This window comes from Musca autumnalis, unplaced genomic scaffold (genome assembly GCF_047663935.1).
Source record: "Musca autumnalis isolate F117 unplaced genomic scaffold, ASM4766393v1 scaffold_2, whole genome shotgun sequence".
Taxonomy (NCBI): Eukaryota; Metazoa; Arthropoda; class Insecta; order Diptera; family Muscidae; genus Musca; species Musca autumnalis.
The window spans coordinates 264020662-264499624 of record NW_027411755.1 but is presented as its reverse complement, the minus strand read 5'-3'; the positions used below and the strand labels follow the sequence as shown (position 1 = coordinate 264499624).

General features: G+C 35.8%; 1 protein-coding gene across 1 annotated transcript; it reads right to left on the bottom strand.

Annotated features, from left to right (window-relative positions):
• Positions 1-87778: 87778 nt before the first annotated feature.
• On the bottom strand, positions 87779-389779 carry LOC141391992 (uncharacterized). Its single transcript, XM_073964822.1, has 5 exons — positions 387011-389779; positions 138872-139007; positions 134439-134650; positions 98813-99120; positions 87779-98717 (listed from the first exon to the last, which is right to left on the bottom strand). The coding sequence occupies exons 1-5, from the start codon at positions 388676-388678 to the stop codon at positions 98597-98599; spliced, it is 2445 nt and encodes an 814-aa protein (XP_073820923.1). The 5' UTR covers positions 388679-389779; the 3' UTR covers positions 87779-98596.
• Between the last annotated feature and the right edge of the window lie 89184 nt (positions 389780-478963).

The window sequence follows — 478963 nt, the reverse complement described above, 5'->3', positions numbered from 1 at the left end:
AAAGAAAAAAGACGAAGTGCCAACGCAAATGTTGCCATACAGTGGTGGTGGCAATGATGTGTTGCATGCAGCTCTTAGCGGCAATGTGCGAAAAATGCATTGCTGCTTGGTAAAGAAACGCATATAAGTTTACAATTTGTGGTAGTGCACCACTTATTGTTGGCTACTTGAGAAAGACAAAAACAAAACAACTACGAAGAAGGTTAGTCATGATCTTGGCGACCATTATATATATTTTCTGCAACTTGGTTGTGGGCCTTCTTTTGTTTTGTTTGTTGGCCAGCTAATGATGCATAAATCTTATTAATGATTTTGTCAAGTGGCCAAAAAACAGCAAAGATTTGACAAACCACAAAAAAGGCAGCCATGACCAGCAACAACAAAGTGAACACCAACACTAGATGTACTTACTACACACTTGACACTTATTTAGCAACACAAACTGTCTGCCAGAGGTAGTCAGACGCCATTGCGGCTGTTGCATGAGATCACACTTATGTTGCCATTGCCATCATCAAAGCACTGAACTGGACACATCCTTTTAAGGTCTCCCAGCCAGCCAGCCAGCATTGTTAGAAGACACTGTGAATACGCTGTTAATTGAAATTAATAACCCACTTTAAACGATCGACCCACCGAATGTCAACCGCATCTTTTTGTAGATAAAAGAAGACCAGCTAAGGATGAAATAGCACTGAATGTGCCACCACCGCTCACATAATTCACAGATGAACGAACGAACTAAAATTGTGTGGGTGGGTGTTCATTTGGCGGCGATTGGTATCTATGAAATTGCATGTCATTAACAGCAAACCTATGGCCCCTGAACCGAGTGAACAGCTTTTGTGTAACTTTTGTATTTTGCAAGTGTCATAGCTGTCAAAGAGGTGCCTTTACTTCTGTGCCACCTCGCTCGTTGTTTTTTTCCTTTTGCATTACACAAACAAACATTGGCAATTTAATGTGCATTACCAAAAGCAAGCAAAAATTTTTGTTGTGGTAACTGTTGAAATCGTTCAGTTCAGTTTGCTGATGTCAGCCACTGCCATTACAAACCACCTCCAACATAAATTTATTTCAAACTCCCGAAAAAATGAAATCCGCTGAACATTCAAATGTAAACAAATTTGTCATTTTTATTTCTTTTGTTGAAGTTGTCTGTCGTTCGGTTTGTTGGCTGGTTGGTGGCAGGGTGTTATACGACTACTTAGATCTCAGATAAGCAGTGTTAAAGCAAAAGTGGAAAATAATTATCACTTTAGCAATGCAAGGAAACTTTGACCTTGGAAAAACTGTAACAAAAATATTTCAAGTGTCTTACCTGGTGGCATGACTTGCCCTTTTTTTTAAAGAAAAATGATTTAAATAAATGGTCCTGTTTTGACATATCGCTTTCTGCAAGTACATTAAATCCGTTCCTATTGTTATTATAAATCATGTAATGAAATAATAAAAAAAATAATTTAGTTTAGGAATAAATGTTTTGAGAAAATATAAAATACAGTTATTCCAATTGAACCAGATTTTTTCTTTAATAAACCACATAGCGTCCCTAATAAAAGGAGAAGAAAAGAAAATTCAAAATTGAGAAAAGGAGGAGAAGAAAATTGTCCCGTTCTTCTTTATTTTAGATTTTTTTTAATCGCCAGCCTTCGGTTTATTTAGGGGGTTACAGATAGGTTTGGGTTTTTGGTGAAATACCATTTCAGCCATTTCAGTTTTATCATAGAGATTCCGACTGAAAGACCTCTTTCCACGGTTTTGTGCTAAGCTCACAAGAAAACCCAATGGTAATGCTGAAACAACTGGATGAACCAGGAGTTGAGTAATTGGCAAGTGTCTTCAATTTATAACCATAAATTATATAATTGTTCCACAAACATCCCAGAATGGACAAGGTAGACTTCTATCATATCACTCAGTGTACACTAATTCATATAAGCTCATTGCTGTGGAACCTACTGTTTATCGCCGAGTCCGAACGGCGTGTTCTAAGACACCACTTGTGGTGAAGTTTTACATGGCTAAGATATTTAGGAAATGTCGCCAAACATTACATTGAGTGATATTTTGCCATCGTTAAAAATTTGTTGTTGCCTAGCTAGGGAATCGAACATGGGTATATAACGTGAAAGGCGGGTGTGCATGCCATTGCACCACAGTGGCACCCTATTTATGGTTTCCATCTATGTTGTATCAGAAGCCTACAAAGTTGGGAGAATGGCCCCGTTACTGAAGGCAGGTAGGGATGCCAGCAGAAGCGAATTGTACAGGCCGATTTACCTCTTGTTGCGAAGATCTTAAAGGCACTAGTCCTCCCCATGTTGAGAGACAGACAGAGGACTGAACCAGAACAGGCCGCGCGACCGAACCTTTTATGCAGTCAATAGTGTCAAGCTATTCGAGGACTTAGAGGAGACTTCCCACCAGCCACGTTAGTAACGTAAACGCCGATCGTTTGGGGAAACTTTTTAAACCCAGCCTTTCTGAAATTCCACTCCCTCCAGATGGTATAGAGATCGTAATGTATGCCGAAAATTGTGGATCTTTGGGATCGGTTCCTATCGTCGATGTCATATAAATATCTTAATAGCTGAATTAGTGCAGTTATTTAATCTGAGAAATATGGAAATATCCTCTGGAAATGAAATGAAATGAGGCTCAACCAAAATATACTGATCATGGTGACCTGATTCCAACCACGAACTGCCCTCAGATATTGGGTGTAACGTTGCTTTCGATATCGTTACGCACAAGCCACAGCCATTTGAGACATGATCAGAAGTAGGGACAAAGTCCTCAATTCGCTGGACCATTTGCAACAAGATCATAAGTAGAAACGAAATCCTCACGTCGCTGGCCTGGCTGCAACTTATTGACGAAGATTTTACCCGTGTGCCTGCTTAGCTGTTATCGCCGTTAGCATCCCTCCTAGTGGAAGGCAATTCCATACCCAGCCACATCAGGAGAGAACTTCATGGTCTATAGAGAGATGCCCAAAGGTACAAACGAGAACCTGTAGATCTATCAGGCAGGCTTGGATAGCATTCTCACTGATGCGGTTGCATAGGCAGTACAAAGATACATTGTGAATGACGTATTATGCTGTGGACGATACAGTCACCTCAATTCGGGCATAATACCTAACACATGTCCTGATTCCTCTGGTTTGGATTCTAAACTGGTTTGGATATGGTTCTTGATGAACCAAATATACGAATGAAATGAACAAAAATACGAGCGAACATATTTGCGTTGCTATAACAACAACGGTATAAATGATTTATAACTTCAGGCGATATTTTTGTACCTCCCCCATGTATATTCGGATGAAATGCGCTTCATACAATTTGGAGTCGTTATAGCCGCCCGTCTGTCTGTATGGTATGCACGGATAAATCGATTTCGTCCAAACTTTGGTCACATTGGTCAGCTACTTCCTTCATAAAATGCCTACATTATTCGCTAAAAAAATAACCCTCGAAGGGTGTCAGCGATACGGTTTATATTTTGCACGTCGTAATATATCTATCAGACATATCGCTCATTTACTCAAAGAGTGGCATAACTCAAAAAATGAGGCTTTTGAGTTACCAATTTCTATTTTTTCTACGGCTTCTAATGTATATTGTGTCAAATTTTCAAGCTGATATCTCTTTGAGTACATGAGCGATGTATCGGTCCACTACTTCGTGTACCAATCACACAAATTTTGAAAATTTTTCGAAAAATGTAGTTTAAGACCAGCTTTTGGATTGTTTTGAAATCTTTACAGTTGGTTGTCCCCTATCGCCCCTATTATAACAGTAATACTCTTTTCAAGGGCAAGTCCACATGTCCTGAGATAATGGCCCAAAATATTTTAAAACCCCTACCTGCACGAACTAAATTCAGTGATGCGCACAATAATTTACGAAATAATTATTCCATTTGATCAAAAGATTCCACATCGTACAATTTCTTCCATGTTCTATTAAGGTAGGTCCATATCAGACAATACCTTCGGTATACATATCTCTTCAAAATTTCCGTTCGAGGATTGCTTCAAAATTTTCTTCGAATATAGTCCTTGTGATTTTTTCGTGGGTAAGTCCACGCTTCCGGACGTAATTGGAAAAATTCTACGTTGACTAACTAATATGGTTAGTAGACAGGGTAACTTTCAGTGACTCTCTCTACAAAGTTGACTGCTAATTTTTTAATTGTTACAAATATAAATCCCAAAATAGTACCACCCCTTCTTTTTATCACTATATCGCTGTCGAGGTGGCCAACGTTGACAAATGTGGCTAAGGACATTGCTCGGAATATGAGACTCAGACCTGTTAAACACTTGAGTTCGATGGTACCATTATACGGGGACTAAAACAAAACGTGGACCATTGAGAACCCACTGTGCCACATTACTGCCATTGTAATTGTAAAATTTGTCTAATAGATAAAAAGGTCCTAAAACGGGATGTACGGTTATAATGGACCTTATCAAAACACGTACCCAAACACCACATGATGAAAAGTTTTGCTGATATAAAAAAAGTTTAAACCAAATTGTGGGAGTATACGTGTTTAAAGTGTTATACATTTAGAAAATAACTTCAAAACTGTCGAAAATATATATTAATCAATTATGAGTATTCCTAAATTTGTCATAGTTGCTAAAAAATTGCTGTATTAGTCATATCATAATTTCTAGAATTATGCATATGTATGCATGTTCACATATCCCATTAACATAAATGTGAAAAATAAATAAAGATTTTGTTCACCTATGTATATAACAGTGTCCATGTTTTGGACCTAACACCACCTAATTGCTCCAGAAAACAATGCCATTCAATAGAACAAACAATGGCAGAGTTTCCCCCTCCTAATTTCCATCTGCATATCAATTGGTTAGCAGCTTGTGGCTGGCAGGCGACATGATTGTGATCCTTGTTAGGCAACGCCTTTTGCAATCTGAATTTATCTTCGGAGCTAAGCTACTCCTACTTTACACCTACCACCAAAATGGTGTCAGTCGTTAGTGTCTCCCTCAATAGCAAAAAACAGAGAAAAACTGAATAGCATTCACCTCCTTAGAGGTGAGCACCGATTCTGGACTAATATCTTGACACTCGGAATGATTTCGAGTGCAACATCTATTCAAATGTGCCTGTCAAAGACCGAACATTAAGCATTAAAAATTCCATATGCCGTGCTGCAGTTAAACATTAGGCTCTGCTTTTATGTAGTTATGGCTGGCTGACTTTAGGTTTCGTGCATTCAACAAAAAAACTTATTTTTAATGGCATTCGCTTTTTATGCAAAATACAAACTTTTCTAACACTGGGAAACAAGAGCAACGACACCATCAAAAACACCAACAACACCCAGAAAAAAGTGTCACACCATCTTAGGTAAAAAAACAAAAACCAACGACACTAAGACATACTCCGAGTAATCGTGGCATTGCCATAGACGAATGCTCTGGCAACTGGACATTTTTCGTTTGCAGACAAACTGAATGACAGCTTGGTGGTAGACGGACTCTATCGGTCACCCCAGCCAGCCAAGCCAAAGCCAACTTACCTCAGAGTTATTGATAACAACAACTTGCTTTATATCTCGCCTAAGTCTGCTGCCGCTGTTTGTTTGTTAGGGAGACATTATTCCGTTTATTCTTTGATTTGAATAGAAATTTGTCATTTACTTGGCTAATATATCAAACCAATATCCACGAGGTGGGTTTGGAAATGATGGACTACAATCAACAAGCGTATGAATGTGCTTGTAAATCTTGAATTGGCTTCCGAGTGAGGTCTAATTGAATGCTTTAGAGTATAGTGTGATATTTTTATCATTGTATATATATCCGAAGAATGTTATTGAAAATCTCGGTTAGATTATTTTCTATTTTAATGCTGTTAATGTTACTATGCATAATCGTATCGATTGCACATTTATGCCAATCTGAGGCATAGCTTGAAACAGTTTTGATATCTTTGGGCTGGCCACTTAGGTGGTCCTCTACAGAGCGTTTGTCCTATTCTGCGTGTACCACCAGTATTTATATGCTTTTTCAGCGGGTTCATCATCAATCATTCTCATGATATGGCCTAGGCAACTCAATCGTTGTAACTCGATACGCCTAACTATCCCAATGTGTCTGTATCGGCTGGCGATATTTACCGTCAACGCCGATCACTAGATTTTTTTCTTTCAAACACATAAAGATTTCGGAAATTTGCCCGTACATTAGCACGGGTAGTATCAGTGTTTTGTAACATGTTATTTTTATTTATTGAGATGTGGCTTTGTTTTTAAACTTTTTATTTAGTCCAAATTAACATTTGTTGGCCAATACTATTCTTCTTGTTTCAGCACTATTCATAGTGGCCACACGTTTTAGTCGCTCATCAAAAACGATCGTAATCACTGAGGTTCCAGCTAATTTTCTGTTATTTGCTGATGTATACCCACCGTGTTGGGTGACGTAGGGGATGAAAGATACCAAGGAACGGTCCTGACTGGCTATAACATGGTAAAGTCCAGGATTTATCTTGGTCCCTCTCTCATCTCAAGTGGACACTGACCTCCCCGTGGTGTCACCTGGGGAGCTGCCTTTAACACCCGTTAAAGGTAGTGAGCTAGCATGTGCCACGCGTTCACCCATAAGAACGTTAAAAACTTGGGTTTGGGCGTCGGGCTAGTAACCCCCCCTAGAAAAAAGCAGCCTACTATGAAAAAACGAAAGAAAAGAAAAACAAACCCCTCTAAAGTTGACGACCCCCGCAAACGTTTTAAGGACCATGATCTGCGAATCTGCACCTGGAATGTTCGCACTCTTTATAGAGAAGGTGCAGTTTACGCGCTGGCAGATGTACTTGAAAAGTACAAGGCCGACATTACTGCCATACAGGAAATACGATGGACTGGGAAAGATGTCACAACAACACCTAAAGGTGACGCACTGTATTATAGCTGCACGCAGAGAAAAAATATTGTTGGAACAATCATATTCTAAGAACAAAATAGTGTATTTTAAAATTCTTAAAATATGTATTGTTGGCGCAACAATATGTTTTGTGTCATCATGTTTCCTAATAAAAAATATATGGTTGAAACAACAATATATATTTTCAAATTTTTAAAATACTCCATTTTGTTCATAGAATATGATTGTTCCAACAATATCTCTTCTCTGTGTGTGCCATGATACAAAGCATGAGTTTGGTTGCGTATTTGTAGTTGGTCAGAGGTTAAAAAGAGAGATATGGAAAAGAGGGAGTGTGAACAAATAGAGATGTACAGGAGACAGAACGAAGTCCGAAAATTCTACCAAAGAGTGAAGCATCAAAATGAAGACTTTGGTACAGGCATATCCTCCTGTAGAGACCAACAAGGTAATTTGGTAACTGATACAGATAGTGTTCTCAGGATATGGAAAGAACATTTTTCCAAACTGTTGGTATCCGATAGCAGTGAGGACGGAGAAGATACCACAGATCCAATCCCAGAAGATGGTATTGAATGTATACCGCCCAGCCAGGATGAGGTAAGGACAGCTATAAACCAGCTGAAGAATAATAAGGCGGCAGGAGCAGATAGCCTACCAGCCGAGCTGTTCAAAACCGGAGGCGACACGCTGATAAGGTGTATGCATCAGCTAGTTAGCACCATCTGGCAGGAAGAACGCGTACCCGACGATTGGAACGTGAGCATCCTATGTCCAATCCGCAAGAAGGGTGATAAGACTGTGTGCTCCAATTACAGGGCATAAGTCTGCTCCCTATTGCATATAAGATTGTGTGACAGAGTAAAGCCTATGGTCAATGAAATTATTGGACCCTATCAGTGCGGCTTTAAACCTGGCAAATCCACCATTGACCAGATATTTACCTTGAGACAAAACCTGGAAAAGACCCAAGAAATGCAGATCGACACCTTCCATCTTTTCGTCGATTATAAAGCAGCATTCGACAGCCCTATACGTTCAAAGGTGTTCCAAGCCATGTTATATTTTGGTATTCCTGCAAAGCTCATTCGGCTTTGTAAATGGTGTTAACTGAGACGAGATCCTCAGTTAAAATAGGAAAGAACCTCTCCGAAAAGTTTATTACCAAAAGAGGTTTCAGACAAGGAGACGGCCTGTCGTGTGATCTATTCAACATCCTGCTGGAAAAGGTCATACGAGACGCGAAGGTCAAAAGAAATGGAACGATATACACGAACAGCCATATGTTACTGGCTTATTCCGACGACATTGACATCATGGGTCGATCGGTAAAGGAAGTAACTGACACCTTTGCAAAAGTCGAAAGAGAATCTGCTAAATTTGGTCTGGCAGTAAACGGCGAAAAAACCAAGTTGATGGTATCGACGCGTAATATGTCCACTAACCCCGCACACTCTGTGAATGTTGGTACCTATAATTGTGAGGTAGTAAAGGACTTTGTCTACCTCGGCACCGCCATAAACAAAACAAACAACATCAGTTGTGAAATACGAAAAAGAATAGTGTTGGCTAACAGATGCTACTTTGGGCTGATTAAGCAGTTTAGGAATAAAGCCACCTCTCTTCAAACAAAAGTAACACTTTACAAAACACTGATACTACCCGTGCTAATGTATGGTTCCGAAGCATGGGTACTTGCTCAAGCAGATAAGGCAGTGCTTGGTGTGTTCGAGAGAAAAATTCTTCGAAAGATCTACGGGCCAATCTGTGTTGACGGCGAATATCGGCGTCGTATGAACAACGAGCTGTACCAACTATACAATGACATCAATGTAGTTGAACGAATCAAGATACAACGATTGCGATGGTTAGGCCATGTTATAAGAATGAGTGATGATGAACCCGCTAAAAAGGCGTATAAATACGGACCGCATGGAGGTTCTAGCAGATCTGGAGGGCCAAAGTTTCGTTGGAGCGAATAAGTCAAACGAGATATCAGAAAGCTACATATCCCAGATTGGGAAAATACAGCAGCAAACAGAGAGGATTTGAGATTTTTTCTTAGTTCGGATTATGGAACAAATGTTCTGTAAAAGGCCAGCTAAGTAAGTAAGTAAGTAATACCCACCGTGCGCCTGAACTAACTTTAAATGAAAGGTGCTTACCTGTGAAGTTGTTGCGGATTCTGAAACTACAATGTTCATAGATGAGAAAAATCCAAAAGAAAAAATTGTTGTAAAAATTGGTATATATTTTTCCGAGACACTTCTTATTACTATTGACCACAGGGTTGTTTCTATGACATGTTCATCCCTTCTGAAGCCTTACGACACTCCTGGTCGTGGTATTTGTTGGTATGTTAGACTATTCATTATCATTTCGCTTTCAAATTGTCGAGGTAAGGAGATCCGTCCTCTAGCAATTGGATAGGTTGAGCGGAGTAGGAGTCCAATTTCCGTCCTGTGATGGATCGTATTTTTGTCGCCACATTGATATATTCAAATAATCCGAATCGATTTTCGCACTTCAGATCGATCGGACGTCTAAGGCACTGGATGAGTGTTTTCTTTAGTTTAAGGTCCGTTCCCTGTCTTTATATTGGATTCCTCTTCCGAATCAATCTTCGCTCATCGGATCGATCGAACGTCAAAAATACTGCGTCTTTCGTCTATCGCAACATGATCATTCGGGTTTTTCGGTCTGAAGGCAGAGAAGAAATATTGTACCAGCCATAATATTTGAAGGACAAAATAGGGTATTATAAAAATCTGAAAAAATATATATTGTTGATTAAACAATATATTGCGGTGGTACGGTTGAAGCAACAATTTGTTACGGGTTACTCACATATTCTCGCAAGAACTCATTTCTGTACAATTTGTCGCACAACTAACTCTAGTAACTAATAAGCACACAGCTTTACTCTATTCAGGTTACTTCTTTACTCTTTAGATTACACTGACCCACCCGCTACGCTCGCGTATTTATACCCGCTTAGACTGTTCTAGCATCATTAATCTGGGAGGTTTTCTAATGTTTAAAAGAGATCAAGATGCACATATACACGTACTCGTATAGGGCACTCGAGGGGCACTAAAAACCTTCTGGCGTCATTTGACATTTGTTTGGAAAGTTTGACAGTTTTTGGCCTAAGCGTACTCAGGACAGTTTGACATACTACCATGTCCTTTACAGTGACTTGAAAAAATTAATTTGCACAAAATGAAATTAATAATCACGGCAAGAGTGCATCGATCAAATTAAATCTGTGTATGTCGATAAAGGGTCATCCATCCTATATCACTATGAAAAACTAGCTTAATAAATTCAAGCGTGGCCGACACTTCCAAAAAAAACGAAGGTGTAAAGGGTCGACTAAAATTGGCCGTTGTGCCAGAAAAAATTAAGGCGTGCGTGAACGGATAATGCAAGATCGCCATGTTATATACCGTGAGATAGAAGCATCCTTGGGCATTTCTTCCACCAACTAAGATTTTGTATTGCATGAACACCTGGCCACAAAAATGGATTTTTCTCGCTGAATCCAGCAAAATTGGTCAATCGTTCAAAAAAGGCTTTTGTGGATTTGTGCAATAAAATTGTGTAAAACACGATCGCGGCGTTTCAAACGACATTTATAAGATCGTCACAGACGAAGAATCTTGGATATATGCTTAGGAGCCTGAAACAAAACAGGAATCGAACATTTGGGTCTTCGAACACAAGCCCAATCCAACGAAAGCGGTCATGGAAGAATACCTTCGAAGCAAATGGTCCCCTGCTTCTTCGGAAAACTGACCGTGTGGCGACTATAAGGCTTGAGATATGTAGGTCGGTTAATTCTGAGTGTTACAATACAATTTGTTTGCCTGAAGTCTCCTGAGAAATTCTAAAAACGAACAAGAGAAATCGAATCGTTCTGCATCATGACAATGCGAGCTCTCACACATCAATTCACACCAGCACCTGTTTGACCGGACAAAACGGGGAATTGATGGGTCATGCGCCGTACAGCCCTGACTTCATTTGATAACGCACATCAAGAAAAAAGGCGTGGTCAACGATTTTCGTCGCCAGAAGATGCTGTAAAAGCGTTCAAAAACCATGTTTCGGAGGTGTCTCAGTCAAGCCACTGAAAACAACCCAACACATGGTCGCATGTCAAACTGTCCTAAGTACGCTTAGGCTAAAAACTGTCAACTTTTTAAAAAATGTCAAATGACACCTGGCGACACTGCGTGTTGCCTACACCAGAAAGTTTTTTAGTGGCCCTCCTACAAACAGATAAATACGCGAGAGCAGAAGGGGTAATAATGAATGTCGTCACAATGTAAGCTACAACTGAATGCTAAAAACAAATGAAAGAGAGGGAACTATAAGCGTACAAAAAGATCAATAGCAAAACAAACATAGAAAAGTAGTGATTGCAGTTCTATACAGTAATTGTTGTTGTAAATTTGATTTAAATAAGCTAAATGCTTAATGATGCTTTTCAGCCATGTAAAACTTCTCTACAAGTGATGTCTTAGGACACGCCGTTCGGACTCGGCAATAAACAGTAGGTCCCCTATCATTGAGCTAACATGAATCGGGGTACACATGGCCCACATTTTTTCGTCGAACAAACTGCTTATACTTAATATGACACTTTACATTTCATGATGTTATTCATACGTTTTTGAACTAGTACAATGAACTAGGAACTAGATTACCCAACTCCTGTACAGGATTATGTGACTGCACTGACTTGTATACATTTTTATTTGATCACACACAAGCGTTTACATTTCTCCCTTTTTCTTCCGAAAAAGAAGTTTCTCCTGCCACTAGTGGTTCCCTTAGTGCTATGCATGATCTTATTCCACATTACTACGTTCCGTCTAGTCCGAACTTTTGCTGTGAAAAGGATAACATGGTGTTTGATCAAATGTTGACAAAAAATAGGAAAATAATGTTATTCTCCAGTCCTTCTCCCTTACAGGTCCTTGCAGGAACAACTTATTGTTGAAATTTTTAATACTTTTTCCTTTATAAATTTCAAAAAGTTTCACAAGTTTTTGTGTGCGTGGAACACACAATATCCATGTACATACATATGTCACCAATTTACCACAACATTAGGCCACAATGACAAGTGTTGTAATGTAAACGCCACAATATAACCTTGGAATCACTGTTTTCTCCTCTCTTACTTTTTCTCTCGTGTTATGTATCACTGTATTTTATTATCCACCATCCGCATGCGTGTCATTCCCTGCTGGAGTGTCATCCATCATTTTCTTAATTCGAATTGAAAAACAAACGACGACTTAACCGAAGAGTTATCATACGCAACTCGTGTGCCTGCAGTGCCCCCATCATCAGCGGCATTTAAGAGAAAAAATATTATGAAATTCATTTGTTATTAATAATTGACACTTTAGTTACGTACGTACAGAGACAGTGAGTACCAGGGGTTTGGCTCTACAAACTGATATTTTATGGCATGTCGATCAATTGATATTTCGGCAACAACAACTACATCAGTAATTTGTTGCTGTTATTGGGGTATTTTACATTATACTTTGACGGTGGTAATGCAGACAATTATTGCCATAGTTATGGACCGAGTGATCGTTCGGTAGGTTGGTTGGCTGGTGGTTGGGCTGACCAACAGAATCCATGAGTTTTTATAAGGTTTTTTTGTGGTGGTTGTTGTTCTGTTTTGTGGCAAGCTTAAATAGCTGTAGCTGGTTAGTTCGGTGGTCGTCGGTCGGTCATTCAGTCAATTTGTATACAAAACATTGTCATAAATTTTGGTATCCCGGGGATCGTGAAGTTGTTTAGACATGTCATTTATCATGTTTTTGCTCAAAAATTGGTGGCACGCACACACACAGGCACACACACACTGAAAGCCATGGCATAAAAACATTTTGTAAAAATTATTAAATCTAAATAGGCTTTTTTGTTTACATCTTGGCAACTTTATTTGTCTGAGCCGTTTTTGTTTCTTGTTAAGTGTGAATGCTGTAGTAGAGTCGTCCGCGGTAGCGAGGTTTGGGGTTCTACAAATAATATTTATGTTTGTCACAAACTATTTAAGAAGTCTCTACTGTTTGAGCATTTTTGCTTTGTCTCTTTTGTGTGTGTGTCTGGTGGCCATCCTTTCGAACATTGCCTATGCTAATAGCACATGGGGCGGCTCATAAAGCCAAACATAATCGGATGATTGATGAGTTTCCAAAAAGTGTAAAAAACAAGAATACGAATAAAGCCAAAGGGTTTAGTTCACGTGTTCGTATTTTATTTTAAATATTTCAACGGTTATTTATTTTCATTATGTGTCACTCAATTTTTTGTGAATGTGTCGGTGTCTGGTGTGGCTGTTGGCTGATATGCAGAATTGCTAATGGTGTTAGTCATCTCGCGCAGATCACACATTGTCATCCGACACACACACACATCGTTCATCACATTCCGATTAAATGGATGACATTCTTTGCATACCACCACGATTTTTTTAAGAAAACATATTTTTTCTGTTTTCATTCAATTTTCAAACGAAAGGCGTGTCCTCCATTTCTTAGAGGCCCATGAATGAAATACAGTGTTTTAAAGTGCCTTTTGTGCAGAAAGGTTTATCCAGCATCTAAACAGTGTACAATTCATAAAAAAACAGTTGTTGGTTTCGCCTTATCCTTCCTTAGGAACTGCTGTTTTCATAGGTTCAATAAAGTAAATTACTGCGAAATCCAACATTGACCAGAACTTACGCAAATTCTGGAAAAGATCCAAAAAAAGCAGATCAAAACTTACCAGCCACACAGGTTCAAAAGTTTTTTCAAATCATCTCTGAATTTGGTATTCCTTTAAAGCTTGTATGCCGAGCAGTTCAGTACCAAATGATGAATGGAGGAGCCTTTCATCTAATCTGTACAACATTCTGCTGGAGGAGGTTGTAAGAAATGCGAGTGTGAGTAAAGATACCACAATATAAAGAGATACTTTTTAAATTATTTTATATAATTTCCATTCTACTACTTACTTACTTAGCTGGCCCATTACAGAACATTTGTTCCATAGACCGAACTAAGAAAATATCTTCAATTCTATCTATTTAGTGCTTCGCTTTCTGGAATACCGCGCCTTGTCATCTCTTCATCCACATGTTTGGGCCATCTATTCTTTGGCCTGCCAATTTCCATTCCACCACACTGTAATTCCCATTCACGCCCAGACTTCATTGAGAGATACGAGTACCTCCCTCAATAATCTTCGTGTTCTGTAGTTCTCTATGTCACTGTTCTTCTACATCTTCTTAATTCACTTTTTTCCACATTTCAAATTCATTACCATCACAGGACAGACATTGCCATCAGTTAAGTCAGACATTTGCTTAGTAGGATGATGTCGGTGACTTCGCTTTAATGTTGACTTTAGAAATTCCTTTTTAGTAATCCGAGATCCTGCAGCATTCAATGTTATATCTTCTTCACTGTCACATTTTATTTTAGATTTCCAAGAGCAGCAAACGAAAAAAGCTAATATTTATTAAGGTGTGGTTCCCATTTGACATGGGTTAGAGCAGCGAGTGTCATTTAATTAATAATGGAAGGATGTGTTAGCTTTCAGATGCTATGTTTAGAAGTTAGGTTTGCTTGTTCGCCTTTTTTCGTAGTAAGCTATAATGGGCTTGTTAATGTTTAACGTATAACTCAGAATGTTAAGATGACATATCATTGTTTTTTATCTGTATTTGAAGTCTTCAAAATATTCTTGTCATACATAGTCCAACTTTGACATCAATAATAAAAACCTCGAATTAGTTTTAATTTTCATGTGTATTTAAGTACATATGTGTATAGATTTTTGAGAGTAAAATACAATTACATTTTATAAACCTGATAACAATTTAATAAGCAAATGTTGCAATTTGTTGAAAATTTTACATACCTCCCCATTACTACAACAACAACATCTACAACGAGGATTGAATGACTTTAAATAAATACCATTCTCCTATTGGGCGCGTCTTCGCCGGGGCAAACTTTCAAAAATGTATCTTTAACATTGGCGATCTCTTGGACCCACAGTATGTTGGATTGAGAAAGAGACATCCAACAGAGAGGAATCTTTAATGCATGTTCGCCCTTCTTTCTCCTGTTTATTGTGGATCTTAAAATAAACAACTTCGATTGGGAAGAAAAATTAAAGGAACAAGTTACGATGCAGGACCTAATAACCCAGTATCGTTAAGTATAAGATACTGTGTAGCTGTGGATGCCTTGGTACTTACAGCTGTACTTGCTTTAAGGGAATTAAGCATTATTAATATAATATATGACGATTCGATGATCTATAAGGAGAACGCTAAAGCGAAGATTTGTACAAACCGATTTACGACTACATCGGGGACGAAGAGTCCCGTGTAGGAATCTCAAGACGAAAGAGGAACAACATCAAGAACTTGTCTCACAAAACTAAAAAGACTTTTTCCAAAAGAGACTATCAGAACATACACCGGAGGACATGTGATGACGAACTGAACACGACGGTGATCCCGACCAGGAAGGAAGGTGATAATAACTTATAAGAAAGGGGTTTAGACTCAGATGATCTAATGGCAGCAATCCCAGTTCAAGCTGGTCCTATATCATCACAAGCCGGTAATAAACTTCATCGGTTGAATACCACAGGTACATTAATTGTACAAAACAATATAAACTACAAACGTGCTGTGATGTTTCATCGCAAATTTGTGGGCGACATCAGAATTTGCATTCTAAGAAGGAGATCTTCTTTATAAGAAGTAATCTCAGGTACATGAGAAAATTCGATGGAACTTACCCTCAAGGCCTTCGAGGGTGGATAAAATCGTCCTTGCAGACTCTGTAGCTGCTCAAGGCTACGACGACAAGCAAAAAAGTGGAGAAGAGGAAACACACTGCATCAATCAACGTGGCGGAGTCAAATGTTTTTCCCGAGCCGAAACCACGTCCGTACAGAAGATAAGTCGACAAAGAGATTGCTTCTAAGCTGACTCAAACCCGAAAGACAAGGGTAAATCGGAGGGACAATTGGTTCACAGACTGTAAGGAAGTCAATGTAGTTTGGTCCTCTGAGAAACAATAATCTTCTGAGATGACGAACGAAACTACAGCAAAAATTGTGAAATGTGTTCGAAGGCCTCAAGCTTTGCCTAAGAAGACGACGGTTTCTCAAGCAGATGAGAAAAAGGTTAGTAATTTTCCTCTTCGGTAAAAGGAATCTCCCTGGCGCAATGACAAGGACGTTAAAACTTTATGCCAGACCGGCCCAATGATGTCAATAATAGATTTTAGTTTATTATATTGTTACGACCCAGCAAAAGTTCGGATTAGTTAGTCATTGTGTAACCCATTACAAAGTAATGTAAACAAAAATAACTACTTATATTACCACTTACTAAGTTAAGAGTGCGGTGATACATAGCGTGTAATCAACGGTGACCGTCGGCTGGGTACTTCACTTTCTTTGTATCAGTTTTGCAGCAACAATTACTGAAAGGAGTTTACTGCAATGATGAAATGATCGCTTAGCGTTAAATTTCACTGTATATTTAGTTAATTGTTGTTGAACCCTCTCTATCATTTAGTTTGACTATTCAGTTTTTTTTTATTCCTTTTTTATTCCTCTTGGAAACATAGGACTTCTACAAAGTTATTCCATCTTAATCTATCATGACATAATACTTTAATTTCATCGAATGATTTGTTTGCCTTCTTCAGGTCTGCATGCACTGTTCTCCGCCAAGTATTCTTTGCTCGGCTAGTGCGCCTTGCTCCTTGGGAGTTCCATTCTAGGGCTGCCCTTGGAATAGCTTCTGGGGGCTTTCGGAGGGTATGTCCAATCCATTTCCATTTCCGCCTCATGATTTGCTTTTCAATCTTCTCTTCATTAGTCAAGGTAAGCAGATCAACATTGGAAATTGTTCTTGGCCAAAATATTCCACATATTATCCGTAGGCATTTGTTGACAAAAGTTTGCAGCCGTTGGGATATGCTCTTAGACATGAGCCATGTTTCGCTTCCGTATAAAAGTGTGGACTTAACGCATGAATTAAAAAGTCTTATTTTTGTTTTAAGGGAGATCTGAGTAGCCCTCCAGGTCTTGTTTAGACGACCAAAAACAGATCTCGCTTTTTTGAGTCTGTTTGTTACATCTTCTTCCGCGCTGTTGTTGGTTGCCATTATACTTCCCAGATAGCAGAAACTGTTCGTGTAGCTAATTATGTGATTTTCAATCACGAAGTGGTTGTCTATTATGTTTACGGTGACCAACCGTACTCTATTATAGAGTACAGTACTCTATTTAAGACGTCCGTACTATATTTTTTTAACGTACTCTATTTGTCCTCCATTTTTATTGGACGTACTCTATGTCCTCTATTTTTAATTTGTTTTGTGACTACATACGTAATCCAATCCGAAATTAAACAAAACGATCGAAAACGAATAAACCGATCAGCATATTTGTTGTGGCCTCAATAAGAAGTTAATAATTAGGGGTTTCCCGGGTATTACTTCTTTTATATGCTACATACAGCCCGTTTTTAGTATATAACATTTCCCGAGAAATAGATATGACAGACAAATGTGAAAATTCCAGAGATAGGGATTCCCAATGAAAAACTCTTCTAATAATCTTGTATTTAAATAGGTAGTTTTTGCTATAAATTCGTCAAAAAATTTAAAAAGTCTAAATTTTCATGTGAAGATCCGATCATCTGTTTTCGAACTACAGATGGCAACGCCAAACAAAATCCATTTTTTTAAATTTGCAAGTCTTAAAATTAGTTGAATTTTTTGTTGAAGTATTACAAAATTCCCGTCCTCTGTTTTGGCCTGCAACTTTTCTTCAATGTGTATATCGTCACCATAAATGCCCGAAGACGTAACCCACAAAACCAAAACTTTACAGGAGAAGCAAAAAACGTTATAAAATTAAAAACTGTTTTACGGAATATTAATCTTATGAAGGCGAGTATATGGGATATTATCGATCATATACGAAGGGTAATAAGTAGTGAAACCAAAACCGCGGAATTGCTTAGTTTTGAGATCCTCCATTACAACAAAATCTGCAATATTATCCCATTTTCCGAAATGTCATTTCTTGAATAGGATCGTTGTTTTTGAACGTAGAAGCTTGAAATTTTGCCAGAGCATGTATTTTAGCTTTATGTATCAGATTACGTCAAAGAACGAATTTCGATCTTCATGTCGGTTACGTCTTCGGGCATTTATGGTGACGATATGTACTCTATTTTCATCCAAAAATATTGGTCACCGTAATTATGTTGTTTAATCGCATCGCATATGTTTTTTCTGTATTGATTTCAAGACCGACCTTTTTCGCCATGTTAACCAGGTCATTAAGTTTGCTCTGCATATCTGTAAATTTATGAGACAGTAGACATATGTCGTCCGCATAATCTAAGTCTTCTAGATGTTGGTTGAAGTTCCAGACAATTCCTCTTTTCTGCTTGCTCACTTTTATCATTATCTCGTCAAGAACGATGGCAAAAAGAAGTGGTGATAGTGGGCATCCTTGTTTTACACCGGCGTTGGTACGAAAAGGTTCGCTGATCATCCCATTGTGCCTCACATGCAAAGAAGCATTTTGGTACATCGCTCGTATTAAATTAAAAATTTTTTGTGGAACGCCCTTCGAGTACAATGCATTCCACATTGCTGTCCGCTTTATCGAGTCAAAAGCTTTTTTGAAGTCAACAAAAACGAGATAAAGCGGAGATCTCCATTCTACAGACTGTTCCATAATTATTCGGAGTGTGTTCGTTTGATCCAAGCAGCTTCTATGGGGCCTAAAACCTGCTTGTTCTTCTCTCAATGCTTCTTCAACACATTTCAATCTATCGTTTATGATGGTAGCCATTATTTTATATATGGTATTTAAGAGTGTTATACCCCTCCAGTTGTTGCAATCTGTGAGATCGTTCTTTTTGGGGAGTTTGATAATGGCTCCTTTTGTCCATGCATCTGGAAGGTTTTCATGCGTCCATGCATGTTGTATATATGGTGCGAGTATTTTCGCTGCTGCCAAGGAGTTTGTTTGGAGCAGTTCGGGTGGGATTCCGTCTTCTCCCGGAGCTTTATTTTTCTTTAACTTTGTTATGACGCTTTTTATTTCGTCGATGTCGGGGGTGGCCTCAGTGATGTGGTTGTTAATTTCTGGGCGAACTATTGCTTCGTAACGAGTAGAATCTTCGTCATAACTTATAGTTTCAAAGTGTTGTTTCCACCTTCTTGTTTGTTCTTCTGTTGTTGTAAGCAGTTTGCCGTTGGTGTCTTTTATCAGTTGGTTTTTGTGCTTATTGCTATTTGATATATGACCGATTATTTGATGTAGCTCTCTCATGTTGTTGGCTCCGGCAGCGGTTTCCGCTTGACTGGCTAGGTTCCTTAGATACGCTCGTTTATCATTTCTGGCCGATTTTTTAACTTCCTTTGCTACCTCCTTATATTTGCTTATAAAGTCCATGTTGTCGTTCTTTTGTATTTTTAATTGGTTCCGTTTCTCTAGTAGGTTCCAAGTTTCATTTGATATCCAGGGTTTTCTGTTTCCTTTCTGTATATAGCCTATGTTGCTCTCTCCAATTTCATTTAGTAGTGTACAGGTTTCTTCCCATGTTCGATTTTCTGATGGTACACATCTTTCTAACGTTTCTCCGACTTCGTCATTTTTCACAGTATTACGCAAGATTGCTACATTGAGGCGTTTTTTTGTATCCTTCTTTGTTCCTTCGAATAATCTTTAGTAGTTTTATTTTTATTGCTGCTACCACTAGTTCATGGTCGCTGTCCATATCTGCTCCTCTTTTGGAACGTACGTCCTCTAAGCTCCTTCTCCATTTGCCGCCGATACATATGTGATCTATTTGGTTTTTAGTACTTTCATTAGGTGATGTCCATGTGTATTTGTGTATATTTTTGTGAGGAAATATTGAGCCTCCTATTACAAGATCAAACGTTTGACATAGCTCAACAAACCTTTCCCCATTAGAGTTTATCGCACCAATTGCATGTGTTCCCATAATCTCACTCAATCCTGTGTTTTTGCTGCCTATTTTTGCGTTGAAGTCTCCAGTGAGCATTATTATATCTCTTTGTGGGGTCTGGTGTAGGGTGGTTGTGAGCTGGTTATAAAATTCATCTTTAATTGCGTCCTCAGCCTCTTCCGTCGGAGCGTAGCATTGGATTATAGTAATGCATTTCTTTGCTTTGGTATAAAATCGAGCAGTAATGATACGGTCTGAGACAGGGTCCCAAGATTTGAGAGATTGGCCATGTTGCTTTGCTATCAAGAAGCCCACTCCGCTTTCATGCTTCGAGTCTTTACCACTATACAACACGACATTACCATTTTTTGTCGTGATTTTGTCGCTCTTGAGCCATCTCATCTCACTTATTCCCAGAATAGCTATGTTGTATTTACTCAATTGTTTTTCAAGCTGCGCTAATCTTGATGTCTCTCTTAGCGTTCTTAAGTTCCATTGTCCTATTCGTATCCTTTTCCGTGTGCTAATAGTCGTCATCGAGTTGTGGGGTTCATTTACGTTTATCTCTGTAGAAGTTTCTGTAATCGTTGTGAATGACTATTCAGTAATGCTTCTATATTGTGACGTCATTCATTGTAACCCCACCTACTCGTATTTATTACCTCTGCCCCGTTGATGCGTTGTTTACATTTATTAGTCTGTTTGTATACGAGTAGTATCTGGATCTCGTTTGAACATTGGAGAACCTCTCAGAAGAAGGATGCAGAACCGTTTATACGTGAACGATTGAGCGACTTAAAACCGTCAATGTACAGAAGTAACCTAAATAGAGTAAATACAGATTTGTGCTTACTAGAGTTAAGCTATGTGCTTAATAACGAAATAAAGTGTGAATAAAGTCAATAAGACATTGTAGAATCGTAATCTAAAACGTACCCTCGTTTTGTTTGGTGCTAATAATATTGGCTAATAAAACAACGTATACACGGGATGATGTTAAACCCTAATTACGTAATAATATAAACCCTTCGTTGGACACCAATATTGTTTGTCATATTCTTAACACATGAGTCTGGCCAGACCCATATAATTATTTATATTTTTTTAGTAAACTTAGTTGACATTTTCATATAAAAAGTTGTAGAATATGTTTAAAGGACCCTAATCTTTAATAAATAATCCTTATTTTTCAAAAAACATGCCGAAAAACTATACATTTAAATGATATTATCAAGTTAGTAAAACAGGTCATATGCCTACGAAGTAAAAAAATCGTAGTTTTCTTGTCTCTCTGCTCGAAAATGCTATTTATATTTCATTTTGAAGCACTTTATTTTAGTTTTGGCCTATTATTCAGAATGAAGAGTGTCTATTTTATAACTTTACAGCTTATTGCAGTGCAATAACGATGATTTCAAGAGGTAAAAAAATGCATATATCCTATGGATATTCTTATAATTCATGTGGAGAATGCTTTATTTGGACCAATCCACCACACAAAAAGAGCAGAAAAGCTATGTAATGGGTTTTATTAGTCCAGTAATGTGTATAACTGTCGAGAATACAAGTCTAAACCTATTTGCAAGGGATTTTTTTTTAGGTTATGGTACATTCACTGATTTCAAACCCATATCCTGCTTTTGCGACCTTTTTATGTGCAATTTTGAAGACATGGTAGGGTGAAATGTGACAAGTTTCATAAAAGGGTATTAATTTTGTCAAATAATGTAGGAAAAATGAAATTTTAAGAAAAATTTCGGAAAATTTTCAATAAAAAATGGGTGGGGTCTGGCCAGACTCATGTCTTACGAATGTGATATGGATGTCAAAAAATCCTTGTAGCTCCTTCTCTGGTGATCCTTTTGACTTCTTGTTTCCTTCATTTGAAAGGTAACAAAATTTCATGAAGCTACCTGGAATCTCAGGTTCATAGCTTTATCGTAACCCAGTTTAAAATGCAAAATAAATTGAAAAAGGCCTGGCCAGACTCTGGTGTCCAACGGAGGGTAAATTACAATAATGGATAGACAGGAGGTCATTGATATACATAAATCTCTCCAATACCTCGTGTATAAAAAGCCTCTCTAACATATGTCCCAAACATATTTTGCAGCAAACATATACATGTTTGTAACAGTCCCAAACGTAACATATGATTGGGTCCTGCAAGCAAATATACGTTTGGGTGCAAACAAATATTTGTTTAGATGACATATAAATGCAAACCCAAAATCCACAAGAAACATACACCTACACATATTTATAAATGGTGGTGGTTTTTTTTTTATTGAGATGCATAGAAATACCAAACATAAAAGCAACAACATACGAGTATGTACATACAAAATTCCATATACAAGAAACAGTGTCACACTTTTTGAAAAAAAAAAAAACAAATAAAAACTATTAATAATAAAATATAGAAACAGCTTTCAAGGTTTCCCGTTGGCTGTAAAATAAAAACATTCTCCTCAAAATTAAAATCATCAACGGGAAATCGACATCTGGAATAAAATGAGTATATAATGTAATACATAGGTACATCAATATTTCTCTAGAGAGATATAGAGAGTAATGATGAAGTTAAGCTCATTGATGTCAACGCCTGCACGCTGTCGTAACAACAGAGAATAACGAATTCGAATGAGAGCTATGTCAGCCGTTGTTCAACAAAGGGACATTACTCTCCCATCAGTTCTCTGTCATTTATTTTGGACATCAATGGTTAAGCTAATGGGGGAATACACCAGATTTAAACAATCATATGATTGAATCTTCAACTATAACAAAACAAACAAAAATGCACAAAACACTGATTTATTCACTCGCTTTACCGTCTTTACTGAACGACTGCCTTGGAGAAACTGAAGAAAAAAATGCTCTCTGCTCTTTTCATCTGCGCTTGCTAGGCTAGTTAACTGTGAGTTACAGAACAAAATTACTGCATATGGATGAGTAAATCGCAACAACAACGGAGAACGAAACACACGTGTCCGGCCGCATACCGCATACACACCACCAAAGCAATAACAAACTAGTTCACCCTCCCGTCTTAGCTTCTACGTCTTATAGTGGTATGGTTCACTTTCACGCAGCCCTTTTTTATAAAATAAGCGAGATCCTGTTGTTACGCTCTTTGACAAAAATCCTCTCTCCACCCATAAAAAATATGTTGGTAGCCAAACAAATAAAATTGAGATATGTTGCAAACATATATTTGTTTGGATCCAGACTTATATTTGTTTGCAACCAGTCCCAAATATATATTTGTTTGGATCCAAACATATTTCTAACATATATTTTTCTGCCTGTATAATTTTTTCTTTTTGGATCATATGAAGATATTCTTCGAAGTTTTATTTGTTGGAGTTTGCAAAAATCAATATAAAACCCCGAGAAGGACAAGCTGGGATAGGCGCACAGCTAACTACTATTGAAAATATAGAAACATCTGAAGAGCTTAATACAACTGTGGGCAACCTGATCTTTGTTGTCATAAGGATTCCAGTAACACTGTCTTACCTTGATAAGAAATCCCAACCAGTGTTTTGAAGAAGGGACTTGGCGAATTGAGGACAAACACTAGACGGTTGTATATTAGGGCGCATACTACAAAACTCGACATTGAGCGGGACTTTTATAAATATATGAGCGAATTCAATCTCGCCATGAAAATGTCATGGGTCAGTTCTGCGAGTCGATATAAAGGGCAGCGACCATTGGTTGTATAAATACGGTATGCGGACAAAATCTGGTCTTGAGAGTCAATTTTCAATTCCGATGCTATGTTCTTTCCAGAGAAGATATTTCACTTTGTAGGATATGAATTAGCTTTATAATTGCTTATAGATCAAGAAGAAATTTCAAATTAATACTGATAATAATTTCTTCGCTGTAGGTAGGTGCACTTCATAAGAAAGCGAAACTAGTATAACATGTTTGCAACCGTAAATAATTTCTACCTGTCCTGACTACCATGCTTAAAATTCTATTAGCCTTCCACAATAAAATTACTTCCAAAACGGAAAGAACATGTCAAATCTTGTAATGATTAATTTATTGCGACACGTTTCAAACGACGGTCCTTCTGCCTTTCATTCATAAGAAACTCAAAAATTATGATGTGATTTTTGTTTCGTGTTGACCCACAGACTTAAATGTCATTTTCAAAATACAAACCCAACACAAATTATAGAGCTGTCAATTTGCCATGTTAAGTCGGTCATAGAAGTAAACCGAAACATAGATAACAGGTAACATGAACTCCGGGGCATAACTAGCCTGTCTAACTGGGTGCGGAGTCAACAACATTCGGAATGAAGATGATACACCATCATCATCATTTGTTGTTGAATGAACAGCCTAATCGGTCTTAAAATGTTTTTAAATGTTTTTTAAACATCAATGTAAACAGACACACACACATGACTGACAGCTACATAATAAGGTCGTTATAAAGCGGCAGGTCACAGGGTCCAGTGAATCATATTACAAAAATTATAATCGCCACACACAGCAAACGCAAACACACCAGCATTGTGGGTAGTGGCTACGCATGCGCGTGAGTAATCACGAATTGTTGCCTACAAGAAGAGGAATCAGGAAGAGAACAATTTGTCTGTGTTTATTTTTATGGGACTTTGATACCATCCAATAACCAGGCTGGTTGTTTGTTGTTTTACTTTCTTATTCTTGTAATGGGGAACATGGACTACTCGCGTAAACAGGGGGTTTCTTTCCAAAAAAAATTTTCCTACGTCTTTTTGTTGGTCTTGATAAGGATCACCTCGAATCGTTCAGAATTTAATGGGGGGCTCTTTCATACCAAAAATGAATATGCATACAAATAAAAGCAAAACATCCATAATTCGTTGTTCTGTTCTGTCTCTTGTTTGTTTTCTTTTCTTTTCCTGGACTTAATAAAAAAGAAGCTGAATGTAAACGTGGTTGCAATGCCGTTGAAGGGCTTAAAAGAAAATTAAATAAAGAGATGACAGTAATACTCTGTGAAATGCAAACAAATCAAGATGAATGAGTGGAGACGACAGGGATAGGCCGCTAACCGAAACATGAGACCACACATTGAAGATTATTGCATTGGGTGTTGTTCGCCTTGCTATCTAATAGGGAAACTATTTTTATACAATTACGAGGGATGTATGGATATTTGGGGTCGAAAATACATTATTCGTAGGTGTCAACTATTGAGGCCCAGTAACTGACCGGAAGTACTTGGATAATGGTTAAAACTTTGTTAAGCTCTTATGATTCCATCTCTTCTTATGGAGAGAAGTTTAATATATCTAAAATACTGACAAAATGTAAGGTTACATTATACGGAGGAGTTTTAGTGAAGATTCCAACCCACAATTATCCGTGAGCAAGACATTGCAATACTGTGGCCTCCAGACATTTTGTGGACATTTTGGATATTTTTATGAAATATGCAGATTAGTCCTCAGGCACTTAACAGAAGCTTTGTGTTGTGTTACTATCATAGTAGGGGAAGCCAAGAAACTCATGTACTAATGATTTAGGAACGGGATGTGTGGATAGACCCAAATCCTCCAGTTAATGTGTTACAATTGCCAAACAGCCACAGAATAATATTTTAAAATTAAGAAAATGGGTATTTCTTCATTCTACCCTCGTTTGAAAAGGGTACCCTTTTTCTAAAATGAATATCCTTTTTAGAAGGTAAATTGTCCTTTCATTCAAATGCATGAACACATGTTTTTATGTTGTCTATTGTATGCGATTGTCAAAAAAGAAAAGATACGTGATTTATTTTACAAAATTTTATATTGAAAAACTAATTTGTATCCAATTTCAAAAACGACAAGTGATGGATCATCATTAACGCAACTATAAATCAGAGCATGACATTTTTGAAAACAATACTTTTCCATGGAAAATTCTGTATGATAAGGATTTATGCTGTGTATTCTAAGAACAGAATGTTGGACCAATTATACCGAAATAAATCCAGATATAAAAACCGGTGAGCTAGCATTAATGCAAATATATTTTCAAAAATGTTATCCTTTTCTCAATAGTTTTTGTTTTTTTTTCGGATTTTGGTAACTCACAAGGAAAACAACAACAACATAACACAAGAGAAACACTAAAACCAAATAAACAAATATTTGACATGGCATCGTGCAACCAACTCTGATGCATTCGGAAGAACTCTGCATTTGCCGCAAATGAAAATAGCAAACAACACAGTAGCAAACAAGCATCCATCCACAAGTTGGTGGATGCATTGCGTAGACCGGAGGCATGGAAATGCGTGATGCAGCAGACGCTATAAAAATCCCAATGCAATCCGTTTTGATACAATAAACCCAAATAAACAATGAGTCGAAATGCAGAGAGAAGAGGAAGAAAAACAAAACGCGGTCACAAATACACGGCTACAAAAGTCAAGATAAGCCAAATAAAACAACGCCGTTGACTTTAACAAATATTCGAACAAATAAACATACATACAGACATTGTCGGTCGGTGTTGCTTTTTGAGAAGACAAACATGAAAGTGATATCGTGATATAGTTTGTAAAGACAACATAAGCGAGGGAAGAATCCTAAGTTTTTAAGAAGTGATTGAATTTTTAATAGTTAATTTAATTGGTTTATTTGGAGTTAATTGCTGCATATATATGTATGTAGCTAAGCATAGAAGAAATGCTAGTTGTCTGACAAATGGATTTGAAATACCGTATAATCTCGATAATTCGGCAATGTCTTCCACAATATGTCAATATTTACATTAGGTAATTTTTTAATTTTTCTATAGAAAAACTTGGTGGTATTTTGCTAAAAAACTTAAATGACACAATTATATAGTGATTATAGGTGTACGAATTTCGCCACCCACACAGGCGCCATCTACACCTAAATGACGGAATAAATTAAAAATTTGTTTCGTTATTTTTATTTATTTACATTAGGCAATTTTCCTTGCGACAATTGTCAGTTTGTTGGTGAGAGAGGGTGTTAGGATGCAACTGGTTACCATATGCCTCACCTTTCTTACCAACAATCTTACAATTGCCGCAAGGAAAATTGCCTAATGTAAATAAATAAAAATAACGAAACAAATTTTTAATTTATTCCGTCATTTAGGTATAGATGGCGCCTGTGTGGGTGGCGAAATTCGTACACCTATAACCACTATATAATTGTGTTATTTAAGTTTTTTTTAGCAAAATATCACCAAGTTTTGCTATAAAAAAATGAAGGAATTACGATAATTCAATTAAAAAAGTTGCATGAATAAAAAGTGGGACGAACATTAGAAATACTTTTGGAAAATGTGACAGATACTATTAACTACTGCAATTTATTATCGAATTTTGGATGAAAGTAGCCAATAGCAGTCCTTCTGCAACAATATTCGAGGACTCCTATGAAAATAAATGTTGTCAGTGTTTGGAAATGGAACGCTACCTAATCCGGGCAAAGTTAACGTAAATACATTTTTGGTTTCTATGTGGTAAAAATCGCAAGTTTCGTTTTATATTTGACCTATGAGGAACAATTAAGTTATACAAGTCTTCATACGGTCTGCGTGCTGCTGAAATTCTTCGCTTTCTCTTAACGGGTTATCTATATTAATAAAAGAGTAAAGTGATTGACTCACTGACTGACTGATTGATTCATCAACGCCCAGACGAAACGGCTGAAGCTGGAATCCTGAAATTTTGGGTGTGGATCACTCTTGGTCCGAAGGGGTCAGATAAGGCTGGGTTTTTGGAAATTCGAACTGGAAGGGTACGAAAAGTACTAAAAGGTACTAAATATGGTACCGTTTGTATTTGCCGAACCGGTAGAGCTAGAACTTTGAAATTTGGAATGAAGGTCACTGATGGAGTGTAGGAAAGATGTGCTAAAGTGTTTTTAGAAATTCGAACTATTAGTGTACGAAAAGTACTAAAGTGTACTAAATTTGGTGCCAATTCGTATGTTGTGAACGGATAAAGGTTAAAGGTTGAAATTTGGTGTGAGAATCAAGGGTTAAAGGTACGGTTGACATAAGGAGGTGGTTTAGGGAAAGTGCCCACATGTGTACGAAAAGTACTAAATGGTACTAAATTTGGTACAATTGTGATTTGGGCAAACGGATAGAGCTGGAATCCTGAAATTTTGAATTAAGGCTACTGTTGGAGAGCGGTATGGACATAGTTTTAAAAATTCGTACTTATGGGTACGAAAAGTACTAAATGGTACTAAATTTGGTACAATTATTATTTGGGCGAACGTATAGAGCTGGAATCCTGAAATTTCGAACTAAGGTTACTGTTGAAGAGTGAATGGAAGCAGTTTTGAAAATTCGTACTTATGGGTACGAAAAGTACTAAATGGTACTAAATTTGGTACAATTATTATTTGGGCAAACGGATAGAGCTGGAATCCTGAAATTTTGAACTAAGGCTACTGTTGGAGAGTAAAATGGATGTAGTTTTACAAATTCGTACCTATGGGTACGAAAAGTACTAAATGGTACTAAATTTGGTACAATTTGGATTTAGGTTGAACGGATAGACCTGGAATCCTGAAATTTTGAATTAAGGCTGCTGTTAGAGAGTAGAATGGAAGTAGTTTTGAAAATTCGTACGACAAGTACTAAACGGTACTAAATTTGAATTTAAGTTGAACGGATAGATCTGGAATCCTGAAATTTTGAATTGAGGCTACAGTTGGAGGGTAGAATGGAAGTAGTTTTGAAAATTCGTACTTATGGGTACTAAAAGTATTAAATGGTACTAAATTTAGTACAATTATGATTTAGGCGAACGTATAGAGCTGGAATCCTGAAATTTCGAACTAAGGTTACTGTTGAAGAGTGAATGGAAGCAGTTTTGAAAATTCGTACTTATGGGTACGAAAAGTACTAAATGGTACTAAATTTGGTACAATTACCCAGCAAAATTTGACGGAAGGGGTTCTTTGCGATGACGTGATTTCATGTCATCTTTTGCGTTGGTTCAAAGGAAGTCGTGAAAGATCCGATCTTTTCATTAGGATTTGAACCAATGCAAAGGAAGTCGTGAAAGATCCGATCTTTTCATCAGCATTTGTACCCATTCCATCGATCCAATAGAGATGATGTTTGTGTTTTTATTTACACACCTGTTTATTTTCATTTTGGTATGTTCCATTACTGCAAAAATCTACTAATTTTTACTATTTTTTCCGATAACATAAAGGAAAAATTGTTATCGTAGTAAAAATAAGTAGATTCTTGCAGTTTCTGGAACAGACCAAAGTTGTTAGAACTGTCGTCGTGATGTTGTCTTATATTTCCTGCATATCAAACAACTAAAACTTCTAAACAATTGGTTTTATATGAAGTCCCAACCATCGAGCTAAAAATAGAATCGGACTGCACACATTGCTATTTTAAAAGTTCCCTTGTCTGTTCTAAATCTGACATAGAATGAAATCAATCAAATCTCGCTTCTTGGAATTTAAAAAAAAAGTCCGAAACGAAAAGGAACAAGAATCTGAAAATAAAGAAGAAACTACTTTTGGAAAGAAACAATTAAAAATAAATTAATTAAGCATAAATGGTATTTTCCATAAAAAGTCTCTCCTCCCCGTTCGTTACATTTTGTTCTTAGAGATCCCTAAAGCAAGCCGGGTTGTAGATCCCTACATATTTCCGTCACTAAACAAAAGAGTATAAATTACCAAAATGTTGTTATAAAATAACAAAATTATAAAATAAAAGTAATTTACGAAATTAAAATACTTAAAGGAGTGCATTTGGAGTCCATGTTGAAATCTGAACTGGTGATGGGAAGATAATTGAAAAAACCTTTTGTAAGATGAAAGAATATCAGTTGCGGAGAACGGAGGAAGTAATCTTTTGCGTTGCAGCGGTGGTGATTACATTGCAATTTTGGATGTAAACTTTTGAAAAACTAAACTGATAAATTAATTGTAGCTATTTCATGAATTCGTTTGAATTAATAAAGAGTTTTGTTTTTCATGAAAACCATATTTCAATACAGCATTTCCATTTTCCAAACAAGACATGAAAATTTCATGCCAAGGGGTTGGTGAAAATGACATGCCAAAGCATTGGTTAAAATGACATGTCAAAGCATGGGTGAAAATGACGTGTCAAAGCATTGGTGAAAATGACATGTCAAATCATTGGTGGAAATGACATGCCAAAGCATTGGTGGAAATGACATGTCAACGCATTGGTTAAAATGACATGCTTAGGATCCAGAAAAGAACGTCATCTTTTGGGGTCCACGCTCATATAAAATTCATCGATGAAGATGCTAAAAAGATGACATGCTAGATCACTTGCACCCATGATTGAATGTCATCTTTGGCATCGAACATTTTGCTGGGTTATGATTTGGACGAACGGATAGAGCTGGAATCCTGAAATTTTGAGCTAAGGCTACTGTTGGAGAGTAAAATGGATGTAGTTTTACAAATTCGTACCAATGGGCACGAAAAGTACTAAATGGTACTAAACCCAGCAAAATTTGACGGAAGGGGTTCTTTTCGATGACGTGATTTCATGTCATCTTTTGCATTGGTTCAAAGGAAGTCGTGAAAGATCCGATCTTTTCATTAGGATTTGAACCAATGCAAAGGAAGTCGTGAAAGATCCGATCTTTTCATCAGCATTTGTACCCATTCCATCGATCCAATAGAGATGATGTTTGTGTTTTTATTTACACACCTGTTTATTTTCATATTGGTATGTTCCAGTACTGCAAAAATCTACTAATTTTTACTATTTTTTCCGATAATATAAAGGAAAATTGTTATCGTAGTAAAAATAAGTAGATTCTTGCAGCTTCTGGAACAGACCAAAGTTGTTAGAACTGTCGTCGTGATGTTGTCTTACATTTCCTGCATATCAAACAACTAAAACTTCTAAACAATTGGTATTATATGAAGTCCCAACCATCGAGCTAAAAATAGAATCGGACTGCACACATTGCTATTTTAAAAGTTCCCTTGTCTGTTCTAAATCTGACATAGAATGAAATCAATCAAATCTCGCTTCTTGGAATTTGAAAAAAAGTCCGAAACGAAAAGGAACAAGAATCTGAAAATAAAGAAGAAACTACTTTTGGAAAGAAACAATTAAAAATAAAATAATAAGGCATAAATGGTATTTTCCATAAAAAGTCTCTCCACCCCGTTCGTTACATTTTGTTCTTAGAGATCCCTAAAGCAAGCCGGGTTGTAGATCCCTACATATTTCCGTCACTAAACAAAAGAGTATAAATTACCAAAATGTTGTTATAAAATAACAAAATTATAAAATAAAAGTAATTTACTAAAAAAAAAAATACTTAAAGGAGTGCATTTGGAGTCCATGTCGAAATCTGAACTGGCGATGGGAAGATAATTGAAAAAACCTTTTGTAAGATGAAAGAATATCAGTTGCGGAGAACGGAGGAAGTAATCTTTTGCGTTGCAGCGGTGGTGATTACATTGCAATTTTGGATGTAAACTTTCGAAAAACTAAACTGATAAATTAATTGTAGCTATTTCATGAATTCGTTTGAATTAATAAAGAGTTTTGTTTTTTCATGAAAACCATATTTCAATACAGCATTTCCATTTTCCAAACAAGACATGAAAATTTCATGCCAAGGGGTTGGTGAAAATGACATGCCAAAGCATTGGTTAAAACGACATGTCAAAGCATGGGTGAAAATGACGTGTCAAAGCATTGGTGAAAATGACATGTCAAATCATTAGTGGAAATGACATGCCAAAGCATTGGTGGAAATGACATGCTTAGGATCCAGAAAAGAACGTCATCTTTTGGGGTCCACGCTCATATAAAATTCATCGATGAAGATGCTAAAAAGATGACATGCTAGATCACTTGCACCCATGATTGAATGTCATCTTTGGCATCGAACATTTTGCTGGGAATTTGGTACAATTTGGATTTAGGTTGAACGGATAGACCTGGAATCCTGAAATTTTGAATAAAGGCTGCTGTTAGAGAGTGGAATGGAAGTAGTTTTGAAAATTCGTACTTATGGTTACGACAAGTACTAAACGGTACTAAATTTGGTACAATTTGGATTTAGGTTGAACGGATCGAGCTGGAATCCTGAAATTTTGAATTGAGACTACAGTTGGAGGGTAGAATGCAAGTACTTTTGAAAATTCGTACTTATGGGTACGAAAAGTATAAAATGGTACTAAATTTGGTACAATTACGATTTGGGCGAACGGATAGAGCTGGAATCCTGAAATTTGAATTAAGGCTACTGTTGGAGAGTAGAATGGAAGTAGTTTTGAAAATTCGTACTAATGGGTACGAAATGTTGTAATGATACTAAATTTGGTACAATCATGATTTAGGCTAACGGATAGAGCTGGAATCGTGAACTTTGAATTAAGGCTGATGTTAGAGAGTAGAATGGAAGTAATTTTGAAAATTCGTACTTATGGGTACGAAAAGTACTAAATTTGGTACAATTACGATTTGGGCGAACGAATAGAGCTGGAATCCTGAAATTTGAATTATGGCTGCTGTTAGAGAGTATTATGGAAGCAGTTTTGACAATTCGTACTTATGGGTACGAAATGTACTAAATGATACTAAATTTGGTACAATTACGATTTGGGCGAACGGATAGAGCTGGAATCCAGAAATTTTGAATTAAGGCTACTAAGAATAGAATGAAAGTAGTTTTCAAAATTCGTAGCTATGGATACGACAAGTACTAATTTTTGTACAATTTGGATTTAGGTAGAACGGATAGAGCTGGAATCCTAAAATTTTGAATTAAGATTGATATTGTAGTGTGGGATGGAGATAATTTGGAAATTCGTACTTATGGGTTACGAAAAGTAATAAATTTGGTGCAATTAAGTTTTGGGTCATCGGATAGATCTGAATTTCTGAAATTTGGAATAAAAATTGCTGCTGGAATATAAGATTGGCTACTGTTGGATTGTAGAAGTTGTTTTGAAAATTCGTACTTAAGGTTACGAAAAGTTCTAAGTGGTACTAAATTTGGTACAATTTGGATTTAGGGTGAAATTTCGAATTAACATTGATGTTAGAGTATGGGATTGAGATAATTTGGAAATTCGTACTTCGTAGGCTACATTTGGAGTGTATGGAAGTAGTTTTGAAAATTCGTACTTATGGGTACAAAAAGTACCAAATTTGGATTTGGGTGAACGAACAGAGCTGGAATAATGAAATTTAGAATTAAGCTTGCTGTTGGGGTGTAGGATGGAGTTAGTTTTGCAAATTCTTACATTAGGGTAAGAAAAATACTAAATATTTGGTACAGTTTGGATTTGGGTGAACGAATAGAGCGTGAAACCTTAAATTCGTAATTAATGTTGAAGTGTAGGATTGAGGTAGTTTTGGAAATTCGTACTTATGGATACGAAAAGCACTAAATTTGGTATAATTTGGAATCTGGAATCCTGAAATTTGGAATTGAGATTATTGTTGAAGTGTAGGATTGAGGTAGTTTGGGAAATTCGTACTTATGAGTACTAAATGGTACTAAATTTGGTACAGTGGCTATTTGGCGGAACGGATAGAGCAGGAATCCTGGAATTTGGTAAGACTACGGTTGGAGTGTAGGATTGAGACATGGAGGTAGTTTTTGAAATTCGTACTTATGGGCACGAAATATACCAAATGGTACAATTTGAATTTGAGTGCACCGACAGCGCTGGAATCCTGTTTTTTGGAATTAAGGTTACTGGTGAAGTGAAGGATTGAGGTAGTTTTGGAAAATCGTACTTATGGGTACGAAGAGTACTTAGTGGCACTCAATTTGTTGTTGGGTGTGTAGGGACAGTGCTGGAATCTGTATTTTTTGGATTTAGTGTGAGTATTGGTGTGCAATGTTGGTCTCGCTGTTGACATGTAAGGGTGAGATACGGCTGATTTTTTGAAAATCGAACTAAAGCGGTACGAACAGTACTAAAATAACAATAATTATTGATTAAAATTGGTATAAGTACAATAAAATTTTCAGGGTTTGCCATTTCCATGTTATATATTGTTTATTTGTTTTTTTTTTATATCCTTTCCGCATACGAAGTAGCGGGCACTTTGCTAGTGGTTGATAAAATTGCAAAAATAATGATTTTAACTTCTAAAATACATAAATGTCAAAGGAATGAAGTACGTTGGCCTGGAAAAGACGTTGGGTGACCTATAGGAGAAATGCATTATTTTCGAGGAAATTTTCGTCCTTAATAATCTATTATTCCTCATAATATCCGATATGTCTTAACACAAGAGAATTTTCAAAACTGTTTTCTAAATTTTCAATGGGGTTTAGACTGAATATGGAACGAAACTTGCGATTTTTACGACGTAGAAACCAAAAATTGTCAGGGATATTGTGCGAACGACTAAAGCCAATGGTCAACGAGATAATTGGACCATACCAATGCGGCTTTAGACGTGGCAAGTCCACCATTGACCAGATATTTACCCTGCGGCAAATCCTGGAGAAGACCCAAGAGATGCAGATCGACACCTACCACCTTTTTGTCGATTATAAAGCAGCCTTCGACAGCCCGCTGCGTTCAAAGGTATTCCAAGCCATTTCTGGATTTGGTATCCCCGCAAAGCTCATCCGGCTTTGTAAAATGACTTTAACTGACACGAGGTCCTCAGTTAAAATAGGAAAGAACCTCTCCGAAGAGTTTGGTACCAAAAGAGGTTTCAGACAAGGAGACAGCCTTTCGTGTGATCTCTTCAACATCCTGCTGGAAAAGGTTATACGAGAGGCAAATGTTAAAAGAAGTGGCACAATCTACACCAATAGTCACATGTTAGTTGCTTATGCTGATGATATAGACATCATGGGCCGATAAGTAAAAGAAGTAACTGATACCTTTATGAAGGTCGAAGGAGAATCTGCTAAAGTGGGTCTGGCGGTAAACGGTGAGAAGACCAAGTTGATGGTGTCGACGCGCAATGCGTCCATTGAGCTCGGACCGACTGTGGAAGTTGGTTCCTATAATATTGAGGTAGTAAAAGACTCCGTCTACCTCGACACCTCCGTAAACACAACAAACGACATCAGTTGTGAAATAAAAAGAAGAATTGTATTGGCCAACAGATGCTACTTTGGTTTAAGTAAGCAGTTCAAAAACAAAGCCACATCTCGTCAAACAAAAATAACGCTCTACAAAACACTGATACTACCCGTGCTGATGTATGGCTCCGAAGCCTGGGTTCTTGCGCAAGCAGACATGGCAGTGCTTGGCGTGTTTGAGAGAAAAATTCTTCGAAAGATCTACGGACCAATCTGCGTTGACGGTGAATATCGACGTCGCATGAACCACGAGCTGTATCTGCTGTACAACGACATCAATATTGTTAAACGTATCGAGATGCAGCGATTGCGTTGGCTAGGCCATATCATATGAATGAGCGATGATGACCCCGCTAATAAACACGGACCGCTTTTTAAACAAAATATATTTATTTTTACTATTTTCTACAGCAGAGACATTCCACGAGAAGAAAATAACAAAAACTTACTGCATTTTGCTCAAAAAAAAATCCTTAAATATCACACATATATAGTGATTCTAGGTGTACTTTGCCACCCACACAGACGCCACCTATACCTAAAGGACGGAATAAATTCAACATTTGTTTTGTATTTTTTATATATTTCTTCGTTATAGTAATTCCCATAATTGCATATAAAATCTAAAATTAATAACGATTTTATGCATTTTTATGGGTGTACGAATATGAATTTTGCATACTGTACAATGTTGTAAGTTTGGTGCAAAAAGTACCGTATTGTGATTTTATTCGACCTTTTATTTGACATTAAATTGAAAAATCTATTCATTTTAATGTAAAAAACGAATCCTACAAAAAATTGTGAAAATCGAATCGGGTCTTGCTTGATATACGTCGATAGGCCGATTTTGGGTATCTTGGGCCCTATATAGCTACATCGAAATCTGATACGATTTTCACAATTTTTGTAGGATTCCTTTTTTAAGCCAAAATAATGAGCTGGTAATGTTTTTGTATCGAGTGAACCATAATTGCAGCCTAAAAAGAATTTTCGTGAAAATTCACCTTTTGAACCCATACAAATTACTATGGAAACAAATATGGTCCGGTGGCACTGATTAATCTTAAACGGTCGTCTTAAAATTTATATATATGGTTTTCGGTCAAATTAAAAAATAAAAAAAATCTTTGTTTTTTTGGGTCGGTCTAATGTATATATAGGAATTTCTGAGTGAAATGGGACAGTGTTTCCAAATGTGGTGTTTGATTTCTTTTTTTTGTAAAACAACAAAAAATTTCAAAAAAAAAAAAAAAATCAAGATATCAATCATTAATGAAAATTTAATTTAAATATTAAATCGCGAAAATTGCACCCAAGGCAACTGTGAATTTTTTGTTATTTTTTATTAGATATCTGATTAAACAACAAAAATACAAAAAAGATATATTAAAGAAGTTATGAGTTATAGTTTTTACAGAATTCAACTTTTTCAAGGCGCGATGTTTCTGAAACCATTAGTCAAAAAAATCTGAAAATATACTGAAATGTTTTGCTGATGAGCTGTATCAGCAAGCAATAAATAAAAGAAATTTGAAACCACCTTTTGAAAAAGTTTCCGATTTCACTCAGGATTGAATCATTAGTGGTTGGCGTATAATAGTACATTATTAATTGTAATTGCTGAAACCGAACACCTCAATGAAATATAGAAAATTAAATTAAAAATTATCTATAGTGACATCCGGATTATCGCGATTTTTTTATTCGATTAGTTAGATTTTAGTTACCACGTTGTCTGGATTAATGACATTCGGGATTATTGAGACTATAATGTATAATAATTTTGCAAACTAGTTTCTGGACCAGACGTTTCTAGGCCACACATTCCAAATTTCATAAAACTTGGACAGATATTACGTTTTTGGTGCATCATATATCTCAAATCGGCCCTCTACCCAAATGTGAACCGATTTCAATATAATTTGCCAAATTTTGTTTTTTTTTTTTTAAATTTGCCAAATTTATTTCTAGACTTTGGTGTGGGCGTCACACATTTCAAATCTCATCAAAATTGGGTTTGGATTATCAAACATTTGACACCATTGATTACACTGCTCAACAAAATTGAAAAAGTTGAATGTTTCAACCGAAGTTGGTGTTGTTTCTAACTTAATTCGGCGAGTTATTTTCAAATCCGGTCTCGGTTTTTCTCCATCAGCTCTTGTTATTGAGATATAGCTCAAAATCGGTTTTTACGAATACAAACAAATATTTTTTGTGGGGTTTTCGGCACCAAACAGTTTTTGAAATAATTATTGTGATTATATATCAAGAAAATATCGAAAACATGCGACGGACCTTGTAAAAATTGTATATTTTGAGTACTTTACGCTGTACGTCATCGGGGGAAGTCATAGGATCTTCATATGGCATACCGGATATGCTTAGGATATCTACTATATAGTGCAGTATTCAAATATTCAATATAAAGTTCATAGCGCCCATGATTCGGCCATAACCTAAAAATCGTCATGAATACTGCTAAAGAGAAATCATTTACCAGTGATATCATTACCACAGAAGCCATTTACTTTTCAATGGAAGTCTTCATGATGATTTTTAGGTTATGGCCGAATCGTGTGCGCTATGAACTTTATATTAAATATTAGTGCCGAAAAACCCACAAAAAATATTTGTTTGTATCCGGAAATAACGAAATTCTAGGTAAAACTCGTAAAATCCAATTTTGAGCTATATCTCAAGAACAAGAGCTGATGGAGAAAAACAGAGACCGGATTTAAAAATAACTCGACGATTTCATTAAGAAAAAAAAACAGCTTCGGTTGAAACAAATGTCGTGTTGACCAGTGTTATCAAGGTTTGATATGTTTCAGCATAAATGTACTCAGTACAGTTTAAGGTACGACCGTGTGTTGCGTTGTTTACAGTAACCTCCAAAAATTAATTTGCCAAAAATTTGGAATATATTATGAAGATGTTCGTCCGATCATTTTTCACAACTTTTGACGTGGAAAATTAAATCTTTGTATGGCGATGAAGCATCGCTAAAATGGTGCACACGAAAACTCTCGAAGGCAGAAACCGATTTGGCCCATACTTTGCGCATAATAATGTTTCAACCAGGTTCGAATATAGACCATATCGATTTACACCTTCCAGAACCTTCCACACAAAATTTCAAAAAAATATTCGGGAAAGTGAATTTTCATTTTTTTCAACATGTTGATCTCTGAGACAATCATTACGACGGTACGAGTTTTTTCAGTGGCAAATCCATACTTCCTTGGAAAATAGAACTGTAAAAACTACTGCCACAATGCGTAGTTTTTGTTGAGCATGATAACGTTCGAACCGTATACTGCGTTAGTCCAAACTATGCATATCTTAATACTTCTGCGAATCATAGATTAAGTTCTCGGTTCACTCCTTCCAGTAGCTCCCTATAAAAGTTAAATAATGTTGAACTAAATTGGTCCAAGTTTGAATATCGTAATATTTCGTCCAAACTTAGTTTATGTGCGAAAATGGGCCATATCGGTTGGTATACGGTGTTGGATCTGTCCATAGATGAACATTTCAATTCACACAGGCTGAGGGTATATCTATGTCGGATAAGCTGGCTGATATTTTTATACCCTACATCACATTGTGGTAAGGGGTATTATGTCTTTGTGCATATACATATATACAAAAACAAATGAGATAGACCCATATTTCCTTCTAGGCATATACATAGAATCACTTTCTGAGCCGATTTATGCATATCCGTCCGTCCGTTCGTAACGTACATTGTCCGATTCAGCTGAAAATTGGGGAATATAACTTTTTTAGCCAAGAAGAACGGTATTGCTTTTAGTTATTTGGTTCAGATTTGGATATAGCTCCCATATATATTTTGGGCCGATTTCATCTATTTGCTGCACCAAACAGGCTATATACGTCCGATTGTGATGAAATTTGGAATGTGTGACGGAATTTGGTCTAGTAATAAGTGTACCATATTATATCGAAATCAGTTCAGATTTATATAGTATATCTCCCATATGTATTTTACATATTCACCGTGGTGTAGGGTATCATATAATCGGCCCCGCACGACTTTGATCCATTCCTTACTGGTTTATTTTTTCTTTTTTTAATTGCTCCAGACTTAATACATATTAATATTCCAAACTTACTTTAGGTCGAAAATGTCCCGTTCCCTTATCTTTTCTACATACGTTTAACGGTTTGGTTTAGTGCTGTTTAAGGACTTTTCCCAGAAACACCACGATTATTCTTGAAAAGAGTATCCCGTTAAAAAATGGTCATTTAGTACCTTCCATCTAAAAGATAAAAACGTTCGCCAATTTCCAGTTAAATACGTGTTTCGTATGGTTTTGTTATTTTTTGCTTTACTGTTCTACTAGATCTGGATTGGTGGAGAGATGGTTTTTATTTTGGTGGTATATTTCTATAGTCAATCCCTATTGAAATTTCTTTACTTGTTTTTGAACTGCTTAGTCGGTCCAAGGTAGCATCTATTGTCCAGAAATTTTCTTCTAATTATCTATGAACGGATTTTGTTTGTTTTGTCGACGGCGTTTCCGTGGTAGGTAAAATCATTTGTTCCCTAAAAATTATTGTTTCTTAGACTTGTTATTAGACATCTGATTTTGTGTATAACTATGACAGTAAAACTTTTATCTTAAGAATTGTCTCCAAAATATATGCAAAAATGTCCAATATATGCAGGCAGGGGCCATAATGCGATGTTATAGTTTCCCGGTTACAATCAGAGTTCCTACTCCTGTGACATATTAGCTGTTTATCAGACACATATGCATTGTATCAATACTAAAAATCACAAATTTCTCTTGAAATTTATAGTTGAACAGCGATAACCGAAATACAGGATACAGATATATGTTTGTTTATTTTTTAGCATAGTTTGTATATTTATTATAACCTTTAGTTCTTAGTATTACCTTCATAAATTTTATTTTCCAAGTAGCGCTAAGTGAGTGAAAAATGGAGTTTAACATCCTTACGGTATATTATCAACCTACTACTAATTAAGGTGCAAGGCAAGTAAGAGCAACTGTTCTCCAACATAAATATTGCTCCTGTGCCCTACTAACTGCCACGCTTTGTTGATCTTGACTCAAATATTTGAGTTTTCCATTAAACACTCAGCCAACATACCAGCAGCCTTCCACCATGCCAGTAGGTTACTCTGCACTTTCTTACATCTGGCTAATGAGAGTTGCAGTAGCTACTGCTGCCATCCTTTTTGCCTACAAATATTTGCTTAGCGTTAAACAACGAGCCACTAATGAACTTCTTTGTGGATTTTTTGTCTTGCATTTCATGTCACCGCCAATGGCGACGGCAAAGTTTTGAACAAATTTTCCCGAAACTAAAACAACAACTACACAGTAGATGTTAAAGGAAATTGGAACATTTATTTTATTTTTTCTTGATTTTGTTTTTCTTTTAAAATGTCTGGCCTTTCTTTAGTTGAAGTTAATTCATTCATTCCAATATATGATGTCCACTTTATGGCTACTGTATGTGTGTGAGTATGATTTAGTAATACAATGTAAATTTGTTATTAGAAATGCTTGGCATTTTGTTGCACCACAGCAAAATCCAATGAGTTGATGAAGTGACATTTTTGTTCGGACTTTCCAAATCTTTGTCGACTTTAAGCGTTTAAGTGTTACGCACCCACGCTAAAATTTACTTGGCTATGTTGTTACACTTCCAAAGTGAATCCAAATCGTGCCAAAAGTAATAATGTTAAATGTATTTAAACTTTTGCGATTTATGTGCGTGTGAGAGTTGTTGCTGTTGTTGTTTTTTGATATTGTAAGTTTGCCAAAAATCTAAAACCAAAATGGAAATAAAAACTCTTGCAGCAAAACCTCGAAACACAATTTACTTGTTTCTCAAGCGATATGCGGACATGTTTTAAATTGAAAATAGATTTGGAAATACTCACTTACAGTTAGCATAGAATTCTGGGTGAACTTCAATTAGTGATTACTAAGAAACGTATTCGATTCAAACAAATTGTCTACGACTTAATAATGTTGCATATTGATTAATATTTTATGAAATAGAAGCCATAGTTTGGTTCTTGTAAAAAAAGAAATAGTAATATGCGGTCTATCACTGACACCCATACATAGTCTGTTTTAATGAACACTTCGCGAAGTTTCATTTAATTTAACAGGAAATAACTTAGAAAAATTACCCTGTGGTATTTTTCCGTAAACTCCATCCATCAAGGTGGAATTGAACTGTTAAAGACCTAATCTTTGGAACTAAATCGATCTCGTGTAGTGGTAACGTGAACATCATCCTTTCACAGATTTTAATGAATTATTTCTTTAAATATCCTTTAACATTGTGTTAAATCTCAAAAGTGTGGTTATTGAATACCACTTTTGCTTTCGATTATTCGAATAACATTTCATTTGTGCTCCACACAAGAACCACAACAAATAATAATCTATTTTCATATGTGTGTTTGAATATAATTTTAACATATTCTCCATTAGACATCTTGTCTGTTCAATATTTATTTTCAAAACCGCAAAAGAAGGAGCGCTCTCGGATATTATCCCCAAACACTGTTGGAATAGACTAAATTGCAATACGTGTCTGTCCAAAAAAAATGTCTGTCCGTTGTTTGTACGATATTCTAATTTGTCTGTGCATAAATAATTTTCTAAATGTGTGATTTTTTCGATTTATTCATTTTATTCTGCGGTTACAAAATGTGTAGCAATATCTTAATAGTAAAGGGTTATACGAAAGAAGCGATACGATAATTGTATTAAGAGTTATTGCTTGATAAAATTATGATAAAGAAGGAGATGAGGTACTAATGATGAGAGAGTTTTGTGGTTATTGCTTAGTGTATTAAATATGAAGATGGAGAAGAAGTTTCCAGTATGTTACCGTGTTGTTAATGGATGTGATGGAAATAGATGGAAGGAAGTAAATTTAGTAGTTAAGTAATTTTGCCAAGTCATGGTAGGTGCTTTGCAAAATTGAAAATGATAATGGGATCTCTGTTTGATAAAAAGTTGAGGCTATCTATCTCATATCTACCTAATAGTCGGTGTTGTCTTATCGTTGTTGCTAACAAGGGGCACCTACTGAGAAGAAAGTGATAATGATTTGATAAACAAATTCAAATATTCAATTAAATTTTGATTGATTCTTTGTCGACAAACGAATTGTCATATTTACACACGTGTTTATCAGACATTTCTGCAAACATTTGCGGTTTTTTACGTGCTTTTTTGTGCACGTACCTATTTAAAAATATAATAAGCTTTATTTCATCGCCTTGCTTTGGGTATCCTGCATCCAGGTTCAAAGAATCATGTGTTTTTTCGGTGTGGATGTCACGAAGTTTGCAGATGTAGTAGCATATTGGTGGCCCGACAGATTCATCACTTGATAGGTCGATAGATTTAGAGCCCCAACGAGCTAGTTTATATGCTAATTCCTTTCCCATTATATACTATGAACTGGAACTCAGAAAAGTTCAGCGATATTGTGTATGTCATGCAGAGCTTTCTTGCAATCATGGATAACTCTTGATTCCACATCCAGTAATCTTTAATAGAAAGGTAATGTCAGACATGGCATCCCCACTTTGAGGATGTTGTTGTTGTAACAGTGTTTTTTATTATGATTGTTTATTCGTTCCTCTGTTCAATTTGGCTCTGGGTCTATCTCCAGTTCCAGAAAAATGGCTGCTTCGATGGGATGTAGCCACAGATCCACTGGAGTTAGATGGGTAGGTTTGGAGGGGCAGTTGAAAAGGTGTTCTGTGTCGTGCGGGTCCATGCAGTATACTGGGCAGATGTCTTCTACGGCTCGATCGATTTCCGCCCAATAATTTAGGCGAATGCAATGTCTCGAGCGTAGTTGTGCCAAAACTACTCCGGTTTGTCGTGGCAGCTGACGCTCCTCAGCTGCGATAGATGGAGGATGTTCTCCGAGTACTTTATTCACACTATAATTGCTTAAGGGCTTGGTAACTAGGTCTGTGTGAATGCTATTCAAGCCTGCTTGATATGATTGTTGATCTAGGTGTTCTCTCCTGTATCGTTGGACCTCTCCCTCTAGGGCATGGACATCCTTCCTGATCTGCCTGAATGTGTCAGGCCTACCCACAAGATGGTGATTGGGATGGCTCACACGTTAACATCCAAGCAGGTACTGCAACGAAAGCATCTCATTGTGTTGCTTTACTGGAAGAATCTTTGCCACCTCATGTAGATGGTCCACTGAAGATTTAAGGAGGCACCCTGTTGCTGTTCTCAGGGCGGCATTCTGGCAAGTTTGAATCTTTTTCCAATTCGTATCACATAATCTCGGAGACCAGACTGGAGCCGCATAGCTTGCCACAGACCGACCTATCGCGTTATATGTGGTCAACATGGTTTCTTTATCTGCACCCCAAGTGCTGCCTGCTAGGGACTTGAGGACCTTGTTCCTACTTTTCAGCTTGTCGCAGATAACTGTGGCGTGTGCGCACGAGGTGAATGTAGTGTCGAATGTGACCCCTAAAATTTTAGGACAGTTTGTGGTCGGAATTCTGCTACCGTCGACCACGACATTCAACTCACGCCCATGTGGTGAACAGAGTGGCTGTAGATTTTGTGGCGTTTCTGATGGCATTGGCAACATCATCCATTGTAAATTGTGGTGGTTCATCCTCGGCAGGAAGAGATCTGATGCGACGTAATACACTTCTCTTCGCCCTGTCACTCTCGGGGTGCTCGACAAACTGTCGATTGAAATTACTTGCGCACCTCGTCGGGTCAGTCAACGTAACGTCGACAAACGTGACTGAGGTCCTATCTTCCTTTCTTCCAGGGTTCTACAGTGACTTAACCGATGCCCACAATTCACCTATACCGGCTCCAATGTTGCAGCTCTTCAGATGATTTAACCATTTGTTCCGCTTATGCTCGCCGATCAGCCTGTTAACTTCCAGCGTCAGCTCCCTGACTCTGGGGTCATTGGGGTTGGCACGACGAAGCTCATCACGCTCATTTGCTAATCCCGTCGCCTCTGCTGGAAAGTTTGGTCTTACTTCGGGTATTCGACCAGCAGGGATATGGCGAGCGGCTGCAGCAGTGATGATATCTCGGAACGTCCTTTCCGCTACCCGAACATCAGAAGGATTGGGCTACTCTCTAAAGCTATGATTGTGAACTCTCTGAAACTCGGCCAATCAGCTTTCTTATGATTGACGAATGTGCGGCGTTCAGAGGTGATGAAGTCTGGTGGTCTACTAATGGAGACAATTATGGGGAGATGGTCTGATCCAAGGGAAATGACGGGTTGCCAGGTAACGTTATTTGTCGAACCAGGTGACACGAAGGTTATGTCTGGCGAACTGTGACATTCTCCTCTAATTCTGGTATGGGCGCCCTCATTGACCGTGCAAAACGTAGATCTATCAAACTGCTCAGCCAGCACTGTACCTCTCTGGTCGTTTCCGAGGGAAGAATTCCTCATCTCATGATGCGCATTAATGTCCCCCAGGGCCAGACGATTACGGCCTTCCAAGAGCGGGCTAATGTCAGGCCTATAATCTAAGATACAGCTATTTCTCGGCGGGATGTATACGTTCAGCAACTCTATCTCTGCAGTTCCATACCTGACTGCTACCCCCATACATTCCATGTACGGGTCATTAGAGACAGGCTCAATCGAGATAGGTCTGTATTGGACAGACTGGTGCAATAGGAAAGCTAATCCCCCACCACCACTTCTGGTGCGATCTTTCCTTAGCACAATGTAACCATCACAATGCTCTAAGCTGTGGTTGTCGTTCAGCTTGGTATCTTGCACCACCGCGACCTTGATGTTCTTCCGACTCATAAAATCTACTATATCCTCGATCTTACCTCGGAGTCCATTGCAATTAAATTGCAAAAAGGATGCATTCTCTGGGATTGGGACAATAACAGCTGGTGTTAAAGGCTGCGTGTGCGTTGTCGAGGGGACTGCGGCGGAGTTTCGTAGTCAGACGACGAGGGAGTTTCATAATCCGACGACGACTCACTGGGGACTGGTTCACGCAGCATGCAGCAACATAGTCCCTGCCGTAGTCCCTCACGTGGACAAGTCCAGAGCAATCTCTTAGATGCACCCACTCCTGACATCTATTGCGTCTCACCGAAGGTTGGATGTGGGTGAAGATGCGAATGTGACAAAATGAGCACAGATATATTGGTCCTGGGTTTTCCTCCGTCCCGGCACGGATCAAAAGAATTCGGAGCAGGCATTCCGGGATATGCTGCTCCCAATACAGAAAAACGAAACAAATACAAACATATGTACACTGAGGTGGCAGATGCTGGCCGCAACGATGATTTTGTGTTGTTCCGGGTCAATCCGGTATGAAAGAACCCGCTGTCGTGGGATTGCCTTTGAGGATGTAGGTCACCGTTACTTCTTTCCATATACCGGATATGTACGAGAAACGCAGACAGACCTTAAAAATATCAATCAGGATCTTTACTTCTGATTCTGCCACCTTCGGAAGCATTGCCGTTATTTAACTATCCAGTCCCGCTGATTTGTAAGGCTAATTTGTCTGTTTGTCAGCTCTTCATCTACAGTTCGGGTTTAATTGTGAGATTGTGGGAACCTGGTAAGTTAATCCCTACCCCTTTTTGGGATCCTTAGAAACCTAACCGATTTAATAATAATAACACCCTCTGTAGACTCACTAAAACTAACCCAAGACCTCCGCTTAGCTTTCTTGATTTCACTCTTGAACTTTTTGACCGACCTTGTTATACACTCAGTATTTCTGCTAACGAGGCTATATACACTTTAATTCGGGCAAAATGTGCCTCATCGAAATAATGATTTTAGACCCCAAGTATGTTTGAACGAAATCAGTTTGGAGTCGATGTCTGTCTGGTTGGCTGGCTGGAGCGCACGATAACTGTGGAACGATTTGGTCCAAAATGTTGCCTTTCTCCAAACCCAGTTTAAGTTCGAAGATGGGCCACCGGTATGGCTTCTTCAGGTACCTCCCCCACAAAAGTTCAAAAATGTTCGTTGTTGTGCGCACGACATCTCTTTAAGAGATTAGGCGAATAGGTCCTTACTTTACACATAGTTAAATTACCACCAGATGTTCCAATGTGGACCCTATCGGTCCACTTCCTCAGGTACTTCCAACACGAAATTTCGGAAATTTTCAGTTTTAGACCTGCTCTTGAATCGCTTTATTATTATTTATTGTTGTTTTATTATTTATTATTGTTATTGCGGCCACTTGTAGCCCACATTACGACGATACAAGTTCTCTTTAAGGGATTAGGCGAATAGGTCCTTACTTTACACATAGTTAAATTACCACCAGATGTTCCAATGTGGACCCAATCGGTCCACTTCCTCAGGTACTTCCAACACGAAATTTCGGAAATTTTCAGTTTTAGACCTGCTCTTGAATCGCTTTATTATTATTTATTGTTGTTTTATTATTTATTATTGTTATTGCAGCCACTTGTAGCCCACATTACGACGATACAAGTTTTTCAGGGGTACGTCTATACTTCCTGAAAAAATACCCCGAAAGCTGTAAAGAACCCCTATGGTTCAACGTATAGTGGTTGGAGGGTACGATAACTCTCGAACGGATCAGCCGATTCGGTCCAAAATGTGACCTGCGTAATATTTTGTCCAAACTTAGTTTGAGTTTGAAGATGACCAATATCGGTCCAGACCTGCCGGTACCTCCCCCACAAAAGGTTGAAACTTTTCACTAAACACAATAACTCTCGAATGCAGTAACCTATACCTCTATTTTCTTTTAGAAAGCCAAATGAGCTTTGCAGGAAAACCAACTTCAGACATACTTTGGAATACGTTTGAATGAGAGTCGAAGGCTATTCTGTAATCGACATTAAGAGGTTAGGTGGTGATCTGCATAATTCGATTATTTTCTGGTGATGGATTTGCCATATCTGAAGCCGCATTAATATGTCCCAATTATGTCATTGGCCATAGGCTTTAGTCATTCAAACAATATCCCAGACACTATATTGCTACTAATTGCAGAGTAGCGCCGCATTCTTCCATTCGATAGTAGAACGACACTCCTGGACATACGAGTTTCCTTGTGGAGTTCTGGTATCCACATATGGATTTTGAGTATGTTTCAATGGAGTGGACAATACATTGCCACTGGGCTGATATGTTATAGAAAGGAGGAGAGCTTTTATTACGCAATTGGGCAAGATGGGACGAATAAGATTTTTCTAAATCTTGTGATTGCAGCTCTCTAATGCCCAACTTCCGAGTTGTGGATGTTCGTACTTTATTTGCTATGTTTAATCGGGTATGTATCTTTTCTGAACCATGGTAATAATCCTATTCAATGTTTCTACTCGGATCGATATAACAATGTAATCAACTTGGTTTCCTGTTTATGGATCTGGTGACATAATGTTTTCCGCTGCTTCCTCATAAGTTGGTCGTGCTATGTTCTATACGAAGATTCGGGATAAGAATGGATTACCATAACTGAAATTAGAATCGTTGTGGATTAATTGATGTAGTTCATCTCTTTGCGTTTTGAAATGCGAGAGGCTATATATGTATTTCCAGCAAATTCCCCATTTATAACCTAATTTTTCGATGATTTAATTTTCTATGTTCTTTTTAAGAACCTTCTTTTGCATGCGATTTGTGTTTTTTTTTTATTTTCGGGGTGGTTCATTTACTCGTTCATACGTTTGTTTACAATCACTAATTTTGGCATTTCAGTTGTCGAAAATGTCGCATTTATTAGACTAAAAGTGTTTCAAAGCGTGAATGTTGTTGTGTTTTGTTGTTAGTTCTCCTTTGTGCGAGACAATATTACACTGCTGCTGCTCCGTAATTCCGTTCCGTATTCGCATGGATTTGCATTCTCCCCAACTTTGGTGGTACGACGTCACTTTTGGCCACAGTAATCGCTAATCTTTGTAAGGCATGTTGCAAGCAAAATGCAACCGCATACCCCATTCCATGTGGGCATAACATTGCATGTGAATGTAGATGTTAATGTATGATTGTGCGAGTATGTGGCAGTGTGTGTGTGTGATTTTCGATGTCGTTTTTGTGTAAAATGTAGTCCTCGTTAGGACAGCTGTAAGTTGTTTAAATTTAGCAGACACTTTGACTTGTGACAAATTTCAAATATTTTGTTTTATGCATTTTGCAATGCGTTGTTGCAACTTGCAACGAGAGGGAAAGCAAATCGCAAGCAGCAATTCCAAACAGACAAACAAACCCATTGGCAAAAACAAAATATTCTCGTTGACTGTTTAGTCTGTTTTGCATAGATTTGTTGTTGCTGTTGTTGTTTGTTTTTAGTTGTCATTAAGAATTTGTTTTGCGATTAAGTGCTAAATGTGTAGATTTATTCGTCAGTCAGTCTGCAGCATAAAATGCCACCCTGCTGCCTCCCGCCAACCATTCTTTGCACGCAGCAGTAATAGTAACTGCACAATGTGTCTGTCGCTTAGCTGTTGCTTGAATGCCTGTCTGTCATGCAGATATCAGCAGCACAAAGTGTAATTAGGCAGCGTGTAGTGATGAAGGCGTTGATGTAGATCACAATCTATGCATGTGTGTATGTATGCTGCTCTATTTGTAATCAATTAATTTTGGTGTCATTTTAATGTGGCGAAGGAATGTTGCATATTTTGTGGCGTCTAATGAAATTTGTACAAAACAAAGCATAGTCTTTGGGGGGAATTTTAAAATAAATAAAAAAAATCATAGGAATAGTCTTTGTAAAATTGAATGAAAAATGAATTTCTCAATTTGTAGTTAAATTAAATCGGAAAATTAAGAAGGAATATTTATATTTCAAATATTTATTAGTGTATTGAATTCAATTCCTTAGAGAATGAAATAGCAATTCCTGATTTTAATGGCGACATGAAAGGTTGAGTAATTGTAAAAAAATGTTCTAGGCGACGCACTGTTGGCGAAATTCAAATCTAGCGGGGCAAAACTCCGAAAAATAACCTTTAGTTATATTAAAACAAGTCGACCCGGTCCGCGTTGCTGACCTTGAAACAGTTTTATGTTACCTTTCCTTAAGTCACTTATATTTTTCTTGCATCGCTCATAAGTCGGGATCTGCAAGTGACTATAAATAAAAAATCTTCAGAAATGTTGGTGTTGATATGCAATTTTAACATACCGCAAAATAACTGATGATTTGAGGCATGCATTTATTTCATCTGCTTGAAGTGCTTCTGAAATCTAAACGTAAATTGCTTCCTAAATCCGTCAAGAATCGATCTATAGCTTCTAGGGAATTTTTATATGCAATCGCATATTTGTTCCAAATGATAACTTATATTTAATATTGCATGTGTACCCTTTCATTCACATGAATTTCCCGTGGCAACTTAAGGACCGACTGTGTCGTCCTTCCAACTTCTTATTAAGTATATCTTATACACCTGATGAGGCTATAAATATCGATAATCCAAACACTTGCTTTCCAATAAGACTAAAGCTTCGTTATGTATAACCTCTGGTATTTCCATTGATTTGTAACGTTCGTAAGTTTTACATATATAGCGCAAATAGGACACCACCATTGCCTCGCAAATTAATTTTCACACCGATAGGTTCAGTTTTGCTAAAATAGCGTTTTTAAAAAAATAGGGCATGGGGGAGGTATCCCACCCCTCCAAAATTCAACAAAATAGATAACATATTTTCACCAGTTTCCTCCCTGTACATTCTCTGAAATTTTCAGGAAAATCGGTTCAGTAGTGTTAGATATATAACATATTTAAAAAGTTGGGGTGCTTAAATAGCGTTTTTAAAATATCATGTATAGGGGATGTACACCGTAAATCCGAAATTCAACCAATTATTTTACCTACTTTCACCACTGGTTATCCCTATACATTTTCCGAAATTTTCAAGAAAATCCGTTAGGCAATTTTGGATAAATATGTAACATATTTATAAAAGTGGGCATGATCAGGTCATCAGGCTCCAGGTCATCATTGCCTCGCAAATTAATTTTCTCACCGATACGTTCGTCAGTGTTGCTAAAATGGCGTTTTAAAAAATAGCTCATAGGGAAGTTACCCCGCCCCTTCCTAAATTCAACAAAATATATAACCTTTTCCACCAGAGGACCTCCTGTACATTGTTTGTTGCAGATCTAGAACAAAAAAAAACGTTTTCTTAAATCGTTTTTAAGGAAAAATATCAGTACGGGCAAATATGGATATCAAGGGCTGGGTGGCGAACAATTCTTTTTGGCGATGAAAGTCGATGAAGATAATATTACGAACCCGGAAGGACAGTTCTGCCATAGGTCAAACTTCTGAGTTATGGCGAAATTAATTCTTTCTTGACAAACTATACATACCTACATGACAAAAAACCTAACGAAATTTGATCACGCCATAAATCAGAAGTTTGACCTACGGCAGAACTGTCCTTCCGGGTTTATCACACTATCTTCATCGATATTCATCACCAAAAATAATTTTTCACCCCCAGCCTTTGATCTCCATATTTGCGCGTACTGACATTTTTAAGAAAACGGTTTTTTGTTCTAGAACTGCAACTAGCAAATTTTTCATTAGCGAATTAATTTTATTTGAATGAAAACTCTATAAGCTTTTTAATGGTATACATATAAGTTTAATCGGTTACCTAAAACCGGTTCAAAAGTAGGTTTTAATGTTAGAATATCCGGTTCAAAAATTTGGATAACCGGATCTGTCCTCCATTAACGTGTTCTTCATTACATGCGCTTTTTGTGGTAAATATTTCACAAGCATCCCAGATGTCTACATAAGCAATATCCAATTGTTATGTCTACATACCAATAAATAACCAATGTCGAAAATGCAGAAAACAAAACAGTTTATTTCTGAACCAAAACCGATTAAATGTCAAAAATGACAATGAATACGGGACACAATCGATTAGTTGTCAAAGAGAACCGTACCTAAAATCTTCTGAGCAACATTTTTGTAGAATATTTGGATGCTTAAAAATCTCATCTTGTGGTACTTTCACTACGGTTCAAGAAATAAAGGACGAAAAGGACATGAAAGGCATTGAGTTAGAAAAATGAAATGTTCTACAAAAAGATTCGCCAATCGATTGGACTGAAGACATGTCACCTCAAAATTAAGCTACAGCAACGCCAAACAGAGATATGGAGCTATTTTCCCAAGTATTATAGGGAAAAAATTAAAAACTTCATCGCGCGATATCTCCGAAACTTGACCTATGGCGAAAATTTCCTTGTGGGTTCTTAGTATACTCATCAAGGGCTTTCATCTCCAAAAGAAATTGTCCACCCCCCAAAAATGCTGCTGCACAGTGTTATTTGTCAAAAAATCTTCTGTGTTAATCCTTTGAAAAAAAAAAAAATTAAAAAACAATTTTGCATTTTTCATTTTCTGATCATGAAGAAGACTGTCTATGTTTCATATTTCCATTAATTGAAATCTAGTATCGAATATTCTTCAATCTTAAATATCTATATAATTGATTTTATAAATCCCACTACTCAGTCTGTCTCTGTTTGGGTAAACACATACTGATATCTGTCGATGTATTGATAGTTTGTGCCACATAAATGATTTCTATGCCCCTTTTGTCTGGCATTCGACCGATTTGCACCACTTTCAACGCTATGACAATCGTTAAATTGCATTTACTTCGCTGTCTCGTTTCATTTGTGGCTTTCTGCGAGTTTGTTTGTTCGGAATACGACACAGAAGACAGTAAATTAATTTTAATTTAAACTGTATTGCTTGTTATGATTATAAGCCATGTTCCAGCTGGATTTATGGTACGCCAGGCGAACATTTATTGCCGCTTGTCAAACATACACATACATGAACACGGATAGAGATAGATACGACGCAGTTTAGCAGTGCTTGGGAGGCGGGCTATAAAGGAAATGACTTATTCAATCGATACAGTCCTGTGGACAGACAATATTCATCGTCACTATAACGACAATCGTAGCCGCTGTTGTGGTTGTTGCTGTTAGTCGGTCGTATAAATCGCCTTTAGTCATAATAATTGCTTTTCAGACATCAGCGACACTAGATTGTTGGCGCGCCAAAGCCATTTCATTTGACTGACTGGCTGACTATTCATAAATTCGTATTCGTATTGTTTTTTCGCCGTTATTTTTGCATAGGGTACTTCAGTGCCTGACGCTGGTGTACGTCGATCGTTTTTCGTTCATCATCCCATTGAACGTGGGAGTTTTTTGTTTACAGTTTTCTCCCTCATCCGTGAATTAGTTGAGGCTGCTAACACCCTTTAGGCGCCTTTTGACATAGGAAAGGCTCAAACGATAAAACAATGAAACCACCAAAAAGGTGAAAATGATGGCTATATGTGTTGAGGCAAATAAAGGCCCTTAACTGTGTGAGATACATGTTAACACAGATCGACAATATTTTAAGAATAGTTTTAGTTCGTTTTATTTCAATATATTATTTATTATTTGATTTTTGCAAACTTAGATCAATTTGGATTAATTGGTCCAAATGTTTTAAAATCCTAATATGACCAATTAATTTGGTTGGTAGTACGATAACTATTACTTACTTACTTACTTACTTAGTTGGCCTTTTACAAAACATCTATCCTATAAACCGAACTAAGAAAAGATGTTCATTCCCTTCTGTTTGTTGCTTTGTTTTTTTAGAATAGCGCGTTTTTCGATCTCGTCATCTACTCCATCGAAGCCTTTTTAGCTGGTCCATCATCGCTCATTCTTATGACATAGCCTAGCCAACGCAGTCTTTGCATCTCGATACGTTTATCTATACCGATGTATTGTATAGCAGATACAGCTCGTGGTTCATACGATGTTAATATTCACCGTCAACGCAGATTGTCCCATAGATCTTTCGCAGAATTTTTCTCTCAAATGCACCAAGCACTGCCTTATCTGCTTGCGCAAGTACCCAGGCTTCGGAACCATACATTAGCACGGGTAGTATCAGTGTTTTGTAAAGCTTTGTTTTTATTTGACGAGGTGTGGCTTTGTTTTTAAACTGCTTACTTAAGCCACCGTAGCATCTGTTTGCCAAATTGGTGAGATAGACGATGTTTTTTTACTACCTCAAAATTATAGGAACCAACATGCACTGTTGCTCCGAGCTCTATGGACGAATTACGCGTCGACTTGGTCTTCTCGCCGTTTGCCGACAGACCCACTTTAGCAGATTCTGCTTCGATCTTCTTAAAGTCAGTTAGTGCTTTACTGAACGGCAGTTACTGCTTTTACTGATCGGCCCATGATGTCTATATCGTCAGCATAAGCAAGTAACATGTGTAAATTGTGCCATTTCTTTTAACATCTGCATCTCGAATAATCTATTCCAGCAGAATAAGTCATACGAAAGTCTGAAACCTCTTTTGATACTAAACTCTTCCAAGAGGTTATTTTATATATTAACTGAGGACGGAGTATCAGTTAATGTCATTTTACAAAGCCGAATGAGACTTGCGAGGACACCAAATTCAGACATGGCTTGAAATACCTTGGATACCAACAATTGCAAACATTTTATTTTCATATTCTGGGCACAATATCTGTATTAGTTACCTCTCTATCGGAAGATGTGCATGTACCAAAGCCATCAGTTTGATGTTTCAATCATTGGTAGAATTTTCGGACTTCATTCTGGCTCCTGTACATCTCACTGATGTTGCTACTGATTGTAGAGTAGCACTATATGCTGCATTTTTCTCTTCGGTATTAACATGACACTCCTGGTCATACCATGGATTTGGTGGAGGTATCTGTTATCCAAGTAGGCGATACTTTGCCATTGTGCTAATATGTTATCGAGACAAGGAGTGCTTTGATTAAGCAATTGGCCAATTAAGTGGAATATGCCGAGTGGAATATACCAATTGAGTGGAATATACCGATGTCGAACTTTCGTGTTGTGTTGGGTACGTACGTTTGCTCCTCGGAAAGAACGTATATCCAACACGCTCGATGAATGTCTTTAATGTGCTTAAATCTGGTGCTGTTAACTACCATGTTTTTTGCCCCTGCGAAGTCTATCAGCCTCATACCCTTGTCATATGTTTCGCGATGGAGACTGAATTTTCCGACGGTTGGGACAAAGATATACTCCTTTCTAATTTTGGCATTAAAATCGCCTAGAATAATTTTAATGTCATGGGCAGGACAACAGTTATATGTTTCTTCTGAGCGCTCGCAAATTTGGTCTGTTCGTCCTTGTCTTCAGTCGCAAATAAAGCTGATGTTGGAGAATTTCGCTTTTATTCGAATTTTATCAAGTCTTTCATTCACTGGGGTGAAGCTGAAAACCAGATGTTTTATCCTCCGACCAACTACAAATCCGCAACGAAACTGTAATGGCAGCTATAATACAGTGTATCACCTTTAGGTTGTGTCGCCTCTCCCAATCCGTTTGCCGGGGTCGTCAACTTTAGGAGGTTTGTTATGCCCCCAGCCTTTAGGCTAGAAAGCGTATATACACTTTCATACGGGCAAAATCTGCCTCATCGAAATAATGGTTTTAGTCCCCAAGTATGTTTGGACGAAATGTGTTTCAGACAATTTGGTGTTGATTTAGCAATGTCCGTCCGTCTGGCTATCTGGCTGGCTGGTGCGCACGATAACTCTCAAATGGATGAGCCGATTTGGTCCAAAATTTGGCTATCGTAATATTTTGTCCAAACGTAGTTTAAGTTCGAAGATGGGCCATATCTGTCCACTCCTTCAGGTACCTCCCCCACAAAAGTTCGAAAATGTTCGGAAAATTTGTGCGTACGATAACTCTTGAAGGAAGTAACCGATTTGGTCCATACATTGCACATCATGAAATGTGTAAAAGGCTTAGATAAGGTTTCAATATGGACCCAATCGGTCCACTCCTTCGGGTACCTCCCACACAAAATGTCGTAAAAGTTAAGTTAAAATAATTCTCGAACGGATCTGCCGTTTCGGTCCAAAATGTTTCCTTCTAAATATTTTGTGTAAACTTAGTTTAAGTTCGAAGATAAGCCATATCGGTCCACTCCTTCAGGTACCTCCCCACAAAAGTTCAAAAATGTTCGGAAAAACACATGTTTACACATACTAATATAGGTCAGGATCGAATATGGACTATACAGGGTGTTTTTTAAGCCCGATAATAATATAATTGTTCCACAAACATCCCAGGCGGGACAGGGGAGACTTCTCTCATATCAATGAGTGCACCCCGATTCATATTAGCTCAATGATATGGGACCTACTGTTTATCGCCGAGTCCGAACGGCGTGTCTAAGACACCACTTGTAGAGAAGTTGTACAAGGCTGAAATACTCAGAAAATGTCGCCAACATTACTGAGGGGTATTTTGCCCCCGTTGAAAAGTGTTTGATGTTGACTGGCCGGGGAATCGAACCCACGACCTTTAGCGTGCAAGGCGGGTGTGCATACCATTGCACCACGGTGGCACCCAGCCCGATAGAACTTGAAATTGTAAAAAATGACACAAAAAATTAAATTGTAATCGAAATTTTTTTTATTCGAAAGATCAATACGTGACATTAACATTTGAAAATGATTTCGGGCATATGGGCACCGCGGCGGTTCTTGACGAAGTGCATTCTGGACGTCCAATTTTTGGCCACTTTTTCGAGCACTGCTGGCCGTATGTCACGAATAACACGAACAATGCTGGCCTCCAAGGCATCAATTGTTGCTGGTTTATTAGCATAAACCAGTGACTTCACGTAGCCCCACAGGAAATAATCGAGAGGTGTCAAATCACACGACCTTGGAGGCCAATTGACAGGTCCACTTCTCGAAATCAACTTATCGCCAAATTTTGATTTCAATAAGTCGATGTTTGCGTTCGCCGTATGGCACGTAGCGCCATCCTGTTGAAACCACATCTCCTCCGGATCAATGTCATCCATATTTTCAAACAAAAAATCATTGATCATGGTGCGGTAACGATCTCCATTGACCGTAACGCGAGCTCCGGCCTCATTTTTGAAGAAATAAGGTCCGATGATGCCACCAGCGTGAAAACCGCACCATACGGTGCATTTTTCTGGATGTAATGGAGTCTGTAGGGTCTCTTGTGGATTGGTCTCACTCCATATGCGGCAATTTTGCTTATTACCAAACCCGTTAAGCCAAAAATGCGCCTCATCGCTGAACGCCATACAAATGACGAAGTCGTCTATAAGTTGCGCGAATCGACGACTGATTTTCAAAGTAAATTTGGATAATTTCGTAGCGTTGTTCAAGCGTGAGTCTATTCATGATGATTTGTCAGAGTATACTGAAACAAATAAAAAAAAAAGTTTCATCAAAATTTAATTTTTTTGTTACTTTTTAGAATTTAAAGTTCTATCTAGCTTAAAAAAGCACCCTTTATTTGTTCCTTCGTACCCACACACATTTTTGGATAAAGACACAGCTCTCGGATCACTTTGATTTTTGTTGAAGTTTTTTCAAGCGCAAGTTCATACTTCTTGAGAAAAAAGCCCGAAAGTTGTAAATACCTATGGCACCATATGTAGTGACTGGAGAGCTCGAACTGAATACTGCGTTCGTCCACACTTTGGATATCGTAATATGTCTTCGAATATTAGATGAAATTCATAGGTGGAAGGAGTGGACCTTCCGAAACCCCACCCCCCCCCCCTCACTAAAGTATGAAAATATTCGCTAAAATGGTACTCTAAATATTGTCGAAACTCACTTAAAAAAAACCCAACCTATCGAATCACCGCAAATTTTTGCCCTTTAATCCTAACCATATTGTTTTGAAAACACTCCAAAATACGTAAGTTTTTTGGAAAAAAAAGGATTTCAATCCACACCGGCTGAGTGTATATCTCTGTCGGCAATGTCGGCTGATACTTTTTTATTTGTTTTTCCTTTATGTTCTAATGGCGTAACGCACCGCACATATTAGCCCACTACCTTTAACGGGTGTTAATGGCAGGTCCTAAGGTGACACCACGGATACATCCTGGGCTTTCCATGGTAAAGCTGGTCAGGAACGTTGCTTGGTATCTTTAATCCCCTACGTCACTATTGTTTGGCGCAAACTTTGCGCATCGTAATATTTCTTCGTACAACACCTACGGTTACCTCCCTCGTAAATGTTCGAAGTGTTCGCTTCGCGGACCTGACCAGCCTTAACATGACAAAGCACATGACTTTTTGGTCCCTCTGTTATCTAAAGGGAATGGTGACCTCCCTGTGGTGTAACATGCGGAGCTGTCTTTAACATCCGTTATACGTAGTGAGTTAACATGTACCACACGATCACCCTTAACTACACTCTGAAAAAAAAAACAAGTAAGAACGGCGTTAAGTTCGGCCGGGCCGAACTTGTTATACCCTCCATAACGAGTTGTGTTAAAGCAAAATGGAACAATTAGTTTCATTTCATTTATGAAGAAGACTAAACACAAAATTTCAGCCATTTCGACAGACTATTGTAGCCACAACCTTCAAAATACTGAAAATCTGGAGGTACCGTTCATATACCGGAAATCGGAAGATACCGTTCTAAGGGGGTTATATGAAGGCATAGAACTATACCGACAAGTTTAAGGGGCAAAGTTGAATACTACCAAAGAAGACTAAATACCAAATTTCCGTCATTTCCATCAATTGTTGTGGCCACAACCTTCAAAATATCGAAAATCGGAAGATACCGTTCTATGGGGACTATATGAAGGCGTGGACCTATACCGACAAAGTTCATATGGAAAGTTTAATACCCGGTGAAATATTGAGACCACAACCTTCAAAATAGCGGAAATCGGGAGGTAGCGTTATATGGGGGCTATATACCTATACCGATAAATTTCATATGGAAACGACAAAGTTCATATGGAAAGTTGTATACTCCAAATGAAGACTGAGTACTAAATTTCAGCAATTTCGGTGGAATATTGAAGCCAAAACCTTCAAAATACCGAAAATCGGGTGCTCCCGTTCTATGGGGGCAATTTCAAAACGTGAACCGATATAGCCCATTTGCAATACCAAATATTCTAGGAGCAATATACACTCCTATACCAAATTACAAAGCTCTATCTTAAAAATTGCGAGCTTTATCTTGATTTCGACAGACGGGCGGACATACGGACATGGTTATGGTGGAGGGTATAACAAATTTTTCAGACTCTTTATAGAGAAGGTGCAGTTAACGCGCTGACAGATGTACTTTCAAATTACAAGGCCGATATTACTGCCATGATGGGTTGGGAAAGGCGTCACAACAACACTTAAAGGACATGCACTGTACAATAGCTGTCATGATATAAAGTAGAGTTCGGTTGAGCCAGAATTCTACCAAAGTGTAAATAATCAAAGTGATGGCTTTAGTACAGGAATATCCTCCTGTAGAGGCGAGGAAAGTTATCTCCCAGCAAACCAATCGCACCGACATAGTAACGAAATCGGAACAAAATTCGGACGATACGTCCGATATCTAATCCGAAATCGTAACGATATCTTGACGAAAGTTGTATGAAGTGGTTGACATAATTTCGGAACGAAATGTCGGTGCGACATCGGACCGATTTCGTTACGATATCTGTAGAAAATCCTTGGGAAATTCGGAAAGGAAATTTCTTTCCGACATTCGTTCCGAAATCGGTACAAAATCTGAACTATTTCCTCTCCAAAAAATCGGTTAGAAATCGGAACGAAATCTGAACGACTTTGTTTCCGAAATTGTTCAGACGTGTCGGACATCAGACATTTGGTTTTCTGGGCTGGTAGTAGATACAGATAGTGTGCTCTGGATATGGATAAAACATTTTCCCAAACGGTATCTAATACTATCGAAGACGACGAACATACTGCAAATCCAATCCCAGAAGATGGTGTGAGGATTATAGGAACTAAACCTGCTGAAGAAAAATAAGGCAGCAACACCCTGAGTCGTTGGAAGTCATTACTTTCGATTCTCGAACAGCCTATAAACTGGACTTTAGCAAAAAATTTCAACTTTTATGAGGAAAGTAGCCAAATGTGTTGTTCGATTTCGAAGAAATTTTACAATGTCATTTAGTCACATTAATAGGTGGCACAAGGACAACCTTAGAACGAACCAGAATATGTTCCTAAAATACCCATTGGCGAAATTGTGTGTGAAGAAATATTACGAGGTGCACAGTTTTGAACAAAAATGTTCCTTCTGTCGAGAGTTATGGTGCGCATAATTTTAGCGAAATATTTTGAACTTCTGTGGGGGAGGTACCAGAAAATCTGGATCAATACGATCCATATTTAAACTTGATCTAAATGTGGACAAACATTACGTTGCACAAAGTGTGGAGCGAATCAGTTGATCCGTTCGAGAGTTATCATGTGCACCAGCCAGACAGACGGATAGGGCTAAATCGACTCCAAATTGTCTGAAACGAATTTAGTGATTAGTGAAAATTGTAAATAGCAACTCCATGTTACTTTTAAGAGGAAATGTTGCAATATAAGCGCTTTTCCAAATACATATTATGGAATTTATTATAATAAAATGAGCTGTGGTAGGCATGAAAACATTTTCTTCTACAATATCGACAAAATTTTTTGATGGGTGATAACGAACATTTTACTGTGCAGCGGAAGGCAATGCCAACTTTTGGAGTCGAAATGCATCTTTAGGCGGCATTAAACGTAAATAAACTCCAAATAATATTGAAGAAAGTTTTTAATACTGCGTTATACAGTTAAGAAACGAGTTACATTACAACATTGTTGTTGCATTGTGTAATTACCAATGTATTCTTGCAATCGCCTACTTTGTGTGGTTAGTACAAGAAATGTTTTGGTTCATATCGTTTGTAACAGAAACTGGTTAGTACAATTGTCTGGATCTAAAATTGTGTAGACAGTGGTGTTTAATCTAATACCCCGTTTAGACTATGTTTCGTTTAGCAAATCCAGTCTATTTAAGTTGTCATTTTCATACAATATATGTCAAATAAATCGAAATAATGCATTTAATCATCGTATAAGTGTAATCATCTAAACCAAGTTAAAAATGTATTATTCAATCTAATAAATTTTGGTATATACGCGAAATCTAAACTAAAATTTACTTACTAATTTCGAAACAAATATACTTTTTCCCACTGTTCCATGATTGGTGTCTCTCTACTAACACCTCTCGTTGACTTATAATTTCTGCAGTTCATTTAAATCCAGGTGGTTATTGTCGGAGCCGCAAACGACAAATAGTTTGTTTATTATGGCCTAAAAGCATCGTTTCATAGGAGGAAGAAAAATCAAAGCCATTAAATGGATTTCGTTTATTTCCCTCAAAGTCAAAGTGTTTAATACTTTGTATGAAAAGCTTTGCCATAACTTGGCTAAAAGGGAAGGCAAGCAAGCGTATGTTTTGTAGCAGGAAAACTGAAGTCATTAACAAATTTATGTTAATCAGTTGGAAAAGTCATTTGATGTCACAGCTTACAAGAGTTGTTGGGGATAGTCTGCCAAATTATATTCGCTGGAGGCTTGGATTAATAACTGACAAAAGTGCCGCATTTTCTTAAAATGCGAATGCTGTTGGAGAAATGTAGACACAAACAATAGTCCATTGTTTTGTGAGGACAATGACAAAGTGAGAAAATGGGTAATGGTAATTGGGGTAATGGTAATTGGGAATGTGAGAACAGTTTTATATTATTAGGATACATTGTTCTGAAAAGCAATTACTATGTACGCAACATAAAATTCGCTCAACAAATCAGAATTGTGAATATCATACATAATTTTTTCCTGAAAATATCCTAAAAACAATGATTTCTTACTCGATGTACAAAGACAATATAAATGAATCGTCCCCATCTGTCATCTTAGTGACAATTATTTGAATTTCAACATCAATCTTTGTAAATCAAAACTTGCATTCGTTGCAATTTGAAATGTAAACTAAACCAAACAATCAATGCAATACAAAGATTATTGAATTCGAAAACTTTTGTAATTAATACAATTATTGAACATTGCATTATTTTTATTAAAGAAAACAGACACGCACTCAAATGACCGATCAGCACTGGCTAAACCCCACACGCACACCTTTGTGTATACAAAAATAAACGAAAAAAGAAAGACAGATAGGCATTCAAACAGACGGACGGACAGACAAAACGCCTTTATATGGACCACACATTGTTTTATCACACTATGGCGCTAAGTCGGCACGGGCCCATACGTGCAATAAAACTGTAATTGGTAACAGGCGCCAATTTACCTTTGGGCCGAATGACCAAAATGCCGGAACGCAATGAAATCTTTTTCCACGCCACATTTCACACATTCTCCCCGTACATAAATGGGAGCAGACGCACTCACATACATACACACCAAAATTGAATAGGACGTGTAATGTTAGGAGGTAATAATGTGAACATTTTCATTAAATGTTTTTGTAGTTATATTGTTTTTTGTTTAATATCCCATATAACAAAAATACAAAAACAGTGGCAGTATGAAAATAGAAGTTAAGAGTTTGCTGGTCAATAAGTTTGTTTATGAATAAAGTGAGTAAAATTTATACAAACATTGGCATGATGTTGGAAATTTTAAAGGCAATTTAAGTCCCTGCCTAAACTGGTAGATTTATGGCACTGACTAAGGGAACTAGGTTATATACAATTATTGTTATCTTTTGTTCAGAGAGAGATACCGACAAAGTATATGATAATTATATTTTGGACACATATTCAATAGTTAAGTGTTGGCTGACTTACCGATCATGAACGCTAAGACGAAATTGCTAAGAGCAGACTATTGAAATTTTGTGACTATTACTATTGAGTCAAGGATGTGTTAAACGGATGTAAATGATTAAAAAAATCAATTAAAATTTACATTTGTGCAAATGTGATAAGATGGATTTGTGAGAACGAAATCTTGGAGTAGCTAATTTAGAAGGGAGCTCGGGATATGGTAGAATGTTGATGGTGTTAATGGTAGAGGATTCCCATACAAACCATCTGTAGAACGATAACTCCTGATTTGGTACACAGTATTGGTCAATTGGAAATTCCGCAATGTTAGGTTGGAGTTCGGGAATTCAATGATGGACTTGTGGGCATTTAGTAAATAATCGGGAAATTATTAGATTGTATTTGAGTTGTTGCCGATTTGTGGGGAATCGAAACTGTGAAACGACATGCAAAGTTCATGTGGAGTGATAACCCGAAAACTCTGCGGAATAGCAAACCGCTTAAAAATTCATTTTAGTAAGGTTAAGGCTAAGGTTATTCCTCACGCTGCACAATGGTCTCAAATCCAAATTTTCTGGCCAAAACTATTTCAACGTCCATTTTGTATGGAAATTAATTATTATTTATAATGAATGTGTACAAACAGCAATTCTTACGTTTTATCGACCAAAATGACCAAAAACTGCCAAAATTTGTTGAACAGGGTGGTCCCGTTGTGTGGGGTCTAAACCAAAATATTGACCTATGTTAATAATTTTTGGTACGAAGGATTCATATCTTCCAAGAGGTCGAAATACCAAATTTCAGTCGAATCACTCATAAAGTGTCGCTAAACTCCACAAAATATCTTAAATCGGACGGTACTTTTATGTGGGGACTATGACAAAAAATTTACCTATTTTCAAAAAAATATACATACTTGTTTTCTACACTCTGAAACCCTTAAATATGAATTTTAAGGAAAGTCGGTTGATAGATGTGGGTTTTACCTTTCTATTTCAATTGGATACTACCCACAGTCACAACAGGTATTTACAAAAAAATTCTCCCATCTTAAAATAAAAAATCCACTTTATTTTAACTGTGGCAAATTTGAGCAAGATTTGACTTCTGAATTTATTAGTACAGACCCCCTGCTAGCTTCCAAATTCGATTTGTAGGTGGACATATTTGGACATTTTTTTAAAAGTTTAAATATATTTATAAAAAATATTTGTAAAAAATAATTTTCAATAAATATAAAAACATCGATTTTATTACGCTAATTTTACAAATTTCTTCGTTCTTTTTGTAAATATTATGAAAGTACTCACTAACAGCTTCCCGATTCATAATAACTTTGGTCTCACTTCTTTATATTTATGCAGCGACACAATGCAACAAAAATTGTATAATTTACAGCACAAATTCTGTTATATTTATACATAAAAAAAATTGTCAACTTTGGTACTGCGCCAATCAACGGAAACTAACGGTATTTACAAAAACTGGTTATTTCCGGTGTTTTTTATTATTCTGCGCAAAAACCAATTAAAATTTTGAAACTTTAAAAAAATAGTTTTGCCCAAAAAATTCTTGCTTGAAACCATAGTGCGCTGGCTTATAATGTTATATGAAATAAGGCTAAAGTAACCAAAACTATGTCCTATAAACAATTTCAACAACTGGGCCAAAAATATGGACATTAATTTCGCGAAGTGTGTAATTTTTATCTTTATGTACTTGGCAATAAGGATTTCCTTGAATTCTCGTTTAATAAATGCAATTATATTATATACATTGTAATGAGCTACGTCTATGAATAGGGTATCTCTGGTACCTTCATCTCCACATCGAATTTCTTGAAGATCCTATCAAAATTGTGACCTATAACAATTCAAAAACTCCATTTCTCAGTCTTCAACTTATTTTTAAGGTTCATACAGTGCACATTTTAAAAAATTATACATTAGAAATTTCGTCTCTGAAGTGTATTTATACCCTACACCACTATGTGGAAAGGGTATTATAAGTTTGTTTTGGTAAAAGTTCATGTAACACCGCGAAATATTCCTCGGAAACCCCCAATAGCGTATACCAATCTTCGTATGTTGACGAGATAAAGCGATTTGGAGATGTGTGTCCGTCCGTCCGTCCCTCCGTCCGTCCGTCCGTCCATTATAAATTGTAATCAAACTCCAGGCCGCAATTATGGACCGATCGTCACGATCGGGTTCAGACCAGAATATATCCCTATTTTTATTGGTGACGATCGTGAAATATTTAGCGGGTGAAATGGACCAAAAACATAATTTTTATCCGCAGCTACAAGCTCTGTAGGTCGCAATAATAGTCCGATCGCCTCGGAGCATATGACAATGAAGAAACTTGCAATTTAAGATGGCGATGAGATAATATTTAGAGGGTTAAATGGACCGCAACTTTTGTGTGAAAATTGTGAAAATTTTTAATATATACCTAGGCAAGTAAGCTATACTTGGAAGAGGAACGCTTGACCTTTCTATTGGTGTCAATTGTATTGGTATACATGATAAGATAGCAGAGTCTAATGTACCCAGTTATTTGTTTGTAATTCAATCATATACACGGTAGACGTCACAATTATAGATCAATAATCACGAAATTTTGCACGAGGTAAGAGTTTAGGTAGAAGAAGATGCCCACAATTTTGGATGATGACCTGATACTATTTAGCGGGTGAAATCGACCATTTGTTTTGTATGAAAAAAAAAATATTGTTGGTCTATATTTTATTTCCAGGTGGGCAAGTAGCGGCAAAGTAGACTATATATAGAAATAGAACTACTGATCTTCCCCCTGATGTCCATAGCAATAACGTGTCTGCTAGATAACGGGCATACTGCCTAATATATAATGGGTTTTGTGTAGAGAACCACGTTTTCCATTTCCAGTTTTTGCATTATTGCAAATTACGTGGTGCCCTGGCGTATTAATTGTCCAATTGGATTTTTATACATACTGCATGGGTCACTTTGCCACTTTTTTCAAAACGATTCCCCACCCAGGCAACATAACATTTTCAACGGTGGTAAAAATACCTTTCAATAATGTTGGCGACATTCTCTGAGTATTTCAGCCATGTAAAACTTCTCTACGCTTGGTATGGTACGGTACCAGAATCCACAAAGTTATTTCTTACAATATGTTTATTTGTTCTATAAAGAAATTTTGATTTGTGGAAAGTGTAACGTGACAAAATCTTCACGTACATAATTCACCAACAACTACCTTTACCATACGGAACCAGCCATCCAATATGCAACATACACTACATCATTACTACCCATCCGCTTCGGAGATAACATGTAATGCAAACGATAAGTGCATTCCTGTGTAACTTTACAACGACCGCCGTCAGTGCTTACGACTAAAAATTGTCATTTACTTCATACTTTAGGTCACTGAAGTATTTCAGAAATGGTTGAGAATGGCGAGCTTACTACTGCAGGGGGTTAGCTACACGGGTTGGAACAAAGGACTGTTCTAAATCCGCCAACTTACACTTCGGTGCTAAAGAGATGGGAATACTTTTTGAGGGCTACCCATTAAGTTGTGGTGGCTAATACATACACAGGGCTTTCGAGTCAGCTGTTCCACAGGGCCTTCGAGTCAGCTGTTCCACAGGGCCTTCGGGTCAGCAGTTCCACAGGCCTTCGGGTCAGCTGTTCTGTAGTTAGAAAACAGTAGCGCATGGTAGAAATTAGATCATAACATTAAACTAATACCCTAACCCATCGTGTTCCCGAACATCAGCAACCGAACCCGTCGTGTCCCCGAGCATCTGCAGCCGAACACCGAATTCATCGTCTTCCCGATCATCTGTAGCCGAACACCAAATTCATCGTTTTCCCGATCATCTGCAGCCGAACACCGAAAACATCGTCCTCCCGATCATCTGCAGCCGAACACCGAAAACATCGTCTTTCCGAACATCTGCAGCCGAACACCGAACTCATTGTTTTTCCGATCATCTGCAGTCGAACACCGAATTCATCGTTTTCCCGATCATCTGCAGCCAAACACCGAATTCATCGTCCTCCCGATCATCTGCAGCCGAATACCGAATTCATCGTCCTCCCGATCATCTGCAGCCGAGCACCGAATACATCGTCATTCCGATCATCTGCAGCCGAACACCGAATTCATCATCTTCCCGATCATCTACAGCCGAACACCAAATACATCGTCTTCCCGATCATCTGCAGCCGCACACCGAATACATCGTATTCCCGAGCATTCAGACCCGAACACAAACAACACCGTTTCCCTCGTAGAAGAAGCCGGTAACTCAACACAAGCTCCTCAGCTGCCAAATCCCAGCGAGTCTGCATAATCCTACGACAACTATTAATCAAAATATGTACCCATTGAATTGATTCTTATCGCTTTAAACACAAGTATATTGTAAATGAGTATTTATTCAATAAATCCCCGATTTAGCCCCCAGGAAAGGGAGAATACTAGTCTTCTCATTTCGTAAGGTTTAGTGGGTCGTTACGGAGACCTTGAATGCGACTGAACTTACCCCAGCCGACGAGAAAACCACGTTACAAAAGCTAATTCCCAGGATTAAAGGTGTAGGGTATCACATGGTCGGGCCCGTCCGACTATAGCCTTGGCTTACTTGCTTTAAATTCTGTTTTGAGCATTAAGTTATACACTGTGCTGTAAAACCATTTATTGGAAATTAACATAAACAACTCCTTCCCTTCAACGCATTTTTCCTAGATATACCCTACACCACAATGTGGTAAGGGGTATTATGTCTTTGTACATTTGTCTGTAACATGTATAATGAAAAGAGATAGACCCCTAATTCCGTTTGGGGATATACATAGAATCACTTTCTGAGTCGATTTATGCATGTCCGCCCGTTCGATGTATTTTATACACAAAATACCCAATTTTGATAAAATTTGCAATGTGTGACTGAATTTGGTCTAGAAATAAATGTGCCAAGTTCTATTGAAATCGATTCTGATTTAGATATAGCTCCCATATATACTTTACATATTCCCTGTGGTGTAGGGTATCATATGTCGGCCTCGCCCGACTTTGATCCTTTCCTTACTGGTTTTTTTCATTAAGACGACCACAGCTTCCGTTCAAATTATTATTTTAGTAAACCCTTCGGTGAATCGGGCTAAAACAGTTTATTTTTCAGAAATGCGTTCAAAAGTTATGGTAGAGTACAACTGTACGCGGGTTACAATGCCACATACTTTAGTTTCAACATAAATAAATTTTCTACTAAAATGCATATATCCAAATCTAAACTGATGTGGACCAAAATTGAAATTTTTCATTCGTATGCCCTCATAAGTACTTGTGCAAAAATTCATAAACCTAGGTCAACACCTATTTTGCCCACTTTTGTTTGGAAACGGCAAAAATCTACGGCGGCCGTTTTTGAATGACATTCGTTTTTGAGCGAGCGACGGCCACAATTCATTAAACCAGTTGCTCACATTGCCATTCATATTCATCGCCATACAAATATTTTATTTCATCGATGCCCTCTTGCCGGGCGAAAATGTTCAAAAATAATTTCATTTTTTGGCAAATTGATATTTTCCAGTCACGATAAACAACCCAACACATGGTCGTACGTCAGACCATACTGAGTATTAGTCAAATGCCGCCTGGCAACACGTAGTGTTGCGTATGACTGGAACTTTTATAGTAGCCCTCGTAGGTCAAATGTTCTGCAGAGGGCGACCCATGTAAGTAAATAAAGCGAAGTCATGCTAATGGGTTACAGCTAGATTGGTTGAATAAAGTAGATGTAAATGTAACATGCTTCTAACACAAAGGACAACAACGTTTCAGACAATTTGGGGTTGATTTAGTCATGTCCGTCAGTCTGTCTGGCTGGCTGGAGCGCACGATGACTCTCGAACGTATCAACCGTTTCGGTCCAAAATTTGGCTTTCGTAATATTTTGTCCAAACTTAGTCTAAGTTCGAAGATGGGTTATATTGGTCTACTCCTTCCGGTACCTCCCCCCACATAAGTCCGAAAATGTTCGAAAAATGTGTGCGCTCGGTAACTCTTGAAGGGAGTAACCAATTTGGTCCATACTTCCGGTACCTCCCCCACAAAAGTCCGCAAATGTTCGGAAAATTTGTGCGCACGATAACTCTTGAAGGGAGCAACCGAGTTGGTCCATGCTTTCCTTATCTTGAATTTTCTACCAAACTTAGATGAGGTTTCAATATGGACTCAATCGGTCCACTCTTTCGGGTACCTCCCACACAAAATTTCGCAAAAGTTCAGTTTAGAGCCTACTTTCGAATCACTTTGATTTTTGTTGTAGAAACTTGTATTCACTACCCCCATACGACGGTACAAATTTCATCAGGCGAAGGTCCATACTTCCTGAGCCTGAATGTTGCAAAAAACCGCTAACATACCGTGTGTAGTGGTTGGAGCGCAAGATAACTCCCGAACTGATCAACCGACTTGGTCCAAAATTTGACCTTCGTCATATTTAGTCCAAACTTAGTTTCAGTTCGAAGATGGGCAATACCGGTTCACAACTTCCGCTACTTCCCCTCAATATTTAAAAAATGTCACTGAAATGTTATGCACGATATCTCTTGAACGGGGCAACAATTTGGCCCAAACTTCGGATCTCCTAATATTTTGTCCAAATTTAGTTTAACTTCTAAAATTGTCCATATCGGACCTCTTCTTAGGGTACCTCCCCCCAAAAGTTCAAGTTCAAAGGCTGACGGCATATCTCTGGCGGCAAAGCCGACTGATACATTTTTACTTGTTTTTTGTTGTGATTTACTTTTCGATAAAATTATCTGAAAGATTTTTCGCTTTATGCCTTTTACATAATACTTTCCCAGCAAAAATTTGGGTCCGGTAGTCATTACGTAACCCATTACAAAGTAATGTAAACAAGCTTCTTTTCCCATTACAAGTAATCTGAAAAGTAATGGGACACTTCTTAAAAAATTACAAGGCAAACCTACTTACTTTGCTCCTCACTAAGTAATGAGGACGGTGGCACAGTGAGTGTGTGTCCGACTATAAATCCTAGGGTTGTGTGTTCAACGCTCACTGACGGCATGCGAGTTTTTTTTAATTAAAAAATAACAGTTCGTGGTGCACATGTGTACTGCACATTAAAGTTCTTAAGCAACCCTTAATGTTCGTGTGCGTGGCATAGTGTGTAGTGTCTTTGGCTAGAAATCAGAGGGTTCGTGGGTTCAACTCGCACAGCAAGCGAAATAAAATAAAGTAAAATAAAAGTAAGAAGTGTGATGAAATTAAAAAATAATCTGTACATCAACTGTTCTAAAAATAGAATTTTTTTCAACTTACTTTTCAACTTCTAGTGGCCACAGAATAACTAGTTATTCTAGTGGTCATAAAATAACTACAAACTGAGTGCGACATGCCCTTGTAAAAATAATGGGGAAGAAAGGGGGTTTGCGAGTAGTTACGGCTGCCAAAAATCCATTACAAAACCCATGATTTTGGGAGGACTTTTTTTGCTGGGTTCCTTTTACTTATTACACCAACATCGTTTAGAAATTAACCACCTGGAACATTTAATGTTTTTAGCAGTGGCAACTCGGGCACTGGGAGTAACCTTAGCCCAACAACAGCAGAAAATATTTATTCGCTGCTCACTATCATTTGAAATTCTATAAATTTGAAAGCAACCGGTGCTTAAAGGCTTTTACACTTTTATCGTGTTCGTTTTGTGTTCTTCACTGGAATCGCACTATGGTCATAATGTAACTCCCATATCAGCGCGCACACACACACATACAGTCATACTCACATACATACATGTATTCTATATAGACATTTATGTACGTAAGGATGAATGTTTATGCTCGACGTACATAAATGTAGAATTCTTAACACTCTCCAACACAAAGACGTTTACATTATTATCCCATAAAACTACTGCTGCTCTATGTCTTGCTTGCATGGTTACCTGACAAAAGACCCAAACATCTATACAAACTTTATTGTACATCGTAATGTTGTAGGTCCGATCCCGGGTTGTAGTTTTTGTTAGTGTAGAATGTACCATAATGCTGCTGTATGTAAATGTTCATACAACAGGCGGCTACTCGTTTACATTGTAGGCTGCTAACTCTTTAGTTTGTAAGAGTGTATTGTGAGTTTGTGTAAATGTACATATGTATGTACGTATAGAGTGGGCTACATGCTACAACATGACTGCATTACGAGCTGTACATTCTTGTTATTAACTTAAATATGTTGTATGAATATGTTAAACCTCCCTCCCCTCTCTATACTCTTCCAGCCTATCCTTTATTCACTTACTTTGGCTCATGTTATGGTGCAAGTCCACTATTTAAGATTTAAATTCTTTTTCAGAGAAGAACATTTTTATTTAGACAAAAAACCATTGCATACACTTGGGGTGCGATTTTGTTGATTACGAGTGAATATTAAGAGAATTGTGTTTACCCTGCAACGGGGAATTGTGTGTTGATGATTTATTATGGATCTTGTAATTATCTACAAGGATCTTTCGGCTCTGATTAAGGTTATAGAGGTTTATGCTCCGTACAATACAAAAGTACATAATTTACAATAATGAGTTCTTAGTAAGAGGATAAATCGAAACATGCAAAAAATAAGAATCCTCGCATTTTCATAAATGGAAAATAGCTTTTAAAAATTTAAAAAAAATGTTTGTTTTTATTAATCTTCTCGTTGGAGTTCAGCTTATTGCAAGTGAGAAAGGAAAGCCGATTTAGTTTTGAGGTTATTAATATTAGAAACAAAAAGAAGATAATGTATGGGTTTACTATAGGTTTTGAAAATTATTACATTGAAGATATAAAAAGTAAATATTTATGGTGAAAACAAGTAAAGAAGTATCAGTCGGCTTTGCCGACAGAGATATACCCTCAGCCTTATGTGATTTGAAAGTTTTATGTACGGACAGATCGAATGTATTTAGGATCTTTTCACTGGACTAGGATAGAAGTTAAGAAGTGTTGCAGAGACGAACAGACCTTACACTGCACTTAGACACAAATGTTGAACTTTTGTGGGGGAGGTACCTCCATTTTAGAAGTTAAACTAAATTTGGAAAAAATGTTAGGGGATCCAAAGTTTGGACCAAATTTGTTCAAGAGATATTGTGCATACCATTTAAATGATATTTTTTTAAATATTCGGGGAAGTACCGGAAATTGTGGAGCGGTATTGCCTATCTTCAAACTAAAACTATGACAAAATATGACGAAGGCCAAATTTTTGGACCACATCGGTTGATCAGCTCGAGATATATAGTGCTTTCCGCCCACTACATATGGTGCCATAGGGGGTTTTTTTACACCTTTCGGGCTGTTTTCTCAAGAAGTATGGACTATCCCCTGAAAAAACTTTTAGCTTCAACAAAAACAATTATTAGGATGTCTAAAGTATGGACCAAATCGCTCACTCCCTTCAAGAGTTATCGTGCGAACAATTTTTACGAACATTTTTGAACTTTTGTGGGGAGGTACCTGAAGGAGTGGACCGATATAACCCATCTTCCAGCTTAAGCTATGTTGGGACAAAATATTACGAATGTCAAATTTTGGACCAAATCGGCAGATTCGTTCGTGAGTTATATTGAGCTCCAACCACTACACACCGTGTCATATGGGTTTTTTTGCAACTTTTCATGCTATTTTCTCAGGAAGTATGGACTTGCCCCAGATGAAACTTGTACCATCGTATGGGGGGCGGTGAATACAAGTTGTTACAACAAAAATCAAAGAGATTCGAGAGCAGGTTCTAAAGTGAACTATTCCGAAATTTTGTGTGGGAGGTACCCGAAGGATTGGATCGATTGAGTCCATATTGGATCCTCATCTAAGTCTGGTAGAAATTTCTCGATGTGCTAAGTATGGACCAAATCGGTTACTCCCTTCAAGACTTATCGTGCGCACAAATTTTCCGAACATTTTCGAACTCTTGTTGGACAAAATATTACGAAAGCCAAATTTTGGACCAAATCGGTTTATCCGTTCGAGAGTTATCGTGCGCACCAGCCAGACAGACGGACGGACATGACTAAATCAACTCCAAATTGTCTGAAACGGATTTCGTCCAAACATACTTGGGGTCTAAAACCATTATTTCGATGAGGCACATTTTGCCCGTATGAAAGTGTATATACCCTCGTTAGCATAAATGCTAAGGGTATAAATATTCCTTCTTACTTATACCTACCACAGGGTGGCGAGGTCTCCCAGTGTTCTTAAAATGTATGTGTTACAAACGAGTGCACTAAATCACAAACGACCATACCGCCACACTGCTCGAGCTGCTGTAGAAAATAACTTTAAATAAACTTTTTTCTACTTCCCTCTTTTACCTCTTTGTTCAACAATTACTCTTAACGCTTTCTATGGAAAGAGAATGCACAGGAGTTGAATTAAATGCAACCAGAATTAAATGTCTTAATGCTGATTTGTACGACGACAATGACAGTGCCTGTCGTTCTGTCGAACTGCATACATATAAGCAGTCAACAGCAAAAAACGTTTCATACGCAATTGCCATATTCTGGTCTTGCTGTTGTTGTTGTCGTCATTGCTATTACATTAAAGTTTTAATGTACATGAATTTAATGTTTAACAACAAATGTTAATAAACTTATTTTTATGGAGCAACCAATATCATCGGCCTAAGTAATCGACTTAGCAAGAATTTTGTCTGGTTTCTTGTAATGGAGAGGCTATGATTGCCTTTTTTATAGCTGCAGAGCAGCAATTTCATACTCATGGGGCTTATTAGTTGTCTGCGGGCAACTTCTCTAATGTAAATGAGTTAAAATGTCCATTTGGTTTATTTCATTAAATGTTAACCGCTTTATGGGGATTTCTTTAATGAAACCAAGATTTTCTTCTTTAGAATAAATTTCTTATATTACTTTGTAGTAATGTACATATTTAACAATATATAAACTTAATTTGGAAAGTAGTGAAGCAAGTAGTTTTATAGCTTTGCTTGTGTTTGTTTATTTCTTTTGGGAATGAGGCCCTTGGGCCACACTTGTCACATTTCTTCATAAAAAGCGAATGGGATTTTTGTTACGAAACTCAACCCAACCGTTAAATTAAGTAAACAAATGTGTATACCAGTAAATAGCATTTCTTGTGTCGATACTTGCGTTTTCGCGTTGATACAATCAATCAAATTTGTTTCGTCATTTATCTAATTTTTAATAGACGGGGCAAAATATTATCTACTGTTGCCAGATTTTTCTTCACCCAGTTTACTGTTCGCTTGACCAACACCATCTTTCAGGATGCTACCAACGGCCACCAACAGTTTGGAAAATTGTCATTGCCATTGTTATTGCGCTGGTTATCGGCATTGGAAATGCTTTCATTAAACAATTGAGTAAGTTGAGTGCAGTACACTACTAGGCATACATAGATCGTATGCAAAGTCGAAGTGTTCTAAATGCAACTGAAAACTCAATACAACTCCTCTTTTTAATATCTTCAGCGCTTAGGCTAACAAGGGTATACAGTTACGGACAAAAAAATAGGTTCCCATGCCTCTATTTCAATCAAAATACAAAAAATGTGTTTTTATTACTTAATACCACTGTGCAACATTTTTAAGGTGATCTTGTGCAAACAATTCGAACTGCGGATTTTTTGAAAGTACAGACCTAAACGACAAGAAGCCCGAGTTGGGTTTTGTTGTGTCAGATCCAGCTCGGATTTTATGGCCCCATCTAAACGTGGTTAAATATTGAGTTTTTAAAGAAATTCGGGGCAATATCTCTGAAACCAATGCGAATCTTCTTCTGACTTCTGAAGCAAATTTGTAGATAAGGACAAGAATAAAATATATGGAAAAATAATGAACTCGAAAAACTACATTTATTGCCTCAAATTTCAAAATATATGCAAAAATTCCACAATTTTTATACATTTCGCACCGTATTTCCAAAACCGTAAATTTTTTGTGAAAAATATTCCCTGGAATGTAATACACAACTCTTCAGAAGATATCATTGTTGCAAAATGCCCCTATCCCGTTGTTTTCAGTACATTTTTCAACGACGATTTAATAAAAATGTCAATAATGTAGTGAAATCCGCAATGCGAGAATAAACTGTTGGTGTGAACTGTGTTTGAAATACGTGTTGTAAAAGATATGATGCAAAATACCGCTGAAACAACATGAAGTAAGCATTCTTGAGTTTCAGAATGTTCTCAAGAATTGTTGAGAACTTTATTTGGAGGATTTTTGCAAAAGGTTACTTGGTTCAACTTCCAATAGTTTAGCCGATACTGACAATTATGTAAAATTTTCTATATTTTATAGATGTTGATGCCCTAGATGGAGTTTTTCTTATGTGGTTTTTTCAAAAGATAAGTTCTACTAGTTTAGGGCTACAATATTGCTAATGACAGCAAGGCCAAATTCCTATTCGTTTCTGAGATAAAGGCCCAATAAATGCAAAAAAACTGTAGTTTTAGCCCGGTTTAGACGAGCCATAAAATCCGAACTGGATCTGACAGGACAAAACCCTACTAGGGTTTTTGTAGCCTCAATATGTACTTTCAAAAAATGCATACTAGAATTTGTTTGCATTTTCAGTGTTGCATAGTGTACTGTGTAGAATTTTTTTATTTAGTTTGAATCATATTTATTCTTCTTAGTTAAAGCAAACAAGTGAGCAAAGGCTATAGTCGGGTCGGGGCCGACTATGTGATACCCTACACCAATACTCCTGCGCATAAGCTTTTCACTGGTAAAATTCAAAATATTTAAATTGGATAGCTTAGCGCCTTTGCTCTGAATGTCTTCATTAATTAAGGTCAATTTTGTGAAAACGCATTTAAGTGCATTGTCAGTATAACTCAAATAAAAAAACGGAAATGTGGGATGTACGCCAACCATCAATAGGCTTCTTTCTCTGTTAGACCCCCATTAACCCTCAAAATTTCGTGAGGATCCGATCAAAATTCCGACCTGTAGTGTGATTGCACAAAAAATGGAAAAAGGGATGCATTACCGACTATTGCGATATCTCTGTTGTTTGACCACCTATGACAACCTACTTCACATCGTTGTAAATGTGATATTTTCTACTTTCCTTGCCAGGTTTTGCTTTCTAAAGGGTGTTTTTTAAGCTAGATAGAACTTTAAATTGTAAAAAGTAACACAAAAAATTAAATTTTGATGAAACTTTTTTTTTATTTGTTTCAGTATACTCTGACAAATCATCATGAATAGACTCACGCTTGAACAACGCTACGAAATTATCCAAATTTACTTTGAAAATCAGTCGTCGATTCGCGCAACTTATAGACGACTTCGTCATTTGTATGGCGTACATAATCGTCCATCTGAACAAGCCATTCGTCGAACTGTGGATAGATTTCGTACCACATACTCTCTATAGGATGCAATAACAATCCACAAGAGACCCTACAGACTCCATTACATCCAGAAAAATGCACCGTATGGTGCGGTTTTCACGCTGGTGGCATCATCGGACCTTATTTCTTCAAAAATGAGGCCGGAGCTCACGTTACGGTCAATGGAGATCGTTACCGCACCATGATCAATGATTTTTTGTTTGAAAATATGGATGACATTGATCCGGAGGAGATGTGGTTTCAACAGGATGGCGCTACGTGCCATACGGCGAACGCAACCATCGACTTATTGAAATCAAAATTTGGCGATAAGTTGATTTCGAGAAGTGGACCTGTCAATTGGCCTCCAAGGTCGTGCGATTTGACACCTCTCGATTATTTCCTGTGGGGCTACGTGAAGTCACTGGTTTATGCTGATAAACCAGCAACAATTGATGCCTTGGAGGCCAGTATTGTTCGTGCTATTCGTGACATACGGCCAGCAGTGCTCGAAAAAGTGGCCAACAATTGGACGTCCAGAATGCACTTCGTCAAGAACAGCCGCGGTGCCCATATGCCCGAAATCATTTTCAAATGTTAATGTCACGTATTGATCTTTCGAATAAAAAAAAAAAAAAAATTGATTAATTTTTTACTTTGCATTATTTTAAAGATGTGATTATCTACTTTCATAACAAGGCTTTGTTTTTGGAAGGTCCTTAACCAAAGCTGTGATATTCGCCATTATTATTAAAATCGCAAAAATGAAAAGTTGGGTTATATTAGCGGCTATTGCGATATATTCGTTGTTTGACCACCTACGACAACCTACGTTACATAGTTGCAAAGCTGATACTTTCATCATAACCCATATAGAAGCGGAGATATTCGCTTTGAAATAAAATGTTGACTTTTTCTCCAAATAAGTTTTTTGCCCATTCCGACCCTTGAATATTATCCGACCATCACCAAAATCAATAGGCTTCTTCCCCTCCGGGACCTTCATCAACACCCAAAATTCAAGGTTTAGATGGACAGACGGACGGACGGATGGGCACACATAACCAGATCGACTCAGATATAGAGCTGTATAGTTCATGAACGAACTAGTTCAATTGAACGATTCATTGAAAAGAGCTTATGAACTAGTTCATAATAGTTCAATAGCTCACTGAGCGCCGACCGAAAGATCCACGAACGAACGATTTACAATCAAGTTCAGCATGTCATTCACATACGAATAAAGTGACGTGTCAACCCCTATTGTAATAAAATTCATTTCTACAAAAGAACATATTTGACATAACATATCCCAATATATCGAATCCATTACCTATTTAATGTGCCTTTTTTGGATAGAAAAAAGCTTTTTCGCAGTGATAATTCTACACACACAAAACATAAAACTTTTTTCCAGCCACTTAAATGAAATTTTAATTACAATTTTTTCCGAAGGACGTTTTTTCTAAACTTAATACAAATTTAATCTTTCTTTATGAATGGAATAAAAATATCTAAATGTAATATTATTGTAGTTTAATTATACTATGTGTTTTCATCAAGTGAACGATTAAGAGCCCGTGAAAGATTCTGATCCGAATGATTGAACTGGATAATGAAATATGAACTAGATTACTGAACTAGTTCAGTTAAAAGAGCTGAGCTATTGAACTAGATCTTTCAAATGAACTAGATTGACCAACTCTACTCAGCTCGTCGGGACATTCATGTTGGTATATATGTACATATATGCATGTATGGGTCTACGACCATTATTTCGATGCGTTACAAACTTTTTGGCCAAAACCAACTTATAATACCCTCCCCACATAGTGGTGTAAGGTATAAAAATGGTCATTATTTGCCTATCATAACATAAAAACACAAAAACATGTGTGGTCCTTTCGAGCGTACAAAAAATAGGGTCATATCAAAAAAATTAATTAATATTGAAAGTAACTTAAATTAGTTGGAACATTTACATTATATTACGTTAGTATTTTGTTGTAAAGTCTTTATTTTTCAAAACTGATTTGCATCTCCTTTTTGTCCATATATTCCTTTATCCAATATATTGGTCCAACACCATACCAGAAAAAACATGTTCACACCATAATATTCCCTCCACCATGCTCAACTGTTTTAGTGGTGTAGCGGGAAGACAATTCTTTGTTTTTGTGGACGTCTAACCCATTGTTTACAGCCACTACCAATCATATTAATGTTGGATTCATCTGACCATAAGATATTTCGCCATTTTTCCCCGGATATTGGTCGCTTAGTCAGTAATGGAATTTTCCTAGACGATCTTCCCAACAAATGTTTTTCCACCAAACGCCGTCTAACCGTCCTCTCTGAAATTTCGAGCCCTAGCTCGCTCCTTATTCTTGCCGCAGATTGAAATGGGTCCCGAGTTGGCAATAACTTGGTTGGATGTGGTTATTATCTATAGCTGTAGTTTTTCGGGGTCTTCCTCCCGAGAAATTATTACTTTTTTCTGTTAATGCGTTGAAAACAAAATTTTGCGATCTCCCAATGGTTTTTGCAATTTCCGTTGACTTTTGCCTTTATTCTTTAAATTTTTAATAATAGAACGCTCAGCATCGACACGTTTTCGCGCGACCCATTTTTTCGCTATAAAAAACTTTGCGATAGGTTAAATTTAATAAAAATAACTCAGAATTGTTTTTTTATTTAATCTGATCACATTCTACGTTTATTTGTTATTTTTGCAAATTATGGTAGTTATTGTTGTAATTTACCGTGTACCCTATTTTTTTTGTCCATCGTTTTTTGTGACGTTTATCATTATGTACCAAATCTCTCTTTTTTATTGTAAACAAACGTTGCCAGATTTTTGTAGTTTTAAATGTTCACCATGATCAACAATTACAACAACAAAAACCCTAAGTAACGTTACAAATTTCATTTAAATAGATAAACTGTGTTTTGCATTAGTAGTGACCCTATTTTTTTGTCCGACACTGTACACCGCCATTTACACACTTGAACCGCCATTTACCATGAAAACTTCGTATAATCATTTACAGCAATACATCGAATGAAAATTCACCATTTCCAGATCTACTAATACCTTGAAGTTTTGTCCATTTAAATGTTTACTACTTTTAACGTTATAAAACAATAAAACGAAGTGACCCAAACGAACCAAAGTATTTATAGCACAGTGTCATTTATAGCGCAGTGTCATTTATCGACATTTTCCGAAAATGTTGCACTGTCTCAAGGCCAAAACTATTGGATCGAAAATCCCAATGGTTTTTATGTTATATGCCAAAATATCCAAAAAACGTGAATAAAAAACTTCAATTCAAATTGGAGAGGCTCGATTTTCACCATACACATATGCTCTAGTAGACTTTTTTGCTCAGTAAAATCCCCGGATTCAGAAACGCGACGCGCTCACTAAGGTTTGTTCCTTCCATACAAATCGCAACGGCTTTAAACACACTTTATACCACAAAAATCTTTGGAGCCACAGGATATAACCTTTTGATTCCCACTAAATTTATCACCATATCATTTATATATCGTCATCATAAATGCCAAATGTTGTAAGTAACAATTTCGTAAGTTTACAGGAGAAGCAAAAAACGTTATAAAATGAAAAACTGTTTTATGGAATATTAATCTTCTGGGGGCGAGTTTTTGGATATTATCAATCATATACGAATGGGAGTAAGTACTGAAAGCAAAACCGAAGAAACGCTTGGTTTTGAGATCCGTAATTACAACAAAATCTGCAATATTATCCCATTATCCGAAATGCCATTCCTAGGATAGGATCGTTATTTTTTAACGTAGAAGCTTGACATTTTTTAGTTTTCTGTATTAGATTATATCAAACAACCAATTTTGATTTTTTTGGAGATACGACTTCAAGCATTTATGATGACGATATATAAAAGACTTAAGTGATGATGACTGAGAGATCTACAATGCCAGACAAAACGGCTGTAGATAGAATCCTGACATTTTGTGTGATGGTTAGTCTAGGGGCGAAGGAAAGAAATTCGAAAAGTACACAAATGGTGACTGACAGAATAATAACACTGTGATACAAAAGTTGACAAAAATTTTTTGCAGGTGTTCTGATGCATAAATTCGGTTTTGTTGGAGTCCATGGAAGACAAAAATGCCTTTGGTTTCTTTGGGTGACTTCGTTTTTTGATTTTATAATGGAAAATGTAGTGAAAAACGGGGTTTCTTGGATTTTCAACTTTAAACGGGCATATCTTATTTTTTCCATAACGGATTTCTGCACCCTATTCCAGTGATGGCCAAAAACACACATTTGTAGATTATAACTTGCGCTAGTGTGAGTGGAAACGTAAACAATGCGTTAACCGAACGAATGTGTTTACAGTGTACGTGTGTGTCGTATGCCCGCGGACATAGGAAATTTGCTGTTGGTGGCCATTACTGCCCTATTCCTTGAAAGAGAAGAATATTGTCGTTCGAGCAAGCCATAGATTTTCAAAATCAGTTAACAAATGGTTAAGTTATAGTGGTTTAAGTGTGACGAAAACGCATTAAAAAACTGTAAAATACTTTTCCTCGTGATCTAGGCTGCGTAGAAGGTACTAAACAGTGTAATTATTTACTTTAAGCAAGAAGCAAATTTAGTTAGCTTTCCAAAATGCGAAAAACCAATGAAATCGATTGAAAAATATGTAGATGAGTTATTCCATTTTTTGTGTTTTAAATTATTGTTTTTTTGTTTTGTTTTTTTTTTTTTTTTTTTTTTGTATACTTTCCCTTATAAATGGAAATTCGAACTAGAACGATACGAAAAGTGCTATAAGTTACTAAGTATGGTACCATTTTTATATGGCGAACCGGTAGAGATAGAAATCTGTAATTTGAAATCAGAGTCACTGATGGGATAGATGTATGGTATTAGAAATTCGAACCGTAAGTGTTCGAAAAGTGCTAACATGTACTATATTATTTGGTATTATCACGGTGCTCTTGAACCAACTTTAAATGAAAGGAGACGATACAGTCAGTGAATTGTCCCAATTTGAACTTCTATATATCAAAAATCGTAAAACCTACGAAAATATCATAAAGGTCTATATTGTAAAGGATCTTCATAGCTACAATAGTTTCTCTATCTAATCGATAGGACTTGCGGTTTCCAAGCAAACTCGTGAAAAGCTAAAAAACTCTAAAAGTGTGAATTTTGACCGCGATTTATTTAAAAAGCGCTACGGCGATTTTTTTTGTTTATTGATTTTTTTCATCTATGCACATTGTAGTTAAAGAAGCCGCAAAAACTTCCAAGGTGTAAGCACCTTCCATTTAAAGTTGGTTCAAGAGCACCGTGTTATGTGAACGGATAGAACTAATTGCTTGAAATTTGGAATGAGAATCAAGGTTGAGAAGTAGGGTTGGTGTAATCATGTATACGAAAAGTACTAAATGGTATCACAAATGGCACAATTTGGATTTGAGTGAATGGATAGAGCTAGAATTCTTAAATTTGGAATTATGGTTACTTTAAGAGTGTAGGGTACTACACCGAGAGTCTACGGTTGAGATATGGAGGTAATTTTGAAAATTCGTACTTACCGGTACGAAAAGTAAAACTGGTACTGAATTTTGTAGAAGTTGTATTTGGGTGAAAGGGTTGGGTGGGATCCTCAGATTTGGAATTAAGATTACAGTTGGGGTATATGATTGAGGTAGTTTTGGAAATTTGTACTTATGGGTACGAAAATCACTAAATATTACCAAATTTGGTACTATTTTGTTTTGGGTGGTCAACTAGAGCTGGAATCCTGAAATTTGGAATTAAGATTACTGTTGGAGTGTATGATTGATGTCTACTAAATGCTACTAAAAGTACTAAATGGTACTTAACATGGTACAATTGGGTTTGGGTAGTCGGATAGAGCTGGAATCCTGAAATTTGCCATTCAAATTATTGTTGCGGTGTAGAATTGATGTAGTTTTGGGTACGAAAAATACTAAATGGTACTAAATTTGGAGTTGGGGGGCCAGATAGAGCAGGGATTCTGAGATTTGGAATTAAGATTACAGTTGGCGTGTTGGATTCAGGTAGTTTTGGAAATTTATACTTATGGGTACGAAAAGTACTAAATGGTAATAAATTGCTACAATTGGTATTTGGGTGAACGGATAAAGCTGGAATCCTGAGATTCCATACTGTAGAATTGAGGAACTTTTGAAAATTCGTGCTTATGTGCACGAAAGGAACTAACCAGTACAAAATTTGGTACAACTTAGATCAAAATTACTGATATTATTTGGTGTTATTGTCAGTTTAGGGTTGATATATGTTGTTGTCAAAATACGTACCATACATATACTACTAATGGTACTCAATATGTTATTGGCTATAGGGGTAGAGCTGGTGTGTAACGTTGGTATATGGCGCCATGTGGCTCGTATTTATACGCCTTTTAAGCGGGTTCATCATCGCTCATTCTTATTATATGGCCTAGGCAACGCAATCGCTGCCTAGGCAACGCCATCGCTGCATGGTTTTACAAATACGTACCATAAATTTACGAAAAGTACGGTCTAAATTTTGGTGTCGGTCTAATAGTGTGTAGGAACAGAGCTGGAATTCTAAAATGTGTTCTTAGAGTCATTGTTTGTGTGTGGGGTTAAGATATGGATATGACTTTGGAAATGCATACTATGAAAAGTACTAAATGGTACAGACTTTGGTACAATGTCCCCTTTATTGTGCAGGAATTTTGATATATTGGAAGGAGGTTTCGGAAATTCGTACTTATGTAGTTATATGTAAAGTACTATAATTGGTTTCGGGGGAACTGATTGAATTGGAAAGGACAATCACGGTTTGTATATTAGGTGATATAAGAAGGTAATATTTTGAAGTTACGTACACCTGGGTAGTACGAAAAATACTAAATTTGGTACCATTTTGGTATTGCATGAACGATAATATAAGAAGTTTTTTTGAAATGCGTACAATTCTGAAATTTGGTATGATGGTATTGAAATGATCTACTATAAAGCTACGAAAAAGTAATAAATGGTACTAAAATTGGTCTTGGGTGTATTTTTTAGAAGAATGTTTTACCATCTGAGGACATAAATCCCTTAATTAAAATACCTCAAAAATGTGCCGCTGTTGATATACAGGTGAGATACGGCTGATTTTTTTATAATCGAACCAAAGTGGTGCGAATATTAATTTAAATTGGTATTAGTACAACAAAAGTTTCAGTGTTCACCATTTCCACATTAAATATTGTTTATTTCTCTTTTATATCCTTTCCGCATACGAAGTAGCGGGCTCTTTGCTAGTTATCTCATAAAATGATATGGACAACAATGTCAGGTGTACTCTTTCAATGCGCCACCCCATTAACTTGAACGAGTGTAAGAAAAATTAAAAAACAAAGAAAGTGTGACTTTTAGTTGATTTTTTCTTGTTTCGCGGGGTTAATTGCCAAACTGATTATGAGGCATTGCAGAGGTACACTTAGCTATGGAACTTGATAAAAATGTTATTAATTTTATATAACTTTCAAAATTTCTTAAAGTCGCCCATATTTTGCACCATACACCGGCGTGTGAATTTAGAAATGGAATTTTTTATTGCCCAGCCAAAGTCATATCCACTTTTATGGCAGCTATATACAGCTACATACAGTGCCCTACCTTTAGGTGTTGTTGTATGGCCTTTCTCGTTTCACTTACATTTAAACAGAAATTGGTGTGTCTTTTTTATTTGCTAAATTTTACTATGCAAATTTTCTCCAGTAACCGCTAAAAAGATTTTAAATACATACATAGATGTTCAAATTTGCTTAAAAAGAAAACACCCACCAATATTTGAAAAAGTTTGTATTAAATGTTTCAAAATACATACATACCGAGAAAAACGGACATAGCTAGTTCAAGTATAATACTTATGATATACATTCTCTCTAAATAGTCCTTTTTTCATAGTATTGATTTTCAAATAAACCTCATAAGTTATAACGAAAACGTTTATAAATGAGAGATTATTGACTTTTTATTTATCAATTTGGAGGCATTTATTTTTTATTGCTAGAATGGATTCATAATTGTGCACACTGTAGCTCGAAAACGGATGATCCAATATTCATATGTTTTTGTGGGATCATTATACACATAAAAATCTTGTCCTTAAGCGAGAAATTTCTTTAATATTTAAAGGACTTATGGAAAAAAAATTTATTTTTACATTGTTTTATTTGGTCCGTTTAGTTCAAATCTGGTAACTCATTTTTAACACAGTTGCAATGAAATAGGAAATAATTTGTCGCTTAGCCTCAATAAATATATTCTTTCTCATGATGGAATCTCTCAAATAAAACGCTTGCATTTAATTTATAAATGGTGGCACAATTAAACGGCAAGCGTTTTATTTGAGAGATGCCATCATGAGAAAGAATATATGTATTGAGGCTAAGCGACAAATTATTTCCTAGTTTTAAGTGCATTTCTAAATAAAACACTGGAACTTAATTTTTATACCCTACACCACTATGTGGGGAGGGTATTATACGTTGGTTTTGGCCAAAAAGTTTGTAACGCATCGAAATAATGGTCGTAGACCCATACTTATATATACCAAAAGTCTCGACGAGCTGAGTCGATCTGGCTATGTGTGTCCGTCCGTCTGTCCGTCTGTCCATCTAAACCTTGTAATCACGCTACAGGTCGCAATTTTGATCGGATCGTCACGAAATTTTGGATGTTGATGGGGGTTCCGGAGGGAAAGAAGCCTATTGATATTGGTGATGGTCGGATAATATTTAGGGGTCGGAATGGGTAAAAAACTTATGTGGATAAAAAGACAACGTTTTTTTCCAACGCGAATATCTCAGCTTCTTTACGGGGTATACCAAAAGCAAAACCTGACAATAAAAGTAGAAAATATCGCCTTTCTAACGATGTAAAGTAGGTTCTCGTAGGTGATCAAACAACGAAGATATTACAGTAGTCGCAAATAAAACACAAATTTTAATTTTTGCGATTTTAATTATAATGACGAATATCACAGCTTTGGTTGGAGACTTTCCAAAAGCAAAGCCTGGCTATGAAAGTAGAAGATCCCATCTTTACAATGATGTAAACTAGGTCGGCGAAGGTGACCAAATAACGGAGATATCGCAATAGTCGGTAATACATCCCATTTTTCCACTTTTTTGGAAATCACGCTACAGGTCGCAATTTTGATCGGATCGTCACGACATTTTGAGGGTTAATGGGGGTCACACAGATGAAGAAGCCTATTGATTTTGGTGAAGGTCGGATAATATATAGGGGTCGTAATGGGCAAAAAACTTATTTGGAGAAAAAGACAACGCTTTATTTCAAAGCGAATATCTCCGCTTCTAAAAGGGGTATATCAAAAGCAAAACCTGCTAATGAAAGTAGAAAATATCACCTTTGCAACGATGTTACGTAGGTTGTCGTAGGTCAAACAACGAAGATATCGCAAAAGCCGCTAATAGAACACAACTTTTCATTTTTGCGATTTTAATAATAATGACGAATATCACAGCTTTGGTTCGGGACCTTCCAAAAGCAAAGTCTGACAATGAAAGTAAAAAATCCCATCATTACAATGATGTAAAGCAGGTTGGTGTAGGTATCCAAATAACGGAGATATCGCAATAGTCGGTAATACATCCCATTTTTCCACTTTTTTGGAAATCACGCTACAGGTCGCAATTTTAATTGGATCGTCACGAAATTTTAGGTGTTATTGGGGGTCCCACAGAGGAAAAAACCTTTTGATTTTTGATAATGGTCGGATATTATTCAGGGGTCAGAATGGGCAAAAAACTTATTTGGAGAAAAAGTCAACGTTTTATTTCAAAGCGAATATCTCCGCTTCTAAAAGGGGTATATCAAAAGCAAAACCGGCTAGAAAATATCACCTTTGTCGTAGGTGGTCAAACAACGAAGATATCGCAAAAGCCGCTAATAGAACACAACTTTTCATTTTTGCGATTTTAATAATAATGACGAATATCACAGCTTTGGTTCGGGACCTTCCAAAAGCAAAGTCTTACAATGAAAGTAAAAAATCCCATCATTACAATGATGTAAAGCAAAATAAATAGTCGGTAATACATCCCATTTTTCCACTTTTTTGGAAATGACGATACAGGTCGCAATTTTAATTGGATCGTCACGAAATTTTGGGTGTTATTGGGGGTCACACCTTTTGATTTTTGAGAATGGTCGGATATTATTTAGGGGTCGGAATGTGACAAAAAAAATATTTGGAAAAAAGACCAACGTTTTATTTCAAAGTTAATATCTCCCTTCTGTAGGAGGTATATCGAAAGCAAAACCTGGCAAGGAAAGTAGAAAATACCACCTTTACAACGATGTGAAGTGGGTTGTCATAGGTGGTCAAACAACAGAGATATCGCAATAGTCGGTAATGCATCCCTTTTTCCATTTTTGTGCAATCACACTACGAAATTTTGATCGGATCCTCACGAAATTTTGGGGGTTGATGGGGGTCTGACAGAGAAAGAAGCCTATTGATGGTTGGCATACATTCCACTTTTCCATTTTTTATTTGGGTTGTACTGTCGATGTACTTAAATGCGTTTCAAAAAAATTGACCTGTGTTAATGAAGACATTCAGAGCAAAGGCGCTAAGCTATCCCAATTTTAATATTTTGAATTTTATTAGTCAAAAGCTTACGAACAGGGGTAGTGGTGTAGGGTATCACATAGTCGGCCCCGACCCGACTATAGCCTTGGCTCACTTGTTTTTTAAATATATTTTTATACCCTCAGCATTTATGCTAAGGAGGGTACATATGTATATACACTCTCATACGGGCACAATGTGCCTCATCGAAATAATGGTTTTAAACCCCAAGAATGTTTGGACGAAATTCGTTTCATCCAATTTGCAGTTTATTTAGCCATGTAGTCCGTCTGTCTCGAACGGATTCGGTCCAAAATTTGGCTTTCGTAATATTTTGTCCAAACTTAGTTTAAGTTCGAAGATGGTTTATATCGGTCCACTCCTTCCGGTACCTCTCCCACAAAAGTTCGGAAAATTTGTGCGCACGATAACTCGTGCAGGGAGTAACCGTTCCTACTTTGCACATCGTGAAATATCTACCAGATATAGATGAAGTTCCAATATGGACTCAATCGGTCCACTCCTTCTGGCAACTCCCACACACAATTTCGGAAAAGTTCAATTTAGAACCTGCTTGTAGTCACTGTCCTCTATACGAAGGTACAAGTTTCATCCTGTGCAAGTCCATACTTCCTGAGAAAATAGCCTGAATGTTGCAAAAACCCTATGACACCTTGTGCAGTGGTTGGAGCGCACGATAACTCTCGAATGGATCTGCCGATTCGGTCCAAAATTTGGCCTTCATAATATTTTGTCCAAATTTAGTTTAAGTCCGAAGATAAGCCATATCGGTCCACTCCTTCAGGTTTCTTCCCCACAAAAGTTCAAAAATGTTCGGAAAAATTGTGCGCACGATAACTATTGATAGGAGTGACCGATTTGGTCCATAATTTACACATCCCAATATGTCTACCACATATAGATTAGGTTCGAATACGGTCTATATTTGTCCACTCCTTCGGGTACCTCCCACACAATTTGTTCCAAACAATTTGTTCCAAAATTTGGCCTTCGTCATATTTTGTTCAAACTTGGTTTCAGTTCGAAGATGGGCAATACCGGTCCACATATTCCGGTGCTTCCCCCCAATATTTAAAAAAAAAATTTCACTAAAATGGTATGCACGATATCTCTTCAACGGGGCAACCAATTTGGTCCAAGCTTTGGATCCCCCAATATTTTGTCAAAGTTAATTTAACTTCTAAAATTGCCCATATCGGTCATCTCCTTAGGGTACTCCTTCCCCCCACAAAAGTGGGGTTTATTGTCTGTTCGAAGATCCTTTGTCCAATTCCACAATGGCCCAATTTCGTCCATTCCGTTAAGTACCAGAAACATTTTTACTTGTTTTTGTTTAAATCGAAGTTTTGACTTTGACAGTTCACCATTTTTTAGATGGATATTTTGTAATTCCGTTTCGATTAAGAACAATATTATTAGGTTCTTAATGATCCCACAAAAGTATATGCTGATCAGTGTTTCGTAGGCAGGCATTTGTCAGAAAACTATACACTTCAAAATAAAAAACCGAAAGTAGCTCAAGTAGCGATGAAAACAATTTTCTAAAAAAGTTTGGTAGATTTCTTGTAAAGAATTGTTTCGTTGGTGTTCAATAAGTGGCTACAGCCCCTAAGATATTAGTGTTATTGTGCGTGTTCTCAAGTAGCCCTCCATATTCCAAACCAAATTAAATGAAAAGTCCTTCCATTGCATCCAACATAACAAAAGAAAACATGATTTAATACCTATTTATTTGGCAAACGCTACTAGATTTCCGCTCGGGTCCTATAGTTCATAGCATAAAATTCCCCCGCAGTTAATGTACTTCAGTTAAATATTCCTTCATGCTACCCGCCATAACCACCTTAATTTAACCGAAAAACAAAAAGAATAAATAAATAACAAACAATTTATTTCTAATTTGAAAATTATTCTCATATTTTATTGGTTGTTGTAATATATTTATTGATTTATTTAAATTTTGTTTATTAATAATATCAGTAGTTTTTGTTGTGGTTTTTTCTGCTATTGTTGTATGTAATAATTACAATAAATGTTTTGTTTTATTTTTCGATTGTTATACTTAAAATGATATAGTTTTTGTTTTAAATGTACAGATACAAAAGTAACGAATTTATTTATACAAATAAAATATACAAAAAAGTAATAATAATGGGAGTTCTATAAAATATTGCTTTTAATTTTTTTTAATGTCTGTTTGGGATACTTAAATGCAAATTGTACATTTATTATGAGAGTAGACAAAAAATATGTAACAATATTCTCTAAAGTTATAAAAAAGAACTTAATTTAATTGTAATGTATACAATATTGAAAATAAAAAATATATTAAAACAAATATTATGAGATTGCTGATATCTCCTTAAAATCTAAATTTTCCATTTGTCGGTATCGTGTGACAACAAAAAAATAATGAACTTTGGGTGGGATATTAGGGATCTAAAAAAATATTCCTAGCACTTATATGTTAACTAAATTACAGTGGGATGTTTTGTAATGAAAAAGGTGGAAAATGAAATGCAATTTGTGTGAAATTTCTAACAATAACATTAATATAATGGCAATGATGAACAAATATAATTTAGTTTTTGCATATGAAATAATGTATGTGCTTGATTGCAATTTGAAATTATAACTGTAGGCTATAATTTAATAATTTTCCATAAAATTAAATTGAATTGTGTTTGGTGTGTGTGTATTTGGTGGCTGCTATATTTTGTCCACATGATGCTGTTATTTTAAAAATTAATAAAAACATAAAATAAATGAATATCTACAGAGATAGTGTTTGTGCAGCCAATTGTTTTGATATTGTTTAATTATTAAATAAATTTTAAAATAATATTCTGCAAAATTATATTGCAAAGAAGGGATGGAGATATAGATTTTTATACTGTCAAATAATTTATAATTTAAGTTGTTTGCGATTTATTTTTCTCCATATTACAGTTAATTGTTTCTGCTTTCTATGCAGTTAGCTTTGAAGAGGGTGGTATGTCAAAGGTTGGGTTAAATAATGAATAACATTTTTATCAAATTCCACCGATAAGTGTCTTACGGCAAAAACCTCATTCTCAGTTTGGCAATTATCCAGGGAAAATTAATTTAAAAAATATTACAAAATTTAATTTGATTTAAAGGGTGCTCATGAACCAAATTTAAATGGAAAGTGCTTGCAGCTAGGAAGTTTTTTTGGATTCTGAAACTACAATGTTCATAGATGAGAAAAATCAAAAAACAAAAAAATCGGCGGAGCGCTTTTTAAATAAATCGCGATTCAAATTGTCATTTTAAGGGTTGTTAGGTTTTCATGATTTTGCTTGGAAACCAGTCCTATCGAAATGGGACTAAAGAAAAAGTTGTAGCTATGAAAATTCTCTACAAGATTGTCTTTTATGATATCTTCCTAGCTGTTACCGTTATTGAGATATAGAAGTTCAAATTAGGAGTATGGATTGATTGTATCGCCTCCTTATATTATATATTTTGTTTTTTTGATCTCTCTCATCTATGAACATTGTATTTTCAGAATCCGCAAAAACTTCCCAGGTGTAAGCACCTTTTTTTGATTCAAGAGCACCGTGTTTACGTTCAGAAAAAAAACTAATTAAGACATCCATCTAAGGACAGATCGAATAGCAGCTACACAACCGAAATCCTTTTCCCCAAAAATGATGTTTTTAGGAAATTTTCAGCATTTTGTAGCATTTTTTATAGACAAGTATGAACATTAGGACTATGACTTTTTACAACCTCATATCAGTGTATCATAGCGTGATGAGTTTCTACATAAGATTACATAAAATCTTAATTATAAAATAAGCATATATAATTGAAAATAAACGTTAGAGCAACATGAGATAAGCAAACTGACATAATTATACCCTCAGCCTTTAGGCTAAAGAGGGTATATACACTTTGATACGATGAAAATGTGCCTCATCGAAATAATGGTTTTAGACCCCAAGTATGTTTGGACCAAATGTGTTTCAGACAACTTGGAGTCGATCTAGCCATGTCCGTCCGTCTGTCTGTCCTGCTGGTCGGAGCGCACGATAGCTCGTGAAGGGAGTAAACGATTTGGTCCATACTTTGTATATCGTAAATTTTCTAACAGGGTTAGACAAGGTTCCAATATGGACTCGATTGGTCCACTCCTTCGGGTACCTCCCACACAAAATTTCGGAAAAGTTCGGTTTAGTGCCTGATCTAGAATCGCTTTGATTATTGTTGTAGCAACTTGTATTCACCGCCCCCTATACGACGGTGCAAGTTTCATCTGGAGGAAGTCCATACTTCCTGAGAAAATCGCCTGAAACCCCGCGACAAACCCCTATGACACCGTATGTAATAGTTTGAGCGCAAATAACTATCGAACGGATATGCCGATTCTGTCCAAAATTGGCTTTCGTAATATTTTGTCCTAACATAGTTTACGTTCGAAGATAATCCAAATCGGTCCATTCCTTCAGGTACCTCCCCCATAAAAGTTCAAAAATATTCGGAAAAATTGTGCGTACGATAACTCTTGAAGGGAGTAACCGATTCAGTCCATATTTTACACATCCTAACATATCTACCAGATACAGATCAGGTTTGAATATGGACTATATCTGTCCACTCCTTCGGGTACCTATCACACAAAATGTCGGGTAAGTTCACTTTAAGACCTGCTCTCAAATGATTTAGATTTTTGTTGAAGCAACTTGCTTCGCAACTTTTACGACGGTAAAAGTTTTTTCAGGGCCAAGTTCATACTTCTTGAGAAAACAGACCGAAAGGTGTAAAAAAACCGATATGGCACCATATGTAGTCGCTTGAGGGCACGATAACCCTGGAACTGATCAACCGAGTTGGTCCAAAATTTGTCCAAATTTAGTTTCAGTTCGAAGATGGGCAATACATGTCAACAACTTCCGGTACTTCCCCCCAATATTTAAAAATTGTCACTAAAATGGTATTGACGACATCTCTTGAGCGGGGCAACCAATTTGGTCCAAACTTTGGATCTCCTAATATTTTATCCAAATTTATTTTAACTTCTAAAATGACCATATCGGTCATCTCTGTTCGAAGATCCTTTGGAAATGTATACCTATTCTGTGCGTTGTGGTTCTATTTACACCGATATTATGTTTTCCGTGGACAAGTCCATACTTCGTGGCATACTGGTCCAGAAGGTATACGATGATACACAGAAATGACTAATAGGCGCGATATCTATCGAAAAATATGACTCCCAAAATAAGATCTACTTCCATAATGGCAACACTTTTGAACTTTAATCCTAATTCAGGCCACAAAATACATTCGATCTGTCCTTAAATGAAAGCTGAGGGTATATCTCTGTCGGCAAACCCGACTGATACAGTTTTCCTTGTTTTCTTTAATTTTGATGATCATAAAAAATTTCCAAAATGGTTTATGCATGACGTTTTTTCAATATTAGAATGGATAAATGTTATTTTAGTTATTAATAGGTAAAAGCTCATTAATCCACGCTACAGGAAATCATTTTTGAGAAAAAATTACATTATTATAATAAGGACCGCGAGGACAAACTTATGCAAAAATTTGAAAATGATCCGAAACATGTGTTTAATCTGAACCTAGGCGAAGATTTTTGAAAATTTGGGTGGGAGGTATCCAAAGGAGTGGACCAATATTTTCTAACCTGATCAATGTCTGAGAGAAATTACTAAAAAATCTACTTCATATATTTTATTTTTAAAATTTAATGAACTTAATATTTCAATGTAATCCCTAAAAATTTCGGTCGTATATTACATAAACGAAGCCCTGTATTTTAGTGTGGGCCTTTCATGAGCAGTATGTATTTTTAATTTCCGTTTTGGATTTGGTATTCCCTGCAGCTTTCCACAATCTCATACCACCCTAATCATTTTGTATAGCATATCCATTTTATTAAAGTAATTAAAACAATATAAAAGTCATATAAACATATTTACGGGATTAAGGGCAGACAATGGTTGTTGTATTTTTTCATAACTAAAAATTGCGACTAGATTTGTAAATTATTTAAACTAAATTAAAACTAGAGGACATTTTAAAAACTAATTTACAAAAGAATACAAAAAAAAATTATAACTAAAAATAAAATAATAATGTACAAAAAAAACAAAACCTAATGCAAAATACAAGTCTTCACATGCAGAAAAAATCATGGCATCATGGACGATAGGCAAAACAAACAAAAAACGATAAAGTGGTTCACTCATTGGTAATAAAAATGTTTCTGACCGAAAGTTGTCGTTAAGTAGCCAAATGACAAATTCAATTTCATGGGAGAGAAATTGAAATGTGCTTTTAAATTGGTAATAAATCACTTGCAGCTCAAAAGCACACAGCAACTGTTGGAAAAGCGAGCCCCCCCTGCTGGGTGGCGTTACATGTTTGCCTTTGATGGAGGGTTTACACGTTTGAGGAAGGAAAACTAGTATTCGATATCAATTTCACAATAACAAATGTTGTTTCTATTTTGCCTTCAAGACTCGTCGACTCCTTGTGGAAAATAAGTAAACCACTTTAAAGGTGTTAGAGTGTTTTTTTTTTGTTTTAATTTTTTGTTGTTGCTCACATTTTGCATGTTTTTCCATAAATTTACATGATGTAGTTTGGCGTATTTAAAATTAAAACCAGTCGAGATAATTAGTACACAAATTTACAATGTTTGGAACCGAAATTTGTTCTTTTGTCAATTACAGCCTTTAATTGTAAACAGATTAACAGTTGTTTAAAGTAACTGGCCTTTAACGCCTGATGGAAAGTAGTTGTATAAAATTTGGGAAAAGAACACACTGCGAAAAACAAGCTACTTTATTTATTTCATTGATCCTTTAACAGGAATATATTTTGTCTTTTTTTGTAAATTGACAACTAGGCTTCAATTAGCACTTCAGTTCCAAACTTGTGAAAACTAGTGTTAATTGGAATATGTCGTTTTAAACAAATATACATTCGTACATACACCCAAAAGGTATATTTATGTATGTTTGTGTGTATTTTAATATATAGTACATATATTAAATCAAAAAAATTTACATGATAAACTTATAATTAAAAGTGATGTTGTTATACAAAATAAAACGTAATCTGTATGTGTCACATAAATACAACAAGTCAGTTATATGATCTGTCAATGAATTAATGTCCATCAGTTTTAATAGAGAATATACAACTAATAAGTAATCCAACTAATGCTACAGTGGTAAATATTTCCAATTAATTTGTTAACAATTTTAACTATCGACTCGATGAAAATTGAATGTGATTTACGTTAAGACCTTTACAACAAGAACAACAACTACTTGTTAAGTGATTGAACGTTGTCCGAAACCTGTACTGAAACAATAACAACTTCTTTATTAATTTGTTGCAATCAAATGGCGCCATGTATCACCACCCGGCAAGTAATAGCCATTAAATTATTGTTAATTAATACCATAAACTGACCGGCACTAGATCAGTTCAATAGCTTTTGAGTGAAATACTAGATGCATATCTAAGATATCTCTTTTTGTGTTTTTGCAAAATGCCACTTGACACACACTGAAAGAGTATCGTTGCTGCTGTGTTCATATAATTGCAAGTGCGATTTGTGATGAATTCTTGAATCGTGAACAATTTTAATTGTTGACAATTAACTTTAACAACACTAAGCAACAAATAGTCAACCTATGTTTTTTTCATTTAAACTTAAACACACCAACACTTGTTGTATAGTGTAATTAAATTAGTGGTTACTGACTTTTATCTGTCACAATAATTAATGTCTGCCGGACTACAAAACAATTTGAAAATATTCTATAATCGAGTAAAGCTTAGCATTTGATTATAATAATTATGACATATAAAAAAGATTAATGACCAATTATGGCCTTTAAAACTTTAAAATAATTAACATTCTGTCACAATATTAGTTAATCATTTCCACGGGCGCTAATGGAAAATTAATGAATGTTTTTTGTCAAGGCACTACAAAAAACAAAGTCATTTGAAATGAATTAGTTCTTCCGAAATGAATCGAACATTATTACTAAGCAAATAGCCTACAAAAAAACCGAGTTTGATGAATGTCTCTAAAAGTAAATATATTTGGACACAAGGGAATTGTGTCAAAATCGAATCAAACTGTGACCTATTTATTGTATGCAAAAAATGTACGAAATCTTATTATTAGATGTGGGTCGTTTGTTAGAAGGGACAAATGTGCAAATAGGACGAGGAAATTGATAATGATTGTCTTCTCAAAATTGAGACGAATTTAACTAAATATTTGTTATGTAGTTAGTATTCCCAGCGATGCTAGGTGCATACAAGTTTTCCAATGAGAGACCAGGATGAAGCCGCACTATTTTGAGACCGTGAGAAAACTTCTATCAGACTAGTGTTATAATACCAATAACAAAACAAGCCTATATGAATTGGAACTTTACTCTGTGGACAGACTGAATACCGACTACAAAATGAAATCCTGTTCCCCAAAAATTATGTATGTTTTCAGAATTTTGTGGCCTTCTTGGACTCAGTTCTTCAGAATTAATGCTGATGTTTTGCCAATAAATTTTAGTTGGGTTGAACTTTTACGGAGGGGATACCTGTAGAAATGGTCAGACATAGTCTATTTTTAAGTGGATCTTGTCTTGGGTATCATTCCTTTCGATAGTTCTATTGCCAACCAACCATTTTAGTGGGACCCCGTTAGATTCTTCAGAGCTCGTGGATCATTACACCAATAATCAAATGGTTGTAATCAGTATCATAGGGACCAACTTCGAAGAAAAAATCGAACAGCTCTTAAACTGCACTTGTGTAAAAATTGTCAATTTTTCTGAGGGAGGCAACGGAAGGAGTTGTCCAATATAATATATCGTAACGTATGTAACTGATATGTTTAATCTAAATTAGATGAATTTCCGTTTATTTAAACATTTGAATTGTAACGTATATTTTTATTAAGCAGCAACTGTATTTGAGTTTGGTTTAAAACAATAGCTACTGTATAGAATTGCATACAGTCATGAAATTATCGCATAGCCTCAATTGTTTATTTTTTTACAATTGTTTTTCGTGTAATCTCTCTTTTATTTGTTTTGATAATTCATTGACGTCATTGTTGCCCTTTCAATTCTCTCGTATTTGTAATCCTTCCGCTTATATGTATGTGCTATTGTTTGCTCAATGCGAGCTGTGTGTTTGTAGCGCTGATGAATTGTTGGTATTGGAAATGTTGCTAAATCTTCTAGACACATCAGTAACGAGAAAAGATTGGGTATAAATACGGGAGAATTAGGCCGCGAACTACAATCGTCAGATAGAGAAGAAATAAAGGAAAGCTGTGTGCTTATTACAGTTAAGCTGTGGGCTTAGTAAAGTAATGTCGGTTCCGAATAGCTAAAGTCAACTTCGTAACAATATCTTCGAACTTCATTTAAGTTTGAGGGAAATATTACGATGGGCAAAGGTTAGACAAAATTCAGTCACTCGTTATCGCGGCCACAAGACACTTTGGTTAATCACCGTAGGAACACTTTTGAACCACTATGTCAGGAAACATGGACATGCACACGAAAACAATTGGGTACAAATTTCAAAAACATTTCCAATCAGCCGTTAAACTGCACATTACTTTTGTGAGGGAGATATCCGAATGTGTTTTCCTATCGACAAAGATTGGATATTGAGCGCAGACAGGGTCTTTAAATGCTTTCGTTCCATTATTTCATTAAATAAATATAGCGATTCCATTACAAAGATAGTGCACAGCATGTCGCAAAAACATCAAAATAGTCGGAAACTGGCTTTTTTAAAAAAGTTTGAAATTGTTTGTGGGAGGTACCCGAAGGAGTGGACCCATATTTTCTATATGTATACGAACCTGATCCTAGAACAAATCTTATGATGTGCAAAGTTTCGACCAAATTGGTTATTATCTTCGAGAGTTATAGTGTGCACCATTTTAACCAATAAATTTTAAGTTTTTGTATGGGAGGTGCACGAAGTAACGACCGCTCAGACTCATGTTCGAATTTGAACTAAGTTTGGAGGGAATATTACGAGATTCAAATATCAGTGGGATATTATGCGCTTCAGACTGACAGAGATCCAAATTGTTTGAAACGGATTTTTGGTCGTATCAAAGTCGTTTGCATATAGTTGCAGGCGAGTAAAAGTAAAAATCTACCGTGTGAACCCTAAATATCCAGATGAAAGTGCCTTGTAGGGTGAATAGAAAAAAACTCTCCTAATACTGGACAAGTTGAATAGAAAGAACATTGAGAGCGGTAAATCCCACTTGCACAAATTTTCTCAACATTTGTGGATCTATCCTTAAAAAATACTCCACAACATGGTGCAATACATAAGATAGAATTGTAAGGCCAACTTACAATTTTCAGGTGGACAACGATTTCAACTAACTCTGTCGCTCTCATTTTCGACAATGTCATAGAATGAGTCCAACCATTGGTACAAGTGATCCGGAATGACATTATTTAGGCGAATCAACAATTCTTCTTGCTCTAGCATGACACACACTTTGAAATGGCATTTTCACCAATTCCGTGGAGTCTCAGTTCCACTACTTCTTTGGAATAACATTTCCATGAGTTAATTGGGACTCATTCCAAAGAATGCGCTAAGGTACCACTTATTGCGGTAACTCGACGCGCACCTTCACCAATTCTATGGGATAATATTTTCACCAACTGTTTGGAATGACATTTTCACCTATACATCGGAATGTCTATTTCAAGAGTTCATTTGAAGTCATCCAATGAATGAGTGAAAACTTTCAACGACTTTCGTTTGGTTTTCATTAAGGGTTTAACATTAAAACTACTCTCACCAGTCTTCTCAAGGCAATGCTACTATACTTGCTGTTGCATAAATTTGTGAAAGCAGATTAGGTAATATTTCATACGTTTAAGACAAAAGATTTTCGGAGGATCCATAGTCTAACCTGCGTTGACTGCGTATATTGGCATTGTATGCATCACGAGTTGTGTCGTTCAAAGAATTCCGTGAAAAGACCGAACGGAACCACATCCAACTGATTTCTTTATAAGGTTCATTTAGATTATCTCGTTCATTTAGTTTCTATCGTTCATATAGCTCTTCTACATTATTAGGTTGAAAGAGTCAATTAACTTAAGTCTTAGCTCTATTCCCTCTCTTACATTAAGAAATGAGAGAAATCATAGTGCAGAAATTTGAACGATGAAACATTTCGTAAATTGTTTTTGTTAAAATCATTCAGTTGGTGAATTCAAAAATAACATATATCTTGTTGGTGGATCGGAGTGTCTCTTTTAATTTATATCAAATTAATCGAATATATTATTTCTAAATAAAAATATTTTGTTTTATAATGATTTGAAAGTGAATATACGAAACATTAATTTTCTTTAAGACTGATATAATGACTATTGATGGTAAGAAAATTAAGCATGAACGATATTCACAATAAACTGAAAGACTGAAATTAAATTGAATTGAATGAAAATGAGCTAAAAAACGAATTTAAGGACCTGGTTCCATTTAGTGAACGGATTGAAAAAGATTAATCCGCCCAATGAACGAGATTTCCCAACACTACGAACTACACGAGCTAAAATAGTTGTACACATCGATCATATCAATCGATATTTGTTATAAAAATTTAAAGTATTTTTTGTTGAATGCATATTTAAACAAGTACTGATATTTGTAGTTAAATCTTTATCACAACGGATCGTATTCGTTTTTGTTTCAAATCAAACTTAACTGGAAATATTGCCACTGTAGCTAAGATTGAAGAAAATAATATTTAAGGTTTTTTATTTTGGATTTACCTCTAAACTGAGATGTCTTAGATTGTGTTGAGTTTCAGAAATTGTAAATGCAGTTCCGTAGACAAAATGAAAAGACTTACTAAATTGTAAATGGGGGAATAACCGTAAATACAATACCATACTAATTTTAAGAATATTACAAATACATTTTTAATATATATAAAGTTTAATAGGAGGGAATTCAAAAGATATGCTGTTACTTTTTATTGGTAGAACACTGATTTGCTGCTATTTTTGTCTTGATTTTGTTTTATATCTTTTTTCTGTTTTTGTCAATGTATATCTTTCAGTATATAATTGATTATTTTTATATATGTGTAGGTATAATAAATTGTTTCGCATAGATATTGTTTAAGAACATTGCACCAATATTGGCTAAATTGTTTGTGTATTTTGTTTAATCAACATTAATTTCAGTTTTTTGTTTTTTAGTTAATAATATTTTCTTTTTTGTATTTTTGAATCAAAAATGTTTGTTTTTAACATTACTTAATTTCGAAAAAATCTAAATTTATAAATAATATAATTTTATTTTAATAATTATTTTTTTATCTTGGATGATGTGTTTTCATTTCTCACATATAATACTTTATGTTTATGTTTTTTGTTTTGTTTTTGTTAAAATTAATAACATTAGTTGGGCATTGAAATCCTAACGCCTTCTATAAAGTCCAACTACAATATTTGTATATCCATAAATATCCGACAGCTCTTATTGTTGCATACTTTTTTATTATGTGCGGAATTTTGTTGGCGTTTCGTTTCTCTTCTCTTTTCGTTTGTTGTTGTGTGAACGCTCATTAATAGCTAAAGGTTCGAGCTTTTGCTATTAAAATTTAACATTAATCTGAGGCTCACCAATCAACTGTGTCCATGGAGATTTGTCGTTCTTCACGTCGCGGACAGCGGCCCATCTTTTTCAAATATGAACCATATTCACAGGTGGGCAGCTTGCAACGGCCTTCTAGTATGCATCTGCAAGAATAAGAGACACACAGTTTAGTTATTGAATTTGGATTTATTTAACAAAAAATTATTTATTGTAATTTTAATATCTTTGCTCTACTTACTTCCTATCATTCATAGAGAAATGTTCCATGCCGCGTTTGAGCCAATCACATCCCATATTACCGGACGAACAGTCACATCGACAAAAACCATCCTCTTGCAGGATTTTCTCAAACAAATTGGGACAATTGCAATTGAGTATGGTGGCTCTTCGCAGATAGGGTATGTGATTTGAGGCAATCTCAGATGATGGTTCATCGGTTTCATACAAAGCCGAACGCTGTTTCGCCTTGTCCACACAGTGACATTCTGTGTGATTAACAAATGTCAGCTTTTCTATTGAGCCTTGAGTTTCATTAAGGGTTATGACCTGAAAAGGAGGGAAAAGAAAACATTTATGTTGAATGACAATTTATAAAATTCGAATAGATAAATAAAGTCATGAGAACCCAAGGCAGATTACACTGTGCAACAAAATGGAGGTGAAAGTGTGGGGCACGGAAAATTCCTCTTGGTGAAGAAAGGCCTTGGTGAGTATATTAAGAACCCCGAAGGACAGATCCGCCGTGAGTCGAACTTCCGCGTTATTGCGTGATGAAGGTTTTGCTAAAGACCCTGTAAGCCATCAGGAATTGATGGCTGACATGTCTTCTGTCAAATCTAATGAGGATTATTTTCGTAGAGCACTTCGACCTTCTATCTCGCTTCCTTCAATTTCCTTATCGTCCTTTATTTTAACAACCGCTATAAAAGTGCCACAAGATGACGTTTTCAGCTTCGAATTGTTCTGCAAAAATGTCGCAAAATTTTCGGTACGGCTCTCATTGACAACTAGTCGATTTTGTGATTAAAAATATTGATTTACGATGGATTCGGGTCCAATTAACAAAATAATTTAAATACTTTCCACATTTTCGTGACAATTAAGTATGTTATCAATAAAATGTGATATTGATTTTAGTAAGAAAAATTAATTAAACAGTTTTATTGATTTTCGTAAAATTACAATTAATGATAACACTGTGCAACATTGTTAAGGTGATCTTGTGCAAACAATTCGAACTGAGGATTTTTTGAAAGTGCAGACCCAAACGACAAGAAACCCTAGATGGGTTTTGTTGTGTCAGATCCAGCTCGGATTTTATGGCCCCATTTAAACATGGTTAAATATTGAGTTTTTAAAGAAATTCGGGGCTATATCTCTGAAACCAATGCGAATCTTCTTCTGACCTCTGAAGCAAATTTGTAGATAAGGACAAGAATAAAATATTTGGAAAAATAATGAACTCAAAAAACTACATTTATTGCCTCAATCCCCAAATATATGAAAAAATTACACAATTTTTATACATTTCGCACCGTATCTCGAAAACCGTTAATTTTCCAGAATATTTTCTTTTGGAAAAATATTCCCCCGAATGTAATAAACAGCTCTTCAGAATATGTCATTGTTGTAAAATGCCTTTATGCCGTTGTTTTCAGTACATTTTTCAACGACGATTTAATAAAAATGTGAATAATGTGGTGAAATCCGAAATGCGAGAATAAACTGTTGGTGTGAACTGTGTTTGAAATACGTGTTGTAAAAGATATGATGCAAAATACCGCTGAAACAACATGAAATAAGCATTTTAGAGTTTCAGAATGTTCTAAAGAATTGTTGAGAACTTTATTTGGAAGATTTTTGCAAAAGGTTACTAGGTTCAACTCCCAATAGTTTAGCCGATACTGACCAGAATTTCAGCAATTATGTAAAATTGTATATATTTTATAGATTTTGATGCCCTAGATGGAGTTTTTCTTATGTGGTTTTTTCAAAAGATAAGTTCTACCAGTTTAGGGCTACAATATTGCTAAAGACAGCAAGACCAAATACCTATTCGTTCCTGAGATAAAGGCCTGGTAAAGGCAAAAAGTGTAGATTTAGCCCGGTTTAGATGATGCCATAAAATCCGAACTGTATCTGGCAGGACAAAACCCTACTAGGGTTTTTGTAGTCTAAATATGTACTTTCAAAAAATCCATACAAGAAGTTGTTTGCATTTTCAGTGTTGCATAGTGTAATGGAATGAAACTTCTTCATGCACTTAAACATTTCCATTAATGTAATGAAATACTGAAACAGTTTCATAGTATTAATGTAACCGTTTCATAGCAATTTTGAAACAGTTAGATTGCATTGAAATAGTGAGGAATTTTCATAGCATTAATAAGGATGTGTCATTGCATTTAATAATTTTCTATTAAATTCAATGAAGCTTTGTACATTGAAGTCCTAAATTAGTTTAAAATCAATGACAATGTTTATTGGAATATAGTAAGATATGTATGTGATTTTTCTTTCAGTGTAAGATGAAAATTTCATCCACCTGGTCTTTTGATTATGTACCAGATTATGTCATACGTCAGTAAGAGCCACAGAATAAGCTCAGAAATAATAGTCAACACTTGTGAAGGGAAAGAGATATCAAAAACTGAATGTTGACAAGCCTGATGTAGTCTCCTATTTCTTAGTTAGGGGGCTAAGAAAGCTTAGTATCAATAATTGGTTAATATCCTAGACAGACGGCAGCGTTAATTTGCATTAAATGCCTTAATTCAAATTAATTCGTGCATTATCCAGATTCTTAATCCACAAAATCAAACTGAATTTAAAGGGCATTTAGATATTTCAATATGGTAATACCGTAGAAGAGAGCCCATATTCACATGAGGGAGAGAGCATACTCATGCTCAGAGACACAAGGAAAACAAAAAATACGGTGCAAATAACAACAAAGCAGCAATCAGCTGTTTCGTAAATGCAGAAACTGCCGTCTGTCTAGGGTATAAGTTATATTCTAACCAACAAATTCATGCACTTTGTGAGAGTTGCTTTCTGCCTTTAACAGTTTGGCTTTTGCTGCCCTTTAAACCAACAACGATTCTCGTATCTAACTTAAAATTCAAATCATTGAGTGTCACACAAAAATAACATGAAACTAACAACAATTCCAATATAATTTTTTGTTTATCAATTAGTTCTAATAAATTCTAAAAGCCTCTGACAGATGAATTTGTAAACTAAACAAATTTCACTGGAAGATTGAGTAATAGTAGAGAGATAATGTCAACGTTTTGTCAGTTTTTCTAATTAAAATTAATTCAAATTCCATTCAAATAACCAGAAAGAATATTAATGCCAATTCTCAGAATTTTACAACTTCAATTTGAGTTCTATGAATTCTCATGCATTTGTCAAGCGAAACAAAAATAAACTTTAGCTTTTGTACTGGCGCTCTGTGGTAATGCAACAACAATGGGCTCATAAAAGCGTCACCAGTAGCATCAGCAGAGCAAACAAAGCAATTAATTTGCATACGAATTAATGCGTTTTGATCTTTCAACCGAAAGAATGAAATGAATGACAGACAGGCAGGACAGGCGGCCGGCCGGTTGGTTGGTCTACCGAACAACCATCATTCAATAGTAACACTACGAAAAAAACCACAATAAATAAACAATGGACACGAGGAGCCCCAACCATCTCAACCAGCACTCGTAAATGAATCTCAAAATTGTAACAGAAAAAAAACAACAAGGCGACCATAAAAAATTGTATCTGTTTTTCATTTTGATGGAGTGGCTGGCTGGATGACTGTTTGGTTGCATGTCCAACATGTGAGCTTTATAAACATTTAATGAATTAATTATGATGAGTGTGCCATATAAACAAAAATTGGACAAAAACAAAACGAAACAAGAGCACCACTCACAAAAGCTGTCAAAAACAGACACAAAGTCGTAACATTCGAATATTGAAAATCATAAAACTGTAAAACCATGCAATTTAAATGACAAAAACAACAATGTTTAACAGAAAATTGGAAAGCCATAGGCCCCCTCATCCCAAATCTTCACCAGTAGAACAAGCGGTTTTTCGTACAAAGTTTGACCTAAAAATTGTGTTTTTCAGATAAAAAAATAAATAAACAAACGGATATTTTACATTGAAATTAAATCAAATGATGATGATGGCGATGACAATATCTTTGCATGCTCAACTATCATTTCCCCCGTTTTTCTTATGGACGACATATCCCCTACAATTTCTCTTGGTATTTCAACTAAAATTCATTAAATGCCATCATCATCATCGCCGTCGTGGTCTTGATATTCTCCAAAAAATAGTTATCAGATGGCTATTAATGGTCTCGATGATAGGAGATGCGTGTAAAGTTATTTTCTGTTATCATTTGCATGTTTAAGTGTGGAAAAGTATTTCAAAGTAGACAGACGGACAGACATCTCATTGACACTCAGACACTCAATCAACTGCTTCTGTTGTATGTAGATGCAAAAAAAAAAAAATTAAAATGAAACATTTGCTGCTAATGATGCTGTTAATTTGCATTTGCATTAAATTACCAACTAAGACATATGGGTCTGGGCACAGGAGTTTAGCAGAAATTATTTTGGCCTAAATTAAAGGCCCTCACCAAACTCAAATCAAATAATTCCTCTGTTCCACAACCTGCAAAAATTTACTATTTTTGAAATGTTGAACATTTTATTAGGAGGGTTGGCGTTTTTTATTTTGGATGACGATTTTGCTTTTCAAAAGCAAGCGAACCTTTTATTTCCTATAAAATTGTCACAAAAAAAAAACAGTTAAAAATGGTAAAGGTAGGGTCAACCTTTTTACACTCCACCATGAAATACTCTGAGCTAATATGGAATTATTAGTTTTGTTTCTATTGCGAAATTAGCTATGCCTACAATTTTAGCTGAAGAAGTTACTTGACCACTTGAAACCCTAAATGCCAAATTATAGCTAATTCGGCCAGAAAATTTAGCTTAAACCGTCAAACGTCGAAATATCTGAAATCAGGCGGTATCGTTTTATGGGGGCTATACCAAAACGTGGTCAGATGAAGCCAATCTTCGAACTTGATCCAAGTTCAGACCAAAAACAAATGTGCACAAAATTTCAGCATTGTATCTCGACGCATTCGGAAGATAGCGTGATTACAACAGATGGACGGACATGGTTAAATCGACTTAGAATTTTACGCTGATTAAAAAATATGCACATTGTAGGGTTGCATATGATTATTTCGTTGAGTTACAAACGTAATGACAAACTTAATATTCCCTCCATATTATGGTAACACTGACAAGACGAGTAGATGCCGTCTTACATTAGCATCTCCAATAACCCACGTAACGTCTGTTCTCCATCTTAGGAGCGGTTACGAGCGAACGTCGGTCTTGAAGCAAGCGGTCCGCTATATAAATGTGATTGATAAGGTGAGACTGGACGCCTGAAGATTACGAAATCACCAGTACGTATCCCACTGACGTAAATGGGGTTGCTCAGGGTTGGTAGCCCGGTCGTAAAACCAACTTACCCAAGAAACGGAAACAAGAATAACAAACCAACGGAATACAACGATGACGACTTTTAGCTTTCGAAAAAGGAATATGATTGGAACATGGAACGTTCGTTCACTTTCGGATGCATCGAGACTTGAACAAGTTTGCAAAGAAATGGACAGGTACAAAATTGATATTCTAGGACTCTCAGAAACACGGTGGCTTAGAACAGGAGACATGTGGACGCATTCTGGATACTACTTCATATAACAGTGGCACCCAAGACACCAGACGGAACGGAGTAGGATTTCTTATATCTCGTAGTGCAAAGAATGCACTCTTAGGTTACAACCCGATCTCAAATCGCATTATCACCTCAAGATTTAAAACCAAGTTTAGAAATTTCACCATTATGCAGTGCTACGCCCCAACGGAGCCAGATGACGAAGAAATAAAAGACGACTTTTATCGAGAACTTGAAGGTGCAATTGCAAACACTCCCAAAGGTGATATACTAATGATTTTAGGTGACTTCAATGCCAAAGTCGGAAATGATAACACAAACCTACAGCATATTATGGGAAAACACGCGCTACCTTCAGATAGAAACGATAACGGTAAGCGACTGGTTGAACTATGCGGCAACAATGACCTCTTCATAGGCGGTACAAGGTTTCCGCACCAAAGAATACATAAGTACACGTGGGAATCACCAAATGGCAGTACAAGAAACCAAATTGACCATATACTAATCAGTAGAAGGTACCATAATTCACTCTTGGATGTGAGAACACGCAGAGGTGCCGACATCTTCAGTGACCACAACTTATTAGTAGCACAAATACGATTACGACCATCTGCTATGGAATCCCAGAGGAAACGTAACACTAAACTAAATATAGAGGGTCTGGAAAATGGCGAGATGCGCCATAATTATGTTTCATGTCTAAACAATGAACTTTTAAAACACAACCACCCCCATACGTTAGAAGATGTCACCCACGCCTGTAGGATAGCAGCAGAGAAAACGATTGGACTAAAGAATAGGGAAAAAAAGCCATGGATTAGCCCTAGAACATGGGAAGTCATCGAACGAAGGAGAGCACTTAAAAAGGATCTAATAAACACAAAAAATGCTGCAGAAAAACTTACCAAAAAGCAACAATATACGGAAGCTGAAAAACAAGTCAAGCAATTTGCAAAGGAAGACAAAAATAATTTCATAAACGGAGTGGCAGCAGATGCTGAAATCTTTGCTCGACGTAACAATCTGAGAGGAGTTTATACTGCAATAAAACAAATCACAAACAAAAGGCCAAATATACCGCCGCTTAAAGACAAGAACGGACTCCCTCTTACATCAATTGAGCATCAACTTACACGTTGGACCGAATTTTATAAAGACGCCGATGATAACAGTACTGTCGAATACCAGCCAACGGAACAATCCCGAAACAGCTCGCCGCACAACATAAATGTAGCACCACCAACGAATGAGGAAATATCCAGCGCAATTTCAAAACTCAAAAGTCATAAAGCCGCAGGACCTGATAATCTACCCCCGGAACTTTTCAAATACGCCGCAGATGTCTTAACCCCCATATTACAACCCATCGTTAGCGAAGCATGGAGTACTAACAATATACCATCGAAATGGAAAGAAGGTGTCATTATCACAATTCCAAAAAAAGGAGATCTAAGCTCATGCGGAAACTGGAGGGGAATCACTCTCCTAAACACCATCCAAAAGGTTCTAGCCTTTATAATACTTGACCGAATCACACCAGTATTAAACCCACAATTGAGGCGCGAACAAAACGGTTTCCGACCACAGAGATCATGCACTGACCATATAAACACACTCCGAATCGTTGTGGAACAGTCCGTAGAATTCAGGTCACCTTTATATCTACTATTTGTGGACTTTGAACGGGCATTCGATAATCTCAATAGAGACGCAATATGGGATACCCTAACTGAATATGGGCTCCCTAATAAAATCATTGATATTATCCGCGAGCTCTACACAAATGCAGAATGTAGCGTGCGATTTAAACAAAAAACTAGCCCAAACTTTACCATTCGCAACGGCGTCCGCCAGGGATGCGTCTTATCCCCACTTCTATTTATACTTGTGCTTGATAATGTCCTGCGCAAAACAAATTCAGAAATCGAAGATGGCATACAATGGCGTCCACATGAAAAGCTAAGCGACCTTGATTATGCTGATGACATTTGTTTCATGAGTCATTCCATCGCAGGAACCAGAGCTAAATTGGAACAGCTATTACAAAATGCAAAAACGATAGGTCTCAAAATTAACATGAAAAAGACCAAACTCATGCGCCTAGAAACTCAAAACACTTCCCCTTTGATTGTAATGGTGGACAGCACAGCCACTGTCGTGGATGACGCTGACAGCTTCTGTTATTTGGGGAGCATAATCACGAAGGACGGGGGCGCCGATACTGACGTACAAAGCCGTATCAATAAAGCTAGAATTGCTTTCCACAACATGAGGAAAATATGGTCATCCCGCAACATCAGCAGAAGTACCAAGCTGCGTCTATTCAACACAAGCATCAAACCAATACTACTTTACGGATGCGAAACTTGGAAGGTGACCAAAACCATTAATCAAGCTCTGCAGGTATTTATAAACAAATGCTTACGAAGAATATGCAATATTTTCCGGCCGACCACAATATCCAATGCAGACCTTCTGCAACTCACGTCATCAGAACCTATAGAAAGGGAAATAAAAAGGCGAAAATGGAGATGGATAGGCCATACACTCAGAAAAGATGACACTGATCTAAATAAAATGGCCTTCGAATGGAATCCCCAGGGTACAAGGCGCAGAGGACGTCCCAAGATGACATGGATACGAACAATTCAGGCAGAAAGCAAGAACTTCGGCACATGGCCAGAAATACGAAGAATTGCCCAAGATAGACAACGTTGGAACGAACTAGTTTCCGCCCTATGTTCCGTGTAGGAACGGCATATTTTTAACAAAAAATTATACATGCAATGTTCAAATGTACATATGAATGTGTTTTATAATTGTTAAATAAATGTTGCCAAGGAAATAAAAATAAAAAAAAAAATATGGTGGAGGGTATAAAAATGTAGATGCTACACGGAGGAAAAAACGCCTCTCTAACATATGTCCCAAAAATATTTTGCGGCAGACACATATTTGTCTGCAATCAGTCCCAAACATAACATATGTTTGGGTCCTGCAAACAAATATATGTATGTTTAGGTGAAAACAAATTATATGTTTGGGTGCAAACAAATACAAACCCAAAAGCCACAAAAAAAAAAAAAAAAAAAAAAACAAACAAACAAACACATTCACCAGTGGGCGCTTTCTGAGAGCAAGGGCGCATAAATGTCAATGGGAAACACATTGCTCTCAGCAAGCGCTCACTGGCTAACTCTTTTCCTCTTCGCTTGCTACGTTGGTTAACAAGAACAAAGCACGAAAAATACGTGTTTTACCGCATACACACTACCAAAGACTCTGCGTCTCCTATTACACCATACACACAGCTCTTTATTATAAACCGGCATTCCGCAGCCGCGAGAGCCTTGTAGTTACTCTCTTTGACAAAAATCGTCTCTCCACCCATAAAAAATATGTTCTAACATAAAAAATATGTTGGTACCCAAAGAAATAAAATTGAGATATGTTACAAACTGTTGCAAACATGTATTTGATTGGACACAAACAAATTATGTTGGGATCAAAACATATTTTTGTTTGCAATTAATCACAAACAAATATTTGTTTGGATCCAAATATATTTCTAACATATATTTTTCTGCGGGTAGCAGGTTCTGGAAGAGAATAAATGTTTTATAATTTGCCTGGCTATAGAAAAATACTTCGGCTCTCCGGCTAAACGAGTGACCAGTTATTATATGACACTCTCATTTACGTCCATAATCCGACCGTTCATTTAAAAATCTGATTTGTATTGTAAATTTTATTAAGCATTTTTAAGAATCAAATTTACAACAACAACCACTGTATAGAATTTCACTCACTACTTTCCTTGTTTAGTTTGCTATTGTTTTTGTTGTACTCTCCCTCTCTCATATCTGATTTTATCATTCAGTTTTAGTTTAATTATTGAGACGTTATTCATTATGAACCCTTCCACGCTCTTGCAATTTAATTACCACTACCCCATTTGTTGTTTACACTTATCCATCTTTGTATATTGGTGTATATGTGTATTTTGTCATTTCGCTTGACCTTATCAGAAAATCCTAGATTGTAGATGCTAGAATATTCTATGCATCAGCGAGGGCGTATAAATACGGGATAGTAGCAGGTGTGTGAGCGAGTTGTAAATCAAACCGCAAATTAAAACCGTCGGAGAAGTAAAGAGTTACCTAAGTAGAGTAAAACGTGTTTTAAATATCTTGGAGCTACGAATACGGAGCAATGCGACTCTTCGAAGGATATAAGATGCCGAATAGAATTGACGAGAGAGGCATTTTTAAGGTAGAAGAAAGTTTTGCCAACAATGACGTCAATCTTGATACGAAAACTCGATTTATCAAAGCATATATTTGGTTAGCTCTACTATACGCAATGGAGGCGTGGACCGTAAAACCTGCTATTTAAAAAGTTGGAAGCCTTTAAAATATGGATTTATCGGCGATTATTAAATATTGTTTAGACTGCACATGTGTCAAATGCTGAAGCAAGGGAAATGCATTGCGAAAGAGAAATAAAGAGGAAGAAGTAGAGTAAAGCTGTATGCTTAGTAGAGTTAAGCTGTGTGCTTTGTAAAGAAGTAAAGTGAGTGTAAGTGAAGTAAAGTTAATGAAACATTCTAGAATCGTAATCTTAACGAACCCGAGTTTTATTTGGGAGACTTAAATTGGAAGTAAAAATAGGTTTTATCCCATCGTCAGCGAATCAATGAGAATGATAGAATTCAGGTTGCCACACTAGCAGGAACAATTACAGTTGAAAGACAAATAACAAATGTGGTTTATTTGCGATAGATCTGAGGAGCTCATTTTCATTAGGGCTATTTTCTTGTAGCAGCCTAGGCTCACACACTGAAAGAAAAATACATTCTATCAATAAAACTTATCACTGATTTTGAAGCAATGTAAGACTTCATTGCATTAATGAAGAAGATTCATTGAGTTTCATTAAATAACGTTCATTATTGTAATAACCCTGTTTCATAGTATTGATGTGACAGTTTCATAGCAATAATAGAATTGTAACTTCAAACTACTTTATTTAATTGATAAAGAAGTATCATTGCATTAATGAAGAATTTTCATTGGAATAATAAAGAAATTCATTATTGTTATTTAATGAAACATTTTCATTTATTCAATGAAACTCTACATTGGTTCAAAATCAATGACAAATTTTTTTCAAAGCACCCGATTTGTAGCAATCTAACACAACACTCGAAGGCAGAAGCTATCTGTGATAAATACCGAATCATGCTCACCATTTAAATAAAAGCAAATGTTCACTGGGCTATCAAAGAATGGATGGAACAAAATATCGGTATTCGATTTTTCTCAAAATAAAACTAAGGATTTTTCAGGCTTCTAAAGTTTTATATAACAGAGGCCCTCTGTTGCTGTACCTTAAAACTTCCGTAAATTAAAATATGAATATGTGTACAAGGCTTATATTTTGTACTTGGTTGTTGGTTGCATAGCATGTACAAGTAATAAGTTTGTTTATTTTATGTCTGCCATTATGTGGACAATATCTGTCAAACATATGTTAAAAGAAAGCAAAAAACTACTACAAAAAAGTTAAGTCCAGTGTTTACATGTTCCTCACAGAGAGATCTTCTGCTGGTAGGTTGGTTGTTAGTTAGGTTTGTCATCTGTTTGCCATTTTAATTTTGCCTTATGAATATCAACACTGGTCGTTGGTTGGTGTTGTTGGTGGTGTTGAATTGAAGATTGCTGTAACTTTTTCTTTGTGTTCAACAAACAGCCTGATGACTGTCACAGTTTCGTGTCATATTTTGACGGATAAAAATAGGTTCATAAAGTCTGTCAACAGCAGCAGCAACAGAAATGAACGAAAATGTCTTCATTAAGTGCCACATAATTGAGTAAATGAAGTTGACTGTTAATGATGTTGTTGCTGCTACCGCCGTGGCTGGCTGTCTGGTGGTAGTGGCAATTGAAATGTAAAAATGCCGCATTACAAACGGGCTGTACATGACTGATGATTGCCACTGGAATTGAATTAGTTTTCCTTAAAATATCTCAGCGTAATTATGGGCCTGAAGTTGTAACTGAGACAACCGCACAACAACTGTTAAATTGTCACAATGTTTGCCACAAAATAATATTGTAGAGGAAATCATGTTTGATGTCGTTTTATTGAGGTTTCCATTTTTCTATTCACTGTCGTGTAATTAGATCCGGGTCTGCCACAAATATAGCAGTAAACACCGTGCGGTTTTGGTAGAAGCTAAGTAATTAAAATTCACAAAGACCAAAAGACGATATTCACATAGTAATGATTTTTTCTATGCCACCATAAAATTATTACCATACCATGCGTGCTTCGGTTTCTAAGGTTTCAATTCATTTCTAGGGGAAATTAAAATTGATTTTCTATTAAGACAGGAATGTGTGGTGGTTTACATATTGAATGGAATGAGAACATAATTAAAACTTGATTTGTTATGGGATATTACCAGCATGTGTGTGAACATTCACAATGTCTAAGAAGGAATTTTTAGCTCAAGTACTTTAAAATTACAAAATGTTCTATACGTGTGAATATCATGATTATCTTATAATTAAGCTCATTATATGTACGTTTAAATGTAGATGCATAAATCTAGGAATTCATTTTGTATACACTTACATGTCACATACGTTTAAATGCTGCCTTCCAAATACTACTCAATATTAATGTAGAAGAAACTTTTCATTTGATTTTCATACAAAAGCCAATCATTTTTGTAGCATATAGCCAGGCGTCTAAAACGAACACCAATGCCTTTTAGAATACCTCAGTGCACTCTATATAATGTATGTTTCGACATTGGAGTTTGAAATGAATACAAAATCTTCTGTTAAAATTTTAATATGTCTTAAGGGCTGTTTACACCATCTATCAATGTCATATCAACTGCCATTTCTTTCACCCATTCGACATTCTCTATGTTTGACAAAATTGACGTCATCCATACAACTTTCAATTTGTGCGTTCATACCTGCAAGTGTTATTTTCGTATGACATAACCTAAAAATATAATAGCAGCTGTTTCTGTCATTATTTACATTTATTGTTGAGTTGCAATTTTGCGCAAATTTTAATTTTGGTTGAAGGAAATTGAATTGGTAGAATTGGTGTTTGGATTTATAGAGGCATTCATGTTTTTGCCACCAAACAATCATTTCAAAGACTGCTTCTTTCGACCAATCGATCTGAAAATAACATTATAAACGGAATTTATTTACTTTACTGAATATTTAAATATACATACCTTTCCATTTTCATTTTTAAAAGATTTTGTTTTTCATTTTTTGTTTGAGAATGTCAGAAAACAGCTGATAAATTTATGTTTACATACGAGAATGCCGTATCAAATAGAGCGCTCCCTAAATGAAAAATTTACATATGAGTTGCCAAATCATTTTGATAGATGAAAATTTTCATAGTGGTTACACTATGTGTACAACATTCGCAGGTAGAAAATTTGGCATCTCATACGACATTGATAGATGGTGTAAACAACCCTTTATTTTCACTGAATTTTTATACCCTCAGCCTTTAGGCTAAAGAGGGTATATACACTTTGATACGACCAAAATGTGCCTCATCGAAATAATGGTTTTAGACCCCAAGTATGTTTGTCCGTCTGTCTGTGTGGCTGGTGCGCACGATAACTCTCGAACGGATCAATCGATTCGTTTCAAATTTTGGGTATCGACATATTTTGTCCAGATTCGACTTAAGTTCGAAGATGGTCCATATAGGTCCCATATAGGTACCTCCCCCACAAATGTTCAAAACTTGTCGCAAAACTTGTGCGCACGATAACTCTTGAAGGGAATAACCGATTTGGTCCATACTTTGCACATACTGCAATTTCTACCAAACTTAGATAAGATTCCAATATGGACTCAATCGGTCCATTTCTTCGGGTACCTCCCACACAAAATTTCAGAAAAGTTTAGTTTGGGACCTGGTCTCGAATCGCTTTGATTTTTGTTTACGCAAGTTGTATTAGCTGTCCTCTATACGACGCTGTAAGTTTCATTAGGGACATGCCAATACTTCCGGAGAAAATAGCCTAAAAGGTACAAAAAACCTATGATACCGTGTGTAGTGGTTGGATCGCAAGATAACTCTCGAACGGATCCGCCGATTCGGTCAAAAATTTGGCTTTCGTAAAATTTTGTCCACACTTAGTTCAAGTTGAAAGATGGATTATATCGGTTCACTCCTTCCGGTATCTCCCCCACAAAAGTTCGAAAATGTTCGGAAAATTTGTGCGTACGATAACTCTTGAAGGGAGTAACCGCTTTGGTCCATACTTTGCACATTATTACATTTTTACCAGACTTAGATGAGGTTCTTGATGGGAGTGACCGGTTTGGTCCATACATTACACATTCTCATAATATCTACCAGATATAGATCAGGTTCGAATATGGACTATATTTGTCAACTCCATCCGGTACCTCCCCCACAAAATTGAATCACTTTGATTTTTATTGAAGCAACTTACATTCCCTGCCTCAATTACGATAGTAAAAGTTGTTTCAGGGGCAAGTCCATACTTCTTGAGAAAACAGCCCGAAGGGTGTAAAAATCCCCTATGGCACCCCCATGGTCTATGTCGGTCCATTCCTTTAAGTACCTTTTTCGCAAAATGTTTGAGCTTTAATCCTAATCAACATTGACGAAGCAAAAATTTTTTATATTCGTAATATTTTGTCCACCGTGGTGCAATGGTATGCACACCCGCCTTGCACGCTGAAGGCATCAAATTTTCTACGGTGGCAAAATACCCCTCCATAATGTTGGCGACATTTCTTGAGTATTTCAGCCATGTAAAACTTGCCGTTCGGACTCGGCAATAAACAATAGGTCTCATATCATTGAGCTAATATGAATCGGCGTGCGTTCATTGATGTGAGAGAAGCCTTCCTTGTTCCGTCTGGGATGTCTGTGAAACAATAATATTAATATTTTGTCCAAACTTAGTTTAAGTTCGTAAATGTGCCAATCGGTCAACTCCTTCTGATATCTCCTCACATAAGTTTACAAATTTTCGCACTTCCATACATTTTGAGATATTGGCCCTATACGTCAGAATTATTGTGTTTTCTTCTTTTCTTTAGGTCCGAGGTTGAGAGTATATCACTGTCGGCACAGCTGACTGATACTTTCTTATAGTACGGTTACACTAGAGTTTTTTGCAGGGTTAACCCACTTCGAGAGGATTTATTTGACGTTTGCGCTATGGAATTGACATTTGAAATCCAAACCCACTGGGTTAATCCGCTCACGTGTAACCGGGTTATTACATGTCTTTAGATTAGTTAGCCTTGAGCCAACTGATATGAGTGAACAATATTATAAAACCCTATAATAACATTTTTTCCATGGAAATGAGCTTTTCGTTGTGGTGCCCAAGGGTTGTGGTGCACACTACCATGAGGTCGTACCGAAATGTGAAGTAATTTAATTCTGCCCGGAATCGGTGCCGATTATATTTTCTCGACTCCACCTCTGACTTAAGCAACATTGTCCAACTCCGAAAAGTGGTCTAGAGTATACAATGTCTCTCCGAAATCAAGCCCACCTTTTCCTGTTGGAACTAATTTCTTGGTGGTAAAAACACCATCCTTATCAATTGAACATTAAATTTCTTATTATAGGGTACATCATAGTTGGTCCCGCCTAATAGTGCCTCGTTACACGTTCCATGCTAAAATTAATGTGAATACATTTATTACACATGGGAGAACAAATTGTTGCAATCTACACGTGAACCATTTGCAGTTTTAAACACACCTTGAAAGAAAGTGAACTCATGTGGGTTGTTGGTATTGTTCGTGAAATAGGAAAAGTGGGGGGACGGACAGACATTTGTTAAGTACACTTATACATGCATTTCAAAAAGGCGTTGGGGTTTTTGTTTCACAATTTACTATTTTGTACACACACACATACACATTTGCATTTATATACATACCCAAATGCACAATCCAATGTGTGTGTGTGATTTTAAGCTTGCCTTGGGGCCAACACGTGAGTGAAAAGAAACAAAGAAATTCTTGGTATTTTTCTTTAAATAATGAAAATGTTAAAAATGTGATTTTATTACAAATGTAAACAATAAATACATATTCGTTTAGTTAAAAAATTTAAATACTTAAATATGTCATTTAATGATATGAGGAGATAAGGATTTGGCATTAAGGATATAATGCTTATTTTACTTCATGTTGTAACTACACTTACATCGTGTTCAAATTATCTTTTTACGTGGTCTAATTACGGAAACATACCATCCGATTCCAGAAGAGAAACTGAAACCTGTGAGCCAACTGAAAAGTATAACCGCCATATATGCACTTAACTCATTCCATCTCGGAATATGAAACCGCACCTTCATGTCTTTATGAAAATAAAGTACTAAAAGTGTGCTCATAGTTTTCACATTAATATGGTAGCAGGTTGCAAATACTTTCTAAGATATCACTTCAACAAATGTCCCTTCATTTGGATCTTAAAAAGAGCAGAAAATGTCAACTAAGCTATTTACAAAGAAGCTTGACAACAAATTGATGGCCACATAGATGGGTGACTTCTTTCTGTTATTAGAAGCATTTTACCAACGTCAGCATGATGATGATACTGTTTTTGTTTTCTACTAGCTTAGCAAAGATAATGTCTTTCTTTTTCTCATGGCATCCCTTTCTTCTTAATGCAGTTGTAATGCTTTGCTACGGAGGAATTATGCATTGATGGCACTACAGCCAAATGCAAGTGGTTGGCCTCATTCTTTTACCACTAAAAGTGTGTAAATATTCCGGCATTTAGGGAATACAAGGCAAGTGATGTATTACAAGCCAAGCTTAGGTTGGCACATCAACATACAGCCATCCATCCATACAACCTGATCCTCTTTCTTTATGTGGTTTACATGTATGTGAGTGTGTTTGTGCGCCTTGTAACTACAATTACGAAAACAAAATGCCGCTGGTACCGCAATTGCAACGTGTCATGAGTAAGCTATCCAGACAGGATGCACTTAAGAAGTTAAAAACATGATGGCACACACATGCTGCTGTTGAACATTGGTTACCATTTCCTAGGAAGCTGCTGTATGCTGCCTCAAAACCTCAAGGAACAGGAAAGGAATGATGGAACCATGTGAGCTTAGTGGTTGGTGGATATGTGGCCACGGATATACACCATAACCACCATCAGCAGCATCGACCAGAAGAACAACATCTTTGGAAAATAAAACCGTCTATTAATGTCAAACTGTCACAGTTAGCCATACAACCGAAACGTCAAACAAACACTGCAAAGCACTTAACAACCAACCAGCCAACCATATTCAGTAGCATCCGAATATACATAATTCAGGGAAAGTATTTTTTTGAAACAGTGGTTTTAAGGTGTAACCACTCCAGGTTTGGAATAGCAGGATAAGAATTTAGAGATTGAATTTTGTTACTGGGGAAAACATCCCACATATATACAAGGGAGAGTTATCTTCTCTAACATTACAGTGTGCAGCACGATTCTACTTCAGTTTAATGACACAGTGGAAAATGTGGTAGACCGACTACTGCATTGATTGGCTTACTGTTGCTCTATTATTTAATGTTAATGAACTAGTTCGTTCTTTTAGTTCATTATTTTATTTATTCCAATATTTTACTGTTTCACTATGGCACATCTGTATGCAATTTCTTCCTCACCCTGACTAGTTCAAAGCTGGATCATAAATTCACACATAGGAGAGAGTTCCGTGAGCGAAAACCTTTAGCAGAGGGGAGTCAGGGGGAGTTCTCGCAGCCCAACTCTGGCTTCTGGTAATAAATGAAACTATTGTTCCATAAATGATAAATTTTTACCAGAACCTGACATTATGCATGTTGGATTGGTACAATTGTCTGAATGTACCATGGCAATAGTCGTGGAGAGAACCCGTGAAAGGGAACTCGTACTATACCCTAGGATGCGCAAACTTTGAAGCTAAATACTTAGATACAAACCTGGACAACCACATGATCTAGAAAAAAGGATATCGAGGAGCGCACAAAACAAAGGTCTTGTTGCACTTCATCCTACAAAAACATCATTTCAAAAAGTTGGGAACTCTAACCACAAGTCATAAAATGCTTGTGAGTGAGAGGGGTTCGGACCATCCTAACCTATGGGGGCCTTTCGTCAAGTGTGCGAATGGCTGGCAAGGCTGATCACCGAAACAGTTACAGGTTACGAACAAAACTCCGTAAAATTAAGACCAAAAATTATGAATGAACAGTTCAAATAAACATTGACATCACTGTTGCCATCGGTAGAGCCTTGCGACTATCGCCTACTTAGCGATATGATCGCCAACTTACCGATAAATTTCGTTAATTGCCGAAATTATAGTCATTTCATTTCAATCGATTTCTGTCGGCAACGAAAAATGAGTTGCAGAATCGCACTACTGACTGCCCTGAATGTGATCCTGGATCTCCAACCTTTGGATATCCTGGTCCCTTTTTATACCCTACACCACCCTGTGATAAGGGTATTATGTGTTGGTGCATTTGTATGTAACATGCCTAAGGAAGAGAGATAGACCCATAGTTCCTTCTAGGGATATGCACAGAATCACTTTCTGAGTCGATTTATGCATGTCCGTCCGTCCAACCGTTCGTAACGTACAGGTCGCATTTATTGTTCGATTTGGCTGAAAATTGGGGAAGATAATTTTTTAGCCTAATGAAGAACGCTATTGCTTTTGGTGAATATCGGTTCAGATTTGGATATAGCTCCCATATATATTTTCGGCCGATTTGAGGTATTTGATGCACCAAACACCCTGTATCTGTCCAATTTTGATGAAATTTGGAGTGTGTGATGGAATTAGGTCTATAGATAAATGTGCCAAATTATATCAAAATCGGTTCAGATTTGGATATAGCTTCCATATATATTTTCGGCCGACTTGAAGTATTTGATGCACCAAGAACGCTATATATGTCCAATTTTGATGAAATTTGGAATGTGTTACGGAATTAGGTCTAGAGATAAATGTGACAAATTATATAAAAATCGGTTCAGATTTGGATATAGCTCCCATATAAATTTTCGGCTGATTTTTGGTTCGAAAGCAAACAATTACTTTAAAAAGCCGTTTAAATTTAATTTAAATTAAAAACTCATTATAATGTCTTGTTTGAATAAAAATTGTAATATAAAGTCTGACTCGGAAAGGATGGTAACTTGTTGGTTGTGTCACGAAAATTGTCATATTAAATGTAGTGACATTTCTGGGCTAGTTGCTGACGCCATTTCAAACAACAGGGGAGTTCATTGGTGCTGCGCTGATTGTAGAAAAATTGGTGTTAGTTTTTACCGATTTTTCCAATCGCAAAGGAAAATATTTCTGGAAATTCAGGATGAAACCGCAAAGCTATCAAATCGAATAGATGATTATGGAAAATTGTTTCAAAATTACAAGTTGCTAGAAAATATGAAATCGCCGCAATCATCTCCGAAGCGACGTAAGTCAGCCAGGAACTTAAATAAAGATAAACGTGACGATAACGAGAATAATGCGCCTTCACCTGCAAATCACCCTTCTACATCGTCCAAAATTTCTTCACAAAATTCAAAAAATCCTTCTACGTTTAATAATACCATACCCTTAAACTGTCCTCCCAACAATGACTCTAATATGGAGTGTGAAAACATACCATTGAGTTACGCTGGATCTGCCAACAACCCTCCTGCTTCCTTTACAAATAATGAACACGCTGGTATAGTTACTCTTAGAGCCGTTCCGCCGAAAAAAAGTATATTTTTAACGAGACTTACAGCTGAAACTACTATAGTATCTGTTGATCTTTTTATTAAATCAAAACTTGGTCAAAATGCTGATATCTTAATACACAAATTCAATTCCACACAACAACGTTCAATTTCTTCATTTAAAGTTACTGTTTCTTATGACATATATCACCAGCTTATTGATCCTGATTTTTGGCCAGAAAACACTGTTGTTCGTGAATATATATACAGGGAAAGACAAAGACCTGCTAATATTGGCTACATCCCTCAATATAACGAATATGTTTCAAAAAACTAAGTACAGTATCCATTGCCTATCAAAATGTCCGTGGTATTCGTACTAAGATATCGAAATTGTATGCCGAAAGCTTTGTCCTGGATTACCATATCATTGTAATGACTGAAACCTGGTTAAACGAGACAATTATGAACTCAGAAATTCTGCCAAACAAATACAGTATCTTCAGACGTGACCGTGGAAGCAACGGTGGTGGCGTACTTATAGCTGTCTCTACTATTTTTACCTCCGAATTATTGGATTTCGACTCTTCACTCAATATCGAGTTTGTTGCCGTTGAAGTTAAACACAACTTAAAAAAAATGTTTATAATATGTTCTTATATTCCACCTTCGTCTCCCCAAGTAATATATGAAAAGCATAGCCAAGCGTTTAAGACTGTATTGCAAAAAGCTAAACCAGAAGATTTGATTATTGTACTTGGTGATTTTAATATACCAAGTATTTTGTGGAATTTCTTACCCGAGGACAAATACCTAATGCCAGCGAATATACAAAAATCTTATGAAGAATTCTTTGATACACTTTTTGATTTTGGTCTCTTTCAAGTAAATTATATTCGTAACATCAGACATAAGTTACTAGACCTTATATTTGTAAATCAAGTCGATGAATGTTACATTAAACGAACTGATCCTTTAACATTCCCAGAAGATCTTTACCATCCAACTGTTGAAATAAGAGTTTCCTTTCCAACTAAGAATAATATAGAACCTATAAATCGAAATGAAAAATCATTATGTTTTTCCAAAACAAACTATTTACAGTTACTGGAGTTGTTGCAGAACACTGACTGGCATGACCTCATGTCAAGCACTTATAATCTGAATTGCGCCATAGATATCTTTTATAAAAAAATATATGAATACATTGATATATGCGTACCGAAACTATTTTATAAAAAGCTCTCTGGACCACCATGGAACACTAGAGAATTAGCAAGATCAAAGCATAAGAAAAATAAACAATTCAAACATTATAAACGTACGGGCTCTGCTATCGACTACGGAAAATATTCAGTTGCACGCTCGGAATATACCACTTTGAACAACATTTGCTATTCAAAATATATTTCAAAACTTAAATACAATTTCAAACAAAATCCAAAATCATTTTACAAATTCGTCAATTCTAAACGTAAAGCCGGTGGCCTTCCTGCAACCTTAAGGTATGGAAATACTGAATCATGTGACAACACTATTATTAGCAACTTATTCGCAGATTTTTTCACTACAACATATTCAACTAGAATTTATTCTAGCAACAAATACCCGTTTGAACTCAACTCTAACCAATCAATTTCAATTACACTATTGGACAGTAAAATGGTTTTAAATGGATTGAAAAAATTAAAATATGGCTACGATCATGGACCTGATAAGATCCCAAGTTGTATTTTAATAAAATGTGCTGATGCCTTTGTTTTACCTTTAACCATATTGTTCAACGCTTCTATCAGTCAAGCTGTTTTTCCAGATGCATGGAAAACATCATATATTATTCCCCTTTTTAAATGTGGAAATAAATCTGATGTTTCAAATTATCGAGGAATAGCAAAATTAAGTGTGATTCCAAAGCTTTTTGAAAAAATCATCACTGATAACCTTTACCATGATGTCAGTTCTCTTGTATCTCCCTATCAACATGGATTTCAGAAAAAATGCTCCACAACAACTAACCTTCTCCACTTTTCCACAGTTGTCAATCGGGGATTTGTTCAAGGAAAGCAAACCGATACTGTTTACACGGATAAAGTAAATCATAAGCTGTTACTACTAAAACTTGAGAAGATAGGTTTTACTAACAGAAGTGTAAACTGGATTTCCTCGTATCTACAACGAAGAATACAGCATGTAAATTTTAAAAATACAATATCAAAAAGAATCGATGTTACTTCTGGAGTCCCACAAGGCAGCCATCTAGGACCACTTCTGTTTTCATTATTCATAAACGACTTGCCTCAAACAATAAAGTTTTCTAATATCTTGATGTACGCCGACGATGTAAAAATATTCCTCAGTTTTGCAGATATGTCAAACAATCAGTTGTTGCAAAATGATTTGAATTCATTTGCTTATTGGTGTAATATTAATCTTATGGAACTTAATCATTCAAAATGTAAACTTATGAGATTTACTAGAAAGAAGTTATTGGATACTAGTTATACGCTCAACGACTATTTTTTGGAAAAAGTTAACACCTTTGTTGATCTTGGAGTTTTGCTGGATTGTAAACTAAATTTTAATGCACACATTTCAGTAACAATAAACAAAGCAAAGTCTGTGCTGGGGTTTGTTAAACGATGGAGTAAGGAGTTCAATGATCCTTATGTCACAAAAAATTTATACACTACACTTGTTCGCCCTATACTGGAATATTCTTCGATCATATGGGACCCTATATATATTAAACACAGCGATCGCATCGAGTCAGTTCAAAAACAATTCCTGCTTTTCTGTTTACGAAGCCTAATCTTTTCTTTATATAGTCTTCCGTCATATACTGATAGACTTTCCCTGATCAAGCTGCCTACTCTGAAAAGCCGTAGGAAAATGCTAAATGTGTCATTCCTTTTTAATGTTATAATGGGTGATGTCACAGCTGGTTTTCTCGTCAACAATATTTGTTTTAATATTCCCCAACGACTTACTCGAAATTATGTACCACTAGCTATTAAATTTTCAAGAATGAATTATGAAAATGCTGATCCCTTAACTAGAATGTCTAAAGATTTTAATGAATTGTATAGTCTTTTTGATTTTTCTATGGATATTAATACTGTAAAAAGTAAAATTGTAATACATTTGAATTCACAGAATTAAGTACAAAATTGTTCATTTATATAGTCTGTAAGGAAAAATATCCATAGACTAATAAATAAAATAAATAAATAAATTGCATGAAAGACGTTATATATGTCCGATCTCAATGAAATTTGGAATGAGTGACGGAATTTGGTCTAGAAATAAGTGTGGCAAATTATATCAAAATCGGTTCAGATTTGGATATAGCTCCCATATATATTTTTGGCCGATTTTTGGTATTTGGTGTACGAAACAAGTTATATATGTCCAATCTCAATGAAATATGGAATGTATGACGGAATTTGGTCTAGAAATAAGTGTGCCAAATTTTATCGAAATCGGTTCGGATTTGGATATAGCTCCCATATATATGTTTTCGCCCGATTTAAGGTACTTGATGTACCAAAGACGCTATGTATGTCTAATTTTGATGAAATTTGGAATGTGTGACGGTGTTTGGTCTAGAAATATATGTGCCAAATTATATCGTAATCTGTTCACATTTGGATTTAGCTCCCATATATATTTTACCTATTCACAGTGGTGAAGGGTATAATATAGTCGGCCCCGCCCGACTTTGATGATTTCCTTACTGGTTCAAATTGCGAAGACGGATTTTAGAACGTGGCGAAGGTTTTGAACTTACCTGATAGTCAACTTGAGCTTGAATATGGTAATAACTCACCTTTTGTAACTATTACAAGCAGAGACATTTATGCTGAAGGTAAATCTCCTCTAGATAGAGTAAGGCAATGTGGCCGGGGTTTACTACGAAAATCCACTCACTCATCAGTGTCGATAGTCTGGCGACATTCTTAATGCCCAGGCCAGGCATCACATTTTCAACGGTGGCAAAAATATCCCTCAGTGTATTGTCCTCCATCAATACGCTGAGGGGTATTTTTGCCACCGTTGAAAATGTGAGGCCTGGCCTGGGCAGTCAGACAATTTTTTTATGAAAGCACATGTTTTGCCACACCACTGTATCACAATTTAAACTACACCTGCTGCGGATGCGGGAGGACAGTGCATTGCAACTAGCTAGCTTCCAAAAGCTCAATGTATAACATAGTTGTTTATTTACATTTGCTGACACAAAATGTGAGTGAGCTAATTTTAAAACTTTTTGTAAAGCTGAACAAGCCATAAACCATCTTCTCTGTGTGCTGGAATACAAATCCTTAGCAGTTGAAAGTTCAATCAACCAACCAACAACTCCCCCAGTTGTCTTAACTCTGGCATTCCGTTTGACACCAAAGCACAAGTGTCAATATCTGGGTATGTGGCGATGGCCTAACCATTATCAGTGAAAAGGAAGAAAGAAAGAAGTCTTAACAGGCAGGTGCTGCTCTAAGAGAGGAGCAGAAGCAAGCAAACAACTACTTTCCGCATGCTGCATGTAATTTTCGTTTCATTAATAACACAGAGAAAATCTTTATGAATTTGCCAAAGATTAATTTATGACTATGGAAAAAGGATTGCTGTTGCCGGTGCAAGACAGGCAGATGGACAGACAGACAGACATGGCCAGAGCACTGACTGCTTAAGCTTTGCAAATTTAAACAACTTAAAATCGATGTGTTCGACATTTGTTTTGCAAGAGCGGCAAGAGGGACACATGAAGGGAAGGCCTGTGATGCAAGCGACGAGCGTAGGAAAACCACTTTCACCCCAAAAAAAGCCAACAAGCAAAAAAGGAATGTATTATGCGATGGTGGCATGCCACATGCCAACGATATTAGCAACGAACCCAGCTATTACCATTCAGCCAGCCTAAATGTGTGGCATGTAAACAAACTACGGCAATGTGTTGACTTTTCTCAAAGATCGATAATTAAATCCTTCAAGCCGAACTAAGCCAAACAAACAAAAAATCCACTCCCCCCGTCAACTAATCACTCCAGCAAATCTGGTAACAAATGAAAGAAATTGCTGCCGGCCAAAATCCAGAGCAAAGAGCAAAAACCCAGCAAAAAGAAATGTCCAGCCTTAGAGAAAATGCTGAGCGCCATGGCAAACGGCGGCGGCGGCTTAAGCGCGGCATCAGCATTTTGCCTGCTGCCGATTATTATGTTGTGTGCAGAAAAATTCGTTTTAGTTTTTATTACGTTAGCGCTTGTGAATTACGTGTTACGTTACACTTTTTGCCACATAAAAATCAAATAACCAGCAGAGAGGCACTGTCATAATCTCTGGCAAAAGTCACAAGAGGCCGTGCACGATTATAAATTAGCATATAAATGGCATCGGCATTAAGCATTATGAACTGGCGGCCCCCAATGTTGAACGTGGACGCTCATAATTGAATGGTATCAAATATTTACATCGATGGCAACAGATGGCGTTGTTGCTTACCTTAGCATTTAAGCAGCCATTAAGAAGAAAGGCAAACAGCAAGGGGTTGCCTGGTTGGTTACTGCGCCACAACATTTACCGCAATTACAAAACACCTTTTGGCTAAGCATGCATGCATGCTGGTTGGTTGGCCTGGCCTGGTAATGTGAGTAGTTAACGACCACAAGTTCAATACCACCCACATGTGAATTTGCTAACAAGCCAAGCAGAGCACACAGAGGTTCAATGTAAAATTCCCCAGCCTGGGGACCTTGTTTGTGGCATCAATGCCAATCAATCACATGGAGGGACATTTTCTGTGTGTGCCTTTCGTCTTTCACATAACCAGGCCAATTAAATTTAATCGAACTATTTCCAGGTCAAGCACCTAACCACACACACACACCAACACACATAATGTAAACACCAACCAAGTCGTTGAAGCGTTAACTATTTGCGGTTGCTGTGTGTTTGTGATGAGAAACTATTTACCACCACATGATCAAAACGATGAAGGGCAAATACCCTTTCGATGCAGTTCTTGTTGTTTAAAGGACGTGAAGAATCAAAGTTTTTGCTTCAAGGATCTACATTACGTTGGCATTTGAAATGAGTTAAAAATCATAAATTATTGTAGTGCTTAACTTTTGGAGGGCGGCGGATACTTTAATCACGCTTGCATTCAAACGAATTTCATGTACAAACTTGCACATGTGCTTTTAGCTTGTGATCAAGGTTTTGAGATTTTCTGTTATTTGAGGTTTTGTACCCTACACCATTTTGTGGTAAGGGGAGAAAACAGTTTGTAAATTATATTGAAATCGATTCAGATTTGGGTATAGCTTTCAAATATATTTATATTCGGCCGATATGAGGTATTTGGCACACCAAAAACGCAAATTCTGTCCAAGTTACATCAAAGTTGGAAATTTTCGGAAATTTCGGAAATAAGGAATGTCACGCACAAATATAGGTCTGTCTAAGTATACAGTATCTATTTATACCCTCAACCTTTAGGCTAACAAGGGTATGTACCCTTTAATACAACCAAAAATGTGCCTCGCCGAAATAACGGTTTTAGACCTCAAGTATGTTTGGACGAAATTCGTTTCAGACAATTTGCAGTCGATTCAGCCATGTCCGTCCGTCTGCCTGGCTGGTGCGCACGATATCTCTCAAACGGATCAATCGATTCGAGCCAAATTTTGCACCTCGTAATATTTTGCCCGAACTTAGTTTAACTTCCGGTACCTTCCCCACAAAAGTTCAAAAATTTCTGTAAAATAATGTGAGCCATAACTATCGAAGCGAACAATGATTTGGTATATCGGTCCACTCTTTCCGCACAAAATTCGGAAAAAGTGAAATTTAGATTGTCCTTGCAGCCCCCTTTATAACGGTACAATTGTTTTCAGACGCAAGTCCATACTTACTCAGATAATGGCTAAAAGCTCCAAGAAACCCGGACGGCACTTAGTAAAATGGAAAATCCGCAAGGCAACTCTCGCAGGGAGTTTCTGATTGGTTCAATCATTGCACATTGTATTAATTAATCTAGTCATGTATTACGTTAGAAAATGGACAATATCGGTCCAGTCTGTAACGTGACAATATGATTACGTACATAACACAACAACTACCAAGAAACCCCTTAGTCATGGGTAAACACCGCCTTGACAACAGTCCTCCATACATTGTCTCTACCTGACACTAGTGGTATAACAGGCCACATACCGGTAAATTTAACTCCAGTGTATTTTTGCAACTTTCATAGGTAGTGCTTAGGGCATTCACTTCATGCCTCGAGTCACTCATATATTTCAGAGTTGGTTGCTGATGGCGAGCTGGCTAATGCAGGGTGTTACCTACACGGGTTGGAACTAAAGGCTGTCCTAAATCCGCCAAGGTATACCTTCGTGTTACCGAGTTGGGAATACTTTTTGGAAGCTACCCATTAAATCGTGGTGGCTAACAAATTACACGGGACCTTCGGGTTTTTAAGTTCTACAGTGCTCTTGAGTCATCTGTTCCGTTCGCCACTGGACCTTCGGGGTTTTCAGTTCTACGGGCCTTCGGGTCGTCTGTTCTATTCGGCACTGGACCTTCCGGTTTTTCAGTTTTACAGGGCTTTCGAGTCATCTGTTCCATTCGGTACTGGACTTTTGGGGTTTTCAATTCTACAGGGCTTTCGAGTCATCTGTTCCATTCGGGATTGGACTATCGGGTTTTTCAATTCTACAGGGCCTGTTTGGGTAATATTAGTACATTGTAGAAACTAGATCGTAGCCCTAGACTAACTCCCGAGTGACAAATCCATCGTGTCAACACCCGAACGCCGTATCCATCGTATTCCCGAACATCAACAGCCGAACGCCGACCCATCGTATTCCCGAACATCAACAGCCGAGCGCCGAACCCATCGTCTTCCCGATCATCTGCAGCCGAACACCGAATACATCGTCTTCCCGATCATCTGCAGCCGAACACGGAATACATCGTCTTCCCGATCATCTGCATTCGAACACCGAATACATCGTGTTCCCGATCATTCACACCCGAACACAGACAACATCTTCCTCGAAGAAGAACCCTCTAATTCAACACGAGCTCCTCAGCTGCCAGCTGTAAATTAGTATTTAATCAATAAATCCCCGATATAGCCCCCAGGAAAGGGTGAATACTAGTAATTTCATTTCGTAAGGTTTAGCGAGTCCTTATGGAGACCCTGGACGCGACTGAACTTACCCCAGCCGACAAGAAAACCACGTTACAAGTCATTCGGGTACCTCCTACACAAAATCTCCTAAAAGCCTGCCGGCACCAACTAAACCATTGGTGATCCCTTCCTTACGGGGGCAAATCCGTACTTCCTGCGAAATTTGCCCAAAAACCGGCATAGGCCCGAGGCTGAGGGTATATCTCTGTCGGCACAGCTGGCTGATACTTTCTTACTTGTTTTATTTCATAAGGAATCATTGTTTGCTATTAGACAATAAAATACTTTTTTAAAATACCACAAGATTTATTCTATGATTTTGTTTTTTTCTCAGGCATTTGCTACACCGAACCGTTATTTGCATATCTTTTGTTAGAGTTAACACGAATTAGAAATAACATAAACAAAAAAGTCGACAAAAGAACTTTATTTTGTAATATTTATCAAACAAACTTTTCTTGAATTGTATCTCTAGTTTACAGCTCAGATATAAGTAGCCTTTCAAAATCCAATCAATGCTGAAAAATATATTTTTGTTATCGCCACAACGAGATGGATTTTCTTTGTCAACGTGAAAATATAATAAAATTTTGTTGAATAGAATATCCCTCCATTTGAATTTGTTGCATGATATTTTTGTTGGGATAATAATCTTCTAACGCTAATCCTCGAAAATTTCAAATATTTAACAATATTCCTCTGCTCCCTCCACCCTCCCTCGTCTACAAATGCTCAATCACTTTTCATAAAGGCAGCTGAAATGAAATTTCATTAAATTGGGTTTCCTTTTTGTTGAAAAACGAGTTGAATATCCAAACAATGCACACAAAATCGAGCAACATCCCCACCACAAAAAATGCCTCAGGTGTTGTTGCAAACATAATAAATGCAACAAACATTTGCGTGCCGACACAAGCATATTAAAGACCACAAATCCTTTGGCGATGCGTGGGAACAAAACATAAAGCAGGAGGGACACACACACAGCTACATAACTATATTGTCGAATGGATGAATGGGAACGAATGAATGAAATGCCAACGTGAAAGCCAGACAACAATCCAATAATCGAAATCAAACAAATTTCAACCGTGCCAGACAATTGTTACACAATCAAATATCGCACAACTTCAGTTGCTGCATTGGCGTTCGTTCGCCGATACCTTTCGTTGCCATCAATAAATACATGAATGAACAAATGAATGAAAGAGTGACTGACTGAGAAAAATATCACATTTTCACAGGAAAGAAAGAAGAAGCATGAATTTTATTAAAACCCATTCACAATGAAAATTTTTGGGGAAATTTGTCTGCCTGCCTGCAGGTGTAATAAACCCACCACCAACCACAATGTATTACATCACAGCCTCATCATCTGTATCATATAGATGAATGAATAAATTTTGGCCTTGCATTTGCCAGTTTATTTGAACAGAATCCTCAAATATGAAGTATGGAACAATGCTAGGTCAGTGGGGGTTTACATACCAATATTAATTTTAGGTATGCATGTAAATTTCCATGGGGTGACGATTTTTCGTTACCGTAAAATTAAATTCAGTTAGTGCATTCTACCGCGTATTACCGTACTGTATATATTGTATCCTTCCTAGAATTTTGAACACAATAAACCACAAAAAATGTGAACAACTATGCGGAGAATTTAACAGGGGGGCTTGGTATACAGTGGGAACTGTTTTAAGCATACAACAATGATGTTGATGGTGTTATAATTTTTAATATAGGTTCGAGTTTTGGGAACATATAGAAAGTAATTAGTGTTACCCATGAGTATAACAATCTAACCGAAATATAAGTAGATGGACTGACCACTATGTGGTGGTATTAAAACAATACAAGGACTGTAAACATGCTATAAATTTCTTTTAACTTAAGGAGCCCAAGGGTACATTTTCTAGAGGTGTTGTCGAATTAATTATACCATCAGGAGGAGGATGTACGAGTATAAATCAGAGATCGATAATATGCCCTCACAGAGAGCAGAAGAGCGTTAGTGTCAATTTAAATGTTTTAAAATGCGCTAAGCAAGCGCACACTGCCAATCGCTGGTAAGTTCCAGTATCTGCATGATTCTTCTGATACATCCTTTATGTTTAAATCATTAATATAGCAAAGCGCTTTTGTTAACGGAATATGTTAACTGGTCGCATTAGAATGCTGAACACATCTGTATATATCAACTGTATATGTTAAGACCAAATCCGTTTCAGACAATTGCGGGTCGATTGGTGACTAACTGAGTGGTCCGTACCATAAATCTCGAAGGCAGTAACCGATTTTACTTCCCCGAAAAAAGCTAAAAAAAATGTTCACTTAAATTTAGTTTGGAGTATCGTTTGAACAGCACATCGTAATATCAAATCTAAACATGCATACAATTATAGGACGCACTAAATCGGTCCACAAAAAATAAAAATTTAATTAATTCTCTATCGAGTTGAGCTTATTAGACCTATTATATACATTGAAAAATTAGGAGTCTACCGAAGTCCCACGCATTCAACCATTACGCTACGTTTCACGGGTGGTTAAGTCGATAAGGCAAAAAAATAATAAATAAATAAATAAAAATGTTCGTGTAAATGCAGATAGAAGACAGGAACTGGAACCGCTTTGTATACGTTGTGGTCCCGAAAATTTCAACAGTCCACATGCAGCAGCCAAAATGGCATTTTTGTTTTTTAACAAATAGAGCAAGTACGCAAATAAGTCCCCGATACTTTCGAAAGCCGAAATCTTATGGCCACAACCAAAAAAAAAAAAAAACTTGGATTGCGCGTCGGGTTAGTGAAAAAAGAAGAACAAAGGACCGGACTCTTTACAGAATATGTGCAGTTTGCGCAATGGAAGTGGAATCAATCCGACACAAAAATTACAAACTATTGCGCTCTGTGTTGTAGCTGCTACGAAACGAAACTTAAACTACGAGTTGAATTTATGATAAATCGAGGGCGCAGATGAGCCTGATGCTAAAGAATTTCCACAATCTGACAAAATTCTTTAGCATCACGCTCATCTGCGCCCACGACCAAACTGAAGAGAAAGATGTTATACTCTGCGAATGTTCAGCCTTCATGTGGTAACATTAGACAACGGAATAAGGCTGATCGATTTCGTAGCGGCAAAAACCATAATAGTGAGCACAACCAGGGTCCAACATCTCGACATATGTTCATAAGGCCACGTGAGTATTCCGTTTAAGGCCTGTACTATATGTTGTGATGGCACATGTTGGAAGACGACATTCCCGGTACCGATTATGAGGAAGCGCAGTGGTATAGAATAACCCACTTTCTTCAAACTGCCGCAAAATATATACTTGGGTACCAAAAACCAACACCTAAAAATCAATGGGACGATCAGGAGTGTCGTAAGGCTACTGAAGAGAAGGACGCGGCATATAGGCCAACTCTGCATCCCTGCATCCAGAAGCATCATAAAGCGCCAAGGAAAAATATTCGAAAGAGCAAGTGCAAAATTGGGCCGGGCCGAATTTTTTATAACCTCACCCATACAATATTCTGAACTAATGGAATAATTATTTTCCTTTCCTGTCCACAATTTTAGGTAAAGTTTTTCGACTACGGATACTCCATTGCCGAAATTATGTCAGAAATGTATCTAACAAGTAAAAAAAAAGTATCAGTCGGCTTGGCCGACAGAGATATACCCTCAGCCTGTGTATATTGAAACAATTTTTTCCCATAAAACGTCGGTTTTAAAAATTTTGAACTCATGAACCGACAAATATGTTGATTAGATTAAAGAGCAGAAGTTTTGCGGGGGAATTACTTAAAAGAATGGATCGACATTGATCATTATGGAAGTCGATCTCCAGCCACTACATACGTTGCCATAGGGGGGTTTTACTCCCTTTGGGCTGTCTGCTTAAGAAGTGTGGTTTTGCCCCTGAAAAAAATTTTACCGTCATAATTGAGGCAGCGAATGCAAGCTGCTTCCACAAAAATAAAAGTGATTCGGTAGCAGGTCTTAAAGTGAACTTATCCGAAATTTTGTTTGGGAGGTACTGGATGAAGTGGACAAACATAGTCCATATTTGGACCTGATCTATATCTCGTAGATATATAAAGATGTGTTAAGTATGGACCAATTCGGCCACTCCCTTCAAAAGTTACCGTACGAATAATTTTTCCGAACATTTTTGAAATTTTGTGGGGGAGGTACCTGAGGGAGTGGACCGATATAGATTATCTTTGAACTTAAACTATGTTTGGGCAAAATATTACTAAGGTCAAAATTTGGACCCAATCAGCAGATCCGTTGGAGAGTTATCTTGCGCTCCAACCACCCCACACGGTGTCATAGGGGTTTTGTGAAACTTTTAAGCTATTTTCTCAGGAAGTTTGGACTTGCCCCTGCTGAAACTTGTACCGTCGTATGGGGGGCAGTGAATACAAGTTGCTAAAACAAAAACCAAAGCGATTCGAGAGCAGGTCCTAAATTGAACTTATCCGAAATTTTGTGTGGGAGGTACCCGAAGGAGTAGACCTATTGAATCCATACTGGAACCTCATCTAAGTCTGGTACATATTTGACGATGAGCAAAGTATGAACCAAATCGGTTACCCCCTTAAAGAGTTATCGTGCGCACAAATTTTCCGAACTTTTTCGAACTTTTGTGGGGGAGGTACCGGAAGGAGTGGACCGATATAACCCATCTTCGAACTTAAACTAAGTTTGGACAAAATATTACGAAAGCCAAAATTTGAACCGAATCGGTTCATCGGTTCGAGAGTTATCGTGCGCTCCAGCCAGCAGGACAGACAGACAGACAGACAGACGGACGGACATGGCTAGATCGACTCCAAATTGTCTGAAACACATTTCGTCCAAACATACTTGGGGTCTAAAACCATTATTTCGATGAGGCACATTTTCATCGTATCAAAGTGTATATACCCTCCTTAGCCTAAAGGCTGAGGGTATAAAAATGTCTTCCATCGAGCGGTACCATTATATGGGAGCTATATGAAAGTGTGGGGCTATGTTGACAATTTTAGCCGACCTTTGGGAACCTCAAATGTGAACTTCGGGGAACATAAAATATCAAATTACGGGTAGTTTAGTCAAAGCATGTAGCTAAAACCCTCAAAATACCGAAAATCGGGAGGTACCGTTATATGGGACTACACCAAAGTATGTACCTATGTTGACAATTTTTGTGAGGGCTATACCAAAAAGTGGCCTGCCTATAAAAAAATTCGGGTGCAAAAATATGACTGAATTAGTTTGGAGGCTAGACTGATTACTAGAGTCGGACATGGCTAGATCGACTCATAATTTTATCCTGATCAAAAATATATGTACTTTATGGGGTCACAAATCATGATTTCAATACTATGGTGTAGGGTATAAAATATCGAAGAGGAGAGAGGAAAAGCATATTTTCAGAAAAAAAAGAGCAGGAGGTTCAAACGGCAGAATGAAGCCCGAAGATTTTGCCAGCGTATAAAACAATAGACTAAGAGTACTAAGAGTGCGGTGCAGGCACAAAGATGATGCAGGCAATCTTGTAACTTATGGAGATATCACACTGAGGATATTGAATCACTGAGGATATTTAATCATGGGCGGTGGTGAAGATGCCCCGGAATTAGCCAAGGTCTGAGCGACATGCAGATAAGAAGATAAGGTATTACAATTCATGAAGAAAAAACACTTTCGATTGTATATGTGTGTGTATTAAAGAATGATTCTAGGAAGACCAGCGACACTAGGTTGAAACGATCGTAGCATTTTCCTCAATTAATTCAATTAAACAAAATTAGAGAAATAAAGTAGAAGATCGGTGCGTTTGAAAATTTATTCTTAATTCGGCTTATGGAACAAACGATTCTGTGTAGAATAAAAGCCATTTAAGAAAGTAAACGCAAAGAGTGTCACCTTAACAAACCGTTCAATAAACAAATCTACTTTTGAGTTGTGTTGTTATTACTGTTATTGAGTCCCACCTGTACCATAATGAACAAAATTTCACCCAGCATTTCATGCAAACGAAGGTTGACATACCAAAAAAATGCTAACCTTGTAATGCAGTGCGTATTTTGTCTTTGCGCCATAGATTGTCGAATGCATTCCGTCCGCATCAAATTAAATCGAATTGCTGCTGCATTGCCAACGTAGCGACGAAGTTTAAGTGCAATTGAAATCTTCAAGTGGATGAGAGTTGCACTTTTATGTGTTAACTCTTGATTGAAGTGGTAAGATACAGTTTTAAACTTAAATTTATATTGGATGACCCAGAATGAATTTAAAATTAACGGTAAACCAAAAGAATTTAAACTTTGTTTGGGTAAAAGGATGTGGTAAGATGTGATACAAAATGTAATTAATTAAAGAAAAAAAGCCAAAATTTTGTTTAATAATGTAATTGCAAAGTGACATTGACGCCAGAGTGTGAAATCCAGAGAATGAAAATACAATATTTCGAGAGTGCTAAAAATTCAAATCTTATCAAAAGCACACATACAGTCGACTAGTAAAGCGGTTTTACTAGATGATTGAATGTGGGTATTGATTCAAGCTGAACAAATCTCATAGACAAGAAATTAGGAAATATTTGTATTTTGTTGTTTATAAATTCCATAAAATTGTTTAAATTAAATTTTAGGTATTTTAAGAATACAACAAAATCCAAGCTTAAAACTAGGTTAAGTGCACATAAGTCGGTCCAGAAAGCAAAAAAAAAAAAAAACAGACCTATGGAACAAAAAACCGCACTTGCAGCAAATTGTGCTCTTACAGGACACACTCCTAACTTCAAAAATGTGGACATTTTAACGCAAGAAAATAACTCCAAGCGAAGATTTATGCTAGAAATGCTCCAAATAATAAATGTTCCGACAGAAAATCGTATGAATTACAAGACAGACACAGACCACTGTGCGCAAATCTACAGAAACTTAATAGAAAAAAAATTTTAGTTGGAAAGTATTTGTGAAAAGATGAAGTTATTTTTAGTGATTATAAAATAAAACAAATGTAATGATTGTGATAAAAACATTTTTATTAATGTTTTTATATAAAAAATTTAATTTGTTCTTTTTAAAGATTAAACCCTGATGATGGTTGTCGGAATTGACCGAAATGTCGGAAAATAAAAATAATATTAAAAACAATATAAAATGTTTTTAATTTGCTGACCTCAAGCCAACACCAAAACTTTAGTTTTGGAAATATTATTGCCTTTGCTTTTGCTTAAAAACAAAAAACAACTATTTTTTCCTTTGTTTTCAGTTTTCGTTGTTAACAAGCTATAAGATTTACTGCAGTCATTAATATTGCTAGATCTAATACAACTAAAGAACCAATAAAACACACAAATTCAATCTCTTGAATCTAATTAATACTATTTCCCAACTCTCACAACAATTCACAAAAAAACAACTCTAATTGAATTCAGTTGCATTTTATTGTATGCCTCATTTATATCCTTTGTCTGGGCATAACCAACTTGTTCTCTCTTGTATTCTCTCATTTAGTTAGTTTAATTAAGTAAATTCCAATTAAAATTGAAAAAAACTTTTCCTTCAGCCAACAACTGGTAATAAAATAACAATTAGTTGCTACTTACAGAACATCCCAAAATTTGTTTGTTTTGGCCCCTCCCTACCTTCCTCCCTCTTCACAAAAAAAAATTAAAACAAAATCAGAAAACTTTATTGGCATCCTGTTGGGTGTTGTTTTGCCTTGTCGCAACAAATAACAAAATAAAAAACTTCTTTAGAATGGTAACAACAATCAATACAAATTTTGGATGGTAAACAAACGAAAAATGTTGGTACTAAAATAACAAAAGAACTACATCAGATTCTGGTACTGGAAATTAAAATTAAAACAATATATAACATTAAAAATTTCAAAAATTAAGGAATTGTGACAATTAAGGACTTTATAAAAATATTAGACTCGTTTTAGTCTACTTGAACAAGTCATGTTAAATCCAGCAAAGAATTGTTAAATTCACACGTTTCCATACACTGCACCCCTCGATTCCAAATTCCACGAAATCGTTACATTTAAAACTAACGCCACACATACCCTTTACTTTATTATATGAAAAAAAAGAAATACTTACGAAAAAGTATAAATCCACATTCTTTGTGCGTTTTGGGGCACAGGTTTGGCGTTCTGTGGGGCAACAACCGGTATCATCTGCACAACGATGTAGAATTGTGCAATGTGGTGTATAAATTTTCCAAGAGTCGCGGCGAATGCGTTCAACGCGTGGTTGTGGTATGCGACAGGAGCCCTCCTTTACAATGCGTCGATGGTGGGCACTGGCAAAAGCTGAAAAAACAAAAGAAAAGATGGAAAACAAAATTAAAAGGAGTTCTTATTACAGTTGACACCCCAAAAGCAGACTGCATTTCAGGAGATATCCTGCCTACGCTTTATGCTCTCCACAAGCAACAGTAAATATCCAGCGAGCTTATATTCCATAACAGTTGTGTTTTTCCTTGTTGTTTTTTTTTCACCTTTTCATCATGCAACCCAAAAACTGTCAACATGCTTGAACGAACGGTAAACAAATTATTTTTTGGCAGTAAAAAATTTAGGTCGAAAGCATGCCAAACCATCTTGTCATTGTTAGTGTTACATTTTTTCACCGTTCATTGGCGCACAGATTTTTTATTTCTGCCTTTATTCTCAAAGTTTGGCTTCAAACACCCAGAAATCACAATTTAACACCTTCCATATCCACCCAACAACAAGAAGTGAGGAAAAATGCAAAGCAATGGCTTCAAATACCACGACGAAAAAAGACACAAGAAAATCCCATTGAAATGACATTCTTTCCTCGTTCGATCGAGAACACGAAACTTGCTGTGACATTTCAGTGCAATGCTAAGGCATTGACAAACGTTTTTTATGGGGCCAAACGTTTTATTTTTTGCAATCGTTTTTAGGTTGTCAATACTTAAACAAGATATATTCCCAAAAACAAAGTGATATTCTAATCCACTTAAGATATAGTTTTGCATACATTGAAACAAATTTCAAAATATTCAATGATAATGGCATGTAATATATATGGCATGTATTTTGTTGATATTTGAAATTGTTTCAGCTTTTAGTTAACTGATAACAATGTGTTTTTTTTTCATTGGACTTAAGAATTGATTTTAAAACATCACTTACAATAAACAAAATAAATCTTGTCGTTACGGAGGGAAATCACACATCGAGTGTGTTGAACATACCTGTAAAGGAACATGGACACGTATCATTATCGTCACCAGAAAGGCTTGCCCTCGATTGGATATAATGAATAAAATTCGTTGACAAATTACACGAAAGCTGGACAGCGTAAAACTCACATCACACACTGATTAACTAACCCAATAACTTGATGGAACAACTTCACTTTCAATATGGAATCAGTGCAACAAGTAATATATGGTCTGTTCCAGAACTGCAAGAATCTACTATTTTTTCGATAACATGAGGGGAAAAATGCTATCGTAGTAAAAAATAGTAGCTTCTTGCAGGTTCTGGAACAGAGCAATAGTGTACATCCTGTTAGTAGTGTCCATCGCTATGTTAGTACTTGGAAACCAGAGGCTTAGACCCAAAAACTGAATGAAATATTCTTTATTGAACCGCTCTCACTGATTATTTTTCATTGATGCTATGAAAAGTTGCATTAATATAATGAAATGTTTTAAACCTATGGACAAAACTATTTGCAATAAAATGAATTCATCATATTGTAACTAAGGTAATTGGTGGATTTAGGTTAAATTATATAAATGTCCGTTAATTTAAAAATCTGTTTTATAGCGTAAATTTACTTTATATGATGCAACTTTATAACAACTATAAACAACTATCTAGTCTCTCGTATTTATTACACCTGCAGCATTTGTTTATATGTGTATTTGCTAACCGATTGACATTTCGCTTGACCATTGCAGAACATCCTAGATAATGGATACTAGAACAGGTGGTGCTTCAGCGAGCGAGTATAAATACAAATAAAAATCTACCCTCGAAATAAAACCTTTGTACAAGAAGTAAGTTAAAGCTGGGTGCTTATTAGAGTTAAGCTATGTGCTTAGTACAGTAAAGTAAGGTACGAAAGCGTAAATTAAAGTCAATAAAAATAAAACATTGTTGAATCGTAATATATACTAACCCACATTTAATTTGGTACAAATCGTAACAGTATTTGTCATTAATTTAATTTGTTGTTCATTAAGTGAGTATGAGAGAATTTATTCAGTGAAACTGCTTCATTGATAAAACCTTTACATCAGTGGAAGTATTTCATTAAGTTTTCTTCAATAAAACTCAATGAAGTTTTCTAATTAATTCAATGAAGCTCTTCGTTGGTTCAAAATCAATATCAAATTTCATTATTATAACGTAAAATTTCATTCATATTATTAAGGCATTTAATTGAATTCGTGAAACAATTTCCCTCATACTCTCGTAACGAACAAAAAATGGTGAATATGTTTAATTTATTTTCATTGATATAACGTCAAGTTGAAATCATGTTATGATGTTTTTTCTTGCCGTGTACGACCAGGAGTGAGTGGGTTATCCTTCAAATGCTCCATATATATGGTTCAGATTGTTATACGCTGCCGAAACATAAAAGACGCAGACTAAAATAAGTCGAATGCTTTTGCCTCGTGGATATATAATATTTTGGAAAATTCTAAAGATTGATATAGTATTTCAGCCGTGCAACAAAATGGAAGCAAGACTGTGTGTTCTTCCAAGTCATGTACAATGGAAGATAGGACTGTACAAGGGAAGAGACAAGCCAGTCTGGGGAGACGTTATTCCGTTCAAGAGCCGTCGTGAGCAAGAACATCAGTAGGGTGTCCAAAACCGAAAGCGGTTAACCTGTTTTGAGTTACAAATCCGAAACCGGGTTTCGCCAAAAACGTAATTTTCGGTTAACCAAAAAACCGGTTATTTGTGCCGGTTGACCGGTTTTAAGAAAATATTAATATTTTTTTTTATTTTTTGAAATTTTGCCTGTTAGGGCAAAGATCATTTTTAATGATTTTTATAAATTTTCTCGTTTAGAGTTAAGCTTGATGATCGTAATTTGTTGAAAGTGAAAAAGGAAAGCCAAGGACACAAACCCACAAAGACACCAAATTATGTGACTGGTTTCGCTGGTAGTTGGTTAGCTCTTCAGACATATCGACTGTGGAATGGCTTCTCTGTCGTAGAACTTTTGGTTTTTCAAATATCATTGGAACAAAGTGATCGATATCTCGTTTAAAAGCAGTCATTGATCGGAACAACAGAATAAAATGATGGAGGTATCGTTTAAGAACCTCGTGGGCCAGAATATGAGCATAAAGTGACCGACATCTCGTTCAAAAGAGGTAGTTGGCCTGAACCTCGTCAGAACTGTATGAAGTCTAGTCGGCCTCATGACTCCAGCTATTTCCTTGAAGACGACTTGGAAAACAATAAACACTTGAGATTGATATCGTTTACTATGGAACCGACTTAACAAATAAATCCGTTTCGCGAACAGTATTCAGAATATGTTGGTGATACTTGAAAAATCCTTCCTAAAATGTCTGAAGGTAGCTCTATCTTTGACAATGCGATCTTTTGAGATGATCCTGAAAAACAACTTCGACACTCATGAGCCGCTTGCCACTCTAAGTAACAAGTGTAGATTTGGCTTGCCACTCTAAGAAACAAGTGTAAGTGTGACTAGTCACTTAAAAAGTAAGTTATCTTAAAATGGATATTTTTAGACGTTTGCGTATATTCTGCCAAATAGTTTTGTGTATTCAATAATATGTTCTGTTTTATTTTTGTGCTCTTTGCACATTAATTGCCAGTTTCTCTAAGACGATTCGAATTCAATTTCGTTCGAATCACTATCAAACTCCTGTTGTTGTAGAACATTTGGTTTGATTGAAAATAAAAATGAATCAAATATTTTTTTAAACACAGAAGTTTCATAGTAGTTCGAACGAATTTAAAGTCGAATCTACTTAGTAAAATATACCATAATTGTTGTTTTCAATCCTTGTAATTCAACCGATTGTCTCATGCTCTCCAGGAGATTGAGAGCAAATATCTTAAAGTGGCTTGTAAAGAAAATATTTGTAGTGCTGTGTGTGATTCCATATGTTGAGCCACTTGGCATGACTGAAAAATAATCAGCAAATATAAGCTAATATTATGTTCAGAAGTTTTTACTCAGCAGTACAATGTTGGTGAAATTTCTTCAGTGTTGTGTCTTCAAGTGTTGTCTTGAAACACACTGGCTTTGGCTGTTACGTGTAGGGCAAATATCATTGAGTTATGAGATATGAGTGAAGTCTCCCTCGTCCATTCGGATATATTTGTTTATTTTTGGCAATGTTGACAATTGTTGATGTTTTCCAGCCTGGGTATTCACGCCAGGCATTTTGCGTGTAAGTTGCGGTGCTATTGGTTGTACATATGTGTCAACTTCAAAACTTTTAATTAAAACTATTGCAAATCCAATAATAATTTTTACTTGAATTCCTTTCAACTTACCTTTATTTTGTCTTTGCTGCAAAGCATATTGTCGCCTAGACTCCAATACAGATGTGGGTGAACCTAATTCTTCCTCCTTTTTGCGGGTCACGGTACCCGGCACGTAATAACGTGAATAGATGTTATCCGAATCGTCCTAAAGAAGAAAACGAAGAAAAAAGAAAAGAAAAACAATTTTAATTTAATTTCAAATCAAAAAATTTTTCCAAAAAAAAAAAAAAAACAAAACATTTCATGCAACAGATCATGAAACTTTAACTTAAAGTGTTTTAAAGCTTCTTATGTATGTGCATGTGTATGTGATGGATTGGTTTATATTGTCGCATTAGCATATGTGTCTGTCATAACTTCCTTAACACCTTTTACTTTTGTCCGCAACCATTGGCATGTTTCGATTTTTTTTTGCTTAGTTGTGGTCCAATGATATTTCACCTAGTATTTCATTTTTGTTTCTTTTTTTTTGGAATATAGTCCACAGACCTCCCCAATATTACAAATGATCTCTGCTAGGGATTACATTGTGGCTAATGGGAATTTATTGATTTTGAAATACTGTGCATTTGAACAAATTCCTGCCAAATGAAATATAACAAATTGTTAGCCTTTTTTCAATTTCGGTTTCACATGACTTGGTCTATTGTCATCAAACAGCAACAACAACGAAAATGTCTTTGTTATGGCAAAATACCTCTGAGGTAAATATAAAAAACTACGACCAAACTGGCTGCCTTTTCGACTGGTACATTTGTCATTTCAACAGGATATTTTTTCGAATGATATAACAACACAACAACAGCCTAGGCAAATGGGCAGACACACACAGCCGGACAGGTGGTAAAACTCATTTAATGGTCTGTGATTGTTATGGCGTTGTTTGGCTGAAATTTACGTAGCCATGAGGCATATTGCCATACATCTGAGAAGGCGACAGCTCGTTTGTCTATTTGACAGCTTTCGGCAATAAGACATTTTTATGCTTTGTTTGGCTTTACGGCCAGCAAATGCAACAACAACGAGAGCAACCGAACCCAAGTAGTATTGGTGTCGAAAATCATTTTATGATTAGTAAGCCATGCAGCAAACAACGAAAGTTTCGTTAGCCTTCCCTAAAATGTAATTTATTAAATTGTTAATAAGTTTGTCAACTGGCTTAGTTGCATTTGTTTCCATCTCGGAAACTAGAGCAGATTGGAAAAAGCCGACCAAAAATTCAGAAAGAGCATACCCGAAAACCCTAAAAACCACCTATATCTCAAAAAGTAAAAAATGGCGTATGGAACACATAAGCATGACACCGAAGCTATATAGCCATATCGATTCAGCTCCTCGACGCATTCAGACTTCTGAGCCAAAATCAACTTACAATACTCTCAAAAATGGCAACTCTATTTAAATATATTGTATTGTGGTGGAAAACATGTACATAAAAATAATCAAGAGCTTTGAGTGCTCCATTTATCATTCCATTTGGCAGCCACAAGATGCTGTTCATGTTGATGACATAAAACTACCCAGGACATTCATACCAGGATATGTGGCATCTATCACATGTTGGTAGCTACTGGTATTGTATGACAAAATAAATTATTTACGAAATTTATGTGTATGAATTGGCGTAACAACAAAAACGTGTGTATTTCCCAATATGTAGCCACAATGTTTGCGGAATGCTTTATAAATTCCTTATTTCTCAATAAAGTCATAACCCAAAGCTGATGTTGTAATATGGAATTGCACTTTTGTGTAAACATTTTTAGCATTCCAATGACCAAAATGTAGAATTATTGTAAAAATCATTAAAGTTGTTTGTGTGTGAAAGTGGTATTTTAGAAATTCATGGAACACTTAATAGATTTCACATTGGGATTTGAAGTAACAAACATACATATGTATTAAAGGATTTGATATAACAAAGAGAGATATTTAGAGATTTAATTAAAATAATACAAAACGAAAATCTAAACTATGCATAGTAGATAAATGTATAATTGAAAACTTGATCTAAGTCTATTGAAATGTTTTATTTTATATTAATATAGAAAGTGAGTGGTCATCGGCTTCGCTCTTCTTACATATTAGAACCTTGCTCAAACAACTAATGCATGTACATATGTATCAAAGTCTAATAAAATCCCACTAACTATTGATATTCTTTAAATCATTTTTCAAAATTACTATTATCGTATTCCGTCAATTCCCAACCAATGGACCATAGGGCGCATTTTAGAAACCTGCAACAGAAATCTTTTCAATTCCAATTGTTTAGTTTTGTTAAAATTAAGCAATTTATTTGCTACACATTTGATTGCCAACAATTTGTCAAAGACAAAACCCAACGTAATGTCGTCGTCCACTTGTGACAATGCGAATTTGTGGGCCACAATTTATGGCTCTATTAGCATTGCCTACTGACTACTTTCAAACCACAATAAATTCATATTAGTTGGTCATATTTCAAAGCATTTCAAAGATATGGAAAAGGAAAAACGGGCGACGCACATACACACACCTAACAAAATACAGATAAAACAGAAGATTGAAGGAGATTGAAAAAAAGTTGTTTTCCACATATGCTATTTTTTTGATCTACTGACCAAATATAAATGTTATATAATGTTATTTTTCTGTGAAAAATTCAATTCACTAGTACTTGAAATCTCCTCAATCAAAATGTTTATGAAGGAAGGTGAAAAAAAACAAGTGGAAAAGTACCAGACAGCTTTGCCAACAGAGATATAACCTCAGCACATGTGAATTGAGACCTTCATCTATGGACAAATCGAATACCGGATACACAATAGAAAGCCCTTTTCACAAAAATTATGTATTTAGTGGTTTTTAGAATTTCGTGGCCTTTTATTTGGCGTATAAATTTGCCGCCAAAAATAACTTTTGGTTTATTTATCTTAATTATAGATTGTCCGAATAAATGTGAAGGTTTTGGTAATACGTTTGAGTTGGATTAAAGCAAAAGGGTTGAACTTTTGCGGAGGAGGTACCTAAAGGAATGAACTGACATAAACCATTCTGAAAGTGGATCTAATTTTGGGAATGTTTCTTTTCGATAGTCATTTTAGATGTTCACCGTACGAATTTTAGAGTTTTTGGATCATTATGTCGAGAAGCATATGTATGCTTGTCCACGAAAAAATATATCGTGGTAATCTGAATCACTACATTCGATAAACATTAAAAAAACCTAGAACTACACTTAAGCGAAAATTTTGATATTTTGTGAGGGAGGTACCCGTAGGTGTTATCCAATGTAGACCCTTTTTAAACTTGATGTACGTTTGGAAGACATATTAGAAAGTACAAAGTTTAGGTCATATCGGATACACAATTCGTATTTTACCGTGCTCATCAATAATTTTATCTCACGAAGGGCTTACCCTCAAAAATAATTAAACAGTCGTAATAGTCGCTGCGAGGATCCGAAAGCTGGTATTTTGCGGAAATGTTTGACTCTTTGCGTGGGAATTACCCGAGCGAGTGGATCGATATATCGATCGATATCGCTAAAATCGATTACTCCCTTAGCGAGTTCTTTAGCGCAAAATTTTAGCGAAAAATGTTGAGAAATTGTAATGGAGGTACCGGAAGGAATGGATCAATATCAGTGCCAACGAGGGTATAAACATTTTCATACGGGTAAAATGTGCCTCATCGAAATAATGGTTTTAGACCCCAAGTATGTTTGCACGAAATACGTTTCAGACAATTTGGATTTGATTAAGCCATGTCCACGATAGCTCTTGAACGGATTAACCAAAATTTGTAATATGTTGTCCAAACTTAGTTTAAGTTCGAAGATGGGCCATATCGGTCTACTCCTTCAGGTACCTCCCCCACAATAGTTCGAAAATGTTCGGAAATTTGTGCTCACAATAACTCTTGAAGGGAGTAATCGATTTGGTCCATACTTTGCACATCGTGAAACTGCTACCAGACTTAGATGAGGTTCCAATACAGACTCAATCCGTCCACTCCTTGGGGTACTTCCCACACAAAATTTCGGAAAAGTTGAGTTTAGGACCTGCCTTGGTTTTTTGTAATAACTTGTATTCACTGCCCCCCATACGATGGTACAAGTTTCATCAGGGTCAAGTCCATACTTTCTAAGAAAATAGCCTGAAAGGTGCAAAAAACCCTATGACACCGTGTGTCGTGGTTGGAGCGCAAGATAACTATCGAACGGATCTGCCGATTCGGTCCGAAATTTGGCCTTTGTAATATTTTGTCCAAACTTAGTTTATCTTCGAAGATAAACAACATTTGTCCACTCCTTCAGGTACCCAGTTCTAAAATATTCGGAAAAATTGTGGGCACGACAACAACACTGCACACATTAATATGAAAGATGTCGTCTTCCTTGTTCCTTCTGGGATGTTTCCGTGTTTGGTCGGATCGGACTTGCGAAGTGTTTTATATGTTTTCTATTTAAGTCTTTGAATTCTGATTGTCGCTCAATGACTATTTCGATAGAATACTTAAGAACAATAAGAAAAACTCTTACCTGGGAATACTTGATTGAATTCTGGTTATACAATATTTATTCAGTAACGCATAAACTTCGTTTTTAATCCCTTTTTTCGAAGATAGTGTCGTGAAAAAATATAATTACTCCAAACCACTAGCATCTTCCAAGCGCTCCACAGAGGGGAAACATAGGCCTAAAGTTGCTCAAAACTCAAAATATGAAAATCGTTGTTTTATGAAAAAATGTTGATAAACGACAACCAAACTCTTTTCTACATTTGCTATAACCATCCTCGACTTTGTAAGATTAACCAATCCAATGCAGCAGTCGATTGAACTCAGCCATATTGGAAACAAAAAGTAAATTTTCGAAAACTAAGAAATTAGGTGAACATTAAAATGACATTATTTTCGCGAAAATTTCTATTTTTTAAGATTTATTGTTTTTGTACAGTCTCCGAACAAGATTAGCATTTAAAATTTTCAGATTGATTTTACATCTTTGCTCTTTAATAATGGTGATACATATCCTCTTTATGAAAATTTTTTATGATAATTTTTAAGATTACTACAATTTCAATAGTGAAAAAGTCTATTTCCCCGTCGTTTCCCGACCATAGTTTCTTCTAATGTTTTATGCGCTTGAGTCTCAAATATCAGATTCAATCATAAAAAATTGCACATATTTGCGCCATTCCGAAAAAATCTAATTTTTCTCAACTAAAATATGAAAAATTGTTATATGGTATTGCAAGGTTTACTAACACTAAATTTTGCTCCGCCTTATAACCGGGGCTCTTATTTATCAGACTAAACCAACACCTATCAAATATGTTTGCATTATTCAGAAATATTCACGGCTTTTCTCATGTGAATTGAGAAAAATTTAATATAAGTAATTTTTAAAAAATAAAATTTGGAATTAAATTTATGTATATGGGACTATATATACATCTGTACCGATTTGTTTGAAAATTGGCTCAATGTTTTTTTAGACTAGTTCAGGTTGCATGTGTCAAATTTCAGTGATTTTGGAGCATTTTTATTTCATATCAGATGCGAATATATATGGAAGCTGCATCCAAATCTGGACCGATTTGCATTATTTACTATAGGATTAATCCTTATACAGAAGATATGCTTTGTGTAAAATTTTATATCAATCGGACTATAAATGAGCTTTCTAGGGCTTTTGATCAACTTTTAACATAAATTTCCCCTCTGTGCGCTCTCTCAAAAGTACTCTTAACCCAAATTCTAACATGATTCCTTTAGAAGGATATCCATGCATGTGCTATGGTCCAAATATATTCTAATAAAAATGATTGTTGAACATCAAAGCCATGGTCAACAATATGAGAAAAAAAAAAAACGCTCATACACACAGCCACAAATATAAATGACCATCGTTTTGGACATAACAAACATTTCATGTCATTTATCAAGTGTGAGTACAAATTCGCATAACACTATTTCAAAGAACATCCGAACAGCTGGGTGGTTTTATCTGACTGTAACTATGTCAACTCTTCCAACATTAGCCGATAGTTAAACATGACACAGAACATCACCATAACCGACACCAACTTCCATTCTCTAGGGAAATATAAACTTGAACGAGCAGATGCAGAACATATAAAAAAACTGAAACTGAGATTGGATGGATGTTTCATCTGGCTTTTGTAATTTTGATTTCATAATCAAACAGATACTCGTAGTATGTGTGTCATGCCACAAAAAATCTTTTGTCATTTTCTTGACTTTGATATTAACAAACAAATACCATTTATGAAAATCCATAATCGCTTCAAATATTGGCATGTTTAGATGCTGAGCCATGATCTTTGCTTCTGAGATTAAGAATTTTAATTAAATGCAGTTTTTTTATTGTCGACCACATAACGCTTACTAAAATCAAAATTGACATCTGGATTTAGCTGGCGTTGTTGTCATAACCTTCAATATGCCTCAAATCGTATAGTAGATTTCTGGGGAGTCTTGCCATTTTATCTCTTAAAATTCTCTACTCATGTGTCTTGCACAAAGATCTCAATTTATGTTGTGCGATGTTCCGAAAACAAAGCTCAGCGCAGCAGCTGACAACAACTTTATAATGAAAATTTATTAACTTTGCTTTACCAACCGACAGTAACTGGTAACCAGCAGTTAATTTAAAATGATATGATCATTAATTGTTTTTATCATGTGAAAATCAGTGTAACTCGTTCAGAGCTGCACTCGATCAGCGAAACAGACAGCTAGCCAGCCAACCAGGCAGTTCGTCAGACCTAGTCAGCGTATATCAGGCGTTCAGGCGTAGGCGTTAATTTTTGTTGCGTAAACATATCAAATGGCATTTGCTTGTTGGGTGGGTGTTCAAGAGAGTGATTAATTTGTTAATTGTTGTTCTCTGCTGCTGCTTCTCCTCCTCATACTTTGATGCAATCGGAAGTATTAGCTAATGATTAGACATCGGATTTTGCATATTTGCATATTTTTTAATAATAGAGATACGAAGATTCTGATTGGACCAAAATTCGTTTCAAAGAAATCTAAATTCAATGGCAGGGTCATATTTTGTATTTATTTTGCATATTTGCATATTTTGCATATGCACAAAATATGCAAAAAATATGCAAAAGTATGCAAAATATGCAAAAAATATGCAAAATATGCAAAATATGCAAAAAATATGCAGAATATGCAAAAAATATGCAAAATATGCAAACAGTTTTTGGCCGAAAATCGTCATAAAAGTCGTAAAATTGACAATTAAAGTTGGGAAAAATCATCAAAGTGTCCTAAATTAAAATTGTTGGCCGTTTAACGTCGTTTTTTAGCAGATTATTATGGTATTGAGACCTCTTACCACAGTGTGGATATAAAAATATGGATATATGTATATTGTAACACCATTTTTTATTATTAACCTATTAAAAAATATAAAATTTGTTAAATTGTCAAATATATTATTTAAAATTCAATATTTTCTTTGTCTTAATTTGTTGCATTAGTCAGGTTTTAACTCAAAGGGAAAACATCGATGTCGGATTTTTTTATGCGGCACTCCCCTAAAGTGTTTAGTTTGGTTAGATTTTAAGATTGTTGAAGTTTGAGCACAATTGGAATATGTTAACACATGCCACTGGGTCCTCGTAGTTATGAAAATCTCGACTTTTTGGCTATTTGACGACTTCAGCTACCCATATCTATGAAACGGTTAAAACTACTTGCCCGTGTTATGCATTATATTATATGTCATACTATTATCTTAATATTTCTTGCCGAACAGCAAAATACGTAAGTAATACTGAATTCAAGATAATAAATCCAATGTTGAGAAAACGCCTTAGGGTGAAAATGGAGTCTATTGTGAAAAAACTCTTTTTACAATGTTTAATTTAACTTGCTTTTGTGTCTGTTTAGTTCAAATCTAGTAACTTATTTTCCACACAGTTGTAGTTGACCAATCGAACTAAAACTTTGCACACTTTTCAGACTTGGATGACAATACATGAATATGAAACCAAACCCAATATGGGTCCATTTTTTTCTTAGAGCCCCCATATAGCGGTACCACCCGATTTAAAGTATTTTAAGGATTCTGGTTAAATTTTAATGCCGAATTGGCTAAAACTTGGCATTTGGGGTTCCCAATGGTACAGAAACTTCCTCACTAAAAATGTTGGACTCAGGTCAAGGTTTTAGTATAGCCCCTATATAACGGTACAACACGATTTCAGGTATTTTAAAGTTTTTATCTACATTTTCGGCCTAAATTGGCTATAATTTTGTTATGAGGTTCCTAGTGGTCAAAAAATTAAATGCTGAAAAGTTAAAAATAAAAAATATTTAAAAAATAAGTTACAGTGTTTTTTTTACAAATTCACTTAAAACTAGAAAATATTTTGCATTTGAATTAAAAATTGTGGCAATATTAAACGGCCACCAGCGTTTTATTTGAGAGAATCCATCATTAAGAATGATGTTCTAGTTTTAAGTGCTTTTATAAATAAAACATTGTAACTTAATTTTTTAAATTATTTTTTATTTCTTCCCATATTATCAATTTTTGGGAATGAAAACAAATGTCTTTTACATTTTGTTCATATTTAAATTTATTTAAGGGGCTGACATAATGTGATTTTGGAGACATCTAGGTAAAGATGACTACTTGGTCGTTCACAACTTTCAAGTTGTATAACATCCTTTACCCTTCCTGGTAATTGATGTTCTGAGGTCAAGTTACAGGATATTTTTCAAGAAATTCGGAGTTAATGCTTAATTTCTTGAACAACAAGTAAGTATACCCTGTAATTACGCCTGGTAGAATTTTTCTGGAAATTTTGGCAGCTGTTCTTTTGTTATACCCCGGTTACACTTAGCTGGATTAATCCAATGGGTTTGGATTTCAAATGTCAATTCCATAGCGCAAACGTCAAATAAATCCTCTCGAAGTGGGTTAACCCGGCAAAAAATCAAGTGTAACCGTACTATTAGTTTGGTTTTTTTCATCTTCTTCTGCTTGCTTTGTTAAGATTTTTGTCGCATTTGGCTCTTTACGGTGGTTTGAACAATCAGATCAGGCCAACAAGTTCAGGACTAAGATACCACAGATGCTATATCATTTTGTTATTTCCTTTATCTGATATTTGTTTCGTATTTCAATAAATCTTCAATGCGGTTCAGGTCTTTTTTTTGGACCTAAAAAATATTTCTGAATTTCGCTTTCACTATTTATTGTATTAAACTCAATCTATTGTCTCTAATCCTTTTCAACCTATTGATTATGTTTACCCAATCCATCCAATATTATATCTTCATAACCATTATCTTGTTCATTATAGGTTTTGTAAAATCAAATAACCCACACTCTCATTTATAACACTCAGTTTTTGTCCTTTGATAAAAAATAAATAAACAAAATAAGAAACGTTCTGGGCGCGTTAAACCGGGATCGAAAGATGAAAACACAAAGTGCTTCTACGACCTCTTGTTCTTGGGAAGTCAGCTGGGAAGTAGTTTTAAAACATTCTCGCCTACATCGAACTTGGATTTGTCAATCGCATGAATATGTTTGGTTGATGTCCGGATGTGCTGCCAAACTTGCAGTCAAAAATCCCTCTCAACAATACTTCTTATAAATCTGTGCGCAGGTACAGAAGCTCTCGACTTAACATATGCTCAAGCTGGTAAGACGCCATTGTTCTAGGCATTCGCACACTGCTAAGTCTTGTTTCTCCCCTGAGTTATTGTCAGTTTCAGGAACGCCCCCATACCAGATGATACCAGAACAACAACCCGATCTTTCTGCACTGTTTTGGGAATACCTGGTAATAGTTTTCCATGATAGTGCACGCAAATAGCCTTGTTTTGCGGTATCTTCCTTGAAGTTGTTGCTAGTATTTTTCACTGTTTATTCTCCGGAATAAGCGGATAAAGCTTCTAAAGATCATATATTTGTTGGGGTCTTCTCCGAGAGCTTCTACTGTAGAAAAAATGATACGACTAACGTTCCTATAGGACACTTTACAGGGATCCAGCAGCAATGACAATTTAATGGTTAGGAGTTTTTGTTGAAGCTGCGCTTGATTATTTTCGGGACAGATGGTTCTTCAGATTCCACGAAGCGTTTAGCATCAAAAGAAGACCTAGACCTCATTGAAAATCTATTGAAATACGAAAACATAGACAGAAAAAGGAAATAAAAAATGATAAATCACCTGTGGTATCTTAGTCCTGAACTTGTTGGCTTGGCATTGTTTGATCCGACAGTGCAAAACACCGTAAAGATTCAAATGGCGACAAAAATCTTAACAAAGCGAAGATGGAAACTTCTCCGGAAATATTCGACCCAAACTTACAAAAGAAAAACTGTTCGAAATTCATAAAAAAAGTCACAGCTTCACTCCGAGTCGAGCTCACCACAGATTACAACCAAGTAATTACAAAGGACGAACAACTAAAACAATGTGTTCTCCAAGTAGTACGCTATACCCAGATAGGCTCCATTTTCGCGCTAAGGCGTACGTAGTCACGTTAATCGGGACACTGGCTTTCTATCTCGAATTCAGTAGTACTTTCGCATTTTGTTTTTGAATATAAAATAAACAGAATGGCCTTTAATTTAATGCATAATACGGGCAAATAGCTTTAACCGTTCCACAGATATGGGTCGGCGAGGGAGACGAGATTTTCATAACTTCGAGGCTCCAGTAGCACGTGTTAACTTATTCCAATGGTGCTCAATTGGCAATCTTAATTTAAATCTATCTAAAATCTAATCTAAGAAAACAGTTTAGGCGGCAACCCCGCCTAAAAAATCCGACATCGATTTCTTCCCTTTGAGTTAAAACCAGCCTAAAGCTACAAATTAAGACAAAGAAAATATTAAATTTACATAACATGATTGATATTTTATTAAATTTTATATTTTTGCATAGTTTAACAATTAAAATAGTATTACAATACCATATACCCTACACCACACCGTCGTAAGAGGTATCAATAACACAATAATCTGCTAAAAATCGACGTTAAATGACCAACAGTCTTAATTTAGGACACTTTAAAATTTTTTCGATGATTTTTTCCAACTTTAATTGTAAATTTTACGACTTTTTTGACGATTTTCGACCAAAAACTGTTTGCATATTTTGCATATTTTTTGCATATTCTGCATACTTTTTGCATATTTTGCATATTTTTTGCATATTTTGCATATTTTTTTGCATATTTTGCATATTTTTTGCATATTTTGCATATTTTTTGGCATATTTTTTGCATATTTTTTGCATATTTTTGATATGACCCCAAATATCGAAAAGTTGACCCTCAAAACGCCTAGATCCAAAATTTGAGTCCAATCGGATGAGAAATAAAAAACATGCAAAAATCCGATGTCTACTAATGATTACAACGTCTGTAATTAAGATGTTCTGAGTTGAATCGACAGAAGCCATCTGAGATAGATAAGTAGATGAACGTGTACATCATAATTTAAATGTGATTTGCATCTTAAATGTCATGATGTTAGTTTTCATTTATTCATAAGTCGTAGATAATTGATGCCTACTAAGTGTTGAAAGAAAAATGAGAAAGAAATAATACAACAAGTGGAGGGCTATGTGTATGTCAAACCCCAAACTACCCATCCGAAAATTATCACGAATATATGATGATATATGATGGATTCGATGGGTATCAGTGTAATGTTGGCGAAATTTCTTGTGAAATTCAGCCTTGCAAAACTTCTATACAAGTGGTGTTCTAAGATAAGCCGTTCGGACTCGGCTACAAAAAGTATGGAAACTGAAGCGTGAGTTGTATGCGAAATAAATTTGAACACAAATAATTTATACATATTTTTTTACAAAATTATTTTTTATTTTCACAACCCAAATAATTTTTTTGGACTCAAAATTTGCTGTTCACAAACTACAAGCAAAATAAAAATCTAGGTAATGTGATTCGATAAAAATGTTTTGAAATTTAGAAACAAAGTGTTGTTCTATTTTCGAATACCATCGAATATCCTAAAGTGTGTTCTTTAGGTTCCAGCTTACTCACTGCCATATTTTCAGAAAAAAGGTTAAGATCGACATTACCGAGCGTATACTAATTACAAATATCCATACTAATCCATTACTGTAGCAAAGGCTGTAAAATTCGACAAAAAAATAGTTAATCTTTCGGTTGTAGGTGCAAAAATTTTTCGAACACGGATACCCCAAATGCCTAAATTATCTAATCTAAAAAATGGTATCTTTATATGGGAGCTAGTGGATCAATCTTGATTATTTTTGTGGAATAGTTTTGTAGCTGCAGGGAACTTCTAATTTCAAATTACGGGTACTTCCGTCAAACATGTGTGTCATAAATCCCCACGGAAGGAAGGCTACTTACACAAAATTTGCATTTAAAGTTGATTATAAAGTCAAGAAAATTCCATACGCTAAGCCGGTTAAGGATGCAATCCTTAAATCCAAACCAAAGGCCAGCAAAGTAAAGAAAACATATTTCTATAAACCAAAAAATTGTCCCAAAACGCTCAGAGTGAAATTGGGCCTTACGAAGGGGTCTGTCTGAAAGGTCACTACTTTCAATGTTATTTGTGGGCCTTATGGCCCACAATAGTTCAATAAGATGGAACCTCCTAGGACAGTTCAGTACCAAACTAGTTTTAAGGCAAAGATTTTGTCCACCATGAAAGTACCATACTCTAAATAATCAACATGGAAAATCTGGACAAACGATTCAAAAAATCCTCTGATCAGACAAATTACACACTAAATAAATACTGACATTGTAAATTGTAACCGGCTAACGGTGCAGGATGACATCTGAAAGCTGTGGAGTAGTGGTGAAAACCAATGCGCTTGGAAGTAAATTTTTTGTTCGACTGCAGGAACAAATATTTTAGTATAGTACAAAATTTCTTCTGCTTTGTCATTTGCAAGATTTCTTCTTTGACCTCAAACATTCTTTTAAAATTAACTTTCCATTTTATGCAGATTTAATAAAGTGAAACCTTTACTCAGCCTTAAAATTTGTTTCCAGCAACACTTTCTAATTATGGTAAAGCAGCGCTAACTACAAAGCAATTGCATGGGTGTTAACACCTCGTGTCCCACAGAAAAAACGAAACAAAAACACTATGGCTTGGAAGGAAGAGCCTGAAGCTGCTGCAGATCCACAACAAAACTATCAACAACAGATGGCGTTTTTGTGTTACAAATAAACCAACAACACCAACTAACTCAAAACAATCTTGGCCGTATTTAAATTGAGTTTTGGCTGAAAAATAGAAATTGGGATGCTGAATGGTTTGCTGTGCGAGGTTCACTGGGTGAGTAGTTGAAGGAGGTTAACCCTATTTTCCTATATTTGGTGATAACGCCCTTAATGGCGCCAACAATTAATTCACAGTTGTTGCAATTACCAACACCACAAAACCGCCAACACAATTATGAATAAATTTGTTTTGTTTCTGTGCAAAATTATTAATTTGCAAATGAGCTATTTAATAATATTTGTTCCCATTTTATGCAGAAATGTGTGAATTTATTTGCTGTTGAAACAAATGGAAATCAGTAACCATAAATTTCACATTTTACTGTTATTAAATAATTCCTGACTGTGTTATAAAATGCAACGTTTGTTCATTCAACTTTCCTGGCTGTGCATTGCCTTAATAAAGATAAAACCAAAGAGGGGAGGAGGTGGTCACAAACATGCACTCACACATATATTTTACACAAAGTCAAAAAGTTACAGTTAACGCTTTTTGTTAGCTCTCAGACTTGGTTATAGGTAGTTGGTCATCATAACGCACCACAAAGAACCGTTTCCTGCATGTATCCCGGCCTTTGTTACGGATATGCTTGCCAAAGCTTGAGATACTTTATCCTCCTGTTTTTTTTTTGCTTCTCCTCTTTTTTTGCTGGCCAGCATATATACAGATATATACATATGCAGCTCACTAGACATAGCATATGTATATATCTGTATATATGGTACTGTGGGTGTGGTTCTGTAGTATATCCATGGCGTTTAAAAAAATGTATCAAATCCTTGTGGAGTTGATGACGCTGACCACTCTTGCATGGTTGAGTTTTTGTTGTCTCTTCTCACCGCACAGAGTCCTACTTTGTATTCATTCATGTAATCTTTATTTCATTGTAAAACTTTGGACCATTCATTCGGGTCCAACACAAAACGATGTGTGACCAAACAACAAGCCTATCACTACTACTGTTCTCTCTGCCTTTGCCACAGACCACACCACGCTTACTGGCAAAAATAAGTGGGACAAAAAAATTGTTGGCTAAAGGCCTGAATAAATACAGAATTCCTTTGCAAAACCAAAATGTGCAGCAGGGTGTCCATACTCGTAAACAACTCAAATAAAAGTTACAACAAGCCTAACAGACACAGGGGCTACCGAACGGTTAAGAATACTTTTTTCATTTCATCATATCATTCATGGGTTTTTTGCGACGGTTAGGGAGGGATATTTTTGGCAACAGTGATAAAGTTCCGCACCCTAAAATCAAGCGCCACTATATAAGGGCATTTATGCATGTAACGGATTTGAAGTTGAACATTCGTTTCCTTTAAGTATTTCCAAAGTGAAGTTTTATTTCCGGTACATTGGCAAATGTCCGGGGAAACCAAGTGTGCTCCAATACTGATACTTAAAAAAAAAAAACATGAATCGGACAATGGGACATATAGTTTTGGTTTTATTTGCATAATATTTGAAGTATATATTAGTTCCGAAGAGACAAGGGGAGATTTTTTACCCTCAGCCATTAGGTTAAAGAGGGTATATGCATTAGGGTGACTCAAAAAAAACTAAATTTCTTTTTTTTTGGATTTCCTACCCCCTACCCAGATATAACATCTTCAGATAGTACCTCACAAAACTTGAACTTTTCGCTTAAGCGCAGTTAAGAGCTGTCTAAAGATCATTTTGAAATTTTACCCAAGGTATTCCTAATGATCCTGTTCTCACCGATATTTTGTTTTTCTATGCTTCCGGACATCATGGTCCAATAAATCCTATAATGACCAACTAAAATTGTTTGTGGGTGCGATAAATAAGAATGGAATGAATCTCAAAATTAGATCCACTTTCAACTTTGGTCCATTCCTTCAGGTACCTATTCCGAAAAAGTTCAAATAAACAGTCTCGATATTTTTTTCGTATATTCAAACACATAAAATTCCTAGAACCCCCTTGAATGAATAACACTGTGCAAAAAAAGAAATTGAAAGTCTGGGGCGCGGAAAATTCCTCTTTGGGAAGAAAGGCCTTGGTGAGTATATTAAGAACCCCGATGGACAGATCTGCCGTGAGTCGAATTTCCGCGTTATGGCGTGATGGAGTTTTTGCTAGAGACCCTGTAAGGTATCTGAAATTAGCGCTATATATTTGTTATCTGTTGTTTGAGCTTATTTATGAGATGACATGTCTCAGTCAAATCCAATGAGGATTTCTTTCGTAGAGTACTTCGACCTTCTAACTCGCTTCCTTCAATGACCTTTTCGTCCTTTATTTTAAGATCCGCTAAAAAGTACCACAAGATGACGTTTATCAGCTACGAAATGTTCTGCAAAAATGTCGCTCAAGAAATTCAGATACGGCTCTCATTGACAACTAATCGATTTTGTCGCGTTTTTTGTGGTCGTTTTGTGCATTTACCCAGTTTTTGTTCGTTACTGAACAAAAAAACAAAACACAGTTTTTTCTCAGCAAACAGGGTAAAAAATTACTACGAAAACGCGACAAAATCGATTAGTTGTCAATGAGAGCCGTACGTAAAATTTTCTGAGCGACATTTTTGCAGAACATTTCGAAGTTGAAACACGTCATCTTGTGGTACTTTTATAGCGGCTCTTGAAATAAAGGACGAAAAGGACATTGAAGGAAGCGAGTTAGAAGGTCGAAGTACTCTACGAAAAAAATCCTCATTGGATTTGACTGCAGACGTGTCATCTCAAAAATAAGCTAAAACAACAGTGAACAAAGATATAGCGCTATGTCATCTCAAAAATAAGCTAAAACAACAGTGAACAAAGATATAACGCTAATTCCTGATGCCATACAGGGTCTCTAGCAAAAACTTCATCACGCCATAACGCGGAAGTTCGACTCAAGGCGGATTTGTCTTTTGGGATTCTTAATATACTCACCAAGGGGTTTCATCTCCAAAAGGAATTATCTCTGTCCCAAAATTTGTGTTCACAGTGTAATTGTCCATATCCATGATGTCTCAATTCACACAGACTGTGTATAAATCTCTGTCGGCAAAGACGACTGATACTTGTTACTTGTTAAATCAAATTCGACGTTACGAACCACCTAAGTGTAAAACCTAACTGACATTTGCAACAAATTCAATTCAATTTAAATTCCTCTTTGTTCAACAACCAAAAACTGCCTTTACATGTAATTTCGGTTAAGGTGGTGGTTAAAACTGAATTACCAAGAAAACGGTGGAAAAACGCAATCAATATTTTCAAATTTTATCCTATAAATCATAAAACTGTCATCACATGCCAAACGCTATTGCCATTGCCATACGGCTCGACTGAGCCGATGGTGGTAATGTTGGTTTTGTTTAGTGGGCTCTTTTGTATGCCGGAATAAATATTGCGTTTCATTTCTTTTTTTGGTCATACTCATATTAATGCCAGTTTGAGCTCACAAGGAAAGAGCCTGCTGCCCAGGCTGGCAATAAAATCTTTAAACCACAATCAGTAGACCTATGTCGCTTGGGTTTCCCGTTTATCGCAAGACAGTAGCAAAATTTGGTTGGTCTTTGGTCTCCGGCGTTAGATAGCTAAACAGTGAAAATATGGACAAATTCAATTGAGTCGGAGCAAAGTATGGAATGTACGCTAGGTTGGATGCTTTTGCACTTTGAGTGTCGTAACTTTTGTTATTATGACATTTTTATTTATTGAATATGTGGTCGGACAGCCAGGCCAGGCCGAGCTATGTAAGCATTCCTTTCCATTGTCATACCACGCTACATGCTGCCACTTCTCAGTTATTCCCAAAAAATGTTGCCAAGAAAATGAAAAAAGAAAAGCGACGATGGGCTAAATTCCTTTAAGGTTCCAATGGCGATAACAAAAAACTTAACAATTATTTTTTGTCTATTTTCTTAGTGCTTTAGTGTGGTGAAATAGTAGCAAGAGAAGAACAAAATAAAAATTTAATATAAGTCACGACACACAACATTTCGTGGCCTTATTTTGGCCAACAACCTAACAAATATATCAACCCTAGAAAATGTGGCAATATCTTTAGTCGAAGTTTTCATTTTAATGAGAAAAAATATTTCATAAATTGGCTGTCAAATTGAAAGAAATATTTAATGTGAATTTATTTAATTAAAATCATATTGCATTTGCAGAGATTGTAGAAACGATTGGAAAATCTTGATTTTAATTAGATTTTAATTGTAAGAAGCCTTATATTCGTAAAGCAAAAAGTTGTTCAGAAATTATGTTTTATTTTGAATAATATACCATACAGCAATTTAAATTCATAATTTCTCAATTGAAGTAAATAGTCTGTTGCAGTATTACAAGAATCTACTAATTTGTATTATATTTTTCCATAAAATAAAAATAAATTGTTATCGTAGTAAAAATGTGAATTTCTTGCTGGTTCTGAAACAGATATATATTCTATAGTAAGACAGCTGAACATAATATGACCCTTCTACAATGTTTAATTTCCGAAATACCGATAAATGACTTAACTATCGTGAAAAAAATAATGTTATATCTTCGAAGTAACAAAATGACAACCTTATCAAAAAATTGAAACAATCTTACAACATACAACTTGCCAAAAAAGTACTTGCTCTGAAAGATATCTTAATTTAAAGAACACGAAATAAATAAAATGTGTTACTAACATTTTTCTTATATAGTTTTGTCGGTCTTTTTTCCTTCACAACAAGTGCCGATGAAAACACGTTTAAATAAGGAAATGTTTTCAAAAAGAAAAATAATATAAATGACATAAAATGTTTTTCTACGAAAATGGGTAGAGGAAACAGGAAATGAAAACTAAGAAAAAAAGAAGGAGCTATTCCTGACTTACAGTTTAGTTTAATATTTAAGTTGCATGGAATATGCGAAAAAGGTCGCGCATATAAAATGCATGGTATACGAATACTACTACTAAGAATACTACTCACTCAGAAATGTATGTGAGATTTGATGATGTGTTTATTCAGCGGAGGAGGAATTTGATGTTATCTAGCAAAAGTTGTGTTTGTACCCCTGACCTTAAATTTTCCAAGATAAGCTAAATCTCTCAATATCACTGTGAATCTTTGCCGAATCTCATTAACAAATCGAAGTCATTATGTCGTATTGAAAAGGAAGAAGCATGCCAAGTAGGCCCAAAAGTCGGAAAATCAAGCACTAACTATTAACTGTAATAAGTGTTGCCCTTTTGCGATCAATCGTGTATTAAAAACACTCCAGAAGGCATGCCTTCGACTTCCAATGTGAATATGTAACAGATTTCAAAAGAAAGTTCGGAACCCTGCAATGAATTACTGAACTTCCGGCAATGACCAGTATGATTTTTGATGATATGGAGATAATACATTTTAAATTGCTGATATACGACCACTACAGAATAATGATTACTCCATGTCTGATTTGAATTCTCCTTGTAAAATATTGCTTTTTAGATCTCTGAGAGAAACAAAATTGTCAAGTAAGACTTTTTGTGTGATAGGACTCCGCTCTCGCCATCTCAAAGCAGTCAATTAATGCAGTGGAAGGCATTGTGACTCACAAGAGAGACCATTTGCTCTAAGTGAGCGTAAATTGGTTATCGCTCACAGCTTGTGTAGATGCTAACACGTTGTGAGCATCAACAAATTTACGCTCACTGACTCGTATAACTCTCGAGCGGATTCGTCCAACTTTAATTCTCGAAATATTTCTTCCAGACATAAATCAGGTTCGAATATCGGTAAATTTCTTCGGATACATACCACAGGAAATTTCAAAATTGTTCCCAAAAGTGCAATTTAAGGACCTGTCTCAAATGTTTTCAACATTTGCTGCAGCAAATTGTCCTCCAGGCCATTATAAAGTAAAATTTTAGTGGGCAAGTCCATACTTCCTGTGATAATGCCCAATAGCTATGAAAACCGCTTCCGGCATCTACTAAAGCGATTGTTGAGCACGATAATTTACGAATTGAGTATGCAATTTGGCGAAACCTTTGCGTACATCAAGTTCCAAGAAGGTCCATAGCGGACAACACCTTCGGCTACCTCCATCACAAAGATTACCGCTAAACAAGATTATATTGATTTCGTGTTCTTAGGAACCGTACCTAAAATCTTCTGGGCGACATTTTTGCAGAAGATTTCGAAGCTGAAAATGTCATATTGTGGTACTTTTATTTCGATTCTTGAAATAAAGTACAAAAAGGACTTGGAAGGAAGAGAGTTAGAAGGTCGAAATGTTCTACCAAAATAATAATAAAACAACAGCGAACAAAGATATGACACTAATTTCTGATGGCCTATAGGGTCTCCAGCAGAAAATTCATCACGCCAAAACTCAAAAGTTCGACTCACGGCGGATCTGCGCTTTGTTGTTGGGTTCTGTATATACAAGACTGGTTTTAACTCAAAAGGAAAAAATCTATGTCGGATTTTTTATGCGGCACCCTCCTAAAATGTTTAGTTTTGTTAAAAGTTAAGATTGCCGAAGTTTGAGCTCAATCGGAATATGTTAACACGTGCCACTGGTGCCTCAAAGTTTCCATGGGCCCCTTATATAGCTAGTATTAAAATCTGACCCGATTTTCAAAAATTTTTGTAGGATTACTTGGTTAGCCACTACAAAGAAATTGTAAATTGTTTTCATCGACTGGACAATAAATGTGGTCTGTAGAGTGATTTTGTAAAAATTCACATTTGGTCCCATACAAATTCGCCTTTGGCCCCATACTTGTTTTAAAGAAATCGCTCTACAGGCCACATTTATTGTTCAATCGATGAAAACAGTTTACCAGTTCTTTGTAGTAGCTAAACAAGTAATCCTACAAAAATTTTTTGAAAATCGGTTCAGATTTTAATATTAGCTATGTAAAGCAATCTTAATTTTTAACAAAACTAACATTTTAGGAGGGTGCCGCATAAAAAAATCCGACATCGATTTTTTAAAACTACTCAAGAGGTTTCACCCTCAAATGGAATTTTACGCCAGTGATCAACTTTCTCAACCAACAAATATAGACGACATAATGGACTGCCGATTTTAGTATGATTTTCTTTAAAATTAACTTTAATTGACTTTTAAGAAAAATTTTAAGTATTTTGACGGTTTGATCTCCGTTTTCTGAAAGTTATCGGCAATTTATAATTTTTCCCAAGGAGCCGGAAAACTTATTAAAACACAATTTAAACATTTTAGCATTAAGAGAAGTTCGACTGTAGCTTAGCATACTTTATGGTGGAGGGTATAAAAAGTTCGGCAGACGAAAAACCATATCCCAACAACCCGGGTTCAGGAATTTGAAATTCCGGGATTTTTGAAACCCTATCCCGTTTGACTTTCCTACTCAGATGCAAACCAAAGACGTACAAGTATAAAGATTTTTAAAGATTCGAATCTTCGACTTTCATTTTTCAAAAAATCAGCTTGAGCCAGGCTGAGGTTTGAACCCACGTCCTTGAAAAACATACAAAAAAGTATTGTCACGGCGTGTTAGCATTCAGAGCCAAACTCATAACTTCCGAAGGCTGTACAAAAAAGTTTTGTCGTGGAATGTAATACAGGTTGAATGGGAAAAAAGGTGATCAGCTGCTACCAACGGCGAAACATGACACATAGTGGTGGTTGTGTGGGTTTCAATTTCCTTTTTCTCTTGCAAAAAATCATCATTTCTCGTTACAGTCGAGCTTGATGACTCTAACGAGAAATAAATTAAAATAATTTTTTATGATTGCTTAAGTCTGGAGTTTTCCCCCATTGGCTTAACTTCATCATCACCTTTGAGAGTAATGTTTACAAAACGCACTGACACCCTGCAAAATTTACTGATCGCTACCAATATCATGATTTCATTCCGGATGACGTTTTAGTAAACAAAGGTAATGATGAAGTTAAGCCAGTGGGGGAGTACTCCAGACATAAGCAATCATATGATTGAATCTTCAACTAAAACAAAACAAACAATAATTTTTTATATTATAATTTGCTGTTTGTTTTGTTATAATCCCCTATACAAGGTTTTCTCCGGAATATAGGTATTTTCAACAGTGCCAACCATCGTGAAACGATAGATCTCCATCTGACTTATATTTACATTTTTCAATGCTTCTCTAAAAATCAAACTAAAAACTTTATTCGCTAGTTTATTATGTAGGATACTAGAAAATTGAAAAAAACGTATTTCTTTTCTCATAAAACATGAAACGAATGCAAATATAACCGAATAGACATTTACCATATTTCGTTGGTTACTGAAATATTGAAGTCATCGCCCATCTACATAAATCAAGAGATACGCTGCTCCTCTCCTTTCTCTATTAGAATACCTTTGGCTCCCGAAAGTATGCAACAACATCCTCTTAAAATAAAAGAATATTGCATTTACGACGCAAAATTTACAGTGCTGCTCAAAACATTTGCAACTGGAATGACTACTTCACTTTTTATATAGTTCTGAGGTAATTTATGGATTTGAAAAGCAAACATTTTTGTAGGTTGATTGTTTATTGACCCCTTTTTAAAGATTTAAAAAAGAATTGGCAATAATTGCACTTATTTTACAAAAATACACGAAACAAAGCTCGGACTCACTTTTGGTCCTGCTCAAAACATTTGCAACTTAGAAAATTTGATTCGAAATCTGAAGATACGATTTGTATTTTGTAAGTTTAAACTTTTATTTATTATCTAGACATATCATAAAGATATTCAGGTAACTAAATTAATTAATATATCCTTTTGAACCCTGTCTCTAAGGATAATTATTAAAAACGAAAGTTTTATTAGATATTAAATAGTGTAGAGTCCATTTTAGGGTCCCGGAACCTTTTATATGAATTCAGATCAGTTAAGCCGATCCGGTCCGATAAGAACACAAAAAATATTTGCAAAAAAATGCTAGTTTTACGTGGTTATACATACGTTTAGTGGCGGTATTATGCCAAAAACCTCTCTTATACGACATCGGTGGTATGTACGTGGTGCGATTTCGACATATTATATGTCTGGTTAGTTTTTAAATCCAATAAATATCTCGACCTCATGCCTCTAGTACCATATCTGACCATAAAAATGCCTCCAGGTCAATATAAAACACCATCTTCGTTTTGGGTCAACTTTTTTGTATAAGGGGACATATTCGATTATTATTCGACTTGGTGATCAAGTACATTTTTTCAAGTCATATAACTCAAATATTGATTTAAGTCGACGAAAAATACTCAATTTTATAACTTCAAAATCAATTCCAAAAATTTTTTGCAAAATTTATATGAAAAATGGAAGATTTCCTAGAATTTACTGTTTTCCTAAAATTCGCCCATACTGGTACACCGCTATCTATGGTATGTATCAGAGGGTTTTGTATAGATTTATCGATGTAAACCCTTTATTTAACATCTGTTGATGTTCTCTGAGGGATCTGCTATATAATTCGCATCATTATTTGATTATCCCCTGCAGTAGATCTAGTTGTACATTCACTTCCTTCCCATCTTATCGCAATTTTATTACTTTTTACGCGGTATACTGCTCAATTTTCAATATTGTCATGTTTCTTTATTTATTTCTGGACTGCGTTGGTTCCACAATTTTTAGAAATAAACATTTTTCATATCTTTGGTACAAATTTCGGACCATAACTTTAGTTTTTATTAAAAAATTACAAATGTCCTGTTTTCGGCATAATTGTCTATCAAAATTAAACATAGGCGGCATAGAATGTATTTCTCATGAAAGTTTTTTGCCCCCTTCTTCTGATTAAAAACCATCTTATTCCACACAATACAAAAAACTCAACAAAAATTAAGTAATAAATATACTAACCGCGGAGTTGCATATGTTTTGAGCAGGCTAATACACGTGATCCTCCGACATTTCACACATTTCTGTAACATAAGTGTTAAGAACTGAATATTCATTTTAAAATCTTGAAAGTTGGGTCAAGAAAGAATCAAATTGTAGAAATAAATATAATTCAAAACATAATATGTCCTTAAAAATAGCCTAAATGTGAAATAGGCATCTGAGTTGCAAATGTTTTGAGCAGCACTGTATGTAAACGGATGTAACCGAGTTCTACGTGTGTGTGTGTAACAGAGTGAAAGAGACAAAAAGAGGAAAGCACCAACACACAGCCAAGTCAAAGTGCTACCAGAGTTATTTTGTAATTCATTTCCATCTCTATTAAATGTTGTTAGACGTTTCAGTAGTTGTGCCAGCAGTAGTGGTCTGAGTAGTAGTCTGCTTGTAAATAGTTTTATTTTATTTATTTTGTTAAGTAAAAGGATGGGGGTATGAGTATGAAAATAGTTTTGGTTTCCTCGGAAAATTTGCGGTTTTACACAATACATGTTGTTGTTGCTGTGCGTTCAGCACATCCAAAACTGCTGAACTCAAATTGTGTTTCGTTGACCTCCACGCTTCCCCGAAATTGCATAAAATGAAACAACGAAAGCGGAAACTCTGTTTAGCACAATATTCGTCATATATGAGTGTGTGTGTGTGTGTGTGTGATTTTCCTTCTATTTGCTATCTGGTTTTAGTTTAGTTATTTGTTTTATTCAAATGACTTCCAGCAAACCCGATTTGTAGTTTAAATTGTTTTTGCTATGGCTTAATTTTTGTGCAGTTCCAGTACAGAAAACGAATGATTTTATCAGAAGAATGGGCGACATATTTTCTTCAGCTTCCCATGTTCCATGATCCATGGCAAGCTTGGCCATAGGAAAATTTGGCTTTGCCATAGGAAAATTGTTTCCATGGTTAGTTGTTGGTCTAATGCTTCCTTATTTTGCTTGAGTTGACAAAGTGCCTTGGTTCATGGACATAACTTCAGATTTGTATGATGTATGTATATGTATGTGTACTTGAAACTCTATACAGGCTATGCGTAGGTTTTATGCGGTTTTCTTTCATTTTTGCCGTTAGTTTGTGACTAAGGCCAACCAATGTTTTATGGCCAAATTTGAAATGTCCTTCTGCGATTCTTTCATTATTCTCTCTTCCTTTCTGTACGTTGTCAACTCAGGCTTCAAAAAGTTTCCCCCTCACCACTTTATGAATTAAAGCTAACTGTCGGTTTTTTGCAAAAGATAAGAATTGTCAACATTTATCAAAATCTTGGAAATTTTATGAAAAGATAAATAAAATATGAATGCAAAGTGGCTTTGCTTCCTCGAAGACTTAGAAGTTTCGAAGTGATGTGGTGAGTTGAGAATATTTGCAAGTTATGTAGGCCATTGCATTATTTATGATTTTGGAAAAAGCCAACAGTGTGTCCCAAAATGGGAGACATGGTGCTGGTATGGGGGAAAAATTATGTGAGACATTAGCTGGAAGAAAAAAAAGAAAAACCATTAAGTGATACAATATGAAAGCAAAGGAGAAAGGTTAATTTCAAGAGATGAAAGTGAGGTCGAGCATGTGTTGCCAGAATGAATCAGCAAGACATCCCTTACGAATCTGAGTAAATACAACGTTTAGAATTACAATTTTTTAAACGACAATGGATTTTAAAATTATGGAAATATTGAAACGAAAATGTTCTTTTAACGTTGGAGGGAGAATTTATCAACAATATACATATTCTTCGAAAAAGGAAAAGAATATAAGCCCATACATACATTCGCCGTCCCGCGATAAATTGTGTGCATTGGTAAACAGTTAAATGTACTGTTATATTTACAAACACTTAACATAGCCCCTTTTAAAATATGAACAAAAATTATTTAGATCAACATTCTTAATAAAAAAATGTTACCACAAATTTTCGAATAAAAGTCAATAAAAAAGCAAACAAACAATCCCAATCGAAACGAAGAAAAAATGGAAACAATTTAGCAGCCATACTTTCAAATATGTTTTGGGGTAACTGTGGACTGGCAATTTCGTAATAAAACAACAAAAGCAACAAAACGGTTACGATTTTCCTTGATTATTTCTCCTGTGTTTTGTTTTGTATGGAAATGAGTAAAGCAATAAAAACTGATTGAAAATCGAGAACTGTGGTTAACACGAAATAAGAAATCTCTTGGTGTTGACTAAATAATATTAAGGAGGGGCACTGGAATATAGTTTGTAATCAATATCGATTTTTTTAATTATAGAAAAGTAATCAAACTGAAGAATTTCTAGAGCCACATTAATCTATGTATTGAGGTTGACTCCATAACCACATTCGTAGCGGGGGGGTTTCTTTCTAAAAGCACTTGTAAACACTCCACCATGATTAAAGTTAAAGTTCAAATTACAGGGATTGCCTTTAAGTGTATTTTGACAGTTGATTTGTTATTTCAATTTCATTTGATTTAAATTAAAAATATACACCCACACAAAGTTTTTCCCGCCCCAAGCACCGCGACAATGCATGCACCAACATCAACTAGGAGGCGATACTATTTTTTTCTTCATGTGCGGAGTATTCACTCAAATTTTATGAGCACCCTGAACTTTATTCACCTCGCATTCACATGTTTCCAAATGTCAATATTCAGTTTTGCATTTTGTAACTGAATCAAAACAAAAAAAACCCAAAAACAACTGAATAAACGTTACCAATTTATCCTTGGCCAAAGATATTCGAGTGATTTACAGACACATTTATTTCATGCCGGGCAAGTTGAAATAAAAACCAAATACAACAAAATTTTTATTGACTAAGTATATTAACAACTAACGGTACATATTTTATTTTCAACGATATGCGGCCTTTTTCAAATGAGTTTTTAACCAAAAATAAAAGAAATACTACTGGTTGGCTTTTTGGTGGCACAAAAGCTTATGCTGTCCATGAACATAAGTTTATTGGTAATGGGGGCAAAATACGAGTAGTATTAAATATTACATATTGAGGTAACTGGTTAGAATATCTTATCAATTTATTTATATTTATAAGTTTCACTGAGGTGAAAATTTTTAATCCAATGGGCTTCAAATTATTTGAATACAGAGCTAGAACCTAGTTTATATCAGATTCCTCCCATAATAGTGTTTCATAGTTATTGATTGTTCTTCCTATTCCAATTACTGCTCCCTGTAGATTATAAAATCGTATCAAGCGTATTATGTGAACGACTAAAGCCTAAGGTCAATGAGATATTAGAGCCATATCAATGCGGCTTTGGACCATTGGCCACCTGTTCACCTAACACCTTACCTCAAAGTCTGCAGAAAGCACAAGAGGCTCATATCTTCTACACCGTTGAAAATTTGAGTTTACTCGTTGAAGCAAAGTTGTTGCTCTCGACTTAAAGAATAATAATTGTGAACACATAAAATCCATTCAACCTCATTTTCAAGGTCTAAATCGTCAAGGTCAAATGTCTCCTATAATTTTTTCTCGGATTTTAGGCTACAGATATCAAACCGATCAGAATTGAAGCAAAAATGCACCTTAGGTCTCAATAAACAACTTTCTAGAACTCTGTAGAAACGGTTCTTAATGGCCAAAATAGCAATACGATTGCGATTTTTATCCTCTTTTATCAGTTTCTGCTCCATAGATACTTAACCGTTGAAAATTCAAGAACAGAATTAACCATATTAATGTAGCAAAAATATCAGTTAATAACTTTCTGGAACATACGAACTGTCTATAAACGCTCGTTAATGGTGAAAATAGTGAACAACTTTTGAAAATATTCGATTTTTGTATTTTTTTCTCAGATTCTGGTCCATAGATACCAAACCGTCCAATATTTAAGGATACCATCAACTACAAAAATGTACCTAAGATTACAATGAACAACTTTTTAGAACATAAGAAGTTTCTAAGAATGATTTTTTAAGCTGAAATTCACAAACAATTGAATTATTTTTAACGTTTCCCCCTGCGCAGGTCTGGAAATAACAAACTGTACAAAACTCAAGGAAATTTGAAAGGTTTGTTATTTACGGAAAAGAATGATTTAAAATGATCGAATTTTGAGCTTGAAGGACCGTTCCTACAATATTCATATGTTCTAGGAAGATGTTTATTAAGATCTTAGGTACATGTTTGTAGTTGATTGTACACTTAATTTTGGGCGGTTCGCTATCTGTGGACCAGAACAGGAGAAAAAAGTATAAAAATCTAATATTTTCAAAAGTTTTTCGCTATTTTCAATATGGAGCGTTCATAGACAGTTCGTATATTTCAGAAAGTTGTTTATTGATATTTTTGCAAATTTAATATGGTTAATTCTTTTCTTGAATTTTCAACGGTTTAGTATCTATGGAGCAGAATCCGAGAAAAGAGGATAAAAATCACAATTGTATTGCTGATTTGGCCATTATGAACCGTTTCTACAGAGCTCGTATTTTCTAGAAAGTTGTTTATTGAGACCTAAGGTACATTTTTGTAGGTGGTTGTTTGCTTCAATTCTGATCGGTTTGATATCTGTAGCCTAAAATCCGAAAAAAAATTATAAGACATATTTGACTTTGAAGATGATGTTGAATAGATTTTATGTGTTCACAATTATTTTTCTCCAAGACGAGAGCTATAACTTTGCTTCCACGAGTAAACCCAAATTCTCAGCGATTTAGAAGATATGAGGCTGATAAAATTATCCCTTTTGACATCAATGCCTCAGTCCTATGTGGGTCCATAACCGCGAAAGTTGAAGTGATAGGAAAAATCGCCTGGACATGTGTCTTCTTATTTTTGGTCTTCTATCACGCTACGGTGTCAGAATATGGTTAATAAATCATGACTCAATAAATGACACACAGTGTTTCCAAATCTATCCAAACTCTCTTTTCAAATCACTTTTTCATATAATTCTTATTTGGTAATAAAAACAAGTAATGCTTTGTCAGCCATCCAAGCAGCATGCGTTGATTGATTGCTTGACAGATCTCTAAATTGATTAGCCTTTTAAATTTAAAATAGTTATCTTTTTTGGAAATCTATGTCAATTTGCATCATTTTTGGGTAATGTTGTCTTACAAACTGATAAATTTTAAGACAACAATTTAAATTTTAATCATTTTGGTGGTAGCATTGAATGTGAAATTTTGACGTTGAACAAAAATAAATATGCACTAAACTTCCAGGTGTGTTTCTTTGTTCTATTTTATATTTTCATAATAATGCAGTTGCTGCTTCGATTCAGTAAAACTCAGTCAACCATATGTCACTTTTAGCCGTATGGATAACGATCAATCAATTGGTTCTTTTAGACCCTTAGTTAATATATAGTTTAAACGGTTTTGAGTTGAACCATTACATGTTTATTTAATAATTTAATTGTTTTATTTTATATAGTTCTTTCGATATTTTACTTCTATGGGAAATTTATACTTTTTAAATCCATTAAACGTTATAAATATGATAACTTGTTTTAAAATATACATCAAAAATTTGTAATTTGTGTAATTGAAATATACTGATAGTCAGACAAGCACACAATACATCTTGTTTCAAAAAAAGATAAGTGCAAATGTTTAATAAAGCGCCTCATTGCGTGTGTTCGTCGTTTGCATCTTTACAAAGAAAACAAAAACATATCCAATTATCATCTTTAACTTTGGCTATCATTTACAAAAGGCAGACGAGTGCCTCTGTACCGCACCCAAAATACGTTAACATCTACCGCACTTCATATTTCATTTTTTTCACAGTACAGAAGAAATGAAAAAAAAACTGAAGTACATGTGAATTGTATATCTCGTTTAATAACTGAACCCACTTCAAAGCGTGCCAAGATGTATTACAGATAATTCAGTTATTCTCTTTCTCTATCCGACAACAGATTAAATTCTTCGTCTACTTGATGTGTATGTGCAGTACTTCAATTACTTCCATTTTTTCTCCAAGTCGTTTGAAGTTTAGCTTAATTGACCTTTGCCTAGGTTTTTTCTTTTCATTTTTGGAAAATACATTTCTCATCATAATGTTGAAATTGAGATGATAATTGGTGCATACCCTTTGAATGGATGGATGTCTGGTGTGTAATTACATTTCTCTAGTGTAAATAGGCTTTACAATTACTTCTCTCACATTTCTCACATCTATGTGAAGTTTTTGGATGTGTTTAAGGATCAGTTATATATACACATTATAATTATATTATTTTTGTTATATTATATGCCATAGCTTATTAAACTACTACTTAGTACTCACATATTTTTACATACATATTATTATACATATATTTATCGTTCGTTATCTTTAATGTTAACCATTAAAACACTTTATGTGTAATAGTAATTTATTCTTATTATTGTTGGGCAATTAAATGACAAAATATTTTACATTATTGCCTTCCCACAATGTTTATTACGTTAGAATCGGCAATGCCGTTGCCGCATTTACACCTGGTTTTATTCCTTTGTAAATTATATGTGGCTTAACGCAATTGTCAACTGACACACTTATTGGATGGACCAAAATAATTATATATTGGGTTGAAATGAAAATCGAAATTCATTAAACTGCCATCAACAAAAAAAAAAAACATTGTTCCACAACATCCTATACGGGACAAGGGAGACTTCTCTCATCTGCCATCAACACAATCTTTTAAAGTTCTTCGTTTGTCAATTGTTTCATCACCAACTTTATGTTTTATTTTTTGTGATATTTCTTTACGCATCTTAACGATTTACCGCTTAAGTGAAATTGTGCAATTCCTTCTTTTTGTTTTACAACGAAAAAATTTAATTATTCAGCCACATTATAAATGATAATAACAAAGACATGATTCCCTTTCATTCGTAGCAACTTGTAAACCGACAACCTTACAGCTTATTTTCAGTAAGGATGATATTCAATGAATGAAATTGGAGAAGATGTGCCAGCAATGGTTTAAACAAGTTCTTCTTCCATAGCAGCAAATGTAAATGAATATGTGTATGTGAATGTACATGAGGACGATGATGTTGTAAAAATTTTGAAACAAAAGGAAGATTGCTTATCCCAGATATTTAAGACATTTAACACAACGTAATAAATGACAAGATATAAAAAACTCTTAATGTTGTTGAACAGTTGCAGTATATACTAGGTCAAACTTGTATCGAATTTTCAATATCCGATTTAAGGGTAATTAATTTGTATGTGATTGCGTAAATATTTTTTAGATCTAGGTTAACTTGATAAGCTTAAATTAATGATTGTTTTTTGCAATTTTTATTTGAAATCTTTTTTTACGACTTGACAAAATGAACAAATTTGAAATATGTGTGCACTAATTCAGAAGTAATATTTTTTATGACATTTGGAAGGCAGTGGAAAGTTATCGAAAGTCTACAAGACAATCATGAAAGCTGGAAAACATCATTGAAGTCTTTTTTTTTTGAAATTTTGCTTTTTTAGGGCGAAGATCATTTTTAATGATTTTTGTTAATTTTCTCGTTTAGAGTTAAGCTTGATGATCTGAAATTATTTGCAAGTGAAAAAGGAAAGCCAAGGACTCGAACCCACATAGTAAAAAACAGGCTGAGCCCGGCTGGGATTTGAACCCACGTCCTTGAAAAACATATCAAAAAATGTTGTCATGGCGTGTTAGCGTTCAAAGCCAAAACTCATAACTTCAAAGTCAGCGCAAAAAGCGTTTGATATGAAGAAAATACATTTCTGTGGCCAAGTATCCGCGTTAATGTACAAAAAACACATTTGCATTTGAAAAACGATAAGTTCTAAGACAGAGAAGCCATTACATAGTCGATACGTCCGAAGATTTGCTTTACCACCAATGAAACCAGGTAACGTAATTTGGTGACTATGTGGGTTCGAGTCCTTGGCTTTCCTTTTTCACTTGCAAATAATTTCAGATCATCAAGCTTAACTCTAAACGAGAAAATTAACAAAAATCATTGAAGTCGTTAGTTAGACAGTGGCCCTGATTCTGATGCTAATACTTCTGAGTTTAAGGACAGCTTATATGTGGTCGAAGTGGTGTCACAGTCACTGTTGTTGCAGCGACTGCAGTCGTCGATAAACTAATTTCGACCTCGGCGGAAACCATTAATATTAAACCAGATGTATCGTGAATTCAACTTGGCAAAACCCCAATTTTTTATCGTCACCGATTGGTTATTTCTATATGTGAAACAATGGTAAACACATTGAAATTAAGGAAACAAAAAAATTAGTTCAAAATATTGGAAGGTGCGGCTGTAGCGTACCCCTAAACAGGGACGTACGCAGGATTTCATTTCGGGGGGGGCACAACTTGACCAAAAATCATGAAAAATTCAAATGTTGTGTAGCATTACGTAAAGCTATTTTAAGGGGTTATGGCGACTTTTTATAAAAAATCTATTAAACCTTATGTTACCTTCTATTTTTTTTTTGAGAAATCTTACATTCAAATGCCCGCTTATAAAGCACTGTTTTTACTAAAGCAGTTTGCGGTACCCACTGTAGTTTGAAAAAGAATACACCGATCAGCATATATTTTTGTGGGATCATTACGAACCTAATAATCTTGTCCATTATCGAAAAGGAATTAAAAAAATAAAATTTCAAAAATTTTGAACAGTTAAAATCAAAATTTCGATTTTAACAAAAACAAAACACCGTACAAAATTGATATTTTTCTGACTCCGTCAGCAGTTTTTTAAGACTCTCTCGGTTAAGCACATGATTTACATATGTGTACAATAGTCCCACAAAAACATATAAAGTGCCACTTCGAGAAAAAGACGTTTTTAGTTTCTATGCTACATACAAAACACAATAAATGTTTCCCTTCGAAAGCTCATATCTCGGTAAATTTTTGTCCGATGAACTGGAAATTTTGGCACATATTCTATTCTATATTTTATATAAAATAATGGTACAAAGTATTTAAATTCAATAGAAAGAATTCATAATATTTAGTCCCAATTTACATTAGACGAGTTTACTTGCGGCAAGTCTCAGTTTGTAGGAGAGACACGTAAGGGGTATGGAAGTGGAAAAAAATTGTTCGTACCGCAATTTTCAGGCAATTCCTTTTATATTTTTCGTTTTTGACATTATTTTCATTGTATTGAAAACAAAACTTGCAGAAACAGAATTGCCTGTATAAACGCAAGAGGCAAGTTTAAAAGAGAACGAGAAAAATTGCCGCAAGAAAAATCGTTTAATGTAAATTGGGACTAAGGATACAATTTTAAATATATACAGAGTAGGATATTTAGAATTGAAAATAGACAATATCGGGCCACGTTCGGTAATGTCGCCATGTAAAATTTATTGAAGTATATTGAAGTTTTTAATCATACAGGTCCACGTAATGGTTTATCGCAGAATTTTACAACAACAAACAATTGACGTTGTCTTTGCTATAGCAAGATTTTCACTATTTCGATGATCTTAGCCTAATTTTCAAGAATATCGGCTGTCGTTGTCGTTGATATGTTTCCAAATGAAAACATTAAGAAAAATTTAACAGTTTTGGAGATATGGTGCGAAATGTATACAAATTATGGAATTTTTAGATATATTATAAAATTTATTTTTTTTTTCATTTCTCCAAATATTTTATTTTGGCCCTTATCTACAAATTTGCTGCAAAGGTCAGAAGAAGATTTGCATTGGTTTCAGAGATATAGCCCCGAGTTGTTTTAAAAAGTCGATATTTAATAATGTTTAGATGGGGCCATAAAATCCAAGCTGGATCTGACTCAACAAAACGGAACTAGGGCTTTTGTACTTTGGGTCCGTACTTTCAAAAAATCCTCACTTCAAATTATTTGCACAAGATTACCTTAAAAATGTTGCACAGTGTTATTTACCGAAAGAGATAGATTCTGATACCAGGATTATTTTTACTTTTAATATTATGTTACAAAAGAAGCGTTATAATTTGTTTTCTTAATTGTACGGTTAGAAGTTTTTGGACTCGATGACAAACACTTTGATGGACTTAGTTCTATATAGTTTTGACAAATAACAATCGATCCTTATTGAACCCCACATAATTATTCACTAATAATTATTTGAGAGACACTCCTCTCGATAGTTACCGCGCCCATAAGCTTTTTAGTTGGCCACCGTAGTGTTTAGAGCTTTGTCAGGAAGCATAAACTTGTCCACGAAAAGTAGGATATCGCTGTAAACAAGACTACAAAATGTCCAAAGAATCATCGAACCGTCTTTAAACTGCAGTTATGTTAGACTTGTATAAGAGACCTGAAGATGTTGTCCAAACATATTCTCTTGGACCTTGATGTACTTTTGGAAGTAATCTTGCGAACCATATTAGGTTCGATTTTAGACCGAATCGGTTAGTCCCTTCGACCACTTTAGTGAACATTTTTGAACTTTTATGGCGGAGGTACCGATATGACTTAAATTTAATTTAGACAAAACATTACGAGATCCATAACTTGGACCGAGAGTTATCATGAGTTCCAACCTGCCAGACAAACAGAGATACAGACGGACGGACGGTGGTAAGTACTTCCATCTTGGCTGAAACGAATATCGTCCAAACATATGTGAAGTCTTAAATCATTATTATTATACAATCCTAGTGTATACAATCTCGTAATCTAAAGTCTGAGGTTACAATTATACATCGGTAATGATAAGTAAAAATCAAGTGGCGCACAAAAATTAATTTGTCTTCATTATTTTCTCATACTGTTTAGCAGCAAATTTGTCTAAAACAGAATAACAAAAATTTGGCGATGGCAGTAAAACAAATTTCTAATTGGCTTTCAATATGTAGTCCACGAAGGACCGACACTTCATACATTTTATTCAATAGATTTTTTGTATATATTTCCATTCCCATAATACTGAACTCGTTATTTTTCTTATAACCGGATGAGTTTTAAGCCTCGAGAGCTCTATACAGTTCGAATAAATAATAGACATGGGGTGGTATGATAGTGGTATGATATGACATGAAGAAGTAATTCAGATTTTATTGGAAGTTTCTCTCAAAAACAGCTTACAAACAAAAATTTTTAAAATATTTTCTTACAAAACTTGTTAATGATGTACATTTTCTGTTCAGAAACTTAAGAAAATATAAGTTTTAATTTGAAATCTTCAAATATACAAACATTTTTGTGAGAAACAAATACAATAACTAGTTACAGTAGCTTAAAAAATTTTGTTCGACCAAACCATTTCGGGGGGGGCCCGGGCCCCCCGTGCCCCCCCCCTGCGTACGTCCCTGCCCCTAAAGAACAATTTCCATACGTTTAACCCTTTTTTAATTACACTGTGTGTCATTTTTGAGTTATGATTAGGGTTTTGGGTAGGGAAATCCCGCACCGGGAATTCCCGGGAATTCTCGGTTTTTTGGTTACGGGATTTTCCCGGGAAACAAAATCATATTTCCCGGGAAATCGGGAAATATCATTTTACATTTATCACTTTTATACTATTTTATATACCCATCACTTTTATACTATAGAATCAGAATTCGATCAGATTTTACAGAATCAATAAATTACAAATTATTTGGAAATAACTTTAATCTACAAAAGTCTTTTCAGGGAATAAGTTATAAGAGCTACACCAAAGTGCGAAAAAATATTTTTTATTTTAAAGTCCCATTTTTATACCCTCAGCCATTGGGCTAAAGAGGGTCCGGCTTGCTGTCTGGTGCGCACGATAACTTTCGAAAGAAGCACCGATCAAGTCAAAAATTTGGCATTCGAGATTTTTCAAACTTACTTTTAAGTTCGAAGATGGATCATATCAGTGGTCCACTATTTCCGGTACCTTTCCCACAAAAGTTCAATTATCGCTAAAATGGTGCTCACGATAACTCTTGAAGGGAATAACCGAATCTGTCATAATTTTGCGTATGGCCATATTAGTTCTAGGCTTAGAACGAGTTCCACACAAAATTGGGAAAAAGTGAAGTTTTAGAGCTCTTCTCGGGTCGATTTTTACGACAGTACAAATTTTGTCGGGAGCAAGTCCATACTTCCTGATATAATGTCTTAAAAGCTCCAAGAAACCTTGACAGGAAGTTTCCGATTGGTCCAAACTTCGCATATCGTATTATTTCATCTAATCATGTTTCAGGTTGTAATATGGATTATATCGGTCCATCCCTTCGGGTACCTCCAACACAAAATTTAGGAAAAGTGCAGTTTAACAGTCATCTCGAATCGTTTTCAAAAATTCTACTTGAAGGCCCTGTTACAACGGCGCAACTTTTGTTGGGAGGGCATGTCCACGCTTCCTGAGGTAAAGGCACAAAATCTCAAAAAAGTCTGCCGATACCAACTACATTGGGTAGTATGTAAGAAGAGAGAAATCTCCCATACTCTCTCCTTTAAATGTTTGGCAACATGTTTTGTGTGCGACCCTAGCTAAAAGGGAAATAATTGTTTCGGGGCAAATCCATACTGCCTAAGAAATTTGTTCAAAAACTCAAAAAGTCCCTGGAAACGTCAGAAGTATTGTGTTTGATTCTTTTCTTTAAGTCCGTGGCTGAGGGTATATCTCAGTCGGCACAGCTGACTGATACTTTCTTACTTGTTTCAAGCAATCTTATCATTTCTCATCAATAACTTCATTGTTTTAGCCATATTACTTTGCATAGAGCGATTTCATTAGCTTTGAATAATGGAAATGGCCAGTGTGGGCAAAATCCGGGCAACATAGTGCATTTTTCCATATTTTTTCGTTTTTAATCGATAGAGCGAAAACGTGTCATCCATTTTTGAGCCCGCAACTCTTTGAAAATATTGTAATTCATATAATTAACTATGACAAGATAAAAAAAATCACGGAAATATTGATCCGCTCTCGTATTTCAAAATTTCCCGGGAAATCCCGGATTCCCGGGAATGGAGATTTTTTGATTCCCGTTTCCCGGGAATGATAAAAACCGGGAAAACCCAAAACCCTAGTTATGATTTATTAACCATATTCTGACAGCGCAGCGTGATAGAAGACCAAAAATGAGAAGACACGTGTCCCGGCGATTTTTCCTATCACTTCAACTTTCGCGGTTATGGTTCTCCGATTCTGGCCCACAGATAAGTGTTTTTCTGATAGGTTTGCAGCATATAATCCGAGAAAAACTTATAGGGGGAATTTGACCTTGACGATTTTGACCTTGAAGATTAGGTTGAATGGATTTTTTGTTCACAATTATTATTCTTTAAGTCGAGAGCTACAACTTTGCTTCAACGAGTAAATTCAAATTCTCAGCGGTGTAGAAGATATGAGTCTGATAAAATTATCCCTTTGGACATTAAGGCCTCAGGTATTTGGGGCCCATTACCGCGAAAGTGGAAGAGATAGGGAAAAACGCCGGGACACGTGTCTTCTTATTTTTGGTCTTCTATTACGCTGCGGTGTCAGAATATGGTTAATAATTTTCGTGTTGCATAGTGTTGTTGAAATTACACGTGTAAATATGAGGGGAACTAGAAAAGGTTATGGCCTAGGAAAAACTCCAGTGTTGCCACACGCAATTTGACATTTTTTTGGAAAGTTTTACAGTATTTAGCTAAAACGTACTCATAACAGTTTGACATACGACCATGTGTTGTGTTGTTTACAGTGACTTGAAAAAATCACTTTGCAAAAAAAGGAATTTATTTGTGAAGATTTTCGTCCAATTATTTTCACAACTTTCTACGTGGATAATCCCGGCAAGAGTGTACGATCAAATTTTATCTTTGTATGTCGATAAGGCACTATGAAAAACTGGTTTAATGAATTCAATCGTGGCCGACACTTGCTAAAAACGAAGGTCGTGAGGGCCATCAAAAAACGACCGTTGTGCCAGAAAAAAATTAGGCCGTTCGTGAACGGGTAATGCAAGGTCGCCATGTTAACTACCGTAAGATAGAGGCAATCTTGGGCATTTATTCCACCAACTAACACTTGATGTTACATGAACACTTGGCAGCAAAAATGGGTTTTTCTCGTTGCATCCCGTGATAGTCGGTGCAAGAAATTTTGAATAAATACGATCACTGTGCTTCAAAAGACGTTTAAAATGGATCCAGGTAACGAATCATAGAAATATGTGTATGAGCCCAAAAAATAGTAGCTATCGCCAGAAGATGCTGTAAAAGCGACCAAAAACCATTTTAAATTTTTCGTATTTTTTTGAGTTTTTTATTGGTCTTTAACCTTTTTTTAATAGATTGGAGCATATGAAAAACTCAACACTCGTATATTGATTGCAAATATGAAAAAACTCAAAGGTTTAAATGTGACCTTGAATTCCTCTGCAACATCTGGATCGAATTTGATCGTTTTGGATTTACCGGAAAGCTGAATGTGTAAACTGTCGAACAAACAAAAAAACGATTTTGAACCACTGTGCGCCGATAGCCAATCAGTTCTAAAACCGTCATCAAATCTGCGAAATTATGAAGTGGAAAAAAGAGAAATTTAGGTATATTCCAGGTCTAAGTCACACGGCTTGTCAATCAAAAACTTGGTAAAACCTCTCATATGTTATTTCTTCCTAATGAGAGAACAGTGTTACCACGGCAAAACCTGTTACCACAAAAACCAATGTGCACCTTTCAAAAGCAGTATGACCAAACTTCTCCAGTCACGGAACTCACTCTCTTCTTCTCCTTGATGTAGTTGTCATCATAACGGGTCATAACAGTCAATATAAAATGAATATCCACAAAATGAGAAGACAACCTGATAGATCGTAACCAATTTGCCAATGCACGTGAATTTACAAACAAAACGCCAAAAAAAAATATAAATAAAATAACATCTGTCTAGGAATTTATTTCTGATTTTGTTATTCTTGTATTTAAATATATCCTCAAACTAAGCACTTAAAGCACAGTTTCATTTGAAAAAATATTTCTACTCTTTGCCATTAAAACATTTAGAGAAAAAAAATATGCTGCCAAATTAAGGGCAAATGAACACTTTGCTATACAAAGTTTCCGATGATAATGGCAATTAAGGCGGTTATAAAAATCGGGCGTTCATTTTGAGTAGCCGAAGTAAAGGCAAAAAACATCCTAATACAACTTAATTAAAAAGTCAATTTTAGCGCCGCCCAATGATGGGAACACGTTTTATAATAATTTAATTAAAATTCACGACAACACCAGCATTTTGCCGCCATTAGTCTGATTGCATGGTCGCCAGCCACATCAGGATAGACACGGTCAGATATCACAAGATCTAAGCCCCAGACAGACATCATTCACCTGACAGGATAGGGTTTAATGCCAGCCAGGCAGCCTAAAGAGCACTTTCAATGCCTTTAAAGGAGTTTCCAATGGGTGTTGAGGAGCCACAGTGTCAGTCAAATGAATGGAAACAACATATTTTATATGACAATGCAATCAATGCAAAATACCAAGTGAAGCAAATAAACGAAAAAGAAAAATATTTGCACTTTGGAACCATAAATTGATAATTTAATTTAATGAGCTTTTATTAATAAAGGATAATTGTGTCTGCCTGTTTAATGGGTTAACGTTTCGCTAACGAATGGCGTGCGAGACACATAGAGAGAAAGTTGTTCGTAAACAGATATTAATCATATCCGATATAATTATGATTCCATAAAATGCATTTAAATAAGACTTCCTTCCTTCTTTCCTTCATTTAATTTTTTTGGTTGAACAGTAAAAAAAGGTAATTGTCATTAATCAATACATGTGAAAGCCTTGAGATTTATTATTGCTAATAAATGTCATTAATAGCTTATTCAGTGGAAGAAAAGAAATAAGGATGTTTTTTGTTAATCAATTGGGAAGATTAACAAGATCGTCAAAGATGTATGTCTTTTTTAAGCAAGGTGAAATCGAAATGTTAATTTTGTATGGAAAATTTTATTTCCTGGTGTTTCGTGTGAGACAGTGGTATATAAAGTGATTTATTGAGTATATCGGGCTCAAAATTTATAAAATGAATAAAAAATTAAATATTAAATAATGAATAATTAAGAAATTATCATAAATATGTAAACTAAGTCTTCATTTACATTAATGGTACGCAATGTATATTATACATAGACAGTTTTTCACCAACATCTTTAAAATTGGAAAACTTATGGCAAAGTTGAAACAATGACCAACAGCATCAAACCTATGCTGCTAAAACAGCAATGATTTGTGTTCAGAGTATAGCATATTTTGGCAATGGAAACTCACCTGCAAAGATAAGAAAATAAACAGATAATTTAATTTGGGAATTCATACGTTGATTCATTTGGTTTTATTTTAATATTTTAAGCATAGACAAATAAAAGACTAGGCAAAGAAATCCTCTCACCTAAGTTCTCTCACTGAGCGTGAATTGAGTCAATTTTCAAAATGGCAATAATTATACATTTTTAAATTATTTATGCTGGAAAAGAAAACATCAGGGTAGTCTTTGACCAGATCTAGTAGTTTTCGCTTGGGCGACCACTACAAAAAACAGCACACTAAAATTTCTCTGTCTATTCTTTTATTTGTCTATGTTTTAGGTTCAGAAAAGGAATTCATGGTATGACCAGGAGTGTCGTGCTGCTACCGAAGAGAAAAATGCGGCATATAGAGCTACTTTACAATCAGTAGCAACGCGTAGCGCACGAGAGAGATATCGGGAGAAATGGAGAGAAGAGAAACGTCTTTTCCGCAAGAAAAAGAGAGAAATGGAAAAGAGGGGGTGTGAAAAAATCGATATGTACAGAAGCCTGAATGATGTCAGAAAATTCTACCAAAGAATAAAACATCAAACAGATGGCTTTGGTACAGGCACATCCTCCTGTAGAGACCAGCAAGGTAATCTGGTAACAGATACAGATAGCGTGCTTAGGATATGGAAGGAACATTTCTCCAATCTGCTGGTATCCAATAGTAGCGAAGACGATGATACCACAGATCCAATCCCAGAAGATGGTATAGAATGTATACCGCACGACCAAGATGAGGTAAAAACAGCAATCAACCGGCTGAAGAATAATAAAGCAGGAGGAGCCGATGGCTTACCAGCCGAGCTGTTTAAAACCGGAGGCGACGCGCTGATAAGGTGTATGCATCAGCTAGTTTGCACCATCTGGCAGGAAGAACGCGTACCCGACGATTGGAACCTGAGCATGCTGTGTCCCGTCCACAAGAAAAGAGATAAGAATGTATGCTCCAACTATAGGGGCATAAGTCTTCTCCCTATTGCCTATAAGATAGTGTCAGGGATATTGTGCGAACGACTAAATAATTGGACCATACCAATGCGGCTTTAGACCTGGCAAGTCCACCATTGACCAGATATTTCCCCTGCGGCAAATCCTGGAGAAGACCCAAGAGATGTAGATCGACACATATCACCTTTTTTGTCGATTATAAACCAGCATTCGACAATCCCCTCCGAACAAAGGTATTCCATGCAATGTCTGAATTTGGTATCCCCGCAAAGCTCATCCGGCTTTTTAAGATGACTTTAACTGATACTAGGCCCTCAGTTAAAATTGGAAAGAACCTCTCCGAACAGTTCAGTCCCAAAAGAGGTTTCAGACAAGGAGACAGTCTTTCCTGTGACCTATTCAACATTTTGCTGGAAAAGGTAATACGAGATGCAAATGTCAAAAGAAATAGCACAATTTACTCCAATAGCCACATGTTACTTGCTTATGCTGATGACATAGACATCATGGGACGATCAGTAAAGGAAGTAACTGATACCTTTAGGAAGGTCGAAACAGAATCTGCGAAAGTGGGTCTGGCGGTAAACGGCGAAAAGACCAAATTGATGGTGTCGCGCAAAGCGTCCATAGAGCTCGGACCAACTGTACCTATAATTTTGAGGTAGTTAAAGACTTCGTCTACCTCGGCACTGCCATAAACACAGCAAACAACATCAGTTGTGAAATAAGAAGAATTGTATTGGCCAACAGATGCTACTATGGTTTAAGTAAGTAATTTAAAAATAAAACCACATCTCGTCAAACAAAAATAACACTATACAAAACGCTGATACTACCCGTGCTAATGTATGGATCCGAAATATGGGTACTTGCGCAAGCAGAGTGTTTGAGAGGAAAATTCTTCGAAAGATCTACGGGCCGATTTGCGTTGACGGTAAATATCGACGTCGTATGAACCACGACATGACATGACATGACATGAATATAGTTTAACGTATCGAGATGCAACGATTGCGTTGGCTAGGCCATATCATAAGAATGAGCGATGATGAACCCGCTAAAAAGGCGTATGAATACATGCCACATGGCGGTGCACGCAGAATCGGCAGGTCTAAGCTTTGATGGAGCATACAAGTGTGTGAAGAAATGAAAAGGCGCGGTATTCCAAAAAGTCAAGCGAAAAACTGAGAGGAATGGAGATCTTTTCTTAGTTCGCTCTATAGAACAAATGTTTTGTAATGGGCCAACTAAGTAAGTAAGTAAGTACATCAAGAAAAAAGGCATGGTAAACCATTTTCGTCGGCAGAATATGCTGTAAAAGTGTTTAAAAACCATGTTTTGGAGGTTTCTCAATCGGAGTGGAAAAAGTGCTTCAAGAATTGGTTTGAGTGCATGAAAAAGTGTATAAATCATGCTGGAGACTACTTAAGAAAACAAAAAACAAAACTATTTTTGATAGTAAATATTTGCGTTTTCATTGTTAAGCCATAAAGTTTTCGTGCAGCCTTCGTATAAATGGGATGGGAGTTGGAGAATCAAAATAAGTATTTTTCTGTGCCATATAGCGCCCCTGTATTTCGAAGCATTCGACGAGTTTTAAAGAAATATAAATTGATGAGCATATTTTTAGGCGGAATATTAAATGAAACTGTTATTGTGCTATGTACATGGTTAAGAAAAAATTTTAATTTGATCTGGCCTAAATAATGCGAAGGAGCTAGGAATAGAAATTCATCCTTCAATTATAAGAAAATATCAAAACGATTTATATATTAAATATTTTAAATCACTCTATACTTCAATTTTAACATATACATCTGATTTGATGAGCATACTTTTAGGCGGAATATTTAAATAATAAGAAAAATCGAACGATGTGTTATTATACCTTTTTCGTTGGATATACATATAAAAGAGTGAGAGAATATTTTATGGAAGTTATGTGGCAATACATACATATGTATAAATATTATTTAAGTAAAACTAGCTATACGAACTTTTGCATTTGAGAACTGTATTAAAATTAAAAATTATTTAAAATTCTACCAAATTGTGTCTCAAATGCTTAACAATTTACACTTATCAATTGTTTGCATGGTAAGTTGCAATTATTAGTCCACATTATCGCAAATATCAAATGTTTATATTTGTGCATATCATTTAATTTAAATCAGCTTTGTCTACTATTTGTTAGAGTTTAATTAATTCAACTAGCATCCGTTAAATGTTTCTCTCAGGGCAATTAAATGTCACAAAATTGCTGTTCTATTTGTTTTCTCCGGTTGTCCTTCCCCTCTAAACGATTTGCAAATAAATCAATTATTTATGTCATATTGACACAGTTACATAACCACAAATAAACCAAAAATAATTAATCGGTTCAAAATTGTTAAATGACAAGGAAAGACCATAACCCGCACGCCCTACTTCTTACCACTAACCGCTAGCTAATACTAATTCTAAAGCCCAAAGTCAAACAAAAACCGACGATGCACTTCAAAATGCAAATATGTAAATAATGTGTGTGTTTGTGTAAATTATCAAAGAGTATGGGTGGGAGTTTGATATATAATGGATTGTAAAATAACTTACATTAGAACCTCTATTTAGCAGAAAAGCATTTTAATATTATTGACATACTGATAATGGTTTTGGAATTTGATGATTATCATGACAACGTGCGAGACGTTTCACGTTTCATTGTAAATTAGATCTGAGTACTAAACCATATATTTGATACAGTTTTATTATGAATGTATGTGTAATACTATTGAATTACATGCAACTGAAGTAACAAAAGCTTATCTTTTGTCTGCATCATCTCATACCAACTAAATATTAGCTGTAATGTTATTCATACATGCATTTATGTATGCAAAATATTCTAATGCAATTATATTATTTATGTACGCACAAATATTCCAATTTAAAGTGTCATTCATCATCACAATGGGATTTGTGGTGGTTTGCCAAACACCATCACTGACATACGGACGATTCTATCTATAGTTTCAAATTTTAGGTGTTGGCCAAAATGCATTTCGTATGCAAATAAATATGTATGTATGTTTATTTTTGTTGTTGTGGTGTGGTCGGGGCGACCAACAACAATTTCAAATGGTCTAAATGCAAATTGAAATAATTTATTAAATTTATTTGTAAATGTCTATACAAATGCAAATAAGCTGCTACATTTTTAAATTTGTACAGATTTTTTGTTTGGTGATCATAAATCAAAAACTATATTCTTTTTTGCAGTTACACTGTCGTACAAATGACAAAAAAGTACCAGACTGTATGTGAATTCCCTCCATTAAGTATTTTAGCTATAGAAGATAAGTATGTTTATGGTATGTTTTAGAATAAGAGACCTAAATATTTATTTTAAGGGTATATCCTTTTTATTTATGTTACACGTAAGAAGTATAGAAGATCTTTTAAAGAATTCTTCTGGAAAACAGTCTGTAGAGCTGTACAAAAATTGAAAAATGATCCTTTATATGAATGTAGCACCATCTACACCTCAAATTTAACATCGGTGATTTTTCTGATAAACATGTGTTGATACATCTAGGCGAAACATTTAAATACCAGATTAATAGAAGACTTACAAAGTATCTGTTAATCTATATGTTTCTATAAAAATAGCAGAATAATGTAATACATGACTGAGGTATCATAAAAGCTTTGGCGAATCGACTGAAGCTATAATTATTATTAAATTATGTATTATAGTTACAAAATGTGTCATGTTGTGAGATTAGACTAGGTTTTTAGAAATTCGTCAAGTAAACTGTATGGGAATTGGCGAATTTATCAAAATAAGTACTTGGAGGTATATATCGCCATCAAAAGTTCGAATTCACCATTACCAGTGGAGGAGATTTGAGAAAGACAAATTAATTAGCATATGTTTAGGCGGAATATTAAAAAAAACTGAATTTGTACAACTTGGTTTGGCAAGTAAATTTTAATAATATCTATGCTATTTGATTTGAGGTGTAATATAATATTTTGAATGGGAATGCAATGGTATTTAGTAAAACTTGGGTCTTTTGGCTATTTTGACCTTTAAGAACCGTTTCTACAGAGTTCTAGAAAGTTTTTTTAATTGAAATATTAGCTTCATCTTTGTAACTGGTTGTTCGCTTGAATTTTGATTGGTTTAATATGTAGATGTATAGCTCAAAACTCGAGAAAAAATATAAAATAAATTTGACGATTTTATGGTTTCACATTTGTATTCTTTACGTAAAGAGTCGTAATCATGTCATAACGACATCTTTATTTCGTATGTTACAATATATTAAACGTTCTGAGTCTAGCATACTTTAAAACAGAATATTTTTTGTAGGAAATGCCTATCATGATTCATTATCACCAACTACCACTGCATAATCGGCATAGTGGACAAATTTAACTTCGGTTTTATTAAAGAAAACAAGTAAATAAGTAACAGTCGGCTTTGCCGCAGAGATATACCCTCAGCCTGTGTGGATTGAAATACTTTTTGCCCAAAAAAAAAACTTATGTATTTAGGGGGATTAAACCGAAAAATATGAGGGGATATCGATATATAGGGCTTTTTTATCACACTAGCCTACGAAAAACTTAATATTGCTGTAAACATAGCCACTGGGAAAAGCTTTGGTAAAAATGTCGAAAGGATCCTCGAACCACACAAAAATGTTTAACATTTGTGTGGGTGGTACCACAAGGATTGGACAGATATGGCCCAAATTTGTACATAAACTAAGTTTCGACAATATCTAGAGATCCAAAGTTTGGACCAAATCGGTTGCTAAGTATATGAGAAATCGCGCGTACCATTTTAGCGAATAGTTTCGAACTTTTGTGGGGGAAGTACCGGAAGGAGGGGACCTCTAAGCACCACCTTCGAATTTCATCTATAATTCGAAAAAATATTACAATATCCAAAGTGTGGACGAACGCAGTGTTCGGTTCGAGACCTCCAGCCAGTACATATGGCACCATAGTGTTTTTTACAACTATCGGGCTATTTTCTCAAGAAGTATGGACTTGCCCCTGAAAAAAACTTTCACTGCCGTAATTGAGGCAGCAAATGCAAGTTACTTCAAAAAAATCAAAGTGATTGGAGAGCAGGTCTTAAAGTGAATTTATCCAAAATTTTGTGTGGGAGGTACCCGAAGAAGTGGACAAATATAGTAAATATTCGAACCTGATCTATATCTGGTAGATATTTTTTGGGAAGTGTAAAGTATGGACCAAATCGGTCACCCCCATCAAGAGTTATCGTGAGCACAATTTTTCCGAACATTTTTGAACTTTTGTGGGGGAGGTACCTGAAAGAGTGGACCGATATGGCTTATCTTCCAACTTAAATTAAGTTTGCACAAAATATTACGAAGACCAAATCGTGGACCGAATTGGTAGATCCGTTCGAGAGTTATCTTGCGCTCCAACCACTACGCACGGTGCCATAGGGATTTTTTGGACCTTTCAGGCTTTTTTCTAAGGAAGTATGGACTTGCCCCTGATGAAACTTATACCGTTATATGGGGGCCGGTGAATACAAGTTGCTACAACAAAAATCAAAGCGATTCGTGAACACGTCCTAAACTGAACTTTTCCCAAATTTTATAAGGGAGGTACCCGAAGAAGTGGACCGACAGAGTCCATATTGGAACCTCATCTAAGTCTGGTTGAAATTCCACGAGTATGGACCAAATCGGTTACTTCCTTCAAGAGTTATTGTGCGCACAAATTTTCCGAACATTTCTGAACTTTTATGGGGGAGGTACCGGAAGGAGTGGACCGATATAACCCATCTTCGAACTTAAACTAAGTTTGGACAAAATATTACGAAAGCCAAATTTAGGACCGAATCGGTTGATCCGTTCAAGAGTTATCGTGCGCTCCAACCAGCCAGACAGACGGACAAGGCTAAATCAACTCCAAACTGTCTGACACACATTTCGTACAAACATACTTGGGGTCTAAAACCAATATTTCGATGAGACACATTTTGCCCGTATGAAAGTGTATATACCCTCGATAGCATAAATGCTGACAGTATAAACACTGCTGCACAATAATTTCTCATTCACCTCGTGTCACCACCCGAATTTATATATCAATTTTTTTACACCAAAGATTTCGATCCCCAGCCGAAAAAGTAAGAATAGACGTGTGGCTCGTACGCAGTCTCGATACTTAGCCACGATTCGATCAAGGTCTTAGAAAGCTCCAAGCTCTCAGCATGCTCCCAGCTTATAGCCAGCTCCTACCTATAAACCGATCTCTTGCCCGACAGCAATCCGAGTGCTTAGCCGAGTCACACCCGACAACTGCTGATCCGACAACCACCCGATTGCCCCGGGTCGAAACCAACCCGTGTAGTGTAGAGCCGAACAACAACCACCAGATTGTCAACGAGCCGATATCAACAACACGATTACGGACAACAAATATCCGATTGTTACCGAACCAACAACAATTTCTTTACCATTATTACTATTTGAATATTTTAAATGTTTTACTTAAGATTTGTGGGTCCTTAGGCCGACCCTGGCAGCGACTTAGCGTATCTCAGCCCTAGACAAAACCGCTCCTTATAAAGTTTAACATTTATCCCCAAAAAGGTCTGTTCTTAAGACTAAATATTTGAAATTGTTCAGTGGAGATACCGGAAGTAGTCGAATTTAACGTAAGTTTGGAAACACCATTACGATGCGCAAAGTTTGGACCAAACCGAGAACTTCCTTTACAAGCCATAGTTGGTAGACGTAGACTTAGATCCGATAAAAATTATACTGTCGTAATATGAGCCGCGAGGACTGTCTGCTGTAAAAATTTCGAAACGAACCTAGGCAAGTCCCTAAATTGCACATTTGCTAACAATATTTACATTTGTGCGGGCGGTGCCCAAAGGAGTGACCGATATAGTCTATATTCGGACATGATATAAGTGTGAAAAAATATTACGATGCATACATATTGGATCAATGTCAATCAATGCTTTCTATAGTTGTCGTGCACATCAAGCACATTATAGCACCAAGAATATTATATCGCAATAAACAGGACAACAAGAAGAACTTTTGGTAGAAATTTGCAAGCTATGCTCGAGCAACTCCTCAACTGCACTTTAGCAAAAATGTTGAACTTTTTTATGACAGAGGTACCCTATGATGTTTTCCAATATAGATAATATTGGAACATGATGTCATGATGATGATGCCATATCCGATACTCAATTCGTATGTTTTCGTGCTCATCAGTAGTTTGAGTTGGTGTCGGCAGGTTTATTTAAAACTTTTAGGACATTATCTCAGGAAGCATGAACTTGCTGCCGAAAAAATTTAACCGCCGTAAATGGGGCCGCGAAATTTTGTGAAACATTTCATGTTTCTAAAATGCATTTGTGCAAACAATTTTGAAATTTTGTTTGGTGAGGTACTCGAACGAGATGGCCTGTATAGTCCATACTCGAAGCTGATGTATGTATGTATCTATATATATAAAAGAGCTTAGTGAGTGAGTGACTGAGTGACTGAGTGAGTGACTGACATATCATCGCCCAGACGAAACCGCTGAAGCTAGAAAGCTGAAATTTTGACTGTGGGTTGCTGTCGGTGTGTAGGCGTGAGATAAGGCTGGGTTTTTGGAAATTCGACCTAGAAGGGTACGAAAAGTACTAAAAGGTACTAAATATGGTACCCTTTGTATTAGGCAAACGGGAAGAGCTAGAATTCTGAAATTTGGAACGAGGGTCACTTATGGAGAGTTCGAGAGATATACCAAAGGGTTTTTGGAAATTCGACCTATAAGTGTACGAAAAGTTACTAAATTTGGTACCAATTGTATATTTTTAGCGGATATAGCTACAATCTTCATATTTGGTATGGGAATCAAGGTTGGGAAGTGGTGTTGATTTAAGGAAATGATTTTGGAAGTTCGTACTTATGTGTACGAGAAGTACTAAATGGTACTAAATTTGGTACAATTTGGATTTGGGTGAACGGATAGAGCTGAAAACCTGAAATTTGGAATTAAGATTACCGTAGAAGTGTACGATTGAGATATGGGGGTAGTTTTGGAAATTCATACTTATGTGTACGAAGAGTACTAAATGGTACCAAATTTGGTACAATTTGGATTTAGATAGACATGGAAACCTGAAATTTGGAATTAAGATTACTGTTGGACTGTAGGATTGACTTAGTCTTGGAAATTCGTACTTATGGGTACGTAAAGTACTAAATGGTACTAAATTTGGTACAATTTAAATTTAGGTGGACGGGTAGAGCTGTAATCCTGAAATTTGGAATTTAGATTACTTATGGAGTGTAGGATTGAAGTAGTTTCGGAAATTCGTGCTTATGGGTACGGAAAGTACTAAATGGTACTAAGTTTGGTACATTTTGGATTTGGGTGAACAGATAGAGCTGGAATCCTGAAATTTATAATTAAGATTACTTATGGAGTGTAGGATTGAGGTAGTTTTGGAAATTCGTACTTATGGGTACGGAATGTACTAAATGGTACTAAATTTGGTACAATTTATATTTGGGTTTACGGATACAGCTGGAATCCTGAAATTTCGTGTTAAGGTTACTGTTGGAGTGTAGGATTGAGGAAGTTTTGGAAATTCGTACTTATGGGTACGATAAGTACTAAAATTGGTATAATTTGGATTTTGGGGAACGAATAGAGCTGGAATCCTGAAATTTGGAATTAAGATTACTGTTGGACTGTAGGATTGACTTAGTGTTGGAAATTCTTACTTATGGGTACGGAAAGTACTAAATGGTACTAAATTTGGTACAATTTAAATTTGGGTGGACAGATAGAGGTAGAATCCTGAAATTCGCAATTACTGTTGGAGATAGTTATTGAAATTCGTACTTTCATACGAAAAGTATTAATGGTATTATGAATAGAGGTGGAATTCTGAAATTTGGTATTATAGCCGCTGTTTGTGTGTAGGGTTTAGATATGGATGTGGTTGTGGATATAACTACAATAAGGGTATTACTAAATGGCACAGAATTTGGTCCAAATTGTTATTGTGTAAAGGGGTAGAAATGAAATTGTGAAATTCGGTATTAGTATAGCAGTTGACGTTTAGAGTGGAGATAGAGAGAATGTTTTGGAAATTCGTACTAATGTATTCGAAAAATACTAAATCGCGGTTGGGATATAGTTTTGGATAAAAGGAAGTAATTTTTGAAACTTATACATACTATAAGTACTAAATTTGGTACCATATACATAGGTGGGATTTCGAATTGTTGTATGAGGGATTGTGTTGGTGTTTAGATACGGATTTTTTTAAATGCATACAAATTCTAAAATTAGGCTGAGGGCTGGATGATTTATTGAGAAATACGAAATGTACTAACGTTGGGTGTAGCAATGAAGATGGAATTATATCATTAGTGCGTGAAAAGTAGAAAATTGCAATAAATTTGGTATTGGGCTAACGATTAGAAGTGAAATTCTGATATATTATTGATTTGTCAGTTTCATTGTTAGAGAGGGTCGTGCAATAAGTATACTTGAAGTATTAAATAATACTCAATATTGAAGCAATGGTATTGGGTGAATCGATAAATGAAATTTGTTATGAGGATCACTGTTGAGATTGGATCAGAATATTTATTTAAATCCGCCCTTAAATGAATGAAAGTTTTCTACATGTAATACCTGAATGATGTACTGAATAATGAATAATACTGAATAATGTACTATTGTTTCTAGGTTAAAACGAATTCGGTTTCTAAATAATGTACTAAAATCAAAAAGTTAAACGTACCTTTTCAATAAAATTGTTTTTATCGTTGTTGTATATTCTGAACGTTATAGTAAGTTCATTTGAAAAGGTAGATTTATGCGGCTAATGTTTTACAAGAAGGTTTTACATCCTGAGAAAAAAGGCCTACAATAAAATGTCTCAAAAATTAACTATGTATTATATAAGGTAACATCTTCTGAATAATGGTTTTCTACATTTTGATATCACAAATTCCAAAATTCGGTTGGAAAATGTGGTTAAAATTTTTAGAATACCCATACCGTTCTAATAAAACATGGACTGGAATTTAAAATGTAGGCCGCTGTTGAAGTGTAGAGGTATTTTTAGTACATCAAAATTTTCAGTGTTCTCCATATTAAATATTGTTTATTTGTATATTATTCCTTTTCCGCATACGAAGTAGCGGGCATTTTGCTAGTGGAAGAAATATTACGATGTAACATTTTGGACCAAATCTGTTTTTAGCCACTTTATCCAACTGAAAAGGCTGAAATCTAGTTTCAACATAATTTATGGCGGTGGTTATGAAAAGGTTTGCCCGCCCGAACATAACGGCATATTAACTTGTTTTATTTTATTTTTGGAACTTTTAATTTTAATTTTGTAGCACTGTGTATTTTTTCAATTATATACAGATAGAATAATATCTGTCCAATCCAATATTCTATTCTGGCCAATAGCAACACCGACCACAAAAAAGTTTTATTATTTTGAAAAGGCAAATAAGCTTCATTTTTGCAACTTTTCAACTAACTAATCACTCCCTACCCGTCAATACTCTGTGGCTGATGTTACAATATTTGTGTACTTCCATTTAAAAGTCACAACAAATATTGACATTATGTTTGAAATGTATAACAAAATGTAATTTTTTCACATGCCAAAACAACAAAATACACAAATCGTGATGACCAATGGATGGACATGGAAATAGTTTGAACACATGTGAATGTTAGCTAGACTTCAATTATCAACCATGATGATGGTGGTCATACCATCATCAGAGATCCTATAACCCTTGTGGCATCAACTTCAAATTCCATTATCCGCTGAAAACATCATGTTGGTGGTGGAGTAGAGATGCCAAAGAGGAACATTAACACCATTGGAGCGTTGATGTTTAAAGGGTTTTAATGTTTGGCATGTGTTCTCGTGGCTTGTTTCTGTTGATGGGGTTAGGGTTGTTTGTTGCTGATGTTGATGCTGTTGCTTTGCTATGTGCAATAGGGTGGGGCGATTTGAACACCACCACGGGCGCCTGAATTTTCTGATTATTGGGATTCTACTGAGCAAAAGAGTCCACTAGACCGTATGCCTACGGTGAAAATCGAGCCCCCGGATTCTGACTTGAAGTTTTTTCAAGGTTTTTTTTGGATATTTTGGCATATATATAACAGCCAAACCACTGAGATTTTCGATCCAACACAAAGACAAAAATTGTAGCCAAGACAATAATTAAGAATTCTCTAGTATACAGCAAAAGCAATGGAACGCTCCTTCAGGCAGTTATGGCCCCGTGAATGTGCACATTTTTCGGAAAATATCCATAAATTACACTGTGCTACAAAATTTGACTCAAAGTCAGTGGATGGAAATTTCCTTTTGGAGATGAAAGCCCTTGGTGAGCGTACTAAGAATGCAACAGGAAATTTTCAGGATAGGTCAAGTTTCTGAGATATGGTTTGGCCAAAATATCCTTGAAAAAAATTTCAAGTCAAAATCCGTGGGCTCGATTTTCACCGTAGACACATGGTCTAGTGGACTTTTTTGCTCAGTACGATCCCAAGAATCAGAAACTCCAGGCGCCCTTTTTTCCTTCCATGCAAATCGCCCCGGCCTAATGTGCAATATTATTCGATTTTGTTTCGTACCAAAACTGAAACACATTCCTCCACTGGTGTTCGAGTTGAAATGATTTGTTGCCCATAATCGCTAATGGCGATACTAATCAGATTTCGTGGATGACACCATCAGCAATGAAATGACTATAATCCGTTTAAGGTGGAAACATTTTGGAAAAGTATTATGCAGATCGTGGGAAATATGATGAAATTAATAACAAATAGTTTTAAACAGATCCAGTGACGTATAAACGTTTGACAAGTGAATTTTTACACCACATGTTAACAAAAAAAATAATTAATAAAATAGACAGAAGAACGCTTAATGCTTTCGTATATTACAGAACTGATTAGGGAGTTGATCTTTAAAATTTTTTTATATATCCTTTTTAATAATGCTACTTTATTTGAAGTATAAGGATGGGTTGAGTTATTTATAATAGTACAGTTTTTGTGTTTAATCTTGCTTTAAAATATTGATGGAGCTTTTCCACATTTTGTAATGTATTTCTATACAAATTCCACTTTAGGACAAGATTGTAATATCTTAATTTTTAGTATAAACTTTTTCACTCATGTTTGCCTTTCAGTTTAACAACAAAAGTACTTTCAAACGTAGCATTGCACATAGGTTTCAATCAGGAAATTTTTGGCCAAAACCCTATTTTTGAAGTCTCGAAATTTTAATTTTTTTTTTGCACAGAATAATAAAAAACACATCAAGTCATCTGAAAATAATTAGTTTTTGTAAATAACGTTAGTATTCGTTGATTGGCGCTGTACCAAAGTTGACACTTTTTTATGTATAAATAAAACAGACTTTGTGCAGTAAAATATACAATTTTTGTTGTATTGCGTCGCTGCATAAATATACAGAAGTGAGACCAAAGTTATTATGAATCGGGAAGCTGTTAATGAGTACTTTCATAACATTTACAAAAAGAACGATGAATTTTGTAAAATTAGCGTAATAAAATCAATGTTTTTTATATATATTAAAAATTATTTTTTACAAATACTTTTTAAATATTCTTAAACTTTTAAAAAAAATGTCCAAGTTTGTCCACCTCCAAATTGATTTCGGAAGATAGCTGGGGGACTGAACTAATAAATTGAGAAATAAATTCTTGCTCAAATTTGCCACAGTTAAAATAAAGTGTATTTTTCTATTTCAAGATAGGAGAATTTTTTGTAAATACCTGTTGTGATTGTACGTAGTATCCAATTGAAATAGAACGGTAATACCCGCATCTATCAACCGATTTTCCTTAAAATTCACATTTAAGGGTTTCAGAGTGTAGAAAACAAGTATGTATAATTTTTTTGAAAATAGGTCCATTTTTTGTCATAGCCCCCACATAAAAGTACCGTCCGATTTTAGATATGTTGTGGATTTTAGCGACACTTTATGACCGATTCGGCTGAAATTTGGTATTTTGTCCTCTTGGAAGATATGAATCCTTCGTACCAAAAATTGTTAACATAGGTCAATGTTTTGGTTTAGACCCCACTATAAAACGTAAGAATTGCTGTTTGTACACATTTATTATAAATAATAATTAATTTCAATACTAAATGGACGTTGAAATAGTTTTGGCCAGAAAATTTGGATTTGGGACCATTGTGCATTGACACAAAAAATAGTCCCTTGGAATTTAACCCAAAATTTCCAAAAAAAAAAAAAAATCATTTAGAATATAAAAATACACAGATGTATTCCTTTAAATCTAGTCAACCCATATGTAATACGCTGGAATAAGTCATTGCCCTCTTCAAGGACTAACGCCTTAATTGGGTGTTACATTGCAAACTTTCTTGAATAAAAATAAATTGTCATTCCTAATCCCAATTGGACACATAAAATTCAAACCAACTCCTATTACAATGTGAAAGCTTTCTTTCCAACCAAACGTAGGTGTTGATTTAAATCCTTTCAAAACAACTTTCTTTCGTTCGTGTGATGCCATGACACAATTGGTTGTTAAAACTGATTTAAATGAGGGATTTGACCACAGAGTCCTATTAGTCACACACATTCGTTTTCCAGAAAGAGAGAAAAACTAAATTAGTTAAACAAAGAGACATGTTGACGGGCGGGACAGACAGACGAACAATTATTATATTGTTATGCTGCTGTTTCTCACACAAATGTGTAAACAAAACACTAAACCAAGGCGAATTGATAACTTTTTCAATTATTTGATAAGCATCTCCGATTAATACCTAAGCTCAGGCATTGTATATTAAATGAGATATTTTCATACGCAAACGAAAAGCATATTCACAGAAATGCAACATTTTTTTCCATTGAACGAGGAGGATACAGTGCCATCTGAAAGATTGTAATTCACATCAAATGGTCATTTATGGCCAGAAGCAGCGGCAGCAACACCATCAAATCATCATAAAATCACATGAAATTAAGGCAACGCCATTATTTCTGCCGTGTTGACAATGACAGCAGTGGCAACTGGAAGATGCTGTCGAATGACAATTAATGCAACACCTGTAATGACAGGCTAAGGCGATGCCATTTTATTTCACTACAGGCCACTCCACATTCTGTAGACTCGTGGCCCTGAATTCGTAAAAGAAATCTTTTTTTCTCTACCAGCAAATCGTAAATTTTGCAACCTCTTATACACCTGCAAAAATTAAATTTTGATATTATCAGGATTCGACTGTTTGTAAATTACCCGCTGTGTTGTTTAATTAAATACCGAAAAACAGGGCACCCATAAAAATTGCAAATAGTCGGCGGCGTTGGCATAGACTGAGCAAACAGCCGAACGACACACATGAATTACACGATTTCAACTACATTTGAAATTACGCTGACAATGACTGTGGTGGCTGGCCAGCTATGCCGTTCCATCGATGACAAACATCGACGCGATCACTGTGATTTGCAGCTGACTTCAATAGCTGAACGCTTTATAACGCTTTCTTGCCTCAAAATGGTGCAACATACAGAGACACAGGCACGCATACGCAGCAGAAAACCAAAAAAGAAGTTTCGATTGTCGTTTAGTTGTTCGTAAAACAAGTGATCGGGATAGTAATTTAATAATAACTAATAGTTTAACATTAAATTGTTTACAATTTAAGTCTCTCCCCCGCCATATATTTTTGGCTGGAAATACATGCAGCAATATTTATTTAGTTGCAATTAAAACGCTCAACTGAACACTTCAATCTGTTGGCAACCAATGCAAACGAAATGAATAACTGACTAATGGATCGATTCATTGCGATTGTAAACAAGTGGCAAGATCACGTTTCACTTTTACTGCCAACTACGACTACGCATTTTCGTCGTAGTCATCGTAAGATAGCAGCTAGATAACACAACCTGCTACGATAGGATAGCGTGAGTGCACTCGTTATCAATGGCGGCGGTTGGCTAAGAAAGTGGGCTGTCAAGTTACTACCATCATCGTATTTTTTAATCATCATCCTTTTTTCCGAAATGTCTTCAACTGTCATATTCATAATTTTCAACGTTCGTTTTGTTTATGGCATTGCTTGCCCAGCAATGGCAAATCAGCAACTTTGACAATTAGAAATCAATTGAAATAAAATATCACGAGACGCATTATAACTAACCAACGCGCATGGCGATGTTGTTAAACAGGTAAAAGAGGTAACAATTATTGTGGATGTCAAGGCTCTATATAGCAATATAGTGTATTAATTAAAGGAGTTTTAAATCCAAAGAAATTACAGGCATACATATGTATATTCCCAAAATATCCCGGAAGGGACAAGGAAGTCTTGTCTGATATCAATGAGTGCATGGCGATTCATATTAACAGAATTATCGGGGAACCACTTTTTATCGTCAAGTCAGAACGGCGTGTTTTATAGAGACTTTTTTCATAACTGAAACCACGGGGGCTCTCCAACCAGCTTAGAATTCGGAATTATGGAGAATGTACCCTAATTTACGGTACGGAGTTCAATGATAAATAAAATTCAGTTTCGAAAATTTCTCTATAAAAAGTGTAGAAAAAAAATTTAAAAATTCGTTGAGAAGGACAGCAACTTTGAAAGCATGGCTATTCCAAAAACGCCGTCTATATTTCATTTTAACACTATGTTTTCATGTGGAGTCTGAGCATACTGTTGTTTGACCACCTACTTCACGTCGTTGTAAAGGTGATATTTTCTACTTTCCTTGCCACCTTTAGGCGGTATATTTGAGCAATAGATACCACATAACTGGTTTTTCTTATGCTGGCTGACATAATGAAAAGCCCAAGATGGTTTACATTTACCCCCAGTTTTCGTAAAAATTTTTATTCTTCTCACACGAACTGTCAAATTTTGTAGATCGATTTACTCGCTTTAGCGCAAATGTAGAGCGCTGATTTTTAAATGAGGAATCCTTAACGATATATGGAACGGGTATACTAAAAATTAGATGTGTATGTCATCTGGTGGCTGAGCTATGAATGCCTAAATTATTACGAATATAGACGAACGAACAAAAATAAGTTACAAAAACTGGGGGTTAATGTACAAAACTTAAGAAATTAAGTTTTAGATTACACTATGCAACAAAATCGAACTCAAAGTTTGGGGCGTGAAAATTTCTTTTGGAGATGACACCATATATATATTAAGAACCCCGGAGGACAGATCCGCCGTGAATCGAACTTTCAACTTATGACGTTATATATCACATCTTTGTTCATTGTTGTTTTAGCTTATTATTGAGATGACAAATCAAATGAGGATCTTTTTCGTTGAATATCTCGACCTGTTAACCGATATAGAAATAGCACAAGATGACATTTTTATGCCCTACACCACTATGTGAGGAGGGTATTATAAGTTGTTTTTGGCCAAAAAGTTTCTAACGCATCAAAATAATGGTCTGTCTGTCCAATTTTAATCCGATCGTCACCAAATTTTGGGTGTTGTCCATCTAAACCTTGTTATCACGCTACAGGTCGCAATATTGATCGCATCATCACGAAATTTTGGACGTTGATGGGGGTCCCGGTGGGGCAGAAGCCTATTGCTTTTGGTTATGGTCGGATAATATTCAGGGGTCGGAATGGGCAAAGAACTTATTGATTTTGGTAATGGCCGGATATTATTCAGGGGTCGAAATGTGAAAAAAAACTTTTTGGAGAAGAGGCAAACGTTTTATTTCAAAGCGTATATCTCTCTTCTGTAAGAGGTGGCAAGGAAAGTAGAAAATAGCACCTTTACAACGACGGGAAGTAGGTGGTCATAGGTGGTCAAACAACAGATATATCGAAATAGTCGGTAATGTATCCCTTTTTCCATTTTTTGTGCAATCACACCACAGTCGGAATTTTGATCGGATCCTCACGAAATTTTGGGGTTTAAAGGGGGTCTCACAGAGAAAGAAGCCTATTGATGGTTGGCGTACATCCCACTTTTCCATTTTTTATTTGAGTTGTGCTGACGATGCACTTAAATGCGTTTTAACAAAATTGACCTGTATTAATGAAGACATTCAGAGCAAAGGCACTAAGCTATCCCAATTTTAATATTTTGAATTTTACCAGTCAAAAGCTTATGCACAGAGGTATCACATAGTCGGCCCCGACCCGACTATAGCCTGGCTCACTTGTTCAGCTTAAAAATGTTTGCGAGAATGTTGCTGAGAAGATTTTAGCAGTGTTCGAAAATAAACACTATGGAATCGTACCGTACCGTTCTGTACCGTACCAAGGTGGATACCCACTAAACAATTTTTGCCGAAATCGTACCGAATTCGGACGAAATCTCTGCACAAGTTTCCATTTCTGATGCCGTCTTCGCATGCAAAACATGTCCGTTTTTGTGTGAAGCGGTTCGCAGAATTCGGAACAATTTGTCGAGGGAAATTCGAAAAGAGCATTCGAGTTTCCACAAAAATTAGTTTCGAATTCTAAAGGAATTTCGTAAAAAAATCTGAAGTAAATTGTGATTTTCGTAACAATCTCGGACAAAACTCTGAAGAAGTATTCGAAAATGTGCAGAAAATGGAATACATTTCGGAGATGTGTTTCGAGATTCTGGAAAGTTTCGGAACTTATTCTAAAAAATTTGCTATGTTCTATCCGAAAGTCGGAAACTATTCTGATGTTTCATTAGATGTTCCAAATATATTCGCCCAAAATTCTTAATCGTTATTCGGATTTGATTCGAATTTCTTGCAATTTAAATAAGAACTTCTTTATTTAAGCTATATATCTATGTTCATAATTACAATGTGGATTTATTATATTATTCACAGCTGCTGCCCGCAAAAATTGCAAAATTATAGTCGCCGTCCTTCCTGAAAAAGTTTTCGAATGCTTTTATTTTATTTTTCTAAAATATAATTAAAAAATATTGATTATTTCATTATGTGTTTGCAAACTTACAATTTAATTTGCGATTTAAATCACAAAATAACTTGTTTCGCTACGTCTTTGTCAATTAACAGTTGCTAAATAACTAAAAAAAAAAACAAACCACAGCATGCAAACAAAACAAAAACTCTACCTTGTCTTTGTAGTTCTTAAAATAATCTCTCTGGGAATTTACTAGCGAGAAAAAGAAACGAATCAAAATTTCCCATCAGTGAATGTGCAGAATATTGGCAGATTTTCGAAAACAAGCACAAGAAAATGTGCAGAGATTCCTTAAAAAAAATGGCTGATAATAGGTTCAACTTCTGAAGGAAATTTTGAGAAATCGGAATATTTTCTGATCATACATTGGAAAAACTCTTAAAAAAATCTAACATCAGAGCTCTCGGCAAAAATTGTTTAGTGGGTAGGTACGCTACGATAATGTACCGTACCGGTACACAAACACTAAAAAATATTTTAGTGATACTGTACCGGAGCACAACGAAAAGCTTACTGTACCGACTGCGGTACACAACGATTTTTAGTGTACCGACTGCGGTACGCTACGATTTTTTAGTGAACCGACTGCGGTACAATACCATTATCGTAGTGTACCACTGGTCGGTTCACTAAAACATAACGTACCGGTAATGTACCGCACGTGTGTTTTTTGTAAATTGTGATGAAAAATTATATGTTTGATGTTTTTGAAAATAAGGGCAAGAATAGTAACTAAAATTCAAGATTATATAAATTAAATGCACGAATGTGGTAAATTCGGTCGGTATACGAATGTTGAGAAAATTAGTATAAAATATGAAATTAGCTAAAATTTCCAACCAATACATATTTTAATAAATTTACCCTCTATTATAGTATTAGGTTTAAAACCCATATTATTAATGTATGTATTTCTACTTACTCGCTTTGAGAAAATTTTATTATGGGCTCATTAGGGTCCTTGTAGTCAATGTACATATTAAAACACTGCTTTTTAAATATTATTTGTTCCCTAGTTAAATAATTAGACAGTTTTTACAAGTGAAAAGGGGTGATAATGCATGTATCATAAAACCATTTCTATGAATGGAAAAGAATAACGTTAATATGTTGGTGTCATAAGGCTGTTTATTTGCGGCAAAAGGCAATTCATAGAAAGGTTATGTTTGTTGTCCAATCCACATGAACAAACAAAACAGCCACAGTCGGATCACTAAAGATTGAGTCTCCAGGTAGTATATTTTAAAATTTTAATATGTTTATTCTGTTGAAGTTTTAATGTTGATATGTTTGAATTAATTAAAATAAAATTGCATAAAACATAAAATCCGTTTGTAATAGGTAACAAAAAAATGGTAAGAATCAAGGCACAATTACACAGGTAGTGGCATCGTAAAAATTTGAATATGTTATGTCAAAACTTTCTTTATGTTGTTGGGGAAATTACAACAAAAATAATTTTTTTATAAAGTGATTTTACTTTTCATATTCGATCAGCTGGTGTGATACCACTACCTGGTTCCTATAAGAATTTTCGGTACAGGTCCACGTTTTTATATAGCCCCCATAGAACGGTTCCGCCGATATTGATTATTTTGAAGGTTGTAGCCACGTTATCCAACCGAATTAGTTGAAACTTGGCATTTAGTCTACGTTGGGAGTATAAAATATTCCGACGGAGAATTGTCTGCACAGGTTCATGTTTTGATATGACCCCCATAGAAATGTACCGCCCGAATTTTGCTATATATGCTAGAAAATAATAATAAAAACAATTATAAAATATTTTGTTGCACTTTGTTGCAGCTAAAACTTTACAAATTTGGTAAGAACTATATGTAATAAAAATAAAATAAAAATTCTACGCGCCATCCCGCGACACTCCCTACTATCAAGCTTTAACAAAGTACAGAATTTGAAAGAAAAGCCGATGTCACGTGATTTACATATGTGTAAAATCCGAGTTACAATAAATAACATATTATATAAAATATTTTTTGCTCACCTGTCTTCACGAAAAGCTTTAAAATTACTTTGTAGGAAGACTGCATACGACGATCGCAAATTTACTACTAAAATATATTATAAAAACCAGTCCATAAATTGTGAACAAAAAATTAAACGTTATTTTGCTTTGGCTGATGTAAAACAAATTATTTTAACTGTCGTTAGATTCTGTGGACACCTTAGATCAATACTGCACCAATAATTTTTACATAGGCGTATGTGATTTTTTTAAGTTTTGGCGCGCTATATCTGTATTTTTTCCACTGTTCGTTTGGCCCAAAAAACATCAATGTGACACCAACACGTGCCTTATTACTTTATACAAATATTTTGGATATACATATGTATATAACACAATTATGGGGTCAATTTATATAGTCTTCCATAATAAAACAAAAAACCATTAAATATTTTACATTTTCTCATAATTCATAAAAACACATGTATGTTACATTACAGATACGTATATTATTTTCATTGTTCCAACAATACGAACTACGAAGTTTTACTGCTTCGTCCTTTTCAGTAGTACCACAAAGTAACAGGCAAAATTCTCGTTGATCGTCCACATTACCTTGCTATGAATAGATTTTCTGTTATTGGTGCCGCCAATAATAATGATTTTGCACGAGGGGATTTTTAAACATCCTTATGACATCAATTAGTAACCTCATACTGGTGTTATGATAAATACATTCCATATTGAAAAAATCATATTAAAATTTGTAATTTGGCTACAAATACTTTTAAATGTGTAAATAACCATAGCTTGGAAAAAAAACCTTAGTGATGAACAGTACTGTTCGCTACAAACAAAATAGATGGGTATTTTTTGTTGGTACTGGTAATATTAATGTGGATTGTATAGCAAATATTAAATTTTTCTGAATAATCTTTTTCCAAAAAATGCTAATAACATCAAAAAAAGTAAAATTATTCTTTACTCATTCATGTAAATGATTTTATAATTTACGAAACATTATATTTTCTAGTAATTTTCTCAATATTAAAATGTAATTAATTTATACAATATTGAATTTTATTTATTATACTTGCCTTCTTTCCCAAGAAAGCATATAACAATTCATATTTCCTCATAATTAAAAAAACACATGTGTGGTGCATTACCGGTACGTTATTTTTTAGTGAACCGACCAGTGGTACACTACGATATTTTAGTGTACCGACTGCGGTACGCTACGATTTTTTAGTGTACCGACTGCGGTTCACTACAATTTTCGTTGTGCTCCGGTACGGTACGCTAAAATATTTTTTAGTGGTTGCGTACCGGTACGGTACACTAAAATATTTTTTAGTGATACCGTACCTGGTACGGTACGTTATTTTAGTGTACTGTTTCTTTTCGAACACTGGATTTTAGGTACGGTTCCTAAGAACATGAAATCGATATAATCTTGTTTTAGGTACTTTTTCACTTTTAAACTTACTCAGATAACCCTATATTTATTTCAATACATACCACTTAAACAGATGAATGTGAAGAATTCTCGGAGTCATCAGAAATATCGACCATAAATGGAACTCGTTTTGCCGTCGGGGAAACCTTTACTACGAACTGTAATTGTAATAATTAGCATCCTTTCGTTTATGAAATACTAAACCCATCCTAGATCTATATTCTGGGAATACAAAATATTTCAATTAACAACCAATTGGATTGAAAATGTGACTAAAATCTAAAAAAAAAACCTTAAATTGAGTGGATGTACCAAAACGTGGACATATATCGTCTGCTCCGTCGGAAAAGGTCGTAAGTCCCTCTCAATAAATTTTTCAGGAGGAAGAAAAAACATTCCAGCGCTTTCTGTATTAAAGATTTTATTATGGTGGTAAAGGCAGTATTCTTCATTTATTTATTCTGCTTCAATACCTGTACTTTGTTTGATAAAGTTCCGTCGCGTTTGGGAGATAATTGGATGTCTTTGGACTTACGACCTTTTCCTTGTACAGTTTTGTATTTTTGTAGGGACTTACGACCTTTTCCTACAATTTACGGACGTTTTTAAAATAAAATATTTATATTTTACAAAGCAATGTGGAAAGGGTATTATAAGTTTGTTTTGTCCAATATTCGTGTAACATCGCGAGGTATTCGTCGTAGACCCCTCCCCTTTCCATTTTTCATATCTTGACGAGATAAAGTGATCTAGCTATGTGTGTCCGTCCATCCATTAACAATTGTAATAAAACTCCAGGCCTCAATTTTGGACCGATCGTCACGAAATTTTGTGGAGAGGTCGGGTTCCGACCAGAAGTGACCCCATTAGATGTTGGTTATGATCGAAAGGTGTTAAATGGACCAAACACACAATTTTTACCCGACTTTGTAGCTGTCCTGTAGATCGCAGTATTATTCCGATGGGAGCGAAATTTTAAAAATGATTTGAGTTTAAGACAAAGAATAAGCTTGAAATTTAACATGGTGATGAGATAATTATTAGCGGGTTTAATGGACCAAAACTTTTGGGTGAAATCTTATATATAAAAGACAATGTGTGAATGTTTGTATGTACCGCATAGACTCAAAAACGACTGAACCGTTTTTTTTTGAAAATTTCAGAGAATATACAAGGAACAACCGGAGTGAAAATAGGCTCTATATTTTTTTGAATTTGGAAGGGGGCGGGGCAGTCCTTAAAAAAAAACCTTTTTTGCTAAAGTTATGAAAATATCGGTCAGAAAATTAATTTGAGATGCAACTATTGTTGAATCTCCGACCCTAAGTACTTATTCCATGCAATTTTCAGATTATGCACAGGGATGTCCCTTGGTGGAAGTAGGCTACATATTTTGTTGAATTTCGAAGGAGCGGTTTACAGCTGTGTCCTATTTTTAAATGCGCTATATACATATATAAAACTTACGAACGATTCCGCTTCCCCAATCCTGGCTACATATTTTAGCAATAAGATCCGACCACCCCCACTTTCTCAAATATTCTACAAGTCAATGGAAATACCAGATGCTATGCATAACGAAGTTTTGATCATATTGGAAAGCAAGTGTTTAGATTAGAAGGCAACATATCGGTAGCTATAGTTTCATCAGGTATGTAAGATACATTTTAAGAATGTGGACACAGTGGGCATGCCTCAAGTCATCAGTTATTTGGCGGTATGTTAAAATTGCATATGGACACCAACATTTCTGAAGATTTTTATACCCTCCACCATAATATGGAGGGTATAATTAAATTTGTCATTCAATTTGTAACATATCGATATATTCAGTGGAGACCCTATAAATTATATATATTCTTGATCAGAATAAAATTCTTCAAACCGTCTTTTGAAATTAAGATAGATCTTCGTGATTTGGTATAGAAGTTTCTATTACTTCTAGGATGTTTGGTATTGACGCCTTCGTATAGTCCCCATAGAATGGTACCTCCAGATTTACGGTATTTTGAAGGTGTGGCCTCAATATTCCTCAGAAATGGCTGAAATTTGGTATTTATTCTTCGTTTGGGGTTTTTTGTTTTTGTCTGCAAACCATGTAGAATCTTCAGCATGTAATGTCTTCTTGGGCTTAGGAAGTTTATCATCAGAGCGTTCAGAATCCGTGAAAACCATACGAATAGACCCATGACACCATCGTTTAATTCCATTCCAAATTCATACTGCCCTTTGTTAGCAAAAACCATTATGTCGTCTTGGTTTAATAACATTTCAATCAATTATTATTTTAGAATCATTTAATAATATAAACATTGCAGTTACCCGTCCGTTAGAAGGTATCACTTTATTCAATTCAGAATACAAATTACCAGTTAATAAAGTTAAGTAAGATATGCGACAGTAAAACAGTAAAAATCTTGGTTTTTTTTACAATTTTTTCAATATATGAGGTATTTGAACACATACAGCAATTAGTATCAATGAAAAGGCCAGAAGTTCATCTTTCATAATCAGTTTGCTTATAAGGGAAAATAGATTTCAAGTGTAAATTTTCGTTGCAATATAGAAATTATCACATTTTTGTTCAAAAGTTTGGTCCAAAGGCTCCGCCAAATATCATCCGATTATCATCCAAAGGTGTAGGCTAGTTCTTAACATTGTACCCCAACCATGGATGACGTTAAACATTACATCTGAACTACATTAGCTGTAGTATTCTTTTAAAGTATACATTTTCCTGTGGACTTACGACCTTTTCGTACTCAAATTTGTACGTTTTGTGGACTTACGACCTTTTCCGACAAGGGCAAAACATATAGAAAAACGCGACATACTACCATTTTCTTTGTATCATACGACGTGTTTTGACTTGTACTATCATCCTGTAACAAAAACGCGATTTCCAAAAAAAGTGGACTTACGACCTTTTCGGACGGAGCAGACGATATATTCTGTTGTTTTTTTTTTTTTGTTTTTGTAGGGGATGTTTTGGACCTGTTATGTTTTGTACTACTAGAAGGCTAAATACAAAATCTCAGTCATTCAGAAGGACCGTTCTATAGGTGTGATATTGAAGCCACAACCTTCAAAATACCGAAAATTGAGAGGTGCCGTTCTAAGAAGGCTGATGAAGACGTTGACCTATGTCGACTATTTTTGCAGGAATGCTGCATATCCCCAACGAAGACTATTTAGGGAATTGTCCCCATTTCTTTAGGATAATGCGGCTTAAACCTTGAAAATACCGAAAATCGGGCCGTATCGCTCCATGGGGGATATATACAGACAAATTTATTGGGGGTAACTTTTGGAGTCCCAAATTTGCCATTTCGGTAAGATAATGGGGTTAAACCATTTAATGTGTATTGCGATGTGTTAAAAACGGATTAAAAATTTAATAATATCCTCCATATTATGTGGTAGGGTATAAAAAACCAACACAGCTATACAAAAATCTTTCTTCACATGACCTTTATAGAGGATTTTTTGATTCGTGTCGTGCTAAATCTTATCGAACAAAAACTACAATCAAGCACGGCTAAAAAATTATTCCGATACGCACAAGCACCGCCTTTTACGAAAAGGCACGAACACGCACTACTCACGGCACGACACGCGACCGCCTCTACTCTCCATATTGCGATTAGAGTTGTACAATCTAGTTCATTTGAAAGATCTAGTTCAATAGCTCAGCTCTTTTAACTGAACTAGTTCAGTAATCTAGTTCATAGTTCACTATCCAGTTCAATCATTCAGATCAGAATCATTCACGGGCTCTTAATCGTTCGCTTGATGAAAACACATACATCCACCAAATAGGAACAAACATTAGAATAGTATAATTAAACTACAAAAATATTATATTTAGATACATATTTTTATTCCAGTCATAGAGAAAGTTTAAGTTTGCATGAAGTTTAGAAAAAACACATCCTTCGGAAAAAAAATTTAATTACAATTTCATATACGTGGCTGGCAAAAAATCTTATGTTGTGTGAGTGTAGAAAATATCACCGCGAAAAAAGCTTTGTGTATGTATGTTTCTTTTTATTTTTTATTTTTTTATTTTTTCTATCCAAAACAATGTACATGTTATGTCAAAAATGTTCTTTATATCGAAATTACTTTGGTTGACACTTCACATTGATCCAAAACATAAACAAAACTCATTACATTACGAATGCATCACTTAGCACAGAAGACGGCGTCACTTTATTCATATGTGAATGACATGTTGAACTAGATTGTGAATCGTTCGTTCGCTGATCGCTCTTCGTGGATCTTTCGGTCGGCACTCAGTGAGCTATTGAACTATTATGAACTATATCGACTGATCTAGTTCATACGCTCTTTTCAATGAATCGTTCAATTGAACTAGTTCGTTCATGAACTATACAACTCTTTGAGATATCTCCCCATTTAACAACGTTGCGAGGGCACTTAGTAATTGTAATGTTTTTAATGGTCACGTTATTTAGCGTCGCACAGGGATTCAGACTCCGATTTTCTTGGCCAAAAACGATTTTTTTCATCGCGAATTTCGTATTGAACCTCAAGAAACCACTAGGTCAAAATATTGGAATATTAGAATGCCACGCCTATGTCCCTAAATACGAAATTTTTTTTTATTTCCTGGAGAAAGACTAATATCGATATAGGCTTAATTTGTATTAGGTGAATAGTATTGTTGTTTTCACGAGATGAACTCTACTTAGCGCTTGCCAAGAAACGTTTGTCCACTCAATCTATTTTTTCTCGACAAACTCTGTGAACCCCTATGGAACAATAGTAACCTTTCTAGTCCTTCTATGCCAGAATATATGTATAAGCTTGTGGACATACATACATATGAATGTAAAACCAGGGACACGTGTTGGCCTATTCTGTAACATTTAACAACTATAGATATTATTTAAATGTATTTTTATTGTACCAAAAACAAAACAAAAATATGAAATTGTTGTAAAATAAACAATGAGTAAAGTTGTAAAAAATTACGGAATATGTCTACTGGTATTACAAATAAATATTTAATATCTCTCATTTCCGTTTTTGTTTAACAGTTCCTGTTTTATTAGTTTCATTTTCGTAATGATATTAACATAAATAAATTCCACATCTTAACACCATGTATCCGCAATACAGCCACATCAAAACTAAATGTCAAAACTTCTTTGTCGTAATAGCTTATGATAATATGCAATCAGATAGTCACAAAACTGCTACTGAACAAGCCTTCATTCATTGAGCCATCCATCAATTCATCTTATCAACTTGCATATTAGCATTACAAGTGGCTCAAATGTATCTAATCAAGTGATTAAATTTGTTAGCATGGGATTATTATAATTTGTGCAGAGGCGATGAGCTATCAGCATTACAAACTTCTTATATTTGATTTTATTCACATTTCAATCTCGTGCGGCTTCCAAAATATGCAATTCATGTGATTTTATTTAGATAACTTGAGGCTCTTTGTAAAAAACAAAATCTAGTGTTCGTTTTTCGAAGAACCCCTATTACCTACAACTGCTTCCACAACATATTCGCCAAAGCTACTGTTCATTCTTTTCTATTCGGTTTTTTCGTTTTCTGTCTACAAACATATTAATCATATTGTTGGCATCTACTTCTCTGTGTATTTTTGCCTCGGAACCGCAACAAAATTCTCGGAAATGCAATTAGCATTTTGTAGTACAACAAAACAACAACATTCATTGCCTGTGACGGACTGACTGACTCTGGCAGCAAGCCGAATGTTACTGTGCTGCACCAGACAAACAGACAGACAGACAGACTTTAGTTGACTGACTGACGGCGACATGACAATGTAACATTCTCAATAATCTCCCCGATTTAGCTTTAACGTCATGCGATCGTGCTTAACAAAATTGTGCTATAAATGTAGACATTTTTGTGTTTGTCTGCATGTTTGTTAGAATTCCAAAAATATTCTTAACCCTCAGACATGTTTTGACATGGTGGTTACAATGGACCCGATCAAAAGGATTGTTCTTTTGATATATAAAAAAAGAAGTGATTGTTGCCCGATTCCATTATTTATTTGCTCAATTATATGTGGCCTCATTTTTATCGCTTTTACTCTAACGGTGAATCAAACATAGTATCCCAGCAAAAATAAAAAAAACTCATTACAAATCTTACCATTATCATTATTTTAACAACGGCATGTCGCCGAAAATAAGTCATTACGTTTGGGCCACTTAAATTCGAGAAAAGAAGTGGTTATTTGTTAGGTAATTATGCTAGTAACTACTTATTCGCCCATTTTGAGAGGCCAAACCTTACTATTTCTGGGAACATGCCCTTGTTAAAATAATGTGTTTGTAAGGATCAAGGCGAATTTAACAAGGTGATCCGTAGTCTTCATTTGCTGTCAACATTTAATGCGCGAAATATACCCAAACTGTAGAAGAAAATGGTAAAATATTCTTCGCGAAGCTTAAATAAAGATGTTGTACAGAGATATTCTTTACAGAAGCGAAATATTTGTTATTTATTTTTTTATTAAAAAATATGTTTTGACAGCAAATGAAGACATCAGTTGGATTTATTGTATCACCTTCTTTCTTGCACCATGGTAATGATATTTGTAGTGAGTTGTTTTGCTGGGATGAAATCATTTATACAGAATGTTGGTATGTTTCACACTATTAGGGTATAAAATACCGTGGGGGTACTTAGATCTCTCCACTGGGAAATTGTTGACGTTCAGCTCGGCAAAAAAAAAAAAAACTGATCGGATACCAGGGAAATAAAATACGTGTTGGTGGCCAAAAACTATCATAGAGCAGTGCCTGGGTATCAATAGTAAACAACTTTGTAGAACATACGAACTCGGTAGAAACGGTTCTTAAAATAGCAAATCAAATTCGTTTTTATCCTCTTTTCTCGGTTCCTGCTCCAATGTGTTATTTCTAGACCTGAGCTGGGGGAAACGTTACTAATAATTTAATTTTATGTGAATTTCAGCTTGAAGAACCGTTCCTAGAATCTTTTTATGTTCTACAAAGTTGTTTATTGAAATCTTAGGTACATTTTTGTAGTTGACTGTATCTTTAATTTTTGGGAGGTTCCGTACCTGTGGACCTAAATCGGAGAAAAAAGTATAAAAATCGAATATTTTCAAAAGTTTTTTATGTTCCAGAAAGTTGTTTGCTGATATCTTTCCTACATTATTGTGGTTCTTTGTTTTCTTGACTATTGAACGGTTTAGTATCTATGGAGCAGGAACCGAGAAAAGAGGATAAAAAACAAATTTGATCATTAAGAACCGTTTCTACAGAGTTCGTATGTTCTACAAAGTTGTTTACTAAAATTTTTCAATTTTGATCGGTTTGATATCTGTAGAAAAGGGAAATTTGACCTTGACGATTTCGACCTTGAAGGTGAGGTTGAATGGATTTTATGTATTCACAATTATTATTCTTTAAGACGCGATATACAACTTTTCTTCTACGAGTAAACCCAAATTCTTAGTGGTTTAGAAGATATGTGCCTGACAAAATGGTCTCTTTTGGCATTAAGGCCTCAGGTCTTTAGGGACACAAAACCGCGAAAGTTGAAGTGATAGGGAAAACGCCGGGCTTATATAATGCTGGCTTACTATAATGGGCTTACTATAATGCTGGCTGATATATTTTTAATTTATTTATTTTTTTTTTTTAATTATTTGGAACTCTTTCTTCTCTCTACCTCCCTCTCTCTTTTTATTACGCATCTATAAACACTTCAATATATCTCCTACATTTTCTATGGAGTCCCATCTTATCCTACCAGTCACATTAGGGTTAACATCACTCCTGTTTATATACAAAACAGCAAATTGAATATTTTTTGAGCAAACGTCATACACTGTCCAAACACAACATTATGCAATTAACAAAATTTAAATTCCCAATAAAACGAGCTTTCAATACAAACTGTCCCCCTCTATTTTCCACGATGAAATAAAAAATATAAATTACCAAAATGTGGATTTCCAAACATAAACCTAACACCCACCACCACACAGACATACTTAATGGTAATAGCAAACAAATTTGTTTATTGCCAACAAAAAATAAATGATATCTCGAATAAAAATCTTAAAAGTAAAATAAAAAAAAACCGCAATATGTAAAGTGACATTTTTACGATTTTATTTTAATTAAATGAGAAAATATTTTCACAGTTACTAAACATCGTCAATAGTCAAGCGGCAGTAAAAGGTCAATTGGCCAAGGCGGAAAAGTTTTTGGACTTTCAATTAAAACTTCCAATTGTCAATAAAAGTGTTTTCCATTAACTTCTCGGTTTGTGGATTTTCTTTAACTTCTTTAATGTTTTCCATTAAACACTATAATTTTCTTGCAGTGTATATTGTTTAATAGCAATTTGCCATTATCATTTCGTAGCTTTACAATGTCTTCGCTGATGTTGTTTGTTTTTTTGCCTCTGATCTATGTAACAGCAGCGGTCTGTCTACAATTTCAACAATCCGTAACTAAATAAACTCATAAAAATTGCATTTCATTCATTTGATTTTTATGACTCTGATGAATTTTTTAAAGTCAATGTAAATTTGTCCATTTCTATTACACCCCATGTTCCAGAGTGAGCCAGCCTATTAAGTCCACATACTGCAGTCGTATGTACGCCTGTTGGCGTAGCAGAGAAGCTGCATCCAATTTACATGAATCATTCATGAACAGGTTAAATGTTATACCACTACGGCTATTAATGCTGCTGATTTTTTCTTTGTCTTTGAGTTGTAGTCATGGCCAATTCGCTACAAAATAATGATTTTTTTGGTTTTGTGTTGTTATCAATGTTGATCGACATCGATGATGATGATACGAAGTAAATTTCCTAACTAAATTAACAGTGGAGCAAATTTTGATGTCTTAAATCAATGGTGCGAAGAAATTTACTTAAGATATTTAAATTTGAAATGAGATTTATGAGACTGTTTGCAAATACATATGATTGCATTGGTTAAAAATCCTAATAAATCAATCATATAAGGAAATCAAGTTTTAACACGTATTAAACCCACGCACTCAGTTTTTTAATCAATTTATTTAAGCGCTGTTAAGTAAAATATCTTCAAAAGAAAGTGAAGTATTTTATTGTTTTTAACAACTACAACAGTGCGTTTTTGTAACTAGTTGGGGAAAGAATGAATTATATCCAATATTTAATTTAAAACTTTTATTTTAAGGTTTGTTCTGTAGATTTTTAGTTCAAAACTGAATATCTAAAATCTCACCCCAATTTCTTATTTAAATATTCAGCCTAAAAGTATGCTCATCAAATTTTTAAATATATTTGCTAAAAGGAAATTATATTAACGTTGAGATGTAGATGGCATTATAACTTATTGTATAATATAGATTGTCATTTTGAAATGTTTATATCTTTAGTTCAGTGCACATGAGAAATACACTTAAGGGCACAATTTGATCTACTTTCGGTAATTTGTTGGTTGACGAATTTTGCATAGTTTTCTGACAAATGGCCCACCACAATTATTAACGCCGAATTTTCTTTCAGTCGATAAAGCAAGTATTTCTAAATCTTTTTCACCAAAGAAAACCTATAAATAATTCCACGAACAACGAAATAACAGCGTTAAAGGGTTTAAATTTACAGATATTTGAAACATCTCGGAATATCAATAGGAGTCGGGCAGTTATGTAATATTTCTTCACAATAAGATAGAATATGACACAGACAACCTTGACGGATACAATCGAGTGCTTCGGATGCTGAGAAGATGGAACATTTTTTAAATAATTATGAAAAACGTCAACATTTCTTATAAAAACCATGATGTTTTGTTCAATAAAATGTTTTTTCCGCGAACAAGTCCGCCGTTTAAAGGTTTGAAAATATGCTCCAGATTTAGAGAAAAATAATCTGGTATGAAAACAAGCGCTATTTTAATACTCTGAGGGACATTTTAGTACTTTTTAAAACAACTCAGCAAACACAATGTCGGACGTCCGGCGCGTCTGCTCAAGGTCGGAAGTTTTTTCAGACGCGTCTGACCGAATTCGGTCCGAACTCTGTCCGACTAGTCTGACGAACTTTATCCCGTCCTCTCTCTCCCTCTCTGAAGGGAATTTTTCTATTTTCCCTTGTGCTGCTTTGGCAAAATTAAGTGTAAATAAGCAGAGAGAAGAGAATTGTATATGTTTCGCTCGCACATTGTAAATGTGTAATTGTTGATGTGCCGACGTTGATGCAGTACGAACGAAAAATTGAGTGCTCGGGTTTTAATTTCAAACAACAAATTTGGTTTATTTATGTTATGCGTGTTGATGCATGATAGTGTTTAAATCAGTGTTCACCAGCGAGCCCGTACTGAGAGCAACTGAGCATACATTACCGTGTGTTTTGGATTGAAAGTTACGATAATTTGCTCTCAGTAGCAGCTCGCTGGTGAACACTGGTTTAAATGTTATTCATAGTGATCGGTTGCATACATATTTCTTTATTTTTATGAAGTTAATGAAATTAAAGATTTTCTCCCTCAAACTTCAACCCTATTTATATTTGTATATTGGCAAAATTAATTTCTTAACACTTTTATGGATGTGAAGACATGTACATATTTTTTCATATATTAATAACAATTGTTTTACATATTTCACAGATCGTGTTGACGAATTTTTTGGTCTCCACAGTTTGTTTTTCCACCAAGTCGCGCATTTAACACATCATAAGATGATATTAAAACCTCTAATATGTTTATCGTAGATACACTTTTATAGGATTTGGATATTTCATGAATTAACTGTGTATTTTCAACATCTTTTAATAATAAATGCTCTGTTTTAGAACCTGCATGAGGCTACTATTTTTTACTACGATAAATTTTTTTCCTTTATGTTATCGGAAGAAATAGTAATAATTAGTAGATTCTTGCAGTTCTGGAACAGGCCAAAACCAAATTCTGGTCGAATGCTGGTAAATAAATCAGAAGTTCATACGATAGTTCATCTGACTTCGGACCAAATTTGGTCCGAAAGTTGGCTAAAACATCCGATTTTCATCCGAATTTGAAAATGATTCCTAGACAAGACACTATTGTGACTTGATAAGAAAAAGACAAAAAATACTTCATATCTACAAATTTGTAAAAATGGTTGTATAAATAGAAGTTTTCAAAATCAGCCTTTGTCTTCTAGCCATTTGCATTCAAAATATGCCTGATGAGCTGGCTTAAACCACCAGCGAAACGATCGTAGCATAGTGGTTGAGTGTGTGGTACTTCGCTAGAATTCATTTTTCAATACAAAACTCCTTAGGCCATGTTAGCTCGATTAATTCAATTAATTAATTAAAAAATTATCGACTTTAGATCCCTACAAAATTAAAAACGTAGATTCATTCGTTTCGGGATAAATAAGCTAACATTAACCGAAATTTAGATGTTCTATTATACTGACGTGCAGTGTATTTCCACATCCATCGGTCCAATACAAATTTTAAATATGAAGTACAGATGGTGTTTTACAAGTTGTTTCTAAGTCTTGTGGTCTTAATCGACAAATTTTCTAAATCCTTGCCTTATCCTGGATCTATCTCTACATAAAAATAATTATTTTCAGTATGCACAGTTTTCAATTTTACGAAAAACCTGGCCAAAACTCTAAAAATGAATGTATTTAAACCTAACCTTGGGTTCTTATGTTTTTCGGGTCGCTGGTTTCATTTTACCTATAAAATGTGTCGTATCAGATCAAAATATTTTACAAATTTGTTTGCCATCAATTTTTACTATGGGTCCTAGATTACACCAAAACTCTATATCTTACCTTAACTCCAGAAATATGCAAAATTATAAACACATTTTAGGGTTAAGGGCGTACTTCATGTGAGTTTTGGGAAAATTATCATACAAAGCATCATTTTAGAAGGATAGCGTCAAAGACAAAAATGTTCTACGCTAAATTTCACTATATGTTGCCAAAGAAATAAAATCTCTATTTGCATTACATACCAAGAAAACTTCTACCATGTCTACAGTTTGTCTACAAAATGTCACGTAAAAACGAAAAGTGTAAATATGTGCAGGATGTTTCGATGGAAATTGGTAAAAAATCCTTCCCTTTTTATGAAATGATAAGATACACAGCCCAACTCCATCTTACTCACAATTTTTTTCTTAATCCCGCTGTTTATTATGGATATTATCATAGTTTTATAAATTCAGACAAAAAAAAGTTCCAAATAGGGTCACTTTAATCTGGTTTTACGTCCACTTACTAAACAAAAAACGTACATATTTTTTAAATAACTACACGCAGTTGGTTCCTATAAATAATATTTGACACTATTTAGTGTAAACTTATGAATTTATTTCATCGATTTTTGGCCAGGTCTTTCTGAAAATTGGCCACTGTGGTATGGTTTAAAAAATTTCACTTGTACGTGCGACTATAGTCTAAATAATTGCTCATCGTCTAAATAATTTTTATTTTATGTAGATATTTGGAAAACTTATTTTATTTTTCTCAGATGGCTTCAGTCTTTTTGTCCGGATTTCTTACCACTGTTTACAGAGTATCTTTTCTTCAAAACAATAGGTATGCCTATATATGGTTTCTCAACCGACAGGCTAGTATTATTTAATCTTCTGCCTAAAAGTATTTTCAGAAAATTATTCAACTTGCAAAATAGATGGCGATGTAAGAATTATTAGAATCCCAGCAAAATAATAGATTGCCGTTCAAACATATTTACAAGGTTTTTGACATGCCGTATTTTTAATCTTCTTCGCTCATTCTTGTAGAGCGTGACTCCCATTTCTGATTCCAAGCTCGTCAACCATTTTGCTATGGTATCTTAACTTATCATTTGATATGCCATCTTCACCAAAGCTTTGGCATGACATTCTTGCAATTCTCCTTTGATGGACTGCTCATTGAATTTTTGGATTAAAAAACCTATTCATATTCATTCTTGCACCAGATCGAACTAACTTTATTATTTATTAATATTTCAATGATGATATTTATACTTGAATATGTGTATTATCGTACCGAAGTCTAATGAAAAGTACCACATCTATACAGTTCTACCATATATTTCATTTGTTTATTCTAACAGATAAATATCATTGCCAAAAAACATAAAACTTATACCAAATATTGATTTGCATAAAACATGCTCTGAAACATATTTAGAATAAAAAATTAGCAATTCCAATGTTCAAAATCTATGGGTGGTCAGTCGTTGTCCTAGCAACAAAAACCACAAAAATGGCCATAGAAATGTTTCGAACGGTGACAAAAGTATTCATTCCATATTGAAAAGTTGGCAAAACATAGTTAAACTAGATCCTCATACTACCAAGCCACCAGTGGCAATATTTCCTTGTCTCTGAATTGCCATATGTCAAGAGTATGGGTGATTATTTGTATTTGGATTAAGGTGTAGTGCACGTTTTATTGCAGCCCTGAACCTGAGCTAAATTTTCTTTAAATTCAAACAACCCACACAATACAGCAGTCATGTCAATACTCAACTTCATTGAAGCTTATGGAAGCGAAACAAAAAAAAAATAATCATAAAGATATGCTTGTATGAGTTCTGCTATAGTTCCCCATACGTAGCATAATGCTGGTTGGTAAGCATGTATGTATGCATAGATGTATGAACTCGTCGTATTCCTTGTGGCAGAAGTAGAAAACCAACAATTGCAGTCAAAGTCATTTATGCACCCCACGTGCATTTGCCAAACAAAAAACAATATTTATTTCTTACCCCCATGGCCTTTGCTGGAAATGTAGCTGCAAATTTTCTAATAAAGGAAAACAGCAACAACAAAGAGATCATTCATAAGACTTCATGCCGTGGCGGCAAGCTAAAAATCTGATGTTTATTTTGCATTTTTGTCAAGCTTGTTTTGTTCTTATTTTTGGCCAGACACACGAACATCAGTCAAGTCAGAGTCACGCTAAACAAAAATCAAACAAAAGCAACATCGATGAATAACCATCAGGCAGCTAGACAGCAAGGCAAAGAGCCATGTCAGGCCAACCAACCAAATACCCAACCAGTAATCTAACCAACAAATGCAGTTTAGTTTAACTAACTGATCGTGACCAATTGCTTGTCGTTTAGTAGTGGTGATGATGGTTGTGGTGGCTTGGCGGTTTGTAGCATGCCACACTATGCCATTCCATGGCACACAGACAGCAGTGAATGAATGACTGGTAACAATGATGACAATACAGCAACAGGCAACAGCAATAATAGTGGTACGACCACAAAATGTCTCACCTCAACCCTGGCTCTGTCTGTGCATCATAATGGTTAGTTCGATGTTCGATCGGCATCCCCACATTTCGGGGGCAAAAGCAAATTGTTTGGAAAAATTAGTCGTTACAAAATTAAATTTCGTTTAGACTTTATTGTCTAGGCCAGTAGACTGACAGACCGGCAGATATTCATATGACGGCCACTGAGTCATTCAGTCAGGCGTTTTATTGCAGAGTAATAATAACAAAAACAAAAAAAAACAATCCTTTTTGCTGTTGTTGCCAACAATAACAATACCACCCAATAAGAAAGCAATATGCAAACCACAAAATGCCCAGCCCTTTGGTATTGTTGTAGCTATAGGTTACGAACATTTACTGTGGTTAAGAAGTATTTTTATGATAGCAATATAAAATGACATGAGTGTTTGTGTGGCGACAATATAAATTATAAGTTTTATTTTTTCCTTTTTAATTGACTTTATTGAATTTGTGGTTATATATAGACTTTTCTTGAACGAACCCCTAACAAAAATACAATTTTGCCAAAAATGTAAGAAATAAAGATTTGACCCATCATTCTCTCTCTCTCTCTCCGCAAAATGTTTTTTCTAAATTATATTTTATTTTATAATCTCCCCTTATCTTTTTATCATAACTCAGACAATTTAGTTAAATTAATGGGAAACAGGCCACAAAAATTATGTACAATGTATCTGACCATCCTTACCCAAAAATATAGGTCATACAACACCAGCAAAGTAAAGGGAGAAATGAAGAAGAAGAAAGCAAAACAATGAATTACAGAATTACTTTATGACTTTTGGCAAAGAATCACCAACACAACATTCAACGGCAACATTCAACACAAACATCCAGCCAGGCAACCAGCCATGATGGCGATAACAACAAACAACAATAAATGAATTAAGCCTAGAAGCGACTCGTATTGCATAATCCCCCAGGAAGCTGACAACACAGAATTCATAAACTATGAAAATCTTCCAGAAAAAAGTAACGTGCAGGAACAACAACAACATCACCACCACCATTAAACATTTAAGCGACAACAGAATCATAAAAGCATCTCTTGTCTGTTGATGGCGACGACAAATCTGCAAATGGCAACATTTAAAACTGTTTTACATTTGACCCATATTTTATGCTGCATTTACAATGCTCTTTGAGAAAGGAAAACAAAAAGTTACCAAAGGGAAAAGAGGAGGTAAAATGCAACCATATAATAATTACAATTTTAATCTCAGCCACCCACCAATTTGGAAAATTATCAAAAAGTTTTCTCTCTTAGTTTTTGGCAAGGAGATTTGTTAATAGAAATGGAAAATAAATTAAGTCACTTCGATGAGGTAGTGAAAGTTTAATAGACATATCTACGGCAGACAATAATAGGTCACTTAAACTGCATTAATGAAAATAAAATTTGGAAACATATTCATGACACATAAAACAGGCAATGACAACTCGCTAATTTTTAGCACATACATATATACAAGTAAAAACACTGAATTTTCCAACCCTCGCATAGTATCTAAAAAATATGAAGAAAGATTCAATCTACTTAAAAAAACCCTAAGTTCAGCATTTATTATTAATTAACGTATTTGGCCTAAAAGTATGCACCTTCATTCAAACAACGTGTATAGTAAATATGAAGTATAGATGGCTTTATAATATGCATTTCAAAATTTAAAATCTTTAAGCTATTCTTCTACAACAAATTTCAAAAATAAACGGTCCCATCAGTTGAGCCGTTTTGTATAAAATCTGATATATTAATAAACAAATTTATTTTGTTATCGGAAGGGAAAACTACACATGTTTAATAACATGATTAATAAACAATCTTTACGGTAAAATATTGAAATTAAATAGAAAAATCAAAGAAAGAGTTACAAACATTCCTTTATCGGTTATGGGCATGGCGGTTCGATGTAATTATACATTATCCTAGCAGTAAAATATTTAAATAGTAGTAGTTGCTTCCTAAAACTGTACGTGGGGAGGTTGGAATCATTCGTTACTGGGGCGTATACGCTATATAATATTGCGAAGTGTTTTATTGCAGGCATATGTTGGGATATTTCTTACCTTTCACAGTATTTAAAGGCAGCTCCTAACGAATAAAAATCCAAAGAGTTTGAAATAATTTTGTAAATTCTCAAAATAATATTTACATTTTAATCAACTATCGTTAAAGTAAGTATAAACAAACAATAAGTTATAAACCAAAAAACGAAGTGACCAAAAGAATCCAAAGGTATTTTCGTCTTCTTTGGACACCCACAAAACCGAATTTATGTAACAGAACCCCTGCAAATTTTTCGTGTAGCACAGTGTAATTATCCAGAGTAGTATGGAGAATAAAATTATAGCGTTGTAACAAATGTCACATCTAAAAACGTTAGTGCCCCTTAATATTGCGACATTTTGTGGATCATATCTCAAAATATCGCGAAAAAAATCAACATGATCGGAGAAGTGCCTTTTAACTGAATTAAAGAGCAAAAGTGTTCAACTTCTTCTTTTGAGGATGTAACTCATGAAATGGATCTAATTTTGGGAGACATTCCTTTCGATAGTAATCATGCCAATCAGCCATTTTAAGTGGTCACTGGATCTTTAGGAGATTTATAATCAGAATCGGAAGACCTTCATTGAAATTCGAAAACAATCCTCCAATAGCCCTTAAACTTAATAGAACATTTTGAACTACATATTCTGAATGAGTTACCGGAAGGACCCATCAATAGGTGTCGTGTTCACTAGTAATTTTAGTTGGTCACCGTCGGCTTTGGATCTTTTGGACCATTGTGTTACAAAAAAGAGCGGACTTGGCCACGAAAAAAATATATTGTTGCAATCAGAATCGCAAGGATTACCTTCGATGAAAATTTCAAAAGAATCCAAACATTCCTTAACTCCTTTCCTGCTGAAAAAAAACTTATTTCGAGAAAAAGTCAAGGTTTTTTTCCAAACCGAATATCTCAGCTTCTATAAAGGGTATGCCAAAAGCAAAACCTGACAATGAAAGAAGAAAATATCACATTTACAACGATGTGAAGTAGGTTTTCGTAGACGTTCAAACGATGGAGATATCGCAATAGTCGCTAATCCAACACAAGTTTTCATTTTTGCGATTTCAATTATAATGACGAATATGTAGGCTTTGTTTGGAGACCTTTCAAATGCAAAGCCTGGCTATGAAAGTAGAAAATCACACCTTTGCAACGAAATATCGCAATAGTCGGTTATGCATCTCATTTTTTCCATGTTTTGTAATCACGCTACAGGTCGCAATTTTAATCGGATCGTCACGAGATTTTGAGAAAACAAGGGAGATACCACAATAGTCGGTAATGTATAAAAATTTTCCATTTCTTGTAATATGTAGCGTGATTAGAAAAAATTAAAAAAAATTGGTCGCAATTTTGATCAGGGCTATTGGGGCTCCCAGAGAGGAATGAACATATTGAGTTTGTTGGTATTCAGATAATAGTCCCTTAAAGAAATGTTTACCAGTGAAAATCGTATGCACATAATAACCAAAAAATACCACACCAGTACCGTGTTGGAAAAAAGTTTCCGCACCGACTCCGATTACTGACAATATTGTCAAAAGTTCCTAATATGCCCTGAAATGCAGCGAATGGTTTGATATTGATTTTAAATTAGATTTAAACAAATACAATTTTTAATAAAAAACGTATATGTCATTATAAAAAAAATTAAAAAATGCATTACTGAACTTCAATGCATTTGGAGCGGAAACTTTTTTCTCGATAGAGAAAAAATTACACCTTATTTCATAATAGTTTTTCATGCTCTACACGGCTATGTGGTGGTATTTTTGATATTTGCAAAAAAAGTGCAAAAAGTTATAACCCTAATGCACATGGGTAGTGGTGTAGGGTATCACATAATCGACCTTGTCCCGACTATAGCCTTTGCTCACTTGTTTAAATATACTTGGGATCTTAAACCGTTATTATGATGAAGCACATTTCGTATCAAAGTACACTGTACTCAAACTTTGGCAATCTTAAAATCTAAAAAACCAAACTCTGAAAATTCGACATCGATTTTTTAAAACCACCCTAGCATACATACCCAAAGACGGGGGCTAAGATGATATAAAAACCTAACTATACCGCTCCTCTTTCTACATTTTGTTGTAGTATATGGAAAGCATTAGAATATTGGACATCAGATCGACCCCGAGGGTGAATTCACATGCATACAGACCTTGATGACAGCAGAAGCCTACTCCTCTCAAATAATCCACCGGTTGGAAGGAACGCACTACTGGAAAATCAATACCGGAGATGTATAAGTTGATTTTTGAATTGGGAACTCTAAAAGTTTGAGTTGACCTTTTGTTGTGGATAAAATTTAAAACTGTAATATAACAGTTTGGAAATGTTAATCTGTCTTAGCACCAAAAGCTGCAAAAAGCTTTGAAATCTGTCACGAAGTCAAATTGAAGTTGATTTAGAGTTGGCGAAAATCAATCTAAAATCTGGCTAATGAAACTGATGTTGTAATGGGTGTCAAATGGTCGTAGCAAATGGTCGGTGTTGATTGTGTATACCAAATTATTCTCTTAGGCCTATTCTGTAACTTTTAATAACTATCGATATTGTTTAAATAAAACAAACAAATGAAATTGTTGTGAGATAAACAATGAGGAAAGTTGTTAAAAAGTTACAGAGTAGGCCCCTCTGTAAGGATTTTTTTTTTTTCAAAAATACCAAATATGAGTTCTCACACAAAATAGTTTCTTTATATCCAATTTTCTTTATAAAATGATAAGTATTCTTCCGCAGCTGCTACCTTATAGCGAAGTTACACTGTATTTTTATAATTTGTATATATTCCTGTGAATGTATTTAAATATATGTATATTATGTATTCTCGAGGACATTTCATTTTCATATAGCGATGCTATTTTATGTTTCTTTATTATTGCAATTTTTTGGGAGTTTGCTAACAAAGCTTTACTCAAGAGACCTCTGTCATTGGCTGCCTCAATATCATGCTACGGTTGACTTTACCGTATATGCCCTGCTAGTCACAATGGATTAACCAAATACAACATATGCAAACCCATACACTATGTGTACCAATGTGTGTGGGAGTAACTCTAGCCATTCATGGAGTTCTTTTTTATTTTGACAACAAAAGCGGGAAAATGTTATATATGACATTCGTTCTAATATAAATGTTTACAAATGAAAGTTTATGATCCAGGAACATTTCTATTGATCTTCACAGGTCTTGCAAAGCAAACAATAAACGCGACTGTATTTTAGTGGCTATTTAGCCATAAAAATGTTTGTGTTACAAGGAAATAAAGATTCGCGTTTAGTGTTACAAAGAAATCTAACCAAACCCCCAACGTTGAGATTATTCATTTGCTCCGTTTTAATCAACAGAAGTCAAATGGGACCCTTCTACAATAAAAGTTGGTAGCGAACAACAAAAACACATCACTAAAATATGTGTGAGTTGTGTCCTGGGCATCATCTCAGGGGATAAATATTCCTTGGTTGTTAAACGTTTACAGCTTTTGTTGTTGTTGTGCGTATTGTAACACAAAAAGCCATGCTTTAGACTAGAATTGCGTTTGGTTAGCATCGGCAACAATAACACGTTTGCAACATTTCTGTTTTATTAATGGCCGTGGGCTGAAATGCTCTATCAAATGTCAACCAGGAAAACAAGGATTTGTAATGGGACCCAAAGGCTTGACAAAGAGTGTCAGAAAAAAACAGAAGTGTAAGGTTAGCTAGAAAAATCAACTTAGATGTGGCAAGTACAAGTGGTGACCGGAAGAAGTAAAATATGAAATACGGCAAATGTGTGCGTCAATGTGGGTGGAGTGTTTGTGTTAAAAAGCCAACAATGACAACAATAGCTCTCAGCATTAGGGCTGCCGGTCTCAAACAAGAACCGATTGATGCCAATTGTCGAATCAACATTAACCCCACTAGTAGTGGAATTTATAGCGTATAATTGCAGAAGTATCTTCCATAATACATACTTGAGGAGTATGTTTTTGACCTATTTAATAAGTCCATGCCAGTAAATTTTAGGTGAACGTAATATTAAAAACAATATTGTCGAAATAAATGAAATCTGAAATGGCATCACTACCTCCCTTTGCAAGTTTAAAAGTGCTTTTGTGTGTGAAAAATATAAGGAATAACAAACTAGCACTGACACAGCAAGTATTTCTTGGAATTGCAGCATCGGTCATATCTAACTTGAGGGGACATTAACCCTTGAGGCATTACACTGAAATTATTCCACTTGAAGAAAAATACGGGTGTGTGAGTGTAGGATTTAATTTAATCGTAAGATTTCTTTATGATGAGCATCACTTGAAAATGGCGACAGGATCACAAACAAAACATACAAGATAATTAAAAACAAAAAATTAAATAAAAAAACAAGTAAAAAAGTATCAGTCGGCTTTGCCGACAGAGATATACCCTCAGCATGGGCAAATTGAAACACTTTTTTCACAAAAAACTTATGTAGTTAGGGGGTTTCAAAATGTTGGTCGTATGAACCGACAAAAATGTTGATTAGGATTAAAGTTCAAAATTTTTGCGGAAAAGGTACTTAAAGGAATAGACCGACATAGACCATGGGGGTGCCATAGGGGGTTTTTACACCCTTCGGGCTGTTTTCTCAAGAAGTATGGACTTGCCCCTGAAATAACTTTTACCATCGTAATTGAGGCAGCGAATGTAAGTTGCTTCAACAAAAATCAAAGTGATTAAAAAGCAGGTCTTAAAGTAAACTTATCCATAATTTTGTGTGGGAGGTACGGGATGGAGTGGACAAATATAGTCCATATTCGAACCTGATCTATATCTGGTAGATATTATGAGAATGTGTAAAGTATGGACAAATCGGTCACTCCCATCGAGAGTTATCGTGCGCACAATTTTTCCGAATATTTTTGAACTTTTGTGGGGTAGGTACCTGAAGGAGTGGACCGATATGGCTTATCTACGAACTTAAACTAAGTTTAGAAGCAATATTACGAAGGCCAAATTTTGGCCGGAATCGGCATTTCTGTTCGAGAATTATCTTGCGCTTTCACCCATGAACATGGTGTCGTAGGGTTTGTTTTTCAACTTTCAGGCTATTTTTCAGGAAGTATGGACTTGCCCCTGAGGAAACTTGTACCTTCGTATAGGGGACAGTGAATACAAGATGTTACAACAAAAACCAAGGCGATTAGTGAGCAGGTCCTAAACTCAACTTTTCCGAAATTTTGTGTGGGAGGTACTCGAAGGAGTTTACCGATTGAGTCCATATTGGAACCTCATCTAAGTCTGGTAGAAATTTCATAATGTACAAAGTAATGACCAAATCGGTAACTTCCTTCAAGAGTTATCGTACGCACAAATTTTCCGAACATTTTCGAACTTTTGTGGGGGAGGTACCGGAAGGAGTGGACCGATATAATCCATCTTTGAACTTGAACTAAGTTTGGACAAAATATTACGAAAGCCAAATTTTGGACCGAATCGGCAGATCCGTTCGAGGGTTATCTTGCGCTCCAACCATTGCTCACGGTGTCATAGGGTTTTTTGTAACTTTCAGGCTTTTTCCTCAGGAAGTATAGACTTGCCCCTAATGAAACTTACAGCGTCGTATAGAGGACAGCGAATACAACTTGGGTAAACAAAAATCAAAGCGATTCGAGACCAGGTCCTAAACTGAACTTTTCCGAAATTTTGTGTGGGAGGTACCCGAAGGAATGGACCGATTGAGTCCATATTGAAACCTCATCTAAGTTTGGTAGAAATTACACGATGTGCAAAGTATGGATCAAATCGGTTATTCCCTACAAGAGTTATCGTGCGCACAAATTTTGCGACAATTTTTGAACATTTGTGGGGGAGGTACCTGAAGGAGTGGACCTATATGGCCCATCTTCGAACTTAAATCGAATCTGGACAAAATAATTCGATACCCAAAATTTGAACCGAATCGATTGATCCGTTCGAGAGTTATCGTGCGCACCAGCCAGCCAGACAGACAGACAGACAGACGGACGGACATTGCTAGATCTACTCAAAATTGTCTGAAACGGATATCGTACAAACATACTTGGGGTCTAAAACCATTATTTCGATGAGGCACATTTTTGGTCGTATCAAAGTGTAAATACCCTCTTTAGCCTAAAGGCTGAGGGTATAATTAAAATACAAGATTGAAATGAAGTGTGAAATGACTTAGGCATACGGAGGGAGGTATATTCCACTTCCAACATTCTGTTACAACATTAATAAAGTAGCGATAAATATTTATAGTAAATAGCAAACTGTTGGGAATTCAATCAAACAATATTAAGAAAAAAGTTTTAATGCATTTAACTTAACAACTCGTCGCTGTAAAATATCTTCGTATAATTTAAATTACAATAAAACTTTTAAAAATACCAACAATAACACTGTGATACAAAAGTGGACAAAATTTTTTTGCAGGACTTCTGATGCACAAATTCGGTTTTGTGGGAGTCCATAGAAGACGAAAATACCTTTGGTTTCTTTGGGTCACTTCGGGTTTTGATTTTATAACGGTAAATGTAGTGAAAAATTGACTTTCTTGGATTTTCAAATTTAAACGGACATTACTACTTTTTTCCACAATCGATTTTCACACACTGTTTTTTATTACAAAGGGGAGAGTAATGCCTTTCGAACAAGCCATAGATTTTTAAAATCTGTTAACAAATGGCTAAGTAATAGTGGTTTAAGTGTGACAAAAACGCATTAAAAACAGTAAAATGTTTTTCCTTGTGCTCTAGGCTGCGTAAACGACACCTAACAGTACAATTATTTACAGTTAGCTAGTAGGAAATTTAGTTGGCTTTACAAAAGGGGAAAAACCAACGAAATCGGTTGAAAAATGAATGCGTTATGGCATTTTTTGTTTTTCAACTTTTTGGTTTTTTTCATATTTTCCTTTATAAAAGATGGGTAGCTTAGCATGTATGATTCTAGTTGTGATTATCCTGCTTAACAATTACGCACAAGGTATCAATGTTTTATAAAGGAAAATATGAAAAAAACCAAAAAGTTGAAACACAAAAAATGCCATAACGCATTCATTTTTCAACGGATTTTCTTGGTTTTTCCCATTTTGGAAAGCCAACTAAATTTCTTACTTGCTAAATGTATATAATTGTACTATTAGGTGTCATTTACGCAGCCTAGAGCACAAGGAAAAACATTTTACTGTTTTTTAATACGTTTTTGTCACACTTAAACCACTATTACATAGCCATTTGTTAATCGATTTTAAAAATCTATGGCTTGTTCGAAAGGCATTACTCTCCCCTTTGTAATAAAAAACAGTGCGTGCAAATCGGTTGTGGAAAAAAAAGTAATGTCTGTTTAAAGTTAAAAATCCTAGAAAGCCCATTTTTCACTACATTTACCGTTATAAAATGAAAAACCGAAGTGACCCAAAGAAACCAAAGGTATTTTCGTCTTCTGTGGACTCCCACAAAACCGAATTTATGCATTAGAATCCCTGCAAATTTTCACTGTAGCACAGTGTAATTAGATTTAAACTTAACTTCTCTTCTATAATTTATTAGCAAATTAAATTTATTTTTCCAAAAATATTTATAAATGTTACATGGGCCTGCCCACCACCGCTTCTCGTTCACTTCGTCGGTGGTCTGTCTCACCAAGTGAAGTGAAGTAATTTATCTGTTACAAAATTTCAGCAAGAAAACGAAACCTGTTCAAATGACATTCATCTAACACTTACATAATAAAACAACAAATGATTGTTTGTATAATTTGTTGAGTTTTTTTCTTTTTTCGTAAAGGTGTGTCATTGGCATTTCAAAATTAATTTTGAAGTGCACTTTTACATTTATTTTTATGTTTTTCTTTTTGCCCAATTGCAATCACACGCACAAAGATCGATGATGAAATGTTTCGCTCTAAGCAGCAGCAACAGCTTTTAATATGAATTTTGATAATTTATTTCTTTGGGGTATTATTTTGAGTTGACAAAAATGTGAAATGCATTTAAGCGAGGAATTAGAGAGAGGATATTATCAGAGCGGAAATCTCTGAAAAAAAGGCAAAATATGCTTTGCAATTGTTCGACATTATAAGATAACATGAAATTCCTTTAAGCGCTACGAGTAACATACTGAAAATATTATGTGAGCTGAATCCAGTTGGGAATGTGCGTTTTCTGTATTTACGCACATTGTATATTGTGCAGTGTCTCTTGTTGAAAACAACCCAGTAAAACTTTTGAGAGGGAATTTTATAATAAAAAATAAATATCCTGTAACTAGGATGAAGTGTATCACAGAAAAAATTCCAAAAAAGTCCCACTGCAAACCCGAGGGTTGTGTGCTCAACGCGACAGGCTCTTGTTAAAAAATGGGTAAGTAGGAGGTTTTGTAAATAGTTACGACTATCAAAAAATACTACAAAAACATATTATTTGGTAAGATTTTTTTGCTGGGCAAAAACATAATAAAAGTGACGTTTAGGACGCACATAATTGGGCAGTTCAGCATTTTCAAAAGTGAATGGGTCAAAAGGATGTCGACAACCTGCAAAGGTATTAAATAGCACAAACATACTCCGCTCAACTTATCCACAGTCGAAAGACGACATTTCTTGACCCGGTAATGTTGAAGCGCAGTGGACAAAATATTACGAGGACCAAATTTTGAACTAGGGTGACGTAGGGGATGGAAGATACCAAGGAACGGTCCTGACCGCTTTTAACATGGCAAAGCCCAGGATTTATCTTGGTCCCTCTTTCATCTCAAATGGACACTGACCTCCCAGTGGTGTCACCTGGGGAACTGCCTTTAACACCCGTTAAAGGTAGTGAACATGTGCCGCGCGTTCACCCATAAGAACGTTAAAAACTTGGGTTTCAGGCAAGGAGACAGCCTTTCGTGTGATCTCTTCAACATCCTTTTAGAAAAGGTTATACGAGAGGCAAATGTCAAAAGAAGTGGCACAATCTACACCAATAGTCACATGTTACTTGCTTATGCTGATGATATAGACATCATGGGCCGATAAGTAAAAGAAGTAACTGATACCTTTATTAAGGTCGAAGGAGAATCTGGTAAAGTGGGTCTGGCGGTAAACGGTGAGAAGACCAAGTTGATGGTGTCGACGCGCAATGCGTCCATTGAGCTCGGACCGACTGTGGAAGTTGGTTCCTATAATATTGAGGTAGTAAAAGACTTCGTCTACCTCGGCACCTCCGTAAACACAACAAACGACATCAGTTGTGAAATAAAAAGAAGAATTGTATTGGCCAACAGATGATACTTTGGTTTAAGTAAGCAGTTTAAAAACAAAGCCACATCTCGTCAAACAAAAATAACGCTCTACAAAACACTGATACTACCCGTGCTGATGTATGTCTCCGAAGCCTGGGTACTTGCGCAAGCAGACATGGCAGTGCTTGGTGTGTTTGAGAGAAAAATTCTTCGAAAGATCTACGGACCAATCTGCGTTGACGGTGAATATCGACGTCGCATGGACCACGAGCTGTATCTGCTATACAACGTCATCAATATAGTTAAACGTATCGAGATGCAGCGATTGCGTTGGCTAGGCCATATCATAAGAATGAGCGATGATGAACCCGCTAAAACGGCGTATAAATACCAGTGTTCGAAAATAAACACTATGGTATCGTACCGTACCGTTCTATACCGTACCAAGGTGGATAGGTACACTACGATAGTGTACCGCTCCGGAACACAAACACTAAAAAATATTTTAGTGATACTGTACCGGAACACAACGATAATCCTAGTGTACCGCATGCCGGAGCACTAAAAATCGTAGTGCTCCGACTGCGGAGGACTAAAAATTTTAGTGTTCCGACTGCTGGAGCACTAAAAATCATAGTGCACCACGTGTTGGAACACTAAAAAATAATAAAGGTATTATGTTTTCTTAGGAAAATTAAATATTTGGTTAAATTTGATCAAATAAAAATTAAGATAAACTGTTACATCCATGTATGTTTAAATTAGTTAAACACATTGCGAAATATGGTCAAAATTATGAAAAAACAATATTTAGTTTTTGTGGAATGAAGCAGAAAGATCGTCGTGCCGGAGCACTAAAAATCGTTTTGTACTACGTTTTGAAACTATAAGGTAATGAACCATACATTAATTTATTATGATTTCTGAGGAAATGAAATATTATATATATATTTTTTTAATAAATAAAAATTAAAAGAAAATGTGTAAAATATCTGATTTGATTTTTGGACAATGGAGCACTAAATCGTAGTATTCGACTGTGGAGCACTAAAAATCGTAGTGTTCCGACTGCTGGATCACTAAAAATTGTAGTGTTCCGACTGCCGGATATCTAAAAATCGAAACAATGGAACAATAAAAATTGTGGTGTTCGGTTGTGGAGCACTAAAAATCGTAGTGTTCCTACTGCCGGATCACTAAAAATCGTAGTGTACCACGTGCAATACGAGGGCGGTTCGGAAAATTCTTAGCCTATCAATGAAAGAGAATAGTTAGTTTTTCAAAAATATTTGTATTTTTCAATATAATCTCCTGAAACTTCAATACACTTAGTCCAACGTTTTTCTAGCAATTCTATCCCTTGATTAAAATAGTTTTCCTCAAGGTCTTCAAAATAGTGGTTTACAACTGTAATTGCATTTGATGTAAAACGCTTGCCAGCAAGGATTTTTTTAGATTTGGGAACAAGTAAACGTCACTTGGAGCTAAATCAGAAGAATAAGGTGGGTGGTCAAGCAACTCGTACTTTAATTCGTTGACTTTAGATGAAAAATTATTTTTTTGTGTTGTAAGCCAGGACGTTTTTCTCGAATTTGTAAATTTAATTGATCCAAAAGGTTGCAATAGTACTCTGAATTTATCGTTTTACCCTTTTGCAGATAGTCAATCAATAAAATACCTTTGAAGTCCCAAAAAACCGTTGCCATAACCATATCAGCCGATTGAATTGTTTTTGCCTTCTTTGGGGCACTTCCTCCTGCTTCAGTCCATTGTTTCGATTTTTAGAGATCCGGCAGTTGGAACACTACGATTTTTAGTGCTCCGCAGCAGAATACTACGATTTTTATTGTTCCATTGTTTCGATTTTTAGAGATCCGGCAGTCGGAACACTACAATTTTTAGTGATCCGGCAGTCGGAACACTACGATTTTTAGTACTCCGCAGCCGAACACTACGATTTTTATTCTTCCATTGTTTTGATTTTTAGAGATCCGGCAGTCGGAACACTAAAATTTTTAGTGATCCGGCAGTCGATTTTTACAGATCCGGCAGTCGGAACACTAAAATTTTTAGTGATCCGGCAGTCGGAACACTAAAATTTTTAGTGATCCGGCAGTCGGAACACTATGATTTTTAGTGATCCGGCAGTCTGAACACTACGATTTTTAGTGCTCCGCAACCGAGCACTACGATTTTTATTGATCCATTGTCCAAAAATCAAATCAGGCGTTTTTCACGTGTTCTATTAAATTTTATTTTTTTATTTGTATTTATTTAAAAAAAAATTATAAAATATTTAAGTTTCCTCACAAATCATAATAAACTCATGTATCCACAGGCAGAACACTACAATTTGTAGTGCGCCATTGTACAACAACCGAATCAATGTTTTTCATATTTTCTACTTAAGTTCCCAACGTTATTAATTAATATGTATACATACATGGATTTAAGAGGTGTATCTGAGTTTTTATGTCTTAATTTGTACTTATCTCAAAAATTATAAATATTTAATTTTTCTCGCAAATCATAATAAACTCGTGTGGGGTACATTATCATTACGTTATTTTTTAGTGTTCCGACATGTGGTACACAACGATTTTTTAGTGCTCCGACTGCGGAACACTACGATTTTTAGTGTTCCGACTGCGGAGCACTACGATTTTTAGTGTTCCGACTGCGGTACCCAACGTTTTTAGTGTACCAAAATGTGGAACACTACGTTTATCGTTGTGCTCCGGATCAGTATCACTAAAATATTTTTTAGTGTTTGTGTTCCGGAACACTAACGCTAAAAATATTTTAGTGATACTGTTCTCGGAGCGGTACACTATGTTAGTGTACTGTTTATTTTCGAACTCTGATAAATACGGACCGCTTGGCGGTGCACGCACAATTGGCAGGCCAAGGAATAGATGGCGCAAACAAGTGGATGATGAGATGAAAAGGCGCGGTATTCCAGAGTGCGAATCAACAAATAGAGAGAAATGGAGATCTTTTCTTAGTTCGGCCTATGCACTATAGGTAATTTGCCCAGTTTTTGAGGCAAAAAGTCGATTTTGCAACTTTTAATAATAATAATTTTTTAGTTGGCATTGAAAAAAGAACATGTCAAAATTTATTAATATGAATGATATTTTTCAAAATAGCGTCATTATCGCGGTTTAAATTGCAGTCAAAGTGAGAATTTCGAAGAAGAACTAAAAAAATATATATTGTAAGGCATATTTTAATGTATTTAAAACCGCGGAAAAATAAACCAAATACAAAAATATGTAAAATGGAATAGATTGGCAATTGCGAGAGGAATTTATTTAATATATAATATAGCTTAAACATTTTGGGTAGCGACCAAAAAACACAAAACGTAAGAAATAAATATTTTATTTTTCTTAAACTCACTTCATATAGACTTATACTAAATTGGCCGTGTTTGGCCGTGATTTTGCCACCTATAACGCATTACTGAAAGTCTTCTGCATTGGTATTACTAGGTTTCAAAACCCGATTTTGCCCGTTTTTTGATATTTATAAGATATCATAAGGTTACTTCTCAATAAAAAGTCTTAAAATTGTGGAAGTTTGGTTTGAGGAAATAAACAATAAATGTAAAAAATATTGTTGTTTACAATTTCATTGCAAGTAAAATAAGTAATGGCGACAAATTGTTCGGTATATCCGTCGTTTTCTATAAACGGTGCGGCAGTAGTAAGCTTTATTTTAACTCTCTATTACATATTAATCATTCATACTGTTGAAGGAAGTACTAAACTCGTCTTTATTAGCGTATATTCAAAAAATATACAAAACTGTAGTAACAATTCATTGGAAAATCTACTCGCGGGGACAAAATTGCTGTTACTTACTACCGTGATCGTTTTCAACAGTTCGTTGTGTATAAGAAAACTAATGAAAATTGCATTGGAAAAAATAGCTTTGTTCGTTATATACGTAGTTGCTTATAACCGTTGTTCGTTATATCCGATTTTATCTGTAAAGATTTTTGTTTTATCACACTTTTACACATAAATAATTTAAAAAGTTAAAAAATCCTTTAATTCCGCTGTTATTAATTTTTGTCTCAAAAACAGGGCAAATTACCTATAGTGCTATGGAACAAATGTTCTGTAATGGGCCAGCTAAGTAAGTAAGTGCACATTTTTACAAAAACTTTCTATTTTCTAAAATAGTGAAAATATTAAAAAACACGCGATTTTTTATAAAAATAATTTCCCAGCGGCAATTTCGTTAAAAAATATATTTGAATATTTTTACAAAAACTTTGCATTTTCTTAATTTGTTAAAATATTTTTTAAAAACTCGCACAAATTAAAATAATCTGAATATTATTGCGATTTTTTTTTTCAAAACAAAAATCGTATGCGTCGCTTTCTTTATTAAGAAATGGTAATTAAATTTTTTTTTTAACAAAATTTGCATTTTCTTAAAATAGAAAAATATTTTTGTGCAAAATCCTTCGGGGCTTTTCCACTTCCCGACACCAATTAGTTTCGTAAGCTGTGAGTATTTTATTTTTACAGCATTTTCCATTCTTTTTTTTTTTTTTTTTTTTTTGTATGACGATATACATGCTTATTTTTCTTAAACATTTGAAATTAATTATATTTTATTAATAATTATATTTTATAATAAAGAATATGCACTTATTGTCTTACAAAAATCATTTAATTTTTAGAAACTCCCATGGGAGTTATGTCCGCTAGGTGGGGTTCGGACATAGCTACCAAAATTATTGGGAGTTATGTCCGTTGGGAGCTATGTCACTGCACCCGTTTGACAATCCATTCTAAGTATGACTTATGGAAACTAACGCTCTGTTTAGAATATAAGGTCCCCTAAATAAGTACAAGTTTTATATATGTATAATCGATGCTCTTTGTTTGCTGGACTGTCTTTCTTCGCAGGAATGTCTTATCTTCTCACAGCGCTATGTTTATACAACAATACAACAACAATTGTCATCACTCAATGAATTATTAATTTTATTTTGTATACAATATTTTATAAAAGTTTTTTTCTTCCATCTTTTCTCCTAACCGTGCCTATCTAAAAACACACCACACCCATCACTCGGCGAAAATGAAGAAAACAGTGTATTATATTACAAAAATATTGACATTTCCTTGGCATGGTTATGTCTTCATGGCTATGTTTGAGTGGTGGGAGGGGAACAGCAAGCTTGAAAGAGGGAGGAACAAACATATGTTTGTGTAAAACTTTCCCAAAGATTACTTAATATTAATATTCCAACATTTATAGATTTTTTCACGTATTCTTCTCTACCATCAATTGCTGCACAGCAATTTTGCTTTTCACTTCATCGTTACTTTTTTTCAATACTTGATATCCTTATGGGAATATTGTAGAGACTCTTACACACTCACTCATTCAATCATACGTTAATAATAGAGCTCTTAAGGTATGTGAGAGTCATTCCAACAAATTGATGTGAATTAAATCGAAGTATATCGCATCATACTGAACTAGTCGAATCATGTATGATGATCTGCAAGAGGGGTGAGGAGTGGAACATCGCAACATTTTATCTCCTATCTATGGATCAATGGAGAGCAAAGGAATAGACGAATGGACGGAGAAGGTATGGATGGATGGACTCTGCCGGAATGAATGAATGCCAATTGTTGTTGAATAATGCAAACTAATTAAAAGAGTAAATTGATTGTTTTCTCTTTGTCAATGGCTTTGTGAGTGTTTGTCTGTGGGTTGTAAATGTTGGGCCCCACTGGACAACTCTGATGCTGTTGCTGCTTAGTTTTTCGTTTTCCCTCTTTTTGTTTTTCATCTTCATCTTCTGCTGCCTTGCAATTGAACAAATATTTGGTCATGTTTGTGTTTTAGAGGAGTATGTTTGCCAATGTTCGTTTATTCAATCGATTTCTGTTCAATGTTCGCTTTGAAAAGAATGCAGCTCTCAGAGGTTCATTGACTTTAAAAACTTTAAACATTGTAAATATGTCATTGTATTTATTGTTGTTGTTGTTGTTCTCTGTCGCAGTCGCTGTTGTGGCTGTAGCTATGTTTGTTTCTTAATAAATTCACTTTCGTATCGAATTGAATGGCATATATTACATGCTAAAATATGTATTTAAGTGCATACATACAATCTATACATACATACTCATCTCAGCCTTGAAAAAAATGGCAAGAATTATAATAAAATCGCCAAAAAACAAAACGGTCTATAGTAAAAAAGTCTAAAAATATATAAGTTATGTTAGTCCCGGTCCACACTAGCGTGAATTTCATTAAAAAATTTCATGAAATTAGGTGTTCTTAAATCGAATTCCCCACTACAGCAATTTTATGATTTTACTTTACTATGGAGGTCGATCTAGAGACGCATAATTTCATGCAATTTTTTCAATGAAATCACTCTAGTGTGGACCGGGACTTATTTAATCAATAAGAAATTTAGTCATCAGCATGGTACAATAATACAGGTAGCATTATCATGCCAGCTGATGGTAACATAATGTGTCAATTGCATTGAATCGATGTCAAATTTTGACATCTTATGTTACTCTTATGTTACACGCTAAAACTTTCATACGAAACTTTCCCATTATTTTGGCGTTCTTAGGTCGAGTTCCCCATTACAGTAATTTCATAAAATTACTTTTGTATGGAACTCGATCTATGAACGCCAAAATAATGGGAAAGTTTCGTATGAAAGTTTTAGCGTGTAACATAAGAGTTGCCAACAATTGCCGATGCGGCTACCTGTGTATTTGTACCATGGTCATCAGTGAGCATAACACCATAACATAATAGCTCTGTTCCTTTACGTGGAAGAATCTTCAACTTTTACCACTTTTTACTCGAAAAGCGTTCCTTTACTTCGGATACCGTACAATTCATATGGGTGTAGTTTTCAACTTTTACTACTTTTGCCATTTTCAAAAGTAAAGGAACAGACCAAATACTGGACATCTTCATCACAATTTACGTAGTCGTCGAAATTGATTTTCTCATAAATACACCAGTGCGGGTAATAAACCGAGAAAAACATTATCAAATGTTCTTTTTGGGGAAATATTTGACGGGCAAATATCCGAATGGGGTACTTATAGAAAAGCAGTTAAGCGGGACAGTTTGAACTCATTTATATGAAAAAACTTTGGGGATTCAGATTGTGAGGCAATTAAACGAGAAAGGGAGTTAAGCAGAGAGGTAAATAACCGGGGTGCAGTGTATATCTATACATCCATTAGTAAAATAGACAATTTGCATTGTAAAGCTTGCACACATACAAACCGTTTAACATAGACATCGTTAGACATATTACAAAATGAATTTACCTGCAAAGAGACAGAATAGAAATAAAGATAAAATATATTTATTGAATTGTTATAAAATGTGTTCGCTTGTACAAGACAAATTAGATAAATTGTTACAAAATATTTACATAAAGAATTTAAAATATGTCAATGTAAATTAGAAATCAATATACTAGTATAAGATTATAATGTTGATTACAAAGGACTGCAAATTTACTTTGCAATTAGAAGAATTTTCTTAGAGACAACTTAATTTGAGGGGACGGATAAATGCATAACCCACTCTTTATTGCATACTTAGTTTAGAAAAGGTTATTACTAACAAAGACATTAGGATTATGAGGCGAGCATTCAAAAAAAAAAAAAAAAAAAAATGGGGGATGCCAAAGTGTTTCTCGCATAATGCACAGTGGATGGGAGCTGCCGTGGTGCAGTGGTAAGCACATGGAATTGAACTCAGTAGGTCTGCGGTTTAATCCCTGATCAGAACAATAGACATTTCGACTGTGGCAAATACTCGAAGCCATCGTGGTGCATGTCCAAGCACGTCCACTTTGTACTCAAAATTATCGACGATGGCAAATCCCTTAGTGTAATACTGGTTTTCATTTCCCGAGTATTACATCTATGTAAAACTTCTCTATAAGTGTGTCGTAAGACACGCCGTTCTGGCTCGTCGGTAATAAGTAGGCCCCATATCATTGAACCGATATAAATCGACGTGCATTGATATAAGAGAAGTCTTCTTGTCCCTTAGGGGATGTTGTGTGGACATAGGTAGTATGTATGGATGGTTTTAAAATCAAGTACATAGTTTAGGAAAAGCAGCGTATGATAATATTATATAACAAAAATCATACAAACCCAGCAAAATGGGTGCAAATGATCTTAAATGGTTTTTTTGGGAAAATTAGCTAATTTTATACCCTCTTAGAATTTGATGTGCCTCATCAAAATAATGCCTTTGGTCCCTAAGTAGTTCGGACGAAGTCCGTTTTAGGCAATATGGAGTCTATTTAACCCCCTGTACGTCCGTCGCACTGCTCAACATGCCTAATCTGTGCACCATGCAAAATGTTGTTGAAAGTTATTACAAGTTCGAAGATGAGCCATATTGCTCCAATCCTTCGGGTACTTCCCCTACAAAACTTCAAATATTTCCACCAATATGCTGCGCTCGATAACACTCTTCAAGAATTACCAATTTGAGCCAAGCCTTGCACATCCTAATATTTCTTCCTGACATAGATCAGGTTCGATTAATTTTGCAAACGTGTCATTTAAGCACAAGTCTCGCATCTTTTTATCTTTGTGACACCTATTAAGAAGGTTTAACTTTATCGGGAGCAAGTCCATACAACCGTAATGCTCAAAATGCCGGCTCCAACTAAAATGTCTGATGAGCGCGATAACTTACGAATAGAGCTTTTGCACATCGAAAAATTTATTTCAAACGTATATCAAGTTCCATGAAGGTCTATATCGAACATCTACCTCCCTCACAAACGTCAAAAATGTTCTCTTAGGCACCGTTTAAAGATGATAGTTTTGAAATGTTCCCGAAAGTTTTCCTTGTGGTTCTGTTTACAACGATATTATGTTTTTCGTGGACAATTCCATGCTTCCCGACATAATGGTACAAAAGCCCTAAAAAATTCTACTTTGACCAACTAAGATAGCACATGATTGATCCAACAATATTCAAAAAGAAAAATATTTATTGTAAAGATATTTTAGATTCAGTATGTAGTATTGTGACTCCAACAATCGTTTTTGTCAATTACAAGAATTGTTTTTGTCATATCCAACGACAGTTTTATCAACTGGACAATATTATTCTTTTTTCTTCTTTCTTCACCAAAAACAATGTTGGTGAGTTTTGTTTGTATGGCAGTATGATTTTCTCTTTCTTTTTTGTATGTACACCACCAAAAATGAGATTCTTGATTTTATTCCTTTCTTTTTAATTCTTCTTTGGGTGGTTGAGTTATACGTACACAATCTAAGAAGTGTTTTTGGGGTGGAACCTGGCTCGTCGTAATTTGTTTTTTCTTTCCATATTTGTTATGGTATTCCTTTCCTGAAAAATATCATTACCAAATAATGGGTTTTTATACCCTCAGAATTTATGCTGAGTGATGCGCACGATAACTCTCGAACGGATGAACCGATTTGGTCCAAAATTTGGCTTTCGCAATATGTTGTCCAAACTTGGGAAGATGGGTTATATCAGTCCACTAATTCCGGCACCTCCCCCACAAAAGTTCGAAAATGTTAGGAAAATTTGTGCGCACGATAACTCTTGAAGGAAATAACCGATTTGGTCCCAAGTTTGCACATCGTGAAATTTATACCAAACTATGGACTCAATCGGTCCACGCCTTCGGGTACCTCCCTCACAAAATTTCGGAAAATTTCAGTTTAGGACCTGCTCTCGAATCGTTTTTGTTGTAGCATCTTGTATTCATTCGGGGCAAAACCCTACTTCCTGAGAAAAAAGCCTGAAAGGTTCAAAAACCCCTATGAACACATGGTGTCATAGTGGTGGTTGGAGTGGTTTGAGTGGTTGGAGCGAAAGGTAACTCTCGAACAGATCTGCCGATTCGATTCAAAATTTGGCTTTCGTAATATTTTGTCCAAATATAGTCTAAGTTCGAACATAAGCCATATCGGTCCACTCCTTCAGGTACCTCATCCACAAAAGTTCAACAATGTTCGGAAAAATTGTTCGAACGATAACTCTTGAAGGGAGTGACCGATTTGGTCCATACTTTACACATCCTAATATATCTACCAGATATAAAACAGGTTCGAATATGGACTATGTTTGTCCACTCCTTCGGGTACCTATCCCACAAAATTACGGATAAGTTCACTTTAAGACCTGCTCTCAAATAACTTTGATTTTTTTGAAGCAACGTTAATAGTTTTTTCAGTGGCAAGTTCATAATTCTTGGTAAATCAGCCCGAAAGTTGTATAAAAACCCCTATGGCACCATATGTAGTAGTTGGAGAGCGCAATAACTCTCGAACTGAAAGACCGATTTGGTCCAAAATTTGGCCTTCGTCATATTTTGTCCAACTTAGTTTAACTTCTAAAATGGCCCATATCGGTCCTCTCCTTAGCATACCTCCCGCACAAAAGTAAAACATTTGTGTCCAAGTGTAGTTTAGGGTCTGTTCGGAGATCCTTTGGAAATTTATACCGATGATGTACAGCCATATTATGTTTTCCGTGGACAAGTCCATGCTTCCTGGCATACAGGTGTACGATAACCCTCTGAAATGACTATTGGGCGCTATATCTATCGAAAAGATATGACTCTCAAAATAAGATCCACTTCCGTAATGCACTATGTCGGTCCATTCCCTCCTCCGCAAAACTTTTGAACTTTAATCCTAATCCACATTTTTGTCGGCAAGTTCACATGTGCAAAAAGCCACAAAATTCTGAAAAGACCCTTAATACATTCGATCTGTCGTAGATAAAAGGTCCAATTCACATAGGCTGAGGGTATATCTCTGTCGGCAAAGCCGACTGATGCTTTTTTTCTTGTTATAGTACTTTTTCTTACAAAAAAACCCCTACCAAACAATTATTTTAACATGGGTATTTCGCTGCGAATAACTAGTTATTCTATAACCACTTGAATAACTAGTTATGCTAAAGAACAAATGTTCTATTTTTAGAACAGTTGTGGTAGAATTTGTTTTCAATTTCAACACACTTTATATTTTTATTTTATTTTTCTCTCTGCTGGATTTGATCATGTGAACTTCTGATTTGTAGCCGAACACAGTACGCCGCGTAACGAACATTAAGGGTTCTTTAAACGCTTACCTGTGCACCACCAAAGACTGTTTTTTGTTTTGCTAAAAAAACTCGCGTGTCGACGGTAAGCGTTGAACACACAACCCTCTGATTTGTAGTCGGACACATACGCTCTGTGCCACCGTACTCATAACTTAGTAAGTAGTTATTTTTGTTTACATATTTTGTAATGAGTTACATAATAACTAACGGATCCGAATTTTTGTTGGGTTATTTGTGGTGGGTTCTTGGATGAGCCCAATTGAGTAATTATGTTTGTCTTTGTTGTCAGTTAAAGCAGCAAAACTTGAGCATGTACATATTGTGTTCATCAATACTCGTAATATACGTGGCATTTATATCAAAGTTATGTGAAAAGCGTATATGAAAATTATATACAATCAAATAAAAAATTTCATTAATTGGTTTCCTGGACTGACAATTGTGTTTGTAAAAATTCTAGATTATGATAGTTCCTGCCATCGGTATTGTTAATGACCGTTAAAATATTTCGGAAAGTCGCAAGTTTTTTATGTTTGGAGCAAAAAATTGTATTTTTGGATTTGCAATTACAATATTTGAACAAAACAAATAAATTGTTGTAACTAAAATATATATTCTTGCTCCAACAAAAGCGAAAGAGAATTAATTAAAATCGAAACATATTTTTTCTCTCCGTGTATTAAAAGGAGCGACTGGCATTGGTCTAACCCAATTTAGTAGTGCGGAGAAGTGGCCAACAGTCCCTAAATATATCAATATATCGCACTACAATTTTTAGTAGTCATTCATTTTATTTTAAATTCTTCTTCTATGCTTTTTTCACATGGGGACAGAACAACTGTTATTTTATTCCTAATTTATTTGCTTTGTGATGTTGTATATTGCTGTAGCAACCCAAGACATGTCAAATCAGTCTGAAATTCTAATGAGTATAGCTTGAAATTCATTTTCCAAAATATCTAATATTCCTTTATATTTATTCAAATAACACACAGTTCGTGTAATCTAAAATAGAAACTTATTGAAGTCATAACATTTATGAAAGGAAAAATTATAAATTGCATGGAAAAAACTAATACTACATATTTGGACACTAACACTTAATATTTTACCATTACCGGCACATGACAACGACAGACTCTTAGACAACAACAACAGCAAAAAAACTTCAATACATAATCGCATGTACAAACTTCACAGGCATGAACTTACATTGCAACATAAAATGAAACAGAAATTCAATTGGAAAATATTGTGCTCAACATGTAGTAGTTGTTCAACGAAAACCAACAACAACAGCACCAGCATCCTTACAACATTGATATTGTGTGCAAAAGAAAAACAAAACCGAAAAAATACTAAAAACAACGAATATATTTTGTGTCAGCATGTGGTCGGTCACTTAAGCTGTAAGAAGACTTTGGCGGTGGTGGTGGTGCGACTGATGCGATAATCTTAGTATCAGCTTGGCCTTCAGTAGTACATCGTTGATGACTGCAAAACATTCCGTCATTGGTGGCAATAAACTTTAAAGTGACACTGTTGCCAATATTATTTAAGAAGACCTCAGATCACCGGCAATGTTAAAGCTAACAAAAAACAAAACATGAGAAAAACAAACCACCGGTTTCCGAACAAGAGGTTGAGATACGAATAACTGGGGGCCGTATGAGTAATGTGTAAATATCTCATGTTGTTTTACTTCTGCTGCTGCTTACTTTAGCATGTGGGGGATATGTGTGCCGGTGGTGTTGTCTTCGTTTGAGTTTGCTGTTTACATCGTCGGTGCTAGACTTTGTGGCAACAACTGTTGTTGGCAGTTTGCTGCTGCTCTTTTTGTTATTATTATTGTAACATTTGTCTTGATGTTTTTGTCTTTTTTTTCAATTTGTTGCTGAGCGTTTTTTGCCTGTATTCGTTTTTCAATTTGTCTATGCCAATACATTTTTTATGGGCAGCGATATTTGCAAATGTTGTTTCTCTCTATGAGGGAATTGCGTCAATCAATTATCAAGTTCGTGTGTTTGTATTGTTGCAATTCAGAGTTTGATGCACACAAGTGTGCCACACATTCACTGCTGAACAGCAGTTCGTAACAGGGCCAGCAGAAAACAATCACTTTGTGAATTTGCATCAAACTCTTTTTTATTTGTTTGTTGTTTGATTGAATTGCTGGCAAGACAATGATTGTTGGAAAGCCCCCACCGCTTACGACTTTTGAAATTAATTGTAAAGAATTCTAATTTTGATTTCTATAGAAAATCGTGGAGCACCAGTTCGGTAGAAAAAATGCCGGCTGGCTTCAACAATGTCCATGAACTCAAAGTATTGAAAAACAGCAACAAACTCCCACCCTGGCTATCTAAGTTTCAAACATCTGGGAGGTCTTAGAAAACAGCAACAACAATAGTTTGTAAAGAATGAAATTCAATATGTTAGAACGATAACAAGTACGAATTGTATTGTGAACAAAAAGGATTGGCTTATAGTTGTTGTAACTCGTAGCGACTAAACCGAATATTCAAAAATTTTAAGACGAACATATTTAAGTTGGGTAATAAGGAAAAATGCATTTCAGATCCCCTTAAGCAGAAACCTACACAAAACTTTTGTCACAAGACTAAAAGTAAGGTCACATTAGGCAAATATTTGCTCCAGCGACAGTTAGAGTACGCTTACTGAGAGCAAGTGAGCATAAATTTCAATGCATTATTTACGCTCACTTGCTCTCATTATGCGCACACTGACTGTCGCCAGAGCAAATATTTGCTCTAGTGTACACGCTAAAAATCAGAAGTTCGAATGATCAAATCCAGCAGAGAGCAAAATAAAAGAAAAATATGAAGGGTGTTGAAATTGAAAACAAATTCCTCATGAACTGTTCTAAAAATAATTTAGTTTAGTTTATTTTTCATTTTCTAGTGGCTATGGAATAACTAGTTATAAAATAATAGGTTTATATGGGGTTTTAAGTAAAACCCATCCTTAAAACCCATCTGGGAATGTAGGATTTTAAGTTTTTGGACAATTATGTCAGGTAGCATGGCCTAGCCCACGAAAAACATAATATCGCTGTAAGCAGGATCAAAAGGAGTACCTTCGGGAAAATAAAATTTTCATGGGATCCCCGAAAAAATATTGAACTTTTGTGACGGTGGTACCTGAAGATGTTGTACAATATAGATGGTATGTATTGGACAACATCTTCAGAAATTTTTAATTAATTTCGTTGGAGTCGAGCTTAATGACTGATGATTTTTGCGAGTGAAACAGAAAACCACCACTATGTGACATTTTTCGCCTTTGGTGGATCAGACATATCGGCTGTGGAGCGACTTCGCTGTCACCGAACTTTTCTTTTTTCAAATGCAATTTTTGTTCAGAAGTGTGTTTTGAAGAAATTTTACGATGTGAAAAGCAAATTCGGATACTCAATTCGTAAGTTAACGGATGAGCACCAGTTATTTTAGTTGGTGCCGACGAGGTTTTCAGAGTCTTTGGTTCGTTGTCTCAGGAAGTATGAACTTGTCCGCTAAATAAATTGTATCCTTGTTATAGGGACCGCGAGAACAACCAAGCAAGCAATTTCGAAATGATCCGAGAGATATTCTTATACTGCAAATGTGCGATAAATTTTGAAATATTTTGTGAGAGTTATCAAAGGATTGAACCGATAGCCCATATTTGAACCTAATCTACGCCTAGATGAAATAATCGTATTACGAGTAACAAATTTTGGATCAAATCGGTGATCCTTTCCACAGTTTTCGTGTGCAACCCTTTTGCGAACAATTCTGAATTTTTGTGTATGAAGCACCCGAAGGAGCGGACCCACCATAGATCTTGTTCAAATGTTGAACCAAATCGATTGATCCGATCGAGAGTTTTCGTGCGTTCCATCCATCAAGGCCGACAGACGAATAGGATTAATTCGACTCCAGCGACGGATTTTGTCCAAACCATTTTTTCGATGAGGCCCATTATCTTCGTTAGCCTAACGGCTGAAGATATAAAAGCCACTGCTTAAAAATTCATGGTGTGATCAGCATTACTGAAAAAAGCGCAACATATAACAACGCTGCAGTCATAAGCATAACGAAGTGTCTGGGAAAATATCAGGAAAAACGGAGAGAGGAGGACCGTGATGAAAACCGCAAGTGTACTCAACTTGAGTTGTATATAAGTAAGAATTATGTCCGACCAATTTTCCAGAGAGTGAAACGCCAGGCACATGCTACCACCGCACAGATGATAAACGGAATATGATTAGTCTACTCAGAATCTGAAAGGAGGTTTTCAGCAAGTTATTGGTATAAAATGTTAGCTGCGAAGACGATATCCAAGAACCAATTTGAAACGGATTTATTTCCATTGAATATATACCACCTGGCCAAGGTGAGGCCAAAACAGTAATTAACCGGGTGACATGAGCCGACAAGTTCCCCGGTTGTGGGAGACTGATAAGAAGTATGCATCAGCTAATAAGTTTTGCTGCTTTAACTGACAACAAAGACAACATAACTACTCCATTGCGCTCGCTCATCAAAGCACCCACCACAACATAGGGAATAAAAAACCATAACAAATATGATATATATATATATATATAATATAATTGTTCCACAAACATCCCATACGGGACAAGGGAGACTTCTCTCATATCAATGAGTGCACGCCGATTCATATTTTGCTCAATGACATGGGACCTACTTTTTATTGCCGAGTCCGAACGGCGTGTCTTACGACACCACTTGTAGAGAAGTTTTTCATGGCTTAAATACTCAGGAAATGTCGCCAGCATTACTGAGGGGGAATTTTGCCACCGTTGAAAATTTCGATGTCGCTTGGCCTGGGATTTGAACCGCAGACCTTCTGAGTGCAAGGCGGACGTGCTAACCATTGCACCACGGTGGCCCCGTAAAAAAGTATCAGTCGGCTTTGCCGACAGAGATATACCCTCAGCCTGTGTATATTGAAAAAAATTTTCCCAAAATACGTATGTATTTAGGGGGTTTTAAAAACTTTGGATATTTGAACCGACAACAATGTTGATTAGTATTAAAGTTCAAAAGTTTTGCGGAGGAGATACTAAAAGGAATGGATCGACATTGACCGTTATGGAAGCGGATCTCCAGCCACAACATATGGTACCTTAGGATGTTTTTACACTCTTCAGGCTGTTTAATCAAGAAGTATGGACTTGCCCCTAAAAAAACTTTTACCATCGTAATTGAGGCAACGAATGCAAGTAGTCTCAACAAAAATCAAAGTGATTCCATAGCAGGTCTTAAAGTGAACTTATCCGAAATTTTGTGTGGGAGGTACGGGATGGAGTGGACAAATATAGTCCATATTTGAACCTGATCTATATCTGATAGATGTATTAGGATGTGTAAAGTATAGACCAATTTGGCAACTACCTTCAAGAGTTACCGTACGAACAATTTTTCCGAACATTTTTGAACTGTTGTGGGGGAGGTACCTGAAAGAGTGGACCGATATGGCTTATCTTCAAACTTAAACTATGTTTGGACAAAATATTACTAAGGCCAAATTTTGGACCCAATCGGCAGTTCCGTTCGACAGTTATCTTGCGCTTCAACCACCTCACACGGTGTCATAGGGTTTTTTGGCTATTCTCTCGGGAAGTATGGTTTTGCCCCTGCTGAAACTTGTACCGTCGTATGGAGGGCAGTGAATACAAGCTGCTAAAACAAAAATCAAAGCGATTCGAGAGCTGGCCCTAAACTGAACTTTTCCGAAATTTTGTGTGGGAGGTACCCCAAGGAGTGGACCGATTGAGTCCATATTGAAACCTTATCTAAGTCGAGTACACGCTCCACGATGGGCAAAGTATGGACCAAATCGGTTACTCCCTTCAAGAGTTATCGTGCGCACAAATTTTCCGAACATTTTCGAACTTTTGTGGGGGAGGTACCGGAAGGAGTGGACCGATATAGCCCATCTTCGAACTTAAACTAAGTTTGGGTAAAATATTACGAAAGCCAAAATTTGAACCGAATCGGTTTATCCGTTGGAGAGTTATCGTGCGCTCCAGCCAGCCAGACAGACGGACGGACATTGCTCAATCGACTCCAAATTGTCTGAAACACATTTCGACCAAACATACTTGGGGTCTAAAACCATTATTTCGATGAGGCACATTTTGCCCGTATGAAAGTGTATATACCCTTCATAGCCTAAAGGCTGAGGGTATTTTTTTTTTTTTTTTTTTTTTATTATTATTATTAAGTCTATAGATAATACATGTATCCTTACAGACTAAAAATATACATATATACAATTACGATTGGATGGAAGCGTTATGTATTAAGATGTAATATTATTTTCCGTTTTAAAGCATCTTTATTTTCAGACAGATCGATCTGATTATAAAATTTATTGAATTGCAAAAGAAGGTAGCGTAGTGGATCGTTATTGGCATAATTCCTCTGAAAGTATTGAATTTGAAGCAGTTGAAAATTTCTTGTTTGCCTGATGGGAGTTTTTATTATGATCCTACTCATTATCAGGTCTGAATAAATTCTTCCTTGAATGATATTTAAAACAAAATTTAAACCCAGCATTACTCGACGACTTTTCAATGTAGGCAGTTTAATCATATTAAGTCTTGTCTCATTCGAAGGTAGGTTCTGATAGTTCCATCCATGATGACGCAGACAGAATAAAAGAAATTGTTTCTGAACCGATTCAATCATGTTTTCGTATATAGTGTAATGAGGATCCCATATTACTGCACCATATTCAAGTATGCTACGAACAAAAGATACGTAAAGACGTTTGGTGATTTGCGGATCCCCAAATTCTTTACCCCATCGTTTCATAAAGCCCAGTGCTCCATTGGCTTTATTGACCATAGAATTAATATGCTGTCGAAAGCTAAGACGATGATACAATAATATACCAAGGTCATTGAATGATTCGACAGTGTCTAACTCGTGATTATCAAAGTAGTATTTAGTACGTAGTTGATGAAGTCGATAGAAAGATATATGTTTACATTTTGGTATATTCAACTCGATTAAATTAAAATTTCACCACGTATAAAAATTATCTAAATCTGACTGAAGAAGAAGCTGATCGTCCGAGTCATTAAATGAGCGGAATATTTTCACGTCATCGGCATACATTAACAAATTAGAATTTTTAACAGTCGTGGGTAAATCGTTTATGAAGAGAGTGAAAAGAATTGGGCCAAGGTGGCTTCCCTGTGGAACACCAGAGGAAACAGATATACTTTTCGATACAGCGGAGTTAAATTTCACCTTTTGAGTTCTTCTAGATAAATATGATTTCAGCCAATGCAGTAAATGTGAACTGAAGCCCATTTTATCCAATTTTATGAGCAATAGAGTATGATTAACTTTATCGAAAGCTTTAGTAAAATCGGTGTATATAACATCAGTCTGTAATCTAGATCTAAACCCATCATTAACAATAGTGGTCCATTCTAATATATTTGTAATCGTTGAACGAGATTTCCGAAATCCATGCTGACAGTTAGATAAAATATTAGAAACATCAAAGGACAAAGTATCTGTAATAAGTTTTTCTAGAAGTTTCGGTATGACACTAAGTTTAGCGATACCTCTATAATTTGTTACGTTGCTCTTACTGCCGGATTTAAATAATGGTATTATATATGATTCCTTCCAAACAGGTGGTAAATAACCTAAATGTAACGATTTATTAAACAATTTTGAAAGTGGAATGGCAAGATTATTAGCACAGTGCTTAAGAATATTCGCAGGTATTCCATCCGGCCCCGGACTGTATGTATTTTTTATGGTTTTTAGATTTTTTAATACAGTATCTGTACTAAATGTAGATACATTTATTACAGAGGATTCGTTGATTTTGTATGGATAATGAGCAGATTGGTCATATACTTTTTTCGAGTATGTTGTAGCAAAGAAATCAGCGAACAAATTGCTTATTGTGACATCATCATCTGCAACTACAGATCCATATTTAAAGGAACTTGGATATGTACTCGATCGTCGCTTAGAGTTTATAAAATTATAAAAGGATTTTGGATTACGTTTTAATTTTTCTTTCATTGATAAGATATACATTTTATACGCTCTTTTATTTTCAATATTATATTCAGATCTTGCGATAGTATAGCCAGAAAAATCAACGGATGATCCAGATTTTTTATATTTCTTAAATAATTTATTCTTCTTGTTTTTCAATTTGGCTAAAGTAATGGAATTCCAGGGTGTCCCTGAAGAACGTTGGGGTAAAGTTTTGGGAACGGATTTTGCAATACAATCGTAAAGAATTGAGTAAAATGTATTTATTTGGATGTCAAAATCTTGATTAGATAAAATAACAGACCAGTCAACAGTTGAGAGTAAGGAATTCAACTTGCAATAATCGGTCTTCGCAAAGCAATACTGACGATTTGGCATTGAAATAATTCTACGCGACATAATTGACTGTATAATTCTCAATTCAATTGTGGGATGAAAGCGGTCTTCGGGTTGCGTTAGAGGGTCGCATGAGTTAATTGACACATCTAAGGGATTGTTTACAAAAACTAAATCCAAAAGCTTATCAGAAATATTGAAAATGTTATTTATTTGTGACAATCCAAGATCATACATAGAATCAACGAACTCTTTTGAAGAACTATTTAATGTACGGGGAATTAAACAATTCATATCTGTAGCAATGTCCCAATGAATTGTAGGGCTATTAAAATCACCGAGTGCAATCAGAGTATCACATGCTTTCGACGAGCTAAAATCTAATCTAATAGCAGTTGCGTGTTTCACATAAACATCAATATTTGAATTGGGAGGGATGTATGAACATGTTAGAAATATGGAAGAGTTACCAATTCGAATTTTTACTGCAACAAATTCAATGTCAGAAACTAAGGATAAAATTATTTCTTCTGTAGCAAAATCGGAAGAAACTGCAATAAGTACCCCACCTCCAGTTTTCTTTGAGGTATCGGATCGATCGCGTCTGAAAATATTATACTTTTTACACAATATTTCGGAATTAAAGATGTTTTTCTTAAGCCATGTTTCGGTGAATACAAGAATATTATAATTGAAATCAAAACTATCTATATATAATGAAGTTAATTTAGTATTCAATCCTCTTACATTTTGATAGATTACATTTAAGTGTTTCAAAGATGGAAAGTTAATTAGTTTTTTGAGGGATTTGATAGCGGAGGTAAAACGGCGGCATTAGTAGTAGGGCGATCTTTGTAGATATACTCTAGAATTATTGCTTTCGATGGCCAGAATTCAGGCTTCACAACGGTTTCAAATATTTCTTCAGGGACAATTACCCTAAATGATACTTTTCTTCTCTTCGTTGCATAATTGAATTTGAAAACTTGGATGTCGATATCATGATTAAATTTGGACTTAACATATTCAGTTACTTGCTCAGGAGTAGTTTCAGAAGCAAAACGGGCGGCAAAAATAGTTTTCATATTAGGTACGACTTTTAATGTGTTATTCAACGATTTTGAGGGTATAAAAATACAAATAATTTCCTCTCAAAAATACTTTTCAGATTGTGCCGGTATAACTCAGCCATCAAAAACCAAAGAATGAAAAAGAAGAAACATATAAAAACAAGAATCTTATGGTGTACATACACAAAAAAACAAAGATAACATCATTCTGTCAAAACTCACCAAAATTGTTTTTTAACGACGGCATTGAATACCAAGAAAAGAGAATAAAATTGTCGAAGAAAAGAGAATAATATTGTTCAGTTGACAAACACAATTGTTGTAATTGACAAAAACGATTGTTGGATTCACAAAAGTACATACGGAATTTGACAATATCTTAACAATACATATTTTGCTCTTCGAATATTGTTGGATTATTCATATTTTTCTCTGCGTGTGTAGAGTGGACAAAGAAGGATACGTGCATGACAGAACCATTCGCCTCGGACCACCCCAATGCGGGTTTGAACATGACAAATCCAGCACAGATCAGATCTTTATTCTACAAGACAGATCGAAACATTTCACCTATTCATCGACCTAAGATCTCCTTCAAGAGTTCATTATGATAAAAGATGTTTCGTCCCATGCCTGTGTGTGAAATTGCTGAAAAATTGATACATTTAGGCAGTATAACATTAACTGCTACAAGATCAGCTGTTAAAACAAGAAATACCACCTCCGAGTCTATGAATATCAAGGTGATAAAACACGGTTTAAACTCATTGCTTTATCCCTCAAAGTATATAATTTTCTTGAATTTTCCAATATTTATTTGTCAATGACATTCACAATATTAATTCAATACAAAAAAATCCGATTTAATGATGGCAGCCCAACTTAAATTTGATGAACCAGATTAAAAACAAACATGGAATATTCCAACAACACGCGATTATGCTTTCGTTGATCAATCGTGAGAAAATTACATATTTCCGCAATGAAACTTGTTTCGAAACAAATTCCATCTGGTGTTGATATCTTTAAATGATAAATATTCCACTGAAAAACAAAAAAACAAACCACTTCAAATGTTTAACTTTGACAATCCAAAGTGAGGAATATTTTCATTAAATTGACAACTTTTCCTGACCCGACAATCTCGACTGTCCAATTTGTTTAATTAAATGATTTTTAAAAAAAAACTTATCTATGATTGTCTCTCCTCCATTTTGCAGACGATGACGACAAAATGTAAGTCCCCCATGATTACAGCTTCAGCAGATTCGCATAGCAAGTGACAAACGGGTATTGCAAATCTTTTTATCAGAGATAAGAAAACGGCAATGCAATGTAATTTGTTAATGTTTTTGAGCTTTGCTGTGCGCGCTATGTGCGGCTGGGCATTTCAACAAAATGACAAACATTTTAATTTCAACAATTCAAAATAGGCGCTCAATAACAAAAACTACTAAATGTATACATATTTTAAAACTGCACTTTGTTGGCAGCGACAACAAGCATTAATTACAGAAAAAACAACAACAGTAGGAATAAAGAAAAATTGAGGGAAAAACACTGGCGGCGGTTCATTTGAACGTGTTAAAAAGCTGCTTGGCCAGGAGTTAACTTTCTTGGATCCACTTATTGCGGATATCATTTGTATGTCGGCAGCAAACGCTTGCCACTTATTTGTTGGTTGCACTATTAATGATTATCATCTCTCATCTCCAAACGTAGGATGATGGATCATTTGTTGGTTTATTGCGAGTTGTTGATGATGTTGATAGCGATTATCGCCAACTTGAAAAACGAAGTGATTTTTTTAATTGAATAAAAACGAAACAAAACAAACAATAACGTTGATGGTTTGATGATACGTCTCAAGAAAGCTGATATCAAAAGTGATGTCTGATATTAAATTATATTAGTAACTTGTCGTCAAGCTGGTCGTGGTACAATTTGAAACATAAAAACGATTCCTTTGATGAGTGTTGCATTAAAATGAGATTTAATGACACCAGCAACAAAAATATTCAATTTACGTGTGAGTGTTTATTATTTTGAAATTATTTTTTTCATTTAAGGTGAAATTCAGGCAATAGCTTGCCTAAATAAACAAAAATTTAATTAAAAGAAATAAAATTTACTAGAAACGTATTTAGAGTACTGGATTATATAAACCGTGTTTGACGTACCAAAGCTATAAAATATTGATCATTGAAAATCCCGTGCACGAACTGTTGAGTTCACTTGTATTGAATTTCATAAATACATTAAAAATCAATTATATAATGGTTTCTAGCTATAAATAAGTTATAAGTAAGCCATAAAAATTTAATAGTTTTGAAAGTTTTTCTTCAACAATTGACAACACATATTGTTATTATTTAACAGCAATAGATGAATTGAAATCAGGTATCAAAAACATTGCAACACGAGCATTTTTATACCCTTTTGCCATGAATCGGAAGGTATTGTCAAGTATTTCATTCAATCTGCAGTACCTTAGTAATGAACTGGTTCAATTAAATGATTCATTAGAAGTAGCATATGATCCAGATTACCAATCTAGTTCAGCTTAAATTATTTTTTTTTTTGTAAAAATAATTTAAATGTCAGTACATGACTATCATTAAATAAAAAACAGTAAAAAGAATATGTCGGTGGACTTTGCCGAACGTGATGTATATTCGGCCTGTATTGATAAAGAATTTCATCTATGGACAGATCAAATACCGTCTACACAACCGAAATCTTTAACAAAAATTATGCATTACGGGTAGTGAGAATTATGTGGCTTTCATTGGAAGTATGAGTCTGCCGACAGAAATAAAGAAATTTTTGAATATTCATCTTGGATGTTGTGGACGTTCCGAATAAATGCGAAGCGCCAAAGTTTTGAAGAAATGGACCGACAGAGTCCATTTTGCATGTGGGTCTACTTTTGGGAGTAATTCCATTTTCGATAGCCATCCAATATGCTCTTGCGTCATTATGTCAAGAACAAATTTTAGTTCAGTGTAACTAGCATCATAAGGGCTACTTTCGATGAAAAATTCAAAACAATCCTCTAACAATCCACTGCATATAAATTAATTGAACCTTTTTGAGGATGTTTCCGATATTGTCCAAACGTTTTTTATTGACTCATTCTAAAGTACAGGTAGAATAGAATACGTTTCAGATATATCGATGGGACAAAAATTGGCTGTGATATAAATTCATGAAAAATAGATTTTTTGGTGCTAAATCTAAGGAAAAAAAAACTTACTTAGCTGGCCCATTACAGAACATTTGTTCCATAGACCGAACTAAGAAAAGATCTCCAATCCTCTATGTTTTTCGCTTCGCTCTTTGGAATACCGCGCCTTGTCATTTCTTCATCCACTTGTATGCTCCATGGAAGCTTAGGCCTGCCGATTCTGCGTGCACTGCCATGTGGCATGTATTCATACACCTTTTTAGCGGGTTCATCATCGCTCATTCTTATGATATGGCCTAGCCAACGCAACCGTTGCATCTCGATACGTTTAACTATATTCATGTCTTTATATAGCTAATATAGCTCGTGGTTCATAAGAGTACCCATGCTACGGGGCCATACATTAGGGTAGTATCTGCGTTTTGTATAGTGTTATTTTTGTTTGACGAGATGTGGCTTTGTTTTTAAATTGCTTACTTAAACCATAGTAGCATCTGTTGGCCAATACAATTCTTCTTCTTATTTCACAACTGATGTTGTTTGTTGTGTTTATGGCAAGGCCGAGGTAGACGAAGTCTTTAACTACCTCAAAATTATAGGTACCAACTTTCACAGTTGGTCCGAGCTCTATGGACGCTTTGCGCGTCGACACCATCAATTTGGTCTTTTCGTCGTTTACCGCCAGATCCACTTTCGCAGATTCTGCTTCGACCTTCCTATTGGCTATTGGTGTAGATTGTGCCATTTCTTTTGACATTTGCATCTCGTATTACATTTTCCAGCAAAATGTTGAATAGGTCACACGAAAGGCTGTCTCCTTGTCTGAAACCTCTTTTGGTACAAAATTCTTCGGAGAGGTTCTTTCCAATTTTAACTGAGGACCTAGTGTCAGTTAAAGTCATCTTACAAAGCCGGATGAGCTTTGAGGGGATACCAAATTCAGACATTGCATGGAATACCTTTGATCGCAGGGGACTGTCGAAGGCTGCTTTATAATCGACAAAAAGGTGATATGTGTCGATCTGCATCTCTTGGGTCTTCTCCAGGATTTGCCGCAGGGTAAATATCTGGTCAATGGTGGACTCGCCAGGTCTAAAGCCACATTGGTATGGTCCAATTATTTCGTTGACCATTGGCTTTGGTCGTTCGCACAATATCCCTGACACTATCTTATAGGCAATAGGGAGAAGACTTATGCCCCTATAGTTGGAGCAGACAGTCTTATCTCCTTTCTTGTGGACGGGACATAGGATGCTCAGGTTCCAATCGTCGGGTACGCGTTCTTCCTGCCAGATGGTGCTAACTAGCTGATGCATACACCTTATCAGTGCGTCGCCTCCTGTATTAAACAGCTCGGCTGGTAAGCCATCGGCTCCTGCTGCTTTATTATTCTTTAGCCGGTTGATTGCTGTTTTTACCTCATCTTGGCCGGGCGGTATACATTCTATACCTTCTTCTGGGATTGGATCTGTGGTATCATCGTCTTCGCTACTATTGGATACCAGCAGATTGGAGAAATGTTCCTTCCATATCCTGAGCACGCTATCTGTGTCTGTTACCAGATTACCTTGCTGGTCTCTACAGGAGGATATGCCTGTACCAAAGCCATCTGTTTGATGTTTCACTCTTTGGTAGAATTTTTGGACTTCATTCTGGCTCCTGTACATCTCCATTTTTTCACACTCTCGCTTTTCCATTTCTCTCTTTTTCTTGCGGAAAAGACGTTTCTCTTCTCTCCTTTTCTCCCGATATCTCTCTCGTGCGCTACGCGTTGCTACTTATTGTAAAGTAGCTCTATATGCCGCATTTTTCTCTTCGGTAGCAGCACGACATCTGTTATCGGGACAAGGAGTGCTCGCATTAAGCAATTGGGCTAGTTGAGTGGAATATGCTGTGGCTATCTGCTGTGTTTGCAGGCCTATCGATGTCCAACTTCCGCGTTGTGTCTGTTCGTGCTTTATTTGCAACGTTTAGACGGGTACGTTCCTTTACTGCAACAAGGTAGTGGTCCGAATCAATGTTTGCGCCTCGGAACGATCGTACATCCAACACGCTCGATGAATGTCTTCCATCTATTACAACATGATCAATTTGATTACTTGTTCTTTGATCTGGATACAGTCAGGTGCCCTTATGAATATCGAAATGATTAAATCTAGTACTGCTAACTACCATGTTTTTTGCAGCTGCAAAGTCTATCAGCCTCATACCATTGTCAGATGTTTCACTGTGGAGACTGAATTTCCCGACTGTTGGGCCAAAGATATTCTCCTTTCCAATTTTGGCATTAAAATCGCCTAGAATGATTTTAATGTCATGGGCAGGGCAACGGTCATATGTTTCTTCTAAGCGCTCGTAAAATATATCTTTGGTCTGTTCGTCCTTTTCTTCAGTGGGAGCATGAGTGCAAATAAAGCTGATGTTGAAGAATTTAGCTTTTTTTCGAATTGCAGCAAGTGAAGTGGGGTAAAGTTGGATACCAGATGTTTTAGTCTCCGACTAACTACGAATCCGCAACCAAACTCATGCTTTACGTCATGGCAGCTATAATACAGTGCGTCACCTTTAGGTGTTGTTATGACGCCTTTCCCAATCCATCGTATTCCCTGTATGGCAGTAATATCGGCCTTGTACTTTTCAAGTACGTCTGCCAATGCGAAGAATCCTTGTTTATAAAGAGTGCGAACATTTCAGGTGCAGATTCGCCGATCATGGTCCTTAAAGGAAAAATAGACTGGCGCCCGAAAAAATTCTGCCGTAGTAATATGAGCCGCGAGCGCAACCTGCTGGAAAAAAATCAAAACGATCGGATACATTTTCTTAAACTGGACTTGGAGGAGTGGACCGATATAGTCCATAATCGAACCTGATCGATGTCTAGAAGAAATATTACCATGTACAAAGTTTGGACCAAATCGGCTTCTCCCTTCGAGTGTTATTGTGCGCACGATATGGAAACTTGTGCAGTGATCCAGTCCGTCACAATATAGACAAAAAAATCAAATTCGAACTAGTTTATATACTAATGTCCACACACAGTTAATCCATTTAGCCTCCCTCAATGAAGGAATGTGCTCATCAACGGTTATACATATAGATTTTTGCAAAATTTGTAGAGTAAGTAGTTCACCTCTGTTCCACAAGGTTTATATAGAAAAACAATAAACTTTAGTTAAAAATATTTTTATAAACATATCTCAACATTTGTTAACCTGCATATATAAATAAATATTTCTCTAATTTGATTAAATCTAAAAAATAGACAAATAATAACATTGAACATAAATAATTCATAGTAAACCTCGTTCGGTCGTCAACATGAATTCTTTGCAATTCAATATTTAAAATAAAATTAGATAACAAGTCAATTTACAACAAAACAACAACAACATGTCAGGCAGACATAATAAACAATGGCAGATTTTGTGCAGCGGATTAACCACTCAACATCTAAGCGATTAAATGGAGTCATTTATTATGGCATTATGGCTGGTACTCCAAATGAATACTGGAATCAATCAAGAATTGTCAAACGGTTCAAATTCTGATGACTTGTGGCATGTCGGGGCACTTGACAAAATGTCAGACGTTTGATTTAATGGCTGCTAAAAAATTCTAGTGCGTTTCGTGTGTTTTTTTTCTCTCTCTTCATAACTTTGCAATGCAAAATGCATTGAAAACAATTGACATAAATTTGCTAAAAAACAAACAAAAAATGACAATCATTCAAAGTTTCAAGTTAAGCACTTCACTCCCATAGAACATCGATCCAATGAATGCAGACGAAATAATAATTGTAGCAAAAATGCTAAAGAAAAACAATTACCCAGTACAACAATCACAAACCAAGTGCTGCATATAATTGGAGTGCAAATAGACTTGATTAGCTGAGGAGACGTATTGATAGACAGGCCAAGTCATAGATTGAAGATTGAAAACAATAACAATTTTATTGTTAATCATGTTGCTCTTTGAGCATCAATTCTTTTGTAAATATCAATAAAATGGCAAAAGTTGCAAATGCATTTGGTTTTCCGCAAGTAAAGATACAAGAACAGCACAACAATAGAAGCCTCCCACAAAATTCACCATCAATCGTTTGATGTTCTCCTTGAAATCTTTGCTAGAATTTTTTTAAAAAGGGCAAGTGCTCAAGGGGGATTGTTAAGCGAAATCTCTTTGTAAAAATCATTTGTATGCCCAGAAGCAATCAAGTGATTGGCATATTTAATGAACATTTCTGATTAGTCATTAAACGATTTAATTAAAAGCATTTGCTTTTAATAAAGCCCAATCCAATAATGAATTGAATGCAGATTACACTGTGCAACAAAACGGAGGTGAAAGTCTGGGGCACGGAAAATTCCTCTTGGGGAAGAAAGGCCTTGGTGAGTATATTAAGAACCCCGAACGACAGATCTGTCGTGAGACGAACTTCCGCATTATGGCGTGATGAAGTTTTTGCTATAGACCCTGTATGGCATCAGGAATTAGAGATATATCTTTGTTCGCTGTTGGTTTAGCTTATTTTTGAGATGACATGTCTTCAGTCAAATCGAATGAGGATTATTTTCGTGGAGCACTTCGACCTTCTAAATCGCTTCCTTCAATGCCCTTTTCGTCATTTATTTTAAGAACCGCTATAAAAGTACCGCAAGCGTTTGTCATGAAAGCCATACAAAGATTTGAACAAAAAATTTAACTTTATAAAAAAAAACAAATTGCATTTGAAAGAGGAAAAAAGTTACATGATAGCGAAGCCGCCCCACAATCGATGTGTCTGGATGGAAGGCTCCTTCCTAAACCAAAGGCGAAACATGTCATGTCACACAGTTGTGGTTGTGTGGGTTCGTATCGTCGGCTTTCCTTTTTCAGAAAGCATCTTGGTCAGTAAGCTCGTATCTAACTAGAAATTAATTAAAAGCCACAAGATGACGTCTTTCAGCGTCGAAATGTTCAGCAAAAATGTCGCTCAATAAATTTTAGGTACGGCTCTCATTGACAACTAATCGCGTTTTCGTGGTCGTTTTGTGCATTTACCCTGTTTTTGCTCAGAAAAAGACTATATTTTGCTTTTTGTATATTCGTTCCAAAACATACAAAAACACAAAACACAGTTATTTCTGAGCAAACAGGGGTAAATGTAAAAAATGACAATGAAAGCGCTGAAAAACTTCATCTTGTGGTACTTTTATAGCGGCTCTTAAAATAAAGGACGAAAAGGACATTGAAGGAAGCGATTTAGAAGGTCGAAGTGCTCTACGAAAATAGTCCTCGATTTGACTGAAGACATGTCATCTCAAAAATAAGCTAAACCAACAGCGAACAAAGATATAACTCTAATTCCTGATGGCTTACAGGGTCTCTAGCAAGAACTTCATCACGCCATAACGCGGAAGTTCGGCTCACGACAGATCTGTTCTTGGGGGTTCTTAATATACTCACCAAGTTCTCTCATCTCCAAAAGGTTAGAATGAGAAGTGCTCTGCAATAAGGAAAAGTCAATTGGTGGCAAAGCTGGACATAAGGCTAGGTTTTAAAACATATTCTTCTATATAAGTGCCGGAAACTGGACAATAGAAATCTATAATAAATAAATTGATGAGCATAGTCTAAGGCGGAATATTTAAGTAATGTTTTCCTGTATTCGAAGTTTTTGAACGTCGATCCTTTTTAGAAAGCTTTTTTATTGATTTCATACTCGTACCCATATCAGTTCGGCACAATTTTATCAATGAACTGTGAGGTTGCAAACGAAACATTGTCAATTCAAATAGTTCTCTAAAATACAACATCTAGTGCATTGTGCACAGCTAATTTCTCTTAATGTTCAAAAATGTATTCAAAAACTCCAACTTCCATGCTCTTGAACAATTTTCATCCATATTATTATAGACATATTAAATGGAATGAATAATGATTGGGAATTAATAATTTTGTTTTCAAAAATTGTGGAAAATGATTTGAAGTAAATTTATGAATTATGCTGGTTGCTATCGATTATCTTCATGCTACTGCTTGTTTCTCAGCCATAATAATTAAATCTCAATGATTTTTCAAATGCCTTAATAATTTATGGGCTATCGAAATTTTCTGATTGAATTTAATGTGATTTTATTGGGTACCATATCATAGCTTAATGCTTGTGTTGTATGGAGGGGGTCTAAACTATTGATTGGTTTCCCAAGACAATAGCTTACTGACCCACAACAGCAACACATCTGATTATCAAATAAATTTCCAAATTGAATCTTCTCATAAATTATGAATGCGAAGAATTCCCCAAATAAACAAAACACAAACTGTTGTGTTTTAAACACCGTTGACATTTATGATCCCAACAACAGCAAAAGCTTTAGAAGACAAATAGAGCGTTAATGGGCGGTTTTTTAAATTGTATAGCATTTGGGCAGTGAATAAAGTCAAATGGGGAACTTTGTATTAAAATGAATAAATATTTCAAGCTCGATGTTTTTCCAAAGTAAATTTGCTTCGAGATATTGTTAAAAATATATTGTGGCTTCACAAATAACTTATCGTTTTGTTATTTTATTCTAAAAGCAAGCGTACAATAATTGCAAATATTTCATGGATAGTATTCCACGACATCTATACTTCAAAATTGGCATCATAAATTTACTATTTGGCAAAAATATAAATAGATAAGTATCTTATTAGGCAGACTATGTAGTGAAATAATAACACATGACATAATGTGAGTTTAAAGCATGGCACAATTACCCAGGTAGTGGCATCGTAAAATTTTGAATATGTTATGTCAAAACTTTCTTTATGTTGTTGGGGAAATTACAACAAAAATATTTTTTTATAAAGGGATTTGACTTTTCATATTCGATCAGCTGGTGTGATACCACTACCTGGTAGTTCTGCCATGGTTTTAAGCAAGCAGACTGAGGGCCTGTTTATGTATGTCGATAAGAAAATGAATGCGTAAGAAAAACTACAAAATTTAAGTGTGTTTTTCAAATTTGTTTTTTGTTTTGAAGCAAAAGCAAAGGAAATAATATTTCCAAATCTAAAGTTTGTGCGTGTTTCGTGCGCACACACTTTCGTTTCGAAATACATAAACAGGGGGTGGAACTCGATAAAGAGCTAACATTATAGGCCTTTTTGTGGCTAGAACAATTCAGCTTTCTAGGGTATTTCGTTGATTTAAATCAACCATATTCATTCAACAGCCCTGGGCTGTTGGGTAAACCCCACAACATTTCGTCACAACGGCACACACACCCAATATTGAGATAATGCACACAAACAACATCCTCAATCCGCAGTGTCATAGGTTATCGTTATCACTACTGCTGCTGCAACAATGAACACAAACAGACACCCAATTATGGAAATAATTTAAATTTGTATATTGGTCTATACAAACACACACACACATAACGACTGCCCGCCGGGAGGGAGTAAACAGCAATAGTCAAATGGGAACGGCACAGCAGATATGCTACTCATCGGAAATAAGGGGAAAAACAAAAGGTCATTCAGCCGCATGTATGACCGACCGCAAACAGCATGCCTACCGAACAGCATGTGCCATACATTTCGAATTCAGTGGTCATGCAGTGACGTATAATAAAAACATTGTGAACGAATAATGTGATTGACCAAACCTGGCCTTTGAGTCATGATGATTTAAAATCAAAAGAATGGTAAGAATGATTTGCTAACGATTGAATGACCATCAATATTTTCTAGGAGGATATGGGGGTTCTGTAACATCTTGAGCTTTAACAAAATAGAACTCATTAACAGCTTTAGAATACACACAACTGACACAGATTTTCTGCTTGATTCATTTGGGAATGCCGCCGCCGCCCTTATCTGTGATTTTTTATTGTTGCCATTACAACCCGCATCACCATGGCATGGCATAAATCATTGTAGCCAAAGTTCCACAAACAGGTTTCTTTGTTTGGGTTAATTTGCTCTCTTCACGTGTACTCATTAACGTGGTTGTTGTAAACTTGATAATGCATTTTTAATAATCCGAAAGAAAAAGAAGACAAAACCTTGATCTTAACCGAGTCTTTTGATTTGCAACCAGTTTTGTTTTGATTTTTTTCTTTGTGATTAAATGTAAGCCGATACTGACTTATCTTTTTGGCTGAACCATATTTGGCTAATACATCAGAGGTGGGAGGGAGTCTTTTAGTAAACTGGGTCAGTGTGGCAGTTTTGTGTTGGCCGTCGGAAGTTGTAAGCTAATAAAAAACGGTTAACACAAATCTTCAATAAGAAAATAAAACCAAAATGTTTCGTTTTATGGCTTATATATGGAAATTTACAGGAGTTTCTCGAGAATAGTATTACTAAGCTGAGGTCATATTTGATTATTATTACTTTATGCCTTTTAAGCCTATAATTTAAATTTGATTGTGAATTATGTTAGACATTAACACTTCACTAAATACTTTAAAAAATATTAGAAGTCCGCTTAATTTGATGTTTGTACAATCCATTATTGATTGCTTTAACGAGGGCTATGATACCATGCAAGTAAAAAAGTATCAGGCGGCTTTGCCGACAGATATATACCCTCATTGAAACATGAATCTAGTGACAGTATCGAATCGAATACCGGCAACGTAACCAAAATCCATTTCCACCAAAATAAATATTTGGATTAAAGCTCAAAGGTATTGCGGAGGAAATGGATCGACATTTTAGTCCATTTTGGAAGTGGTCTTATTTGGGGAATCATTTTTTCTATAGATATCGCGCCCACCAGTCATTTCATTTGGTCACCGTATAACTTAAAGCTTTTGAACCACTACGTCAAGAATAATAGACTTGGCCACGAAAAATATAATATCGCTATAAACCGGACCAATGCATTTAAAAAAAGTGTTGAGCATTTTCGAAATTAATCGTGCGTACCATTTTGGTGAATTTTTTGGAACTATTGAAGGGGAGGTACCGAAAGGAGTGGACCGATATGGCCCTTCTTCGAGAGATATTATGCCCTCCAGCCACTACACATGGTACCGTAGGGGTTTTTACAGCTTTCGGACCATTTTCTCAGGAAGTATGGTGACGGGAGGTACCCAAGGGAGTGGACCGAGGCAGTACATATTAGAACCTCATCTTTGTCTCGTAGAAGTTTTACGATGTGCAACGTTTAGACCGACTCGTTTACTGCTTTCGAGAGTTATCGTGCGTACAATTTTAACGAATAGTTTTGAACTTTTGTGGGGTAGGTACCCGAAGGAGTGGACCAATATGAATCATCTTCGAACTTAAACTGTGTTTGGACAAAATATTACGAATGTCAAATTTTGCACCCAATCGCTTGATTCTTTGTAAAGTTAGCGTGCGTTCCAGCCAGTCAGATCGAGAGACAGAGGGACATGGCCAAATTGCCTGAAACCGAGGACACTTGGGGTCTAAAATACAGCTGGCAAAAAAATCGAGGGAACTATCTATAATATCGATTCATTTTTAAAAATTCAATATCGAAAGATAGTTTTGTCTATCATTATTATCGGATTAAAATTCCCTAACCTAAAATCTGTTAAAAATAATAGAAATTGATTGAGAAATAATAAAATAATTTTTATTTTTATGTATAATAAAAGCAATTGTTTTTTCTCATTTCTATTTCTGTGAAGTACTTGCGAAAAATGTCAACAAAAGCATAGTCATTCCCGCCATTTTTATTTCAAAATTAGCAGTGATGACAAATTAGCTATAAAATCGATAGCTATCGATGATTTGAAATGAAATATCGAAAATATCTAATGTTGGGAAGATCGATGGTTTGCAAGCTCTAGTCTAGAACCATAATTATTCCACGAAAATGCACTCACTGTGCACCACAAACTTGGTACGTGTTCTGCACACATAGGGTTCATTGTGTTATCTGTTACATCAGCGCGGCATTATAACATGACAGTAAGCAACATAACACGTCAGTGATCAACATAACACGACAGTGTTATTTATCTTTAATTGATGTCCTCGAATATCGAATCAGTTTGTACTCATTGATATAAAAAGTTATATTTTCTATTCGGAAACCACTCACATCAGTGATCAGAATTACATGATAGTGTAACTTATAATTACGTTGTTACGTTTGATTCGGTCTGCCATCGACTGACTGTCAACTGCTACTTAACTTACCCTGCGTTTACACATGACAGGAAAGTTGAGTACATGTATTGATTGTCAAAAACCCAAAACTTGCCTTGTGAGGTAGGCGTTTAGACAACTGCAAAAACCGTTGTAAAATTATGAATGAAAATCTTCGATTTGTTCTTGTTTTCCGTTCAAAATTTTGTGTTTGTTTTTGTTGCATCCCAGTCCTGTTGTCTTTGAAATTGTTTTGTTTTCATTTGTTCAAAAATGTCCATGTTTACTGTCTACGAAAATTACCAGACAGTGCCGATGCAAATAGCCAAATGTTTGTATGTATTAGTAAATCAGAGTTGTATTTGCAGACAGTCTGTCTTGTGTAAACGCCAAGTTTGGTAGATTCATACCCAAGCAGTCCAGCAAGCCATAAATAGGTTTGAACACGTCATGTCCTACAGCAGCATTTCCATAAGCGCCAGAATCATACCAACTCAACTCAGACGTGATTACTCGATAATAGTCAACACGTACCAAGCCACGGTAGTCCAATGTTTTAAGGACATATGCCTCATATGCTGGTCATCCCACAGATTTCAGCCCAATAGATTTATGGAGGAATCCCTATCCAATACCTGTCTACAATCCCTTCGAACCCATAAAGTTCACTTTCCAATCCATACTCCCATTTCATGAACAACACGAACACAATTCATTATCATCATCACCACACAATGACGCACAACTACGAGAATACGTTCCACCTTAAAAAAAAGTTTAAACAAAATCTGCAATTTGTCAGTATCCAGACTCAAAAAGTGCAGCAGATTGGGACAGTATGTGGAAGTTTGAAACTCCCACTTTTCACGGTATGCCTGAACTAACTTTAAATGAAAGGTATTTTTGCAAATTCTGAAACTACAATGTTCATAGATGAGAAAAAAAGTCGCCGGAGAGCTTTTTAAATAAATCGCTTTAAAGTTTTAGGTTTTAAGGTTTTTCTTGAAAACCGAAATAGGACTAAAAAATGTTGTAGCAGTGAAAAGTATCTACAAGATTGACGTTTATGACATTGGGACAATGTACTGACAGTATCGTCTCCTTATACAACAATGTCAGGCACGGTGCGCCTTAACTAACTTTCAATGAGTACCACTTACACCTGGGAAGTTTTTGCGGATTTTGAAACAGCAATGTTTATAGAAGAGAAGGATACAAAAACAAGAAAAAATCCCTAGGGGATTTATAAATAATTTGGTGATCTATTTCGGCTAGTTTATATTGTGAGAATGAGTACGACTCATATTCATTATAGTCATAGTCAATTCGAAAACATTATATCAGATCTATGCTGAGTTCAGATGTAACAGCAATGGTTCTATTTAGCCACCCACCTAAGTGATGAAATACATTTGATAGCAATAAAGTAATACAAAGTAAAAAGTATCCATAAATTGTATTAAAATCCAAATTTATTTCATTAAAATAAGTAATTTGATATTAGGAACATATTTGAAAGCAACAAAAACTAAATGTGATAATTTTCTAATATTAAAATAGATTTAATCCCATGTGTATAATCGCCAAGAAAACATTTCATTTTAAATTTAATCTCATCTTCAGGTTTAACATCTTTCATTTCCCAGTGTTTCAAATTACTAAATTTCCATTTTAATCCCATGGCCGTTCCTAATGTTGTAGTTGTAATGTTTTTTCTTAGTCAAAATGATTTGCCTGTTTTTCTATTTACAACATCAATTATATCACCTGCTTAATCCCCTTCAGCGGCCGTTTGACGTTGCAATAGCAACAACAACACAAATATCAAACCCCATTATTTACCTGTCAATAACTTTTTTCTATTGCTTTGTGAACAGGGCGTTATCCATCCATCTGCAGATTATCGTTTGTATGATGGGTTGTGTTGATATCAAACGCCAGCAGACCACTACTCACTCATTCAAATGGCTGAGAGAAAAAAAGAAAAGAGCAGCAACAACCGAAATGATTGAAGAGTAAATGTTATTTTTCAATTTTATTGATGTATTTCCATTGTTAATAAAGTTAAACATTTACTATTGCCCATTGACCGACCAATCGACGACCGAAGCAGGAAAGTTGCCAATCAGTCAACATATATTTCACTGACGCCGCCGATGCTGAAGATGCCGGTGTGATGTTCAAATTATATTATTGGGAACATAAACAAAGTGATTGATGAGACCAACATTGGATATTATGTCAAAATAACAATAACTTCTTCATCAATGATCGAACGAGTCAAAATGAACAAATGAGTCAATGATCATTTCCATGGAGAGTTTCCCACAGCGATGGGTAAAAACTAAAAGTATCGAATTACAAATTAGTCTTAAAAACACAAAACGACAACAATTACTTGTTGAAAAATTTAAATATTAATTGAGAATGAGAATACCAACAAATATATTGAGGGAATGCAGCTTCTATTTCCAACCAACCAAGGAGCACTTTCGCTTTTATTTGTGTAGCCAAAAAGAAAAATTAATTAAAACAAATAAAACAACAATAGCAATAAATAAGAAAATGGGTTGCAAGAAAAGCTGTGAAACAAATTAGAGAAATTCTGTTTTGTCATTTTAATAAAAAATACACATTTTGGAATTTTCCAAGCTTGGTGGGAATGAGAAATATGTGTGTCACAGATCAATGAAATGGAAAGTGAATTGGATTTTTTTATTTTAATTGTTAATTGGCATGGAAATTGTTTTTGGAGCATTTAAATCTGTAGATATTTTTTTTTTTCAATTATGGGCTAAAACTAGACAACATTATTATTGCGCCCAAAACAGAAGATTGGCCGAACGGTCTTATCTTTGAACAGTTCTTGTAAAGGACCAACGCTAAAAAACTCCAGTTTGACCCCAGTGGAAGAAAAATATACTGAGCTATCTATGCGAAGCATGTGTATTTGCGCATGCAGATAAGGCAGTACTTGTTGTGTTTAAAAGAAAAAATCCTTCAAAAATGTACGGGTCAATCTGCGTGGACGGGAAATACCTATACAAGTTTTCAAACTCAGCCTTTGTCTAGCACCACATCTAAATATACCTGATGAGCTGACTTAAACCACCAGCGAAACGATCGTAGCATATTGGTTGCATGTGTGTGTATTTCGCTAGATATCACTTTTTCAATACAGAACTCAATTAATTCAATTAAATAAAACTCTTACAAATAAATGACGTTCGTCCTAATAAGACAACAATTAAATAAAAATTCATAGCCTCTCCTCTCCATAACCTCTCCAAGAAACAGACAATGTTGTCGAGGTCTTAGCGTTATAAGCCACTGCCAATCTATCAAACTTCTGAACTGGAAGGCATTACAATTCATGAAGAAAAAAGTCTTCGATTGTATATGTGTGATTATTGAAGAAGGATGCTGGGAAGACCAGAGACAATAGGCTGACTTGATAGTAAAAACGGCTTCAAAAATACTTCACAACTGCAAATTTACAATAAGTTTAGTATATATACAAGTTTTCAACCTCAGCCTTTGTCTAGCACCACATCTAAAAATGCCTGATGAGCTGGCTTAAACGATCAGCGAAACGATCGTAGCATAGGTAGGTAGGTACTTACAGATCGGGAAGGCCAAGGCTCCGATGGAGTAACCAATGGAAGACGAGATAAACAATTATGATATTCGAGGAACAACAAAAAGAAAAGAGTGGACATCTATTCTTATTTCGGCTTATAGGATAATTGCTGTAGAAAATTTTTTTGAGGGATTGAGCTTGGATTTTTATGCCCTCAGCCGGCTAACAACGGCGGTCACTTTGATACGATAAAAATTTGTATTATCGAAAAGGATCAGGATCACATATGTTTGGACGAATGTTCAAAAATTTTCTATAAAATAATGCTCACAATAAATCTTGAAGGTAGTAACCGATTGGGTCCAAACAGTCCATATCTCAATATTTCTTCAAGACATATATGAGTTTTGAATATGGACTATATCGGTCCACTCCTTCAGGTACCTCACATACGAAATTTCAACATTTTTCCAAAAGTCAATTTAAGGACATATTTCGGATAGTTTTGAAATTGTTCGGAGTACGTTGTTCTAGCGGACCCTATACAACCGTGCATTTTTTCGGTCCATACTTCTTGAGAAAAACTGCCAGCTCTAACAAAAATTTTTGATGAGCACGATTACTTACGAATTGAATTTCCGATTTGTGGGCCAAAGTTATTTTCCCGCATCCCATAATTTATTCCAAAAGTACATCAAGTTTCATGAAGGTCTTATATAACTACCACCTTTGGATTCAAAAATTCAAAATTTTCCTAATAGGTCTAAAAGCTTATCACGGTGCACCTGAACTGACTTTAGTTCTGACACTACATTGTTAATAGATGAGAAGGATAAAAAAATTAAATAAAAATAAAAGTGCAGTCTAAGATCTGTTCGAGGACGTTTTTAAATTTTTACGGAAGGTGATGTAATGTTCAACATTTTCACTTACTAGACCTTAAGGTATGTTTTCAACGAAGGTTGTGATTCTTATTACAACGAAATAAACCAATCCATGCTGAGTTTATTAGCTGGTGGACAAAGTCTACCACGAGGTAGTCGTTCAAAAGACACAAAAAATGGTTGCAAAAATTAACGTAAAACTCTGGTATTTTTGGAATATTTCTGTTTGTCTGTTATCTGTCATTTCACGCTTACAAAGCTTCATTTGACCAATGGATTTGCACGCAATTGTCCTAAAACCCAAGCTATTCAAAAATTGTAATTTTCGGATTTTGATGAAAAAATTAAATATGCGATTAAAATTTAATCATAAATGTTAATAATATAATAAATGTTAATAAAGTAATAATATAATAATGTCCCATACGGGACAAGGGAGACTTCTCTCATACCAATGAGTGCACCCCGATTCATATTAGCTCAATGATAAGGGACCTACTGTTTATTGCCGAGTCCGAACGGCGTGTCCTAAGACACCACTTGTAGAGAAGTTATTCATGGCCGAAATACTCAGGAAATGTTGCCAACATTACTGAGGTGTATTTTGCCACCGTTGAAATCATAAATGTTAGAATCATATAACGTCAGGGATTTGTAAGGAATATAGTAGGAGTATTTTCTCAATCAAAACCAAGGGATTGGCATATAAGGGCACACCTATATTACCCTGCAAAGTTTTTGGCTCTTTTAAAACAAGGCCCGAATGCAGGAAAACTTGAAAAATGCTTAAAAAGTCTCAAAAATATAATTTTCATAAACAATTTTATGTTTTCTCGTAAAAAAATCTCGGCGGTAAATGGGTTTTTTTTTAATGGGTAAAGCCTGGATTTTAAATAGTATGTTTGAGGAACGTCGCATTAATTGTGATTTTTTAGCTATGGCAACGTGGCATTTTTGTCCCAATTCGACGCATCAACTGGTCTAAGCAGTATTTTTTTCAGTAAGTTCTCCTAATAGGTCTAAAAGCATTAAAGCTACATAAGTCTGCAGTTTCCCCTAACTGCAATGTCCCCCAAGACATGCTGACAGATAATTGTCTAGCCAAGATTAGAATTAACCGCCGACAAATAATTTTAATTGTTTAATTATTGGTTCAATGATTTTTGTGCGTAATTAGACCCCTATAATATACATATGTTTGAAAAATGATTATTTTTGACATTCACACACCGTCAACAATTACATCATTTCAATTAAAACACACACACAACAGACAGACGGACAGAAACTTCATCGAATACTGGCATCTGTTCTGTTGTTGTTCTGTTCTTGTGTTATCATCATTTAAAACAATGTAAAGTTCATAAAGTTCAAATTCAAAATTTCTTTATTTTTATTCTTCGTTCATTGTGGAGCAGCAGTTCCATATAAATGTGAATGTCTGACTGTCCCACCAAGTAGACTGACTTTCATTTCGTTTATTGTAAAAGAGAAACGGTTAAAAGTTATTGGTGTCAAATTCCAAAAGGGTGGCACGCTGGTTGCAACCATTTTCATGTATGTCATGCAATGACAGCAAAAGAATTATTAAAAGGGTGACGCATGTTCGTACATGCACATAAGACGTTGCCAGGAAAATTGTCATGTCAAGCAATTAATAAATTAGCTAGTATTTTTAACTTCGAGGATCTCAATGATGGTTTACATCGTAGAAAAATTGGTTCATGCAACCCACACTATTGTTAGGACAATTTTATTGTCTGCAAATTGACTCACATTTTTGAAATTTATTGCATGCATTCTATATTGTTACGAATGTAACTGATAGGTTTAAGTTAGTTTAGTTTAATTTCCGTTAATTTAAAAATTTGAATTGTAACGTTAAGTTTTTATTACACAGTTACTTTATTTAAGCAGCAACAACTACCATGTAGAACTCTCTTCATTATTCTGGATGTTACTTTACCTTTCATTAATGTGCTTTTATTTTGTTTTGCCATAGTCATGTAATTATTGTTTAGTTTGTCACTTCTTTTCTTACATTTATTTGTTGTTGTAATTACGTCATTGATCATCCCCCATGTATGTATGTGAGTATGGTTGTTCGCTTAGTGCGAATGTGCGTCTGTGTGTTCGTTGTACAGTTTCGAGGTGTTGCCATATGCTCTAGATATTTCTCGAACAGGGAGACTTTGGGATATAAAAGCATGGGAACTGGCAATGACGGAGTAGTAGTTGTGTTTTAAGCGTTGAACTGAACAGATCGGTAAGAGAGTAGCTGCGTGCTAACCAGAGACTTGCTGTGTGCTTTGTAATTAAAGTCGGTTCTGAATAAGTGTAATAAAGTAAATAAAGCATTGTAGAAACGTAATCTAAAACGAACCCTGTTTTATTTGGTACAAATCGTATCGGGGAATAAAACAACGTCTACACGGAGATTAGTCAAATCTAATTCCGTAACAATATGAAAGCACCAGCAACGTAGCATCTATTTTAAATAAATATTTCTACACTATAGCCACGTCACTGAACTCCAATGACAACTTACACTGACCGCATTATTATAAATTCGTTACATCGTTTCATTTGTTCATACGAGTATTTATGAATATTGAATATCACGTCTGTCCATTTATCCTTTTTATTGCTTGGCATCCAGAGTTTGTTGTTGATTTAATAACTGTGTATTGTTGTCTACTTGTCGACTTCAAAATTTTTTCTTTAATTCTGATTTTTTCCTCGCCAGTATCCGCATTGCTCAACACTTAAGTGAACTTAGTAATTTTGACAAATCTTGAGATTATTTCTAATGAATAAAGATTCGCCTACTATAAGTTGTTTCCTATCATAAAGAGATGAATCACGCATTCAGAAACTTTGTTAGAAATGGTATGTAATTCAATAAATTATTTTTATACCCTATACCACAATGTGGAAAAGGGTATAATAAGTTTGTTTTCCCAAAAATTCATGTAACGCCGCGAAATATTCGTCGTAGACCCCTCATGTGGTATACCAAACTTCATATCTCGACGAGATAAAGCGATTTAGCGATGTGTGTCCGTCCGTCCGTCCGTCCGTCTGTCCGTCCATTAAAAATTGTAATCAAGCTAGAGGCCGCAATTATGGACCGATTGTCACGAAATTTAGTATGGAGGTCGGGTTTGGACCAGAATAGAACTGATTAGTTTTTGGCGATGATCGTGAAATGTTAAAGGGATGAAATGGACCAAAAACAAAATTTTTGCTCGATTTTGTAGCCGCTCTGTAGGTCGCAATAATAGTCCGATCGGCGCGAAATTTTAAACGTAGTTTTGGTTTGAGATGAAGAAGTAGCGTGCAAGTCAACGGTATGATCGGATAATATTTAGCGGGTTAAATTGATCAAAACTTTTGTGTGAAAATTGGTAAAATTTCTAATGCACATCTTATAACAGCTAGCCCGGAAAGCTAGTGCACAGGGATAGTGGTATAGGGTATCACATGGTCGGCCCCGTCCGACTATAGTCTGTTCTTACTTGTTTAATTATTCATTATAAGGACGTTGTTGTGTTCATTATTTTCCATATATGAACCACAGAACCTAGAATAAGAACATTACCTTAAATTATTTCTATTATTTTAAAGAAATCAAATACCCTTTCGCACCACTGTTTGTGATAAATGTCGGGGACACACACATTGTGACATAAACACATAGAAATGGATGTGTTCAATTTGTTAATAGTGCGATACCTAATCCCCTTCTAGGGCTTGGCAAACACGCACAAATCGCATATTTCTTCTCCTACAATATTTGCAGTGTGGGAACGAGTGGCATAGCGCAGAGCAGAGAACCGAGTAAGTTATAACAATTTCAAGCCAAGATTCGCTTCGTTGTTTGTGGCTGTAATTTGTTAATTTGATAATGACTTTGTCGTCAATCTTTCCGTTTTAGGCCTTACAGGTTATTCCCCATAAATGGAAGCGGTGCACAGAGGGGAAATGTATGTTAAAAGTTGATTACAATTCTTGAAAAGCTCATTTATAATCCGATGGATATAATATTTTGCACAAATAATATCTTCGGTACAAGGACTATTTCTGTGGAAAATAATGAAAATCGGTCCAGATTTGGATATAGCTCTCATATATATTAACATCGGATATGAGGTAAATAATGCACTAAAAGCGCAATATATATCCGATCATGCTAAAAATTGGTACATGCATCCAGAACTAGCCCAGAAAACAGTGTGTCAATATTGGTTCAGATTTATATACATAGTTATATATCCATTCGATTTTTTATTTCTATTATTATTTCTAAATTATTCCACTTTTATATGAGAAAATATTTTTTTTAATTGTTTTACATACATAAATTATTCCAATCTTACTCCAGAAAAAAACGTGATTTTTCGGAATGGCGCAAACTTGTATCAAAAGTTATGATACATTACCATAAATAAGAGCCTTGTTGAGCCGTGTTGGCAAACGTTGCCAAAATATTTTCTTAATTGTTTCGATTTTACTTCGGAAAAACGTGGTTTTTGAGAATGGCGCAAACTTATAAAAGAAATTATGATACATTCTGATAAAAAAGAGCTCCTCATATAAAACAGACTAAAACTTAGTCTGCCAACATATTTTTTTAATTTTTGTAAAAATTGTTTTACATAAATTATTCCAATTTTACTTCAGAAAAATACGTGATTTTCCGCATGGCGCAAACATTTATCAAAAGTTTTGATTTGTCTGATAAATAAGAGTCCCGGCTATAAGAATGATCAAAAATTGGTGTTGGAAAACGTTGCCAAAATATTTCTTTAAAATTGTTTTACATAAATTGTTCCAATTTTACTGTAGAAACAAATTTAAAGGTTTTAATGATTTCAGTTGAGAAAAATTTGATTATTTCAGATTGGCCCAACTATGCGTAGCGTATTATGTTTGAATCTGATATTCGAGATTAAAGCGTATAAAACAGCGTCAGGCACCATACTTTTCTATTGCATACTTTACGGGGTGTCATTGTGTGAGTGCATGCTTTTTCAATGGTTTGAATTGTGTGTGTGGAGAGAGCAACGGTAAATGAGCGCACACGGGCGCCTAATCGCCTGACGCTGGCATAAAACATCAAAAGTAACTACCCAGCAAACCAATCGTACCGATTTCGTAACGAAATCGGAACAAAATTCGGACGATACGTCCGATATCTGATCCGAAATCGTAACGATATCTTAACGAAAGTTGTATGAAGTGGTTGACATAATTTCGGAACGAAATGTCTTAGCGACATCGGATCGATTTCGGTCCGATTTCGTAACGAAATCTGAAGAAAATTCTTGGGAAATTCGGATAGGAAATTTCCTTCCTACATTCGTTCCGAAATCGGAACGAAATCGGTACAAAATCTAAACTATTTCCTATCCGAAAAATCGTTTAGAAATCGGAACGAAATCTGAACGACTTTGCTTCCGAAATTGTTCAGACGTGTCGGACATCAGACATTTGGTTTGCTGGGTATGGTCCGCAAATGTTCGCATCATGTAGTTTTTCACCATTGAAATTTATATTGTCATAAAATATGTGTATGAAAGACGAGATGTATCGCAATGAACTAAGAGTGAAGATGCAAAAACTATTATCTTTGGCGGTTTTTATGAGCTCTAATGCATATCAGTACAAAAATAAGTAGATTTAGCGAAAGTTGGAACCAAAATATATTTCTATTTTGTAAATGTCTTTCTTAAATACTTCCATATTTAAATACTTCAATGGCTTTAGGTGATAAAAATGAGATTTTTTAGGAATAGTGCAAATATGCACAATATATTATGACTGGATCTGATGCAGGAGACTTCAGGGCATAAATCATCAAAAGTAATTATGGTCCGCACACATTCGCATCATGCACTTTTTCACTTTTGAAATTTGAGTTATCTTAAAAATTATCATAAAAAAGTTGCATGAAAGAAAAAACGTACCATCATTATTAAAGAATGAAGATGCAAAAACATTTTGGAATTTCTATAAGCTTATCTTGTTCAGGGAATATACAAAAACAAAAAACTTTAAAAAATATATTTTTTCGAGAAAATTATTTTCTTTTAATGTTCACCTAATTTTATAGTATTCGAACATGTACTTTTTTCCTTTCAGTATGGCTAAGTTCAATCGACTGCTGTGTTTGATTGATTAACCGCAGGAAGTTGAGGATGGTCATAACGAACGGGGGAAAGGGTCAGGAATCTGTTTACCAACAGTTTGTTTTTAAAAACGCGATTTTAGTATTTTGTGTTTTGAGCAACTTTTGGTCGATGTTTCCTGTATGTGCGGTGTTGGGTTAAATGATGTCCATGACTTTCAATTTAACTTACCCAGATCCTACTGTACTACCAAAATAAAATGCCTTCACGCACACACACTCGGCAGACGACATAAACTGTCACTTTGTGGTAAAAGAGATGCATAATAATCGAATAAATTTAAACATAAATTGTTCAATCGATAGTTTATGAGATGTGGTTTGGTCGTCTGGCTGCCTTGCTTGCGGGACGGGACAATGTATTAAAGTTTGCACAGGAATATGTGAAATATTGCTGTAAAATGTGCATGTGTATTGGTGTGTGGATTAACAACTTGTGTCGTCTTTTATAGTTCATATAAATTGTAGGATTATGTGTATGTATGTGTGTATCTCTATGCATATAAGATGGTACTGTAACGGCGATAATTTTCTTTCTTGCGTGCATATTCTGTGGGTGGGTGGTAACCACATTTGCAGTTCTTGCCTTTTGAGGTTAATGGGTTTAAAACAGCTGCCGCTGCTGCTTCTGCCGCTGTCATAGTTTTATAGGGGCCAGAAAACAAGACATAAAACATTATTCTTGTGAATGAATGAATAAAAATGAATGACAATGACATCACTTAACATGATTACAATAGATTTCTTTAAAATAGGACAAGAGTATAAAATTAATTCAACTAAGAGAGTAGTGAGTGAGTGATTGTGCGTTTTGTTGGCCTTTGCCGTTGTTCTAATGCCTTACAGATGGTTTCAAATGTGCAATATTGCAATTATTCATATGGGACAAAAATGACAGAGACATGTGTCATGAAATGATGAATGAATTGAAGTATTAAACAAAGTATTGAAGGAAACGAACATGGAGAGTAATAGAAAGTGTTAAAATTTGCATAAACAAGTGACATTACCCAATAGAACAAATCATCTAGAAAAGCCGAAAACTAAAGATCTCCAACTTATATAAAATTCTGATAAAACCATAGATTTAAAATTGTTTTAAAAATCAAATGTTTTTTTTTTTTTAATCAAATGTTGTGTTTTACCCATTCAAAACTTAAAACCCCACATAACATGAATATACTCAAACATGGACAATCTTTCCGTCCGTTATATTTTGTAGGGGCTTATAAAGAAGCCCCTGTTTACCTGATCATGTCATCAAAATTGTCCTACAGCGAAAAACATAGTCTCCACGAAATATATAATATAGACTTTGTAGGGACAAGAGCAGAAGCAGATTCAGGAATTTCGATGTCATGATCCACAAGAAACCAATACGAAAATCGTATACATAGAAGGTGAGTATTTTGAGTCACTAACGCAGCGAATAAAGCACAATTGGGCATTTCATTCAGAAAGTAATCTTCAATTTGGAACACCACCTTGTTGTAGAGAAGGATCGCGTCGGATTGAACGTAGTGGAAAATGCACATACCTCCTTCACAAAAGTTCTCATATCTGTGGGATAAGGACTGTATGAGGACTGTTTTGAAGTTTTTAACACTGTCCTTGTTCCGTAGTAGTAATACCATAGTCTTTGTTCAAATTAAAACATCTAATAAAAAATACTATTTTTTCCTTTTTTAAGTCGGTTTCACTACACGCAAAAAACTTTTTGTTAGAAATATGTTTGGATCCAGACAAATATTTGTTTGGGACTGGTTGCAAACAAATGTATGTTTGGATCCAAACATACCAACATATTTTTTTATGTTAGAACATATTTTTTATGGTTGGAAAGAGGATGTTTGTCAAAGAGGGTAACAACAGTGCTCTCGCGGCTGCGGAATGCTGTTTTATAATAAAGAGCTGTGTGTATGGTATAAAAGAAGACGAAGAAGGGGGGCTTTGGTGCTGTGTATGCGTCAAACACGTGTGTTTCTTGTTTTGTTGTTTTAACCAACGTAGCGAAGAGGAAAAGAAAAATGGTATGAATTATCTAATTTTTGTCAGTTTTTTAAATACCATCGTTGAGTAAAGACGGCAAAGTGAGTGAATAAATCAGCATTTCGTGTTTTCTTAAAGAAATGGTGCTTTTTAGCAAATTAAATGCCCAATACATTTTACAATTGAAAATTGTATAATTGAATCAAAAAGGTGAATGGAAATATTTCACTGGACAAGGAAGAAATCGCATTTAAAAATGGTAATTGCATACATACATACATATGTATATTTGAAATATGGTACATCCATATTTCTTTATTACATTAAATAATCATTTGATTCCAGATGCAGATTCCCCGCTGATGATTTCAACTTTGAAGAAAATGTGTTTTATTTCACAACTAAGGAGAAGCGTTCAACGATGTTTCTATATATTTTTTTTCTTTTTAAAAGTATGACTATATACAAATTATTTCATTTAGTTTTTCTTTTATTAAAGTGTGTTATGTATTTTTTTGGAATTTTGTATGTACCTATGTGTCTGCTATTGTTTTGCCCTTCAATAAACAACCACCATTTATAAACGTGTGTATATGATAGAGATAGCCAGTGAGCTCTTATTGAGAGCAAGTGAGCATACATTTGTTTTGCATTGAAATTTACGCTCCCTTGCTCTCAGTAAGCGCCCACTGGTGCATATGTTTGTTTTTTTTTGTGTGGATTTTGGGTTTGTATTTGTTTGCACCCAAACATATAATTTGTTTGCACCAAAACATATATTTGTTTGCAGGACCCAAACATATGTTATGTTTGGGACTGATTTCAAACTAATATATTTTTGCTGCAAAATGTGGTTGGGACATATATGTATTAGAGATGCGTTTATTTCCTCCGTGCACTTATTACATTCATTACATCGCTTCCGTTTGCACTTTTTATATCCTCAAGATATGGGTATCATCAAAATAATGGTTTTAGACCCCAAGTATGTTTGAATGAAACCCGTTTCAGGCAATACGATTTGGTCCAAAATTTGGCCCTCGTAATATTTTGTCCAAACCAAGATCATGTTCGAAGATGGGGCATAACGGTCCACTCGTTTCGCTTTAACCCCCACAAAATACACAATTGTTTGCTAAAATTCTTCGCATATCGATCGATAATTCTCGAAGGGATCAACCGTTTTGATCCAAAATTTGTTTCTCTTAATATTTCTTTAAAAAATTACGTTCGAATATGGGCTATATTGGTGAACTCCTTTGCTTACCTCCTGCACAAATTTTCGGAAAAGTGCAGCTAAGGACCTGTTCTCAAATCATTTTTTTTGCAACATGTTGTTCTGAAGGCCCTTTTACCATGGTGGAAGTTTTTTCAAGGGCGAATCCATACTTCATATGAAAATGACCCGATAGCCAGAAAAAAGGCCTACTACCACTACGTGCAGCGACCGCACTACAACTTTCGAAGAGGTTTCTCCGTTGATAAAAATTTTGTATATCTTAATATGTCTGCGAAACTTAGATATAGTTCGAAGATGTTCTTATCGGTCTACTCCTTCTGGTACCTCCTTCGCAATGGTTCAAAATGTGTTTGCTAAAATGATACGAACGATATCTCATGAACGGAGCAACCGATTTGGTCCAAACTTTGTATCTCTCAATAATTAGTAAAAACTTCAACGTTTATATTTGAAAATGGGCCAAATCGGTCTTATCTCACAAAAGTTCTGAATTTTTCTTTAAACGCAGTTGAGGGTCTGTTGGCACTGCTTGTGGTCCTGTTAACAGGAAGCAACTCCCTGCCTCCTGGCCCAAAAACTCCGATAATATGTTGACACACTGAAATGATTGTTGGGCGTGATATCCATAGAATGAATGAATGAAAATGAATTTCACTTCCAAAATGAAGTACTGTGTCGGTATATTACTAATGTTACTGTTTCAGCAACACGTTTGAGCTTTAATCATAAGTCATATTTTTGTCGGCAAATTCATGTATCCAAAACGGGTCAGAAATTGTTGAAATATATAATTTTGGGCAAAATTATTTTTGGTTGGGCACCCCGAAGTCGATTTGTCCACAGATAAAAGTTTTAATTCACATTGGATGGGGGTATAACTCTGTCGGCAATGCCGACTGGCACTTTATTACTTGGACTTCTCCGACAGTTTGGAGCTATAACGGAAACGTGGACTTGTATTGGACCTCTAATAACATTTAGAAAAAAAATGTAAAACGTTTAATCTCCTAACTACTGGCGTAACGATATTAGTCTACCTTTGAAACTGTACGAACAAAACAAATTTTTATTAATGAAAGGCACAGTTTAGGGAAAATAGCTCTCTTAGTGAAGTAAAATAAATAATTTAACAATTTATACTACAATTTCCTTTCTCGCCTTAAGCCTCAGTTTCGTACAAAATATTACTTACCAATCGAGTAAATAATCGGAAGTAAATATACGCATATCTTTTTGGAAATTTTTTCTATATTTTGGCCATTTGTATTGTTTCAACACAGACAGAATGTCTGGCGATGCAACAGAGTTCAGAAACACACACACGTACACAGAATAACAACATTATGGCCATCTGCAACACATTCTTGAACGTGTTTCTTTAATGCTTAGATTTCACATGAATAGACAAGATGCTAGCTAGACGGACAGACACACTAAGGAAGTCGACAGTAGTTGTTGTTGTGGAAACAACACTGGTTTGAAAGTGGCTTTGTTACACAGCAGCACTTGTTTGTTCTTAGAGAAGGGGTTAAACAAGAATGACAGAGGAAAATTGTTGTGCTGTTGTTGTTGCTGTTTGTTGACTGCTTACAAAATAATGCAGTTGTCAAAAAGGAAATCTAAGCAGAATCAAGATAGCCAGTAACACTTTTTCCACATACAAAGTTAACACATGTTTGGATGTTAAAGTTTTGATAAAGAGATAGAAAAAAAATAGAAAACACAAATATATTTTGAATAGAATGGACACAGAGCAACGTGTCCATTTCACGCACTTTGACATTACGCACCATCACGTACCATTGACCATGTCACGTTGTCACACATATCCATACACACGCTAACACGTTTTATTACCTCCCAAATGGCCAATTTGATAGATTTATGTTATGTGGACATTCTACTAGGCCACACCGCTGGACAAAGGAAAAATAAAAACAATTCAAAAAGTAGTGTCTGTCATGTTAACACTTTGCTTATTAACGCCTAAAGGTTTCATAGGTTGGGAATAAATAATTAATTTTGTTTTTTTTTTTCATGTATTTAAATTTTATATGAATTTTGATTTATTTTCTTTGATATTGTGGCGATTTGTGTGTAAAATATTTGGGTTTATTATCGCATTATTGGCAATGAGGGAGGGAGGGGTGAAATATCGTAGTCATACGTGTCCATAATGTCCATGGTCATTGCTAACCGAACACCTGAATGGATGTCATTAATAATTTTATGTATTTTTAAATCCGATTACATTTCCGCTTTATTGAACCCTACTCTGCTGCTGTTGCTTATTTACGTGGTTTCTGCATAAATCCCCTGTGTAAGCTTTAAAACCACGTCCAACGAAGGCATCGCGCAATTGAACATTTTTACACCTTTCCGAAAGGCTTAATTTGTGGGGCAACGGCAACAGTAAACATTATGGCGGATAAGTTCATAGCACCGCGCACACACGGACACCTATCCCACACCACTGACTGGGGATTTGCAGCAATATTTGCTTGTTTATTGTTTAATGACTTAATTAATAAATTAATTTAATAATTTTATAGTTGTTGTTTACTTCGGTGTGTGTTTGTAAACTCTAGGTGTGGGATTGTTTGTTTGATTCAATGCCGCAACAAATTACTTGCCACATTTTAATACAAATAACTCGCAGTTGGGTGTTGATTGTGTAACTCATTATTGAGAAATATTGCAGGTATTCTACGGATTTAACCTCATAAATTAAGCAAAGCTATGCTGAAAATTTTAATATCCAGTCCAAATAAAGTTCTAAATATTCAAATTATATTATTATGAATTTAATATTCAATTAAATTGTCATTTATTTTAAAGCTTGAAAGCATTAATACAGTGTTCTTAATTGACCTCCAGGTTTGGCCACTTTTTCCCTAATCCATCTATGACAAATTTGTCAATTTTAATACTTATTTAGAAATACTAAAACATCAATCTTAATTAACATGAAATTAGGATTTCATAGAAAAGAAAAAAAAAAAACTTTACAAAAAAATCTTAGTCAGGTGTTCTGGCAAACAATCCAAAACAACTTTACTTTCTCACATTTGTTGTAATACCGATTTCACTCTTTAAAAAGGCGTTTTATTTTCTTATGTTTTTGTTACACCTCCTTCGAATTTCGTAACTAATACAAATCACTGGTCAACTCCTTCCTGCCCATTTCTAGAGTACACGCTTCACAGCATTTACTTTCGTGGTACTTAAAAATTCTAAAATTCATTTTGGGTTACACTTCGTTTTGTTCTATTTCAATTTCTTTTCGTATACTTTTTTCGTTTATGTTTTTTTTTCGTGATTTTAACAACATCATCAATCACGGAAATTGAAAAGTGCCTTTTGTGTGTTGGCTGCTGCCCTGCCACCGACGAGAGTACAAAAAACCCAATGGAAAATGGGAAAACAAGTTTTTTTATTATCAAAATATTCAATCTTCAACTCGTCGTCACTCTTCCCCTTTTGCTGTAGCTGTATGGTAAGATTTTGTTCTTGTCTTATGTTTTGACATTTGCACTCGCATTTTGTCTGGTCCAACAAAAACACTCTAGTTCTCTGTAACTGCATCGAATTTTTCTTTAGCACACAGCCCAGTTCAAAATCATCAAAATGGACTTTACTTCTCTCAGTTGAACTCATTTGTAGGCATTTCACATAGCTGGGGAACCAAATGATGTTTTTTTCTTTCTTTTCTATTTCGAGTCCATTTAGAATCTTAGAAAACATTATTACATTTGTCCATTCATCCATCCAACCCGTCCGTCTCAGCCTCTTTCCTATTAACTTGGTGACCTCTGACCAACAGCTGTGTTGATTGATTCCCTTTTCTTCTTGCCAAACATTTTTTTGTGAAATTTAGGTAGAAGATTTGTACAGTGACTAAAGGGAGTTGGGAAATTTACATTTTCATTTGTTTCTTCGTAAAGAAGGAACATTTCGAAATTATGTAAAATATCTTTGCATGCAGGTTAGACCGAGGTTGTACGTTCATTTAATATTTGCAAAGAGGTCGAAGTGGAGTATATCGAAATTAGAAAAACCACTTTCTGTTTAATACCGGAAAAGTGTGACATTGTCGGAAATGAGATTGTTGTAAGCTAGCATGAGCGGGATCACATTTATTAACAAACTCGACAACTTCTATACTGATCTACCTCTTTGCGAATTGGAGAACGAACACGGTAGGGTCTCGATGCTTATCTGCACAGTTATATCGAACTTCTTCCGTACTACTACTCAACACTTGTTTGTGGGATGAAAGCAATGTCGATTACTGAAGGCTATTTGAAGATGTGGTCGAGACAGAGACTATTCCACAGACTTTTCGTTCTATCGACATGGCCCAGAACCAGCGTTGCCGACAGTTTTTGATCAGAAATCGTCAAAAAATCGTCAACAATAACTGAAAAATCATCAAAAAATCGTCAACATGGCCCAAAACTCGGTTTGGTTACCGTTTAATGCGATTTTTCGCTGCTATTTTTGTGAATGAAACATAAGATATACAATCCACAGCAATAAATCTAACCCAATATCACTTAAATACTGCTATAAAAACAGCTTTCAGAAGATGATAGTTTTCCTATGGTTATCGAGTTTGAAGCAATGCAGTATTGTAAAGCTGGGTACACATTGCCATTTTAAATGGTAGCTTAGCTCAAATATCGCTTGCTTGACAGTGTAACTGTCCATATTTGTCCGTATTCATATATTCACCTATTTGCATCTATTACCAAAACTAAAGGAAAATTTTCAGCTCATGTAATTTGAATGTGGGGCAAAAACTATGAAATACCTGTGCCTAGATATGCCACATATGTGCCTAAATATAGCCAATCCGTCTGGAAATTGCTATAAAACATTAAAAAGCTCAAAAATCGAGTTTGGAGCATTGCTTTCCTTAAAAGCTTTCGTGAAACTTTGGTCAAAATGTAGTTATCGTCTTTTATTTCATGCATTCGAATCGTCATTTTTCAGTTTTGGGCCAAAAAATCGTCAAAATGACGATAAATCAGCAAATTCGGCAACACTGCCCAGAACTCATTGCCGTATTCCTTGAAGATGTCTTAATTAGCTTCCTCCTTTCTACATTGGGCCTTTGGCTTCCGAGTGAAGAGGCTACTTTAATTACAGTCACGCGTCCTTAATTCTAAACCTAGTGAAATCAACATACGCAAAATGTTGAAGCCCCTGCCACCCATCATCACCGTCTCGTGGACTGCTTCCTCACCCAATTCTCGTTAGCCTAAAGACTGTGGGTATAATAATTATTTTTAATTAATTTCTTGTTGGAGATTTTTGCAAGTGAAAAATGAAAGACGAAGTCGGTATGACTGAACTAACAGCGAAACCGGTCACATAATTTTGTGGTTGTTTGGGTTCGAATCGTCGGCTTTCCTTTTTCACTTGCAAAAAATCTTCTATAATTAAGCTGAACTCCAACGAGAAATTAATTAAAAATAATTGTTATACCCACAGTCTTAAGGTTAACGAAAGTATGTACACTTTGATGCGACCAAAAATGGAAGTCATTGAAATATTCGTTTTGGTCTGGTTCGCTTGGTCTGCAATCTATCGATATTCCCTACATTAGATATTTTCGATATTTCATTTCAAATTATCGATAGCTTTGAATATTTCGTTAAATTGTCATCACTATTAATTTGGAAATAAAAATGGCGATAAGACGAAGCCTTAAAAATCATACATACGTAAAGATTCAAAGACACTTAAACTAAAGTGCTTTTGTTGACATTTTTCACAAGTACTTCACAGAAATATAAATGAGAAAAAACAAATGTTTTTTTTAATTAAAAATGCACAAAAATACAATTTACTTTACGAAAATTTTGTATTTGTTACTACTGACTTAGTTTTTTACATCCAAAAAACCGAAAAGCCGCGAAATTTCTATTAATTTTAATAGATTGTTGGGGGCTTTTATCCGATAATATCGATAGACAAAACTGTCTATCGATATTGAATTTATAAAAAGGAATCGATACTAACAATAGTGCCATCGATTTTTTGCCAGCTCTAGGTTGGTGCGCTTGGTAATTTCGGGTTTCTCCCAAACTTTGCCAATAGTAATTCAAATCAACCGATTTGGTCCTTCCGAAATAGGTTAGGGTCGAATATGAACTATATTGGTCCACCGATACAAAATTTTAAAATTTTCGCAAGAGTGCAGCTTACGACCACCTCTTAGAACGATTTGGATTATTTTGCCACAGGTTGTCTTCGAGATCACTATTGCGGAGGTAAACTTTTTCGGAGGCAAGCCAATACTTACTGAGATAATGAGCCCAAAGCTCAATAAACCCCTGTCGGTACCAACTAAAATGGCTGGTGAGCACGAAAACTTACGAATTCAGTATCCGTTTTAGCCAAAACTAAAGTAAAGTTTGTCCGAAACGTACATCAAGTTTCAAGAAGGTCTATATCGGACAACAACTACCCAGCAAAAATACTCATTACAAATTGACCTACTTTCTAATTATTTTAACAAGGGCATGTCATAAGAAATCCGTACTTATTTTTGGCAACTAAAAAGTAGATAAATAAGTAGTTACGACTTGAAGTAACCAGAGAGTAACTACTTATTTATCCACTTTTAGTGCCCAAAAAATAAGTACTGATTCCCTATGACATGCCTTTGTTAAAATAATTAGAAAGTAGGTCAATTTGTAATGACTATTTTTGCTGGGTACTGCTACCTCTCTAACTTAAGTTAAAAATTTTCGATTTTGTGCAGTTCAAGGACAGTTCGAGGACAATTTAGAAATATGTAATAGATACTTCTTGTGGATCTATTTACAATGATATAATGTTTTTCGTGGACAAATTTATGCTTCCTGATTGGTTAGGAAATTTCCATCCAAGGTAGTCAATGTGATTCTGATTACAAACACCCAAAAAGTCCTATGGAGACCGATTAAACTGATTGGTTAGGACGATAACTATTGGTACTGTACTTCGTAATATTTATCTTAAACTCCCCCAAAATAGAGTACAATAGGTTCGCTGAAGTACAGTTTAAATGTTGTTCAGGGATTGTTTTAAAATGTTCATCGAAGTTAATACTTGCAATTCTAATTGCAACGATATGATTTTTATACCCTCAGCCTTTAGGCTAAAGAGGGTATTTACACTTTGATACGACCAAAAATGTGCCTCATCGAAATAATGGTTTTAGACCCCAAGTATGTTTGTACGATATCCGTTTCAGACAATTTTGAGTAGATCTAGCAATGTCCGTCCGTCTGTCTGTCGGTCTGTCTGTCTGTCTGGCTGGCTGGTGCGCACGATAACTCTCGAACCGATCAATCGATTCGGTTCAAATTTTGGGTATCGAAATATTTTGTCCAGATTCGATTTAAGTTCGAAGATGGGCCATATAGGTCCACTTCTTCAGGTACCTCCCCCACAAATGTTCAAAAATTGTCGCAAAACTTGAGCGCACGATAACTCTTGTAGGGAATAACCGATTTGGTCCATACTTTGCACATCGTGTAATTTCTACCAAACTTAGATTAGCTTCCAATATGGACTCAATCGGTAAACTCCTTCGAGTACCTCCCACACAAAATTTCGGAAAAGTTCAGTTTAGGACCTGCTCTCGAATCGCCTTGATTTTTGTTTACGCAAGTTGTATTCGCTGTCCTCTATACGACGCTGTAAGTTACATTAGGGGCAAGTCCATACTTCCTGAGAAAATAACCTCAAAGTTACAAAAAACCCTGACGCCGTGTGTAGTGGTTGCAGCGTAAGATAACTCTCGAACGGATCTGCCGATTCGGTCCAAAATTTGGCTTTCGTAATATTTTGTCCAAACTTAGTTCAAGTTCAAAGATGGATTATATCGGTCCACTCCTTCCGGTACCTCCCCCACAGAAGTTCGAAAATGTTCGGAAAATTTGTGCGTACGATGACTCTTGAAAGGAGTAACCGATTTGGTCCATACTTTGCACATTATGAAATTTCTACCAGACTTAGATGAGTTTCCAATATGGACTCAATCGGTAAACTCCTTCGAGTACCTCCCACACAAAATTTCGGAAAAGTTCAGTTTAGGACCTGCTCTCGAATCGCCTTGATTTTTGTTGTACCATCTTGTATTCACTGTCCCCTATACGAAGGTACAAGTTTCCTCAGGGGCAAGTCCATACTTCCTGAAAAAATAGCCTGAAAGTTGAAAAACAAACCCTATGACACCATGTTTATGGGTGGAAGCGCAAGATAATTCTCGAACGGAAATGCCGGTTCCGGCCAAAATTTGGCCTTCGTAATATTGTTTCCAAACTTAGTTTAAGTTCGCAGATAAGCCATATCGGTCCACTCCTTCAGGTACCTACGCCACAAAAGTTCAAAAATATTCGGAAAAATTGTAACTCTTGATGGGAGTGACCGATTTGGTCCATACTTTACACATTCTCATAATATCTACCAGATATAGATCAGGTTCGAATATGGACTATATTTGTCCACTCCATCCCGTACCTCCCACACAAAATTTTGGATAAGTTCACTTAAAGACCTGCTATTGAATTTCTTTGATTTTTGTTGAAGCAGCTTACATTCGCTGCCTCAATTACGTTGGTAAAAGTTGTTTCAGGGGCAAGTCCATACTTCTTGAGAAAACAGCCCGAAGGGTGTAAAAACCCCCTATGGCACCCCCATGGTCTATGTCGGTCCATTCCTTTAAGTACCTTTTCAGCAAAAATTTTGAACTTTAATCCTAATCAACATTTTTGTCGGTTCATACGAGACCAACATTTTGAAACCCCCTAAATACATAAGTTTATTGTGAAAAAAAGTGTTTCAATTTGCACAGGCTGAGGGTATATCTCTGTCGGCAAAGCCGACGGATACTTTTTTACTTGTTTCATAATATAATGAGCCAAAAGCTCTTAAAGCAGCCTTAACATGGCTGGTTGCCACTATAAAAATCGAAGAAATGAGATCCAAAATTAGATCCAGTTTCAAGATAAACATATCTCCACTGCAAAAGTTAAACACTTTTGCGCTTCAATCCAGTTTAAAGCCACTTCTCGAATCGAGCTATTTTTAGTAGGGTACGCCAATACTTCGTGAATCCCTCAAACACTTCTCAAATTATTGTGGCCTTTTTAAAACGTTTTAATTCTATTATCCATACTTATCTCGATGATGGCTCGAATATTAAGAAAAAACGTCCAACGGGACGGAATATATGAAGAATTAAGTTTTGGTGTTAGTGTAGACTGTGTTGTGTGTCCGTCAGTTAAAAGATTAGGCCCACAAATTACTGACAATTTACGCTGGGAAATTCCAAAATTTTCTGTTACCAACGGAAATACTATTTGCTTTTAAAATTAGGGATCTATTACAGGTAATATCTTTCGCTGCAGCAAGAATCCAAACTGCACAGTGAAACGGAAATGGTTTATAGCTAAGAACATTACAGAGGAGTTGTATCAATTCATATTGGCATCGACTCTGCAGGACTTTATTGGCGGTTTGTGAATTAATACCAGCAGTATGGTATTTTTGATGCCTGATCCTCACCTAAACAATTTTTTGATATAAATTTTTTAGACCACTGTCCACTGCCAATTTTCATTCTTTGTATTTTTGTCCTATTCTTGGAAGTTGTTCTAATTCATTTCTGTGTTCATTTACTTCCTTAAAACAGCAACAACACAGATAAGTCTTCTGTTCCTTTTCGAAATGAAAAAATGAAAGAATATATGTTTGTGTTTGTGAATGGGGTTTAATTTACATTTAATGGCTTTGACTTTTTGGTGTGAATTTTCCCTTTATTGTTGCTTTAAGAACCAAAACAAAGAAAAAGAGTTTGTTGTGATCTTGGTTTTATTGTTCTTCTCAATTAGAAGAAAACAGAGAAAGATTTTAGCAATTGGAAATTAATGGGAATTTTAGAAGAGTGAAAAAAGGATTGTGGCCTTTTCATTGCAAACGTCCTTGTCAACGTCCTTGTTTTTGGGGCTCACAAAAAATTGATTGAGGTCGCAAACAATGGAGGATATTTTAAAGCTTTTAACATGAGGAAAGTTATAATGAAATAAGGAAGAGGAAAACCAAGATAGGAATAAACAACATTTTCTGAAATAATACACACATTTTAGAGTGTTTTGCTTACTTATGTATGTACATACATATATAACATATCGTCACCATAAATGCCAAAAGTCGCAACTTACAAAATAATAATTTTACAGGAGGAGCAAAAAACGTTATTAAATTAAAAAATGTTTTATGGGATATTAATCTTATGAAGCCAAGTATATGGGATCTTATCAATCTTATACGAATGGAAGTTAGTAATGAAACCAAAACCGCGGAAACGCTTGGTTTTGGGATTCATTTTCCGAATACGATCGTTTCCTTGATAGGATCGTTATTTTTAACGTAGAAGCTTGAAATTTTGCAAGAGCATGTATTTTAGTCTTATACATTAGATTCAATCAAAAAACTAATAATTTTAGGACTTTGGGCATTTTTGGTGACGATATGTAAATGTATTGGTTACCACTTTCAATAGAAGTATTTTAGACGTCCTTGTTATAATTGCTTTGATTTCCTTGAATATTATCCTCTCTAATTTAAGGTAATTTATTCCGAATTCACGTGCTTTAATACTGGAAAAACATAATTACTTAATTTATTATGAAATAATTTATTTTTCCAACAAAATTAATTAATGATTTGATTTCATGTTCGTCAACATTTCATAATAGAATGACAGTTCGTTCATATCATTTGATTTGAGTGACATTTCATTTGAATAATGCAAATATTTCTATTTTTTTAAATTTGTCGCAGAGTCGCAAAGTAGTAGTCGAATGACATAAAAACCACTTTAAGGCTTAGTCAGAGAAACATAAATGCCTGTTGCTGTACTGCGCTTAGCTTTAATAGATTTGAGTTTTATAGTTTTGCAAGTAGTTAACAAAATTATTATAGCGTGTAAATTGCTCAACATATGGCATTTAGTGCAAATATTTAGCATTAGAAATAATAAGCGTAAAATTGCCTGCGAATTGTGTCTAAACTATTACTAGAATTTATCAATTAGTTTCGTAATTATTAAACATTACACATTATAAATCATTCAAATGATTGCCTACTACATTTTACAGGCTATTGAAATTTGCAATTAAAGTTTTAAATTGTTATAAATTCGCCACTAATTGATTCAAAATTCCACTTTGCCATTCAAATTACTTCCTTCAATGCCAAGATGTAATAATAATGTCTTACACAGCAATTCCCTATTCAAATTATCTAACATTTCTTACATGTTTTTTGTTTCCTTTCCGCTCATAAATTAACGATTCGAATCCATATTTTCTTTTTCTATTTCTTTTACTGAAAGACGACTTTTACAAAATTGTTTCTAATATGACTTTCAATTATGTTACGTTTATCTCGTTTAACATAATATTTGCAATTATGAGTCATAAATTGCATTTGTGCTGCATCAGTTGGTGTTGTTGTTCGATGCAAAGTTTTCCGTCTCAATAGGTAAATGGAATGGCGGCAGCACTCATTACGCATAATGTTAAATTGCAACTATACGCACCAAGGTAGACAGACAGACAGATATTCATACCAAATGCCACAAACAAAGTCTTGTGTATTAAAACAGGGTCCAATAGCTGCTGCTGATACAGCCAGTGCACGATGGGGCCAATGACAGGTTTTCGGGGCAACAAATCACTGGGGCAAGCTAGACCTTCCAAATTTTGTACAGATATTTATAATGGGCTTAGAAACTAATATGCCAAATTTGGTACATATCGGTTCATATATACATATAGCTCCCGTATATATGTTCGTCCGATTTCAAGCAATTGATGGACCAAACACGCAAATTCTGCTCAATTTTTATGCGATTTGGGAAATAACACGGAATTAGTACTACAAATAAGTTTGCCAAGTTATATTGAAATCGGTTCTGATTTTGATATTGCTCCCATATATATTTTCGCCCGATTTTAGGTATTTTGTCACCAATCCCGCTATGTATGTCCAATCTTGATGAAATTTAAAATGTGTGACGGATTTTGGTATAGAAACATTTTTGGCAAATCATATTGAAATCGGTTCAGAATTGGATATAGCTCTCATATATATGTTCGCCCGATTTCAGCAAATGATTGACCAAGCATGCAAATTCCATCAAATTACAATAAAATTTGGAAAATGTTACGGAATTCGGACTACAAATAAGTTTTTTAAGTTATATTGAAATCGTTTCAGATATAGAAATAGCTCCCCTATATACAAATTTCATGGTTTTGTCTGTGGTTTGTTATAAGTTAATAAAACAAAGTTCCAAATTTAGTAAAAAGCGGCTAAGATTCCGCCACAAAAGCCAAAGTTTGTCTGTGATATCTTGGAAATTATATATTATTATTATATACATCTATTAAATTTTTCCGAAATCCAATTGATAACATTAAGGGGTTTCCGATTATTCTCCAACCAAAACATAAAAATGTCCATATTTTTAACAATTACGACATCTGAAATCAGATTTTTATGAAAAGGCGCAGCTAGGCGCAGCTAATTTTTTCACAAAATGATAGTACACATTAATACCTTTCACCACATATATATAATATCCTAGATCTACCTAGATCTCAAAATTTATACTCCAGAGAACACATGGATAACAAAGCAAAATACTCCAAAAAAAGACATAACATCTTAACTCAAAAATACATTTACCACACATAACATTTTTATTATTTGTTAACACTATCTTATTTTACATACCCAATGAAGAGCTTTCCATTTTTAAAAAATATAAAAATGTACATCTTTGTGTTTATTTCAGCTTTAGTCCATATTTTGTTGTATTCAAGTATTTGAATAACAACAAAATGTTTTACAGTGGATATGAAATTGATTCCCGACCCTCCGCCCGCAACTAATCAATTTCATATCCACTGTAAAACATTTTGTTGTTATTCAAATACTTGAATACAACAAAATATGGACTAAAGCTGAAATAAACACAAAGATGTAAAATTCTGCAGTCCAACAATAAAAAACGCCAACAACAATAATAGGCATCAGCACGGCCTTGTTGATCAATGCGTAATGCAAAAACAACAACTTTCTCGTTGTTTTACCCCCGCTTATTGAAGCAACACTCCTATGTTCGTATTCTTTGCAATGCAAAGACGACATAAAAACAGTGGTGGATATAAAATTCTTTAGTTCGACTCAAATTGTAGGGTAATCAGTTTTAGGGCCATATAGCAAATTTCTCATTTTGTTTAATTTGCTGGATGGGCTTATTGACCTGTTTATCGATACAGAGTCGGCGGAAAAGGGAACTGATGAAGTTGTTTGGTGACAACTGAAACTATAGTATTCCCGACCCTCCGCCCGCAACTAATCAATTTCATATCCACTGTAAAACATTTTGTTGTTATTCAAATACTTGAATACAACAAAATATTGACTAAAGCTGAAATAAACACAAAGATGTAAAATTCTGCAGTCCAACAATAAAAAACGCCAAATATAAAAATGTTGAAATGTTCTTTTTGGCGCTTAAATTGCTTTTACTACTTTTTTATGATGAATGTCGGAAAATGATGCATAAGAAAATATGTCACCATTGCCAGATCAGTATGTCGCTATGTGATGTTACCAGATTGATTTATTTTTTTATTTTTAGTGATTCAGAGTGTTGGCAATCGCAATCCGTTATTATCTTTTTCAAATTGTTCACTTCAAAAATTGACTTTTTGCCTCGAAAACCTGCTATTGGCCCCATCGTGCAGTGTTTGGAGACTGAATGAATGGAATTCCAAACAAAACTATACAAGTCATTCAAGGTTGTTGATTGCATCATTAGCATTGTGGCAAACAAACAACAGTTTGTGCTAAGCAAATGCAGGTGTCTCTCTTCTTGGCATCTATTTTATTTGTCCGTTTTGCCACAATGACCCAAAAGTTATGAATTAGAAGACACTAAACGGCAGTAGAGTTGAGATTCCGGATACATAAAAACTTAAATGCTTTGCAATGACATTTCGGTCGTATGTTTATCCAGGTGATATTTGCTTGCCAAGATTTTTCTTTTAATGTTAGGAAATGTCCAAATGCTAGAAATGTCCAAAATTATCGGAAAACATTCAGCCGGCTTTGGTCAGACAGATAAATACCATCAGCCTATGATTTTACAAAAACAGAAACAGAACTGGATGCCCTATATGTCCTATGGACAGATCCTTCATTTTAAAAGTAGATAGAATTTCCTTAGGCGTTAAGATAAGTTTTGGAAGTAGACTTAACAAATTCTTCTAATATTGCTGGAATACAAAGCAGACAGCGTTTTCGGAACATTCGGGTTATTATCGATAGAAGAATGGATAATAAAATTATAGCGTAATAACAAAATGTACCAGTGGTGGTGACATGCCCGGGGTCGATGCCCAGATCAGGCAATATCACATTTTCAGCTGTGGCAAAAATACCCCTCAGCGTAATGTTAGCGAAATTTCCTGAGTATTTCAGTAATGTAAAACTTGTCTACTAAGTGGTGTCGTAAGCAATGAACGCAAACAAACAACACGATTCCCGTACCAATCACACAAAGTCACAAACTGAATCGTTTCGCTTTCAAAACAAAACAAAACCACAAACTTTTCAATGCAAAAAGACGAAAACCGTACGATTACTAAAATGTACTTCGGCTACGGGGTTCTCAAGTCCCTATCCGGCAGCACTTGGGGTGCAGATAAAAAACATTGTCAAACAGATACAGCGCTAAAGGTCGGTCTGTGGTAAGCTATACGGCGCCAGTGTGGTCAATAAACATAAGTGTAATGCGATGGAAAAATACCCAAGCATGTCAGAATGCCGCCCTGAGAACTACAACAGGGTGCTTTTTCATGTCTTCAGTGGACAATCTACATGAGAAGATAAAGATTCATTCAGTGAGTACAGCAACACAATGACATGCGCAGGTGTTACCGTGAGTACCATCCTAATTATCATATAGAGGATAGACATATGCTGTTACAACAACAACAAACGTACCCCAAGTTTCAAAACGATTCAAGAATCTCTCTTAAATTGCACGTAAGCGAAAATTTGGAACTGTTGTGAGGGAAGTTCCCCAAGGTGTTGACCGATATAAACCCTCATGAAACTTTATGTAAATTTTGAAGAACATTTACGAAGTTTGTCACATTTTTCGGACAAATCTGATACTGAGCTCGTAAGATAATGTGTTTATCATAGATTTTAGTTGGTGTCGACTGGGTTTTTATAACTTTTGGGCCAATATCTCCGGAAGCATGTACTCGCCGGCGAAAATAATTGTACTTTTGTAATAGGGACTGCAAGAGCAATCTGATTAAAAAAAAATCATAATTTTGTGTGAAAGGTACCCGAATGAGTGGACAGATGTAGTCCATATTCGAACCTGATCTACACATATCTGAAAGAAATATTATGAGGAATACATTTTAGACCAAATCGGTTGATTCATTCGAACGTTATTATGCGTTGGGGACATACCGGAAGGAGTTCACCGATATAGCCCATCTTCGAACTTGATCTTATTTTGCACAAAAAAAAAAAACGAAGACCAAATGTTGGACAAAATCGGTTGACCCGTTTGAGGTTTATCGTGTGTTCCAGACAGACAAAAAATGTCAGATATGGATTTTCCAAACTTTATTGAGTTGATGCTTACTTTTATCGCAGCAAACAAGTGTATATTAGGGTTATGACTTTTATACAAACTCATATCCTTGTATAATTTTAAAATTTGAAATAAAAAATTATTTTTAAATCTGAATTTATCAGAATTGTGGGCAATTTTTTTAAGTCACTGTATGCAGATTTATAATTAAAAATAAACTTTAGAGCCAAATGAGATGACCCAACTGACACAGCATTTGTTTCTCACTTATTTTCTTTAATTCTGAGAATCATAAAAATGTCGTAAGCTTTTTTTTTTAAACATAATTTTTTAACAAAAAAATCTAAATTTTTTAAATATGATATATCGACGCCTCCAAACAATAGTATGCTAAGTCGACTTAGCATGTTTTCAAGTTCTTTACATTTTTATATTTAACGTCCTTTAACTTAAATTCTGTCAAATTTTGGTAATGATCGGACAATCCGAACAGAAGTTATAAACACATATTTACTTAGCATAGTACTGAAGGTCAAAGAAATTTCCAAACTTTTAGAGCTTGTCCTGCAAAACTCACTGTTCAGAATTAGCAAACTATTATTTGGAGGTGTCGAACGTCTTTTAACTTAAATTCTGTCTAATTTTGGTAATGATCGGTCAATCCGAACAGAAGTTATAAATAAATATCTACTTAGCACAGTACTGAAGTTCAAAAAAATTTCCAAACTTTGAGAGCTTCTCCTGCAAAACTCACTTCTTAGACTTAGCATACTATTATTTGGAGGTGTCGATATGTGCATATCCTTTTTCAGTATTTGAATGTCATAAACGTTATTTCACTTATTAGTAGGGTTGAGTTTATACAAAAAAATATTTGTATACCCTACACCACACTGTGGTAGGGGGTATTGTGCCTTTGTGCATTGGTATGTAACATGCATAAGGAAACGAGATAGACAAATAGTTCCTTTTGGGGATATACATAGAATCACTTTCTGAGTCGATTTATTCATGTCCGTCCGTCTGTCCATCTGTCCATGTATTTTTGTGATCAAAGTACAGGTCGCATTTATTATCCGAATCCGCTGAAAAATGGGGAGTATCATTTGTTTACCCATAGGAAAAACGCTATTGCTTTTGGTGAAAATCGGTTTAAATTTGGATATAGCTCCCATATATATTTTCGGCCGATTTCACATATTTGCTGCACCAAACACGCTATATATGTCCGATTTCGATGAAATTTGGAATGTGTTGCTGAATTCGGCCAAGAAATAAATGTGCCAAATTATATCAAAATCGGTTCAGATTTGGATATAGCTCCCACATATATATTCAGGCCGATTTTACGTATTGGCTGCACCAAATACGCTACAAATGTCCGATTTCGATGAAATTTGGAATGTTTGACTGAAATCGGTTTTGAAATAAATGTGCTTAATTATATCGAAATCGGTTCAGATTTAGATGTAGCTCCCATAAATATTTCACATTTTCACAGTAGTGTAGGGTATCATATAGACGGCCCCGCCCGACTTTGATCCTTTCCTTACTGTTTTTAAATCGTTTTGTGTGTGAACTTTTTTATATTTCAATGGATTAAACGCTGTTTTTTGTTTTTTGTTTTTTTTTTTTTTTGTCGAAAAGTCATAACCCTATTGTATATACCGTCGTTAGTATACAGGCTGAGGGAATAAAAAAGATGCAAAAAATTTATGAAATTGAAAAATCTGTCATCAGCCCTATCACTATCAATTGTAACAAAGCAACGAATTTCCAAAAATTATCTCAAACATTCGTTGGCAACACTGATTATGTCCACATTGAGCAGCCATCATCCTCCATTACAGCACTTTGCATACAATGGACAATGGCGTACGTTGTGGATTACAGATGAAATATGATCTTATCTCGTGGTATTAAAAGCTGTTTAAGTCTTGTAAAAACTTCTTGTCGAAAAAGTAAATATGAAAATATTTTAAATCCTCTCAACCACTTCACTGAAATAATTTTCATAAAAAAACTCCAAAAAATACTTCAGTTGCATGTCATAATGATGGACACTTTTGTATTCACATTTCGACGCCACTTAATAAAGATATTGTCGAGTCATAACTCAAATTTTCTCCCACATTAAAGCAACAACAACCATAACAACAATGGACAAGAATGTGTTGAAATTAAGGCGTAGCATAACAATTCAACTTTTAACAATTTTTTACATTAAATAATCATATTTTACAAGATACGATTCGTTTGGCATGGACGCGGCAGACATTGCCCGAACGCCAGCATTTGAATGGATTTTCATAAAGCACATGGTTGGTGGTGGCATGGTAGCAATTCATAGACTATGGTAAGCACTTATACCGGCGGTTAAGCGGCTGGGCTGCATGGCAGAGAAGCAGGTCAGTCGCTCAGTTACTCATTCTTTAATGGTGGGAGAGTAAGACCACATCCACTGTTTAACTTCAACACCATCGTTTCCATTCAAACGTCAAGTTCGTTTGCAGATTTCAGTTTTATTCCACTGGTTCCCCGTGACACAATGGCTGTGTAAATACCCATATTTGCCTTTTTTGAAAATCTCAAGTTATGGCAATGCAAAAAAAACTCCAAAAAGTCAAAAAACGGCAAAGTCTTTTGTATTCTTAAAGACCGGCGCTGGTATATGACCGACAGTTAAGCATAGTTGTCGTATGTATGTGCGTTTTGTTTTTTGTTTCTTGCTTGCTACTTGATTTTTTTATAAAATGGCATTTGCAAATAAATGCTGGCATTTTTTGCTTTTATCTTCTAAATACAGCCTCCTCCAACAAGCACTGCTGCTGCTGTTGCGGTTTAGAGCTAGCCCAAACACTACAATAGTCGCAGGTTTCTTACCGTAGCCCGACTATATGTCTGCCAGCTTAGCTGAAGACAGTTGTTAGCGTGTTTGTTTACTTTACTTTCTTTCTGGCTTATTATTGTATTGATGTTGTTGTACAAACAAATCATTGCATTTTTGTTTATCTATTCCCGTTTAACCACCCCCAAACTCACTCACACACACACACATTATAAATCACTTTAATTGCATTTGACGTTAGTGTTGGTATCCCTAGGGATACTTTGAGTATAATGCAGGAAAATATGTAAAATAAGCTCATCGAAATTCCATCTTAAGACCATTATGAATCCTGGGCCCTTATCATTTTTCTTTTGGCAATGTATCAACTGTTCATATTGGGAAAGGAATTTTGGAGGAGAGACTTGGACTCAATTACGTATTATTTTTTAGAGCCAATATTAAAGCGATTAATCAATAATGTCCTAAATTTAGTGGGCCATAACTCTGTGTATTCAGAAACTTAGTAAAAATTTCTTTATTTATTTATTCAGGATCTATGAAATTTAATATAAGATAATGACATCATGACTTGACGTACCCGTAACTTAAATGCTATGAGTTACCCATTCAGACACATTCAAGAACTTACCTGAAAATAAAAGAAAGAGCATATTATTCAAAATTACTAAAATTTGAATTAGAACAATCATTTTCAATTTGCATGATATAAAATAAAGTAGGAACTACTAAATAACATTTACTAGCATGCCTTCCTCTTATCCCAAGATGGTCATGGATCAGACCTTTAACAGGAACTTCATCATATTTCGAAACCTCAGAAATACCGTAAGCTTTAGCTGTAAGCTAAGCAGAGTATTCAAACAATGTACATCTGCTCTTTAAGTGAGAAAATATTTAGAACCTCGTATGGACCTGAAGATAAGTTCATACTATACAGCAAATATGAAAAATGTACGCTTATTTTACATGCATCGACTTTGTCCTTCGAGTTTCCTGTTGTAATATTACATACATGTTATCATTACCTAATCGCTATGAAATCTAAGAAACAGGATTCTGTATCTATGCTTGGTAGACTATATTCTATGATGTTTCTGTATCGATCCTGGATTTTTCTCAGTGTATTTAAATGTATTTTTTTCTACATTTGACAAGCTATTCAATTACTTGAATTCTTAGCAATGTCCTTGGACATGGTGACTTGTGCTCCTTGTGTTATGTTCTATTTGTGACATTGTCTTGTAGTCATATCGTGTGTCACTCACCCATAGCCAGACATTACATACATAGTGTGTATGTAATATTGACTGGACTGGTCAGTCAATTATTTCCCATTGTTCGCTTCGGCTTGGTTTTATTCTTTTGTCTATTTGACAGACCAGCAGACTATGGATTTCGGTTTTTAACAACGTTAAGATTGTTGTGCGTCTGACAAACGTTTGTCATGCATGCCGAACGATAACTTGACAATTGTTGACATTAATTTATGCAAAATTTATGGTATTTAGCAAAGCACCAGAATTGTTAAAAGAAAAAATGAAATGAAAATGAAGCAGACGCTAAAGCCAATCAAATGAAATGAAAATCTAAAAATTGAGATACAAAATCAACAGCAATCAAACATACATATAAACATTTTTATTGGATGTTTTTTCTTCATCGGTATATGAATATGAAGAATATGATAAACAAGATCATGTCCGCCCAAATTTCACAGTGTTACGGAAACATATCCTTGTAGCAGCCCGGGTACACAAGAAGGATACTTAACATACAACAAAAACTGCAAATACGACCTATATCTGGTGCCTACTCTGCTCGCCTTACCCACTTGTTCGAAGACGCCACTGCCATTCACTTCTACCTGCCACAAATCTTTACTTGGATAACATAAATCACCACAATGTAGGCCAGGAGTGCCGTTAGGATACTGTAGAGAAGAACGCGGTGTAGAGGTAGTAGCAAGAAGGAGTATATGGAAGAAATATTGGAAAAACAAATATGAAATGTACAAATTATCTTCAAAGTAAACAGTGCAAGGAGAACCTGAACAGCACATATAAGAATAAAACACCATACCCGGCGCAAGCACATTCTCCTGCAAAGATGGTGTAGGGAACCTGGTGACTCAAAAGATTGAATACAGAGGATCTGGAAGAATTAGTTTAGTAAGATTATTTTATCAACTATTATTGGTGGAGGTAAAAGTATTACAGAAAACAGGTCAGGACAGCAATTCATGGACTGAGGAACCAACACTGCCTATGACCACATTGACTAGACATCATCCTCATTGCAGCACTTTGCATATGGTGGTGTACGTTGTAGGTTACAGATCAAAAATTATCTTATACCGGGGTATTAAAAACTGTTTAGGTCTTGTAAAAACTTTTTATCGAAAAAGAAAATATGGAAATATTTAAAACCTTCACTGAAAAGATTTTCATACGAAAAGAAATTCCAAAAAACACTTTACGTGACAGGTCAGCAATTAATGGACAGAAGAACCAGTAGATAAGGAGAGCTGATGGGCTGTCAGTTGTTGCAGATATACTGATAACCTTTATTATTGAGTTGATTGGCGAGATCTGGGCGAATGAACACACACTTAACGATTTGAGCCTCAGGCCGTTTTGGCCCGTACACAAGTAAAGAGACGGTACGTGTCAACAACGGAGGTATTCTACTCATCGCATATAACGTACCGAGGGAATTTTCTGCAAAATAATGATCGTAAGTTTCAAGCGAAAATTTATAGGCGTGAGTGCGAAAGTTATCAGAAACAGTGGGCTTAATTATTACACTTGCCGGTATACAACAAACGAAACCATAATCCTTCTTATATTGAAAGAATGCCACTGGCACATTCTGGTCACTATGGAGAGAAGACTACTAAAATATATCAATATAAAATACAACGCTGTAGTCATGATCATATAAATTACCAGCCATTAAAATTTCAATACGAGTATATGTACGGCATGGTTCCATACAATTTTTAAATCACCTTCGACTCATCCCACATTAAGGTATTTATTTAATATCATCAATATTCTCTAGATTTTCCAACCGTATAGCATATTTTAGGTTCGATGTACGAGTTTGGGAAATAATTCGCATTTACTTCGTGTTACTGCCCGAATACCGCAGGCAAAATATGGGTGAAATAGACGTGTGGCTCGTCCGCAGTCTCTGAGCTCTGATACTGGTTAGTCAAGTATTCGATCCTGCGCTTAGCATGATCCTTGCTCTTAGCAAGCTCCCTTTTCTTAACTTTTTTCCTGTTCTTAGTAGGTCCTTGTATGAGAAAGCTCCCTGCCCTTAGCACGCTCGACGTTCTTAGCCAGCTCCAATTAACTGAACACTATCCGGTCAGCACAGGAATACTTCAGAGTTGATCTACAACCCGACTGCCTTCGAGCCGACAACATCTGAATACCTTAGAGCTGACCAACAACCCGATTTTATCGCTCGAGTTTCACTTAAAGTTTGTAGAACCTTAGGACGTCCTTGGCAGCGACTAAGGTTACATCAGCCCTAGGCAAAAGCAGTAGTTAAACTGGATAAAGGCGCAAACATTTTGAATTTTAGCAGAGAAGGAACTTGCAGGAATGGACCTATATTGTCCATCCTGGAAGTGGATGTAATTTTGGGAGTCATTAATTTCGATAGGTGTCGTGTAAACCAATCATTTTAAGTTTTTGGGTCATTATGCCAGGAAGCACAGGCTTGCCAACGAAAATGTTATATCTTTGTAATCCTCGAACAGTTTTTATAAAGTCTGAGATAAATGTTACGATGTGTAACGTTTGGAACAATGTCACCATTACCATTACGACCATTACGTCAGAAAGCGTTGACTTGCCGATAAAAAATGCTCGCTGAAAACAGGACCACAAAGGTGTTCATTGTGGAGTAAAACTTTCAAAAGATCCTTGAACAGCAATTGAACGGAACTCAAGAAAATATTTTGAACTTTTGGTATCCGAGGTATCCGAAGGTGTTGTCCGATAAAAACCTTCTTGGAACCTGATGTACATTTGCAAGAAATTAAACGATGTGCAAAGATTCGACCAAATCGAATACTCAATTCATAAGTTATCCAGCTCATCAGTAATTTTAGTTGGTGTCGACAGGGTTTTTAAAGCTTTTCGGCCAATATCGCAGGATTCATTTTGTGAAAAATCCATGTTCCGAATAGAATTATTATTCAAAACTCCAAATATCTGACAATTAAAGCTTCACTAGACTGTTTTAGGCACAAGTTATAACTTTGAAGGTAGAATACATTTCAAGTCGTCCCGTAATTAAATGTAGAGAAGTACCCTTTTTATTTATCTTGAGCTTAATGTAATATAATTATTCACAAACATCCCAGACGGGACAAGGGAGACTTCTCCCATATCAATGACTGTTTGTCATTGCACCATGGTGGCCGAATGTAGGGAACATTAAAGTCTATCACACTACAAATTACCCTTTTAAGTTCAAATTGCGATCTTTTTTAATTGCCACATTGCATAACTTACCAGTGGCAATAACTCGTCCATCTGTTATGTCGTTGGAGTTGCAGTTGCAGTTGTCGCTGTCGTTGTGTTAAATTGTTAATAAACAATTTGCCAGAACATCATAAAAATGAAGACATCACTAAAACATTAACAATAAAAATGGGACTTGCCGATGTTGCAATAATGTTTAATTGCTTCCATGATGGACACCAGACGGACTATGTAGCTGTTGCTGCAGTTGCAGAAGAAGGAAGAAACTTTGACCATAAGAATGGTTAAATTGCAAGGCGGTCACAAACAATGACACTGCAACTGCCTGGCAGACTGCTCGTAATAACAACTTGTGGGGGAGGAGATGTCAATGACAACAATGATGATGCTGATGAGAGCATGGAGTTGTAAAACTGTACCACAGCACACTAATAATACTTCATGTGGAATGAATATGAATGACAGTTGGCCATTGGAGAAAAAACCGGGGAGGAAGAAATGAGGTATGCAATCTTTTGAGGTACATCCATCCATATTAACCGGTAGAGATGGCCAGAAACTGTGTTAAAATTAACACTTTTCCTTGCAACGTGATTGCAACTGTAATGTGTGTGTATGTGTTGCCAACATTCGTTTGTTATACAAACAAACACTCTTATTGAGTGTGGCACTCCCTGCTTGAATTGCTGTGAGGTGTAAGTATTGCTGGGTGGTCAATTGGTGCCATACCATCACAACTACTATCATCATTGTAATGATGTCTGACATCTCATGTGAATGTGTCATGTTCAACATTTATTTGATATGAATGGAGTCCATTGAACAACATTGAATGTGGACATTGAAACATGCATGTCAAGTATGATGTTATCCTCCCTCTCTTCAATTTTCTATACTGCTGTCGTTTTATGGAGAGTAACTTTACGATGAACCCAATTGCATGATGCTTCTGTCTGTAGCTGTTGCTTGTAATTGGTAATTGCTTTTAATGTATCTTCTTTTGTCTGATGGTGGTCCATGCCCATAATTTTGACAAGCGTGACCACTAGGGTCCATTCTATTACTTTTGCCGTTGTTGTTGTTGGTGTCACAACAATAACGTTAACAAACCATGGCATGAATTTGTTTCTGTAAGTTTGTAACATTTTGTTGTTTGGTTGTGTGTGCTGTTTTTTCACTTTCATATGAATGTTTTTTTTTGGTTAAGTTGATGTTAACCACAAGTTAAACTTAACCGCAACAATAAACGTTGCGCTGACTTTACATGATGGTGTTTTGTACGCCATCAGTCAATATTTGTACTCTCGTAACATATTAATTAAATGGCAAACTTTACTCGCTGTCTGCTTGAATTCATTCAATTTTTGTTTTTGCGCGGTCGATGATGGTAAACCGCCAATGTAATAAAATAGGGGTTAATTTTAAATGAAAATTAATAACTATTTAAAGACCGCATAAGTAAGTGGTGGTGTGGCAAACAAACATTAAAATATTAACAAAGTGCAAGTGCAGTTATACTACATATTAAATGAGTAGTAGCTTTGACATTTAATATAATTTGTATTCGAAAATGATGATTTGAAATATTGTCCACTGCAAAAGCAATTAATAAAATCACCCCCTAAAAGGCGATGCTTGCTTTTTAAGTGGACCATATTCCACTATTTGACACTCTGCAAGTTAATATGTACTTGTGGCAGGGCCATTATCTCTTCTGTTTTATATCCGATAATATCCGGAAAAGTAATTTTCGATTTTAAAGATTTCTCTTTTTTATTGTGTAATGAGATGTGTAAATAGATATGAACTTGTTGGCGAAGATGCATTTGAATCGATAATAGAGTGCCTCATATTAATAACAATTTAAAAAATACTAATTGTTGTAATTCCGTTTATGAAATGGAGGAAACCCAATTTTTGGAGCCACATGAGTAACCGCTATTAAAGAAACAATGCTCACCGTCACATGTAGCTTGCGATATTGCTATGGTTACAACGCTTTGTGAAATTATCGTACAAGAAGCGGAGGAGGAGAACTTGCCTTCCATATACACCAGTATGTCCAGTACAGACCTACCTCGTTTGAACCTTGCGTTATCTGTCCAATATTAGTTCGATTTTGGACGAGAATACCCGTCTGGTGCTTGGATACTTCAATGCTCATCTTGAGCTATGGCATTCCGTCCTAAGCAATGAACAGAGGGTACGGCGCTGGTCGAGCAAATTGATAGCTTCAAATTTTGCACGTTGGACGAATACGCTCCTACGAGGATAAGAAAAATTACCCAGCTCGCCAGACATTACCATTGTGGCGCATGGACCCTATTCCACGAAACAACTTATTGGTTTTCACTTTGCACTTATCAAAAAGTAGTTATTTTGAAAAGTGTTATTTATACCCTCAGCCTTTAGGCTAAAGAGGGTATTTACACTTTGATACGACCAAAAATGTGCCTCATCGAAATAATGGTTTTAGAACCCAAGTATGTTTGTACGATATCCGTTTCAGAAAATTTTGAGTAGATCTAGCAATGTCCGTCCGTCCGTCTGTCTGTCTGTCTGGCAGGCTGGTGCGCACGATAACTCTCGAACGGATCAATCGATTCGGTTCAAATTTTGGGTATCGAAATATGTTGTCCAGATTCGATTTAAGTTCGAAGATGGGCCATATAGGTCCACTCCTTCAGGTACCTCCTCCCAGCAAAATAAATTGGAAGTAGTGCAATGTAGACTAGTTCCTTCACGGCATGTTTTTATGCAATTCAAACGGAATCGTGAAAAAGGCACTCCATTCCTCACATTTTAACCGCATTTGGATGCAATCCAAAGAATCACATCCATTTGTCACATTTTAATAACATCCGGAGGCAGTTCAACGGAGTCGTGAAAATGGCACTCCAATTTCTCACAATTTAACAGCATCCGGATGCAGTTCAAACAGAGTCGAGAAAAAGGCACTCCGTTCACTACATTTTATTAGCAGTTGTTAGAGATCCCTACATGTACATAAATCAGTTTGTACATCTCTACAGTCAGCAGTCCAAAAAGAGATAACCGTGTTAACATTTCCAAACATTTGTTAATACAAACGAAATAATATTTATTTTGAACATTTTTCCGGTAACTCACGAGAAGAAAATTTCCCAATGGAGTGCTGTTGGAGTAGGTACACGTCGAAATCTTAACTGGTGATGGGAAGACAATATCAAACCCATTTAGCAGATGAAGCAAAAGCACTTAAGCTTGGATTATATGAAGAGCGGAGGAAACACACATGTTTGCGATTGAATTCAATAGAGAATTTTCATAATTTGTGTTAATTTAATAAAGTTATTAATATTTTTGTTTTACACAAATAATAAATGCATTTTATTTTGTTATTCAAAACACGTGCTCTGGACTGCCTCCTATTCTACCCCAAAAGGTCAGTTAAAATGCAATGCCAAAGGGTCAGTTAAAATGCAGTGCCAAAGGTTCAGTTAAAATGCAATGCCAAAGGGTCAGTTAAAATGCGGTGCAATGGAGTGCCTCTTTCCGGGGTCACTCCCTTGTAAAAATCGTGAGTGAAAATGCATAATTTGATGCACTTCCAAATCACTTGTACATATCATTTAACTGCCTCTTTGGAGGCAAACTTTTCGCTGGGCTCCACAAATGTTCAAAAATTGTCGCAAAACTTGTGCGCACGATAACTCTCGAAGGGAATAACCGATTTGGTCCATACTTTGCACATCGTGTAATTTCTACCAAACTTAGATGAGGTTCCAGTATGGCCTCAATCGGTCCACTCCTTCGGGTACCTCCCACACAAAATTTCGGAAAAGTTCAGTTTAGGACCTGGTCTCGAATCGCTTTGATTTTTGTTTACGCATGTTGTATTCGCTGTCCTCTATACGACGCTATAAGTTTCATTAGGGGCAAGTCCATATTTCCTGAGAAAATAGCCTGAAAGTTACAAAAAACCCTATGACACCGTGTGTAGTGGTTGGAGCGCAAGATAACTCCCGAACGAATCTGCCGATTCGATCCAAAATTTGGCTTTCGTGTTATTTTGTCCAAAATTAGTTCAAGTTCAAAGATGGATTATATCGGTCCACTCCTTCCGGTACCTCCCCCACAAGAGTTCGAAAATGTTCGAAACATAACGTACGATAACTCTTGAAGGGAGTAACCGATTTGGTCCATACTTAGCACATTATGAAATTTCTACCAGACTTAGATGAGGTTACAATTTGGACTCAATCGGTAAACTCCTTCGAGTACCTCCCACACACAATTTCGGAAAAGTTCAGTTTAGGACCTGCTCTCGAATCGCCTTGGTTTTTGTTGTAACATCTTGTATTCACTGTCCCCTATACGAAGGTACAAGTTTCCTCAGGGGCAAGTCCATACTACCTAAAAAAATATCCTGAAAGTTGAAAAACAAACCCTATGACACCATGTTTATGGGTGGAAGCGCAAGATAATTCTCGAACGGAAATGCCGGTTCCGGCCAAAATTTGGCCTTCGTAATATTGTTTCCAAACTTAGTTTAAGTTCGTAGATAAGCCATATCGGTCCACTCCTTCAGGTACCTACCCCACAAAAGTTAAAAAATATTCGGAAAAAATGTGCGCACGATAACTCTTGATGGGAGTGACCGATTTGGTCCATACTTTACACATTCTCATAATATCTACCATATATAGATCAGGATCGAATATGGACTATATGTGTCCACTCCATCCCGTACCTCCCACACAAAATTTTGGATAAGTTCACTTTAAGACCTGCTATTGAATCACTTTGATTTTTGTTGAAGCATCTTACATTCGCTGCCTCAATTACGATGGTAAAAGTTGTTTCAGGGGCAAGTCCATACTTCTTGAGAAAACAGCCCGAAGGGTGTAAAAACCCCCTATGGCACCCCCATGGTGTATGTCGGTCCATTCCTTTAAGTACCTTTTCCGCAATTTTTTTGAACTTTAATCCTATTCAACATTTTTGTCGGTTCATACGACCAACATTTTGAAACCCCCTAAATACTCGTACATAAGTTTTTTCTGAAAAAAAGTGTTTCAATTTGCACAGGCTGAGGGTATATCTCAGTCGGCAAAGCCGACTGATACTTTTTTACTTGTTTTTGTTCCACAAAATTACTTTTCAATTTCTCTTTGCACTTAGCAAATTTTTATACCACACGGAATCTCAATTATAACGCTTAAGAATACCGGATGAACCCGGAGTTCAGCACAGACGAATAGTATATACTGATTTACTTCCTGTCTCCAGTAGCGAAAATTCTATATGACCTATCCTCCCCATACTGAGAAGCTGTTTCCCATTTGCCCAACATTAGCAAGCACAGCACCACAACTGCATTACACGCCATATCTACACATATCAGATGGACCGAAGCAGAACAGGGCGTGCGACTGAACAGTTATAGTGGCTCTTGACCTATCGAAGGCCTTCGATACCGTCAACCATACCAAGATGTTCGAATATACATACCTAACTTCCCTCCAAAAATAAAAAGTTCAAGACCTGGAGAGTGAACCAGGCGCCCCGAGGCGGTGTGATATGTCAGGAACTGTTTACCCTTTACCTTTCTCAAATTCCACACACCCAGACGACATAGAGATCGTAATGGATGCGAATGATTGTACGGTCTTGTTGCAGGGTCCTATCATCGATGAGATACATATGTGATATGTTAAATATTTACTTGGTGTAGTTCTTTCATCTCAGGAATATTAAAATTTACGTCGCTGAATCCTCTGCCACACTGTTCACTACCTAGACGGCTGAAATGAGGCTCACACCCTGAACATATTGGTCGATGGCGTCCTGATTCCGACCACTAACAACCCTAATATACTGGGCGTAACGTTCGGCAGCCTATGAATGCCGTCTGCGCAAACCATAGCTATTTCCTTCAAGGTCAGAAGTAAAAACAAGATTCTCAAGTTGCTGGCCGGGAGCACTTGGGTGCCGACAAAGAAACCTTATTGAACTCTTATAATGCAATAGATCAGGCTGTGGTAAGCTAAGCGATACCACTGTGGTACACAAATGTTGGCACTATATAGGGGAAAAATATTAAAAAGTGCCAGAATGTCGCCCTGAGGACAGCAACAGGAGGTACGTAGAATATTGAGGTAATATAAACCCCAATCTATATGAGCTTTACATCGACAATACTGAAGAAGCTGTAGCATCCCAATGTTCAACATAGAAATAAAAAAGTTTAAAAAAATAGATCACATAAACATTTATTTAAAGTGTAAAATCATGTCCATTCATATCTCTTATACCACCACACACCATTTCCACAAGCTGCAACACTACCACTAGAGAGAGTACCAACAACATTTTTATGATTATTATCGAAGTTATTTGAATATTTACTTATGGATTTCAATTGAAATGTGAAATGTGCCACGAATTAACACCCTCCCTCAATAAAATTATCTTTTATTGCAGACAAACGAAATGAGAGACAAGCAGATAGTCATAACGACGGACCGACAGACCAGCAGACGGACAGACAGAAATATAGACATGAATGCATTTTACAAATATGTATCTTCTGGGTATTTGTAACTGTAGCTCTAAATAAATATATGCATACATCTACACAAACATGCATATTTATACATAAATGCCTGTGTATATTCATTCGTTCATTCATTCATTGTCTTCTATTGACAATGATAACAAAAATTGGAATGGCAGAGAGAAAACAGACATGACTTTTTTATTATATTTAAGGCAGTTTTGAGGCAACCTCAGCCACAGCACAAAGCTCTAAACAGCACTTTACACTATAACACTTTAAATTACCAAAAAATAACAACGCTAAATAAATTATTTGAATTTGGATGGATGCTTTATCACCTTCACACCGTCACACCTTGCACCGAAACGAAAACAAGAAATGGAAAGGAAAAAATGTCGAATTTCAATGTTTATATTTTTTTGGTTAATTGTTTTGTTGTTGTTGTTGTTGTTTTTGAACAGACAACTTGCATTGCTGAGCTGTGTTTGTTGTGACACGTTCATGTTGAGTCGGTCTCTTATGAATGCTGCTCACACTAACTCACACACAACCAAGCGTTAAAGTTAGCATAGACTGCCGTCATTGCTCGTATTGTACTCTAACTTTATGTTAGCTGTCCTATTCGATATAAATCTTTGAATGAATTTGCCATTAAAAATGTCAAATTATTGCTTAATTAATATGGATTGAGTCGTAGAATTTATGTTCCACTTACATTCAATAAATACGCATGAAAATTTGAATGCCGTCAATGTTGTAGAAGAATAAGTTTACTTGTTTCTTGTCTAAAGTTCTTGGTCGGCTTTCTGAAGACTATAAGAATAAGAACTACGAGAAATAGAAATATTAAGTACACGAAAAGGACCTAAGATGTGGTATTAGGGTTATGATTTTTTGACCTTTTCTCTCAAAAATGATTTCTTGTTGAGAGAATGAAACAAGTAAAAAAGTATCAGTCGGCTTTGCCGACAGAGATATACCCTCAGTCGTGTACGAGTATATTGAAACAATTTTTTCCCAAAATACGTATGTATTTAAGGGGTTTTAAAAATTTTGGGCGTTTGAACCGACAAAAATGTTGATAAGTATTAAATATCAAAAGTTTTGCGGAGGAGATACTAAAAGGAATGGATCGACATTGATCGTTATAGAAGTGGATACAATAGTATGCTATGTAGCATACAATAGTATGCTAAGTCGACTTAGTATGTTTTCAAGTTCTTTACATTTTTATATTTAACGTCCTTTAACTTAAATTCTGTCAAATTTTGGTAATGATCGGTCAATCCGAACAGAAGTTATAAACAAATATTGACTTAGCATAGTACTGAAGTTCAAAAAAATTTCCACTCTTTAAGAGCTTCTCCTCCAATTCGGCCACTCCCTTCAAGAGTTACCGTACGAACAATTTTTCCGAACATTTTTGAACTTTTGTGGGGGAGGTAACTGAAGGAGTGGACCGATATGGCTTATCTTCAAACTTAAACTATGTTTAGACAAAATATTACTAAGGCCATATTTTGGACCGAATCGGCAGATTCGTTCGAGAGTTATCTTGCGCTCCAACCACCTCACACGGTGTCATAGGGGTTTTTTTTGCAACTTTCATGCTATTTTCTCAGGAAGTATGGACTTGCCCCTGATAAAACTTGTACCGTCGTATGGAGGGCAGTGAATACAAGTTGCTAAAACAAAAATCAAAGCGATTCGAGAGTTGGCCCTAAACTGAACTTTTCCGAAATTTTGTGTGGGAGGTACCCGATGGAGTGGACCGGAAGGAGTGGACCGATGTAGCTCATCTTCGAACTTAAACAAAGTTTAGGCAAAATATTACGAAAGCCAAAATTTGAACCGAATCGGTTCATCCGTTCGAGAGTTATCGTGCGCTCCAGCCAGCAGGACAGACAGACAGACGGACGGACATGGCTAGATCGACTCAAAATTGTCTGAAACACATTCCGTTCAAACATACTTGGGGTCTAAAACCATTATTTCGATGAGGCACATTTTCATCGTATCAAAGTGAATATATATCCTCCTTAGCCTAAAGGCTGAGGGTATAAAAAACTTTTGCCTATTATTGACCAAAATAACGTGTAATCCATTTAAATAAATTATGTCGATGTCATATGGGTAAGGCAGTAAAATTATTTCTTTATTATATATAGTCTTTATATATAACAAGTAAAAAAGTATCAGTGGGGTTTGTTGACTGTGTTATACCCTCAGCTTGTGTGAATTGAAACTTTATCAATTGACAATATCGAATCTAATTCCGGCAAAGCAGATCTTGTGGCCATTTTTGAAAGTATGAACTTGCCGACAAAAAAAAAATATTTGGGTTGCAGCTCAAAAGCGTTGCGGAGGATGTACTTGAACGATAGTTGTAGCGTCCAGCATTAATTTCAGTTGGTCACCGTATAACTTAAGGGCTTTTGGACCTCTATGTAAGGAAGCATGGACTTGCCCACGAAAAACATAATATCGCTTAAACAGGACCACAATGGGTAACATCGGTATAATATTCCAAGGGAACTTAGAACAGATCCTAAACTGCATTTAAACAAATATGTTGAACTTTTTTGGGGATTTACGCACATGGTGCCACTTTTCGTATTATTTTCTCAGGAAATATGGACTTGCCCCTGATAAAACTTGTAACGTCGTTATGGGGGAATACAAGTTGTTACAACGAAAATCAAAGCGATTCGAGAGCAGATCTTGAACGGAACTTTTCCGAATTTTTGTGTGGGAAGTACCCGAAAGAGTGGACTGATAAAGTCCATATTGGAACCTCACCTATGTCTGGTAGAAATTTTAGGACATGCAAAGTATGGACCAATTCGGTTACTCCCTTCCACAGCAATCGTGCGCACACATTTTCCGAGCATTTTTGAACTTTTGTGGGGGAGGTACCTGAAGGAACGTACCGATATGGCTCATTTTCGAACTTAAACTAAGTTTGGACAGCAAAATTTTTGACCAAATTGGTTCATCCGTGCGAGTTATAGTGTGCTCCAGCCACTACACATGGTGCCATAGGAGTTTTTTACAATTTTTGGGCTGTTTTCTTAGGAAGCATGGACTTGCCTCTGAAAAAACTTGTAGAGTCAAAGCGATTCGAGAGCAGTTTTTAAACTTAACTTATCCGAAATTTTATGTGGGGTACCCGAAGGAGTGGACCGATAATGGAATCTAATTTATGTCTGGTAGAAATTGGAGTATGGACCAAATCGGTTACTCCCTTACTCTTTGAACTTAAACTAATTTTGGACAATATATTACGAAGGCCAAATTTTGAATCAAATCGGTTCATCCGTTGGAGAATTATCGTGCACTCCAGCCAGCCAGACAGATGGACGGACATAAAATATGTTATATCTACAAAACTACTGAACCGATTTTGACATTTTCAGGGAAGGTACAGGGATGGCCTCTGTGCAAATACGAATTAATCTAGAATCTAGGTACTTCTTTGGGGCCTAAAGTCGGGTTTTTACGTCACGCCTAACTTTTCAAATGTTTTTATCTCGATTTCCAAGGTTTACCGGAGGAGGTGGGGTACCTTCGCCACGCCTTTTTTTAAACAGTACATGTATCTGTCAAATTAATGATTATTTAGGTTCTGGCATTAATTTTGGAAGACAATGGGGTTGTATCTCCGACCCTAAGTACATATTTGGAGCCAAAATACCGGACCCACTTTTTTAAATATGTTTTATCTCTTCTTTCAATACATTGTTTCTCCAAAGCTACTGAACCTATTTTCATGAAATTTTCAGAAAATGTTCAAGAATGTCCCGTGGTGCAAAATGATGTATTTGTTGATGAATTTCGGGGGCCTATTGTTTTATAATCGTATATTTGCTAAACATATGAATGCATCGGTATCATGTATATTGGTCATGAATATTGTAGTAAAGTATAATGTTTCCAAAAATATATTATATATTATTTTTTCGACCATTTTACTTATAGCAAAAAGGTACTAACTTTTTAAACGCTCACTGTCATAAACACATAACACATTAATATTCTGAATACAATTCGGTGTCAGAAATAGAAAGCAGGTTTCAGAGTTATTTTTAAATTATTCAATTTTTATTGAATAATTTATAAAACAAAATGTAATTACAAAATTGCAAGTTGGCGCCATAATTAATTTTTTTTATTTTTAATTATTTTTTAAAACAATTTAAAAGTCATAAAATCATTTCCAATTTCAATTTCAATTTTTGCCAAAGGCCATATTTATTAGGAATATATTCTTAAAACTAACAGAAATGGCTTACTGTGCTAATTATTCTGTATTACATAGCTACTTCGCTACCTACCACATTAAACATTTATAAATAGCTCTGGATGAACCACGAGTCGCAATTATTGAAATTAAAATTATACAAAATTCATGTTAAATTCATGTTAAAATTTCTGGTGAAAAATGACTCCCAGGTACTTCATCCTGTCCTTCACCTCGATAATGTGCAGTCCAATTTGGATGACTGGATTATATCTCCAGAAATTGGGCAAAATGTATTGGGTTTTGCCCTTAATTAATATCGCCGTACATTTCTCGCCATTCAGTATCAAGCCCCATAGGGTAAAATACCGATCAAGTATGGCGAGATAGTCATTTAGGGTTGCCTCAATTTCCCGCAACCTTGGCCCCGACATCGCCACCAACACATCATCAGCATATGACAAAACCAACCCCCCCTGTGGAGGAGTTGGCATGTCGCTGACAAAGATGTTGTACAACATCGGACCCAAGAGCGAGCCCTGAGGAACCCCTTTAGAAACAGGCCTACGACTAGACTGTCGTTCGCCAACTTTAACGCAGAAGCTCCTGTCGGCCAGAAAACTTCCGACAAGCCTGCAAGTTTGGTCATCAAAGCCAAAACGACGCATTTTGGCAATTAGCCCCCGATGCCAGACTGAATCGAAGGCCTTGGAAAAGTCCAGTCCCACAGCAATAGTGCCTTCCCTATTGTTGAGACCTGAGACCACATACGACGAAAAGGATGTTAAGGCATGGGCAGTCGATAAGCCTGCCCTGAAACCAAATTGGTTATCCTTTAACACCCTTTTGTCTTCTACCAGAAGTTTTATTCTATCCAGAATAAAAGATTCGAACAATTTTCCAAAGGCCGACAGGATAGATATGGGCCTATAGCGGCCACATTGATTAGGAGGTGAACGCCTTTTATAGATTGGGACCAACATGGCCTCTTTCCATGACTTGGGGAAGTAACCTATATTTAGGCAATGGTTAAAAAGGATTGTCAGGAATGTGAATATCACATTTCCTGCCTTCTTCAAGGCTATGTCAGGAACCCTGTCAAGTCCTGACGATTTACGAGCTGGCCTTCTGGCTAGAGCCTGGCCAACATTATCGACTTTCAGGAATCCGCACTCATTCCAACGAGTGTCGTTGTCAACAAAAGCCCCATCAGCAGAAAACGCTCCGGTGAATGCAACCAAAGGGGACCGATCGTTGATCCCCTCAGCAGCACTATCAATAGCGCTACGGATGGAATCAAACTCCCCAGGGACCCGATTAACTGGGCCACCTGCAGAGTTGTCGCTCGGCCCACCATCATTTCCTTGAATTTTTATTATGTATTTTACTCGATCGTTGACACGGGAAACATAAAGTACCAATATAGCTGCATATAAATGTATGTCTGTACATACGTTAACAAGCAATAAATTCTTGTCGCCATTATTTATAATGTGACCTTCATTTTTCAAAAAAAAAAAAAAAAAAAAATAGAAAACGAATGCCATGGGGAAATATTCTTGACATTAAATAAAAATTTCGATTTTTAAACACATTAACCCAGTGACTTACAAAAACAGAATAAGAACGACAACATCTACAGAATATTAAAGGGGCTTTAAATACAACACCACATTTAAAATTTTATTTTTATTATTATGTTTAATATGGGAAAGCTGACTTTATATGAAAATGTCACATGAAAATGACTTAAGACCACTTTATTATTTTTCATTCTGTCTGTCTTTTTTGTTTTTGTAGCATGGCACGTTCACGATATATTAGGTGTCAAAGTGCTTAAGACCACAACCTCACGTCTGAAGATTCAAATGCTGCGCACCACTAGACACAGAGTGAGCCTAAGCCTAATATTTGAAATACTTTATTATTTTCCCATGCAGTCAAATTGCCTTCTTCGTCTAACAGCAACGTGCAGAAAGAAGTGAGAGTGAGTTAAGACCAAACGTATTACCACCAACAAACGGCAAGCAGGCAGATGAAATGAAACTTAACAGGCAATTGATTGTAAGACGAGCCTCTTTTCTTAAGATTGCCTGTTAGAGGTGATAAATGAAAATCCCTCTATGTATGCTCATGCGACCACCATCGACCATGGCCAACACTTTCGTTTTCCTTTCCTTAGGCGAACAAATCACGTCGTCTTTGGCTGGTAATATGAGAATAGCTGGTTGTTGAAAAAATAAAAGTCATAAAAATACACTGTTGTAGCTGTTTAGCGATAAATCATATTTATGAGATTGAAAATTAAATTATTTTTTGTCTCTTCTTCGTCGTCGTCGTGGTAGTTAATTCTATTGAAGGTAATAAATTTGGGAATTATGAGCAAAACATAGGATCTGAGAAAAAATATTGAAATTCAATGCAATATTAAAATATTTTATAAGTTTCAATGTGGACATTATGAGTTGTGTTCAGGAAATGGGGGATATGTTGTTGACATCAGGAAATGGGGGATATGAATTACGAAACGTTATGGAATTTATACAGTTTACACTGAAACATTTTTATGGTGCAATTTTAAATAAGGAAACTAGTTTCTGTGTTGAAATATCTTCCTTAAGGAAGATAAAAAATCCTAATTGCAGGAGGATTAGATATTTAAAACTGTTGAGGAACCAGCACGGATTAACACAGATTTTCCGATACACATACACGTTACGGCAAAGAGGATATATACACATTCATACGGGCAAAATGTGCCTCATCGATATAATGGTTTTAGACCCCAAGTATGTTTGGACGAAATTGGTTTCAGTCTGTCTGGCTGGTGTGCCAATAACTCCAAATTATGCACTTCGTAATATTTTGCCCAAACTTAGTTTAAATTCGAAGATGGGCCACATCGGTCCACTCCTTCCACATAATGTTTCTGTAAAATACTGTGAACGATAACTCTCGAAGGGAGCAATAAAATTGTCCAAACTTTACATAATGTTTTATTCCATCCAGATATAGATCGGGTTCGAAGATGTACTATATCGGTCCACTCCTCCTATACAAAATTCGGAAAGAAGTGAAGATTAAGAGCACCTCTCAGATGGTTTTGAATTTTTTCAGCAGATTGGCCCCCTTTACAACGGTACCATTTTTTGGAGCAAGTCGATACCTCCAGAGATAATGGCCTAAAAATCCAAGAAACTATTACAGCACCAGTGCAGATGGCAAATCCACAAGATAACTCTCACAGGAAGTTTCTGATTGGTCCAAACTTTGCACATCATATTGTTTCATCCAGTCATGTATCAGGCCCCTTACTCGGGCACATCCCACACAAAATTTGGGTATTGTGCAGTTTGAGCACTCGTCTCAGATCTATTTGAAATTTTTTTGCAGAAGGTTGCAGAGTTAGACCAAACTTTCTAAGATAATGACCCAAAAGCTCCAAAAAACCCTTCCGGGGGTACATCGATGAAATTAAACTGTGAAAAATTGGTTTAATGAATTTATTCATGGTCGATGCTCACTAGAAGATGAAGGTAGCGAAGGTCGTCCAAAAACGGCCGTTGTGTCAGGAAACATTGATGCCATGCGTAAACTGATAATACGAACTCGTCATGTGACATACCGTGAGATAGAGGCATCCTTGGTCATTTCTTCCATCAACATACATTCGATATTGCATGGACACCTGTCCATAAAAAAGGTTTGTTCTCTTGGCCACATTTTCCAAACGATTTGGCTGAAAATTTGTATTTTGGTTTCTTTGGGAGTAGAAACCTTCCACCAGAAGATGAACAATATAGGTATATATTTTGGTTAAGCCTCTATATAATACTACCTCCTTAGTCAACATTCCCAACCGATATTGTCTACGGTTTAAAAAAATTATAAATGGAACTGATGGTATTAGACACGAGGGGCCAAACCCCCAAAAGAGCTTTCAACTTCTCTGCCAATTTCTTTCCCAACTGATATTGTTTGGGTGGTGGAAAATTCCAAATAGAGGTGATGATACAAGGTCAGAACAGCACAGCACCAAAAAGGCTTCGAATTCTCAGGACATTTTATTATTTTATGATAAAGTCCCCATATAACGATGGGAGCCCTCTGTGTAATGTGGGCGACATTTCCTGAGTATTTCAGCCACGAAAAACTTCTGAACAAATGGTGCCGTAAGACACTCCGTTCGGACTCGGCGATAAGAATTATATCCCATATCATTGGTGTGCACTCATCGTTATGAGAGAAGTCCCCTTGGCCCTTCGAGGATGTTGTGGGAACATATGTATATCCCCATATAACGCTACTATCCAACCGATATTGTCTTCGTGGTAAAAAATTGCAAATTGAGGTAATGGTATTAGGTCAGAAGTGCAAAACCGCAAAAGAGTTTTGAAATATCAAGCTAATTTTTGTTAATTTTTTGGCCTGAGAACCCAAAACCCAATCGAAAACTATCACCCCCACTTGGAATTTCTCACACTCCAGATGGGCTGTCGCACAGTGCTATATATTGGGAACAGTTCATTTTATTACACTTTCTGAAAAGTGTTATATTCTGCTGGGAACAAGCATTCGAACCGAACAAAAGTGCAGCACCGGATTATATTCCCCTAATACTATTTATTTAAAATCGAATAAACAAATTCTATATCTCAAGGCTTCATTTTGCATTATTGATTTCCAACAGTAACATTGTTATAAAACTATCCTCGTAAATGTTTACCACATACTGCATTCATTTCCTGCCAGACTTAGTCCTGTCGATTTCGGGAAGTCAAAGAAATCCAAACAACAACCACAACCGAATGTAACAACATTTTGTTTTATTTTAAAAATTCAATGTTGTCCTCCGATGTTGCCAGTATCTGATGTGAATTCTTCTACGGCGCAGTGTAGTGGAAGCTATAAAAATATCGATAAAAACTTTGTATTATTGGCAAAACATTTAACAGCCATAAAGTCAACAACGAAAACAACACCACCAAAAGAGGCACAAACAATAAAAGCTTAGAAAAGACCAGCATCTTTCTCTGTTGTTGTTGTTCAAGACGAATGGAAGCAGTAGTCAAGCACCATTAGCGACATGCTGCTGCAATCCATTGAGGAGTAGATTTCGTTCCCTCAAATCGTAAATTACCAAAGGTTATTGCAAAGCAAGGCAACAAAGGTACATTGGTAGCCCTATAGGAGGGCACTGTACTGCTGCTGATGATGACGATTGTGGTGCATCTGTAATTTATGACAGCTGCAGTCGAGAAACAGAGAAATAGCAAAACAAAATACAAACTTTGAAGAGTGTAGATGTTTGTCTCTTATAGTCTGTTGCCATAAATTCTGTTAGCGTTCTAGAAACATATGGTGTTATTTTATTTTTGTAGAAGATACTGTAACGCGGACCAATAACCCAATGCCATGATCCGGGAAGTGAATCATTGCAGCTTACGATAAAAATTTGTATAACATGCAAAAATATAAGAAACATCTCTAAAACATAGTTCTTACCTCGATCTTGTACTATTTAACAGCAGATATTAGAAATAATGGTTATATAAACTCACCTGTAAATAAAAGAAACAAATTTGAATTATTAAAAAAAAAGATTTTATTAGCAACAAGTTTAATGTTATTAATCAATCCTACAGTTGATTATTTAATTTTGTTAGACAGTGTCCGCATCCAAGAAACTAAATAGCTCTAACAATTCCAATATTTTAAATAAAACTAAATTATTTTCATAACCCCACTTTTGACCACAGATATACAATTCAAATTACATCCTGGAATGATATCTGCTTAACCTACATACATACGTGTATATATCCCACCACTCAATTTCCCAGAAACATCAAGAAAATCAAACTGACGAAAAGTTGAGCCATGTTGCTGACAAAAAGTCTATGTAATTAGCCATAAATCAAGTGTTATCATAGATTCTCTTCGCAAGTGGGTTCCTTCGGTTCTTGCTTGATATAGTTGTGTTCTTGTTTCTTTATTTCGTTATCAGATTTTATAAATTAATTTGTTCTTGGCTTGAAAATCAAAACAAAACTTTTCTTATCAAGACAACAACATCTCTATTAAAAAGGGCAATGTATAAATGTGTGTTCGAACACATGCATGTATAGGTATGGCTGTGAATAAATCTCAAAAGGAATATACCAAGGCATTTAAGCTAAAAACCAACAATGGCAAGGATCTGTAATTACTTATGAGAACAAATGCTGCCTTCATATCAGATAGTTTAGCAAAGAAGTCATTCGTCTATCAGCAAGTCAGTCAGACGGACCGACAAAAGAACAAACAATTGGTAAAATAACACTGCAAGTTATTTTATAAATAAACTACAGAGATGAGAGAGATTGCAAAAGGCATGCTGATTCAAATAAGAAAGAAAAATAGACACCCAAACAAATCATTACTCTTATGCAAATATGTAATAACATTGTAATGTGTGAATGTGAGATTCTGTAACATGCATTTGTGTACTACAGAATTTCTAGGTGAGTAAACATAAATTTTATATTGGGGTATGTTTGTGTGTTTGTTATCATTGTAGTTTTCTTAGTTTTCCTTCAATCTACTCAAGCGGAAAGAAAATCATTTACATTCTCACAAACACACATGAAAAGTCAACTTTTCTTTTCCATCGACAAGCCCACAAACATAAACAAAGGGGAGATGGCAAAGAACGCCAAGAACAAAGAGATTATTGCGTTTGTAAAATAACATCACGTAAAATCAGATATGCAGATGGAGATTGTGGGGTTACACTTGAAATAGTTTTGCATATTCTCACGGCCCATTTGTAAGGCACTAACAACAGGTGAATTGGTGGTTTGTTGAGTAATTCTTAGAATATGAGGGGCTATGTACATATAGAGAGCTGAGGACTTTAGAGCAATGCCGTTCTTTGGTATTGTTGAAGTTACGAAGTTTTTCGGCAATTCACACACACACGACCCGAACGCAACGAAAGAGCACACAAAAAAAACAAATGTTTTGATTTGTTTTTGTTTTGCAACATGCGCGCGTAAAACCCTACTCACACACTGTCAAAAGTTGCCAATATTAAAAATTTTGTATGCCCTCTTCTTGGTCGGCAGTGCTGTTATATTTTATTCTTTATAGAAACCGAATATGGTATGATACGTTTTATAAAGGTCCGAATAGACTGTAAGGAGTATGAAAAGCTGTGTTGGGGACGAAATATATGTACATAAAGGACTATGGATGTCAGAGCAGTGTATTAGGTGTTTATAGAATAATATGAGAAGTTCTATAGAAGTCAGAGCAATTGTAAATATTCCTAATAGGATATGCAGCGATTCGAATATAATATAAAGATCTCTAAAGAGTTCTAAGTATAATAAACTCTATAGAGGTTCAAATTGAATATTAGGTAAATCACATAGGTTTAATTAGAATATAAGGAACTCTTTAGAGATCCCTGAATATAAAACGAATTCAAGAGTTGCCCAAGTAGAATATACGTATCATTTTACAGGCCCAACCATAATATACGTTACTCTGTAGTTGTCCGTGTAAAATATACTAGTCCGATTAGAATATGAAGAGTTCTGTTCTAGAATATGACGGATCCAATAAGGGCCAGCGTAGAATATAAAAAGCTTACTGAAGGTACTCTATAGAGGTACATATGTGTAGAATACCAGATATTCTCTCCGATTTGAATAGAAGGAGTTCTATAAGCTTCCGAGTAGAATATGAACAGCACAGTAGATGTTCAGGTAGAATATGAAGAGCTTTGTAAGGTCCCAAGTAAATATAAAGATCTTTTTTGGATGCGAATAGAATATGAGGAATCCTAAAAGGGTCAAAGTCCTTCTAGGATCCAAGTAGAAGATGCAGAGCTCAGTAGAGATTCGGGGATATTATGAAGAGCTTTAAGAGGTCAAAGAAGAATATAAATGGCTCTATGGAGTTCCTAGTAGAATATGAGGAGCTATAATAGGGTTCATAGTAGAATAAGGGAAGCTATATAGGGGTCAGAGTAAAACATAATATGATCTTTAAGAGTCCCTGTCGAATAAGGGGATAATTAAAAGGGTCCGACTAGAATATGAGGAGCTATATAAGAGTCAGAGTAGAACTTAAGGAGCCCTTTAAGGGTTCCAGTGGAATATGATGAGCTCTATAAGGATCGGTATACAATATTAGGATGTTTATAAGGATCCAAGTTACACATATAGAGATATCTATAGGAGTCCTAGTCGTAAATAAGGAGCTCCATAAGGGTGCAAGTAGAATATGGGGAGCTCTCTCGGGGTCTGAGTGTAATATGAAGAGCTCTGTAGAGACCGGAGGTTATTATAACTTTCTTTGAGAGGTCCGGAAAGTACATAAGATGGTCTATGAAGATCAGAGTAGAATATGGGGAGCTATATAAAGGTCAGAGTAGAACATAAGGAGTCCTTCAAGGGCCCTGTAGAATATGAGGATATCTATAAGGGTCCGACTAGAATATGACGAGCTATATAAGGGTCAGAGTAGAACATAAGGAGCTCTTTAAAGGTCCATGTGGAATATGATGATCTGTAGGGTCGGAGTAGAATATGAGGAGGTTTATAAGAGACCAAGTAAAACATAAAGAGCTTCATAGGAGTCAAGAGCTGCATGTCAAGAGCTCTAGAAGCGTCCAAGTAGATGTCTGTAGATGTACAATAGAATATACGTTCCTCATTACGATAAGAAGAAGTCAAAACATGTACAAGTAGAATGTAAGGATCCCTTTAGAGGTCTGAGCATAAAATAAGTTGCCCTATAGTGGTCTATACGGGTCCGAGTAGAATATGAAGAGCACTGTGTAGATCCAAGTAAATTACATAGTGCTCTATAGTGGAATGTGTTAAATATGAGATGCTCTCGATTTGAATAGATCGTATTCTACAAGGTTCCGAATAGAATATGAAGAGCTCTTTCGGATACGAATAGAATATGAGCAGTCCTAAAAATGTCCAAGGCCCTATAAAATTCAAGTAGAATATGATGAGCTCTATCGGAGTATGAGTATAATATGAATAGAGATTCGGGGATATTATGAACAGCTTTAAGAGGTCCGAGAAAAAATATTAAGTGCTCTATGGAGATCTGTCATAAGGGTCATAGTAGAATATAGGGAACTATGTAGAGGTCTGAATAGACCATAAAGAGCTCTTTTTGGGTCCCTCTGGCGATATCTATAAGGGTCTGAATAGAATACGAGGAGGGTCATTGTAGAACATATTGAGTCCTTTAAGGGTCCCTGTGGAATACGATGTGATCTATGAGGAGGTTTATAAGACCAAGTAAAACATAAATAACTCTATAGGAGTCCTAGTCGTATATAAGGAGCTTTATAAGCTCTATAAGAATACGGTGATATAAGGCTCCGAGTAGAATATGCAGAGCTCTATGGGAATCATAATATAATATATGGGGGTCCTTTAAGGGTCCGATTATAATATAAAGAGCTGTGTAGAGGTAGAAGTAGAATATATTCTAAAGAGAAGAAAGGAGAACGGAAAATAATAAGATTTAGATTTATGAGAAAATCTGTTGCAATGAACTGGTAAACATTTCTCATGGATTGGACAATAAATTTAGCCTTTAAAGCAATTTCGTAAAAATTCACCTTTAACCCCATCCAAATTACTATAGAAACTTTGAGGCCCCAGTGGCACGTGTTAACACATTCCGATTGTCCTCAAACTTTGACAATCCAAAAATTTAACAAAAATCCGACATCGAACCCTAATGCATACATAGGTTAAATAGCATTAATGTCCGGTCTGCATAAACTCCGAAGAGGCGCGAAGAGGGGCGAACTGTGTGAAGGTTATAGTCAGTGTTGTAGTTGGGCCACATTTGTGGGACTTTAGACCTGGCATTCCTCTATCTTTGCCTTACGAAGAAGACCCTGCAGAAGCAAATCGCTACTTACTATATTTTAACAGCCTACAATGCACCTTTAGAGGAGCTCGTTGGGCCTTAAACGACGTTATTAACTGATATAAGCCACGCAGTTAAGATCGAGCCGTTCTGTACCAAATGAATTTTCAGGCAATAGAATATTTTATGTCATGCCAATGTTTTAATGCTATGAATGGGAAAATTTCAAAGTCTTTTCAAAATTTACTATCACAAACATGAATAATGTTTCCTGCGGAATATTTTTTTAATCGTTGAAAAATGTTTTCTTCCACACAATGCTTTAAATTTAAATACCATGACCTCATGCGTGCATTCTTCTTCTATGCTTATCCATTGTCACAAAGCATCCTCTTTTAATTCTCAACTGCTTTGAAAGGCAAATACAGAATCAACACTAGGCCAAAGCATCATCCAACATTTTGCATATGAATAAAATGTGGAATAACAAAACATTACAAACAGGGGATTTTTCATTTCACACAAAGAAAAATCCTTAAAAATAAATTTGTTTTGTTTAAAGTTACATACTGACATCTATACATACACAGAAATAATAATAACAACAACAGCAACCTTGACTAAACAATTGTTTTTTTTGCCATTTTTTGTTATATTTTTAATTTATTACGATGAAAAAAAAGAAAAGGACATTAATAATAATGGAAAAGAGGAAAAACATGATGCATGAGGATGATATGTATGTGGTGAATACACATACTCGTACATTTAAGACGTTAAAAATTTATGCATTAAATATCGTAAATTACACACGAAAAATTATGAGGCTCTCTACACCAATGCTAAACCATGTCCGATGTTAAAAAACATGTGTGGACCCACATAATGCTCGAGTCAGAAAATCTTATAAATTTTCTACTTTGCTCTTCTCAATTCAATCAGTAGCAGCATTTAAATACTCCTGAGATATTGGCCTCACCGGGGAGTGATGCTTGGGGGAATATACAAATATTCTTCAAACTAAAACATGTGTAAACGAATGTAAGCAACAATGGATGACTTTGTCAGAATTATGCACTGGAATTTGCCTTCATTTTTAAAATGAAAATCTTTATAAACAATTTTCCTATTTCTGTGTGAGTGTGTGGTTGTAATTACATACTCTCCTTCTCTATACACATTATAACCGAATGTCTTGTATGGAGACAAAACCAAAAGACAAGGAATTGCAATTATAAGATTCTGTTCAACCCATTCATTTCGCCATTCCCATCGGGGAGTGTAGGACGATGTCGAAACAGGCAGAGAGTCATAAAAACGAAGTTCATGTTCATTAAAGATGTGAAATATGCCCACGGTTGTATTTGTCTCTGCCCTCGATGTCTATATTTCATGCAATGATGGTGTAGTTCAAGGAATTTCATTCATATAATGAGAGTACACTCAAATAAAGTTGCCACAGAAATAGAAGTAGGAAGGAAAGCAATAGCCAAACTGTAGCCAGTTTTATGTATTAGCAGAATTGTATTCAAGTGTATGGGGAAATGCAGCTTTACAAGGTTATGGAACGGTAATGGACGGTATTGGATTAACCCCTAGATTACGATAAGGGGCTCACAGATACTATTTAAAATTATGTGATAAAATAATCAACAATAAAATAATCGCTACACTCGGAGAACGAACACATTCTGAGAGCAAAATAGGGTTTTATAAATAACTAAAAATATATACTGTTGGAGCAACCATATACCTTGTGTCGTTATGGTATAGGCCATGAAATTTTCAATTGTGGAGATACAAAAATACAAGGAAGTTCTGCGTCCTTAGAGAGAACGAATATTGCTGAGGTAAACATATTCTGAGAACAAACAAGGGTATTGTACATATGTAGTATTAATTTTTACATATTTACAATGCCCTTTTTGTTCTCAGAATATGTTTACCTCAACAGTAGGGTATTGTAAATATGTAATAATAATTTTTTACATATTTGCAATACCCTATTTTGTTCTCAGAATATGTTTACCTCAGCAATAATCCTTCTCTCTAAGAACGAAGGAAGTTCATAGTTTTGCTTCTCCACAGTAGAAAATTTGTCTAAATTTATATTTGGTGATTAGAGATTATCAGGCGAGACGGTTTCTTTAGATTTACTATTGGTGAGAAATCTTTTGTCAAGAATGTCGTAAATGGTAATGCGCATGTGTAACGACATCTATGTTTCATATTAATCATTACTATAAGAAAGGGTAGTCATTAAAAAGGGATATAATGGTGCATATTTCAGGCGAACAAAAGACTGTTGGTCTTGCTTTAAGGCAGCCAAGATCCCCATATACTACGTTAAAGTGACTGCAACAACAGCATATGTTCTCTTTATTCTCATCCGTCGTGGTTTATCAAAGGAAAGATTCGCTCAGAGAGACTAATGCACAAAATATTTTGAGCACCACCGATTTAAGGGCTGGAACTAGAATCTACTTGTGAGTCACATAAGATTCGGTTTTGAAAAAATCCTAAAAGGACCTGTCCTGCTGATTTAACTTATCAACTTATCTTTCGCACTTATGATGTACAAAAACAGTGCTAACAACCTTCTAGAAGTAGAATGAAGGTTATAATATGTTACTTCTACTTCTTATTTCCTAACCAACAATTCTGTATTTACCTTCAAAGGGTTAATTGGAGCACTACTAAAACCCTCTTCATAACAAGCAACCCCACCACAACTACCAACAAAATCTATAAAAATAAATAATAGTTTTACATAAAAAGTAAATAAACAACTTTGAACCGGCATTCCAATTTTTCTTCTCCTTTTTGTTCTCGTTGGAAACTTTCATTTGTACGAATGAACAACGCGGAGATGCTATATCTGGAGGCAGATAAACTATTGCATAAAATAAACATTAACCGCAATAACAACGGCGAACATTTATTTATTTGAAGAGAATTTTTCTCTCGCATTCCCCCCCAGGGGGATGCATACAACAAAGTTAGACACTCCGACCGATACAGTGTAACAAATTGCGTTAAGGCTAAATGTTATTGGGTTATTATGGCAATCGAGCAACTATGAAAAAAAGCCGGAAGAAATAAAAACAATACTTAAATTTTTGTATTTGGGTAAAGTGGTATGGTTGATTGAGTGTCACGGAATTCGGTTATTAGCAACTTCTCCGAAGAGGTACTCTATGTATTGATGATTCTTTTTCCTGTTATTTCTTTTGGGAGCATAGGGCTTCCTCAAAGCATTGCTGTTGTTGTTGGATATTACCAAGTAAGGTTATTTTGTTCTATCTCTTGGGTTATTATTCTGCACCAGTAAGGTATTGGCCGACCTGGATTTCGTGATCCTTGGGGATTCCATTCAAGCGTCATCCTGGTTATGCTATGCAATTCCTTCCGACAACACACAGGACAGCAAAGTATTGAGCAAAATAAAAACATGGGTACGAGAGGCCTCCTCCAAGAAACCCCGAGAAGAATGCTCCATGTAGGGATACCCTAAAACAATATCAATATCAAATTACTGATAATTCGGTAAAAAATTGCATCTAAAATCCCGAAAATCGGGGGTACTGTTATATGCAGACTATTTTTTGGCGGATATGTTTCGAGACCACTGAGAACCTCAAATGTCAAATTTCCGCTAGTTCGGTCAAAAAATCCTATAACAAGTAAAAAAATATCAGTCAGCTTTGCCGACAGAGATATACCCTCAGCTAGTGTATATTGAAGCAATTTTTCCCCAAAAACGTATGTACTTAGGGGGGTTTTAAAAATTTTGGGCGTATGAAACGACAAAAATGTTGATTAGGAGTAAAGATCTAAAGTTTTGCGGAGGAAATACTTAAAGGAATGGATCGACATTGACCATTATGGAAGTGGATCTCGAGCCCCATACATATGGTGCCATAGGGGGATTTTACAAACTTCGAGCTGTTGGCTCAAGAAGTATGGACTTGCCGTTGAAAAAATTTTACCATCGTAATTGAGGCAGCGAATGCAAGTTGCTTCAACAAAAATCAAAGTGATTCGACATTAGGTCTTAAAGCGAACTTATCCGGAATTTTGTGTGGGAGGTACCGGATGGAGTGGACAAATATAGTCCATATTTGAACCTGATCTATATATGGTAGATATATTAGGATGTGTAAAATATGGACCAATTCGGCCACTCCCTTCAAGAGTTACCGTACGAACAATTTTTGCGAACATTTTTGAACTTTTGTAGGGGAGGTACCTGGAGGAGTGGACCATATAGCTTATCTTCGAACTTAAACTATGTTTGGACAAAATATTACTAAGGCCAAATTTTGGACCGAATCGGCAAATCCCTTCGAGAGTTATCTTGCGCTCCAACCACCTCACACGGTGTCATGGGGGTTTTTTGCAACTTTCAGGCTATTAACTCAGGAAGTGTGGACTTGCCCCTGATGAAACATGTATCGTCGTATGGGGGGCAGTGATTACAAGTTGCTAAAACAAAAATCAAAGCGATTCGAGAGCAGATCCTAAACTGAACTTATCCCAAATTTTGTGTGGGAGGTACCCGAGGAAGTGGACCAATTGAGTCCGTATTGGAACCTCATCTAAGTCTGGTAGACATTTCACGATTTGCAAAGTATGGACCAAATCGGTTACTCCCTTAAAGATTTATCGTACGTACACATTTTCCGAACATTTCCGAACTTTTGTGGGGGAGGTACCGGAAGGAGTGGACCGATATAACCCATCTTAGAAATTAAACTAAGTTTGGACAAAATATTACGAAAGCCAAATATTGGATCGAATCGGTTGATCCATTCGAGAGTCATCGTGCGCTCCAGCCAGCCAGACAGACAGACAGACGGACGGACATTGCTCAATCGACTCCAAATTGTCTGAAACACATTTCGTCCAAACATACTTTTCGACTGTCCTATACATTCAAAGGTACTCGAAGTCTTGTCTGAACTCGAGTCATTCGAGGTGCAAATGTTGATTTAATGCTTTGGGCTAAGTAAGTAATTTGAAAAGAACGCCACATCATGAGAATGAGAGATGATGAATGCACTAAAGAGGCGGATTAATATTGCCCGCATGACGGTGCAAGCAGTATGGAATGACCAACGCTCCGAGGGAATAAAAAAGTCGAACACAAGATAAAAATTTGAAAAAAGGCAATAAATGAAAAGGCTTATAAGATGAATGTTCAGCATTGGGCCACCTTAGTAAGTATACGTGACACGAAGCACGATATCAAACACGCTAATCTTAAATTGTTGCAGCAATTTTATCAAATTTTTCGAAATCAACCATTCCAAAGTACGAAGCGTTTCCTTAATTTCGGATACCATCAGGGTGACAAGGACTAATTTCCAAAAATTACCCGTTAAATACACTTTCTCATGGGCTTGATGGCCAATCACTCATCACGTAACTAATTTATATGAGGCCGTCAGTGCCAAAACGGCTTAACCCACATGTTCAAAAAAATGAAACTGTAATGAGCTGTATGTAACTCGTTGAGTTTTATAGATATCAACTTGAAAATTTGATACAAGATAAAGTAGAAGTCGTAGAAAAAATAGAAATTGCTAACTCAGAAAACGCATTTTTGAGTTATGCCACTCTTTGAGTAAATGAGCGAAATGTAGATGTGTTTAAACTCTTAAAATTATTAAAGACAGTCTAAGGCATACAAATTTGCAATTTTTAGTGTTGGGTAATCCAGTTCCTAGTTCACTGTACTTGTTCCAAAACGTATGAGTAACGTCATACAATCTAACGTGTGACATTATGTATACGCAGTTTGTTCATACAAAAGTGTGAGCCATTGGAACTACATAGTGAACTAGATAGTTCCATATAGTTTGGCAAACCTTTAGTAATTTTAATATATCCATATCATCCGCAGTTTACCAAATTCCTTCCTGTTCGTTTTTCACTTTGATGTGATAATCACATCACAGCCAATTCACTTTCATTCAAATTCATGTTTCGTAAGATGTTAAATTAATTTCAAAATATGTATTATATAAAACCATGTTCAAACATGTCATTTGACTAGCACAAATGTTGATTTCATGTCAAAAATTGTTCAAAACGAAAGTTTAGAAAATATACAAAGTAAAATTAATTTATAGTGAAAGGTAAACATTTATGGCAATTACGAAGACCTCCTCTCTCTCTCGCTGGTTGTAAGCAATTGAAGTGGGATATTGGTTTTGAAAGAGATTTGTATGTATGTAACGCTTACACATACACAGGGAAAACAGAACAATGCGAAAGCATATTAACAAAATGAACTACTTTGATTAAATGTTTATTATTATACATAGTTTAATTATGGGCTATTTTTTATTTAATTAAATAAATTTTTCAAAAGTTAAATATTTTATTACCAATACTGCTTCGCCTTAATTTCTCTCAGTGCGGATTGCAAACATTTGCTACTGTTACGTGGTTAGTACACAAATCACTGGAATTAATTTAATGCTACTGGCTGATTATTGACCGGGCAAGCTGATGCTGATATGTAGACAGTAATAGCTGTGTCTGGTTACCCTAAAATTTGTACCAATTGTTGCTGGAAGCCGTCTGTTAACACAAAAAACCAGCAAAAGAGAGCGATTCGAGAGAGACATTTTGACAGTTCTTTCACTGAGAGCTTGCAAATTCTTGCTGGACAAATTTCTTCTAGCAAGCACTTGCACTCTTCTTCTTCCTGAAAACAATCAATCATCTGTTTTAAATTTTTCGTTGATTTATGTTTGTGAAAATTAAAAACATTTTTATTGTGGAAATTGCAAGCCTAATTGTATTGCTTTTTTGGAGAACAAAGTTGCAAAGTGGAAAAATCCTTTTTTGGGTCATTTTCTTCTTTATTATTTTAAATAAAATACAACATTTTTGCTTCCTTTGGTTCCTTCATTGGCGGACAAATTGTTTTGATTTGCCAAGTCAGCTAATTGCTTGCTGGTTTTTGCTGGGAAGGTGTCTGTTTACTTTTTAAAATTTTCTAGCAAAAGAGAATAAAAACCCCTTACTCTCTGAGAAAGTTCTTGCTGGACAATTCTTGCTGGGAAAGTAACCAGACAGACTTAATATTGCAACAGCAAACAAACATTGGTGGTCACCATCACTACCATACCCATTGTGGAAACAAACGGCATATGCGAATTTGAACACAACAACATTTGGAAGTGGTAAATTTTCGAATGGCAAAACAGAAGCGATAAATGGTTCCGAACATTTATTTCTGTTTTCCCCTCCTCTCATCCCAAAGATTAATATACCATTTGATTACATTCGACAGGCGGACAGACAGACGAACAACCAGGTTACAGGTCAAATCTTTATTTAGCAAACATTTTGTAATCAATTTAAAGAACTGTTGTTCTTGTTGTTATCTGGGTAAATCTAAAAACATATCATGTCTACAACGATCAGCCTGACAGGGGTGTGAGAATGATGGATTTAATCAATTTCAATTTATTCATGTGAAAAATGTGGCATGCAATCGATTGGATTTAAAGGCCTCTTACTTGAGAACATAAGCAAGCACACCAATGAATATGTGTATGTATGTATTTGTGCAACAGCAACATACATATATTCTTTGTTGTTTGGCAAAAACACAGTTATCTGCTGTGGTGTCGGATAAACCACAGCTCACGATGTTTGAATAAACAATCAACTTGAAATTATTTTAAGGCTTCTAGCCATTTACTTAAATGTTGGTATCTTAAATAAGTCATTAGAATTTATATTATGCCCATAAACAACAACGGTGGCAAGCGACAGTTTATAATTTAAGTTTAAGGTGGCCAGATGAGGGGAATTTTTGACAATTGTATTTTAATGTAGATGATTTAAATATCCATCGATCGATATCTAAATATGTAGTTAACAATGTACATATCGAAACCTCCAAATAATAGTATGCTAAGTCTAAAAAGTGAGTTTTGCAGGAGAAGCTCTCAAAGTGTTGAAATTTTTTTGAACTTCAGTACTATGGTAAGTCAATATTTGTTTATAACTTCTGTTCGGATTGACCGATCATTACCAAAATTTGACAGAATTTAAGTTAAAGGACGTTCGACACCTCCAAATAATAGTTTGCTAATTCTGAACAGTGAGTTTTGCAGGACAAGCTCTAAAAGTTTGGAAATTTCTTTGACCTTCAGTACTATGCTAAGTAAATATTTGTTTACAACTTCTGTTCGGATTGTCCGATTATTACCAAAATTTGACAGAATTTAAGTTAAAGTACGTTAAATATAAAAATGTAAAGAACTTGAAAACATGCTAAGTCGACTTAGCATACTATTATTTGGAGGCGTCGATATGTTTGAGAACACTTATCCATTCAACTTATTTCGCTGTTGTTTATAAAATCGATCAGAAAATTAGGTGTGAAGGGCTGCCTGGTTATTGCGTTAAAGGTGCATTTAACCAAACTTCAGCTCAAAGTTTAATGCCTGATGGAGAAGCCCAAAAAAGCCGAGGTGTTTAGTGTAGTCAATTGCGCCCTTGGAACTTCTTTCTACGTTCGGTTTCAAGAACATACGTTCAATTGTAGCCATTAAAGTATGTAAGTAAGCATCGAACCGGCAAATGGCTAAATTTACCCTTGAAACCTAGCTCTTAGTTTACCACATATTCTTTACCCAGGTGTTGACATGCATTGAATTTGCACCAAATATTTTCGTGTGCATTTTCAGAGTTTTTTATTTTGCAATGACTCTTCAGGGATCCCTGGTCACCTTCAAATAAAAAATCACATACTTTTAAAAATTAATAGAAATTATTGCCAAAAGGTATTTTATAGTTGGTTCGTTCATTCATTCGTCTAGTGCATTCGTTTCGGCATTATTACATTACATTTTATTTTTTCGTATATTCGTTAAAGCCTCTTATTAATGTTTAGTGGCTGACAAGGAATTGAAAATTGTTTTACCATAAACTTGCAAATATGCAAATGCCATTTAGCCGCTAAACCTAGCGTAACTGTGATGTAGTGCTGCCACTCTTTCCCAACTCTTAACTTCCCATTGTAAATTGACTTACTTCAATTAACTGCCTCTGCCTGCCATGCGATGCCATGGCGTAAACTCAGAATACACATTGAGCGAGAGGTTTTTAAGCCTTTGGCTAATATCAAAACCTAAAAGTTGTTATCTGTAAGCATGTGGAAGTTTGATTAAATCAATGTGTGTGTGCGGTTTGTTCATTAGGCCAAGTATACATAACGGATTTAGATGGCAAATATGCCTCCATCCCGCCCTATTTACTAAATGCTCACGAGATAAATATTCTTTAGGATAGTTCCATTTTTTATTTTTCTCTACCTACTCCTTGCCATTGCTCGCTGTGTCTGAGCCAATTTGGTGGTTTTTGTGTAGGATTTGTTGCCTTGCATTGGTCCCATTCTTAATAACGTAATAAGTTTTGGCAGTTGCTTCGTTTACAACTCAATTTACAATCGTCAGCTGTGTAATAGATACTGGTGACTGGATGTAGGCAAGGAGTTTGTTGTTGTTGCAGTACTTCATCCCATTGCATTGCCATGCTGGATCCTGCGATTATACCATGATGAAAATGGCAACGAAACTGGCTGACTGTGTTAAATCATTGCTGCATTGCATTCTAACCAATTTCCAGACATTCACAAACATGGTTTAATGTTATGTAGGTAATTGGTTTTAGTTGTGCATGCGGTTTTTTCTGTTAGTTTAGTTTTACACAGGCCAACAAATGTTTTGCAGATCAGGACTGGTGAATTGTAGTATAATAGCCCCAACGAGAATCAATTTTACTATTAATAGTACCTTACTATGTTGGGTGTCACCGTGATGCAATGGTAAGCACATCCACCTTGCACACTGAAAGCCCAGGTTCGATTTTCAGGACAGACAACAAATTATATAAAAAATAGCACTAGAATCTAAGGCTAACGGCTAATTTTATCGTGCCAAGCAGACATTGTATTTGGTCACCATAGTATTATTTAGAGCTTTTGGACCATTATGTCATGGTCTCGCCCACGAAAAACAGTACATCTCTGTAAATAGGACGACAAGGAGTATCTTCGTACCTACCAAGTAAGCGAAAATTGTTTTGATTTTTGTAAGGGTACACACAGAAAAATATATGTAAGAAATATGTTTGGATCCAAACAAATATTTGTTTGGGACTGATTGCAAACAAATATATGTTTGCAACAGTTTGTAACACATCTCAATTTTATTTGTTTGGGTACCAACATATTTTTTATGTTAGAACATATTTTTTATGGGTGGAGAGAATTTTTGTCAAAGAGAGTAACATCAGGGCTCTCGCAGCTGCGGAGTGCTGGCTTATAATAAAGAGCTGTGTTCATGGTGTAATAGGAGATACAGACGTTTTGTGATGTGTATGCGTAAAACACGTGTGTTTCGTGCTTTGTTGTTGTTAACCAACGTAGCAAGCGAAGAATGATTTGATTACAGATGCCGATTTCCCGCTGATGATTTCAACCTTGAAGAAAGTGTGTTTTATTTCACCACTAAGGAGAAGCGTTCAACGATGTTTGTTTACATTTTTTTCTTTTTAAAATGCGACTTTGTATAAGTTATTTCATTCAGTTTTTCTTTTATTAAAGTGTGTTATGTATTTCTTTGGAATTGTGTATGTACCAGTTCATTGTTGTGGCTAAAAACGAATCCTACAAAAATTGGTGAAAATCGGGCCTGATTTTGATGCAGGTTGGAATATTCTTGTGGTGCGTAACGTTAGCATTTGCATAACACACTATCTTCACATAGCTTACTAAAAATTTCTCTGTCAGCACCCAAGTGCTTCCGGCTAGCGACTTGGGGACCTCGTTCCTACTTCTGATAATGTCGCGCACGGACGACATAATTATGCTATTGAAATGTCTTGGCGTAATTATTTGTCGGAATCAGGATATCAGATGTACAGGTGGTGTACAGTGTGGCAGTAGATTTAACAGCGATTATTTTTATATTCCTCAGGTGGAAAAACTGTACTCAGTCAGCTATGTAAATATTTGACCTATCCACATATGTCATCGATGATAGGACCTGACGCCAAAATCGTTCAATTACGATTTTTATGCCGCTTCGCCTGGATGGTGTGGAATTGCAAAAAGGCTCACTTTAAGCAGTTTCGGAGATACTACCCCTTTTCGAGGAACTCTATGTTTCGGACCACAGGTTTTCGACTCCTTATTTGTTGTTTTTTTCTCAACGCCCAACACAATACTTTACTCAAACGTTGAATGTGTTTTCAGCATAACTGTTCGGTTCTGCTGGCATCAGTACCTGACCTTAGTAGAGGGACCACCCTGGCAAATTTTCAAGCTTCTGGTGCAATATGTGTAGCTAACGATAAATTAATTTGGTCGGGTATTCGACCAACAGGAATGTCGTGTCATTTCAGTTAGTGTCCGCAAGGTTTTTTAGACCTTTTGGGCTATTATCTCAGGATGTATGAACTTGCCCCGAAAAATTGTACCATCGTAATAAAGGATGTATGACCAACCTACTGCGCAAACAATCCAAGAGATGACCCTAAGATGTATTTTTGCAAACAATTTTGAAATTTCGTGTTATGTATTCGGATCTAATGTTTGTCTGAAAAATAATATTACGATCAGAAAACTCTGGTCAAAATCCTACAGAATTTTTTTTGGGGAGGTACTCGAAGTTATCGACCTTGTTGATCTAAGGTTGGGCAGAATATTACGAGGAGAATAGTTTCGATAAAATCGGTTTATCCGTTCAAAAGTTATGAAGCGAACCTGACTATGGACCGACAGGACAAAATCGACTTCAAATTGTGTAAAGCGGATTTCGTCCAAACATTTTACTCATATTTCGCTAATATTTTGTGAATGGCTTTTGTAGACCGGAAAAATCCCTAAGTCTTCAGTAAGTCGAAGAGCGTGATAAGATATTGAAACAAAAAATACTCCTAAAAATATTCTATAGTTAGGATGCACTAATTGTTTTGTAACCCAGTGTAAAACGAAAATTTGGTTTTACTTGTTTTAATATTTTTACAACTTCCAACGACTAGCAATTTCGCTGTTGACTATTCCGCATAGTTTTTTTGCGAGGAAAGTAATAACAATCCAAAATTTCCCTGATATTACGTTGCTTCAAAAAAAGTCGAAGAATGTAAGAACTTAAAAATATATCAGGATGCCACTTTATTATTATTTGTGGAAGGAAGAACAGTTATGTCTAAAGTTAGTGTGGATGTTTAAACGTCTTTTTTGGTAAGCGGTAGAAATGGACTGTGTTTGAAAACATTATTTCCATTTATAAATGTTGGTTTATTTTTCTTCTTCCATATGAAGGGTGCAGAAAACTTAATAAGTACATGAAACACAATTTATTTCATCAAAGTACAATAATGTTTAAATGTAACTAAATTTTATTTTCAGTTTAATTTAGAATTAAGCATTAGAATTCTAGTTCCCTTTAATGAACTCTTAGCATTTTTCACTTTCTATAATTCTTCTCCAAGTCTCCTTATCTTAGCTATGCATTATCTAAATTTGAAATTGCAATTTAATTCCCATTGTGGAAGCTTTATCCGTTTTTTCTTCTTTTCTTAGTTTACCCCCTGGATTTATTTGTTATTCCTGCCGGTTCTTTACAGATTCCAAAGAATAACACATCCGCTGCTGCTGTTGCAACATCATCGGTAACTTCATCATCTTCAACTTGTGCAACATTCTTCATCTTTGTGTGTGTGTCTGTTTTTTTTTTTACTTTTTCAATTATTCAACATCTTCTGGCTGGCCATGAACATGAAATGATTTCAATGCTGTTGGCGTTTATTATACGTATCCTGCTGCTAAAGAATTTCTTTGAAATTTGAAGCTGTTACACTTTAATTTATTTATGGCTGTTATTACATATACACAACGTCTAGCAAGGAAAAAGGAAGACGAATAACACCGGAGTGGTAATTATTTATTTTTAATTAATATTTTTACAGGTTTCTCATAATGATGTTCTTGGATTGCGTAATGTGGTAGGAGAATAATTTATTCCCTAGAAATTATTTTATTGAAGGTAAATAAAAACTAAATTACCAATGTGTTATCACTAACATTTTAGGGGAAATTCTATAAAATAGATCGAATTAAATTTCCAGCAAACTATGGGTTATCTCTGAGGAGTTTGTTTTTAACAAACTATAAATTCAATTTAAATTTCCACCTGTATCAAACTTTAATTAGTTCAAGTTCACATCTCTGACATAGCAACTGCAAATTACCATAGTTTCATGACATATTCACATTAACCACACCTTTTGGTAATTTTCCCATACATTTTTCTTGTTATCCAACTTCAACTAGCATTCGGAGTCTCACAATGACTAGCAAGCAAGCACAATCAAACGATGCTTTTGTTGTAAAGTGGCAGTTATACTTGTGTCACCCACCCCCTTTCATATGATGAAAGCCAAGGAGCCAGGTATTCGCTGGTAGTTGCTCGGAGAGAAGGTGTTCTTCACCAACGGTGGTGTTGCCACAAATAACAACAGCAGGCGGCACTTGCAATTGTTTAATGTGGTTTTTATTAAATTTTAAGCGTTTTTGAAAACATTGTTGTATATCTCAAGCAACAACAATAGTAAAATGTTTTGTGAAAACCACATAGAAAAGCAAAACAAACAACAATAAAACACTTTATTAGTATTGCAATTCATTTATAAGACACCTTGCATTACATTGTTGTATTGGTTTCGCTATTCAAGTGAAAAAAATAATTAAGCAAATAGACAAACATATAGACACACACACAGACAGATGGATGTTTGTTTGACGTGTGACACAAGTTGGTAAATGATGTTGCAATTTTAGAGGAAAAACAACACCTGAGTCATAGCTGACAAGCATAGTATGTGCTCATAAATATTTTGATTGTGGGTGAAAATTTAAATGCTAAGGGAGTTTTACTCCCATCGAAATAGCAAAAATTCCCACAAAGCTGAATTTTTGTTGGCGAGCTAGGGTTTGCCATAAGAAGCAACGTCCTAAAAGTCCCCATCGGTCCCATGCGTGCAAAAAAGTTATTCGGGATCAAAAGTCAAATTTTAAGGGTTTTTTAGATTTTCGGATTTATCTTTTGAAAACGGTTGAGCTAATCGAAAATGCACTAAAGTAAATATTGTAGACAGAAATATTATCTAAAAAGTTTCCTAGAAGGAACCATTCTTGAGATATAGCTGTTCTAAAAACACATGATTTTTAAGCACTTGTAAGGGAAAAATGCACATATTCAGACGAACCGGCAAAAATAACGGATGGAACCGGGTCTGTCTGATCTGTATGTATTTGAGAAATATTTTTGACAAGTTTTTGTGTGGGAAAAACAATAAAAACATCAGTCGACATTGCCGACAAAGATATACCCTCAGCCCCATTTTATTAGGATTATACCACAAAAGTGTTAAGCATTTGCAGAAGAGGTAACTGAGTCCATCTTGGAACTGGAGCTAATTTTGGTAGTTGGTCACCGTAGGATTCTTTAGAGCTTTATGGTCATTATGTCGGGAAGCATAGCCTTGTCCACGAACTAAATAATATAGTTGTATTATTAATCGCAAGGACTTCCTTAATTAAATATTTCAAAACAATGCTCGAAAAGCCCTTCATCTGCACATAAGAGAACATTTTGAGCTTTTGAGAGTCTATCTTCGACCTCGGTTTAGTCACCATTTATTGCGCCCACCACCCATTTTAGTTTGTCACTGTAAGATTTTTATGGCTTTGGCCTATTTTATCAAGTAGCACAAGTCCACCTGGTTAAAAAATATTCAAGACTGGGCAAAAACAGAGGCAAAAAACAGACAATATCGCATTCAACATAAAATAGATATTTCCAAAAAAATGTTACAACATGCAATACGGTATGATCGCTTAACATCTGGATAACGGATATGCAAATAAAGAAGATGGACTTGCCCATGAAAAACATTTGATCACTGTAAAATACTATAAGGAGAACTTTCTGTAAAAATTTCAAAACTATCCTCCAATAACCCATAAACTGTACTAAATCGAACATATTGAGCTTTTGCGAGGGAAGACATTTTACGATGTGGCAAAGTTAAGGCCAAAACGGATACACGTCAGTTATTGTTGTTGTAGCAGTCAAAATATGCTCGTTGGCTCCTCTGTGTCAGATTCTGTAGGCTGGAGAATCAGGAGACAGGTGAGTGGGTTTATCTAGTTACACAAAAGCAGAGTTTCGCGCGCTCCTTAATTTGGCTAAAACCAGTCTGTTTACCTTCGCAGCTAGAGGTGGTATCCAAGTAAGCACTGTACTGCCTGAGCAGCAGCATCATAGACAGAGGTTCTCGTTTGTATCTTTGAATCTCTCTATGTCACGATAATCGTTCTTGACGTGCTTGGATGGGGGGAAGCCTTTCCACAAGATTTTGGCAGGTGTGTTCGATGCGAATCTACATCTACATGTAGGGAAAATTTTCAAGTTGGGTATCGTGCTGTCATTTTCATTTCGACCTAAAACGAATTGATGCGACTCCACCATTCGGATCTTAATTGATCTAAAACCACTAGTTTTTGTTTCGGCAGCTGACATTCTTCTGCTGCAATTGGTTAATGTGTGTATGAATGCTATTCGAGCCCGCCTTATAGTTTCGTTGATTTAGAGGTTCCCGTTTGGGCCTCTCTCTTTCTAGATCATAAAGATCTCTCCTGACGTAGCATGAGAAGGCACTATGTTGCAGTCCTAATGGCGACATTTTGCCATTTTGTAATTTTCTTCCACTGCGAAACGCTAACACTCGCATACTTCGATGGCCCTCGTAGCTAACCACACACCGGTATATTGCTTTGTAAATGGTCAACAAGTCTTCGTTCTTTGTCAGCACCCCAAGTGCTGCAGGACAACGACTTGAGGACCTTGTTCCAACTTTTGATCTTGTCGCAAATAGCTGTGGCTTGCGCAGACATCTTAAACATGCTATCGAACGTAACGCGCAAAAATTGAGGAGATATTGTTTGGTGTCGAAGGTGTCCGACCCATATGTTCAGGTGGAACTTTGGACTTCTTCCCGAAAAATTGCACTTGAAACAGGCGCCGCACAGTGGTTCAGAAATCGATTTTTCTGGCCAATTTTTGCAAATTTCTGGAGAAAGAAACAACTATTTCTCAGAAACTGTAACAGATTTTGTGTTTTTGGTAGGTAGCTAAGATTGCTGCCTTTAAGAGTAGTTTTAATAAATTACAGTAGCGTTTACACGAAGTGAGCTATTTTATTTTTTCTCAGGTACTAAATTTTAGTGAAATTCCAAATTTAGTGGACTAGAACTTTTAGGGAACATCTTAAAACAAAGTTACGCTTTAACAGAACGATGCCCAAGAGTGTCCCCTTTCAGCCCATATATATTTTGTATCAGCCCGTTCCGTCCGTTTAACACTCTTTTTAACTTTTTTGAAATTACATGGGTAAAAATTTGTGTTTTTTCATACCGTTTCCCATGTAAATTATAGCTTTTTCACACAAATAGACTGATTTTAATATGAGTTTTTATAAGAGTTATGAGAGATTTATGAAAACCCAAGGAGTTTTTTTTTTTAAATTTAGGAACAAAATTTTAATTTTTTGAAAAAAAATTTAAAAATTGTTTTCCTTTATTAATGTTTGTATTTTTGTGGTTTGTTTATTGGATTTTGACCTTTTTTAAATAGTTACAACATATGAAAAACTCAAAAACACTCAAAAAAACTCAAATTTTTAAATTTGACCTTGAATTCCTCTGCAACCGCTTGACCGAATTAGGTGACATTTAATACGTCGAACAAAAAAATAATTAGGAGAAAATTAATATGAAAATAACATTTTCTTACAGTCGTCGTAATAATTCTAGAAATATTCTATAACGAATTTCAGAGATTATCTATGACAACTCATGTTTAAAAAAGAATCTCAAATATCTTCTATTCGACTCCTTGGTATTGTTTAAAAACGTTCTTAAACATATCCCGAAGTCGTATTTTAAAACCGAACATACATCCAACGTTTCAGTAAAGTTGGGCGTCATTTCTGATAAAAAATAAAAGAGCAAGGGCAATGTTTAGGTTTGATACATTCCAACTCAACTTCCCGAGCTCAGTCGATCACGGATGCTGATTGACATCATCGTGCATCACCTCAGCAAGTTCCCTCTGCGGAGACCGCAGAGTGTTGATGCTAAGGAGCGGTGGTTGTTGAGTTTTCTCTCATTGGAATATGTAAATGTAGTAGTATAAATCGACTCAGATCCTCTGCGATCGCTGCAATCCTCTGCGATTGCAAGAACCTCTGCGTTCACTTGTCGATTAGCCTTTGAAGAGTTAACTTGTCGCGTATTAACCAACCGTCTCGCGTTAATACAAACCGGCCTCCGTCGCCACTCCAGATTACAATTGATAATCCTTTGTTGTACTAACAGGCCTGTGTCGCCACCCCAGATTACAAGGTAATCTTTGTTGTTAAGCGAAAAGAATTACACCAATAAACCAGCTTATTATTTAATATTTAAACTGATACTGCTTGTTGTTTTATTTTATTCTTTTCACCCCCACTGCTCATCATTCCTTTACCGAGTTATCGAAGCCTATGGATTTCCCCTCCCTCACCTAAACATTGGTCGCATCGAGCCGAATAGAAACAAGCTTTGTCGTTGTTCCCCCTCTCTTGAACGAGAATTGAAAGTTTTGTGGTTGCTTTGCACGGAGAAATCATTGGATCATCTCACTCCGCATATCGTTGATATTATTACATCAACAAATCACCATACTAACACCAGGTACGTAAACTCAGATTTCCATAAAAAGTGAGCTACCGCGAGTGTTAGTATTTTTCAGTTCGTTTTCCGTTTGAGAATTAATATAAAAATAAATCATTGGTCGAATTCCAATCTCCCTACGCGAGTGCATTAAATTCGTTGCTTTCATTCCCCCACCGTACAATACAGTCCACACAAATTGTTGAAATCGTTGTTTGTACTGATCATCCAACGTCGCGTTGATCATACAAATCACTATCAGTGTTGTAGTTATTCTTGTTAGATTAGCTCCAGATCATTTGGTCTCACCATAACAACGAACACTCATAATTTTCAATAATTTCCCTAGTTGTCGCTAGTTTTGTTGTACTGATCAGCCACGTCACGTTGATCATACAAAACGTCTTCGTTTTTCTTCATAATATCACTCAACTCGTTTATTTGTTGATCTCATTCGAAAGTGAGAATTCGCTGTGATATTTACAAAAACAAAACCCATCAAATTTCCAATCGGATTTGTATCGATTATTGAACTCTCTCTCTTTGGTAAATAATAACTCTCATTGCACCGATTGCTGTTGTTTTTTCCCAGTGTTTTTTTCTAACGAAGCCCTTCTGTTGAGAATTTGCATTGGCAAATTTACACTAACAACATAACATACATTGTTACACTATTATTGTCGTTTGGTTTATTTTGTTGTTGCGATCCTCTCCAACCAAAAAATATTTGGCGTTGTTATTCCCCCTCGGTTTACTTAAAACCCTTTAAAAATTTGCACTGCCAAATTTACAATAACAACACACCTTCCAAATTATCATTTCTTTGGTTTATTTATTCGTTTGTTCTATTCTCCTACCTTTGTCTAATAGGTAAAATTCTACTAATTTGAGAAATTACATGGTAATTCTACCAACAACTATCCCGCCTTTTTAAGCGTCCCTTAAAAAACTCTGCTGATCCTCTGCACTCAGTTGCTTGGTCGTTTGCAACGTCTGTTGTTCAGTGGGAGTTTCGCTGTTCACACACAGCCATTTCTCTGCTAGCGTCGCTTGTGTGGTTAGCACAGTGGGGTAAGATAGTACAAATAGTACAGTGGGGTAAAATACTAAAAATTAATACTTGTTTGCAAAAATTGTTTTTCGATATTTTTTTGAAATATTATATTAGGGTTTTTGGAATTTTTGGACAAATTCACCCTACATTCGGCATTGATTGTGTATATTTGGAGCAGAGAATATATGTGAAAAATATTTGGTTTTGGACATTTTTGTATTTATTTTGGAGTTTTTACTTACAAATTTTGGAAAATTGTTTGAGTCTCCGTAGGGGAATTGGTATTTTTTGACAAATACACCCTACTTTTGGCATATTTTGCACAGTACGTGTCAACAGAAAAATATAAATATCACACAAATTATTTGATTTGCGTTGATTTTCTGGTGTGAAACTTTATTTTTCGAAGCAATAACTTATTTGTCGTACGAATTTTGACAAATACACCCTACACTTGGTAGCATCATATACATTTTTGTATATTTAAGACTTTTTGCATTTTTGACAAAGTTAAAGTAGTCCTTGTTCTCCCTGAGGAAGTTTCTCCGAATTTTCTCTTATTTCGTCCTAGTTTAATTTCAAATATCATCACCCCTTGCTATTATTCCTTTGTATTAGTACAATTCTGGAGGTTTTTGTGGAAATTTCTTATATCCTTTGAACTATAGCAATTTGTGCATCAACTGAATTTCCTCTTTTCACCATACCTCATAGTTTGTTGCAAATTCAATTGTAGATTTTCACTGATTTTTGTGAATTTAAACTTCGAGATGTCAGTCACCCCACAAACTCGTTTTGTTAGAGCTTCGGACATCTTTTTGAAACGTGTAGCATCGTTTGAACGAAGTAGTGAATATAACAATAATGTTCATTATCTCGAAATTCGCAATTCAGAATTTCAAAAACTGTGGCACAAAGTTAATTGCGCTTATGACGAGTGCAAAAACTACCTCATGACATCCGAGACTGCACAGGCTGATGTTTTTGATGTCGTTGAGGAAAAATATGGTACATCCTACATGGCCTATATCCGCTGTTTGTCTAACATTGACAGACATCTTAAACGCCTTAAGTCTTTAGGCACTGAAATTCCTTCACCTGCTATAGTTCCACCAGTCTTACTACCTCCTCTCACTTCTAGTTCGCACAAGAGTTCTCCACCTAGTGCTTTGTTGATGGTTCCTGAAGTAGGAACTCTTTCCAATTTATCATTGGACGAATCTGTCTTATCAGTTCCTGTGCAGTCTGATTCTCCCATCGTTCTTGCTCTGCCAGAAACTTCCTCCTCCACAACTTGTCGTAGTGACTCTTTTGAAAATGATCGTCTCAAATCTCCACCTTGTATAGTTCCACCATTCTCACCACCTCTAAATAATGAATTGTTGAACGTTTCTGAAAAAACAACCTCTTCAGGTTTGCTTCCCAGCGTTTTTGCTCCACCAGAAACTTTCCCCATCCCAACTGGCTATAGTGACCATGTTGCTAACTCCACATCACCTGTCGATACCCACAGCATACCATTGCCACCAATCGACATTGATGTTTTTGCTGGTGACTTTATATCTTGGCGCACCTTTAGGGATCTGTTCAACACCCTATTTATTGAAAATTCACGCCTTTCAGACATTGAACGCCTGTGCTACTTAGTGCAGAAAACCTCCGGTGAGGCTCGCGAAATCGTTTCGAGATTTCCACTCACCAATTGTAGTTTCCCCTTAGCGTGGAAAGCCTTGTCGAATACGTACGACAATAAGCGCATTCTGGTGAATAGCCACTTAAATCAATTGTTCAATCTCCCCTCTTTCGATAAAGAAACAGTTTCGGGTTTGAAAACTATCCAGCGTGGGATTAGTAGTTGTCTTGCTGCAATGGCCGTCTATGACGTCATCACGGATCATTGGGATCCAATAGTTGTTTATATTTGTTTGCAGCGTTTACCAAAATTGACTTTGACTCTGTGGGAGCAAAGCATCAAAAACAAGTCTTCTTTGTCTTCATGGAAGGACTTAGATGCTTTCCTCACAGAGAGAATACAAACGTTAATGTGTATTCAAAATATTTGCAGCAATCAAGCGTCCAAACCCCCTAAAAATCTGATCCCATCCAACACTCCCAATAATTTGTTCTCGGTGCAAATATCTAAAAATGTATCACCTCCTCGGTCTACTAATTCATTGTCCAATACTTCATGTGTAATTTGTCCTGATCAGAGTCATGTTCTACGTCTTTGCCCACGGTTTAATAAATTGTCATTTGAGGAAAAATTCTTTATTGTTAAAAAGTATAAGTGCTGCCTTAATTGCTTATCTCGTGGTCATATAGTTAAATCTTGCCAGAGCAAACATTGTTGCAACTGGTGTAAACAACGGCATCATAGCCTTCTCCACCGGCCACAAGTTAGAAGAGTTATTGCTCCGGCCACATCCAAACTGTCTCTGTCTTTTACTGATGTCAAAAGTGGGGATCCCAGTTATGGTTTGTCGCAGCCCAGACACCCTCCAGGCAGTTCTACTTTGCCATGCACTTCTCCGACTTTTACAAATGTCAAAAGTCGAGAGTCTAAGTGTACTATGTCGACCCGCTCTTCTAACAAACGCCAAAGCAATCAGGCAGATACTGATAGATTTAAAAATAGTAAAGTCCTCCTAGGAACCGCTAAAGTGAATATTATTCATAACGGCAAAACACATATTGCTCGAGCAATTATAGACCCAACTTCAAAATTTTCAGTTGTCACTAGCAAGTTTAAAAAGAAAATTGACCTGCCTACTCACCCTGCCAGATCTGACTCATTGTGTTCGAATAAAACTAAATCTGGCACACCAAGAGAAACTTGTTCTCTTAAGTTGTCCTCTCATAAAAACTCCTCCAAACTAGTTGAAACATCGGCATTAGTTCTGTCTAAAGTCAAGCGAAAATCGCTCTCACCTTCACTTATGTCGGAATTGAAGTCTCGGATTCCTGATCTCGAATTGGCAGATTCATTTGATAACAGCCCAATAGATTTGCTACTTGGTGCTGATCTTTACCCCCAAATACTTGAAGCTGAACCGCCAAAAATCGTTTTGAATTCGTTGCTGGCCCAAAAGTCTATTTTTGGCTATCTCCTTACTGGATCTGTTCCTCTCGCCTCGACCACTCGAAATCGACCACTACCTAATTGTTGAAACCAATTGCTCCTACCATATCTTGAAAATTAATAACTCATCTACATATTGCTTTTGAATCGGTAGTAAATCGAATTCAATAATTTGAATTATAGCTCACTTAGGAATCTGAATTTACGTTCTTTCCTAACATTTAACTGACTTATATTCCAATTTTGTATAAAATGCTAGACAATTGGTCTAGCATGGGAGGCGGAATGTTTAGGTTTGATACATTCCAACTCAACTTCCCGAGCTCAGTCGATCACGGATGCTGATTGACATCATCGTGCATCACCTCAGCAAGTTCCCTCTGCGGAGACCGCAGAGTGTTGATGCTAAGGAGCGGTGGTTGTTGAGTTTTCTCTCATTGGAATATGTAAATGTAGTAGTATAAATCGACTCAGATCCTCTGCGATCGCTGCAATCCTCTGCGATTGCAAGAACCTCTGCGTTCACTTGTCGATTAGCCTTTGAAGAGTTAACTTGTCGCGTATTAACCAACCGTCTCGCGTTAATACTAACCGGCCTCCGTCGCCACTCCAGATTACAATTGGTAATCCTTTGTTGTACTAACAGGCCTGTGTCGCCACCCCAGATTACAAGGTAATCTTTGTTGCTAAGCGAAAAGAATTACACCAATAAACCAGCTTATTATTTAATATTTAAACTGATACTGCTTGTTGTTTTATTTTATTCTTTTCACCCCCACTGCTCATCATTCCTTTACCGAGTTATCGAAGCCTATGGATTTCCCCTCCCTCACCTAAACAGGCAACATACATCCAATTTTTCTTTATTCTTTATCAGAAACGATCTCCAACATAAATGAAAAGTCGGATATATTTTCGGCTTAAGAGTTTCAGGTTTCTAGGTGTCGTCTAAACAGGTTTCTATGATGACTTCAAGTGGTCGTCTATTAAGACCACTCAATGTCGTTTAAAAGGTTCCACAATTCTAGAGGTCGCATATGTCATTCAAAACAATCCAAGTTTTTAGTCTGAAGATTTCTGGAAAAATAATCTTTAAAATTTAAGTTTTTTGGTCAGAAGGCCTTCGAAAAAACATTCTTAATCTTATTTTGGATAGAGTATTATGAAGCGCAATGATTTGATGATATCGGACGATCCGTTCAAGAGTTATCGTACAGGGCCTAATATATTCAAAATTGTCTGAAATCATTTTGTCCAAACATATTTGTGATCTAAGATCTTTCTTTCCTTGATGGACTTTTTTGATTTTTTCTCAAAAATGATTTCCTGTAGCACGGATGAATGAACTTTTGCCTATTAAGTTTAGTGATGTTATCCAAACATCGCGTTTTGTAATATATATTTTCTCCAAAATAAGATTAGGAATATTTTTGGTATGCCTTCTGACCAATAAACTTAAATTTTAAAGAATTTAAATTATTAGTAAACATTCCATTGAAATATAAACAAAAAAAATTTCAAAAATAATTTCATGTTGCACGAATGAAAAAAAACTTAAGCCTACTAATAACTTAAATATCGTTTATACCATTCAAATATTGAAAAAAGGACATGTAACAACTTTGCTCAAAATTTAATTTTTTTTTGTTTAATTATATCTTAAAAAAAGAGTTTACGACATTTTTATGATTCGCAGAATTAAACAAAATTAGTGAGAAACGAATGTTATGTCAGTTTGGTGATCTCATGTGGCTCTAACGTTGATATTCAATTATATATCTGCTTACAGTGACCTCACAAAATTGCCCATAAATGCGATAAATTTAAATTTGAAACTCAAAACGGTATGATACGGGATTATGAGGTTGCAAAAAAGTAATAAAGCTACTATATTTCTTCGTTAGTCTAAAGGCTGAGGGTATAATTAAGTTTACAACTTCGATTTAGATATATGTACCATTAAGATCATAACCTCGAATGAATTATTTTTTCTCTCTACGACTTATAGTCCCAAATTTATAATTTGTACACTTTTATTTAAATAATTGTCAGCATTTTCAATTTTATTTAATTCTTCAATTTGCACTAATCAGCATGCCTCCTGTTCTAGCTGTGTTTGCATTGTTGGAAAAATATAATTTAATTAAAAATAACAAAACATCAGCAACAGCTGTTGGTGTCAATTTCATTATATTAAAATGTTACCAATTTCCGGAAAATTGTTGCAAAGATTTGAATCATTTATTATTTTTTCAAATATCCTGTATGGAATTTACTTTAGTATTACAAAAATATATGTAAATAATAAATGACACAAGCACACACACATCCCGCACACATGGAGGTAAAATTTCATTAAAATGATGGAATTTCAAAATAAAGTCAAAGTAATATTAAAAATGAATAAATTATTATTAAACAAAACGCACATAAAAGATGTGCATTTATTCTATGTATTATTTCAGAACAATGAAACACAAAAGATAGATGAACAGACAAACAAAGGATGTCAGTTTCCGATTTAATGATTTTTGTTTGATTTCATTTTCATAAGATGATGAAATCGAAATCACAATGTGTCAAGTAAAACTGAAAAACACATGAATAATTTTCCCCATATCTCCACATGACAACTCGACGACTCTTACATAAATTTCGTATAATATTTCCGCCTCAATGATTTATTTATTTAGCATCACACACACACGACAGGCAATACGCTACGCTCCTCGTTTTGGGGTGGTATGGGGTTTGCTTTGCCATGGCATTTGTTTATTATCCTGACCAGATGCCAATTCCCCCACATTCCTCTCCCGAAACACCTGTTTTATTTCACGATTATAAAAATAGATACAATTGCATTAAAACGCCAGAAAATAAAAACAAAAACAGAAATCCATGTACATTCAGCACTCACCACTCTTATTGTAAAGGATTTATGTTTGTATATATGTGATGACAGTTGCTCAAAGAAAAAGAGTTATCAGAAAAAATAGAATAATGAAACATTTAGGCGAAGCCAAAAAATATATATTTTTCACAAATGAATCCTACAAAAATGTTTAACAATCGGATCGGATTTTGATAACGCTCCAGTATGCATATTTGACCGATTTTGGGTATTTCAAAACATTTTTTGGGTTGCCCTAATGAACAATATGGAATTACCTTTTAATCATCGTATATTTTACATGTCTGACATCCCCACAAAATGAAAGACGACATTTCACCGAGGGGTTAAAAACTTTAACTTTGTCTTCTCAGAGTTGAGCTCATGACTATCTATTAATATTAACTATTAATATTCCTTAATCAAAGGTTATATTATATTAATTCAAAGTAAAATTGTGGATAAGAAAAACATAATTGAGACATTTCTGAGAGCCACTGTATACATAAATAGCTCATAAACAAATAGACATTATATTTCATTTGTGAATATGGAGATTTATTGTTTTGTCGTGATGTTGCGATAAATGGTGAACAATTAATTTGCGTAATAAAGACTCCCACTCTCACTCGGGGATGTCATTTGCACACACATTACACATTATTTTCCCATACAAATTGAACACAGAAAGAGAGGTTGAGAATTACGAGCAAAATAGTCATTATTTAGCTAAGGAAAATTTGAACAAAGAAGCAACCGGAAGGAGATTAAAAATTAATGAAGAGATTATCCATTTCATTTGCTTGAATGACATCATCTTTAAATTAATAAATGGAATTTATGCAAACATGGAAAGGGGAGAGTGGGACTAGCAAAATATTTGCATTATTATCCTCTCCTTCTCACTTTCAAGCATTCCTCTCAAATAACTCATAATTCTTTCAATACCCTTTTTCAAAAACAAATCTGTTTATAAATTTTTTATCTATTGAATGCAACAACCAAAGATGTAACCCATATTTGTTAAATTGTTTATTGAAAAAACTTTGTTTACAAAATGCAAGAAGCAGGTGAATAGACCAACCAACCAACAAAATGGTAATTTCCCCAATGTGCAACAAGAAGGTGTCAAACCATTTGGTGTTAAGTGGTGTCAAAATGTCGAAGTAGAGGAAGAGAACAGCGAACCACACAAAAATTAATTTAACCCAACATGAGGAATTCAATTGTTGCCGACACATGGCCCCCCAATTTGTAAATGTGTGGCAGTGGTAGCAGCAGCAGCATCTAGCTTCTGCCAAAGTATTTTTAACCAAATAATAACAACAACACTGGCACCAGCATTGAAACTATTAACATTGTTGTTAACATGAATTTTAATAACAAAGGGAAGAAAAGAGATAAGAATAAAATGTTGTAAACACCGAGAATTGTTTATATTTTTTGGAAAATAATAAAACATTTCTTCGTTAATTTTTCTTGTCTAGAATTTCATGAAAGCTGACAAAAAGATATTTAATTAAATAAACATTGCCGTGTTATTTGTATAGAAAATTCGATATAGAGAAATATTAATTTTGAGTTGAATAATGATACTAAATTGGGCACAAATTAGTTGTTCGTAGGGAGCATTTTGGGTAAATAAAAATTTCGACTCCTTCATGGCCCAGCATCGATGAAATCATCACTTAGTCGAATGAGTGGGTGTAAGGAGTTTTCGCCACTTTCCATTACAAAGCAATGTAAAAAATCTGCATACTTTTTATAAATTTAAAAAAAAAAAGATTTTACTCATTTCCAGCAAAAATTAGAAGCCACCAAAAATATGATCCGAATAACCCACTAAAAAGTAATACAAACAAGCTTCCTTCTACATTAAAAGTTTTAAAAGGGAATAGTACGTATTTTGCTCATTACCAAAAATGATTATGAGCTTGTTTTTTATAAAAAGTGCGAATTTTTTATGTACATGCATGCATGCTAGGTTAATACGTGGAGTGCGATTAAATTAAACATAAATTCACTGCAACCACTCCAAAAAGCTTTTTAGAGTATATGTCAACTTTAGAATAACTAATTATTTGGTACGACATGCCCTTATCTAAATACGGTGTTAGTATATTGATTTGTAAGTGTGTAGTTACAGCTATCAAAAAGGGCTATACATTTATACCCGTTGCATGGAAATTGGAGTTTTCGCTGGGTTGGGTTGGTTAATTTGGTACTTTGTAGTCAAAGAAGTATAGCCTCTCCTAAGAAAACAAGGAAAAAAGTATCAGTCGGCTTTGCCAACAGAGATATACCCTCAGCCTGTGTGAATTAAAATACTTTTTTCTCAAAAAACTTATGTATTTAGCGGGGTTTCAAAATTTTGGGCGTATGAACTTCCCGACAAAAAAAATGGGCTAGGATAAAAGCTTAAAGCTTCGAGAGATGCTGTGCGCTCCAGCCACTACATTTGGTGCCATAGGGATTTTTTACACTTTTCGGGTTGTCCCTTGCCCCTGATAAAGATTTTACCGCCGTAATGGAGACAGCGAATGCAAGTTGCTTCAACAAAAATCAAAGTGATTCAAGAACAGGTATTAAAGTGAATTCATCCGAAATTTTGTGTGGGAGGTGGACAAATACAGTCCATATTCGGACATGATCTATATATTACGATGTGTAGAGTAAGGACTAAATCGGCCACTCCATTCAAGAGTTAGTGCGCACATTTTTTCCGAAAATTTTTGAACTTTTGTGGGGGAGGTACCGAAATGGCTTATCTTTGAACTTAAACTATATTTTCACAAAATAATACGAAGGCCAAGTTATGAACCGAATCGGCAGATCCATTATTCATATCACCAACACACGGCGCCACAGGGATTTTTTGTACCATTCAGGCTATTTTCTCAGGAAGTATGGAACTGCCCCTGATGAAACTTGTACCGTCGTATAGGGGAAAGTGAATACAAGTTGCTACAACAAAACACGAAGCGATTCAAGAACCAGCCCTAGACTGAACTTCTCCGAAATTTTGTGTGGGAGGTACCCGAAGGAGTGAACCTCATCAAAGTCTGGTAGAAATTTCACGATGTGCAAAGTATGGACCAAATTGATTACTTCCTTCAAGAGTAACATTTTCAAACTTTTGTGGGGGAGGAACCGGAAGGAGTGGACCGATATAACCCATCTTCGAATTTAACTAAGTTTGGCGAATTATTGCGAAAGCCAAATTTTGGACCGAATCGGTTGATCCGTTTGAGAGTTATCGTGCGCACCAGCCAGACAGACGGACGGACATTGCTCAATCGACTCCAAATTGTCTAAAACGCATTTCGCCCAAACATACTTGGGGTCTAAAACTATTATTTCGATGAGGCTCATTTTACTCTTATGAAAGTGTATATACCCTCGTTAGCATAAATGCTGAGGGTATAAAAATACATGGTTATAATGGAACTATAATGGAAATTCCCCTGTCAGACTATTTTTTGTCATCGCTGATTCTTAAAAATATTGGAAAATACGCAATTTTTGCAAATTGTTAGAGAAAGAAATAACTATTTTTCGGAAACTATAACGGATATTGTGTTCGTTTTAATAAATTGCAATGGCGTTTACACAGGTACAACATAGAATAGTGTTTGGTATTGGTAAAAAGATGACAGGACGGACACTCGTCCTGATTTTTTATTTATTTATATATTTTTTTTAACTTTGACCTTAAATTCCTCGGCATTTACTAGATTTTTGAATCACCGGAAAGCTGATTCAGTTATCTGTCGAATTAAAATAAAAAGCCAGTAAGGAAAGGAACAAAGTCGGGAGGGGCCGACTATATGATACCCTACACCACTGTGAATAGGTAAAATATATATGGGAGCTAAATCCAAATGTGAACGGATTACGATATAATTTGGCACATATATTTCTAGACTAAACACTGTCACACATTCCAAATTTCATCAAAATTAGACATACATAGCGTCTTTGGTGCATCAAATACCTTAAATCGGGCGAAAATATATATGGGAGCTATATCCAAATCCGAACCGATTTCGACAAAATTTGGCACTCTTATTTCTAGACCAAATTCCGTCACATATTCCAAATTTCATTGAGATCGGACATATATAACGTCTTTCGTGCAACAAATACCAAAAATCGGACGAAAATATATATGGGAGCTATCTCCAAATCTGAACCGATTTTGATATAGTTTGGCACGTTTATCTATATACCTAATTCCATCACATATTCCAAATTGCATCAAAATTAAACAGATACAGCGTGTTTGGTGCATCAAATACCTCTAATCGGCCGAAAATATATACGGGAGCTATATCCAAATCTGAACCGATTTTCACCAAAAGCAATATTAGGCTAAAAAAATGATCTTCCCTAAGTTTCAGCCAAATCGAACAATAAATGCGACCTGTACGTTGCGAACGGACGGACGGACATGCATAAATCTACTCGGAAAGTCATTCTATGCATATCCATAGAGGGAACTATGGGTCTATCTATTTTCCTTGGGCATGCTACATACAAATGCACTAACACTTAATACCCTTACCACAGGGTGGTGTAGGGTATAATAAAAAAATTAATGAAAATGTCTCTATCCGTTACACAATTTTGACCAGGAATGTTTTACTTGGTGGAAATACTCGGAAAATGCTTTCTAATTAAAAATCGAACAACCCCGGCGTTTAGTGTATAAGGCGGGCGTGTGATTATCGGTCCACTCTTTCCCGTACCTCCACCACTAAACTTTCTAAATTTTCAATCTAATGATATGCGCGACATCTCTTGAACGCAGAAACCGATTTGGTCAAGCTTTGGATTTAGTCATATTTTGTCCAAACTTAGTTTAAGTTCGAAAATGGGCAATATTGGCCCACTACTTAGGGTACCTTCCTCACAAAAGTTCAAAAAATTTGTATATCCTTTGGAAATTTTTAATTGTCGGTCCATTCTTTTAGTCTTGATAGAAATTGTCCTATGCCATTATTTTGATGTGAACATTTGTATATACCCCCTTAAAGAGATAGGGTATAACGGAGGCTCAAAACTTTAGTTTCCACTAGGGATACGCAGTGAAATGCAACAATCGGGTTTTCGATTATTCGGCTTTCGTGAAAAACTTAAAACACGATTTTCGGTTAGTCGTTTATTTGAGAGTGTTCAGAAATCGACCACCGAAAACCGATTATAATAGAAGCATTTTCTTTCATTCGATCGGTGTTGTAGCATCGATTACGCGGTTTTAGCATACCCAATAGTCAACTACGACTAATAGTCGACTACGAATAATAATAGACTACGAATAATAGTTGACTACGCCTTTCGAAAGTCGATTAAGAATAATCGATTATCCGGTTTTTACTACGACTTATAGAAATTTTACGGCTAATAACCGTAAGCTTAACCGAAATCGATTTTACGTTTCTCTAGTTACCACGGTAATACTCTTTTCATTATCACGGATCTCGAACACAAAACCCGTGCTACTTGTCCTAGCCTTTACACGAAGGTCTTTGACATGGTCAACCATGTCTGCTAAATACTCTCAACTTGTATTGGTTAACAGACCCGCGTGGTGAATGTGGACTCAAAATCCGCTCAAACTACATCAAATTTTCAACGGCTGATAAATTCACCAATACAATATCGGTTAGATTTCCTAAATTATTTATTTTTTACATTTTTCAGAACTTAAAATACAAAAATTATAGAGAGCCACTTTCGACATATGTTTTTATAAGTTTCATTCATCTTTCACCTGTGGTACTATTCTGTAACTAGTTAAAGACAGAATTACCGACAATTGTCGATAAATAGAACATTTTATTTGCTTATAATTTCGGTAATTTAGAACCCAAAATTCAAGCAATTTTGTGTCGTAAATTTAACGATTTTTGTTGGTAACAAAAAAGAGTTACAGAATTGCACTACTGTGGTCTAAAATATACACAAACAATTTGTCGCTTCAGAGTAAACTTGTATAACTTGCCATGGTTTGATTTCCATCCGATTTCAAACCAATTGCTCGATGAGAAAGCAGCTATTCATAGCTGTGAAAAACAACTAAAAATTCTGATATTTATTAAAAGCAACATGCAACCATAAATCTCGACTATCTCATATTTCACATTCACACTTTTATTTAAATGGAGACAATGTTGTCATCACTAGAATGTAGAAAAAACCATTAGATTTATAACCAAGAACGGCTAATGCAGTTTATCTACAGAAAACACCTAGTTCTCAAAATCTAATAATCATTTCATCGTTTATCTAAAACATTGTTTATCCAACACATTAACATTTCACCTGGAGACGATGACACAAGGCGTTGACCCACTGCACTACTTTGTATCGTTGCTCCCCCATATAAAAAATGTAAATATGTTTTTTCTGTTTTAATGTTATTTGAAGTTTGATTTATTTTTATAGCCTCCAAGGGGAATGGGTGAGAGTATCACTGCTACTGGACTTCCTTCCGTAGCAATTATTTGACCGGACTGCATATGCAGTTTCCGAAATTTAACAATAACAAAAAAAAATACAATGCATGGAAACCGAGAAAAGTTCAAATTAAAAAAAAAAATAGTTTTTGGTGTTTCGTATGCTTTGTTTTATAACTTCCATTGAAAAACAACAACAAAACATGAAAACTTTTCCAATAGCCTCGGTCGTTAAACAAACGTAAAAGTGCAACAAAATAAGACAACAAAAATAGTAACATTTCCAGACTGAAACAAAACAACCATTCTCTCTGCGATTTGGTTCCCAAAATGAAAAATAAATTCCCCACCTTTGATGGTTTGGTTCCTAGCTGGTGGTTCATGTGGCGATAACTGCAAAAAGTTCCTCCTTCACAACAAATGCAACAGAAACATTTAAATATTGACGAAAGAGGAAACAGGGAGAGATGATTTCAAAAAACAACAGACCTTTTATAGGCTTCATTTTCAATGTTGCAACCAACCAAACCAAATGAAAAATGAAAAAAAAGAAAACTACAACTGAATACCCAACTACAAGGCATCGATGATGATGAAGTATTATGGCCATAACTTCCTCCCTTCTCCCCACGAGTTTTTCATGGCATTTTCATTGAAATGAATAAATAAAAAACAATAACAACAACATGTGCAGCAACAAATGCACCGGCTAAAATCAATGAACGCGATGGAACATGTCGATGGAACATTTCACTCGTTGCTCTCGTAAAATCGCATTTTCCACCAGGCGGTAGCAGGCAATAAAGCCTTTTGACACCATTGTCGTTTACATATTCTTGTTTTTAAACGTTTTTTTCTTTTGTTTAGATTCGGTTCTAGGCACCACAATGCAAGCCAACTTCAATGGGAATTTTTTAGCAATGACCCCCACCTACCGCCACCAATGCCAGAGCAGTAGTAATCGTCAATAGCGCGAAATAAATAAACAAATCATAAAGATTCCAACACTTAAGTCATCATAATCATCATCATCGTCTTCGTGGTGGTGCGGATGATCATAGAATATGTGCAACATGCCGGTCATTCTAACATACATGCTGCTCCCCAGGAATCGAATGAATCACGAAATCAAATGAAAATCAATTGGCAGCCAATATTCGTTAAAAGAGAAATGTTGGGAAATATTCTCAGATTATATGAGCGGAAGAGGCTTTTATTTCACTTCCCTCTAAATAAGAAAAAAGCGCTACAAATGTTGCTTTTAAATTTATGAATATTTCCGCAGGGTTCGAAAATAAAAATGTTCGATGTATATTGAAGTTGTTATGAAATAAAGCGAGAGGATTTGGGAAAATAGAAATTTTTAGACGAGAAAGTTCGAACAAGTGCGCAAAGTATTGTGTGGTAGGTATGCTAGGATAGCTGCTAAAACTCAGATGCAGTAGAGACTTGTGAGATGGATCCGAAACTATCAGACTTTATTGAACACAATTTTGACCAAGCCAAGAGTTATTTAAGGACCTACTGAAGATAAAATTTGCCATGTAATATGCTGCATGGTGAAGGATGTCTAATATAATTGAAATAAAACAAATAAAAATGAGTCAGTCAGTTTCGCCGACCTAGATATACCTGTAAAAACAGTAACAGCACCGATGGACCTATATGTAATGAAATAATGAAATGGACAGATCCCTAATTTTGAAAATTAATACCATTTTCGTAGTTGGCAAAGCAAGTTTTGGAAGTTTCCAGCGAAAATCTTTAGACGTCTGTTGTGTGGCTATCACAAACCACTGACATACGTAATCAACACGTCTACACAGAACAAAATTATCATGAAAGGGAAGATATGGGAGAAGTCTTCTTGTTCCTATGAGGATGTTTTTGGTAACTCATGTATTTAAATTTTGGAAAAAAATCTGGTATTCCATTCAAGAGTTATCGCGCGCACAGTGGTTCAGAATCGTTTTTTCCTGTATCTTTTCAACGGATAGTGATATCTTTATATATATTTTTTTGTTCAACAAATAACATAATCAGCTTTCCGATGCATTAAAAGCATTCGAATTCGTTCTAGTAGTTGCAGAGGAATTCAAGGTCAAAGTTAAAAATGGGATTTTTTTTATATTTTGCATCAAAATATGATTTTTTGAGTTTTTTCATATGATCTAACTAGTTAAAAAAGGTCAAACACCAATAAACAAACATTAAAATACAAAAAAAATAGAGAACATTTTTTTTAAATTTTTTTCAAAAAATTAATTTTTTTTCAAAAATTAAAAACTATACTCCTTAGGTTTTCATAAAACTCAGATATTACAAAATGTCCATTTGTAAAAAAGCTATAATTTATATGGGAAACGACATGAAAACAAATAAAAAAGTATCAGTCGGCTTTGCCGTCAGAGATATACCCTCAGCCTGAGTATATTGAAACAATTTTTTTCCCAAAAAAACGTATGTATTTACGAGGTTTCAACATTTTTGGGCCTATGAACCGACAAAAATGTTGATTAGGATTAAAGATCAAAAGTTTTGCGGAGGAGATACTTAAAGGAATGGATCGACATTGATCATTATGGAAGTGGATCTCCAGCCACTACATATGGTGCCATATGGGGGTTTTACACACTTCGGGCTGTTTTCTCAAGAAGTATGGACTTGCCTCTGAAAAAACTTTTACCATCGCAATTGAGGCAGCGAATGCAAATTGCTTCAACAAAAATTAAAGTGATTCGAGAGCAGGTCCCATAAGGGTCCCCCGATTCATATTAGCTCAATGATATGGGACCTACAGTTTATCGCCGACTCCGAACGGCGCACGATGGGGCCAATGACAGGTTTTCGAGGCAACAAATCACTGGGGTAAGCTAGACCTTCCAAATTTTGTACAGATGCTTATAATGGGCTTAGAAACTAATATGCAAAATTTCGTTCATATCGGTTCATATATACATATAGCTCCCGTATATATGTTCGTCCGATTTCAAGCAATTGATGGACCAAACACGCAAATTCTGCCCAATTTTTATGCGATTTGGAAAATACCACGGAATTAGGACTACAAATAAGTTTGCCAAGTTAGATTGAAATCGGTTCAGATTTTGATAATGCTCCCATATATATTTTCGCCCGATTTTAGGTATTTGGTGCACCAATCCCGCTATGTATGTCCAATCTTGATGAAATTTGAAATGTGCGACGGATTTTGGTCTAGAAACATTTTCGACAAATCATATTGAAATCGGTTCAGAATTGGATATAGCTCCCATATATATGTTCGCCCGATTTAAATGACCAAGCATGCAAATTCCATCAAATTACAATAAAATTTGGAAAATGTTACGGAATTCGGATACAAATAAGTTTGTCAAGTTATTTTGAAATCGCTTCAGATATAGATATAGCTCCCCTATATACATACATATGTCAAAATTTCATGGTTTTGTCTGTGGTTTGTTATAAGTTAATAAAATGAGGTTCCATGAGGTAAAAATCGGCTAAGATTCCGCCACAAAAGCCAAAGTTTGTCTGCGATATTTTTGAAATTATATATTATTATATATATATTATTATATACGTCCATTAAATTTTTCCGAAATCCAATTGATAACATTAATGAGTTTCCGATTATTCTCCAACCAAAACATAAAAATGTCCATATTTTTAAGTATTACGACATCTGAAATCAGATTTTTATGAAAAGGCGCAGATGGGCGCAGCTAATTTTTTCACAAAATGATAGTACACATTAATACCTTTCACCACATACAGTCTGTCGCAAAAATTAGTATACACCGTTGAAACCAAAATGTATAAGGGATAAATATCACTATAACTTATTGAAAACAACAAACAATTAGTTTTATTTGATAGACAAGAGGGTTGTCTTCCGTAATAACAATTAAAAGTGCGCAATATTTGCATACATTAGGAAATGTACGGTTCGAATCCCAAAAAGACCAAAATTTATGTCGCAAAAGTTAGTATACAACGGAGAATCCTCGTGGAACTGTGTAAAAAATTCTTGATATTTTTGAACAAAATGAAACTAAATCAGTACTTAAGTATATTAATTGGTTTTAATGGCAGTTATAGTACTTATAGTGACAAGTCCAACGTACACTGGATCGTAAAATCCACAAAAATCGGTCATCTACAAATACAACAACTGTAGCGGCAAATTTCTGAGTGTTATGTCCTGTTTATGAATTCTAAAGCCATGAAATGCTCAGAAAAGCTCTAAAGTTTCAATATGGAGTGATCTTGATCGAGTTTCGACTTGTTCTGTTTGAAAAAACGGAAATTTCTTGAAGGAAATCCATACTTTTGAGGCCATTGTCCTTTTGAAACATGTAATAATCCTTAATCCTTACACATAAGGACTTTCCTTTTGAGTCAATTTTCTTACAAATGTTGCACCTTTTCATATCCTCACCAAAAGTAAATAGTAGGAGAACCTCAAGGTCCGTTGTAAGCGCTACAGTTATACTGTCCTACCGGCCTTTCAGCAGTATCGGACATGCTTCTCGTATCCCTAGTGTATAATTTACTACTAATATCTAATGAATCACTTCTAACTGATCCATTTAGTTGTATTTTGGTCCTAAGTGAAGCGAACACAGCTTTTCAGAACGTTTTTGCGCAATCCATGCGTTATAACAGCAGAGAAAGCTCTGTATTAAAATTTTAAATTAGCTATCATATCCTTCTGTGGTGGTGGAGTATCACTGTAGAGCTTACTCCAGAACTAGAGGTTCTCCTACCATTTATTATTGGTGGGAATGTGAAAAGGGACATCATTTGTGAGAAAATTAACTGAAAAGGAAATCCTTTTGAGTAAGGATTAGGGATTATTACATGTTTCAAAAGGACAACGGCCTCAAACGTATGGGTTTCCTTCAACAAATTCCCGTTTCTTCAAAAGGGAAAAGTCGAAACTCGATCAAGATCACACCATATTGAAACTTTAGAGCCTTTCTGAGCATTTCATGGCTTTAAAATTCATAAACAAGACATAACATCCGGAAATTTGCCGCTACAGTTGTTGTATTTGTAGATGACCAATTTTTGTGGATTTTACGATCCAGTGTACGTTGGACTTGTTACTATAAGTACTATAACTGTCATTAAAACCAATTAATATGCTCTTTATGATATTAGGTACTGATTTAGTTTCATTTTGTTCAAAAATATCAAGAATTTTTTACACAGTTCCAGGAGGATTCTCCGTTGTATACTAACTTTTGCGACATAAATTTTGGTCTTTTTGGGATTCGAACCGTACATTTCCTAATGTATGCAAATATTGCGCACTTTTAATTGTTATTACGGAAGACAACCTTCTTGTCTATCAAATAAAACAAATTGTTTGTTGTTTTCAAAAAGTTATAGTGATATTTATCCCTAATACATTTTGGTTTCAACGGTGTATAGAAATTTTTGCGACAGACTGTATATATAATATCCAAGATCTACTTAGATCTCAAAAGTTATACTCCAGAGAACATATTGATAACAAAGCAAAATACTCCAAAAAAGACATCACATCTTACCTCAAAAATACATTTACCACACATAACATTTTTATTATTTGTTAACACCATCTTATTTTACGTACCAATTAAAGAGCTTTCCATGTTTAAAAAATATAAAAACGTTGAAATGTTCCTTTTGGCGCATAAAATGCTTTCACTACTTATTTATAATGAATATCGGAAAACGATGCATATGAAAATATGTCACCATTGCCAGATCAGTATGTCGCTATGTGATGTTACCAGATTGATTTGTTTTTTTATTTTTAGTGATTCAGAGTGTTGGCAATCGAATTCTGTTATTATTTTTTTCAAATTGTTAACTTCAAAAATTGACTTTTTGCCTCGAAAACCTGCTATTGGCCCCATCGTGCGGCGTGTCTAAGACACCACTTTTGTAGAGAAGTTTTACATGGCCGGAATTCTCAGGAAATGTCGCCAACATGGCTGAGGGGTATTTTGCCACCGTCGAAAAGTGTTTTGATGTTGCCTGGCCTGGTTATCGAACCCACGACCTTATGTGTGCAAGGCGGTTGTGCATACCATTGCACCACGGTGGCACCCAAGATATATTAGGACGTGTAAAGTATGGACCAAATCGGTCCTTCAAGAGTTATCGTGCGCACAATATTTGGGAACATTTTTGTATTTTTGGGGGGAGGTACATGAAGGAGTTGGTCGATATGGCTTATCTTCAAACTTAAACTTTGTTTGGACAAAATATTACTAAGGACAAATTTTGGACAGAATCGCCAGATCCGTTCGAGAGTTATCGTGCGCTCCAACCACTACACACGGTGTCATAGGTTTTTTTTGCAACTTTCAGGCTATTTTCTCAGGAAGTATGGACTTTTCCCTGATGAAACTTGTACCGTCATATGGGGGGCAGTGAACACAAGTTGCTACAACAAAATTTAAAGCGATTCCAGAGAAGGTCCTAAACTGAACTTATTCGAAATTCTGTGTGGGAGGTACCCGAAGGAATGAGTGATTGAGTCCATAAGTCTGGTAGAAATTTCACGATGTGCTTTGCCAAATCGGTTACTCCCTTCAAGAGTTATCGTGCGCACAAATATTCCGAACATTTTCGAACTTTTGTGGGGAAGATTCCTGAAGGAGTGGACCGATATGGCCCATCTTCGAACTTAAACTAAGTTTGGACAAAATATTACGAAAGCCAAATTTTGGACCAAATCGGCTCATCCGTTCGAGAGTTATCGTGCACACCAGCCAGCCAGACAGACAGACGGACGGACATTGCTTAATCGACTCCAAATTGTCTGAAACACATTTCGTCCAAACATACTTGGGGCCTAAAACCATTATTTCGATGAGGCACATTTTGCCCGTATGAAAGTGTATATTAGGGTTAGTCATTTTTTTTAGATTCAAAATCTGTGGAAATAGCATATAGGGCAGGCAAAAACAAGCAGAATTGCGTTTTTACTTTTTCGAAATTGTGAAAAAACGTTCCGCACAAAATGCAATTACTTTAGCTCAAAACCAACTTTTTTATTTGAATTTTTTGTGATTTTTAAAATTTGATAATATTTTTTTTTAGATTTCTCAAGCATTAATCCTCTATATCTTTCAATTATATTGATTTCTTTCGGAAATTCGTTTAAATGGTATAGCGGCAAAACAGCTTTTTTTTTATTTCATTCGGTCTTTTTGCTTTAAAATTTTTGACCCAGTTATCACTGTTTTGACATTTTTTAAACTTTTTTTAAACGACATGGCGATGTGAACACAAACTATGAAAAAATAATTTAAAACTCTAAACGATATAAATTATGTATTATGACATAACTTCTGTATTGTCAAACTTTTATTAGAGCAACTCGTTTAAAATTTTTGAAACTGGGAAATGAAACCGAGTTGCAAATTTTAAAATCGATGTAGCTTAAAAACTGGATGACAGATTTTTGATCAAATTGCATATTTGAAATCGATGCACTAAAACCAACTAAAAAAATTATTTCCAAGAACAACTATTGCAGAAAAAAATTTCTCAAATTTAAAAATTGTAAAAAAAGGAAACTAAAAAAGTTGGTTTTGAGCTAAAGTAATTGCATTTTGTGCGGAAGGTTTTTTTACAATTTCGAAAAAGTAAAAACGCAATTCTTATTATTTTTGCCTGCCCTACATGCCATTTCCACAGATTTTTGATATTCGAAAAAAAATGAAAAAATGACTAACCCTAGTGTATATACCCTCGTTAGCATAAATGCTGAGGGTATAAAAATACATATTTTTACCATTGTAATTTCAAAAAAAAAAAAATTAAAAATTGTTAAACGAACGGAACGGGTACAAAAGTATATATGGGCTGAAAGAGGACACTCTCTGGCATCATTCTGTGAAACACATTGTTCCAAGTTGTTCCCTAAATGTTCTAGTCCACCAACTTGTTTACACTGCAAGGGTGTAGTGTAGAAAGCAGACATTTCACCACTGGACACCAATATTTAATTTCTATATGGAATACAATTGTAAACTAAGGAGTATAAATTGTTAATTTAAAAAAAAATAATACTCTTTTGAAAAAAATATTTTATTTGATTTAAATAATTAATTTTATTTTTAATTAACTTTTTTTTAAAAAAAAATTAATATTTTTAATTTATATAGTTTATTTAGGTGACGTAGGGGATGGAAGATACCAAGGAACGGTCCTGACCGGTTTTAACATGGCAAAGCCCAGGATTTATCTTGGTCCCTCTTTCATCTCAAGTGGACACTGACCTCCCCGTGGTGTCACCTGGGGAACTGCCTTTAACAACCGTTAAAGGTAGTGAGCTAACATGTGCCGCGCGTTCACCCATAAGAACGTTAAAAACTTGGGTTTGGGCGTCGGGTTAGTAACCCTCCCCTAGAAAATAACAGCCTACTATGAAAAAACGAAAGAAAAGAAAAACAAACCCCTCTAAAGTTGACGAACCCCGCAAACGTTTTAAGGACCATGATCTGCGAATCTGCACCTGGAATGTTCGCACTCTTTATAGAGAAGGTGCAGTCTTCGCATTGGCAGACGTACTTGAAAAGTACAAGGCCGATATTACTGCCATACAGGAAATACGATGGATTGGGAAAGGCGTCACAACAACACCTAAAGGTGACGCACTGTATTATAGCTGCCATGACGTAAAGCATGAGTTGAAACATCTGACAATGGTATGAGGCTGATAGACTTTGCAGCTGCAAAAAACATGGTAGTTAGCAGTACCAGATTTAATCATCTCGATATTCATAAGGGCACCTGGCTGTCCCCAGATCAAAGAACAAGTAATCAAATTGATCATGTTGTGATAGATGGAAGACATTCATCCAGCGTGTTGGATGTACGATCGTTCCGAGGCGCAAACATTGATTCGGACCACTATCTTGTTGCAGCAAAGGTACGTACCCGTCTAAACGTTGCAAATAGAGCACGAACAGACACAACGCGGAAGTTTGACATCGATAGGCTGCAAACACAACAGATTATTATTATTAATATCCAGGTTCCTAGGTGGAACATAGGGCCACAACAAAATTTTTCCAATTATTTCTATTTAAAGCTAAAATTTTAATTTCATTCCATGATTTATTCGCCTTCCTCAGTTCTTCTAAAACTTGCCGTCTCCACGTTAGCAAAGGTCTACCTCTACGGCGGCTACCTTGCGGGTTCCACTCAAGGGCTTCTTTGGCAATATTTCCTTCTTGTTTCCTCAGTGTATGACCGATCCATCTCCATTTTCTTAGTCTGATTTCCTTGACTATTGGATTTTGGTTGCACCTTTCATAAAGAGATTGGTTAAACACAACAGATAGCCACAGCATATTCCACTCAACTAGCCCAATTGCTTAACGCGAGCACTCCTTGTCCCGATAACATAACAACACAATGGCAAAATATTGCCCACTCCATGCAAACAGCCGCAAAATCCATACTTGGATTCCAGAGACCTCCACAAAGGAATTCATGGTATGACCAGGAGTGTCGTGCTGCTACCGAAGATAAAAATGCGGCATATAGAGCTACTTTACAATCAGTAGCAACGCGTAGCGCACGAGAGAGATATCGGGAGAAAAGGAGAGAAGAGAAACGTCTTTTCCGCAAGAAAAAGAGAGAAATGGAAAAGCGGGAGTGTGAAAAAATCGAGATGTACAGGAGCCAGAATGAAGCCCGAAAATTCTACCAAAGAGTGAAACATCAAACAGATGGCTTTGGTACAGGCACATCCTCCTGTAGAGACCAGCAAGGTAATCTGGTAACAGATACAGATAGCGTGCTCAGGATATGGAAGGAACATTTCTCCAATCTGCTGGTATCCAATAGTGGCGAAGACGATGATACCGCAGATCCAATCCCAGAAGATGGTATAGAATGTATACCACCCGGCCAAGATGAGGTAAAAACAGCAATCAACCGGCTGAAGAATAATAAAGCAGCAGGAGCCGACGGCTTACCAGCCGAGCTGTTTAAAACCGGAGGCGACGCGCTGATAAGGTGTATGCATCAGCTAGTTAGCACCATCTGGCAGGAAGAACGCGTACCCGACGATTGGAACCTGAGCATCCTATGCCCCGTCCACAAGAAAGGAGATAAGACTGTATGCTCCAACTATAGGGGCATAAGTCTACTCCCTATTGCCTATAAGATAGTGTCAGGGATACTGTGCGAACGAATAAAGCCTATGGTCAACGGGATAATAGGACCATACCAATGTGGCTTTAGACCTGGCAAGTCCACCATTGACCAGATATTTACCCTGCGGCAAATCCTAGAGAAGACCCAAGAGATGCAGATCGACACATTTCACATTTTTGTCGATTATAAAGCAGCATTCGACAGTCCCCTCCGATCAAAGGTATTCCATGCAATGTCTGAATTTGGTATTCCCGCAAAGCTCATCCGGCTTTGTAAGATGACTCTAACAGATACTCGGTCCTCAGTTAAAATTGGAAAGAACCTCTCCGAAGAATTTTGTACCAAAAGAGGTTTCAGACAAGGAGACAGCCTTTCGTGTGACCTATTCAACATTTTGCTGGAAAAGGTAATACGAGATGCAAATGTCAAAAGAAATGGCACAATTTACACCAATAGCCACATGTTACTTGCCTATGCTGATGACATAGACATCATGGGACGATCAGTAAAGGAAGTAACTGATACCTTTAGGAAGGTCGAAGCAGAATCTGCGAAAGTGGGTCTGGCGGTAAACGGCGAAAAGACCAAATTGATGGTGTCGACGCGCAAAGCGTCCATAGAGCTCGGACCAACCGTAGAAGTTGGTACCTATAATTTTGAGGTAGTTAAAGACTTCGTCTACCTCGGCACTGCCATAAACACAACAAACAACATCAGTTGTGAAATAAGAAGAAGAATTGTATTGGCCAACAGATGCTACTATGGATTAAGTAAGCAATTTAAAAACAAGGCCACATCTCGTCAAACAAAAATAACACTATACAAAACGCTGATACTACCCGTGCTAATGTATGGCTCCGAAGCATGGGTACTTGCGCAAGCAGATAAGGCAGTGCTTGGTGTGTTTGAGAGGAAAATTCTTCGAAAGATCTACGGGCCGATTTGCGTTGACGGTGAATATCGACGTCGTATGAACCACGAGCTATATAAGCTATACAAAGACATGCATATAGTTAAACGTATCGAGATGCAACGATTGCGTTGGCTAGGCCATATCATGAGAATGAGCGATGATGAACCCGCTAAAAAGGCGTATGAATACATGCCACATGGCGGTGCACGCAGAATCGGCAGGCCTAAGCTTCGATGGAGCACACAAGTGGATGAAGAAATGGAAAGGCGCGGTATTCCAAAAAGTCAAGCGAAAAACAGAGAGGAATGGAGATCTTTTCTTAGTTCGGTCTATGGAACAAATGTTCTGTAATGGGCCAACTAAGTAAGTAAGTAAGTTTATTTATTGGGGTTTGAACTTTTGAATTTTTTGGTTCACCGGAAAGCTCATTATTATAACACCTGTCAACCAAAAACATAATTGTGACCAAATCGTTATCCTTTCAAAATTGAACTATTGAAAATGACTATTTTGTCTTTTATATAACATCATAAAATTTTAAAACGGCGTAGCTAGATGATTGTTTAGAAATAAAAGTTGTGTATACCACCTCTTCTACTCCAATATGCACATAATTTTATCTATATTTACTTTTATCATATATTTGTATATTGCACTAGTATAAATAACAGAAATATAACCAATAAGCTTGCTATTTCATAATGTTATTACGAGTATATTTTTCTAAAAATCAAATATTCTCACACCTAACTAGCCCTTACTATATTCGTACAAATGAATATTACTTTTCTTAGTAATCTCAATTTAATCCATACTTTTCACACAGAATGAAGAAAGAATGATTAATTACAGTTTTTCTCAATTTGTTATTCAAACACCAACGACAAGCAACCAATAAATAGTCATTAAAATGTTGTAATGCCATTAAACAGAAAAATAACACCTTACATTCTCAAACTACAAGTCGTAACATTGAGATCATTAATCAAATAACTTTATGTAAAGGTTAATACAATGGAAGAGGTCAAAGGTTAGAAACAAAATGAAAATAAAATTTAACTCTTAAAAATATTACCGTAAATAATTGGATTTATTGTTGGTGGTTGGAAGTGCATCAGAACTTACCTGAAAAGAAATGGAGAAATAAGGAAATTAATATTAAAATTACAATAATTTAAATAATGTTTATGGGATTATAAGGGAACTTATTTTTTAAAACCGGAAGTGTTAGAAGGCGTAGAAATAAGTAGAATACATGTATTACAAATTGTTTTTGTGATAGTTTTTGAGCACACATTTCCCACAAATTCTAAAAAGAAGGCATCGTTATCACACAATTTGTGGTTCTTAGCTTGTTCACGCTCAGTTGTTGCAACGTGAAATCACTTTTTCCTGTTTTAAACAATTATTAAAAAATAAATATTGGATAAAAATTAAAAAAATAAATTTTATTTATTTTTATATTGTGAGACATAATCAGTTCCAGAACATTCAAGAATCTACTATTTTTGAATTTTTTGACAAATTTATTAAGGTAAATCTTGTCAACATTTCAAAAATAGTAGACTCTTGCATTTTAAACTTGGTTTAGACTACACACTTATACGATGATTAAGTGAATTATCTCGATTTACTTGACATATATTGTATGAGAATGAAAACTTCAATCGACTGGATTTCCTAAACGGGATATTAGGAACACATCACACCTTATACAACTTTTATTTATTAGTGGGGAAATTTTTTCATTCTTTTCCAAATCCAAATACACTTCACCCCGGTTATTTACCCCTCTGCTTAACTGCCTTTCCCGTTTAATTGCCTCATAATCTAAATCCCCAAAAGTTTTTCATATAAATGAGTACAAACTGTCCCGTTTAATTACTATTCTGTAAGTACCCAATTCGGATATTTACCTGCAAAATATTTTTCCAAAAAGAACATTTATAAATACTTTTCTCGGTTTATTACCCGCAATGGTATATCTCTGAGACAATCGATTTCGATGACTACGTGAATTGTGATGAAGATGTCCAGTGTTATGTTATGGTGTTATGATCACAGATGAATAAATTTCTTATTGATTAAATAATATAACTTACATTATACTCTTGGACTTGGTTTTATTTTTTGACTTATTGTTTTCTAATTGTTATTTTTTGTAACGTTGAGATGAGATTTATGTAACTACCCACATGAGGTAGATATGCGAGATTTTTGTAACTGCCTTTCCCGCATACCTACCCCAAATTTTTGGAATTTTATGGAAGGTAGTTAACCGGGGTGCAGTGTATCAGGATATTATACTGAAACTCAAATATTTAGATCCCCAAAACTCTTAGAACGAAATATCACAGAGCAAAATTTTCCGCACACGAATTCCAAACAAAGCCAACATATCGTCTAGTTCCTACGCCAGACTTTTTACTTATTCCACGCAATATGGTACGTGTTAAATTCAAAGGGCTTTCTTTATTACTTTAGTCACAGACACATTAAACAAATCAACAACAATAACAACAATAGCAATGCATTTAACATCGTCTGTTCCGCAAATTACAATAAATAAAACACAATTATTCATTTAAATTGTTATGACTTTCGCCAAATGTATCATCGCAGAGCATAGACACGCTACAGCTCAATTTTTATTTTTATGCAAAATTGATTAACGACTTTGTGCTAAAAGACCAAAAGACAGAAAAGACCAAACAATTTTCGAATTGAACAATTGCAGCACCAAGAAAGACCCCACAAACCACATAAAACAACTAAAAAAGAAATCGTAAGTCAATTTAAAAATTGCAACTGCACAACAAACCAAAACAACGAAACTAGAAACAACTATCAAACATATTGCAAACACGCACAAAAGCAATAACAAAACCAAAATAATGACATCCATGACGACAGTGGCGACGACGAGGACTACGACAACAAAAATTATATTTAACGCCCCCTTTTTTACTTTTTCAAAGAATTGAGAACATTTTTTATTAATAAACAATATTTTAGATAAATGATTGGGTGGGTGGGTGTATGGAGGAGCAGAATCAGCAAAAACAGAATAGAGAAAACAAAATTACTTTGCGATATATCACCCTGCAAGAGATGGGAAAACTTAACAGAAAGGAATAAAATCAAATCGAATGAAAGAAAACAAAGCCATTTTTTGTGAGGCAAACATTATTCTGAGTAGATTGGCCATGTAAATATTCTACTATATAACTTATCTCACACAGTTGCTCAGAATCGTTTTTTCCTGGACATCGTAACTTTTTGAACGGATAGATACACTTTTTTTAGTAATTTTTTTTTCGACAGATAACATTATCGCCTTTCCGATACATTACAAACATTCGAATCCGGTCTAGTAATTGCAGAGGAATTCAAGGACAAAGTTAAAATTATGAGTTTTTTCCTTATTTTGCATCAAAATATGAGGATTTAACCATTTAAAAAATGTCAAACGTCAAAAAACAAACACTACAAATACAAAATTTTTTTCAAAAAATTTTAATTTTTTCCAAATTAAAAAAATATTTCTTGGGTCCCAACCAAAAATTTTTGCCTATGGCTCTGATATTAGATTTTTCCGAGATTTCCTAACCTTCTTTCCGATTATTTTCCGAGTGCTCTGCACATTCTCTGAAGGGAAATTTTGATTCGTTTTTTTTCGATTAATTTCCGAGTACTCTGCACATAATCTGAAGGGAAATTTTAATTGGTTTTTTTTCGATTAGTTTCCGAGTACTCTGCACATAATCTGAAAAGAAATTTTAATTCGTTTCTTTTTCTCACGAACAAAATTCGCGAACTTCGGTTGAGAGTTGATTTTTACCCGAGTTTTCATTCGAGTTTTTTTTAAGAATTCGTTTAGATTTTTTTCCGACAAAACTTTCCGTTTTCCTTCACAATTTTGTTTCGATTATGGAACGAATTCGGTATTAGAATCGGAAACTTGTGCAGAGTTTCGTTCCGACTTCGGAAAAAAATCGGAAAAAATTGTTAGCTGGGTATGGAAAAACACACATTTTTACCCATGTAATTTCTACAAATTTCAAATTTAAAAACATTTTTCCAAGTTACTCCACTTCCACTAAAATTTAGTACCTGAGGGAAAATAAAATAGCTTACTTCGTGTAAACGTTATTTCCAAGATTGACGTATTTTCCAAAATTGCGAAAAAATGATCGTCTTTAGCAGCACGCCACACCTTCCAATATTTTTACTAAATTGATTAACAATCGGTGACTACAAACAATTGGGGTTTTGTCCAGGAAAATCGATTGCTGAACCACAGAGTCTCGTAATTATGCAAATCCGATCCAATTTGCACAAATTCATCGATTGCATCATAAATGCAGCCTTTAGAGAATTTTCGTGAAAATGCTACTTTGGTCCCATACAAATTACTATGGAAACAAATATCGCTCAGTTGGCAAGGATTAACATTAACCAGCCGCCATTAAATGTAATATATTCTATGACTATTTTATATGTCTTCTAATCTTTGAATCATTACATCGCAGAGCCTCCCATCTATTTTTCGGGTACTTTAGCCCTTATAGAAGCTTTATTGTTCAGATTTTCCTGGACTTCCCTTCTCTGGCACAACAAAAAACTAAACCACAATTTGAATAGAAGAGGGTGATAATCCTCACTGTTTTATACTCTCATAAATAAAAGTGGTCGCAGCAAAAACAACAACAAAACATAACAACACACTGAACGCAGAATTTGCTAAAATAAAATACGGCTGCAATTCCTGACACGTTCATTCGATGAGAATGATGACGAGTAGAGTATAACGCTGTTGATGATTTTTTCACTGCATGGTTTCGTATGAGATATTCAACAACAACAGCAACAACAACATAACAAAATAAATTCTCATAAATTTGTATTTTTTTCGCTTTTGATATTTTGGTCGTTTATTTCTTTTTTGTGCAGTATTTCTTTTTTTTTTTTTTGATCGAATAGAAACACAAAATGACAATCCTGTTTTGTAGATACAAAGTATTAGTCATGCGTGGGAAGGATGTCCGAAATTGAGGAACAAAGTTCTGTTCACAGAAAGTAAAATTTTCACAGTCAGGACTATCGGAGATTTCGAGGAATAGTTTGAATATCTGTTACTTTTTTGTAGAATATTCTTAAGAGGGACTATCAGGACCAAGAACCGTAGAATACTGAATTAATATTTTTAAATTTTAATTTAAATTTTGGACGGAATCGGTTGATCCGTTCAGGAGTTATCGTCTGCTCCAGGCAGACAGACGGACGGACATGGCTAAATCGACTACAATTGGTCTGAACCAGACTTGTGGTCTAAACCCATTATTTCGACGAGGCACATTTTGGTCGTATGAATGTGTTAATACCCCATTTAGCCTAAAGGCTGAGGGTGTAAAAAATAGATATCGCACCTGTTCAACAAAAGGGTAGTAACTCAAAATGTTGAAGTGTCCACTTTTTATTAAAAAACGATACATAATGCTCAACTCCACCAACAGAAAATATATCTTATTATTTTGCCTATTCTTTCGTAAAAAATACCGTTATTCCACTCTTCATGTCTGTATCAACAGTTTTTTGTCTCTACTGAAAATAAGAAATTTTGAGTTACTACCCTTTTGTTGAAAATGTGCGATATCCAATGTAGGGATAGTTACGTCGACTTTTGTTTAATCGATTAGTCGATTTTTATTTTAAGTAGTTTAAAAATCGAAATAGGCTTTTGGTTATAGAGAAATTCGAAAAGACGAAAGAGAAATTCATGGTAGACTATCGATTTTCCAACACACGATTTTTTTACAAATTTTAATAATCGTTATAATAGATTTTAGTAAGATAAAACCGGAAATTTGACTTTTTATGTGTACGTAAATCAAAAAGTCGAAAAATCGAAAATTCGACTTTTGACTTCGATTACATTCCCTTAATACAATTTGACTATGTCAGCCGTAAAAAATGATATGCCTGATGATCTTCAACTGTGAAAATCCTTTGTTTTGGTTCGATGCGTGTGGCAACTGAGAGCCCCCGTGAGAAAATGAAGGTCCTTATTTTAAACTTAAACTTATTTTTCAAAGAAAATATTAATATGTTATGTAGATTTTTTTCAACTGAAAGAGCACATCTTAAACTATATTCGGAGTTTTTTTTTTTTTTTTTTTTTTTTTGATGAAAAGTATTGCATAGTTTTGTGGTGAATGGCTACCAGCGAAACCCTTTTTTGTGCCAACGATAACTCGAAAACGAATGGATCGGTTTACATATATTTTTGTGAACCTAATAATCTTGTCTTTAAGCAAAACAGAATTTTAAATACAGTTGAACCTCGATTATCCGTGAATCGATTATCCGGGAACCTCCATTATCCGTGATAGAAATGAAATGTTGGACTTTTTCCATTTCTTCTATTTTTCGTTATAAACTTCATTATCCGGGAGTAAAAACACACTTTCCAATTAATTTGATTAAGAAAACAATAGACAAACAAACGAAAACTGGAAATTCTCCCATATTACACAATTTGTGTATTTATGGTATCGCAAAAACCATGGGACAAAGTCAATTCAGATGAATCAGATGGTGATGATGTTATGTATCCTTCTAAAATTTGGTGGATTACCGCAACAAATTTAATAAAAATGGCAGATTTTCATATTATTGTACAATATTATGCCATTTTTACTTAAAAATATGTTCAAAAACTGCATAAAAGAATTGCCTCCATTATCCGGGAAAATCGATTATCCGTAATGCCTCCGGTCCCGACCATCACGGATAATCGAGGTCCGACTGTACTCTGTTTTAACAAAAATTTTGAAGTGATAAAATTAAAATTTCGATTTTAACAATATCGGGCAAAAATTAAAAAATATCTGTCTCGCTTAAAGACAAGATTTTTATGTATATAACAAGCTCACCAAAACATACGTTTTCGAGCTATGGTTGGCACCGACTTCAAAAAGGGAATTTCGAGAAAAGGCGCGTTTTAAGTTGCACACAAAGTACAACGCCTCTTAATTATGAACAGTCATATTTCACCAAATTTTGCTCCGTTCAACTTTAATTTTTTTGCGGCATACTCTATGTTACCTGTACTTCCAAATAAGTCAATAACATTTTTTTTCGATTTTTTTAAGTGATAAGGTAACCCCTTAATGCCCTAAAATTTTATATATAATTGTTCCACACACATCCCATACGGGACAAGGGAGACTTCTCTCATATCAATGAGTGCACCCCGATTCATATTAGCTCAATGATATGGGACCTACAGTTTATCGCCGAGTCCGAACGGCGTGTCTAAGACACCACTTTTGTAGAGAAGTTTTACATGGCTGAAATACTCAGGAAATGTCGCCAACATTACTGAGGGGTATTTTGCCACCGTTGAAAATTGTTTTGATGTTGCCTGGCCGGGGAATCGAACCCACGACCTTATGTGTGCAAGGCGGGTGTGCATACCATTGCACCACGGTGGCACTAAAATTTTCGGAGATGACAAATTACCTCATTCGTCGACTTTTATTGGCTATAAAATAACTACTAATTTTCGCGGCATGCTCTGGTTAAAAGTGTGGTTTTGTGGGAAACCTTCCCATCGAGCGCGTATATAAAATACAAATGTACATATGTTTGTTCTTTTTATAAGCTACGGCAAATTAACAAATCTAAATTCATTTGCAAACAACAAGAACAATAATAATCCTAGAAGCAAAACAGAAATTATTAATTTAATGTTTATTTTGTTTGCTCCCCGATTTGATGTTAAACGGACATAGGCCATTATTGGAAACAATTGCCAACATACTAATGGACAATCAAGCAACAGGAACGAACGACAGCTACACATTTGGCCATTTGTTGTACGCCCGACATTGCCAATAAATGGTTTGTAGCTCTGGCTGCAGTGATGCTTAATTCGCATAAATACAACGCACTTCAACTGTTGTTGTTACTGCAATAATGCGTGCAGTAAATTATATTTGTTGCAAACATATGTGGCACCACCACCGCCACGATGATAATGGTTGCCAGCAACATGGCAAAAAAACTAGCAACTGCATTCTATCTAGGAATGAAAAAAATCAAAAAGAAGTTGTTGCCATCTTGCAGCTCTATGCAAATTCCAACACATGAAGCGTGAGATTTTCCATGGAATCCGCTGAGATATGACGACGATAAATGAATGCTCAATGACTGAACACGAAGTATTTGTCGGCCGGGATTTTAGGACAAATGCATGCAACAGCAGCATCAGATGGGATGATCATCTTAATGAAATAATTGAAAACTAATTTCTAAAGAATTTCTAGTGGGCCTACTTTTTATCTATTTGTGGAGGTGGTAGCACTTTGTAAATGTCAAAATTATCTAAAAAGACTTCTTCTTGGCAAGCCTGTGGATGACTTGCTGCTCTCTCTAACTGCTTATATTAAATCCATCCGGTTTAATGTTGAATTTTATTTTTTAATTAAATCAAAATTTACAGTGAATTAACCTCAGCAAATTGCTTTGTAATGGCCAAGAGGGACACCGACATTATAAAGCAACCAAAAACAACTACAACATCAGCCACACAAACCAAAGCAGAAGCACCAACATTCCACTCACTAGAAAAACCAAACAAAAAAACGCTCTCTTAAAAGTGGAACAACACTTGTAAACTTGTAAATTATGAATTGCTTGTTGGCTAGTATCTGATGTTGCTGATGCCTCCCAAGCCAATGCTTATGCCGGATTGTTGTTGCTGTAATTTGCTATTGTTTTTCTTGCTGTTGTTGTAGTTTATCCATAGAAGACAAGCAAAGTAAACACATAACATACCTAATTATAAATTCGGTACGTTCGAATTTTTAGATACACCCTACCCACACCACACCTCTTAACAGCTACGAAGATTTAGTCTTAAGAGCCTAGAGTCCACTTGAGACCTCACCGTGTGTTCTTAAAATGCCTCATTTTTCAATGTCATGACGGATTTTGGGTGTAGAATGTTCTTCAATAAAAAATTAGCCACTCGATTTAGACAATTTGTTAACAACATTTTTGCTACTTCAAAATGGTTTTGAAGTGGAATTTTAAAGAAGTTTTCCTCTATGAAAGAGGAAGGAGGTATCAGATACGAATTTACATAGCAAGTTTTAAATCAGCAAAACATGAAGCTTTTCTCTCGCTTACTTCAGAGCTACCCTGCCTATGCAAAGCCACTATCCCCACATTGGTTATTAGTCGGAAAAACCACATACATTCTTCCTGAATCCTTTTATTATAAATACAGTAGAATCGCGCTCATTCGTAATTGAAGGGACCAGGTAACTTTTATCATTATCAAGGATTACGATTTACGAATTGTCGAGGATTACAATTTAGCGAGATTACGAGTTAACCAGGTTAAAATAAAGAAATACGAATAATAGACGTTTTTTATTTACCTATTGAAAAACTCTAATACAAATTCAGAAAACATACAACTACATCTAGGGATATAAGGTAATTTTTGACGCTTTGCTATGCTACTAGAATATTATTGTTATATTAATTATATAACGTATGTTTGTGCGAAATCTGTTTCAGATAATTTGGAGTTAGTTTAACCATGTCTGTTTGTCTAGCTGGTGCGCACGTTAACTCGAACGGATCAACCGATTTGGTTCAAAATTTCGGAAAAGTGCAGTTAAAGACCTGCTCACGAATCATTTTGTTTTTTAACAGATTGTTCTCGGGGTCACTTTTACCGCAGTTCAAGTTTTTTCAGTGGCAAATCCATACTTCCCGAGAAAATGGAACGAACGCTTTAAAAATCGCCATGGCCACAATGTGTAGTGGCTGATGCGCAGAACAACATTCGAACAGGATACTGCGTTGATCCAAATTTGATATCGTAACATTTTAGCGAATCTTACATAACGTTTGGAGATGCTTCTTATCGGTTCACCCCTTCTGGTACCTTCCTCACAAAAGTTAAAATATTGGTTTTGCTAGAATGGTACGTGCGGTATCTTTGAAACGGATCAACCGAATCGGTCCAAACTTCGGATCTCATAATATTTTTTCCATAGTTACTTTAGTTTCGAAAATGGGTCATATCGGTCTATTTCTTAGGGTACCACATTATTCACAATTTCACAATTTTTCTTTAAGTGCAGTTTAAAGTCTGTTTGAGTACTCTTTGGATTTTTTTTATTTAAGATTCCTTCAGTTACCTTTACATTTCTTCAGGTACCTCCTTCTCAACACTTTTGAGCTTTAATCCAAATCCAAATTGGTGACTCCAAAAAGAGCTACAAAATTCTGGAAACCTAAATAAATTTTTTTTTACGAAAAGGATTTTTGTTGAGTAGCCGGTATTCGATATTTCTATAGATTAAAGCTTCAATTCACACATGCTGAGGGTATATCTTTAGTGATTGTGTAATTTCGCAAGAACTATTGATGATATGCTTTTGGAATGGACGTATACAAGGTCTGAAACCTCTGTTAGAGTTGAGATCCACAATAGGCCATTTGCGAAAGATCGGACTGAATCGGAAAGGAAAATCTAATTCCGCTTCCGCAAATGAGTTGTTATTCAGACTGCGACTTAAAATCGTCAGTGAAGTAAATAGTCACCTAAGTATGATGACAAACTTATTAACATATGCTATTTTGCGTATAGTGCATCATTTCTACTCGTATTTTGTATAAGCTTCTCCAGCAGGATGTGAATTCCAGACTGTATGTGTGTCCGAAACCTCGAAGACCCGGAGGCGTATGTTGCTTAGGTTATATCATGTATAACATCCTAACTCATCTGATCCTACTTTATTATTATTATTTACTCCACTTAGTGCAGTCTTGGCTGAGCGTTATAAATGCAATTCCATTTTTGGGCTTTCCATAACATCAGTGCGCTATCTGTATCTGTTACCAGATTTCCTTATTCTATATGTCAAACTCTTCTTTTCGGTTGCAGAAGAGCACATCTTGTTTTACCATTGGTCCTTTGACGTGGAATCTGGATCTCTAGTGCAGATTTTGGTCCGTTTCCATGGACTGACGCATTATAGGAAAGATGATTGCCTTCCTGAATCATTTATGTAAGTTAAGCGGAGTAAGATGATGATATTTATTGGGATTGCAGCTTTCCAACATCCATCAGATCGGATGTTAAATAGTACATTCGCCTACCGCAGTGGTAACAATTCGGTTTCGTATAACTTTTCAGGGAGACAATCAGATGGATACCTTTATATATGTCTGAATCTGATGCATTTAACTGTCATGTTATGAGACCGCTTTCCGTTGTCGAAAGTTTCACAATGGACTCATATGAAGCCGAAGTCTCGACATTTGGATCAAAGATATTTGAAATTCATTTTCTGGCATTCAAATTACCCTAGTAGTACCTTGGGTGTGGAACAATTTTGTTTTGGTTTTGGGTATTGATTATCACTTCTATCGTTACATAGTTTTTGGAAATATCAATTCTTTAGCATATTCCAATTTAATCGACAAAATATTTTACTTTCTTCAATTCACTCATCATCAACGATAATAAACATAAAGCAGCGTTGCAAAAGCAACAATAAACTTAAAATTCATTTGCTTCACAAATAAAGTGTTCTCAGATAAATAAACGTGGTGTATGCGAAGTGAGGGAGAATACAAAAGTGTATGTATATTTGTAGAAAATGTTGTTGTTTTAAAGTTAATTTCGTTTCTTTTTTGTGTGTGTTTTTTTTTTCTTTTTTTTGTTAGTTTAACAGAGGAAACAACAGCATTAAAAGTTAGCTAACCCATCATTCAGCAAAGTTTACATTTTATTCAACAGCTACAAACACAACAACAATAATAATTACGAATTCAACAAAACGTTGGAATAGATTAACTAAGAAAATAAGTTAAGAGGCAACAATCTGCAACGGCATCGTAGTCGTCAACATCAGCAGCAGCTCCATCAACAGGGGCCGAGCTTTACAATAATAACAATGGCAGCAGCTAGCCATCAACAGCATCTAAGTTTAGCGGTTAAATTGTGTGTAGATGGATTTGCTTGACTTGGCGTTTGCCACCCGGTCGGCAACTTGTAGCAACACCTAACAGAGGTCCGCAAAATGCCACTCGCTTTTAATGCATATTCGCTATTTCGTGCCTTTTTCATTGCTTGCTATTGCCATCTCTGTTTAATGCTAATGCTTGCTTTGCATTTTCTTTCATGAGAGTGTGCCAATGCCACACACACAACACACTAAAAGAGCTCGTTGTCTTTTTTTTGCACGCTGCCTTCGGAACAGCACGTTCCATTACAAAAAGCAGTATATATTTCTGTTCAACTTTACATGATAATAAACATAAAAAAATGAATGTTGAGACAATAAAAACAAATATGAATATTGTTGTTTATCGTATTATTAAAGAAACTCAAAGAAAAAGCGAAATTTGGCAAATGTATTCATTTATTAAAACAGAAGATGATACAATACTGTGTGGTGGTATGCAGTACTGTGCATACTGCATTTGCGAATCGTGTGAATACAAATGTAAAAGCAAGCAAGCACGCACTAAAGCAGTGAATCTTTTTTTGGGGTGAATCTGCTTTTGGCACAATCATATTTTTTATGTGCAAGGCACTGCACTATTCGCTTTTAGGAAAAGGCATGAGAGTGTGCCTTTTATATGCATTTTGCGGATCTCTGACACCTAACATGCCTGCCCCGCTACTGCAAAAAGGCATCGGACCAGTCAAATAACCCAGCTAAGCGTTAAAACCAAGATACCACACGCAAATTAATTTCGCATTTGTGTGTTATATTAACAATCATGAACAATAACAAAAACAAAAGAGCCAGCCAGCAAACTGGTATAACGAAAAATTAACTCAAACCCATGGGTGAAGGACGCTTGACGGACAACTGGCAAAGGCGTGCAGCTTAAGTACCTCATTTACATCACGAAGTGAGAGAGATACGAAAAGCATTGAAACTGAGCCATTATAATCATCAACCTCACTTCGACAACACTGACACTGCCACGAATGCCACCACCATCAACGTCATCATCATTATAGCCACCATCATCATCATTAACTTGCCACAAAAATATTGAATTAAAAATATTCCAGCTTGAAATTGGGGGCCATGCCAGACCTATTAGCGTTTTTTACAAATTTATAATTTTATGATGGAATTTATTTAATAATTTCTGTTTCAGGGGTTATTAAATAATTGTTTTATATCGCCAGTATTTAGCGGTATTTTTTCTGTTTTTAACGCTTCATATTTCTTTTGATGGACAGTGAAGCAGACAGGCAGACAGGCTGTCTGATATGGGTATCTGCGGCATATTATGTAATGTTTTGGATGAGTATTCCACAAGATGTTCAAAATGATGACGTCGTTTGGTAGCGGATGTAATTTTATTTGTTTCTGAAGAAGATACAATTTCATAACTTCGTCTTGTACCCAGTTTATATCGGAAGTGTCTGTCTATTGCGATATAAAAGCCTGGGTTTTGGCATGCCATTTGAAATTTCGAAATTTAAAATGCAAATTTTGGAGTAAATTGAATTATAAAATATTAAAGAGTTAGGTGATAATTTACTGTCAAACTGATGTTTAAAGTTTGATGGGAATATGTGAAGTTGGGCGCCACCGCTTTCATAGAAACCCTGGAAACTGAATCTTGCGATTAAATAATGCGATGTTTTAGACATACTTAATAATTAGGTAGACGAATCATGTATATTTTTATGAGAAGCAGAAACTAAAATTTGACACAATTATGGAATCAACGTTGTGGTGTTTAGGCCGACCGAACAGTATTCACTAGAAAATTGATCACTCAAAGTTATTTTATTTGAATTAACGAAGTATACTGTAAGATGAAACATCGACATATCATATAAACATACGTTAGGCACTAATATGGGTGTTATAAATTATATTTCACATCGGAAATACACACAACAGTAACAAAAGTTTTCGGCGAAAAAAAATTAAGTACTATAATTAAGTCACGACTTGCTGTACCGGTCATGCAGTATATTCATCGCGGTTCTCGTGGAAAATGGTGCCAGGTAAAATTACATTATCAGAAATCGCCATTTCTCCTCGCACAGACCGACTTCCTATCGTTTACTCCGATAGTAGGTCATCCGACATCCGATTCCGGTATGACCGGGAGGATGTATAAAGCCATCTGGAAGTTCATGCCTGAGTATATTGAGTCCGTTCTTGGTGGTTGCATTAAGCAGGGGTACTTCCCGCGTGCGTGGAAGGAAGCTCGCGTCGTGGTACTCCTCAAGTCGGTACTCCTCGCTCGTATCGGGACATAAGCCTTCTCCCAGTGCTTGGAAAAGTGCTGGAGAGGATTATGGTGGCAAGCCTGCCGCGGCGTGAATCCTATACCGCATCAGTTCGGCTTTGTCGAGTTCAGCATGTGCAGAACAGTCTGAGCATATTTGTTGACTTCCTTTCGTGGGATAGCGTGCTCGCTAAGCTGTCTGAGATCAGGTGTCGGGAGTTTGTTCTCTGGTCAAGTTATTTCAGTGGACGAAGGGCTTGTGTCGTGGGAGCCAATACGACTGGATAGATGTGGAGCGAAACTGCCCTCAGGGGTCTGTGGTCTATTTATTTGGAACCTCATGATGGATTCTCTGCTGCGGAAGTTAGCGACCACTTTCATGATCTGTGCGTATGCCGATGATCTCCTCATCATGATCGAAGGTGAGACTCGTGTCGAACGGGAACGTCGTGCTGAGGAAGCCATGGGCATCGTGGGGGTCTGGGGTGACCGAGTGGGTGTCGAGGTGTCTAAGGAGAAGACTGAGCTAATGCTGCTGAAAGGCAGATTAGCGCACAGTCGACCTCCCCACGTTCGATTTGTTGACCACGACATACGATATGTCAAGCAGGTCAAGTACCTTGGGATAACGATGGTCGAGAGAATGAACTTCCTGCCGTACTTTGATCGTTTGAAGGACAAGTTAACAGCTGTAGCTGGTATGGTTAGAAGAGTCTTGCGGACCGACTGGGGTTTGAGCAGACGTTCCGCGAGCACCATTTGTTGCCTGTGCAACATATGGTGCACCTGTATGGTGTGCCACAGAAGAATCTGATGTTGGGCGTAGGAAGCTCTTGTCGTGGCAACGAGTGGTCATGTTAGCATGTCTGCCAGTGTGTTGCACTGTGTCTACGAAAGCAAAGCAGGTGCTACAATAGGTCGGTCTATGGTGTGATATGCTGCCCCACATTATAGCTAAGCAGTGGAAGAATACTAAAACTAAAAAACAATACAGTCGAGCTGAGGACAACAACAGTGTGATTGTTTATGGCACCACTAAAATATATTCATGAGGAGGCGAAGATTAAAACGGTTCAGCAGCAAAAGAAGATATCGATTATGTGTTGGTGTTGTGGCCCCGAGACTCCCTATCACAATCTTGTGGACGGTCAAGATCGAAACAGAGTTTTAAAGCAGAAAAAAGAAAAGTAGTTCTCATAACATTGAGCTAATATGTATAGGGGTGCACTCATTGATATGCGAAAAGACTCGATTGCCTCTACGGGGATGTTTGTGGGAACACATTGTTCCGGAATTAGTTCATGTTTTATTTCCCCATACGAGTTGAACCAAATTAAACCCAGATTCGTTTAGATGACAAATCCACAATGCTTTAGAAATTCACACACGACTTTACCAAGCACGGGTTTAGTTCGAGGTATGATTTACAACTCACTCACCCACCTGCTACTCTCCCGTATTTTTACTAGCTCGCTCTAAATTGGCAATCGATTCGCAAATACACACGTAAACAGACGTATGAATGTAAACAATAAATGGGGCAGAGATAATAAATACGAGTGTAATAATGAATGACGTGACAATGTTGAAGAATAATTAAGCTAAACTTGAATTATCAACATCAATAGCAAAATAAACATGGGAAACAGTGACTAAGCGATAATTGTTTGATTGTAGTATATTCTATACAGCAGTTGTTGTTGTAAATCTGATTCAAATACATTTTTGTAAGGATGGTTCTCAACGGATTTGTCCGATATAGTCCATAATTAATATAGAGTAATATTATCATGTAATAATGAATAAACAAAACTAGATCAACTTCATGTTAACTGCAACGGACTTGGTTTTAACATATTTTGGGTTTTAAACCATTATTCTGATGAGACACTTTTTTGACCTGGGAGCGGAGAATACCTTAAATGTTGTAATCTAAATGAGAAAACTGCCCCCAAAGTAAACATATAAGCGACGAGTGAATTATAATCAACTGCCTGACGAAATGTTATAGGTTAAATCTTGAAATATCATTGTATTACTATAGTAATTGGCATGAGTTAAGTTAGGAGTATGTTTCACATAGTTGGTGCCACCAAAACACAAAAGTCACAGCTCAGCAAAGTTATCTTAACGACAATTTTATTATCTACAAATCGACAAATTAAGCATTGTAAGCTTTTATTATAACATAATGCATATTTAATGATTGTAATAGTAATAACCTCATATTTAATGGACAAAGCTAAGAAAAAACTGTCACTTAGCTGATTGAAGGCACACAAATAAAAGAATAAAATACCGACGACTACTCTATTTATGCCGAAACAACACTTGAGCACTTCCAATGACCTTCGAACTGTCGGAATTGTCACTTTGTCATTTAGTTCGGTGTGGATTCATTCATTCGTTGAACATCATTTAGTATGAAAAGAGCGTTGCTCATTAAGCAAAGCAAATTCTTGGGGGAAATGACACGCAACAGTAGACGACGAAACGGCAAGCTATTTTTTTCTTCTTTCCATGTTTTTTTGGGTCAACCTTTGAGTGTTGGGGGTTTTTTATTGTGGGTTACAAAATTAAGTCTACGAAAGCAAATTGCTTAACTCCCAAAAGCCAAACCCTTTTCAAAATAGGGTGAGGAGGGGGCAAATATGGGGGATTTTTATGGGGATTAATAACGAACAAACATATTTCAGTTTATGGAATATCTCTATTCTAAAAGGTGGGAAATGGGAAACAACAATAAGTTAATTACATAATCAACTAATGGAAGAGATTGATTTGGTAATAAAATATTTATGGCTTTAAAAACGCCAAAACACCAACGCCATTAAGCATGGGCGGATTAATTAGAGGAGTCGAAGTAATGCCTGCCCCACTGTTACATTAGTTACGCTTGATTGAGCCAAAATAATAATATTTGTTCATCAATAAAACAAAACAGAAGAAAAAACAAAGCTCATCATTCCCTGGAGTGCAATGCAGCACCCGATTTCTTTTTAATTAAAAACAATTTAAAGAACATAAAATGCGTAAAAATTACTTCGATTTGTTATTTTTTTGGGAAGGAACAACAACCACAAAACACATCCGACAATGATCGCGACATGAAAATACCCAAACAGAAGTTGCAGTAGTTGAAGCGAAAGAACGAAATTACACTAAAAATGGGTCAACGATAGAAGGAATGAAAAAAATACGAAAAAATACATATTCAACAAAAATCCAAACGACGAAATGTTTCGGAATTAAGAAAAAGCAATAATAATAACAACAACTTTGAGAGCTGAAAATAAAAAAATCATTTATATGTAATGAGTTTTATAGCAAAGATTATTCGAGTGAGTAGCAATGGAATTGCCTTGTGTTCCAATTTTTGGTGTCTGAATTTCCTTTGACTGTCCATGTCGTTTGGTTGTTGTTCTTCTTCTTGTGTGGGGTGGGGACAATGATCTTTATTTCACTTGAATTTTGCACTAAATTCGGATGATGCAATTCTTAAAAGTGAATTTTGTTCCGTTAATGGCCAATGAATAGAAAAAAGCACTCACTGCCTTTTGTGTTGGCTGTGGTGGCGGCAAGTCTTTATTTTGAAATTTAATTGAGAGCTCGTAAACACTTTCGTTTGATGGCAGCAAGTGACGTTATCCACACATTTAGACATGCTACAAATTTCCTAAAACCGAATCCGAACAGAAATAGGGAAGCACGGTCTGATGAGACACGAAAGCTTGGCACTGAAAATCAGTAATTTGCTCAATTACTTGATGAAAGTATGGCTCGGGTATTCGCTTACCATATGTTACCGCTACCGGGAAATGAAAGTAGGTATCGAAATATGTAAGGTGCATATCCGAAACCCATTTCTGATATCGAACATTTTGGAATTCTGGGAATTATACCCTTGGACCCACAGTTCGAAAACTATAAAACCTGGGAACATGCGGCAATAGGGGGAATGAAAGCTTCCTCAAAAATTGGTCTCAAAATGTTTAAGGTCCACATCCGAAATCAATTTCCTACATAGAAAATGTTGGGACTTCTTGAGTGAGTCCACAGTTTGAAAATTATAAAACCTGGGAACAAGCGGCTACTCGGGAATGAAAGGTACCGCAAGTAGGTCTCAAAATGTGTAAGGTCCGTATCCGAGATCAATTTCCAATAAATCGAAAATGTTGGGACTTCTTAAAATTATACCCACGAACTGTTGGACCCACCGTTCGAAAAATATGAAACCTGGGAACAAGCGGCGATGGGGGGAAGGAAAGGCACCTTAAGCAGGTCTCAAATGTCGAAGGTCCATATCCGAAATCAATTTCCGATATGGACAATTTCGGGACTATTTTCGGGCTATTAAACCTGGGAAGAAGCGGCTACCCGGGAATGAAAGGCATTTCATGAAGGTCTCAAAATATGTGAGGTCCATATCCGAAATCAATTTCCTATATCGAACATTTTGGGACTTCTTGAGTGAGTCCATAGTTCGAAAACTATAAAACCTGGAAACAAGCGACTACTAGTTTTGGACCTGACAAATCTCACTCCGACCAAATCTTTTCCAAAGCGGCCCAAGCCTATTCGTAGCTATCATTTCATATTATTCTTCATATTAGCACAGCTATAGGGTATCACATGGTTGACACAACGCCTTAAAATTATGTTAAATAATTTTTTCCATCCTTTCGAATTGAGGTTTCAATAAATTTCCATAACAATTATTGACTGAAATAATTCACTCCAATAAAAAATCATTATAACACTTTAGCACGAGACAAACTAGATTTTATGGTTTCAAAATCAATATAACCCCTCCTGCCCTGCCGTTTTTAATCCTCGAAAACAAAAACTGAAATTGATTTGCACAATGTTGGAAACTTTGGAAAACAAATGATTTATAATTAATTTACACCAGTAATTACCACAGGTCCAATCGATCAGCCAGGAAAGTGCCAAGCCTGTTTCAATAAACAACACAACAGATACAATTGATACACTGTCATCCTCGTCATTTCGTCATCCTGCTGGCGTTGGCTCCATTTGAATGGTGGCTCAGTGATGACTGGCCACCACCACCATACGTACGATAGATCAATGACTTAATTGTTATTATTTTGCCAAGTGATATGGATCGTTAATGGAGAGAGATATGAGGCTGTGGCGCCACCATACATGTTTACTTTTTTCTTTCCTACATTATAGCAAGTGGCTTTACCTCCCCGTATCGAATCGAGTGATGCTAGCTTGGCTTTACCTTTCCATTTACTTTATTGGAGGTTTGTCACCATGTCCGTGGCATGGCATCAGCAGCAGCTTGAGTAGCTCCTATTATTAAAAACTATAAAGAAACACAACAAGACTTCCGTTGATCCCTTCTTTGGCATCTTTTGTTGTTGTTGTCATTTCTCTTAGCCATTCCGCCTTCCTTGGTGGCGCCATTAAAATGTAAGAAACAAGCTATTTGCTAGAGAAATGTTTTTTTTTAATATTCAATGGGTCTTATTGTTTTAGTCCTTCTTGCTGCAGCAGCTCCAAGATCAAAGTCAACAAATGCCATAGATGCATGTAACATTGCCTTCTTCATCGACAACAACAACAAACAATTGACAATTGTCATGTGATGTGATGATGGGCTGGCATGGGATAGTATGAACCAGACAAGAAGGGTTCAGTAACATTTTGCTGTTCTAAGTCAATAATAGTAACAATGCCAGGCAAACGTACTTACGTACATACATACATATGAAAAACAATGACAAGGAAGTAATTCCATAGGTAACCAAGGTGCAGGAAATGTTAGGGAGCACCACAATGAAATGTTTTTCACTTCCTAGTGGGAGTATTCTTATGGTACAACACATTTAAAAAATATTGGCACAATAGACGGAATTGTTTCGAAGGTATTTGATTTGCAGAAACCGGCATAACGCCGCTATATCAAAAATACGTGCATTATGATAGGTGCGTTACGATAACTTTTAAATTTAAGTCCCAAGACACAAACCACTCAGTTGGCAGAGCGTTAGCAGAAACTGAGCTATTGCAAAATTGATTTTGCTACAAATCGAATTTATTTACTCAATTCAGCCTAAAAAGGATCAAAAATGACACTTTGTAGCAAAATAAATTTTGCAATAACTCTGTTAATGTGCTGCTAACGCTCTGCCAACTGAGTGGTTTGTGTCTTGGGACTTAAATTTAAAAGTTTTCGTAACGCACCTAAGAACTCCAGTCTTGGTGTTTGTATTTGAAATTGTGCAAAAGATGGATACATTTGGGAGTCTATATTGAGCAACAACACTTTAGAACACTCTTCTTAAAGCAACAATAATGTCATTATCTTGAACAGAGAAGACTGCACTATAATATCTTCCATTGTCCCCAGGGCAAACTCTGTTAAAATCTTAACTTTAGACAAAAAAGACAACAATAACATTCAACAACAAAAACATAACTAAAGATGGATGTTTGAAAACTGATTTGTAATAAACTGACATTGCAAGACATAGACAATGCATAGACAGACACAAGACAGTCACTATGCCAAGCGTTTGTTATTGTGTTCAGCTTGGCCATCTTACTAACTGACTGACCAAGAAACTGACATTACAATCATGGCATTTGGCTGAGCCTAACTATTGAACAAAACATGTGGTTAAAGTCTCAAGATTGGACAGAGTGAACAGAGTACAATATCTAACTGACTGCCTTTTTGATGTTAGCATCATCCGAAAACAAGTATTAGGAAGAGGAGAACGGGGGAGGTGGTTCATGTACCTACGCATTGTTGTGCTTTAGGCAAGATGTACTCTAACAACAGCAATAATATCTAAATATACTGATTATCACTGTTATTAAGGGTGTATTCGATATTTTTACAAGTTTCTGCGGGGTTTAGTGGTTATGCAAATGGATAGAAGTGATAGAACGAGAAAATATTTTACGGGGAGACTGCACTAATATTATATAAACTTATAGAACTACAATCTAATGAAGGTTAAGTAAAATAGTAGGCGGTAAAATATTTAAAAATCATAGGTAAGAAATCCATTCCTTAACTACTGAGAAATGCGCGCATTGTCACAAAAGGAGATGGGTATGCGAGTCTGGCAAGACAACATTATCAGAAAAGTTTTAACAATGTTAAGCTTATCTATAGGTGCTATCGCACTATATGAAGAACTTCGGAGTCGAACCATTTTTTGGGTTATACTCCGACTCCTGAACAATTTCTCATAACTCCGAAAAAATAAAAATTGCAGTAAAAGGTTTGCTGAGTACCACTAGATGGTCAGGGATTGTGAGAAGGTCTTCTGAGTGGAAGGCGAACGTGCTTATCACTGCACTACGATGTCTCCCAATGCCCAATCTAAAAAACGGTAAATTTTGATGAACATTTTGTTCTGTTTCAATATCCATCAATGGGGATGTTTTCAACATATTATCAGATAAAACTATTAAAATATTCCTTAATTTAAAAATTATACCAAAAATATTAAAGTGTAGTTGGTGTCGCAGTCACGACCCCGACTCCAGCTACATTTGCTAATGTTCGAATACATTTTCCGACTCCACAACCCTGAGGTGAAGGACCCAATAATGTATAGGGAACTAGTCCAAAATATCTCAAATTAATTTTCTTCCTAGATTTTTTTTTATAAAAATCTTATTTCATTTTTAAGTTATATTTATTTCCAATATGATAACTAGTCTTCATTAATCTTCAATTTTTTGAAAGAAACTTATATCAGCACCCTAAGTATTTTCGGATGTTTGAAAAATCTTTCACACAGACACCCCAAATCAATACGCCCCCTATCGCACAATTTAAGAGATTTTATAACCTAATTATGGTATAAATACCGCATTAGAGATTATTTGATAATTATTTACCAAAAATTATTTACCTTTCTTCTCGAAAGGTATCATAAACCCTTATTGAACATTAATAAAAATTAATGTTACTAATACGACTCTACGGTGTTATGGTTAAAATGTTTTATAACAGGAAATTAGACAAAAATGTGTGTTATACAATTCCAAATTCCACAACAATTAAAAGTCAATGCACCCACAGGCATTTCACGTTTATGATACGTCATCATAAACTTATTTCAAATTCTTTTGTTTCGTTTTATTTTTATAACCAATCAGCCATTCAAGCAAGTGAGGGTTACCAACAGAAAAATAGATATATTGAGGAAACAAAATGTCTATGTAATTTCCTTTAACCTGATTTCGAATTTATGATAACATATTAATTTCCGATCAATTGTCTATAACCATTACAAATATAGAATTTTTGCCATTAGATCAAAGAAATGCTCATATTCTGAATTAGTGTCCCCCCCTCCCCCATATTGTGTCGTTCAATTAATGCAGTCATATCATTGAGCAACTGCTGCAGCAGAAACAACAACAAAACGATACCCCTTTCATAAATTATTTAATAGTATTTGCAACCAAAAACAACAATAAAATGAATAAGAACAAAGACCACAATAAAAAAAGAACTTTCAATCCTGTTGGAAAAAAAGAATTAATGATTAAACAAATTACTATAGACCACAAAACTTTGTGAAATTGTATAAAAAATAAAATAAAACAATGGAAAAGGCCATAAGCAGCAGACAACAACAATAAAAAAACGAATGAACATAAAATGCCTAGAACAAAACGAACGAACAAACGACCAATGAATTAAACAACAGCAACAACAAAATGCGCATCAACCTTTAGCACGGCATTCATCCATCTCTCCTGTTGAACGAACAATGTATCTATCTGGAACTCTGTGTGAGCGATGACGAATGCACAGAAAGACAAATGAGTAAGTGGCTGAATGAATGCCTGCCTGGTTATATAGACCAGCTGATGATCTGTCGCATAGCCATCACCACCATATTATGCCAATAAAAAAACTACTAGCTACGCAATTTATTGTCAAAGCATCAACGGCAGTGCCAACGAAATGTGGAAGTGCATTGCATTGGTGGGGTTTTTTATACACCGAAGAAAATTAGTTCTTCAGCACATGGACGTTACATCACGGGAGTAATTCCAGGAAAATAATGAAGTCTTGCAAGGTGAAGTTCGCGGGATATATAAAATTGTACATGTTACTATTATACAAGTAATGAGTGTAATCGTGTAAATAGATACAATGGTGATTTTAATTTGTTGCAGGGTTATTGTGGTCCTTCGATGCCAATAGAGTTGTAAACACAGATTTGAATATGATTAAGGAAGCCCCTTTTAAACAAGTAAAGAAGTATGTTCCGGCTTTTCCAACAGAGATATACCATCAGTTTGTGCGAAATGAGACTTTCATCAATGTACGAGGGCAGTTCGGAAACTTCTTAGCCTAGCACAAAAAGCGCGGTATAAACAGAAAAAAGATAAGTGTTTTAGAAACTTCCATCTCTGTTATGAACACATGTTAAATTTTGTTTCGATCTGTCAACTCCTTCATATAGAAATGCGTGCTGTCATTAAATATTTACATAAAAAAGGTTTATCGGGACAAGAAATTCATAATGATATGGTGAATGTGTTAGGTGAATATGCTCCTTCATATGCAACAGTAAAAAATTGGGTTGCTGAATTTAAACGTGGTCGTACAAGCATTGAAGATGAACCACGTAGTGGACGTCCAAAAACAGCAACAACAACAGAAATTGTAGCCAAAGTGCATGATATGGTATTAAATGATCGACGAATAAAAGTGCGTTAAATTGCTAATATCATGGGCATCTCAAATGATCGAGTCCATTTAATTTTGCATGAAGAACTACAGATGAAAAAGCTTTCTGCAAGATGGGTGCCGCATTTCTTAACAGTCGATCAAAAAACGCAAAAGAATGAACATTTATCAAGCTTGTTTGGATCGTTTTAAGCGAAATAAAATGGATTTTAAGCGTCGTTTTAAACTGTTGATGAGACATGGATCCACCACTATACTCCAGGGATAAAAGAACAATCCAAACAATGGACTGAAGCTGGAGAAAGTGCCCCAAAGAAGGCAAAAACAATTCAATCGGCTGGTAAGGTTATGGCAACGGGTTTTTGGGACTTCAAAGGTATTTTATTGATTGACTATCTGCAAAAGGGTAAAACAATAAATTCAGAGTACTATTGCAACCTTTTGGGTCAATTAAATGTACAAATTCGAAAAAAAACGTCCTGGCTTACAACACAATAAAATAATTTTTCATCAATACAACGCACCAGCGCACAAGAGTGTTTTAACAATGGCTAAAATCAACGAATTAAAGTACGAGTTGCTTGACCTTATTCACCTTATTCTCCTGATTTAGCTCACAGTGACTTTTACTTGTTCCCAAATCTAAAAATATTCCTTGCTGGCAAGCGTTTTACCTCAAATGAGGATGCAATTACAGCTGTAAAGCACTATTTTGAAGACCTTGAGGAAAACTATTTTAATCAAGGGATAGAATTGCTAGAAAGGCGTTGGACTAAGTGTATTGAAGTTTCAGGAGATTATATTAAAAAATAAAAATATTTTTGAAAAACTAACTATTCTCTTTCATTGATAGGCTAAGAAGTTTCCGAACCGCCCTCGTATAGATAAAAAAAATATATTTTTTTTAATCCACGATTCTGAAAATCGTAATTTTTCTTTAAACTACGATTTTAAATATCGTAAAAAATATTTTTTAAAAAATCCACGGTTTTATAAGTCGTAAAAAAATATTTGTTAAAAAAATGCATGATTATGAAAATTAAAAAAAAAAAATAAAAATCCACGATTACGAAAATCTTTAAAAAAATATTTTTTAAAAAATTCGCTGCTATGGCACTGAAAATTATTAAAAATTATTTTTTGAAACATTCGCTATTATGGTACTGAATATTATTATTATTTTTTTTAAATCCACGCTTATGGCTCTGAAATTAAAAATTAAATATATTTTATAATATTTTATAAAAAATCCACTCTTCTGACACTGACAATCTTTAAACAATATTTTGAGACAATTCTTAAAAAATATAAATTTAAAAAAAACCCACGCTTATGTCCCCGAAAATCTTCAAAAATATTTTTTAAAAATCCACAACTATGACCAAAAAATACTTTATAAAATATTCATTTTAAAAAACGCAATTACGATTCGGAAAGTTCTTAATTTTTTTTAAAACCACTATAAAGACCTTACAAAATATTTATCGAAAAAATATTTCCTGCCCACAGAGAAAATAATAGATGTTAAATTATATTAAAATTAAAGTGTCCAATGAGAACGAGGAAAAGTTTGGAGACTTTATCTCCATATATTAAAAACTTTTGGCGCAAAAGTTTCATATTTATGGAGAATCCGAAATGCCAATTCCGTGGAAAATGTGGCTAAAAATTTAAAAATTCGGGAAATAATACGTTGTGACTAAAACTATTAAAATATCACATAGACACATAAACAAACATATTATGTTCCCACAACATCCCCGAAGGGACAAGGGAGACTTCACTTATATCAATGAGTCCACGCCCCATGATACATGACCTATCTTTTATCGCAGAGTCCGAACTGAGTGTCTTACGGCACCACTTGTAGAGAAGCTTTTCATGGCTTAAAAACTCAGGAATATATGGCAGCATTACACCGAGGGGATTTGCCATCGCCGAAAATGCTGATGTTCTGGTCAGTGATTGACCCGCAGATCTTCAGAGTGCAAGGCGGATGTGCTTACCACTGCACCACAGTTCCTCCGTAAAACATTAATCTATTTATATTCGGTAATCAGACTTCTGGCTCTGATATAGTACATATTCGCTCTTATGCTAATTTTATAAAAAAAAACATAAGCTTTACTAAGTTTGGAGGAGTCGGTTACCTCGTCAGAGGACTTTCCGAAAACAGTCCTCAATCGATACCAAACCCAAAAGGTTTGAAAACTTGTGGAAGGATATCAGCGTAGGAATGGATCAACATAATCTATCTTGGAATTTAATGTAAGTTCGAAGAACTATAATGGTTTTGGACCAAATAGGGTACTCTCTTCAAGAGTTATCTGGCGCAGTAGTCATTTCAGTTGGTGGCTTTAGGTGTTTTTACAGCTTTAGGGTAATTATCTCAAGCAGTAAGGATGTATTCTTAAACTACCTTCGACACACTTTGGATCTAAAACCATTATTTCGATTTTACTAAATAGAATTTACTTTTCGTTTACTCTCCACTCTTTTATGTATGTTTGGATCCAAACATATGTCATGTTAGAAACTGTTGCAAACAAATAATATATTTGGATACGAACGCATTATATGTTTGCTGCATTTATTTTTCTCCGTGTAGGGATTGAACAGAAGACCTTCTGGGTGCAAGACGGCGGTTCCGTTTCGGCAGCAAAGGAAAAATCCATTTATTTTTCCCAGTGTATCTGGAGGTAATGCTATGAAAACTCTAAATCGTTTCACTAGTTCCATTGTTGTTGGTGGGGAATTACAAAGCTATTGGTGGAGGGCATTATCATTGTACGAACGGGTAAACGTTAAATAAACACAAGTGCTCTGTTTTTTTTTGTAAATAGTTTTTGTTGTCTGCTGTTTTAAATTAACAAAAAGGCACAGGGAGCAAATGGCATTTTTTGTTTTGTGAACTGAAACTGATAAGGTTGGTCTTCAGATCAGCAGAGGGAACGCCACAAAGGTAAAGGAGAAAAAATTCAACACAGATGAGGTTCAACAACTACAACGATAACTTACCTCATTTAAAGCTGGACGTTTTGCTGATGATGTTGATTTGGATGCTGCGGAAGGATATTTATTGTTCTTCACGCTATTGGAAGACGTATCCACTGTAGAAGATCCGGTTGATGGACGCCGGGAACGTAATGCTTGCATAGCTCTTTGATGTTGTTGCTGTTTGCGATAATGTTCATGTTCAATTTTATTCCATTTCTCATCGGAAAAAGTGTCATCATCACGATTATCGTTGTTGTTGTCATTTGAAACCTGGCTGTCATAATCCACATCAAAGGAATTACGTGCGGGTGGTTGTGGGCGTTTTCTCGAAGAATACGATGCAACGGATGCTGATGGTTTGTAGGGGTTATTTCTCACTGGTGCCGTGTAACGTTTAACATTAATTTTTGCAGTATTGGGACTGGGAGCAGATGGACTCTTGTTATCATCAACATTATCATCTTCGTAGGAATAATCGTCATCATCATCCAAATCATCATCGACATTATCAAATTTCAAGAAATTGTCTCCGTTGTCAGCTGCTCCTGAGTTATCCTTTTGGGCATCCAGGGAAAGAGAGATGCGTTTGAATTCTTGTTCTTTGTCCTCTTGTTTCTGCTGGTCCTCGCCACCATCATTGAATAAACGATTATGGGGATTATAAAAATGTTTGTTTTCTTTTCCCCCTTCCGTCTCGTCGTCCCCTTCCTGGGGCCCTTGAGTGGTAGCCGGTAACCAGGCCATTGGATTGCTGTACAAACCATCCCGATCGAAATAACGGGGTCTCATAGTTGTGGTTGTCGTTGTGGAGCTGGTTGTTGTTGCGGTTCCAGTGAAATTGTGCCGTCTATGATGATGCAAATTTTGTCGTTGGTGATGGCGCAAATGTTGTTGTTTGAGGTGATGTTCATAGTGTTGTCTGGAACGAGGTGGTGGCAAGGGCCATTTAAATTCATCCTCTTGATCCTCCTTCTTCTCCTCGGCGACAACATGCTTGCCATGATGACGATAATGTTGTTGTTGCTGGTGGTGGTGGTTGTGATGCTGCTGCTGATGATGATGATGCCTTTGATGATGGTGTTTTGGTGGCAAAGGTGTAATGGGCTCTCGTAGAGCTTGCTGTATTTGTTGATATCTAAGATGACGATTATTTTCTGATTGTGGCTTGTGATCTGGGGACGCTGGCATTATGTTAGAAGTTTGTGGTAAACGTTGCATCATTTCTATGTCTTCGTTCGATGCCTGTTCTTTCCTAACATTTGACATTAGTGGCATTTTTGCACCATTAGTTGCATCACCTTGATGGTTGTCATTGTCTTCGCCATCATCATCGTCGTCGTCATCGTATTCATGGTCTTTGCCTTGTATGGAGCCCGGAAAGGCATTGCCAAGATCATCAGCAGCAGGGTTGTTGTTGTTGCTGTCGCTGCTAGCAAGCATAAAGATGTTCTCACCTTTTGCTGTAACGGATCCAAAGTCTTGCAATGAGGAATCCGCTGCAGCAGCTGAGCTTAACTGGGGCCATAAAATCAAACTGATACAGCAGCCCAGAAATATCAATAACATTAAATTCATTTGGCCCATGAGTCTTCTACGTTTGCGTGGCATATGATCCCAAGATTTCGATGTAGGAGTTAATGGGACAGACAATGCTGCTGGTGGTAGTTCCATATTCTTTAATGCTTTCATCTTGACAAGCAAACTGATGTTGCGAATTTCCTTTATTGTGGTTAAGTTTGTTTTGGTGTCAGTAATTTTTACTGGAATTTATGATGTTTGTTTACAAAAACCACTTAAGAACACGTTTTTAAATTTTATTATTTTCTTTTGCTTTTGGAATATTTTTATATTCAATATTTTTTTTTTTTTATTTTTCAAATTGAAATCACTTTAATTCTTTAAGAATTTATTTTTTTAATTCTTTTGTTGTCACAATTTTCACAAGAACATTAAACACAATTTTGCCTCTGACATGACAAACAGACAGCCAGCCACTTGAATGTAATTGCCAAATGGCTTGGAGAAACGCACCTTTATTTTTGCGGGTAAATAAACTTTGCGGCTTCTAACACAACGACCGACCACGTTCCTAGCGTTTCCACACAGCAGCCAACACAAAAATTTATTATCGATTGAATGCTGCTGTCTGTGGCTACGGTTGAATAGCGAAAGATTTCCTCCTTCGCTTTACAAGAACTTGAATTGTAATTTATGCAAATTTGAAGCTTTGATTACACTGAACGCGCGCTTTTGTAATTTTTGTTTACTTTTTATGACGAGTTGTTGTAGTTAAATAATTTTCAAGTTCATTTAAACACGACGCACACACACTCTGTTCAACACTTTACAAGAGTTCATCTCTCTCTTTGCCATCGACGACCATAAAGGCCATTCAATAAATCAATCAAAGATTTTTTCGCATAAATTCTAATTAAGCCAAAAATTATTTGCCACTGGAATTTTGTTGTTAGTTAGTCTTTCACTTCTGGCCTGGGTCAAAATACCGTCACACACACCGATTCACTCACTCACGCACGCACGCACGAACACTTGCTGCTTAGAAGTAAGGAAATAAAATTCCAAAACAAAAACACCGTTTGTTGTTGCCATTCACCACCGACGACGACTCAACAGCAGCAACATTAAAATTGACAAAAATCTTTTTTCTTGTTGTAAATAATTTTTGTACTGTAACTGTGACTCTCAGAGAATTATTTTTATTATTGGCGTTTTCATCAAAAAATTCCACCGTCAATACGAACAGTTAAACACGAAGTCAAGCAAAAAACTAAAATTGAAAATCATCCAGCTATCGCATACAACGTCCATGCGTTCAAAACATGTAAACAAAAACAAAGAGTCTGAAACATAGAGCAACTAAAAAGCTGTTGTTGTTGTTCTGGCTTAGTTACATTCGTTTGTCAGCAGCACTTCGTAGCAAAACATACAAACGAACGAATGAATGCAGTTACATGCGCAACATCAACCAAAGCAACATGTTGGTACGCAGCCACCACCGTTTTTACGATACAATCCACAACGACATTGGACTCACAACCGAGTGCACACACACACATACGTACACAACAATAACCAGTATGCTCTCCCAGAAAAATCAAAACAAAAATCAGCTGTTTCTGTTGTATAACGGATTTCATTACATCGATACCGCAACATAACTTCCACAAATGTTGTTGTTTGCAGGGAGCGGGTGTATCTGTGTGTGTGTGCATTTTCCTCTCAACATATGTTGAAAGTGCAAGCTATGCAAACGTTTATACCTCCAATAAAATGTAAACAAACCATTCATAGCTTTGTTTCTCAACAAAACACAACCCCACTTTTACAGAGAGTTCTACAAGGGTATTAACAGTCTGGCGAATGGTATGGAACATGAATTTCGAATACGGTCGATTTTTTATGTGGTGAGACTACGTTATAGAGTAGTTCTATTTGAACTTGACAGAGGAGTATACGTTATAAAGCCGTTCGTTACAGAGGTGTTCGACTATACAACTATATTGCTTTTATGGATATAGTTACTACAGACGAAACTTTCATAAAAGTCTTGAGCTGTGCTACTGTACTTTCGAACGTGTTTTAAATAACCGTGCAAATTTTCAGCAAAATCACTTTATTAGCACTCCAGTTGTCTTGGTCAGCGACTTATAGATGCCTTTTCGAGAAAAGCATATTTAAACCTTCAATTATAATGATCGTATCTGAGTCAACATTATTCAGATCGACTTCAAATTTTCATGACATATTCCCAGATTCTTTAACATTAGATACGGTTATATGAAGACGTCGAATGGTTATTTGAGGAATTCAGCGCCAAAACAACCTAACCCCAAAAAATCAAACTTACTATAAAGATCTAACCGGAACCTTTAGAAATAACTATTAAAAAACTCAGTGTTGTATTGAATAACACTAGGTTATACTACCTTCTAAAATAATGCAATGTGGAGTTTTTTAATATTTATTTCAAAAGGTTCCAGTTAAATCCATATAGTCAGTTTGATTTTTGCCCATGTAGGTGAGGCCTAAAATAATAAAATGGAAAAGTGTGATGTACGCCAACCATCAATAACCTCCTTTCCTGCGAGACCCACATCAACCCCCAAAATTTCGTGAGGATCCGATCAAAATTTCGACGTTTAGTGTGATTGCACAAAAATGGAAAAAGGGATGCATTACCAACTATTGCGAAATCTCTGTTGTGTGACCACCTATGACAACCTACTTCACATCGTTGTAAAGGTGATATTTTCTTCTTTCCTTGCCAGGTTTTGCTTTCGATATACCTCTTACAGAAGATATTCGCTTTGAAATAAAACGTTGGCCTTTTCTCCAAATGCGTTTTTTCACATTCCGACCCCTGAATAATATCCGACCATTATTACCAAAATCAATGGATTTTTTCCTCTGTGGGACCCCCATTAACACCCAAAATTTCATGACGATCCGACCAAAATTGCGATTACAAAAAAATTAAAACATGGGATGTATTATTGACTATTGCGATATCTCCGTTATTTGGCCATCTACGCCAACCTACTGTGCATCATTGCAAATATGGAATTTTCAACTTTCATAGTCAGACTTTGTTTTTAGAAGGTCCACAACCAAAGCTGTGATATTCGTCATTATTATTAAAATCGCAAAAATGAAAAGTTGTGTTCTATTAGCGGCTATTGCGATATCTTCGCTGTTTGACCACCTATGACAATCTACGTTACATCGTTGCAAAGGTGATATTTTCTACTTTCATGAGCAGGTTTTGATATACCCCTTATAGAAGCGGAGATATTCGCTTTGAAATAAAACGTTGACTTTTTCTCCAAATAAGTTTTTTGCCCATTCCGATCCCTGAATCAATAGGCTTCTTCCCTTCCGATCGGATTAAAATTGCGACCTGTAGCGTGGTTACAATGTTTAGATGGACAGACTGACGGACACACTTAGCCATATCGACTCAGCTCGTCGAGACATTCATTTTGGTATATACAATATGGATGGGTCTACGACCATTATTTCGATGCGTTACAAACTTTTTGGCCAAAACCAACTTATAATACCCTTCCCACATAGTGGTGTAGGGTATAAAATGTGCAGAATGAATGCCCAATTTTTAAATATGTTATATATCCAAAACTACTTAACCAATTTTCTTCAAATTTTCCGAGAATGTAAACTAATTTGTGAGGAAACGGTGGTCGAATTTCCGCTCTAAAGTACTTATTTCGGGCCTAAAGACCCGACCACGCCCACTGTTTTAAATATGTTATATTTCTGAAACTACTCAACTGATTTTCCTAAAAATTTCAGAGAATGCACCGGGATCCTGGTGAAAATATGCTGCAAATTTTGTTGAAGGAGAGGGCAGGGTACCTCCCCTACGACCTATGTTTCGGTTAGAATATAAATTTCCGAGGCAACGGTGGTTGAAATTCCGACCGTTGTAATTATTTAGGGCCTAAATACGCCCATTTTTTAAATATGTTTAATCTCTGAAACTTCTGAACCTATTTCCAGAAAATTTATAGGGATGAACCCTGGTGAAAATATATAATATATTTAGTTGAATTTCGGAGGGGTCGGGGCACCTCCAACAGGCCCTATTTTTAAAAAACGTTATTTTTGTAAATCTTGCGAATGTATCGGTTTGAAAATGAATTTTCGATGGTGGTTGTATCTCCCACCCTGGGATCTTATTTGGGACCCAAAGGCTCGACCATGCCTTTTTTAAATAGGATATATCCAAAACTTCTGAACCGATTTTCATGTAATTTTCAGATGATGTATAGGGATGTCTCCTGGTGAAAGTAAGCTATATATTTTGTTAAATTTCAGCCGAAAGAGGTTTGACAATTAATTCGGTACACAATGTTGGTTGTGTGTGTGTTGTGTGTGTGTCTCCGACCCTAGGCACTTATTTGTGGCCTTAAGACCCGACCGCGCCCACTTTTGTTTAAATATATTATATCTCCAAAACTTCTGAACCGATTTCCATGTCACCTGGTGGAAATATGCTATATATTTTGTTTAATTTCGGAGGAAATGTGCTATATATGTAAAACTTACGAACGTGTCCGTTTCCCCGACCCGACCACTCCCACCTTCTTAAATATATTACAAATCAATGTAAATACCAGACGTTATGCATAATGAAGCTTTGGTCTTATTGAACAGCAAGTGTTTATATTAGAAGGCAACATATCGATAGCTATAATAGTCCGGTCAAAATAGACATTGAAATAGCAAAAATTCCCACAAAGCTGAATTTTGGTGGAGATCTAGGGTTTGCCATTAGAAGCAACGTCCTTAAAGTCCCTATCGATCCCATGTGTGCAAAAAAAAATTATTCGGGGTCAAAGGTCAACATTTAAGGGTTTTTAGGTTTTCGGATTTATTTTTTGAAAACGGTTGATATAATCAAAAAGTGACTAAAATAAAAATTGTAGACAGAAAAATTATCTTCAAGTTTGACTCTTATAATTTTTTTCTTAGAAGGAACCATTCTTGAGATATAGCTGTTCTAAAAAACACATGATTTTTATGCACTAATAAGGGAAATATGCACATATTCATAAAAAAAGCGAAGTAACCGCGTCTGTCCCCCAAAAAATATATATTTTCTTGAAGAGCGAAATTATAGCTATCTTCTAAAAAAAATCCAACAAAATCGGAGTGTGTTTAGTAGAGTTATTCAATGTTAGATTAATTTTATGCAAAAATAGCCCATTTAACCCACATGTATAATCGAAAGCCCAACGGGAACGACTCCAACGAAAACTGTCCGATTTTTTTTTCAAGTTTTGTCCGAAGGTAGGGTTTGTTGCGCTGATTACGGAAATGTATAATTTTCAACGGTTGTGGATCCGGTTCGCCGGTTATTAGACCCGAAAGGCCAAATTTAAAAACCGGGTTAGACCCGGTTCTACTGAACCGATTACTGCAAAGTGGATATCGTTTGAAATCTTACGGAAGTATCTAACACATAGTGTCGTTACTTTAACCGGTTCGCCTCATAATGTACTTACGCGGCTATTTTTTATTTGACCTTTAGATCGAGATATCTCGAAAATGGTAAGTCATAGAGACCAATCTTGTAGACAATTATTGAATCTACAACTTTTACTTTAGCGGGCTTTTGCTAAGTATTACCGTTTTTGAGAAAAATTAAAAAAAAACTGAATAAGGCCTCCAAAAATGACCTTTGACCCCGAATAACTTGTTTTGCACACATGGGATCGATGGGGACTTTCAGGACGTTGCTTCTAATGACCAACCCTAGCTCTCCACCAAAATTCAGCTTTGTGGGAATTTTTGCTATTTCCCCCTTATACGCATGTCTATTTTGACCGGACTATAACTGCATCAGGTATATAAGATACATTATAAGATGGTGAAGGGCCGACTGTGTCGTGTGTTAAGTTGCCACTGGACATTCATTTGAATGAAGGGCACACGTGGAATATAAAATAGAACGAGTGGAATGAATGTACGATGGCACATAAAATTCCCTAGACGCTTTAGATCGATTATTGAAGGATTTAAGAAGCAATTCACGTTTAGATTTCGGACAAACACTTCCACTTATAGTCATCAGTTCTTTGGACGTATGTTAAAGTTGCATATCGACACCAACATTTCTGAAATTTTTTATATACATATATTATATATCACTTGCAGATCCCGACTAATTAGCGATGCAAGAAAAATATAATTGACTCAAGAAAAGGTAACATAAAACTGTTTCGAGGGTCAGCAACGGGACCGGATCGGCTAGTTTATAAATAAACCTAATACATTTTTATTTTTACCCATAGAAGGGCACCTCCCGATATTCGGTATTTTAAAGAGTTCTGCCATATTATATAACCGAAGTGATTAAGATTTGGTATTTAGTCACCGTTGAAATTATACATACCGTTGAATTATACATAAATTATACGGTATAGGTCCACATTTTCATATAGCACACATTGAACTGCATCCCCGATTTCGATCATTTTGATGGTTATAGCCAAATTATCCAACCGAAATTGCTAAAAATTGGCATTTAGTCTTCGTTAGAGGTATAAAATATTCCGACGGAGAGTTTTCGGTACAGAAAGATATGGCTCCCATAGAAAGGTACCGCCCGAATTCCGGTGTTTTCAGGTAAAAAATAATAATAATGAAAAAACAGTATAAAATCTTTGGTTGCAAGTCATTGCAGCTACAATTTTCACAAATTTCTCGCGGCACTCCCTACTAAATACCTGTAAGAAAGAACACAAGTTGAAACAACATCAAATGTCACCAATTTTAATTGTCACAAATATTTTATATAATAAAGCTTTAAAATTGCTTCGTAGGAAGACTGCATGCAACGATCGCAAATTTAGCACTAAAATAAACAACCGAAACCACTCTAAAATTTGTCAATAATAAATGAACCGTTCTTCCCCTCTGGCTGATGCGAAACAAATTATTTTACAATTTAAATGCCTTTAGATTCTGGGTACACTTTACATCAATACTATACTAATAAATTTGAAATTGGTGTACATCTCCCACTTTTGATGCGCAAAATCGGTATTTTTCTACTGTGCTTCGTATTGAACCACACCAACTTGAGGCCACCACAACTTGAGGCTCATTTTCCAAAGAGCATTCGTAAAGGTCAAGACAGCTCTAAATGCTGTAAAGCGGTGAATCTAAATGACCTAATGAAAAAGTCTTTATAGAAAAAATAATAACAAAGATCAGGTGCTAGAGAGGTGTGAAGGAGTGACCTTAAAAATTGGTCATTTCCAGCTCCATATCTGAGTTTGGCCGAAATCCTTTTCAGGCGACTTGGAATTAGCCCTGTTCGTACGTCTGTCTGACGGGTTAGAGCGCCGATAACTCTCGAACGGAGCAATCAATAGGGTCCAAATTTTGTACACCCTTCGGGTAACTCCATTAAAATGCAAAATATTCGCTAAAATGGCGCGCAAGATAGCTCTCGATTCCATACTTCCTGAGATAATGGAGCAATAGCTGTAAAAAACCGAAAAGTACTAATTAAAATGACCGAAATGACCAAATGTCCGTCAACATCCCAACAAGAACAAGTTGGTCTATTCCGTCACGCACCTAGTCGTCAAAAATTTAACAATTTATTAACAAAAGGAAAACATTTATTCGGAGCGTCCACAATCATCAACCCACTTAGCGCCGAGAATTTTTTTGCGAGAAAACTTTAAATTGTTTATGAAAATTATATGTTTGAGACTTTTTAAGCATTTTCTTAAAAATAACTTTTTTCTCTAAAACGTACAGTTTTCCTACCTTCTTTTAAAGGTGCCTAAAACTTTGGAGGGTAACATAGGTGTATCCTTATACACCAACCCCTTGTTTTTATTGAGAAAATACTCTTACTATATTCCTAACAAATCCCTGACTTTATATGATCCTAATATTTATGATTAAATTTCTATCGCATATTTAAATTTTTCATCAAAACTGGAAAATTTCAAAAAAAATCGATTTTTGTTGAATAGCTTGGGTTTTAGGTCAATTGCGTGGAAATGCATAGGTCAAATGAAGCGTTATAAGTAGACATCGGATTTTGCATATTTGCATATTTTTTAATATTAAAGATACGAAGATTCTGTTTGGACCAAAATTCGTTTCAAAGAAATCTAAATTAAATGGCAGGGTCATATTTCGTATTTATTTTGCATATTTGCATATTTTGCATATGCACAAAATATGCAAAAAATATGCAAAATATGCAAAAAATATGCAAAATATGCAAAAAATATGCAAAATATGCAAAAAATATGCAAAATATGCAAAAAATATGCAGAATATGCAAAATATGCAAACAGATTTTGGCCGAAAATAGTCATAAAAGTCGTTAAATTGTCATTTAAAGTTGGAAAAACCATCAAAAAATACATAACAGTGTTCTAAACTAAGACTGTTGACCGTATAACGTCGATTTTTTCAGCAGATTATTATGTTATTGAGACATTTACGACAGTGTGGTGTAGTGTATAAAAATATGGTATCGTAATACCATTTTTTTATTATTAAACTATGTAAAAATATAAAATTTTATAAAATATCAAACGTTTTATGTAAAATTCAATATTTCCTTTTTTGTAGCATCTTAATTTAATTTGTAGCATTGGGCTGATTTTAACTCAAAGGACCAAATCGATCTCGATTTTTTTAGCCGGGGAGCCGCCTAAACTTTTTAGTATCGTTAGGTTTTAAGATTGCCAAAGTTTGAGGCCGAAAAAGGCCTTAGGGCAAAAATGGAGTCTATTTAAAAACAACACAAATTTTTCCTTACTATATTATCAAATTTTTGCGAATGAAAACGAATATATTTTACTTTATTTGAAAATGTTGCCTATTAGGGCGAAGGTCTATTTTTTCTATTCATTTCTCGTTGGAGTCGAGCTTAATAATGACCGATGATGTTTGCAAGTGAAAAAGGAAAGCTGAAGATTGGAACCCCCACAACCACCATTATGTGACATGTTTCGCCTTTTGTAGAAGCACATCAGACATATCGGCCGTGGAATGGCATCGCTATCCATCAAACATTTCCTTTTTAAATGTAATTTTGTTTTTACAAAGATGGACATTTGTACATTCATTTTATGGCTTCAATGACATACGCTTACATTTTGTTCATACATATTGTAACACGGCCGTTTTTGACTCGGTAACGTTACCTATGCATTGAAATTATAAAATGTTGCATACACAGGAGATATCTGTGAACTCATAGATAGCTACGTCTTGAAATTACGGACATTAAGGGACTGACATAATATAGTTTTGGAGACATCTGGGTACAGATGAAAACTTGGTGATGAACCCGACTCCTTGCTATGTCGCTCACAATTTTCAAGATATTTGCCATCCTTTATCCCTCCTGGTAATTGATGTTCTGTGGTCAAGTTGCATTATCTTTTTCAAGTAATTCAGAGTTAAAGTTTAATCTCTCGAACAACAATTAAGTCTCACTTGTAATTATGCCTGGTAAACCTTTTTCTAGGAATTTCGGCAGGTGATTTTTGTAAGTTTGGATCGATTATTTCTGGAGAAATTTCTATGTTTGCTTTGTTAAGATTTCTGTCGTCTTTTGGATCTCAGATCAAACAATGATCTCAGATCAAACAATGGCAGACCAATAAATTCAGGACTAAGGTACCACATATGATTTATCATTTTGTTATTTACTTTATCTGATATTTGTTTGTGAATGTCTTTCGTATTATGTAAATCTTCAATGCGGTTTAGGTCTTGTTTTGGACCTAAAAGTATTTCTGAATATAGTTTTCACTATTTTTTGTATTAAACTCAATCTATTGTCTCTATTTCTTTTTAACCTATTGATAATGTTTACCCAATATATCCTATATTATATCTATATAAACATTATCTTGTTCATTATACGTTTTGTAAAATCAATAACCCAAACTCTCACTTATAACACTCAGTTGTTGTCGTGTGGGATACCAAATAAATAAATAAATAAAATAGAAAAAAACATTCTGGGGCGTCCAGTCTCGAAAGATTTAAACGCAAGGTGATTCTTCGGCCTCTTGTTCTTGGGAAGTGAGTTGGGCAGTAGTTTTAAAACACTCTCGCCTACTTCGAACTTGGATTTGGCAATCGCAGACTATTCTTATAGAAGTCACTTGAATATGTTTGGTTGATGTCCGGATGTGCTTCCAAACTTGCAGTCAAAAATCCCTCTCAACAATTTTCTAACAAGTTTGTACGGTGGTACAGAAGCTCTCGACCTAATATCTGCTCGAGCTGGTGAGACCCAATTTTTCTAGGCATTTGTACACTGCTAGTTCTTGTTTCTCCCATGAGCTACTGTCAGTTTCAGGAACACCTAGGAGTTGTTCTTTACCCCCATGTGATACCAGAACAGCAAGCCGTTTTCTCTTCCCTGTTTTGAGAATATCTGTTAATAGTTTTCCATGCCAGTGTACACAAATAGCCTCGTTCCTTGAAGCTGTTGCATTTATTTTTCCCGGTTTATTCTCCGCTGTTCACGGATAAAGCTTCTAGAGATCTTATATTTGTAGGAACCCTCCCCGATAGCTTCTACTGTAGCCATAATGATACTAGTAACGTTCATATACACCTTACAGGGGTCCAGCACCAATGACAATTGCATAGTTACGATTTTCTTGAAGCCACGCTTGATTGTATTCGGGACAGATGGTTCTTCAGATTCTACGATACGTTTAGCATCAAAACAAGACCTAGGTCCCATTGAAAATGTATTGAAATATGAAAAAATTGACACACAAATTTCCGAAAAAGGAAATAACAACATGATTAATAATCTGTGGCATCTTAGTCCTGAACTTGCTGACCTGGCATTGTTTGATCCAACGGTGCAAAACGCCGTAAAGAGTCAAAAGGCGACAAAAATCTTAACAAAGCAAAGATTAAAATTTCTTCAGAAATATTCGATCCAAACTTCCAAAAGAGCAAATGCCGAAAATCCTGGAAAAGGGTCTGGCATAACTCTTGTTGTTCAAGAGATTAAACATTAACTCCGAATTTCCAGGAGGCGCAAAGGATGGCAAACAACTTGAAAGTTGCGAACTACATAGCAGATCGATCTTCAAGTAGTCAGCTGTACCCAGATAGCTCCAAAACCACATGATGTCTGACCCTCGAATAAATTTAATTTAGAACAAAATGTAAAGGACATTTGTTTTCATTCCAAAAATTGATAAAAATGAAGATAATGTTTTTTTAATAGTCTCCATTTTCGCACAAAGGCGTACCTAGTCACGTTTATCGGGACATTGGCTTTATTATCTCGAATTCTGTAATACCTATTTAGTATTAGATTTATTATATATACTTATATTTTGTTGTTCAGCAAGAAATGTTAAGAACAGTATGGACAAAAAGCTTTAACCATTCCAGAGAAATGGGTCGCCGAAATCGCTAAATAGCCAAAAAATTGAGATTTTCATAATGTCGAGGCCCCAGTGGAACATGTTAACATATTCCAATTGTGCTCAAACTTTGACAGTCTTAAAATCTGACCACACTAAAAACTTTATGCGGTTGCCGCCTTACAAAATCCGTCATCGATTTGTTCCCTTTGAACAATAACCAGCCCAACGCTACAAATTGTAACAAAGAAAATATTGAATTTTACATAGAACGTTTGATATTTTATCAAATTTTATATTTTTGCATAGTTTAATAATAAAAAAAATGTACTACAATACCATTCTTTTATACCCTACACCACACTGTCGTAAGAGGTCTCGATAACACAATAATCTGCTAAAAAATCGACGTTAAGCGGCCAACTATCTTAATTTAGAACACTTTGAAGATTTCTGACGATTTTCTAACATTAATTGACAATTTTACGACTTTTATGACGATTTTCGGCCAAAAACTGTTTGCATATTTTGCATATTTTTTGCATATTCTGCATATTCTGCATATTTTGCATATTTTTTGCATATTTTGCATATTTTTTGCATATTTTTTTGCATATTTTGCATATTTTGCATATTTTTTGGCATATTTTTTGCATATTTTTTGCATATATTTTGCATATTTTTTGCATATTTTTTGCATGTTTTTGATATGACCCCAAATATCGAAAAGTTGACCCTTAAAACGCCTAGATCCAAAATTTAAGTCCAATCAGATGAGAAATAAAAAACATGCAAAAATCCGATGTCTAGTTATAAGCGTAAAATGACAGATAACAGACAATACTACTCGTACAACAAAATGCAAAAAACCCCACAAAAATATTCGAATAATATTTTTTGTAACTTTTGGACAATTATGTCTAGAAGCATGAATGTTGCTTTATACAGGACTACAAAGAGTGCCGTCGGCAAAAATTTCAAAACTATCCTCGAACAGCCCTTAGACTGCATTCAAGTGAACATTTTTAACTTTCGTGAGGAAGGTACCCGAAGGGTTTTCCGATGTGGACCTTCTACTTTTTGAAGACATTGAAATGATGTGTAAATGATGTGGGCGAAATCGGATATTCAATATATAAATAGTCGTGCTTAATAGTCATTTTACGTGGTGCCGACAGCCTTTTTCGAGCTTTTGGGTCATTATATCAGGAAGTATAGGACCAGTGGGGACAGACAGATGAAAACAAATTAAAAAGGCATATGTCCTTAAACTGCACTTGTGCAATTATTTTTGTGTGGGTCCATATCCTATGTTTGGAGGAACAAATTTTGGACCAACTTAGTTGATTTTGGAACCAAATCAGTTGATTCGACAAATTTTGAACTTTTGTGGGGGAGGTACCGAAAGAAATAAATCAATATGGTCCATTTTCGAACATGATCTAAGTTTCGACAATATGTTACGAGGACCAAATTTTAGACCAACTCTGTTGATCCATTCGAGAGATAATATGCGCTCCAGCCAGACAGCCGGACCTACATACAGACAGATGTACGCACGGACATGGCTCAATCGACTCCAAATTGTGTGAAATAGATTTTGTTAAAAAATATGTGGGGTATGAAGCCAATATTTTTATAGCATCAAAGTGTATATAGTAATATTCAAAAATGTTTTACAATCGTTGAAGTTGGGGTTCACCATTTAATAAGTCGCGAACTGTCAATATATTTTATATAATATGAATATATTTATATTAATTGAAGTGTTTTAGCCGGGTTCTCATAATATAGAGCATAATAAATAAATTACGTGGAAGCTGTGTTGGTGGTAATATAAAAAAATTGGTAAAAATGTGTTGAAGTTAGCATGTTTTTTGTGTTTTTTCTTGATTTCTGGTGAAACCAGAGAAAATTCAGACCTGAGCTCAAAGAAAGAATTGAAGAATACCATTTGGGCAACATGGTTCTAATGTATGACTTCTCGATATATGCAGTGCATCTCCCTTAAATCGATGCTGACATTTTGAAGTTTTGAAATCGGGGTTTTTTTTAATTTTTCTTATAATTGGAGGGCGCAACCGGATAATGATCTAGACTATTTATTGGATTGTAGAACTCGTGATTCCACGTCGTTTGATGTATATCTCATGAGTGTGCTCTGTACAGCTCCCTAGTAATAGGAGTCCAAAGTCGAATTTTTGGTGCGTAAATTTTCTTTGAAAACCTATTTTTTAGCTTCAAAATTTACAACTGTGACTCAGGTACCCTTGAACCCCGCGTGATTTTAGTTTTTTTCCGCGCCGGATTTAATGAGCCCTACCGCGATCGAATCCATCCACTAAAACCACTGATATAGATACCCTGAAAATAGGAAAATAAGCAAAATTTTATTTTGACTAATCCGCATACTAAACCGCGATTTCCCTTAAAATATTTTACATAAATGGAATCCTTTATACGCGATTATAATATTTGTCAAAAAGGTGTGTCATAAATTACAGAGATTCGGGAGTAGTATTCGTATTTAACCAAAAATAGAATCAGGTAGCACATCCGCGGTTCTTGACGAATCTTTATAAAATTTGTCTTATTGACGTATTTTTAACAGGGGGTCACTGAAATCGGATGCGCCTTATAATCATATGAACATCGCGTTATTTTTACCCACATGAAGCATTTTGGTGTAGTAAGATGCAACTGATGGCACACTTTGGTCGCTGAATGAAACATGAAAAAATGCAAACATATTGACAGAGATGCACTCGCTCTATGCGAAAAGCACATGCGCCTCAACTGATTTTAACTATTTCGCGCGTTATACGGTTTTTAACTTTTAAGTTTTTTCTTTGATTGTTATATCAATATCACTCTTTGTTTCCTAATTCTATTGCTTATCACACTAAGAAATTATACTTTCACGATGATAAACTATATTCCTTGAAGATGTTTTAGCTAAATAATTCAGATTTTGTTTGGAAATTTAGCGAAATAGTAGAATAACTCCCAAAAAATGTTTTCAAATTTTTCGTATTAAACCAAAAAATATATTCTTGAAATAAGGTTCAACAACAAACTTTAAACTATAAAAGTTGGTCTCACATTTTTCTGGACATTGTCTAGATTCTGTACGTATTTTTAATTTATTTTTTAGATATTTTTATGGACTCTGAGTTAGAATAAATAAAATTTACTCCAAGATTCCTTCATTATTTTTTGATTTTCCGCGAAAATGAAAATACATGTTGTTACCGATTTATATATACATTTTGGTATTACAACACAAAGGGAATTTTTAAATATTTTTTCTTTATAAGGGAATAAAACCCCCCATAACTTTTGGGCGCAGCATCCAATTTTGTGAACGCGAACAGATTTGAAACCACGACTTTTTTCTTAACCCATGTACCAAAAATCGTGAATGTGCTTGTAAAAATTTTTTTTTTAATTTTTTTTTCGATGGGATTGTAAAGGAAATTTGAAATTTACCATATACCCCTTGTAGGCTAAAGGCTACCCTCAGTAGATCTGGCAAACTATCGATAGTCAGACTATCGTTTTGATCACTGTAGTAAGGCATTGTTTATATCGGACTAAGAAACACTTATGTTTTAAATAACTCGCGACAAATAACCGAAATAACTTGCTTGGTTTCCGACGTAACCTTTGTTTTAAACAGCAGTCGAAACTATAGTCGGACTATCGATAGTTTGCCAGCTCCAACCTACAGCCTCAACACTGCAGATAGTTCAAAGAATGTGTTGCAATGTGAATTCAATAACTTATTGGATTGTATAACTTATATCGATTATATAACTTACATTATAAATATCATATTAACAACTACTCTTCAGACGCGTTTGAAATACCACCCATTTTATTTTTGTTTTTAATTTTGCAACTAATAATTACATTTTATAAATTGTCCCCTTTTTAAGTTTTCTTTGCTTTATACTTCACCAAAAAACAACTGTTTTAATCGTGTTTTTTAGTGATGTCGAAATGTAAAAAATCCCGATCTTCTATTCCAAATTATTTTGTCCGCAGAACCTGTATTAATCGTATTCTATACATGGAAACCGCTCTAAGTGTGTTTAACAGGCAGTACACTTCTCATATATGTATCTGTTATAGATAGAAGAGCTTCTTAAGGTCTTCTGCTTCAGAAAACCCTCAATTGGTCGACAATGGATCAAACCCATTCTACTGGATATGTCGAAAATTTATTTATATAAGAAATTTTAATAGGATGATAAACATTTTCTTTTTCGAGGCTTTAATGGGTATTTCTTTTCTATTTTGACATTTTTCTTTGTTTTCATATAATTTGTGTAGAGCACATAATATTCCCCACAACCTTGCCAATAACAATTTCCACTTGTTTTCTTTATGAATGCTCCTTTTGTAATGCTGAAGAGCATTCACCATCACCGAGTCCATTAAAAGAAAAAGCAAAGCGGCATTTCGAAAAACGGTTAACAAATCTTAGCAACGGAATGTGAAATGAAGATTTAGACAGTGATAAGATAACTCGGGTAAATTTAAATCTTTAAATGCCTTTGAAGCTTGTGGCGTTGATTTCGTGGGCCACATTTATTGCAGAAAATAAGAAAATAATTATCTCTCCTACAAAACTCCCTCTGTCATCATCAGCAGCAAGAGCATCATCAAGCATTTCATCTGGTTGCTGTTGTTGGTTTCGTTAAATGAAACCAAGCAGTCAGCCAGTCAGTCAATCGCTTGATTCGGGCCTAAGTAATTACACATGTCTTTAAAATAATGTTTAGGAGATAAACAAGCGTCAAGTTAAAAACACAAATGTTGTTGCATTACATCATTCATAATTTTATTTTTTTGTCATAATTGTTGTTGTTCTTGTTCTTCTTGTTGCTGACTGGCTGGTTGGCTAGCTCCTGAAGCTGATGATGTAACTCATGTTTGCTCTGATGAAATGGAAATCTTTTGTTTTTATAAATTCTACGGAAAGTGAGTGAATCGGTGGTCTTTAGTGATAAGGATGATGATGATGCCCGAGATGCTGATGCTATACGCATTGCAGCCGTCGTCCCAACTATTGTCTTGAGTTGACATTGAATTCATCATAAATTATTTATTACAAATAAAAATATAATTAAACTTGAATGAAATTAGAACTGATAAAGGTATTGTCATGAGCGTCACAAACTTTAGTTTTGTGTGGGAAGTGGAACGTAAAGATTGTGGGATACCCAGGCGGAAATATGTGATAATTCATGGTAGTTGATATTATTTTCCGCTATTACAAAAATTTTAAATTATAATTGTACCTTCCTATTTTGTTCGTCCTTTACCGAACATTAGTCCTATAAGCCGAACTAAGAAAACATTCCATTCCCCTCCATCTAGAACGCTATATTTTTCCACCCGAGTGTATTTTTTCCATAGGCAGGTTAAGTTGGATTTGGTATAACCCGCATATAACGGTACCTCCCGATTTTACGAATTTTGAGAATTTTAGCTACATGTTTTATCCGTAAAATAGTTAAAAACTTCTTTCTTTCAGGTATTTTATTCTTTTTAGCTTATCGAATTAGCTAAAATTATGTATATGGGGTTCGCAATGGAAGAACATGGAAGGTACAGAGATATAAAAGAATGAAATGTTTTACAAACAGATACTCCATTGTAGAGTTGGGTAATCTAGTTGCTAGTTCCTTATATTAGTTCCAAAACGTATGAGTAACATCATGAAATGTAACGTGTTATATTAAGTATACGCAGTTTGTTTAAAGAAAAAAAATTGTGGGTCATTGGAACTGCGAAGTGAACTAGATAGTTCCATATAGTCTCTTTGTCACTACTCTACTCCATTGGATTTGACATATGGCATATAATCTCGGAACGAAGCTTCAATAACGCTAAACGGAGATGTAAAACTGTTTTCTCAAGCATTATACGAAGACAATCCAAAAAATCATCAGGCAAAAACTCAGAAACTTTCCCATTGGCGTAGTTTTTCTTTTGGTCTCTCAGTGTACTCACCAAGGGTCTTTATCTCCCCTAGACTTTAAATCCCATTTTGTGCCACAATTTTACTTATTTTAATCAAATGCTGAAAATTTAAAATTTAGATTACAAATAACCACAACAGTCATTATAGATTTTCCGCAGCTATCTAAGGCAAGTAACAAAGGTTCTCAAATCGATAACCAACTGCACTCCATTAAGAACAATATATTACAATTGAATCCTCTTTGGTGAACTATGCGATATGGTACATTCTGCCAACAAAAAAAAAATGCATCAATTAATTTTCTTAATAAAATAAAACAGATATTCCAATTAGAACTTGATTGGTAATGGAATTTGTCCTAATTTAAACTCAATACACATTCTTTAAAAAGTACATTTGTGTACAGAGTAATAAATCAGCTAGATAGTTTCTTTTTTATCAAATTCTTAAAGAAAAAGTGGTATATTTCTTGATTGAAATTTCATTTAAAAGCTTTTAACAGCTAAGAGCATGGGATTTAAAAACAATTTTATTGGGGAGACACATAAAATAGAACAATACGAAAAATGGGTTAATTTCTCAGATGGCTTTCTAATTAAGATATAAAACTTGCTTAGTAATGGAATAAGTGACGTAAGTTGTCATCAACAGTAATTAGTTCAGCTAGTTAAAGAACAACACTTTCCGCATTGGAATGGATGTCTGCTTACAAAGTATGTTGCAATGTTGTCCGCTGATGTTTGACACTTTTCAAATATAATTATGTGGTTGTGCCATAACTTTAGAACAAAAAAATGCATAAACCAGTTCATTAATGAGTTCCCATCCCAGCAAACACAATGTCGGACGTCCGACGCGTCTGCTCAAAGTCGGAAGTTTTTTCCGAGGGGTCTGACCGACTTCGGTCCGAACTCTGTCCGACTAGTCTGACGAACTTTTTCCTGTCCTCTCTCTCCCTCTCTGAAGGAAATTTTTCTATTTTCTCTTGTGCTGCTTTGGCAAAAATAATTGTAAATAATCAGAGAGAAAAGAATTGTACATGTTTCGCTCGCACATTGTAAATGTGTAATTGTTGATGTGCCGACATTGATGCAGTACGAAGAAAAATTAAGTGCTCTGGTTTTAATTTCTGTATCGGAGAACAAATTTGGTTTATTTTTTTATGCGTGTTGATGCATGATAGTGTTTAAATGTTATTCATAGTGATCGGTTGCATACATATTTCTATATTTTTGTGAAGTTAATGAAAGTAAAGATTTTCTTCGTCAAACTTCAACACTATGTTTTATATTTGTATATGGCCAAAGTTAACTTTCTTAACACTTTTATGTGTATGAACATTTTTTGCATGTGAAGACATGTATTTCCACAGATCGTGTTGACGAATTTGTTGTTCTCCACAGTTTGTTTTCCGCATTTAACACAGCATAAGATGATATTAAAACCTTTAATATGTTTTTAGTAGATAAACTTTTATAGGATTTGGATATTTCTCAACTGAAACACTTTCGAATTTCATAAGATTTTACTTCCGAATTCGGACCGATAGCTGTCCGAAAGTCGGTAAATAAATCAGAAATTTATACGATAGTTCATCAGAGTTCGGACCGAATTCGGTCCGAAAGTCGGCTAAAACATCCGATTTTCATCCGAATTTCGGTCAGAGAACACGTCAACCACGCCATATGACTTTCGGTCAGAGTTCGGACCGAATTCGGATCCGAACTCGGACGTTTCATCCGACTTTCGGACCGAATTCGGTCCGAACTCTGATGTTTTTTCCGATTTTGGTTTGCTGGGATGTTTTTCACTACCACAACAGCATGTTATCTTGGCTGAAAGAAACGAATACAGAACAATCAGTAGTGGAATTCTGTAACCCATTTTTGAGTTACCGACAAAAATCGGCAATATTAAAACGAAAAATTATGAATGAAAAGTATCAATAAAAGTTGACAACACTGTTGCTATCGGTAGGACTTAGCTACGGTTGTTAACTTACCGAAATTTTCGTTAATTACAGAAATTATAAGCATTTTAGTTTTACGGATTTTTGTTGGTAACTCGAAAAATTAGTTGCGAAATTCCACTACATGGGGCTCAATTCTGTTTCTATGAAAATGTGAAATGAAAACTTTTATAAAGGAAATAAATGTCAAATGAAAAAAAAAATTATAAAAAAATATTTTTCATTTCAAATTTTCATAAAACAAGAATGCGCACCAGGATTCAGTTTCACATTCAGTCACCATTTTTAAGCAAAAGCAAGCGTTTATTCTTTTTAAATTTCCTGTTTTTTTATCAAAAATACCACCCTCGTAATATTTTGTTTCTTAGCGTAACTATCCAAATCTTTAATTCTGGCAGGCAATGCCCAGTGGTCCCACTTGTATGGGAAGGTGCGACAAAAATATTTATAATCGTCGGATCAATCTGATTTTTTCAGTATATGCTAAAAATAAGTAAAAAATACTTTAGCCAAAAAATCATCAATATGGGTCCAGTTTTTCCTATAGCCACCATGTAGCGATACCACCCGATTTCAGGTATTTTGAAGCTTTTATCTACATTTTCGGCCCTAATTGGCTGTACTTTGGTATTTGGTGTTCGCAATGGTCAAAAACCTTCTGCGCCAAAAATTGTGGTCTTAGGTCCAGGTTTCGGTATAGCCCTCATATTAGGGTACCTCCTTATTTCAGTTATTTCGAAGTTTTTATCTACATTTTCGGTTCAAATTGGTTTTAATTTGCTATTTGGAGCTCTTAGTGGTCAAAAAACGTCTCCGACTGGTATCGTGGACAGGAAAGGAAACAAATTATTCCATTTGAGGTCAGAATATTTCATGGTGCGACCGAACTTTACATTTTTACTTGTTTTTCATTTTATATGTAGCATCATACATATATCAAAAATATACAAATGTAAAAAATACACTCATGAGTATTTCCCAAAACAAAAATGTCTAAATTATTAAAGAAAAAACTCAAAACAAACAATTAAAACACAAAACAAAGAAGAAACTGAGCATACAGTAATACGGCATATTCACTGCAACGACCAGAGTTGCAGAGTGAGTTACTTGCATTGTAAGATGTCACAACCTTACTGATGTTTCTAAAGTTTTTAAGAGAACATATGTAAATGTCAACTTCTTCTGTTTTGTCTTGTTAAATACCGTTATAAATTACAAAAACAGTGCTGGAATATTAAAATATAATATGTTTAGAGATAATTTGCTGAATTGTCGCAGAGATTTGCTGATATCGATTTTTCGATTTTTGTCGCAGGTTGGGACCAGTGTGCAATGTGTCCCTTGCATGAAAAAAAACGAAATATTTGATTAATTTGTTGTTGGTCAGGAAAGAAATCACTTTAATGTATCAACAACGCGAGGGACATCTAGGCGTCTAAAGGAAGTGTAAATACATCAATGAACGTACGTAGCTGTGCGAACACAAAATTACCATGACGATCGAAGATTCTATTTCCTAGCGCGATAAATTTACACTAGGTGACACTTGTCAATTGTCATTAATGCGCTGAATATTAAAAGTGGAATACGCTGTACATAGTTCTTCTTGCAAATGTGGGGTTTACTTAGGCATGGAACTACACCAAATGACCAATGTCAGAGACGTAACATTCGTGCACATCAGAAGAGAGAAAAAGAAGAACAATTTGTATTTTCACGCACGAACCACTCATTGCCGTAGATACACATTTAATTGATTAACACATTTTCTTTTTTGTTTACAAAGCAGTAAAATCAACACACCGATGACCAGCAAACATTTTTGTGCGCATAACTTGTTACTAATAGACTTTAATTAACAATAATTCGAAACTGTTAAATTCTGATTTGTATTGGGAAATATATTACCAAGAATAGCTGGCAATAAAGCATGTTTATTAGTACTGCTTAATCACTCCAAGCTTCTGACACTGTTGATAATAATAATCTGTGCTTTCTTGGAATTCGACGGTGCACCTAGTCCACAGTCAATTTCAAATTTATTATGCATTGTAATCGTGTCAATTATATAACTGAACTTGTGCATCCAAAAGTCGAATGGAATGAATGAAAAAAATAGACTTTCAAACATCCGCGTAAATCGTAGGGACTTTTTATATACAGAACAGTTGCATATGGTGCATTGCTTAATTTTCCTTTTAATATTTGCAAGATAACAACATAGTAAAGCCCAGGACTTAACTTTGTCCCTCTTTCATCTCAAGTGGACGTTGACCATTCCGTGGTGGCACCGTGAACTTCCTTTAACACCAGTTAAAGGTGTGAGAGGACGATAAAAACTTGGGAAATAGAAAAACGAACTCCTCTAAAGTTTGCGACCTAACAATTTTTTTAAGGACCTTGATCTGCGAATCTTTACATAGAATGTTCTGACTCTTAACAAAGATGGTGTAGTCTACACAATGCGGTTCTACTTACAAAGTACAAAACCGACATTACTGGCATACACGAAATACGATGAATTGGGAAAGGCGTCACAATAATATCTAAATGTGTCGCACTGTTTGGTACAAGATTTGTAGTAAGTCGGATGTAAAAACATCTAGTCTCCAGTTTCTTGCTACAAAAGGTATGAAAGCTTATCTGTACCCATGCCCCTGCCGAAGACAAGGACGAACAAACCATAGATATATTTTACAAGAGCTTATAACAAACCTATGATCTGTGCCTTGCCAATGACTTTAAAATTATTCTAGGTGATTTTAATGCCAAAATTGGAAAGAAGAATATTTTTAGCCCAACAGCCGTAAAAACTTTGAAGCGCCAAAATCATGGTAGTTAGCAGGAACAGGTTTAAGCATTACGGACATTCATAGGGCTCCTGAATGTCAACAGATCGATAAACAAAAAACCAAATTAATCACGTTGTGATGAGGGAGGAAATTCATGGAGCATGCTGGATGTATGATCGATCCGAGAGGAAAATATTGAGTCGGATCACTACCTTGACACGGAAGTTAGACATCGGTAAGCTTCAATCACAACATATAGCCACAGCATATTCCACTCAACTGTCCAAATTGTTAAATCAAAGCACTCCATGTCCCGATAATATATCAGCACCATGCAAACATTCGTAAAATGCATACATGGATACCAGAGACCTTTTCCACGAGAGGAATGTGCAGATTTCCGACACTAAATCCATGGCCACTCTGTTCACCACATGGACGGCGCAGTTTGTTAGAGAGTTGAATGTAGTAGTCGATGGTAGCAGAATTCCGACCACAAACTGCCACAAATTCTAGGGGTCCCATTCGGCACGAACAAGGTTCTCAGGTCCCTAGGCGACAGCATTTGGGGTGCCGATAAAGAAACCTTGTTGACCACATATAACGCGATAGGTCAGTCTGTGGTAAGCTATGCGGCTTCAGTTTGGTCACTGAGATTATGTTATACGAGTTGTCAGAATCCCGCCCTGAGAACAGCAACAGGGTGCCTGCTCATGTCTTCAGTGGACCATCTACATGAGGAGGCAAAGATTCCGGTACAGCAACACAATGAAATGCTTTCTTTGCAGTACTTGCTCGGGTGTTACCGTGAGCAGCAGATTTAGTGTGAATGAACTCTCGGGATATTGCAGTCGCCTAAATTCGTATCTGCCCAGCATGCGACATGGGCTCGCACGACACTCTTCACCTTTCAAACTGCCCTGTCAAACCTACTCATCTAACTCCAGTTGATTCGTGGTTACAACCCATGTAGATAGACCCAGAGCCAGACTGAACAGAAAAACGAACACACAAACATATAATAATAAACACTGTTACAACAACAACCAAGGACCCCTGATATGACCAGGAGTGTTGTCCTGCTACCGAAGAGAAGAATGCGGCATATAGGGCTAATCTACAATCAGTAGCAAGGTAGCGCACGATTCAGGTATAGGGCGAAATGTAGGCCGCTGTTGAAGTGTAGAGTTTTTTATTATTACAGTGTTTACAGTGTTTTATTTAACTTGCCTTGGTGTGTGTTTAGTTCAAATCTGGTAACTCATTTTTAACACGGTTGCAGTTGACCAATGGAACTAAAACTTTGCACACTTCTCAGATTTGGATGACAATACACGAATATGAAATCAAAACCAATATTGGTCCATTTTTACACTGTTTTACAGTGTTTTATCTAATTTGCTTTTCAAATCTGGTAACTCATTTTTCACATAGTTGCAGTTTACCAATCGAACTTAAAATTTGCACACTTTTCAGATTTGGATGACAATACATGAATATGAAATCAGAACTAATATTGATCCATTCTTACAGTGTTTTTACGGTGTCTAACTTGACCCCCTTTTCAAATCTGGTAACTGATTTTTAACACGGTTGCAGTTGACCAATCGAACTAAAACTTTGCACACTTTTCAGATTTAGATGACAATACATGAATACGAAACCAAAACAAATACGGGTCCATTGTTTCCTATAGCCCCCATATAACGGTACCACCCGATTTCCGATATTTTGTTTTTCAAATCTGGTAACTCGTTTTTCACGCAGTTCCAGGTGACCAATCGTACTAAAACTTTGCACACTTTTCAGATTTGGATGACAATACATGAATATGAAATCAAAACTAATATTGGTCCATTCTTACAGTGTTTTTACGGTGTCTAACTTGACCCCCTTTTAAAATCTGGTAACTGATTTTTAGCACGGTTGCAGTTGACCAATCGAACTAACACTTTGCACATTTTTCAGATTTAGATGACAATACATGAATATGAAACCAAAACCAATATGGATCCATTTTTTCCTATACCCTCCATATAACGGTACCACCCGACTTCTGGTATTTTGAGGATTTTGTCTTCATTTTTGCCCGAATTTGCTGTAACTTGGCATTTGGAGTTCTCAATAGTCCAGGAACTTCCCCACTAAAAATTGTGGACGTAGGTCAAGGTTTAATATAGCATCCATATAACTGTACCACCCAATTTCAAGCATTTTAATCTACATTTTCTGCTCAAATGGACTGTAATTCGGCATTTGGGGATCTCAGTGGTCAAAAAATGTATTTACTAAAAAGTTAAAAATAAAAAATAATTTAAAAAAATTAAATTTCAGTGTTTTATTTAGAAATGCACTTAAAACTAACTAACTAATTTGTCTCTTATCCTCAATATATACATTCTTTCTCATGATAGAATCTCTCAAATAGAACGCTTGCCGTTTAATTTTGCCACCATTCATAATTTAAATGCAAGCGTTTTATTTGAGAGATTCTATCATGAGCAAGAATGTATATATTGAGGCTAAGCGACATATTATTTTTTTAGTTTTAAGTGCATTTCTAAATAAAACACTGAAATTTAATTTTTTTAAATTATTTTTTATTCCACATTCAGTCTAACATGTTCACTACTCCACACATCCACACCCACAAGCACACAAACGGTCAAAAAATAAATACTTATTTCAAAATCTGACCCATGTACACAATTTTGGTGGGGACGTTTCTGTACAACTGGGAACTCGAAGACAAAATCCTCAAAACAACATAAATCGGGTGGTACCGCTATATGGGCACCATCATTAAATATCATTTATAATCTCAAGTATATACAAATAAAATTGAAAATCTTAAAAAAAATTTATTTACAAAAAAATTAAAAATAATTATAAAATTAATAAGTTTCAGTTTTATATTTTTAAATGCACTAAAAACTAGAAAATAAGTATGTAATTAAAAAAAATTAAGTAACAGTGTTTTATTTATAAATGCACTTAAAAGTAGAAAATAATTTTAATGATGGAATCTCTCAAATAAAACGCTTGCCGTTCAATATTATCACAAGTTTTAATTTAAATGCAAGCGTTTTATTTGAGAGATTCCATCATCAAAATTATTTTCTACTTTTAAGTGCATTTATAAATAAAACACTGTTACTTAATTTTTTTTAATTACATACTTATTTTTAAATTCGAACAAAACGTGTACGCAGAGTACTTAAATGAAATTAAATATCAATTCAAATATGTATTAGTACATCAAAATTTTCATATTAAGTAGCGGGCATTCTGCTAGTTAAGTCATAATTGCGATTAGATCGATCGCCCTTGATCATTACCGACTTATGGATTACTTATCCCAACTTCTCAATACTGCTACTCTTGTCATGTTCAAAAGTCGCAGGTTTTCTATGAACTTGTATATTTTATAGTCGGATTTGTGTATTACAGAAATATATCGTTGGGTATTGATATCAATACTGTAGTGAAATCTCCAGAAAACGTCCAGTCCAATGCTCATTGTACAATGTCATCGTCTTGTTCACAGACATTGACATTTTACACCAAAACAAACACCTTCAGCGACACTGGCCGTAAATTGGCGATGGCACGTAAAAAAGGAATAAAGAATCGGTAAAAGTACAACACAGCGAACAGCTCACAGAAAGGCAATATTTTCTTGGGACGACTGACTATGGCAGGCTTTTCCTTTTTCTTATTTATTTTTTTTTCTCTTCCTTAGACCATGTCCATCTCCATAGACATGACATTTGCACACACACACAAATGAAGAGTGTTTGCTTTAATAACGACGATGGACTTGAACTTCATGAATGACATGTTGCGCAGTTGTAGCTATGCTAAGTAAATATATGGGATAGAAAGTTTGTACTTCAATAGCGAGTGAACGGACGCATTGTAGCAATTGGAAAACGTTGTTGCTGTAACATCAATAGTAATTAAGTAATTAATAGAAAAACTTGCAGGCACCACCAAATTTAATGATGGCAACATTGAGTGGAATTTTCAATAAATAATCCCCAAAAATCGATCTTAATTTTTATGTTTTTTTTCAGAAATATATTTCGTCAATGCAGCATGAATATCCACCAGATATATACCAATTTCCAATGAGATTTTACAAATAATTCCAACTCAAACAATTTTATACTAATCCCACTTGTTTGCAAATACATTCGCACAGCAATTAAACATATCCATTCATGCTGGCATAATCTGCTACTAATTCTAGTAATTTGTGATTCCGCCCGCCTGACATTTAGTAATTCACAAGAAAAAAAATTTCATAACACTTTAAAGCCGCTAAATGTGTTCATTTGGCATGGGCCAAGTGATCAATCTGGTTGTCGTGTCCACGTCAAACCACCATCATTTGTTTTATTCTACACGAAATTCCAGAATAAAAACGCATGAAGGTGGCTGCTATGACAACCGGCAACCACATCACCCCATCATCAATGGATTTCATTGGAGGGGTATTTGATGGTTGGCAGCAGCAAGACAGGCAGACCAGCAGCTAGAATAAAAAATGAAAACACAAATACCACAACAATAGTTTCACACCACTCTCTTGACATACAAAAGCCAAAAGGTTTAGAAAAGAAATCAAATTAAATGCAACACCACCATGCGGCGGCTGTGGCACGCCCATTCTATGACATAATCAGTGCAATTAGGTGAGCATATCAGCAAAAGCCGGGCAATGGACAGACGGACATGTGTGAATGTTAAAGCACTGGGAGCATTCCGAACATGGATGCATTGAACAGCTAATTTTTTTAGGTCTATTCGGATCAAATGCCAAAAATCCAATTTTAAATTGTTGTGAAGCAACAGTAAGCAGCGACAACAACAGTGGCCGCAACAATGGAAGTCCCAAACAAATCAAAGCAGACACTTTGGTGGCATAAGTGAACATAATGAAGAATGGACGTTTTGGTTGTATGGATAGACGGACAAACAGACCAACAAGGCGACTGATTACTGGCAACATTGAGTGATGGTGTGGACCATTCTTTAGGTTCTGTTGGAAATGTTTACGCAAAAAAACATGTCGACAAATCCACAAAGAAAAACCTTGATGAGCCATTATCTGCTAGTGAGGGGATTTGAAAGAGACAGTGCTAATGTTGATGATGACTACAACCACAAAATCCATACTAGCGGTCGGAATGAGGATCACCTGTGGTGCCACAAATTAATTCTTTTGGCTATTTTCTCTATCCATTATTACACCAAGCGAGAAACAGCGAGTGTGAAAGAAAATGTTAAGCTTGCAGGTTATTCGGCTTCGCAAAGAATCCTTGCACACAAACGCATGTCGACAAAAATGCCAAGAACGGGATTTTGTTTTAATAGCACGACAGGCTCATCATTTTTATTCTTCATAACACCATCAACCGTTGCGCAATGACTGGCTTCTGATGCCGACAAAGGGATATACCGGCATTTTTGGTGGATACCACCACAACATCAGTGTCAGCAGCCAGAAAAAACCAACAACACCAATAATAACAACAACAGCATTTTGTAATTGATTGTGTTTACAAATTATTACGTTGCTGTTGAACAAACCCCCATTACATGAGTGCAACATGCATTCTGCAGTTGCAACAACACTTGAACTGTGTACAGCTAGGCGGCAGGCATTCAGCGTTTGGGGCAGGAAAGTTGCTCCGACACATATCCACATGAAAAACAACAACACAAAAGTAGCTATCTGTTTGTTTTGTTTTGAGGTAGACAATGAGATCCATTTTAAGCTGCTGGAAAAGATCACCCATGTAGCCTGCCGCCACAATATTTATAGGCAGGTCTCACTTTAATGATGCACTAGGCCAGCAGGAAAGTTGGAGACAATCACGTTGGCTACCAGCAGTAATGATGACATAAGGCTTCAGGCTAGTTAAGAGGAAATCTTGATGAGTGATACTTGCCTAATATCCTTAGGGTTCATTTACTTGTTGCGAAGCATGGTGAGTCTTAGGCTACTACCAAAAAACCTTGACATATAAAAGGTTCAGAAGACATGAAATTTAGTAAACAAAAAAAAAAAAAAAATGATTTCAGCATGAGCCAGGCTGGGATTCGAACCTGGGACCCCAACAACCAAGTGACACGGTTGCAGGCGTCTTAGCGTTCTAAGCCATCAACTTGTCAAAGATTCCGATGACAAATATTGATGATCAAAATCTTCTGATACAGAAGAACAAATAAAATAAAGGTGGAAAAAAGCTGCCTTAGTATTTGTAATAAAAAAAGCATTGAAAAATAGGGTTACCAGCCAAGTCGGACTATAGGAAAGGTTTGGAATTAAATGACTAACATTAAAATAAATAAATAATTCGAATATACAAATTTCGAATGATTTGTGATATAAATGCTAGTTTCCAAGCTTAGCCTTCGTCCACCCACAAAAAAACACCATTCAATATGCCTGATGATCGGCCTAACCACCCGTGAAACGTACCACTATGAATGTGTGGGACTTCGGTGGATTCCTAATTTTTCAATGTACCTATTAGGTCTAAATAGCTCAACTCGAAAGAGAATTAATTCAAATATCACTCTAAAAATGACCTTCGCCTTAATAAGGCAAAACAAAAAAAAAAAAAATGATTTCAGCATGAGCCAGGCTGGGATTCGAACCTGGGACCCCAACAACCAAGTGACACGGTTGCAGGCGTCTTAGCGTTCTAAGCCATCAACTTGTCAAAGATTCCGATGACAAATATTGATGATCAAAATCTTCTGATACAGAAGAACAAATAAAATAAAGGTGGAAAAAAGCTGCCTTAGTATTTGTAATAAAAAAAAAGTATTGAAAAATAGGGTTACCAGCCAAGTCGGACTATAGGAAAGGTTTGGAATTAAATGACTAACATTAAAATAAATAAATAATTCGAATATACAAATTTCGAATGATTTGTGATATAAATGCTAGTTTCCAAGCTTAGCCTTCGTCCACCCACTAAAAAACACCATTCAATATGCCTGATGATCGGCCTAACCACCCGTGAAACGTAGCATAGTGGTTGAATGTGTGGGACTTCGGTGGATTCCTAATTTTTCAATGTACCTATTAGGTCTAAATAGCTCAACTCGAAAGAGAATTAATTCAAATATCACTCTAAAAATGACCTTCGCCTTAATAAGGCAAAACAAAAAAAAAAAAAAGTCATTGATTTTGTGTTTAAGGGAATTTTGAGGAAATTCAAAATAACAAGCAAGTTTAGGACAGCGCATCTTACACATCTCCAAATATTTGAAAAGCATATTTTAATTGACAAATCTTGATTATGTAATGTAGACAAATTTTAATTATTAAAACCAAACTACAGCACATAACATGTAATAACGAGAGTAAATCACAGCAACACATTTCCAAAGTATAACCACAACCCTCTAAATAACCAAATAGGTCGGAACACAAAAAGAGAGTATATGTAACATACAGATGTTTGGAAGTAAGTAATTTCCATAGACGTAAAAGGAGGGAACTTCAAGCCATTTTGTTTTCCTTTCTCCCGTTATGGGTTCATACGGCTTCCACAATATCGTATACGATTGCTTGAGTTCGAATCTTCCCATGTAAGGCTATTTTGTCTTAGTTCATAGGTCCACCATATGGAGGGTATAATTAAATTTGTCATTCCGTTTGTAACACATCGAAATATTCGTCGGAGACCCTATAAAGTATGTATATTATTGAGCAGCATAAAATTCTTTGTCGATTTGACCATGTCCGTCTGTCCGTCTGTCTGTGTGTTGAAATCAAGATACAGCTCGCAATTTTAAAGATAGAGAGTCAAAATTTGTTACAGAAATTTTTATTACTTGCATGATGGTTGGTATTGAAAATGGGATATATCGGTCCACGTTTTGATATAGCCCCCATGGAACGGTACCTCCCGATTTTCGGTATTTTTAAGGTTTTAGCTTCATTATCCTACCAAAAGGGCTGAAATTTGGTACGTAGTCTTCATTAGGGGTATAAAACTTTCCCCCAGAATTTTGTCGGTATCGGTCCACACCTTCATATAGCCCCCATAGAACGGTACCTCCCGATTTTCGGTATTTTTAAGGTTTTAGCTTCATTATCCTACCAAAATGGCTGACATTTGGTACGTATTCTTCTTTGGGGGTAAAAAACTTTCCCCCAGAATTTTGTCGGTATCGGTCCACACCTTCATATAGCCCCCATAGAACGGTACCTCCCGATATTCTATATTTTGAAGGTTTAGTTTCATTATCCCACCATAATGGTTGAAATTTGAGGATATAAAACGTTCCACCTGAAATTTGTTGGTATAGGTCCACGCCTTTATATAGCCCCATTTCCGACTGAAATTCGTCGGTGCACGTTTCGATATAGCCTCTCAGAGCAATACCTACTGATTTTCGTAATTCTGAAGGTTGTGACGTCAATATCCCATAAAAATGACTGAAATTGTTATTTTGTCTTCTTTATAAACGAAAGGAAACTAATTGTTCCATTTTATTTCAATACAACTCGTGGTTGGAGGGTATAACAAGGCCAGGCCGAACTTAAAGCCGTTCTTACTTGTTTTTAAATAACAAGTAAAGTATCAGTCGGCTTTGCCGACAGAGATATGCCCTCGGCCTGTGTGAATTGATACTTTCATCTATGTACAATATAGAATCGAAAAACCGGATGCCAAAATCCTTTTCTCCAATAATTATGTATTTGTGAGGTTGTCAGATTTTGTGGTTTTTTATATATTGGGAGGTACCTAAAGGTATGGATCAACACAGTCCATTTGGAAGTGGGTTTTATTTCGGGAGTCATTTCATTACAATAGATAGCGCGCCCTCCAATAATTTCAGTTGGTCACCGTATAACTTAAAGCTTTTGAACATTTACAGGAAGCATGGACTTTCCCACGAAAAACAAAATATTTCTTTAACCAGGAGCAGCATCGGTAGGATCTTCGAACATACCTTAAACCGCACTTAAACAAATAAGTTGAACTAATGAGAAGACCGATATGGACCATTTTCGAAGTTAAACTACATTTGGACATGTGAAATTGTTTTAAACTTATGTGGGGGAGGTACCCGAAGGAGTGGACCGATATGGCTCACTTCCTAACTTAAAGTATGTTTGGACAAAATATTATGAAGGCCAAACTTTGGACGAATCGGCTGATCCGTTTGAAAGTTACCGCCACTACAAGTGGTTTTTACAGCTTTCGGGTCATTTTCTCAGGAACTATGGACTTGCCCTTGAAAAAATTTCGATTTTACCTACAAAATGGATATTATTATCGCCATAAATCAATAAAAAATTTTATAAACATTTTTGTGATTTCTTCGACCTTTTTATTTGTTTTAAATAAACGATTTTTGAGCTTTCTTTAAAAGTCTCTGGCTTAAGACAAGCTTTTTATGTGTATAATAATCCTACAAACACATATGAAGATCGAATCATCCGCTAGGATGCTATACAGTAAATAAGCTACATATATGTTCATATGTGAACTAAGTCCAACAATGGTGTAAATTGTCTGAGGTGCTTCCAACTACGAAAATAGTCTATAGGCATCCAACCATAGATCGAACATTCACACAACTTAATAGGCAACAATAAATAAAGCTTCCCAGCAGAACTCTACTTCTTGTCTTTTCATTCCATACGAAAATAGAAACAAGTACAACATTTCAATTGTGCAATTGTTGATGGTGATGCTATCATCACCCAGTTTAATAGCCGAATGATGTCAATGCTTAAATACGCCTCTTCAATAAGCAATAATTCAAATAAGTATTCCAATATTTTATAAAATGAATCATAAAAACAAACACTTCATGTGGAAATTCTCCCACAGCAATAATGGCTAAACCACCACCACCCATATTGACAAAGGTCATGGCTAAGAAGAAGTGTTATGCAAATGCTCAAGCGGAACATATTTCAGCCAAAAATAAATACCAACGAATGAAAATAAATTTTGTAGCGACCACTTAACATGAAAAAGTACTAATTTTTCATTGCTTGGATCCCCATTTGGTTGATGTTTTTTGTTCCAAAAGTATCTCGTGAAATGACGTTGAGACGTGTTATGTGGAAATCGATTCGCTTGGATACCGAAATATGAAAAAAAGTATTTTGACACAATTAGGTTGCTAGGTTGGTGTTGTGACTGTGTGTGTTGTTGGCACAGGTCGCAAACGCCAAAAAGAAAACTTTACAGATAGTTCGACACTTGCACACTCTTTACGCAGCATATAAATAGAACACCGACGCGCCACCGGTTGAATTTTGGGGAGGTGATACGGACACTCAAATATATCTATCTGACTGTCTGTCGATCTATCGTATGTCTCTTTTAAGTGGATCTTTCAATGTTAGACAAATTTATATAAAAATAAAGCATTCATCATTCATCGAGTTAAGCTGCACAGCACTGCCATCATCATCTTCATTCACCAAAATGTAGAACATCAAGAAGAAATCCAATTCAAGCAGTTCCATAGTAAGTGAGGGGAGAAAAATACACATTTCTTAGTCCCCTCTGCTTCTTCTACGCACACGATGCGATGACTGTTCAGATAATTGCTTTGAATTAATTTTGCAATAATTGTATTGGGGTGTTCGCTCTTCTTTAGTCAATTCTACGAACTGTAACCGAACATATCAATTACACAATATCTGATGAATCTCCACGGCGGGAGCTGGACGTTGGGAGTAAATGTCAGTCAAAGTCGAAAATGCCTGGGTGCCTGGTTGAGTGATGTTGCAATTTGTGGCTGGTTCAACTGGATGTCAAATGAAGAATGCATACATGAAGAGAAACGTGGAAGCAAGAGGGAACCCACAACAACTTTCCTTGCAGAAAATGATTCAATATTTTGGTATGACACGACGAAATACTCATTTACAAAAAAAAAATCTTTGAAGTCAAAAGAAAACTGTAGCGCCAGTCGGCTTTACAGTAGTCAGCCGTTATATTGAAATTAATGTAAAGCGAAAAAACAAATAAAAACTGCAACTGTGAACTAAAGAATGAGAGTGTTAAGCACTATTCGAGTATGTTAGACGTGCGATCTATTCGAGGAGTATACAAAGAGTCGGATGACTGGTTCACATCCAATGCCGACTTAACGGACAGACGCAGAATATTCCACTCCATGCTTACATAACAAAGCAATAACAATATGTTGCCCGCAAAATCCTATATCGTTGCAATCAGGACCCAAAAAAAAAACTGTCCTCAGTAAAAATTCCAAAACAATACTCGAACAGTTTTTAAGAGAGTATTTTGATGTTTTGTGTGGTATATACCCGTAGAAGTTTTCCGTTTCAGATCTCCTTGAAAATTCATGTACGCTTAGAATACATATTACGATTTGTAAAGGTTCAGTCAAAAGGGAAACTCAATTAGTAACGAGGGTAATAAAAGGTCAAGAGAAGCACCCTTTCTTTCTTTGGTCAAAAGAAGCACCAGAAAGTGTCATGAGAAGAGCACTTGCTTTCAAAGATGGTCAAAAGAATCACCCTTTTATTCAGAAAGCGATAAGAGAAGCAACCGTTCATTCAGAAAGGGTTAAGAGAAACACCTTTTCTTGCAGAAAGGGTCAAGAGAAGCACACTTCCTTTCAAAAAAGGGTCAAGAGAAGCCCCCTTTCTTTCGGAAATAATCAAACAAAGCAACATTTCATTCAGAAAGGGTCAAGAGCACCTTTTCATTCAGAAAGGGATAAGAGAAGCAACCACCCTACCTTTCAGAAAGGGTCAAGGGAACCACACTTTCTTTCAGAAGGGGTTAAGAGAACCACCCTTTCTTTCAGAAGGGGTTAAGAGAAGCACCCTTTCTTTCAGAAGGGGTCAAGAGAAGTCCATTTTCTTTCAGAAAGTGTCAAGAAAAGCACCCCTTCTTTCAGAACGGGTCAAGAAAAGCACCCTTTCTTTCAGAAATGGTCAAGAGAAGAACCCTGTCTTTCATAAAAGGGTCAAAAGAAGTACCCTTCCTTTTAGAAAGAGTCAAGAGAAGCACCCTTTCTTTTAAAAAGTGTCAACAGAAGCACCCTGTTTTTTCAGAAATGGTCAAGAGAAAAAAGAAAGGATCAAGAGATAAAAAGGAAAGGGCAAGGGAACAACCATTTCTTTCACAAAGGGTCAAGGGAAGCACCCTTTTTTAAGAAAGGTTCAAATGTTTATTTCAGAAAGGATTAGGAGAACCACCCTTTTTTCAGAAAGGGTCAAAAGAAGCTCCTCTGTATGATGAGAGAATAAAAAATACAAAGATGTTATGATATTTTTCCGGACAGTTACACATCATACACCCTTTTACTATATCCGCACATGTGGTATCCGATGGAATTGCAATTTTCGAATTTCGAAAAAAGATGAGTTGTGCTGGATTGTGCTAGGTTTGTGCCCATTTGTGCCGAAAAAATTTTTTCGAAATTCGAAAAAATGGCTGAGATATTCGACAAAACATTTTTTTCGAAAAAATGTTGCCAGAATTGCAATTTTCGAATTTCGAAAAAATTTAAGTTGTGCTGAATTGTGCTCAGTTTGTGCCCATTTGTGCCGCAAAAATTTTTTCGATATCTCGTACCATTTTCGAAAAAACCGATATTTTCGAATACATCACAGAATTGCAATTTTCGAATTTCGAAAAAACAAAATTTGTGCTGAATTGTGCTCAGTTTGTGCCCATTTGTGCCGCAAAAATTTTTTCGATATCTCGTACCATTTTCGAAAAAACCGATATTTTCGAATACATCACAGAATTGCAATTTTCGAATTTCGAAAAAACAAAATTTGTGCTGAATTGTGCTCGCCTAGCACACAATTTTCGCCTTACATTGCAAAATTCCATCTCTACTCGTTAAAATCGCAAATATTTTTTTCAATGAAAAATCACTGTAATTTTTCATAAATGCAAATGTAGAGATGATCTTTTTCGTGCTGAGTTGGATTCACCGAGCACAATTTTTCGTAGAAATGGAAACTTGCAATGTAAAGCGAAAAATGTATGGACGAAAAATTGTGCTCAGCGAGTCGAACTCAGCACAAAAAAGATCATCTAGATATTTGCATTATTGCAGAAATTACAGTGATTTTTCATACAAAATACTGGTTTTTCGAAATTACCATATCTTGCAAACGGTTAGAGATATTGAAAAAATTTAAACGGCACAAGTTGGCACAAATTGAGTAGAATTCAGCACAACTTTTGTTTTTTCGAAATTCGAAAATTGCAATTCTATCGTATTTTCGAAAATATCGGTTTTTTTCGAAAATGGTAGGAGATATCGAAAAAATTTTTGCGGCACAAATGAGCACAAACTGAGCACAATTCAGCACAACTTTTGTTTTTTCGAAATTCGAAAATTGCAATTCTGTGATGTATTCGAAAATATCGGTTTTTTCGAAAATGGTACGAGATATCGAAAAAATTTTTGCGGCACAAATGGGCACAAACTGAGCACAATTCAGCACAACTTAAATTTTTTCGAAATTCGAAAATTGCAATTCTGGCAACATTTTTTCGAAAAAAATGTTTTGTCGAATATCTCAGCCATTTTTTCGAATTTCGAAAAAAATTTTCGGCACAAATGGGCACAAACCTAGCACAATCCAGCACAACTCATCTTTTTTCGAAATTCGAAAATTGCAATTCCATCGGATACCACATATATCCGCACACACTTCTTCGCCTAACGTCATGTGTTTTTATGTAAATGCTGAACTGTTTACGACATACTTATGCCACTGTACAATGTTTACGGCAGCGTCGCCCATAATATTTCCATCAATACTACGCATATGAGTATGCATGGGTGAAAAAAACAACAACCACATGATATTCATCGTTTGTTTATTTACACTTACACTGTACGTGAGAGAGAGAAGCAAATGCAAAAACAACTCAGTGGGCGCCCTCACTATACTTCTTTGCAAAAACAGCGCGACCCTGGTTTACGGCCATCTTCGGATTCAGTACAGCAGACAGCGCATAATTCTTTACATCATATATTCAAATATTTTATGGATTTTGCCAATGCAGCTCTCGCTCTCTCTGTTTCTCTCTGGATCTGGTTGTGGGGACCGAGAAAATGTTGTTGTGCTAAGATCTTAGATTACAAAGTTGGAAAGTAAAACACAAATCATAAATGTAATGGTGGCTGGGAGTCGATGCGTTTAATTTTGTACTTAGTTGAATAAAGAAAACAAATGGAAACACAAACGAATACCTCAAAGTTGCAAAAGCAACTAAAACTATTACAATAACATGGTAATGGCAGAAATGATGTCATTGTATAAACAGCCTATAGTGACGTGAAGTTATTTGGCAATTAATCTAAAGGGCCATATAATCGCTAAGTACTGTTGAACTTTTAAAATTAATTTCCAACAGTTGCTACCAAACATTTGTGAAATCTCAAAAAAAAAAATTAAATAAATAAATAAATGTTCGCAATATCGATGAAATTACCATTAACATTTCTATTTTAATTAATATTTTTGTCAGTCAGTGAATGGATATTCAAATTCAATGAATTTCAAACTATATTCGTTGTTTTCACATTGTTGCTGAAAATTACTCCGAATATTGGCATGGGAACACAAAGCCCCATTGATCTACTACCTCAATAAACAACTGGCTATACACAGGATGCCAGTATGACATGTACGATGGCAGATATTTAGTCCAGCCAGCATCGGAAAACATGACCAAATTTAATTTAGCTGCAACATAGAAAAGGCAGAGATTTTTAAAACAGCAACGGCAACAACAAGAACATTAAATTAAAATTCAAATATCGTGCGGAATGGAGGAAGCAGAAATGAAAAACAAAAAACGTCAAAACAGTTTGACCAACAATCTGAATAATAAGCAGCAGTAGAATGATAGGGCCATCAAAAACTATCAACCAACCAGCAGCAGTCATTTCCATCTCCTTCCTCTGCCTTTATGGATTTGATATCCAAGACCACCATGGAGATTGAAATCAATGAAAAATAGAAAACTATTCATACAAATTTAAAACAGAACACCAACTGAATACGAGACCGCAGAGACTAAAACTAACCCAAAAAATCATAGCAAATTTACGTACTCCAAAGGGGTGGATGATGGCCACCAGTCAACTATTTTAATAGAACCCCTGTCAGCGGGACTTCTTTGCTGGTACGGCAAAACAGAACAATTAGGGTGTTCTAAAGAAACTGTGTAGAAAATATTAAAAAAACCGCATTCGAGGGAATACTGAATTCGATATAACGAATGGAGGTACGTACATCCCTGAGATAGTCAACAAAATATTTGCCAAATTAATTGAGTTGGGTTACCACAAAAAATAAATATAAATGTATAGAACAATGAAAAGCAACGGGTAGCTGGTATTGTCAGTATATCGGCAACCCCCCTCCTGAACTCTTTAATTTTAATAACTCTATACTCCATGCATTTGCCAAATAAAATGTTGGTCATGCAATAAAAAATTCAATGCATTTTTTATTACTTCGAATAAATTACCATCATCTCCATCATCAAAACGGTTTAAGACATTAAGGATCCTTTTCGTAAGGGGAATAGCAACAATGAAAACATATTAATGACGAACTTCAAATTGAATAAATGCATATAAACAACTGTTTAATAGTGAGCCATTAATTACTTTTCTTCCCTCCCGGAATTTGAATAATTTTTGAAGACTTTAAATACAAAAAAAAAAAATGTGGAGATATCAATGGAAATTTCTTGTACAAAATACATTAAGGCCGAAGCCGAACGGTAGCTTACAGACATTCTTTTCCGACCTACACGCAGAGAAAAAAATGAATTGTTGATCTTAAAGTGCTTGAAGAGTAAAATGTGTAGTTTAAAGATAGCTTTAAATTCGGAATGAATATCGTCCGTGCAACATTAACCGGCGTTACGAAATAAGTCCCCAATGAAATAAGTCCCCAAACTGAAAATGAAATAAATCCCCAAATTTGGGGCGTTATTTCATAATGAAATAAGTCCCCAAAAATTTAAATGAAATAACTCCCCAACGAAGTGAAATAACTCCCCAAAATAAAATGAAATAACTCCAAATTTGGGGACTTATTTCATTATGAAACAAGTCCCCAATTTTAAAAATGAAATAATCCCCCAAAAACTTTCATCGATTGTTATGTTTTTTTGTTCGTATGCAGCAAAAAGAGTAATTGATAACATATACAGTTATACAACATCAATTTAGATACAAATTTTCTAGGCAACAAGGCCACTTGAAGACGTCATTTTGTTCTGCAATTGAGGTATTTTTCAAAGATTTTATTTTCATCTGAAAAACAGACTCTTCGAATTTCCTCTTGGAAAATATCTACTTTTGGTACCACATTTGTACACATGCCGTTTCTCTCATATATTGTCCAAGTTAAAAAGATTTTCATTCGCGCTAATTTTGGTTTCATACCAAAATATCAACCTATTTGCACAACAAAACAATTTACGATCAAATACGATGAATGGTAGTATGAGTAGTTGTTTGTGGGAAAAAGGACGTGTCTTGGTATCAAGTTAAAAATTCGCGCGAATTTTTAACTTGAAACCAAGACACGTCCTTTTTCCCACAAACAACTACTCGTACTACCATTAATCGAAAACGATTTACTTTCACAATCATATTTCCCTATGCTTTTATTTATATATATTCCTTCTTCATTCTAATGATTAAGCACCATTTTTTTTTTGTTAAAAAACTTTCCATCTTCCACATTCACTCTTGATTTGCAACCTTGTATGCTGCAAATGCAGGGGTTGTGTGTAAATCATTTTTGGAATATATAATACCTTCGAACTTTTTTTCTCAGCGGCAACAATTTCGACTTCCATACTGATCAGTAGACGCTCTTAAAAAAACTGCTTGATAAGCAATAACTACATGAGAAAGCACAACGACTGCGTGGTAAGTCCAGTGGGATATTATTTTCAATTTCAAAATAATATGCCATTGCAGCAAAATGAAATAAGTCCCCAAATTAATTTTTTGGGATTTATTTCATTTCTAAATTTGGGGAGTTATTTCATAATGAAATAAGTCCCCAAATGTTCGTGTGAAATAAATCCCCAGAAAAATTAAATAAATCCCCAAAAATTTAAATTATAGTTGTTGTTGTTTTGTGTATAAATTTTTGGGGACTTATTTCATTTTCAGTTTGGGGAGTTATTTCATTGGGGACTTATTTCGTAACGCCACAATAACCGTGTCCGAACTCTTGCGGAGAAGTTTTACATGGGGTACATTACCTTTAGGGGTACTTTTTCGCCGTTGCAAATGTGTTGTAGTTTGGGCTGGAAATCAAGCCGAGCATTTAGTTTGTAAAGCGGGAGTATTTATAATGCACAAAGGTGACCATATACCCGACAATATTAAGTATCGATGGGCTTCTCTCCGTAAGGTGAAGATCTGGTCGAAGATAGCCCGATCGTTATATTGATTGACTTCAGCCTTTCACAAAGTCATATTCGGTGCAATTGTATAGGCAATGAGTATAATATTCCTGTGTTTCAAAAATTCGCTTAGTATTTTTCCAAATTTTTTCTCCAATGTTTAGAAGCGATTTGCATCTTTAATTTTTTAAAATAAATACGCATTTTTTAATTTTTGTCGTTGGGCGCATCCACTGTGCTTCAGAAATTTTCTGTCTACAGAACACCACTTTCTTCTATCTGTAGAAGAGACCATGACGGCTTTAGGACGTCTTCATATATTGAAGACCCATTTTGAAGCTCGTCTTTCTATTCTATTTGCAATTTCTTCGGTATACCGAAGACCCTTTTAGGAGGACTTCTATGTATAGAGGGCAATCTTAGAAGCCCTTGCGGCCTTAAGGGCATCCATACAATATATCTTTAAGAGTTCTTCCATCTATAGAAGACCCCATTAGGAAGTGACCCACCTCTGAAAGAGGACTTCCATCTACATAAGATCCTCCTTTTTTTCTTCTTTATTTATTCATAATTTATATTTATACAATGAATATACGCGCCCATGTGGCATTGTAGAGGCAGTTGGCAAATGTCTAAGCATCATACAATTAATTTCAATAAAATTATTTACATTTCAAAATTAAAGAAAAAAAGATAATTAATGAGAAAAATAAGAATAGTAATTATAATAAAACACTATATACAAAAGCTCATTTACATCCAAAGCGTTTCCATTGTATTGCATAAGTATATTTTACTAACTGATTTAAAATTTGAAACATTTTGTGCGGATTTTTTATTCTCGTATCCCTTTCCGTCTATAGAAGATATCATTCGGAGATCTTATATCTATGGAAGATTCCTTTCGGAGGTCTTCTATGTATGAAAGACCCCATATATGTACATATATCTTGCTTCTGTAGAAGGCTATACCTGAGGTTTTCTATCTAAAGAAAGCCTTCCGGAGGTCTATTTATAGAAGACCTTTCGCAGGTCTTCCGTCTGTTGAAGAACACTGTAGTAGAGCTGGCAAACTATCGATAGTCCGACTATCGTTTTGACTGCTGTTGTAAAACAAAGGGAACCAAAGCAAACATAAGTGCTTCTTTGTCCGATATTAACAATGCTGTACGACAGTGATAGTTTGTCAGTTCTACCCTGTAGGAAGTCTTGCATCTATAGAAGACCCCTTTCAGAGATCTTATTCAATAGAAGATCCCTTTCGGAGGTCTTATATCTAAAAAAGATCCCTTTCAGAGGTCTTCTATCCATATAATATCCCTTCTATCTATAGAAAACCCCTTTAAGAGATCTTCCATTTATTGAAGACTCCGGAGATCTTTCGGAGGTCTTCTATTTACAAAAAACCCCATATAGATCTTCCATTTATAGAAGACTCTATTGGAGGTCTTCTATCTACAGAAGTCCTTCCGCAGGTCTTTCGTCTACACAGACCCCTGATGAAAGTCTTTCATCTATAGAAAATCCCTTTCTGAGGTCTTCTATCTCCATAGAAACCCCTTTAGGAAATCTTCTATATATAGAATTCATATTTCGAAGATCTTCTATATATGGAAGAACCATTTCGGAGATCTGCTATCAATAGAAGACGCCTTTCAGAGGTCTTATATCTATAGAAGTTCCCATTCAGTGGCCTTTTATTTACAGAATACCCCTTTCGGAGATCTTGCATCTATAGAATATCGCTTTCATTAGTCTTCTATATAATACCGCTTTCGGAGCCTTATATCTATGGAAGTCGTCTTTAAGAGATCTGTGTATATAGATATGTTTGAATAACATCTTTAGATATTTCACTGTCAGTGTTAAATTTTCCGACAATTGTCCGACAATCAAACTAATCGTCTTTGCCTTCAGTCGGGTTCAGATGAGACTGACGTTAAAGACTTTAGACGAAATGGTTTAACCTCCGGCTGCCCACACATCCACAGCCATACTTATTTTGAGTTTGATGGCCGCAATCGTTCCTGTAAGTCGCTAATATCGGTATTGTACTTCCAAAATCACCTACCAGTACATAATTTGATTTGTCAATATTAGGCTATTAATTTATAATACGAGGGCTTTTTGGCCTAGACAACACTGAGAGTTGATAGGCGTCATTTGACAATTTTTTTGAAAGTACTATGAAAAACTGTTTTAATGAATTCAATCGTGGGCGGTACTCGAACGACCGTTGTGTCAGAAAAATATTAAGCCGTGCGTGAACGGATGGTGCAAGATCGTCATGTTTTATACCGCGAGATAATGGTATCCTTGGGCAATTCTTTTACCGCACAATTTGTCTATCGCTCAAATAAGTCTTTTGTCAATTGGTGCAAAGAAATGATGAATAAACACGATCGCGGTGCTTCAAACGACGTTTTTGGGCTACGAATCTTGGATCTATGCGAATGAGCCCGAAACAAAACAAGCAAATGGTCGCCTGTTTCTACTGACAACACTGACTATGCGGGAACTATACGGCTTGAGCAACGTAGGAGGCTAATTCTAAGTGGTACACTACAATTTGTTTGGCTAAAGTCTCCTGAAAATTTCGAAAAACGAACAGCACAATGCGAGCTCCCACACAACAATTCAATCCTGCGCAACAATTCAATTCATTTTGACCGCAACAAAAAAACGGAGAATTGATGGGTTATCCGCCGTATAGTCCTGCCTTGGCAACCGATGACTTCATTTGATTCCTGCACATCAAGAAAAAATGGAGTGGTCAACGGGTTGGTAAATATTCGCGTTTTCGTTGTTAGGCCAGAAAGTAATCGTGCAACCCTCGTAGCGTTTATTGGGTGGATTTAGCCTGCTCATGAGCTAATGTGATACTCAGAACTACTCTGTTGTAATAGATCGTAATATTTTGCTAAACCTTTTTAAGAATACTCCAGATTTAAGCATTACCTTAAGAGCCGATTTATACTGAAGATTCGGACGGTAAATATTATAAGCAATATTGATCTTTACCAAAGTGGAGAAATGAGAAAATGAAAACAATTGCTCAATAAAATTGTCAAGACTTTGGAAATCTCAAAATAGTTCTTAGAAAAAGATCAGATGAATCATACCGGGTGATGTTTTAAGGCCCCTTAAAGCTAATAAATTTTTAATTTTCAAATTTCATACAATTCTACAAAAAATGTCAGACCCGAATCATCTTTTTAGCGCAGAAAAGGGAATGCGACAATATATTTTTTATTGTTTTCAAATTTACAAGAATAGAAAATTAGAGGGCAAATAAAGACATTAATTTTCATTGAAATTACCCCCAAAAATAAACCAACTCAACCAACCGCAATCTGAATAAAATGTGTTACCCGTTTTCAATTGACATGGGAAATCAATGACAACAAATTAATTTGAATTTATTGCGGTGTTCGCCCCTTTCCACAAGACATAAAATGAAAAAAAAAGATCCGACGCGCTCACCTGAATGAAATTTTCATCAACCGTTTAACGAGATAAAAGACGATAGATAGGGTGAGCAATAACAACATCTATTATTTATGGTTGTTGTCTACATTTGGGGTGGGATGGGAAGATTGCAATAAAATATTCAGGATTGCCATTCAGATACCAGTCAGTATTAGATCACAATTATTACTTAGAGAAAAAAAGGAAAAGGATCAATAACCTCCTAATGGCTGCTCACATTAGCATTGCTTTCACCCAAGGATTTAAAATTCTAAAGATTTTGGTCGCCGTTTTTTCTCGTGTGTGCGTGTGTATATGTTCTCATTGAGGCATGTGCATGTGTGAAAAGATCCATTTAAAAATTTCCATGAAATCTGGGTCGGTTTTTGTTTACAATCTGCTAGACAGTTTTTGTTGAGGGAAGAAAAAGTTGCCTTTGTTCTTCGAGCATACGAAAAAAGAAAGTTTATTTTTCCTTTCAATGCCCTACATGAGATAACTGTAGTTAGGGTTGAGAATAAGTATCCTTTTGTTATGATAATGCATGTGTAACAAGATGAAGGATTACAGAAAGGTTAGAGGTGAGAACACGCATATATAAGGTCATTCACCTCTTTGTGAATAAAAAGTTAAGATGTAAATATATTTGATTCGGAAACTGATAATGCCCAAGTCAAGTTTGGACAAAAGAAAGGCATTCATTTAATGGGAAAAATCAGACAATTATGTAGTGAAAAATTGTATGCAAATGCTATCGTTGCTTATTTAAACAGAGCTAAAAGATTGTAGAGGCCATGAAAACAAAAAATGGTAAATGTTTGTGAGTAAAAAGTTGAAAGAGTTAGTAAAATGCTGTCCTTCCTCAGATAGTTTAGAAATCAAAGTAAATATTTTTTTTATTCATTCTTCACTCTAAGGTATAATATGTATGTCTTCCTTTTATAATTAAAAAAAAAAAATCCCGCAGATTTTTAACCTAATCGCTGTTGTAATCTTCATGTACCATGCATTTTCTTACATGTTTACGCTGACGCATCGCAATGCTTTTAGGGCTTGTTTGTTTAAGACTGCGAAAGTGTGTGCACCCGTAAGAAAACACCCACCGAACCTTTTCCAACTTATAAATTCTCACATAGATATTTTCCCCCATTACATGTGTAAGTATGTGAATACATAGACAAGTGTTTTCAATACACTTATTAATGGGTAAGAGGTAAAACCGATAAGAGGATATAATACAAGAAAAAAGAAAGAAATTTCACTTACCTTAGTCTGAAGTTTTTTCCTCTTTTCAATGAAGTGTTGAACTGCATGGAAACTGCTGTGTGAAGTGTTTTCGTGAATAGACTGAAAATAGGAAAATAAAAAATTATGTCAGAAAAGAACTTTTGATATTGCTTAAGATTTATGATGTTTTTATTGCAAATTAAAGAAATAGTTTCTTGTTTGGGAAAATGCGTTTACAATATGAGATCTGAGAATTATATAAAATAATATATAGCTATTTTCAACAGATAAGTGATGAAAATCACTTTCAGTGCATAGAATGACAAATCAACAATTCTCACTCCCATTTTGTTAATATCATCCGAGTATAACCAAAATAAATAGGCGTATTCCTTATGGCCGGTCACTCATCACCAATTAAGCCAGTGGTGCGATTCTCTAACACATTTTTTGAGTTCCCGTTAAAATTATAATGCTTATGATTTCGGTAATTAACGAAATTTTTCTGTAAGTAAGTGACCAACAAGTAAAAAAATTATCTGTCGACTTTGCCCACAGAGATATGTATACCCTCAGCCTATGCGAATTTAAACTTTCATCTACGAAGAGATCGAATATATTTAGGATAGGCCGCGGCGATTTGAATGAAAAAAAATTTTAGTGGGACCATCGCATTTCTGATTCCTGGGATTGAACTGAGCAAAAAAGTCCACTAGACCATAGGTCTACGTTGAAAATCAAGGCTCCCGATTTTGACTTTAATTTTTTTTATCCACGTTTTTTAGAGATTTTGGCATATAACAGCTAACAGTTTTGGCCTTGAGAAGGTACAAGCTTTTTGAAAAATGTCAATAAATGGCACTGTAGCACAAAAGATATTATTCGCCCCTTTAAAAGGAAGAAGGATCAATAGAAATCCGTTGTGAAAAAAAGAAGATATGTCCGTTTAAATTTGAAAATGTAAGAAACCCAGATTTCCACTACTTTTACCGTTATAAAAAAGTAAAACGAAGTGACCTAAATGAACTAAAGGCATTGTCACTGTCCATGGATCCCAACACGATATAATTTTGCATCGGAACGCTTGAATATTTTCCTGGTCAACTTTTGTATCACTGTGCTATTTATTGACATTTTTCAAAAAGTTTGCACATTCTCAAGGTCAAAACTGCCTGAAGAAGCGTTCCAATGCTTTTGCGATTTATTAGAGAGTTCTTAATTACTGTCTTGGCTACAATTTTTGCCCTTATGTTCGATCGAAAATCTCAATGGTTTGGCTGTTATATGCCAAAATGTCCAAAAACGTAGATAAATAACTTAAAGTCAAAATCGGGAGCCTCGATTTTCACCGTAGACCAATGGTCTAGTGGACTTTTTTGCTCCGTTCAATCCCATGAATAAGAAACGCGAAGGTTTTCAAATCGCCTCGGCCTAATTTAGGGTCTTTTGAGAACTTTGTGGCCCCTTTTAGACATTTGAACTTGCCGATAGAAATGTGAATTAGGATTAAAGTTCAAAGGTGTTGCGAAGGAGGCACTTAAAGTAATGGACCGACCTGGTCCATTATGAAAGTGGATCATATTTTGGCAATCATAACATTTCGATAGATATCGCGCCCACTAGCTATTTCTGTGGATCATCGTATAACTTTTGGACCAGAATGCTAGAAGCATGGACTTGTCCACGGAAAACATAATAGCGCTTTAAACAGGACCTCAACGAACAGCATCGGTTTACGTTTCCATAGGACAGAACGGATATGGCCATTTTGGAAGTTAAACTAAATTTAGGAGATTCAAAGATTGGACCAAGTTGGTTGCCCTGTTCAAGAGATATCATGCATAAAATTTTAGTGACATTTTTTAAATATTGGGCGAAGCAACGGAAGTTGTGGACTGGTATTGCCCATCTTCAAACTGAAACTAAGTTTGGACAAACTATGACGAAGGTCACTACATACATATGGTGCTATAGGGGTTTTTTACTCCTTCGAGCTGTTTTCTCAAGAAGTATGGACTTGCCCCTGGAAAACTTTTACCGTCGTAATTGATGTAGCGAATGCAAGTTGCTTAAACAAAAATCAGAGTGATTGGAGAGCAGGTCTTAAAGTGAACTTATCCGAAATTTTGTGGGGGAGGAACCCGAAGGAGTGGACAAATATCGTCCATATTCGAAGCTGACCTATATCAGGTAGATATATTAGGATGTGTAAAGTATGGACCAAATCGGTCACTCCCATCAAGGGTTATCGTGTGTACATTTTTTCCGAACATGTTTGAACTTTTGTGAGGGAGGTACCTGAATGAGTGGGCCGATATCTTATCTTCGAACTTAAACTAAGTTTGGACAAAATATTACGAAGGCCACATTTTGGAACGAATCGGCAGATACGTTCGAGAGTTATCTTATGTTCCAACCACTACATACGGTGGTGGCACAGGGGTTATTTGCAATTTTCAGGCCATTTTTTTAAGAAGTATGGACTTGCCCCTGATGGAACTTGTCCGACGTATAGGGGACAGTGAAAACAAGTTTTACAACAAAAAATCAAAGCGACTCGAGAGTAGGTCCTCACCTGAACTATTCCGAAATTTTGTGTGGGAGGTACCCGATGGATTGGACCGAGAGAGTCCAAATTGTAACCTCATCTAAGTCTGGTAGAAATTTCAAGATGAGCAAAGTATAAACCAAATCGGTTACTCTCTTTAAGAGTTATCGTGTGCACAAATTTTCCGAACATTTTCGAACTTTTGTGGGGGAGGTACCGGAAGGAGTGGACCGATATAACCCATCTTCGAATTTAAACTAAGTTTGGACAATATATTACGAAAGCCAAATTTTGGACCGAATCGGTTGATACGTTCGATAATTATCGTGCGCTCCCGTCAGCCCTATATCATGAATGCTGAGAGTACAAAAACATAGTAGTACAGCTTTACCAATAACAAAAACGCTGTTACTTTTATTTGAACTTTTCATTCATAATTATGAGTTTTAATTTTACCGATTTTTGTCTTAGAATACCCTCCCCAGGTAGATTTTTTGGGTTTTGGGCATTGCTAGAACATTGATAATTTACTGTTATCAAAATGATAAAATAAGGTTAACAATTTAGTTTATTTTAGTTCATTAATTTTTTAAAGAGTTAAATATTGATTTCTTAATTGTAGTTTTAGTCTCTAAGGGGTGGTTATTACAATACTGTTACACCTACTAGTCCGTTAAAAATGACAAATATCAATGTTAACAAAAAGTCTGGCAATTACACATTCTGCGGTTTGCCGCTATGGATCAAAGGAAGAAGATTCAAAAAATACTTATGAGATCTTAACAAATGTCAACCATTCAAATCAATTTAATTTGAATTACTTTTAAAAAATCCACCCGGTTCTACTTTATAACGAAATTTGATATTATCTGTTATCAATTTAGGACTCTTCAGCATCAGTTATTTCTACAAAAATAATAATAATAATAATAGAATACATTCTTCCACACTTAATGCATGAACAATAAATATCATCCAGGATGAAAGCAGCATTGTTGAAAACATCCCAAACCCCAAAACAACAATAGAATTTTCCATCTTCAAAGAGATGCAATGTAGATAAGTGAATTTAGAAGCTACCTCAAATGAAAGAGAATGAATGAATGCGCCAGTTTGGTAGAGTTGGGCAATTTAACGACCTAGTTCACTGTCATAGTTCAAAAACGTATGAGTAACATCATACAAACTAACGTGGCATATTAAGTATACGCATTTTTTCGTACAAACAACCGGTGTCCCATGAACTAGATTGTGAACTAGGTCGTTCAATTGCCCAACTCTACGGTTTGGTAAGCAGTTAACAACATATGTTAGATATTGAAAGATTACTTGAATAGATTCTTCATGTAACAGTTTTCCCCTGGAAACACAAATTGTCTATTTCTTTGAATAAATGTTGGTCAAACATGCCGTTGTTTGTCGGCTACACCTACAATGGACCTACAATGACAATTGTTTGCAAGTATGTTTAACACCTTCAGGAAATAACAAATATTAATTAACAATTAATTTGATTGAGAAATTTGGCTGAAACTGTCAAAATATATTAAATCGGGCCGTATCGCGTGGACAAAACAAAAAAATTTACATATGACCCATTTTAATACCAAAAATTTTAATGACTTAAAAACTTTTCAACAAATTTGTATCCAAACATTGCAATCCGTTCGGAAGCTAGAGTAATGCTGATAAAAAATATGTTTAACAAAATAGGTACCTGTATTATTAAATGTAATAAATTCATCTACAAAACATTTTGGCTGTTGCCAGTGGCAAAAACATTGACCATGAAAAATAATTTATAGGAGTACCTATCTGAAATTAAATCGAATGGAAAATGTCATCTCCCACAATTTAAAAATAACACCTGCAATGTTTTTGCGGATTCTAGCCATTCACATCCGATATGCCTGATGAGCTGAATTAAAGCACCAGCGAAACGATCGTAGCATATTGGTTGGGTTTGTGAGACTTCGCTAAAATTCACTTTTGTCAATACAAATTCCTAGTTCATGTTAGCTCGATTAATTCAATTAATATTTTTTTGTTTTGTCTTTTGATTTTTCTCATCTATGAACATTGTAGTTGCAGAATCCGCAAAAACGTCCATTTAAAATTGGTTCAGGCGCACCGTGGGCGATGCAGGAAACCAAACCCAACAACAACTGCAGCTTAGCGTTGTAATGGTTACAAATTATTTAGGAAGGATCGCACCATAGGTGGAACTGGAGAATTGATTTTCCTATTGAACCAACAACACAGACCTATTTCCCTAGAGCCTGGTTCTAATTACCAGTACATGGAAAGTATGGAAGTAGCAGTCAGGCGTGGCACTGCCGAGGTAGAGTTCCTGAACGTATACATCCCGCCGATAAATGACTGTACTCCAGGTTATAGGCCCAAATTTAGCCGGCTTTTGGAAGGTACGGTTATGACCTTCCAAGAGCGGGCTGGTCTTGATAGTCTTTAGTGCTCATCAGAGTTCTGCCATTCGAAACTCGGCAATGACCAGAGCGGTATAGCGCTGAGTAGATTGAGAGCCAGAATTAGCGGAGAGTGTCATAGTTCGCCAGATATAACCATCGAGTCACCTTAACTGATAAATGCCGTCGTTTCTCTTAGGTCAGACCATCTCCACACAATTGCCTCCATCAGTAGACCGAACGATTACATCACCTCTGATATCCGCACAATCATCAATCATGGGAAAGCAGAGATCTGACCAACCCTTCTGATGTTGGGGTAGCAGAGAGGACGTTCCGAGACATATTTACCAGTCATATAACTACTGGTCGAATACACGTTGAGTTTGGTGACGGGATTAGCAAATGAGATATGACACGGTATGTAGTGGTTGGAGCGCAAGATAACTCTCGAACGGACTTTTTGTCCAAACTTATTTTAAGTTGGAAGAAAAGCCATATCGGTTCACTCCTTCAGATACCTCCCCCACAAAAGTTCAAAAATGTTCGAAAAAATTGTGCGCACGTTAACTCTTGAAGGGACCGACCGATTTGGTCCATACTTTACGCATCTTAATATAGCTACCAGATATAGATCAGGCTTGACTATAGACTATATTTGTCCATTCCTGCGGGTACCTCCCACACAACATTTCGTATAAGTTCACTTTAAGACCTGCTCTTGACTAACTTTGACTTCTGTTGAAGAAACTTGCAATCGCTGTCTCAATTACGACGGTAAAAGTTTTTTCAGTGGCAAGTCCATACTTCTTGGGAAAACAGCCCCAAAGTTGTAAAAAAACCCCTATGGCACGATATGTAGTAGCTGGAGAGCACAATAACTCTCGAACTGAAAGTCCGATTTGGTCCAAAATTTGGCCTTCGTCATATTTTGTTCAAACTTAGTTTAACTTCTAAAATGGCCCATATCGGTCCTCTCCTTAGGATACCTCCCCCCCAAAAGTTCAACATTTGTGTCCAAGTGCAGTTTAGGGTATGTTCGGAGATCCTTTGGAAATTTATACACAGATTTATAGACATGTCCATGCTTCCTGGCCCACTTAAATGAATAGTGGGCACCATATCTATCGAAAAGATATGACTTTCAAAATAAGATCCACTTCCCTAATGCACTATGTCGGTCTATTCCCTCCTCCGCAAAATATTTGAACTTAAATCCTAATCCACATTTTTGTCGGCAAGTTCAAATGTCCAAAAAGTGCCACAAAATTCTGAAAAGACCCTTAATACATTCGATCTGTCCGTAGATGAAAGTTCCAATTCACATTGGCTGCTGGTATATCTCTGCCGGCAAATCCGACTGATACTTTTTTACTTGTTTTTGACTGATTTTACCACCTTTATCCAAACGCGGAATTTTCGGCGGCAAGCTGATACAGCGCACATAGTCATGTCAGGAGGGATCTTCATGATCTAGAAAGAGAGTCCAACGTTACAAGAGATGACTCCTAGATAAGCAGTCACAGATGCCATAAACAACTATCGTATGAATGCGGTCTTCGGAGTACATCCCCCGTCTACCGCAGTTAACGAGAGTAGGTACCACAACAAACCAGAGCTGTTTTGACTCAACTGCGATCGCGATGGTGAAGCCGTTTAAATTCCTATAGGGAAAGGATTGCTTACGGAGCATGCCCGCACGACACACTGAATCATTACAAATCTACTCAATTAACTACAGTAGCAGCCACGTTCCTAAAACTTGAGACAGACCCCTAGACATATTAAGCAGGAAATTGTGCTTACAAACATATCGTATGCTGTTACAACAACATTACTTGTAGATAAATTTTATTGGCCGAAATAGACAGTAAATGGCACAAACATTACGTTGGAAATAATAGCTTCATTTCTGGTAAATCAACGCCATATTTACTGGAACAATATTTTTCTAGGTTATGAACAAAATTTCTAGCAGACATAATTACATACATATCGCTGATTTACTCAAAGAATGTCACATCTCAATAATTTCAGAGAAAAACGACTTTGAAGTTGCCGATTGAAATTTGACTTCCTAAAGTAAAACGATAATTAAAAAATCTTAAAACAATGGCTTGGACCACCTTTTGTAATGAGCTAGCCAGATATCGGTGCTAAATTAAAATACTAATTTGAAGTGGTTTAGTGCTTCATAAACTCAAAAAACTTGTTAATTAATTTATGCCAAACTGTAACCCTCTGACAGATATCAACATGAAAATTTGACACAAGATAAAGTAGAAGTCGTAGAAAAAAAAAGAAATGTCTAAGTCAGTAAACGCATTTTTCGAGTTATGCCACTCTTTGTGTATGTAAGTATATCAAGGGTATATCATTAAATAGAGAATGTGCCACCAAATATGGATGTTCTATGTGAAGTTGAAGTTCAACCAAAACAAGCTTCATTTATTTGGAATTGTTCTTTTCCTTTCATAAATATGGTTGCTTGTCACTTTAAGTTCGTTTCAAAGAATGATTTGAAGGTGCGGTAGCAAAAGCTATTTGAACTTCGTAGTAATAAAACACTCCTAGAAGTCGACCAAACAAAAAATCAAGATGACTTAATTGTGAGTCCAATGCAGAAAGTGTGTGTATACTACCTACAACATTACGACATATCTTTGTAATTTATCTTAACAAAACTTTTAGATAATATCAGGATTTAAGAAACAAAGTAATGTCTTATGGGTAATAAACCAACCAATGGAAGTGATGTCTTCTTCGATTCCTCGTTAAAATAGAATTTCGTGTTTAACAATATTTCATCTTTTAAATGCTGCAGAACAATTTCCATGTTCTCCAGATTATCAGTAAATCGCTTATTGTTATTAAAAACAAGCACAGATCATAAAAACAAAATGAAAGAGAAATTGTAAATTCGAGTCAGATTTAATTTCAATTGAAAATTATTTGGAATTAAATACAAGGAAACAGCGACATTGACTGTCTATAAAAGCCGAACACATCAAGAAATGTTTCAAAGAGAAATTGATTATTACTTTTACTACTAGGGAGTACTCTCGAGAAGATTTGTAGGACAATAATTGAGGTGTAACATAATTTCACAGACGATTTGTAGAGAATACAAGAGATTTTGATGAGTAATACATATAAATTGATGAGTAATACATATAAAAGGAAATAATCCATATAATAAAAAAACGAAAAACAGCTTATCTTGGTCATATAATGCGAAACAACAAATATAAGCTACTCCAAAATATAATCCGAACAAAAATTGAAGGAAGACCCTCTAGAGGAAGAAAAGAAATGATATGGATTAATAACATACAGGAGTGGACTGGTATCCAAGATGTTGGGAATCTTCTCAGCGAAAGCCGAAACAGAGAGTCATTTGCTGAGATAATAAGAAACTTATAAACACCAAAATGAAATTTATAATGTAACAGATGTAATATGTATGTATATAATTGCATTGATCGCCAAAATTCGAAAAACGAATAGGCAAATAAAGAAGAAGATACCCTCAGCATTTATTCTAACGAGGGTAAATCACCAATATTTTTGAAAATTTAACATAGCTGAAGCCAAGGTTTACCCTTTTAGAACACGCGACTTGTGATTGTATACTATACAAATTAAATATTTTTGGATAAAATGAAATGTTTTTGGACGTGTCTATTGGTATATTGGCCTTAAAAGATTATTTGCATGGAAGCTGTGGTTATATTTACGTTAAAAAATGGGTAAAAATGGGTGGAAGCCAACATGTATTTTTTGTTTTCTCTCGATTTGTGAGTAAATCGCACCTCTCTCTATTTTCCTGTCAAAGTAAAAGTAGAAGCAAACTAAATAAGGATAATCTCACTAATGTATTACTTTTCAAAATTTGAACTGCTTCTACCATTAAATGATACAGACATTTTGAAGCCAGATCTACAGTGTTTTTGAAATTTTCTTCTAATTTAATTCCGCAAACAGGTTTTTCAAAAAATCATATATAGGATTGTAGTACTAGCGATTCTGAGTTATTTGATATGTATGTTGTAAATGTAGTATGCACAGCTTCATAGAAATCTGCTTCAAGATGCGGAAATTTTGCGCGAAAAATTTTCTAAAAATCATATTTTTCGGGTCTAATATTTGCAGTTGTCTCTAGGATACCTCATGCTAAATTGCACATTATAGTTTTTTACGTTCCGGATCCACTTAGTTTAAGTGCGAAGATGGATTATATCGGTCCACTCCTTCCGGTACCTCCCCCACAAAAGTTCGGAAATGTTCGGAAAATTTGTGCGCACGATAACTCTTGAAAGAAGTAACCGATTTGGTTCATACCTTGCATATCGTGAAATTTCTACCAGACTTAGATGAGGCTTCAATATGGACTCAATCGATCCACTCCTTCGGATACCTCCCACACAAAATTTCGGAAAAGTTCAGTTTAGGACCTGCTCTTGATTGGTTTTGATTTTTGTTGTAGCAACTTTTATTCTCTGCCACCCATACGGCGGTACAAGTTTCATGAGGGACAAGTCCATACTTCCTGAGAAAATAGCCTGAAAGGAACAAAAACCCCAATGACACCGTGTGTAGTGGTTGGCGCGCAAGATATCTCTCAAACGGATCTGCCAATTCGGTCGAAAATGTGGCCTTCGTAATATTTTGTGCAAACTTAGTTTAAGTTCGAAGATAAGCCATATCGGTCCACTCCTTCAATTACCTCCTTCACAAAAGTTCAAAAATGTTCGGAAAAATTGTGCGCACGATAACTCTTGATGGGAGTGACCGATTTGGTCCATACATATAATTCAGGTTCGAATATGGAGTAAATTTGTCACTCCTTCTGGTACGTCCCATACTTCTTGAGAAAACAGCCCGAAAGTTGTAAAAAACCCTATGGCACCATATGTAGTGGCTGGAGAGCTCGAACCGAATACCGCGTTCGTCCACACTTGGATATTGTAATATTTCTTCGAATATTAGTTGAAATTGGGGTGCCACCGTGGTGCAATGGTATGCACACCCGCCTTGCATGCTAAAGGTTGTGGGTTCGATTCCGCGGCCAGGCAACATCAAACATTTTTCAACGGTGGCAAAATACCCCTCAGTAATGTTGGCGACATTTCCTGAGTATTTCAGCCTTGTAAAACTGCTCTACAAGTGGTGTCGTAGACACGACGTTCGGACTCGGCGATAAACAGTAGGTCCCATACCATTGAGCTAATATATGAATAGGGGTGCACTAATTGATATGAGAGAAGTCTCCCTTGTCTCTTCTGGGATGTTTGTGAAACACTTATTATTAGATGCAATTCGAAGGTGGTGCTTATAGGTCCACTCCTTCTTGTACCTCCCCCACAAAAGCTCGAAAATATAGACGAAGCAACCGATTTGGTCCAAACATTGGATCTCTAAATATTGTCGAAAGATAGATTATGTTCACATTTTGGCCTTGTCTGTCCAATCCTTGTGGTACCACCCACAGTCTGTTCGAGGAACCGTTGAACATTACCGAAGGTTTTCCTAGTGGCCCTGTTTACAGCGATATTATGTTTTTCATAGACTAATGTGATAAAAAGCCCTATCTATCGATATGCCCGCAAATTTTGAGCTTTATTCCTATCCATACTTTTATCGGTTTATACGTCCAAAATTTTGAAAACCCCCATAAATACATACTTTTTTTTTGGAATATACTTTTTTACTTGTTCTTAGATATGTATGTACATCAACTAACCCTACAGCTGTTCCACAACATTTCGTCGGTTTCATGCGTACGTGTTGCATACGCCATTCTCCCGTTTTAAGATAATCGCATTTCAGTGTTTGCGCACAACTGCTAGTATACTGTTTTCTGTTTTCAAAAAACCAATTTTTTATTAATTCAATTGGATTTAGTTTACATTTGTTACATAAAATGCTTAAAAGTAATAATATTTGTGAACATTTCGACACCTCCAAATAATAGTATGCTAAGTCTAAAAAGTGAGTTTTGCAGGAGAAGCTCTCAAAGTGTTGAAATTTTTTTGAACTTCAGTACTATGGTAAGTCAATATTTGTTTATAACTTCTGTTCGGATTGACCGATCATTACCAAAATTTGACAGAATTTAAGTTAAAGGACGTTCGACACCTCCAAATAATAGTTTGCTAATTCTGAACAGTGAGTTTTGGAGGACAAGCTCTAAAAGTTTGGAAATTTCTTTGACCTTCAGTACTATGCTAAGTAAATATTTGTTTACAACTTCTGTTCGGATTGTCCGATTATTACCAAAATTTGACAGAATTTAAGTTAAAGTACGTTAAATATAAAAATGTAAAGAACTTGAAAACATGCTAAGTCGACTTAGCATACTATTGTTTGGAGGCGTCGATTTATTCTCTTGTATTTACATATACTTTTATAGACTACCAAATTATATTTAAAATTTGCTGCAATATTTCATTTGTCAGCTAATCAATTATTTTAGTTTATTTTCTTTCATACATTTGAAACTTTTTGACCCTAAAAACTTATTTATAAAAAAAGGGCAATATTTTAATTTAATTTAAAGTACTTACATACTATCTTAAAATCTAGTCTAAAAATCTAACTTAAAATTACTATTTACATATTTACAAACATTGTGCAGTATTTTATACTGGGTTATATATTTACATTCATTGTGCAGTATTATATACTGGATTTCCCTTCGGATCAAATTTGTGGTATCTCCTATGGTAATAGATGAGCAGCTTTATAAATGCTGACTGCTTGGAGACGACTGAAGAAAATATTTACATATTTGACTAAATTTATTTGCCAAAAGTTAGAGGAATATCTGTTGGAATAAAATAGTTACAGGGATTTTTTTTTTATGAAAATAGAATTTTTGTCGAGTTATTCCATATTCACAACTATTGTAAATCAAATGGAACAATGTAACAAAAATATTTTCCCATCTTTGTCTCAATAAATTCAAACCTTATAAATCGAATATTAAAGATCTGATTTTTCGGATGTGTTTTTAAATTTGTAAGTTATTCAAATACTAATTTCATGCATGAAAAGAGCTTATGCTTTCGGGCCGGAACGTTTATATCTCGGAAACAAGAGCAGATAGGAAAAAGCCGGCATACGCGAAAACCCTATAAACCACCTATATCTCAAAATTTCAAAAATGGCGTATGGAACACTTAATCATGACACCGGCGATTTATATAATCCCCCTTATAAACTACAATTACATGAACTGTTAAACGCATTTTCCACATTCGGATACCGCCAGTTGCTTTACAACCAACAACAAATTATTCATTCAAATGCACACACAAAACAATTGTTAAATTAAATTAAAATCAGGGATTGGTTTAACAACGGCATTTTTGTTGTTGCTGTCATTTAAATTTTACACATTTTCATGTTAGGCAGCGTTATCATCAACATAGAATTTGCAATAAGTGACAGCAACCGAGTGCAACACCGAGCAACATTGTCCAGTCTTATCGAAATGGACAATCAAAACTGAAATTACGTTTTTTCACTTCAGATTTATGTTTTACTGCAACGACCTATTTACGCGTTGGACGCCGTAGTAAATGTGAAATGGCAGATAAATAAATTTAGTATTTGTATCTGATTAATCGCTAATGCAAATGAAATGATTAACGACGATGAAAGCGCTTAATAAGTATGGTGATTTGCAAATGGGACCATGTGGTGAATTTTAATTGGCATAGAATAATTTTGTAGGCAATTTTAATTGTTTTTAAAGTGGGGAATTAAACGAAAAAACAACCGAATATTTTCAATTTCACATTACACTTTGGATGGTGGCACCAGGGCTGGGGAATCGTTTATTTTAAATGACTGGAAAATACAGTACTTAATAGCCCAAGGTAGTGCGAGTGCCCACCTTAATTTAGGTTTATTGCTTTTTCTTTATTGAGTTATGGCCAAATTTCCTAAGCTTTGAAAAGAGCTTTTTCGCATTAGACCATTGTATCTGCTATCAGCACGATTTTCGAACTACAATTAAAAGAAATACCCAACTAAACGATTTATGTGGCAGAATAGTCCGTTGTTTTCCAATGCAATTAAATTCTGAAAGCGTCAACATGTCTGGCACGTAAATACGCTTGTACGAACATATGTATATAGTATGCAGTTTGCTACTACTGGGTCTACTGGATGTAGCAATCAATATCAATGCTTCTTCTATTGGTTTTTCTTTACGGACGTTATGATTTGAAACTTCTGCCAGCTGGATATTCTACAACATAACGTCATCGACAATGCGGAATTTAGAAATTCAAAAACCCAGACACTATGTTGCTGATACCTGATGTTGTAAGTGAGAAGATTGACAGGCACAATTGATGATCAAGTGATTGGAAATTCCTTTGATGTGACACCAACAATGAATATCAATCTTTTCTTCTAATAGTAGACAGTTTTCTTAGTTGCTAGCAACAAGTGAAACCAACCCATAGTTATTTCTAATGACCCTAAAATGTCATGAGAAGAAATTTATTTTATTATATGTTTCCTCTCAACCTTAACAACTTTGATAAGTGGTGGGAGTGTTGTTTACTCTTGTCACCTTGCCACATTTTGACTCCTTGAACTTTCAAGTAGTATGTAGGTATACACAATAACAATCACTGCTAAAGGTGTTATTAACCAAGTTCAAATAAACAAGGTATCTGCAGTACTTATAAAATATCTGCTTCTTCCTTCCTCTTCTTTTTCTTCTACCACAATAATTGTTGACAACATAATGTCTTTATTTTCGAAACCTAAGACGCCAATTGAGATGTAATCTGTTGCTGTAGTAGGTAGTACAGTGACAGGTCAATGAATTATTTTTAGTTGGAACTTTAATTTTAGTATTGTCATGATCAGACTATCCGCTATTAAAATTCCTACACGATACGAGAAGTGGGCTTAAACTGATTTAAAGCCCGAAAGCGTAGAACTTTTGTGCAGGAGGTACCTAATTTTTTACAGCTTTTGGTTCCTTATGTCTGGAAACTTCCATGTCCACTATAAAAATTGCATCGCAATCTGATTCACAGACACTGTCTTCGATAAAAATTTCAAGGCAATCCTCGAACAGCCCTTAAATTGCACCCAATCAACAAAAGTGTCGCCCGATATAGATCTTCTTAGAACTTGAAGTACGTTTGTAAGTAATTTTATGATGCGCAAAGTTTCGACAACATCGTACTTAATTCAGCTCAATTCGTTCTCTTCTGTCATTATAGTTGGTTCCGGGTTTTTTAGAGCTGTTGTGGACATTACCTGAGAAAGTATGGACTTATCTTTGAAATAAATAGTACATTCGCAAAAGGGACCGCCAGGACAACCTGTTGCAAAAAAATCCAAGGCCAGGTCCCAAACTCCACTTTTACCAAAATTTTAAACATTTTGTGTGGGAAGTACCCGAAGTGGACCGACATATTTCATATTCGGACCTGAACTATATCTGAAGGAAATGTTACAATGAGAAAAGTTAGGACCAAATCGATTACTCCCATTTTTGAACTTCCTCAAGTTCCTGAAGGATTGTAACGATATGACATAGAACATAGAAGAGGTGTACCAAATCGGTTAATCCGTTCGAGAGTTATTGTGCGCACTAGCCAGCCAGCCAAACGGAGTGATTGTAATAGTTATTTCTGAAGCAACCCAAATATGTTCTATCTGTGTTCAGATTAAACAATTCTGCAACATGTCGCGAGACAGGAAAGTGGGTTAAGCAAGCCAGTTAAACAAATGCAGGGTATTGTGCGGTCTCAATCCACATGTAGGGCATGCGATATGCATCGTGCTGTGAATTTGGACCAGAGTTCCGATTTACTCGCTAGTGAAATTTTGGGTTGAGGTGGTAATTGTTTTTTTGTTTTGGTGCAATTTTTTTGGTGGGTGTTGGGCAAGTTAGTTAAGGGGTGGGATAAGTTTTTGTTTGGTGGTGGGGAGGGGGCAAGTAACCCCTCTCAATTTGCTCTAATTCGAGAAGAGTTTTACTCGCGAGTGGAATTCGATCGAATTCGAGCGAATATTCGGAGCTTTGATTCGGACTCAATTCGAATCGAGGCGGCTGCACAGCCCGGATCTTAATTGGGCTACAACCATCCGAGTAAGGCATTTACACTGCATTTTTGTATTGTCTGGGCAACTGCATCTGTATGAATGCTATTCAAGCCCTGACGTAGATCTAGAGGTTCTCGCTTATACCTTTAGAGCTCTCTCCACTTCATGAAGAACTCTCATCATAATGACAGGTATACTCACTGCGAAAACACCCATGCAGGTACTGCATCGACAATTTATTGTTGTGTTGATGCACCGGTAAAATCTTCGCCTTCTCATGAAGATGGTCTACTGGTATCATGAGTTTGCACCCTGTTAAAGTCCTGAGGGCGGCATTTTGAAAGCTTTAAATATTTGTCCATCATGTTCCTCATGGATAAATACAGCAAGGTTTCTTTTAGTGCACTCTAAGTGATGCTGGCTAGAGACTTAAGGAACTAGTTCCCACAGCGCAGCTTGGCGCAAACATGAGTGGTCGAAGTCGATAGTATTATCGAATATGAACGCAAGGATCTTGCGGTATTTAGTACTTGAAATTTTGTTTAGCCCAGTGCTCACCTCCTCAGTCCATGTGGTGGTACAGTGGCCTTAGATTTAATGGCGGATATTTGCATATTCATCGCGTGGAAAAAAGTGGTAAACTCAGTCAAATAGTAGTTCATAGGATAGGATATTAAAGAAGGTACCCGACGCCAAAATCGTACAATCATTCACATACCTAACAATCTCAATGCCGCACAGTGGATCCACCCATTGGCCAAAAGTAAAAAAATGAATGTCAAAATTTTGGTACAACATCTGGCAACTATGACATGGACCTTTTTAAAAATATATTAGTTTTTGTTTCATTCGAACGCTATCTTCTTAAGAATAGCTTCAAAAGTCGGAACATTTGACTCATATTTTTTGTTGTGAGTACAACCTATATTTTAAGTGCAAGTAAATACATTCAAAATATCGCGAAATTAATACGTATAGCAAAGTATATATATAGTGGATTTTGAAGGAGGAGGTATTAGCTTAATTTTCATAAAAAAATAGTGTTTTAGCGTGTTGTGGAATTCTAGTTAGCTGCATATTTTCTTAGTGTATTTTGTAATGCCAATTCGATTATATACTTAAATTTGATCTAAGGTTTTAGTCATGATGCCCACCACTCTAAATACACTCTAAATATTTTTGGCCACATTCTCCATACAAGCGGATCCACTGTGTGCCATCTAGAGGGGACGGAATAGGGTAAAGGTAGAGCTTAGATAGTTCCGGAGATATCACCCCCACCTAGAAGAACTCTCTGTTGCACTGAAGGTGAGGCATTCAGTGATAATGAAGTCGGTTGGTCTGCTAATACAAGCTAGTATAGGGAGATGGTATGATCCAAGAGAAAAGAAGGGTAGCCTGTTGACGTCACTTATCAGATCAGTTGACGCGATGGTTATGTCTGGCGAACTAATTCTGGAAGAGGCGTCCTTATTGATCTCAGCCAGCGCTATGCCTCCGGCAAGTACCTGGAACCGAATGCCATAACTCATGATGAACATTTTAGTTCCCTATGACCAGTCGGTTATGACAAACCGGGATAATGTTGAGCCTCTAACCTGGAGTACAGCTATTTATCGGCGGTTACAATCTGACTTGTACAGGTCAGTAGAGCCAGGCCCAATCAAAATAGGTATGTATTGATCAGACTGGTGCAACAGCAAAGATAGTCTTTCACCTCATCTTCTGGTGTGATCTTTCTAAAGTATATTAGGACCACAACGACTGATGTTAAGTGCTGCGTAGTATCGAATTATTAAGACTTATGAATTAATGATTAAAGGCATATAAACACAACAACAACTCAATTTTTCGGACGCTGAGTGTCGAGCATACAACAATCGGAAAAATTGTCCGCACGAAAAATCTTGAAGCGAGTAACCGATTTGGTTCATACATTGCGCATCGTGAAATTTATGCAAGACATAGATGAGATTCCAATATGAGTTCTATTGGTTCACTCCTTCGGGCACCTCCCACACACAATTTCGGAAAAGTTCAGTTAAGGACCTGCTATCGAATCGCTTTGATTTTTCTTTTATCAACCTGGATTCCCTGCCCCCATTACAATGGTACATGCTTTATCCGGGGCTAGTTCAGACTTACTGAGAAAATAGTCCGAAAGGTTTAAAAACCACCATGGGACCATGTGTAGTGGTTGGGGCGCACGATAACTCTCGAACGGATCAGCCGATTCTGTCTAAAATTTAGCGTTCATAATATTTTCTCCAAACTTAGTTTATGTTTGTATATAGACCATATCGGTCCACTACTTCAGGTACCTTCCCCACAAAAGTTTGAAAATGTTCGGAAAAATTGTGCGCACCATAATTCTTGAAGGAAGTAACCGATTTGGTCCATACTTTTCGTATCGTAATATCTTTACGGGACATAGATCAGGGTCGAATATGGACTATATGGGTCCACTCCTTCGAGTAATTCTCACACAAAATTTGTGAAGAGTGCAGTTTAAGGCCAGGTCTCAAATCGGTTTTCTTATTTTTGTAATAACTTGTATTCGCTGCCTCCATTACGTTTTTTTTTCAGGGGAAAGTTTATACTTCCTGAGAAAAAAGTCCGTAAGGTTGAAAAAGCTCTATGGCACCATGTTTAGTGACTGAAGCGCATTATAACTCTCGAACGGATCAGCCGAATCGGTCCAAAATTGAAACTTCAAATCCCTTTAAGTTTTGTTGTAACAACTTGTGTTCGCTTTCACAATTAGGTCGGCACATGTTTTTTTCAGGGACAAGTCCTTACTTCTTGAGATAATGACCCAAAAGCTACAAAAAATGAGTAGTACGTAAGATAACACTCGAAGGCAGAATGGTCTAAACGTTGGTTTGGTCTAAACGTTGTACATAGTATTGTATAGACGTCAGAAGTATTGTGTGTTACTTCTTTTCTTTAGGTCCGAGGCTGATGGTATATGTCTGTCGGCCAATCGGACTGATACTTTTTTACTTGTTCTTTTGGAACTTCCCTAATTTTTTCCATTTGATCAAAAATCCTTATATATAAAATTTTATGGCGATCGGTTAACGTTAACCCGTGCCAACCCAGAGTTCATTGTTTCCATAGTAATTTGTATGGGGCCAAACGTGAATTTTCACAAAAATCATCTAAAGGCCGGAATTATAATCCGTCAGGAGTTTCAAAAGAAAACAATTTTTTTTCTTTTTTGGTCGCTCTAATGCCCCATTGCACACTGGATACCCCCAGCGGCAAAAATCAAAAAATTATGTCATCATTTTAACAATTTGAAGATGCAAATCACTTCTAAACATTCAATTTTTTTGAAACTATTTTTTTACTTTTTCGTGTTTCTTAAGGAAAAAAGCCTTACAAATATAACTAACTAGCGGACCCGGCGAACTTCGTCTCGCTATTAAGGAATAAAATTTCATACAAAAACTCAATTTTCGATTTTTCCAATTTTCCGACTTTTCCAGAGAGATTTTCCAAAATTTTCTTCCGTAAAGACCTTCTCCTCGAAAATACGAATAACTGACAAAAAATTTTACAGAAATCGGCCTAGCCGTTCTCATTTTATGAATTACTATACATTTTTTACCCCATTTTTATATATATAATAGATTTTGAAGAAAAAAATGTATTTAAAAAATGAGTAATAAACGAGTTTCTGAACCAAAGGACTATTATTCACGCATTAACTTACGTTGAATGATTCATATAATTATTTAAGCTTTATTTTGACCATTTATAATAATTCCTCTAATATTTTAGTTAATATTGTTCAAAATGAAAATATTTAATATTGATGCATGGATTTCCTAAAAGTTTTACTTATTTTCCAAGCATCTGCAAGAATCGCCACTAGTACCAAATTGCAGCCAAGGGTTTTCAAAACTGTTTTGACTTTTTGCGGACGTTTGCGGTTTGGGCAGTTATGTCCAAAGTTTATCTTGGTTTTTAGGTGCTGAATTCATATTATTTGAAATATGTTTAAGGAATTTTACTATCCTTTCAACATAATGGTGAATGCACATTATTAAGGTAATAAATAGTGCCGAAAAAGGTTAGGTTAAAGTACTTAAAAATAGATGGCAACCATATATGGGGGCTGTGGTCAAAATTGGACCGACATCACATTTCTTTATAAGGTGGTGTTCTGAACTTTGAATTCATTATTAAGACCTATTCGGTTTTAATATTTGGTTAACATCAGCCGAAATAAATCGAGATATAAATCATATAGGGAGTATACGAAATCATGGACCAATACTGACAATTTTTCGCAGGGAGGTTTACTATGCAATAATAATTCCTCATACCGGATTACAGCAAATTCGGTTGAAAAATGTGATGGTAACAGTAAATTACTTCAAGTCATGATGATTCGTTACATGGGAAGAACGCGAAAACTTAGACCTATGACTGTAATATTTTTGTTAGAGTATTTTTAGTTTACCAGGACCCACTGATAAAAATTTCAGCTCGGTATATTATCTAGAAGAATTTTTGTCACACCTTCTCATGAAAGTGCCACCACTGTGCTTGGTGACTACTGTTTACTTTGTTTACATTACTTGGTAATGGGTTTGATATGACCGCTACGTTTTTGCTAGGGAGTTAGGTGACAACAGTATGCCATTATTTTTTTTGTCTGTCAATCAGACTTTTTGTTCTATAGCTAAACATTTGTATAATTCCTTTCCATAAATCGCGGATTTGAATTCGTACAGAACTCCTGTGTTTGACATATCTTTCTTCAAAAGCCATCTGCTATTCGCCTATACTGTGGTTACTTCAAGTTTAAAGAAAATACATATATTTCTCTTTTGTTTTTCTACTATTTTTCCCTGTCATATCAAATGGAAACTAGCACTTAAATGGAGAACTTTCGTCAGATTGTTTCATAGGAAAACTGACTACAACAACAAGAAAAATCACCAACATAACCAACCAACCAACTGTTAGGGAACAAGAGATCTTCTGCCACTTGCCGCTGCTTCCAAGGAAAATGAATGCTTATAAATTTATTAAAGACTTTAAGGAAATATTGTTATGACAGCTTTCCTCTCGTTGCGTTTTTCTTCTGCTTCTTCTTGAGTCATTTTTCTTTTCAGTTTTCATAGAAATTTTTACAAGAAAGAAAAAGTTTTCGTTTTTGTTTTTAGGTTTTTATTTAATTCGACGAAGAAAGACTTTTACTTAATGACCAGCATGATTCTGCTGCACTCGTTTGCAGTTAGCCAAGTTGTTCTGGACTTGTTTGGACCATAACAGGGGCTGCTGTTGGCAAAACGCACTTGATTGCCATTCAATTTGGTATGACATGCCGTGCATACCAACCGCCGAGATTGTCCAGCTAAGGAAGAATTTTCATAGCGCCGCCAATCATCATCGTCCACATTGCTTCTCTGGCCATATTCGCTGTTACTGGTTTGGACGTATTAATTGTTGTCATTAACTGTAATAGGTATCGGGTAGTTGGCAAGCTGGTTGCTGACTGGTGTGCAGATGAAATTGTTCTTCATTTTAATACTTTTATTTTTTTACAGTGAAATTGAAATCTATGCCATAATTGTCATAAACATTAAACTAATTCGGGGAAAATAAAAAAAGGGTTCCTAAAATAGCATTGACAATGTCAGATAAATGAATAACCATAAATAGGCAACACGCAGGACAGTTTGACATACGACCATGTGTTGTTTACATTGGCGTGATTGTGAAACCTCCAAAACATGGTTTGTGAACGCTTTTGCAGCATCTTCTGGAGATTGCTGCTGGTTTTCGGGTTCGTAGCATAGTTCCATGCTTCGTCACCTGGATCCATCTTAAAAAGGTTTTTCGAAGCACCGCGATCGTATTTTTTCGAAATATCTTGCACCGATCAACACGGGATCCAACGAGAAAACCCAAATTTTTGCCGCCAAGTTTTCATGCAATATCGAATGTTAGTTGGTGGAATAAATACCGAAGGATGTCTCTATCTCACGTTATTTAACATGACGATCTTGGATTATCACTTTACGAACGGCTTAATTATTTTCTGGCACAACGGCCGTTTTTGGACGACCCTCAGGACCTTCGCTTTTTAGCGAGTGTCCGCTTCGATTGAATTCATTGAACCAGTTTTTCATAGTTATATAGGATGGTCCTTTATCGGCATACAAAGATTTAGTTTGATCGATGCACTCTTGCCGTTACTATCCACGTCGAAATTTATGAAAAATAATGGGACACAAATGTTCACAAGTAAATTCCATTTTTTTGCAAAGTGATTTTTTCAAGTCACTGTAAACAACACAATACATGGTCATACGTCAAACTGACCTGAGTACGCTTAGGTCTTAAAAAAAAGTCAAATGACACCTGCGACACTGCGAGTTGCCCAGGCCAGAAGGTTTTGGAGTGACCCTCGTATAGAATAAGTTGAAGTTATTGATACCCTGGCATCATGGCCTTCTACCCCTTCAGACAGAAGGTCGTGAGTTCATGCAACATAAAATGCTTTCTCCTCCTCTGCAAGTGATTCGACACGCCATTCAAACTCGGTAATAAGAAGCAGGTCCCATCGGTGCCAATGACAATGACATTGGAGTCTTCTGGATGCTTTGTGCGCAGAGTTTTTTCAATTAATTTTTTTTCAGGTAGTATGCTTAGATTGGACTAGGTATGCGTCAAGTCGAACCTAGGATTCTCACAGTACATGTTCTTAACGAACTCCGTTAAAATTGTCTACAAAATAAATGCTGATAGCAAAGACAGATTCAAAAAAAGTTACACACCATTTGAGTTTTCCCTCCTTCCTCATTAAATAAAATTAAAGTTGACAAGGCTTTGACCAATTACCTTAATCTTCGTCAACTAATTTTATTGGATTTAATTTAAAATCTTTCAACACTTTCATAGCGGCAGAGCATTTAAGTAATTTTATTGCCATGCTACGACAGCTATTTTCTCTTCCAACGTCAAAGTAAAGCTGAGGCTTTATGTACCGCTCCCCGAAATCAAAATCTTTACAACTGACTTAAATTATGTTTGGAATTGATTTAACAAGTCATAAAAAATTATGGAAAAACTAAATTAATTTACAACAAAAATTCGATATATAAAGCAAATGCCGGTTTGAATGATCTGCACAGACAGCCCACATTTCCATTTCGGGCGTTCAATTTACACAATTTCCAATTGTCAATGGATGAGGAGACATGTATCGCAATGTTGTTGTTGTGTTCCCAACCAAGTCAACATCAACATTTATTTATATTTCCTTTATGGCCATCATATATGGTCAAATTGTCAATATGTGTCCGACGGGGCACGTCTCTCTGTCTGCCAGTGAATTATTTACTGGAATGGAAAAACAAAAGAGGGCCATTTATGGCATCCACCATGCACCAGCACAGCATTCAACAATTCCTATTCAGCGCTAGTAGTCCACTGGAGCTAATAATGTTGGAATTAATGGTGGTGGAGATGGCGATGACGATGACGTTTGTGTTGCAGCGGCGCTTGCAACATTCCTTAAACGATAGACAATCGTCGTATTGAATTTTGTATTCAAGAAATGAATAAAATTGAAATGATGACCACTTCGATATTGTATGGACAACAAGTAATAGCTAATGTTTACAACAAAGGCAAAAACAAATACAAACTTTTTTCTTCAATTGGAAAACCAATCCATACGTGTATGTTTTACTATCTTGTGTAAATTTCCCCCTTGTAACAGTTTGCATTTTTGTTGTAGACAATTCTTAATGTTTCTTATGATTCTCACATTTCATCTGCCTCACAATTTTTTCTTTGTCGTTGTTGTTATAAACATTTGTCAAACATTTCAATTATTTTGTCAGAGCAACATCAGCATCTGTTATAAAATCTAAAAATGATGACCAGGCCAACATCAGTTAACAGGAATTATATGAAAATTATAGGTTTCATTCTATCCACACTCCGGCTGCCAAGTTTTTATCCACGGATTTATGACATTTAGAAGTGAAAATGTTGTCTTTTCATGTTGTTAAAAGTATTGAGCCATAAGGAATAGAATATCCGGTAGGTGGACATAGCCTCATATTGGTAGCATCCTAATGGCAAGTGTAGTTTTAGATGTAGTACTATATCACAATAACGAAAGCATATCACAATAACGTTTAAGAGATAGTGACACTTTTTTTTAAATTTTGGGGGGAAGTACAGGAAGTGTGGACCGGTATTGCCCATCTTCGAACTGAAGCTAAGTTTGGACAAAATATGACGAAGCCGAAATTTTGTGTGGTAGTGGACAAATATAGTCCATATTCGAACCTGATCTATATCTGGTAAATATATTAGGATGTGTAAATTATGGACCAAATCGGTCACTCCCTTCAAGAGTATCTTGCGCACAATTTTTCCGAACATTTTTGAACTTTTTTGGGAGGTACCCGAAGGAGTGGATCGATTGAGTCCGTATTGTAACCTCATCTAAGTCTGGTAGAAATTTTACGATGTGCAAAACATGGGCCAAATCGGTTTCTCACTTCAAGAATTATCGCGCGCACAAAGTTTCCAAACATTTTCGAACTTTTGTGGGGGAGGTACCGGAAGGAGTAGACCGATATATCCCATCTTCGAACTTAAACTAAGTTTGGACAAAATATTACAAAATTTTGGACCGTATCGGTTGATCTGTTCGAGAGGACGGACATGGCTAAATCAACTCCAAATTGTCTGAAACGGATTTCGTCTAAACATACTTGGGGTCCAAAACCATTATTTCGATAAGGCACATTTTGCCCGTATTAAAGTGTATATACCCTCGTTAGCATAAATACTGAGGGTATAGTCAAAGAGATTCGAGAGCAGATCTTAAAGTACACTTTTCCGAAATTTGAACTTGAAATATGTCTGGTGGAAATATTACGATGTGCAAAGTATAGACTAAAGAGATTAGCCAATTATAGTGCGCATAATTTTTGCGAACAATTTTAACTTTTATGGGGGAGGTTTCCGAAGGAATGAACCCATACGGGTCCCATACGGGACTGATGCAGGGTGCAATCACTCACCGTAGTCCTATGTCTTTTAAGAATAGGGGGAGTAAGTTTACGGACAACAACTAAGAGCCCCAAACACAAGGCGAACTATGCATACTATCCATAGTACCAAAATGTTCTCAAATAAATTTGCCAGCGTTGATATTGTTATAGTATTCACTTCTAATATTTCGAATTTCTAATTAATTTTTTTTCTGCTAATTAATTTTAAGGTGAATTTCCATTGTTTATGATTACAATAACTCTTGACCTTTTTGTTGTTTCCCTCAGTGCAGCAAAAATATTGATTATTTCCGTACAAAGCCCACTAACATTTACATCGTTGTAGCTATTGTTGCTGCTGCTTTTACCTGCATCGAACCGATTACCTTGAATTTAATATCCGAATAATGAGGAAAATATGAATATTGATATGGCTTAGCCTAGCAATGGTAGCTCTTGAACACGCGGCACACAAATAGCCCATTGCTAAACAAAGGCAATTTTTGTCGGATCAATAGGTGAACATAAATCTCAATTTCAACGAGAGGGTAAATTCGAACAAAAAAGAGGCACTTGGCCTTTTTGTGGTTACCTCTTGGCATTAGGTATCGGCATTGTTTGCCTAAATCTGTGGGCTCGTAAGGCTTAATCCACCACCTACCTTAGCCGTCATCATCACAAATTGTTGGTTAAATGCGTTGGTGTAGTTGTGTGTGTCTGCCACCAGCACCACTGCTTTGGCAACATGAATAATGGCCAAGTTAATTAGGAGAGCTCATCAGTCAATTCGTCAAAAGTTGATTGAATGTATTTCGTCGAATGTACCACCTATGAATAGACAAAAGGCAGGCCTGACTATGTCAGCCAGTAGCGGGTGTTGTAGGCATAGAAATCATAAAGTGGTTGTTTTGTATGTTCCAAACAATGCCATTGACATCGTTTGGGTGGCAGGCACACTACCTCAGTTGATGTATTCGCCATTAAGTTCAATTGGTCTCTTTTGTTTCGAAAGAAAAAGAAGAAGAGGACTTTGATGGCATTTTGTATCTAATTAGTTGTTAAGGTTTGTAAATGAATTTCAAGAAATTGTTCATTTAACTGCTGATTTAATGTTTGCAAATGCCTATATCCATTGAAATTGAAAGTAAAATTGAAATATAATTTTCGTAGGAAATAATTTACAAGTGAATATTAGGCACGTCCACTCAATATATACATATTTTAAAAACCACAATTGTTTTCAGAAGTTATTGCTCGTTATAGTGAGAAACTGGTGATTATTGTTGTTATATGCTTGGGCTTACGGCATCTAAGCCCAAACAATAAACTATATAAAACTATAAAATAAGCAAGTAAAAAACGTTAAGTTCGGCCGGGCCGAACTTTTTACACCCTCCAACATAAAATACTTATTAGTTTTCTTCCCTGTCCTCAATTTTAAGTGGAGATGTTTTGTAACCACGGAAACCCAAATGCCTAAATATGGTCAGAAAAATATCAATTTTTTTAATCGGGCTCCATCTTTTATGGGTGCAATATTAAAGTGAGGACCAATGTTGACAAATTTTGGTGAATAAATTTTGTGACCGTTGGAAACCTCAAATGTGAAATTAAATATAATTCGGTCAACACATGTAGCTAAACTCCTTTTTGTACCTTTGTGACCACTGGGAACCTATGTTGAACATTTTTAGTGGAGTAGTTTTGTGACCTCGGGTGACGTAGGGGGTGAAAGATACCAAGGAACGGTCCTGACCGGCTTTTACATGGCAAAGTCCAGGATTTATCTTGGTCCCTCTTTCATCTCAAGTGGACACTGACCTCCCCGTGATGCCACTAGCTGCCTTTAACACCCGTTAAAGGTAGTAAGCTAAAATGTGTCTCGGGTTCACCCATAAGAACGTTAAAAACTTGGGTTTGGGCGCAGGGTTAGTAACCCTCCCCTAGAAAACACAGCCTACTATGAAAAAATAAAATAAAAACAAACCCCTCTAAAGTTGACGACCCCCGCAAACGTTTTAAGGACCATGATCTGCGAATTTGCACCTGGAATATTCGCACTCTCTATAGAGAAGGTGCAGTTTACGCATTGGCAGCTGTGCTTGAAAAGTACAAGGCCGACATTACTGCCATACAGGAAATACGATGGAATGGGAAAGGCGTTATAGCTGCCATGACATAAAGCATGAGTTTGGTTGCGGATTTGTAGTTGGTCGGAGGTTAAAACACCTGACCTCCAGCTTCACACCAGTGAATGAAAGACTTGCTACAATTCGAATAAAAGTAAAATTCTTCAACATCAGCTTTATTTGCGCTCATGCTCCCACTGAAGACAAGGACGAACTGACCAAAGATATATTTTATGAGCGCTTAGAAGAAACATATGACCGTTGTCCTGCCTATGACATTAAAATTATTCTAGGCGATTTTAATGCCAAAATTGGAAAGGAAAATATCTTTGGTCCAACAGTCGAAAAATTCAGTCTCCACAGTGAAACATCTGACAATGGTATGAGGCTGATAGACTTCTCAGCGGCAAAAAACATGGTAGTTAGCAGCACCAGATTTCAACATCTCGACATCCATAAGGCCACCTGGCTGTATCCAGATCAGAAAACAAGAAATCAAATTGATCACGTTGTGATAGATGGAAGACATGCATCAAGCGTGTTGGATGTACGATCGTTCCGAGGTGCAAGCATAGAGTCGGACCACTAACTTGTTGCAGCAAAGGTACGCAACCGGTTAAACGTAGCGAACAAAGTACGAACAGATAGCCATAGCATATTCCACTCAACTAGCTTATTCAAAGCACTCCTCATCCCGATAACATATCAGCGCAATGGCAAAGTATTGCCCACTCCATGCAAACACCCGCAAGATCCATACTTGGATACCAGATACCTCCACCAAGGAATCCATGGTATGAGCAGTAGTGTCGTGCTGCTATCGAAGAGAAAAATGCGGCATATAGGCCTACTTTACAATCAGTAGCAACGCGTAGCGCACGAGAGAGGTATCGGGAGAAAAGGAGAGGAGAAACGTCTTTTCCGCAGGAAAAAGAGAGAGATGGAGAAGCGGGCTAAAGAATAAGAAGGCAGCAGGAGCCGATATCTTACCAGCCGAGCTGTTCAAAACCGGAGGCGACAAGCTGATAAAGTGTATTCATCAGCTAGTTAGCACCATCTGGCTGGAAGAACGAGTACCCGTCTATTGGAACCTGAGTATCCTGCGCAACGTCCACAAGAAGGGAGATAAGACTGTATGCTCTAACTGTAGGGGCATAAGTCTACTCCTATTGCCTACAAGATCGTGTCAGGGATATTGTGCGAACGACTAAAGCCTATGGTCAACGAGATAATTGGACCATACCAATGCGGCTTTAGACCTGGCAAGCCCACCATGGACAGATATTAACCCTTCGGCAAATCCTGGGGAAGACCCAAGAGATGCAGATCGACACATAGAACCTTTTGTCGATTATAAAGCAGCCCGCTGCGTTCAAAGGTATTTCAAGCCATGTCTGAATTTGGTATCCCCGCAAAGCTCATCCGGCGTTGTAAAATGACTTTAACTGACACGAGGTCCTCAGTTAAAATAGGAAAGAATCTCTACGAAGAGTTTTGTACCAAAAGAGGTTTCAGACAAGGAGACTTTCGTGTGATCTCTTCAACATCCTGCTGGAAAAGGTTTTACGAGAGGCAAATGTCAAAAGAAGTGGCACAATCTACACCAACAGCCACATGTTACTTGCTTATGCTGATGATATAGACATCATGAGACGATCAGTAAAAGAAGTAACTGATACCTTTATGAAGGTCGAAGGAGAATCTGTTAAAGTGGGTCTGGCGGTAAACGGAGAGACGACCAAGTTAATGGTGTCGATGCGTCCATTGAGCTCGGACGAACTGTGGAAGTTCGTTCCTATAATTTTGAGGTAGTAAAAGACTTCGTCTACCTCGGCACCTCCGTAAACACAAAAAACGACATCAGTTGTGAAATAAAAACACGAATTGTATTGGCCAACAGATGCTACTTTGGTTTAAGTAAGCAGTTTAAAAACAAAGCCACATCTCGTCAAACAAAAATAACTCTCTACAAAACACTGATACTTCCCGTGCTGATGTATGGCTCCGAAGCCTGGGTACTTGCGCAAGCAGATAAGGCAGTGCTTGGTGTGTTTGAGAGATCGAGATTCGAAAGGTCTACGGACCAATCTGCGTTGACGGTGAATATCGACGTCGCATGAACCACGAGCTGTATCTGCTACACAACGATATCAATATGGTTAAACGTATCGAGATGCAGCGATTGCGTTGGCTAGGTCATATGATAAGAATGAGCGAAGATGAAGCCGCTAAAAAGGCGTATAAATACGGACCGCTTGGCGGTGCACGCAGAATTGGCAGGCCAAGTAATAGATGGCGCAAACAAGTGGATGAAGAGATGAAAAGGCGCGGTGTTCCGGAGTGCGAAGCAACAAATAGAGAGAAGTGGAGATCTTTTCCAAGTTCGGCCTATGGAACAAATGTTCTGTAATGGGCCAGCTAAGTAAGTCAGTTTTGTGACCTCAAATGTTTAATTCCAAATTGTTCAATCAAAAAATTTAGCTAAAACCTTACAAATACCGAAAATCAGGAGGTACCGGTATATGGAGGCTACACCAAAACATGGACCTATGTTAACAATTTTTGGTGGAGATGTTTTGTGACCTCTGGGAACCTCAAATGTTAACTTAACTCGAGAGGTGGCGTTATATGGGGGCTATACCAAAACATAGACCTAATGTATTTAGTAGAGTCGTTTTGTCACCACTATGAAAATTACAGGTACTTGCGCCAAAAAAGCAGCTAAAATCTTCAAAATATCGAAAACCGGGAGGTCGTGTTATATGGGGATCATACCAATACATGGACCTCTGTTGACAAAATTTGGTGGTATAGTTTTCTGATAAATAGGAGCATCAAAGATCAATTTACAGGTACTTCCGTCAAAAGGGCAGGTTAAATCCTTAAAATACCGAAAATCGGGAGGTGTTATATGGAGGCTATGCCAAAACGTGGACATATATTGAGATGTTTTGTGACCTCTGCGAACCTCAAATGTTTAATTACAGTTTGTTCGGTCCAAAAATGTAGCTAAAACTCTCAAAATACCGAAAACACGGAGGTAACTTTATTGCGGACGCTTGAGTGATTACAACAGACGGACATGGCCATAAAGACTCAGAATTTTATCCGGCTCAAGAATATGTATACATATATACATTATAGGGTCGCAAATGATTATTTCAATGCATTAGTAACGAAAAAGTATACCCTCCATACTATGGAGAAGAGAGAAATATGAACATTAAAAAATTGAAAGAGGAGACTCTCATTGAAAGTGTGGTTCAACATTTGCTATCGATTCTATATCGCATGGTTTTGGAGAAGAATATCCTCGCGCATAACTTGCTTCGACTTTCTTTGGTTTTCCAGGAAGATTTCTTTACTGTTGGTAAATACAGCTGATTCCGTTGGAAAATTAACCTAAAATCCTCATACTTGAAATCGGGTTATCTATATATGTATATAAAAGAGTTGAGTGATGATGACTGACAGATCTACAACGCCCAGAAGGAACGGCTGAAGCTAGAATCTCGAAATTTTGGGTGAAGGTCAGCCTTGAGTACGAAATAAACTAATTGGGACCAAATGTGGTAAAATTTAGATTTGGGTGGTCGGATGGAGCTGAAATCCTGAAATTTGGAATTAAGATTATTTTTGGGATATAGGATTTAAAAGTTTTGGAATTAAGATTACTGTTGCGGTGTAGGATTGAGGTAGTGTTCGAAATTCGTACTTATGCGTATGAAAAGCACCAAATGCTAATAAATTCGGTACAACTTGTATTTGGTTGAACATATATAGCTGGATTCCTGAAATTTGGAGTCAATATTATCTAGTGATAGAGAGGTAGTTTTGACAATTCTTACGTATGTGTATTAAATTGTAAGAAATAAATGGAAATAAATTTAATAAAATATAGACTGGAGTTCTGAAATTGGGATTATGGTCAGTGTTGGTGTGTAGGGTTGAGATATGGAGGAGTTTATGGAAATACGAGCCATAAGTATACGAAAAGTTGTAAATGGTACTTAATTTCATGCAGGTACCGCTATAAGGGGGCTATACCAAAACATTAGCCGATATTGTTCATATTCATCCAAAAATGATGCTACAGCATCCACTAGTCAAATACAATACGCTAACGTTTAAAAATTAGCAAAAGAACGAATTGCAGAAGAACGATAGACGCCGGCTTATTCAGTCGACGACCAGCAAAAAAAAAAAACCTTTCATATCGACTAAAAATGAAGGAGCCAGACTGGCTTTCGCCAAGACCCATTTGAACTGTTTTCCGATGAATCTATGTTTAATTTAAAATATTCAGATGGTAAAAGGCTTGGACCAAATGGGCAACCGTTAAATCCTAAATATTGCAAAGACGCTGTAAAACATGGAGGCGGAAGGTTTTTTGCTGGTCGTCGACTGAATAAGCCGGCGTCTATCGTTCTTCTGCAATTCGTTCTTTTGCTAATTTTTAAACGTTAGCGTATTGTATTTGACTAGGGGATGCTGTAGCATCATTTTTGGATGAATATGAACAATATCGGCTAATGTTTTGGTATAGCCCCCTTATAGCGGTACCTTCCAATCTTCGGTATTTCGGATATTTAAGCCACGTTTTCCTACTAAATTAGCTGTAATTTGGTACTTAGGGTTCTTAGTGGTCATAAAACATATCCACCAAAAATCATGGACCTGGATCCACGTTTGGGTATAACCTCCATATAACGGTACCTTCTGATTTTCAGTATTTTGAGGATTTAAGCTAAATTTTCCGAAAATCAATTATTTCGCCTGCAATAATTAATAATTTAGTATCCTTTATGCCTAAAAGATGTGATTGTGTCATCCAGAATAGAGAATAAGCAACGAAATATTGATTTCAATAGTTTTTGCTGTACCTCAAATGGGGGGGTGCTTTAGTTTTGTCCGCTTATATTTGCGACCTAAAATGTTTTTTGAATTTTAACTTTTGTTTATTAAATTCTGATCTCCTTATTTTTGTATTTTTCAATTATAAAGATATAAATAAATAAAACGAAAAATAAAAAATAAATTTATAATTTAGTTTTCATAAAAAAATTATCATTTCGAAAAAACTACTGAGGGGGTGCTTTAGTTTTGGCCGATACTGTATATGGCCTGAACAGAAGACAACATATCACACAATTGGCAAATTCTCTCTACGGTTGTAGCTTCATTAATCTCCTCAAAAGTAGGGCTTTAATTTTTTTGCATAAAGTTATTATATGTCGAAAACCTAAATATTTATTTGATAAATTAACGTTTACACGTTCACGCAGAGGAAGAAAATTGGTACCATTTAGACGACGTAGCCTAGTGTCCGAATGGCAATTTTTTATATGCACTATAAGTCTCTGGAACACACTACCCAACAAACTCCAAAGCATCAGTATCGCTTCTACTTTTAAAAAACGGATTCTCCAATTTTATAGCAATTAATCAAGTCCATTTTATTTATTGCTCTTATTTCTTTTCACTAAATCTTTATATTTTCAACTTGAACATTGTTTTCATCTAATAACTAAATAATTATTTACTACCTGACATATATAATATAACTCTGCACTATAATTATAAGATTACACTGTGCAACACTGAAAATGCACATTTTCTGAAAGTACATATTAAGACTACAAAACCCCTAGTTGGGTTTCGTGTCTTTAGACCGGGTTTAGATTTTATGGCCTCATCTATACCGGGCTAAAACGACCCTTTCTCCAATTGATTCGTGCTTTATCTCATAAACTAATAAGAATTTTGCTTTGCAGTATTCATCAATATTGTAGTCCTAAAGTAGTAGAACTTATATGTCAAACAGGCGAACTACGAAAAACCGCATATAACGCATCAAAATTTATAAAATATGGGAAAGATTACATAATTTCTGGAATTATGGTCAGTAACTGCCAAACTATTGAGAGTTGAACCAAGTAGCCTTTCGCAAAAATGTTCCAAATAATGTCCTCAGCAATTCTTCAGAACATTCCGAAACTGTAAAACACTTATTTCATGTTGTTTAGGCGGTATTTCATATCATACTTTCTACAAAACATATTTCAAACAACGTTCACACAGGCTGTTTATTCTCATATTTGAAATTTCAATGTATTGTTGATATATTTATCAAATTGTCGTTGAATAATATGCTAGAAACAACGCGATAGAGGCATTTTACAACAATGATATGTTCTAAAGAGTTATGCATTACATTCCAGCGAATATTTTTCCCAAAGATAACATTAAGAAAAATTTGACGGTTTTGGAGATACGCTGCGAAATATACACAAATCTCGGAAATTGTAGATATATTATAAAATTTGAGTTAATAAATGATGTTATTAGTGTTCATTATGTTTCCAAGTATATTCTTCTTGTTCTTATCTATAAGTTTGCTGCGGATGTCATGGAAAGATTCGTATTGGTTTCAAAGATATAGCCCCGATTTTCTTTAAAAAGTCAATTTTTAGCCATGTTTAGATAGGGCCATAAAATCCGAATCCGATCTAACAAAACAAAATGCAAATAGGGTTTTTGTCTATTGCGTCTGTACTTTCATAAAAACCGCATTTGAAATTGTTTGCACAAAATTACCTTGAAAATGTTGCACAGTGTTATTTTCTTGTTGTGTAGAAATAAAATAAAATAAATAAAATTAATAAAATAAATTGTTGAGTAAAGTGGTTGAGCTGGAATTTTGAAATTCAGCAATAAATCTGAAATTTAAAATGCGGGTGGCTGTTGTTGGAGTGAGATACGGCCGCGTTTTGGAAATTCGAATTAATGGGGTACGAACTGCACTTAAATGAAATTAAAAATCAATTAAAATAAGTATAAGTACCAGAAACTTCAAAGTTCGCCATTTCCATTTTATATATTGTTTATTTGTATTTATCCCCTTTCCGCATACGAAATTGCGGGTACTTTGCTAATGTCTTTATATGATGGCTATATCAAAGCATGCACCTAGGTCAACAGTTTTGTGTTAATGTTCTACATCAACATCTCGTAAAATAGTTGATTCGGAATAAAGGTTTATCTTTTGTTAGAATGATTTCAAAAATGTATAACGAGGGTTTTGTCTAAGGCTGAGGTGAGTTCAGTCGCAGCCAGGGTCAACTCAAGGACCCACGAAACCTTAAGTGAAAACACGAGTGATGACAATTCAATTCTTTATTATCACCCCTTGGTGCTTAATTTATGATTAACATGTGGATACTTATGTGATAAATGCAATTATATGTGGTGGTTATTCGTCTCAGCTGGGTGGAACCTTACTGTGGGCTCGTAGTCAGTCGTCTTCGGCCGACACGAGACAGAGTGATGTTGGTAAACTTGTAGTTGTAGCGGTGTTGGCTTGGTGGTAGTGGTCGTTACGTTGATGCTCGGCTGTAGTACTCGCACCCAACGACTCGGCTTGTTATATTCGGGTTGATGTGGTCGTGTTGATGGACTCGGGTTGATGGTATTCGGCTTGGTGTAGTCGTGTTGAAGCGACTCGGGTTGATGTTACTCGGTTTGGTGTAGTCGTGATGAAGCGACTCGGGTTGATGTTACTCGGCTTGGTGTAGTCGTGTTGAAGCGACTCGGGCTGATGACTTCGGGTTGATGATACTCGGCTTAGTGTAGTCGTGTTGGATCGACTCTGGCTGATGTCTCCGGGTTGATGATACTCGGCTTAGTGTAGTCGTGATGAAGCGACTCGGGTTGATGTTACTCGGCTTGGTGTAGTCGTGTTGAAGCGACTCGGGTTGATGTTACTCGGCTTGGTGGAGTCGTGTTGAAGCGACTCGGGCTGATGTCTTCGGGTTGATGATACTCGGCTTAGTGTAGTCGTGTTGGAACGACTCGGACTGATGATACTCGGTTTAGTGCAGTCGTGTTGAAGCGACTCGGGCTGATGTCTTCGGGTTGATGATACTCGGCTGGGTGTAGTCGTGTTGGAGCGACTCGGGCTGATGTCTTCGGGTTGATGATACTCGGCTTAGTGTAGTCGTGTGGTGACCTTAGGCTCTGGATTCGGCTGTGGTAGTCGGGTTGGTTGGGGCCCTTTGGTTTAGTCAGCCTGGAACGAGAAGACGATCGTATTTAGAGGGAAGCGAACGAGTCGCGGAAGCGAACGAATCGCTGAAGCGAACGAATCGAGGAAGCGAACGAGTCGCGGAAGCGAACGAATCGCGGAAGCGAACGAATCGCGGAAGCGAACGAGTCGCGGAAGCGAACGAATCGCGGAAGCGGACGAATCGCGGAAGCGAACGAATCGCGGAAGCGAACAAATCGCGGAAGCGAACGAATCGCGGAAGCGAACGAATCGCAGGAAGCTTCGGTTGTGTTGGGTACCAGGCGACTGCGGACACTGCCACACGTCAACTTCGTGTATCTTCGGTTAACTCCAGCACTTCACGACTCCTGGTGTCAAAACCTGGAGTACTTATTCGGGGGGCAATGCGAAGTGAATGAGAATTATTTTCCCACACTTTAGAAATAATCATAATTTATATGCACTGAAGTGAAATAATTCCATTACAAGGAGTGTTTTGACTGAGGGTATTTGATGACAATTGCAGAGCATGTATTGACCAATGGTAAATTCATAGATAGCGGGACTCGTAGAAATATGCACATTAAGGTGGGGCATATAATGAGGTGGGTTACCCACAAAATAAAATATTTTTAAGGAAAAGAAATAAATGTAATGGTCACGTTACAAATGTCAGGTAAGAACCAAAGAGTATTGCAGAAAACATCCCAAAAATAGAATTTATGCATTCCTCAACACTCAGAATCATTCGACCTATCTATTTTGTTCACATAGTATTATATTCAACAACACAAAGCTATACCCTACATCTAAACGGCACAGAGCAATAACAATGGTTTAACAACAAGGAACTCGTGTCAGTCACAAGAACTTCACGTATTGTATCGGATAGCCTTTTTTGGTTCTGTGATGCCAAAAATGTGTTTGGGATTTAATTGCTCCACGACAAACTAATTACACCAGAAGTTGGTTGACTGAGGTGTACACACACACCAAAAAAAGAAATTCTACAAAAGTAATTTGTGGAAAAACTCAAATGACTGTCCCAGTCCAGTCGAAATGCATTAAACAAATTCTTTTAGCGCCCAAAGGTGAGTCACTTTTTGTTTTCCCCCAAATAACTTCTCTCTCACAAAACAGCAACAAAATAGAAACCAACTTGATTTTGGCAATGCGACCCGGTCGGTATTCATTGTTCTTTTGTTGAGGAAACAACATCAGGTTTGGTCTCCAGCGTAATGACTCTACACAAAATGCTTGCTAATGCTTGATGACTGCTCATAAATGAAATGGAACGAATCGTACAATGATAACCTGGCAAAACAAACTTTAGCCAACAATGCAATGCATTGGTCAGGAAAAAGAAAACAAAACACGAAACAGAAAAACATTTAAAGAAAAGCGGCAGACAGATACTCACGCGAATGGACCTTGTGCTCGTCGTGATGAGTTGATTGAAGTTTTATGGTATCAGAACAGGAAGTAGATTTTGTTTATTGTTGCCTTTATTCATTTCATTCTATTGTAAACTAAAATAATTCCTAGTTTCCTTTCGCCAGGCAGCCACAACTAAATCTGAGGCTAAACAAAACAATAGTTGCCGGTTGGTCATTTAAGCCGTATGGCCGATCAAGGTTTGCAGATGTCTTGTTTATCTGATGGAAAAAATGTGTTGTTATTTATGACAGCCATCACAGAACACACTGGAAAAAAACAACAACAGCAGTAACACTCACACGTCGGTAATTGTAAATCCTCCAGTGGGCACGTGAATTAACTTCGCAGGTAAAAGGATGCCTAATTGCTTGCACTTTTATGGGAACATCCTTTTTGGACGCAGCAGTTTGGTGCTAATTAGAGGAATAGTTGTCCTGCAAGTTTTGAAAAACCTCTTTTCTTTGTCTTTAACCTGTATTGTCATATATTCTAATTGCGATTTGACGAACTAATGATGACAGTTATGGGCTTCAGTTGGTGTCATGAGGAAGTAGACGTTTTAAACATATAGAACAACATTGAAAATCAGGTTTTGTTCTTCCTTCCCTATTCCATAGACACAATATAAAGTTGATAAACGTATTTGGCCAAGGATAACCACTCAGGTTGACCCTTTTTAATTTTTGGTGACAATTTAATTATGGGCTAACTTGGGCGTAATGTAAATTATCAAGTCAGATACTGTAATCGAATACCTTAAAAGTTGATTAAATATAGTAGAGGAAGACATGGAAAAATAAAAATATGAAAGGGAATTGTTGTATTCTCTCGTGATTCTAAGGATATCATTATTAACTTACTATTGTGTCTTATGTGTACATCAAGTCTTGGCAGAATACTGACCACCAAGGAATTTGTTTGAAGTCACACTTAAGCTATATTTGCTTTCAATTCACTGAAAGAGCCGATGAGATATTCTGCAACAATATAAAGCGTACACTGATTCAAATAGGGGAAATTAAGAAAAATATTGTTTTTTATAAAAAGTACTTCAATTGATAAATAAGTTAATAATTATTTAATTTTAAAGCATTGTCAGATATAGTAGTAAATTAGGAATTGTTGCCACATTATTTTTTTGGTTAATCAAACATTGGCGAAAGTTCACGAAGTTCTTACGTGATGACGTACTTTAAGAACTCTCCTGTATCCTTCCTGCATGAACCGTTGGGCTGATAAGGCGATGATCAATCCTTATGGATATCTTGCCACTACCGTTTCCCATATAAATTATAGTTTTATCACACAAATGGAAAGTTTTTAAAATATACGAGGTATAAGAGTTATGAAGCCCCAAAGAATATTTTTTTATTTTGGAAATTAATTAATTTTTTGAAAAAAAAAAATTGTAAAAAAATTTAAAAATTGTTTTGTTTATTTAGTGGTTTGTAATCAGTCGGAAAGCTGAAAGTGTTATGTGTCGAACAAAAAAAAAAAAAAAGAATTATGAAAATATCTCTATCCGTTCAAAAATTACAGAGTTTTGACTAGGAAAAAACTATTCTGAACCACTGTGGGTCGGTGACTAATTCGCGGTCAGCTATGGGAGTCATCTATTGACATTTCGTGCAAATTTTTATTCTATTCAAAAGCATACCAACTACAGTTTTTGACATCCACATGTACAAACATGTGCAACGAACCCAATGCCGTCTTGAGGGAGAGCAATACAGGAAAGGTACAGGTTCCTGTGTGGCGTCCACTCAAATAATTTATTATCCGCCGTTTCAAACACCAGAATGACCCAGAACCAGACAAGATCCGTGTTCCGGGCATTGGCTGCCACCTCTGGGCATATATGTTTATGTTTTGTGTATGTAGGTGGGACGAAATAAGCTTCTGTGATATATTGTGACCCGTTTCCTGTATATGGTAGATCGCATTAAAACAGATGCGTACCATGATTTGGTTGCTTGTGGATGTGGATGACCCCACTAGCTGCATATTCTCCACTAGATTTTCGGCATCGTCGACGTCATCTTCCCAATTTAGATTAGGCGAGGGTAGGATTTGAATTTCGGCCTCCCTTATACCAATTATGCCTCCACTCCAGAACAAATAATAATATAATTGTTCCACAAAAATCCTAGACCGGACAAGGGAGACTCCTCCCACATCAATGAGTGTAAACCGAAATATTTAGGAAATTTCGTCTACTTTACTGAGAGGCATTTTTGGTGTGCATACCATTGCACCACAGTAGTACCCATGACAGAGCAAAACACATGTTATGGTTCCTGGGTGGGTCAGTGACGATTACGGAGCTGTCGTTCATTGAAACATATTTGTTTTTCCTTGCCTTAAGAGTCGGTTTATTGTTAAAGAGGCTGTGGTATTGTACTTTAGTTAACTCCTCTTGGTGGGTTTTATGTCCTCGTTCCTCTAGGAACGTTCTTGCTTGGAGGTAATGTACTGTACTGTTGGCAGCATTCTTGTCGATTTTGCCGAAACTGAACTTAGCTTTGTCTTTTGGTAGAAGGCTTTCCGAATGTCGGACGAACATTTTTTTGGTTGGAATTAGTAGGTTTTTAATATTTCGAGGCAAACAGTGTGACGGCTTGCGCACACTAGGCTACCAATAAGCACCCCCCGACCCGTGTCCTGGCATCGAGGGGGAGTTCTTAACGACCAGACTTCTTTAGACACTTGTCGGGCATTCAAATCTTCGGCACAGCTGCTTTACCACCTTCATGCTAAACGTGAAAATGTACATCGCTCGCCCCAAAGGTATCAGTCCACATCCCTGGCTTACAACCATTAACAGGTGTTAAATATACTTCACAACGTGACTCCAAGGGGAGTTGGTGTTCAGTTTTATCAATATAAATCCTTGATTATGCCATCCTTAGTCCAATCAGAAACTTTGTTTGGTGTCTTCCACCATCTACATCACTCCATTCCGTTGTCGCATGTTCCAATGCGGAGGCTACATTTTTCATTAAATCCCCATGAATTATTTTAGTGTCATGGTCAGGGCATGGATCGCCCACAAGGCTAATATTGAAGAATTTCCTTCTATCGGAATTATCTGTAACTAGTCTTTTATTCCTCGGGGTGAATCTTGAGACGCAATGTTAAAGCCTCCGGCCAACTACAAGAACACATTCAATTTCATGCCTCGATTCATGGCAACCAAAATACAGTGAATCGCTTTGAGTTAATTTTTTGTCGCCTTTCCCGTTCAGTCGCACTTCCTGTAATACGGTTCTATCATTTTGAACTTTCAAAAAACACCCGCAAATACGAACATTCCTGATGCAGATTTAAGATCAGTATAGTTTGGGTGATCGTGAACATTAGGATTTTCATTCGGATTGAATTTTTAATAGGGTGGGTTACTACACTCAAAACTCAGTAATGTTAATGTTCTCATAGGTGAATGTGACATTATAAATATCTTCAGGAAACACACCGTCAATCCAGGTATCATAAGCACACGGGTATTTACTACGAGACTCTCCCCTCAGGTACGCAGCTGTTCTTTACTTAAATCGCAGCAACCCAGAATATGTGATGGGTGGATTTTCCGCATCCACATTTTCTGGTCAAAACTAACTTACATCACAATATTCAATAACTGTTATTCACATTGCCCTAGTATAAATTAAAAATAATATTAATTTCTTACGAAAGTTTTGTTTTTTCCAAAAAAATACAATTTCATGCAACATTTCATGAAAGTAGTTTTGCCCAAAAACAAACTTCAAGCTATGTATGTCTGACTGGTATTTTATGTTGACACATTAGCATACAGGTCTGTCATAACTTCCCTAACACCTTTTACTTTCATTGAACATTGACATGTTTCGATATTTCATTTGCCGCAATTGTCCATCCGTGGCCATTGAGTTTCTTTACTTTGGATTTCTACTTTTTTTAAACATTCGTTGAGTGCAGCATGCCTTGCAAATATGCATGGCGAACGACCGACCATGTGCCAATAACCACCCTCTGTAATATTTCTGCAGTGGATATAACCGCGAGACAATTTCACGCTTTGGTAGCTAACTTTTCTGTTTTCTGTCTGTCTTTCGCGAGTCGCTTAAGGACATTGAGGACTGGAACTTAGAGTTGGATAGATGTATGTATGTGTGACAGATTTGAACATGAATTTAAAATCATTCAAGTGTCTTCCACAGATTTGAATGGTGAATGAAAATATTCATTCATCCATGAGCTGGTGATGAAACAGATGTTGTAATAGTTTTTTTTTTGTCATTTTAGTGTTTAGCAACGGCAACAGATAATCATTTATGTTGACAATTATAATTAATTAAAGCTTGGCTGGAAGGTCTTAACCATGTCAACGTTGTGTTGAATTTGTACAGTGTTTTTATAAAAAGCTATGGGCTTTTTCACCTTTATCGTTTTCTGTAAATTCCTAGCCGTTTTTTCGGTTCACTGTTTTAACAAAAAGTAGCCAGTTAAACAATATAACAATTTGTGTTGTTTTTTTAACTTTCTTTATCTTTGGCTTCTTGGTTTTTGTCATCAACGTCTTAGGATATATGAAATGTCTTTGTTATGGTAAATAGCTAAAGGCTTACATGTCACACAAACAAAAACAGCGACCACCACGTCCATGACTTGGCCTGTTATATTTTTCATTTCAGCAGAATTTTCGATTCACTTTTCATATGTATGATATAACAGGCCCATAATGGCCAGTCATTTGTCCGGACACACAGATAGGCAGGTGGTAAAAATCATTTAATTTTTTGTAGCTATTTATTCGTCATACTTGACTGAATTTGAAAAGGCGACAGATAGTTTGTCTCTTTGACAGCTTTGACTCAAAGACATTTCTGCAAAAAGAGGTAAATCAATTGAAATGAAGATCAAGTAACAAAGGTGAATTAATGTTTCCATAGGAAAACTTCAATTCAGCCTGGCTGAATTAAGGTTTCCATAGGAAATCTTCAATTCAGCCTGCCTGAATTAAGGTTTCCGTAGGAAATCTTCCATAGGAAATCTTCAATTCAGCCTGGCTGCATTAAGGTTTCCATAGGAAATCTTCAATTCAGCCTGGCTGCATTAAGGTTTCCATAGGAAATCTTCAATTCAGCCTGGCTGAATTAAGGTTTCCATAGGAAATCTTCAATTCAGCCTGGCTGAATTAAGGTTTCCATAGGAAATCTTCAATTCAGCCTGGCTGAATTAAGGTTTCCATAGGAAATCTTCAATTCAGCCTGGCTGAATTAAGGTTTCCATAGGAAATCTTCAATTCAGCCTGGCTGAATTAAGGTTTCCATAGGAAATCTTCAATTCAGCCTGGCTGAATTAAGGTTTCCATAGGAAATCTTCAATTCAGCCTGGCTGAAGTAAGGTTTCCATAGGAAATCTTCAATTCAGCCTAGCTGAATTTAGGTTTCCATAGGAAATCTTCAATTCAGCCTGGCTGAATTAAGGTTTCCATAGGAAATCTTCAATTCAGCCTGGCTGAATTAAGGTTTCCATAGGAAATCTTCAATTCAGCCTGGCTGAATTAAGGTTTCCATAGGAAATCTTCAATTCAGCCTGGCTGAATTAAGGTTTCCATAGGAAATCTTCAATCCAGCCTAGCTGAATTAAGGTTTCCATAGGAAATCTTCAATTCAGCCTGACTGAATTAAGGTTTCCATAGGAAATCTTCAATTCAGCCTGACTGAATTAAGGTTTCCATAGGAACTCTTCAATTCAGCCTGTCTGAATCAAGGTTTCCATAGGAAATCTTCAATTCAGCCTGCCTGAATTAAGGTTTCCGTAGGAAATCTTCCATAGGAAATCTTCAATTCAGCCTGGCTGCATTAAGGTTTCCATAGGAAATCTTCAATTCAGCCTGGCTGCATTAAGGTTTCCATAGGAAATCTTCAATTCAGCCTGGCTGCATTAAGGTTTCCATAGGAACTCTTCAATTCAGCCTGTCTGAATCAAGGTTTCCTAGAAAATTTTCAATTCAGCCTGGCTGAATTAAGGTTTTCATAGGAAATCTTCAATTCAGCCTGGCTGAATTAAGGTTTCCATAGGAAATCTTCAAGTCAGCCTGGCTGAATTAAGGTTTCCATAGGAAATCTTCAATTCAGCCTGGCTGAATTAAGGTTTCCATAGGAAATCTTCAATTCAGCCTGGCTGAATTAAGGTTTCCATAGGAAATCTTCAATTCAGCCTGGCTGAATTAAGGTTTCCATAGGAAATCTTCAATTCAGCCTGGCTGAATTAAGGTTTCCATAGGAAATCTTCAATTCAGCCTGGCTGAATTAAGGTTTCCATAGGAAATCTTCAATTCAGCCTGGCTGAATTAAGGTTTCCATAGGAAATCTTCAATTCAGCCTGGCTGAATTAAGGTTTCCATAGGAAATCTTCAATTCAGCCTGGCTGAATTAAGGTTTCCATAGGAAATCTTCAATTCAGCCTGGCTGAATTAAGGTTTCCATAGGAAATCTTCAATTCAGCCTGGCTGAATTAAGGTTTCCATAGGAAATCTTCAATTCAGCCTGGCTGAATTAAGGTTTCCATAGGAAATCTTCAATTCAGCCTGGCTGAATTAAGGTTTCCATAGGAAATCTTCAATTCAGCCTGGCTGAATTAAGGTTTCCATAGGAAATCTTCAATTCAGCCTGGCTGAATTAAGGTTTCCATAGGAAATCTTCAATTCAGCCTGGCTGAATTAAGGTTTCCATAGGAAATCTTCAATTCAGCCTGGCTAAATTAAGGTTTCCATAGGAAATCTTCAATCCAGCCTAGCTGAATTAAGGTTTCCATAGGAAATCTTCAATTCAGCCTGACTGAATTAAGGTTTCCATAGGAAATCTTCAATTCAGCCTGACTGAATTAAGGTTTCCATAGGAAATCTTCAATTCAGCCTGACTGAATTAAGGTTTCCATAGGAAATCTTCAATTCAGCCTGACTGAATTAAGGTTTCCATAGGAAATCTTCAATTCAGCCTGGCTGAATTATGGTTTCCATTGGAAATCTTCAATTCAGCCTGGCTGAATTAATGTTTCCATAAGAAATCTTCAATTCAGCCTGGCTGAATTAAGGTTTCCATTGGAAATCTTCAATTCAGCCTGGCTGAATTAAGGTTTCCATTGGAAATCTTCAATTCAGCCTGGCTGAATTAAGGTTTCCATAGGAAATCTTCAATTCAGTCTGGCTGAATTAAGGTTTCCATAGGTTTCTTCTTCAATTCAGCTTAGCTGAATTAAGGTTTCCATAAGAAATCTTCAATTCAGCTTAGCTGAATTAAGGTTTCCATAAGAAACCTTCAATTCAGCTTAGCTGAATTAAGGTTTCCATAAGAAACCTTCAATTCAGCTTAGCTGAATTAAGGTTTCCATAAGAAACCTTCAATTCAGCTTAGCTGAATTAAGGTTTCCATAAGAAACCTTCAATTCAGCTTAGCTGAATTAAGGTTTCCATAGAAAATCTTCAATTCAGCTTAGCTAAATTAAGGTCTCCATAGGAAATCTTCATTTCAGCCTAGCTGCATTAAAGTTTCCATAGGAAATCTTCAATTCAGTCTAGCTGAATTACGGTTTCCATAGGAAATCTTCAATTCAGCCTGGCTGAATTAAGGTTTCCATAGGAAATCTTCAATTCAGCCTGGCTGAATTAAGGTTTCCATAGGAAATCTTCAATTCAGCCTGGCTGAATTAAGGTTTCCATAGGAAATCTTCAATTCAGCCTGGCTGAATTAAGGTTTCCATAGGAAATCTTCAATTCAGCCTGGCTGAATTAAGGTTTCCATAGGAAATCTTCAATTCAGCCTGGCTGAATTAAGGTTTCCATAGGAAATCTTCAATTCAGCCTGGCTGAATTAAGGTTTCCATAGGAAATCTTCAATTCAGCCTGGCTGAATTAAGGTTTCCATAGGAAATCTTCAATTCAGCCTGGCTGAATTAAGGTTTCCATAGGAAATCTTCAATTCAGCCTGGCTGAATTAAGGTTTCCATAGGAAATCTTCAATTCAGCCTGGCTGAATTAAGGTTTCCATAGGAAATCTTCAATTCAGCCTGGCTGAATTAAGGTTTCCATAGGAAATCTTCAATTCAGCCTGGCTGAATTAAGGTTTCCATAGGAAATCTTCAATTCAGCCTGGCTGAATTAAGGTTTCCATAGGAAATCTTCAATTCAGCCTGGCTGAATTAAGGTTTCCATAGGAAATCTTCAATTCAGCTTGGCTGAATTAAGGTTTCCATAGGAAATCTTCAATTCAGCCTGGCTGAATTAAGGTTTCCATAGGAAATCTTCAATTCAGCCTGGCTGAATTAAGGTTTCCATAGGAAATCTTCAATTCAGCCTGGCTGAATTAAGGTTTCCATAGGAAATCTTCAATTCAGCCTGGCTGAATTAAGGTTTCCATAGGAAATCTTCAATTCAACCTGGCTGAATTAAGGTTGCCATAGGAAATCTTCAATTTTATATAGAGGACATTCGTTTCAGTGTTGATTTATTCAGAACAATTTATTTATGAAAACTTGTTTCATATTTAAGTAGTTATTTTTCGGTTTTTTCCCTCTAATTAATATTGAATGCATTTTTTGAATTGTTATCTCCCTGTTTTTAATGCCATTTAACCAAGTTCTGTAGGTATGTCATATGCTAACATTTAATCCTTTGTTACGAATATTTCGAATCACGAATCGTTCCTTATCGTAACCTGTCACGTGTGCGTTCACATTTATCAATTGTAAAGCATTGATGCTCATCTTCGTTTTCGGGTTTTATTCCGAATTAAAAATACATAAATAAGTGTGTACATAAAGAGGTTGGGCAGAATTAACATATGTAAATGCAAATTGGACGCACATATATCTTTTAAAACAATTTGGTGTTATTGAAATAAAAATAATATCTCGCGAAAATAATATGTAAATTTTGTATAATTATTTTTCGTGCATATTACAAATTGAGCGCTGTCACTTTTGGCGTATGTCATCATTTGTAATTTTTCACTGTATCTTTTATAAATTTCCTCTGTCATACATGCTCGCATTTATTAAAAGAAATACTTAAGTGAAATTGTGTGATATGGTTTTATTTTTTTGTTAATCCTCAATAATTAAATTATTCCGATTATAAATAACGAAGGCATGAATTGTTTGTTCATTTGTACATCTTGTTAAACAACAACGCCATCATTAAACGTTCGTTGAAAAGATTGAAATTGCATGGTTGGTATTGAATGGATAAATTAAACAACTTTGTTGGTTGTTGCTTGGCAATTGCATTTGCATTGGAAACGGATGTTGTTAAATATTGCGAAACAAAAGGATTATTACTTAACGCTGCCTTATTCAACACACTTAACAGCATAACAGGGGAGAAAATACCGTGGTGATATTGTATCCAATTCCTACATGCTAAATATTGAGACACATTGCAATTTATCATGTGTATATTTTTTTAATATCATATGTTTAACTTACTAATTGATATACAATTGCACATACAGTTTTGAATGATTGTAAAGATTCCATGAAACTTCAGATCATTAAAACGCCGTTGACTCGAATGATCAAAAAGTTGTTTTTATTTTAAAAAATCATAAACATGCTGAAATATTTCTTTTGATGTTATTTAGAAAAGTTAACAAAACACCAAATGTCGACTTTTCTTCACAGTGTACTTGGTTTTCTGCTGTCTAAGAAAGCGAGATATTAAAATGTGACGAAGACGTTTCAAATAATAAACTAGTCCAGAATTAAATCCGAAAATTCTACCAAAGACTTAAACATAAACTTTATGGATTTGGTACAGGATCCTCCTGTAGAGACGAGCAAGGTAATCTGATAATAGATGCCGATAGTTTGCTCAGGTTATGGAAAGAGCATTCTTCCAAACTGTTGGTATCAAATACTACTTTGACTTATCAAAAGTCAAACACACAACACTGTTTGAGGATATCGAACAGACCACCCACCGGCCAAGCTTGAAACGTTGGATAATCAATTATATGTGTGGACGACAGTCGTACGTGAAATTCGGGAACAGTAAACCCAAGCCCGTCGAGTGAAACTGGGGGTAACATATGCGGATCATTGTACGATCTTGGCATCAGGTACCTTCCCAGATGTCATTTGTAAAAGGCTAAACTCATATTTGACTGATCTAACCACAATTTTCCGAGGAATATGCAAATATCAGCTACAAAATCTACCGCAACTCTGTTCAAAACATGGACGCCAGAGGTCAGAACACTGTTGAATGACATGTTCGATAATAGCAGAATTCCAACCCCAAACTACTCCAAAATTCAAGAGGTCAGATTCGGCAGCTCATGTCGTCCAGGCATACCACAGCTATCTGAGACAAGCTGAGATGTAGGAACAAGCCAAGTCCCTAGCCAGCAGATCTTGATGTGCAGATAAAGAAACCTTGTTGATCACATATAATGCGATAGGTCGGCCTACAGTAAGCTATA

What these genes read in the sequence shown, in the direction of transcription:
- LOC141391992 (XM_073964822.1), bottom strand. Translation starts at nt 388,678, where the DNA reads ATGAAAGCATTAAAGAATATGGAACTACCACCAGCAGCATTGTCTGTC. An exon ending in AACGTCCAGCTTTAAATGAG is followed by an intron (nt 139,008 to 387,010) that starts GTAAGTTATCGT and finishes TTTCTTCTTTAG; the next exon opens with GACGATTCGGATAACATCTA. An exon ending in GCAGCAAAGACAAAATAAAG is followed by an intron (nt 134,651 to 138,871) that starts GTAAGTTGAAAG and finishes TTGTTTTTTCAG; the next exon opens with CTTTTGCCAGTGCCCACCAT.